Source organism: Pan paniscus, chromosome 16 (genome assembly GCF_029289425.2).
Source record: "Pan paniscus chromosome 16, NHGRI_mPanPan1-v2.0_pri, whole genome shotgun sequence".
NCBI classification, from domain to species: Eukaryota; Metazoa; Chordata; class Mammalia; order Primates; family Hominidae; genus Pan; species Pan paniscus.
The window spans coordinates 30790122-31217310 of NC_073265.2; the positions used below are offsets into that span (position 1 = coordinate 30790122).

The following is a 427189-nucleotide window of genomic DNA, read 5'->3' on the forward strand; positions in this document are numbered from 1 at the left end:
AGGCTGGAGTGCAATGGTGCAATCTCAGCTCACTGCAACCTCCACCTCCTGGGTTCAAGCTATTCTCCTGCCTTAGCCTCCTAAGTAGCAGGGATTACAGGTGCCCACCACCACGCCTAGCTAATTTTTGTACTTTTAGTAGACACGGGGTTTCGCCATGTTGTCCAGGATGGTCTCAAACTCCTGACCTCAGGTGATCCGCCTGCCTCAGCCTCCCAAAATGTGGGATCACAGGAGTGAGCCACTGCACCTGGCAAAAGAATAATTTTTTTTTTTCACTTTGTCGCCCAGTCTGGAGTGCAGTGGTGTGATCTCGGCTCACTGCAAGCTCCGCCTCCCGGGTTCACGCCATTCTCCTGCCTCAGCCTCCGAGTAGCTGGGACTACAGGCGCCCGCCACTATGCCCAGCTAATTTTTTTGTATTTTTAGTAGAGACGGGGTTTCACCGTGTTAGCCAGATGGTCTCAATCTCCTGACCTCGTGATCCACCCGCCTCGGCCTCCCAAAGTGCTGGGATTACAGGCGTGAGCCACTGCACGCGGCCATTGTTTCTTTTCTAGGATCACATCAAAGATACCACATTACATTTATTTTTATGTATGTATTTATGTATGTATGTATTTTTTGAGACAGAGTCTCGCTCTGTCGCCTAGGCTGGAATGCAGTGGCGCAATCTCAGCTCACTGCAACCTCCACCTTCCAGGTTCAAGAGATTCTCGTGCCTCAGTCTCCTGTGTAGCTGAGATTACAGGCACCCACCACCATGTCCTGTTAATTTTTGTATTTTTTGTAGAGACAGCGTTTCACCATGTTGGCCAGGCTGGTTTCGAACTCCTGACCTGAAGTGATCCGCCAGCCTTGGGCTCCCAAAGTGCTAGGATTGCAGGCATGAGCCATCACGCTGGGCCTTTATTTATTTTTCAGACAGGGTCTCCTCTGTTGCCCAGGCTGGAGTGCAGTGGCACAATCACAGTTTACCACAGCTTCAACCTCCTGGGCTCAAGCTATCCTCCTACCTTAGCCACCCAAGTAGCTGGAACCACAGGTGTGTGCCATCAGGCTTGGCTAATTTTTTGTTTTTATTTTCGTAGAGACAGAGTCCTGCCATCTTGCCCAGGCTGGTCTTGAACTCCCAGCCTCAAGGGATCCGCCCATCTCGGCCTACCAAAGTGTTGGGATTACTGGTGTGAGCCACTGTGCCAGACCTACATTACATTTAGTTGTCAAGTCCCCTTAGGCGCCTCTTGGCTATAACAATTTCATAGACTTTTTATATTTTTGATGACTTTTACAGCTTGGAGTAATACTGGTAGGGTGTTTTGTAGAATGCCCCTCAGTTGGAGGCCTGGCGTGGTGGCTCATGTGTGTAATCCCAGCACTTTGGGAGGCCAAGACTGGTGGATCACTTGAGGTCAGGAATTTGAGATCAGCCTGGCCAACATGCTGAAACCTTGTCTCCACTAAAAACACAAAAAAATTAGCCAGTGGTGGCACGTGTCTGTAACCCAGCTACTTGGAAGGCTGAGGCAGGAGGATCCCTTGAATCTGGGAGGTGGAGGTTGCTGAGATTGCGTCATTGCACTCCAGCCTGAGCAACAGAGTGAGATTCTGTCTCAAAAAAAAAAAAAGGAATGCCTCTCAATTAGAATTTGTCTAATGTTTCTCTCATGATTAGACTGGGGTTATAGGTTTTTGAGAGGAAGACCACAGGTTACCCTGCCAATTTTATTACATCCTGTTAAGGGTACCTACTATCAACATGTCTTATCACTAGTGGTATTAACCTTAATCACCGGCTGAGGTAATGTTTGTCAAGTTTCTCCACTGTAAAGTTACTCTTTCACCCCTGCTTTTCATACTGTACTCTTCGGAAGGAAGTCACTATGTGCAGATCACAATGAGTGGGCAGTCGTGCTCTGCCTCCATGTGGGTGGAGCGCCTACATACATTATTTGGAATTCTTCTGCATGGAAGAGGTCTGTGTTCCCCATTGATTGATTGATTGATTATTATTATTTTGAGACAGAGTCTGGCTCTGTTACCCAGGCTGGAGTGCAATGGCGCGATCTTGGCTCACTGAAACCTCTGCCTCTCTTTTATGGCAATTATCCTGCCTCAGCCTCCCAAGTAGCTGGGATTACAGGCACCCACCAACACACCCGGCTAATTTTTTGTATTTTTATTAGAGACGGGGTTTCACCATGATGGCCAGGCTGGTCTCAAACTCCTGACCTCAGGGGATCCACCTGTGTCAGCCTCCCGAAGTGCTAGGATTACAGGCATGAACCACCACACCCGGCCCCCATTGATTTATTTATTAATATAGATACAGGCTTTTATACATTGGGTTATGATTTAATACTATTTCATTTTATTTATTTACTTTTTGAGACAGAGTATCGCTCTTTTGCCCAGGCTGGAGTGAAGTGGCGCAGTCTCAGCTCACTGCAATCTCCAGCCCCTGGGTTCAGGCGATTCTCCTGCCTCAGCCTCCCAAGTAGCTGGGATTACAGGCATGTGCCACTGCACTCAGCTAATTTTGTATTTTTAGTAGAGATGTGGTTTGGTTTCACCATATTAGCCAGGCTGACCTCGAACTCCTGACCTCAAGTGATCCACCCGCCTCAACCTCCCAAAGTGCTAGGATTACAGGTGTGAGCCACCACACCCAGCAAATACTATTTTATTTTGTTGCTCAAATTTTTTCACCTCTCCAGTGACCTTTTACTATACCCTGTCGGGGTGCGTGTGTGTATTTCCTTACGTTCTGGCATTACAAGAAAGTAAGGAAATAGCTCTTCTTGTATATTTCCTGCCCCAATCCTAGAATCAGTCATTTCTTCAAGGACTCTTGAAGAAGTTATTAGAGAATAACTGTTATTGGAGAATGGTATTAGAAACCGAGATCTGGGCCAGGCACAGTGGCTCACACTTGCAATCCCAACACTTTGGGAGGCCTAGATGGGAGGACAGCCAGAGGCCAGGAGTTTGAGATCAGCTTGGTCAACAAAGGGAGACCCTCATCTCTAATAATAATAATAATAATAATAATATTAAACTAAGATCTGCATGGTAAGTATGCTCATTGCTACTGGGGTGTCTTGCTTTTTGGCCCTTCTCAACTGTCAGAGTAAGTGAATATATGTATGTATACTACAGTATACACACATATTTATAACTTTCTCTATGTAATCATCTGTATATATGGGTCAGTTTTTTTTTTTTTTGAGATGGGGTCTCGCTCTGTTGCCCAGGCTGGAGTGCAGTGGCGCAATCTCAGCTCAGTGCCAGCTCCGCCTCCCAGGTTCACGCCATTCTCCTGCCTCAGCCTCCCAAGTAGCTGGGACTACAGGTGCCCACCACCACACCCGGCTAATTTTTTGTATTTTTAGTAGAGACGGGGTTTCACCGTGTTAGCCAGGACGATCTCGATCTCCTGACCTCGTGATCCACCTGCCTCAGCCTCCAAAAGTGCTGGGATTACAGGCGTGAGCCACCGCGCCCGGCCAGGTCAGTTTTTTTTTTTTTAAGTCTACCTGTTACAGATGTATATTATAATATTTACAGCTGAAATTATATGGCTAAGATTTGCTTTTAGAAACTTCAGCAATCCGGCTGGGAGTGGTGGCTCATGCCTGTAATCCCAGCACTTTGGGAGGGTGAGGCAGGCAGATCACGAGGTCAGGAGATTGAGACCATCCTCGCTAACACGGTGAAACCCCGTCTCTACTAAAAATATAAAAAATTAGACGGGCGTGGTGGCGGGCACCTGTAGTCCCAGCTACTCAGGAGGCTGAGGCAGGAGAATGGTGTGAACCCAGGAGGCGGAGCTTGCAGTGAGCCGAGATAGCGCCACTGCACTCCAGCCTGGGCGACAAAGCAAGACTCTGTCTCAAAAAAAACAAAAAAACAAAAAAACAAAAAACAAACTTCAGCAATCTCTGGTTGTCTAGCGGTTAGGAATAAAAGTTGAAGAAAAAAAAAACCTCCAGCAAAACAACGAACTAGGACAATGAAATACAATTGACTAAGATAGTCATTGAAGCAGGATACCAGGTACACTGGGGATTCACTCATTATACTGTTCTCTCTACTTGCATGTATGTTTGAACTATTCCGCTGGGCACAGTGACTCATGCCTCTAATCCCAGTACTTTGGGAGGCCGAGGCAAGTGGATCACAAGGTCAGGAGCTCAAGACCAGCCTGGCCAATATGGTGAAACCCCATCTTTACTAAAAATACAAAAATTAGCTGGGCATGGTGGCATGTGCCTGTAGTCCCAGCTACTCGGGAGGCTGAGGCAGAAGAATCGCTTGAACCGGGAGGCCGAGGTTGCAATGAGCTGAGATAGCACCACTGCACTCCAGCCTGGGTGACAGAGCAAGACTCAGTCTTAAAAAAAAAAAAAAAGAAAAAGAAATATTCCATAATACAAAATAATATGGCTGGGCGCAGTGGCTCACGCCTGTAATCCCAACACTTTGGGAGGCCGAGGTGGGCAGATCACAAGGTAAGGAGTTCGAGACCAGCCTGGCCAACGTGATGAAACCCTGTCTCTGCTAAAAATACAAAAATTAGCTGGGCATGGTGGCACGAGCCTGTAATCCTAGCTACTCAGGAGGCTGAGTCAGGAGAATCGCTTGAGCCTGGGAGGCAGAGGTTGCAGTGAGCTGAGATCGTGCCACTGCACTCCAGCCTGGACAACAGAACGAGACTCTGTCTCAATAAATAAATATGTACATACATACATACACATATAAAATAAGAAAATAGAGCCAGAAAACCCTCACTGACCAGGCTGCAGTTAAAGAGGTTCAAATAGAGAAAGACAGCCAGCCAGATACAAGGCATTAACACAAATGCACATACAGGCACACAAGCATACATACATACACGCACATGCATACACACACATATACATACAGACGCACACACGCATACACAGGCACACACACATACACACACACATACACACGTGTCCGTACACACACAAAACTCTTCCACAGCCATCCTTAGGTGAAATTTTGAAGATGAAAGTTTTTCTTCCATGTTTAGACCCATCTGCCCTTTCAGAAACCCCAACCTTATTGCTCTACTGCTTCCTAAATCTGCTTTTGGAGGGAAATCTGATCATTTGAAATATTTCCTGTGACTGAAAGTCAAAGTGTGGTCTTCTTAGGAATTTACATTTCTGTGTCATCTTTGATGGGGCAAGAAGTCGCATTGTTTCTGGCTTAGGAATTTCAGGCAGTGGGTGTTTGACAGGGACAGCAACAGTCCCCAACACATGTGGAATTACACATATAGGTAATGTTTCTACCAGTCCCAGAGGTTTCTCTAAGGTGAGGAACATAGTCTGTGGCCTGCCCCATCCCCCCATCCCTTGAGTGGAACTTGCCCACTCTTACCTCTTTTTTTTTTTTTTTTTGAGACAAGATCTCGCTCTGTAACCCAGGCTGGAGTGCAGTGGCACCATCTCAGCTCACTGCAGCCTCCACCTCCCGGGCTCAAGTGATCCTCCCACTTCAGTGTCCCAAGTAGCTGGGACTACAGGCATGCGCCACCACGTCTGGCTAATTTTTGTATTTTTGGTAGAGACAGGGTTTCACCGTGTTGGCCAGGCCGGTCTTGAACTCCTGACCTCAGGTGATCTTCCCGCCTCAGCCTCCCAAAGTGCTGTGATTATAGGTGGGAGCCATCACGCCTGGGCAACTCTTATCTCTTGAGACAGCAGTTGGGAAAGAACAGGTCTTTGGTTATATGACCAGTGAGACTGTCATGATCCTGCAGCTCACCATGGTTTCCTCTTGTTTCCCCCACTCTAGGGGTGGGGCAGAAGGCCTTAACTCTGAAAAAGCTGAAACAGCTGCTTCTTCAGAGTGCTGGAAGTTGGTAGCAGAGTGCCCTGCTTCTGTGGACAATGGTTTTTATCTCCAGGTTTGTCTTCATCTTCTCTGGATCCTCGGCCTCCTTGAACAGTTCTGGGTCATAAAAGGCTGAGAGTGGGCAGAGAGTTATTTTACTAGATTAGTGAGATGCTGTGCCCAACCTAGTCCCATCCATAATAAGGGGCTGCCGCTGGCCCTTCCTCTCACTCAGTCTTCCTCCACCCTTGCGGCCCCTTCTTACTCCTCTGGAATAGAGTATAGCTGCTTCTGGTTCTGTTATAAGGACAGGAACTCCTGGGACAGCTACTCCCGCATTAGGTCAAAAACATTTCCTGTTGATTTTATTAGTTTCCTTCCAAACAATGCATTTATGGAAGAAGAAGAGCTTTTGCAGGCATGCATTTGCACAGGCAGCCAACCTCCTCCAGTCACACACAGACACACACACACCTCCACACCCACACGCACACACTTTCTTCCCATCCGCCCACAAAGCATCAGTCACATTTAGAATTTGCACAAATGCACACCCTCCCTCATACATCACAATGCATACCCTCTCATCCACCTACATGTCTCTTCCACAAAATCACACCTGCTCACATACCCTTAGAAGCACATTCCTGTACTGTGCCCAGAGAGAGAAAGGTGGGGGAGATAAGCAAGGAGAATGGGTTAGAAGGGCTCAGGAGGTCAAACCTCTATAGGAGCTGAAAAGTCAGAAGACCAGGACCCCCCACTCCTCTCTGCCCTTTTTTTTTTTCTTTCTTTTTTTTTTTTTTTGAGATGGAGTCATGCTCTGTCGCCCAGGCTGGAGTGCAATGGCGCAATCTCGGCTCACTGCAACCTCCGTCTCCCAGGTTCAAGTGGTTCTCCTGCCTCAGCCTCCTCAGTAGCTGGGATTACAGGCAGCCGCCACCACATCCAGCTAATTTTTGTATTTTTAGTAGAGATGAGGTTTCACCATGTTGGCCAGGCTGGTATCGAACTCCTGACCTCATGATCCGCCTGCCTAGGCCTCCCAAAGTGCTGGGATTACAGGTGTGAGTCACTGCTCCCGGCCTCCTCTCTGCCCCGTAAGTAGAAATACTACGGCTGGGCAAGGTGGCTCATGCCTGTAATCCCAGCACTTTGGGAGGCGAAGGTTGCAGTGAGCCGAGATCACGCCATTGCACTCCAGCCTGGGTGACAAAGCGGGACTCCGTCTCAAAAAAAAAAAAAAAAAAAAAGAAATACTATGAATTGAGAGAGATTTAGAATTAGGGGTAGGGGAAGCAGGAACTCAGGGCCCCCTGTCCCACACAGAAAGTGTGCTGCCTCTGTGACAGTGATGTATCTCAGGCTGGTGGCTGAGGTGGGAAGTTTGTCAAGGCTGTAAGTGGCATCCATCACATGTCCGAGAAGCCCATTTTGACCAGTAGAAAAGGATGGCCTTTAGGGTGGGATTCCCTATCAGCTCAGGAAATGGTGGGGAGGGAATGAAGAGAGATAAGGAAGTAAAAGGCTGGCTTGGGCTCTGGGTCCAACATCCTCTAGAATGAATCTTACTAATGTCAGCTGGAATCAAGAGGAGGAGGCTCCCCTTCACTGGAAACTTGAAGTCCCCCTCAGAGAAAAGGCGGGAGAGAGGGCTTGGAAAAGTGACAAGTGCCCAAGAGCAGCCCAGGCAATTCTGCCTTCGGCCCCAGACTATTGTCTGCCTGCCCTGACTCAGCCCAAACTCAGAAACTGTGGATTCTGGAAAGTAACGAGACTTTTCCTTTGGGAAACGGTCCTGAAGCTGACCCACAGTGCTCAAGAAAATTGGCAGAGAGGCCAGGCACAGTGGCTCACACCTGTAATCCCAGTATTTTGGGATGCCGAGGTGGGCGGATTACCTAAGGTCAGGAGTTTGAGACCAGCCTGGCCAACATGGTGAAACCCTGTCTGTACTAATAACACAAAAATGAGCCGAACATGGTGGTGGACACCTGTAATCCCAGCTACTCATGAGGCTGTGGCAGGAGAATCGCTTGAATCCATGAGGTGGAGGTTGCAGTCAGCCAAGATCGCACCATTGCCCTCCAGCCTGGACGACAAGAGTGAAACTTCATCTAAAAAAAAAAAAAAAAAGAAAAAGAAGAAGAAAGAGAAGAAGAAGAAGAGGAAGAAGCAGAGAAGAATAGGAGGAGGAGGAGGGGAAGGGGAAGTGGAAGGAGAAGGGGAAGAGAGGGAGAGGAAGAAGAAGAAGAAGAAGAGGAAGAAAGAAGGAAGAAGAAGGAAGAAGGAAGAAGAACATAATTGCCAGAGAGCTCAGTGAAACAGAGACAGAGGAGACGGAAGTGAGCCACACACTCTGCGTCCTCGCCTCACCAGGAAACTACTAAAGTTCCTGGGGAAGCAAAGTAGAATTTCATAAGAACAAAATGGATGGAGAGGAGAAAACCTATGGTGGCTGTGAAGGCCCTGATGCCACGTATGTCAAATTGATATCATCTGATGGCCATGAATTTATTGTAAAAAGAGAACATGCATTAACATCAGGCACGATAAAAGCCATGTTGAGTGGCCCAGGCGTTTTATGGGTTTGGCTTTTAAATTTAGGTCTTTGGTCTTAAGTTAATTTTTGTTTATGCTGTGAGGTCAGTTTGCTGAGAACGAAACCAATGAGGTCAATTTTAGAGAGATACCTTCACATGTGCTATCGAAAGTATGCATGTATTTTACCTACAAGGTTCGCTACACTAACAGCTCCATCGAGATTCCCGAATTCCCAATTGCACCTGAAATTGTACTAGAACTGCTGATGGCTGCGAACTTCCTAGATTGTTAAATAAAATAAATTATAATAAACTGTTAACTCTTTTCAGTATGTAATACCTGTAGATCAGTTAGTAACTTTTTCATATATAGCATGTTGCCTGTATGCAGTTTAACTATATAAAGTTCATTGCAAAGCAGATTATCTTTTTTTGATAGCAATCAAAGTTGAAATTTGTTTGCTACATCAACAAATTAAGAACATTTTCACAAACTGAGAAATAAACAAATATGCCAATTAAAAAAAAAAAAAAGAAAGAAACAGAGACAGAGATATCTGGCCCCTGCCATCCATGTCTTGACAGTGCCTCATGAGTCTCTCCTCCTGCTGCCGCCTGGGGGCGCCCCCAGCTGGGTCTCAGGCTGCTGCCAGCACTGCTGTTGTTATCATTAGGGTAATTAATAAACAAGCACTGCTGGGGCCAAGTGGAAGAAGAGGCAGGCCCCTGCTGCTCAGGAGAATCCCTGAAAAGATCCAGTGAGCCTGCGGCAACCAGAGCTGAGTGGCTGGTCCCTCCTCTCTACCCAGGACCTCTGGAAGGGGTGTGGGGTGGGCTTCCCCCTGGAGGGAAGGGCAAGGGGAGGAGCACACTTGGTAGGCTTGGTTTGGAACCAGCTCTGCATGTGCCTGACAGGATGTCTGTGGGCAAGGCCACCCTCGTGATTACTGGTTGTGGGGCAGGCTCTGAAGCAATTATTCATTCATTTAACAGGCATCTGCCTATTTATTTATGGAAAGCCTACTGTGTGCAAGGTGGTCTACTAATAATAGCTAATGTTTGACTGGACAGTGTGACGACACAGCCAACTTTCACACCAGGTCCTGGGAAAAGGGGTAGAAGCAGGGGAAGCAACCAGGAAAAATGACAGCCCAAAAAGATATGGGCAATTAGGCTTTGGCCTGTGTAGTGTAGTGGTGGGGATATATATTAGGTAAAACCTGGGGATTACCAAGATCTTGGGAAACTCAAGACCCAAGTTGGAAAACATACGGCAATTGGGGCTGGAGAAAATGGGCATTTTTCAGGTAGGAGGGACTTGGAGATAAAGGCATGGCAATAGGACATGAATATGGGGATTTTGGGTGAACGGCTCAATGAAAGGGAGGCACGAAGGGATGCTAGCCGATCCTGTTGGGGGAGCCCCGGGTCAAGGCAGTTTTGGGGAGCCAGATGGATGGGAGTGTCTAGGGGTTGAGGTGCTCTAAGTCCTGAGAGGGCTGGATTCTGGGATCAGAGTCCGAACAAGAGTTGGGGTGTGGTGGGGGCTGACAGCGGGGTTTTGAGGGAAGGCTCTGGAGTGCTGGGTTAGAAAAGATGCCGGAGCGGGTTTAGGGAAAGGAGGGGCGTGGCCGGGGAGCCCATCCTGGAGGCCAAGCCGGATCCTCAGGTTTGGCCAGGGGGCGGCTGGGGCCGGCGTGCCGGCGGGGCGCCGGCGGGGCCGCGGGGGTTTGCGGCGCTGGCTGGGATTCGCGCTCCGAGCCAGTCGCCGGGGCTCCGCGGGGGGGCGGTGCGAGCTCGGGCTGCGGGCGGGCCGGGAGGAGGCGGCGGCTCCGAGAAGAACATGAATCAGCGGCGGCGACGGCGGCGACGGCAGTGGAAGGAGCGCGGTGGCCCGGGAGCGGCCCCGGGGACCCCGCGCTGCTGACGGCGGCGACCGCGGCCGGAGGCGGGCGCGGGTCTCGGAGGCGGTCGCCTCAGCACCGCCCCACGGGCGGCCCCAGCCCCTCCCGCAGCCCTCCTCCCTCCCGCTCCCTTCCCGCCGCCTCCTCCCCGCCCTCCTCCCTCCTCGCTCGCGGGCCGGGCCCGGCATGGTGCGGCGTCGCCGCCGATGGCGCTGAGGCGGAGCATGGGGCGGCCGGGGCTCCCGCCGCTGCCGCTGCCGCCGCCACCGCGGCTCGGGCTGCTGCTGGCGGCTCTGGCTTCTCTGCTGCTCCCGGAGTCCGCCGCCGCAGGTAGGGGCTGGCACGGGAGGCGGCGGGAAGCGGGGGGCTGCGGAGGGGCGCGGCCGGGGGTCGGAGCCCGGGGCGGGCCTGGCGGGCTGGAGTCGGGGTGGGGGTCCGGAGCCGAAGGCCGAGGCTCGGGGCCGGGACAGGGCGCGCTGCGGAGTGCTCGCCGCCAGATCTCCGGCCGGGCCCCCACCCCCAACTTTCTGGCGCTCGGGGCTCTTCTGGCGGGGTGGAAGAGAAGGGAGCGGGGTGTGGGCTGTGTGGTCAGCGGGGAGTGTTTGGGACTGCATTTTCCCGCCTCGATGTTCCCAGCTGTTAGCTCCCTCCTTCCCAGTACTGGGGACCCCATTCTGCCTGCCCCGCACGCGAAGGTCCGCCTCGGAAACCACACGGGCCGGGGCTGGGCACCCAAAGGCCACCCTGATACCATTTAGGTACACAGGGGCTGTGAGGGTGCCCAGTCACAAAAAACAAATGGGCACACTCGAGTTCCTGTGCCCTCAGAGCTTCCTGAAAGCAGAATCTTGGAGAGGATGGGCTGGTGCCAGGTTGCTGGTCTTTGGGAGGGGTTAGTCTTGTGTTCCCACATAGCCACTGAGGCATTTGCTGGTGACAAGAGCGTTCCATGCAGCACGGTGCTCTCCAAGTTCCCACCCCGCACCTCGGGGACTGCTGGGCATATAGGGAGCGGGAGGCTGGCCCCCATCCTGTGACTGGTCCTGAGAGGGTGAAGGGAGCAGGGAAGAGCCACAGGCCAGGACAGCGGCCACCCGCTGGCATCTTCTCTTGAGACAGCATTCCTTGCCATATCAGCCTCTCAGGGAAGGGAAGGGAAACGGGGTGACGAATATTCACAAGCCGAAAAGTGTGGACCTGATGCTCAGGGAGCCCACGACTTTGCCTAGAGTCACACAGCAAAGGGTGAGAAGAAGCAGGGCTGGATTTCACTTATGCGAATACTTGACCTGCCCCTCTCTCTGCTTAGAAACATGCCAGGAGGCCAGGAGAGGTGCGGGGTGTGTGTGTGTGTGTGTGTGTGTGTGTGTGTGTGTGTGTGTGTGTGCGTGCGCGCGCGCGTGCGCGCACGCACACAAGTTCCAAAGAGTGGCCCCTGTTGATGTGGCAGTGGCTCAGGGGTCTTAGGCTCCCTGCTCAGGGCCCCAGCCCTCCCTTCTGCCTCCCACCTTCCTAGCACTCGCCCCTGCCCACATTCAGGTATTAATAGAGCGGATGGCTGCCAGGAAGGCTGCCATGTGTTTGATCTGACGTGGTTTTGCAGCCATATGTTCTCCACTTCAGGGGAGCACCCCCTCCTTTCCTTCTTCAGCCCTGCTCCATTTGGTAAGGTTGGGTGCAGAGGGTGCTGGCAGCAATTCAGGGTCTGGGCTGACACCTTGGGTGGAGAGCTGGCGGCCTGTTGCACTAGTTGGGTGCAGCAGTCATTCCTAGAGCAGTGCCTGCCCTAGTAGGGTAACTCCCATCGTTTCAGCCCAGCCTGCCTTCCTTTTGCTGTCTGGGCTCAGAAGGAGGACATGGGGAAGAGGTCCTTAGAGCCGGAGGGAACTTGGAGAGCTTGCCATGCCCCTTCCCTTCGCCCAGGTCCAGCGACCTTCCCTTCCACACTGTCCTACCTCTGCTTCCTTGACTTTGGCTGAGAAAGAGCCCTCTGTCTGACACAGAAGCTACCTTCTAGAAGAGAATGGGAACTGTTTACAGAGACAGAGTCCCTCTCAAGGCTGACACGTGTTCCTTCCCACCCCTCAGGTCTGAAGCTCATGGGAGCCCCGGTGAAGCTGACAGTGTCTCAGGGGCAGCCGGTGAAGCTCAACTGCAGTGTGGAGGGGATGGAGGAGCCTGACATCCAGTGGGTGAAGGATGGGGCTGTTGTCCAGAACTTGGACCAGTTGTACATCCCAGTCAGCGAGCAGCACTGGATCGGCTTCCTCAGGTGCAGGCCTGTGGGGGAAGGTGTGGGCTGCCAGCCAGGGGGCAGGCTATGCTCTTTCCTTGGGGATTGGGAGCTGGGGCCCTCTCCTGATGCCCAGAGGTCTGTGGTTTTTTTATTTGGCTACCTGTGGGACTTTCCAGAAGTGGGGGCAGGCTGAACTCATCAAGTTTGCCCAGCAGAGCTGCCGCCCTTGCCCTCGGAAGCAAGCCTCGTATCCTGTTTCCACAGCCTGAAGTCAGTGGAGCGCTCTGACGCCGGCCGGTACTGGTGCCAGGTGGAGGATGGGGGCGAAACCGAGATCTCCCAGCCAGTGTGGCTCACGGTAGAAGGTGAGGAGGCAGAGCCATATGGGCGTGTTGGCCTGGAGCACGTGCTGTCTGCTGGTGACTATACCTCTGCAGCGGAGAACTCAGTAGAAGCTGGGCTGCCCCACTGCTCTGTGGGGCCTGGTTGTCCAGGCTGTAGGCCCACTCCAGATGTCGGAAGACCCTACCAGTTGGAGTTGGGTATCTGAGAACCAAGGGACCAACTGGGATCCACAACCTGTGGGGTGCAGTCTGTTTCCGTTGCTTGAGCAACAAGCTTCAAGCATCCATCTGGGACTGGACCCTGTTCTGCCAAGTGGCCTGGCCAGCAGGGGGAGGGGAGGAAGGCTCTGCAGCTGCGGGAGCTCAGAGCTGTTCAGCCCAGGAAAACAAAGTGACTAAGAAAGTAACAAAGGGCCCTGAATGGGAGCTGGGGCCTGGCAGCAGAACTCTGCTAAAGCTCCCACCCACTCCCCTGAGTTTTATGCCCCTCTCCCAGCTCTCCACCCCCAGTCTCCTCTCTTACTGCAAGAAGAGCTGTCCAAATCTGCCATGCCTAAGGGGGCAGCATGGAAGACGTGTCTAAGGTGCCAGGCATGGTGGCGTGTGCCTGTAGTCCCAGCTACTCCGGAGGCTAAGGCCAGAGGATCACTTGAGCCCCCAGGAGTTCCAGGCCAGCCTGGGCAACATAGAGAGACCGCCCCACCACCAATCTCAAAAAAAAAAAAAAAAAAAAATTCCTAAGGAGCCTGAAAAAGAGAAGCACCGCCTACCTCTCAAGCTAGATGCCTGTTCTGCTGTTGACCTAATCATAAGGGGCCTGTGGGAACCTTCTGCGTGGAGGACTTCAGATGTAAACAGACTTGTGATTTGTACAGTAGGAAGCCAAGAGGTGGCAGGGCTCACTCCTCACTCCCCTTCTCTCCTAGGTGTGCCATTTTTCACAGTGGAGCCAAAAGATCTGGCAGTGCCACCCAATGCCCCTTTCCAACTGTCTTGTGAGGCTGTGGGTCCCCCTGAACCTGTTACCATTGTCTGGTGGAGAGGAACTACGAAGATCGGGGGACCCGCTCCCTCTCCATCTGTTTTAAATGTAACAGGTGAGCAGCCTCAGAAGGGGGCTTGGAGTGGAGAAGGAGCTGGGTCCTGGAGGGCACTGAAGCTGGCAGAGTTTCAGCCACTGAGCTTGCAGTTGTGAGCGTCCAGAGCAAGCCCCAGTGTCTGGGGACGTGAGCTGCACCATTACTAAGCTCATTAGTCAGGTGTGCTAGGCTGGCTGGGTGGGCTGATTAGTGGTGATCCTGCTGTGTGTGCTTAAGGAGGGTGTGGGGCCACCTTTGGTTCACAGCAGTCCAGGCCATGCACAGCTGGCCCTCAGAGATGAATTGTATGAGACCAGGGGCACCCATCCCCCACCCCTCCCAAGGGAAGGAGCCAGAAACCAGCCCACGCAGAGCTAGGGAGGAGTATCTGGCAGACACTGAGAAGACAAGACTCTCAGGCTGCAGAGAGGGGAGAGGAGGGAGGGAGAAGGGGTAGGGGGAGGTTAGCACAAAGATACAGGGCCTCCTCCCCTAATGGCGCTTTCCGGGAAACCTCCACACGTTTTCTCAAACAACTGTGTCTGTCCATACCTCTGCACAGTCACACCTGCACACCCACCTGGGCCCCAAGTTTCTTGGGCACATACCCTCACATGCTTGTAAGGCTTGCTTATTTGTGAAACAAAGGCTCGCTTATTTGTTTCTGGTTGAGGCTTGAATTGGGCAAAAAAGATGGGAGTCTGAGCTTGGTCTCATGTGCTGGAAGGTGCCAGGGAAATGGGCGCTGAGCTAGGTTCTCCAGAAATTTGAATCTTGAGAAGAGGTGGACTATGAGACCTCTTGGAAGCAAGTGCAGGTCCTGTTCAGGAGGCGCTGAGTTGGAGCAGATTAGAGAGGAGGTTGGGTTCACTTCCTTCCAGGTGTGCGTGGTTGGGACCCTCAGGCAGGCAGCCTGATAATAAGCACTCACTGAACTCCTACTCCACACCACACTGTGCTAGGCACCACAGGGGACAGCGGGAATACAAAGGAAATAGAAGCTAAAGAACTGAGTATAACTGGGGAGACAAGACACGTGCATAAAGAGCTGAGAACTACTGCAAGGCAGAGAGTCTGCAAATAACAACCCCAAGGGGGCACAGAGCAAACAGAAGGGCTCACTCTGGTATGCGCAATAAAAGAGTGACCAGAAAAGGGGGGCAATTTGTGCTGTGTGTGGGAGATGGGATGGAGGTGGGAGGGTGGTATAACGTTTCTCAAGGGCTTATTTAGCATGCTGTGCACTTGACACACATTACCTGATTCTCACAATTCTCCCATTTGAGAGATGAGAAAACAGAGCCCTCTCCAGGCTCACCAGACTCCAGTGTCCCTGTTCATTTCACCATACCTCACTGCCCAGCCCCTTCCTTTGGCAGGAGGGATTTAAGGATGATCAGACCAGAGCCTGAGTATTCCCCTTTCCCAGTCCTGCACTGAGTGGGGTTGCTGCTTGGGGAGCTGACTGAGGTTTTCTGGCCCCAGGGGTGACCCAGAGCACCATGTTTTCCTGTGAAGCTCACAACCTAAAAGGCCTGGCCTCTTCTCGCACAGCCACTGTTCACCTTCAAGGTAGGAGGGCTGGCAGGGAGGAAGGGTGGATGAGGCCAGGGGCATTCACAGCGAGCTGTCTAGCAGTTAGAATCGTTCTGTGTTCCAGCTCCCCTTGTGGTCCTGCTGGGATCTAGGGAGCAAGGGGTTAATTGGCATAGCTCCCATTCCTAGTGGGAGCACCTGAGACCCTGCGTGGCTGAGATGAGAATAGAATCCTGACGTCACAGCAGATTTCCCATCACGAAGCAGAGTCCTTGGGAGGGAGGGAAGGAGGGAGGGAGGCAGCAGGAGATGGTCAAGGCCCATGCCCAGCCTTGTTTCTGCCCCTCCCTTTGAGGGGATGGGGGTGGGGAAAACAGCCTAGTACCGGATGGAGGAGACCAGAGGGCTGGTGTACAGAGAGAGGGGGAGGGAGAGGGTGTCTGCAGGAGCCAGGCTGTGGCTGCAGGGGCAGCTGCCTGTCTCTCCCTTGTATCTCCCAAGCCTGAGGTGCTGCCCCCACATACCCTCTCATCTCATTCCTCAGTTACACAGGGCCTTCGTCGCAGGGAGAGGCAACCTCTCTCCACAGCCCAGGCACTCTCCCAGGTGTGAGCAGCTGTGCCCTACTGATTGCTTATTTGTGTACTCCTGTGATCCTGGGAGTGCTGAGTAGCCGTCTTTAGGTTGGGGATGCCCTGGACCCTCAGAGAGACTCAAGGCTTGACTCCCATGCCTCCTGCTGCCTCTGCTCATATCCCTACTGGGCACTGATTCTGAGTCCCCGTCCACAGCACTGCCTGCAGCCCCCTTCAACATCACCGTGACAAAGCTTTCCAGCAGCAACGCTAGTGTGGCCTGGATGCCAGGTGCTGATGGCCGAGCTCTGCTACAGTCCTGTACAGTTCAGGTAGGCTCTCCGGGCCGGGCCATGCTCGTTCTGGCTGCATGGCCAGCACTTTGTTGACAGGGATATCACACTCACTAGCCAGCTCCTGGGGGCTTGGTCTGCAGCTCTTTTCAGGCTCTGCTCCTTAGCAGGAAGAACACAGGCCACGGTCTCTTATCATGGGGTGCTCTGGCAACTAAGTGACTTTGCAGATTGGCTCAAACTCATGCATTCATAAGGTTGGAAAGCAGATCACTAGAACAGATTTGGGGTACCTGGAAGGTTTTTCTTTCTTTCTTTTTTTTTTTTGAGATGGGGTCTCACTGTTGGCCAGGCTGGAGTGCAGTGGTGCCATCTCGGCTCACTGCAACCTCCACCTCCTGGGTTCAAGTGATTCTCCTGCCTCAGCCTCCCCAGCAGCTAGGATTAGGATTACAGTCATGCACCACCACGCCCAGCTAATTTTTTTTTTTTTTTTTTTTTGTATTTTTAGTAGAGACTAGTAGTTCACCATATTAGCCAGGCTAATCTCAAACTCCTGACTTCAAGTGATCTACCTGCCTCAGCCTCCCAAAGTGCTGGTATTACAGGCATGAACCAGCACACCCAGACGAGTTTTTCTTACTTAGGTGAAAGCTCAAACCTTTGCTGATACTCACCCTATCATGCTCCACCTTACCCCCCAACCCCCACTCAAGCCAAAGAGAACAAGATGACCAGAAGGGGCCCTAAGCCTTGGAGAGTGGAAAAACTGTGTAAGGTGATACTAAAAACAAGAGGCAATGCAGGCTTGCTCATTTTCATCCGTTTACTCAAAAGCCATTTAATGAGTACCTTTCAAAACTGTTCTGGGCAGTTCCCCTGGGCAGGAGGGGCCCCTGCTCTGGGCTCCACCATTTAGAGAACCCTACTGAGGTTGGGCACAGTGGCTCATGCCTGTAATCCCAGCACTTTGGGAGGCGGAGACGGGAGGATTGCTTGAGCCTGGGGGTTCAAGACCAGCCTGGGCAACATGGCAAAACCCTTTCTCTACAAAAAATACAAAAATTATCCAGGCACAGTGGCATGCGCCTGTACTTCTAACTATTCAGGAGGCTGGAGTGCGAGGATGACTTGAGCCTGAGAAGTCAAGCCTGCGGTGAGCCGAGATCATGCCACTGCACTCCAGCCTGAGTGAGTGACAGGGCAAGATCCTGTCTCTATTAAAAAAAAAAAAAAAAAAGAGGATCCTACTCTGGCCCTCCTTTGGCCACACCCCTTTCCCTGGGGCAGAGAGCCTACAGGGCCAAGAGGATATGCCCATCCAGATGGCAAGGACCCCCTCACTGCCACACTATACTATAGCTATTCAGGATCTCTTGCCCTAATGGTTCTGAGTCTGCTTCTGGGGTCTGTGTGGGCCTTTTCCCTGCTCCATCTTCCCAAGGATGGACCGCAGTGTGATATGACCACCTCTAAGCCCAAGGGGCAGCCATTCGTGAGGGGGATGGGAATGGAGCTTGGATATGCAGTCAGCATTGTCCACGCCTGTGCACATGAGGCCCCTCATGGTGCAGACCTTGGCTTCAGGCCAGCTCTTCCAGTGCCTCCTCATTCTGACTCGGGACTCCAGGGATTTGGAGAGTTACAAATGCAAACCTGATCTCCCAGGTTGTTTTGAAGGTTTATTGGTCAAAATATTAAGAGAGAAACTATTTAATAGTTTGTTAGCTGATTTATAATGTTTAAATATTTAGACATATAGTACGTGGATCTCTTTGTACTCTTGCCCTGGGCCCCCAAAATGTAAGATGAGGGGCTGGTTCATAGTGCCCTAGGCTCCCAGTTTTCTCTGAGCTTCAGAAGCTCTAGAACTTTGGAGTGGCATGTAAACAGGCACAGTAAGTGGTAAGTATGCCCTAAGAGTTTCGTACCAAGTACAAAAGGACAAGAGGAGTTTTTTGGAGTGGTTGAGAAAGGCTTTCACCAAGAAAGTGATATTTGCACTGAGTCTTAAAGGATGAGTAGGCCTTTGCTAGGAAGCGCAGGTCATTCCAAGTGAAAGGAACAGCATTTGCAAAGGCATGAAGGTGTGGAACCCCATGTATTATTGGGGTGGGGGCAGATGGGAGGGCGTGGGTTGCAAGTGTTTGCTGATAGAGGAAGCATTCATTCAAGCACCCATAACTATACCCATCCCATCTTCCATCTCTCACAGGCTCTCCCCTACATCATTAGTTTTCTGCTTTTCTGTAGGTGACACAGGCCCCAGGAGGCTGGGAAGTCCTGGCTGTTGTGGTCCCTGTGCCCCCCTTTACCTGCCTGCTCCGGGACCTGGTGCCTGCCACCAACTACAGCCTCAGGGTGCGCTGTGCCAATGCCTTGGGGCCCTCTCCCTATGCTGACTGGGTGCCCTTTCAGACCAAGGGTCTAGGTAAGGGATGCATAGAGCAGAGCGGGTGGGCAGGGCTGGAGCCGGGAAGGGGGCCGTGTTGGCTGGAGTTCTGAATGGTGCTGGTAGAGATGGAGGTTCAGGCATCATTCGGCAAACATTTACTGCATATAACTACATACCACCTTGTAAATAGTTCTTGTAGGTGGAACAGATAAGCAAACTGGAAAAGATCAGATAATGTGGTTGATAAAGTGTCCCCAGGTGGTTAAGGAAACCCCCCCTAAAAAGGTCTGAAGGATAAAGATCTGAAGGATCTGGGATCTGAAGGATAAAGAAGAAGCCATATAAATATCTGGGGGAAAATCACTGCCAGAAGAAGGCACAGCAAGTGCAAAGACCCTATGACAGGAACTTGCTTGGCAATTGCAAAGAGGCTGGCATAGCTGTGAGAGGGGAGTGGTAAGGGATGAGGCAGAAAGGCAGTAACCATGGTGATGAAGAGCAACACTGCCGAGCTGGGGTGCTGCCTGTCCTGCCCATTGCTTACCCCTCCCCCAGCACAGTGGGTGAGAGCAGTCAGAGCTGGGAGGTGAACCCTTCCCCAGTTTGTGCCTCTCAGAGCTGTTTAGTTCTTGGGAGTTGATTCCAAAGGTCTGCATGGAATTATGATGGTGGGAAGAGCAGGGGTCTTAGCAATCTTCTCTCTTTGGCTGCAGCCCCAGCCAGCGCTCCCCAAAACCTCCATGCCATCCGCACAGATTCAGGCCTCATCTTGGAGTGGGAAGAAGTGATCCCCGAGGCCCCTTTGGAAGGCCCCCTGGGACCCTACAAACTGTCCTGGGTTCAAGACAATGGAACCCAGGTAAGACAGAACCCTCCCCTCTCTCCACTCTCCTGGAGTATCAGCCTTCAGGGTTCTAAGGCCTTTAAGAATTTCAAAATGGTTGTCTTTGGTGGGCCTGGGTCTCCCGCAGCCCCAGGGAATCCTTTCCTCCTCACCCTCCTCTGCAAGCTCCACTTCTCAAAGGATTGGTCTCCTGTTAGGGTTGCATCCTGTGTGCACTTTGTAAATAAAGCAGGAAGCACATTCCTGCTTGAGCTGGGGGAGGGCACAGATAAGGCTTTGTCCCCAGCTCAGTTCGCTCCCATCCCCCACCTGTGCATTCTGGGACTGAGCCTTGTTTGTGTTCTGGAGAGGCCCCTGCAGCCCGGAAGAGGAATGTGATTACTCCCAGAAGGTTGTGTTCCTGCAGCCCCTGAACCCACAGTGCCCCTATACTCCCATGTTCCCAGCTGGACCTTTTTCTGTCCTCAGGCCCCAGCTGGAGGCCTTCTCCTCAGGCTCACTATGGGGTGGGGGCTTTTCCTGGCTGCAGGATGAGCTGACAGTGGAGGGGACCAGGGCCAATTTGACAGGCTGGGATCCCCAAAAGGACCTGATCGTACGTGTGTGCGTCTCCAATGCAGTTGGCTGTGGACCCTGGAGTCAGCCACTGGTGGTCTCTTCTCATGACCATGCAGGTGAGGCTTATAGGCGGAGAGGGGCAGAGACTCAGGGGATCAAGGTTTTCAAGGGCAACCTAGACTGATGGGAGGAGCCTAGTAGCATCTCCCCTCCTAGTAGACCCACAGACAGAGTGAAGAAGTTGAGGCCAGGGCTGTTTAAACTATCTTGGCTGGGCATGGTGGCTCATGCTTGTAATCCCAACATTTTGGGAGGTTGAGGGATTGCTTGAGGCCGGCAGTTTGAGACCAGCTCTGGCAACATCGCAAGACTCTGTCTCTACAAAAAAATTAAAAAAAAAAAAAAAACAATTAGCCTGGTGTGGTGACATATGCCTGTTAAGCCCAGCTGCTCCAGAGGCTGAGGCAGGAGGATTGCTTGAGCCCAGGTGTTTGAGGCTGCAGTGAACTATGATTGCACCACTGCACTCCAGCCTGGGCAACAGAGTGAGCCTGTTGTCTCTAAAGAAACAAACAAATAAGGCCAGGAGTGGTGGTTCACACCTATAATCCCACAACTTTGGGAGGCTGAGGTGGAAGGATTGCTTGAGTCTAGGAGTTTGAGACCACCTTGGGCAGCAAAGTGAGACTTTATCTCTACCAAAAAAATTTAAAAATTAGTCAGGTGTGATGTTGCACACCTGTAGTCCCAGCTACTTGGGAGGCTGAAGTGGAAGGATTGCTTGAGCCCAGGAGGTTGAGGCTGCAGTGAGCTGCAACTGTGCCCCTGCACTCTGGCCTAGGCAACAGAACAAGACTGTGTCTCAAACAAACTATATCTCATTCTCCTCTCTCTGCCCCAGAACTGGCATAGAAATCCATGGTCACCCTCTAGGTCACAACAGCCAGGGCCTGTCTCTGACCAGGTAGGAAGGACTCTTAGGCCTTCCTCTGGAGCCCCTTTCCCTCAGGACCCTTATTGACCTAGAGGAGCCCCTTGAACCAGCTGGATGGCCATCCTGGGAAAGTTCTGAAGGGACCTCATGGTGTCATCCTAGCTCATGCCACTGCACCTCCCTCCCACAGGCCAGCAGGGCCCTCCTCACAGCCGCACATCCTGGGTACCTGTGGTCCTTGGTGTGCTAACGGCCCTGGTGACGGCTGCTGCCCTGGCCCTCATCCTGCTTCGAAAGAGACGGAAAGAGACGCGGTTTGGGTAAGGGGATGGGGATGTGGAGGGAGAGGCAGGTAATGATGAAAGACCTTGGAGATGACCCCAAATCCTGGGTTTTCCTTTAGGCAAGCCTTTGACAGTGTCATGGCCCGGGGAGAGCCAGCCGTTCACTTCCGGGCAGCCCGGTCCTTCAATCGAGAAAGGCCCGAGCGCATCGAGGCCACATGTGAGTGGTGGGTGATCGTGGGAAGGACAAATGGGCTGTCTTGTGCCCCATCTGCATTCTTTTACCAAATTATTAATTTGACTGATAGGTCTGAACATCAGTGAGCCCCAGGCACACAAATCTGCCTGTGTGGAGTTCACCACCCCAGCCGTGGGAGACCTAAGCTCATCTCTATGCTCTGAGGGCAGAGTCTGGGGTATAAGAGGCTGGGTTTTGGCTCAGGAATCAGAGATCCCTCTTTCCCACAAACCCTTTCCCCACAGTGGACAGCTTGGGCATCAGCGATGAACTAAAGGAAAAACTGGAGGATGTGCTCATCCCAGAGCAGCAGTTCACCCTGGGCCGGATGTTGGGCAAAGGTATGTGAGGCTGTGCGGGGATGGGCATGGCTGCTTTGCTGTAGCTGGAAGTGTTTGGTTGCCCCTGTCACTTTGAGGCTGTGGGTTTGGGTCGGCTTCCGTAAACAAGATATGCTTGTAGACTCCTGAGTGTGGGATGTTTGGGGGGAATGGTGGCTGGGGACAGGGAGGGCTGAGGAGCTGCTCCCAGCATGCTCTTGCTTTGGCTACTGGCAAGGGTGCCTTCTCCACTGGCCCCAGAGTCTGCTGACTGTGTCCCCATGGAGGGTCACTTGGGAGGAAGGTTGGCAGGGAGCAGAGAGCCAAGGAGACTCTCCCTCACTTGGATTGGTTCCTAGGAGAGTTTGGTTCAGTGCGGGAGGCCCAGCTGAAGCAAGAGGATGGCTCCTTTGTGAAAGTGGCTGTGAAGATGCTGAAAGGTGAGTGGGGGATAGCTGTAGCCTGAGGGCATCACTTGGAAGGGTAAGAGGGGCGAATGACCCTGAGGCAGGCTCTGCTTTGCCCCTAGATTTTCCAAGAAGAGCTGGGCAGCACTAACTGGGATGCTGTTTACCACACGAATAATTCACAAGCATAAACCCAAACATACATATTCATGCCCAGCCATTGCTGTCTGCCATCGGCAGTGACTGTCCTCTGAGTCCCCTCTTGGGTGATTACAGCTGTGGTTGGTTGACCTGCTGGGCTGCCCAAACCAAAGGGAAGGGAAGGCATTAGCAAGTGGAGAAGTTGCTGAGTAGCACCACTCCTTGGGGGTTTCCCCTGCTCATGGCTGGGCTGTTTCCTGGGCTCCCTGGGAAGCCTAGGACATCTGAAGGACAAGACCTAGGAGGCCTGGGTCAAAACTAGGGGCACATCTTGTTTTATTTCCTCCTTCCCCATCCCCTTCTCCTAGCTGACATCATTGCCTCAAGCGACATTGAAGAGTTCCTCAGGGAAGCAGCTTGCATGAAGGAGTTTGACCATCCACACGTGGCCAAACTTGTTGGTGAGCCCATTTTTGGGGGAGGCAGATAGAGAATAGGGCTAAAAATATGCTCTACCAATATGAGAGGGCAGCCTATAGGAGAGACGTTTGGACTCATCTGGTAAATAAATAGATGGCAAAATAGCAAGGAGGGTCCTGGCAGAAATCTGAGGTGAGGAGTGCCAAAGGTCTGCACATGAAGACTGTGTGGCCGGATGTGGTGGCTCATGCCTATAACCTCAGCACTTTGGGAGGCTGAGGTGGGCGAATTGCTTGAGGCCAGGGGTTTGAGACTAGCCTGGGCAGTATAGCAACAGCCCACCTCTATTAAAAAACAAAACAAAAAAACATACACACACACACACGTATACAAAAATTAGCTAGGTGTGGTGGTGTGCACCTTTGTCCAGCTACCCGGGAGGCTGAGGTGGGAGGATCATTTGAGCCCAGAACATTGAGGCTGCAGTGAGCTGTGATTGCGCCACTGCACTCCAGCCTAGATGACAGAGCAAGATACTGTTTCAGAAAAAACAAAGACTGCTTGTGTGGACAGAGAAGGAAAGGAAGGGGACAGAAGATGCTCCAGGGATATGGGAGCAGCCAGAGTCCCTCCTGGGTAGTCCCCAGACCAGTGTGGAGCCTGTGAAAAAATAAAAAATAAATAGCAGAGCCAAAGCTAGAGATGGGACCCAGCAGGTGGGGACTTATGCAGACACCCGAACTGCCCCTTGACCCTTCTATGCTCAGCTCCTGACTCTCCCTTGTCCCAGGGGTAAGCCTCCGGAGCAGGGCTAAAGGCCGTCTCCCCATCCCCATGGTCATCTTGCCCTTCATGAAGCATGGGGACCTGCATGCCTTCCTGCTCGCCTCCCGGATTGGGGAGAACCCCTTTGTGAGTACCTGGTGTAGGGGTGGCCAGGAGGAAACGGGTGGGAACACAGGGCCTGGAAAGGCATAGAGACCCTGGCAGAGAGGGGCTTGCTGGGTAGGGCTGATGGAGCTGGGTGGGAGTAGGAGGGGTCTGAGTTTGAATCCTTTTAATCTAGCAGGCTTTCTTTTCTCTCACAAAACCCTGCTGAGAAATATAGGCTGGGCAAGGGCCCTTTCTAGGGGGAGGGACTTGTGGAGCCCCAGGGTGGGGGAGTCTCGTCTTCCAGGCTCCCTCTTAGGCTAGCCGAAGCTTCCTTGCCTTGGGAAGGCCCTCCATCCCCTTCCTTCCTTCCAGTGATTCTGGGGACAGCCTTCAGGCTTTCTGGCCAGGGACCCCCATCCATCCTGCCCCAGCTGGGTGGGCAGGTTAAGCCTGAGCTTGGTCTGTCTGTCCACTAGAACCTACCCCTCCAGACCCTGATCCGGTTCATGGTGGACATTGCCTGCGGCATGGAGTACCTGAGCTCTCGGAACTTCATCCACCGAGACCTGGCTGCTCGGAATTGCATGTACGAATTCTGGAGGACTCGAGGGTGGGAGACAGCAGCAGGTGCCAAGAGGAGCTAGCTGATGGTCGGCTCCTGCCTGGGACAGTATCTGCTATGCATGGGGGTAGCTTGGGAGCAAAGATGCAAAGATGTCCTGGCTCTTGTGGGCCTGTGAGCATGGCAGAAGGCTGACTCCCTCCCTCAATGCCCCTTGTAGGCTGGCAGAGGACATGACAGTGTGTGTGGCTGACTTCGGACTCTCCCGGAAGATCTACAGTGGGGACTACTATCGTCAAGGCTGTGCCTCCAAACTGCCCGTCAAGTGGCTGGCCCTGGAGAGCCTGGCCGACAACCTATATACTGTGCAGAGTGACGTGGTGAGCAGGGTGGCCCGTGAAGCTTGGTGGGGACGAGTGTGAGAGCAGACCTTTAGGATCTTTAAGGGCCTAGCCAAGTCTGCTCTCTGGGGTTTGGTTGCCCCTGATGAGGCCCTGAGCCCCAGGTTGTGCTTGTCTCAGAGCCATGGCTCTCTGCCTGGCTCAGGACACCTAGTGACAGCTTCTCCCCCAACCTCGATTCTGTCCCAGTGGGCGTTCGGGGTGACCATGTGGGAGATCATGACACGTGGGCAGACGCCATATGCTGGCATCGAAAACGCTGAGATTTACAACTACCTCATTGGCGGGAACCGCCTGAAACAGCCTCCGGAGTGTATGGAGGACGTGTGAGTATCCTGGGAAGGGGGCTCTGGAAGGAAAGGGGAATCTGGAGTTTTGGCTGATGGCTGCCACCACAGTTGCTGGCCCAGTGGGAACTAAGAGCCTCAACTGGACCTTTGTTTTTTGATAGAAACATCCTTGTAGTTGGAAGGCTGCACTCCACCTCATACTCACTGTTCATCTACCACCTCCCTGTTTTCTTTCTTTCCCCCTTTCCCATCCCAGATTTCTTGCTTTAGCCTTTGTCTATCAGTCTCTTTTCTCCAGTTTGTAAGGAGAACCAGGAACCCCAAGAGCAGAAGGCACAGTGCTGAGTAACAGTGTGGGAGGTTTCCCTGCCATCTTCCCACCCGTCATTCCTTTTCTTTTTTTAATTTATATTTATTTTATTTTATTTGTTCTACCCTAGTGAATACAACCTTTGTCCTGGAGACCCCAGCTAGTCTAAGAAAACTTCCTAGGCTGAGCTCTCTTGGGAATCTAAGATAAGGAACTGAGATCCTGGGAAGAAGGGAACTGCCTCCTCTTCTTTCTGCAAGCCCAAAGCCCTCGGGACTGGGCAGGCAATGATACCACCCACTTTGCTAGAGTGATAACAGACCCTGTGACAAGATAATGGGAAGTGTCACTGACATTAGCTGGGCATTTAGGCATTCTTTCAGGTAATCTTCCTCTGACCTTATGAGGAAAAGACTATTATTTATCCCCACTTTGTAGATGAGAAAATAGGATTAGAGAGATTAAGTAACATGGCCAACGTCACAGAGCTAGTAAGTGAATGAGTTGGAATTTGAACCTAGATCCCTGTAGTTTTAGAATATATACTCTTAACTCTTTATGACAACAACTGTGATTTGTCTGTTCTAGTCTTACACTCCCACTCCATCCAAGCCAAGGGCTCCCTAGGCCTTCAGACAACCTTTTGTGAGTATTTTTTGTTTTGTTTTTTGAGACAGGGTCTCGCTTTGTCACCCAGGCTGGAGTGCAGTGGCATGATCTCTGCTTACTGCAGCCTCGACCTCCTGGGCTCAAGTGATCCTCCCTCCCCAGCCTTCCAAGTAGCTGGGACTACAGGCACGTGCCACCACACTCGGCTAATTTTTGTATTTTTGTAGAGACAGGGCTCCGCCATATTTGTCAAGCTGGTCTTGCGCTCCTGGGCTCAAGGGATCCACCTGCCTTGGCCTCCCAAAATGCTGGGATTACAGGTGTGAGCCACCACGCCCAGCCCAGAGGACCTTTCATGAGCCCCAGGGGGAGTGGGAGCCACTGTGACCAGAGAAAGAATCTGCTCCATTTCTTGCTCTGGGATTGGACTTCCAGAGGGCCGAGGTCATGGACAGGCACAGGAAGGCTCAGCCTGATGGTGGGGTCCTTCCCTTGGACAGTGGGTTTGAAGTGCCCTGAGCCTGGGCTGTGGGTAACTCACCTACACCTGAGAGGGAAATCTTGAGTACACAAGCCAGGCCCTGGCCCTCCTGTTCATTCAGCAGAGCTCAGGGCATGGCAAGGGGCAGGAAGCTCACATCTCCCTGTGGCTGCAGCCTGCTTCAGTTCTAATCTGGAGCTGTAGAAGCTCTGATGGGCAGTGGGGACCAGACCCCAGCGCAGCCTCCTCCCCAGCTGGAGCTGGTGCTGTCAATGGAGAGTGGGCAGGCACTGGCCTCACCCAGGCAGCCTGGTGGACAGGCGCCAGTTGGCTCCTAGCACAGCCTTGAGGACATGTCCCAGTCTGGCCATGTACCCACGGCCCCAGACCTTTCCCATTCCCACGACATGTTCAGTGTCTGGCATGATTACTGCCATTACTGGGGGCCCCTGCTGGGGGTGTGCTGGTGTGTGAGGCAGTGCTTGGGGCTCTTGTCATGGGCATAGGCAAGAGAGTCAGGCATTTGCATTCATTGGACTTGGTCTCAGCGTCTTTCCATTAGGTTTTTGGTTTGTTATTTTTCCACCTGAGCCTGAGGCATTCCTTGGGCATCCTGAGTGATAGGCTTCAGGGAATTTATAAGGTTCCTGAAATTGTATGTAAAAAAGCATTCCTGGCAGGGGACGGTGGCTCACGCCCGTAATCCCAGTGCTTTGGGAGGCGGATCTCCTGAGGTCGGGAGTTCCAGACCAGCCTGACCAACATAGAGAAACCCCGCCTCTATTAAAAATACAAAATTAGCTGGGCGTGGTGGCGCATGCCTGTAATGCCAGCTACTTGGGAAGCTGAGGCAGGAGAATCGCTTGAACCCGGGAGGCAGAGGTTCTGGTGACCCGAGATCACACCATTGCACTCCAGCCTGGGCAACAAGAGCAAAACTCCATCTCAAAAAAAAAAAAAAAAATTAATTCCTGTTGGGAGGAGAGCTGGAAGCTTTTTACAGATACTCAAAAGTTATATATGAACAGTGAGGACTTTTTCTTTTTTTTGAAATGGAGTTTTGCTCTTGTCGCCCAGGCTGGAGTGCAATGGCACAATCTTGGCTCACCACAACTTCCACCTCCTGGATTCAAGCGATTCTCGTGCCTCAGTCTCCTGAGTAGCTGGGATTACAGGCATGCACCACCCTGCCCAGCTAATTTTGTATTTTTAGTAGAGACGGGGTTTCTCCATGTTGATCAGGCTGGTCTCAAACTCCCGACCTCAGGTGATCTGCCCACCTTGGCCTCCCAAAGGGCTGGGATGACAGGTGTGTGCCACCATGCCCAACCAATTTTTGTATTTTTTAGTAGACATGGGGTTTCATCATGTTGGCCAGGCTGGACTCGAACTCCTGACCTCAAGTGATCCACCTGCTTCGGCCTCCCAAAGTGCTGGGATTACAGGCATGAGCTACTGCACCTGGCCTGATTCAGTAGGTTTCCTTTTTTTTTTTTTTTTTTTTTTAAAAAAAAAAAAAAGAGAAAGGGCCTCGCTCTGACAGCCAGGCTGGAGTGCAGTAATGCAATCACAGCTCACTGTAGCCTCAAACCCCTGGGTTCAAGAGATCTTCTGCCCAGCCTCCCTAGTAGCTGGGATTACAGGTACTTACCACCATACCTTGCTTATTAATTTTTTTTTAATAGAGACATGGTCTCGCTATGTTGTCCAGACTAGTCTTGAACTCCTGGGGTCAAAGGATCTTTTAGCCTCAGCCTCCTGAGTAGCTGGGACTACAGGTGCATACCACTGTGTCCGGCTGTACGGTGAGGAATTACTGAGTAGGTACTGCCCACTCAACATAGGAGGGACTTTGGAGTCAACCCCCTCGCTTCAAATCACAGCTCTGTCACTTTCCACGTGTGTGACTTTAGTCACGGTTCTTAACCTCTTTGTGCATGTTTCCACATTTGTAAATGTGGAAATGATTTCTATTTGATCATTGTTTTCATAGGGTTGTTGTGAGAAATAATAAGCCAGGATGTGCCTGTAATCCCAGCTACTCAGGAAGCTGTGGTGGGAGGATCACTAGAGGCCAGGAGTTTGAGACCAGCCTGAGCAACATAGCAAGACCCTGTCTCTACAAATATATTTTTTATTTATTTAATTTAATTAATTTATTTGCTTATTTATTTATTTTGAGACGGAATTTCACTCTTGTTGCCCAGGCTGGAGTTCAGTGGTGCAATCTCGGCTCACCGCAACCTCCACCTCCTGGGTTCAAGCGATTCTCCTGCCTCAGCCTCCCAAGTAGCTGGGATTACAGGAATGTGCCACCATGCTGGGCTAATTTTTTTTTGTATTTTTAGTAGAGATGGGGTTTCTCCATGTTGGTCAGGCTGGTCTCGAACTCCTGACCTCAGGTGATCTGCCTGCCTTGGCCTCCCAAGGTGATCCCACCTCAGCCTTCCGAGTAGCTGGGACTACAGGCGTGTCTACCAAGCCTGGCTAATTTTTGTATTATTATAGAGACAGGGTTTTGCCATATTGCCCAGGCTGGTCTCGAACTCCTGGGCTCAAATAATACCCCCCTTTGGCCTCCCAAAGTGTTGAGATTACAGATGCGAGCCGCTGTGCCCCACCAGGGAATAAAATTTTTTAAAACCCTAGTGCCATATGATGAAGGGGCCCCTGCTTTTGAGGGAAGGGCTCCTGCCTTTTCTCACGCTTCTCTCCACCCCAGGTATGATCTCATGTACCAGTGCTGGAGTGCTGACCCCAAGCAGCGCCCGAGCTTTACTTGTCTGCGAATGGAACTGGAGAACATCTTGGGCCAGCTGTCTGTGCTATCCGCCAGCCAGGACCCCTTATACATCAACATCGAGAGAGCTGAGGAGCCCACTGCGGGAGGCAGCCTGGAGCTACCTGGCGGGGATCAGCCCTACAGTGGGGCTGGGGATGGCAGTGGCATGGGGGCAGTGGGTGGCACTCCCAGTGACTATCGGTACATACTCACCCCCGGAGGGCTGGCTGAGCAGCCAGGGCAGGCAGAGCACCAGCCAGAGAGTCCCCTCAATGAGACACAGAGCCTTTTGCTGCTGCAGCAAGGGCTACTGCCACACAGTAGCTGTTAGCCCACAGGCAGAGGGCATCGGGGCCATTTGGCTGGCTCTGGTGGCCACTGAGCTGGCTGACTAAGCCCCGTCTGACCCCAGCCCAGACAGCAAGGTGTGGAGGCTCCTGTGGTAGTCCTCCCAAGCTGTGCTGGGAAGCCCGGACTGACCAAATCACCCAATCCCAGTTCTTCCTGCAACCACTCTGTGGCCAGCCTGGCATCAGTTTAGGCCTTGGCTTGATGGAAGTGGGCCAGTCCTGGTTGTCTGAACCCAGGCAGCTGGCAGGAGTGGGGTGGTTATGTTTCCATGGTTACCATGGGTGTGGATGGCAGTGTGGAGAGGGCAGGTCCAGCTCTGTGGGCCCTACCCTCCTGCTGAGCTGCCCCTGCTGCTTAAGTGCATGCATTGAGCTGCCTCCAGCCTGGTGGCCCAGCTATTACCACACTTGGGGTTTAAATACCCAGGTGTGCCCCTCCAAGTCACAAAGAGATGTCCTTGTAATATTCCCTTTTAGGTGAGGGTTGGTAAGGGGTTGGTATCTCAGGTCTGAATCTTCACCATCTTTCTGATTCCACACCCTGCCTACGCCAGGAGAAGTTGAGGGGAGCATGCTTCCCTGCAGCTGACCGGGTCACACAAAGGCATGCTGGAGTACCTAGGCTATCAGGTGCCCCTCTTCCAAAGGCAGCGTGCCGAGCCAGCAAGAGGAAGGGGTGCTGTGAGGCTTGCCCAGGAGCAAGTGAGGCCGGAGAGGAGTTCAGGAACCCTTCTCCATACCCACAATCTGAGCACACTACCAAATCTCAAAATATCCTAAGACTAACAAAGGCAGCTGTGTCTGAGCCCAACCCTTCTAAACGGTGACCTTTAGTGCCAACTTCCCCTCTAACTGGACAGCCTCTTCTGTCCCAAGTCTCCAGAGAGAAATCAGGCCTGATGAGGGGGAATTCCTGGAACCTGGACCCCAGCCTTGGTGGGGGAGCCTCTGGAATGCATGGGGCGGGTCCTAGCTGTTAGGGACATTTCCAAGCTGTTAGTTGCTGTTTAAAATAGAAATAAAATTGAAGACTAAAGACCTAAGGTTTTGTCTCTTCTTTTTTTTTCTTTTTTTTTTGAGACAGTCTCACTGTGTTGCCCAGGCTGGAGTGCATGGTGTGATCTTGGTTCACTGCAACCTCTGCCTCCTGGGTTCAAGCGATTCTTGTGCCTCAATCACCAGAGTAGCTGGGATTACAGGGGCTCACTACCATGCCCAGGTAATTTTTGTATTTTTAGTAGAGATGTGGTTTCGCCATGTTGGCCAGGGTGGTCTTGAACTCATGACCTCAAGTGATCTGCCTGCCTTGGCCTCCCAAAGTGCTGGGATTACAGTCCTGAGCCATCACACCTGGCCCCAGCTTTGTCTCTTAAATGTTTACTTTTTTTGAGATCACAAAGATGAAAGATTTTTATATAGAGAAAAGTCTGGAAAGACATATGCCAAAATGTTAACAGCTGTTATCTTTTTTTTTTTTTTTTTTTTTGAGACGGAGTTTCACTCTGTCGCCCAGGCTGGAGTGCAGTTGCGTGATCTGAGCTCACTGCAAGCTCTGCCTCCCAGGTTCACGCCATTCTCCTGCCTCAGCCTCCCGAGTAGCTGGGACTACAGGTGCCTGCCACCACGCCCGGCTAATTTTTTGTATTTTTAGTAGAGATAGGGTTTCACCGTGTTAGCCAGGATGATCTCAATCTCCTGACCTCGTGATCCACCTGCCTCAGCCTCCCAAAGTGTTGGGATTACAGGCGTGAGCCACCGCACCTGGCAACAGCTGTTACCTTTAAATGATGGGGTTAAGGGGACGTTCTTCTTTGTGCTTTCCAAGTTTTCTGCATTGAGCACAAAATGCTTTTGTAATTAGATACAGGATCCCAATGAATCTTATTATACTGAAGATAATACAGAGTCACCGTGGGCAGTTAGAAAAATGCAAAAAATCGGCTGGGCGCAGTGGCTCACGCCTGTAATCCCAGCACTTTGGGAGACCTGGGTGTGTGGATCACGAGGTCAGAAGTTCAAGACTAGTCTGACCAACATGGTGACACCCCGTCTTTACTAAAAATACAAAAATTAGCTGGGCATGGTGGCGCGTGTCTGTAATCCCAGCTACTCAGGACACTGAGGCAGGAGAATTGCTTGAACTCAGGAGGCGGAGGTTGCAGTGAGTCGAGATCCCGGCAGCCTAGGTGACAGGCGAGACTCCATCTCAAAAATAAAAATAAAAATGCAAAAAATAATAAAAGGTGCCAGTTACCTATACTCCCACCACCTAGAGATAATCACCATTGATCTTTTGAAAATGCAAATATTCAGCTGGGCACAGTGGCGTGTTTTTTTTTTTTTTTTTTTTTGAGACGGAGTCTCGAGTCTCTCTCTGTCGCCCAGGCTAGAGTGCAGTGGTGTGATCTCAGCTCACTGTAACCTCTGTCTCCCAGGTTTAATCAAGTCTCTTGTCTTGGCTTCCCGAGTAGTTGGGACTACAGGCACGAGCCACTGTGTCCGGCTATCTTTTGTATTTTTTTGTAGAGACAGGGTTTCACCATGTTGGCCAGGCTGGTCTCGAACTCCTGACTTCAAGTGATCTGCCTGCCTTAGCCTCCCAAAGTGCTGTGATAACAGGGGTGAGACACCATGCCCAGCTTGTAATCCCAGCACTTTGGGAGGCTGAGGTGGGTGGATCACTTCAGGCCGGGAGTTCGAGACCAGCCTGGGCAACATGAAACCCCATCTCAACTAAAAATTCAAAAAAATTTAGCCAGGCTTGGTGGCGCAGGTTTGTCATCTCAGCTACTGGGTGACTGAGGCATGAGAATCACTTGAACCTGGGAGGAGGAGGTTGCAGTAAGCTGAGATCTTGCCACTAAACTTCAGCCTGGGTGACAGATTAAGACTGTCTCAGAAACAAAACAAAACAAAAAAGCTTTTAGAGCAAGTTCATGGGAGATGCAGCAGGAGGCGCAGGAACCACACATGTGCTAGTGAGGAGTGTGGGGAGACTGGAAGGGCCCACAGGTATTGTGCTGCTTCTGGCTGAGGGCAGGGGAATAGGGTGGCTGCTTCTAAAAGCAAATATCCTGAAAAACCTGTTGCTGGTACTCCAAATTCTGGTTCCCATGTAGATCATGAAACCTGAAAAACTTCCAGGCAAGTAGCTTTCAGAATCTTTCCTGCTGTGATTAGCTTTCACTGCAGATAGTGATTACCTGTGAGATAACATCTGGGAATTATTGATTGAAAAGACCTTCACTATCGGTTGGGGGCGGTGGCTGATGCCTGTAATCCCAGCACTTTGTGAGACTGAGGCGGGTGGATCACCTGAGGTCAGGGGTTCAAGGCCAGCCTGGCCAACATGGTGAAACCCCATCTCTACTAAAAAATACAAAAACTAGCTAGGAGTGGTGGCAGGCACCTGTAATCCCAGCTACTTGGGAGGCTAAGGCAGGAGAATCACTTGAACCCTGGAGGCGGAGGTTGCAGTGAACTGAGATGGCACCAGTGCACTCCAGCCTGGGTGACAGAGCGAGACTCCATCTCAAAAAAAAAAAAAAAAAAGAGGCCAGGCATGGTGGCTCACGCCTATAATCCCAGCACTTTGGGATTTTCTGTCTCAAAAAAAAAAAAAGAGAGAGACTCTGGATCAAAAAGGATTTTCACAAACAGATCCAAAGAACCAGCATCCAGATTAAGAAACAGCATTAACAGCAACCCAGAAGCAACCCTTGGGACCTGCCTCAATCTCTGCCTCCTCCCTACTCCCCATAGGTAACCTCTATCCTGACCTCTTAACACCATGGATCAGTGAAGCTCCTTTTAAAAGTATATAAATGGAGTCATGTAGATTTGATTACTTTGCGTTTGGCTTCTTTCCCTCAGCAACATGTTTATAAGGATCATCTAACAACAGCAGTTTTGAAAAGTGAGTCTCAAAGAGGCAAGAATGGCCGGGCATGGTGGCTCACACCTGTAATCCCAGCGCTTTGGGAGGCCGAGGCGGGCGGATCACAAGGTCAGGAGTTTGAGACCAGCCTGGCTAACAGGGTGAAACCCTGTCTTTACTAAAAATACACAAAATTAGCCAGGTATGGTGGCAGGCACGTGTAATCCTAGCTACTCGGGAGGCTGAGGCAGGAGAATTGCTTGAACCTGGGAGGGGGAGGTTGCAGTGAGCCGAGACCGTGCCACTACATTCCAGCTTGGGTGAGAGAGTGAGACTCCATCTCGGAAAAAAAAAAAAAATTAGCTGGGCGTGCTGGTGGGTGCCTGTAATCCCAGCTACTTGGGAGGCTGAGGTAGGAGAACTGCTTGAACCCGGGAGGTGGAAGTTGCTGTGAGACGAGATTGTGCCATGGCACTCCAGCCTGGACAAGAGTGAGACTCCATCTCAAAAAAGAAAATAATAATAATAAAGTTTATTTTTCAGTATTTCATGTTGATTTATCTCAAATTTATTGTTGAATAAGAAGTGATATAGAGATTCAAAGTTATTTTTCCCAGATACTTTTTATTGTCCCAACACCACCATTTATTGAACAATCTATATTTTATGCACATTTCTTTTTTTTTTTCTTTTTTTTGATACAGGGTCTTGCTCTGTTTCTGCCTGGGCTGGAGTAAAGTGATAGTAAACTGATTCTCCCACCTCAGCCTCCTGAATAGCTGGGACCACAGGCACACGCCACTGCACCTGGCAAATTTTTAAGTTTTTTTTTTTTTTATACAGAGCCTTGCTCTGTCGCCCAGGCTGGAGTGCAGTGGCGTGATCTCGGCTCACTGCAACCTCCGCCTCTCAGTTCAAGCGAGTCTCCTGCCTCACACTCCCAATTAGCTGGGACTACAGGCACGTGCCACCACAACATGCTAATTTTTTGTATTTTTAGTAGAGACAGGGTTTCACCATGTTAGCCAGGATGGTCTCAATCTCCTGACCTCGTGATCTGCCCGCCTCAGCCTCCCAAAGTGCTGGGATTACAGGCTTCAGCCACCGCGCCCGGCCCAGTTTTTAAGTGTTGTAGAGATGGAGTCTTGCTTTGTTGCCCAGGCTGGTCTTGAACTCTGGGCTGAAGCGATCTGCCCACCTTGGCCTCTCAAAGTGCGGAGATTACAGGTGTGAGCCACCACACCCAGCCAGAATTTCTTGAATAATCTATCTCCATTTCTCTCTATAGCCTCATTCATCTATCTAAACTCCCATATCTATTTTGGTTGCTAGACTGTTCATCCCAATTCCATGTGCCAGTGTCACTGCTACACTAATTGAATTACTATAAATGTATAATGTTGTTTTCCTATATGTTCGTGGTACATTTTTTTTGCAACGTTCTCCCAAGGTCTGAGGAACACTATGTCAAGGCATGGCATGAAAGGAATACAGGTCTCCCAAGGCTTTAGAGAAGAATGATTTGTTCATGGTGTCACAAAGCAAGGGGTGAGGGGCACAATTGGGATGAAAACCCAGGGATCTACGTAATTCCTCCATCTTTCCACTGCCCCAGAGTGGGAAGGTAGGGGTAGCTGAGAGGTTTTGAGGACCAGAGGACAGGGGGGAGTAGTCTGGATAGACTTTTCTCTCTCTAAGTCCTGTTAACTCCACTCTCCTATTGCTTTTGCATGGGTCCCTCCCCAGCTATCAGCATCCTGAGGCCTCCCCTCTCACCCAGAGTATTGCAACAGCTGTGCAAACCTTCCTGACGAAGACCAGGTCAGCACTCCTTTGGTTATGAAGCCGCTGCCCCCAACACCTGTGGAATTTGTCTTCAGGGTTCTCCTTCCTGTTTTGTAATTATAATTATCTCGAGAGGCCGAGGTGGGTGGATCACTTGAGGTCAGGAGTTCAAAACCAGCCTGACCAACATGGTGAAACCCCATCTCAACTAAAAATACAAAATTAGTCGGACGTGGTGTCATGCGCCTGTAATCCCAGCTACTCTGGAGGCTGAGACAGGAGAATCGCTTGAACCTGGGAGGCGGAGGTTGCAGGGAGCTGAGATTGTGCCACTGCACTCCAGCCTGGGTGACAGAGCAAGACTCTGTCTCACAAAAAAAAAAAAAAAAAAAAAAAAAGGCCCGGCGCGGTGGCTCACGCCTGTAATCCCAGCACTTTGGGAGGCCGAGGTGGGCAGATCGCGAGGTCAGGAGATTGAGACCATCCCGGCTAACACAGTGAAACCCCGTCTCTACTAAAAATACAAAAAATTAGCCGGGCGTGGTGGCAGGCGCCTGTAATCCCAGCTACTGGGGAGGCTGAGGCAGGAGAATTGCGTTAACCCGGGAGGGGAAGCTTGCAGTGACCTGAGACTGAGCCGCTGCACTCCAGCCTGGGCTGCAGAGCGAGACTCCATAAAAAAAAAAGAGAAAAAAAATTATCTCTCCCCCTTCCCTTTCCTCTCCATGTAAGTTGTGTGCACACAGGGACCTGTCTTTTTTATTATGGTATCCTCAGTGCTTTCGCACTTAGTAGGCACTCAATGAATATTCATTAATTGGGTGTGGGGGTAAGGGAAAGGAGGGGTCTAGTAAAATTTATAACTGGATTTGGTGGTTGGTGAGAGTATTAAGTAAGTGCCTAGGGCGCACAGAGGAAAACACTGGTAATATTTATTTCACGAGGCCTTTTTAGAATTAACTAAAACAAAGTATCTAAGGGCCTAGAAGAGTTCCTGACAATTGGCCAAAGTTCAGTAAATCTTAGCGAACACTCCTCTCCTTTTCTCCAAATTCCTCAGTTTTTCCCCAGGGTAGAGCAAGAGCAAAGGAGAGAAGCCTTTTGGGCCCTCCCTAAGCCACAGACAGGTTGGGGAAGCCTCTGGATCATTAAAAGGCAGAAAATAATTTTACATTTGGTCCTCTAAAACCCCACAAGCCCCAAATCAGAAGGCTGTGCCTGGATTTAGCTCGAACGAGCCCAGAAGCACCTGGTGGGATACGCAGCTGTGCCCCAGACATTTCTACCCACGGGCTCCGGCCAGAGAGGCTCGCGCTAGGCGGGTTGGGCCCGCGGGACGAATCCCCACCTCTGCGGCCCACTCGAGAGCGGGGCCACACGCGGGCGTCACACGCGCGGTCACGAGCCGGTTTGCCCCGCCGGGGCTTGGCCGAGGCCGCTCGGCGGCGGGCAGGCAAAGGCTTGGCCTGGCCGGCGGGACACCAGCGCCTTTGTCCGCGGCGCAGAAGGGCCCCAGCTGCGGGCAGAGCCGGCGCCCTGCAGGCCGCGGGGAGGAGCGCGGCGGGCACAGGCGGTGGCGGCCCGTGGGCGCGGGGCCCCTGCAGGGACGGGGACAGACGCGCACGGAGCGGGAGCCCGGCAGTTTCGGGTCTACGGGATCCATCCTCCCAGGGGTGCCCGAGAACACTCCATCGTCGCGGAATGCCCGCGCTTCTTTCGTTAAAGCTGTCTTTGAGTTTGCCTCCTCTGGTGGTAAAAGTTAATTCCACAAGTATTGACTTGGCCCAGAGTAATAGCAAAGAACCGTGAGCCTCCCGTTTTTACGCCCTAGGGGCTCACGCTCTTGGAAACGACGAAAGCGTTGCCTGTTTGTCAAGAAAACTAAGGAAAACCAAAGAAGAAAGCTAAGACGCTCTACAGACAGTAAGCGCCCTGGAAGGGAGATGAGAGCTAGGTGGGTGGGGCCACGTGGCCGAAGTGGAAAAGGCCCTAGTGGGGGGGCTGGGAGCTGTGGGATGCCACATGCCAACAAAGTCAGCAAATGCCTACGGGGCAAAACGAAGATGAAGAGTCCGAGGGAATCCCTAAAGCCAAAAACCACAGAATGTTTGGTAATCATTACCATTCAACAAACAAACTTTCCCTCAATATATTTTTTAAGGTTGACAGAAATAACTCTTTATTAAAATGAAATGTATATAACAACATATAACATGGATGAAAACAATACATGTGATCCTTAAACTATTTAAAATTTCTTTTCTTTTCTTTTTTTTTTTTTTTGAGACAGAGTCTCGCTCTGTCGCCCAGGCTAGAGTGCAGTGGCTGTCGGCTCACTGCAACCTCCACCTCCCTGGTTCAAGCGATTCTTGTGTCTCGGTCTCCCAGCACTTTGGGAGGCCGAGGCGGGCGGATCACCTGAGGTCAAGAGTTCAAGACCAGCCTGGCCAATATGGTGAAACCCCGTCTCTACTAAAAATACAAAAATTAGCCAGGCATGGTGGTGCACGCCTGTAGTCCCAGCTAGTCGGGAAGCTGAGGCAGGAGAATCTCTTGAACCTGGAAGGTGGAGGTTGTAGTGAGCTGAAATCATGCCACTGAACTCCAGCCTGGGTGACAGAGGGAGACTCTGTCTTAAAAAAAAAAAAAAAAAAAGGTAAGACCTGCTGGGCTGCATTCCCAGTAAGTTAAGGCATTCTTAGTCACAGGATGAGATAGGAGGTCAGCACGAGATACAGGTCATAAATACCTTGTTTTTTGTTTGTTTGTTTTTGAGATGGAGTCTCACTCTGTCACTCAGTTGCCCAGACTGGAGTGCAGTGGCGCAATCTCGGCTCACTGCAACCTCCGCTTCCTGGGTTCAAGAGATTCTCCTGCCTCAGCTTCCCGAGTAGCTGGGATTACAGGCATCCACCATCAGGCCCGGCTAATTTTTGTATTTTTGTAGAGGCAGGGTTTTACCATGTTGGCCAGGCTGGTCTTGAACCCCTGACGTCAGGTGATCCTCTGGCCTCAGCCTCCCAAAGTGCTGGGATTATAGGCATGAGCCACTGCGCCGGCCAGACCTTGTTGATAAAACAAGTTGCAGTAAAAAAACTGGCTAAAACCCACCAAAACCAAGATGGCGATGAGAGTGACCTCTGGTTGTCCTCACTGCTACATTCCCACCAGCACCATGACAGCTTACAAATGCTATGGCAACATCAGAAGTTACCCTATATGGTCTAAAAAGGAGAGGCATGAATAATCCACCCCGTGTTTAGCATATCATCAAGAACTAACCATAAAAATGGGCAACCAGAAGCCCTTGGGGCTGTTTTGTCTATGGAGTAGCCATTCTTTTATTCCTTTACTTTCTTTATAAACTTGTTTTCACTTTATGATCTCGCTCTGAATTCTCTTTTGCAAGATCCAGGAACCCTCTCTTGGGATCTGGACTGGGACTCCTTTCCAGTAATGTAACCGCCCAAGGTGTTCACCTTGCCTCCTGCCTAGACAGAACCAACTTATCACAACCTTTTTGATAAATTGATAAATTTTGATCGCTTAGCTTATATTCAGTTCTTGTTAATCCCCTAAGCAGGAACTAATTTACTGGGGAGGGATTTAATGTTAAAGTTGGGCATAGGTCTACAAGTCAGCCCAAGAGGATTCCTCACCTCATTAAATCTACTCACCACTGCAGATGAAAAATATATTAATCCTAATGTCTGGTCCAAAAAAGGAAACCGAGGGAAATTCCAAGTCCCTCCGATCCACATCAAGCTAAAAACCCCAGGAGAAGTAGTAAGAAGGAAGCAATCCCTATTCCCCTAGAAGGTAGGATAGGGTTGAAACCTATAATCAAAGACCTTATTAAGGATGGGCTTCTCCAGCCCTGTATGTCCCCTTATAACACCCCAATACTGCCAGTCAAGAAATCAGATGGGTCATACCAGCTACTACAGGACCTTAGAGCTATCAACCAAATAGTCCAGACTACCAACCCCATTGTCCCCAATCCTTACACGGTTCTTAGCAAAATTCCATGTAATCATCAATGGTTTACCGTAATAGATTTGAAGGATGCTTTTTGGGCATGTCCCCTGGCTGAAGATAGCCGAAATATATTTGCTTTTGAATGGGAGGATCGCCACTCAGGGCGGAAACAGCAATATCGCGATGGACGGTCTTGCCCCGAGGGTTCATAGACTCTCCTAATCTTTTTGGCCAAATTTTAGAACAGGTACTAGAAAAAGTTGTCATACCAGAACAAATATGCCTTCTTCAGTACGTAGACGACATTCTTATATCTGGTGAAGATATAGAGAAGGTAACTGACTTCTCTACACATATTCTTAGCTATCTGCAGTTTGAGGGGCTATGAGTCTCAAAAAGAAAGCTTCAGTATGTAGAGCCCGAAGTTAAATATTTAGGCCACTTAATAAGTGCAGACAAGCGAAGAATAGGGCCTGAATGAATCGAGGGAATGGTGTCCCTACCCTTGCCTCAAACTAAACAAGAACTCAGGAAATTTTTAGGGTTAGTCAGATACTGCCGCTTATGGATTGACTCATGCACTGCACAGTAAACTGTTATATTAAAGACTTGCCCAGGAGAAGCCGAACCATCTCCTGTGGACTTCTGAGGAAGCTGATCAAGTCTAGAAGCTGAAGGAAAGGCTCATAACTGCCTTACCCTCCCTAGAAAAGCCATTCCACCTTTTTGTTAATGTGGACAGTGGGGTAGTTTTAGGAGTGCTGACTCAAGAGCACAGAGGCCGCTGGCAGCCCGTAGCCTTCCTATCAAAGGTGTTGGACCCAGTCACTTGTGGATGGCCTCAATGCATCCAGTCCATCGGGGCTGCGGCAATACTAGTCGAGGAAAGCAGGAAGTTAACCTTTGGAGGAAAATTGACGGTAAGCACGCCTCACCAAGTTAGAACTATCTTAAACCAGAGAGCAGGGAGATGGCTTACCAACTCGAGAATCTTGAAGTATGAGGCCATTCTGTTAGAAAAGGATGATTTAACATTGACCTCTGATAATTCACTCAACCCAGCAGGTTTCCTAACAGGGAATCCAAATCTATGGAGGGAACACACATGTTTAGATTTAATTGATTACCATACAAAGGTTCGACCAGACCTAGGGGAAACCCCCTTCCGGACTGGACGGCACTTATTCATAGACAGTTCCTCCGGGGTGATTGAGGGAAAAAGACACAATGGGTATTCAGTGATTGATGGAGAAACTCTCATAGAAATAGAATCTGGAAAATTGCCCAACAGTTGGTCTTCTCAAACGTGTGAGCTGTTTGCACTCAGCCAAGCCTTAAAGTACTTACAGAACCAGGAAGGAACCATCTATACAGATTCCAGGTATGCCTGTGTAGTGGCCCATATGTTTGGGAAAATTTGGACTGAAAGAGGTCTCATTAGTAGTAAAGGTCAAGACCTTGTTCACAAGGAGCTGATCACCCAAGTATTGAATAATCTTCAGTTGCCAGAAGAAATAGCTATTGTCCGTGTTCCTGGACACCAGAAAAACCTTTCTTTTGAAAGTTGAGGAAATAACCTAGCAGATCAGGTAGCCAAGCAGGCTGCTGTGTCTTCTGAAATGCGTATTTTTCACTTAACTCCCTACCTGCCTCCTCCTACTGTAATCCCCATTTTTTCTTCCACTGAAAGAGAGAAACTAATAAAAATAGGTGCTAAAGAGAATTCAGAAGGAAAGTGGATACTGCCAGACCAGAGAGAAATGTTGTCTAAACCCCTTATAAGGGAAGTCTTATCCCAACTACATGAGGGGACCCACTGGGGGCCTCAGGCCATGTGTGATGCAGTTCTCAGGATTTATGGTTGTATAGGAATTTATACCCTGGCCAAACAGGTTACAGATAGTTGCTTAGTATGTAAGAAAACTAATAGACATACTATAAAAAGATTACCTCTCAAGAGAGGGAATCCGGGCTTAAGGCCATTCCAAAGTATCCAAGTTGATTACACAGAAATGCCTCCAATAGGTCGTCTGAAATATTTACTACTAGTAGTAGACCACCTCACTCACTGGGTTGAAGCTATCCCTTTTCAAATGCGACAGCCAATAATGTAGTTAAGGCCCTAATTGAAAATATAGTACCTAGGTTTGGACTAATAGAAAATATTGACTCAGACAATGGAACTCATTTCACCGCACACATTATTAAAAAGCTATCCCAAACATTAGACATTAGATGGGAACCCATATTCCCTGGCACCCACCCTCATCAGGGAGAGTAGAAAGAATGAATCAGATGCAAAAGAACCACCTAATCAAATCAGTCTTAGAGACTTGGTTGCCGTGGACCAAGTGTCTTCCTATACCCTGCTGAGAATTCGAACTGCACCACGGAAAGACATTGGTCTTTCTCCTTATGAGATGCTCTGTGGATTACCTTATTTGCACTCCACTACTGATATTCTTACCTTTGAAACAAAAGACCCAATTCCTTACAAATTATATACTTGATGTATCTTCTACTTTCTCTTCTCTTAAAACTAAAGGTTTTTTAGCACAGGCGCCACCCTTGGAGTTCCCGGTGCATCAACATCAGCCTGGGGATCACGTCCTCATTAAGAGCTGGAAAGAGGGAAAACTTGAGCCAGCCTGGGAAGGTCCTTACTTAGTGCTCCTCACGACTGAAACCGCAGTCCACACCGCAGAGAGAGGATGGACTCCAGAGTCATGGGCCGTAGTCCTAGGGGAAAACCCTACCAAACTAAAGCTAAGAAGAATTTAACTCTCTTTCATCTATTCTATTACTTTTTCTTCTTTCCTCGCTCTATTGCTGACCATCTAGTTATTAACGTAACCAAGTCAAGTTCACCTCAAACTATTGCATTTGATGCTTGCCGTGTTATACTCTGTAGGGATTTGCTAAGTCAAAGACAGCTCTCTACTTCCGAAAAGTACCTCTGTCCCTCCTGGCTCTCCTCAGACTGGGCATTAGTGAATTGGGACCATTTAATCCGGGGAGATTTCAATAAAGACCCCAGTGGCAACCAGGAGTCTTGCCCCACTGATGTAGAGCTTTTATGCTGTAGTTGGTCCAATGTTCTGTGAACCACCAAAGAGCAAGGATGGAGTGCCCCAACCAGTTTTTATAATTTCCTAAAACCATACATTCATTTTACTAAAGGGACAGCCCCCCTAACTGTCAGCTAAACCAGTGCAACCCTATACAGGTTATTATTTTGAGCCCCCAGAGTTCTCCCCCTTTTCTAAGCCAGTTCCCTTCTTTCAGCCGGTTTTATGGTATGGGGGCTGAGGTTTCAGGGACAGACCTATTGGATTCTTTGAAATGTGTTTCTTTGATCCCCCACCACCTGAACCTGCTTCTAAACCTTTTTCTAAAACCTCTTACAATGGAACCATTGTTCCTCCTCCATCTAACGACAAGGCCAAGATAGCGATGGTAGAAGTTAAAGACTTAAAACAAACTTTAGCAATCGAGACAGGATACCAAGATGTAAATGCCTGGTTGGAATGGATCAAATATTCCATCTGCACGTTAAACAAAAGCAATTGTTATGCTTGTGCATGTGGCAGGCCAGAGGTGCAGATTGTCCCCTTTCCACTAGGGTGGTACTCCAGCAGACTGGGCATGGGCTGCATGGTAGCTCTTTTCCAGGATTTTACAGCCTGGGGTAACAAGTCATGCCAAGCTCTCTCTCTGCTGTATCCTGAAGTTCCACACCCTGTGGGTCAGCCCCTGAGGGCCATCCAGCTTCGGTCTCCCAACACTAAGTTCACTTCGTGTCTCTCACGACGGGGAGGAAACTTAGCGTTCCTTGGAGACCTGAAGGGATGCAGTGAGCTTAAGAACTTTCAAGAGCTTACCAAGCAGTCAGCCCTTGTTCATCCCCGAGTGGATGTGTGGTGGTATCGTGGTGGACCTTTACTGCACACTCTGCCGAATCACTAGAGTGGCCCTTGTGCTTTAGTCCAATTGGCTATCCCTTTTACCCTGGCATTTCATCAATAAGAGGAAGAAAAAATAAGACATTGTAAAGCGAGAGAAGCCCCTTATGCTTTCGACTCTCACATCTATTTAGACACAGTTGGAGTCCCATGGGGAATACCAGATCAATTTAAGGCCCAAAATCAAATAGCTGCAGGATTTGAGTCAATATTTTGGTGAGTGACAGTTAACAAAAATGTAGATTGGATAAACTACGTCTATTACAACCAACAGGGATTTATTGACTACACTAGAGATGCTGTTAAAGGAATAGCTGAGCAATTAGGGGCTACTAGCCAGATGGCTTAGGAAAATAGGGTAGCCTTAGACATGATATTAGCAAAAAGAGGAGGAGTTTGCGTCATGATTAAAACTCGATGTTGCACCTTCATCCCGAACAACACCGCCCCTGATGGAAGTATAACAAAGGCATTGCAAGGTCTGACTGCTCCATCCAATGAGTTAGCCAGCAACTCAGGGGCAAATGACCCCTTTACCGGATGGCTAGAGAAGTGGTTTGGTAAGTGGAAAGGAATAATAGCCTCAATTCTTTCCTCCCTCGTAGCTGTAATAGGTGTACTTATTCTTGTCGGGTGCTGTGTTATACCATGCATCCTGGGTTGGTGCAGGGGCTCATAGAAACGGCACTTACTAAAACCTCCCTTAAGTATCCTCCACCTTATCCAGAGAAGCTGCTTCTTTTGGAAAATCAAGCAGAACAACTAAGTCAAGACATGTTAAATAAGTTTGAAGAGAAAGCCATAAAAAATTGCAAGAGGAGGAAGTTGTTGAATATGAATTCTAAATTTCTCTTCAAAGAATTAATATGTCAGTATGTTCAATTCTTTGCCTTCTACTTTTAAACTTAACTTCCTCGTAAAGCAACCTTTTGTGATTACCTACTCTACCCTGACTCATCCCGATTACCTACTCCACCCTGACTCATTCTGATCACCTACTCCACTCTAACTCATTCTGATCACCTCCACCCTGAATCATTCTGATCACCTGCTCCACCCTAACTCATTCCGGTTACCTGCTACAAAGCGCTCACCCCATCATTCTCTTTAAATTAGCCAATCGGAATTAGTTTAGCCTGTGCTGTCTAACACTAGCCAATAGGGGAATGACCCAGCAGCAGGGGCCATGTGCGTGTATTCCCAGCGCTTTGGGAGGCTGAGGCAGGCGGATCAGGAGGTCAGGAGATTGAGACTATTCTGGCTAACATGGTGAAACCCTGTCTCTATTAAAAATACAAAAAATTAGCCGGGCATGGTGGCGGGCGCCTGTAGTCCCAGCTACTCGGGAGGCTGAGGCAGAAGAATGGCATGAACCCGGGAGGCAGAGCTTGCAGTGAGCCCAGATTGGCCATTGCACTCCAGCCTGGGCGACAGACAGAAACTCTGTCTCAAAAAAAAAAAAAAAAAAAAAAAAAAAAAGAACCCCTTCTTCTCCCTTGTCCAAATGTGCGCCCACCATTGCTCCATCGGTGAAAGCGCACCCTTCTATAGAAGTACCTTGCCTTGCTGAGAATTAAAAAACAGAAAATTTTATATTCGAGTGCTACAACACAGAGGAATTGCAATGGATAAGGAGTAATTTACGCAGAGCTGGCTGTGAGGGAGACCGGAGTTTTATTATTACTCAAATCAGTCTCCCCAGCATTGGAGGAGGAGAGTTTTTAAGGATAACTTGGTCGGTGGGGGGAAGCCAGTGATCCAGGAGTGCTGATTGGTCAGAGACGAAATGATATGGAATTGGAGCTGTCTTCTTGAGCTCAGTCAGTTCCTGGGTGGGGGCCACAAGATCAGATGAGCCAGTTTTTGATCTGAGTGGGACCAGCTGATCCATGAAGTGCAGGGTCTGCAAAATATCTCAAGCAGTGATCTTAGGAGCAGTTTAGGGAGGGTCAGAATCCTGCAGCCTCCAGCTGCATGACTCCTAAACCATAATTTCTAATCTTGTGGCTAATGTTAGTCCTACAAAGGCAGTCTAGTCCCCAGGCAAGAAGGAGGTCTGCTTTGGGAAAGGGCTGTTACCGTCTTTGTTTAAACCATAAACTACAAACTAAACTTCTCCCAAAGTTAGTTCAGCCTATGCCCAGGAATGGACAAGGACAGCTTGGAGGTTAAAAGCAAAATGAAGTCAGTTAAGTTAGATCTCTTTCACTGTCTCAGTCATAATTTTGCAAAGGTGGTTTCAGTAACATAATTGTTCCTAAGACTCTGTTCAAGCATATACAACATACCAGATGCTTTCCTTATACCTTTGAACATTTTATTATTATTATTATTGAGATGGAGTCTAGCTCTGTTGCCAGGCTGGAGTGCAGTGGCGCTATCTTGGCTCACTGAAACCTCCGCCTACCGGGTTCAAGCGATCCTCCTGCCTCAGCCTCCTGAGTAGTTGGGACTATAGGCACGCGCCACCACGCCCAGCTAATTTTTTGTATTTTTAATAGAGACGGGGTTTCTCCATGTTGGCCAGGATGGTCTTGATCACTTGACCTTGTGATCTGCCCACCTCAGTCTCCCAAAGTGCTGGGATTACAGGTGTAAGCCACTGTGCCCAGCCCATTTTATTATTTTTAATCCCGAAGCTATATGTTTTGTTTAACTTATTTAATAAACATACTCATCTTTTTTTGCTTGTTTGTTTGAGATGGGGTCTCATTCTGTCACCCAGGTTGGAGTGTAGTGGGACGATCACATCTCACTGCAACCTCTGCCTCCGGGCTCAAGCGATCCTCCCACCTCAGCTTCCCAAGTAGCTGGGACCACAGGCATGTGCCACCATGTCCAGCTAAGTTTTTGTATTTTTTGTAGAGGCAGGGTTTTGCCACGTTGCCCAGGCTGGTCTCAAACTCCTGGTCTCAGGCCATCCACCAGCCCCGGCCTCCCAAAGTGCTGGGATTACAGGTGTGATCCTCCATGCCCAGCCTATTTTGTTTTTCTGATTGCTTTCTAAATATTAACGTATGTAATCCTCATAACAATGGCTTTGTTACCAGAAAGGAGTCCAAATCTAGACCCCAAGAGAGGGTTCTTGGAGCTTGCCCAGGAAAGAATTCAGGGTGAGTCCTTAGTAAAGTGAAAGCAAGTTTATTAAGAAAGTAAAGGAATAGGCCTGGTGAGGTGGCTCATGCCTGTAATCCCAGAACTTTAGGAGGCCGAGGTGAGCGTATCACTTGAGGTCAGGCATTTGAGACCAGCCTGGTCAACATAGCGAAACTCTGACTCTACTAAAAATACAAAAATTAGCTGGGCTTGGTGGCGCATACCTGTAATCTCAGCTCTTTGGGTGGCTGAGGCACGAGAATCTCTTGAACCTGGGAGGAGGAGGTTGCAGTGAGCTGAGATCACACCACTGCACTCTAGCCTGGGTGACAGAGTGAGACTGTGTCTCAAAAAAAAAAAAAAAAAAAAAGAAAGGGAATAAAAGAACGGCTACTGCATAGACAGATCAGCAGCATGGGCTGACTTATGGTTATTTGATTATATGCTGAACAAGGGGTGGATTATTCAGGAGTTTTGTGGGAAAGGGATGGGAGTTCCCAGAATTGAGAGTTTAGACCCTTTTAGACTGTGTAGGGTAACCTCTGGGCATTGCTATGGCATTTGCATGGTGCTGGTGGGAGTGTCTTTTAGCATGCTAATATGTTGCAATTAGCATATAATGAGCAGTAAGGACAACCAGAGGTCACTTTCGTTGCCATCATGGTTTTGTTGGTTTTTGGCCAGCTTCTTTATTGCATGCTGTTTTTTTTTTTTTTTTTTTTGAGAAGGAGTCTTGCTCTGTTGCCAGGCTGGAGTGCAGTGGCATGATCTCGGCTCACTGCAACCTCCGCCTCCTGGGTTTAAGCAATTCCCCTGCCTCAACTTCCCTAGTAGCTGGGACTACAGGTGTGCACCACCACGCCCAGCTAATTTTTTTGTATTTTACTAGAGATAGGGTTTCACCGTGTTGTCCAGGATGGTCTTGATCTCCTGACCTTGTGATCCGCCCACCTCGGCCTCCCAAAGTGCTGGGATTACATGCATGAACCACTGCACCTGGCCATTATCAGCAAGGTCTTTGTGACCTGTATCTTGTGCTGACCTCCTATCTCAACCTATGACTAACAATTCCTAAGCTCCTGGGGAATGCAGTCTAGTAGGTCCCAGCCTCATTTTACCCAGTACCTATTCAAGATGGAGCCAGCCTGGTTGCAATGCCTCTGACAGTTTGGAGAGAAGATTATTTATTTATTTATTGAGATGGAGTGCAATGGCGTAATCTCAGCTCACTGCAACCTCCGCCTCCCAGGTTCAAGCGATTCTCCTGCCTCAGCCTCCTGAGTAGCTGGGATTACAGGTATGCACCACCACACTCGGCTAATTTTGTATTTTTAATAGTGATGGGGTTTTCACCATGTTGGCCAGGCTGATCTCGAACTCCTGACCTGAGGTGATCTGCTTGCCTCAGCCTCCCAAAGTGCTGGGATTACAGCCGTGAGCCACGCCACCTCGACCAGCGTTTTTTGTTTGTTTGTTTGTTTTTTTGAGACGGAGTCTCAAGCTATCACCCAGGCTGGAGTGCAGTGGCATGATCTCGGCTCACTACAATCTCTACCTCCCAGGTTCAAGTGATCCTCCTTCCTCAGCCTCCCGAGTAGCTAGGACTACAAGCATGTGCCACCATGCCTGGCTAATTTTTGTATTAGTAGAGACAGGGTTTCATCATGTTGGCCAGGCTGGTCTCAAACTCTTGACTTTGTGATCCGCCCTCCTCAGCCTCCCAAAGTGCTGGGACCAGTGGCACTCATATTTTAAATAACATGGAATTCCTGGGGTGGTGCTAAAGTGTTTTTTTTTTTTTTTAATAAAGATGAGGGGTCAGGTTTGGACATAGTCATAGGATAAGAGTTAAAACAAACTTGGCTTGTTGGCATTGATTTATGGACAACGCTTTCCCAGAGCACACAAAAGCCTCAGGAAGACTGACACCAACTGTGAGTTTCTTCTCTTCTCATCCTTTCTGTGTCACCTTCCGTCCTGGGAAGACCAGGCTCCATTAGCTACTTTTCTTCCTGGATGCTCAAGAACTCCTCTGTCATGCTTGGGACCCAAGTCCTTCCCATTATACGTTGAGCTGGGTTCTGTGTCCCAGAGTTAGAGACTGTGTTATGCTAGGTCTTATCTGAATCTTCCATAAGTGGGTTTCCTTGGCTTCGGGCTTCTGATCCTACAGAAGCTAGCCACCTCCTTTGCTCTTTGCTGTGGTTGCCAGAAGAGGAGTTCCTTTACTGGTCCCTATCTGTTATCTTTTCGGCTTGATTCACCCTGCCTGCAGCCACTCCATCCAGTGGATCCTAGTCCTGTTTGTGTTTTTTTTTTAAGACTCTAAATGTTCTTTAGGTTCCTTCTTAACTCTGTGCTTCTAGGATTGTTCTGCCTCTATCATGTCTCCAGTCAAATTCTTCTTAGAGTAAGTTCTTTAACGAAGTCAGATTTCCCTACTGAATTATTCTAACCTAGCATCTATCTTTTTTTTTTTTTTTTTTTTTTTGAGATGGAGTCTCACTCTGTCACCCAGGCTGGAGTGCAGTGGTGCAGTCTTGGCTCACTGCAACCTCCACCTCCCAGGTTCAAGCAATTCTCCTGCTTCAGCCTCCTGAGTAGCTGGGACTATAGGTATGCACCACTAGGCCTGGTTAATTTTTCTATTTTTTGTACAGATGTGGTTTTGCCATGTTGGCCAGGGTGGCCTTGGCCTCTCAAAGTGCTGGGATTACAGGTGTGAGCCATCGGGCCTGGCCTAACTTAACATCTATCTTATCTTCTCTAGAGGGTCCTGCTGTCAGGCTGGTCACCGTTTTGTCCGTGCCCTGACCATGTGGCTTGTCTTTAGGGAGCCCAGATGCTTATACTCTCATTGTAAGTTGGGTAAGAAAACTATTCTCCCTCTTGGTATTTTAGATAATCTTCCCCTTAGCTGCTCTGGCAATTCCTCTGCTCTAATCCCAAGACTGGCAACTAACATGGCTCCTGTCTGGCTCATGGCCATTCACTGCTGTAATCCCTTTTCTTAGCCACAAATATCTACTCATTATGGAGTGGGCAAGGGGAAAACAGACTCCACATGGTCACACTGTTATCTTTTTTTTTTTTTGAGACGGAGTTTCACTCTTGTTGCCCAGGCTGGAGTGCAATGGCACGATCTTGGCTCACTGCAACCTCCGCCCCCGGGTTCAAGCGATTCTCCTGCCTCAGCCCCCCGAGTAGCTAGGATTACAGGCATGCACCACCACACCCAACTAATTTTGTATTTTTAGTAGAGACAGGGTTTCTCCATGTTTGCCATGTTGGTCTCAAACTCCTGACCTCAGGTGATCCACCCGCCTCGGCCTCCCAAAGTGCTGGGATTACAAGCATGAGCCACCACACCTGGCCACACTGTGTTTTTTTTTTTTTTTTTTTTTTGAGATGGAGTCTCGCTCTATTGCCCAGGCTGGAGTGCAGTGGCGTGATCTCGGCTCACTGCAAAGTCCACCTCCCAGGTTCATGCCATTCTCCTGCCTCAGCCTCCTGAGTAGCTGGGACTACAGGCGCCCAACACCGCGTCCGGCAAATTTTTTGTATTTTTAGTAGAGATGGGGTTTCACCGTGTTAGCCAGGATGGTCTCGATCTCCCGACCTCGTGATCCACCCGCCTCGGCCTCCCCAAGTGCTGGGATTACAGGCGTGAGCCACTGCGCCCGGCCACACACTGTTACCTTTTACAGTACTTTAAAGCAAATGTTAAACCAGAATGTAATCAGCTCCCAAGGTCAGAAGGGGCATCTTTCTCCATAAGAAGATGTGTGCATGTGCTTACCTCCATTGCACTGGACTTAGAACAGCATTTTGGCACTGTGCAAGAGTACAAATGTGTGACGTACTCAGCCCAGAACCGTCCCGTTTGCTGGGGAATATAGGAGCTTTCCCTGAACCATATTTCTCCTTTTGGGCGGGTTGTCCTCTTCCTGCCTCCAGCCAAGAGGTGGTCTGTGTCTCTCCGAGTCTTCATTCCCAGTATGGATATTCCTCCCATCAGCATTATCTCAAGGAGCTCCTGACTATGCCCAATGATCCTTGGGTGAGGCCACACTGTACCCCTGTAAGTTTAGGTCACATTTCAGCTATTAGAGGGTCCCAGCTTCAGCTCTATTCCAGAGTCCATAAACAGCAATTCAGCATTTCTAGGGGCTTAAAAGCAATTCTGTTTTTGTATCCTTGGACCACAGATTTTTCTAGGGCCATCTGGACTCTCTGAGTTGCTGCCAATAGGACAGCAGGGAAAGTCCAGACCAGTCCAGGTTAACCGGCCCCAACATATCAATGTGGTTTCCTATGATGTCTTCCACTCCCCAGGTCAGCCAACCAAAGCCTGTTCCACTGGGGTTCAGAGTCCCTAAAATGGAACTGTTTGGTTCTTCTAGGAGCACAGGAAGAAAACAGTGAGGAGGAGGAGTGGGGAGAAAAAGACTCATGCGAAAAAGGGAGAGGAAGTGAGTGATGCTGAGGGAAGAGAAAAAAGCAAATGGCAACAGCAGCAGCAGAAGGAGAGTGAGGGTGGGAGGGAAAGGCAGAAATACAGAGTTCTACTCTTGATAATGTACTATTATTTTTGAGATAGGGTCTCGCTATGTCACCCAAGTTGGAGGGCAATGGCATGATCATGGCTCACTGCAACCTTGACCTCCTGGGCTGAAGCAATCCTCCCTTCTCAGCCTCCCAAGTAGCTAGGACTACAGGTGTGTGCCATTAGACCCAGCTAATTTTTAAAATTTTTTGTAGAGATGAGGTCTTGTTATGTTGCCCAGGCTGGTCTCGAACTCCTGACCTCAAGTGATGCTTTCATCTCAGCCTCCCAAAGTGCTGGGATTACAGGCATGAGCCACCATGCCCAGCCTACTCTCTCTCTCTCTCTCTCTCTGTCTGTGTGTGTGTGTGTGTGTGTGTGTGTGTGTGTGTGTGTGAGAGAGAGAGAGAGAGAGAGAGAAGAGGTAGAGGTTTATTGAAATATGAACATTTGGCCAGGCTCAGTGGCTTGCATCTGTAATCCCAGCACTTTGGGAGGCCAAGGTGGGCGGATCGCTTGAGCCCAGGAGTTTGAGACCAGCCTGGGCAACATGGCGAAATCCTGTCTCTACTAAAAATGTACAAAAAATTAGCTGGGTGTGGTGGTGTGTTCCTACAGTCCCAGCTCCTTGGAGGCTGAGGTGGGAGTATGGCTTGAGCCTGGGAGGTGGAAATTGCAGTGAGCTGAGACCACGTTTCTGCATTCCAGCCTGGGCAACAGAGTGAGACCCTATCTCAAACAAACAAATACAAAACCAAAAAAAAAAAAAAAAAAGAGAGAGACAGAAGGAAATATAAACATTCAAGGAAATGTAAGATGGAAACAGCCATAACATATAGAGACACTTGCTGCAAGAGGATGCCTGAGGCATTTATTCACTGCCTAGGCTGCCCATGTGCTGTCACATTTTTCCTGGTTTGAATACATATAAGATGGGAAGAGGGGAGGGGACAGAGTTGCTCTGGCTGACTGCCTACCATGTGGCCTTCAGGAATGCACCTTCAGGAAAGCTCCACTTGGGCTAGGGCCCCACTCCTGGGCACCTGCTGGCACCCTCCCCTCTTGGGCTCTGGGTAAGACCTTGTGTTGTCCTTGAGGGCAGTGGGGGTTCTCACTCATCACTCAGAGGATGAGGCCAGGCAAGCTGCCTGGGGAAAGGGAGAGGATCCAATGGCCAGAAAGACACAGTGTGCTGTCCTTGCATCCTCTGGGTGGGAAGAGTCCATCTTTTGTGACCACAGCTCTGAGAAACACACTGGCCAAATGTCTGAGACACCTTTAAGCAGGCTCAGTGCCAGCCAGTTGGCCCCCTCACTGGCACCAGATCCCAGATATCCTTCTCTCCCACAGCCTGCACTTGAGGTACTTGTTTTGTGTTCAAGCTTTTTATTTCTCTTTCCTTTCCTAGACAGGACTGAATGCTAGCCACACTGTCACACTGCCTCCCATCACACATAGTGTCTCCTGCCACCACAGTCCAAGGATGTTGCAGTGGTGGTGTTCTTCTGCACTCTTCAGGGCTTACTTAGCAGAGGTAAGCCTCATCCAAGAATCATCTTTCCTTTACAACACAGGAGCAACCTACTGCATGCCAGGGTCCAAGAGGGGAGACAGGGCCTGGTGCGGTGGCTCATGCCTGTAATCCCAGCACTTTGGGAGGCTGAGGTGGGCAGATCACGAGGTCAGCAGTTCGAGACCAGCCTGACCAACATGGTGAAACCTCGTCTCTACTAAAAATACAAAAATTAGCCAGGCGTGATGGCAGGTGCCTATAGTCCCAGCTACTCAGGAGGCTGAGGCAGGAGAATTGAACCTGGGAGGTGGAGGTTGCATTGAGCAGAGATCGCACCACTGCACTCCAGCCTGGGCAACAAAGCGAGGCTCCATCTCAAAAAAAAAAAAAAAAAAAAAAAAAAAAAGAAGGGAGACAGACCTTTTTCAGCGTCTTCATTCCTTGGGGCAGCTTGACCTCCAGCAAGACTGGCAAGGACCGTGGTGCAAGGAGCATGGCCTGCCCATGACCTGAACTGGAAATCCAGCCTATGTGATGAGATTAGCCTGAGTTCCTGGTTAACATTTTATAGTGACCCATCAAATATGCATAAAAAAGTAAGGAAGCCTGGGCATGGTGGCTCATGCCTGTAATCCCAGCACTTTGGGAGGCTGAGGCAGGCGGATCATGAAGTCAAGAGATCGAGCCCATCCTGGCCAACATGGTGAAACCCTGTCTCTACTAAAAATACAAAAATTAGCTGGGTGTGGTTGGGGGAGCCTGTAATCCCAGATACTCGGAGGCTGAGGGAGGATAATCGCTTGAACCCAGGAGGCGGAGGTTGCAGTGAGCCTGGGGGACAGAGTGAGACTCCATCTCAAAAAAGAAAAAGGAAGGAAGGAAGCTTGCAGTTTTGATTAATAATAAAGGCTGGTGTTTCCATGGTCCCCATCCCTGGGAAGATCTGTGGGCTACCTTCCCAGGTTTCTTTTGCCTCTGCAACCTGGTCGAGGGGTTAAGAGTTGGGGAGATGAGTAGAACTGAGTGGCTTTGCTCCACTTTTTTCCCTTAATCCTGGCAAAGGGTCCCATACATCATAGCTGTTAAGATGCTCACAGCTTCTCTGAGGGCAGAGTTCACTTCATTGCTTTCTTTCTTGGGGTTTCACTCCTTTCATTCTGCTTTTTATCCTTTCCTGGCCTGGTTGACTCTGGATATATCATAGATCCTTTCTGAATCTTCTTCTGTATTTGTTAAATAGGGTTAAGACCCTTCTCTGGCCTTTTCACTAGAATACAACAAAGATTAAATCAGCTTTCATTGATAAGAGAGCTTTGTATAATGCAAATTATAAGTATCATTTGTGATGGCCATAATCTAGGATTAAATTGCATTCCCTAACACAAAAACTTTCCATTCCTCAGTATGATAGTCAGAGAGGATGCTATTAGTATGTTTTCAGAAATTCCTTTTTTTTGAGACAGAGTTTCACTCCATGCTGGAGTGCAGTGGAGTGATCTCAGCTCACTGCAACCTCCGCTTGCCGGGTTCAAGTGATTCTCCTGTCTCAGCCTCCAGAGTAGCTAGGATTACAGGCGTGCCCCACCATGCCTGGCTAATTTTTGTATTTTTAGTAGAGATGGGGTTTCACCGTGTTGGCCAGGGTGGTCTCAAACTCCTGACCTCAGGCGATCCAACCACCTCACCCTCCTAAAGTGCTGGAATTACAGGTGTGAGCCACTGCGCCCAGCCTGTTTTCAGAACTTCTTTATCTCCTAGGCCAGCCAGAAACATTAGTGAGAACTTGGAAAACAACTGCTGCATGTCTGGGGTTGACATAACGTCTGTTCCCTCAGTGGGTCTTATCTTCTGCCCTGTGAACAGTGATCCACCTCATGTATTCACAATTCACAGTCTTGCTCTTCCTTTCATTCAGGTAGGCAGGTAGTCTCAGGCCAAACTTCCCAAAGATTATGAATTCAGGTTCTGGATTCCCATCTAGAATCAGTCTACTTGGGCCCGGAACATTTGGAGCCCATGTAAATACTGAGTGTGTGTGTGGTGTGTGTGTGTGTCTGTGTAGGGAGGATGAACTTGAAAATGCTATGGAAATAAATAATGGAGTAGCAAGGAGGACGTTCTGTCTGATTACAGTAAAATAATTCTAAATTAATAGGAGACGGGAATAGGAAAGGTGACTAAGAGAAAAGCTAATTTCTGATAGAAACTTAGGGAGCAAAACCTATGTAGCTAAGCAGTGGCTAAGAGGGAATGAGACATGATATAAAACCTGAAGAAGAGGCGTCCTGGTTTTAGCTTAGCCCAAGGGCAAAAGTAATAGGAGAATAAAACAGACTTCTACAATCTGTAGATTTCTTCTTGTTCTGCTAGAAAAGACAGAGTTGGTGGGGGACAGTGGGGTGTTTAGGACTATATGGAACCTTCTTGAAACACATACAGATAGCTTAAGGACAGACAGCATGACCACAAGTCTTCAATCTGTCATTAACTTGCACGTGTGGGTGTGTGACATCTACCTCTGACTGGAAACAGCAATTGGAAGGCGGCTTTCGTCTCTTAGAAGAGTGCCTGTTCCTATGTGAGGAGCACCCAGGACTTCAGCTGGATGACAGTGGGAAGCTGTTGATGTAGTGGCTTTGACAGCTTCAACTCATGTCTGCTTTGGTGTCAGACACTCCTGATCTTTCCCGAGGTTTCACGCAGTACAGTAGGAAAAACTGTAGGCTTCTCTTCTCAGTAAAGGACTAGATATTGCCACTCATCACTCTTCTTAAGTCTATCCACTAAGAGTGAAGAAGCATGTCAGAGCTTACCCATCGGTCCTGAACTGACCTCCTCTGGAGGTCTCTCAGTTGGCCACAGTTTAGCTCTGTGTCCTCATCACTATGAGGAATTAGTCTTCCCTTCGCATCCACCAGGAGGAGGTAGAGGGCATGCCCGTTTGGGTGATGCCAGGACTGGCGCGCTTCACAGGGGTTTGTAAGCACCCCCTCAACCTCCCTTCCTTTTCCTGGCAGCAAATAGCAGAGGTTAGTGAGCATCAGCCTTGTCTCCCTGAGTGGGGAGGAGGGAAATGGGGGAAGGGAGACAGCATATCAAAATGCACTTCCAAAATGAAAATGAAGACAAAAAAGAAAAAAAAAATGATTTCTGTGGCACATGGTGCTACTGAGGGAGAGGTGATGACAGCCTCCTCCCATTTCAGGAACAGTTCCCAGCGTTGTCTGTAGGCGGATTCACATGACACATTCTTAAACCCAATTCCATTCTGTGTTGCGTTTGCTCCTTGCTCGCATCTCAGGAACAATGTATCTCTACATCTTTGTATCTAAGTTTGATTCTGAATGGATTGTCTAGCTGAATATCCCGGCTGCCCCGCTTGTAATGAATTTGTGCCAGTACTTAGCCTTTTGAGTCATGAAACCCCATCAACCCAGCTCTCTGCATCTGCACATGACCTGGAATGCCTGGAGAGTTACTAAGAAGTTGGATGTTCTTCACGATGTCTCGATGTGAAAAAATACAAATGCATATTGCTGGAGGAAGTAATACCAATGATGCAAATTTGCCTGGAAACTATTCTGAACCCAGCTGTCCTTCCTGGAAAATGAAATTTTGGTTGCGGCATTTTTTGATTGATGTCTCTACATGAGGAGGTTTTTGGCTTTTTAGTGTTGCTGCTTTTCTGTTCTCACTCCTCTAAGAATCTTTGCCAAAATACCACTGACATTTGAGGAAGAGAATAGAGACAGTTTGGTTTCTTACTTGTAAATTCCTCTGTTTCCTTGGTGATGTAAATAATTATGTAATATATAAAAAGTTTTTAGCAAATTCAAATTTTGGTTTGAAAAAAACAGGTTTTGTTACCTGTGGTAAAGTCTAGAGGAACAATCTCAGAGAGCTAGAAACTGTCTGTTCCTCCTTAACTCTTTTTACTATTATTATTTTTAAATTTTTAGTAGAGTCAGGGTTTCACCATGTTGGCCAAGCTGGTCTGGAACTCCTGACCTCAAGTGATCTGCCCGCCTCGGCTTCCCATAGTGCTGAGATTACAGGCGTGAGCCACCGCGCCCAGCCATGTTCCTCTTTAACTGTTTTTAAATTAGAAAATCTAGCCAGGCGCAGTGGCTGACGTCTGTAATCCCAACACTTTGGGAGGCCAAGGCTGGCAGATCACCTGAAATCAGGAGTTCGATACCAGCCTGGCCAACATGGTGAAACCCTGTCTCTACTAAAAATACAAAAAATTAGCTGGGCATGGTGGCAGGTGCCTGTAATTCCAGCTACTCAGGAGGTTGAGGCAGGAGAATCGCTTGAACCTGAGAGGCAGAGGTTGCAGTGAGCCAAGATCTCACCATTGCACTCCAGCCTGGGCAACAAGAACAAAACTCTGTCTCAAAAAAAAAAAAAGAAAAAGAAAGATAAGAAAAAGAAAATCTCTCCTGAAACATAGGGGCTACTGAGACCCCAAATCTAATGCCATTTTAAACATGCACTTTTAAAAGTTTCAGTAAGTCTGCCCAGGTGTGTGGCTAGTGTACAGCCCTGTCAGAAGACAGCCTAGAATAATTCTCTGCCACCTTCAGCTTTATTAGGAGAATCCTGTCCAAAGGGCAGACCCAGAGTCCAGGAATGTGAAAGGAAGGGCAGAATCACCTCAAACAGCCCGAAAGGACTGAGGAATTCCACACATCTGGTTTGTGGAATCTTCAAGGGGAGAGGTTCTATTAGCAGAAGAAAATAGGAGACTGATGGTCTGGAAGAGGGCTCACTCTATTTGCACCCTCAGAGGCATACTTTCCACTCTGGCTATTCTAAACTTTTATATTCACTCAGGTTCCCAATTTCCGCTCTTCCTTTTCCATTGGTTACTCTTTTACTCTTGGCAAATCACCTTATCTCCTTTCTATCTCGTGGGTAGAAATATGAGCGCTACCTTTTTTTTTTCTTTTTGAGACAGGGTCTCACTCTATTAACCCAATCTGGAGTGCAGTGGTACAATCACGGCTCACTGCAGCCTCCACCTCCCGGTCTCAATCGATCCTCCCATCTCAGCCTTCTGAGTAGCTGGGACTACAGGCACACATCACTATGCCCGGCTAATTATTATCATTATTTTTTTTGTAGATATGAGGTCTCACCATGTTGCCCAGTCTGGTCTCTAACTCCTAGGCTCAACTGATCCTCCCACCTTGGCCTTCCAAAGTGCTGGGATTACAGGTGTGAGTCACCATGCCTGGCTGAGTACTACCATTTATTAGCTGTTTGACCTTGTTAAAGTCACCTCACTTCTTGGTGACTCTGTTTCCATAACTGTAAAATGGGGATAACAATAGTATATACTTTAGGAGGTTGTAAGGATTAAGTGAGTTAATACATTACAAATTATTTAGGCTAGTAAATGTTAGGGCTTATGATTATTACCGAGAAGACAGAAATCAATGACATGAACTCCATTATACAAATTCCTCTCCACCTAAAAAATACCTGCATCATTACCCACCACTTCTTCTCTTTCTACTTCAGAGCAAATGACTGTCTTATTTTCTTTTTTCTTTCTTTTTTTTTTTTTTGAGAAGGAGTCTCACTCTGTCAGCCAGGCTGGAGTGCAGTGGTGCGATCTTGGCTCACTGCAACCTCCGCCTCCCTGGGTTCAAGTGATTCTTCTGCCTCAGCCTCCCAAGTAGCTGGCACTATAGGCGCCCACCACAACGCCTGGCTAACTTTTGTATTTTTAGTAGAGACAGGATTTTGCCATGTTGGCCAGGCTGGTCTCGAACCCCTGACCTCAGGTGATCCACCCGCCTCGGCCTCCCAAAGTGCTAGGATTATAGGCATGAGCCACTGAGCCCAGCCAACTGTCATTTCCTAAATTGGCACTTTCCACCTGTGTCTTGATTCTATCTTCTCCTGTCTCCTTAAGGGAACTTATTGCATGATTTATTTTCTCCTTCACATTTTAAATTGGTTCCTTTGTCCTGTCTCCTTGTTTTCATCTCACACGCATTCAGGTCTCTCCCATTTGGAAAAGGCCTCTATATGACCTCACTCTCTTTAAGCTACTGTCCCATTTTTTCCTCCTCCTTTTACTGCCAAATACTGTGTGCCTCCATGTCTTCATGACTCATTCTCTCATTATTCCTCTGCCATCTGGCTCTTTCCTGCAACACCCCACTCTCACATAGCTGTGCCTATGGTCATCCAGCTCTAAATTCAAAGAACTTAAAAAAATGTTTAAGAGATGTGGTCTTGCTTTATTGCCCAGGCTGGAGTACAGTGGCTATTGACAGCCACAATTACAGCTCACTGCAGCCTCCAACTCCTGGGCTCAAGCAATCCTCCTGCCTCAGTCTCCCCAGTAGCTGGGACTATAGATGCACATCACTGCACATGGCTCCAAAGGACTTTTCTTGATTTCTGTTCTCCTTAGCCTCTTTGCTGTGATCAATATTGCTGACCATCATCTGCTATGAGAAATTCTCTCCTCTCTTGGCCTGTATGCAAGTCTGCTGTGCTGCTGCTTCTCCTCTCCTGTGGCCTCTTTGTCTAATGCCTCTAGAGGCTCCATTTCTTTCTTTCCACTCCTCAGCTGTGGGAATGGAGACAGGTTTGATGGCCAACCTTTTGATTTCTTTCTTTCTTTTTTTGAGATGGAGTCTTGCTGTGTTGCCCAGGCTGGAGTGCAGTGGCATGATCTTGGCTCACTGCAACCTCCACCTCCTGGGTTCAAGCAATTCACCTGTCTCAGCCTCCTGAGCAGCTGAGGTTACAGGCACACACCACCATGTCCAGCTAATTTTTGTATTCTTAGTAGAGATGAGGTTTCACCATGTTGGCCAGGCTGGTCTCGGACTCTTGACCTCATGATCCGCCCGCCTTGGCCTCCCAAAGTGCTGGGATTACAGGCATGAGCCACCACTCCTGGCCCTGATTTATTTCTATACTCATACTCTTTGATCTTTTTCTCACGCCTTATTATATCTCTAAATGTCTCCTGAACACTCATCCTTCATCTTTCTTTTTTTTTCTTTTAAGACAGAGTCGCTCTGTTGCCCAGCCTGGAGTGCAGTGGTGTGATCTCAGCTCACTGCAACCTCCGCCTCCTGAGTTCAAGTGTCTCCTGCCTCAGCCTCCCAAGTAGCTGGGATTACAGGCACCTGCCACCACCTCGTCTAATTTTTTTTTTTCTTGAGATAAGAGTCTTGCTTTGTTGCCCAGGCTGGAGTGCAGTGGCGCGAACTCGGCTCACCGCAACCTCTGCCTCCTGGGCTCAAGAGATTCTCTTGCCTCAGCCTCCCAAGTAGCTGGGACTATAGGCATGCACCACTGCGTCCAGCTAGTTTTTGTATTTTTAGTAGAGCCAGGGTTTCCCCATGTTGGCCAGGCTGGTCTTGAACTCCTGACCTTAGGTGATCTGCCTGCCTTGGCCTCTCAAATTGCTAGGATTATAGGCGTGAGCCACCGTGCCTGGCCTTGTCCTTCATCATTCTTTGTTCTCACTTCCTCAGCTTCATCATACATCATGCTTGCTCCCACTTGTTTTGGCCACACTAGACTTTTTGTTTTGTTTTGTTTTCTTTTCTTTTTTTGAGACAGAGTCTCGCTTTTGTCGCCCAGGCTGGTGGGCAGTGGTGTGATCTTGGCTCACTGCAATCTCTGCCTCCTGGGTTCAAGTAATTATCCTGCCTCAGCTTGCTGAGTAGCTGGGATTACAGGTGCCTGCCACCACACCGGCTAATTTTTGTACTTTTAGTAGAGATGGGGTTTTGCCATGTTGGCCAGGCTGGTCTCAAACTTCTTACCTCAAGTGATCCACCTACCTTGGCCTCCCGAAGTGTTGGGATTACAGGTGTGAGCCACCACACCTGGCCCACACTGGCCTTCTTTTAGTTTACTGAAGGTGCTGTGGCATGATTTTTTTTTTCCTGGTTATTGTTAACTTGCATTTATCTTTATCTCTAAAAATTGAAATATAATTCGCTTACCACACAATTTACCCCTTTAAAGTATGCAATTCGGTGGATTTTAGTATGTTCACAAAGTTGTGCAACTGTTACCACTATCTCATTCCAGAGCATTTTCATTGCCTCAAAGAGAAACTCCATACCCAAGAGCAGACACCCCTTCTTCTTCTCTGCTCCCCACCACCCCCTGGCACTCACTAATCTACTTTCTGTCTCTATGCTGTTGGCTTTGGAACATGCTGTTCCTTCTGCCTAGAACTTTCCCCATCTTGTCTCCTAGTCAACTCTTGCTCTTACCTTCAGCTCTCACTGCCAGCTTCCTCAAGCGGGTCAGTTCTCTTTATGCTTCCATATGAATATGTACCACTTTGTAGCATTTATCACAAATTGTATTTTAATATTTATTTATGAAATTCTTTGATTTATGTCTGTCATCCCAATAAGAGACATGAGGGCAAAAACTATATATATATTTTGGGGGCATTCATAAATGAATAAAATTTGTCATCTCTGTCTATTACACAGCTTCACTTGAATGTAATAGTATGCCACCTAACACAGCTAAGACAATATAAATTGTTTTTCTCTGAAAACCGATTCCTCCTTCAGTCTCCCCGATTTGATGATGCTTCTTCATTCTCCAGGGCACACAGGCTTTGTTTCTTGGAGACATTTGACTCCTTTCCTCTGTCCTATCTCCCACATTCAGTGCTCTTCAAATTCTTCGGTCCTTTGGATGTTTGTACTCCAGCCTTTCACGTAGTGTCCTTAGTGCTCAGTTAACATCTAGTGTAACTTTTGGAAGTATCTGCAGAGAGGGAAATGGCTGCAGCCACGAGGATAGGTGAGCCTTCAAGGACTGCTACAGGAGTGAAAGAGAAACAGAAAAAGAAAAGGAAATGGCAGAGGATGGCGACCTAGGACACAGCCATACAACAGAGGGCTGGAGAATACTTAGCAGTAAAGTAACGAGAGAAGCAAAAGGAGACCCTGACTAATGTGCTGTAATCCATTCACCATTTACCGAGCATCTGTTACTTGCCAGGTACTTACATTATGGTGAGACGAACATGAATCAGAAGCTGTCTCTTTGCTGAAGGAAGTCAGGGTCTAGTGAAAGAGAGAAGCATGTAAACAAAAACTTACAATACAATACAATACAATGCTTGCTAAGTATAATAAAAGTATTCACAAAGTGTTCTGCAAGCCAGAGGAGGTGGTGACTAAGATTCTCTCAGGACAGGGGTGGGTAGAGGTGGGTGTCACAGGATGCCTAGGACTTTTTAGCAGCCTGAGATCGCAAGGAGTGACATTCCAAGAAGACAGAACAACCTCAAGAAGCCGGGGCCCATGTGGAACTTCAAATCATTTTGTTTAGTTTTAGCGTAAAGAAGGGAATATTGGCTGGGCGCGGTGGCTCTCGCCTGTAATCCCAGCACTTTGGGAGGCCCAGGTGGGTGGATCACGAGGTAAGGAGTTCAAAACCAGCCTGACCAAGATGGTGAAATACTGTCTCTACTAAAAATACCAAAATTAGCTGGGCGTGGTGGCGGGCACCTGTAATCCCAGCCACTCGGGAGGCTGAGGCAGAGAATTGCTTGAACCTGGGAGGCAGAGTTTGCAGTGAGCCGAGTTCGCGCCACTGTACTCCAGCCTGGGAGACGAAGCGAGACTCTGTCTCAAAAAAAAAAAAAAAAAAAAGGAAATATCTTGGGAATTCAGGCTGGGGTGACTTTGTGTTTGTGAAGAGTCTCCTAAGAAGCTATGGAGGTTACTTTTTATTCTCTAGCTAATGGAGAGTCACCAAAGGTTGGTTGATTAATTTGTTTTTTTGAGACAGAGTCTCGCACTGTCGCCCCGGGCTGGAGTGCAAAGGCGCGATCTCACTGCTCACTGCGACCTCCGCCTTCCCGGTTCACACGATTCTCCTGACTCAGGCTCCCGAGTAGCTGAGATTACAGGCGCACACCACCACACCCGGCTAATTTTTTGTATTTTTAGTAGAGACGGGGTTTCACTATGTTGACCAGATGTGTCTTGAATTCCTGACCTCGTGATCCGCTCGCCTCGGCCTCCCAAAGTGTTGGGATTACAGGCGTGAGCCACCGCGCCTGGCCTTTTTTTTTTTTTTTGAGACGGAGTCTCGCTCTGTCCTCCAGGCTGGAGTGCAGTGGCGCGATCTCGGCTCACTGCCAGCTCCGCCTCCCGGGTTCACACCATTCTCCTGCCTCAGCCTCCGAGTAGCTGGGACTACAGGCGCCCGCCACCATGCCCGGCTAATTTTTTTTGTATTTTTAGTAGACACGGGGTTTCATCGTGTTAGCCAGATGGTCTCAATCTCCTGACCTCATGATCCAACCGCCTCGCCTCCCAAAGTGCTGGGATTACAGGTGTGAGCAACCGCGCGCGCCTGGCCTTTTTTAAAAAATCAACTTCATTAAGGCATAATTTACATACAATATAATATATAGATTTTAAGTATACAGTTCAGAGTTTTGATAAATGCATACATTTGTATAACCATTACCCTAATCAAGATAGATAACTTTTTTTTTTTTTTTGAGACAGGGTCTAACTGTGTTGCCCAGGCTGGGGTGCAGTGGTATGCTCTCAGCTCACTGTAGCCTCAACCTCCTGGATTCAAGTTATCCTCCCACCTTAGCCTCCCCAGTAGCTGGGACTACAGGTGTGTGCCGCCACACCCAGCTAATTTTATTTTTTGCAGAGATGAGGTCTCACTATGTCATCCAGTCTGGTCTCAGACCCCTGGGCTTATGTGATCCTCCAGCCTCAGCCTCCCAAAATGCTGGGATTACAGGTGTGAGCCACTGTGCCTAGCTGATACAGAACATTTCTGTCACCTCTAAGTCCTCTTGTGCCCCTTTGTCGTTGATTCTAACTCTTCCCACAGGTAATATATTGTTGTGATTTCTACTCCCGTATGTTTTGGTTATAGATTGTTGTATCTGTAGATTGTTTTGTCACCCCAAAACCCAGTGGCTTAAAAGAATAAAAATCATTGGCTGGGCGCGTTTGCTCATGCCTATGATCCCAGCACTTTGGGAGGCCGAGGTGGGTGGAACACGAGATCAGGAGTTCAAGACCAGCCTGGCCAACGTGGCGAAACCCTGTCTCTACTAAAAATACAAAAATTAGCTGGGCGTGGTGGCAGGCACCTGTAATCCCAGCTACTCGGGAGGCTGAGGGAGGACAATCATTTGAACCCAAGAGGTGGAGGTTGCAGTGAGCTGAGATCGCGCCATTGCACTCTAGCCTGGGCGGCGCGAGACTCTGTCTCAAAAAAAAAAAAAAAAAAAAGAATAAAAATCATTTATTTGCTCATGATTTTGCAATTTTGTCATGGTTTAGTGGAATCAATTTGTCTGCTTTGTGGGTCACCTGGGGTAGCTTGACTGGGGCTGGAGAATTCACTTCACTTACATGGCTGGAGAGTTGGGATAGGCTCTGGGCTGGGAGCTCAACTAGAACTGTCTTCCATGTGGCTGTTTGGGTTTCCTTACAACATGGTGGGTGGGTACCAAGAAGGAGAAAGTTGAAGCTACCAGTGTTTGTAAAGACCAGACGCAAAACTGGTACAACATCACTTCAGCTGTATTCCACTGACCAAAGCAAGCATGAGCCTAGAAGAAATTCAAGGGGATGGAAAAATAAATTCCACTTTTCAGTGGGGAGAGTGACAAAGATGGGCCATCTTTATTCCACCACATCATAGATTAATTTTGTCTGTTCTAGAATGTCCTACAGAATGGAATCATACACTGTGTATTAATATATGTCTGGCTTTTTTTGCTTATTATGTGTTTTGAGATTCATCTATATTGTTTTTTCCTTTTTTTTTTTTTTTTTTTAATAGAGATGGTTGGGGGGTTTCACTATGTTGCCCAGGTTGGTCTTGAACTCCTGGGCTCAAGTGATACTTCCACCTCAGCCTCCCAAAGTGTTGGGATTACAGGCCTGAGCCACTGCACCCAGCCATTCAACTATATTGTTGATATATCAGCAGTTCATTCCTTTTTATTGACAAACTCCAGAACTCCATTCTTTTTTTTATTGCTGAATATAGTCCATTGATAATCAATTTGTTTACTTATTTATCTGTTGATGGACATTTGAGTTGTTTCTAGTTTTTGGTTATTATGAATAAAGCTGTTATAAAATTTTTAATACAATAGTTTTTTGTGTGCTGGGCACAGTGGCCCAGGCCTGTAATCCTAGCATTTTGGGAGGCCGAGGTGGGTGTATTGTTTGAGCTCAGGAGTTCCAGACCAGTCTGAGCAACATAGCAATACCTTGTCTCTACTAAAAATAAAAGAAATTTTAGCTGGATGTGGTGGCGCACACCTGTAGTCACAGCTACTTGGGAGGCTGAGGCTGGAGGATTGCTTGATCCTGGAAGTTGAGAGTGCAATGAGCTGTGATCACGCTACCGCATTCCAGCCTGGGCAACAGAGTGAGACTCTGTCTCAAAGAAAGACACAAAGTTTTTTGTGGATATATGTTTTCATTTCTCTTGAGTAAATACCTAGGAGTTAAATTGCTAGGTGATAGAGTAAGTATATGTTAAATTTATAAACAATTGTCAAGCTGTTTTCCAAAGGGTTGTACCCTTTTTTTTTTTTTTTTTGACGGAGTTTTGCTTTTCATCCAGGCTGGAATAAAGTGGCGTGATCTTGGCTCACTGCAACCTCTTTCCCCCGGGTGCAAGTGATTCTCCTGCCTCAGCCTCCTGAGTAGCTGGGATTATAGGCACCTGCCATCACGCCTGGCTAATTTTTGTATTTTTTAGTAGAGACGAGGTTTCGCCATGTTGACCAGGCTGGTCTCGAACTCCTGACCTCTGGTGATCCACCCGCCTCACCCTCCCAAAGTGCTGGGATTACAGGTGTGAGTCACTGCGTCTGACCAATTGTACGATTTTTTAATAGAGATGGGCTTTCACTCTGTTGTCTAGGATGAAGTAAAGCAGTGCAATCCTACCTCACTGCAGCCTGAATCTCCTAGGCTCAAGAGATCCTTCGACTTCAGCCTCCCAAGTAGCTGGGATCACAGGTGCACACCACCACTCCTGGCTAATTTTTAAATTTTTTTGTAGAGATGGGGTCTCACTATGTTGCCTAGGCCGAATTGTAGCAGTTTATACTCCCAGCAGCAATGTATGAGAGTTTTAGTTGCTACAAATCCTAGCCAACACTTGTTATTGTCAGTCTTTTTATTATTTATTTATTTATTTTTGAGATGGAGTCTTGCTCTTGTTGCCCAGGCTGGAGTGCAATGGTGCAATCTTGGCTCACTGCAACCTCCGCCTCCTGGGTTCAAGTGATTCTCCTGCCTCAGCCTCTGTAGCTGGGATTATAGGTGCCCACCACCACACCTGGCTAACTTTTGTATTTTTAGTAGAGACGGGTTTTTACCATGTTGGCCAGGTTGGTCTCAACCTCCTGACCTCAGGTGATTTGTCCGCATTGGCCTCCCAAAGTGCTGGAATTATAGGCATGAGCCACCACGTCTGACCTTGTCAGTCTTGTTAATTTTAGACATTGTAGAGGATGTGAACTGGTATCTCTTTGTGGTTTTAATTTGTATTTCCCTAATAACTGGTAGTGTTATGCATGTTTCATATGTTTATTGACCATTTGTAGATTTTCTTTGGTAAAATGTCAGTTCGTTTACTCATTTAAAAAATATTGGCCATTGAACACTTTCTGTTTTATGGAATGAATTATTGCCTGATTCTAGAACTGCAACAGGCTGGGCATGGTGGCTCATGCCTGTAATCCCAGCACTTTGGGAGGCCGAAGCGGGTGGATCACCTGAGATCAGGAGTTCGAGACCAGCCTGACCAACATGGAGAAACCCTGTCTCTACTAAAAATATAGAATTAGCCTGGTGTGATGGCACATGCCTGTAATCCCAGCTACTAGGGAGGCTGAAGCAGGAGAATCGCTTGAACCTGGGAAGTGGAGGTTGCGGTGAGCCGAGATCGTGCCATTGCACTCCCGCCTGGGCAACAAGAACGAAATTCCGTCTCTCAAAAAAAAAACAAAAAAACCAAAAAACCCAAAAAACAAAACTGCAATAAAGCCAATTGAATTCTTTAAAAAATATATATATATTGGCCAAGACTACACTTTCAGGAATCATTTCTATAGTTTGTTACTAGAGAAGTTTCTCTGAATGCGTAGAGCAAAATATATAATAAGGAAAAAAGGGGGCCAGGCGCAGTGACTCATGCCTGTAATCCCAGAACTTTGGGAGGCCGAGGCAGGTGGATCATCAGGTCAGGAGATCGAAACCATCCTGGCTAACATGGTGAAACCCTGTCTCTACTAAAAATACAAAAAATTAGCCAGGTGGAGTGGCACACGCCTGTAGTCCCAGCTACTCAGGAGGCTGAGGCAGGAGAATCTCTTGAACCCAGGAGGCGGAGGTTGCAGTGAGCTGAGATCGCATCACTGCACTCCAGCATGGGTGACAGAGCGAGACTCCATCTGAAAAAAAAAAAGAAAAAGAAAAAGAAAAAGAAAAAAAGGCCTGTGGGCTGGGTGTGGTGGCTCATGCCTATAATCTCAGAACTTTGGGAGGCAGAGACAGGTGGATCACCCTGAAGGCAGGAGTTCGAGACCAGCCTGACCAACAAGGTGAAACCCCTGTCTCTACTAAAAATACAAAAATTAGCCAGGCGTGGTAGCAGGAGCCTGTAATCCCAGCTACTAGGGAGGCTGAGGCAGGAGAATCGCTTGAATCTGGGAAGCAGAGGTTGCAGTAAGCCGAGATTGTGCCACTGCACTCCAGCCTGGGTGACAGAGCAAGAATCTGTCTGAAAAAAAGAAAAAAAAAATGAGAAAAATATATTGGTCAGCCTGGGCAACATGGCCAAACCTCATCTCTACAAAAAATACAAAAAATTAGCCGGGGTGGTGCTGCATGCCTGTAGTCCCACTTACTCCCTAGTAAGTGGGAGGCTGAGGTGGGAGGATTACTTGAGCCCAGGAGGTTGAGGCCGCAGTGAGCTAAGCAGCTGTGATCTTGCAACTGCCCTCCAGCCTGGGTGACAGAGTGAAACCCTGTCTCCAAAAAAAAAAAAAAAAAAAAAATTGGATTTTTGTTTTATTATTATTACAGGGTTTTTTATTTTTATTTTTTTTTAAGACAGAGTCTCACTGTCGCCCAGGCTGGAGTGCAGTGGCATGATCTCAGATCATTGCAACCTCTGCCTCCCGGGTTTGAGTGATTCTCCTGCTCAGCCTCCCTTGTAACTGGGATTATAGGCTCCTGCCACCACGCCTGGCTAGTTTTTCTTGTTGTTGTTTTTTTTTTTTTTTAGAGGAAGTCTCACTCTTGTCCCCCAGGCTGGAGTGCAATGGCGCAATCTTGGCTCACTGCAACCTCCACCTCCCGGGTTCAAGAGATTCTCCTGCCTCAGCCTCCAGAGTAGCTGGGAATACAGGTGCTTGCCAACATGCCCAGCTAATTTTTGTATTTTTAGTAGAGACCGGGTTTCACCAGGTTGGCCAGACTGGTCTTGAACTCCTGACCTCAGGAGATCCACCTGCCTCGGCCTCCCAAAGTGCTGGGATTATAGGCGTGAGCCACTGCACCTGGCCATTTTCCTGTATTTTTAGTAGAGAGGGGATTTCACCATGTTGGCCAGGCTGGTCTCGAACTCCTGACCTCAAGTGACCACCTGCCTCGGCCTCCCAAATTGCTGGAATTACAGGTGTGAGCCACCGCACCTGGCCTATTACAGGGTTCTTAATATATTGTGGATTTTTGTCCTTTGTTAGATATATGTATTGTGACTACATGTTAATGACTCAGAAATCTCAATATTAAAATATTAATTATTCATGAATTGATCTATAGATCCAATGCCATTCCACTAAAAATCCTAATTTTCATAGAAGTTGATGAGCCAATTCTAAAATTTATATGAAAATGCAAGGGCCAAGTGCAGTGGCTCACGCCTGTAATCTCAGCAATTTAGAAGGTCAAGGCAGGAGGATTGCTTGAGCCTAGGAGTTTGAGACTAGCCTGGGCAACATGGTGAGACTCCTGTCTCCATAAAAAAACTTCAAAAATTAGCCAGGTGTGGTGGTGCATAACCCTAGCTACTTGGGAGGCTGAGGTGGAAGGATTCCTTCAGCCTGCAAGGTCCAGGCTGCAGTGAGCCATGTTCATGCCACTGCATTGCAGCCTGGAATAGCCAAAACAGTTTTGAAAAAGATAAGTTGAAGGACCTATACTACCGACCTCAAGACATATTATAGTTACAGAAATCAAGGCAGCATAGCAGTAGTAAATGGACAAATTAGGTCAGTTGAACAGAATACAACCTAGAAATAGACCCAAACATATATAGACAATTGATTTTTGACAAAGGTGTTATGATGGACCAGCCTCTAATGATGGACCCTAATCTATCAGGTCACACTCAATAGAGATTACATGGCATTGAATATCATGATTCCTACCTCCAGGTATTCACATCCATATGTAATCTCTCTTGAGTGTGGGCTGATAGGTGTCAGAGGATGTCACTACTAGACTTAGGTTTAAAAGAGACTATGGCTTACATTTTGGGGTAACTGTATCTCTCTTGGATTGTTTACTATCAGTAAAGCTAGCTGCCATGTTGTGAGGTAGGCCTGTGGAGAGGCCTATGGGGCAGGGAACCAAGGCCTGCCAAGAAGCACAAAGGAGCTTGGAAGCAGACTCCCCTCACGTTGAGTCAAGCCTTCAGTTGAGACTACAACCCTGGCCAACAGCTTGACTGGAACCTCTTGAGACACTCTGAGCCACTGGCACCCTGGTATGCTGTGCCCAGATTCCTTAACCACAAAAACAATGAGGTAATAAGTATTTGTTGTTTTAAGCTGCTAAATTTTAGAGGTAATTTGTTATACAGTAACAGACAACTAATACAGATGTCAAGGTACTTCAAAGAGGGAAAATAATGTTCAACAAATAGTGTTGGATCAACTTGACATCATTATGAAATAAATGAATCTCAACCCCTACCTCACACCATACACAGATTTTTTAATTTTTATTTTATTTATTTATTTATTTATTTTGAGATGGAGTCTCGCTCTGTCGCCCAGGCTGGAGTGCAGTGGCACCATCTCAGCTCACTGCAAGGTCCACCTCCCGGGTTCACACAGGTTTTGTAGCCTGGCAAAGTTACTGGAATGGCGGTGATACTGCCCATGTAGAGGAATGCTGTAGTACTTGTGTGTAGTGGTGAAGGGACGGATAATTAGCTTGGCTTTGGAAATGCTGAGTTTCAGATGTCTATGGGAAGTTCTGCCTAAGCGAATCCCTCCCTTTTTTAAGGGTAAATGATGAAGCTAGTAGAGGTTCTATGGAACCACTGGAAGGAGGCCAGGAAGACAGCATCTGAAATATTGTTATATAAGTGAAGAGCGAGTTTTGAGGTGTCTTTACTTTGAGATATTCATATAAAAATTTTTAGTCTCCTTGAAGTTCAGGCACAGGTGCCCTCTCTAATTGTCTATCAGCATTATTTTACTGCAATAATGTCTACAGCTCAGCATTTTAACATGTTAAGAAAAAAAATGAAATGAAGGTGGGAGACAATGTAAATATATATACCAACAGATGGGCAGTAGTCACCAAGGATTCCAAAAAAGATCTGTGGTACACAAATCTGTTAGTGTTCCTCTAGCACTGTCTAGGGGAGAAACAGAATAGTGGAGAAAAAAGATTCAACAATGTGCTGTATTGCACAGAGTACAGGGTGCTAGTTTGAATGCAACCTTACCACTAACGAGCACTCACATTCATAGAGTTCATCATATTTATCAGGGATTATGACAGGTGTTCTAAATATTTTGATCTGAGAATCATTATGACAATCCAAAGACAATCCAGGCTGGGCGTGGTAGCTCATGCCTGTAATCCCAACTACTTGGGAAGCTGACAAAGGAGAATCCCTTGAACCCGGGAGTCGGAGGTTGCAGTGAGCCGTGACTGCGCCATTGCACTCCAGCCTGGGCAACCAGAGTGAAACTCCATCTCAAAACACACACACACACACACACACACACACACACACAAGCCAGGTACAGTGGCTCACGCTTGTAATCCCAGCAGTTTGGGAGGCCGAGGCGGGCGGATCATGAGGTCAGGAGTTTGAGACCAGCCTGGCCAACATGGTGAAACCCTGTCTCTACTAAAAATAACAAAAATTAGCCAGGTGACGTGGTGTGCGCCTGTAATCCCAGCTACTCAGGAGGCTGAGGCAGGAGAATTGTTTGAACCCAGGAGGCGGAGGTTGCAGTGAGACGAGATTGCACCATTGCACTCCAGCCTGGGCAAGAGAGTGAGACTCTGTCTAAAAAGCAAACAAACAAACAAAAAAACAAAAAAACAAAGACAATCCAAACTGGCCTCAATTTGCAGTCAAAGGAACTGAAAATCAAAAAGTTCAAAAACGGGCAGGCGTGGTGGCTCACGCCAGTAATCCCAGCATTTTGGGAAGCCTAGGCAGGCAGATCACCTGAGGTCGGAAGTTTGAGACCATCCTGGCCAATATGGTGAATGAAACCCCATCTCTACTAAAAATACAAAAATTGCCAGGCATGGTAGCAGGCGCCTATAATCCCAGCTACTCAGGAGGATGAGACACCAGAATCGCCTGAACCCGGGAGATGGAGGTTGCAGTGAGCTGAGATCACGCCTTTGTAATCTAGCCTGGGCAACAGAGACTCGGTCTCAAAAAAAAAAAAAAAAAAAAAAAAAAAAAAGTTCAAAAACCTGTTCATCACAATCAGAGTGCAGGAAGAAAAAGAGCTGCAAGTTGACATGGATCTGTCTGACTTCAAACCTTGGGTTCTTTCCACTATAGCCAATAGGTCCCAAACCCAGTTGTGCATAACAATTACCTGAAGAACGTGTTAAGATATATTTTTCCAGATTCCCACTCAAGACTGACTCAGAAAATGATACTACTAGTATAGCACTTTTCTCTGAGTTGTTGTAAGGATTATATATAATGAAGAATATTGGAATGTTTTATAAACTTCAAGTGTAACATCATATGCTTACAATTTAATGCTTTTTATTACGTATGATCATCTAATACCCTTTCTTTTGATTTTCTAGTCAGGGAATAATTTTCTGATAATTAGGCTTATGGAGTACCTTGAAATTAGAAAAGGGTGCCCCAAACTATATTTTGGCTTGATAACCACATTATAAATGAATACATTTAATTTTTAATCTATAAATAAGAGCTCTTGAGCTTGACCAACGCTAGTCAAGTTCTTCAAGCTTAATCATCTCTTTAAGAATTGATGAAATCGTTCTAAAATCCGGCAAAGCTGAAGAATGGAGTTCAAAGCAGAAAAGGTGTGAATTGTTTTAAGTGGGGATTTCATTAGGTTTTGGCCTGAAGGGCAGTTTGTGAATATGTTACAAAGTTAATTGGTTCTGATGCATGACCACTTTTTCTGAGTTAGGAGACGGTGTTTTTTTTTTTTTTTTTCTCGTTTCCAATATACCATATTTCGTACGAGGTGGAACCAGCAACTGTGATAGACATGTCCCCGCCTCCTTTAAAACGCCTCTTGCTCTTACCACCCCTACTTTCCCCAACAGTAGCAATAAGTTTAGCAAGAAAGGTCTCATCTTCTATCCCAAGGGAAATTCTAAGTGCCATTTCCACTCTCAAGTGGGGCTCCTGGTAAGTTGCATTTAAATTAGCATTCTTTTTCACTGGCCAGGGAAGGGCTGCAGTTCATTTGCAGGCAAATACCCTTGCTGTTTTTTTTTTTTTTTTTTTTTCCTGAATCTTTACAAAGTCACTCAGCAGGCACACACTAAACGCTTGCTCCGTGAAGAAAGGTTAAACGGTTTCCCCAAGACGACACAGATCAAACAAGTGGGAGAGGAGGGGCTGAAAGTGCCTGGTATACCTCGCCACACTCCCATAATTACCTAAACCGTCTCATTCCAAGCCCAAGGACCGGGCTTTCAAGGGGACACGAAAGGAACGCCCGGGAGGTGAGCGCCAGGAGATCGGGAGTGGTGCCTTTCCCGGCATGCTCTGCAGCACACCGAGGGGCGCCAGGCGTATCCCGGCGTGCATCGGGGAGCGCCCAAGGGCGATGGTTCCCGACTCCTGGAGAGGCGTGCGAAGTTAAGCCGGTAGGTGCGAGCTTCCTTAGCTTTGAGCCTCTGGTTTCTCGTTTCCTCTTTATGGGTTTAAATCCATAACGGCAGAAAAGGCTGGCCCTCTAACTACCCTCCCTCTCCGCGTGCGAACGACTCGGCGCCGCTTCGAGCTCGGTGCCAGGTGATTAGCGGGTAGGGGCGGGCCTGCGACCAGCACGTGACCCGAACTGGCAGCCAATGACTAGCCGGGTGGTCCAGCAGCGCGAGGATTCCGGGACCCGCGAGCGGAGCGGCGCGTGGGTCGGTTGCGGTCGGCCCCGGCAGGTATGCGCAGGCGCCTTGCTTGCCACGCGCTACGCCCGTCCCCACGCGCCTGGTGGCGTGTTCTTGGCGCGAAGTGTTAAGAGTCTGGGTGTTTTTGTGGGTTGGGGGGAAGGAGAGGGTGGCGGGGGGGGGGGGGCGCCGAGGCGTCACGTGGACGCCACAGCCAATCTCAGGCCGAGGCGCACCCACAGATTTCCCCGGCGCCCCGGGGTGCGACGTGTTCACTGAGGTTCGACCGGGCCCTGACGGCCTGAGCGATCTTTCGAAGCGCGTGTGCGGCCTGTAAATTCTGGCCGCGGCTTTTCGTGGCGTCCTGCTCCGCGGTGAGCACAGACGACAAGTTCTCAGCAAAATGGCTGCTGGAAAGAGTCGCCAAGCAGGGGGAGTGCTGGGGCCGCGTGAAGGTCACATGACGAGGTTGGCAGCGCGTGCTGCTGGCGCGGGGTAGGGGGAGGGTGGGGGGCGTGGCGGGTCACGTGCCTTCGACTGCGCCGGCCTGTGGTTTTCCAGCGTCTTTGCTGCGGTCGGATTGCCTGTTTTTACTCCTCCCACATCGAAGCGTGGCAAGCGTCGGTGAGAAGCTGTGTGGTGTACTGGGATGAGCCGAGATCTGGGAATTTGGAGGCCTGGGGTCCAGGCCTTTGGCTAGTTTCATCTTGCCACCCTCGGCTTCCATTTCTCATTCAGCTCGGTAGAGGAGATCACCTTTTAAGGTCCCTCATACGGCCTCTGACTTCCTCACCTCAATTTCATGCAGATAAAAAAAATTTAACAAATTCTTAAAAATTATGAGACAACCGCCGCCCCCCCCCAAAAAAAACCCTACAGCCACTCCCCTCTCAATCATTACAATGATGTGGGAAACCTGGTGGAGGTAATTTGTTATAATATTCTGGGCATGTCTGTCTATCATTCCCATTTATACTTTATAGGGGCCCACGACCTCATTTGAAAAATATTGTCTTTTAGACATCTAATCCCTATGTATTTTCTGGGAGGAAATCAAAAGGTAACTACTATTGTCATAACTGCGGAGATGGGGAAATAGTATTTAAAAGGGAAATGTTGATGTCCCATAACGCTGACTAGAAGGGCCTAGAAGTCTTCGTTTCCACTTGGTGGGCTATCTTTGTAAAATTTTAGAGACCTGGTACCCACCAGCCTTTGGTATTTTTCTTGGTCTCTCCTCCCAGTTCTAGCTCTTCATTTCACCAAAGACGGGTCAAGCCGTTGGTGAAGAAAAGTATAAATTGTATGTTTTCCATACCACTGCTTATGTTTTATGATACCTTTTGATTTATCTTAAAAAGAGTCTTCGAATTTTGTGCGAACACATCTGGAAAACATTTATTGAGCAATCATAATAGCTGTCACTTTTGAGTAATTATAATAGTTATCTTTCTGGCTTGGTGTTCTAAATACTTTCTACTGTATTTAATTCATTTAGTTCTCATAACAAACCTACGAGGTAAGTACTGTTATCTCCGTTTTACCACTGAGGAAAATAGCAACAGAGAGATATGGCTGGCAGTTTTGCATGATTCCAACCAGATTTCCTTTTGAAAATTTGCCAAATGGTTTTAAAATTCATTTGAAAAAGTAAACCTAGAAATTAAGAAACTTCTTGGAAGAGAAGAATGAGGAAAGGACTTGTACTAGAGAATATACAAATAAAGCTATGATAATCAAAATATAAGTAGCAACCCTGGAACACAAGAGTAGTGAAAAAGAATAATCTAGAAATATATAAGGTTAGTGTTATAAAGATGGTATTTTATATGAGTAGGGAAGGTGTTCCAAAATTATATTGGAACAATCAACTGTTTGGAGAAAAAATGGGATTTCTACCTTAAAATTTAAATAAAATTGCCGGGTGTGGTGGCTCACGCCTGTAATCCCAGCACTTTGGGAGGCGGAGGCGGGCGGATCACCTGAGGTCGGGAGTTCAAGACTAGCCTGACCAACACGGAAAAACCCCGTCTCGACTAAAAATACAAAATTAGCCGGGTGTGGCGGTGCATGCCTGTAATCATAGCCACTTGGGATGCTTGAACCGGGGAGGCGGAGGTTGCGGTGAGTGGAGATCGCGCCATTGCACTCCAGCCTGGGCAACAAGAGCGAAACTCCGTCTCCAAAAAAAAAAAAAGAATCTAGGTGAATTATTTATATATATACATATTTTTTTTTTTGAGAGGGAGTTTTGGGCTTGTCCCCCAGGCTGGAGTGCAGTGGTGCTCACCACAACCTCTGCCTCCTGGGTTCAAGCAATTCTCCTGCCTCAGACTCCCGAGTAGCTGGGATTACAGGTGTCTGCCACTACACCTGGCTAATTTTTGTAATTTTAGTTGAGGCGGGGTTTCACCGTGTTGGCCATGCTGGTCTGGAATTCCTGACCTCAGGTGATCCTCCAGCCTTGGCCTTCTGAAGTGCTAGGATTATAGGCGTGAGCCACCGAGCCCAGCAAATTAAATTTTTTTTTTTTTTTGAGGGTCTCACTCTGTGGCCCAGGCTGGAGTGCAGTGGCATGATCTCAGCTTACTGCAACCTCTGCTTCTTGGATTCAAGCAGTTCTCCTGCCTCAGCCTCCCAAGTAGCTGGGATTATAGGTGCAGGCCACCACACCCAGGTAATTTTTGTATTTTTTTTTTTAATTTTATTTTTTGAGACGGAGTCCTGCTCTGTCGCCCAGGCTGGAGTACAGTGGTGCGATCTCAGCTCACTGCAACTTCCACATCCCGGTTTCAAGTGATTCTTCTGCCTCAGCCTCTCAAGTAGCTGGGACTACAGGCAGACTATGCCGCCACCACCACACCTAGCTAATTTTTGTATTTTTAGTAGAGATAGGGTCCAGGTAGCTGGGACTACAGGCAGAGTATGCCTGCCACCACACCTAGCTAATTTTTGTATTTTTAGTAGAGACGGGGTTTCACTATATTGGCCAGGCTGGTCTCGAGCTCCTGACCTCATGATCTGCCCGCCTTGGCCTCCCAAAGTGCTCGGTGGGTGGCGTGAGCCACCGCACCTGGCTGATAATTTTTGTATTTTTAGTAGAGACGGGGTTTCACCATGTTGGCCGGGCTGGTCTGGAACTCCTCACTTCAGGTTTTCTTCCCATCTCGGCCTCCTAAAGTGCTGGGATTACAGGAGTGAGCCACTGCTCCTGGCCCAAATTAAATATTAAAATATAAAACGTGAAATCAGAAAATTACTACTTTAAAAAACTGGGAAAACAGTTTTCCAGTCTTGAAATAGAATGAGGCCAGGCACGTGGCTCATGTCTATAATCCCAGCACTTTGGGAGGCCCAGGTGGGAGGATTGCTCAAACCCAGGAATTCAAGACCAGCCTGGGTAACAGAGTGAGACTCCATCTGTACAAAAAAATTTCAGAATTAGCTTGGTGTGGTGGCACGTCCCTGTTGTCACAGCTACTCAGGAGGCTGAGATGGGAAGATCACTTGACCTCAGGAGGTCGAGGCTGCAATGAGCTGTGACGTGTCACTGCACTCCAGGTTGGCCAACAGAGTGAGACCCAGGCTCAACAAAAGAGAAAGGAGCTGTTCTACTAAGCATGACTGTCGAGGCAAATCCATAAAGACAAAGATGACAAAGATTGATACAGTTATCACAAAAAACATCTGTCTAGTTGGCAGAAACATGATAAAGTTAAAAGACAAATTTATTTATTTAGTATTCATTTGTATTTATTGAGTGTTTACTATGTGCCAGCCAATTTTTTTAAGTTTAGGAGATCCAGTAATCAGCAAAGCCTGGCAAATTGTGAGAAAAAAAAAATTGAACAAGGCTGATACAGGAGGATTCCTTGAGGCCAGGAGTTTTTTTTTTTTTTTTTTTGAATCTTTACAAAGTCACTCAGCAGGCACACACTAAACGCCTGCTCCTTGGAGAGTGTTTGAGACCAGCCTGGTCAACACAGCAAAACCTTGTCTCTACGAGAAATACAAAAATCAGCTTGGTGTGGTGGCACATGCCTGTAGTCCTAGCTACTCAGGAAGCTGAGGCAGGAGAATCACTTGAACCCAGAAGGTCAAGGCTACAGTGAGCCATGATTGTGCCACTGCACTCCAGCCTGGGCGACAGAGTGTCTGTCCCAAAAAATAAATAAATAAAAATAAAAATAAATAAATACAGTGCCTTTATAGAGGGGGGGTACTTTGTACCTGGTAAACATGATACAGATCTCTATTAATGACTTGGAAAGCGTGTGGTAAGTGAACAAAGCAGATTACAAAATTATGTGATCACATTTTTGTAGAAATATACCTGTATATATCCCTTTATAGTACTTCTCCCTTATCCATGGTTTCAGTTTCAGTTATCTGCTGTCAACTGTGGTCTGAAAATATTTTGAGAGACCACATTTACATAACTTTTATTATAGTATATTGTTATATTTTATTAGTTATTGATCTCTCACTGTGCCTAATTTATAAATTAAACTTTATTATAGGTAAGTATGTAAGTATAGGAAAAAACACTGTGTATAGGGTTCAATACTTTCCTAGGTTTTAGACATACACTGGGGGATCTTGGAATGTATCCTGTGGGGATAAGAGGAGAATTACTGTATATAGAAGTCTAAAAAGATAAACATCAAACGTAAGCTAATGGTGACATTTTTAAGCAGTAGGATTTTGGATGAATTGGATTAGAAAAAACTATTTTCCTCTTTTTTTTTTTTTTTATTTTTTGACAAGTGGTCTTTCCATGTTGCACAGGCTGGTCTCAAACTACTGGGCTCAAGGGATCTTCTTGTCTTAGCCTCCCAAGTAGCTGTGACTGCAGCTGCACACTTGACTCTAAAAAAACTTTTTTTTTTTTAAATTTTTTTAGACGGAGTTTTACTCTTGTTGCCCAGGCTAGAGTGCAATGGTGCTATCTCAGCTCACTGCAATCTCTGCCTCCCGGGTTCAAGTGATTCTCCTGCCTCAGCCTCCCGAGTAGCTAGGATTACAGGCATGCGCCATCACGCCCGGCTAATTTTTGTATTTTTAGTAGAAACGAACTTTCTCCACATTGGTCAGGCTGGTCTTGAACTCCCGACCTCAGGTGATCCACCCGCCTTGGCTTCCCAAAGTGCTGGGACTACAGGCGTGAGCCACTGTGCCCGGCCTAAAAAAACTATTTTTTAAAAGTTTTAGATTTATAGAAAAATTGCAGACTACAAAGAGAGTTTTCATATACCTAGCTTCCCTTCCAGCTTTTCCCATTATTAAAATCTTACGTTAGTATAGTATATTTACTATAATTAAAATAATTTATTTTAGTTTTTGAGATGGAGTCTCTCTGTGTCACCCAGGCTGGAGTGCAAATGGCACTATCTCTGCTTACTGCAGCCTCTGCCTCCTGGGTTCAAGTGATCCTCCCACTTCAGCCTCCTGAGTAGCTGGAATAACAGGTGATTCTCGTGTCTCAGCCACCCAAGTAGCTGGGATTACAGGCGTGCACCACCACATCCAGCTAATTTTTTTGTATTTTTGGTAGAGATGGAGTTTCATCATGTTTCCCAGGTTGGTCTCCTGAGCTCAAGCGATCTGCTCTCCTTGGCCTCCCAAACTGTTGGGATTACAGGTGTGAGCCACCACGCCCAGCCTATTATAATTAAGGAACCAATAATGATACATTATTATTAACGAAAGTCCATAGTTTATTCAGATTTCCTTTTTATCTAATGTCACTTTCTTGTTTCACTATTCCATCCAAGATAACACAGTACTTTTTGTAGTCATGTCTCCTTAGGATCCTCTTGGCTATGATAGTTTCTCACACTTTCCTTATTTTTGATGACCTTGACACTTTTGAGGAATACCAGTCAGGTTTTCTGTAGCATGTTACTCAATTGGGATTTGATGCTTTTTTCATCATTAGACTGGGGTTAGAGTACTTAGTATCAACATGATTGTCACTATTGATGTGACCTTGATCACTTGGCTGTCAGTTTTGTTTTTAAATGTTTGCTTTTCTATAGCTAATATTAATAAAATTTGTTACTTGCAATATAAAAGTAAATATCTGTTGATATTCTACACATGTCTACCAGTAGCATTTATAATAAGTAATACATTGACAAGCCTAATAATACAGAAAAAGGATAGTGGATATTATAATCAAGGAAAAATAATGACGAAGTTGCCTGAAGGGCTAACTGTAGAAAGGAATTAAAGGCGTTAGTACCATATAGCTTATTTTAACAGTCTTTAAGCTGTTTTAGGACTCTGTTTTAAGAAGAACATTCTGGTAATCAAGAATTGGATCTAAATTCAAAGGTAGGAAAGGAATTATTCAATTATTCATAGTAGGATGAAAATACAAATCGGATAGTTGAGATCAATTAGGTAATATCTTACAATTCAACAACAAATAATTAATGAGCCCTACTGCGTGCCAGGTGCTAAGGATTGAGCATTGAACAGGACAAAGTCCATGCCCTCATGGAAATTATATTTTGGTAGACAATGAGCTAATAAAGATGATTTCAGGGCCAGGCATGGTGGCTCATGCCTGTAATCCCAGCACTTTGGGAGGCCGAGGCAGGTGGATCACCTGAGGTCAGGAGTTTGAGACCAGCTTGGCCAACATGGTGAAACCCTGTCTCTACTAAAAAATACAAAAAATTAGCTGGGTGTGGTGGTGCACGCCTGTAGTCCTAGCTGTTCGGGAGCCTGAGGCATGAGAATCTCTTGAACCTGGGAGGTTGCGGTGAGCTGAGATCGTGCCACTGCTCTCCAGCCTGAGTGACAGAGCAAGACTCTGTATCCAAAAAAAAAAAAAAAAAAAAACTATGAAGAAAACAATACAAGAGATAGAGAGTGGTGGTGGTGGGTTGCCAGGCAAGGCTTCTCTGAAGTAACATTTGAACATAACACGACCTGAATGATAAAGAGTAAGACACACCAAAACGTGGAGAATTGGAAGTGGTGGGAATAGTAATGCAAAGACTTTGTGTCAAAAATCAGTTTGGGGATTTTCAAGGAATTACAAGAAGGCTAGTGTGCCAGAGTTGGGAGAGTGCTGGGGTATGAAGTGGTGGTGGTGGTGGTGCATGCTAGTAGGAAATGAGATTGAGAATTGGCGGGGCTCAGATTGTGTAGAGCCTTGTAGGCCATAAGGTTTTTGGATTTTATTCTAACTGATGGTATTCATTGGACAGTTTTGTGCAGAAAAATGATACCTAATTTATGTTTTCAAAACATCGCTTTGCTGCAGAGGCAATTAAGCCGTTGGAGGCCGGGCACGGTGGCTCATGCCTGTAATCCCAGCACTTTGGGTGGCCGAGGCAGGTGGATCATGAGGTCAGGAGATCGAGACCATCCTGGCTAACATGGTGAAACCCTGTCTCTACTAAAAAATACAAAAAAAATTAGCCGGCCATGGTGGCGGGCGCCTGTAGTCGCAGCTACTTATGCTTAATCATAATGCATTGAAAAAGTGCCACTGCACTCCAGCCTGGGCGACTGAGCAAGACTTCGTCTCAAAAAAAAAAAAAAAAAAGAAGCCATTGGAGTGTTGTGAGGTACAGTAGCTTGGACTAGTGAGGTAGATGGAGATAGATGCAGTGAGAAGTCGTTGAATTCAGGGCATGTTTTCAAGGTAGAACCAACAGGATTTGCTGATAGATTAGCTGTGGGAGGTGAGTGAAAGAGAGTAATCAAAGATGATTACAAGGCTTTTAGCTGGAGCCAGTGGTGCCATTTACAGAGATGGGAAACAGGAAGGAGCTAGTTTGGATGAAGTGTTTAGATGTTTGGAGCTTGAGATGCCTGCTAGATATCCAGGAATAGCCATTGAGTAGGCAGCTGACTATTAAATTCTAGAGCCTAGGGTCAAGATCAGGGTTGCGAATATACCTTTGGGATGTCATCGATACATTGATGGTGTTTAAACATATAGAACTGCCAGCCTCTGCAACATATTGAGACCTTGTCTCTATAAAGAAAAAAAAAATTAGCTGGGTGTGGTGGTGTGCCTGTGGCCCCAGCTACTTGGGAAGCTGATGTGGGAGGATTACTTCAGCCTGGGTGGTTGAAGCTACAATGAGCCATGATCATGCCACTGCACTCCAGCCTGCGCGACAAATGGAGATCCTGTCTCAAAAAAACAAAACTGAAAACAAAAACATGTAACTGGTTAGGTCAGCTAGGGAGTAAAGAAGAGGGCTAATGACTGAGCCCTGAGACTACTGATATCATGGAGTGGAATAGATTGTAATATATACTTAAATTTCTTTTGTATTGGTATCAGGACCAAATTGACTGAGCAACATGTAAATAGTATAACACTGAATAATGCCTTTGAGATGATTATAATGTTACTAGGCTCTTCCTGTTACTTGAATCCTCATGTTTTTGTCACTTTCCTGCCTGAAGATTTCTACTTTCTCTCCATTGTTTGAGGACATAAACCCCCAGACTTCTTCGCTTAGCATACCAGAGCCTTCATTGTCTGAGTACTCTACGTCATCTCGCTCCTTTTTATCTTTTCTCCTCTTTATCACACCTACCGTGCCCAATGTGCTTGGCTCCTTTATAACCCCCTTTTGGCCTGGAATACTCTTTCTCCTCCTGCTGCCCTGCCTCAAACTCCTACTCAGTCTTCAATGTCCACCTTAAATTTGCTATGTAATTTTCCCCAATTTCGACGGATAAAATTGACCCCTTCACTGCATGGTACTTCCTCAGTGCTGTTGCTTATACTTCAATTTATAGCAAAATACAAAATCAGTTGACATTTTGGCTTTTAAAAAAATTCATTTGTTTCCCCAGTGCTTGGCATGTGGTAGATGCTTAATCATAATGCATTGAAAAAGTTTAAAAGTTTTGCTTTGGCCGAAGAGTAAGTAATTAAAAACTAAATCTTACAATACACGATCATATGGATCATTAGCTGAGATTTTTAGGATCTTTTTATTATGTCAAGTTGTTGGTTTTAGTGATATTCATTGTGGCATAATTTAGCCAGTACAAAGTTTAGTGAAATGTCAGTTAGGAGTCTTAGTTCAGAGACATATTAGGAATGTTTTATTCTCTAGGGCTGAATAATGCTTATTCTTTGGAGGCAGGCTATTATAATAGATTTTTCCTTCACTTGCCCACTTTTCCACCCACCTTCTCAGTAGTCGGGAATTCTATTTTAACAGTACACGTGTACTTTGAGCTCTTTGCTGGAGATGGAACCTAATGTAATAAATCCAGTAGAATCAGCAGTACTCACCCCAGGAATGTCCTTTAAATTGTTGGATAGAAGGAGGCTTACTGGTGTGAATTGTAGGTGTGAAGATTTTTCAGCCTGTGAGTCCAAAGTAGGGTTGATTATTTTGTCATTCAATCATAAGCATGTATTGAGTACTTGCCATATATGGGTATTGTATGAGGTGCAGTGTGGGGGACACACAAAAGAAATAAAAGGCATTCTTTGCACATGAGGCCTTGACAATTTAGTTGAGGAACTGAAACATAGGAAGGAATTTAATCTTAACAAGCAATATATCCGTAAGTGCAAAGTACTGTAGTATAAATCAGGGACTGCATTTCTTAAGCCCATAATTATATTCTCAGGGTTATATGCAGTCTTATATCAGTTTTCAACATTTTAATTTGACTTGAAGTTCTGCATTTTCTCTTATCCTTTAACATTTCTAGTTTCAATAAGACATTGATTTAGCTCTTTGTTTGATATGATAAAAGCCATATATAAGAAGAGTTCTCTACCACAATGTTGCATCCAAGCATTTTTTCATTTCATGTCTATAAAGAAAGTACATAGGCCCACACCTGTAATCCCAGCACTTTGGGAAGCCAAGGAAGGAGGATTGCTTGAGGCTAGGAGTTCGAGACCAACCTGGGCAACATAGCGAGACCCTGTCTCTATGAAAACGTAGAAATGAAAAATAAAAAATAAAATACATAATTTGAAATGGTAGAATGTCATTTATCCTTTACAAGTGTGACAGAGGCACACTTTCTTTTTTTTGCTATGTGTAGGTTCCTCCTCCGCATACTTTGTCTTTCCACTTAAAGGGGTGGAGGGGGAGAAAGAGAACCTGGAGAACAAATTTTGTGTGTGTATATGAATCTGAATTTAAAAGTATGTATTTTCATTAAAGGCAACCAACTGAACAGAAAAAAAAGTATGTATTTTCATATTTGAATTATAAAAATGGCTTTTTTTGAGAAGATAAATACATAAGCACAAATAATAATTTCTAATATGCCAACTATCACTGTTAGCGTGTTGATATGCTTCTATGTTTCTTTTTTTTTAAATGGCAAGTGTTTTTTTTTAGCTCAGATACATTTAGAAAAAAGATAATTGTCTTTACATAGGTTTATCTGATCAAATTACTCTCAATAAAATTCTTTAGTGGCTTTGCATAGTAAATGGAATCAAGTTGAGAAAAGTTCAGATTCCTTACTTAGCTTGACACATAAAGCTCACTACCTCATAGTTTATCTCACGTCATATGTCTCCCTCATACGCAACTTATTTTATCCATGATACATGTGTGTACTACTTTCAGGCCTCTAGATGAGGGGTTGGCAAATGTTTTCTGTAAAGGACTAGATAGTAAATATTTTAATGTATGGACCTTAGCGTTTCTTTTAAGTACTACTCAATTCTGTTGTGGTAGTAAACTGCAGGACCAGCCCAGAGAGTGTCTACTCTGTTGATAACAGAATGTCAGGTTACTTTGTAGATATAAAAGAGCCAAGATTGCAAGTCATGTAGCCTGGGCATGCACAATAGAAAAAGCTTTGATCTCTAACAGCACCCAGAACCAACATCCCTCCTCTCCTCCCCCAGCAGAACCAAGAAGTCTGGGACATGACCAGAACTTGAATGCTGGAACCTTTTCAGAAGCAACGGGTCCATTGGCCGTAAAGATCCAGGGCTAAAATTTGCCTCAGCATACCTTACCGAAATGGTTAAGTTTGAAGCCCTCCAATCGGACCTTGGCAAGCCAACATTTCCAGATCTTTTCCCTTGCCCTCCAACCTCTTAAAACTTGTCCCAGACTCCAAATCAGGGAGATAGATTTGAGCTGGGCCTCCTGTTTCCTCACTAGTCTGCCTTGCAATAAAGCGTTTCTTTTCTCAAAAGCTGGTGCCTCCTACCTGTAGGAGGTCTCCTTCCTGTAGGAGATAGGGAAAAAAAAAAAGCTGGTGCCATAGTATTGGCTTCAATGCATAATGGGCAGCGAGCCCATTTGCTAGATAACAGCACAAAAGCAGCCACAGACAATAATACACAAACAAATGAAATGGCTGTGTTTCAGGAAACTTTATATATAGACACTGAAATTTTTTTTTTTTTTTTTTTGAGACGGAGTCTCGCTCTGTCGCCCAGGCTGGAGTGCAATGACATGATCTCAGCTCACTGCAACCTCTGCCTCCCGGGTTCAAGCGATTCTTCTGCCTCAGCCTCCCGAGTAGGTGAGACTACAGGCGCGTGCCACCACGCCTGGCTAATTTTGTATTTTTAGTAGAGACGGGGTTTCACTGCGTTAGCCAGGATGGTCTTGATCTCCTGACCTTGTGATCCCCCCTGCCTTGGCCTCCCAAAGTGCTAGGATTACAGATGTGAGCCACCACGCCCAGCCTGGTAGCCACCTGTTAAGGGAAGATTACTATATGCCAGGCATTGTGTTAAGGATCATTATTTAATCGCCTAAGTAGTCTCTTCCTGACATTGCCCTCCTATGGTATTTTTTTTTTTTTTTTGAGACAGAGTCTTGCTCTGTTGCCCAGGCTGGAGTGCAGTGGTGCAGTCTTGGCTCACTGCAACCTCTGCCTCCTGGGCTCAAGTGATCCTCCCACCTCTGCCTCCCTAGTAGCTGGGACCAATGTAACTGTGATGTTACAGAAAAAAATAAAGCAGGGAAGAGAGATGGGGAAGAAATCAAAATCTGAATAGAGATTGAGCCACAATACTTGGCTAATTTCTGTATTTTTAGTAGAGACGGGTTTTTGCCATGTTGCCCAGGCTGGTCTGGAACTCCTGAAATCAAGTGATCCACCCACCTTGTCTTCCCAAAGTGCTGGGATTACAGGTGTGAGCCACTGTGCCCGGCCTGTGATATATTCTTAATATGGCAGCAGAGAGAAGCTGTCAGATTGGAGATGCTGATGCTGTTAAAGTCCAGTCATATCATTCCTCTGCTCAAAACCTTACAGTGACTTCCTATTTCTGGCAAAATAAAAGCTAAAATCCTTACAACGGCCTTTAAGTTTGTATGTGAGCTGGTCCCCTCTTACTTCTCTGACCTTATCTCTTAACACACCCTTCCTTAATCTCTGCTCCAGCTTCTTCATCTCCTTGCTTTTCCTTGTTCATGCTGGGCATATACCCTTTCATTTCTGGTTTCCTCTGTCTGGAATACTGCATAGCTTGTTCCCTCAATTCAGATTTTGATTTGAATGCCTTGGTTCCTATTTTGATTTCTTCCCCATCTCTCTTCCCTGCTTTATTTTTTTCTGTAGCATCACAGTATATAACATACCATATTACATCATGTATTTATTTATTTTCCTTGTTTGATGTTTCCCCTACTAAAATTCGAGTACCATGAGGACAGGGATTTTTGTCCTGTTTGCTGCTGTTTTTGTAGTACCTAGCAAGCACAAAGTAAGTGCTCAATAATGTTTGCTGAGTGAATGAATAAACTGCCACAACCCTATGCCATGGACACTGTTATTTCATTTTGCAAATGAGGAAACTAAAGTCCAGAGAGGTTAAATGATTTGCATAGGGTCACATGACTCTTAATCTTCCTGCTGAATGGCTTTATCTCCTGTCATCTCATTATGCCTCTGTGCTCAGTCATGGGACACTAAATATTTGTGTATGTTTATGTATGTGTGTGTGTATGTATGTTTGAATATCATATACATGTTTTATCTTCTGTGCCTTTGCTCATGTTGTTTCCTTGGGAGACATCCTTCTCCTTTCCTTCCCCTTACTGAGGTAGAACTTTATTTGCAGGAGAAATGGTGATTTAGAGGAGTTGCTGGGTATGAAGATTGTTTGGTGAGATAGAGGGATGAGTATTTGAGCTAAGGCCAAATGATGGTAAATGCATATAATGTATGTTCAGGGAGCGTTTGGTTAGAATGAGGTTTTGTTTGAGTATGATAGACCATGAAGTTAAAGAGAGGGAGGGAGGGTTATGGTCCCACTATTGGGACCTCGAGCTTCAGGCTAAGGAGCAGGTATTTTTATCTTGTCCCTTGAAGGTTTTTGAGCAGGAGACTGTTAATGAAAAAATAGTACTTGGAAAAATATTTGATTTTGCAGTGGTGATGAGAATAGTTTGAAGTAAGAACACTTAGGAGATTATTAGGATGACATAGTTCAGAGGTGAGGTAATCAGGGCTGAAGTTTATAATTAAGAGTGGAAATTGACTGGGTGTGGTGGCTCACGTGTGTAATCCCAGCACCTAGGGAGGCTGAGGCGGTTGGATCACTTAAGGTCAGGAGTTCGAGACCATCCTGGCCAACATGGCAAAACCCCATCTCTACTAAAAATACAAAAATTGGCCGGGTGTGGTGGCGTGCACCTGTAGTCCCAGCTATTCAGGAGGCTGAGGCAGGAGAATTGCTTGAACCCAGGAGGTGGAGGTCACAGTGAGTCGAGGTCCTACCACTGCACTCCAGCCTGGGCAACAGAGAAAGACTCTGTCTCAAATAAATAAATAAGTAAATAAGAGTTGAAATTAAAGTGCGGAGATGAGACACTAGACAAACACCAAACACACACACACACAAAATAAGGCTGGGCGCGGTGGCTCACGCCAGTAATCCCAGCACTTTGGGAGGCCAAGGTGGGAGTTTGAGACCAGCCCAGGCAACATAGTGAGACCCCCCCCCCCAATAAAAAATTTTAAAAAATTAGCTGAGTGCGATGGCATGTGCCTGTGGGCCCAGGTACGTGGGAGGCTGAGGTGAGTGGATTGCCTGAGCCTGGAAGGTCAAGGCTGCAGGGAGCCATGATCCTGTCACTGCACTCCAGCCTGGGTGACAGAGTGGGTGTCTCAGAAAAAAGAAGGACTACATTAAGACTAAATCCCACCTACAAATACATTCATGTGCCACATAATGATATTTTGGTCAATGATGGACTGCATATACTGTGGTGGTCCCATAAGGTTAATGGAGCTGAAAAATTTCTGTTGCATAGTGATAGGGTAGCTGTTTTAACGTTGTGGCACAATGCATTTACTCTTGTTTATGGTGATACTGGTGTAAACAAACCTGTGCTGCCAGTTGTATAAAAATATAGCAGGTACAATTACATAATACATATAGTATATAATAATTAAAACATTTTATAAAATTCAGTACTAGATGATACTGCAATAACATACAGTACATAATATATAGTGGATACACATATATTACATAGTTCATAATAAGCTGTGTTACTGGAGTATGCATTTACTATACTATATTATTTTATTTTCCTGCAAATACCTCATCTACTACTTGAGTTTAATTTTTTTTTATAGACAGGGTTTCACTCTGTCACCCAGGCTGGAGTGCAGTGGGGCGATTGAAGCTCACCATAGCCTCTAACTCCTGGGCCCAAGCAATTCTCCCATCTCAACCTCCTGACCATGCCAGACTAAATTTTTTATTTTATTTTATTTTATTTTTTTTGAGATGGAGTCTCGCTCTGTTGCCCAGGCTGGAGTGCAGTGGCACAGTCTCGACTCACTGCAACCCCCGCCCCCCAGGTTCAAGCGTTTCTTCTGCCTCAGCCTCCCGAGTAGCTGGGATTACGGGTGCCTGCCACCATGCTTGGCTAATTTTTTTTTTTTTTTGAGATGGAGCCTTGCTCTGTTGCCCAGGCTGGAGTACAGTGGCGGGATCTCGGCTCACTGCAACCTCCACCTCCTGGGTTGAAGTGATTTCTGGCTTATTTTTTGTGTGTGTTTTTAGTAGAGACAGGGTTTCACCGTGTTAGCCACAGTGGTCTTGAACTCCCGACCTCAAGTGACCTGTCCTCCTCAACCTCCCAAAGTGCTGGGATTACAGGCCTGAGCCACCATACCCAGCCTAATTTTTGTATTTTTAGTAGAGATGGGGTTTCACCATTTTGGCCAGGCTGGTGTCGAACTCCTGACCTCAGGAAATCCACCTACCTCAGCCTCCCAAAGTGCCGGGATTACAAGCGTGAGCCACCACACCTGGCCTGTGGTGTTTTATATCAGGGATTTGAGCATCCATGGATTTTGGTATCTGCAAGGGTGTCCTGGAACCAGTCCCCATAAATAATGAGACAACTGTATATCTCAAAGGTGACACCGTAAAGGAAGATGATCATGATCTGGAAACTTTGATAGAAAGGCAAGAGAATGACAATCATATCTTGCTCTGGGGGCGGGGGTGGTAAAGGTTGTAGTAAAGAGAGAAATGTGAGAAAATACTTGAAGGAGGACAGCCAGGGTTAAGTCAAGGTAAATAAGTGGAAGGACCATTGTTCAGAAAGATTGAGGAAGCCTGAGATTTGGTATGATAAGAGTGAGTATTGTTTTGGGCATAGTGGAAAGGTTTGGGCAGTGACAGTGTGGAAAGAACCAGGGTTGAGGACCTACAGATTAGGAAGATAGGTCATGGTTCGTATCATATTGCCTTTGTCTTTGGTGACCTGGGATTATAGAGATCAGAGGGAATGTTGGAAGTTATTGATTGACTTAATTGTCTGGACTTTGCAAGTTGTTTTGGTACTGAAACTGGTTTAAAGATTCAAATAGTATATTACTTGATCTCATAGAGGTGGTAAATCCTTTTTATAAAGTTAGCGTCAAAGGCAACAAAGACTGTATTCTGGGTGAGGGGTTGAATAAGCAGAGTTGAAATCACTTGTTAGGTAAAGGCTCCCAGAAGGAATGTGGTGAAAAGCCGATTGTGTCCAACGACTCCTGTGATGCTTATAGAGGGGCTATAAAGTTCCCCCAGGTTGAGGGGAATGTGGCGACAGGGTTCATTTTAGAATAGAGTGATTATCAGTTTAAAATTGAATGGCTTGTGGATATATGCTAGAAGGAACCAGAAATGAATATCTGTTAGGATACTGGGATATGGGTTACAATTTTTTTTTTTTTGAGACAGAGTCTTGTTCTGTTGCTCAGGCTGGAGTGCAATGGCATGATCTCTGCTCACTGCGACCTCCGCCTCCCGGCTTCAAGAGATTCTCCTGCCTCAGCCTTCTGAGTAGCTGGGATTACAGGTGCCTGCCACCCCATCTGGCTAATTTTTGTATTTTTAGTAGAGACGGGGTTTCGTTGGCCAGGCTGGTCTCGAACTCAGGTGGTCCACTGCCTCGGCCTCCCAAAGTACTGGGATTACAGACGTGAGCCACTACTGTGCCCGGCTTTTTTTTTTTTTTTTTTGGGACACAGTCTTGCTCTGTCGCCCAGGCTGGAGTGCAGTGGTGAGATCTCGGCTCATTGCAACCTCCGCCTCCTGGGTTCAAGCAATTCTCTTGCCTCAGTCTCCTGAATAGCTGGAACTATAGGCGTGCGCTGCCATGCCCGGCTAATTTTTGTATTTTCAGTAGAGACGGGGTTTCGTCATGTTGGTCAGGCTGGTCTCGAACTCCTGACTTCAGGTGATCCGCCTGTCTCGGCCTCCCAAAGTGCTGGGATTATGGGCACGTGCCTGGCCAGATATGGGTTAATTTTTAATTTTAAAATATGCTAGAATTTTTTTTTTTTTTTGAGACAATCTTGCTCTGTCACCCAGGCTGGAGTGCAGTGTCATGATCATATCTCACTGCAGCCTCTAACTCCTGGGCTCAGGAGATCCTCCTGCCTTAGCCTTCTGAGTAGCTAGGACCACAGGCGTGTACCACCACACTCAGTTAATTTTTAAAGTTTTTTTTTGTAGACAGGGGTCTTCCTATGTTTCCCGGGGGTCTTGCTTGTCTTGAACTCCTGGGCTTAAGTTATCCTCCAACCTTGGCCTCTCAAAGTGTTGGGATAACAGGTGTGAGCTATTTTACCTGGCCTTTCTTTTCTTTTTCTTTTTTTTTTGTGAGACAGGGTCTTTCTCTCTTGCCCAAGCTGGAGTGCAGTGGTGTGATCTTGGCTCACTGCAACCTCTGCCTCCTGAGTTTGAGTGATTCTCCTACCTCAGCCTCCCTATTAGCTGAGACTACAGGCGCGTGCCACCATGCCTGCGCCACCATGCCTGCTAATTTTTTGTTGTTGTATTTTTGGTAGAGATGGGGTTTTGCCTTATTGCCCAGGCTGGTCTTGCACTCTTGGGATCAAGTGATCCACCTGTCTTGGCCTCCCAAAGTGCTAGGATTACAGGTGTGAGCCACCACACCTGACCTTTTTTTGATGGGGGTCTCACTGTGTTGCCCAGGCTGGACTTGAACTCCAGGTCTCAAGTGATCCTCACATCTCAGCCCTTTCAGCATGAGAATTTGTCCTTCTCTTCCTGGTTGGGGATCATAATGTCTTCTTTTTTTCCTCTCTTGTTATACTATTCTTGTCCCATCCCACTTCTGACTTCACCCTTTTGTGTGTTTTTCCTTGTCTTATGGTTTCTTCTCTTGTGTGGCTCTACTATTTTATGGCCCCTTCTCTGGCAATGTTTTAGTTTCTATTCTTGATTCCAGCTCCATGAGTCTTTTCCTCCCACTTTCCATTCAGTTGAGAGGGAATAAGAGAGTACATTTTTACATTTAAGTCAGAGAATGTTTGTCATTCCTATTTAACTAAACTCTCATAGCACTCTTTCCTCACAAGCTGATGGTTAATTCATAGAACCTTTAGGTCTGTTGGATCCCCCTATCTAATTAGCTCGGCACAGGAGTCAGGAGCATGTAGTTTTTTTTTTTAAATTAATTAATTTATTTTTATTATTTTTATTTTTTTAGATGGAGTCTCGCTCTGTCGTCCAGGCTGGAGTGCAGTGGCGCAATCTCGGCTCACTGCAAGCACCGTCTCCTAGGTTCACACCATTCCCCTGCCTCAGCCACTAGAGTAGCTGGGACTACAGGCGCCTGCCACCACGCCCAGCTAATTTTTTTTTGTATTGTTAGTAGAGACGGGGTTTCACCGTGTTAGCCAGGATGGTCTCGATCTCCTGACCTCGTGATCTGCCTGCCTTGGCCTCCCAAAGTGCTGGGATTACAGGCGTGAGCCACCGTGCCTGGCCCCAGGAGCATGTGGTTTTTATGTGGAGATAGGAGTTGAAGGTGAAATAAGAGGTTCCTTAATCTGCAAGGCATTGTTGATAGAGCTTTTGCCTTGAGAGATGACTCTGAGTGTGCTGACCAATCTGTCAAGGATGATGAGAGCTAGATTACTGTGCACCAAAGGAGAATGACAGTATCCTTTGGTGGTTTAGAGGAAGGCCAGTGTTTACACAGCAAGGGCATCAAGGCAGGCTTCATGAAAATACTCGACTTTAAGAATGAGGATGATTTCAATAGGAGGAGATTAGGGAGAATGATGCTGGTGAATTTATGGACTACGAAGGCAGAGAGAAGATGCTAAAGCAGCATAATTATAAATGCAAAGGTTCAGATAAAAAAACTGGGGGGGCATATTTAGGAAATAAGGAGTAGTTGAGTATACAGCAGCAGGGAGAAGGAAAGCTGGGTCCAGAGTATTGAGGCCCTTATATGCTAAGCTAAGGAGTTGAGGTGCAACTTGGTGCTCATTGTTTGTCTTAGAGTTCTCACTAACCTTAAAGTTACTGAGAATTTACAAAGGAGTTGTTGAGCCTAGAGAAGCGATACAGTTTCTTATCGTTGATGTAAGATTGTACATCATTTGAACCTTAGTTTTGTGACATTAGCGTCTAACATTTATTTGTAAGTATTTCCTCTTAGTTTTTTTTTTGAGATGGAATCCCGCTGTGTCGCCCAGGCTGGAATACAATGGTGCGATCTCGGCTCTCTGCAATGTCTGCCTCCCGGTTCAAGCGATTCTCCTGCCTCAGCCTCCCAAGTAGCTGGGATTACAGGCATACGCCACCACATCCAGCTAATTTTTGTATTTTTAGTAGAGACGGGGTTTTGCCATGTAAGTTAGGCTGGTCTCAAACTCCTGACCTCACGATCTGCCCACCTCGGCCTCCCAAAGTGCTGGGATTATAGGCGTGAGCCACTGTGCCTGCCCTCCTCTTAGTTTTTAAAGTTTTGAGATAAAATTAATGTACTATAAAATTTACCCATTTAAAGTGTATAATTCAGTGGTTTTTAGTGTATTCATAGTAATGCATCCATCACCACAATTTTAGAACATTTCAGCATCCCAGAAAGCAACACTATACTCATTAGCAGTCATTCCCTATTTCTCCCCCAGTCTTCCCAGGCCTAGGTGACCATCAGTCTACTTTCTATCTCTATGGATTGATCTGTTTTGGAACATTTCATATAAATGGAATCATACAAAATGAGGTCCTTTGTGATCAGACTCTTTAGCATGTTTTCAAAGTTCATCCATGTTGTAGCATGTATCCATACTTAATTCATTTTTATGGCTGAATAATATTTCATTGTGTTGATACAGCACATTTTGTTTATCCATTCTTCAGTTGATGAACATTTGGGTTATTTTCATTTTTTGGCTACTATGAATAATGCTTTTGTGAACATTAATGGACTTTTTTTGTATAAACTTATGTTTTTATTTTTCTTGGGTATGTACCTAATAGTGGAATGATTGGGTCATATGGTATCTCTATGCTTAACTTCTCGAGAAACTGCCAGTGTTCTCCAGAGTACCTATACTATTTTATATTTTCACCAACAGAAAATGAGAGTTCCAATTTTTCTACATCCTAACACTTTTTTTTTTTTTTTTTTTGAGAAGGAGTCTTGCTCTGTTGCCAGGCTGGAGTGCAGTGGCGTAATCTCAGCTCACTGCAACCTCTGCTTCCTGGGTTCAAGCAATTCTCCTGCCTCAGCCTCCCGAGTAGCTGGGACTATAGGTGCGCGCCACCACACCCAGCTAATTTTTGTATTTTTAGTAGTGACGTGGTTTCACCATATTGGCCAGGATGGTCTCGATCTCTTGACCTCGTGATCTGCCTGCTTTGGCCTCCCAAAGTGTTGGGATTACAGGCATGAGCCACCGTGTCCGGCCTACACTTTTTTTGTTCTATTTTGTTTTGAGACTGGTCTCACTCTGTTGCCCAGGCTGGTGTGCAGTGGTGCAGTCACAACTTACTGTAGTCTTGACCTCTGGGGCTCAAGCAATCCTCCTGACTCAGCCTCCCAAGTAGCTGGGACTACAGGTGCACGCCACCACACCTAGCTAATTTTTGTGCTTTTTGTAGAGACAGAGTCCCACTATGTTGCCCAGACTGGTCTCCAGCTGAATTCCTGGGCTCAAGCAATCCTCCTGCCTTGACCTCTGAAAGTGCTGGGATTACAGGTTTGAGCCACTGCGCCAGGGCCTAGCCAACACTTAATTGTCTTTTTGATTATAGCCATCTTAGTGGATGTGAAATGGCATCTCATTTGGTTTTGATTTGCATTTCCCTAATGACTAATGACATTGAGCATCATTTCATGTGCTTTTATTAGTCATTTGTATATCTTCAATGGAGAAATGTCTGTTCAAGTCCCTAGCCCATTTTTAATTTTAATTGAATTTAATTTGTGGTGTTTTTTTTTTTTTTTTTTGAAACGAAGTTTCGCTCTTGTTGCCCAGGCTGGAGTGCAATGGCGTGATCTCGGCTCACTGCAACTTCCACCTCCCGGGTTCAAGCTTTTCTCCTGCCTCAGCCTCCCAAGTAGCTGGGATTACAGGTGCCCGCCACTACTCCCAGCTAATTTTATTATTATTATTATTATTATTATTTTAGACAGAGTCTTCCTCTGTTGTCAGGCTGGAGTGCAGTGGTGCAATCTCAGCTCACTGCAACCTCCGCCTCCCAGGTTCAAGCGATTCTCCTGTCTCAGCCTCCCGAGTAGCTGGGGCTACAGGCGCATGCCACCTCACCCAGCTAATTTTTGTATTTTTAGTACCGACGGGGTTTTACCAGGATGGTCTTGATCTCTTGACCTTGTGATTCCCCTTGCCTTAGCCTCCCAAAGTGCTGGGATTACAGGCATGAGCCACAGTACCCGGCCATTTTTTTGTATTTTTAGTAGAGATGGGGTTTCACTGTGTTGGCCAGGCTGGTCTCGAACTTCTAACCTCAGGTGATCTGCTTGCCTCAGCCTCCCGAAGTGCTGGGATTACAGGCATGAGCCACCACGCCTGGCCTTTTTTTTTTTTTTTTTTTGAGACTGGGTCTTTGCTCTGTTGCCCAGGCTGCAGTGCAGTGGCATGGTCAGGGCTCACTGTAGCCTCATCCTTCCAGGCTCAAGTGATCTCTTACCTCAGCCTTCCAATTATAGGCATATGCCACCACACTTAGCTAATTATTTTTTATTTTTTTTTAGAAACAGGGTCTTGCTGTGTTGCTGGGGTTGGTCTTGAATTGAGCTCAAGCCATCTTCCTGCCTTGGCCTCTCAAAGTGCTGGGATTACAGGTGTGAGCCATGGTGCCTGGCTCTTTTTTTTTTTAAATTTATTTTATTTTATTTTATTTTATTTTATTTTTAATTTTTATTTTTTGAGACGGAGTCTCACGCTGTGGCTCAGGCTGTAGTGCAGTGGTGTGACCTTGGCTCACTGCAACCTCCGCCTCCCGGGTTCATGTGATTCTCCTGTCTCAGCCTCCTGAGTAGCTGGGACTATAGGCACGTGCCACCATGCCTGGCTAATTTTTTGTATTTTTAGTAGAGATGGGGTTTCACTGTGTTAGCCAGGATGGTCTTGATTTCCTGACCTTGTGATCTGCCTGCCTCGACCTCCCAAAGTGCTGGGATTACAGGGGTGAGCCACTGCGCCTGGCCCTGGCTCCCATTTTTAAAGTGATTTTTTTGTTATTGAGTTGTAGGAGTTCTTTTTATATTCTAAATATTAGTCCATTATCAGATATATGGTTTGCAAATATTTTTTCCTTTTCTGTACATTGCCTTTTCACTGTCTTAATAGTGAATAATATACAAAAGGTTTTAATTTGATGAAGTCCAGGATCTTTTTTTATCGTGTATTACCTGTGCTTTTTGTGTCATACTTTTTTTTTTTTTTCCCCTGAGATGAAGTCTCACTAAGTCGCCTCCGCCCGCCTCAGCCTCCCAAAGTGTTGGGATTACAGGCATGAGCCATCATGCCCAGCCTTTTTGCCATACTTAAGAAATCATTGCTAAATCCAAGGTTGTGACTCTTTCTCATTTTTTTTCCGTAAAAGTTTTATAGTTTCAGCACTTACTTTTAGATCTTTGATCTGGTTTGTGTTCATTTTTGCATGTGGTGTGAGGTAAATGGTTCAACATAATTCTTTTATTTTTTTGAGTCAATGTTCTGCTGAACCAACATAATTCTTTTGTATGTGTATCCAGTTGTCCCAGTACCATTTTTTCATCCTCTGTGAATTTAATAAAGTACATCTTCATATTTTACATAATAAGACATTTCTTCATACTTTATATAAAACTGGCCTAACATTCCATTCAAAATATTACTGTACAGGCCAGGTACAGTGAGTGGATGGATCATACATGTAATCCCAGAACTTTGGGAGGCTGAGGTGGGAGGATTGCTTGAGGTCAGTAGTTCGAGACCAGCCTGGGCAACGTAGCAAGACTCCATCTGTATCAAAAAAAAAAAAGAAGGCCGGGTGTGGTGGCTCACATCTGTAATCCCAGCACTTAGGGAGGCCGAGGTTGGAGGATCACTTGAGTCCAGGAGTTTGAGACCAGCTTGGTCAACATGGTGAAACCCTGTCTCTACTAAAAATACTAAAAATTAGCCAGGCATGGTGATCACGCACCTGTAATCCCAGCTACTTGGAATGCTGAGACATGAGAATCACTTGAAACCCGGGAGGAGGAGGTTGCAGTGAGCCGAGACTGTACCACTGCCCTCCAGCCAGCCTGGGTGGACTCTGTCTCAAAAAAAAGAGGAAAAGAAAAAATATTACCATTCAAAGTGAATATGAAATGTGTATTATTAATTGTGGAATACTAAAGTTGGAGTATATACCATAGAGGTTGTCTTCAGTCCTCCTTATTTTATAAATGTGGAAAGAAAGACCTAGAAAAGTTAACTGATGTCCAGTGTTGTATAGCTAATCAGTTGGAGATAATACTTTAACCCAGGTGTTTGCAAACTTTTTCTGTAGAGGGCCACATAGTAAGTATTTTAGGCATTGTGGGCCAAGAGGCAAAATAGGGTATTATGTAGGTACATATATTAAAAGAAAAAACAAATTTCCACAAATTTTGTATTGATGAAAATAAAAAATGTAATTGTTTAGTACTTTTTCATTTTGGTAATACATGTCTACAGATGAGAAGAATGGAATTCTTTTTTTGGGGAGGATAACAATTTGTTTAATTGAAGTTCAAAGTAAATGTTCCTTAGCCTTAAAATCAGTTGCAAATGTTCATCTGTTATTATTTATCTGTATGAGGTTTTATGTATTTAATCTTAGAAAATGTCATTTTTCACAGACAGGTCCTGCCAATTACTCATATCAGTTCACAAGCATGTGTTTCTAATTGAGCCTGTTAGTCTCTTGGAAGGCGTTTTAAGAATTCTGTTAGGGCCGGGTGCGGTGGCTCACGCCTGTAATCCCAGCACTTTGGGAGGCTGAGACCGGCGGATCACTTGGGTGGAGCTCTAGACCAGCCTGGCCCACGTGGTGAAACCCTGTCTCTACTAAAAATACAAAAATTAGCTGGGCATGGCATGTGCCTGTAATCCCAGTTACTCGGGAGACTGAGGAAGGAGAATCTCTTGAACCTGGGAGGTGGAGGTTGCAGTGAGCTGAGATTGTGCCACTGCACTCCAGCCTGGGCTACAGAGTGAGACTCTGTCTGAAAAAAAAAAAAAATTGTTGGATTCTTTGATTTTTAAAACATTAGTTGAAGATTAATCACTTTAAATTTAAGGCTAGATGGAACCTCCTCAATTGCACAAGTAGATAGATTTTGAAATGGAGAAATTCCCTTTTCACTTGCACCAAGTTCTGGTGCAAGTATAAAATGCTGAACTTGGAAGATATATTCACTACAACTTTGTATGGGAATGGACATCTCTCATACTGTTTTAATTCTGGACAACACAAGAAGTGTATGTACTTTGACAATACTTGTGGTTCAAACAATATTAGTTTTTATTGAAATGACTTTGTGGCAGCATAAGTTCTGCATATAATCACTGTTTTGCTATTTGACTAGGTTGAATTCATTGAGACACATGGTGAAGTCTGTCAGAAAAGCTAATTTCCAGAGCCATTCAGTGTTCAATTAAATAGTGGGTGTGGGTGGTCTCATTCAGAAAAATTTCAGCTCACCCTGAATTTTAAAAATTGCGGTAAAAATTTCCCTCTGCTAAGCTCAATCACTGCTTCAGAAAATAAACTGAAAAAGTTTATTTTCTCTGAATATACAATTCTTTGGCAGCTATAGTCAGATGTGATTTAGTTAACTAACCATTGCTAAGTGACTTTCCTTGCTTGGCTAATAGAGGTGATATTCAGAAGCTTACTTTCGTTGCATCCTCATTTGTAGTTTTTATTTTTGTGAAGAAATTTAGCTGTGAGGAGATATTCCATTTTATTTTATTTATTAATATTTATTAATTTTTTTCTATTTTTCTTTTTTTGGAGATGGAGTCTTGCTCTGTCGCCCAGGCTGGAGTGCAATGGCATGATCTCGGCTCACTGCAATCTCTGCCTCCCGAGTTCAAGTGATTCTCATGCCTCAGCCTCCCCAGTAGCTGGGGTAACAGGCGTGCACCACCATGCCTGGCTAATTTTTGTATTTTTAGTTGGAGGGGGAAGTTCTGCCATGTTGGCCAGGTTGGTCTCGAACTCCTGGCCTCAAGTGATCCACCCACCTTGGCCTCCCAAAGTTCTGGGATTACAGGCATGAGCCACTGGAGGGAGAATTGCTTGAACCTGGGAGGTGGAGGTTGCAGTGAGCCAAGATCATGCCGCTGTACTCCAGCCTGGGCAACAGAACGAGACTCTGTCACCCCCCGCCCCCTGGAAAAAATGCGTTTTTTGACTTAATGATATTTTCAATTGTGATGGGTTAATTGAGATATCACCCCACTGTAAGTTTATGGGGACCTGTATTGGTGTCATTCCAGGTTACTGGAAAATTATTTCTGTAACCTGTATGTGTACACTGGTTAGCAATGTAGTTTTTACTGAGTCACAGTCAGAAAAGTTAGAGAAATATTTATAGAGCATATATGATGTCAAGTAAAAAATGTCTGAAATCCATGAAGACTGCCTGTCTTCCATGTACAACTTACTTCTTCAGATTTGTTATTTCCATTGGATAAGCTTCAGGTTTCTTTTATATGTTGATGTTCTCCAGGGCTATTTTCTAGCTTGGCTGTCTTTTCTCATTCAGCTTCTATGGTTCTTTACCTTTTGTTGGGTCATACACCCCTCGGAAAATTGATAAAATTTATGGACCCTTTGTCAAAAATTGCTTGTATGTACCTTACACAAACTTCTGCTTACAATTTTAGGAGTTTCACAGGACATCTGCCTGCAAGCTCATTCGTAGATTCTAGATCAGAGCCCCACTTCTCTATGTGCTACCTGAATAATTGCACTTACATTTATAGTTTGAAATACATTGATTTTCCAATCTATTTCTTCAGTATGATTCTCTGTCCTGAGCACTAGACCCTGATATTCATTTACTTCCTCTCCTTGCATATGTGAATATTCTGTTGTACTACTAACACTTATGAAACTGTGTAGTTCCTGGAATACATTTTTCTGTTGTTAAATCCTTGACTCCTTGGTTATGAGGCTCTGCCACTTCCTTGTTCTTTAAGACATTCTCCCTCCTTAGCTTCTGTAATTCTACTCTCATCTATTTTTCTCTTATTTCTGTGTCTACTCTTCTCTTCCTTTTTCCTAGATTCTTTTTTCACCACCTGTCATCTAAATGTCTATTCTGACCATAACCCTCTGAAATATTTTACTCTACATTTTTGGGCTAACTTTTTCAAACCCCTGGCTTTAGTTACTTCCCAAATCTTTGTATTTAGCTAAGGTTCACCTTTTTTATCTCCAGTGTCTACTGGACATTTCCACTTAGATCAATGGTTCCTAAATATTTTGGGGGATTACATACTCCCCTAATAATCTGATTAAGGTATATCTTTCTCCCCAGAAAAGTACATCGCATACTAAATTTTGCATACTGTTCTAGGTTGTTCCTGGACCTCTTTCAGCCCCTCCATGGATTCCCTGTGGTATTCTAATTAAGCAGATATTAAGATGTTCCTGAGCTGCCTTTAATTCAGTTTGTCCAGAATCGACACTATCATCATTGCCTCTAACCCATTTTATTCTTATTCCTCTCCCTAATGCTTCTAAATATAATTATTTGTCTCTTAATTATTTACTAACAAATTCATTCTGGAAATATGTGAATGCTTACTTCGTATCTGGCACCTGACCTGAATATGCAGTGATGCACAAAATAGACATGGTTATTTAGTTCTCTCAAAGCTTACTCTATAGCATAGTCATTAAAAGTGTGAACTTTGGAGCCAGAGTGTCTGGGTTCAAGTTTTGACTCCTTACTGCTTTGTGACCTTGAACAAATTACTTAACCTCTCTGTTTAATCCTTAACTTAACCTTTTAGTTTCATCATCAGCCTACTTCACTGGTTATTAGGATTAAATGAGTTAATATATGGCAAATGCTGTGTATTTGTTAGCTGTTATTCATGGAGGAGACATTGAATAATCATAAGTAAATATACATTTTGGTAAGTACTATGAGGGAATAGAACAGGGTACTTTGAGAGAGAATTTAAATTAGGGAGTAGGGATAGCATTGCTAAGGAAGTGATATTTAGACAAACTGGTAGGATGTATAGGTGTTACCCAGGTGAAGGTTTGTGGGGACTGGAAGCAAAGCGTTTCAGGCAAATAGAAAAGGCAGTGTAAGAGCCCTTCTCTGAGAAAGTGTTTGGAGCATTTGAGAAATAGAAGGTCATTGTGCCTGGAGTATGATGTGTTATGGGGAGAATGATGTGAACGCGGAGATCTGTAGGCCATACTAAGGATGTTAGATTTATTCTAAATGAAATGGGAAGCTAATGGAAAGTTAAAAATGGCAGAAATGGCATGAACTGATTTATGTTTAGAAAGGGTCCCTTGATACTGTGTGGAGAATGGATTACAGGAGAGAGCCAGAATGAGTGCCTAGAGAGAGAGAAAAAAGAAAAGTCTGTTGCAGTAGTCTGAGTAAGAGCTGCTGGTGGTTTGGACTAGGGTGATGCATGAAGGTGGAATGAAGTGCGTGGGTTCAAAATGTTTTAAATTGAGTGCTTCTATGTGCAAGGTACCGTTGATAGAATCTTAGGGTACAATGTAGAGGTTAAAAAGGACATACAGGCTGGGCACAGTGGCTCACACCTGTAATCCTAGCACTTTGGGAGGCTGAGGCGGGTGGATCATGAGGTCAGGAGTTCAAGACCAGCCTGGCCAAGATGGTGAAACTTCGTCTCTACTGAAAATACAAAAATTAGCTGGTCATGGTGGTAGGAACCTGTAATCCCAGCTATTTGGGAGGCTGAGGCAGAGAATCGCTTGAACCTGGGTGGCAGAGGTTGCAAGTGAGCCGAGATCATGCCACTGCACTCCAGCCTGGACAACAGAGTGAGACTGTCTCAAAAAAAAAAAAAAAAAAAAGGACATGTAGTCTATAATTTGTAGGGATGGGATGACCAGGAGAGAGAAGACAATTATACAAATAAATATAAAAAATAGACCTGTGTAAGTTCTAGGAAGAACAGATATATGGTGTTTTTGACAGTGTATCATGGTCAGGAAGGTCAGTGATGTAGAATCAACAGGAAGATTTGATGATTGACTTGATGTAGAAGGAAGGGAGAGGAGGATATGTAGTTGGATATGGAGAAAAGTCTTACTGGGTTCTAGTCTTATAGTCATCTTCCACACCATCTTGTTTGTTTGTTTGTTTGTTTATTGAGCTGGAGTCTTGCTCTGTCACCCAGGCTGGAGCTCAGTGGTGCAATTTCAGCTCACTGCAACCTCCGCCTCCCAGGTTCAAGTGATTCTCCTACCTCAGCCTCCTGAGTAGCTGGAATTACAAGCACCCGTCACCACACCTGGCTAATTTTTTTTATTTTTAGTAGAGACGGGGTTTCGCCATGTTGGCCAGGCTGGTGTCGAACTCCTGACCTCAGGTGATCCGCCTGCCTTGGCCTCCCAAAGTGCTGGGATTACAGGCGTGAGCCACCGCGCCCAGCCTTCCACACCACTTTGGTTAACCAGTAACCAAAGTAATTCTTTACTTCCTATGAGAATTATTCTATGATCCCTCAGTATAATTTAGTTGCTTTTTGTTTATACTTCCATTACACCCCAGGCAGAGAGCCAGTAGCTTTCTTTATTCTTTGTTGTCATCATTGAGTATTGGTTAACTGATAATAGTTGTCTGATAATTGATGGTAAGCTTTTGAGGGTAGGAATCATGTCTTTGTGTTCCAGGATATGTACATGGTAAGTGCTCAATAAATGTTTGACTTGAGGAATTAATGAATACTCTGTTCTTTTTTGTCATGTGCCTTTGCATAAGCTGTTCCTTCTCCTTAGAATGCCCTTCCTTCCCTTGTGTGCTTTGTCAACTTCTAGACATTCTTTAACACTAAGCCTTACTTGATACCTCAGTGTCAGTTCCTCCTACCACTAGGCTTCTATAGTTTTTCTTAATTTTAATTTTTTTTTGAGACAGTCTCATTCCATCACCCAGGCTGGAGTGCAGTGGTGTGATCTTGGCTCACTGCAACCTCCACCTCCCTGGTTCAAGCAATTCATCTGTCTCAGCCTCCCGAGTAAATGGAATTACAGGCGTGCACCACCATGCCTGGCCAACTTTTGTATTTTTAGTAGAGATAGGGTTTCACCATGTTGGCCAGGCTGGTCTCAAACTCCTGACCTCAAGTGATCTGCTTCTCTTAGCCTCCAAAAGTGCTGAGATTACAGGCGTGAGACACTGTACCTGGCCCTATAGTTTTTCTTTTGTATACCTCTTATAAATATTTGATAGTGCAGAGTAGGGATCTAAATGTTCAAAAGAGTGAATATGTATCATGAACATCATGGACTTGTAGATTGGATAAATATTTTCCAAATATAGAAGCCCATTTCCAAGTAACCTAGGTTATTTTCATCTGGTCTTAGTCCATTTTGTTCTGCTATAACAGGATACCACAGAGTGGGTAGTTTATAAACAATAGAGGTTTATTTGGCTCACAGTTCTGGAGGCTGGGAAGTCCAAGAGTATGGCACTGGGATCTGATGAGGGTCATCATATGGTGGAAGGCAGAAGGGAGCATGTGAGATAGAGGGGGACACCGGGGCAGGACTGACTTTATAACAACCCACTCTTGAGATAACTAACCCACTCCTGTGATAGCAACATTAATCCATTCATGAGGGCCCTGACCTCATGACCCAGTCACTCCTTACTAGGCCCCACCTCCCAACTGTTGTGTTAGAAATTAAGTTTCCAATGCAGGAACTTTCTGGGGACAGATTCAGACCATAGTACTTATGAGATAAGTTTACTGATCTTACTTCGTTTTAATTTTGTCTCTTGTTTTGATCTTCAGTGTTTTACTCTTATAAAGGCAGCCCTATCTCCAAATTCTGGATAATTTATTGTAGTTCATTGACTACATAGCCACTGATTGCAATGTCTTCCTCCACTTTCTAATTTTATTTCTCCTTCAAGAGTCAGCTGAAAAGTCTCCTCTTCTTCGTAAAGAAAAGTCCCCTTTCTTTTTTTTCTTCCCTTTCCCCTTCCTTCCCTGTCCTTCTTCCCCTTCCTTCCCCTTCCCTCTCCTCTTCTCCTTTCCTCCTTCCTTTCCCTTTTCCCCTCTCCTCTCCCCTCTCCTCTCCCTTCCCCCTTCTCCTCCCCATTCCCCCTTTCCCCTCTTACCCCTTCCCCTTCTCTTCTCCCCTTCCCCTCTTTCTCCTCCTCCTCTCCCCTCCCCGTCTCCTTTCCCCTCTTCTCTCCTCTCCCCCCTCCTCTTCCTTTCCCTTCTCCTCTCCCCTCCCCCTCTCCTCTCCCCTCTTTTCCCCTCTTCTCTCCCCTCTTCTCTCCGCTCCTGTCTCCCTCTCCCCTCCCTTTCCCTTCTCCACTCCTTCCTCTCCCTCCCCCCCCTCCTCTTCCCCCCACCTTTTTTTTTTTTTTTTTTTTTTTGAGACGGAGTCTCTTGCTCTGTCACCCAGACTGGAGTGCAGTGGTGCGATCTTGGCTCACTGCAAGCTCCTCCTCTTGGGTTCACGCCATTCTCCTGCCTCAGCCTCCTGAGTAGCTGGGACTACAGGCACCTGCCACCACGCCCGGCTAATTTTTTTTTTTTTTTTATTGTATTTTTAGTAGAGATGGGGTTTCATGTGTTAGCCAGGATGGTCTCAATCTCCTGAGCTCGTGATCCACCCGCCTCAGCCTCCCAAAGTGCTGGGATTACAGGCGTGAGCCATCGTGCCTGGCCTCCTCTTTCCCCTCTTATTTCCTCCCCTCCCCTCTGCCCTCTCCTCCCCTCTCCTCTTTCACCTCTCCCTTCTCTCCTCTTCCCTCTCCCTTCTCCCCTCTCCCCTCTCCTTTCCCCGCCTTTCGCTCTGATGCCTAGGCTAGAGTGTAGTGGTGCAGTCATAGTTCACTGAAGCGTCAAACTTCTGGGCTCAAATGATCCTCCCACCTCAGCCTCTGAGTAGCTAGGACTATAGGCATGCACCACCACACTCAGCTAATTAAAAATTTTTTTTTTTTTTGAGAGACGAGGTCTCACTATGTTGCCAGGCTGGTCTCTAGCTTCTGGCCTCAAGTAATCCTCCTGTCTTGGCCTACCAAAGTGCTGGGACTTATACCCTTTGTAGGTTTTGTATGTTTCTATAGTGTTCCAGAGGTTTTTCTACACTACCAACTACAGTTTTTCAATATGATTATTCTGTCTTTTCAATCAGAGCTTGAGCTTTTTGAGGGGATTTGTTTTTATTTATTCATTTTCCCCAGGGGACTTGTTTTTATTTATTCATTTTCCCCAGTTTTAGGGCTTAGCACATAGTTGATGCTTAATAAATATTCGTTTAACTCATTGTAGCCTTATTTACTTATGCTAATAAGGATAGAGAACCTCAAGAATGTAGAGTGGAACTAGTCATGAGATGAAAAATACTGCCTCTGTATAATTGCTACAATTTATAATCTATATACATATAATTTGCACCACATTCAAGTTGCTTTGAATAATCTTTATGTTCTCTATTTCCATACAGCTTTTACCTCTTTTTAAAACAGGCATAGCTGGGCGTGGTGGCTGACGCCTGTAATCCCAGCACTTTGGGAGGTCGAGGCAGGTGGATCACCTGAGGTCAGGAGTTCGAGACCAGCCTGGCCAAGATGGCTAAACCCCATCTCTACTAAATATACAAAAAAATTAGCAGGGTGTGGTGGTGGGCGCCTGTAATCTCAGCTACTGGAGAGGCTGAGGCAGGAGAATTGCTTGAACCCGGGAGGCCAAGGTTGCAGTGAGCCAAGATCATGCCATTGCACTCCAGCCTGGGTGACAGAGCGAGACTCCATCTCAAAAAAAAAAAACAACAAAAAACAACAAACAAACAAACAAACAAAAAAACCCACACAAAAAATAGGTGTTCCCTGCCTTCCAGTGGTTAGATCACAGCTAACAATTTTAGTAAAGGTCAAGATTATAAAATATTTTGAAGTAATATTTAAAATCCAACCTAGCAAGACCCCATCTCTACGTTAAAAAAAATATATATTAGCCAGTTGTGGTGGCGTGGCCTATAATCCCAGCTACTCAGGAGGCTGAGGAAGGAGCATCACTTGAGCCCAGGAGGTTCAAGGTGCAGTGAGCCGTGATCATACCACTGCACTCCATCCAGCCTGGGAGACAGAGTGAGACCCCATCTCTTAAAAAAAAAAAAGAAAAAAAAAACCCCTTTTGGTTTACTTTTCAAATAAAACAAGTTTCCCCCACCTTTTTTCCTCATATAAGTGATATGCCTGGAGCTTAGTTTAAACTAAGTGTAACTTAACCTGCCTCTTCCTTTGCCACCATGTGTTCCACAGTTTTTCCTAGTTATGTGGTGATTGGGTGGGTCTGTCTGACCTTGGTTTCACTACACTGTTCTGTACCGTTACCAAAGTTCCAGGATCTTGCCCCACCGTAAAGCATTTCCTGTTTTCAGTGTCTCCCCCACCCTGATTCCCAAAGTAGCTTCTTAATCTTGTGGCTGTCCTTTGGTCTCAACTGAGATGTCTCTTGGCTAATATCCTCTTCTTCTGTATTGTTACTGATGAGGAGAAGCTGACTCTTGACTTCTTGGCAAAGTGACTTATACTCCATCACAGTCCTGTTGTATGTATTTTTTTCTGTGAACATCAAATCTTAGCTATCTAGGGAGGCTGCTGTACGGCTGATCAGTTATTTCTAAATACCTGTCTGCAAAGAAGTTTTCAGTGGTATATCACAGAATAAGGACAATGTAGTGAATTTTTCATCTATCTAAGTGTATTAAAAAGACTATTATAATGAGATGTTCTTTCTAGTGGTTTTTAATCTGAAAATGAACTTTTTAAAAAAAAAATCATAGTAATAATAGATGATGGATGTTTTGTAAGATAAATTTTGTTCACCTTATGATGGTCCTCTAAATACTTTTTTGGGATATCTTGCTGGTCTGTGATGTCCAATAGTTGGGGAATTCCTGCGTTGATCACCATAGCTCTTTTCCCTGAGGCAGTATTGCCCTTCATGTAAAGGAAGGATGGCTTCTTTCATATGCATTTGTAAACAATTTTCCAGTATATTTTTCTCTTATAGGCTTCTTCTTGATTTTTGCCTAATTCCAAAGTGCTGAGATTACAGGCATGAGCCACTGTGCCATCTTTTAAATAAAGATGGAGTCTCACTATGTTATCCAGGCTGGTCTCAAACTCTTGGGCTCAAGCGTTCCTTCCACCTCCTCCTCCCAAAGTACTGGGATTACAGGCCCGAGCCACTGTGCCTGACTGACATTTTCCCTTTAGAATTTAGTAAAACAAATTCACTGTTACTAAAGTGTCCTTTCTTTAATATATTTGCTATTTTTTCTTGTAGATGAATATATAACAGATGGTAGTCTCCATTACAGCTTGTTGCTTCTATTGCCAGATGGTGTCATAACATTTTTTCCAATTTATTCTAAGGATCTGTTTGTTTTTGTTGATTTTCTAGGTAATACATTTGTCCCTCAGTATCTGTGGGGGATTGGTTCCAAGATCCCGCCCCCCGCAGGATACCCAAATCCTCAGATGCTCAAGTCTCTTCTATAAAATGGCATGGTATTTGCATGTAACCCATGTACATCCTCCCATATACTTTATTTTTTTAATTTACTTTTTTTTTTTTTTTTGAGACAGTCTTGCTCTTTCACCCAGGCTGGAGTGCAGTGGCAGGATGTCAGCTAACTGCAACCTCCGCCTCCTGAGTTCAAGCAATTCTTGTGCCTCAGCCTCCCAAGTAGCTGGGATTACAGGCATGTGCCACCATGCCTGGCTAATTTTTGTATTTTTAGTGGAGCCTTGCTGTGTTGGCAAGGCTGATCTCGAACTCCTGACCTCAAGTGATCCGTCCACCTTGGCCTCCCAAAGTGTTGAGATTACAGGCGTGAGCCACCGTGTCTGGCTTTTCCCGTATACTTTAAATCATCTTTACTTATAATACCTAGTATAATTTAAATGCTTTGTAAATAGTTATACTTTTTTTTATTTTGTTGTATTGTCATTTATTTGTTTTATTTTTTCCACATATTTTTGATCCACGATTGGTTTAATGTGTGGATGTGGAACCCACAGATACAGAGGGCAGACTGTATCCAGTCAATGGGCAGTCAATAAGACTTTCCTAGAAAAATATTTGTATCTCCTCAAGTATCTGCCCTGTCAACATTTATCTATTCCCCTAAAGATAAATAATTTGGGATAAAAGTCACTGGGTGCTAGTTTTTTAAAATCACAACTCTACCCCTTTGGGAAATGTTTGCCAAAGCCAGGGATATAACTGCGTAATATAACTTCAGTATGTATTATGACCCTGTTTTCCAAACCTCACATTGTTGGACACTGAATCAGTATTTGATATTTAGACTTGCCTAAAAAATGAGGATCTGTGGTTTTCTATTTATTTATTCAACAAATATGTGTCCACCCTATCCCAGGCATTGTGATCAGCAGTGGAATAGAGTGGAGCTAATGGTCTAATGCGGAAGACATATTAATACTTGGTTTTAAAAATAATTAACACAGTTGTGGTAAATGCTGTAAAGAAATACAGGGTACTATGAGAGCATATAACTGGAAGACCTTACCTGATCATGAGGGTTAGGGCAAGCGTCTTAAAGAAAATACGCTTAAACTTAAGTATGAAGGGTGAATAGAGTTAGGCTGGAGGCATCTGGGGCAATCTTCTTAGGCAAGGGTGAGGAACGTGGTTATGTGGGCTTGAGATGTGGGGCAGCAAGGAGGAATGGTGTTTCTTTCTCTCTCTCCCTCTCCTCTCTTCTCTCTCTCTCTCTCTCTCTCTCACTCTGACACCCAGGCTGGAGTGCAGTGGCATGATCTTGACTCACTGCAACCTCTGCCCCCTGGGCTTAAACAGTCCTCCCACCTCACCCTCCTGGGTAGCTGGGACCGCAGATGCACACCACCAGGCCCAGCTATTTATTTTTATTTTTATTTTATTTTTGGTAGAGACAGGGTCTTGCCATGTTGCCCAGGCTGCTCTCGAACTCCTGAGCTCAAACAGTCCGTCCCACCTCAGCCTCCCAAAGTTCTGGGATTACAGGCATGAGCCAGTGGGTGTTTCTTAATGAATGTTGATTATATTCCGTAACATTTCTGTCCTTCTTTTCATCCTCCCTTCTCTTAGCATTTTCCAAAACATGCTTTTAATCATATTACTATGCTGATTAAGAAACTCTTTTCTTTCTTTAAGAGACAGGGTTGGGGGGTAGGTCTCACTGTTGCCCAGACTGGAGTGCAGTGGCACAATCACAGCTCACTGTAGCCTCGACCTCCTGTGGTCAAGCATTTCTCTCACTTCAGCCTCCTGAGTAGCTGGGACTGCAGGCACCACCACACTTGGCTAATTTTTTAATATTTTGCAGAGATGGGTTCTCACTATGTTGTCCAGGCTGGTTTTGAACTCCTGGGTTCATGCGATCCACCTGCCTTCTGCCTCTGCCTCCCAAAGTGCTGGGATTACAGGCGTGAACCACTGCGCCCAGCCCAGAAAGTCTTAAAAGTTCCTCTTTGGGTACATTATTAGCTCCTTGAAGGCAGATATCTTGCCATTTTTAATTCCTTAAATTGTTAATTTTTAATTCCTTAATTCCTTCATTACAGATATTGGTGGCAATCATACTTTGCCCCCCAGCATGACTTGATTTCAGCTGTAGTACTAAATGGTGGGCAAGGATGGAGTTGTCTATGATTCTCTTTTTACCCTCTGCCTAGGACCTGAATTTTCAGGTTGGCTAGTGAAGGCCCTTTTTTTTTTTTTTTTTTTTTTTTTTTTGAGATGGAGCCTTGCTCTGTTGTTCAGGCTGGAGTGCGGTGGCGCGATCTCGGCTCACTGCAACCTCCACCTCCCTTGTTCAAGCAATTCCCTTGCCTTAGCCTCCCGTGTGGCTGGGATTATGGGCGTACGCCACCATGCCCGGCTAATTTTTTTATATTTTTAGTAGAGACGGGGTTTCACCATGTTGGCCAGACTGGTCTTGAACCCCTGACCTTAGGCAATCTGCCTGCCTTGGACTCCCAAAGTGCTAGGATTACAGGACTGAGCCACCGCACCTGGCCGAAGGACTTTTTGTAAAAACAAAACAAAACAAAAAAAAACCAAGCATCTTTTGCAACTCAGTCTGTATGTAGCCCTTATTTTATGAATGTTCTTTATTATATTGATATTTTAAACAAGGCCATAGTCCAGGAGTTTGTTCATGGTAGTGGTTTCATCTGAAGAGTGAGGTCTTTTTGTCAGTTGACAGAGGATGTTTTAGAAATCAGAACTGAAAGGATTGGATCTGAATAGATTGGATGAGGAAGTTTGTCTTGGTGGATTCTGTTACTTAAGTTGTGCCAATCTTTGGGGTTCTGCTGTAGACATCTGAAAAGTGCATGAGGTGCCAGCCTTTCCCCTATCCTCAGCATATAGTAGGCACTCAGATATTTGCTGAATAGGAAAAGTGTGCATGTAAATGAGATAGTGCCTATGTGTTTATAGAACAATCTAGGATCAAAACTGTGTACATTCTAGGCCAGACTGTTTAATTGCATGCATTCTCTCTAGTTTTTTGTTTGTTTCCCCCTTAATATTCAGAAAAATCTACTTGAATGTGCAGCCTAGGAAAATCAAGGCAAAGACTTTTGTGTTAGGCTGGACCAATAAGTTGAGCTATGATAACTGAAAAAGGTGGAACTTAGGAGCATCACTTTAGCAGTTAGCTTGGCATTCTTAAACCTTCGGTTATATATGGATGCCTTTTAAAGGAGGAAATTTCTTACATTATCCAAAGTATACAACCAAGAACTTTAGTATGAGAATGCTGCATTAAAAGTTGAATGTAACCATTTAAGTGGTTACTCAAAGCAAACAAAAAATAAAAAAGAAAAACAAGTGGTTACTTGGTACCTGCATGATGGTAAATCCAAACTGGATCCCTGAAATGTGTGTGGTGGTATGATTATTTTTAGAATATCATCTAAAAACACTTAAAAGTTCTCATAGGACCCTCAGATTCTTGACATCTCCCGACCTCTCTAGGTTAGGCGGACTCCACTTTGAAAAACTATGGATAGTTTTCCTCTCCCACCGAGATCTGTAGTACTGAATCTTCAAAGTTCAGCGTTGTTTTTTTTTTGTTTGTTTTTGTTTTTTTAAAGTATCTAGTATTTAGTTATATGTTTGCCTGGTGTAGGAAAGGAGTACCAAAAGAGAATCTCCATTCCCCTTCTTCCCAAGTTGTCCTCACAGATCCCCCAGTTAGAGAGATCATTTGGGTTAACTTGTCTCTTTGGGGATGCATGGTTGTTAACCAGTCATTCACACCCTATGATCATATATTTTAATGCTAAATCAACATAAATTTACTTCTTCCCCAGAAAATGGAAAATTTTTATGAGGAAACCTCAGATCCTTGAGAGGAAGGCATTCTTGGTAAGGTGGGAGATTCTGACAGGGCAGCTTGTAGGAAAGAAGTTCTTGGGTTCAGGGAAGAGGAGGAAGGTGTTAAACTGTTACTTTTCAATTTTGCCTAGGATCTTGAATGCTCTTGCTGACCGTGCCTGACTTGGGGTTTCAGAATGCCTTCAGAAGTCTCTAAAGTAGCCTACACGTTTTCTAGTTCAGACTATTCCAGCAGTTTCTGTCCATGTTGTTGTATATCTCCTCAGGAAGAGCAAAGTGTAGAGAAATATGACCTTCCTAAGTAAAAAGTAGGTCAGATCAGTAGTGTTGGATAAGCCTCCTTCTGTTGACTCCTTCCTTAGTCTTCTCATTCTCCTTCATAGTGTTTTGTATTGTCACCTAGCATGTCACGTAGTAGGTTCTCAGTGCTTGCTAATTCTTATCAAAGAAGGCAGTTTTGGATCATTGACCACAAAATCTGCTCTCCTACTCCCTACTTCTTTTTTGCCTTTTAAGAAACTACGCTTCCTTTTTACTGGTGTCAGGAGCACAGAAGAAAGAACAGCTGGTAAGGAGTAGAGAAGGAGAAAGAAAACTACTTTTTGAAGGTTAGGAGAAATACTGTCCATTGATTTACTTCAGCAACTGCCTTACACATAATAGATATTCAGTAATACTTTCTTTGCACCTCATAGCTTAAATGTCTTGAAGAAACAAAAATTGAATGCACAGGATCAAGGCACTAAAGCTTAGATAACACACTCCTGCATCGTTTCCCTGTTTTATCAAGATATCTTTCATCTTTATATCCGGCAATTTAGTGGCAACTCTTCGCTTTCCAACTGCGCACTGAGTCTTTCGGTCTCCTCCCCATTTTCCTAGTCGTCTTCGGTTGTGGATGTTGTAAACTCGACCATCCGTCTCTCAAGGTCTTTGGCTTCAAGGTTTCCCAATGCTCTGGAGCTGTCCAAGCCCCGGTACTCCGGGGAGGAAGACCTCAGATTCATTTGACGGGCTTGTGGAGGTTGGGGGTCTGCGGAGCCCCGTGTGGGTGGGGCTGGGCGCGGCCGGGGCGGGGCCGGCGAGGAGCCCTAGGGAAAGGGTGAAAGGCACAGTTGAGAAAGGCCCGCCGAGCATTGGTTTCACAGTTTCCACGAAGGCTTCGTGTGCAAGCCTGAGGAGTTTAGGTGCCTCCCTCCTGCCTCGCCTTTCTTGGTTCTAGAACCTTCAGTAGGCTTTTCTGGGTTGCAGGAACCCGGAAAAGCAGCGGCTTCCACTCTGGGGGCGGGTCCCAAGGGTCTTGCTGCTGCTCTGGGGCCGTTTGGACTCCTGGTGTTGGGGGAGGGGTCAGGGAGGTGCTGCTCGCGTCTCCTTTTGCGCCTGCGCGGCGGGCTCTGAGCGGGTAGGAGCGCGTGCGCGGTGACGTGGACGTCCGGTGCGCGCGCGCAGGCTCTTCAGCTGGAGCGGACACACGGTGTGCGAACCGAACAGAATAACCCGCCCCCAGCGGGATGTGAAGGACTCCGGGTGAGGCCGGCCACGCCCCGCACGGTAACTCTCGGGCCTGGGTGGAGGGCATCGCTTAGTACTGGCCCGATTGGAGTTTTTCGAGAGTTTGAAGCTCTTGTGTATTTGAACGGCGTGAGAAACGTTCCGCTGAGAGAGCTTCGCACGCCCTCGCCAGGCCGGGCCTTGCGCGGGGCCGCCTTTGGCGCGCCCCTGTGGTCCCTGAGCGAGGCTGCGCATGTCACCTCGCGCGCGTCCCCGGCCTCACTTCCGCGTCGCTCAGCTACCTAACTGGGAACATCGACGCCAGAGAGAGCGGCCACGAGGCGGGAGGGGTGAGAAGCGCCCATGGCTCGGCCCTGCCCTCGCGTGTGTGGGGTGCCGCTCCGCGTGGTACGGTCCGCGTGAGGACTTCTCGCCCGGCGCCGGGCTCTAGGTCGAGAGCCACGCTTACACGCTTTTCAGTTTAGAGCTTAGGTCTCGTGGTTCTAGAACTCCAAGGGAAACGGTGTCGGCGTCGCTTTTCTGAGGAACTTGGCGCAGCGTTTTGACACCTGTGCAAACGTCTTTTCTAACAAGTAATTTCCGGCCAAATTGTTTGAGGCAGGACGTCAAGTTTAATAAAGGAGGGCGAGGAAGTGAGCTGTAGGAGTGGGGACTTGGTAAACAAAGGACCGGTGGTGTGTAAGTGCAGAAATGAGGGAGGGGAAAACAGGTGGGAAGAGCAGGTGTTATTTTCTTTTTTCCTCTGTGGGGCAGCCTTTTACCTAGTTCTGTTTATGGGGTTTCCCGTTTCTGTTAAATGGTCAAGTAGGTCTCTGCCCTCAGTGCAAGGTATCTGGGACATTAACATCACCCCCCCCTCCGCCCCCCCAAAGCTCCAGTAGCCAAAGTTGAGGAATCTATGTGTCAGAAGAATATGGAGAAACTAGGGATCGTTTCAGACTGGGTCGGGAGTGCAAAAGTGGTAGTGTCTTGCTGTACAGATTTTTGCCTTGCCTTTCGAACCCTGGGAATGCCTTCTTCCTCTGGCCGGGGTGGAAGCAGGAACGGGTAAATGAGGTCTGAAAGGAGGGGTTACTGATGGCAGACCAACACGAGAAACCAAAGTGCACTCTTTTATTGGGAAGATAACTTTCCCAAGGTTCGCCTCGCCGGAGCAAACACGTGGATCATGAGAAGTCTCGAGCCCACCCGCGCGTGTTGTTGTAGAGCTTGCCAGGCTTATGCGGCTGAGTCCCTGGTTAACTGCTTGCTCTGTTCGTTCTTTTTGGGCACGATGCCGCGGCTAGGCTGCAGGGAAAGTGCCTGGGGGCGGCGTGACGGCTGCTGGGAAGGGGGTTGGCAGGGGAGGGTCTGGTGGCTGGTTCTGTAGTCTCCAAGGTAACAGAACGCGGCTGGGTCCCGCAGAGCGATCATCGGGTTCCGGCCGGCGGCACGTGATCTGTCGGGACTCTTCCCCGGAAGAGCTTTCCTTGCGGCATTTTTTCACGTGGTTCTTGGCCAGCTGTCCTTTGCAGTTGAAAAGCGGCGGTTTGTGGGTCATTAATAGTCGACGGCGTCTGCTCCTCTCGGGGAAGGCAGTGAGACCGAGCCTTTTACTTTCCTGCGTATCGGAACAGCGCTAGTGTTTCTTGCCGCCAACGGTTGTTTCTAGCGTTTGTGTGGGTTAAGTGGGTTAGGTCCACTTTACAGAAAACACAGGCTAAAGACTTGAGGAAATTCAGTGCCCTGGGTACCTTGGCATACTTACTTCAAGTTTGACTACTGCCAGTTTCTGCCTTAAAAGTTCTTCAAATTTTGCTTACCCAACTGCTAGAGACCTGTCAGCTTTCTGGCCCTGAGTTGTAGTTAGGGTCCATTCTTAGGAATAAAAAATACTCCTGCGGCTAGCAGTAACAAATGATATCTGGGAAGAGAAGGAGGCAGTACTCTCTTACGCAGGTGCAATTCTGTGCCTTAAAACCTAAAAGTGTTTCAGATAATATTTTGACATTTGCCCTATAAGGTTGTGACGATAAAATGCCCAGGATATTGTCTGTTCCGAAGTGAGTAGTTCTTAATAAATGGCAAGTACCATTTATTAAATTAGTAAAAATAAGCAAATGATGGTTAAGAGCGATTAAGAAAGTATTAATAGTTGGCTATTTTACTGTCTTTGCCACCATTTGCTTTCATTTTATTATATTTATATCCACATTCTGTTTTTAAGAAACTTAAAATTTCTTGACCCAGTGTTTATTGGTAAATACTGAAATCTGAGTGAACCTGTTCTCTTGAAATTTGAGTTTCACAAATGTAATTTAACCATATTCTTATAGTGAAGGATTATATTAAGGAATATACTAACATCTTGGTGCCTGCCATACTACTGTATTTATTGTATGAAAGGTTGTAGAAGTTTGTAGCAATTTGGAATACGTTCAGAATGTGTTGCTTAGCATTTGAATATTTGTGTTTTTAAATAATGGTATTGACTTGGAATTTTGATTTTGTGTGACTAATTTTTGGGGTTGAGCACAGTAAATTAATCATTGAATTAGGAAACTATCTAGTAAAACTAGTGTATTTTGTGAGTTGTATGAGGATCATTGCTTTAGTAGATAAACATTTCCCAAAGAGGTCACTGGTGAAAAGACATTAAAATAGGGAGTCTGAAATTGTAACAATTTATGGAACTTGTTAGATTACTTACCTAAAAAATGTTTTCTATGATAGCTTTTGTGTGTGTATATGTCTTCTGGTGTGACATTTCAGAGTGTTACTGAATTTTCCCCTCCACACCTTATTTTGTTGGCTTTTTATTGTAGCTATTTTATCTAGATTTAAAAAAAAATTTGATGTTGAAAAGCCGAATTGAAAGTTTTTGAATGTTAAGGTATATATATACCAAAATTCTGGTTTTCATTAAAGCTTTTAGTTTCCCAGAGTATTTTTAGGATGTTGCTAGAAGATTTATTTCTTCATGAGTAGCCTACCCTTTTCTTTTCTTTATTATTATCATTATTGTTGTTGTTATTATTATTATTTTGAGACCGAGTCTCACTCTATCTCCAAGGCTAGAGTGTAGTGGTGCTATCTCGGCTCATTGCAACCTCGTGCCTCATCCTCCCGACTAGCTGGGACTACAGGTGCGCAACACGACGCCCGGCTAATTTTTTGTATTTTTTGTAGAGAGAGGGTTTTGTCTTGTTGGCCAGGCTGATCTTGAACTCCTGACATCAGGTGATTCGCCCGCCTCAGCCCCTCAAAGTGCTGGGATTACAAGCGCGAGCCACCGCTCCCGGCCTACCCTACCCCTTTCTAAAGTACATTTGAGTTTTGCGGTTGGCTTAAGTAGACTTTAGAGTGGTCTTGGTGTGTCTGAAACAGCTGAATATCCTTAATTGACTGCCCTTTGATTAGAAAATTCAAATGTTTTACAATATTTATCTTAGAAAAAAAAGAAAATTCATATGGTAGCTCCAAACCTAGGCATATGCTTATAGCGAAGTGGAATCTGTGCCTAGATTGATGTAGAATAAGAATTTCATTCCATGTTCTTAAACCAGTAGCTGTTATGGCTCAAGATAGAGATGGTTTTAGTCATAAATTAGGTCTTTAATTCAATGCATTTTCATCAACTAATGGATTAATTTGATTAGTGGAGTTAAAAAACCGGCCTTATACAAATCATAAGTCAGAAAGTTTGTTTTCCTGTCTTCAGGCACATTTTTACATTTTTTAATTATATGCCTGTGCACAAAGTTGAAATAGGTTGATATGACTTCTCTGCACTAATATTTTGCTTCGGCAGAAAGAAAAACTCAGTGTGTGTATATAAAGTTAGTGTAAAATTTACTTCAAGTGCAGTCTGATTTTCACCAAACTGGGTTTTTGTCAACTGCATCTTTGACATTTCATAGATTAATCTTTAAAAGACAGTAATTTTTAAAGAATTGGTTAAAACTTCTCTGTCTTGGTTTTACCGGTAATGATCTGAAAACCAAAATTTTAGTTTATAGAAAGATAATGTTTAAGAAATTCGGCACCTTCTCATGTAATTTATAGGTTTGGGATAACTAAATTTTTTTTCATATACTTCTTTGCTGCCTTAGTCATATTAAATGCACCTAAGGATGTTGTGCTCACGTGGAACACATACACACAAAGGATGTTTTGCATACTTATTCACAAAAATAGTTGGTGATTTGTAATAAAACCTTGAAGTTTATGAATTAATAAGTACAAGCTAGGAGTTTGCATTGTTTGAATTATACATCATTGTAGAGGTATTTTTTTTTTGCCAGTTCTTTAAGCTTTAATATTTTACCTTATTTGTGACTTCCGTTTAGTTTTGTTTTGTCAGTCTCTGATAGGTATCGCCTAAGTGTGTTAGTTTTAGAAAACCAATCAACTTCATAGGTAAAAGCTTGAGGCAGCTTTTGAAAAGAATCACTGTAAATTTTATCTGTCTTTTAAAAATAAACTTCACATCAGAGGAGAGATTTTTTGTTGTTGTTGTTCCTGACCTTTCCTGATATTAGTGCTTTAGTGTTGGGAAGTGAATTTCTATTTTTATCTCTAGTCATAATAGGAAACAATAGTAAACCTTTTGAAGTCTTGATTTTAAAAATATCTATTATCTATAGACTAACAGATATTTTAAGCTTTGGAGCTGTATGACCAATCTTGTAAGAAGAGGTAAAATTCAGATTAGGTGCTTTTGCTGCTCATCATTAGCTCTGATGAAAGGTAAAATACTTTTTAATTATAATGAAGAAGACTAATAAGTGGCTGAATTTGATTAAGATTACTGACCCACTTACACAGGAGTGGTGGTGATGTAGCATCTTTCTTTTTGTATAAAAACTGGAAGCTGTAGCTTTAATTTAGCATATGAGTTCGGTTGATTTTAGCAATCAGATTTCGTTTTGGTTTTTTTTTTTTTGAGACAGGGTCTCACTCTGTCATCTAGACTGGCGTGCAGTGGCACCATCACAGCTCACTGCAGCCTTGGCCTCCCCACCCCCAGGCTCAAGGGATCCTCTCACCCCAGCCACTCAAGTAGCTGGGACTACAGCTACACACCATTGTAGAGATGGAGTCTCACTGTGTTTTCCAGGTTGGTCTCAAACTCCTGGGCTCAAGCGATCCTCCTGCCTCAGCCTCCCAAAGTGCTGGCATTATAGGCATGAGCCACCATGGCCGGCCTCATTTCTTTATTATAACTTTTTATTGAGATATAATTCACATAACATATAATTCATCATTTTAAAGTATACACCAAAAAGAAATCCCACACCCATTAGCAGTTAGTCCCAGTTACCCCTTCCCCTGAAACCACTAATCTACTTTGTTTCTCTAGATTTGCCTGTGTTGGACATCTCATATAAATGGAATCATACAATATATGTGACCTTTTTCTTTATAACCTTTAATAATTAACTAATTTTAACTTTATTTTTTATTTTTTTGAAGAGACGGGGTCTCACTCTGTCTCCTAGGCTGGAGTGCAGTGATATGGTTATGGCTCACTGCAACCTGAACTTCCAGGGCTGCTGAAGGTGTCCTCCTGCCTCAGCCTCCTGGCCACCATACCTGCTTTTTTTTTTTTTTTTTTTTTTTTTTTTGGTAGAGACTGACTGGCTATTTTGACCAGGCTGGTCTTGAACTCTTGACCTCAAACGTTACTCCCACATGGGCCTCCTAAAGTGATGGAATTACAGGTGTGAGCCACTGCACCTGCCCACCTGGCCTATGTTTTAGTTTTTAAAGGTTGTGTGTTCACAAGGCACAAAATTTAGAAAGTGTAAAAGGGTATCTTTTCCAAGTCATCAAGTTTTCCTTGGATATGACCAATACTACTGTTTTCTTTTCTGTCTTTCCAGAGATAGTCTGTGTAAAGCAAATATGTACATGTTCTTTTTCATTCTTTGGCTTTTTATTTATTTTAAAGACCGAAATACTGTCTATTTCTTTGATTTTAAAAAGGGAAAATCTTTTACAAGGGTTGAAAAACTACCTGTCAGGTACTATATTCACTGCTTGGATGATGGGATCATTAGAAGCCCAAACCTTATATTATGCAGTAGACTCATGTAAACAAACCTGCACGTGTTCTCCCTGTCTGAAGTTTAAGAGGTACAATAAAAAACTTTTAAAAGATGTGTGGCATAATTTACAACTCTTCTGAACATTTTACGCTTAATATATCTTGTAGATACTTTTTGCATGCATTCATTAAGCTTATACATTCTCTTTTATGACTGTTAACATTCCACTCCATGGATGTGTCATCATTTGTTTTACCATTTTAAGGACTTCTCTCTTCCTGTCTAGTCTTTTGCTGTTATAAGTGGGAATGCAGGGGATAATCTTGTATAGATATCATTTATCACAGGTGTATGTATTTAAAATAAAGTCCTATAGTGGGTTTTAACAGTGAATTAAGAAAACTTAAAGTCCTGGAAAAAATTCTTTGTCATAGGATGATATATGGATTTGTACTTTTGATATTTTCAAGTTGCCCTCTCATAGAGATTCTATTATTTTATACTCCCAGTAACTGCTTAGGGGAGAATGCTGGTTGACCTAACCCTTTCCAGCACTACCAGGCTTTGATTTTTGCCAGTCTGATAAGTAAAAAAACAGTATCTCAAGATGACTTTAATTTGCTTTCCTCTTAACTATGTACATATTCATAGCCATTTGCGTTTATTATCCTTTACTCATTTTTCTGTTAGGTATTTGGTCTTGTTGATTTGTAGGAAGCCTTTAAAAATTATTATTACTGTTAATGTATTTTTTTTTTTTTTTTGAGTCAGAGTCTCGCTCTGTCACCCAGGCTGAAGAGCAGTGGTGCCATCTTGGCTCGCTGCAACTCCACCTCCTGGGTTCAAGCAATTCTCTTGTCTTAGCCTCCCGAGTACCTGGGATTATGGGCGCACACCACCATGCCTAGCTAATTTTTTTATTTTTAGTAGAGACAGGGTTTCACCATGTTGGCCAGGCTGGTCTTGAGCTCCTGACCTCAAGTGATCTGACCTCCTTGGCCTCCCAGAGTGCTTGGATTACAGGCGTGAGCCACTGCTCCCCCGCCGCTATTATTTTTTAATAGAGACGGACTTTCACTACGTTGGACAGGCTGGTCTGGGACTCCTGACTTCAAGCAATCCTCCTGCCTTGGCCTCCCAAAGTGCTGGGATTATAGGTGTGAGTCACCATGTCCAGCCCCCTTTTTATATTAGGGAAAGGAGTTCTTTATAAGTTGCAAATACCTTTTCCTGGTTAGTTTGCTTTTTGATTTTGCTTAAATGATTTTGCCAGATTAAAAAATTTACAGAATATTAAATTTTATTTTATTTTTATTTCTTTGAGACGGAGTCTTTCCCTGTCACCCAGGCTGGAGTGCAGTGGCGTGATCTTGGCTCAGTGCACCTTCTGCCTCCTAGGATCAAGTGATTCTCATGCCTCAGCCTCCTGAGTAGCTGGGACTACAGGCGTGCGCCACCACACCAGGCTAATTTTTAAATTTTTAATAGAGATGGGGTTTCGCCATGTTGGCCAGGCTAGTCTCGAATTCCTGGCTTTAAATGATCCACTGGCCTCGGCCTCTCAAAGTGCTGGGATTGCAGGTGTGAGCCACCACACCTGGCATTATATAGTATTAAATTTATCACTTTTTTTTTTTTTTGGCCTTACTGGTTTTAGATTTTGTGTCTTATCAAAAAACTTTTCTCAGGATTTAGGAATAAAAAAATTAAATATTAGATTCATCTGGAATTTATTTCAGTGTAAGGTCCATTGAGTTCCAGTGATTTGTCATAGCTTCTTTAAACGTGTGTACTAAGAAGTTAGATAGCTTTTTACTTATTTATGGAACCATGTCTTCTGAACCATATGAAAACTAATTCTGTATAATTAGCTCTTTGGGATGAAAATGGAAATTTACTTATTTAATTTACTCATCACTGGGGAACTTGCTATATAAAGGAATCTTCTGGTAAATTCATAAAGTGTTAGGATGCTTTAAAAATGCATAACCTTCAAATTTAACTTTTTAATTTTGTATACTTTTTTTATAATGAATATACTCTTTTGTTTCTTTGTGTGAGATTATAGTATTTATAGTGAATTGTTAGAGGATTAGGATATAAGCACCTTAACTAATTAGATTAAAATGAACTTTAAAAAATGATTAGATATTCCAGAGTAAATATTCTTACTGTGATTGAAAGAAAAGCTTAGAAGCAAAGTCTTAGAAGAATTTGGGAATATTTTGGGGATAACATAATCGTTCTTGTATTTTTGTTCAAGAAATAAATACTCACTTGATTAAAGGGTGTTTTTTGTTTTTGGTTTTTTTTTGCCTGTTTCTTAGGATGGGAAGGCCATTGTGACTATGTGGTGATTACAGTTGTCTTACTACTGTGTTTCCTACTGAAATCATGGAGGAGAAACAGCAGATTATATTGGCTAATCAAGATGGTGGAACAGTGGCAGGAGCAGCACCTACCTTCTTTGTCATCTTAAAGCAGCCAGGAAATGGCAAAACTGATCAAGGAATTTTGGTTACTAATCAGGATGCCTGTGCTTTGGCTAGTAGTGTGTCATCACCAGTAAAATCTAAAGGGAAGATTTGCCTTCCAGCTGATTGTACTGTGGGTGGAATCACTGTTACCCTCGATAACAATAGTATGTGGAATGAGTTCTATCATCGAAGCACAGAGATGATTCTGACCAAGCAAGGAAGACGCATGTTTCCTTACTGTCGTTATTGGATAACAGGTTTAGATTCAAATTTGAAGTATATTCTTGTCATGGATATATCTCCTGTGGATAACCATCGTTATAAGTGGAATGGTCGTTGGTGGGAACCTAGTGGGAAGGCTGAACCTCATGTTTTGGGGAGGGTTTTTATTCATCCAGAATCTCCTTCCACAGGTCATTATTGGATGCATCAACCAGTTTCTTTCTATAAACTCAAACTTACCAACAATACACTGGACCAAGAAGGGCATATCATCTTGCACTCTATGCATCGTTACCTGCCGAGGCTTCATTTGGTGCCTGCAGAAAAGGCTGTGGAGGTGATACAATTAAATGGCCCTGGTGTCCACACTTTTACCTTCCCACAGACTGAATTCTTTGCAGTAACAGCTTATCAGAACATTCAGATTACTCAGCTGAAAATAGATTACAATCCATTTGCCAAAGGCTTTCGGGATGATGGGCTGAATAGTAAGCCCCAGAGAGATGGAAAACAAAAGAACAGCTCTGACCAAGAAGGGAATAATATTTCCAGTTCTTCTGGTCATCGGGTCCGTCTTACAGAAGGTCAGGGGTCAGAGATACAACCAGGTGATTTGGATCCTTTGTCAAGGGGTCATGAAACATCAGGCAAGGGTTTGGAGAAGACTTCCCTTAATATAAAACGAGACTTTCTTGGTTTCATGGATACTGATTCAGCACTTAGTGAAGTTCCTCAATTGAAGCAAGAGATTTCTGAATGGTAAGTAGTAGTTTTTCTGTTCTTAGAAATAAAAGGAGGATTGAGATGGGCCAGGTGTTGGATTTAACATCTTGGTTCTGTGGAATGCTACAGATGTTGGTAAATGTAAGCCACTATAAAATATACTACAACTGCTTTTACATTCTGTGAAGTGACATCATTTTTCTGTAATGAGAATCAGTTGGGTTCAGGATCTAGAATTGTAGGCAAATTGGATAACTTATCAGAATTATTCATATGTATTTAGAATGTTCCTTGATATCCTTGGGGGATTGGTTCCAGGACCACCCAAGAATACCAACACCTGACTACATTTGAGACTCCATCTCAATTAAAAAAAGAAAATCATACCAATTATGACAACATAGATGAGCCTAGAGAATACTATGCTAAGTGAAATAGGCAAAACAAAAAAAGACAAATACTGCAAAATATTCATAAAAGTAGAAAGTAGAATGGTGGATGCCAGGGGGTAGAGAGAGACTGAAAGATGTTGGTCAAAGGGTACAAAGCTTCAGTTATGCCAGGTAAATTTTAAAGAAAGAGTAAGCATACTATTTTTTTTGAGATGGAGTCTCGCTCTGTCGCCCAGGCTGGAGTGCAGTGGCACGATCTCCGCTCACTGCAAGCCCCGCCTCCTGGGTTCACGCCATTCTCCTGCCTAAGCCTCCCAAGTAGCTGGGACTACAGGCGCCCGTCACCACGCCCGGCTAATTTTTCTATATTTTTGGTAGAGACAGGGTTTCACTGTGTTAGCCAGGATGGTCTCGATCTCCTGACCTCATGATCTGCCCGCCTCGGCCTCCCAAGGTGCTGGGATTACAGGCGTGAGCCACCGTGCCCGGCCGTAAGCAATACTGTTTTAACAAGTAATAATTTTAAGCTTCTTCTTTGGTTGGGCAATTTATGGATTAGGATATCCCTCAGGCAGTAAATTCACAAATATTAGATACAAATAACGACTCTGAATCCATTTTGTGCCTTATATAGATAAGTTTTGTTTCCATTATGATTTGGCGTTATTTTTCTTCCCTTCTTCAATTACAGTAGGCCCACCACATCTACTGGTTCTGCATCCACAGTTATAGCTGGCCAACTAAGGGACTTGAGTATCCTCAGATTTTGGTATCTGGGGAGGGTCCTGGAACCAGTCCTCCTCAGATACAGAAAGTTGCCTGTAATCATGAGTTGTCTATACAATCAGTATTCCATGGAGGCTGCAGCTGTGTATTCAACTAACCACAAATCCAAAATATTTGGGATGAGATGGGGGGGAGGATTTCACAAAGTTCCAAAAAGCAAAACTTGAATTTGACTATTGTGAATGATGCTGTTTTTTTCTTTTTGTTTGAACTTGCCTTATTTTTGTTTGTTTATTTTTTTTGAGACGAAGTCTCACCCTGTCGCCCGGGCTGGAGTGCAGTGGTGTCATCTCGGCTCACTGCAACCTCTGGCTCCCAGGTTCAAGCGATTCTCCTGCCTCAACCTCCCAAGTAGCTGGGATTGCAGGTGTGTGCCACCATGCCCGGCTAAATTTTTTATATATTTTTTAGTAGAGATGGGGTTTCACCATGTTGGCCAGGCTGGTCTCAAACTCCTGACGTCAGGTGATCCACCCGCCTCCGCCTCCCAAAGTGTTGGAATTACAGATGTGAGCCACCGCGCCCGGCCTGAACTTGCCTTATTTTGAGTTTTAAACCCAAGTTCAGCAAAAGTAAAGAAATCCCTGCACACAAATTTCCTTTACTTTCCTTTTCTTGCTAAAATTGTAGGCCACTAACAGCTACTATTTTTTGAATTTGGAATCTCCGTGCTCATGAGTTCCCCTTGTCTTGTCGATGAGCTGGTTATTGCTTTGCTTTTTCTAAGGATTGTTGCAGCAGGAGGAAGTGCTGCTCAAGCAATGCATACGGTTTTTTTGTCAAAGGGGAAAGGTTCTTTCAGGTTATACTTTTTGCTGTGGTATTGTTTGTAATTGCAACTGGTGGATGCCATCTTTAAACTTGATTCTTCAGCCACAGCTTAATCATCTTGATTATCTAACATAATTAAAATAAGATTTAAACAGTTGACCACAAATTATATTTTTACCCTTGTTATCCAGAAACAGTTTATTGTACCGTTGGATGATGCAGAATTTATTGAAATTCCTTTGGAGGATAGGGCCTGAAGGATTTTGGTAGGTGAAAGGGTCAGACGTATGTTTGTTTGTTTTTCGAGATAGTGTATGACTCTGTCACTTAGAATGGGTGCAGTAGTGCATTCACGGCTCACTGCAGCCCTGACTTCCTGGACTTGGGTGATTCTCCTACCTCAGCCTCCTGAATAGCTGGGACTACAGGCATGCACCACCATCCCTGGCTAATTTTTTGTATTATTAGTAGAGACGAGGTTTTGCCATGTTGCCCAGGCTGGTCTCAAACTCATGAGCTGAAGCGATCTGTCAGCCTTGGCCTTTCACAGTGCTGGGATTACAGGCATGAGCTGCCACACCCAGCCAGGCTTATTTTTTTGTTATAGAAAGCAGCTGTTGGGATTACATATGGTTAAGCTTTTGATTTTAATGGATCAAGAGAGTGGTTCAGATTTATTAACGTATAGTATCTCTGTCACTAAAGGGAGAAAAGCAACTTGAATCATGCTCCAAGAAATAGCATTATCTTTATGTGTGAAAATGGTATTTAGCTATATGTAAACTTTTTCTCTAAATGCTTGATATGGGAGCAGAAATTATTTTTAGGCAGGAGTTGGACAAATCTGGCCTATAGCCTATTTTAGTATGTATACAAGAATATGTGACAGAGACCATAGATGCTTGTAAAGCATAAAATATTTACTATCTGTTCCTTTACAGGAAAAATTTGCCAACCTCTGATTTAAGGGTTTAAAAAATTATATACACATGCGTGTGCACACACACACACTATTTTCCCATTTTCTATTCAGTTACTGATATATGATTGCTCTGTCATTCTTTGTTTTAGCTAATGTTATTAGTAAACACACTGATCTTTATTCAGGCTTTATTTGCTACATTTGCGGTTGCTTGACCATTTTTCTCCTACTTTAAACTCTTATTTTTGCTTCCTTGGCTTTTACCATGCCATTCACGTGGTTCTCCTAACTCTTGATTTTTTCCCTTCTTTCAGTGATTCTTACTGACTCCTTATATTATAATATATTCAGATATTTATTAAATGAAGGTTATTTCCTAGTATTATGCTCTTGTAGTCCTTATTTTTTCTTTCTTTCTTTTTTTTTCTTTTTTGAGACAGAGTCTTGCCCTGTTGCCCAGGCTGAAGTGCAGTGGTGTGATCTTGGCTTGCTGCAACCTCTGCCTCCTGGGTTCAAGCGATTCTTGTGCCTCAGCCTCTGGATTAGCTGGAATTACAGGTGCATGCCACCATGCCTGGCTAATTTTTGTATTTTTAGTAGAGATGGGGTTTCACCATGTTGGCCAGGCTGGTCTTGAACTCCTGGCCTCAAGTGATCCTCCTGCCTCAGCTTCCCAAAGTGGTAGGATTACAGGCGTGAGCTACCATGCCCAGCTGTTGTAGTCTTTTTCTTTCTTTCTTTCTTTTTTTTTTTTTTTGAGATGGAGTTTTGCTCTTGTTTTCCAGGCTGGAGTGCAGTGGTACGATCTCGGTTCAATGCAACCTCTGCTTCCTGGGTTCAAGTGATTCTCCTGCCTCAGCCTCTGGAGTAGCTGGGATTACAGGCATGTGCCACCATGCCTGGCTAAGTTTTGTATTTTTAGTAGAGATGGGGTTTCACCATGTTGGTCAGACTGGTCTCGAACTCATGACCTCAGATGATCCACCTGCCTCAACCTCCCAAAGTGCTGGAATTAGAGGCGTGAGCTACCCCATCCCTGGCCATCTTGTAGTCTTATCTATGACTTTGACCTCTTCTCCCATCTAATACTGATTATTGTTATGTTTTGAGACGGAGTCTTGCTCTGTCGCCCAGGCTGAAGCGCAGTGGCGCGATCTCGACTCACGGAAACCTCCGCCTCTTGGGTTCAAGCAATTCTCCTGCCTCAGCCTCCCGAGTAGCTGGGATTACAGGCACATGCTGCCACACCCGGCTAATTTTTGTAGTTTTAGTAGAGGTGGGCTTTTGCCATGTTGGCCAGGCTGGTTTTGAACTCTTGACCTCAGGTGACCCACCTACCTCAGCTTCCCAAGTGCTGGATTACAGGGGTGAGCCACTACATCCGACCAATTATTATTTTTTATTTTTATTTTTAGACAGAGTCTGGCTCTATTGCCTCAGCTGGAATACAGTGGTGCGATCTTGGCTCACCGCACTTCTGCCTCCCAGGTTCAAGCAATTTTCCTGCCTCAGCCTCTGGGGTAGCTGGGATTACAGGTGCCTACCACCATGCCCGACTAATTTTTTTGTATTTTCAGTAGAGATGGGGTTTCAGCATGTTGGCCAGGCTGGTCTTGAACTCCTGACCTCAAGTGGCCTGCTCACCTCAGCCTCCCAAAGTGTTAGGATTATAGGCATGAGCCACTATGCCCAGCTTAATAGTGATTATTCTTATTTTTATTTTATTTTATTTTTTTAGACAGAGTCTCGCTGTGTCACCCAGGCTGAAACGTAGTGGCGTGATCTGGGCTCACTGCAACCTCCGCCTCCTGGGTTCAAGTGATTCTCCTGCCTCAGCCTCCTGAGTAGTTGGGACTGTAGACGCATACCACCACGCCCAACTATTTTTTGTATTTTTAGTAGAGACGGGGTTTCACCATGTTGGTCAGGATGGTCTCGATCTCTTGACCTCTTGATCCGCCCGCCTCGGCCTCCCAAAGTGTTGGGATTACAGGCGTGAGCCACGGCGCCCGGCCAATAGTGAATATTTTTAAAGCCACTGATGTTTCTAGCTTATTTGTCTCTCTTCTTAGTTCCAGACCTCTAGATCAAAATGTTCATTATTATAGAGAATTCCAGCTGAATTTTTCTTTTTACTTTAAATCCTGCCCTTTTTTTTGCATTAGCTGTGATGGTCATTCAAATCGGAAACCTCTGCATTATTTTTGCCTCCTTACATAAATCTGTTAAGTTATTCTCCTATTGATGTATATTTGGATTGTTTCTAGTTTTTGACTGTTATGAATAAAACTAGTACGAACTTTCTTACACGTGTCTTTGGTGGACATACACACTAGTTTCTTTTTGTTACATGTCTAGGAGGAGAATTGCTGGGTCATACAGTAGGCATACTTTTAGTAGACACTGCCAGAATTTTCCAAAAGGATCATACCAGCTTATACTTCCACCAAAAATGTATGATGAGACTTCCTGTTACTTCTACATCTTTGTTAGCACATGTGGTATTGTCTTTTTTGTTTTTAGCTATTCTGGTTTCACTATCTTTAGAGGCTACTGCTGCTTTTTTTTTTCCCCCTTTCTTTTTTTTTTGAGTCAGGATCTTGCTGTTTGTTTCCCAGGCTGGAGTGCAGTGGCAGGTTCATGGCTTGCTGTAGCCTTGACCTCTTGGGCCTTACTGATCCTCCTGTCTCAGCCTCCCTAGTAGCTGGGACTACAGGCATGCACCACCACGCCCAGTTAATTTTTAAAAAAGATTTATGTAGAAACGGGATCTTGCTATGTTGGCCAGGCTCGTCTCAAACTCCTGGCTACAAGGATCCTCCTACCTCAGCCTCTGAAATTGTTGGGATTACGGGAGTGAGCCACTGTGCCCGGCTCTTTAGGGGCTTCTAATTCCATTAATGGATGACTGCTTATTTCCTGTAAGTAGAAATTCATCTTTGCCATCCCCTTTTGTATGTTTACCTATTTCTTCTTTTTAAAAAAATTATAGCTGTAGAGGGCAAAATCAATTCATACCCTCTTTTACGTGACCTTCAAACATTTGGGAAAAAATTATACTCCTTTATGATTTCTGTTATCTTTTATTCAGTCATTCACTAAGTGTAACAGAATACCTTTTAGTTTCAGGTACTTTTCTAAGTACCAAATAAAACAAATTCCTGCATTATGGATCTTAGGTTTTATATAATTCCAACCTAAGCACAGATCATTCAGCTTTTCCATGTGTGACATAGTTTTCAGATGTTTTTCCGTTTGATTAGTTGATTGCACACTACCATGGGTGCACCTGGAGTTTCTGGCACATATATTTTTCTCACAAGAAAGCTCATCAGAATGCAAGTGAGTGAGAATGACATTATTATAGAGAGAATCACTCTGGTTTGATTTTTTTTTTTTTGAGACGAAGTCTCGCACTGTTGTGCCAGCTGGAGTCCAGTGGTGCAATCTTGGCTCACTGCAACCTCCATGTCCTGGGTTCAAGTGATTCTCCTGCCTCAGCCTCCCGAGTAGCTGGGATTTCAGGCACCCGCCACCAAGCCTGGCTAATTTTATGTAGAGATTTCACTACGTTGGCCAGGCCGGTCTCATGATCCGCCCGCCTTGGCCTCCCCAAGTGCCGGGATTACAGGCATGAGCCACCGTGCCTGGCCTGGTTTGATATATTTAAAACAAGAATTAATTCACAAATGTCAATATTAGACAAATATGAACAGTTTTACAAAAATACTGTTCCCACACTGCTTTTTTTTTCTCAACATTGTACATTCTATGGCAGGCATTTTTAAGGGGTGTATTAGTATCTATAAGATGTATTTAATCAGTTCTGTGTTGATGGACCTTGAAATTGTTTTAGTTTTTTTAGCCACTACAAATAATGCTTCAGTAAAATTTCTTACACACATTTTTTATATACTTTTGCAAATACAGTGATTAATTCTTAGGAATGGAATTGCCTAGATCAAGATTTTAAATTTTAATTAATTGCTAAATTATATTCTAAAAGGTTATAACCGTTTATATCCCTACCCATAGTACCTGAGCCTGCTGATTTTTGTATCATCTTTATTGTCCAAAATACCATCCCCACTGCATAACATCTACCTGGTTTCCCAGCTGCTTTCCCCCAAAATCCCATGCTCTATTTGGTAGACAGAAGGATCTTTGAAAAATATGACTTACGGGGATTATGTCCCCTCTTAAAATTCTTCAGTGGCTTTCCATTGCACTTAAAGGCCACTTGCCTGATCTCTTTGGCCTTATGCCATTTATCTGTTGATGGACACTTGGATAGCTTCTACCTTTTTTGCTATTGTGAATAATGGAGTTATGAATTCTTTTTTTTTTGGAGATTGAGTCTCGCTCTGTCGCCCCCAGGCAGGATTGCAGAGGTGTGATCTTGGCTCACAGCAACCTCTGCCTCCTGTGTCCAAGCGATCCTCCCACCCTAGCCTCCAGAGTAGCTGGGATTACAGGCACGTGCCACCGCACCCAGCTAATTTTTGTATTTTTATTAGAGGCGGGGTTTCGCCATGTTGGCCAGGCTGGTTTCGAACTCCTGACCTCAGGTGATCCAGCCACCTCAGCCTCTCAAGTGCTGGATTACAGGAGTGAGCCACTGCACCTGGCCAATGAATTCTTTTGGGTGTATACCTAGAAGTAGAATTGCTGGATCATATGGTAATTCTATTCTTAATTTTTTGAGGAACCACAATACTGTTTTCCAAAGTGACTGAACCACTCTATATTCCCATCAACAGTGCACAAGTGTTCTAATTTCTGCTTATCCTGGCCAGCACTTAACTGTTTTTAATAATAGCCATCTTAATGGGTATGAAGGGATAGCTCGTTGTTTTTAATTTGCATTTCCCTAATGATTAACATGTTATGATAGGCATTTTTTCACATTTATTTACCATTTGTATAAGGAGAAATGTTTATTCAAGTGCTTTGCCCATTTAAAAATTGAGTCGTTATTTTGTTATTGAGATGCAGGAGTTCTTTATATATTTTGGATATTAATCCATTAGATAAATGATTTGCAAATCTTTTCTCTCATTCTGTGGGTTGTCTTTTCATTCTTATATAGTGTGTTTTGATGCACAAGTTTTTAATTTTAATGAAGTACAATTTTCCTATTCTTTATTCTCTTACCTGTGCTTTTGATGTTATGCTTAAGAAACCATTGCCAAATCTAACATTAGAAAGAGTTTCCCTTATGTTTCTTACTAAGAGTTTTATAGTTTTACCTCTTAAGTTTAGGTCTGCAATCAATTTTGAATTTTTTTTTTTTTTTTTTTTTTGAGACAGAGTCTTGCTCTGTCACCCAGGCTGGAGTGCAGTGGTGTGATCTCGACTCACTGCAACCTCTGCCTCCCAGGTTCAAGCGATTCTCCTGCCTCAGCCTCCTGAGTAGCTGGGATTACAGGCGCTGGCCACCATGCCCAGCTAATTTTTGTATTTTTAGTAGAGATGAGGTTTGGCTGTGTTGGCTAGGCTGGTGTCGAACTCCTGACCTCAAGTGATCTGCCCGCCTCAGCCTCCCAAAGTGTTGGGATTACAGGCATGAGCCACCACGCCGGAGTATTTTTATTAGTGGTGTAAGGTAAGGCTTCAGCTTCATTCTTTTGCATGTGTGTATCCAGTTTCCCGTCACCATTCATTGAAAAGACTGTCCTGGCCGGGTGCTTTGGCTCATGCCTGTAATCCCAGCACTTTGGGAGGCTGAGGCGGGCGGATCACGAGGTCAGAAGTTGGGGACCAGTGTGGCCAACATAGTGAAACCCTGTCTCTACTAAAAATACAAAAAAAATTATCCAGGCATGGTGGCGCACACCTGTAGTCCCAGCTACTCAGGAGGCTGAGGCAGGAGAATCGCTTGAACCCGGGAGGCGGAGGTTGCAGTGAGCTGAGATTGCACCACTGTCCTCCAGCCTGGGCAGCAGAGCGAGACTCCATCTCAAAAAAAAAAAAACACAAAATGAAAAGAAAAGACTGTCCTTTTCCCATTGAATGGTCTTTGCACCTGTTGAAAATCAATTGCCCACATATGTGCGGATTGATTTCTCAGCTCTCTGTATTCTGTTCGCCTATATGTTTATGTTTATCTTTATGCCAGTGTCACATTATTTTGATTACTAGACATTTTCAAATTGGGCAGTGTGAGACCACCAACTTTGTTCTTATTTTTCAAAATTGTTTTTGCTATTTAAGGTCCCTTGAGATTCCATTTTCTTTTCTTTTTCTTTTTTGAGACTGAGTCTTGCTCTGTTTCCCAGGCTGGAATGCAGTGGTGTGATCTCGGCTCGCTGCAACCTCCGCCTCCTGTGTTTAAGCAATTCTCCCGTGTCAGCCTCCTGAGTAGCTGGGACTACAGGTGCGCACCACTGTGCCTGGCTAATTTTTTGTATTTTTAGTGGAGATGGGGTTTCACCATATTGGGCAGGCTGGTCTTAAACCCCTGACCTTGTGATCCACCCGCCTTGGCCTCCCAAAGTGCTGGGATTACAGGGATTATAGGCATGAGCCACCGCGCTGGGCCGAGGTTTCATTTTCTACTTCTGAAAAATCCCGTTGGGATTTTGATAAGGATTTTGTTGAATTCGTTCAACACTTTGGGTTGTCTTCCTATTCATGAACATGGGATATCTTTCCATTTTAATTTTTTTCAGTAATGCTTTTATGGTTTTCAATGTAAAAGTGTTTTGCTTTCTTAGTTAAATCTATTCCTAAGTATTTTATTCTTTTTGATGCTATTATATATTGAGTGATTTCCTTTTCTTTTTATATTGCCCATTGCTGTTTTGTATTGCATATTGTTCATTGTGTAGAAATACAATTGATTTTTGTGTGTTGAGTTTGTATCCTTCAACTTTGCTGAATTGTTTATTAAGTGAGTGGTTTGTGTGTGTGTGTTGTGTTGTGGGGGGGACTGAGAGTGCGTTTTTTTTGTGTGTATATGTGGGTTTTTGAAAGTTTTCTCTATATAAGATTGCACCATCTATTAAAAGAGATATCTTTACAAACTCCTTGACAATTTGAATATGTTTTTTTTCTTTTTCTTGTCTAATTGCTCTAAATAGGACTTTAAGTAGTAGGTGGCAAATAGTGGCAAAAGTGGGAGCATTATGGTTGTAGTTTGTCTTTTTCTAGTGATTAGCAAAGTTGAACACCTTTTTGTATTATTTATTGACCGTTGGGGTTACTCAGATGATCGTGTACGTGTGTGTATATTCTTGGACACTGTTTTCTTCCCTTGATCAGTTTGTCTACACTTAAGGCCCAAATCACATTGTTTTAATTGGTATAGCTTTATGATGGTAACTGCCTGACCATGGTCCTACTGTATTCCACCTCTGTGGTAAGGCGTTTTTCTAACTAGTCATTGTTGGTTCTTTACTTTGATGCATTTCTTACTCTGTCTCTTGAGTATATTGCTCAGGTTGTTGCAGCATTCTTTCTTCTAGTTTTGCCCTTGTCAGAATTATAATTTTTAAAAGGAAATTCAATAATGTTACTAATCTGCTTAACTTTTCAGAGGTACACAGTTGCCTTACAATTTAAAAAATTAAGTAAAAATAGTACTATTCTGTTTTAACCCCCCCGATGCACTGAATAAGAACCCATAGTTGGTCTCCCTAGGTTGAAATGCATGGTCCCCAACAAGACTGCACCTAGTTGAGACATTAACCACAACTGGAGATCCTAGGCCACCTGTACTTTTCACCAGTTGGCTACAAATCCTGAGATTCTCACAATCTCCCTCAGGTTCACTAATTCACTAGACTCATAGAACTCAGGAAAACACTGTATTTAGAATTAGAATTTTGCTGTAAAGAATACAAGTTAGGACCAGCCTAATGAGACGTAAAGAACAAGGTCTGGGAGGGTCTCACATGCAGAGCTTCCATGCCCTCTCCCCATGGAAACATATAGGGTACATCACCCTTCTGGAACATCAGTGTGTTCACCAGCCAGGAAGCTTTATTAAGCTTTGGTATTCAAAATTTTGGGGGTTCATTACATAGGGGTAATTGACAAAATCTGTGATTGAACTTAATCTTCAGTTCTTTTCGCCACCCTAGAGGTTGAGCTGGCTCAGAGTCCCAGTTCTTTAATCACAGTGTTGTTGTTTTTGGAGACCAGTGCCATCCTGGATCTATTTAGGGGGTCTACTACAGGTCATGTCATTAGCTTAAACTCAGGTGTGAGCCAGTGGGTTCATGAATGACAGTCCCTTCTGTCACTCTGGAAATACCAAAGATTTTAGAAGCTTTGTACCAGGAACCCTGGACAAATACCAGACAAGCTCATTATACAGCAAATACATAATACATAGTGTAAAAAGATTAAATAAAACCACTTATGATGAAAAATAGTAGTGACTTGGCTTTACCATTTTTCACCCCCTAGTTTTCTTTATAGAGGAAATTAGTTTTTCCATTTTAGCTATTTCTTGTGGTATTTGCCTCTGTCTAGGTCATATGCATAATGCCAAATAATTATCAATTTTACATGTAATCCATTTAAAATTATTTTCTAGTACAATATATGGGCCGTTTAGTTGTTACTGTTTTTAAATCCTCGTAGTATACTCTGTTTTTTTTTTTTTTAATTCTGTTAGTGTCATTATCATAATTTTTGGTCAACTAATTTTTCTTTCTTTTTGAGACGGAGTCTCACTTGGTTGCCCAGGCTGGAGTGTAGTGGGTGATCACAGTTCACTGCAGCCTCAACCTTCCAGGCTCAAGTGATCCTCCCACCTCAGCCTCCCGAGTAGCTGAGACTATAAGTGTGTGCCTCCTCGCTTGGTTACTTTTTTTTATTTTTGTAGAGATAGGATTTCACCGTGTTTCCCAGGCTGGTCTTGAACTCCTGTGCTGAAGTGATCTTCCTGCCTTGGCCTCCCAAAGTGCTGGGATTACAGGTGTGAGGCACCATGCTTGGCCAAATAATCCATTTTTTTATGTTATGAGATAAATATTCTATACTGCTGAGCCAAATGTCATGCTATGAGTTAATTTTCTTTTATAACTTTGTTTTGTAGTAGTTAATTATTGCTTTTTTAAAAAATATATTTGTAGTTTATATGTACTGGTGCTTATTCTACCCACATTTGTTTTTTTGTTTTTCCGAGATGGAGTTTTGCTCTTATTGCCCAGGCTGGAGTGCAATGGTGCGATCTCGGCTTACTGCAACCTCTGCCTCCCAGGTTCAAGCGATTCTGTTGCCTCAGCCTCCGGAGTAGCTGGGATTACAGGCATATGCCACCATGCCCGGCTAATTTTGTATTTTTAGTAGAGATGAGGTTTCTCCATGTTGGTTAGGCTGGTCTCGAACTCCTGACCTCAGGTGATCTGCCTGCCTCAGCCACCCAAAGTGTTGGGATTATAGGCGTGAGCCACTGCACCCCCCTTCTACCTACATTATTTAATAAAATCTTTTGGTTCATTCATACACATACACACACACGTACATATATGTGCATACACATATTCATCTATTGAAAGTAAATTTTTGTGTGTACCTCCTCTGCATACTTCCTTCGGGAGCTCTTTATTCTCCTTTGCCAATCTGATCTGGTTGTTCTCTAGGCCCCTACCAAGCTGCCATCTTGGGATTTTCCTTTGCTATCATCCTGCTAACTTTACATTTGCTATTTTCATATAGGTTCTTTTTATTTATTTATTTATTTTTTTGAGATGGAATCTCGCTCTGTCGCCCAGGCTGGAGTGCAGTGGTGTGATCTCGGCTCACTGCAACCTCTGCCACCTGGGTTCAAGGGATTCTCCTGCCTCAGCCTCCCAAGTAGCTGGGACTACAGGCTCATGCCTCCACGCCTGGCTAATTTTTGTGTTTTTGGTAGAGATGGGGTTTCACCATTTTGGCCAGGCTGGTCTTGAGCTCCTGACCTCAAGTGATCCTCCTGCCTCAGCCTCCCAAAGTGCTGGGATTACAAGTGTGAGTCACTGCACCTGGCCTCATGTACGTTCTTTTGTGTCCTGTATCTTAAGCTGTCTTTACTGGTTTGTGTTGTTTTTGTTGTTTTGTGAAGTTCATCTTTCAGTAGTTTCTTTAGAAAGTATCTGTAGAACATAGAATTTTAAGATGTTTAAGTAAAATTACTTATGATGAAAAGAGTTCCCAGCTTCACCTCTCTTCACCCCTCAATTTCTTCTTATATGTTGGGAATTGGCTTTATTCTGCTTCTCAAACTTTATAAAATTGTTTCTGTAACGAGTTCTTTGAAAATGTGTTGTTGCCTCCCGGTTTCCTGTTGAGAAGTTTGATGGCATGTTTTGCTCTGGTGATTTGAATGTAACCTTGCCCCCTTCTGCTTTCAGAACCTTTTATTGATCTCTCATATTATGAAATTTCAGTTATAAACCTTGGTGTGGTGGTTCTCATCTTTGTACTGTGCTTTATTTTTTTAAATTGAGACAGGGTTTTGCTTTGTTACCCAGGCTGGAGTGCTGGGACACAATCCATGGCTCACTGCAAGCTTGGTCTCTTGGTCTCCTCAAGTGATCCTCTCACCTCAGCCTCCTGAGTAGTTGGGACTGACTACAGGTGTGCACCACCACACCTGGCTAATTTTTTATTTTTATTTTTTGTAGATACAAGGTCTCACTGTGTTTCCCAGGTTGGTCCCTGCCTCCTGGGCTCAAGCAGTCCTCATGCCTCAGCCTGCCAAGAGCTCTTTTATTTTCTTCTGTACTCTACATTTCTCTTTTCCAGTGGATTTCTTAGTTCTTTGTTCTATTAATGAAAGCACTAGTTTTTTTTTTTTTTTTTTTTGGAGATAGGGTCTCACTTTGTCACCCAGGCTGGAGTGCAGTGGCGTGATCTTGGCTCACTGCAGCCTTGACCACCTGGGGTCAAGTGATCATCCCACATCAGCCCCATAGGTAGGTAGTTGGGACTACAGGCATGAACACTTGGCTAATTATTTTTTGTAATTTTTGTAGAGATGGGGTTTCGCCATGTTGCCCAGGCTGGTCTTGAACTCCTGAGCTCAAGCAATCTGCCCGTCTTGACCTCCCCAGCTGCTGGGATTACAGGCGTGACCCACCGTGCATGGCCTAAGCACCAGTTTTGTTTTTTTTTCCCTTTCCTTTTTTAAAAAAAAATTATTTTTATTTTATTTTAAGTTCCTGGATACATGTGCAGGATGTGCAGGTTAGTTACATACGGCATGCTAAGCACCAGTTTTATGGAAGGCGTTATAATATGGGTTCTTCCTATGTGCACCCTTATTGCCTATATGTATGTTTATTATAGCATCTGTTAAATTACATCATATTGTCTACTTGTCTGTCTCCTGCACTGGCCTGTAAATTCCTTGAATGTAGAGACAGTGCTTTATTTACTTTGTTAATCTCTGTGCCTAACAAAATGTCTGGCATTACTGGGCACTCAGCAAATGTTAAGTGAATGAGTTTTATCATGAGTATTTAAAACTTTCTTAATGTGTCTTAGAGTGGCTGGTGTTCGTCACACATTAATATGTAGTGTTATTTGTTGCATTGATTACATAATGCCAACAAAAAAAAATCCTTTTAATTAACTGATGTTTGTAATTCATTGATTTTGCCTAGGTATTCTTTTGCCTAATTTATTTGGATAGAAGAGACTTCTCAGAAGAATGAAACTTAACTGTTTGTAAAATTTTTTCCCCAAGGCAAGATTTCATTCATCATGTATAAAGTTTTTGTTGGAAAATAGAAGAAATCCTTTCTGAGAGTGTTTATAACTTACCAAGTTCAATTTCTCAGGAAGATGTGAAAGCAGTTATTGCAGTAGCAGCCCAGATCTAGCCTCACGAGGTTTCCCAGCTACTGCGAACAAATGCATGTTGTGTGCTAAATGAAAAGAAGATAAAAAATTTTTTTCTACATTATGAGAGTTATGTCTTGAAATGTGAAGATATCGAGAGAAAAATAGCAAGTTATTTAAGCATTAATCTTAAATTACTTGATATAGAATGTCATTTATATGTGATATACATAAGAACTAAGATAACTGGGAAAGGGAAAAGAGTGGGCTTGATTATGGAAATTGATTGGCTTGTGGCTTTTCTGTAGTTTTTGCTTGCTTAATCTTTAAAAACAGATAAAGGGAAACTGGATTTTGGTAATGGCTAATAACTATACATTTATTAAAAATTATTGAGTTAACACTTAAAATGTGGGTGGCTTTTATATTATGTAACTTATACAGTAAAGTTTTAAAAAAATTGATAGAGAGCTGTTTTCACCAGTTAAGTGAAATGTTTGAAAGGGGGAAGTTGTTTTGGTTTTCATATTTAATTCTGTGATCTGTCTTGAATTATTAATAATTTTTATACATGCTGTGAAGGGTCTGGGTTCGTATTTTTCCATGCAGATGGCTAGGTGCTCTAGCATCACTTATTGAAAATAATTTTCTCCATTAAGTTGCATTGTTGCTTAGGAAAATCAGCTGACTATATGCGCACAGGTAGGTTTATTTTATACTAAATTCTGTTTCATTGATTTATTTGTCCATGTTTTCTATTATTTTGGGCAATACCATGCTGTCTTAATGGTAGTAGATTTATAATAAGTCTTAGAATCTGGTAATGTAAGCCTTTGAACCCCCCATTATTTTGGTTGTCCTGGGTTCTTTGTATTTCCACATAAATTTTGAGTCAGCTTTTCAGTTTCTGTGAAAAAACCCACTGGAATTGCCTTGAATAATAGATCCAGTTGAAAAGACTTGATATCTTGACATCATTGAATATTCTGTTAAACAAGGTATATATCTCTGTTTATTTAGATCTTGTTTAGTTTATCTCAACCATAATTCATTCTTTTCAGTCTTTAATTAAACTTATTCCTAGGTGCTTTAAAAAATGATCCTTGTAATTGGCATTTAAAATAATTTTCCAATTTTGGCTGGACATGGTGGCTCACGCTTGTAATCCCAGCACTTTGGGAGGCCGAGGAGGGAGGATCAGGAGGATCATGAGGTCAGGAGATCGAGACCATCCTGGCTAACACGGTGAAACCCCGTCTCTACTAAAAATACAAAAAGAAATTAGCTGGGTGTGGTGGCGGGCACCTGTAGTCCCAGCTACTCAGGAGGCTGAGGCAGGAGAATGGCGTGTACCCGGGAGGCGGAGCTTGCAGGGAGCCGAGATCGTGCCACTGCACTCCAGCCTGGGTGACAGAGTGAGACTCTGTCTCAAAAAAAAAAAAAAAAAATAATAATAATAATTTCCCAATTTTTTGATAGTATATAGAAATCCAGCTGAGTTTTACTAATTTATAGAGTCCTTTAGAAATTTTCTACATATACAGTGTTACCTGTGAACAAATTTAGTTTTACATCTTCTTTCCAATCTTTATGCCTGTTCTCTCTCTTGCTTTATTGCATTGCTTGGACTCCCAGTACTGTGTTGAAAATAAACTTTGAGGCAGGGTGTGGTGGCTCACGCCTTTAATTCCAGCACTTTGGGAGGCCGAGGTAGGAGGATCACTTGAGCCCAGGAGCTTGAAAGCAGCCCTGGAAACATAGTGACACCCACCCAGCCCACCCCCATCTCTATAAAAACTTAAAAAAATAATTAGCTGGGCATGGTGGCACACACCTGTAGGCCCAGCTACTTGAGAGGCTGAGGTGGGAGGATTGCTTGAGTTGAGCCTGGGAGGTTGAGGTTGCAGTGAGCCATGGTTGTACCACTGCATGGGCAACAGAGTGAGATGCTGTCTTAAAAAAAATTTTTTTTTTGAGTGATCATTCATGTCTCCTGATCTTAGAGAAACTAATTCTGTATTTTTTATAGCATGTTGGGTGTAGTTTTTGTGTAGTGCTCTTTATCATGTTGAAATACTTTCCTACTGTTACCCATTTTCCTGAATATTGTTAAGAATGAGTGTTGAATTTCATCAAATGATTTTTCTAAATCCATTGAAATATCATATGTTTTTTCTCCTTTATTTTGTTAATATGGTGAATTAACATTGATTTAGAGGGGAGGGGTGATCTTACATTCTTGGGCTAAACATTACCTGGCCATGATGATATCATCCTTTTTAATATTACTGGTTTCAATTTGCTAATATTTTATTGAGGATTTTTGCACCAAATTCATGTGGGATATTTGTTTGTAGTTTTATTTCTGATGTGTTAGCAGTAGGGTTATGGTTACCTCATAAAACACGTTGCAAAGTGTTCTGTTTTCTGTATGTGCTGAGTTTGTGCAAGATTGCTGTTTTTTTTTTCATTATGTATTTGATAGAATTTATCAGTGAAGCCACAGAGTTTTCTTGTTGGCAGAATTCAAATCATGACTTCAAGTTCTTTGTTTTTTTCTATTTCATTGATTTTTCTCTCATCATTAACTCCTTTGTTCTACTTGTTTTTGGTTTAATTTGCCTTAGATTAGGGTTTGGTGGACTAAGACCCATGGATCATATGTGCCTACCGTTGGTTTTTACTTGGCTTGTAAGCTAAGAATGATTTTTAACAGTTTTCAGTGATTGGGGAAAAAAAAACAGTTATTTGTGATGTGAAAATTAAAGTTCAAATTTCAGTGTCCTGTTTTTTGGAAGACAGTCATGCTTGTCTTTTGTATTTGTATTTTGTATTTGTATTTATTTTATTTTGTTTATGTATTGTCTGTAGCTTGAGTAGTTGCAGTAGAGACTGTATGGACTGCAAAGCCTAAAATTTTTACTGTTTAGCCCTTTACAGAAAAAAATTATCAACTCCTGTCTTAGATAATTGATTTTAGACTTTTTCATTTGTATGTATTTTAAACTATACGTTTGACTCTTGAGCACTACTTTAGGTACATTCTACACATTTGGTATGTTGATAAGTTTGTTACTGATTTGTAGTTTGATTCCGTTGTTGTCAAAGAACATATGGCTTAAAACCTTTGGAAATTATCAAGGGTTTGCTTTATTGTCTAGCGTGTCATCTGTTTCTGATTGATACTTCATGTATACTTGAAAAGGGTGTGTGTATTGTACAGTTGTTGGATATAATATTCTATAAAGGCTTATCAAGTAAGTTTGATTGATAGTGTTATTCAGTTCTTCTGTCCTGATTTTTTTAATGTCAGTTACTGAGAAAGATGGGTTAAAATCTCCCACCGTATTTGTGGATTTGTCTGTTTCTCTTTTTGGTACTATAGATTTTTGCTTCAAATACTTTGAAGCTAATATATGATTAGGTACATATACTTCTAGGGTTGTTTATGTTTTCTTGGTTAATTGAACTCATAAAGTTTTAATTATGTGCCTCTTTATCTCTGATAAAACTTTTATTTTGAGATGGAGCCTCACTCTGTCACTGAGGCTGGAGTGCAGTGGTGCGATGTCGGCTCACTGCAACATCTGCCTCCCGGGTTCAAGCGGTTCTCCTGCCTCAGCTTCCCGAGTAGCTGTGATTACTGGCACACACTGCCGTGCCAACCTAATTTTTTGTATTTTAGTAGAGATGGGGTTTCACTGTGTTGCCCAGGCTGGTCTTGAACTCCTGAGCTCAGGTGATCCACCTGCCTACCAAAGTGCTGAGATTACAGACATGAGCCACCGTGCCCGGCCTAAAACTCCTTATTTTAAAGTCTACTTTGTTTGGTGTTATTGAGCCATACTGGTTTCCTTCTAATAAGTTTTTGCATGGTTTATCTTTTTCCCTCCTTGTACTTTAATTCTTCTTCCTTGAATTTACATTGCGACTCTTTTAAATAGCTGATAGTTGGACTTGTTTCTTTATCCACTGTTATAACCTTTGGCTTTTAATTGGACTGTTTTGTTCATTTACATTTAATGCCATTACTTATGTAGCTGAGTTTTAACCATGTCATCTTGCTATTTCCTGCTTCTCTTATCTGTTTATCTTTCCCTGTTTTTGTGTGGATTGAGCTTTTCAAATTCCATTTATATAAAAATTACCTCTTTGTAATTTTTTTAGTGGTTGCATTTGTCTACTCAGGCTGCCATAACAAAATATCATAGATTGGCTGGCTTAAGCAACAGAAGTTTTATTTTTTTCACAGTTCTGGAGGCTAGAAAGTCCAAGATCAAAGTTCTGGCAGGGTTTGGTTTCTCATGTCTCATCTTGGCTTGTATACATATATAGCTGCTTTCTTATTATGTCCACACATGGGGGGAGCAGGGGATGTCTCTCTTCCTCTTCTTATAAGCCCACCATCCTGTTGGATTAGAGTCCTACCCTTAAAACCTCTTTTAACCCTAATTTTCTCCTAAAGCCCTGTTTGGGCTTCCACATACAAATTTGGTGGGGGACACAATTCAGTATATAGCAGTGTTATATGGATTACAATGTGCATCCTTAATTTATTGAATATAATTTGAATAATGAACTGCTAATGCACTTCTGTTTGATGTCCTTCTATGTGATATAAGCCTCTAAACCTTGTTACTTTATTTGCTTTAAACAGTTAGTAGTTGGTGTGTGCCCTCTCCCTCTCTCTGTGGCTCGCTCTCATCCTCTCTTGCCTTCCCTTACCCTCCCTCCCTCTTCCTTTCTCTCCCTACCTCTCTCCCTCTCTTCTCCCTTCTCCTTCCTCCCTTCCTTTCTCCCTTTCTCCTTCTCTCCTTTTCTTTCTCTCTCCCTCTCTTTCTCCTCTTTCCCTCTCTCCTTCTCTCCTTAAAAATAAAGTCAGTAGTCATTTAAATAATATAAGAAAAGTCTTTTATATTTACGTATTTATTTATTTGTTTTCATCTGTTTCTGGATCTGTGTTTATTTTGGTTCATTTTCTTTTTCTTTCTTTTTTCTTTTTTTTGAGATAGAGTCTCACTCTGTCACCCAGGCTGGAGTGCAGTGATGTGATCTCAGCTCACTGCAACCTCTGCCTACCAGGTTCAGGTGATTTTCCTGCTTCAGCCTCCGGAGTAGCTGGGACTACAGGTATGCACCACCACACCCGGCTAATTTTTGTATTTTTAGTAGAGACAGGGTTTTGCCATGTAGGCCAGGCTGGTCTTGAACTCCTGGCCTCAAGTGATCTGTCCACCTCAGCCTCAGCCACCACACCTGGCCCATATTGTTTCATTTTCTAACAGTCTGAAGAACTTCCTTTAATAATTATTTTTTAAAAACTTTAAAAATGGAGATATAATTCACATAAAATAAAATCTACATAAAATTCACTTACCAACTGAAAGTGTAGCGTTCAATGGTTTTTAATATATTCACAGGATTGCGCAACCATTACTTCAGTGCTGCAGTCAGTTTTAGGACATTCCCAGCACCCCAGAAAGAAAACCCATTAAAGTAACTTCCCATTTTCCCTCAACCACTCCCCAGCTCCACCCAATCCAACACAACCACCTGTCTCTGTCTCTGTAGATTTGCCTATTTTGGATATTTTATATAAATGGAATCATTTAATATGTGGTCTTTTGTGCCTGGCTTGTTTTACTTAGCTTGATGTTTTTAAGGTTCATCCATGTGTAGCATGTATCTGTACTTCGTTTCTTTTTATTGTCAAATAATATTGTGTGGACATTACCACATTTTATTTATTCATCAGTTGGACAGTAAGGTTTTTAGTTTTTGGCTGTTACGAATAATGTTTCTGTGAACATTTGTATACAAGTCTTTGCGTGAACACAGTTTTTTGGTGTTGAAAAGACCATTCTTTCCTCTCTTGAATTGTCTTGGCACCTTGGCAATTGAATCAGTTGACATAAATGTGGGCACTTATTTCTGGACTCTCAATTCTGTTAGTTGATCTGTATATCTAGTCTTAACGTCAGTATCACACTGTTGACTGGGCACGGTGGATCATGCTTAAAATCTCAGCACTTTGGGAGGCCAAGGCAGTAGGATAGCTTGAGCCCAGGAGTTTGAGACCAGCCTGGTCAACATGGTGAAACCCTGTCTCTACTAAAGAGAACCTGTCTCTACAAAAAAATAAAAATAATAGCTGGGTGGTGTGGTGGTATGTGTCTGTAGTCCCAGCTACTCGAGAGGCTAAAGTGGGAGGATCACTTGTTTCCAGGAATTTGAGGTTGCAGTGAGGTATGATTGCACCATTGCACTCTAGCCTAGGTGACACAGTGGGACCTTGTCTCAAAACCAAACCAAACTAATAGACACACTGTCTTAATTACTGTAGCTTTGTACTAAGCTGAAACCTGGAAGTGTGAGTCCTCTGAGAACTTTGTTTCTAATTTTCAAGATTGCTTTGTTTTTTTTTTTTTTTTTTTTGGTGGCTCCCTTGCATTTTCATGTGAATTTTAGGGTCAGTTTGTCACTTTCTGAAAAAAAAATCACAGATGGAGTTTTGGTAGATACTGCATTGAATTTGTAGATCACTTTAGGGATTATTGCTGTTTTACCAATATGAAATATTTTTTGTCCATAAACGTGGGATATTTTTCTATTTATTTTGGTCTTTAATTTGTTTCAACAGTGTTTTATAGTTTTCCATGTATAAGTCTTAAACTTCTTGTGTTAAATTTATTCCTAAATATTTTATTCTTGTTGATGCTATTGTAAAATGGAATTACTTCCTCATTTCACTTTTGACATTCATTGGTAGTTTGTAGAAAAACAATTTGTGTGTGTGTGTGTCTTGGATCCTGGAATCTTGCTAAACTGATTTATTAGTTCTAATAGTTTTTTAGTGGATTCTTTAGTATTTTCCATATACAAGATCATTTACCTGTGAATAGAGATAGTTTTGCTTTTTCCTCTACAATCTGGATGCCTTTTATTTCTTTTTCTTGCCTAATCATCCTGATAGAATCTCTAGTACAAGGAAGTAGACGTGGCAAGAACTGATATATTTGTCTTATTTGAGAGCTGAGGAGTATTTTTATGCAATCTGAATGATCTCAGCTGTCTGAAAATGTCTTCAATTTTAAAGGCTTCTTTTGGTAGGTATAGAACATTAGTTTTTCTTTCAACACTTCATGATTGGCGGTAAAGTATATTGTCTTCTGACTTACATAGTTTCCATTGAGTCACTAGTCAGTCTGTTGTTCTCTTTGTTGTTCCTCCAGTGTAATGTCTGTTTTTCCCTCTGCTGCTTTCAGTATTTTTCTCTTCATCTTTCATTTTCAGCAGCCTGACCTTGATGTGCCTAGATATGACTTTTTTTTTTTTTCCTTCTATTCGTCCCCATTGTTGCTTACTGAGCTTCTTGGATCTGTGGGTTAAAATCTTTTGCTTTTGGAAGATTTTTGTTCATTTTCTCTTCAAGTATTTCTTCACTTTGTTTCTCTTGTCTTTTTGGCAGGGCAGTTACTAGTATGTTAGATCATTTTATGTTGTCCCAGAGATCTCTGACACTTTTTTGTTTTGTTTTGTTTTGTTTGTTTCTCTGTCCTTCAGTCTAGGTGATTTCAAGTGGCTTCCTATTTTAGTAAATTTCAGCTCACCTCTCGTTTCAGCTGTGTCAAGGGAGGAGTGGTTGGTCTCCTATCCCTGGCAGGACCTTAGGACCTAAGCATTGGTAGACTACATGTTCTCTTATTTCCAGGCCAGCCTTTCTGCGGCACTGCTGTTTATTCTGCAGAAGTCCTCTGGAGGGGGTGGTAATTGGACAGCAGTGAGGACTAGTTTCCTATTTGGGGTCCTTGAGATTCTGCCCATGCTCGGGCATTAAAAGTTGGTTTCTCTGTGTTTTTGCAAAGATCCTTTGCCTATAGTTGCTTTTTTCTCTCCTTACTGTATCTTCACACAGTGCAAATGCTGCTTAGGGTTGAAAGCAGTAGCTATCTCCGGTCACCTAGAGAAGGCTGATCCTCTTCTGTAATTCACTTCATTTAGGCTTATTTATGTCCAGAGGTCTTCAGTATCTTGTAAGAAAAATAATTTAGTGTTTTCTCATGGTTATGGCAAAAGTGATGATATTTTGTGATCTTCCACATTCTAACTGGAGGTGGAAATCTTCCATTGGAGGATTTCCTTTTTCTTTTTTTGAGACGGAGTCTCACTCTGTCACCCAGGCTGGAGTGCAGTGGTGCGATCTTGGCTCACTGCAACCTCTGCCTCCTGGTTTCAAGCGATTTTCCAGCCTCAGCCTCCCGAGTAGCTGGGATTACAGGTGTGCGCCACTGCATCCAGCTAATGTTTTGTATTTTTAGTAGAGACGGGGTTTTACCATGTTGAACTCCTGACCTCAGGTAATCCACCCGCATCAGCCTCCCAAAGTGCTAGGATTATAGGCGTGAGCCACTGCGCCCAGCCAATTTTTAAAAAAATATTTTAGTACAGATGAGGTTTCACCATGTTGCCCCCAGAGTGGTCTCAAACTCCTGAGCTCAGGCAATCTGCCTGCCTCGGCCTCCCAAAGTGTTAGGATTACAGGCATGAGCCACCACACCCGGCTTCTATTGGAGGATTTTCTTTTTATTATTATTATTATACTTTAAGTTTTAGGGTACATGTGCACAATGTGCAGGTTAGTTACATATGTATACATGTGCCATGCTGGTGCACTGCACCCACTAACTCGTCATCTAGCATTAGGTATATCTCCCAATGCTATCCCTCCCCCCTCCCCCCACCCCACAACAGTCCCCAAAGTGTGATGTTCCCCTTTCTGTGTCCATGCGTTCTCATTGTTCAATTCCCACCTATGAGTGAGAATATGCGGTGTTTGGTTTTTCGTTCTTGCGATAGTTTACTGAGAATGATGATGCAGGATTTTCAAGTAAGGTTAAAATCTTAAGTAGAAATTGTGCAAGGAACAAGTAACTACACACTCATGTAATGGTTGCTTGTGCCTATTTTAAGTTTTATAAAGTTTTATGAAGACACTGGGTTAGCAAGTAGTGAAAAAAATAGTACTTCATTAATGATGGCTTGGTGTTGAAAATGTATTTTATTGGACTGAGACACTAATGTAATATTTTCTGTGTGATTGGATCCTATGGAGTATACTGCAGGTTATTGTTTAAGATGAGGCTGAAATGGCTGAGGATAAATTATATTGGGCTTAGAAAAGCATCCCAGATATTTATACTTTTTTCTTTAGTTTCAGAAGCCTTTGAAATGCTTTTAGACAGGCAAGTAACGTCAATATAGTTCAATATTTTAGGAAGACAAATTCAGTAATAAAAGTAATGGATGTGAAAGTGTCTCGATTATTGGGGATATTTAATTTTATTGCCTTTTCTTGTGATTTTGCCCCTCAAATCACTGCCTTGCAGTGATTTCTGCAAGAAATCTAAGAAAATATTTCTTAGATTTTAAGAAATATTCTGGGGGGAAAAAACTGTTTAGTGTAACTTTTCTAGTTATAAGTGGAGGAGGGTCAGTCTGCTCTGAGCTATTTCACACTATTAATGGAAACCTACCTACCTAACTTTTTAAAAAGTGACTGGGCCGGGCGTGGTGGCTCACACCTGTAATCCCAACACTTTGGGAGGCTGAGGTGGGCGGATCACGAGGTTAGGAGTTCGAGACCAGCCTGGCCAACATGGTAAAACCCTATCTCTACTAAAAATACAAAAATTAGCCGGGCGTGTTGGTGCATGCCTATAATCACAGCTGTTCGGGAGGCCAAGGCAGGAGAATTGTTTGAACCTTGGAGGTGGAGGTTGCCACTGTACTCCAGCCTGGGTGACAGAGCAAGACCCCATCTCAGGGAAAAAAAAAGTGACTGATCAGAAGAAAATATTTTAGTTGCGTAAATGCTGTTTTCTTATTTTTGAAATTTTAAATTTTTTGTTTATTTATTTTAGAGGAGGCATCCTGCTCTGTTGCCCAGGCTTTTTTTCTTCTTTTTTTTGAGACAGAGTCTTGCTCTGTTGCCCAGGCTGGAGTGCAGTGGCACAATCTCGGCTCACTGCAAGCTCTGCCTCCCAGGTTCACACCATTCTCCTGCCTCAGCCTCCCGAGTAGCTGGGACTACAGGCGCCCGCCACCACGCCCAGCTGATTTTTTGTATTTTTAGCACCGTGTTAGCCAGGATGGTCTTGATCTCCTGACTTCGTGATCCACCCGCCTCGGCCTCCCAAAGCACTGGGATTACAGGCGTGAGCCACCGCGCCCGGCTCCAGGGTTTAATTCAGTGGTGCAATTGTAGCTCACTGCAGCCTCGAACTCCTGGGCACAAGCAGTCCTGGCACCTCAGTCTTCTGAATAGCTGGTACTACAGGCGTGTGCCACCATGCCTGGCTATAAATGCTGTTTTCAGTCATAGGCTTTGAACTATTTTAAAAAAATGCCCACAATCCTTTGTTACATGTTATTTGTTAGTGAATATATATAGTGGTGTGTATAGTTTTTCTCAAAGCAGTTTTCATCCTGCTTTCCTGTGCTGCTAACGTGTTGACTTGTATGGATATTTTGAGGTGGGGGGAAATGAGAGGTGCAGTTTTAGAATTTCTGAGTCTGAGAATTTTAATTCGTCATTACTTTATGTGGAATCTTTTTTTTTTTTTTCTTTTTTGACACAGGGTCTTGCTCTGTCGCCAGGCTGGAGTGCAGTGGCACAATCTCAGCTCTCTGCAACCTCCACCTCCCGGGTTCAAGCGATTATTCTGCCTCAGCCTCTTGAGTAGCTGGGACTACTGGCATGTGCTACCACGCCGAGCTAATTTTTGTATTTTTAGTAGAGATGGGGTTTCACCATGTTGGCCAGAATGGTCTCAATCTCTTGACCTTGTGATCCGCCTGCCTCAGCCTCCCAAAGTACTGGAATTACAGGCGTGAGCCATCGCTCCTGCTATGTGGAATCTTAACCCAATTTTTTATTTCTACCATATTCTCAAGATACATTGGTACAGTTCTTAGGCTTTCAATGGATGATTGGGAGGAGGGGGAAACTAGATGTTTATGTTGTTTTTGGATGAATTATACACAATATATCTGGGTCATATGTATTTGCCTTTAACTCCCTATCTTTTATTTTGGAAGAATTAGTGGTGAATTCTTTATATTGAAAGTGATTTTTTCAATTTTAAAGTTGAAAAATCATCTGGCAACATCATGACTATACTAAAAACCAATGAATTGTATACTCTAAAATTGCTGCAATATTATGTTTTATGTTATGTGAATTTAATCTCAAAACATACAGGAAAATATCAGCTGGCAGTTTAATGGCCCTTTCCGGTTTGTGTTGCAATTCTTAGTTGTGATGGATGTGTGTTCGCTTTACAGGGCTGTTAATCACCGTGTGGATTTTTAGAGTTTTTGAGTGTTTTTGAGGAATGGCTCAGGAAATCTGATGTGTTACTTGGATTCCTAACATCTTTTTTTTTTTTTTCTCTTTAAGTCTTGTTAATGGATCATTTTGTACTTTTAAAATCCCTTTCCACTCTCTCTCTCCAGTCTTATTGCCAGCAGTTTTGAAGATGACTCCCGTGTAGCCTCACCATTAGACCAGAACGGAAGCTTCAATGTTGTTATTAAAGAGGAACCTCTAGATGATTATGACTATGAACTTGGTGAGTGCCCAGAAGGGGTCACTGTGAAACAGGAAGAGACAGATGAAGAGACGGATGTATACTCAAACAGTGATGATGATCCTATACTAGAGAAACAGCTAAAGAGGCACAATAAAGTTGACAACCCAGAAGCTGACCATCTATCTTCTAAATGGCTTCCAAGCAGCCCATCAGGTGTTGCTAAAGCTAAAATGTTCAAATTAGACACTGGAAAGATGCCAGTAGTCTATCTGGAGCCCTGTGCTGTCACCAGAAGCACAGTGAAGATTTCTGAACTCCCTGATAACATGCTTTCCACATCTCGAAAGGATAAATCTTCTATGTTGGCAGAATTGGAATATTTGCCTACATACATTGAAAATTCCAATGAGACTGCCTTCTGCTTAGGCAAGGAATCAGAAAATGGTCTTAGAAAACATTCACCAGATCTCAGAGTGGTACAAAAATATCCCTTACTGAAAGAGCCTCAGTGGAAATATCCTGATATATCTGACAGCATTAGCACAGAAAGAATACTTGACGATTCAAAGGATTCAGTTGGAGACTCACTTTCAGGAAAAGAGGACTTGGGCAGAAAGAGAACAACTATGCTTAAGATTGCAACAGCCGCAAAGTTAGTGAATGCTAATCAGAATGCCTCTCCAAATGTCCCTGGAAAAAGAGGAAGGCCACGAAAATTGAAACTCTGTAAGGCAGGACGACCACCTAAGAACACAGGAAAGTCTTTAATTTCTACAAAGAATACACCTGTAAGCCCTGGGAGTACCTTTCCAGATGTGAAGCCTGATCTGGAAGATGTGGATGGTGTTCTCTTTGTTTCCTTTGAATCAAAGGTAAGATTGTAATTTTCAAGATTCTTTAAGGCTAATTAGTCATACTTGAATTGTATACTGGCTTGTAAGTAACTCGATTTACAATCTAGTTTTGTGATATCTATTTGTGAGGGTGTATGGGGGGGTGGAGTTGGGAGGGAAGTGTCTCCAAAATGTTTGGTTTAGTTAATAGGAATAACTTAAGATACTTCATTTGAATAGACTTTAAAAAGTATGTCTTGCTTAGATTTCAGTTTATGATTTTTGCATAGCTGTGTTTAAAAAAAGTCTTCGGGTCTTACTGGAATTTTCATCATTATGGATTTTGGAAAGGACTAAAAATACATGAAATATTTACTAACTCTTTGGTGACGCTCCATTTCTTTTACCTCCTGGTTTTCTTTTCTTTTTCTTTTTCTTTTTTTTTTTTTTGAGACAGAGTCTTGCTGTGTTGCCCAGGCTGGAGTTCAGTGGCACGATCTCAGCTCACTGCAATCTCCGTCTCCCGAGTTCAAGCCATTCTCGTGCCCCAGCCTCACGAGTAGCTGGGATTACAGGCGTGTGCCACCACACCCAGCTAATTTTTGTAATTTTGGTAGAGACGGGGTTTTGCAATGTTGGCCAGCTGATTTCTAACTTCTGGCCTTCAGCAGTCTGCCTACTTCAGCCTCCCAAAGTGCTGGGATTACATGCATGAGCCACCGCTCCTGGCCCTGGTTTTCAGTAGTAGTAGTAGAGTACCATTGGAGAACCAAATATTAACAGTCATCTTAACTCTCCTGTCTTACACATTGAAGTCTCTGTTTATTCCACTCTGACTCTTCAACCAGATTATTTTTCTTTGAAATTTTTATAGAAGCCCAGTCTTTTTTTATTTATTTTTTGAGATGGAGTCTTGGTCTGTGGCTCATGCTGGAGTGCAGTAGCGTAATCTCGGCTCACTGCAAACTCCGCCTCCTGTGTTCTCGCCATTCCCCTGCCTCAGACTCCCGAGTAGCTGGGACTACAGGTGCTCGCCACCATGTCCGGCTAATTTTTTTTGTATTTTTAGTAGAGACGGGGTTTCACCATATTAGCCAGGATGGTCTCGATCTCCTGGCCTCGTGATCCTCCTGCCTCAGCCTCCCAAAGTGCTGGAATTACAAGCGTGAGCCACTGCGCCTGGCCTCTTTTTTTTTTTTTGAGACGGAATCTTGCTCTGTCACCAGCTGGAGTGCAGTGGCACAATCTTGGCTCACTGCAACCTCTGTCTCCCAGGTTCAAGCAGTTCCCCTGCCTCAGCCTCCCGAGTAGCTGGGACTACAGGCGTGCATCACCATGCCCAGCTATTTTTTTTATTTTAGTAGAGACAGGGTTTCACCATGTGGCCAGGATGGTCTCAATCTCCTGACCTTGTGATCCACCTGCCTCGGCCTCCCAAAGTGCTGGGATTATAGGCGTGAGCTACCGTGCCAGGCTGTCTTTCTTAATTGACTACACAGATGTTGGATATTTAATCCCTTCTACCTGTTCTTTTCCTCCCTTCTTGTTAGCTGAGTAAGCTATCTGAATATAGGCTCTGAGAAGTGAACATGCAAATTGGCGTATACTTTGAGGTCAGTTAGCTCAGTATGACATCATATTCACATTTTTTTACTTCCCCCTTTTCCCCTTCTGATTATTAAAGTAATATTAATGTAGAACACTTAGAAAATATCAAAAAGTATGAAAAAATTGCTCCTGTTCTGCCAATGTTAGCGTAACTGTAGGCATGGAGATATTTTCCTTCTGGTCTTTAAATTTTTTTTAATCCTGTTTTACATTTAAGTTTTCAGAAGCAATATGAACTACTTTTTTTTTTTTTTTTTGATGTATAGGAAGCTCTAGACATTCATGCAGTTGATGGGACAACAGAAGAATCTTCTAGTCTCCAGGCATCAACCACAAATGACTCAGGTATTATAAAATAGTATAAAAAGAGTTGTATTTGTGGTTTGGGCTCCAGCAATGAAACATGCAACATTCATTTGTCTGTAGTGTACAGTAGCTTATTTTATTACTGTTTATTTTGGGTGTAGGTTACAGAGCAAGAATTTCCCAGTTGGAAAAGGAATTGATAGAAGATTTGAAGTCTTTGCGGCACAAGCAGGTGATACATCCTGGTCTTCAAGAAGGTAATAGACTAGCGACTCTTTTTTTTGTTTTCTTTTTTTCTTTCTTCCCTACTGTTTCTCCTCTTTTTCCTCTCTCTTTCTCATCTCTTTTTTTCTGTTTTTTCCTCTTTCTTTCTAGCCTTGATTTCATTTCTTTCAGCACGTCTTTCAGTTTGCATATTTTTCTCTTCTCTGTCTCCATAATTCTTCCCTTTAGTTTAAAAACCATGTCTAATATCTTATGTAAGAAAAAAATGTATCATGGTAAAGCAAGTGATATTTTCTTTGTTCATTCTTATAACCTGGTATTCGCCCCTTCCCATTTCTCATCTTAATTTGGTTGCTTTTGTTTATGTGTGTGTGTGTTTGTTTGTTTGAGACGGAGTTTCGCTCTGTCGCCCAGGCGGCTGGAGTGCAGTGGTGCAATCTCTGCTCACTGCAAGCTCCGCCTCCTGGGTTCACGCCATTCTCCTGCCTCAGCCTCCCAAGTAGCTGGGACCACAGGCGCCTGCCACCGCGCCTGGCTAATTTTTTTGTATTTTTAGTAGAGACAGGGTTTCATCGTGTTAGCCAGGATGGTCTTGATCTCCTGACCTTGTGATCCGCCCGCCTCGGCCTCCCAATTATGTGTTTGTTTTTATAATTTTGGAGGAAGGGTCTTCCTTGTCCTTTAGTAGTATATTTAGGTGTGTAAACAGTAGAATACTTTTCTGTCTCATGTTTTGGCTGCAAACATCTATTTTATATATTTGATGTACCACTGGGAAGTTAATTTAAAATTTTCATTATCTTTTTTTTTTTTAATTTTACTTTGAGTTCTGGGATACGTGTGCAGAATGTGCAGGTTACATAGTTATACATGTGCTATGGTGGTTTCCTGTACCTATCAACCTGTCATCGAGGTTTTTTTTTTTTTTTTTTTGATGCGCAGTCTCGCTCTCGCCCAGGCTGGAGTGCAGTGGCACGATCTCAGCTCACTCCAAGCTCTGCCTCCTGGGTTCACGCCACTCTCCTGCCTCAGCCTCCCAAGTAGCTGGGACTACAGGCGCCTGCTACCATGCCCGGCTAATTTTTTTTGTATTTTTAGTAGAGACGGGGTTTCACTGTGTTAACCAGGATGGTCTCGATCTCCTGACCTCATGATCCGCCCGCCTCGGCCTCCCAAAGTGCTGGGATTACAGGCGTGAGCCACCGCGCCCGGCCCTGTCATCTAGGTTTTAAGCCCTGCATGCATTAGGTGTTTGTCCTAATGCTCTCCCTCCCCACCAACAGGCTCTGGTGTGTGATGTTCCCCTCCTTGCATCCATGTGTTCTCATTGTTCATCTCCCACTTATGAGTGAAAACATGCAGTGTTTGGTTTTCTGTTCCTATGTTAGTTTGCTGAGAATAATGGCCTCCAGCTTCATCCATGTCCCTGCAAAGGGCATGAACTCATTCTTTTTTATGGCTGCAGTTTTCATTTTTATCTTTATTTTATTGTAATGCATTATCTTGACCTTGATTATGTTGCTTAATCTTTTAAAAAACATATCTACTATGGTTATTAACATCATGATCACTACCAATTTTCCTGTTTTTGGGTGTAATGAAAAATTTTAGGCTCTGCCCCAATTTTTAGTTTCTTACGACTATCTTTGATTTTAGATAGGCATCTTGGAGTAGTTTTTTGAATTTTTGACTCATTAATTTTCAGAAGGGTGTCTAGACTATTTACACTATAAGTAGTTCATTTACCTGAGAGTCTGAACATTATAAGTTATCAGACAAAAGATTTATATGCTGGTCATTCCGTTTCTAAATCAAATGGTAATACTTGAAGAATTTTTGCTTTAATGGAAGGCAGCTTGTGTGACAGTGCGATCTTAAAAGTGTGCAGATCCCAGTCTCAGTCAATCAATGTGGGCTGATTGCTGTGGATTGTAATAGACAGTCACATCATAGCAATCTTGCAGATAACGTTTGCTGCTGTTTATTGTCAGCTTTAGCTTCTGCTATTTTATTTAAATAATATTATCTTATTTCTCCCTATCTTTTTTTCTCTTTTCCTTTCTTCATTTCTCCCTATCTTTAACTTAACCTGTCTTCTCCCTTTTCCACTTCCATTTTTTTGTTATTTTCTTGATAATATAGAAATATTATGACATTTATATTGTGTTCTTTTAACTTAATCTCCCACATTTTAAAAATCTTAGTTCTAGAGTTAAATATATTCAGTGCTTGCAGCTGGTCCTTTTGCTCTGGTTTATTTGCCTAGTATTTGCTGGTTGGCTAAGCTTTGACTGTTTTTCTTTCTTTTATAGACATCTTAGTCAAATTTGTAATCTTTTCCTTAATGGAATGGGGTGTTCAAAGGCCAGTGTTTATGGAAACTGACTAGGTAACATATATAGTGAAATTAGCCTGAATTTGCGGGGTAGAGTTGGACTCTGGTCGGGTAGAGTACAGGCACTTCTTCTAAAGGGACAGCTGCATCAGTGGATTGTTGTCATATGGAAAAATGGGCCCAAAATTCTCAGGTCTGCTCATAGTTCAGTAGAAGCTGGAGTGGCTATGTGATGTCTCTGAACTGGTGGCAGCTAATAGTTTTTTGGGCACCTAACTCAAAGCTTTAAAATCACAGCCAAACAAAACGTATCTGTGAGCTATTACTTTTCACCTTCTTTATAGATTCTACATTTGGTGCAAGTTTGTATTTAATCCTAAGGTTTTAAAAATTTATTCAACTACATGCTGACACAGTTTTGTTTTTTTGAAAAACAATTAAATCTGTAATCTGTCTGGTACTTACTTTTCAATGTGTGAAGTGGAGTCCTGTTTTGGGTTTTTTTTCCTCTATTTTATTTTAGCATATTTTTCTCCCCAACCTTGGCTTCCTTTAAAAAGCCATACTTAGGCCAGGCTCGGTGGCTGAAGCCTGTAATCCCAGCACTTTGAGAGGCCAAGGCGGGTGGATCACTTGAGGTCGGGAGTTCGAGACTAGCCTGGCCAACGTGGCGAAACCCCGTCTCTACTAAAAATACAAAAAATTAGCCAGGTGTGGTGGTGAGCACCTGCAATCCCAGCTACTTGGGAGGCTGAGGCAGGAGAATTGCTTGAAAACCCGGGAGGCGGAGCTTGCAGTGAGCCGAGATCGCGCCACCACACTCCAGCCTGGGCGACACAGTGAGACATTGTCTCAAAAAAGAAAAAAAGCTGGACTTAAACAGTTTCTAAAGAGTAAGTTAATTTGGCTAAATATTTGTAGTAACTGTGTGATGCCAATCCCAGGGCTCTGAAGAGAATGAAAGTATTCTAGGTTCATCTCTAAAATTTGATTCTTGAAATAATTTGTTGAATTTCAACTTAATGTCATATTTCCTTGTCCTGCTATTAACTATAATTTCATTAATTAGAAAATAGCAGTTAAACTTCTTCTGAGCTGAAAACCCTTGAAAAACTAGAAAAGCTTTTTGAATTTGCTTTAAAATTGGGAAAGCAGTGTTGATTAAGCCTGGGAAAATGCTTTATTGTTGTTGGTAGTTTTACTTAAAAATAAAATAAGATTCTTAATTTTTCTTTCCATGGTACTATATTTTTGTTTGCTATATTTACTGTATCTACATTGGTCTGCTTTTTAAGTCTGTTAGCTTATCTGAAATTATCGTCTGTCTTTGCATTTTAAAAGTGTGTTTAAAGCATTTCTCCTTCATTGCTACCAAGTCAATTATTGTCAGTTTTTTATTAAAGCTTTATGTTTTGGAAGAGTTTTAGATTTATAGAAAAATTAAGAACACAGTGCAGAGAATACCTGTTTTTTTTCCCCCCATTCCTAATTCTCTCAGTATCCAGAATTTCTCCTATTAATATCTAACATTAGATTGGTACATTTGTTACAGTTAGTGAACCAGTACTGATATATTACTATTTAAAGTTCATACTTTATTCAGATTTCCTTAGTTTTTACCCAATGTCCTTTTTTTTGCATCTAGGATCCCATTCAGGATACCACAAGACTTTTAGTAGTGATGTCTCCTTAGGATCTTCCTGGTTGTGACAGTTTCTCAGATTTTGTGTTTAATGACCTTGACAGTTTTGAAGAGTCAGTTATTTTTATAGATGTCCCTCAGTTGAGACTTATCATCTCATCATATCAAGAGTACATACATTAACATGATTTATCACTATTGATGTTGACCTTGATCACCTGGCTAAGATATTGTCAGTTTATTCACTGTGAAGTTACCCTCCCCCCCCCACTCCCCACCTTCCCTTTCTCTCCATATTGTACTCTTTGGAAGGAAGTCATTATGCTTAGCTCACACTTAATGTGCAAGAAGTTATATTGTACCTCCTTGAGTGTAGCCTATCTATATAAGTTATTTGTAGTTATTTTGCACCAGAGATTTATCTATTCTTCTTTTTAAAAAATTCACTTAGATGAAACTCCATCTCTACTAAAAATACAAAATTAGCTGGGTGTGGTGGTGCGTGCCTGTAATCCCAGTTACTCTGGAGGCTGAGGCAGGAGAATTGCTTGAAACTGGGAGATGGAGGTTGCAGTGAGTGGAGATCCTGCCACTGCACTCCAGCCTGGGCAACAGAGCGAGACTGTCTCAAAAAATAAAAATAAAAAATTCACTTATCAGTGTGGACTCTTGTCAGTTTTAATGTTTTGTTTTGGTTTTTGGTTGTTGTTTTTGAGACAGGGTCTCGCTTTGTCACCCAGCCTAGGCTGTAGTGCAGTGATGTGAACATGGCTCACTGCAGTCTCGACCTCCTGAGCCCCAGTGATCACATGTCAGCCCCCCAAGTAGCTGGGACTACAAGCACATGCCACCACACCTGGCTAATTTTTTTTGGTATTTTTTTGTAGAGATGGGGTTTTGCCATGTTGCCCAGGCTGGTCTCGAACTCTTCAGCTCAAGAGGTCTGCCCGCCTTGGCCTCCTGAAGTGGTGGGATTATAGGCATGAGCCATTATGTCTGGCCGGTTTTAATGTTAATTTCCTTTATGAGTAATGACAATATTTCAAGAACTGTCTCCCTCTTCCTTTTTTAGTAATTTAATAAAAATGCTTTATTTTTCCTTCAAATATTTTTTTTTAGAGATGGGGTCTCCCAGTTTTGCCTAGGCTTGTCTCAAACTCCTGGCTTCAGCCCATCCTCCCAAGTAGCTGGAATTACAAGTGTGAGCCATGGTGCCCTGCAGTAAAAAAAAAAAAATTCTGAATGTTACATTAAATTAGTGATTAGCGGCCAGGCGCGGTGGCTCACGCCTGTAATCCCAGCACTTTGGGAGGCCAAGGCGGGTGGATCACAAGGTCAGGAGATCGAGACCATCCTGGTAACACGGTGAAACCCTGTCTCTACTAAAAATACAAAAAATTAGCCGAGAGTGGTGGTGGGCACCTGTAGTCCCAGCTGCTGGGGAGACTGAAGCAGGAGAATGGCTTGAACCTGGGAGGCGGAGCTTGCAGTGAGTGGAGATCGTGCCACTGCACTCCAGCCTGGGTGACAGAGCAAGACTCCGTCTCAAAAACAAAACAAAACAAAAAAAATTGGTGATTAGCTGGAGTTTTCCTTATAATATGTGCTTTTCTATTCTGTGTTTACTACTTATATAGGTGTTTATAGAACTATAAACATCTTGAGTGTACTTTTGTATTTCAGTGGTTTTAGCTAGCAGTTGGCATTTTTGGCTATATCTTATTGTAGGTGAATCTGCCTTTGCTTGAATGTAAAGGTTATCTCTTTTCAGCTTTATCTTTATGAGTCTTTTTTTGTAATGACATTATAACACATTTTTAAGAAGTAGCTTCTAATATGGTGAAATGAAGCAAAACGATTTAGAAGTATAGTTTAAACTGACATGTAGACAAGATTTTAGGTTCTAAGTAGGCTCTGGTTGAATAAAAATATAAAAAGATAATAGGTTTTTCACAATATGCTTTCTATGAATTATTCAGCCAAATTATTTTCTGCAAGCTAAAGTTTTTATGCCCATTTCATATGAAATCAGCTGAGTCTAGGTCTCAGTTGTCTGTTACTTGGGGAAGGATTTTTTTGCATGACCTCAGGTGATCTGCCCACCTCGACCTCCCAAAGTGCTGGGATTACAGCTGTGAGCCACCATGTCCGGCCTCAGATTTCTTTTTGTTTACCTCTCGTAGGGACTTATTTACCCTATGCTACCTACTAAAAGTCATTTGGGAAAACATAACACTAAAGCTTCTTGAGGTCTTTTTTTTTTTTCAAGACAGGATTTTGCTTTTTTGCCTAGGCTGGATGGAATGCAGTGGCACGATCATGGCTTGCAGTACTCTCAACCTCCTGGGCTCAAGCAGTCCTCCCACCTCAGTCTTCTGAGTAGCTGGGATCACAGGCACGTGCCTTTACACCCAGCTAATTTTTAAATTTTTTGTAGAAATGGGGTCTTAACCTGTTGCCCAGACTCATCTTGAACTTTCGGGCTCAACCAGTCCTTCCTCTTTGGCCTCCCAAAGTGCAGGGATTACAGGTGTGAGCTGAAATGCCAGGCCTGCAAAATGTCTTTTATCTCTCTGAGATCATCTGCTTTACAGAGAAAGTGCAGTAGATTCTCAAAGCATACAACTGAATGTGGTGGATTGGTGTTCATTTTACTGTTGAGAAAACTAAAGTTTAGCCCAAGTCATACAATTAAAAAGTAGTAAAGACAAGATTAGAAATCATTGTTTTGACTCATTATCCTATATTTCCCGTAGTTGATTGGGAACATGAGGAAAGTGTTTTATTTGATTGATGTTTTAATCATACTGTGTGATTAAATACAATAAATATGTAATACAGGCCAGGTGCGGTGGCTCAGGCCTGTAATCCCAGCACTTTGGGAGGCCAAGGCGGGTGGATTACGAGGTCAGGATTTCGAGACCAGCCTGACCAATATGGTGAAACCCCGTCTCTACTAAAAATACAAAAATTAGCCGGGCCTGGTGGCACACGCCTGTAATCCCAGCTACTTGGGAGGCTGAGGCAGGAGAATCGTTTGAACCAGGAAGGCGGAGGTTGCAGTGAGCCGAGATTACACCATTGCACTCTAGTCTGGGCAACAGAGTGAGACTCCATCTCAAAAAAAAAAAAAAAAAAAAAAAAGAATAAATAAATATGTAATACAATAAAGATATGTTAAAGAACTGGAATTGCAAACTAAAACAAAATAGCTGTCTTTTTTTTTTTTTTTTAAGAGATGTGGTCTTCCCACCTCAGCTTTCCAAGTAGTTGGGCCTACAGGTGCACGCCACAGTGCCTGGCTTGCCATCTTTTGTTCAGATAGATTTTATGTATAGGATACATGGGGTTCATAACCTACCTAATGTCTTTACCTGTTAGAGAACCAGCACTACGTGAGCTTTTTACTGGAAACTTATGCCTGTGACTTTTAATGGCTTTACTATGATACTTAACACTTAGCTTTTTTTTTTTCCCTTTTTTTTTTTTTTTTTTTTTGCAATAGAGTCTTACTCTGTCTCCCAGGCTGGAGCGCAGTGGCATGATCTCGGCTCCTTGCAATCTCTGTCTCCCAGGTTCAAGTGATTCTCCTGCCTCAGCCTCCTGAGTAGCTACAGGCACATGCCACCACACCTGGCTAATTTTGTACTTGTAGTAGAGATGAGGTTTCACCATGTTGGCCAGGCTGGTCTCGAACTCCTGACCTCAAGTGATCTGTCTGCCTTGGCCTCTCAAAGTGCTGGGATTGCAAGTGTGAGCCACCAGCTCCGGCCAATAATTAATGCTTCACTTTGAACTTCTTTTGGCTTCAGTTTTATTAAAATTTAAGTTAAATACCTTCCCAAAATATTGCCTCTTAACCTATAAAAAAGGAAGTCATAATATTTTTAGGCTTGATTAACCATAAATGTCATTAATAAGAACTAGAGAACCAGTAGCCATAATCAGGCCAGCAGCTTAGTCTATGGTGAGTTTGTAATAGAGGCCTTAGACAGTCTCTGGACCACAAAGAGTTAAAGCACAAGAGATCTGAATTTTGCTGTTTTTTAATTAGTTACCTTGCTTAATAAATTATCACAAACTTAGCAACTTAAAACAATATATTTACTGTATCACAGTTTCTATGTGTCAGCAGTCTGGGCATAGCTTAGTTGGGTCCTCTGCTTAGGGTCTCACAAGGCTACAGTCAAAATATTGGCCAGGCCTGGTTTCTCAGAGACTTGGTTGGAGAGGGATCTGCCTCCAGTTTCCCTCAGCTCATTGGCAAAATTTATTTCATTGCAGCTCCAGCAAGATGGATAACTTGTGTTATCACATGCACATTATCATGCACGTCCCATCTCCCTTACCACATTTTATTGATTAGAAACAAATTACAGGCCCTGCCTACCATACTCGGGGTGAGGGGAGTTATACAAATGTGTAATACCAGATGTCATGGATCATGGGGCCACCTTAAATTGAATCTGCTACAGTTTGTTTTTTTCATTGTTTTTGCTCTTCACTGTCTCCTTTCTCTGTCGACCTTACCCCCCCACCATCTCCCAGGCACAAGTTAAAAACAAAGAAGGGAGATAATATGATTTCTGATTAATCTATGGAAATATGATTTCCTTTTTTCTTTTAGTGGGCTTAAAATTGAATTCAGTGGATCCAGCAATGAGCATTGATCTTAAATACTTGGGAGTACAGTTACCTTTGGCTCCAGCTACTAGCTTTCCTTTTTGGAACCTTACAGGAACCAACCCTGCCTCTCCTGGTGAGTATGTAACATTTGTAAAGTCAAACACTATTTTTCTTGAAGTTTACGTTATTTGTAACGTAAGTAAAAAGCTACCTTTATTGGTGACATTTAACATTAGTCTAAGATAGATCTTTTGTCTGTTGTTATAGTTTTGATAAGTGATTTATACACTTACCAAATTAAAGTTTTATTAATTAATTAGGTCCATAATATTGGCCTGCTAGAATTTTGGTCATCTGTTTGACTTTTTCTTTTATAGATGCGGGATTTCCCTTTGTTTCTAGGACAGGGAAAACCAATGATTTCACTAAGATCAAGGGATGGAGGGGAAAATTTCATAGTGCTTCTGCATCTAGGAATGAAGGTAATTAGTTTTTTAAAAATTTTTAAATGTTCTGAAACATGTAGCCAGAAACCTTTTGTTAAAAGTAAGTCTTGGTTGTTTTTCTTCATTCCTTCTCGCCATGGGTTTTTTGTTGTTGTTGTTGAGACTGAGTTTTGCTCTTGTTGCCCAGGCTGGAGTGCGATGGTGTGATCTTGACTCACTGCAACCTCCACCTCCCAGGTTCAAGAGATTCTCCTGCCTCAGCCTCCCAAACAGCTGGGACTACAGGCATGTGCCACCACGGCTGGCTAATTTTTTGTAATTTTAGTAGATACAGGGCTTCACCATGTTGGCCAGGCTGGTCTGGAACTCCTGACCTCAGGTGATCCGTCCACCTCGGCCTCCCAAAGTGCTGGGATTACAGGCGTGAGCTGCCGCGCCCAAGCCTTCCATGGTTTAAAATGAACTGAAAATACTTGTCTTGCTGTTTTCTGTCTGCTACCCATTTTCCTGTAGTCACAACCCTGAGGTTCAGTCAGGCTTAAATAATTGCTGCAGCCTTTTTAACAGCATTTCTGTTATTTCTGTTTCTGCAGTTACAAAAAACATTCTCAAGCGTTAGTTTAGAACTGTATACTTCAGAGTTGTATAGTGATTTCCTATAGTCTTATACTTCAAACTAAACTAATCCAAGCATTTTGACTGTATCCCCTCTTGGTCTCCGTTCTTATTGCTTTTCCTTGTTCACTGCATTCGTTTGCAATTTAACCAGATAAATATGCCAGTTTTCCAAAATACTTTTCTCACCTTTTAATCTTTTCACAGTATTTATAACAATGTAATTCATGTCTCTGTACTTAATTTTTTTGTTTCTTAAAAACTAAATTTTGTGGTTGGGCGTGGTGGCTCATGCCTGTAATCTCCCAGCACTTTGGGAGGCCGAAGCAAGCGGATTGCCTGAGCTCAGGAATTCAAGACCAGCCTGGGCAACATGGTGAAAACCCCTCTCTACAAAAAAATGCAAAAACAGCCAGATGTGGTGGTGCATTCCTGTAGTCCGAGCTACTTGCGGGGCTGAGGTGGGAGGATCACTTGAGCCCAGGGAGGTTGAGACTGCAGTGAGCCAAGATCACACCACTGCACTCCAGCCGGAGTGACAGAGTGAGACCCTGTCTCAAACAAACAAACAAAAACCCAACTAAATTTTACACCCCTCTTCTTGTGGTCTTCCTTCTTCTCTAATGTTTTGTATCACACTCCAGGCATTCCAGTCTTTCTCCCTCGCTTTTTAAAGACGGGGTCTTGCTCCATTGCCCAGGTTGGAGTGCAGTGGTCCAATCTCAGCTCACTGCAGCCTTGACCTCCTGGGCTCAAGTGATTCTCCCTGCTCAGCCTCCAGAATAGCTGTGACCACAGGTGTGCGCCACCATGCCTGGCTAAGTTTTTGTAGAGCTGGGGTTTGTGATGTTGCCCAGCCTGGTCTTGAACTCCTGAGCTCAAGAAATCCGCCTGCCTTGGCCTCACTAAGTGCCAGGATTACAGGCATGAACCCCCGTGCTCAGTCTCACTCTCATAAATAATCTTTTGGCATTCTGTTGAGGCCTGCTTTAATTTCTTTTTTTTTTTTTTCCCTGTTATGTGTTTTTTTTTTCTTTTCTTTTTTTTTGAGATGGAGTTTTGGTCTTGTTGCCCAGCTGGAGTGCAATGGCGTGATCTCGGCTCACCGCAACCTCCCCGTCTTGGGTTCAAGCAATTCTCCTGCTTCAGCCTCCTGAGTATCTGGGGATTGCAGGCATGTGCCACCATGCTCAGCTAATTTTGTATTTTTAGTAGAGACGGGTTTTCTCCATGTTGGTCAGGCTGGTCTCGAACTCCCGACCTCAGGTGATCTGCCTGCCTCAGCCTCCCAAAGCGCTGGGATTGCAGGAATGAGCCCCTGTGCACAGGCTCCCTGTTACGTTTTTACTTATCTTTGGTCTCTTTAATCAGGTCAAAGATTGTCAAAGATTGAAGATTCTTAGGTTAAATACATTGTTAGCACTTTGTAAGAATTAGTGCCTCAATAAATAATATGTGATAGTTTTAGAGTAAGACATAATTTTAGAGAATGGATTTTAATGTTTTTAGTGCCCAAGACTAGAGAATGGATTTTAATGTCATTAATATCTGAGACTCATTCTCTTCACTTGGTTTTATTTATTTTTTCTTTCTGAGGAGGGATAGTTTGTTTATTAATGTATTTATTTTTAAAAATTTATTTATGTTTTTAGAGACAGGGTCCTTGTTATGTTACTTAGGCTGGTCTTGAACTCCTAGCCTGTAGTGATCGTTTTGCTTCTTCCTGTCAAAGTACTGGGATTACAGGTGGGAGTCACTGTGCCCAGCTAAGGGATAGTTTAGAAGATTCACTATCTTGTAGCTCAATATTCTTGGCCATTTTTAGTGTTTTTATGGAGATTCATAAATCTGTCCTAGATTTCTTTAAGCATTTTGTGTTTTCTTATTTCTAGGTGGAAATTCAGAAAGTTCACTGAAAAATCGTTCTGCTTTCTGTAGTGATAAGCTAGATGAATACTTGGAAAATGAAGGCAAGCTAATGGAAACAAGCATGGGTTTTTCTTCTAATGCTCCCACATCTCCTGTGGTGTACCAGCTTCCCACTAAGAGTACCAGCTATGTACGAACACTTGATAGTGTACTAAAGAAGCAATCTACTATTTCCCCTTCTACCTCTTATTCTTTGAAACCTCATTCTGTACCCCCTGTCTCTCGAAAGGCAAAGTCTCAAAACAGACAGGCAACTTTCAGTGGCCGAACCAAATCAGCTTATAAATCCATTTTACCATACCCTGTTTCACCAAAGCAGAAATACTCTCATATGATTCTAGGAGATAAGGTTACCAAGAATTCTTCAGGCATCATCTCAGAAAATCAGGCAAATAACTTTGTTGTGCCAACTTTGGATGAAAATATATTTCCAAAGCAGATTAGTTTGCGGCAGGCACAGCAGCAGCAGCAGCAACAGCAACAGCAACAGGGAAGTCGCCCTCCAGGCTTGTCTAAATCTCAGGTGAAGCTAATGGACCTGGAAGACTGTGCACTTTGGGAAGGAAAACCAAGGACATACATCACAGAAGAGCGAGCAGATGTATCCTTAACAACTCTACTTACAGCTCAAGTAAGTAGCTGCTGTTTTCTGGAGGTATATTAGTGCTTGGCTAGAAAGAGCGAGGTTAGTGAGGGGAAATGGGAATGGTACTTTTTGGCAGGGTGATCAGCTAGTTTTTAGCATTTAGAACCTTCATGGGAACTAAGGCTATGTCTTCCCCATTTGTTCTTTACCAACTAGATACTCAGGTGTAGATTTCTCCTGCCATCAGAGAGAGAGAGTACAATTGCATTTTTGAATAACCTCTCTCTCCTGTATAAAGGCAACTGACCATTCTCAAAATCTCTGATTTCATTTTCCAACATATGGGCAAGTACATTGGCTGATCTTGTTAAAACAACTTTGAAAATTGTGCTTTTATTTTTTATTTTTTGAGATGGAGTTTCGCTCTGTTGCCCAGGCTGGAGTGCAGTGGCAGGATCTCAGCTCACTGCAGCCTCCGCCTCCTGGGTTCAAGCTATTCTCCTGCCTCAGCCTTTCGAGTAGCTGGGACTATAGGCACATGCCACTGCACCTGGCTAATTTTTGTATTTTTAGTAGAGACACGTTTTCGCCATGTTAGTTAGACTGGTCTCGAGCTCCTGACCTTAGGTGATCCACCTGTCTCACCTCCCAAAATGCTGGGATTACAGGCATGAGTCACCACGCCCGGCCTGAAAATTATGCTTTTAAAAGATACTAAATCCCAGGAAATTGAAAATTAAAAACCTCTGGAGAGAAACCTTTATCTTTTGTGAAATTTTGTATTAATAATTTTTCACTTATTTATTTTTATTTTTATATTTTAGAAGTCTTATGGCAAGGGATGCAGGAAGGAATTTTTGATCTATTGATGATGTACCTATCTTAGCAGCCTCTGGTGCATGTGAAATGATGCCACAGCACATTTATTTATTTATTTATTTGTTTTTGAGACAATGTCTCACTCTTGTTGCCCAGGCTGGAGTTTAGTGGCGTGATCACAGCTCACTGTGGTCCTCCCACCTTAGCCTCCTGAGTAGCTGGGGCCTGTAGGTGTGCACTACCACGCCTGGCTAATTTTTTGTATTATATTAAAAATACAAACGGGGTTTTGCCATGTTATCCAGGCTGGTCTCAAACTCCTGGGCTCAAGCTATCTGCCTGCCTCGGCCTCCCAAAGTGCTAGGATTACAAGCATGAGCCACTGCGCCTGGCCTTCATCATTACTTTTTTTACTTTCCATTTTGTAATTCTATGACTGAATTCTGGAACTGAAGATCATCAGATGTTGGAACTAAATGCAGATTATTTTATTCGTTATTAATCCTTCATAAAGACTTTTATTTATGTATTGTCCTATTCTTTTTTTATTAATTACCCTACAATAGGGACCAGCAAACTTTTTCTGTAAAGGGCCAAATAGTAAATATTTAAGGCTTTGCAGACCATACACACTCTCTATAGCAGTTACTGAACTCTGCTATTGTAGTTCTTCAGACGGTATGTGTATGCATTAGCCTGGCTGCGTTCCAGTGAAACTTTATGACACAGGCTGGATTTGGCCCATGGGTCTCAACCTTTGTTAATCTTTGCCTTAGAACATAACGTATAATTTATATTGAAAATAAATCCATCCTTGATAGTTTTGCCTATAATTGTCTGTACTAAGCATTAGAATGGCAGATTGTTTAGAGCCCTGGTTAGATTCATGTTCTGTCCTTTGAATCTGCATTAGTCCTGTGCTGTTAGTACTTAAAATCAGAGAGTAATGCAGTCCAGTATATGACCATAAGTTGGTGGTGGTGTAGGGGGATGGTTTAGTGGAATTACAATTTTCTCCTTTGACTTTAGGCATCCCTCAAAACTAAACCTATCCACACAATCATAAGGAAACGAGCCCCTCCCTGCAACAATGACTTCTGTCGACTGGGTTGTGTATGTTCCAGTCTAGCTTTGGAGAAGCGCCAACCTGCTCACTGCCGCCGACCAGACTGCATGTTTGGTTGTACTTGTTTGAAAAGAAAAGTTGTACTTGTTAAAGGAGGATCCAAAACTAAGCATTTTCAGAGGAAGGCTGCTCATCGAGATCCAGTATTTTATGATACTCTGGGAGAGGAGGCAAGGGAGGAGGAAGAAGGAATCAGGGAGGAGGAGGAACAATTGAAAGAGAAAAAGAAGAGAAAGAAGCTAGAATACAGTGAGTATTAATTGAGAGTTAAAACTGTGCCATATCAGTTTTTGGAAAAGTATGGTTATTTTAGAATAATACAACCTACCTTAATCCCGATCAATTATCCAATAAGAGCTTTGAGACTTCTTATTATCCTTACATGCTCTTTTTGACTGGCTATCTGAGATGCACACAAACACACACCTTTTTTAAGTTGAATTGTTCTCTGAGAATTGCTTTTTTGTGCTAAATTTAAATCATACTATTACTTGGTTTTCTAGAATGCCCTTGATCTTTGAGTTTCTTCCATTTTCTGGATTGTGCGCATGTGCACACACACACAGGTAGACACACGTACTTTCCTTGGAAAGACTATAGATGATCCATGTAATGCATCATATTTTCTAAAAGGAGAAGTTTGCAAAAAGACCCTCTGGTCATGGTTGGAGATTTGGGGACAAAGTAGGGTTGTGGTAAAGCTGAACATCATGTACTGTGTTGAAAATTGTGGTTTTTTTTGGTGGGAGAGGATAAAATATGATGTAGATGTAGACCCAAGTTACATATTATTTCATTATTGATTTTTTCGTTTCTGTTATATCTTTGTATTTTGTTCAAATGTATTGAAATGATTTTACCGTATAATTGAAACAGGTTTCTTAGTTTATCAGGGGATTAATACTCCTTTTCTTGGCAATTTATGTTTATACTTCCTGTTGCTCTGTGCTCATTTCAATCAGAGATGATGATTAATATTTCAGTGTATGTTCCATCATAAGGTCATGTTCTGCTTTCCACATCAACAATTGTAGATCTAATTTTATAATGTTAGTTTTAATGGCTTCATGTTGTTATAATCCCTTTGGTTGGATAGTTAGCCTTTTTGGGTTTTCTTTATTATAAGCTGTACGGTGATGAACATCCATGTTCAGGATAGGCTATTAAAAGTGGAATTGCTGTGACAGTGTGTACATGTTAAACATTTGTAGATGTCACTAGACTTGTGCCAAGTTCAGACGTATGCCAGTAGTCAGATACTGGATGGTGCCAGTTTTCTGTTCTCTTGCTCTGTTGCCCAGGCTGGAGTGCAGTGGCATGGTCTCAGCTCACTGCAACCTCCACCTCCTGGGTTCAAATGATTTTCCTGCCCCAGCCTCCTGAGTAGCTGGGATTATAGGTGCCCAGCTAATTTTTTTATATTTTAGTAGAGACGGGGTTTCACCATGTTGCGTAGGCTGGTCTTGAACTCCTGAGCTCAGGCAATCTTCCTGCCTCAGCCTCCCAAAGTGCTAGGATTATAATAGGCATGAGCCACTGTACCCAATTAGTTTTCTGTTCTAACACTGAATATTTTACAACTTTTAAAACTGTCATATGGATAGGCAGAAATTGATATTTTGTTTTAGATTTGTATTTCTTCTATGATAGGTTTATTGACCATTTATCATAAACTTTTTTTTCTGTAAATTGCCTTTTTGAATTCTTTGCTAACTTTTATTGGAGTGTGTTTTTTTCCTTTAGTTTGCAGAAGCTTTATATTTTCTAGGTTATAATTTTGTAATTTACATTTTTGTTTTGTTCAAGGTTCCCTCCCCCACTGCCCACCCGCCCCCAGTGAAAAAGCAGTGATAGTTAAACTTGGCAGTCTTTTCTTGTTATGGTTTCTGTCTTTTTTTTTTTTTTTTCTTTTTTCTTTTTTTGAGACAGAGTCTCACTCTGTTGCCCAGGCTGGAGTGCAGTTGCACGATCTCGGCTCACTGCAACCTCCACCTCTTGGGTTCAAGCAATTCTTCTGCCTCAGCCTCCCAAGTAGCTGGGACTACAGGCATGCACCACCACACCTGGCTAATTTTTGTATTTTTAGTAGAGACGGGGTTTCACCATATTGGCCAGGCTGGTCTCGAACACCTGACTTTATGATCGGCCCACCTCGGCCTCCCAAAGGGCTTGGTTTCTGTCTTTAAAGTCTTGTTTAGAAAGTCTTTCTCTACCTTGAGATTATAAAAATATTTAATTATATTTCTTCTAGTACTTTTTTGGACTTAAAAAAGTTGTTAATATAGCTGAATTTATTTGATGTGGGATTTGTAGTAGGGAATCATATTTCCCCCAAATGCCTAGCCGTTGTACTATCACTTATTGAGAAATATACTTTTCCTACTGAATTAAAATGTCACCTGTAATATAATAAATTAAAATATATTAATGCCTGGATCTCTTTCTGGCCTCTCCTGTTTTGTGACCAGTGCCAGGGTATTCTTATTTCTATTTTAGCATTTAAGTGAGATATAGTGTATTTAAATACCTAAATGATCTTCGTGTAAATAAGATTTTAAAGGTTTAAAATGAAGCATAGTGTAGATTTATTAGTTTAGTTCTACCCATATCTCCTTACTGAGTTTACTCCCTTCTTATGCTTAAGACAAGCATTTCCATTTCAAAGCAACAAAAATAAAATACGGAAGCCCACATAAGCAGGAATAGTGCTTACCTCTTAGGCTTTACTGCTTTTTGATTATTGTCTTCATCCTGTGCCCTATGCTTGACTATAATTAAACTCCGATAGCCAATTATTAAAGTATTTTTTGTTTTCTTACTGGTACAGTTCATTATAAAAAGCAAAGCTTGCTATTCCCTATCTAGGAGCCATCAGTTTTCTTGTGCTGTTAGGGAAGGATGAAAAAGGAGGGATGGCTGGGCATGGTGGCTCAGGCCTGTAATCCCAGCACTTTGGGCGGCTGAGGCGGGCAGATCACGAGGTCAGGAGATCGAGACTGTCCTGGCTAACACGGTGAAACCCCGTCTCTACTAAAAATACAAAAAAAAAAAAAAAATTAGCCAGGTGTGGTGGCGGGCACCTGTAGTCCCAGCTACTCCGGAGGCTGAGGCAGGAGAATGGTGTGAACCCGGGAAGCAGAGCTTGCAGTGAGCCGAGATTGTGCCACTGCACTCCAGCCTGGGCGACAAAGCGAGACTCCATATCAAAAAAAAGAAAAAGAAAAAGGAGGGGTGATATTTTTGTTAACAACTGATATGTAAAAGGAGTAGAAACAGGAAAGAGTTCTTAGAGGTAAACATGTTGCCGATACCAAAAATGGACAAAGAAAAAAATATAAAAACTGGAAAAGTTGAAATCCTTTAGTATGTTTTGCAAAAAGATAGGTGGAAACTGAGGGTAAAAAAAAAGTAAGTTATGAAATTGAGGTATAAGCATTTTATTTAGAATGATTGAGTGTAACCACTAAAAATAAACATAAATGTTTAAAAGTAGTCACTTGTCACTGCAACACTGGGTATGATGGAAGACTTGTTTCTTTTTATATTCTTTAGCACAGTTTTTTGTGTGTTTTTATTATGTAGTTAATATATAAAAAATTAGTCTTCTCAATGCATAAAATCTCAGCATTTAATGCTTTTTTTTGTCATTGTAACAGACTTAAAAAATTTTTTGTAATGGTTCAATCCATTGCTGAAAAAAAGATGGGTAACATTATTGGACATTGTTATGCATAGCACTCTATGAAGGTTCTGTCATTTAAACCTTCAACCTTATATGATAAGGAGGCTTCATTCTCCATTTTAGAAATGAGCTAATTGAGTGCTTAGTGACTTGTTCTCCAAGGTCATAAAGATACTAAGTGAGTTGTAGGGGACTGCCAAGTCCTCATGCTTTTTCTGCCTTGTAAGGTACAATTTCTGAAATTTTAATTCTGCCTCCTTGTTGTAGACCCCAGTGGCCTTTACTTTTATCACCTGCTTATCCTTTGGTTTGTCAAAAAATACTGCTGGCTGTGCAGAGGTACTGTGCCTAGCTGTTGTGGGTAGTACCAAGGGAAAGAATAAAACTTGTCATTTCTGTTTTCTTAGCCCACTTAATATACCTATAAATTAAAAATATAAAGAAAAAAAATCAATAAAATTGATACTTGTAGCCAGACTGAGGAATAAAGAGAACATACTAATTACCATTATTAGGAATGAAAGGTGACTTCAGTACAGACATTGAAAGGATGATATGGCAATATTATGAACAACTTTATGTCAGTAAATGGACAACTCAGATGAAATGGAAAAACTCTTTAAAAGACACAAGCTACAAAACTCACTCAAGAAGAAATAGGTGACTGCTTGCCTTATACTTATTAGAGAATTGAACTTGTAGTGGAAAACCCTGCAATAATAATTCTGGTCTGAGTTGCTTCACTGTTGAATTCTATAAAACATTAAAGACTAAATCCCATTTGATACGGTCTTCCATAAAATGGTGTCATCTTATGAAACCAGCATTACCCTGATATTCAATCCATAAGAAGACTTTACAAGAAAACTGTAGACTGATAACCCTTATGAACATAGATGTAAAATTTCTAAATAAAAGTTTAGCAACTCAAATCCAACAGTATATTTAAAGAATACTGCATCATGACTAAGTGGGGTGTATCCTAGAAGTGTGGGATATGTTTAACATTTGAAAAATCAATCAGTATACTTTGCCATTACAGTGGACTTAAAAAAAGACCAGTCTGGGTGACAGAGTGAGACCCTGTCTCAAAAAAAAAAAAAAAAAAAAAAAATTAATGTTCTAAATTATGGTGACATCATATGTTGTAATTAGTAAATACGTCCATATGTATAAAATACATATTAAGGATAGAAATTTGATTTAGATATGAATATTTATGTGATTTGCCATATAACAGATTAAATGAGATCATTTATGATATTAATGAATGTGGTTAAATTGATAAAAATTCAACATTTATCATCTCAAGATATATATCTATCTCACTATATATAGATAGATATCTTGATATATGTAGTGTATATATAGTGTGTGTGTGTGTATATATATATACATGTATAGTATTATTTAGTTAGGTTCTTAAGAAGTTTAAAACACCAATTTGTGAGGATAAATTCCATTCGTCAGGGCAAACACAGATCGCAGGTAGCCCTGGAGCTGAGGAATAGCTTTGATTTTTCGTACAATTTGTGAGTCCACAGCTTTCTGATCAATCTTGCACTGCTCTGTAGTCTTGTAGTTCTCTTTTTCTGTGTCAGAGATCTCACCTTCCTGGTGTCTGGGCTTCTGCAACTGCTTCTCGAAGTGAGCATCAATAAGATGTTTTGGGATTTTTACATTGCTGATGCCAGTTTTGGTTGAGATGGCAATGACAAATTTCTGGTGTGTTCACACTCCACCTGATTAAGAGATATTTTTGAAAGATTGACAAAATTCATTTCTGGTAAAAATTCTTGGCACACTAGGAATAGCAAGGAATTTTCTCAACTGGATAAAATGATCTTTGAAAAATATTACAATTGACATATTAATGATAAAAGACTTATTGTTCTCTCCCAAAGACTGGGAATGAGGAAGAATGCCCATTTTTACCACTTCTGTTTAACGTTATGTACAGGAGGTCCTAGCCAGTGCAGTAAGGGCTTGATAAAGAGAGAGGTATCCAGATTGGAAAGGAAAAAGTAAAAATTGGCTTTATTCATGGGTAGGAAAATCCTAGGGAATCTACAAAATAAGCTACTAGAACTGTAAGTCAGTTTAATGAGGTTGCAGCATACATTATCAGTATGCAACATGTTTGTACATATAAGCAATGAACAATTGGAAATTGAGATAAGTTGAGATTAAAAAAATACCATTTAAAATAGCATCCAATGAGAAGAGACACTTAAGGATAACTTTGATAAAAGATGCCTAAAACCTATATACTAAAAACTGTAAGATATTGCTGAGAGTGATTTTAAGGGGCCTAAATAAATGGAAAAATATATTGTTTTCATTTATCAGAAGACACTCTTGGTAAGATACTTTTCACAAATTGGCCTATAGATCTGCTGATGCTATTCCAATCAAAATCCTAACAGGCTTCTGGGGGATAGAAATTGGCAAGTTTCTAAAATTTTTATGAAAAACAGAGGACTTAGAATAGTCCAAACAACTTTGATAAAGAATGTACCTGGCCACACGCGGTGGCTCATGCCTGTAATCCCAGCACTTCAGGAGGCCGAGACTAGTGAATCATCTGAGCTCAGGAGTTCATGACCAGCCTGGGCAACATGGCGAAACCCTGTCTCTACCAAAAATACAAAAAATTAGCCTGGTGTGGTGGTATGCACCTGTAGTCCGAGCTACTTGGGGGACTGAGGTGGGAGGATCACTTGAGCCTGGGAGGCAGAGGTTGCAGTGAACTGAAATTATGCCACTGCATCTCCAGTCTGGGTGACAGAGTGAGACCCTGTCTCAAAAAAAAAATTAATGTTCTATATTATGGTGACATCATATGTTGTAATTAGTAAATATGTCCATATGTATAAAATACATATTGGTGATTAGGGGTAGAAATTTGATTTAGATATGAATATTTATGTAATTTGCTGTATAACAGATTAAATGAGATTATTTATGATATTAATGAATTAATGAATATGGTTAAATTGATAAAAATTCAACATTTTTTATTTAAAAAATAACTTAGCAAGTGAACCTCGGAAAAATGCTGCTTCTCACTTTCATCTGTAATCTTATTTCAGTCCTAATCAAAACTCTGATAGCTTTTTATGTGAAACATGAAAAGCAGAATTTATAATTTATATGGAAATGCGAAGAATCTAGAAATAACCAGGTCAATCTTGAAGAACAGTGGCAGAATGGAAGGATTTTATTGTACGTCAAGAGTTACAAAATTACCACGTGATATGGGTGATATTGGCTTGTCATAAAATGAATAGACAAGTAGAACAGAATAGAGAGGCTACAGGCTGGGTGCTGTGGCTCATGCCTTGTCATCCCAGCACTTTGTGGGGCCAAGGCAGGAGGATCGCTTGAGCCCAGGAGTTCAAGACCTGCCTGAGCAACATAGCAATACTTCCATCTCTACTAAAAATAAAAAAAATTTTGGCTGATGGCATGGTGGCTCAGGCCTGTTGTCCCAGCTGTGCAGTAGGCTGAGGCAAAAGTATGGCCAGGAGGTTGAGCCTGCAGTGAGCCGTGATAGTGCCACTGCACTCCAGCCTGGGTGACAGAGTGAGACGTTGTCTCAAAAATTAAAACTAAGGCCAGACGCGATGGCTTACACCTGTAATCCTAGCACTTTGAGAGGCCGAGGTGGGCAGATTGCCTGAGCTCAGGAGTTCGAAACCAGCCTGTGCAACATGGCGAAACCCCGTCTCTACTAAAAATACAAAAAATTAGCCGGGCATGGTGGTGTGCGCCTGTAATCCCAGCTACTCTGGAGGCTGAGCCACAAGAATCTCTTGAACTCAGGAAGCTGAGGTTGCAGTGAGCCGAGATTGCACTGTTGCACTGGGCGACAAAGTGAGACTCTGTCTCAAAATAAAATAAAGTAAAATAAAATAAAATAAAATAATACTGTAAACAGATTCAAACATAAATGGACTCTTGATTTGACAGAAGTGGCAAAGGAATAAAGAAAGAATGATCTTTTCACCAAATGGTGATAGGATTATTGTACATCCATATGGGAAAAATAGAAACTTTATTCGTTTCTCACACCATATATGGAAATAATTTGTAGGTACGTTATACACCTAATTTTCAATGACTAAACAATACAGCATTTAGAAAATACAGGCAAATGTATACAGGATCTCATATTAGGAAAAAATTTCTTAAACATGACAGAAGAAAACCAATTCTTAGGGAAAAGATCAAGCCATTTGACAACTTTAAAATAAGAAATTCAGAGGCTGGGCACGGTGTCTCACGCCTGTGATTCCAGCACTTTGGGAGGCTGAGGTGGGTGGATTACTTGTGGTCAGGAATTCGAGACCAGCCTGGCCAACATGGTGAAACCCCATCTCTACCAAAAATACAAAAATTAGCCAGGTGTGATAGGGTGTGCCTCTAATCCCAGCTACTCAGGAGGCTGAGGCACAAAAATCACTTGAACCTGGGAGATGGAGGTTGCAGTGAACCGAGATTGTGCCACTGCACTCCAGCCTGGGAGATAGAACGAGACTCTGTCTCAAAAATAAATAAAAGCAGATATTTGTAATATCTAAGGACCTATATCCAAAATATTTAAAGGTGTCTACAAATTAATAATAAACACTCCTGTAGAAAAAATGAGCAAGAGTTTTAGAAGCATTTCATAAAGTGGAATGTTGAACAGCTCATTTGTAGTTGGGGAAATCCAAATTAAATCCATGATGAGATTCTACTAGACACCTGCCAGAATGGTTATCATTACAAGCCTCTACTAATACCAACTATTGATAAAGACAATGAACAATGGGAAATCTCCTACACTGCTGATGGGGAAATAAATAGGTGTAACCACTTTGGAAAATAGTTGGGCAGTATCTACTGAAGTTGAAGATTCATAGCCCTTGATCTAGCAGTTTGACTCCAGAGTAGCAAGCAGAACTGTATTATATAAGAATATTTACATGATTCTCACAGTATTTAAAACCTGAAAACAACCCCAAATGTCTAATAACAATAGAAGAATAAACAGTAGTATGAATATTCAGTGAAATAACATACCACAGTGAAAATAAATGAATTACAACTGTGTGTTTCAGCATAGATGAATTTTACAAATATAATGTTGAAGGGGAAAAACGCCAGGTAAAAGAATGTATCTTTGATTCCATTAATATAAACTTTTAAAGTAGGCAAATTTTTTTTTTTTTTTTTTTTTTTTGAGACGGAGTCTTGCTCTCTCGCCCAGGCTGGAGTGCAGTGGTGCGACCTCGGCTCACTGCAAACTCCGCCTCCTGGGTTCACACCATTCTCCTGCCTCAGCCTCCCGAGTAGCTGGGACTACAGGCGCCCGCCACCACACCCGGCTAATTTTTTGTATTTTTAGTAGAAACGGGGTTTCACCATGTTAGCCAAGATGGTCTCAATCTGCTGACCTCGTGATCCGCCTGCCTCGGCCTCCCAAAGTGCTGGGATTGCAGGTGTGAGCCAGTGTGCCTGGTCTAAAGTAGGCAAAATTAAGGTATGATATTTAGGTGTTATACTTTGACATTCAAAAAAGGAAAGCAAAGAGGTAGCTATCATTTAAGTGCCTTTTTTATAGGAAGGGGAGGGATTGTGATTGAGAAAGGGTTCTGGAATTGATAGCACTGTTGTATTTCTTGTATGGTGTTTACATGGATGTATAGTTCTTAATATGTATTGAGCTGTATACTGTTTATGTACATTTCTTTTTAAATGTTATATTTCATTATAAAGAGATCCAAAATGCCTAGAAAAATCAGAGGAAGAGGAGCATGGTGTGTTAGTGTGCTGTATTAGCATGGCAGTTCTTGTAGGTCTTCTAAGTGTAATGCTTTTCATTTATGGTGCAACTACTATGGACACTGCTAGGAGTGAGGAGGTAGAATATAGGCAATTAAAACAAGTTCATCTCTCTAAGAGGTTACTGTCAATTTGATAAAACAGGTATGTGGTGAAAAGATACATATTTATTGTAATTTTAAGTCCCACGAGTAACTGAATTCCTGTAATGTTTTAAGTGTCATGAACAAAAGGCTTACTGAGAAGCCAGAAGACAGAGTGATAAAGCTAGTGGACTTGGGTAATATATATTAGGAGGCATTTCAGTAGAAATGAGGAGACCATTTCTTTGTTAAAACTGATTTCTATTCTTGGCTCCTGTCAATGAATATGTGCTACTCAGCTTCTCCCCTTAATTCCACCTTTTCCTGCTGAGTGTTGTTCTTTTTTTTCCTGAGTTTCAGGGAAAGAGTAGGAGAATCTCTAGTGTCATTATAAGGGGAAATAAAGAGGTGCTGTATCTTGGATCCCAGGCTGTATAAAGGAATCAAGTGAACAGTGGGCCAGTGAGTGTGAGGGATCAGTATTTTGTTCTTGCCTTTGTGGGGAGTCTGTTTTCATGGCTTCAATTCTACTAGTCTCTGCCAATGATGGTCCTGGTTTTTAATTCCCATGCTATTTTATTTATTTACATATATTTTTGAGAGAGAGGGTCTTGCTCTGTCACCCAGGCTGGAGTGCTGTGTCTTGATCATAGCTAACTGTATCCTTGATCTCCCTGGCTCAAGCGGTCCTTCCATCTTAGCCTCTGGAGTAGCTAGGACTACAGGTACATGCCACCATGCCCAGCTAAAGCTTTTTATATTCTGTAGAGACAGGGTCTTGCTATGTTGCCCAGGCTGGTTTTGGGCTCCTGGCCTCAAGAGATCCTCCCACCTTGGCATCTGTATTGGGATTATAGGTGTGAGCTACTGCATCTGGCTCCCTACCCCATTTTTAGTATGTTGTTGTCCTTCCGATTTAAAACATGTCATAAACAGAACTGAACTCTACCCCTCTCAGTCAAATCCTTTTATGAACTCCCCTATTTATTGGAAGCTCCATTTCTCATTTTTTCCCATTCTGGTGACAGATTAACCATTTCCTACTTATTCACAGTTGAAATTTTAAAATTGTCTTTGATTGCCTGTGAGATATTAAGAGAAATATGAATAATCATTCTTGGTATCTTAAGAGTTTTTTTTTTTTTTTTTGAAGTACTGTACTGTGTATTTTGTAGCTATTATTTCAAAAGGAAAAGATGAAAAGGGACCTTTGCTTAGTATAATGCTTAGTTTATGGAGGCTTAGAAAATCCTTAAAAGATTATTGATAGAAGTCCAAGACGTCTTGCTTGCCCTAAAGGTGCTTTTGTTTTTGTCTTATAATTAATGCGTGTACAAAATAATTAGCTACACTGAACAAGAAAGTTTTTATTAAATGTGTGGTAGAACCTCTTAATACCACCTTCACTGGGAGGGCAAGCCTCAAAAGACATACTTGTACATACTTACTACACATGCTACCTATTTCCTTTCCTGTTTTTTCTCTTAAGCACCTAACCATATTCCAACACATTTTCCGTATTCGTCATATTGCCTGTCTCATCTTACTTCCCCCCAAAAGCTACCTGAAAGCAAGGATTTTTGTCAGTTTTATTCATTGTTGTATCTGCAAAGTCTGATACGTAGTAGAAATTCAAATATTTGAATGCATAAATGAATATTGGTGTCTAGAAACCTTTGTGCCATCTCTATAAAAAAGTTAAAATTAAAAAATTAGCCAAGTGGTGTGTGCTTGTAGTCTCAGCTATAAGATGAGGCAGTGAGATCTCTTGAGTCAGGGAGGCCAGGGCTATGGAGAGCCATGGTGGTGCCAGTACACTCCAACCTGGGTGACAGAGTCTCAAATTCTGTCTCAAAATAAAAAACAACCAGAAACATTGGTGAATTATGTTATAAAGGAGCTAAATTTTAAAAGGTAGTTGACAGAGACTGCAGCTGGCTAATTGACTCAATCACTTTCTAGCTTTGTTGTCCCCACCTCCCACCCCCTTTTTAATTTTTAAACCTTTATTCAAATTTTGTGATTGTGCCCGTATGTTTACCTCAGGAGCCCCTTAGACAAAGTTGTTCTTTACCAGTTGTTATTAATGTTCAGAGCAAATGTACTACTTACGAAAATCAGGTAGCAGCTTAGATTCTGCTTTGTCATGAAAGATTAATTGAAGTAAGTATTTGAATTAAGTATGAATGCCACTCAGTCATATTTTATGTGACTCTGGGTGAAAGGTTTTGGGTCTTTGGCTTTGAACCACCTACATGTCCTCTGTGAGGACTAACCATTAAAATGCAGAAATACATTTACTTCACTACGGTTGCTTTATGGGAATGGGCAGTTTACTTAAAGAATAAAACCAGTAGTGCTGGGCGTAGTAGCTCATGCCTGTAATCCCAGTGACTCAGGAGGCTGAGGCCGCAGGATTGCATGAGGCCAGGAGTTCAAAACAGGCCTGGGTAACATAGTGAGACCTGGTCTCTAAAAATAAAATTTTTTTTCTTTATATTACCTTTAATCAACTCTTAACAACTAAACCTTTTTTTAAAGACCTAAAATTTATTTTTAAAGACCTATGCAGGCATGGTGGCATGTACCTGTAGACCTAGCTACTTGGGAGCCTGAGGCAGGAAGGTCACTTTAGCCAGGAGGCTACAGTGAGCCATGATTGTGCCACTACTTGGGCAACAGAGTGAGACTTGTACTCTTAAAAAAATAAATAAGTAAACCCAGGAGCCTCTTAACCTAGATCTTCTTTTTAATTTAGTTAAGTAATCAATGCATGTTTTCCTTTGTGCACATTTTTTGGGGGATTATTTATTAACAAGTAAAAATGCATATATTGGTCTATAACATGACATTTTGATGTAAATTGTGGAATGGCATACAGAACTTCTTGATAGTATGATTTTACCTCAGTTGGGTTTCATTGTGTCTATGTTGATATAAGTGTTTTTACTCCTGTACTGAGTTCAGGCTGTCTTTTGTTTACAATTTGTTATTAGAATGCAGTAGTGACAGCTTGGTCTCTGGAGCCAGATAGACAGGGTTTGATTCTGGTTCTGCCTCTTACTGGTTGGACATCCCTGCCTCTCACTGGTTGGACATCCCTGCACCTCAGCTTCTGTACCATGGGAATGATACCTACCTCAGGAGTTGTTGGAGTTAAAACACATGACGTGCTTAGCACAGGTGCTTAGAACAATGCTTAGAACTATTGAATAATAAGGTTCAGTAAATGTTTGTTGTTATTATTTAGGAAATAAAGTGTGGTTAAAAGTTATCTTTTTGACTAGGCACGGTGGCTCACAACTGTAATCTGGCACTGTGGGAGGCCAAGGTTGGGTGGATCACTTGAGGCCAGGAGTTCGAGACCAGCCTGGCCAACGTGACAAAACCCCATCTCTACCAAAAATATAAAAATTAGCCAGGTGTGGTGGCATATACCTGTAATCCCAGCTACTCAGGTGGCTGAGGCATGAGAATCTCCTGAACATGGGAGGCAGAGGTTGCCATGAGCCAAGATTGCGCCACTGCACTCCACCCTAGGTGACAGAACAAGACTCTGTCTCAAAAAAAAATATATATATATTTTTTCAGTAAGATCTTCTCTGACCCTAAATATAATGGCATCTCTGTTTTAATTCTTCATTCCTTAATTACCTTGCTGTGTTTTTCTACATGGCTTACCATTACTTGATATTATATATTTATGGGTTTGTCTTCCCCTACTGGATTTTAAACTCTGAGGGCAAGAACTTTGTTTTATTCATAGCTGTGTTCATTCTAATGCCTAAAACAGTATCTGGTTGATAGCTGGTGTTCAATAAATATTTAAAGATGAATAAATTAAAGTATATAAATACCACTAAATGCCCTTTGGGGAGGGGGTCGTCTATTTGATTATTTTAACGAGTTACTGCCTTTTGTGAGGGAGCGTATTTTGTTTTGGCAGTGCCTCAGTATTGATCTTTTGTTGCCAAAAGTACCTAAAACCTTACCCTTCTTTTTTGTTAAGCTATATGTGAGACAGAGCCTGAACAGCCTGTTCGACATTACCCATTATGGGTAAAAGTAGAAGGTGAAGTAGATCCAGAACCAGTTTATATCCCCACGCCTTCTGTCATTGAGCCTATGAAACCATTGTTATTGCCTCAGCCAGAAGTTTTATCTCCTACTGTGAAGGGCAAACTGCTCACTGGAATTAAATCTGCACGGTCATATACTCCCAAACCCAATCCTGTGGTAAGTCTGGAATTTAATCTTTTATTACAAGTTACCAAAGTCATGTGTAAAGATGGTGTGTTTCAAGCAGATTTTTGGTTGATATTTTGTGAATCATTTTGCTTTCAGTAATATGTTTATAAGATATCTTCCTTTCTGGTTTAATCAGTTTAGTGCTGGCACTTTAAAAATGTCTTAAAAGTAGAAATGAGTAGTAGTAATTTTAAAAAATAACCATCTTCAAGAAGATCATAGAAACATAGGCTTTTTTACATGGCCTGGAAAAAGTTTTTTAAAGATACTACTCCTGTATTGTAGAATATTAGTAATCAATATAAGCAGTATATATTATTAGTAGAAAAACATTAGGGAAAAGCTTTTAAAAGCTTTTAAAAGCAAATTTTAAAATGCATAATAATATCAGTAAAGTTTAAGATTTAAAGTAACAGTTGATATAATATGACTGAAGACTGGTAGGTAAAAGTAGGAAGTTATTCATTGTGTTAATGGCTTAAGCAAGTCTTATTATCAAATCCATGTGTCCTCCTAGTCCATTAGATTGAAGAAAAATCCTATACTACGATGCTACTGAATATGTTCTCTGTAGCAGAGCTATTATAGTATAAAGCTGTTTCTGGTCTGTGATGAAATAAGCAAGGGTAGGCCGGGCGCGGTGGCTCACGCTTGTAATCCCAGCACTTTGGGAGGCTGAGGCGGGTGGATGATCTGAGGTCAGGAGTTCGACACCAGCCTGGCCAACATGGTGAAACCCCGCCTCTACTAAAAATAAGAAAAATTAGCTGGGCGTGGTGGCTCGTGCCTATAATCCCAGCTACTCGGGAGGCTGAGGCAGGAGAATCACTTGAACCTGGGAGGCGGAGGTTGTGGTGAGCCGAGATTGCTCCACTGCATTCCAGCCTGGATGACAGAGCAAGACTCCATCTCAAAAACAACAACAACAAAACCTGAAAAAGGCAAGGGTTAGGGCCGCTGATCTCCACGCAGTCCAAATTCTGCATATAATTTTCAACTCCCCCAAAACTGAACTCTTAATAGTGTACTGTTGACTAGAAGCCTTACCAATAACATAAACAGTCAACACATTTTTGTTATATGTAGTATATACTGTATTCTTACAATAAAATGAGCTATAGAAAAGAACATGTTACTAAGAAAATAATAAGGGAAAGAAAATGTTGTTACTATTCATTAGTGGATCATCATAAAGGTCTTCATACTATCTTCACATGGAGTAGTCTGAGGAGGAACAGGAAGAGTTGATTTTACTGTCTTGGTGACAGAGGTGGAAGAAAATCCATAAGTGAGTGGACCCACACAGTTCAAACCTGTGTTATTCAGGGGTCAGCTGGATAGAAAATAAGAGTAAATATTTAGAAATTTCTACAGCAAGTTGATTAGCTGAATCTAATATTTAAAAACCTTGCATTTTATATGTTTTTAGTTTTTCTAGTAATTTATTGTATTTACTAAAGTATCAGTCTATGATGGACTGGTAATTAACAATGTATCATTCACCATAGATAATTTGAAATGCACTGCTCTGGTATGATCTGAAATTTCCTGATAGAGAACTGGATCCTTTCTGACTGCCCTAAGATTTGGCACACATGAACTGTACTTGTGCTGTTTGATTTGAAAGTTTGCATTAAAAAATTTCGACTGTTGTAATACAAAAAAAGATTAAACATTCGTTTTGTTTTGGAGTCTAGCGGAGTTTTTCCCACTGTATGGAATATTTTGTTGTATGAAATTTACAGATTCGGGAAGAGGACAAAGATCCAGTCTACTTGTACTTTGAAAGTATGATGACTTGTGCTCGAGTTCGAGTATATGAGCGAAAAAAAGAGGACCAGAGACAACCATCTTCCTCCTCCTCCCCATCTCCATCATTTCAGCAGCAAAGTTCATGTCATTCTAGCCCTGAGAACCATAATAATGCAAAGGTGAGTTTCTTGTTGCATAATTTCTTTTTAACTTCTAATTCCCTGTTTTTGGTATTAAGATTTGTATTACTATCAGAATAATAATTATCCTACAGGGCAGAGAAGTCATACATGACATGTATAACAGTTTATTTCTCTGTGTACCTATTGTATGATATGTCCTTTATGGTTATTACAAGTATTATTCTTTCTTGGTTGGGTGCCGTGGCTCATGTCTCTAATCCCAGCACTTTGGGACGCTGAGGCAGGCGGATCAGTTGAGCCCAGGAGTTTGAGGCTAGCCTGGCCAACATGGTGAAACCCTATCTTTACTAAAAATACAAAAAAAAAAATTAGCTGGGCCTGGTGCCACATGCCTGTAATCCCAACTACCTGGGGCGCTGAGGAATGAGAATTACTTGAACTTGGGAGGTGGAGGTTGGAGGTTGCAGTGAGCTGCTATCATGCCACTTTACTCCAGCCTGGGTGACAGAGTGAGACTCTGTTTCAAAAAAATATGTATATTATTCTTTCTTTTTCTTTTCTTTTTTGTTATAATAATCTTTTATTTATTTATTTATTTAGAGAGAAAGTTTTGCTCTTGTTGCCCAGGCTGGAGTGCAATGGTGTGGTCTTGGCTCAGTGCAACCTCTGCCTCTTGGGTACAAGCAATTCTCCTGCCTCAGCCTCCTGGGTAACTGAGATTACAGGTGCCTACCACCACGTCCGGCTAATTTTTTGTATTTTTAGCAGAGATGGGGTTCCACTATGTTGTCCAGGCTAGTCTCGAACTCCTGACCTCTGATGATCCACCCGCCTTGGCCTCCCAAAGTGCTGGGATTACAGGCGTGAGCCACTGCACCCAGCCACATTTGCATCCAGCACTTTGGGAGGCCGAGGTGGGCTGATCGAGACTAGCCTGGCCAACAAGGTGAAACCCCATCCATAGTAAAAACACAAAAAATTAGCCGGGTGTGGTCGTGGGCCCCTGTAAACCCAGCTATTCGGGAGGCTGAGGCAGGAGAATCCCTTGAACCCAGGAGGCCAAGGTTGCACTGAGCTGAGACCACACCATTGCACTCCAGCCTGGGCAACAAGAGCAAAACTTTGTCTCAAAAGAAAAAAAAAATGTAATTAAGCAGTGGTTATCAAGAAAGTTAACTCAATAATAGGGAATAGTTTTCAAATATGCACCCTGTACCAACAAAATCCTGTATAATTTACACAGTCGTTCAAGCAAACACAAGAAAACTGGTTCAATTTCTATGAATTATCAAGAGGAAAGGAAAAATGCCCTTCTATCTCAAATCAGGTTTGAATGACAGCTTTTTTCAGTATAATAAAGACATACGTGCACACAATAAAGACAAAATATGTCTTCCCATTCTAAAACATTTCCTCTTTTAGTCCATTATATGCTTTGCATAATCTTGTGTGGTAAGTCTTTGCTGCAACTGATAATATTCAAAGTAAATCCCTCCTGGTTTAGCGTTCTAAGAAGCCAATAGTTGCAGCAATTCGAGCATTAAGTGTACTTCCAGAATCTGTAAGTAAATGCTGAGGCTGTGAAAAGAAGAAACTATGTTATAAGTCATGTATTTGTGATTATTTTGCAGAGATAAAGAGAATGATGTTATCTTTAAGTGAAGAGCAAAAAACAAAGGACATCCAACCAATTTTCTATCCTGCATTTTTCATTCCTTGGAAAATTAAGGATGAAAAACATTCTTAAGGGCAGCATTAATGCCAATTCTTCTTAAAAGCTCCTGTATTTTAAAACAGAATAAGGATGACAGTAATTTAAAAATGTAAATTATATATCATTTAGAACCTATAAACAGTATTTAAAATCATTAACATTAGCATTATTAATGACCACTTTAATTATAAGTTGTAATTTCAGATCTCATGATAAATAAAAACTTTGTTACCTATATTAAAAAATTATATAGTTAAGCTAGTAGCATAAACATCTATGTATCTATGCAGAGAAAATTTTAATTGCCTTTTTAGTATATTTTAAAATAATTTCTCATAATTATTTTAAACATTTTAATAAAAACTCTTTGAAATAAACTCAGTGAGGTAGAAGGAAAGACAGAAAAAGCATCAAGTTTTTAAAGTAGTTAATATACTACTTTTACTTTGTTACATCATTTTGGATAAAAAAAACTTCTGTTTTCCCAGCTTTCAGGAGGTAGGTCTGGCTTTTAGGGACTTTTAGGGACTCCCTAGTCTTCAGTTTGTTTAAAATACCCATGAATGAATTTTTAAGAAGGACAAACTTTTATGAATAAAGACACAAGAAATTAGTTTTTCAAAGTAAAGTTATTCATAGCATATAATCCTAATTATACACTATGCCATTTGATTCCAGTACTTACTGAAACTTGGTTAATAAGATCATTTTCTCAATTTTAAGAAATGGGATTAGGCATCTCTTAAACATGTGGGGAAGCAGGATATTTGAGAAGTAAAAACACGAATAAGGGTTTCTTGTCTTACTGCCACTGGGCAATTATACATTCTCCCATTTGATCCTGCTGCTGTTTACCATGTGTCAGGTAGTGTGCCAGTGTGCTGTGCAATTACATGTACTACCTTATTTAACCATATGAGGTTGGTGGTATTATCCCCATTGCACACATGAGGCAATAAGTCCTAAGCTATATTGCTAGCAAGCAGTGAAGCCAGGATTTAAGACTAAGTATACTTGACACCAAAGGTGTCTTTATTTATTTATTTTAAAGAAAAAGCCCCTAAAATCCATTTTGTTATCTTTTTTTTTTTTTTTTTGGAGACGAATTCTCGCTCTGTCCCCCAGGCTGGAGTGCAGTGGCGCAACCTCGGCTCACTGCAAGCTTCGCTTTCCAGTTCACGCCATTCTCCTGCCTCAGCCTCCCGAGTAGCTGGGACTACAGGCGCCCGCCACCACGCCCGGCTAATTTTTTGTATTTTTTAGTAGACACGGGGTTTCACCATGTTAGCCAGGGTGGTCTCAATCTCCTGACCTCGTGATCCGCCCGCCTCAGCCTCCCAAAGTGCTGGGATTACCCATGTGAGCCACTGTGCCCGGCCTGTTATCCTTATTATATCTTGTGACACCTGAAACACTCAATCTGTCATTTACTTGAGCCACTATAATGCTCTCTAGATGGTTATATCCTCTGCTAATGCAAGAACTGATAAATTTTTAGATAACCAAGTGAACACTTACTTATTGTGAGGTGGGAGGTATTTTAGTCCTTCATTTAAATGTGCTGTTTATCCTCTGTGGCCTGTCTAGGGAGACATTCTACATATATGTAAAATGCTTAGGTCAGCATGTGCCTGGTACATTATAAGTACCCTGTAAACACTAGCTTTCATTATTATCTGCTCAGAACAAAATCTGCTATTAATACATTAACTACGTAGATTAAATGGAAACTGCCATTATCCTACAGCTCTTGCCTCCTTGGCAATAGTGTTCTGGGTCAAAGGCTGGTGTCTGATCCAAGATGAACCATTCAGACTCCTTTCCTAGGATTTTAAAAACTGGAACTAAGGGCTGCTCTGTCTATGGAGTAGCCATGTTTTTATTCCTCTACTTTTCTTTTTTTCTTTTTTTAAAGACGGAGTCTCGCTCAGCCACCCAGGCTGGAGTGCAGTGGCGCTATCTTGGTTCACTACAACCACCGTCTCTGGGGTTCAAGTGATTCTCCCATCTCAGCCTCCCGAGTAGCTGGCATTACGGGCAGGTGCCACCATGCCCGGCTAATTTCTATGCTTTAGTTGAGACGGGGTTTTACCATGTTGGCCAGGCTGATCTTGAACTTCTGACCTCAGGTGATCCACCCACCTCGGCCTCCCAAAGTGCTGGATTACAGGCGTGAGCCACAACATCCAGCCTGTTCCTCTACTTTCTTAACTTGCTTTCACTTAAAAAAAAAACTGGAACTAAGGAAAGAGGGCAGTCTCTTCTGATTAGTGAAAGTGGAATGATAAAAGAGTCTAGGTGGCAGTCTGTCCAACCCATGGAGGATTATATGAGAAACTGAGGCACACATTCACAGATAATTTAAATAATAAGTTCTGATTCCAGTTACCCTTGTAGTTAGGCTACACCTCTTCCCTTTCCATGGTTCAGCTGATGGCTGGGGGCTCCACCTTCGCTTGTACTGCCACCTCAACATCAGTGGTGACTCCCCGGAAAACCACTAAAGGTATAAATCAGCAGTTTTCTTTTAAACAGCAATTTGTTAATGACAAAAACAAAAAAATTTAAATGTGCATATCTTTTTGACCCTAAATTGTAAGTGTACATAGCATGAGGGCACAAAGATATGTGCATGTATGTATGTTTACTCAAACATACGCATATATATAGCTGTTCAGTGCACTATTGCCCTTACTGATGAGAAATTGGAGGCAGAATGCCTGTTAATAGAGGATTTGATAAATTAAAAAGTATTATTCTTTCTGATCCTGGAGTAATTTTAAAAATTCTAGTTTTATTAATTTGTCTGTAATTATTAGGGTGTGCATCTTTCCACATTGGCAAATTTTGTTTCTTTTTTTTTTTTTTTTCGAGTTAGGGCCTCACTCTGTCACCCAGGCTGAAGTGCAGTGGCACGGTCTCGGCTCACTGCAACCTTCAGCTCAAGCGATCCTTCTGTCTCAGCCTCCCAACCAACTGGGACTATAGGTGTGTGCCACCATTTGTGGCTAAGCTTTTGTATTTTTGGTATAGATGGGGTTTTGCCTTGTTGGCCAGGCTGGTTTGAACTCCTGGGCTCAAGTGATCTTCCCACCTCAGCCTCTCAGAATGCTGGGATTGCAGGCATGAGCCACCGAGACTGGCCTCAACTGGTGAATTTTCTGAATAACTGTAGTTTGTTTCATTTAACAGTAAATATGTTTCCGTCTTTAAAGTACAATGTGAATTTTTTTCTTGATGACTCAGTCACTATCAAGGACATTAGGTAGCAAAACTATGTGTTTTTACCCAGGGTTTTATATGATAGTAACGTAGATGTGCATGTGGATTGAAGCTGTTGACATTTCAATCATTCTAATGATTTAAACTTCTGTGAGAGATTTAATGCTTGTGTCCAAGTTTCTGTGGGTATTGAATATATGTTAAGTTAAAGTATTTCTGTGTTACTGTCTCCTTCAGGAACCTGATTCTGAACAGCAGCCCTTAAAACAACTCACCTGTGACTTGGAGGATGATTCTGATAAATTACAAGGTCAGAATGAAAACTAGATCTTAACATTTGATAAAAATTATTTAGGTCTAGATTATAGTAATAATGGGAGAAAACCCAAACCATCAATTCAGAATATGTCTGCCTACCCTGTTTCAAACTTATGCCAAAAACAGGGACAATAAGTAAAAGTTTTTTTTCCCCATTATTTGGTCTGTTAACACTCCTGCTCTCAAAAATAAAAGAAAATTCATTCATGTTGATAAAGCATGTTGTTGCAAGAGACATTTAGGATGAGGTCAGTGAGTTTTTTTTTTTAACCTCTTTCCAAACCCCAGTAATATTGGCATCATTAGCCTTTGGTCCTCCATCACTGCCACCTCTGGGGAAATCTAGAAGGAGAAAGGAAGGAATATTACTGTGATTTAGCTGGCAGAGGCTACTGTCAGAATTACTTTGATGACAGGTAGTGGTCAGGTGGTTACCAATTTGTTTTTGGTTATGCTTCCCGAGACTTCTGACACTTAAGCAGCAGGGCTTCCTAACTTCTTAAAAAACGTCATGGTACATACAAATAATTACAATGTTTCTATAGCACATTGCGGTAAGTGGAGGAGGCTACTAGGGTGGAGGGAACCTGCCTGAGAGCGTGAGCACCCTGAGGATTATGGGGGCCCTTGACATACCAGTACACTCATTGGGAAGCTGTGCTAAAGAAATCCAGGAGTCTAGTGAAATACATGTCTAGTCAACATGTTGCCATGGAAAGAATACTTTGGGGAGTTGAGTGATCTGCATACAGTGTAGAAATGGAGCAATCATATCTAGAAGCACAGAAGTAATTCAGAGGTATTTGCAGTAGAAATTAGAGGTAGAGTGCACTTAAAATCAGAATACTACAGCTGGGCGCAGTGGCTCACGCCTGTAATCCCAGCACTTTGGGAGGCCGAGGCGGGTGGATCATGAGGTCAAGAGATCCAAGACCATCCTGGCCAACATGGTGAAACCCCGTCTCTAGTAAAAATACAAAAATTAACTGGGCGTGGTGGCACGCGTCCATAATCTCAGCTACTCGGGAGGCTGAGGCAGGAGAAACACTTGAACCTGGGAGGCAGAGGTTGCAGTGAGCTATCACGCCTCTGCACTCCAGCCTGGCGACAGAGCTAGACTCTGTCTCAAAAAAAAAAAAAAAAAAAAATCAATACTATTTTTCTTGCTGTTCTTTTGGATTGACTCTAATCTGTACATGTTTCAAAGCATCTAGCAAGTAGTTTCACTTTGCCTGTATGTGTAGCAAAATAGTAACCTATACCAGTGAAGCTTAACCTTGGTTGTAGGTCATGGTTTGTTTGCGAGCTAACTCTAATGTAATAATTGTGGCATTTAGAGTAGTGTTAAGGGAACTACCTGTTAGAGCCCAGTCAGCAGGATAATGAGGACTATTGTAGTCTTATTCTCTGGAACTTTTTCTTCCTGGAAAACTCCCAAATTGTGAAAGTTGATACATTTTAAGTTACTACTGTGAAAGAACATGAGAATGTGACAGTTTTTTTTCAGAGTTTCATACAAAATGCTGTGATGCAGAAATAATCTTTCAACTTTTTATTTTTTATTATTATTTTACATCAGAAAAGAGCTGGAAGTCTTCCTGCAATGAAGGGGAATCCTCTTCTACTTCTTATATGCATCAGAGGTCACCTGGTGGTCCCACCAAACTGATTGAGATCATCTCAGACTGCAACTGGGAGGAAGATCGGAACAAGATTTTGAGCATCTTATCCCAGCACATCAATAGCAACATGCCACAATCACTTAAGGTGGGCAGCTTCATCATTGAGTTGGCTTCTCAGCGAAAGAGCCGGGGTGAGAAGAACCCTCCTGTTTATTCTTCTCGTGTGAAAATCTCTATGCCATCATGTCAAGACCAAGATGATATGGCTGAGAAATCTGGATCAGAGACTCCTGATGGTCCATTGTCCCCTGGGAAAATGGAGGATATCTCTCCTGTGCAGACAGCTGCCCTGGATTCAGTGAGGGAGAGATTACATGGAGGCAAAGGTCTGCCTTTTTATGCAGGGCTTTCTCCTGCAGGGAAGCTTGTGGCCTATAAACGTAAACCCAGTTCAAGTACATCTGGGCTTATCCAGGTGAGAATTATCTTTAATCTGGGTGTAGCACCTTTGTATACCTAGGTAGTATCATGATTTTTCAGAGCCCTTTATGGTCCTGATATCCTTTATCTTGACATTTCCTGGGAACTGGGTGACAAAATTATTATCTCTTTTTGTAATAGGCCTAGTTTAGATGCATACCTAGAGTGAATTTTTGTCACATTTATGAACAGAAACGTAGAGCCTTGTATTAGTTTTAATTTTCTTTCTAATCTTCCCAGAAAGTTGCTCTTCATAAACTTTATTGCCTGCAGGCTCTAGTGATACTTTGACAATAAAGCAAGGGTAATCAGGGATTCAGTCTAGTTCTTGGAATTTATTATTAGCAGATAGGTTTCAAAACAAAACCATGGTTAGAACGGTAGGTGTAAGGGGAAGATGAAATTGACTTAAAGATAGGCAATATATGTTTAGAAACTTGGGGAAAATTTTTAAAATTTTTATTTATTATTTATTTATTGCAATCTTGGCTCACAGCAACCTCTGCCTCCTGGGTTCAAGCAATTCTTTGTGCCTCAGCCTCCCAAGTAGCTGGGATTACAGGCATGTGACACCACACCTGGCTAATTTTGTGTTTGTGTGCGGTTTTTTTTGTTTTTGTTTTTTTTTTTAGTAGAGACGGGGTTTCGCCATGTTGTCCAGGCTGGTCTCGAACTTCTGAGCTCAGGTGATCCACCCACCTTGGCCTCCCAAAGTGCTAGGATTACAGGGGTGAGCCACCATGCACGGCTGAAAATTTTAATTTAGTAAGGTGTTATTTAAATACAAGAGTAAAAATTCAGCCATATTTACTTAATTATATTTTTTCTTTATTTGATTCGTAGGGGTTTTGTTAGTGTAACTGTTGTAGGACAAATACCTTTATCCTTGATATTTAGTAATTCACACAGGTTGTATTAGTAAAATTATACTGGCATATAGAAAATTTTAAAAGAGACGTTCTGAATTAGTGTCATAGTCAAAAAAGGTTTTTCTAGCTGAGCGCAGTGGCTCACGCCTGTAATCCCAGCACTTTGGGAGGCCGAGGTGGTGGATCACCTAAGGCAAGGAGTTTGAGACTAGCCTGGCCGACATGGCAAAACCCCATTTCTACTAAAAATAAAAAAGTTAGCCCGGCGTGGTGGCGCGCGCCTGTAATCCCAGCTTCTTGAGAGGCTGAGGCAGGAGAATCATTTGAACCTGGGAGGTGGAGGTTGCAGTGAGCTGAGATTGTGCCACTGTATTCCAGCTTGGGCAACAGAGGGAGATTGTCTCAAAAAAAAAAAAAAAGTGCACTTTTATATTAGAGTAGCAAATATGTGGAAGTGTCTGATATTATTGCAAAGTTAGCTTGACTTTCATTAGATTGGCTGCTTCTAAGTCACTAAGGACTTCTCCATTAATAATATGATTGATATAGGCTGGGCGTGGTGGCTCACACCTGTAATACCAGCACTTTGGGAGGTGAAGGCGGGTAGATCATGAGGTCAGGAGTTCAAGGCCAGCCTGACCAACATGGTGAAACCCCATCTCTACTAAAAATACAAAAATTAGCCGGGCATGGTGGCGTGTGCCTGTAATCCCAGCTAGGAGGCTGAGGCAGGAGAATCGCCTGAACCTGGGAGGCAGAGGTTGCAGTGAGCCGAGATCGCGCCACTGCATTCCAGCCTGGGCGACAGAGTGAGACTCCATCTCAAAAGAGAAAATAATATTAATATGATTGATCTACTTAATTAAAAAACTTATTATTGCAGTTTACTGTTGTGCATGCTATGTAAATGCTTCTGTTGATATTTCTTATACTCTTGATGAGGAGAACAGTATTTTCTCTACCTTATTTATTGATTGACACTTTGAAAACAGAGGTTTGCCTGATACAATTTCTAGTGAGACCAGACTCCCTAAAATACAAGCATGGAAATTTTTTGTTCTCTTCTGCCCAGGACTCACAAAGCCACCATAGAATGTGTCTGCATAAGCAGTCAGGCAACTGTAAACTTTGTAAACTTTGGGGAAGCTGCAGAGTAGGCTTCAGCGCGGTCCCAAGGGATCCGGGAGGGGGTATCTGACCTATTTCTGTATAGCCTGAAAAGTTACAGTAAAGTCTACTTTCAGGGGGAATGATCACATTCTTTGTACCAAACTCAAGGCAGAGATATTCTTGATCTCTGTGGGAATAATCACAATTTAACCAAAGTAGCAAAGAGTAATTTTGTTTTGTGTCTCTGAAGATGGAGTTGCTTGCTGTAGCTAGTCTTCTCACCAGTTCCCTGTTAGAGAGTAGATTCTACCTCACTCCATCTCCCCCAAACCCCGATTTTTAAATGGTGAAAAGGAAATATAGAAAAGGTTATCTTCTCTAGAGTTGCCTGGCAATATGACCTAGAGAACATGGGTAGAGACTTGGGAAGTTTTTGTTTTCTTTCTTTAAAAAAAAAAGAAAAGAAATCAACCCCCACAAAAAACAACTGTGCTGGTACCCATGATGAGCAGTCTGATAAACTCAGGCAGCAGAGGGGATCTTTACTTCATTTGTTGGTTCACTTTCTTCTGACTATTTAGTTAATTATGTCTAGAATAAGAATGAGTTCGTACCAACATTCAGTTTGAACCCATGTTTTATCCAAGAGATGAAAATAGTATTTTCAAAGCTAAGCTTTTTGAAAATGAAAAACTGTGAGGTAATTGTGGCTTAGGTTATTGCAACAATGATTGTCTTATAACTTAAAGTAGATTTCACTTATATTTTTCAAATATGAAGGATGCTTGAAAGGACCCTTGTGTGAGAGCTTCATTATGTCTCTCTGGTCTTACCAGAGAGATTCTGTGGGACACTCATTTTTGCTGATGAGGTTAATAGCTTAACCAGAATGCCTTATTTACAAGGAAAACAATTGGATAATTCTAGTTGTTTAGATTTGATGATAACTTTCACATAACTAGGATGCAGAAATGATGAGTTTCCGATTCTCTATTTTCAAACTACAATATGAAGGAGATGAGATTAGTTCAGAATATCAGATGACAGCATTTTTCTACCTCCTGATTACTCAGATTATTCTAAATGGAAAAAGTCTACTTTTTCCCTTTTAAATCTGAAAAATAGACTTATGAAAACTTGTAAAAATGAAGCCCCTGTCAAGGGAGAGGAGTTAGCAAGAGAATTTTATCTTTACAGAATTTCTCTTTGCCACTTGTTTCAGGTTAATGGTAAGAGTTACCCGCAGGCTAAGTTGCTATTGGGACAGATGGGGGCATTGCATCCAGCCAATAGGCTAGCTGCTTATATCACAGGCAGGTTGCGACCCTCAGTCCTGGACCTCTCAACCCTCAGTACTGTCATCTCCAAGGTAGCATCCAATGCCAAGGTGGCTGCATCCAGGAAACCACGTACCCTGTTGCCTTCAACATCCAATTCCAAAATGGCATCCTCCTCTGGCACTGCAACAAATCGCCCTGGGAAGAATCTGAAGGCGTTTGTCCCAGCAAAACGGCCAATTGGTAAGTTGGGGTGTATGTATGGTTTGGAAAGGCCTATGACTTGGTGGTGGGACAGTGGGTACAGGTATGGAGGTTGTAAAAATTAGAGAAATATGTACTTTGGCATTATTCTTATTCTTGTTGTCTGCCTTGCCTGGACTTTTTTGATTGTTTGCGTTAACTTCTGATAACCTGCAATATTAGATGAATTGAGTTGTTTTATAGTTATTTTCTTGGTTTTATATATATTTTTTATTTTTTAATAACACCTGAAGGCAAGTTTTATAGTTATTTTTAAGGTTTTCAGACTGATTGTTATTAATGTAGAAAAGACTTAAGGATTTTAATTTTGTTTCTAAAAAGGGAAGACATTTAAAAATAGTTTACTATTATACTAAATTATTTACTAAAATATTTTACTAAATTAAAAATAGTTTACTATTTTCCTGTGAGGACTGGTGTTTTTGGCCTCTTGTTGAACTCTTGCTGGTGCTATGTAAATGCTTCTGTTGATATTTCTTAAACTTATGAAACCAAGGAGCTAGCAAAAGCTAGTGGTGTAAGTAGTATAGGCTTAAAGTGGAAAGCTCCTATAAATACGATTTTGAAAGTGTTGATTTATTCCATTCATCTCTGTTCTATGAATGAAAATCTCTCTTTTCCTTAACATTTAAATGTTGAAGTCTATAATAAATTACCTTCTTGAAGCATTTGTGTTTTAGCATTGAGAGTATCTATAGTTGGTTTATTGAATTCCTCTTTTTGTTGTTTCAAATCTGTTAGGAATGTTAGGTAAGAGTGTCAGTTGAAATCTCTGGCTGAATGGTTAGAGTTGTGTGAAGATAGAAGATATTTATTGTTTGCCTTAAAACCTATTTTGGCCGGGCGCGGTGGCTCACTCCTGTAATCCCAGCACTTTGGGAGGCCGAGGCGGGTGGATCACGAGGTCAAGAGCTAGAGACCATCCTGGCCAACATGGTGAAACCCCATCTCTACTAAAAATACAAAAATTAGCCGGGAGTGGTGGCATGCGCCTGTAGTCCCAGCTACTTGGGAGGCTGAGGCAGGAGAATCACTTGAACCCGGGAGGCAGAGGTTGCAGTAATCCGAAATCGTGTCACTGCACTCCAGCCTGGTGACAGAGTGAGACTCCATCTCCAAAAAAAAAGAATCTATTTTACCTTTTATTAAGGCAGCTTCAGTTGTGATTAAGGGGAGTAAAAAAAGCAATCCTATCCTGATCTGTTTGGAGAAATGTCTTTATATATTTTAGGAATATGTAATACGTAAGCATCTCATAATAGCATAGCTGTAAAGAGGTGAGAGTGCTCACACAGGAGGAAATGGTAGAAACAAGTTTTTACATTAGAAATTGGGGGAAACAAACCCTCTCATTTTCTTTTATCTGTATTAGGTGATGAAGTTTTTGCTACTGTATTGTCTTTTTAGTATCCTGACAGTTTGAATATATTGCACAGTCAAAAGAATTTTAGTAGGAACACTCTATTTAATTTTTTAATTTTTCTTTCAAGACAGAGTCTTGCTCTGTCTCCCAGGCTGGAGTGCAGTGGCACTATCTCATTTCACTGCAGCATCCGCCTCCCGGGTTCAAACCATTCTCCTGCCTCAGCCTCCTGAGTAGCTGGGATTACAGGCACGTGCCACCATGCCCTGGTAATTTTTGTATTTTTAGTAGAGACGGGGTTTCACCATGTTGGCCAGGCTGGTCTCGAACTCCTGACCTCGTGATCTGCCCACCTCGGCCTCCCAAAGTGCTGGGATTACAGGTGTGAGTCACTGTGTCTGGCCTGGAACACTCAATTTTAATCCCTTTCTTGTTAGAACTGAGGTTTGTTTTTGGTCAAGGCAAGCGTTTGATTTGAGAGTAGAAATAAGCTCAGATGCTGGGTGTGGTGGCTCACACCTGTAATCCCAGCACTTTGGGAGGCCCGAGGCAGGCAGATCACCTGATGTCGGGAGTTCAAGACCAGCCTGACCAACATGGAGAAACCTTGTCTCTACTAAAAATACAAAAATTAGCTGGGTTTGGTGGTACGTGCCTGTAATCCCAGCTACTCGGGAAGGCTGAGGCAGGAGAATTGCTTGAACCTGGGAGACAGAGGTTGCAGTGAGCCGAGATCGCGCCATTGCACTCTAGCCTGGGCAACAAGAAAGAAACTCCATCTTAAAAAAGAAAAAAAAGAAATTGGCACAAATAATACAGGTAGGTAGTACCTGTAAGAAATTGACCCAGTGGTGCACAATAAATGTCGGTAAGCACAGTCACTAAGAGGATAAAATATGAGAACTGAAGATTTTTGACCTGCAAATTTCTGTTTGCAGCGGCTCGACCCTCTCCTGGTGGTGTGTTCACACAGTTTGTGATGAGTAAAGTTGGAGCCTTGCAGCAGAAGATACCTGGAGTTAGCACACCCCAAACCCTGGCAGGGACACAGAAGTTCAGTATCAGACCTTCTCCAGTAATGGTCGTCACACCTGTGGTTTCTTCTGAGCCAGTTCAGGTGTGCAGCCCTGTGACTGCTGCTGTCACTACTACCACCCCTCAAGTGTTTTTAGAAAATACTACTGCTGTGACACCTATGACTGCTATTTCTGACGTGGAAACTAAAGAAACTACTTATTCTTCTGGTGCCACCACTACAGGGGTTGTTGAGGTCTCTGAAACTAATACCAGCACCTCTGTAACATCTACCCAGTCTACAGCCACTGTGAACCTTACCAAAACCACTGGGATAACTACCCCTGTGGCTTCAGTTGCTTTTCCTAAGTCTTTGGTAGCATCTCCTTCAACCATAACTCTTCCTGTTGCTTCCACTGCTTCCACCTCCTTAGTCGTGGTGACTGCAGCTGCATCTTCCTCCATGGTGACCACACCAACTTCATCTCTGGGCTCTGTTCCTATTATACTCTCAGGAATTAATGGGAGTCCACCAGTGAGCCAGAGACCAGGTAAGGCCTAGATGTTACTAGCTGCTTTATTTTACTGTGCACCTATTTATATAACTTTGTGGTTGTGTTAGGATTATAGATATATCAGGATAACAGTATAGGTATTTCTATTGTAACATGATACATGTATTCCTGAAAACCTCTGCATGCTGCAAAACTGAACACTAAAATTAATAGAGCTCATAGTTAATACGGGATTGCGATAAATCACTGAAAATGTATGCAGTTTTATAAGCAGAACATTAATAACAATAACTGATAACCTTGAGAGATAACTTGAACAATCTTGACTGATAGTTTAGTGGAGCTGGAGATTGCAACTCAAAATACTAAAAAACATTAAAATGGAAGTGGTGGCTGAAGGATACTGAAGTAATGCAGGTAAGACTGGAGCTCTGAGCCACTAACCTGGGCATGGGAGGAAACATGACCTGTGTGCTGAGAGCTAGGGGTGCACATCTTTGAGGAGGGAGCCTCAAATGCAGGTGTTCCTTTTGTGGGGTGTGGGGGGTGCTGCTTTTTAATTGGAGACAGATGAGCAGACTTCATCTCCTTTTGTGTAGTAAAAACCACTAATGAATCAGCACCTATTTAATTGCTGGACATGAACTGATTGAAATAGAAAGAAGGAGGCATATTTGTTTAGGGCTCTAATATTTTTATAAACTTTTTAGTTAAAGTATTTCTTTTATTGGCTTAGGTTGAGTGAATTTGAAATAGGAATATCCTACACTTTGTGTAGTTTTTATATCCAGATGCAACTAGCTAAAGTAAGTGGTTCTTTTAATCTACTCATAGAGGAACTAATATGGAAAAGAGCAAGAGACTTTGCAGGATTTGAGGGGAAATAATTAACCAATAGCAATTCTGTCTTGGTTATTGATGTTTTCTCTTAAATATTTTTGCATTTAGTGATGTGGTCCAAATTCCTCTCTGTCTTTTATGGAAGAAGAGATTGGGAGTTAGTTTGTAAGTTGAAGTTCTGTTGAAGGGAAAAGTGAATCTATATATATATGTGTGTGTGTGTGTATATATATATTTTTTTTTTTGAGATGGAGTCTTGCTCTGTTGCCCAGGCTGGAGTACAATGGCAGAATCTCAGCTCACTGCAACCTCTGCCTCCTGGGTTCACATGATTCTCCTGCCTCAGCCTCCCGAGTAGCTGGGACTACAGGTGCATGCCACCACGTCCAGCTAATTTTTTGTATTTTCAGTAGAGACGAGGTTTCTCCATTTTGGTCAGGCTGATCTCAGTCTCCGTGATCTGCCCACCTTGGCCTCCCAAAGTGCTGGGATTACAGGCGTGAGCCACCACGTCCGGCTTGTGAATCACAATATTAAATGTGTCTGTCTTGTGCTTCTTCCCACAAATAAGCCCATAAATCATGATTAATCTGATACATACTTTTGGGAGTGAAGTCATTAGTGAAGCTACTTTGATTTCCTATTGAATCTCAAGGTGCATATCTGTTATATTTTAACAGATCATGTCTTCTAAACCATATGGATTCCAGCCTGTTTCTGTACTCTTAATTCTTTCATGAAACAATATAGTAGTTTATTCTTCTGTAGTTCTGTTGTTTCTCAGACTTCAGTTATTCAGGATATGCATTCACATATTTTGCTGAGTCCCATCTGTACTGTCACCTACCTAATATTTTTATTTTAATCAACTGCTTTTTTATATGTAAATGTGTGTGTGTTTGTTTATTTATTTATTTATTGAGACGGAGTCTCGCTCTGTTGCCCAGGCTGGAGTGCAGTGGCACCATCTCAGCTCACTGCAACCTCCGCCTCCCAGGTTCAAGTGGTTCTCCTGCCTCAGCCTCCCGAGTAGCTGGGATTGCAGGTGCCCGCCACCACGCAGTGGTGTATATTATATTTTTAGTAGAGACGGGATTTCATCATGTTGACCAGGCTTGTGTCAAACTCTTGACCTCATGATCGGCCTGCCTTGGCCTCCCAAAGTGCTTAGGATTATTACAGGCGTGAGCCACAGCGCCTGGCTGTAAATGTGTTTTTAAAAGAGACAGCATTAATTGGAAACCAGCATTACTCGGCATAATAGAGGTTAACCCTATAAAGAAATATACTGGAAACTATAATAATTAAAAAATCATTAAATTCCTGTTAGCTACTATATATTCTGAGCACATGGCTTTGCTGTCTTTTTTTTTAAAGAAGAAAGCTAGAAAATACTAGAGTAACATTAAAGATATATCATCAAAGACTGTACATAAAATATCTTCTATAGTACCATTTGAGGAAAAACATGTAGATATATTTTTAATAAAAATGTATTTTTATTTAAAAAATATATATATCTATATAGAGAGAGAGACAGACAGACAGGGTCTTGCCCTGTCATCCTGGTTGGAGTGTAGTGGCATGATCATGGCTCCCTGCAGCCTCGACATCTCAGGCTCAAGTGATCCTCCCATTTCAGTCTCCCGAGTAGCTGGGATCATAGGCATGTGCCACCACACCTGGTTAATTTTTTTGATTTTCAATAGAGGCGAGGTCTCGCTGTGTTGTCCAGGCTGGTCTTGAACTCCTGGGCTCAAGCAGTCCTTGCATCTTGGCCCCACAAAGTGCTGGGATTACAGGCATGAGCCACTGCATCCTGCCAGGAAACACTAACATTTAACAAGTTTTCTAATCTTTTAAAATAAATAGACCTGACTCAGGTAACTGCTACTTAAGGAAGTGTGTGTAATTTTTTTCTCTGTTTATAAAGAGGATCCCCTGTTGGCACTTTGATATCTGTGCTTTTAAAATTTGATTTTTCTCCCTTTCCTCTTTACCTTCCTTTTCCTTGCACACAGTTAAGTAAACCATCACATATTTAATGTGTATATTAAAGATTGCTTTCATTCTCTGAATGTTTTTGAATCACTCTCTAAAAGTTAATTTGAAGAAAAAAGTTGAAAAATTAAGAATGCATTAACATATTTGTTTCTTAATTCACGTAAGATTAATATGGCTGGGCACAGTGGCTGACGCCTGTAATCCCAGCACTTTGGGAGGCTGAGGAGGATGGATCACCTGAGGTCAGGAGTTTAAGACCAGCCTGGCCAACATGGTGAAACCCTGTCTCTACTAAAAATACAAAAAAATTTAGCCGGATGTGGTGGTTGCATGCCTGTAATCCTAGGTACTCTGGAGGCTGAGGCAGGAGAATCGCTTGAACCTGGGAGGCGGAGGTTTCAGTGAGCCGAGATCTTGCCATTGCACTCCAGCCTGGGCAACAGAGCAAGACTTCGTCTCAAAAAAAAAAAAAAAAAAAAGGTAGATGAATATTTTTTGTTTAAATTGCACACGATTATTTTCATGAACAGTTTGGTTTTGTGTTTTATTTAATTTTTAAGAGTAGTCTTGGATTTTCTATATAATTTTTCATCTAAATGTTATGACCATGACTTTCTTTTTGAAATTTGATATTTTTTTGTGTGGGCAGAGTGCCTGTTTGATAGAGAATCACGTTAAGCTAAAGTCTTTGTTTTGTTTCATTTGTTTGATTTTTTTTTCTCTTCAGTAGCAGACTTTTTAAGTTTTATTTATTAATGTTAAATAAGCCTACCAATTTTTATTTATTAATGTTAAATAAGCTCACCAATTTGAATAGTAATGTTAGACCAGTTTCATTTATGCTTACTATTACCATGATTCCTACCTCTTTATCTCTTTGATCTAAAAAAAAAATCTAGATTACTCATACTGTTTTTTCCTATGTCTTTAGTATTTCGAAATATCTCTTCCAATCAGGAAAGGGCATCTTTAAGTACTATTAATGGTTTGAAATCTCTATTAATTCACATCTTCTGCATTAAATTTCTGCTTTTTCTTTTTGTTTTAAAAACATCTTTTGCCTCTTCTAAGCCAGGTTTATTTCCCTGCTTCTTTGATGTCTCTTAATTTCATTCCATTTTGGGGGGCTTAAGTAATTTTTTCCTTCTGAAAAATAATTCCCACAAACCTTTAAGCTTTGCATATTTGTTAGTGAATTTTAAAAACCAAAAGCCCTTTATAAACCAAGGATTTTTAGTTCTTTATCTTCCTCAGGTGGTATAAGCTTAGAAATTGACCCATAACTCTAGTAAGTGTTATGAGCTTTAATTTTAAAGTTAAATTGTGCAGAATCTGGATTTTATTTAAAAACATAAGAGGCCAGGCACATTGGCTCATACCTATAATCCCAACATTTTAGGAGGCCAAGGCAGGAGGATTGCTTGAGCCCCAGGGGTTCCAGACCAGCCTGGGCAACATAGCAAACTCCATCTCTACAAAAAAAAAAAAGCGTGCACCTGTGGTCCCAGCTACTTGGGAGGCTGAGCCTGGGAGTTCGAGGTGGCAGTGAGCTGTGATCCCACCACTGCACTCCAGCCTGGGTGACAGAGTGCGATGCTGTCTCAAAAGAATAAAGTTGAAGCATAATTTTATCATGAATGATCCCTTTAACAGGAATCCAGATTTAGAGAGATAACCATGTTTTTCTTCAGGCAAAAGTATTATCTCTTTAAATGTGCCTCTTGACAATTGATACTCTATTTTTTACCATTCTAAATGTAAAGCTCCATAATGTCTGGCTGTTCTCAGCCATAAATAGTGTATTATGAAACTACAGAATTTCAGCAACTTTATAATCCAAATTAGAAGTTATTTGAAGCAAGGTCAGATTCTGTGCCTTAATGACTGGGCATGGTGGCTCATGGCTGCAGTCCCAGCACTTTGGAAGGCCGAGATGGCAGGATCACTTGAGGCCAGGAGTTTGAGACTAGCTTGAGCAACAAAGCAAGACCCTGTCTCTGCAAAGAATAACATAATTAGCCAGGTGTAGTGACACATCCCTATAGTCCCAGTTACTTGGAAGGCTGAGGCAGGAGGATCTCTTGAACCAAGGAGTTTGAGACTGCAGTGAGCTATGATTGAGCTACTGCACCGAAGGTGACAAGTGCAACCCTGTCTCTTTAAAAAAAAAAAAAAAAAAGACTGGGCGCGGTGGCTCACGCCTGTAATCTCAGCACTTTGGGAGGCCGAGGACGGCAGATCACTTGAGGTCAGGGGTTTGAGACCAGCCTCGCCAACATGGTGAAACCCTGTCTCTACCCAAAAATACAGAAATAAGCCAGGTGTGCTGGTGCACACCTGTAGTCGCAGCTACTCGGTATGCTGAAGTGGAAGAATCACTTGAATTAGGGAGGCGCGGAGGTTGTAGTCAGTCGAGGTTGTGTCATTGCACTCCAGCCTGAGCAACAAAGCAAGACTGTGTCTTAAAAAATATTATGAATACTTTTTTTTCCTACGTGTGTTAAAGGGGAATTTGGGTACCATGTTTCCATTTCCTGTTTTTCAGAAAATGCTGCTCAAATTCCAGTGGCTACTCCACAGGTCTCTCCTAACACAGTGAAACGTGCTGGACCTCGATTGTTGTTGATTCCAGTGCAGCAGGGTTCTCCTACTCTTAGACCTGTCTCAAACACACAACTTCAGGGACATCGGATGGTCTTGCAGCCTGTTAGGAGTCCAAGTGGAATGAACTTATTCAGGCACCCTAATGGGCAGATTGTTCAGCTTCTACCTTTGCATCAGCTTCGAGGCTCTAATACCCAGCCCAACTTACAGCCTGTCATGTTTCGGAACCCAGGTATAAAGTTCTTTTTTATGAACTTTTCTTTTGTTGAATCACTTGGCCATATGGTATGTTAATACACCAAGATTGTTTTTCTTCATCTCTTAAGAGTTACTTTTCCAAAAAGAAAAGCAAACATTGGAAGTCTTGATATGGGCAGTCATGATTTAAAAATTTCTCTCTTATTTTTTAAACCAGGGTCTGTGATGGGAATCCGGTTACCTGCTCCTTCCAAACCCTCTGAGACTCCGCCATCTTCCACTTCGTCCTCTGCTTTCTCTGTCATGAATCCTGTAATTCAAGCTGTTGGGTCTTCTTCAGCAGTGAATGTTATCACTCAGGCACCATCATTGCTTTCCTCTGGAGCTAGTTTTGTGTCTCAGGCTGGTACATTGACCCTGAGGATTTCTCCTCCTGAACCACAAAGCTTTGCAAGTAAAACAGGCTCTGAAACCAAAATAACTTATAGCTCAGGAGGACAGCCTGTTGGTACAGCCAGTCTTATTCCTCTCCAGTCTGGTAGTTTTGCCTTGTTACAGCTCCCAGGACAAAAGCCTGTTCCTAGCTCCATTCTTCAACATGTTGCTTCCCTTCAGATGAAGAGAGAATCTCAGAATCCAGACCAGAAAGATGAAACAAACTCAATAAAAAGAGAGCAAGAAACGAAGAAGGTTCTACAGTCAGAAGGAGAGGCTGTAGACCCTGAGGCTAATATAATAAAACAAAACTCAGGAGCTGCTACCTCAGAAGAAACTCTGAATGATTCCTTGGAAGATAGGGGTGATCATTTGGATGAAGAATGCCTTCCAGAAGAAGGTTGTGCAACTGTCAAACCATCTGAGCATTCCTGTATCACTGGGTCACATACAGATCAAGATTATAAAGATTTTAATGAAGAATATGGGGCTAGGAATCGTAAGAGTTCCAAAGAAAAAGTGGCTGTTCTAGAAGTTAGGACCATTTCTGAAAAAGCCAGTAATAAGACAGTCCAAAATTTAAGTAAAGTACAGCATCAAAAACTTGGTGATGTGAAGGTGGAACAGCAGAAAGGATTTGACAATCCAGAAGAAAATTCAAGTGAATTTCCAGTCACCTTTAAGGAAGAAAGTAAATTTGAATTGTCAGGAAGCAAAGTTATGGAGCAGCAATCTAATCTACAGCCAGAGGCCAAAGAGAAGGAATGTGGAGACTCTCTGGAGAAAGACAGGGAAAGATGGAGAAAACATCTGAAGGGCCCCTTAACCAGGAAATGTGTTGGAGCTTCACAGGAATGTAAGAAAGAGGCAGACGAGCAGTTAATTAAAGAAACAAAGACATGTCAGGAAAATTCAGATGTGTTTCAGCAAGAACAAGGCATCTCTGACTTACTTGGAAAAAGTGGAATTACTGAAGATGCCAGAGTTTTGAAAACTGAATGTGATTCTTGGAGTAGGATTTCTAATCCTTCAGCCTTCTCCATTGTTCCTAGGAGAGCTGCAAAAAGCAGCAGAGGGAATGGACATTTTCAGGGTCACTTACTGCTACCTGGAGAACAGATACAACCAAAGCAAGAGAAGAAGGGTGGGAGAAGCAGTGCTGACTTCACTGTTTTGGATTTGGAAGAAGATGATGAAGATGATAATGAGAAAACTGATGATTCTATTGATGAAATTGTGGATGTTGTTTCTGACTACCAGAGTGAGGAGGTTGATGATGTAGAAAAGGTGGTGAGCCCATTTTTGTTGTGACTGAAACCTAAAAGGATTTAAATGATTTATTAAAGACAGAAGCTTTTTCAGAAGAGCACTAAGGCATAATACATTTAATTGGATGCCTAGGTTTAAGATTATGACTTAAATGGCTTAGTAGTTCTTTAGGCTGTGTCAATCAAGCATCATTTATTGAGCTTTTATTCTTTGAGACTTGTCTGGTTTTATGGGAAGGCTGGCTTAAATATTTGGGGGATAGGTGCTTGAGAGTCCCTACCGAGTTAGATTTTTAAAATCCCGAAACCACTACTCCCATTTGACCTCAGTCAATTTCTATGACGTTTTCTATGTGAGGTGGTTGTAGCTTCTCTGGTAGATGTTAATCAGAAACTGGGAATGGGTGACCTTAGAACTAGAGGAGAACTTACTCACTTACATATAGAGAGATGTTTTTGTTTTTGGAGAAAACCTGGAAAATACCATCATATTCTAGTACCATTTTGCCTTGAATTGCTTTTATTTCCAAAAATTAAATATTTAGTCTCTGGAATTTATATTCTAGACTTTGGTCTTCATCCTTTGTAATATGACCTTTATGGCCTATTTTTATTATTTTCCTGAAGTTTTTTTATAGGATTCCTATTTAGGGTTGTTGTATTTACTTAAATAAGTAACTGTCAGGTATTGATACAGTGCAGGAGTTGTACAAACGTTTTCTGTAAAAGGCCAGATAGTAAATAGTTTTAGACTTTGCAGAGAGCTAGATGGCTCTCTGTTGCAACTAATTGACTGCTGTTGTAGTATAAAAGCAGCTGTATTCCATTAAAACTTTAGTAAAAAAGTCCAGGCGCGGTGGCTCACACCCATAATCCCAGCACTTTGGGAGGCCGAGGTGGGTGGATCCCCTGACGTCAGGAGTTTGAGACTAGTCTGGCCAACATGACAAAACCCCGTGTCTACTAAAAATACAAAAAATTAGCCAGGTGTGGTGATGGGTGCCTGTAATCCCAGTACTCAGAAGGCTGAGGCAGGAGAATCGCTTGAACCCGGGAGGCTGAGGTTGCAGTGAGCCCAGATCGCGCCATTGCACTCCAGCCTGGGCGACAAGAACAAAACTCTGTCTCGGGTTAAAAAAAAAAAAAGAAGTTGTTAGTGGGCTGTGGTTTGCTGACCCCTGACATAAGGTCTGATGTAAAACATGGGGAGATCATAACCAGCTGCCTGTGGAGTGCCCTAAAATCTAAACTGTGTCCTTCTTTTCAGGAGCAGATGACAGCCGTCTGCACTGATTGTCATACAACTGCTTGTTTTACAATCTCACTTCCTTGAGATTCATTCTGCCTCTGTGTTATCTGGTCCTTTTCTGTTAATGCTTAACTGCTTTATGCACATAAAATAAGACAAAAAGATTACTGTTTTAAAAATCTAAAATGTTGAAATATTTTATTTTAGCGATGGAGTCTTACTCTGTCGCCCAGGCTGGAGTGCAGTGGCGCGAACTCAGCTCACTGCAACCTCCACCTCTGGGGCTCAAGCAATTCTCCTGCTTCAGCCTCCCGAGTAGCTGAGATTACAGGAGCCTGCCACCGCCCCAGCTAATTTTTGTATTTACGTAGAGATGGGGTTTCACCATCTTGGCCAGGCTGGTCTTAATGTTCTTATATTGGTTATTTCAGTACCTCCATTGTCTCATTTATAAAGGAGGATCTTGCTCTAAAATTGGATGATTCTGTATTCATTTGACTTATACCTTCTCTCCATAGCCTAATCTTTTTCAAGAATGGATGTAAATTCATTGACTTTAGGAGTTATATTGCTGATTTTTTTGTGTTTTTTGCAGTCTCACACTGTAAGTCAGCCCAAGTTAACATGAGACCAAAAAACAGTTCAACTTTAAAACCAGTGAAAACTATTACTATTAGTGGAACTTACATAATAGAACCTTTAAAGTTTTTTTTTTTTTTTTTTTTTTTTTTTTAAAACAGAGTCTCGCTTTGTCGCCCAGGCTGGAGTGCAGTGGTGCCATCTCGGCTCGCTGCATCCTCTGCCTTCTTGGTTCAAGCGATTCTTCTGCCTCAGCCTCCCGAGTAGCTTGGGATTACAGGTGGGCACCACCATGCCCAGCTAATTTTTGTATTTTTTTAGTAAAGACAGGGTTTCACCATATTGGCCAGGCTGGTCTTGAACTCCTGACCTCACGTGATCCACCCACGTTGGCCTCCCAAAAGTGCTGGGATTACTGGCATGAGCAACTGCGCCCGGCCTGAAGTATCTTAATCATACAAGGAGGCATTGCTTGAATGTACTAATAGGGAATTTGACAAGCAAACAAGTTATACTGACTTTTTTTTTTAAAGGTCATATTAAGTGATCTCTAAAATCTAAAGTCTACATTGTTTTTATTTGCACATCTCACACCTATGTTACCTTTATGATTAGCATTGGAATACTGTGAGGGAAGTTGTAAATAGCTTCTTTAATTTAAATCTTCCTTGTGGAAGTTATTGGATATTATTTAGAAATACTGCAGTTATGCCAGGCGCTGTAGCTCTCGCCTGTAATTCTAACACTTTGGGAGGCTGAGGCAGGCGGATCACCTGAGGTCAGGAGTTTGAGACCAGCCTGGCCAACATGGTGAAACCCCATCTCTACTAACAATACACAAATTAGCCAGGTGTGGTGGCACAGTCCTAGAGTCCCAACTACTCGGGAGGCTGAAGCAGGAGAATCGTTTGATCCCGGGAGGTGGGCTCATTTACTATGTTTCTGGCATAGTAAACACTTTTTTTTTTTTTTTGAGGGGGCACAGAAATGTTGCAAGTAAATACTATTTGTAAAGGTGGACTTAAAAAGATCTGCTTATCCTATATATCCATATAACTCTAGTGTTACATAAAATATTTAGCAAGTTTCTGTGACAGGTGCTCAGTAAACACTTTGACTCCTTTTTTGGTATAATAAGGAAATACAGCAATCGTGGGCTTTTTTGAAACCTGAAATTCCTTACAAGCTCTCATTTTGTGGTTTTGAGAGAGTTGCAGGACTAGGCTGTATCCTATTTCTATACCTGCCTGTGTATGCTAATGTGTGTTGATTTGTGGGCATCTGATAGGATGTTGGTCATGAAGCCCCCTTAAAGTGGCACTTGAATTTTTCTCCTTTCTATATTTCTTTCACCAAATTTTATTTTACTGTTATTTAATCTTAAGATTTATGAAACCTTAATATATCTGTGCCTGAATTTTGTCCATTAGAAATAACACTGAAGCATCAGTGCAGTCCTTTGAGGCTGCTGTTAAGTTTAATTATGTCTGTTTATTTATTTTTTATTTAATTTGTTTTGAGACAATCTTACTCTTGTCTCCCAGGCTGGTGTGCAGTGGTGCAGTCTTGGGTCACTGCAGCCTCGAACTCCTGGCCTCAAGCAATCCTCCCACCTCAGGTTTCCGAGTAGCTGTAATTATAGGCGAGCGCCACCATGTCTGGCTAATTTTTGTATTTTTTGTAGAGACAGGGTTTTGCCATGTTGCCCAGGCTGGTCTTGCACTCCTGAGCTCAAAACGATCCACCTGCCTGGGCCTCCCAAAGTGCTGGATTATAGGTGTGAGCCACCACGGCTGGCCATGGTATCTATTATATAATATATATTATATATAAAATATATATTATATAATATATAATATACATAAAATATATAATATATTATACATAAAATATATAATAATATATAATACATAAAATATATAATATAAATTATATATAAAATATATAATAATATAATATATATGACTTATAGTTCTTGATTGTTAATTCTAATGATATGTTATCTTTCTGTCTTAATTCCTTATTATGACTAACAATCTTAGGATTATCAGTACTCATGATATAACATGAATGTTTGGCATTAGTTGGTTTTATAAGGGGAACAAGCATTTGAAAAGTTTAGGTGTGCTTACCACTCAATACATTATTTACGTTTATAATGATGTATTTCAGAATAACTGTGTAGAATACATTGAGGATGATGAGGAGCACGTGGACATTGAGACTGTAGAAGAGCTCTCAGAGGAAATTAATGTTGCTCACCTGAAGACCACAGCGGCCCACACACAGTCATTCAAACCGCCGTAAGTCTTATTTCTCTTTGGATTGTTGTTTTTGTAGTTTTGTAACCAGAAACAAAATGAGATGTTCTGTTCAGGAGCTCTGGGTAACTGATCTGGTTCCTTCTTCCTCTAGCTTTTTTTCTGATTAGTATAGATGAGGAGAGGAACTAGAATTTGGGTAATTAATTTTCTTTGGTCGTTGGTAGGAGGCAGTGTGTAAATGTGAATAACATGCTTTTGGAGCCCGATAGACTGGTATTATAAAATATTAGTTTTGCTAGTTTGTAGGTATTTAACCTTGGGCAAATCTTTAATCTCTCTGAACCTCAGATTCTTTACCTATGAAATGAGGAAAATGCCCCCATTTGAAGTGTTAAATGAGGTAGTATGTGCAACTAGCATAATAACTGATATAAGTGGACTACTCAACAAAGGTTAGTTTCTTTTATCATTTAAGAATAGGCATTACATTCTAAATTTGGTTACTTTACTAGTTGAACAGGTGAGATACAGGTAGGAAAATTTTTCTTCCTGTTTCACTGGTGAGATGAAAATATGAAAGGAATGATGACTTGCTCAGGAAAATTTATTTCATTTTCTGTTTTAGTAAGCCTTATATTGATTATGGATTGGGCTGTGAGAAAGAGTAGAGAAGGAAGATATTTTGTGCCAGACATTGTACTTTTCCTGTCATCTCATTAACTACGATGATATGAAAATAGCTATGAGTTGAGAAAGAATAATTCTTCGTTCCTACTGATGCTGAGAAAGTTGAAGGAGTAGAAAGTAGGACTAATAGTTTTCTTCAGTCCGGAGCTGTTTGCAGGCTACTTCAGTTACCTACTGGCTAAACTTGAAATAATTTAAATCCCTTAAAAACTTAATTAGACTTAATGAGTTTAGTCTGGGATAATGAGTTCTGTATACTAAAACTGAGTTTGTAAACAATGGCAACAAACAAAAACTCTAAAAAATATTTGCAATAGTAACAGGAAAAATGCCGTGTGAGAACATTCTCTGACAAGCTGTGTAAGACTTTTCTTACAAAATTGTATTGAAAGATGAAGAGGAATTCAACAAATGGAGAGAGATAACATGTTAATGGATTGCAATAGTAAAGGGCCAAGAATAACCAACACACAGCACAAAAACTGTAAGGGAACAGATTAAAATAAAAAAGATTTAGGCTGGGCGTGGTGGCTCACGCCTGTAATCCCAGCACTTTGGGAGGCCGAGGTGGGCGGATCACCTGAATTCAGGAGTTCAAGACCAGGCTGGCCAACATGGCGAAACCCTGTCTCTACTAAAAATACGCAAATTAGCCGGGCTTGTTGGCACACGCCTGTAGTCCCAGCTACTCGGGAGGCTAAGGCAGGAGGATTGCTTGAACCTGGGAGGTGGAGGTTGCAGTGAGCTGAAGACTGTGCCACTGTACTCCAGCCTGAGACACAGTGAGACTCCATCTCAAAAAAAAAAAAAAATTAAAGATTTCATTAGATTTGTTTAAATTGTTTAAATTTAATTAAAAATAAAGGTTAAAAGAATAAAATTCTGTCAGAACACCATGAAAACAGTGAAAAGCCAAACTCAGATATGAAGAAAGTGTTTGCCATACGTATTAACTAACAAAGGATTAGTGTCAAGGGTATGAAAAAATTGTTACAAGTCAGTAAGAAAAAGATGACCCAGTAGAAAAGTAATGGATATTAGAGACAGTTGACAGAAGAAGAAGAAACCTAAAAGCCCAGCAAACACATGTACATTTGTTCAGCCTCACAAGTAATTAAGGAAATACAGATAAAACCACAGTGACTTTACCAATTCACACCCATAAGACTTCAAAAGTGGAGATTTCTGGTGGTACAGTTATCTAGGTGTGGAGCAATGGGAACTCGCATACTGCAAGTGGGAGTGTACATTGTTATTACCAGTTTAACAGTTACTGAAGTTAAAGGTGTGCATATCTTTCCTCTGCTCCTATGCCCCAGAAAAATTTTCACAAGGGGTCGTGTATGGGACTGTCCATTGCAACATTGTTTGCTATTATGAAGATTTAGAAACAATCTAAATAACTACTAACATTCTGAAAAAAAAAATTCGGGGAAATTCACATTGTGGAATACTATATAACTATATAACAGTTAAAACAATTGGAATTGGAACTCTGCGTATCAACATATCTCAGGTGTAATTTATTTGTACTTTTATTTTCGATATTTTTTGTAGAGACGGAGTCTTGCTATGTTGGCCAGGCTAGTTTTGAACTCCTGGCCTCAACCAGTCCTCGTGCCTTGGCCTCCTAAAGTTCTGCGATTACAGGCATTAGCTACTGTGCCTGGCCTTCAGGTGGAATATTGAATGAAACAAATGAGTTGCAGAAAGATATAGTATAGTATATAATATTTAAAGTGGTACTTTTTTTGTTTAGATATATATATATATTTCTAGTAAGACTTACAAAAGTGCATGGTAAACTCTGTCTTAGAATGGTTACTTTTGAGAAGGAAGGAAGGGAATGTGATTGAGTAGACTGCACATAGAACCTTCTGTATTTTTGAGATGTATTATTTCTCAAGCTAGATGGTTCATATGTAGGTGTTCATTATACGCTTGGTCCTCCTTCACAGATGGGAAGACCAAGTTTATAATGGAAAAGCATGTATCCACAAATATAGAAAGCATGTATTTGTGGATTCACCCAACTGTGGATTGGAAATACTTGGAAGAAGAAAAATTGCATCTGTATTGAACATGTATAGACTTTATTTTCATGTCATTATTCCCTAAACAATACAGTATAACAACTGTTTACTTAGTTTTTACATTGTACTAGGTGTTATAAGTAATGTAGGGATGATTTATAGCATACAGGAGGAGGTGCCTATGTTATATGCAAATACTATGCCATTTTATATCAGGGACTTGAGTATTCAAGGATACTGCTGGAAGTTTTGGAACGAGTCTTCCCTGGATACTGAAGGACAACTTTAAATTTGTTTATATGGTTTTGTATATTAAATATTTCATGATTGTACAAAGTAATTTGAAGTTTTAGTGACTATTTGTACACTTTTAGAGAAAATATATAATGTCAAGTAAATAATGTGGCCATATATCACACCTTGGGAAAAAGAAACTGGTTGTAATTTGGAATGGTTTGGTTGTAGCTGTGAAATAGGTCTTAGATTATTAAATTTCAGTAAGACACTGAAAAATCCTGTCTTTATCCAGGTCCTGTACTCACATCTCTGCAGATGAAAAAGCAGCTGAAAGGAGTCGAAAGGTATTTAGGATATATTTAGTGATAATTACTCATTGAATAAAATTGTTAACATTTATCTTAGGGTTGAAACAACATTAGCTATATTAGCCACGATTTTTTCTTAGGGCTATTTTTGCCAGTGAGTTAATATAATCAGTTTTTTCTCCTTAATCAAATTATACTGCTAATGTCCTTTTTTTCCCTTTTAATTCTTCTCCTCAGAGGATAGACTAATGTAGAGGAGTTAAAAATGGATATGAAATTTATGAGAATATATGTGCTTATTTGAAAACTGTTCTTGTAATGGTCTGATGTAAAACAAGCTGCCATTCTTTCTTGCTTAGGCTCATGATTTTAAGTGATTTAAAAAACTATGCTCTGCAAAATGGCTAGCAGTTCAGAGATCCATGAAAAAATAAACCTTTAATTTTCTTAATCTTTTTGGTTTATATCATAGTAACATAATTAAGCAGGGTTTTTTGTTTATCCTAACCAACAGTAGGCATGGAGGAGAGTTTGGTTTGTTTAAATTGTTTTCCACTTGTTTTTCTATCTTAATTTAAAAGATTAAAAAAAGACAATGATGGGGGTTGGGTTGAAGTAGAGGGTGGCATTTGGTTCCTTTAAAAAATCATAGTGCAGTTTGTTTGGTTTTGATCTGATTTGGGACTTATATGATACAGCATATTTGCATGGTTGTAATTATTTGCATGTATCATTATATTTGGCTTTTAAAAATTTATTCTGAAGCATTTTTCAGATATAACAAGAATTTTCATAATAGCTTATTTACATAATCCATTGTTTTGTACCCAAATAATTACATGCAAATTCTTGCTGCACTTTGCTATATTTAATGTTTATATTGCTTTTCTTTCTGTCTTCTTGGCTGTTTTATTCTCCCATTCTATGTTAATGCATAATGGGTTTAACTTTAGAAAGGCAGTGGCTTTTACATTAGAGTTTTTGGGTACAGTCAGAGTTATGATTAAGCAAACAGTGTCAGAAGAAGAGACAATTAGAAACATCAGAGGGAAAAATCACAAAACCAAGAAACTGCACAGGACAGGAAATATTATTCACTTTGTATGAGTAGTGTTTATAATGTCATAATAGTTAATGTTGATGCTTTTTAAAGTTTATAACCTATGATTAAAATATAGAAGACTTAATTTCAGTCTTGAAAATGTGAGAATACAAATGACAAATTGGGAGGTGAGAGAGGGAAGAAGAAATAAAGGGAAGGATACAGGTGCTGATACCCTCATTTTACAAAGTAGAAAGGCAAGATAGATTGTTTATTGTTGATGAAATAAGAAATTAAGGTAGAATTCAAGTTGCTAAGGGATCAGTAGAACAGATAAAAGTAGTGATGTAACTATATTGGGATGATAAGATGGTAAGACATAAGAGCGATGTGAGCTAAATCCTCTTCTGCATAGCAAGAAGTCAATAGATAGCATTGAAAATGGAAAAAAATAAGCTTATGTCACTGTTTTTGGTTTAGGATATAGATTTAAGAACTAGAAGAAGCTGCTAAAAGAATTAAAAAGTGATTGTTTCTGAGGATCCAGGTACAAGTTCAGGGCACAGTTGCTTTTCATTATAAGCTTCTTAATATATGTGTGTGTGTGTGTGTGTATTTTTTTTTTTTTTTTTTTTGTAAAGATGAAGTCTTACTGTGTTGCCTGTGTTAGTCTCAAACTCCTGGCTTCAAGTGATCCCCTACCTTGGCGTCCAAAAGTGCTGGAAATTACAGGTGTGAGCCACTGTGCCTGGCCAGCCTTTTCATATATTTTAAGTCCTATATGCAAAGATTGTAATAGAATAAATAAGATAGAGAAAGGAGGCTTTAAGCCTTTCTGGGGATCAAGAAGGACTTTCCTGAAAAAGTGCAGAGTTTGAGTTTTAAGTGTTAAGTTTTAAATGTTAAGTTTTAAATGTTATGGGGGTTTAGGTAAGAGGTGGGATAAGTAATCTAGGTACAGGTAAAAAGCCTGTGTAATGTCAGGGAGGTGTGGGATTATGTAGTATATTTTGGGAATTTCTAGCAGATAGGAATGGTTGGAGAGAAAGGTGATTTAGAAGAGTGGCAGTTGATTCTTTACCAGATTGAGGAGGATCTTACAGTATTTTTTGAAAAACATTTAATGTAATTTGTATCATGAAAACAAATTTTAGTAATATAAATTACTTAAGCTCTTTCAGATCTGGTATGCCTGTAACATATACAATTTCTTCCTCATTTGAAAATCACTGAAATTTGAACTGAGAGCTGGTAAGATCACTTTAGCATGTATTAGAAATTACACTGTTGGCGTTGTAAGAGTTAGATTTGAAGGAAGGATAGACTGGTAGTAAGATGACCAATTGAGAGGCTGTTACAACAGTCCAGACAAAAGGTAATGAGTGCCTGAAATAGGGCAGTGTCATTTGAAACAGAGTAAGATGGCCAACTACATGTTCAAGATGTTTAGGAGGCAATCTTGTTTGGACAGGCTCCACCAATTCCTCTAAAACTGAAGCCTGATTACTGGAGTGACAAACTACAGAAAGAAGCAGAAGCGTTTGCTTATTATCGCCGGACACACACTGCCAATGAGCGGCGGCGGCGTGGTGAAATGAGGGATCTCTTTGAGAAATTAAAGATCACATTGGGATTACTTCATTCTTCCAAGGTTTCCAAAAGTCTCATTCTTACTCGAGTAAGTGTTCTGTGTAAATGACAGTAAGAGCTTGACTAAGAGATTCTTACCGATGATATGAGAAAGATAATCCACTGACATATAAGGGAGATTGAAATAGAGCTGCTTAAATGTAACAGATGAATATGGACTAGTGAATGCCCAATAAATCCCTTAGGGGGAAAATCATTATGCTAAGTCACAGTAGGTTTTCATTGAAAGTCAGATTTTTTTTTTTTTTCTTTTGAGACGGAGTTTTGCTCTTGTTGCCCAGGCTGGAGTACAATGGCACGATCTTGGCTCACCGCAACCTTTGCCTCATGGGTTCAAGCGATTCTCTTGCCTCAGCCTCCTGAGTAGTTGGGATTTCAGGCTTGCGCCACTACACCTGGCTAATTTTGTATTTTTAGTAGATTAGTAGTAATTTTGTATTTTGTATTTTTAGTAGAGACGGGGTTTCTCTATGTTGGTCAGGCTGGTCTTGAACTCCCGACCTCCAGTGATCCGCCCACCTCAGCCTCCCAAAGTGCTGGGATTACTGGCATGAGCCACTGCACCCGGGCAAAAGTCAGGTTCTTAATTGGCACAGCTATCCTTTCTTCAGATAGAGTCAGAAACTCTGGTTAGCCATGTTGACCACATTCTCGTTACATTGGTGTTCTTGATAGCACTTAGTACAGGTTATCACAGCATAAAGCACAGCATAAGTGATATTTTAATATGCTTAACAGTTGACAGTCATTTTAAAAGAAAACCTGAAATATTCAAGGGAGCAGAAGTTTTAATTTTGCATGTAGAATATCTAAAGTAATTTCGTTTAAATAGTTTTTAAGTAGAAGGTGGAGGAGTACAGGATACGCATTCATATCCCTCTAGAGCAGTTATTTCAACTAGATTTTGGTTAGACTAGGAGTTGATCTTAAAGTTGATTATTAAAATCTAAGCAGAGCACAGGTGTTTTGTATCTCCTCGCAGTGGTGGAATACCTACTACCATTCAGTGATGCTCTTTGGAAATAATCATGGTCACATTCCTTAAAAGTGTAAGCCAGAAATCCTCTTACAGTTTAACAAAAAATAATTTCTGAAACATCAACAATTGTTAATGGAATTTAAAAATTCTCTTAAGATGTCAGATTAAGTTTTTTTTCATTAGAGAAATTGTATAGGCCTTAGCTGTGTTTAAAGAAAGAGTGGATCAATTTTCAATAATACCACTATTTGTATTCTAGGCCTTCAGTGAAATTCAGGGACTAACAGATCAGGCAGACAAATTGATAGGACAGAAAAATCTCCTGACTCGAAAACGGAATATTCTGATACGGAAAGTATCGTCTCTTTCAGGTGAGATAAGTAAATAATCTCTGGTAAAGAGCATAATTATAGCTTTATCAAGAAGAAATCCTCAGTAGATCTTTCAGATACTTAATTGAAAGCTTGGCTCCCACAGTTTACAGCACAGTTATCCTTTGACTGGGTGGTGGGTTGTTTCTTGTGAATTGTAATCACCTTACTTTCCATAGTTTTTGGGAATATAGTTAAAGCAACTAGATTTCTGTTGACTCTGTTTCTCATTATGTGGCGTAATGCTGAAAGTGCTAATGTATTCTGTTAACTTACAGGTAAGACAGAAGAAGTGGTCCTGAAGAAGCTAGAGTATATTTATGCAAAACAGCAAGCACTAGAGGCACAAAAAAGAAAAAAGAAGATGGGATCAGATGAGTTTGACATGTCTCCCAGAATTAGCAAACAGCAGGAAGGATCTTCTGCATCATCTGTAGATCTTGGACAGATGTTTATAAATAACAGGAGGGGGAAACCTTTGATTCTTTCCAGAAAAAAAGACCAGGCCACAGGTAGGAGGGACATTCTTTGCTTTCCTTAATGTAGATATACATCAGTTGACTTTAGTGGACTGACCACCTTCTCTTGTCCACATTTTTAGTTTTGTGTGGTTTTTTTTTTTTTTGAGACAGCTCTGTCGCCCAGGCTGCAGTTGCAGTGATGTGATCTCAGCTCATTGCACCTCCCAGGTTCAAGCGATTATCCGCTTCAGCCTCCTGAGTAGCTGGGACTACAGCGAGCACCACCATGCCCAATTAATTTTTTTAATTTTTTAGTAGAGATGGGATTTTGCCCTGTTGGCCAGGCTAGTCTCAAACTCTTGACCTCAAGTGATCCACCCGCCTTGGCCTCCCAAAGTGCTGGGATTACAGGTGTGAGCAACCACACCCAGCCCACAGTTTTAGTTTTAATTAAATGAATTAAAGATGGGTTGTATAAAAAGTAGAATATTAACTACATTCGATTTTGGTTTCTGGTTGTAATACACACTCATGCAAATCCTGAGAAGTTACCAGTCCTGGTAGCATATTAGTCTATAGTCATGTATTTTTAATAAGTAGTTTTTTAAACTTATCTTTTCAGACTTTATATTTGACTTCGTGATTTCCCTGCAGTTCTACTGATGGGTTTAAGAAGTTGGGTCTAGCTGAGACCAATAAATGGGAAATTTTTTGTAAAATTTAATTTTGTCAAATCAGGCTCTATTTTTCTTTCTTCCTTTTTTTTTTTTTTTTTTTTTTTTTTTGAGACAGAGTCTTGCTCTGTTGCCTGGGCTGGAGTGCAGTGGCGCGATCTCGGCTCACTGCAAGCTCCACCTCCTGGGTTCATGCCATTCTCCTGCCTCAGCCTCCCCAGTAGCTAGGACTATAGGCGCCTGCCACTACACCCGGCTAATTTTTTTTGTATTTTTAGTAGAGACGGGGTTTCACCGTGTTAGCCAGGATGGTCTCGATCTCCTGACCTCGTGATCCGCCCACCTCGGCCTCCCAAAGTGCTGGGATTACAGGCGTGAGCCACTGCGCCTGGCCATCAGGCTCTACTTTTCATCAGATCACTTATTTATTAATACATTACTATTAAGAAACAGTAGGCCGGATGCGGTGGCTCACGCCTGTAATCCCAGAACTTTGGGAGGCTGAGGCGGGCAGATCACCTGAGGTTGGGAGTTTGAGACTAGCCTGACTAACATGGAGAAACCCTGTCTCTACTAAAAATACAAAATTAGCCAGGTGTGGTGGCGCATGCCTGTAATCTCAGCTATTTAGGAGGCCGAGACAGGAGAATCGCTTTAACCCGGAAGGTGGAAGTTGTGGTGAGCTGAGATCACACCATTGCATTCCAGCCTGGGCAACAAGCCCGAAACTCTGTCTGAAACAAAACAAAACAAAACAAAACAAAACAAAAACCCCAAAGTAAATTGGTCTTAACTTCTTATTACCATCTTGATTTTGGAAGTAAAGTTATATTGATTTTATGTGTTACTTATATTCTTAGAGAATGGTATATCTGGCTGGGCGCAGTGGCTCATGCCTGTAATCCCACCACTTAGGGAGGCAGAGGCAGGAGGATTGCTTGCACTCAGGAATTTGAGACCAGCCTTGGGCAACATGGTGAAACCCTGTCTCTACTAAAAATACCAAAATTAGCCAGATGTGGTGGTGCACACCTGTAGTCCCAGCTACTTGGGAGGCTGAGGCAGGAGAATCACTTGAACCCAGGTGGCGGAGGCTGCAGTGAGCTGAAATCACACCACTGTGCTCTAGCCTGTGTGACAGAGTGAGACTCCATCTCAAAAAAAATTAAAAAAAAAAATGGTATATTCTTTTTTACTCTTTAAATGTTTGGATAGCCCAGTGTATGAGCCAAAAAAAATCTGGTGTGGGTATTTTTTTTTTTTTTTGAGACGGAGTCTCGCTCTGTTGCCCAGGGTAGAGTGCGGTGGCGCAATCTAGGCTCACTGCCAGCTCCGCCTCCCAGGTTCACGCCATTCTTCTGCCTCAGCCTCCCGTGTAGCTGGGACTACAGGCGCCCGCCACCATGCCTGGCTAATTTTTTGTATTTTTAGTAGAGACGGGGTTTCACCGTGTTAGCCAGGATGGTCTTGATCTCCTGACCTCGTGATCCACCTGCCTCGGCTTCCCAAAGTGCTGGGATTACAGGCGTCAGCCACCGCACTTGGCTGTTTTGTTTTGAGAAGGGCCTCACTCTGTAGCTCAGGCTGGAGTGCAGTGTCTCGCTTGCAGCCTTGACCTCCTGGGCTTAAGCAATTCTCCCACCTCAGCCTTCCTAGTAGCTGGGACCACAGGTGCACACCACCACACCCGCCTAATTAAAAAAAATTTTTCTTGTAGAGATGGAGATGGGGTCTCACCATGTTTCCCAGGCTGGTCTTGAACTCCTGGGCTCAAGTGATCTGCCTGCCTCAGCCTCCCAAAGTGCTGGGATTACAGGCATGAGCCACCACACCCAGCTGAATGCCTTTTATCTATAACTAATTTCTGATCTTTCTTACAGAAAATACCTCACCCTTGAACACTCCACACACCTCTGCCAACCTTGTGATGACTCCGCAAGGGCAATTGCTCACCCTAAAAGGTCCCCTATTCTCAGGACCAGTGGTAGCTGTTTCTCCTGATCTCTTAGAATCTGATCTTAAGCCTCAAGTTGCCGGTAGTGCTGTGGCTCTACCAGGTATGTTGTAAGTGTTGTCCTCTATGGGAAGTGATAAAGTTATCCCTAACATCTCACGGTGACCAAGGAAGGCTTTGGATGTGTTCTGTAATGATAAAGAGCTATTCTGTTGGCATTTGCCTTGGTAAGAGGTGGCCCTATTTTTAGAACACATTTGGCTTGAGCTGTGGTACTGTTTGGTGTGTTTTACACCTGGTATTGGGAACCATTTTGTGAACACTAGTAATTTCTAAGAGGAAGAATAAAAAATATATCAGAGGGAAAGGAAGATGTTAAATGATCATGGTCTTAGGTCTTGGTGTTGATAAATATTTGTCACTTTTTGTGGTACTCAGAGATGATAACAGTCCTGCATTATTAGCCCCATTCACTTTGAGCACTACTCTGTTTTGGGGCAAAGGGTAAAGTTGAAAGAGAAGCCTCACTTGGGTGATTAGGTTCCAGGCAACTAAACTTCTATTAAGGTGAAAGGGTCTCTTTAGTAATATTAGGATCCTGGTTACTTTATTGCCATTGCCAGCCAAAATTCCTTGTCTCTACCTGTTGCCAAACTCACTCTGGAGGACTCATCTTTCCTGGTTCCCATGCTGCCTTTAGGGCTTCATTTTCTGCGCTAAGTAGCAGTTAATTAGGTGAACAGAATCAAGATGCATTTCTGCCTTAGGAGAAGAATTAACTTGGGGAGCATTTCTATAAAATAATTAAATGGAACTTTAAAAAATGATGGAAAGAGCCTTTTGGTTGGATTTTAGTTGAGATTTTTCTTGTTGGGTTAGGTCAATAATTTGAAGAACTGATATTTCTTTCATCTTTTTGATAAAAGTAGAGTGCTGAATTTAGACTACAAATCCCTAAGATGGTCATATGATATGACAGAGAGAAAGAGAGGTGTTAACACTAGATCTAAATGAATTTTTCTTTTTTTAATTTTTGTTTTTCAGAAAACGACGACTTATTTATGATGCCACGAATTGTTAATGTGACATCATTGGCCACAGAGGGAGGTTTGGTAGATATGGGTGGCAGCAAATATCCTCATGAAGTTCCTGATAGCACGCCATCTGACCATCTGAAAGACACCGTCAGGAATGAAGATAATTCCTTAGAGGATAAGGGTAGAATCTCTTCCAGAGGAAACAGAGATGGCAGAGTGACGTTGGGTCCAACGCAGGTTTTTCTGGCAAACAAAGATTCTGGTTATCCACAAATAGTTGACGTTTCCAGTATGCAGAAAGCACAAGAGTTCTTACCTAAAAAGATTTCTGGTGATATGAGAGGGATTCAGTATAAATGGAAAGAGAGTGAATCAAGAGGGGAGAGAGTGAAGTCAAAGGATTCTTCATTTCATAAATTAAAGATGAAAGATCTCAAGGACTCAAGCATAGAGATGGAACTGAGGAAAGTAACATCAGCTATAGAGGAAGCAGCTCTTGATTCCAGTGAACTGCTGACTAACATGGAAGATGAGGATGATACTGATGAGACACTGACTTCACTGCTCAATGAAATTGCTTTTCTTAATCAACAACTAAATGATGACTCTGTTGGCCTGGCTGAACTACCCAGCTCTATGGATACAGAGTTCCCAGGGGATGCTCGGCGGGCTTTTATTAGTAAGGTTCCTCCTGGAAGCAGAGCAACTTTCCAGGTTGAGCACTTGGGAACTGGTTTGAAAGAGTTGCCTGATGTTCAAGGGGAGAGTGACTCTGTCAGTCCCCTCCTCTTGCACTTGGAAGACGATGACTTTTCTGAGAATGAAAAACAACTTGCAGAACCAGCCTCTGAGCCAGATGTCCTTAAGATTGTTATTGACTCTGAAATAAAGGATTCCCTCCTTTCCAACAAAAAAGCTATTGATGGAGGGAAGAATACTTCTGGCCTCCCTGCAGAGCCCGAAAGTGTGTCCTCACCCCCCACCCTACACATGAAGACTGGCTTGGAGAACAGCAACAGCACAGACACTTTGTGGAGGCCTATGCCAAAGTTGGCCCCTCTAGGTTTAAAAGTAGCTAATCCTTCCAGTGATGCAGATGGTCAGAGTCTCAAGGTGATGCCTTGTTTGGCACCTATAGCTGCCAAAGTTGGGTCAGTTGGACACAAAATGAACTTAACAGGGAATGACCAGGAAGGCCGGGAAAGCAAGGTGATGCCTACATTGGCACCTGTTGTGGCTAAATTGGGCAACTCGGGGGCCTCACCAAGTTCTGCAGGGAAATGAACTTACTTGTCCTTAAGCAGAAGCCAAGCTGTGAGGGGAAATTGATCTCACCTCCTTTCTCTGCAGGCATCTGTTTGTTTGTGTCTTAGAACTTGGATCCTTGACTTCAATGATGCAGTGGATAATGATGGGAGAAAGGGGGTAGGGTGCTGACCCTGGTATAAGAAGTACTCTGAAATTCTGATCATGTTAAAATGTGTTACCTCACTTGTGGTGCTGGGTCCCCTCATCCTCTCTAAGAAGATGTGATCCATTACTGAACATGAGGTGCCCCTCTTACCCAAGGAATTTATAACATGACTCTGGCTCCACAGTGGTTTCTAGTTCTTCCCCCACAAGCGAAAGAGCTGTTTGCAACTTTGGAGTTGCTGTAGACTGAACTGTAGCTTGTAGCTGTTGAATTAAGTCCAAAATCTAAGGAATGCGATGGACTTGTGCAAAGGGATCCAGAAGAGACACTTTTTAGTTGATGTTTCAAGAATAGGGAGAGAGAGGATGGGTACCATGGAATACCAAAGTGAAGGACTTTGTGTCATTCAGCAAAATTTTCTTTTTTCATATCCTAAGTAGCTCCCATTCCCTCACCTTTTCAATCAGAATTAACAAATTCAAGCCTTCAGTAAAGTAGGGATGCTTTTAACTTTTATTATTAATTATTTTGAGATCTTAAAAAAATAGTAGTTCTCCCCTATTATTTTTGTGGGCATTGAAAAGCTCATTTCACAGTACCAGAAATTTTTACTGGGAGTATATATTTTGGAGGTAGGCATAGAGGGAGCCCTACCCCTTCCACAAATTACGTCACTCAAGAGACAGCTAAAATAAAATGCATTATCTCCCCAGACCAGAGACAGTGGCCAAAATAAAAAATCATGGGGCTGGAAATTTCCCAAATCAAACCAGCCTCCTGGTGCTTGAAGGTTTCATTCACTATTACCTGCACAGGATGTAAAGAAAAGTCACAGTAGGCACTCTTTACCAGGGAAATAAGGCAGTATTTGAATCACAAGATATATTTTTTATCTGCAACCATGGATTCAATGATCTGTAGAGCTTTTTCACTCATTAACTGTCAGGATATGAAGGACTGACAGTCTGTAAAGATATTTATATTTTTGTATAGTTGTTTTCATAGATTTCTCAAAGGCTGAAGTTTTCAACCTAGAAGATGAGATTTGTATTGAGTATAGAAATGATGTTTCCTATCTAGTTTGTAAATAATCATGGTGCACTTGAGGGGTCTCTTGGAAACTCCTAGGGGGTCAAGAATCACTATTCTGAAACTGTATAGACTGGGATTTAGCTGCTGCATTTTGCCTTTCTTAAATAATTATATTTTGGAATGTAACCCCTGTTCTGTCTTCATTGACAGGATTTGCTTGTGTTGTTAAAACACTAACACAAGAGCTTCCAGTGCCTGGGCCGTGCCTAGGTGATGCTATTTCTTCTATATCTCCTGTCTTCTTTATCCCAAATCCCACTCAGCATATCTTCAGACCTAGGTTGTAAGACCAACTTTGGATTGGATCTAGCCAGTGAATTATTATTTCCATGGTTGGTTCCCTTTCTGTTAACTCTGGTAATCAACAGATTGAAAACGGTGGAAGAACTTCCTCTGAAAATTGCAGTGGGAGCAAATTCTTGTTGGTTTTGTGCTGCTTGCCTTTCTAGATCTGCTCATCAGCACTTAACCTTCCCTCCTCTAAAGGTTACTAAAGAAGCCTGAAGTAGGTAAAGAGTGCTCCTCAGCTTCTTCTTATCCTTCCACTGTTTACCCAGCAGATTTCATTCAATGCCTTAGCCAAGGAGTCCAGCACCTGTCTCCCCTGCTAATAATTGTCCTTAGAGATGCTAGTACTTTAATCCAGGTATAGCAGTTTCCCGTTATTTTCTTGCTTGTCGTTCCCCTACATTTCCTCCTGATTTCCCAAGACTCTTTGTGGCTTTTGAGGGTCAGCCAAGGAGCAGGCAAGTGAGTGAACAATCCTCAGGAAAAGAAGGACCATTTTAGCTTAACACTTCCTTTTTTTTTTTTTTTTTTAAGAAGAATATAGGTAAACAGGTAATGATTCTTGATTGGAGATACTATTTGACTCTTGATGAGAGTTGTACGAAGATGGAAATGAGGGATGATTCCAGGCGTTTTAGGGGGAAGGCTGCAGATACCATTCTAACCCCCAAGATACTGTGTTCTCAAGACCTCTTAGAACTAGGTGTTGTCAGGGGTAATTTGAGGAGGGCTTAGTCTTCAGAACAATCCTGCAGTCTTGACAGAAATCTAAAATCTCCAAAAACTCCTACCCTTTAACCTTACCCTAGGGGGAACTGATCTATGAATATTACATGTGTGATTATGAAAGGTGAAGTTGAGTGAGAGGAGTTGAGGAACGTGGAAGACAGTGAGCTCTCACCCTAACACTATAAGAAGCATGATCTCAATAGACCAATAATTCACCTTTTTATACATCTGTAAATAAATGGAATGTTTTTAAGAAAATAATTATGTCAGATTTAGCATTTTCTTTTATATATTAAATATATATATCTTTCCTTTTCTGCTTTCGAAAAGTGACTATTTTTTTAGAAATCTAAGAAGTTTGGTGATTGAAAGGTAGAATATATAAACCTGAAATAAAGCAGTTAAAACAATTAAAGCAGAACTTGGTGTTGGGAGGTTTGTGCCAACTTGGAGTAGAGAATTCTAATTCCCTAAGACATATTTGAGAGAGGTGCCACTGAAGTGGTTTTATCATAGGAATCCTTTCCTTTTCTCTAAGTTTCTGATATGCCATTTGGGGGAGGTTTTCGATGTTCTAATCCTTGTAGCATGTTTTACATGGAGGCTTCAAAATTGTGTGCAACCTGATGGCAAGTATTTGTTTTAGAAGTCATTCTAAAATCATTCTGGTGTCAGTATGAGCAAGGCAGTTTACCTGTTAACCTTGGGGAGTAAAGGTACACAAACACAGTCTTTTAGTGGTAAAGGACAGTAGGTGTTCTTAAGGGAAGATATGTTAAAGAGTTTGACAGTTAACAAAAACGTTTAAAGGAATCCTTTAGACATCCAACTACTCCTAATCTATTAAGGTCACTAACAGATCAAGTCCAGTTATATAAGCTTCATACAAATTGTTCACTTTGTGTGATTTTATAGTACATACAATAGTTTTTTCCTGGAATTACGGATGAAATACCTGATGCTAGGCTCTTCTATAACAAGTTTGAAAATGTTTTGAACACACAAGAAAGGCAGACAATCCATATGTTATTTTTGGTTTAGTGGTTTAGATAATTTTTTTTCTAACTATACTGGTTGAGATATTTGAAATCGAATAGGGTGATGCACTTTAAAAACGGGTCTAGAAAATAGTGACAGCCCTTGTCCCTCACTCCAGAATTAAACAACAACAAACCATACACAGCACATTTTCCAGGTACTTTTATAGAGAATGACTGATAACCAAGAATCAGAATACATTTCTTGCACAAAACTGTTGGTTTTGAAGAAGGTGCTGTAAAGGCATCAGTACTTCATGTCACTGTATTATCACTAATGAAATTTTTATTTTTATTTTTTTTGAGGCAGAGTCTCACTCTGTCGCCCAGGCTGGAGTGCAGTGGTGCCATCTTGGCTCACTGCAAGCTCTGCCTCCCGGGTTTACGCCATTGTCCTGCCTCAGCCTCCGGAGTAGCTGGGACTACAGGCGCCTGCCACCGTGCCCGGCTAAATTTTTTGTATTTTTTTGTAGAGACAGGGTTTCACCATGTTAGCCAGGATGGTCTCAATCTCCTGACCTTGTGATCCGCCCGCCTCGGCCTCCCAAAGTGCTGGGATTACAGGCGTGAGCCACTGCGCCCGGCCTACTAATGAAATTTTACATGGACACAAATATCTAGGTGCAGGGAAAATTAAAGCTGAGATATTCAGACTCACTGCCAGTTGGAGGAAAAAAATCAGTTATAATGCATTTTTTGGAATAGAGGCAAATAATTTGATAAGTACAACTTTTTGTTTGAGGCATAGCTAATGTTAGACATGACTGAGCTGTTCTACCCATAAGTGTTGAATAGTGATGGTGGTGCATTAAGAGGATGGGAAGACTATGGGATGAGTTGGAAATTTTGAGACAAATCTAAACTCTACTAATTTCTATTGTTGTAAACTCTGCTGGTAGAAAAGATATTAAGTAGGAAAGCAGTCTTGGAAGCATGGTTTTGAGATCCATTGTGTTTCCAACTGCAATCATTGATCTCAGCTGTTGCACAGTGCCTTTGCATGTAAAGGGGCTCAAGAAATATTTGAATTGATGAGCAAATGTTTAGACTGTTTCCCAGGAACTTATACCTTATTTGCATGTTATGCCTAGGGTGAATTTTAAAATTTGATCTAATGAGTATAGTGCTAAACAGACAACTATATAACGTCTATTCCCCAGACATCTAGAATTTCAGAAGCTGGCAAACACTATGTATAGATGTTTAGGACATATAAAAGTAGAATAAAGTGTTAAATAGTGTATGGATGATGAAATACTTACGAAGAGTTAACTGCATTTTGGAGGATTGGGATGGCAAGTAGAGTCATGCGTCACTTAATGATGGGGATACGTTCTGAGAAATGCACCTTGGGTGGTTTTGTTCTGCAAACATCATAGAGTGTACTGTACTTAAACAAACCTAGATGGTGTTGCTTAACCACATACCTAGGCTGTGTTGCTCCTAGGCTACAACTCTGTACAGCATGTTAACTGCACTGAATATCATAGGCAGTTGTAACACGTGGTGTTTGTGTGTCTACAGATAGGAAAGGTATGGTAAAAATATGATATTATAATTTAATGGGACCATGTGGTCATTGAAATGTATACAGTGCATGACTGTAAATCTGAGTGGAGAAAAGTGAATAATGCTTCTGTTCACATTAGACCTGGGACTGTCATTTTCTGAGGAATTAATGAAGAATGGGAATAGCCTATATAGCTTATTCCTATATTGGTATCTCAAAGGCAGTGTAGTACCTAGACAATAAAAGTTGGACTGAATTGTGAAGAATTAAAAATGTGTGGGCCGGGCATGGTGGCTCACGCCTGTAATCCTGGCACTTTGGGAGGCCAAGGCGGGCGGATCACGAGGTCAGGAGATCGAGACCTCCTGGCCAACATGGTGAAACCCCATCTTTACTAAAAATACAAAAATTAACTGGGTGTGGTGGTGCGTGCCTGTAACCCCAGCTACTCGGGAGGCTAAGGCAAGAGAATGGCTTGAAACCAGGAGTCGGAGGTTGCAGTGAGCTGAGATCGCCACTGCAGTCCAGTCTGGGGACAGAGCAAGACTCTGTTAAAAAAAAAAAGCGTGGCTTTGGCCTAAGACTGGAAGTACCCAGATTCCAGACTTAAGAAATCCTCATTAAAATGCTTTCAGTTGTTTTTCATGAAAGAAATGACCAGTGATACTTTGTAAACCATTTATCTGGCCATGAGTGATCAGGTGAGAAAACCGTTAGCGGACACCAGAATGATCTGGAGAGGATTAGGGACGGCTCATGTGGGCACATTTTTACTCTAGTTTCATGGGTGGAGATGGCATCTGCCGTGGTCTGCAGCATGCAAGTAAAGACACCAGGTGGCACCATTTATTAGCTTTCAATCCCATGGAGAGGTCCCATCATGTAACTAGCAAGAGGTTGAGGGAACCAACTACCTCTTGCATATTGTAGCTAATGGTTCTTGCCTTCTTCCAGACTTGGGAAATAAATTTGAAAATCGTATTTTATGTTTCATAATATTTGCAGTGCATGGTTGAAGGGAAGAAGGCCACGTGCTATTGCCAGTTGGTCTCCAGGAGGTGACATCCATCATCTCCATGTCAACTTGTGAGCTTTACAAATCTAATTTTCAGTACGTGGCTACAGTATACACAAGCAAATATGTGCTTTGCCACTTGGCTCTAAAGGCTCACCGTTGTACACAAGCAATGAGTTTAGGGGTTCTTCCCTCTTGTTATCACATGTCATCTCCACAGGGTTTCAAAAGATCTGGATAGGGTGAGACAGACACACCAGTGTAGTACTCCCTTGGGTCCCTTGTCTTTGGCTTAGGCTTTTTCATAAGGTATAATAATTTGTTAGAGGTTCTTCCCTCTTGCAGACACATGTCATCTCCACAGGGATTCAAAAGATCTGGATAGGGTGAGACGGACACACCAGTGTACTATTCCCTTGGGACCCAAGTCTCTGGCTTAGGCTTTTTCATAAGGTAATTTCTTGTGGTAGTAGTCAAGTGGAGAATACTCAGGAAATACTATTTCATGTAACATTTCCGTGTATTCCCTCTGCCTCCCCCGACATGAGTTACAAAAACTACCCCTCGATCTATATCAGCAAGCTCGACAGTGACCTCAGCAAGGAACAGCCCTAGATAAAAGGATTCATAAGTAAATGGAACGAGGAAAAGATCTAGAGCAACGAAGTCCTGGTCAGCTTTAGGTGAGGAAGCACAATGGGATGTTGGAGGCTAAAGAAGCCATGAAACCTAAAGTATTATAACATAGCATATGCACTTCTCTTCTCTTTCCCCCGCACGCCCAAAGCTCTGTTCAAGGCCACCCTTTCCCCTTTCATGATGACCAGGTTGCCCAGTGCAAAAATACTCTTCTTAGCTATTAAATTGCATTACTCAGAATAATCCTTTCCACGTTGAGTCTACGTGCCGGACTGGCTGCGAGCAGAAACTACTTCAGTCGCTTTAAATCTCAACACTTGTGGTCGCTGGGAGCAGAGCTTTTAGGCTGTAGCTCAGTCTTGTAATTCTGAGCTAGGAGTTTCAGCTACGGTCCCTCGGGCCTATCAGATGACAACCTTAACACCCTGGAGGCGTGGTTATCGTCTTGGGGCTCTGGGAAGTGCAGTTCCATGGGGGACCAGGCCTGATAATACCATAAAAGGCTTGGTTCTCTCAATTCTGAAGCCATGTTCTGTTGACCTTCCTCTAAAAGCGGTACCCGCAATTGTGCGGATTCCGTGGTTCCCTAGTCCCAAGCCGTCTGCTTCCTGGGCCCTTTCATTGGCTCCGCCCCCGTAAACCTTGCTCGTCCACTCTGGAAGCGCTCTCCGGACTACAGGCCGCGCCCCTCGCGTCGGCTCCGCCCACCCAGCCCGCGGCTTGGCCCAGGCGGTAGTTCGCGTTTTGAGCCGATCGTGCCACCATAGCTCCTGCTGCTGCCTCTGCCGCTGCGGCTACCGCGGCGGAGCTGAAATTGCCGAACGCGATGCCCGAGGGCGCTGTGAGCGGGGTGGCCTTAGCTCGCCGAGGCTGGTGAGGCTGGGCCCGAACGGGGGCGCTGACGAGTAGCAGGGGCCTCAGAGGCGGGTGAAAGATAAAGGTCCAGAGCCGCTGTGGAGGGCGGAGAGCGAGCTCTGGAGGATAGGGAGTGGGGGAGGGAGGCCCCCGTGGCAGAACGAGTTGTGGGCTACGGCGAGCCCCGCCGCGCCGAGTCCCCGCCGGCGCTAGCGCAGGTGTCCAGGCCTGCGGAAATCCCTGGTGGTATCGGCGGCCTCCTCCCTTGGACACTACAGTTGCCATGGGAACAGTTGGGCATTAACGGGAACCAGATCGTCCACGAGACCAACTGGGGCCCATCCCATCCATCTCGCCAGTTAAACGCCTCTGGCGGGCGTGGGCCTGGCATTTCTTCGTGGCTTAGGATTTTCCCCCCCTTTTTCGTGAGCCTTTCCTTCCGACGTTGTAAGAAACTGTGCAGGGCTAGAAGGTGGGGATGAGGGAAATGGTGAGAGCAATACCCAGAGGTAAAAGCTGCAGACTTCGCTAGGCAGAAGGTAAGACACTGTGATACTAAGGTGGCTTCTGCCATCTCAGGTCAGTGAGAGGGCATACTGGGAAGCCCTGTGGAGTGGGAAGACAGTGCCGCTGTTGAGACAAGACCCAGGACTGGGCCGGGGACTGTCCCAAAGGGTTTCTCGTCATAATGGCTGTGGAAGGGTCAACCATTACCAGCCGGATCAAGAATCTGTTGAGATCTCCATCCATCAAACTGCGCAGGAGTAAGGCAGGAAACCGACGAGAGGACCTCAGCTCCAAGGTGAGTCCTGTTGGGATCCACCTCTTTCCAAACCCACCCTCTCCTGCTCCATGTTCCTCGTTAACCTTCCTGTTTCTTGGGAAAGATAACTAGAAGCCCTTGTTGACTCTAAAGGATCACATGTGATCTCTGCAGGCAATGATTTGGTTTTAGGTTGAAGGAAAAAGAGCAGCAGGGGTGGGCATGCTGAGATTCATCCATGAGAAGAGGTGAATAGTAGGAAGACCACCTGGGTTCAATTGTGGCCTCACTATACACTAAGCATGTGCTTGGGAAGCCAGTTGATATGCTATGACTCAGTTTCCCTTCTTGGGAGAGGACAGTAGGAACACATACCTTGTGAAGGGCTAAGCTGTGACTAATGTAGCTGCAGGTGTTAACGTAACAGCTGGGGTTATGTAAGACTGTAGTGGCAGAAAGAAATATGCTAAAACACCTAGTCAGAGTTACTGGCTTGGTAATTGCTCTTGCCTACGGTGAAAACAAATTTTTTTTGTCTCTTCAAGAGGCTAACTGGAGCCTTTTGGCTTCTTAGGAATAACATGCAAGAAGCCAGATATCTGTCAGCAAAACAGTTCTGGATGGCCCTTGAGCATTGCTTATCTCATTCACTATATGCCAAGAGCCACATCCCACTCAGCTGCAGATGATCCTCAGAGGCAAAGTTCCTTTCCATCGCTTCACTTGTCTGGGTTTTGGTCCTTATGCTTTTTCAACTAAATAAACCCCACAACTTTGGGAATCCAGAAGTAGACGACATTTATTTAATCCCTTGAGGGAATCCAGGGCTTTACTCCCACAGGATCAGATCAGATTTTGTGTCTTATTAGTAGCCTGTAAACACAATAGGGTTGTGAGGTACAAGGTTGTTACAGGGAGAGGCATTTGAGACCACAGCATTGTATTGCTTTGCCTGTATCTCTTCAGTGATGAGTAAATCCCATGAAGAATGATTTAGAATGCCACTGTACAAATGGCAGGGTTCTGGGAGGACTTAGTTCAGCCCTGTGTTCCTTAGCAGAACTTTGAGTAGATTTGGTAAGAAGGTGAAGAGCTTTCCTGTATATTTCAGCAGAAGTTGTGTTGAATCACAGTTTGCTACAAGGTTTTGTGATGGTGGACATTGTGACCCTTCCAAGGTCTCTTATTCATCATTGTTTCTATTCTCCTGAGGCAGGCAAAGAAGCCTGAAATGTAGAAATTGCCTTAGATATGACTCTGTTCATTCTTAATACTGCAAGTGCTCTTATTCTTGGCTGGTAGCTTGGCAGTGACCAGCACTGTTAGAGCAATCTTCTCCAATCTTTGGCCTCTTTTTCTGGCCAGGAATGATATATGTAGTAGAAACATATAATGAGAGTTTAGCCTTCATTGTTAATTCTTACTGTAATTTTGGTCTGGAATCCAAAAAGTATAGTTGCCATTCTTTAAGACTTCCAATATCATCCATTATTAATGCATTTAACAAGTGTTTATTGAGTGCCTATGAAGTGTGCAGTCAGTGATGGGTAAAACATTACCCTTGCCATCAAAGAGCTTATGGCTAGTCAGACATGTAAACAATTAAAACACGGTGTGGTAAGTGCTGCTGTAGAAGTATGTGTACGTTGTTAATGGAAGCACAGGGGAGGCGACCTAAGTCAGTTCAGAGGAATTAGGAAAGGCTTCACAGGCCAGGCATGGTGGCTCACCCCTGTAATCCCAGCACTTTGGGAGGCCAAGGCGGATGGATCACTAGGTCAGGAGTTCGAAACCAGCCTGGTCAAGATGGTGAAACCTCATCTCTACTAAAAATACAAAAATTAGCCGGGCATGGTGGTGCATGTCTGTAATCCCAGCTACTCGGGAGGCTGAGGCAGGAGACTCGCCTGAACCCGGGAGGCTGAGGTTGCAGTGAGCTCAGATCCTGCCAGTGCACTCTAGCCTGGGTAACAGAGCAAGACTCCGTCTCAAAAAAAAAAAAAGGAAAGGCTTCACAGAGGAAGGGATGCTTGAACTGTGAGTCCTAAGGCAGGTGGAGAAGAGCTCTCCAGGAAAACAGTGGAAAAGGGGCATCCCTGGCAAGACCATTTACCATTCCCTGTTTAAAATAGGAATTCAGTGCTTCAGACTGCTTTAGATGGCTTTGTCTGTCCTGAAGCTGTGTATGAAAGAAATACTTAGCTGAAGTTGAATGACCCTTGAATGGTCTGGCAGCAAAATGACTGGTGCATATCTTTAGCACCCAAGAGGAGTAGCTGTCTTTGTGCGCCCAGGACCCTAGAGATGCCAGACTCCCCACACTCCTTAGTAAAAGGTCTCTACCTGAGATTATTCTAAAAGTCTGCCTTGTGATTACTCTAGTGTATTAAGCTCTGTGAGTTGCTCTAATATGTGGTGGCTGTGAGTAATCATGATAACAGGAAATTTGTGATTCATGGATAGCTAATTCTCAAATAAAATTTGAAGACAAAAAGGTACATGCCCCTTTTGGGGGGCAAAGAAGGAAATGTCAGAAAGCCTTTATGCAGCTCTTACTTCAGATGGCCTCCTGCTTTGAATTATACTGTTCTTTCTATCTAAAGTAGCCTTCTCCTTTACACCAAATTGTACACTTATTTTTAGGTCCAATTCTGTATTTATCAGAGCCACAGGGCTTTCTGTGACTAGCCCCCCACCTTGAAACCAATATCTTATTGTTGTTTTATGTATGTCTTCATTTGCTAAGGATCGGGGTCATGCTCTTTATTTCCTTTACATCACACCGTTTAGGACAGTGTAAGATAGGCAGTATATACTAAAAAAAATAAATGAGACTAATTTAAAGATGTCAAATATAGTGCGGGATAAACTTGGACATCCAGGTGAATAAAATAATCAGGAGGAATTTATGACCTCTTTAGAAGAGAGATCAAAACTACGATTAATAAAATGGTGACAAAGAAGTAGAGATGCAGCCTAATTAGGTGTGAAGAACATAAGAGAGAAGAAGTCCACGTATGCAGAAAGCAGTGCTCAGTAAAGGGTTCTTAATTCAGGGGAGACCTAGTTAAAAATATGGCTAAAAGCTGGTGTGAGAGAGCCAGTGGAGGTGGAGATTTAAGTTACATCAAAGAGTAGATGAGTGCTGAGATTTTTATTAAGCTTTTTCAGAGGGAGGGGAGTCTCTTCAGTGGAGTACATTGGAAAAGACTGATTTAAAGTTTTATGCTAAATCAGCTTAGTCTTGGTGAAGTGTGACTTGAAGTTATCAGTAAATACCCAAGTTCAAATCCTGTAGACTTGTCATTTCCTGCCTCTCATCTCTAAGTTGGGCTGTGTTTTCCTTAAGAAGCAAATGTATGTGTTCTTGATAGCTAACCCTCCTCCTCTGAAAGTTTCTGAAAGATTTTTATGTGGAGGGAGCTGGGCTTGTTTTCAAGGACAAAGGATAGAAATGGACCAAAGCCCAGCAGGCAAGATTTAAGTTAGGGTTACAAAAGGATTGTCTGTGCTGGAGGGTTGCTAGATTTTTAAAAAGTAACTGAAGGAGGTATTGAGATCGTCCTCCTCCTTAAGAGCCATTAATCTGATCAAGGTTGTATTATTCCTTCTGGAAACAATGGGTAAGATGACTTTCTTCTAGTTGTGTTTTTTTAATTGTAAATCTAATTCTTCTTTCTCTATTTGTTTCCCCAAGTTTTTTTCCTGTATAGTTGTGTGGTGGTACTTCGAGCCTTTTGAGAAGTGACTCTAAGAAGAGTTTGGTTGGGTGGGTTTCATGAAGGAGAAAAAGTGGCAATACTCTAATTTCAGCTTTTGCTCAGTGTTTGAACGCATATATGATTTGGTATTGGGGAAACATACTCATTTTTTTCGAGACGGAGTCTTGCTCTGTTGCCCAGGCTGGAGTACAGTGGTGTGATCTCGGCTCACTGCAAACTCTGCCTCCCGGGTTCAAGCGATTCTCCTGCCTCAGCCTCCTAAGTAGCTGGGATTACAGGCGCGTGCCACCACGCCGGGCTAATTTTTTTATTTTTAGTAGAAACGGCGTTTCACCATGTTGGTCAGGCTGGTCTCAAACTCCTGACCTCGTGATCTGCCAGCCTCAGCCTCCCAAAGTGCTGGGATTACAGGTATGAGCCACCACGCCCGGCCAGTTATTTTTGTTTTTTGTAGAGACAGAGTCTTACGATGTTGCTCAGGCTGGTCTCAAACTCCTGGCCTCAAGGGATCCTCCTGCCACAGCCTCCCAAAGTGCTGGGATTACAGGCATGAGCCACCATGCCCAGCCCCTGCCTTTCTGAGTAGCTGGGACTAGCGGTGCTTGCCTCTGCGCCAGGCTCCAGTCATTTCTTAGTGTTCAATTCACACGCTCTGAGTTCTCCACATAGAATAGATGACTAAGAGTGGATGTCCCTGTGGCCAGCAGTTATGCCCCTCACCAGCCTTTGTGAATGACCTTCAAAGCTCTTGTTGAATTTTCTGTCTCTGAGGTCTCTTGAAATAAGGCTTGTGAAGTGTCTTGAGATCCTCACAACAGGTGGTATACAATGAAAAATGTCAATGTTCTCCTAGTTTTGTTTCTTTGATCACCATTTCATCCCTCCTTCCGGTGCCTGCAGCTGCCCTCAGCCTTCAAAGTGATTCTCACTGGAGAGAGAGGATGCTTCTCTCCCTGGACCCAACACCTCTTCATTTACTGTCTAAAAATAGCCCAGCCTCTTCAGGCTGCGAGTTGTCTTTCGAAACCTCCTCTCACCTACTTGGCCTCACGCATTTCAAAGTCGAAGAGCACTACTGCTTTCCAAGTTTTTCTCTCTTTCAGTTTGCAATTTAGGGCAGGTTCCCTTCTTGGATTTGAGTCAGTGTCTTATTTCCTGCTGGTATTTTGAATGTCTTTCATTTGTCACCTGTGTATTTTCATTTCCTGACTGATGAAAAAACAGGTAGAAATGAGGCTTCAGCCTGACATCTGTAACCTCCCCACCAACCCTCTGAGGCTGAAGTTGGGCTTGATGCTGTTATCGCTGACCCTTTGTTTGGAGAAAACAGTCCAAGGTTTGAAATTGGGGCTATGTTTATTCAAACTAAGCTTCTCTGAGCACATGGTCTGTCCCACTCATCCTCAGAGTATCCGTTGGTTTTACTTCATGTTCAGACTGCAGTGTTGTTAAAGAAATAAAGCTACAGTGTTTTCAGAAGGGTTTGTTATATTATACTTCATGTTCCCACTGCTCCAGGCTAAGCGTCTCCTCTGGGCTCCATTGTTTAATGCAGGACAAAGCCAGGTTTTCTGGCAGCTTCCTTTTCATAGCAATTCTCAGTAGAGGTATAGAATGAGACCTGCCCACCTTCTTGGGTGTTTATTACCCCATTTGTGGATTTTACTTTAACTTCTGTTACCTTAAAAAAAAAAAGAAAAGTTGGTGAGGAAGGCAAGAAATAAAAGTGAGTATGACAGCCAGACTGGGTAGTGTGGATTTTTAGCGTTGGTATTTTTGAATGTCCAGATTTTCCAAATCCTTCCTTCCTTCCTTTCAACAGTTATAGCAACAGGTCCAGTGCTTCTTCATTGGTCACATTATTTTCCTCTGGTTTTGAAGGACACTTAACAGAAGAATGAGTTTACAGTATGGATAGCTCCTCCTAGATTTCAAGGGAGTAAATTCCCCCCTCTCATTTTGTCACAATGTTTGCAATGCTTTTTTTTTGCTTTTTTTTTTTTCCTTTTTTCTTTTTTGAGACAGAGTCTCACTCTGTCACCTAGGCTGAAGTGCAGTGGCGTGATCTCAGCTCACTGCAACCTCCACCTCCCGGGTTCAAGTGATTCTCTTGCCTCAGCCTCCCGAGTAGCTGGGATTACGGGCATGTGCCACCATGCCTGGCTACTTTTTGTTTTTTCAGTAGAGACAGGATTTCAACATGTTGGCCAGGCTGGTCTCGAACTCCTGACCTCAAGTGATCTGCCTGCCTCGGCCTCCAAAAGTGTGCAGTGCTTTTTTTGGTTGCTTCCCTATTTGGTAAAACAATCCTGTGGGTTTTTTTGTTTTTTTTTTTTTTCTTGCTGGGATTTTAAAGTTTATATGCCTTATCTCTCCTCCTAAAACTGTAATGAAGCTAAAGATATTTTCCTTTCCCTGCTATGCCGGGCATGGTGGTGCACACCTATAGCCCCAGCATCTTAGGAGGCTGAGGCGGGATGATTGCTCGAGCCCAGGAGTTTGAGGCTGCAGTGAGCTATGATGGCTCCACTGTATTCCAGCCTGGGCAACAGAGTGAGACCCCATCTTAAAAACAAACAAAAACTGTCTGCCCCTCTGTTTATAATTGAGATTTTAATTTACTTGAAGATCTTAGAACAACCCTTTGTGAAACCATGTGGCTGATTTTTTTTCCCACTTTGTCAAATGTTCTTTTGGAGAAATCCTGAGAAGAAAGTTTCTTTGGTGGTTCAGGATTTGAGCGTTGCTCCTTATTTATCACAGTTCTCATCAGCCTTTGAGACCCATCTTCCTTTAGTGGCTCTTCTGGTCTTTTCCTTATAAGTTTGGCTGATGCTGTTACAGGTGCTAGCACTTAAGAAAACAAGACTTTAAAAAATTATGAAATACAGGCCGGGCGCAGTGGCTCATGCCTGTAATCCTAGCACTTTGGGAGGCCGAGGCGGGCGGATCACGAGGTCAGGAGATCGAGACCATCCTGGCTAACACGGTGAAACCCTGTCTCTACTAAAAATACAAAAAATTAGCCGGGCGTGGTGGTGGGCGCCTGTAGGCCCAGCTACTCGCGAGGCTGAGGCAGGAGAATGGTGTGAACTCGGGATGCGGAGCTTGCAGTGAGCTGAGATCGCGCCACTGCCCTCCAGCCTGGGAGATAGCGAGGCTCTGTCTCCAAAAAAAAAAAAAAAAATTATGAAATACAACAGACATTAAGAGAGTGTACAAATATAATATTGTATTATAAATAATGATAAATGATTTCCCCGTGTAACCACCGCCCAAGTGAAAAAATAGAACAATGGTAAGGTATTGGCAGTTTCTGAGGGACGTGATGCGAATGTTGTCATCAGGGTGGGTGAGGATGTACTAGGCACTGTGCTAAGCATTTTACATATACTATCTTATTCAAGTTTTACAGAAGTCTACCATAAATACTATTACCACCCCATTTTGTAGTTAAGAAAACTAATGATAAGAGAGGTCAGGTGAGTAGCTGGTAGTTACATAGCCAGTGAGTGGCTAAGCAAGAATTCAAATAGAGGCTTTCTGAACTCCAGGGCCCACACTTAATCTTTATTCTGCATTCCTCCCAGGGAGCCTTCATGTGCACAGCATGGCACTGACTGCAGAAGTGTGCCTAGTATTACCATAGTCAAAGGGCACATCATGCACTCAGCTTAGAAAAAGGGACAGTTCCCAAAGAGGGGGAAAAAAAAGGGACAGTTCCTTAAAAAAAAATACTTTGTCCCCAATTCCTTATAAAAGTCAATTTAATGAATTTCTCAGACTATTATTTTAGATCCATCACTCAGTAACCCTTGTCCATCTATATCCTTACTCCTCTTCCCACCTCCAGCTCCGGATTTCCTGAACTTTTGTTTCTGCTGCCTGTTCTTGTCAGAAACTGTGCAACCTTGGTTCTGTGGGTATGTGAATGTCAGGTTGGCAGGGTGCAGCTGTGTGGTTCCAGATGACCAGAAGCCACAAGCGGTTGCTGCTTCTCTCTTGGGATTGGTTGGGGAGTGAAGGGCAGACCGACGGATGCCTTGGTTGTTTTTCTGTGTGGGTATCATGGGGCTTCAAACTGTTGTGCTCTTTGTTGGCTGGTTGATTTTGTAGCTCATGCTCTTGAGGTGCTCTTTCAGGTCTCTCCCTGTTTTCCTCTGAATTCCACTGCTTTGTTATCTCTGTTAGCATACAACTGACCTTGTTTTTGAAGCTGTGGAGAGTAGCTGGTGGAAATACCTCTTCCAGTTGGGAAAAAATGGACTTAAAATGTCCCATGTCCAGGCTGACCTGGATGATGACAGTTGGTTGATGAGTTAATTTGAACATGAGCAGAAATGAGGTCAGTTGCCTGCCTGACTCCATGTGGCCATGCTGGCTCCAGGTTGCAAAGTTCTTCGAGCAAGTACCTTGTCTTGCCTAATCTCGAATGTCTATTCTTTTTATTTCTTATCTCAAATAGGCATTGTGATAACATTATAGGTGCAAAAGTATGAGGTCTAAAGGCCTCTGCTTCCCTGCACTCCCTCAGTTTGTCCTGAGCAGAGGGAGCCCCAAGCCAGATGGATTGGATGGAGAACAGCCCATAGGCAGTTTGCAGTTGTGGGCGCGTAGCTGGGAGCATGCTCAGAAACTGATTCTTGGCCTCACGCCTGTAATCCCAGCACTTTGGGAGGCCGAGGCGGGTGGGTCACGAGATCAGGAGATCAAGACCATCCTGGCTAACATGGTGAAACCCCGTCTCTACTAAAAACACAAAAAATCAGCTGGGCGTGGTCACGGGCGCCTGTAGTCCCAGCTACTCAGGAGGCTGAGGCAGGAGAATGGCGTGAACCCGGGAGGCAGAGCTTACAGTGAGCCGAGATCGCGCCACTGCACTCCAGCCTGGGTGACAGAGCAAAACTCCGTCTCAAAAAAAAGAAACTCTGATTCTTGCACCTCTACGCTACTGCTTTGGAGAAAAGCAAGCAGCTGCTTGTCAGGACTAAACTTGTAACATGCAGGCCTACCTCCATTACCCTGACATTCATTGGTTGGCTTCTGTTTGAGAGGGCACAGTATCTTTGTATGCCATGATTGTTTTCATATAACATAATAACCTGCTGCTGACTTTTCTCAACATGTCCTTTCTGCTTATGATGTTCTTTCTCCAGGCTGCTTTGGGTTCTCTTGTAAGGCCCGTACAGCAGCTGTCACTGAGATACTGCCTCATAGCAAACCTAGAACTGGCTAGTGAAAAGAGCTTCTCAAGAGTTAATATGAGCTGGACACAGTGGCTTGGGCCTGTAACCCCAGCTACTCTGGAGGCTGAGGCGGGAGGATCACCTGATGCCAGGAGTTCAAGACTGGCCTGGGCAACATAGCAAGATCCCATCTCTAAAAGCTTTTTTAAAAAAATTAGCTGGGCCGGGCGTGGTGGCTCACACCTGTAATCCCAGCACTTTGGGAGGCCGAGGCGGGTGGATCACAAGGTCAAGAGATCTAGACCATCCTGGCCAACATGCTGAAACCCCGTCTCTACTAAAAGTACAAAAATTAGCCGGGCGTGGTGGCGCACACCTGTAGTCCCAGCTACTCGGGAGGCTGAGGGAGGAGAATTGCTTGAATCCGCAAGGCAGAGGTTGCAGTGAGCTGAGATGGCGCCACTACACTCCAGCCTGGCAATAGAACGAGACTCCGTCTCAAAAAAAAAAAAAAAAAAAAAAAATTAGCTGTGACTTTGGGAGACCAAGGCGAGCAGATCGTTTGAGTCCCAGAGTTCAAGACCAGCCTGGGCAACATGGCGAAACCCTATCTGTAAAAAAAAAAAAAAAAAAAAAAAAAAATTAGTTGGGCATGGTTGTGCATGTCTGTAGTCCCAGCTACTTAGGAGGCATGACGTGGGAGAACTGCTTGAGGCTAGGAGTTCTAGGTCTAGACTCCCTCCCAGGGCCATTGTGAGATTTAAATGAGATTTGATGAATTTGAAAACACATTGTAAGTTTTAAATAACTTTACAGCTATAAGGGGTTGCTAATACTATCAGTGTCTGAGATATCTAGAATACCAAGGAATTTTCTTCTAATTTGTTAGCAAGATTTTATTCCTTCAAGTTTCCATTTGTGAGAGGTCCTTTTTTGTAGGCTCGCCTCTTCTGTTCCAACATTTTTAATCAGCCTTTCTGCATGGCTTTTTATTGTGAACTATCTTCAGTACCTTTTTCTTGCCAATATTCTAACTTGTATCGATAATACTGACCAAAAGGAAGGCTTAGCAGAAATTCTTTTTGATACTAACTTGTGTGTAATGTATTTCAGGACTATGACTATGATTTTGGGGGGAATTTTTTTAAAATGTCAAACCAGTGAACTCCAGGAGTAGAGGGGAGTCCTAATTTTTTCCTTATCTGTTTAGAAACCACCGGGGTGATGAGCATGCTTTTTAACAGCAAAAGCTTCTCTAGATGTAGAAATAATTTTTTTTCTTTTGGGTCTAATTTATATTGACAAATAATTTGAGAAATGAATTAGCCTTTTGTCTAAGAATTTACAGGCCAAGTGAAAATGTGTTAATTTTCGGCCAAGTGAAAATGTGTTAATTAAATAACCCGTTATTTAAGTTTCTAATGTTGTGACCAGAGTAAAATAATCTATTAAAAAAATTTTTTTTGCTTAAAAAAATAAAGATACATGAAGATGTGAAGATATAGGTGCAATCATACCCTTACACTACTGGTGAAAACATACATTAATCCAACTTTCTTAGAGGACAATTTGGTAATATCTGTTAGAAAATTTTGCATATTCATACCTTTTGATTCAGCAGTTATAATTCTGGCATCTTATTCTGTGCAAACACTCATACTGCACGAAGGTGTATCTAATTGAATTTTTTGGTGTTATTCATAAGAGTGAAATTTTGAAGTTATCCAGGTACCTATGAGTAGGGGATTGGTGTACATCAATAAGATGAAATTCCTTGTACCTGCCAGAAAGAATGAGGTTAATCTATATGTACTGATGTGGAAGAGTATACAAGATATCTTGAATGGGGGAAAAAAGCAAATTGTATAATACTTTTTTATGTTAATGATTATTTATATTTTTGTTAAAACATATATATATGTTAGTATATGCATACTAAAAAATGAGGCTATAAATACCAAACTTGTTAATATTGGTTATCTCAGGGAGGGATAGTAGATTATGATGGACTTTCACTGTCTCCATTATATATTTCTGTAATGTTTAAATTTTTCACAAAGAGCCTGCATTATTTTTGTAAGTAGAAAAAAAATAAAGATGGAAGTCTCTCCAATTTAAACATGTGTATTTCATATGTAAATCTAAGATGTTTAAAATTTAAAATCCTTATGCTCATTTTATTAAAGCAGTTATGCACAAATGCTATTGAAAAATATATCTGGTATAGCCGGGCGTGGTGGCTCACACCTGTAATCCCAGCACTTTGGGAGGCCAAGGCGGGCGGATCACGAGGTCAGGAGATCGAGACCATTGTGGCTAACACGGTGAAACCCCGTCTCTACTAAAAATACAAAAAAATTAGCTGGGCGTGGTGGCGGGTGCCCGTAGTCCCAGCTACTCAGGAGGCTGAGGCAAGAGAATGACATGAACCCGGAAGGCAGAGCTTGCAGTGAGCCAAGATTGCGCCACTGCACTCCAGCATGGGCGACAGAGCCAGACTCCGTCTAAAAAAAAAAAAAAAATATATATATATATATATATATATATATGTATGTATAATAAGCTTTTTTTGTTTTTTAAAGAAGTAATAGGACATAAAAATATTTTCTTGAAGATTAATGATTAGCTTGTTGAATTTGAGACAATTCATTTCCTTTTTTCTTTGACATTGAGTCTTGCTCTGTCGCCCAGGCTGGAGTGCAGTGGCAGTATCTCCGCTCAGTACAACCTCTGCCTCCCAGGTTCAAGCGATTATCCTGCCTCAGCCTCCCGAGTAGCTGGGATTACAGGCGTAATCCTGACCTCAGGTGATCCATCTGCCTAGGCCTCTGGCTCTCAAAGTAGATTTTTTTCCTGTTGGGATTACAGGTGTGAGCCACTGTGCCTGGCCAGTTTCTAATATCTTCAAAAATATCTCCTTGGTTAGCTTTGATAAATATTTTTTGATACTTTTTGAAGTACATGTGCTTTCTGAAAAGATTTGTTACAACTAATACAGAAAAGCATAAAGAAGAAGAAAAAGTATCCATAATTCCAGCACCTAGAGATAACACTGTTCTGATTATCAAGGGCATTTAAAGCTCTTTTTGATCAACATAGTCGCTTTTATTTTATTTTATTTATTTTTGGGTGGGGGGCAGGGACAGAGTCTCGCTCTGTCGCCCAGGCTAGAGTGCAGTGGTGTGATCGCGGCTCACTGCAACCTCTGCCTCCCAAGTTCAAGCAATTCTCCTGCCTCCGCCTCCCGAGTAACTGGGACTACAGGCACCCGCCACCATGCCCAGCTAATTTTTGTATTTTTAGTAGAGATGGGGTTTCACCATGTTGGCCAGAATGGTCTTGAACTCCTGACCTTGTGATCCACCCACCTCAGCCTCCCAAAGTGCTGGGATTACAGGCAGGAACCACCACGCCCGGCCGCAAACACATTCTTTAATTATAACTTAGGTCAGATTTGTGAAGAGCCATGCCATGCATGTCTTTACTAAAGTCAGGGATAAGAGTGTTCTGTTTGTAATCATGTATGGCACATGGATTATGTTATTCAGGCCTTCCTCTGTCTTTCTGGAAAGGCATCAGAATCTTACTTCCTGCCACAGCTTCTAGGGGTGGCATTGATAAATAGTTGAAGAATTCCCTAGGAGGTAAAAAAAACTTAATAAGATTAACCAAAGAGTATTCATAAAAATTTTAAGTTTTTTTATTTTAATAATTATTTCCCAAGACAGAGTCTTGCTCTGTTGCCCAGGCTGGAGTGCAGTGGCACTATCTCAGCTCACTGCAACCTCCGCCTCCCAGGTTCAAGCAATTCTTTTGCCTCAGCCTCCCAAGTAGCTGGGATTACAGGCACGTACCACCATGCCCGGCTAATTTTTGTATTCTTATTAGAGATGGGGTTTCACCATGTTGGCCAGGCTTGTCTTGAACTTTTGACCTCGTGATCCACCCGCCTCGGCCTCCCAGAGTGCTGGGATTACAGGGGTCAGCCACCGCGCCCGGCCATGATTTTAAGTTTTTTAAAAATGTTTTTGAGTATTTAAAAAATTGATTCAACAAATATATATTAAACACTGTGCCCTGTGCTATAAGCATACAGTTATATGAGATACAACTTCTGCCCTCCAGGAGTGTATAGACTGGTAGGAGAGATAAGACAAATCCATAAAGAATAGAAGTTCTTTACAAGGTTCTAAGCAGTGCATGCCATGTGAATGATGCAAATTAGGTGCTGCTGTAAGAGTACGGAGGAGGAAGGAATCATTTCTGGCCAGGCGATCACAGAAAGAATCAGAGGGGATGTGACATTTGAGCTGGTCCTCGAAGGAAAGGTAGGATTTCAGTATAGGGTAGTGGAAGGGAAGGTTAGAAGAAGCATATGAGCTATAAAGCCCCAAGGCTTCTTTCCAGAAAAATGAATAGTCCAGATTGACAGATGCACATGATTCAAATAGGTGAGTAGTAGGAAATAGAATTATGAGAAGGGCAGAGTTCATTAATGCTAGGCTAAAACATTTATATTTTATTTAGTTGACAGGAAGGAGTGACTGAAAAAGTTTTTGGGCAGGGGAGAAACATGGATCAAAGCTATGCTGTGGAAAAATTACACGCTGATGGGTTGGAGGAGGGGAGGAAAGAGTCTATAGTAAGGAAATTGATTAGAAATCCATTGCTATATCCAGGAATGTGTTGAAGGCCTAAACTGGGGTGTTGGCATGAAGTGAGCATTTTGTAGAGAATAGGTTGAGGAAACCTTCCTTCTTCCCTGGAGAGTTTCATGGCATAAGTTGTGTGATTGTAGGGGCACTGAGAGCCCTCCACACTCCCCTTTTTGTTCCAGGAGACACATTCACTTTGCACACTTAGTCCAGATAAGGAACAGTTAATATTCTCACTGGTTACAAAATAGAAAAGCAAGAGTTTAAGAAAATCAGGTGTGTAGAGGAATTAGATCCTTTTGATGACCAGATTTTTAGCTCATAAAGCTTTGTTTGTGGTTCTGGTTTTGCTGTAGTACTGTAGAGAGGACTGACTTTAGAGGAAAAAAAAAACGACAACTCCACCCCCACCCGAATTCTGCATGCTTACATTGAGATAACTCCTTTTCTTGCCTTTCTGATAACTGTGGAAGAGAAAGAGAGGGCAGAAGGGCTGTACCAGGCACTGTAAAAGCTGTTAAATCTGCTCTCTGGACTTGGGCACGTGCTGATGACTGTACTATTAATATAACTGGGTCCTTCATTCCCTCTCCCTCTAGTCTGACGCCTTCCTTACCTCTTCCTCCATCTGCATACGAAATCAGCTTCTCCTGCTTCTGACCCTGCAGTGCCAGTTGGCTTGGAAATGGGTGTCTGCTGTCTATATTTGGCTATAGCATAGGCTGGACATGGGCAAGCTCTGACCACATGGGATACTCTGGCATTAGGAAGACCCTCCCTCTTTCTTGGAACCATCTCAGTGAGGAGAGGTCAGAACCCATTTTTTAGACTCATTTTAGCTACTGATAAGTTCTGCTAAATTTTTTTGTTAATGTTAAATATAGCATGAAAGGTCTCTATTGTCTGTCTGTCTTGTGGCCCTCTGCCTTCTATCTTGGCTCTCAGACCTGTCCCTGATGCCTGCACAAAGGCATAGTGACTTCCCTGTGTGCTGTTTCAGAAACTGTAGCATTCTGTTGGTGCTAGAGAATTTGAACTCTCTCCTCAAAGCACCATGGTTTCTGGAACCAGACAGCCCCAGGTCTAAATCCTGTTTCTTCCACTCACTACTTACTCTTTCATGTGTAAAATGGAGATAATACTAGTCCTTCATGAAGTTGTCAAGAGTATTAAATGAGATGATCTGTGTGAAGTGGTTAGAACAGTTATTGCTACAAAGTATACATTCAGTAAATGGCAGCTGTAGATCCTCTCTCTGCCCCAGACCTTTTGTACCCCCGGTGCGTTCTTGTAAAATACTTGGAACACTGGGACTAACCCAAGAGAGGCTAAAATTTGGAAATAGAAGGGCAAATGCCTTAGTTTAGTAGTTCCCAATCTGGTAATCATTAGAACCACCTGGAGAGCTTTAATATGCAGATTCTCACACCCTACTCCTTATCTTTTCATTCAGAATCTTGCAGTCAGGGGAAGTGGATAGGGTGGGGATAGAGTAGGGACTGTTGTTACATGAAAAAAACCTTAAGTTCTTTGGGTACTTTGTTGACTGGCCAGGTTTGGGAACTTTTGTTCCAGTCTTCTTGTCCCCAGGGGCTGTGGCTAGCGGCTTTGTCAGGTTACCCTTTCCAAGCAGTGGCAAATGCACCTTCCTTAGAAACTAAGGCTGTTTTAATCTTAGTCTGGAGAATTGACTCAGCTCCAACTAATTCTAAACCGTTAAGCAGGATACCCTTTTTTTGTTTGTTTGTCACATTGGAAGTTATTTGTTTCTGGGAGTCTTTGTGGTATAGATGGAACTCTACATCAGCCAAACTGGGTAGAGACCAGGAGCAGAGACTAGACCCAAGGTCTGCTCTCTTCTTCAGCTGGCCATTGTGCCCCTGCCTACCTCTGACCAGATGGCACTTTGAACTTTGAAGCAACAGGAATGAGTTAGCCTGGGCATGATACCTGCCCTTCCTCCCCATTCCCAGGTCTGGTCACTGGGTCTCTGCCCTACTGTCTAAGTCTCTGCACAAAGCCTCCTGGCCTTGGCTTCTTCTGTGGCTTTTGCGTTAAGTGGCAGTTCTCAGAATCTGGTAGAGAATCTGCTTTGTGAGATTAGAGTGTAGTGTGTGGGCAAGAGACAAATATAGTTCTTAACCTGCAGGAAGGGAGGGGAAGGCGAAGAGTGCTCTGCCTTGGACAGGTCTCTGACATGCTTGTTTATAGAAACAGCAAGTCCATGGTTTGGCTGGAATGACTTACAACTCAGGTATTTATAACTTGAATTGAGTGGGATTGAGAAGTGGGGGAAGGGAAAAGGGGGAAGAAAGTAGCTGGTGGCAACAAAACATAGCAACAAAAACAGATCTTTTTCCTCACAGTTGCTGGGGTTTCTTTACCAGTATGAGGTCAGCCAAATCCTAGGGGACCCTGGCCTTTTGTGACTCTGGCCTCTTAGTTCTCTATCTCAAGGGAGCAGCCACTCCCGTGCCATTGCAGACTCCCTGTAGTGGTCCCTCACACTAAAAGGGAAAGCATTTCCTGCCAACTTCTGTTGTGGGTCCAAGCAGGAAGCCCTTCCTAACAGTGCCACTGTCTTGGCTCCACCTGGACTCGCTTCCATTGGCTAGTGCCTGTCCTCTAGCTCGTGAACTGATCAGATCCAGGGACTTGAGAGAGCAGAAAAGCTTCGAAGGCCCTGTCCAGTGTCTAGGATTGTATGTTTAGGGCCCTGGGACCGCTTGGGATCTTATACTGTGCCACCTCTGTTGAGGATGGCTCTGGACTCTGGAGAGTTCTGTCCTTGCCTCCTTCATTTCTTTCAGCACTCACTATTAATCACCCCTCCCTTCTGGGAGCTCTCCACTTCACTGGCTTCCTGGTTCTCCTCCTCTCTTTCTCACTGCCTGTACCTCGTCTTCTCCATGCTCTAAAAATAGGTGTTGCCTGAGGTTGGGAGTTTGAGACCAGCCTGACCAACATGGAGAAACCCCGTCTCTACTAAAAATATAAAATTAGCCAGGTGTGGTGGCGCATGCCTGTAATCCCAGCTACTTGGGAGGCTGAGGCAGTAGAATCACTTGAACCCGGGAGGTGGAGGTTGCTGTCAGCCGAGATCGTGCCATTGCAGTCTAGCCTGGGTAACAAGAGTAAAACTCCATCTCAAAAAAAAAAAAAAAAAAAAAAGACTGCAATCTGCAGGCTGGAAACTACTGTTCTATCTAGTATGAATGAGCAGTCCTGTCTCTTGCCTCTACGCCACCTGTTTTTTCCATCTACTTTAATGAGAGCCAGAAGAGCACTTAAACACGTGGCTCTATTCTTTCTTTCTCTCCTGGGAATAGGCTAGTATGAAGTTACCCCTTTATCTTATTAAAGTGAGAGATGATTTTGCTGGCCCTCTTTCTCTCTGGAGGATATGATAGTGCTCTGCCTAGTTCCTACTGGGAGTGGTGGGTATTCAAGCCCTCCCTCACATTATACTTGTAGTAATTCTGCCTCCAGTAGCCTTGCTTCAGGGGAAAGATGACACCTCTTTCAGGTTGGTATACGCTTTCTTCCATCTCAACACTGTCCACCTGCCAAAGCAAACGCTGGGTCACAGCTTGGGTATTCTCCATGCTTCAAGGCTGCATTCTGGATGTGGAGGAGCTCACGGTAGAGAACCAAGTGGGTCCTCTCTTCTTCCTTCTGAGTTTCCACTTGTGCATGAAGCAGTGTTCCTAGAGCTGTAGATGGATGGGTCAGGGTGCCAGCTGCCTGCAGCAGTTGTGTCCCAAGTCACTGCCCAGACACAGTTGCCTGGACTGGTGTGTCTCCTGGGCTGTATTTCATCGGCATTTGGGCCTTGAAGGTTTGGAGCTGAAGTTCCTGTCAGAACTTTGGGCTGAATCCCAGACTTTATGGACAGTAATTTTCTCACAGGGCCTCTTTCCTACCTCACTTTCTTCAAGCGATCCTTGAGGCCAGAACTCTCACTTGTGGGCTTGCTTCCTCATGTGGAAAGATGCTGTAGTATTTAGAGGGGTGGGTCATTGGTTCTCAGAGTGTGGTCTGAGAAGCCTGGAGTCCCCAAAACCCCTTTAGGGGGTCCATGATGTCCTGTTTCCAACTACATATCCAAATGAGGCTAGGTTTTCTTCGCATACTTCCACTAGATAATGTCAGAACAGATTGAATGCAGATGCAGATATGAGAACCCAGCTCCCTTCTGTTAAGCCAGATATGAAAAAGATTTGCAAAAATGTAAAACAGTGCCATTCTTCTCACTAATTATTTTTGTTTTGGAAAATAAAGTTATATTTAATAAGAACGCAAATATGTGGGCCTGGTGCAGTCGCTCACGCCTGTAATCCCAGCACTTTGGGAGGCCGAGATGGGTGGATCATGAGGTCAGGAGATTGAGACCATACTGGCTAACACGGTGAAACCCCGTCTCTACTAAAAATACAAAAAATTAGCCGGACGTGGTGGCATGCGCCTGTAGTACCAGCTACTCGGGAGGCTGAGGCAGGAGAATAGTGTGAGCTTGCAGTGAGGCAAGATTGTGCCACTGCACTCCAGCCTGGGTGACACAGTGAGACTCCGTCTCAAAAAAATAAATAAAAATAAAAAAGAATGTTAATATGTAATGGGTTTATTGTTATTTCTAAATGATTTAGTAAATATTTTTAATGTTTCAGATTGTGATTTCAAATATAGTAAATATTGATAGACATAACCCGCATAAACAGAAGCTCTCTGTTGTCCTTGATAAGCTCGAAGACTGTGAAGAGTTCCCAAGACCAAAAGGTCTGAGAATCTCTGGGCTAGGTCCTGCTTGATAACAAACCACCTCAAAAATCCCCCTGGCTTAAGCAACAGTTTATTTCTTGCTCATGCTACATATTCAGTGAAGGTCAGCATGGGGACCCAGGTCAAGGGGCCCATCTCATCGCCTGCTGCCGTGCTTAGCAGTCAGAAAGAGGGGTACTCAACGATGGTGGTTCTGTGACATGTCAAAGAATTATACAAATATGTAGCTGCATAAGGACAGACATGAGAAACTTAAATACAAACACAGATATTTGGCCGGGCGCGGTGGCTCACTCCTGTAATCAGCACTTTGGGAGGCCAAGGTGGGTGGATTGCTTGAGGTCAGGAGTTCAAGACCAGCCTGGGCAACATGGTGAAACCTCATCTCCCCACTAAAAATACAAAAATTAGCCAAACACGATGGTGGGTGCCTGTAATCCTAGCTACTCGGGAGGCTGAGGCAGCAGAATCGCTTGAACCCTGGAGGCAGAGATTGCAGTGAGCTGAGATCACCCCACTGCACTCCAGCCTGGGTGACAGAGCAAGACTTGTCTCAAAACAGCAACAACAACAAACCAGATTTTTGAGTTCTTCATACTCTTTCCCTCCACATTGCCAGGTCAGTGAGTGTCAACCAAATGCCTTGAGGCTACAGAGAGAAGTGGGGATGTGAGTTATGGAAGGATGTTGCTCATAAGGTCCTGAGCCCCACACCACATCTTCCACTATATTTTTTCTCTCTTTTTAATATTTGCTATGCAATATTTAAGACATACAATAAAGATGTGGAATAATAGGCAATGTGTGCCTACCATCAGCTTAAGAAACAAAATGTTACCTGTACCATTAAGTGCCCTTTCTGCTTGTCCTCGGTCGGTCATAGCCTTTCTGTCACAACCAGTTTTAGATACTTTGTGGAGAACAACTTTATTGGTCTGAAATACCCCAGTTTTCCTGGGCTTTCACTGTTTCTGAAGCCTCTGTAAGGCATTCATTTATTCCTTAAATATGTATCAAGTGCCCATTGTATGCCAGAGACTGTTTAAAGTGCTGGGAATACATCCATGGGGGACAGCAACCTAGGTCCTGTCCTCAAAGAGCTCACATTCTGATGGGACAGACAGGCAGTAGTAAGTACACGGACAGAGATGTGATCAATGTTGGGTTGTTACCTGCCTCTGAGCTATGAAGAAAAATAAGGCTGGGTGGCCGGGCGTGATGGCTCATGCCTGTGATCCCAGCACTTTGGGAGGCCGAGGCGGGCAGATCACTTGAGGTCAGGGGTTCAAGACCAGCCTGGTCAATATGGTGAAACCCTGTCTCTACCAAAAATACAAAAATTAGCCGGGCATGATGGTGGGCACCTGTAATCTCAACTGCCTGGGAGGCTGAGGCAGGATAATTGCTTTAACCTGGGAGGCAGAGGTTGCAGTGAGCCGAGGTCATACCACTGCACTCCAGCCTGGGTGACGAGTGAAACCCTGTCTCAAAAAAAAAAAAAAAAGAAAAAGAAAAAAGAAAAACTAAGGCTGGGTAAATTGGGTATAAGATTATGGCAGTAAAGCTAGTCTGGAAGGCCCTCTCTGAGGAAGAGACCTTTGAGCAAAGACTTCAGGAAATTAGCTTTGTGCATAGCTGAGAGAAGAACTTTTTAGTCCAAGGAATGGCATATGTAAAGGACCTGAGGCTACAGTTGGCTTAAGGTGCTTAAGTTGGTAAGGTGGCTGGGGTGGAGTGAGTGAGTGAAGGGGAGGGTGTAGGAAATGAGGTCAGAGAGGTAGGTAGCCAGAGGCCTGATGATTTGGGGCCTTGTAAGCCTGGGTAGAGTATTTGGATTTGAACTTGAGGGAGATGGGAAGCCATTTGGAGGGTTTTGGGCAAAATGATGACATGATTTCATTTATATTATATTTTATTTTTATTTACTTATTTATTTATTTTTGAGACAGAGTCTCGCTCTGTCGCCCAGGCTGGAGTGCAGTGGTGCAATCTCGGTTCACTGTAAGCTCTGCCTCCCGGGTTCACACCATTGTCCTGCCTCAGCCTCCCCAGCAGCTGGGACTACAGGTGCACGGCGTCACGCCCGGCTAATTTTTTTTTGTATTTTTATTAGAGACGGGGTTTCACCCTGTTAGCCAGCATGGTCTCGATCTCCTGACCTCGTGATCCGCCCGTCTCGGCCTCCCAAAGTGCTGGGATTACAGGCGTGAGCCACCACACCCGGCCTCTCATTTATATTTTAAAAGAATCCCTGTGACCTACCATGTGGAGAAAAGACTATAGGGGTTAAGGCCTGAAGCAGGGAGAGCATGTGGGTGTTACAGTCCAAGTGAGAGATAATAGTGACTTGAAACTAAGTGGCATGGTGGTAAATAGTTACAGGTTCTCTGAGAGGGGAACAAACTGTGATTTGGAAGATCTGTGAGCCTTTGCTGATTTCCATGGTGTAAGTCGTCCTGCGGTGGTGATTTCAGGGCCACTCGTTTGCTAGCACCGAATGTGGGAAAAGTTGTGCCCAGTCAGCATTCTTGAGTTGGTGCAAGCCAGCTCCAGCACTCCACCGATTGAACTTGAATGCATTGAACCTGGGGTGTGTTTGCAGGGGATGTTCAAATTTGTCTCCATCTTCTAGGGCAGGTGGAAGCTCTACCACCTTCTTGGAAAGGAGGCGAGGAAGAAGGTTATCAGAGGGAGAGTCAGTTTATGAAGTCCATCATGTTGAAGCCTTGCAAAATAAGCCTAGATGTTGGAGGCCTTGCAGGAACTCTGGACTCTTAGATCCTTTGAAAGTGGAGCTCAACGCAAAACCTCCCTGCAAACAGGAAGCTGGTTTGAGTTAAGAACATAAAATAAAAACCAGCTGATGCCCCTGAATGTTTTCCCCTGCTCCTCCCCTTCCACAGAGCCAAAGGAAACTGCTTTTTCCCCCCCTTCGATAGCTGCTTAGAAAGCCAGAAAAAGCCAAAAACATAAATCCTTTGAAAATAAGCCAAGTTTTGAGCCCAGGCAAACTCCTGCCTGTGGGGTTTTCCTAGTGCGGAAGTATGTTCCACTGCTGAGAGTCCTAGGAGGAAAATGACTAAGGAACACAAAGGTGCCGGTGATCAGAGCCTGTCTCCCAGGCCTGGCAGAAAGAGATGGTCCGTAGCAGGGTTTCCCAAACTAGAGCTTCCAGCCCATTTGTAGGTCATGAAATCAGTAAAGTGGGCCATGACCAGAATTCTTTTTAATGAAATGGAATATAATAGAAAATAGAGTATATTGTACTCTAGGATTAACAATAGTATATTGTTTTGTGAAACTTTCAGTTTTATGCATATGTACACACGTCTCTATATACTGGCTCATGATATAAAATGTGTTTCTTACTGTGGGTCATGGCCAAAAAACTTTGATAAACACTGGTCTTTAGAGTGTTTGTTAGTAGCCCACGTCTCCTTCTTGCTTTAGAGAATTAATTCTCTTTGGAATTGGATCATCTACCCACAAAACACCTACCCAAATTCCTGTTAGAAAGAAGATCAGCTGAGAACCAACTGACTTGGTGTAATTCTTCGGCACCAACACTGAAGCATGAGGGACGGAAGGGATCAATGCAAATTTAAATCCAAAGGATTTACCTTTAATCAGATTACCAGGAGAAAATAAGAGTTGAGCAGCCCTTTAGCTCACTACACTTGATTTTGTGGCCTCTCCCAGCTGTGTGGGTAATGCCAGCCTGGGGCTGTTCTCTTTCCTGTCTGCAGAAGGCGGTGGGTGTGGCAGGAATGCCCCTAAATATCCCCTCCTCTGGGAGAGTTGAAGGTTCAGTGCCAGGATGACTGGTGACTTAAACTGAGTATCCCCCAGACTTCCCCAGGATGATTTTGTTGCTCTCCAGTCAGTAATAGGTGACTAGATCCCAGTGGTTCATTAAGCTGAGAAAAAGTAGAGGAGGCATAAGTTAGGGGAACCTATCAAGAATGTATAGAGAAGGCCAAAGTTACTTTATTCCACACTAGGTTTAGTGCCTCAGATCGGCGCAAGGGTAATTGGCAAGTTTGGTGCTTGCCAGGTGGCTGTGGGTTGCTGCTCTGTATTCAAACCACATCTACCAGTGAGCAGACACATGTTAGAATTCCTCGTCTGCATCCCCAAGATACACAGATAACCTTGGGGACCTCTCTGGGGAATAGGTATTAAATGTAACATATCAGGAGACTTATTTTGGTCTTCGGCCACCACAGGGCATTTCCTTCCAACCTAATTCAAGCTAAAATGATCTTCAGAGATAAGAATTTAAACAGGTTCAGCCGGGTGCAGTGGCTCATGCCTGTAATCCCAGTACTTTGGGAGGCCGAGGCGGGCGGATCACGAGGTCAGGAGATCGAGACCATCCTGGCTAACATGGTGAAACCCTGTCTCTACTGAAAATACAAAAAACTAGCAGGGTGTGGTGGCGGGTGCCTGTAGTCCCAGCTACTCAGGAGGCTGAGGCAGGAGAATGGCGTGAACCCGGGAGGTGGAGCTTGCAGTGAGCCGAGATGGTGCCACTGCACTCCAGCCTGGGTGACAGAGTGAGACTCTGTCTCAAAAAAAAAAAAAAAAAAAAAAAATCTAAACAGGTTCTCTAGGAGTACTTTTTGAGATGGCGTCTCGCTGTGTCACCCAGGCTGGAGTGCAATGGCGTGATCTCGGCTCACTGCAACCTCCACCTCCCAGGTTCAAATGAATCTCGTGCCTCAGCCTCCTGATTAGCTGGGATTACAGGCACCAACCACCATGCCTGGCTAATTTTTGTATTTTTAGTAGAGATGGGGTTTCACTATGTTGGCCAGGCTGGTCTCAAACTTCTGACCTCAAGTGATCTGCCCACCTTGGCCTCCCAAAGTGCTGGGATTACAGGCGTGAGCAATTGCACCTGGCCCCTCTAGGAGTACTTTTAATTCTGCGGTTGGAGCAATAAGAGAGAAGGAGAAACTCCAAAACTGTCCTAATTCATTCTGAGCCTCCCCTCTCTAGAAACTGGCCTGGACTAAGAATAGACCGCCCTGCCACAAGCATCCACCCTAAGTGTTTCTGGTTTACATTGCCCTCTTAGGGCCTCTGAGACTCTCCTCAGGTTCGGTGTTTTCATAGCAGAGTGCTGTCTAGCCTGTTCACATGTCCGTCCTGCATTCTGAAGCCCCACTCTCTGAGCCAGGGGAGATCAGGGACATTCTTGAGCAGAGCCAGTGCAGGGAGTGCACAGTCCTGGAGCAGGTAAAGACCTGGAGCAGCAAGTGAAAGACCCAGAGCAGAGGATGACATGGAGTGACAGCAAGAGGTTAGAGGGAAGTCTCAATCTCACTTGGCATCGTCTAGCAGAAAGACCAATGAATTAATTTGAGGTTAGTTCGTGTGGGTCCTGAGGCCTGCAGACAGGGTGGGGTAACAATACTAATAATGAGAGTGATGAGTGTCTCCCGTGGCCGTGTCCTCTCTGGATCTCTGAGCATTTTATCTTTCATCTCTGTGGGAGTTGCGGCTTAATAATAATAATTAGAGTACCCTGAGCATCGGTGCTTTGTAGAACACAGCATTAAGCCCTGTTTCTGCCTCCTTGGATTGTAGTCTGTATGAACTGGCAGACATTTGGGAGGTGGAGCCCTCTGACAGAGGGGAAGAACATGATAGAATGCAAAGGTCAGGGATATTCTGAGTCACCTAATTGATACCTAACATTCTTTTGGCTCTTGGTAGGTCAGAGTGGCCTTTCCTTCATGCCTGCCAAAGCACAAAGATCAGTGGCCTCACCCAAGTCTCACAGACCCAAGAGTCTAGTCTGGGGATCCCAGGCTCTAGCTTATACATGGTACCTTCCTGGTTTTGGGGAATGCTTGTTCCTCTGTGGCCATGAGTTATGCTTTAACGAGTTGGTGTTCTTTCCTGTGGTACCAGCAGACTGAGCCCTGCCGAAAATAGGTGACGCATGCTGGGTTTTTCCCGTGTGATCAAGAAGCCCGGTGGGCAGAACAGAAGAAGCTGCAGAAGTCATAGCTCCATTCTCCTGAAAACATGGGTGTCTGGAAAGTAGCCAGTGCCTCAGGATGGTCCCAAGTACCTTCAGCACCTTCTTCCCAAACACACTCTGTCTGTAACATGTCACTTCTGTCTTCCTCTAACAGGTGACCTTGGAGAAGGTGCTGGGAATTACAGTGTCTGGAGGCAGAGGACTTGCCTGTGACCCCCGATCAGGTTTAGTTGCTTACCCAGCAGGGTAAGTAAGCGCATTGGAAGAGATCTTGATGCATGGGAATTTATAGCCACGCTAGAGCAGTTGGGATGGGCAGGGATTTTCTGGTATCTTCTGGAAGATAGATACAGGTTAATGTTTTGTTGTCATTTTTGTAAAGAGACGCAGGACCAGGTAAAGGTTCTTTGTCGGGTGCTGTCATTGTTGCCATCCTGTCCTGCTTTTCAGTTATCTACCCCACCTCCCACACACAGATTTACACTTTATGTTACACACAGTTCCCAGCACCATCTTCAGTAACTACCTTCCAGTCATTTAAAAAACAGCTTTATTGAAATGTAATTCACATACCATATAACTCACTATTTAAAATACCCAATTCAGTAGTTTTTTAGTATATTCACAGAGTTGTGCACCCATCACCACAATCAAATTTAGGACATTTTCATGACCTTGTTCCCTTTTTTTTTTTTTTTTTTTTTTTTTTGAGACAGGTTCTGGCTCTGTTGCCTAGGCTGGAGTGCAGTGGCTTGATGTCGGCTCACTGCACCTCTGCCTCCGACACTCAAGCAATCCTCCCACCTCAGTCTCCCGAGTAGCTGGGACTACAGGCGCACCGCCCCATGCCTGGCTAATTTTTTGTAGAGATGGGGTTTCACCACATTGCCCAGGCTGGTCTTGAACTCCTGAGCTCAAGCCATCCACCTGCCTCAGCCACCCAAAGTGCTGGGATTACAGGCGTGAGCCACTGTGCCTGGCCCCATTCCTATCAGTCACTTTTCATTCCCACCCCCACCTTACCAGACCTTCATCCCTAGGCAACCACTGTCTCCATTAATTTGCCTATTCTGGATATTTCATATAAACGGAATCAGGTAACACTGTATTTGGCCTTTTGTAACTGGCTTCTTTTTGTTGCCCAGCCTGGAGTGCAGTGGTATGATCATGGCTGACTGCAGCCTCAGCCTCCTGCCTTAGCCTCCTGAGTAGCTGGAGCTATGGGTGTGTGCCACCATGCCCAGCTAATTTTTCCATTTTTTGTAGAGACAGGGTCTAACTCTGTTGCCTAGGCTAGTTTCGAACTCCTGGGCTCAAGCAGTCCTCCCGCCTCAGCTTCCCAAAGTGCTGGGATTACAGGCGTGAGCCACCACGCCTGGCCAGCATAATGTTTTCAGGGTTAATCTATGTCACAGCATGTATCGCTACCTTATTCCTTTTTGTGGCTGAATAATATTCCACTGGATGGATGTAGCACATTTTATCTATTTTTCAGTTGATGGACATTTGGGTTGTTTCTGCTTCTTAGCTATTATGAATATTCGTCTGTTCTAGTCACTTTGAGAGAGATCAGTGCCATAGAAGAGAAGTAGGGGAGTGGGGCTACTATTCTTTCTCTTGCTGCCTTTTCACTCCTCTGCTCCTACAAGTGGGAAACCTCCAACCATAGTTTCTTCAGGCTTCTGGAGAAAGCTTGGAACCCCTCCTGCTTCTGGCTCACTCTGTTCCATGCTGATAGGCACAGGAATGTGAAAATGAATAGCGCTACTGCTGTACCTTTCTTACTCTACCATTAACTTGTTAATGCCTAGTTCATTCCCCAATGTAATTTTCATAGCAACTTTTATAGTTTTTATACTAGATACATGATTTGCTTAGTTTTATCACCTCATCAAAAAAGCTTCCTTTATCAGGCTGGGCCCGGTGGCTCACGCCTATAATCCCAGTACCTTGGGAGGCCAAGGTGGGCGGATCACTTGAGGTCAGGAGTTGGAGACCAGCCTGGCCAACATGTTGAAACCCTGTCTCTACTAAAAACATAAAAAAATTTGCTGGGTGTGATGGCGGGTGCTGGTAGTCCCAGCTGCTTGGGAGGCTGAAGCATGAGAATCACTTGAACCCAGGAGGTGGAGGTTGCAGTGAGTGCAGATTTCGCCACTGCACTCCAGTCTGGGCGACAAAGAGAGACTCTGTCTTAAAAAAAAACAAGCCACCACCAAAAAAAGCTACCTTTATCAATCAAGTACAGTCATGTGTCACTTAATGATGGGGATATGTTCTGAGAAATGTGTCATTTGGCAATTTCGTTGTTGAGTGAACATTACAGAGTATACTTACACAAACCCTAGATGGTATAGCCTACTACATACCTAGGCTACATGGTGTAGCCGGTTGCACCTGGGCTACAAACCTGCACAGCAGGTTACTGTACTGAATACTGTACGTAATCCTAAGACAATGGTATTTGTATATTTAAACATAGAAAAAGTACGGTTAAAATATCATATAAAATATATTTTAAAAAGGCACACCTGTATAAGGCACTTACCATGAATGGAGTTTCCAGGACTGGAAGTTGTTCTGGGTGAGTCAGTGAGTGAGTGGTGAGTGAGTGTGAGTGCCAAAAACATTACTGTACACTTTACAAACACTGTACACTTGGCCATACTAAATTTATTTTAAAAACATACATTCAATAATAGATTAACCTAACTTACTGTAACTTTCTTACATTTTATAAACTTTTTTTTTAACTTCTTGACTCTTGTAGTAACACTTAGCTTAAAACACAAACACAGTACAGCTATACAAAAATATTTTTCTTTTATCTTTTTTCCGAGATGGAGTCTCCCTCTGTCACCCAGGCTGGAATGCAGTGGCACGATCTTAGCTCACTGCAACCTCTGCCTCCTGGGTTCAAGTGATTCTCCTGCCTCAGCCTCCTGAGTAGCTGGGATTACAGGCTCCTGCCACCACGCCTGGCTAATTTTTGTATTTTTAGTAGAGATGGGGTTTCGCCATGTTGGCCAGGCTGGTCTTGAACTAATGACCTCAAGTGATCAGCCCGCCTTGGCCTCCCAAAGTGCTGGCATTACAGGCATGAGCTACCGTGCCTGACCCAAAAGTATTTTCTTTTTATCTTCTATAAGCTTTAAATGTTGTTTTTAACTTTTTAAACTTTTTTGTTAAAAACAAAGACACAAACACACACATTAGCCTAGCGCATAGAACTACATAGGGTCAGGATCATCAAGATGTCACTAAGTGACAGGAATATTTTAGCTCCATTATAATCTTACGGGACTACTGTCATACATGCCCTTTGCTGTTGACCAAAATGTTACTATGTGACGTATGACTGTACTTATTCTATGCCAGGTACTTTTTAAGCACTTTATATGAATTATTTAATACTCTGAGCAACTATTATCACCCTCATATTTTAGAGGAGGAAATTGAGATCCAAAGAGGTCAAGCAGGCCGAGTGCAGTGGCTCACGCCTATAATCCTAGCACTTTGGGAGGGCAAGGTGGGCGGATCACCTGAGGTCAGGAGTTCAAGACCAGCCTGGCCAACATGGTGAAATCTTGTCTCTAGCAAAATACAAAATTTAGCCTGGCGTGATGGCGGGTGCTGGTAGTCCCAGTTACTCGGGAGACTGAGATGGGAGAATCGCTTGAACCTGGGAGACGGTGGTTGCAGTGAGCCGAGATCGTGCCACTGCACTCCAGCCTGAGCGGCTGAGCAAGACTCCATCTCAAAAAAAAAAAAAAAAGAGGTTAAGCAGGCAGGGTGCAGTGGCTTTGGGAAGCCAAGGTGGGAGGATTGCTTGAGACCAAGAATTTGAAACCAGCCTGGGCAACATAGTGAGAACCCTGTCTCTACCAAAAAGTAAAAATAAAAAAAATTAGCTGGGTATGGTAGCATGTGCCTGTAGTCCTAGCAACTGGGGAGGCTGAGGCAGGAGGATTGCTTGAGCCCAGGAGGTGAAGGCTGCAGTGAACTATGATCGTGCCATTGCACTCCAGCTTGGGTGACACAGTGAAACCCTGCCTCTTAAAAAAACCAAAAGGGTTAAGGAGTTTGCTTGAGGTAACATAGCTAGTGTGTGTAATGGGGTTCTAACCCAAGTAGTATGACTGTAGAGCTCTGATTGTTAAAATGGCACAGAGTAGGGGGAGACCACACTGGTTTTTTTTGAGACAGAGTTTGATTCTTCTTGCCCAGGCTGGAGTGCAATGGCACGATCTCAGCTCACTGCAACCTCCGCCTCCTGGGTTCAAGCAATTCTCCTGCCTCAGCCTCCAGAGTAGCTGGGATTACAGGCATGTGCCATCATGCCCAGCTAATTTTGTATTTTTAGTAGAGATGGGGTTTCTCCATGTTGGTCAGGCTGGTCTCAAACTCCTGACCTTAGGTGATCTGCCCACATTGGCCTCCCAAAGTGCTGGGATTACAGGTGTGAGCCACTGTGCCCGGCCACTTTCTGCTTATTTTTAACAAATTGCTTTTCCTCTAAGCTGCCTACCTGCCCTTTGAATGAGAAGAGCCCCATTTATGGGCAGCTCAGTCTGTGCAAGGGAGACTTCTGCCCCTGGGTTTGGGGTCAGTGTCTCTCCCAAGTGGTCCTCTGGTGTTTAATGGCTGCAGTAAGGGTGCTGTGGGAGCCACACGGGCTCTGCCTGGCAAAGGCTGGGCTAGGCTCCATTTTCCCCTAGAGAAGCAAGCTGATGGAAAGACCTCTCTACTGGATAAGTTTGTGCAGCCTGCCTCAGGGGAATTCCACTTGTTCTTGCCTCTGCCTGGGAAAGCCAGGTTCCCTCTTGTTGGAGGTGGGGCTGGGGCTGGATGTAGCACAGGCAGAAAAGGCCTTGGGGTGCTGCTTGGTGCATGCTGAGCCCTGTGTCCCTGCCCTGGGGAGTGTGGAGTCTTGCCCGCTTTCTTCCTCACACACCCCTGGACTCCAGGCCTGGCCTTTAAGGGCATGTGCTTATGCATGTTTATGAGCAGGTCTCAGCCCAGTGCATGTGCCTGGGAGTCATGATCCTTCCAGATGGTGTACAGGCTTTCCTGATGGAACCTCTAGTAGGTTTCCTAAGTGTGTATGCTTGGCTTAGGCCATCCCTGGGCAGTGCCCCTAATCTGTTCCCTGACCTTTTGATTTCTTAGAACTTGAAGTTGTCTGTGCAAATGGCTTCTTTTCTGGGTGTTTGAGTTTTGCTGTGTTCTAGAACTCCCTGATGTGCTGCTGTGATGTTGGGGGCCACCAGATTCTGTGTGAGCACAAGCAGGTTCTTCACCTCCCTCCTTGTCTCCCTGCTTTTCTTATCTGATCATCCTTACACTGCCCCCAGCCCCCACGCTCTTGTTCCTCCTGTGCCTGTTGCTTTGGGAGCCAGCTCAGGTATCCTAGAAACAAGGAGAGAAACAAAACTCAGAAAATTCTCTGAGGCCCAGAGGCGAATATCAAACCAAAACAAAGTTTTCTGAAAGGAAATGGAACAGCACAGGAAAGGAGGGTGGGCAGTGTGTCAGGCAGAGGTGGGTAGGAGCTCCAGGCTGAGCATGGAGCCTGTCCTAGTGGCTCCTACATCCCTTGGCCGTTGTTTCCCCACGGGAAGCCCCCCTGCTAGAGGATGCCAGACAGCCCCTTTGAGAGACTTAATTGAGTTGAACACCCTTAATTGAGTTGGGCCTTTTCCTCAGCCAGCTGTTGGAAGGTTGATGGGCCTTCAAGCCCAGCACAGCCCCTGTGCCCCTGTGCCCCTGTGCCCAGTCCTGAGAATGGGTTTCTCCTGGCTCCTATGCCAGAATGGCCTGGGTGAGTGCCCTGCGCACAGCTGCTCCTCTCCCGCTGGGATGGGAAGTGTCCCAGCGAGGTGACGGGGTGTATCTGGCAGCTAAGAAGAGACCTCTTGGTTGATTTAAGTGGGGAGGAGAAGAGGGAACCCCTGCTCTCCTGAGGAGGCCCTCCATTTCCTCAGCCCATGTTAAAATTGATGCTGAGATCCTCAGCTTTGAAGCATTGCACTGGGTGTGACAGAATTCTCCTCCTGAACTGTGTTCTTGTGACACCTGAGCTGAAGGAACACAGAGCTACCTTCTTACTTGCTGTAGGGTATTCGCCAGGGACAGTAGAGAGACCAGGTGGGCCTGAGAGAAGAAAAGGTTGGGACTTGGTGCCCAGGATCATGCAGTGTGTTAGCAGACAGGCCTGTGACCTCAGTGTTCTGCTCTTTCCACCTCTACACTGCCCTTGAGCATCAAGGAGTCCTAAATGCCTGAGGTACAGGAGAACCATGGACCTCTCCCCAGGGCCCTCATTCACACTCTGCTACCCAGGAGGTTCCTTGGCAGCCAGGGCTTTGAGATCTTGCCCCTAGTGACTTGAAGACATATTCACTTGTTTACAAATAATTACTGAGGGCCTATCGTCTAGGCCCTGGGAAATTAACAGTAAGTAAAACAGACCAAAAATACCATCCTCACAGAACTGGCAGTCTGGTGTGTGAAGATGGATCCCCACCCCCAGTGTAAGTTATAAGCATGATTACAAATTGATGTGTGCTTTGGAAACAGTAGAAGCAGTAGCAGTGAGGGAGGTAGGGTTGTAATGATAAATAGGGCTGGAGGGCGACATTTGAGCGAGGCCAGAAGCCCCTTTGGCATGCTTCTGTGAGTCATTCTCAGATTTTACCTGGTCTGAAAGAAAACAATTCAAAGGCCCAGGGTCCCTGGTTGACCTTGTGTGTCCTGCTCCCTGTGTCTGTGCTGCCCCATGCATAGCTCATCCCATCTGGGGGATGGAGAGTGGTAGGAGGTGGATCCTGTGGGAATCCTGGGCTCTTTGTGGTAGCAGCAGGCCTGGACCTGTGTAGGGAAGGGGGATGTTGAAGGCTTGGCCCTTCCTGGGCAGTAGGCCCAGCACCTGGCACTGGTACTCCACAGCGTGACTCCCCCAGGCTGAGGCCTTATGTCCTTCCGTGAGAGTGAGCAGCCACCCTGCACCCTCAGGTGCTGAGTTGCAGGACTCAGCTGATTGGTCCAACCCAGCCCTTGGCATGTGGTGGATCCCAGCCAGCACTGAGTAAGGGCTCACCCTGCTGGGCAGGGTCAGGGGATGTGGAGAGAAAGATTGATACAAACTGTGCCCTGCACTCCTCTCCCCAGCTGACCTAGGAGCTTGCTCAGAGTTCACCAAGAAGGCTGAGAGGGCTCCTTGGTGCTTTTGAGAACAGGTCAGGAGGGCCTCAAGTCAAGCACACAAGGAGCCCTGGCTATGCTGCTCTCACTTCAGCATCTGCGTTATCGTCCCTGCATGTGTAGCTGCGACCGTGGTTGCATGCTGTCTTTCTCTTGTTGGATGGCTTCCAAATATCAATAATTAGAAATAAAAATAGTTGCTTAAGGGATGACCTCTGTGTGTTTCCTTTTCTTGCTTAGCTCTTCCATGGCACACCTGAGAATTTCTTAGGCTATACTGGGGGCAAGGGGATGTTAGAGGAGGGAGAGATTGCCTCATTGCCTCTAGCCAGTCATCCTTCTATCTACGTAGTGTTCCTACACACACACACACGCATCATTCACCCTTCTTCCACCATGGAGCTGAACATAGGAGAAGGAGGAAACAGAGGATATTGTGTCCCAGGAAGACTGAGTTTGTATGCAGTGACTTGGAAAGTGTTTTAAGCAGTCTGATGCACTACCCTTTAAAGGCTGAAATGCTGCTTTGGGATGAGAATTAAGGGAAAACTCATAAACTTGCAAATAGATCCCAGTTTTTCTGGATTTGGAATATGGTTGGCTGGATTATGCATCGAGTCAATTCAATTAGATCAACTCTCAGCTGAAGCCCTTTACCATGGTTCCTGTGTAACTAATCAGAAGGCTAGGGAACCTGTCCCCATTCAGACTAGAGCCTTTGCTGGAGAGAGGAGTCTGTAGAGGGCCTCAGGTCAGCACAGATTGCAGGAAGGTTCAGAAAACGTTGTTTAACCACTGAGAACTTTCTGGGCTCTGAATTCATGATAGTGGCAGGCCTGGGGCTATTACTTTTCATATACTGCATAAAGTATTAAAACCTAAATATCTAAATCTGGCTGGGCACAGTGGCTCACGCCTGTAATCCCAACACTTTGGGAGGCCAAGGTGGGTGGATCACCTGAGGTCAGGAGTTTGAGACCAGCCTGACCAATATAGTGAGATCACATCTCTACTAAAAATATTAAAAAATTAGCCAGGCTTGGTGATGGGTGCCTGTAATCCCAGCTACTGGGGAGGCTGAGACAGAAGAATTGCTTGAACCCGGGAGGTGGAGGTTGCAGTGAGCCGAGATCACGCCACTGCACTCCAGCCTGGGTGACAGAGTGAGACTCCATCTCAAAAAAAAAAGAAAAAAAAATCTAAATCTGTGCACTTTGAACTCTTATAATTTTCTTTCTTTCTTTCTTTCTTTTTTTTTTTTTTTTTTTGGTAGACCTAGTCTCGCTCTGTCACCCAGGCTGGAGTGCCATGGCATGATTTTGGCTCGCTGCAAGCTCCGCCTCCTGGGTTCACGCCATTCTCCTGCCTCAGCCTCCCCAGTAGCTGGGACTACAGGTGCCCGCCACCACGCCTGGCTAATTTTTGTATTTTTAGTAGAGATGGGGTTTCACCATGTTGGCCAGGATGGTCTCGATCTCCTGACCTCGTGATCTGCCAGCCTCAGCCTCCCAAAGTGCTGGGATTACAGGCGTGAGCCACCACTCCCGGCTCTGTTATAATTTTCGTTTGCCTGCTCAAGAGCGATGGGGTGCAGAGTTTCCAGAGCCATCTTGCTTTTGTCATACTTTTTTTTTTTTTTGAGACAGAGTCTAGTTCTTGTCGCCCAGGCTGGAGTGCAATGGCATGATCTCAACTCATTGCAACCTTCACCTCCTGGGTTCAAGCAATTCTCCTGCCTCAGCCTCCCAAGTAGCTGGGATTACAGGTACCCACCACCACACCTGGCTTATTTTTGTATTTTTAGTAGAGATGGGGTTTTACCATGTTGGCCAGCCTGATCTCGAACTCCTGACCTCAGGTGATCTGCCTGTCTCAGCCTCCCGAAGTGCTGGGATTATAGGCATGAGCCACTGTGCCCGGCCTGTCATACTTTTTAAAACCCTCCTGACTGTGACATTCTAGAAGGGGAAGCAGGAGACTAGAAGGTGGTATAAAAAGAGAAAGGAGTTCAAGACCAGCCTGGGCAACATGGCAAAACCCCATCTCTACAAAAAATACAAAAATTAACTGGGTATGGTGGCATGTGCCTGTAATCCCAGCTACTTGGGAGGCTGAGGTGGGAGGATTGCTTGAGCCCAGGAGGTTGAGGCTGCAGGGAGCTGTGATGGTGCCATGGTGCCACTGCAGTCCAGCCTGGGTGACAGAGCGAGACCCTGCCTCAAAAAAAAAAAAAAAAAATGAAGGAAGGGCTGAGCCAGGGTGGCATGAGCCTGTAATCCCAGCTACTTGGGAGGATGAGGCAGGAGGATTACTTGAACCCAGGAGTTCAAGACCAGCTTGGGCAACATAGTGAGACCTTGTCTCAAAAAAACAGAGAAAGGAAACAGGAACAAGGAAAGAGTAGGAAATGGAGAAAGAAGGAGGAAAAAAAAAAACAGGAAGAGTTGAGGGGTTAGAGGAGAAAATGATGTGACTCAGGAATTCCACAGCTGTTGGTCAGCCTGGCAGTTCTGGGCATATCTAGTCACATCGGAGGTCCCAGTGTCCCCAAATTTGCATATCGAAATGGTTTATTGAGCCCAAGATGCTTAGCCCTCACTAGCAACTTGCACCTACCTCCCTTCAAGTTTCCAGCCAGTAGTGGAGTTCAGATATGGGGGCTGCAGTGGGGTCCCACTAGGGAAAATTAGGTCTGGGGGAAGTAGCTGTCTCCTCTTTCTCTCCTCCCTGCCTTTCCTATTCGCAGTCTCCAGGCTTGCTCTTGTCTGCTATTTCCAGTGCTAATGAAGAGTTGAGGCAGAAGGGGCAACGGGCCAGGGCCTGCTGACAGCCAGGAAGCCTAAAGAGAAGCTGCCTGGCTATTGGCCTTTGGCTTCTTGCCCCCGATTCCTACTACCCAGCTTCCGTCTCCGGAGCTGCCTCTGGAAAGGCAGGACCTGATTCCATCCAGCAGCCTTGCTGCCTGGCGGGAGAGGTTGCCCCCACCTTCTCTGTGAGGCAGGCAGAGTCCCTGATTCTGCTTCTGGCAGTCGGGGGGCTCTTCTCAGGTTTCTTGGGGCCAGAGATTCTCAGGGTGGGGCTTGGGACCTCTGTGGCACTGTAAGGCTTTCCCAGGCCTTCTCAGGCTATCTCTATCCCCCACCCCATCTTACTGAGCCTCTCTGCTGTGTGGCCCCTGCCTCGCCTCCCACTTCCTTCCTTATTCAACACATGGAGGGTGTGGGGGGCCAGCTCTTGCCAAGTACACACGTGGGTGCACACGTGAGAGGCCTTACATCTTAAGGCACACATGCTTGATACACGTGTAGCCCCAAGCCTGTGAACGGGCTGTGCACCCGAGGCCTGCTTTGCCCAAATCACATTTCTTCTTCCCTCCTACACCCCTTCCTGGGGTATGCACAAGGGCTGCGGGATGGCCTGTGTCCCTGCTGCCCTTTGTGGGTATGGCCAGAGATAGAGCTGGTATTTAGGGGCCTGGCTGGGGGGACAGGCTTCCAGGGAACCCTTTCACCCTCATGGGGTACAGAGATAGTTCCTCTTGGGTGGGGAAAAGGAGCAAGAACAGGTTGCCAGGAGAAAGCAGTGGAGGCTGGGCACGGTGGCTTATGCCTGTAATCCCAGCACTTTGGGAGGCAGATCACTTGAGTTCAAGAGTTTGGGACCAGCCTGGGCAACGTGGCAAGATCCCGTGTCTACAAAAAAAAAAAAAAAAAAAAAAAATACAAAGATTAGCTTGCATGGTGGCACATGCCTGTGGTTCCAGCTACTAGGGAGGCTAAGGTGGGAAGATTGCTTGAACCTGCAAGTTGAGGCTGCACTGAGCCATGTTTGCACCACTGCACTCTGGCTGGGATGATAGAGTAAGATCCTGTCTCAAAAAAAAAAAAAAAAAAAAAAAAGAAAAGGAAAAAAACAGTGGAGCCCTTCTGAGCTCTTTCTACCCAGCTCCCTCTGCCGGGTGACTGGAAGTCCTGGGTGGCCTGGAGGGCTCCTGGGGGAGCTATGGTTTGCTGCTGAGCCTGTTGTCTGCTCATCTCCTCAGGTGTGTGGTTGTGTTGTTCAATCCCCGGAAACACAAACAGCACCACATCCTCAACAGTTCCAGGTAAATGGGCTGGGGTCCTCAGGATACCTCTTCCTTCTGGGAGCTATGAGAAGGGCACTGTCTAGAGTCTCTATGGCTCTGGGGGCTGGGACCTGGTTGGGTCCTAAAGCCAGATGGGGAAGTGCCACATGTGCCATTGGTGTCTGCTGGTCTCAACCTTTTGAGAGGCTGGGAGGGGGCTAGGCTTAGGCCAGGCTGCCAGTGCCCCTCTGAGCCTGCCCCATCTCTTGCAGGAAAACCATCACTGCCCTTGCCTTCTCCCCTGATGGCAAGTACTTGGTCACTGGAGAGGTGAGTGAGGAAGAGGGCTGGCAGTACTGTAAAGAGGGCAGGTGTCCTGGCCTCCGCAGAGAGCTGCGGTCCTAGGCCTGCTGTCACTTTGGCTTCTGAAACAGACACCAAATCCTGGTTTTCGCTATACCTTAAAATAGTGGTTCTCAAGCTTTAGTGTACATCAGAATCACTTGGAGGGCTTGTGAAAGCACACATCACTAGGCTGGTCCTCAGAGTTTCTGATTCTGTAGGTCTGGGATGGGAGTCTGAAATGTGCATTTGTAACAAGTTCCCAGAGAGTGCTGATCCTGCTGGTGAAGGAAGCGTGCTTTGGAAACCACTGCCTTAACTATTCCTTACCCCCGGGGGCCCCCTGCTGGGCTCAGGAGGAACGCTTCTGTCCCGGCGGCGTAGTCTTACTAGGGGCAGAAATAGACCTGAGTGGTAGTGGCTCTCAATGCCGGCTGCCCATCAGAACCATTCAGGGAGCTTTGAACAACCTGAAGTACAGATGGCCACCCAGAGATGCTGACTAAAATCCGGGGCCACTTTCTTCCTGGTAATCACTGTTGCCCTCAGATCTTTATCATATTTCCTCTGTACCCTGCCCTGACTTTTGGCTGGGGAAGTGATGGTATCTAGTAGCTGAGGAGGCGAGGGCCCCGCTCTGGAAGATGAAGTGGGGCTGTATGCCTGTGGAGAAGTCAAGAACTCACTTCCAGTTCTTGCTCCCTGCAGAGTGGGCACATGCCTGCCGTGCGGGTTTGGGACGTGGCAGAGCACAGCCAGGTGGCCGAGCTGCAGGAGCACAAGTATGGTGTGGCTTGTGTGGCCTTCTCTCCTAGCGCCAAGTACATTGTCTCTGTGGGCTACCAGCATGACATGATCGTCAACGTGTGGGCCTGGAAGGTGAGTGGCTGGGTGGGGTGGCCTGGCAGCCTCACAGGGGTCAAGTGTCAGCTGGGGAGGCAAGAGACTGCTGACCTGCACTGCTCCATTCCACCCCACTGAACCATTCTCATTCTAGAAAGTTATTTGAAGCAGAAAAGAGCAACTGTGTGGCCAAGCATGTTGGTTGAAGGGGCTAGCTTTATGCCTTCAAGGACTTCTGCAGGAAACGAATCTTTTCAGCTCCTCTAGAAAGGGATTATTTCCCTACCCCTCTTTTTCTGGCCAGTAAATTCTGGAAAGAAACACTTTTTCAAGTACAAATTCTAATTCTCCTCCATTCTCTGAGTCACTGTCTTCTTAGCTCCAAGAGACAGAGCCTTGATTCTTCCTTTGGCATCCCCTCCAGAAAAACATTGTGGTGGCCTCCAACAAGGTGTCCAGTCGGGTGACAGCAGTGTCCTTCTCTGAGGATTGCAGCTACTTTGTCACTGCAGGCAACCGGCACATCAAATTCTGGTATCTCGATGACAGCAAGACCTCAAAGGTGAGGTGCTGAAGCTGGGAGTAGCCACCCAGGCCCCTGGCAGGGCCTGCCCAGCCCACCCCAGGAGACTCTGCCCCACTTGGGCCTCTCTCTGCATTCCCAGCAGTCATGCAGAAGTTTTGGATGAGCCAGATGCTGTCTGGGCTGAGGAGTAGGCCCAAAGAGCAAGGAGGTGCTGGAGGCGTCCCCTGTACTCTCCTAGGGCCTAGTTTCCAGGGGCAGGCTCTGGGGTGGATGGGGGTGTAACAGTGGTGTGCCTCCACAGGTGAATGCCACTGTGCCCTTGCTGGGCCGCTCAGGGCTGCTGGGAGAGCTACGGAACAACCTATTCACTGATGTGGCCTGTGGCAGAGGAAAGAAGGCGGACAGTACCTTCTGCATCACGTCCTCAGGGCTGCTGTGCGAGTTCAGTGATCGAAGGCTTTTGGACAAGTGGGTGGAGCTGAGGGTAAGTACCTCCGTCCCCAGGGGTAGGGTATGCTCATGTCTCAGCTCAGGGGAGAACTAGTGCCCAGGGCTTCAGACTAGGGGCTGGTCCCTTGTGCATACGGGAGATCCCAGGAGAACGAAGCTTGGGGGAGCTAGAGCTTGGCCCATTTCCAGCCCTTGGTGATCTGTATAACTGCCTCCTCTCTGCTCTTTCTGTCTCTTTCCCCTGCTTTCCTCTTCCGCTCAGAACATAGACAGCTTCACAGTAAGTGGTGCCTGCACCTTCCTCTCTTTCTCATGCTATTTCTTTCTCTTCACTGGGCTTTTCCTACTGGATCCTCTGGTGCCTAGAAGAATCCTCGATTCCTAATCCCTGGCTGGACAGGGCTGAGGGGCTCAGAACAGGGCAGCTGGGCGGCTTTTCCCTTGCCCCTGCCTTGGCCGGTCCCTCCTCTTAGCAGGTGGCTGTTGATGGGTGGGGAGGAGAGAAGACTGAGTGGGCAGGTGGCCTTGCTGAGCTGAGCCACTCTGCCCACAGACCACAGTGGCCCACTGCATCTCTGTGAGCCAAGACTACATCTTCTGTGGCTGTGCTGATGGCACCGTGCGCCTTTTCAACCCCTCTAACCTGCACTTCCTTAGCACCTTGCCCCGACCCCATGCTCTGGGGACAGACATTGCTAGCGTCACCGAGGCCAGGTGAGCTACGTGGGCCCCCCTTCCTCCATTTGTAGCCTTACCCCTGCCCAGTCTTTCTTGTCAGTGCCTCAGGGAGCAGGTGAAGAGTGTATTGATGCCCCAGAGATTATTGGGAACACCTCTTTAGACAGAAGAATTTGGGTTTATTGGTACTTGTTGCAACCAAGGAGACCCCACCCCATGGAGAACTGTGGAGAGTCTCAGTAAGTGGGTGTTAGGAGGGACATATGGGATTTGGGTTTGCGTTGGGTGATTTTAGGAATCGTTCAAGGGATTGAAGTATTCTGGTTGGATGCTGTCCGGAACTTGGGGCAATTCTACAGTGGAACATCTTGTTAATTTATCTAAGAGGTGAAGGAAAGGTGTGGGGCTAAAGCTGTATTTGGTCAAGAAGCCGCCAGCAGTCATGTAGATGGGAAAGGCGGTGTTTGGTCATTGTCATGGTTCGTTGTGGTTTGTATGGTGATCTTGTTTTTATCTGTGCACAGAGTAGTCTTGTTTTTGTTTTGCCCCATCACAGCCATAGAAGTACCTTGTCTAACGTTGGTGTTCTGTGAAGCTGTGTTCATCCGAACACCATGGCCCAGCAGCTAGTGCTGGGTCAGGTTCCTGCTGATGGCTAGTAGGGGCTCCTTTCTTCTCTCAAGCAACTACTTCCAAACCTGCAGGTCCAGGGAGGGCTCCTCACACACTGCTCCTTCCATTGTGGATTGGCTTCTCTTTTCATTCCCTTCAGTCTGACCAGTGTGCCCTGTCCTCTCCCTACAGTCGCCTCTTCTCTGGAGTGGCGAATGCCAGGTATCCAGACACCATTGCCTTGACCTTTGATCCTACTAATCAGTGGCTGTCTTGTGTGTACAACGATCATAGCATTTATGTTTGGGATGTGAGGGACCCCAAGAAAGTGGGCAAGGTGTACTCGGCTCTGTATCATTCTTCCTGCGTCTGGAGTGTGGAGGTATGTGGGCTGGCTGGCTGGCTGGAGACTGGCCAGGTTGGCTGGGATACCATTTTGAGGACAGAAAATAGGGATCCCCAAGTATAATCTTAGATTCCTGCTGCCTCCCTGTTTCTCCAGTGACTTCCCTGGGATAGATCCTGGGGACTGAGTTTGAATGTTACAGGCTTCCCCAGTGTGCCCCATCCTTAGTTTTGCCTCAGTCATCTTGGACAAGTTATCGAATTTGACCAAGCCTCAGTTTCCTCACCTGTAAAATGGTGTACTTGATTCACCTAATTGTTCTAAGAATAAAATGAAATAATGTAAGTGGGAGACATAGAAGAGTGCCTGATATATAGTGGGTGCTTCCCCTTGGTCATGTTGAAGGGTATATACCAGTTATGTATGGCCTGTGACAGGCACTGGGCTAAGTCCTGGCCACCATTCCCTTTTTCATCCCATTCCCTTCCATCTCCTTGGGTAGGCAGAGGACTGCTCCCGAATGGAGGTCTGATTGTGTTCCCTCGGCCCCTTCAGGTCTACCCCGAGGTGAAGGACAGTAACCAGGCCTGCCTGCCCCCCAGTTCCTTTATTACCTGCTCCTCAGACAACACCATCCGCCTGTGGAACACAGAGAGCTCCGGGGTGCATGGCTCCACCCTCCACCGAAACATCCTCAGCAGTGTGAGCCCTGAGGCTGTGGGGCCCCGCTTCACCCTCAGTGCCCCCATCCCCACAGCTATTGCACCTTGTTACTGGGAACTGGGTCCCTAGGCCTTGGCCTTCCAGCCTTCATTTGGCTGTGCTCTGTGGTCCAAGGGTTTGTTTTGCTCAGCTTTCTTGCCCCTTGCAGCTGTACTGGTCAGGCCTGCCTCATCCACCTTTTCTAACCTGTTCCACTAGGACCTCATTAAAATCATCTATGTGGATGGGAACACCCAGGCCCTGCTGGACACAGAGCTGCCTGGAGGAGACAAAGCTGATGCATCCCTGTTGGATCCCCGTGTGGGCATCCGCTCGGTGTGTGTCAGCCCCAATGGACAGCATCTAGCATCAGGGGACCGTATGGGCACACTTAGGTAATGCCAGGCCCTGGGTGGGTACTGACTGCCTCTCATGGTGCAGAGTTGGGTATTTAGAACTTTAGGGAGGGTTTGGCTCAAAAAGATTGGGCAACAAGATACTTATTTACAAGGCAAAGATAATAACTTCACAATGAGTAAACCTAGCAGAAATCATCTTCACCAAGTGATCAAGGTTAACATCCTCATATCAACATCATTAAGCCCATAATAGGATGTACTAAGAAGGATGTGACATTGTTTCTGTGGTATTCTTACCAAAAATGCATAAACTCAATATAGGCGTGAGAAAACATCTGACAAACTCACATCGAGGTACATACCACAGAGTAACTGATCAATACTCTTCAAAAGCATCAAGATCATGAAAAGTAAGGAAAGACCAGAGAACTGTTACAGACCACAGAAGTCTAAGGAGAAGTAACTAAATGCAATTTGGATTCTGGATAGGATCTAGAGTCAAGAAAAAGGACATAGTAGGAAAACTGGTGAAATTTGAATAAGGTCTCTAATTAATAGTATTGACCAACATAAATTTCCTGGTTTTGATAATTGCACTATCGTTATGTAAGATGTTCACATTAGGGAAAGCTGGGTAAGGGAAATATAGACGCTCTCTGTTCTTTCAGCAACTTTTCTCTAAGCCTAAAAGTTCAAAAAAAGGAAAAAGGAGGAGAAAATGTAGCAGAGGAGGGGGCGTGAGTCCTTCCTGCGGCCTGGCCATGGCCTCTTCCCACCTCTCCTCATCTTTGCAGGGTGCACGAACTTCAGTCCCTGAGTGAGATGCTGAAGGTGGAGGCCCATGACTCTGAGATTCTGTGCCTGGAGTATTCTAAGCCAGACACAGGTTAGGAGAATGCCCGGAATGGCACAGGGCTCCTCCAGTCCTGCCGGTGCCACTTATATCTGTCCCGGCTCTTGGACGTGGGGTCGGTAATCTTTGGATCATTGGTGTCTTTGCTGGTTTAGAGGAAGACAGCTCTGTCCTTGCTCCATGGTTCACATGGCTTGGGGATATGGGGCTCAGTTCCCTCGGGGCTCTTTGCCAGGCCCAGATAAGGGCTGTTCAGGGCACTCATGGGCTGATGGAGTTCTTTCATCCCCAGGTCTGAAACTGCTAGCATCGGCGAGCCGGGACCGGCTGATCCATGTGCTGGATGCCGGGCGGGAGTACAGCCTACAGCAGACGCTGGACGAACACTCATCCTCCATCACTGCTGTCAAGTTTGCAGGTGCGGGCAGGGTGAATGAGACACATCCTGCCACTCTCACCCCTGCTGCCATCTGCCTCCCACCTCCATGAGAAGGGTCTGCCAGTTGTGGGGGAGTGTTGGACAGCAGCTGGGAGGCCTGGAGCTGGTTGGGAAGATAGGTGGAACAGAGACTCTTAGTGCTGGGACTTGAGCCAACCAGGTTGGACTGAGGATAAGGAGACAGGAAAACCTGGGTTTCCAGGTTTAATTTAGTTGGTTTTCCCTGGCATGTAGAGTAGCTTGATGGGGGATCTCATGGAGGGAAGGTGGGAGGCAGGCTGCTCCCATGTGGTGAGAACAGTGGGAACAGCTGGGCTTCCCTCCTTCATAGCCAGTGATGGGCAAGTCCGCATGATCAGCTGTGGAGCAGACAAGAGCATCTACTTCCGCACTGCGCAGAAGGTGAGGGCACTGGGCTTTCCTGAGAGGGGCGGGGCAGGGCGGGGTCTGCCATTCCCTGCCTAAGGTTACAAGAGGTGAAGGGAGGCGCAAGTAGGGCTCTTGGGGCCTGGTGAGGCATTTGGGTGTGGGCCTGCCCACATGCTCCACCCCTGCAGTCTGGAGATGGAGTGCAGTTCACACGGACACACCACGTGGTGCGGAAGACGACCCTCTATGACATGGATGTGGAGCCCAGCTGGAAGTACACGGCTATCGGCTGCCAGGACCGAAATATTCGGTGGGCGTCCCCTCCTCAGACTCTGCCCACATTCCTTCATCGCCCTACGGGGTCAGCTCTGTGCAGCTAAGTTCCCACATGTCGTTCTGTACAGGACTTTGTACCCCCTTGAGCCTACAGTACTTTGCTTCACCCAAGAGGTGGTAGCCTGTTTGCTGCTGGGGGTAGCTCCCAGAGAGTGTAGACTGGGAGTGAAAGCTGGCATTTCCATCCCCCAGGCGTGTTCCACCTTCACCGCCTCCTCATGAGAAAGAGACTATGTTTCTTACAGGATATTTAACATCAGCAGTGGAAAGCAGAAGAAGCTGTTTAAAGGGTCACAGGGTGAGGACGGCACACTCATTAAGGTAAGGACCCAGAGGGGATACTGGACAGGGGCTCGGGGACAGAGTGGTGCTGGGTGGGAGGGACTGGTACTTCCCATGTCCTCCAGCTGCACACCCTGCTACTCCTCAGGTGCAGACAGACCCCTCAGGGATCTACATTGCCACCAGCTGTTCTGACAAGAATCTCTCCATTTTTGACTTCTCCTCAGGCGAGTGCGTGGCCACCATGTTTGGCCACTCAGGTGAGTGTAGCCTGAATCCCCGAGTAGAAGCTGATACCTGCGTAAACCTGAGTGAGTTCCACCCCTGGAACTTCACTCTTCTATTAGTTTCTTGGGACCCGCAGAGCTACCTATCCCTACCCTGCAGCCAACCCCCGTGTCCACTGTTGGGATGGAGAGGACTTGGTTGGGAATTTAAGGTGGCTTATAGACCGTATTCTTTGTTCTTCACAGAGATTGTCACTGGCATGAAATTTAGTAATGATTGTAAACATCTCATCTCTGTGTCTGGGGACAGGTGAGCAGAAGCCAGCTTCCCTGAGAGGCAGATTCTTACTCTGCCACAGCACCCTGCCCTCCCCTCTCTCCATTTCAGTGATGTCTCTGGGAAGTGGGGTTAACAGGGATAGCTCTTGGCTGTGCTTGACCTGAAGTGGAGGGTGGCTCTGGTCTCCTTGCCATCCATGGATAAGGGGAACGAATGGCGCTAGCCATTCTACCTGCCCCTCCTTCAGCCAACTGTGTGGCTTTACCCCAGCTGCATATTTGTGTGGCGCCTGAGCTCTGAGATGACCATCAGCATGAGGCAGCGTCTGGCCGAGTTGCGCCAGCGTCAGCGGGGCGGCAAGCAGCAAGGACCATCCTCTCCCCAAAGGGCTTCTGGACCCAACCGGTGAGAACAGAATGTGGGCAAGTGATGGGTGGGTGTGCAGATGGCTTGCTGGGACCTCACTGCACTTCCTCCATGCTTTGGGCCTGCCATTCAGCAACTCTGTCTCCCAAGACCTTACCTCTCACACAAGGATCCATGATGTCAGCCTCTTCCCCCTGTTGAGTCTCCTCTCCCCCTATTGAGTCTCATCTTCCCCTCATTGAGTCTCCTCTTCCTTCTTCCCCCATTGAGCCTCCTCTCCCCCTATTGAGTCTCCTCTCCCCATGCCCTTCCTTGTCTCGGACTCAGGCACCAGGCCCCATCAATGCTGTCTCCTGGACCGGCTCTCTCATCAGACAGTGACAAGGAGGGAGAAGATGAGGGGACTGAAGAAGAACTTCCAGCACTGCCCGTCCTTGCCAAGAGTACCAAGAAGGCACTGGGTCTGTGGCAGTTGGGTGTGGGGGCAGACAGGCCCTAGTTGGTATAATGGCTAGATATGGTTTTTCTGAGACTGTGGGGTGAGAGCAGTGTGAGCTGAGGAAACTGAGGCATCATTGTGGCCACACAGGGTATGGGCTGATGGGGCCAGGGCTCCAGGGTTGGGTGGCGGGGGGGGGGGTGCAGGAGGCACTTCCTCTGACTGCCTGTTTCTGTCTAGCCTTGGTCCCCAGCACAGCCTTGCCCCGAAGCCTGTCCCACTGGGAGATGAGTCGGGTGAGTCGCCATTGTTAAAATGTTCTTCCAAGGTTAGAGGAGGCAAAGGGAGCTGTGAGAACAGGGCTCTCTGGGCCTGGTAGGGTACTGGGGCATGGGGTCTGCCCACATGCTGCAGTCCTGTGTCCAAGGAAGGCCTTGTCGGGGAAGTTGAAGCAGCTGGGCCGGTCCTGGGTGCGGGGTGAAGAAAGCCCAGGGATTTCCTTCCTGTGGACCAGCTGGGGTGGATGGAGCACAGGGTTAGTCAGCACTGGGGAGGTGGGGCACTTGTTCAGCTGCCTGGTGCCTGGAAGTAAATATCATCAGAGAAGAGCTCAAGGTGGAGAGGACAAAGGACCCCTAAGCCAGATAGTTAGAACTAAAATGCAGGAAATCAGGGATCCAAAGAGCGGAGATCTGGAGAAACAGTTCTAAAGACCCCGGTTAGGAGGTAAGCGGAGAACTTCCAGAATAGTTAGAGGGAAAAGGCCATGAGGGGACCCATAACTCAGCGACTGCCCTGGGGTGGCCAAAGGGGGATCAAGGTGTTCAGAGCAAGTTCCCAAGCACCAGTATCTTCCGTTGTCAGCAACAGTTTCACAGAGTGATGATGCTGTGGTGTCTCTGGAGCACCCTGACCGGGCCAGGGGTCTCAGGCCTGGGCTATAGGTTTGTCCTTGGTGCTGTGAAGGGACTTTGGGGCCCCCAGCTATTGGAGTGATTGGGGTAGAGAGGCAAAAGGAGTGGTTGGGGTAGACAGGCAGAAGTGGCCTTTGCCCTGGGCTGGGTTTCTTGGGGGACTCTTGGTAGTAAGTGGTGCTGCTGGGGCTGTCCTCAGAGTAGGAGACTTTTAGAGACCCCCAGCTCTGAGGCATCCATGATACCAGGTGAAGGCTGAGACTAGGGGTTCCTGTGCCAGAGGATGCGGAATGCAGCTAAGAGCATGAACTCTGGAGCCAGACTAACCTGCAGGCCACTTACTGTCTGTGGGACGCAGACTGGTCACTTAAGCCCCCTGTGCTTCAGTCTCCTCATCTGTAAAACAAGGATTATACTAGTGCCCATTTCAAAAGGTTGCTGTGAGGATGAAGTAAGCTAGTATGTGTAGTGTGCCAGGCACATAGTAAGGGATATGTGGATATTTGTTGATCTTACTGTGTGGTTGTTGTTACTCCTCCCCCACCGCCTACCTCCCACCAGGCACAGGAGTCCGTGGGGTTCCTGGACCCAGCTCCTGCAGCCAACCCAGGACCCAGAAGAAGAGGGCGCTGGGTTCAGCCAGGTGTGGAACTGAGCGTTAGATCCATGCTGGATCTGCGGCAGCTGGAAACACTGGCCCCAAGCCTGCAGGACCCTAGCCAGGACTCGCTGGCCATCATCCCATCTGGTCCCAGGAAGCATGGGCAGCAGGCCCTTGAGACTTCACTCACTAGCCAGGTGAGCCTGCTTTCTCCCAGCTCTCTAGAGAGTTCCAAGGGGCCTTAGGCAGCCTTTGCCACCAGCTGGGACCTGAGCACTGGTCCAGCTATGCTTGCTCTGCCCCTGTGGCACATGGGTAACCTGAACTGCAAAGCCAGGATGGGGGTGGCTGGGCTGTATGGTTTGGTCATCAGGATAGGCAGGGGAGGGGTTGGGGTAGAGAGGCAAAAGTGGCCTTTGCCCTGGGCTGGGTTTCTTGGAGGACTCTTGGTATTAAGTGGTAGCTGGAGGTTGGCAGCCCAGAGTGCTAATATAGTTCATCCAGAAGCTCACATCAGCAACTGGAGCCCAGCCTGGCTTCTCGATGTCTGTCCTTCAGCTTCCCCTTGAATGAGTGCACACCACATCCTTACTCACCTCCACCTCTTCTCCAAGGGGAGGGTTGGCCCCCAGGATACTCAGGGCTTACCCCCCAGCTACCACTGCGTCATCTGTCACCTCTGCTCTGTTAACATCCCTTTGTGTGTTCCCAGAATGAAAAGCCCCCTCGGCCTCAGGCTTCCCAACCTTGTTCCTATCCCCATATTATCCGATTATTGTCACAAGAGGAAGGGGTCTTTGCCCAAGATCTGGAACCTGCACCCATTGAAGATGGTATTGTCTACCCGGAGCCGAGTGACAACCCCACCATGGATACCAGGCAAGGATCCTGCCCTAGCCAGACCTCGTGCCCCCGTCTTCCCCTCCCTGTGAGTGTTCTTTAGTCGAGGGAGGGTTGGCCCCCAGGATACTCAGGGCTTTCCTTCCAGCTCACCACTGCCTCATCCCTCACCCTGATCACAGGCAGGAGTCCAGCGGGGCTGCTGCCTACCCCTGCTCACTGCCTTTTCTTCTCCCTGCTGGAATCCTGACAGTGAGTTCCAAGTGCAGGCTCCAGCCCGGGGAACTCTGGGAAGAGTGTACCCAGGCAGCAGGAGCTCAGAAAAGCACAGCCCTGACAGTGCCTGCTCTGTGGATTACAGCAGCAGCTGCCTTTCCAGCCCGGAGCACCCCACTGAAGGTGAGGCTGTAGCCTGGAGGGAGGGGCCATGAGGGGTGGGGCCTGGAGGTGGGTGGGGAGGCTCTGGCAACAGATGGGTGCAGTGCGATGACTCTCTCCCCTCCCCACACCCAGACTCTGAGAGCACGGAGCCCCTCAGTGTGGATGGCATCTCCTCAGACCTTGAAGAGCCAGCTGAGGGCGATGAAGAAGAGGAAGAAGAGGAGGGAGGCATGGGCCCCTATGGGCTACAGGAGGGCAGCCCCCAGACTCCAGACCAGGAGCAGTTTCTAAAACAGCACTTTGAGACTCTGGCCAGTGGAGCTGCTCCAGGTGTGGTCAGAGGGCCAGCATTTAGTGCCTGCAATTTGCCCTTCTCCCCTCCTTGCCTACCTGAGAGGAGGGTCCCAGGGTATAGGCTGTGGCTGGGGGTCTCAAGGAGGCAAAATCTGGGGCAAGGGCTTGGTTTTTGCCCCAATTCATGATTTCTCTGACCTTGGTAGGGGCCCCAGTGCAGGTCCCAGAGAGGTCAGAGTCTCGGAGTATCTCTTCACGATTCCTGTTGCAAGTACAGACCCGCCCACTCAGGTACAGAGGCCCCCTACCCCCCAGCAGCAGCTCTGGCTCTCCTGGCCTCCCAGGGCTGCTGCCCTCTCCTCTCCAGTGTTCTGTCTCTCCATGCGCGGGGTGTTTTGCACTCCCGGTTTTGGGCTAACTGGCCTTTCCCCAGCCCTATCTGGCTTTGTGCTTGTTCTCTCCTAGTGCCCTGGTGCTATGAGTTTCTCGCCATTTTGGCAGGGAGGAGCATTGAGCCTTCTCTGGGCCTTCTCCCACATTTCCTCCCTGTAGGGAACCATCCCCGTCCTCCTCAAGCCTGGCACTGATGTCGAGACCAGCCCAGGTGCCACAGGCATCTGGTGAGCAGCCGAGAGGCAATGGTGCCAATCCCCCTGGAGCACCCCCGGAGGTGGAACCGTCCTCTGGCAACCCCAGCCCCCAGCAGGCAGCCTCTGTGCTGTTGCCACGATGCCGTCTCAACCCTGACAGCAGCTGGGCTCCCAAGAGAGTGGCCACAGCCAGCCCCTTTTCTGGACTCCAGAAGGCCCAGTCTGTGCACAGTCTGGTGCCACAGGGTGAGGAGCCTGATGGGTTCAGTGCCAGGGTGCAGGGTGTATGGAACACATGTACATGCTGGAGGAGGGAGGGCCTGGTGTGGCCCTGATGTGCCACTGTGCTGGCCACTAGGTGTCCCTTAATGGGCATGTGGAGGGGAACAGCAGCTCTTCGGGATTGGGTGTTGGCACCTGGGATGCCTTCCTCAACACCTGACCTGTGTATACCTCTGTCTCCTTTGCAGAAAGACATGAGGCCAGTCTGCAGGCCCCTTCACCAGGCGCACTGCTGTCTCGGGAGATCGAAGCTCAGGATGGTCTGGGCTCCCTGCCCCCAGCTGATGGCCGTCCGTCTCGGCCTCACTCCTATCAGAACCCCACCACCAGTTCCATGGCCAAGATATCTCGCAGTATCTCTGTTGGGGAGAACCTGGGCCTGGTGGCTGAACCTCAAACTCATGCCCCCATCCGAGTCTCACCACTCAGCAAGCTGGCCCTGCCCAGCCGGGCTCACCTGGTCCTGGACATCCCCAAACCACTGCCTGACCGTCCTACCCTGGCTGCATTCTCTCCTGTCACCAAAGGCCGGGCCCCTGGCGAGGCAGAAAAGCCTGGCTTCCCGGTGGGCCTAGGAAAAGCTCACAGTACAACTGAGAGATGGGCCTGTTTGGGGGAGGGCACCACTCCCAAGCCTAGGACAGAGTGCCAGGCTCATCCTGGGCCCAGCAGCCCCTGTGCCCAGCAACTGCCAGTCAGCAGCCTCTTCCAAGGCCCTGAAAACTTGCAGCCCCCACCCCCTGAGAAGACTCCCAACCCCATGGGATGCACCAAGCCAGGGGCAGCCCTGAGCCAGGACTCAGGTGTGCACAGCTCCCCAGCTCTCATCTCCTGCCCCATCCTTACTCTCCCCTCTCTGTTGGCCGCTGTCTGGCTCCATCCCATTTCTGTGGGTACAGCTTCTGGTGTTTCTTGTCCTGTCTGCTCCTGTCGCAGGTCCGTAAGTCACACCCCTGATGGTGAGACCCTCCTGCTAACCTTCATGATTTCCTTGTGACTCACTTGCCCATTCAGTGGCTTCTGAACTTGGGGCTGGCCGTCTCCTCTGGACCTTGTTTGTGTGGTGGTGTTGGGGAGGCCGTTGGAAGAGAAGCCAAGAGGAAGGGACTGAGGGCAAGTGGGGGGTGCATTGCTGAGGGCTAGGTCTTTCCCGTTCTGAGTGTCTTGGGTGCGGAGGCCTGAAAGGGCTACATGCTGGGCCTCACTGAGCTGTATCCGTCTCTTTCAGAGCCAGCGGTGAGCCTGGAGCAGTGTGAGCAGCTGGTGGCAGAGCTCCGTGGCAGCGTGCGCCAGGCAGTGCGGCTCTACCACTCGGTGGGTGTTAGGTGCCCCCCGGCAGGAGGGCGGGCACGTCAGTAGTGCTGGGTGTTTCGGATAGCCATGTCCAGAACCGTATACTAAGGCTCTTGTGCTGACAGGATGGCACACTCAAGAACATCTTGGGCAGCATAGGTGAGGGGGTTAGAGGCCAGGCTAGCCTCTTGTACCGGGCACCTGCGGTCATTTCTGGTTAAGAGCTGGAGACTTCCCTCAGGAGGTGAGGCCTGAAGAGACCACACCTCCTAGTTGGCTCAGGACAATCCCAGTTTATGTCGTTGTCCCAGTGTAATTATTAATGGCATCCTTTTTCATATCCATGAATTATTTGGCCCCCTTAGACATAGGGGACAGTCCAAGAAGGCCCAAACTTTGAAAGAGAAAGCAGATTCTGCCGGAGTTGTCATAAGGAGTTGCTTATAAGATGTAGACGGTTCTGCAATCCAATGGGTTCCTCCTTGGGCGTCACCCCCAGAGTCTGCCTGCATCCCATGTTCCCTGGCCATACATGCTGATCTTGGCGGGTAGAGTTCCCAGCTAGTCCCTTCTGAGGCAGGCTGGACCCAGGTGGGGCCCCTCCCTTTTATATGTCTGTTGACAGGCTCCTCCACCTCACTTCTGGGGGTGCTGTTTCAGGTGGCTGGCTGCAAGATGCCCTCAGCAGAGCAAAGTCGGATTGCCCAGCTCCTCAGAGACACCTTCTCTTCAGTGCGACAGGAGCTGGAAGCTGTGGCTGGGGCAGTGCTGTCCAGCCCAGGCAGCAGCCCTGGGGCTGTGGGAGCCGAGCAGACACAGGCCCTGCTGGAGCAATACTCAGAACTGTTGCTTCGAGCCGTGGAACGGCGTATGGAACGCAAACTCTGAGTTCTGGAAGCCTGTCCCAAGTGAATGAATGCCCCAGCGATTCCAAACTGCAGCCCCTCTGCCCCTCACCAAAACCTGCGGGGCTGCTTGGAGTGGAAAGCAGGGAGCAGTGTTCAGAGGCAAAGCAGCCTTCCCAGCCGCTCCTCGTGGGGCCTGTATTTATTAATTTATTTCCCTGACTGTTGCCTCACTTCCTTGGAACTCCTGCCTCCACAGCCCCTCCAGTGGCAGGGACAGGTCTTGGGTCTTTGTCATCTTGGTGCTGTGAGAGGTAGGAGGGCAGCCTGCCCCATCTAGGAATCTGGGAAGGGCTGGCCCTCTCTTAGAAGCCATTTGAAATTACTGCAGGGATTAGCTCCCTGTGGTGGAGCATACACAGGGTACTCTGGGGTCGAGGTGAGAGGTGATGTGGTATTCAGTGCCCGTCAGCCAACTGTGGGCCTTCACCTCTACCTGCACTTCCCCTCTCACACCAGCTGCACTCCCCTGGCTGCCAGAGCAAGGTGGTTTTCCCCAATACCTGGCAGCTCAGAAAGGCAGAGCCATCTGGCCCTCCAGGGTGTCCCCAGCCATCAGGAGACTTGAGTTGGTATTTGGACCTGAGCCCGCACATTCCACTCCCATTCTCCCTCCAAGAGGGGCTCAGCATTGTATTTCCCTGTGACCCCTTACTCTCCTGGCCAGAACTTGAGCCAGCTGTGGGACGTTGCTGCAGGACAGTAAGCCCTCACCTGGGCAAACATGAAGCTCTGGCCTCCTTTCCTCAGCCCCTTGTTCTTCCCTGTCCTCCACCCTGGACCCCAGCCGGCTGCTGGAGCCCAGAGGCCACCTTCTCCCTGCATCCTGAATGATGCTTAGTCAGAAGCCTGTGTTGGAACATCCCTCGTTTACAGGGCGCTGGCCTACCTCCTGAGGACCTCGGCCACAGATGAGATCACACGCATGCACGTGCACACATGTACACACACACACCTACCTGCACAGCACGCCGTTGAGTGTTGGTTGCTAGAGTATCCGGCTGGCTGCTGTGTGCCTGGTTTCCTCACATCCTGCCTCAGCTTCACCACCCTGGCTTATGTGGAACACCTATCAGGGAGCAGAAAAGGGGTGCAGTACACTAAGTGAACCCAGATTCTGGATTCTTGGTGTTCACAGCCTAGCTGATACGAGATGGCCCATAGGACACCTGGTTTAGGTAGAAGGAGCCTCCTCAAAGGCAGTGCTGGGCACCCACGGGTGTGCTGGATACTGGAGTTTGAGAGGAGGGAGGTGCTGGGGCCAAAGGAGACACTAGAAAAGTGGTAGATGGGACAGGTAAGTGGCAGAGGTGAGGGGATAAGTTAGAATGTAAAAGGGCAGTAATTAGGGGTGAGGGAAAGGAGATAGGGGACCCTAGGAGGTAGAGTGGGCCCATGTCGTGAGGCAGTTGAAGAGTTGAGGAAAGGTTTTTCTGGGCCCTACTGCTCCCCTCTGCTGCAGGTAAGTCAGAGCAGCTTTACCACAGCTTCAGGCCACGAGAGCCCCTTCACCCGCCCTGCTGCGCCGTAGGCAGAGGCTTATAAAGAAATGGGTTCCGGGCCAGGTGTGGTGGCTCAAGCCTGTAATCCCAGCACTTTGGGAGGCCGAGGCGGGTGGATCACGAGGTCAGGTGATCGAGATCAGCCTGGCCAACATGGTGAAACCCTGTCTCTACTAAAAATAAAAAAATTAGCTGGGCGTGGTGGTGGGCGCCTGTAATCCCAGCTACTCGGGAGGTTTAGGCAGGAGAATCGCTTGAACCTTGGAGGTGGAGGTGGAGGTTGCAGTGAGCCGAGATCGCGCCATTGCACTCCAACCTAGGTGACAAAGCTACACGCCATCTCAAAAAAAAAAAAAAAGAAATAGGGTTACAAAAGGATCCCAGCTCCGGGGCATCAGCCTGAGTGCGCTTGAGCTGCTCCAAACCTGGCCCTTCCCGACTCCTCTAGCATCGCCACCCGCATGGCCCTGGAACTCCCACGGCGGCGGGGGCGGGCCCGTGCCTGCTGTGCCCCGACTTCCCACACCAGCCGCGCCCACCGCAGGTGGGACTCAGGTTCGCCCTCTGGGCCAGGTCCTTCACGAGGAGGGAGCTACCCTTCGCCAGAAGTTTGTGAGAATGTGGCCGCCCTTTTCCTGCCCTCTGCCCCATGTGGGTGGGGGGGCCTCGTGGCCCGGCCGGCGCCCCGTCCCCTTCTGCATGTCTGAGGCCACCGGCAACCGCCGCCCCACTCCAGATTTGCCCCCGCCCTGTTTTGAAAGCCCCTTATTTATAACTTTTATACTTTGTGCAGGTCGCGGCGCTTCCCGCCTCATCCTCGGCTGCATGGGGCGGGGGGGCTGTTTTTAACGTGCCCGTTTGTACTGATGTATGAACTTGTCAATAAACACAATTGTTTGTTAACCTTGGGATGCCGGCCAGTGGGGCAGGCCGAAGCGGGCGCTGCCAGTCGCTCCACCGCTTCGGTGGCAGAACCCGGTGTGTGTCCAGGGGCAGGACGGGGCGGGGTGCTGGGGGTGTGGCCTGCGGCGGGTGCCTCTGGGAGGGCGGGGCGAGGGTCTGGGGGTGTGGCCTGCGGCGGGGCGTCGGGGAAAGGCGGGGTCTCGGCCGGCGCTGACGCAGCCATGGCGGAGGCGGCTTTGGAAGCCGTGCGGAGCGAGTTACGAGAATTCCCGGCCGCTGCAAGGGGTGAGTGGCTCTCCCACAGGCTGCGGCGATTTCCGAACACGGGAGGGGCCCTGGGATGCCGCTGACCCCGGGGGCTCGGAACCTCGTGTGTGCGACTGCCCTGAGGCCCCGCTCGGGTTGCTCTTCTGTGGCAACCTGCTTCCCTTCTCTCGTGTTCGCGCGCTCCCGCGGCTTCCTGGGTGATTCTGTTCACGTCATTCCCAAGGCCCGGTGCCGTCTTGACCGTGGTCGCGGCGAAGCCCTGTGTTTCCTACAGTCTTGAGCAGCTTGCTGTTACCCTTGTTGAAAGCTCATCGAAGGCACACAGGTGGTGGTCGGATTCCTCCCCCACGTGCCCCACCTCCGACCTCAACTCCCTTGTCGCACTTTGGGAGGATTGCAGGCTGACCAAATGGTCCCTGGCTCTTCCCCTGCTTGGTTTTTATTCCTTTTCTTTCTTTCTCTCTTCCCTCCTTCCTTCTTTTTTCTATTTTTAAATGATTTCTTACCACTGAACAGCAACACAGGCTCATGTGTATGTGATGGGTATGTAATATACAATGGTACGCAATGTAAATGAAGCAAGGTTCCCTCCCAGCCCCAGTTTGCATTCTTACAGAAAGATTGTTTATATCCGTGCACACACGACTTTTTACCCTTTTTTTGTACAAATAGTAGCCTGCTAAACACACTCTTCTGCACCGTGTATCTTGGAGATCATTTCACATTCCTCTACCTCAGTCTTTTTCACGTCTGTGTGCTAGTGCTGTATTCACTTAGTCATTTAGGTCATATCCAATCCGTTGTTTTCAATAATGCTGCAACGAATACTTTGAGGATTGATTTAACAAATACTTATTCAGCATCTCTGTGTGCCAGGCTCTGTTCAGTGTGTTTGAGATACATCACTGAACAAAACAAATCTGTCTTTTACAGTCTATGGCCTGTTACATTCTAAGTGAGAAGGTGGACAATTAACCACAGGTGTACTGAATGAGTACATTGTAGAGTAGAAGAAGTAGGTTAGAAGGTAAGTGCAGGCAAAGCCCTCTGTGGGAGTGTGCCTGATGTGTTTAGGAAACAGTGAAGAAGCCAGTCTGCAGGAGCAGCGTCTTCTGCACATGTGTGAGTATGTTTGTTGGTTAAATTCTTTATATTTTTTGAGACAGGGTCTTATTCTGTCACACAGGCTGGAGTGCAGTGGCACGATCATAGCTCGCTGCACCTCGACCTCCCAGGTTCAAGAGATCCTCCTGCTTCAGCACCTGGGAGTAGCTGAGACTACAGGCATGCGCCACCACGCCTGGCTAATTTTTTTGAATTTTAATAGAGACAAAGCTGGTCTCAGATTCCTCAAACAATCCTTCCACCTCAGCATTCCAAAGTTTTGGAACGCCATGGAACACATAAGCCACCGCTCCCGGCCTTGTTAAATTCTTAGCAGAGTTATGGGGTCAAAGCAATTGTTTGGATCCCTTTTGAAATTTTCTCACTTGGAAGCCCCAGGAGAGGAAAGCAGCCATTCTCTAAAGGAAATGGTGAGCAAGTAAAATAAATCCCTAATTGCAGAAGTCCAAAGGGTGAAAAAATGGCAGTTTCCATGTATTTTCAGAATCCCAGGCTGTGTGCAGTACTCACGCCTGTAATCCTAGCACTTCAGGAGACCAAGGTGGGAGGCATCTCTTGAGGCCAGGAATTCAAGACCAGCGTGGGCAACACAGTGAGACACCATCGTGTGGTGGCATGTGCCTGTAGTCCCACCTCCTGAGGCAAGAGGATTGTTTGAGTCCAGTAGTTTTGATGACAGTGGCGGGCAGTTTGAAGCAGATGCTGTCATCATGCTGGCTGCAGTGGGGAGGCACAAGTCGGGCAGCAGAAGCGGCTCTGGGAGCAGCAGTGGTGGTAGTGAGTCCCCTGTTCCCTGCATCCCCGAGGCAGCCGACTGCACCACCCCCACCCTCACATGGCTGGGCAGGACCTGCTCCTAAGCCCAGACCCTCTGCTGCAGCCTGAACCTCACTCCCTGCCACATCCCAGAAGCCTGCGAGCACCCTGCCAAAGGTGCAACTGGGACTTGTAGGGACTTGTACTTGTGAGTACAAAAATACTCACACATGTGCACAAAGACCCTGCTCCTGCAAACTGGCTTCTTCACTGTTTCCGGAACACAGGACTACTAGGCTCATTTGTTTGGGGTGGTCAGAGCTGCCATGCCATACGTACCTTGCCCGCCGCCGCTGTGGGGAAAATGCGAAGAGGAGAGGCAGCTGGGGCCACATGTTCCACAGAGCTGGCGGGAACTGGGGACAAGTGGGAGCCCCACCCCTTCCAAGTTGGTGGAGTGGGAGCTCCCTAGGCGCAATTACAGCCACCCAAGCCAGGTCTGCAACTCAGGCACCCCTGTGCTCTTGGGAGCCAGGAGCAGGCAGGAGCCCCACCCTCCTAGATGCAGCTGCAGCCTCCCAAGCTGCAGCTGTGGACCCAGGCATGTCTGCACTTTTGGGGACCCAGGAAGGCCCCTTCCTGCTGCCGCAGGCTTGGAAGTGCCTGATCCTGCTGTCTGGCTTCTCCCCACTGTCAGCACCTGATCAGATCATGGAGCAAAGTTGAGGCCGAGCCTGGGTGCTATTGCAGTGCTGACACACCAGCCCCCTGCCTCCTTGGCCCCCTCTGGCCTTTGGGTGCCAACGAGCATGGGAGGGAGGCCAAGAGGGGCTGAGGGCAGCTCAGTGCTGGCCTGCAGGCACCCCTTGGCACAAACAGCTTGGGTGCCGTGAATGGTGGCAAGAGGCAGACAGGTTCCTGGGTGGAAGGTGGCGGGTCCCGGTGAAGCCCGACCTTCAAGCCAGCGAAGGCCTGAAGCCTGGGGGCTGGGCTGCCGGTTCCATGGACCGGAATGGGAACTTTTGGTGCTTTTTCCGGCCCACCCATGGCTGCCCATGGACCAATAGGCATGTACGTCCTCCCCTGTGAGACCCATAAAAAGCCCCTGACTCAGCCAGACCAGAAGAGACGATGGGACGACCAGCTGCGGGGAGGAGCTACCCTCTCTGCTGAGAGCTGGAGAGATGACAGGACAACCAGCCCACAGAGAGGAGCTACTCTAGCCAGGGAAGCAAGCAGGCATGCCAGCTCTTTCTTTTCCAGTATTCCTGGGCCCAGTGGGGTCTTCTCACTCAGTTACAATATTTGATCTAAGAACATTCACTTTCCAACTGATCAGAAAATAAAGGTGACTGGCATGGTGTGGCCGTGAGAGATGCAGTGTGACCTCAGAGGTGAACATCAGTGCTGGGACCATTTGGAGCAGGATGTGGTAACCACCAAATGGAAACCACGGCCTTTTGGCTCGACCTAGAGCATGAATGTAGCAAAGCCAAGCCCTGTACACTTTATAAAAACCAGCAGAAAGACACTCCTGTCTGAGTGAGCAGCTGGAACAAAGCTCTGCTGAGCTGAACACTCAACAGGACTACCTGCCTGCAGAGAGAGGAGCTATCCTCTTTGCTGAGAGCTGAACACTCGTTGGGACACCCTGGCTGCGGAGAGGAGCTGCCCACTGTGGGTCTCCTCTGAGCTATTCTATGGCTCAGTAAAGCTCCTCTTTGTCTTGTTTATCCTCTGCTTGTCTGTGTGTACCTCATTCTTCCTGGATGCAGGACAAGAATTGGGACCTGCTGAGTGGCGGGGCTAAAAGAGCTGTAACATGAAGAGGGCTGAACCATGCGTCTTGCTCGCCACATTGTGGGTGACCAGAAGGAAAGAGCTGCGGCCCTTTGGGGAGTCCAGACCCAGGAGCTCCCCAAGCTGGGGTTCTGACACCCTCTTTAGGGCTCTGCGGTTCCTGGTATCTGCAAGCTTCCAGGCACCACCATGCTTCCCAGTGTCAGCTGTGGAAGCTGCTTATGGTACACCTGGTCTAGCTGCAGCCTTGCAGGAAACCAGCGCCTGTGTTGGCACCTGAAGCTGCCTGCCCCACCGCAGCCCACATGCCTAGCTGTGCGCAGTGGCCAAACCCCACACTCATTCGCTCACACACCCCTCGCTGCCCCACTCGCCCTTGGCAGGTGTGGGATCCAGGCCGGTAGCATGAGCTGAGCACAGCCTACAGGGCCAAGTGGGCCCAATGGGCCTGAGCAAAACAGGCAAAGGCATCACTGGCCACAGAGGTTTCCAGCTGGTAAAGCAACACCCCAAAGATCCCGTTGACAGTTTATGGCTGCGGTGAGCTATTATTGCGTCACTGCACTTCAGCCTGGGCAACAGAGCAAGACCCTGTCTCTTAATCTCAGCGAGTACAACAGGAAGATGTACTGAGCCCCAGACCACCCCGTCTCTCAAGGTGATTGCTTGGATGGGCTGGCGTGACTGGGAAGGCCTTTGCCACTTTGCTCTCTCCTGGATTCCATATCTACTGGATGGGTGCCATCTTGCCTCTAGCCAGGGAAGCAAGCAGGCACACCAACTCTTTCCTTTCCAGTATTCCTGGGCCCAGTGGGGTCTTCTCACTCAGTTACAATATTTGATCTAAGAACATTCACTTTCCAACTGATCAGAAAGTAAAGGTGACTGGCATGGTGTTGCTGTGAGAGGTGCAGCGTAACCTCAGAGGTGAACATCAGTGCTGGGACCATTTGGAGCAGCATGTGGTAACCACCAAATGGGAACCACGGCCTTCTGGCTCGACCTAGAACATGAATGTAGCAAAGCGAAGCCCTGTACACTTTATAAAAACCAGCAGAAAGACACTCCAGTCTGAGTGAGCAGCTGGAACAAAGGTACCACCTGAATAGAGGGTGTGTGGCAAGCGCAGGCACGAGACAGGAAATCAGACTGGAAGAGTAGGTTGGGCCTGGTCGTGCGTGCCAAGGCAGGCGACATTCTCTAAGGAGCAGTGGTAAGCCATCGAGGCATTTGTTACTAGGGGTATGACAATATGAGATTGTATTTTCAGAAGATGACTGGGGCTATGATGATGAATGCTTTGGGAGGGAGTGGAATTAAGCCACAGAAACCAGCTAGTTCACTACTGCAACCATCCAGCCAGGATACTGGAGACTTGTATTCAACATTAGGCAAATACTTGCTGAGCACATGCTGTGTGCTAGGTACTGTTGTAGGTCCCAGGGGTGCATCAGTGAACAGACAAGTGTCTCTGCCCTTGTGGAGTTCACATTCTAGCAAGGGTGAAAGAATGATAAACAGTTTATGTAGGTGAAATATATATATATATATATATATATATATATATTTTTTTTTTTTTTTTTTTTTTTTTTATTTTTATTATTTTTTATTTTTTTATTTTTGAGTTAAAGTCTTGCTCTGTCACCCAGGCTGGAGTGCAGTGGCACGATGATAGCTCATTGCAGCCTCTACCTCTTGGACTCAAGTGATCCTCTGGCTTCAGCCTCTAGCGTAGCTAGGAGTATAGGTGCATGCCACCATGTCCAGTTAATTTTTAATTTTTTTGTAGAGATGGGGTCTCCCTACGTTGCCAAGGCTGGTCTTGACCTCCCGGCCTCAGCAATCCTCCTGCCTCTGCCTCCCAAAGTGCTGGGATTACAGACATGAGCCACCACGTCTAGCCCTAAAATATATAGCATGTCAGATGGTGATGAATGCTAACGAGAAAAAATACGGAAAGGGATATAAAGATTTGCGGCAGGGGGACAGATTATAAATTTAGAAAGTGTAGTCGGAGAAGGAAGTCTTATCAATGTGATATTTGAGTGAGGACCCAAAGGAGGTAGCTGGAATGTGGATGCCAGCGGAGGAGAGGAGACGGTGGGTTTGAGAGACATAGGAGACAGAATCAACAGCACTCAGAGCCAACCAGTAGGATGACGGGAGTGAAGGAGAAAGCTGAGTCAAAAAGATTTTGATTAGAGGTGACACAGGGCCACTGTAGACCCCTGCGCAGGCGGCACACCACGCAGCCTGCCGAAGTGTACGTGGTGGCCCTGGGTGTCTGGAGATGGTGATGCTGTTCAGCAGGACCCAAACCATAGCCGAGCCCTTCCTTTTCCTCCATTGGTGTCATCTGGTAGTTTGTCTTCCCGGGTAAGAAGGTTGTAAATTTCTTAAGATGATGATTGTGTCATCCCTGATAGCCCCAGATTAGCCAAGCCAAGTGCTGAGCACATTCCTGGTGCTCAGTAAATGTCACTGTTAAAGGGGGCTTCCCAGAGCCACACAACACCCAGAATAGCCTGTGGCCATGGGGCCTCAGCCTTACTCATTCTGGAGCTCCCAATGCCACTTCCATGGTGGCCTTTCCTGGTAGATGCTAGGAGGCTGGCCTCTCCAGGGTGGGAAGGCATAGGGTCCACTGTGCAGACACAGCCCCACAGGGGATTTGGCTTATGGGCTGGGTAGCAGCCTCTGGCCCTGTGGACGGTCAGGGCCCATGCTGGTGTGTGTGCATGATGCTTTCTGCTTTCATTTTTCCGTCTTCATCTTTCTATTACTGGTTGTCCAGGGTCCTTTGGTCACCAACGAGCATTTCCCAGTGACACAGCGCGGCCTTTCCAGGGAGGGCATCTCTTGGGCAGGGACTGGGTGCTGCAGACATCAGCCCTTCCATCCCCTGTCTTCTTCTTTCTCTCAGAGCTCTGCGTGCCTCTTGCTGTGCCCTACCTGGACAAACCCCCAACTCCGCTCCACTTCTACCGGGACTGGGTCTGCCCCAACAGGCCGTGCATCATCCGCAATGCTTTGCAGCACTGGCCGGCCCTCCAGAAGTGGTCCCTCCCCTATTTCAGGTGGGAGCTGCCCTGGGGTCAGGTGTGAGCAGTGATTACTGGCATCTGGGCATGGGCTGAGTGTCCATTCCTCTAGAGCCACAGTGGGCTCCACAGAGGTGAGTGTGGCCGTGACCCCAGATGGTTACGCGGATGCCGTGAGAGGGGATCGCTTCATGATGCCAGCTGAGCGCCGCCTGCCCCTGAGCTTCGTGCTGGATGTGCTGGAGGGCCGGGCCCAGCACCCTGGAGTCCTCTATGTGCAGAAGCAGTGCTCCAACCTGCCCACCGAGCTGCCCCAGCTGCTGCCTGATCTGGAATCCCATGTGCCCTGGGCCTCCGAAGCCCTGGGTGAGTGGAGGTGGGGTGGTCCTGGCCCTGGACAGGGAAGATATGGGAAGGAGGGGGGTCAGCCTGTTTGCCCTTAGGTGATGACCTGGCCTATGGGCTTGGTCCTGTCAGCATCTGGTGCAGCTCACTAAATACATTCCCAGGCCTTGACTTCATCATAGATGAACTGCCAAAGATTGTTGTCTTTCCTTCTGCCCCAGGGAGGGAGGACCCCTTCCCCAAGATTTCCCAACCTCTGCCTCTTCTCCCTGACCCCTTTCTTGGGATTCTTCTGTGCTCACCCAGGTTTTGGCTCTGGCATCACTGGATGGCAGCTTTCCCCAGCCTGGCCTTCCTAACTTGCTCTCTGCCTTCTGCCCTGCAGGAAAGATGCCCGATGCTGTGAACTTCTGGCTGGGGGAGGCGGCTGCGGTGACTTCTTGTAGGTGTAAGGGGAATACAAAGGTGGGGAAGGAGCAGGTTGGGGCAGAGGGAGGGAAGACGAGGCCAGGAGTGGAGGGATGGCCCTGGGTGGAGGTTGGGCTGTTCTCTAAGATTTCTTTTGGCTTCTAGAACTCGGGCACCACAGAGGGTTTCCCCTGACAGCTGAGGTCGGGGAATGGACCCATGGCATTGGGGGTGGGTGCATTGTTTCTTCTAGACCCAAAGAAACCTCCCTGAAGGCCTGCTGGGCCAGGGGGTAAGTGTAGGAGAACTTCCCCTCTTGTTGAAGAGGAGTCCAGGGCCTGGTGAGCATCAGGTCCCTGGTAGGCAGAGTTCCAGAATGCCCATCAGAGCCCCTGGCATCTCCAGCCCACTGGCTCTGTGCGTGCTTCTCTTTTGTCATAGGCCGTCTTGGGGTGCAGGGCTCTCAGCATGATGGTTTGCCTCCTCCCGTGCCCCTGCCCTCCATACCCTGCCCCCGGGCCTTCTTTCTGTTGGCAGTGCACAAGGACCACTATGAGAACCTCTACTGCGTGGTCTCAGGAGAGAAGCATTTCCTGTTCCATCCGCCCAGCGACCGGCCCTTCATCCCCTATGGTAGGGGATGTGGCCTGCAGGGAGGGGCTGGGGAACAGCTGGCCCAAGGGGGAGGGAGGCAGCAAGAGCCTGGGAGGCCAGTTCCCAGGCCTGAGGTGTGGCTGTGGCATCCCCAGTGCACCAGGGCCCCTGATCCCCTTGCCCCTGCCCAGGGCTGGCTGGGGTGGAGGAGGGTCTGGCAAGTTCCAGGCTGTTTGCAATTCCCCCACACCCTTCTCCCTTGGGCTCCAGAGCTGTACACGCCGGCAACCTACCAGCTAACTGAAGAGGGCACCTTTAAGGTGGTGGATGAAGAGGCCATGGAGAAGGTGTCTGTCCTGTTCTTGGGCTCTAGGGAGGGAGAAGGGCAGAAGCCTGGCTCTGAAGAGCAGGCACAAAAGATCTGGGGAGGTGGCACCTTGCTCTGAAAAGTCCCTAAGTCTGAGGCCTTTCAGTGCTGAGCCAAGCAGGGCCTGTGGTGTGTTGACCTTTGGAAGGGACAGAGCCTGAAGTCCTGGGGGGTCTGGGGGGCTGCTCCCTGGCATCTGATGTGTTCCCAGGTGCCCTGGATCCCACTGGACCCCTTGGCGCCAGACCTAGCACGGTACCCTAGTTACAGTCAGGCCCAGGCCCTTCACTGCACGGTGCGGGCCGGTGAGATGCTCTATCTGCCGGCTCTGTGGTTCCACCATGTCCAGCAGTCCCAGGGCTGCATCGCAGGTGAGGAGGAGTTGCCCAGGCCGCGTGGGGACAGGCCCTGCCAAGGTCCAGCAGGGCCTCTGCGGGGAGGCTTGGGAGGCTCTAGGTCAGAAGAGGGATCTTCATGCTCAGATCCCTGTTCTTCCCACAGTGAATTTCTGGTATGACATGGAATACGACCTCAAGTATAGTTACTTCCAGCTGCTCGACTCCCTCACCAAGGCTTCAGGCCTTGACTGATGGAGCACTGGTGAACACGACCAAGCACGCCTCTGGGGACGGGGCCAGCCCCTCCCTGGCCGGGTCAATTCTCGAGAGAGCCTGGAGTGTGCATGCTGGCTGCTGGCCCCGGGTCCAGCATGGCTTGAGATCAGCTTTGGAGGATCTTGGAATGTGGTCATAAGGACTCAAGGTGCCAGGCAGGTCTGGGTGAGGGTTCTCAGGAAGTTGCCACACAGGTGAGCAGAGTGGGGATCAGGTGCAGCAGCACCTCTCCCCAGCGCTGTGATGTTGGGCGAGTCACTGCGTCTCGGGCATTGGTGTCCTGTCAGTAAAGAGATAATAATGGCTGTACCTCGCAGGGCTGTTGTGGGCTTGGAGATGATGTCTATGAGGACCAGCATGGAGCTGGCACACAGGACATGTTGAATAAAAGGTAGCTGTGAGTCGTATGTCCTTTTTTTTTTTTTTTTTTTTTTAAGATGGGGTCTCGCTCTGTCACCCAGGCTGGAGTGCAGTGGTGTGATGTCAGCTCACTGCAAGCTCCGCCTCCCAGGTTCACACTATTCTGCCTCAGCCTCCCAAGTAGCTGGGACTACAGGTGCGTGCCACCATGCCCGGCTAATTTTTTTGTATTTTTAGTAGAGACGGGGTTTCACCGTGTTAGCCAGTATGGTCTTGATCTCCTGACCTCGTGATCCACCTGCCTCGGCCTCCCAAAAGTGCTGGGATTACAGGTGTGAGCCGCTGCGCCTGGCTTATGAGTCGTATGTTCTGATCCTCCCTCTTGAAGTTGCCTTCTGTGGTCTAAGGAGGGCCTGAAGGTTCAGGTAAAAACTTCAGGGTGACCTTCACTGGGGGTGAGGGCTGGATCCCAGCCTGGGCCCAAAGAGCCGTCAGCTGCCCAAGTCCCGCTGTCCATGAGAGCCACCGCAGCCCCTCCCTGGGACAAGCAAGCAGACCTGAGTCTTGTAGCTCTCTGGTCCGGACCTCTTTGGCCCAGGACCCTGAGAGCTATTCCTAGCTCTCCTATGGTTACTGTCCTCCCCCAGTTCAGGGGCAGCAGGTGGGACCTGGTGCCCTGGGGATAACCCCTGTTTCTCCCATAACAGGCACAGGCAGGAAGGGACGGAAGCCCCCGCCTCTCCTGGGGCTGTCCCTCTGAGGAAAGAGTTGGTCTCCACACGCTGACCCCCCCACAAACCATGCCCTGGAGGCAGAAGAACCCCCTGCCCCTGAGTGCCAACCCACAGGCCTCATCCCTGGCCACTCAGCACCTAGCTTTGAAGGGCTGTTTTATGTGACAGCCACTCCCCTGCCTGCCGTGAGGGGGCCTGGGTGTTCATCTCAGATTGATGGAGCCCTGCCATCAAGACTGGGCATTCCTGTCCAACAGGTGCCAGAGTTGCGAAAGGCCTGTGACAGGGAACTCCACTCTTCCCTTGGCTGCTGTTCTGGGACTCACCCCTGCTTTCCTTCTGCTCAGCCCCTGGCAGCAAGCTCTCCAGGCTGGGATTGCAGGGCTGGGTGGGGCAGGCCCAGCTGGTAAAGGCTGGCGAGTGCCACAGAGGTATCAGGAGCTCTAGTATAGGCTTAGGGTGCCTCATTTCCTGGACAGGTGGCTGGTTCAGGAGTGGGTGTGGAGCTTAGGTGGAGCAGAGGCGGCGGGTAGGAGGGACTTGGGACCAATTGGGACATCACATCCCTGGCTCTGGGTTAGAAAGCTGACAGTCCTTGATCCTGTGGCCACTGCCCCATCATTCCTGCTCCTGAGGACTCAGTCTCATGGCTGTGGTAAGGCCTGGCAGGGCCCTGGGTCCCTACTGGGACCCCTGGTCTCTACCTGGGGCCTAGTTAATATGTTTCTTATGGGAGCTGTGGTCTTCTCCAGGGGTAGGGAGGGGAGTTTATTGACCACAAGACCAGGGTAGTGGGCAGAAGCCAGGGGAGAAGGAGGCTTGGGGATGAGGGATCCGTCCTGAGTGTTTTCTGTCCTGGGAACGGGCTCCTGGCAGAGCTCCCTGGCACCATAGATTTGGGCCCTGGAGACTCAGAGGCTCCCAGCTGCCGCCCTGAGGCCCTGGAAGCAAGTGGCTCCTCCATGCTCCTCTGACTCAGTTGCCTGGAGTGTGAGGGCCCTGGGCTGACCCTGGTAGATGAGGCCCTCCAGCACTGCCCTGGACCTGGTTGCTCCCTGGGCTTGACCTGTTAGGGTCCTTGCGGAGGCAGGTGGAAGGCCGAAAGGAAGCAGTTGGCACAGGCTTCCCTGGTCCCGGTGCGCCTGCCAGGCTGCATTCCCAGAACCAGGGGCATGGGTTTGGAGGGAGCTACCGGGGGACCATCTTCAGCCTGACCTGGCAGGACCTGGAGGACATGACAGCCTGTGAGGGGTCTGAGCTAGGAGCCGCTTCCCCTGCCCAGGAGAGAGCCCATTTCCAGGATGCTCTTCTGACCGGGGTGGAGGGAGGGTACGAGAGCAGCTCAGCCTGGGGCCCAAGGCCCTGATGTGCTACTTCCCCTCCCTCGATAGCTTATGTCCCCTGCCACCCAAGACCAGCCGGAAAGCTGCTTAGCTGGGGTGTGGGCTGGGGATGTGGGGTGGAGAGCCTAGAGGATACTAGCCCGAGAAGGTGGAAGCAGGTCTGTGTGAGGCATAAATCTGGAGCCAGCCTGCCCGGGCTCCAACCCCAATTGTGGACCTCAGGCAAGTGACTGCTTCTCTGTGCCTCAGTTTCCTTGTGGAGTGGGCCATCGTAAATAGTATCTGTGCATGAGGTGGTTGTGCGATAAATGAGTTAATGTATGCAAAGCCCTTGGCCCAGAGCCGGCGCAGAGCATTGTGTAAGTGCTGGCAGGCGTCATGATGGAGATATCATGTCTCCTCTTGTTGATTCAGGATTCTGATGAGATGGAGGATGGGCCTGGGGTTCAGGATTAGGCCTTGAGGCACTGCTCCAGCCTCCTTTGTGGCCCCTGTCACCCTTGGCTTCATCAGCCCGTAGCAGGTCTCCCCTCTCCCACCTCTGCAGGCAGAGGTGTCCAGGACCTGCCTGCTCACGGTTCGTGTCCTGCAGGCCCATCGCCTACCCTCTGAGGACCTAGGTGAGTGCGCACTGCCCTGGCCCCTGTGCTGGGCTGAGGGAGGAGGAGGGTGCTGAGGAGGAGGGTGCTGTGGCTGGATTTGGTGGAGGCGGGTGGGCCGGTGGGCAGGGCCTAGAGGAGGGAGCTGACAGGAGCTTCTGGGTGGAAGGTGGCAGCTGGGGCTCTGCCTCTGGCCCCCACTTCCCCTCTCCCTCAGTCTTAACCCACATGAGGCTCTAGGTGATGGAAGGAAGTGGGTCTGGGCGGCTGGGAAGCGCTCTTGTCCACCGCTGGGCACTTGTTCCTTCCCGCAGTGACCCCCTCTGACTGCTACGTGACTCTCTGGCTGCCCACGGCCTGCAGCCACAGGCTCCAGACACGCACGGTCAAGAACAGCAGTAGCCCTGTCTGGAACCAGAGCTTTCACTTCAGGATCCACAGGCAGCTCAAGGTGGGCCAGGCATCAGCGCTGACTCTACCCACATCCTCGCCAGCCACTGCCGCTGCCCTGCTCACCTTTCTGTCCCCTCCCTCCTGCAGCCCTGTCACTCTTTTCCCCTCCAGAATGTCATGGAACTGAAAGTCTTTGACCAGGACCTGGTGACCGGAGATGACCCTGTGTTGTCAGTACTGTTTGATGCGGGGACTCTGCGGGCTGGGGAGTTCCGGCGCGAGAGCTTCTCACTGAGCCCTCAGGCAAGGCGGTGTTTCCACGGCAGCCCTAGCTGGTGTCTGGGTTGAAATCTCCACGCGCACACATGCACACACACACGCATGTCTCTCATACTCACTGACATATGTGCACTCCTTCTGACCCTTTCTAACTTACTTCTGGCTCTCTTCCCAGGGTGAGGGGCGCCTGGAAGTTGAATTTCGCCTGCAGAGTCTGTGAGTCAGGGGCCTGGGGCAGTTTGGGTGGGAGTGCCTTGTGGGAAGGACAGCACTAGTGCCTGGGGGATGCCCAGGTCTCTGTGGGGTGGGAACCTGGACTCCTGCTAAGGGGGCTCTGGGGGCTCTTTCCAGGGCTGACCATGGCGAGTGGCTCGTCAGCAATGGCGTTCTGGTGGTGAGTGTGCTAGTGCTCTGGGAGGCGGTCTGGGGTCCCCGGGACTCCCTCATGCCAGCGACTTGAGGTACAGGCCCACCGCTGCCTCAGCCTGGGGACCCTGGGATTTCAGTTTGTTAAGGGAATACAATCTCAAGGGCCCAGGTAATGAAGTGCAGACCAGCAGCAGCCAGGGTGCTGCGAGGGTGGGGGTCCCTGAATGGGGGGTGGGGTTAGTGTCTGAGGGGCTGTCTTCATGACTCAGGCCCGGGAGCTCTCCTGCTTGCACGTTCAACTGGAGGAGACAGGAGACCAGAAGTGTGAGTCCCCAACCCACTGGGACAGCCCCTGGCTCTCAGCTCTTGTCTTCCCCCTTTAAGCATTGGACAATTCTCCCTGGGGCCTGAGCTTTCCCCTTAGGCCTTCTCGGGGGACTGCGGTGGGGGATCCATCTCCACCAGACCATTTCAGTGGGGAGAGGGAGGTGCCCTCCAGGCCATGCAGCAAGATGGGTTCTGTGGGCAGAGATACCGTCCCCAGCCTCTCTGCTCTGGTTCCTGTTTCCAGCCTCAGAGCACAGAGTTCAGCTTGTGGTTCCTGGGTCCTGTGAGGGTCCGCAGGAGGCCTCTGTGGGCACTGGCACCTTCCGCTTCCACTGCCCAGCCTGCTGGGAGCAGGAGCTGAGTATTCACCTGCAGGTAGTGTGCCTCGCTCCCTCGAGGTGGGGCCCCCAGAACTTCCTCCCTCCCTCTGCACCTCCTCCCAGTCTGACCTCTGCTCCACCTGGCAGAGTGGGCACCCTGGCAGCATGTGTGGGCCCATGCTTGTCTCCCCTTCCCATCCCTCCCATACCTCTATGGCTGCCGGCGGGAGTTTGGTGAGGTCTTTGCTAGGAGTGGAAGCGTAAAGATTCTTAGGTCTCCATTCTTTGTCCCCTGCAGGATGCCCCCGAGGAGCAACTAAAGGTGCCACTGAGTGCCCTGCCCTCTGGTCAAGTGGTGAGGCTTGTCTTCCCCACGTCCCAGGTACTGGCCTCCCAGGGAAGGAAGCAAGGCGCCTGGATGGGGCTGGGACCCAGGCCACAAAGGGAGGGGCCTGCTTCCCACTTCTCCGTGGGTCACACCCTGAGCAGGTGCTGGGGCCAGGCTCTTTGGGGAGTGTCCTCTGAGCATCCCTGCTTCAGGCCTGGCGCCTGTGGAGACAGTGGCGGGGCGGGGGTGGTGCGCCGGGGATCAGGGTAAGAGGACCAGAGCTGGGTGGAGGTGGCCGACCTTTTGTGACTGGGGCCTTCACGGTTTTCAGGAGCCCCTGATGAGAGTGGAGCTGAAAAAAGAAGCAGGGTGAGAGGCCTGGCTGGGGACTGGGCAAGGCCCTGGAAAACAACCAGGGCGTGGGGCTGGAGGAGGCCTGGAGGAGTGAGGGGGAGAAACAGCCGCCCCTCATCCTCATGCTCTCTGAAGGGGCTCAGGCTTGCGCTCGGGGGGGCACGAAGTACTGGGAGGAGTACTGGGAGGAGTCTTAGCACCTATGGTCAGAGGGGTGAGTGACCGGCCCAGTGCCAGGCACCCGGGGAGCACTTGATAAATGTTTGGCTGGAAAACGCAGGGAGGCGAGGATGGAAAATGGTAACATGGTTTGGGGCGCAGAGAGGGCAGGAAAACCAAGGGAGAGAAGAGGGGAAATTGCGCCCTTTTGGGTGGAAGCTGTTATGGCTGGACCTTAAATGATCTTCATAGAGTTGTCGCCCACCCTGGCCCTCTGTCTTGAGAGAGTGGCTTCTCACCTCACAGACACAGGATTATTGGTCCTTTTCTGCCCCGCCCCCTGCCCTTTTTTTTTTTTTTTTTTTTTGAGATGGAGTCTCTCTCTGTCGCCCAGGCTGGAGTGCAATGGCGCGATCTTGGCTCACTGCAACCTCCGCCTCTGGGGTTCAAGCGATTCTCCTGCCTCAGCCTCCCGAGTAGCTGGAATTACAAGTGCCCACCACCACACCCAACTAATTTTTGTATTTTTAGTGGAGACGGGGTTTCCCCACATTGGCCAGGCTGGTCCTGGCCTCAAGTTATATGCCTGCCTCAGCCTCCCAAAGTGCTTTGAACTCCATGGGTAAGGGACAGAACACGAGACTTGGAGAGGGGGATCTATGGTATGGGGCCTGCCTGGGGGCCTGTCTGCACCTGGGACCCCAAGCAGCCTCTTTCGGCCACGGCATTCTGGGTCCTGCCAGTCTGCTTTGCTGCATTCCCAAGCATGTCCACATGGACACACTCTCCCCAGGTGTCAAACTTCAGTCTTGTGACACGGGAGTGGCATTGAGGGTTGGGGAGAAGAGGGAGGGCAGTAGGTATTACAGGTGAGGCAGACCCAGCTTTCCATTCTCTGGGGAGGGTTGAGAGCTGTCTCACAGTCTCTTCCTTCCCCGGCCAGACTGAGGGAGCTGGCCGTGCGACTGGGCTTCGGGCCCTGTGCAGAGGAGCAGGCCTTCCTGAGCAGGAGGAAGCAGGTGGTGGCCGCAGCCTTGAGGCAGGCCCTGCAGCTGGACGGAGACCTGCAGGAGGATGAGGTTTGGGGGCTGGGCTGGATGGGGTGTCCCTGGGCTTGCTTGGGCCTAGCTCCTGGTGCTGAACACTGGAGCTGCTTGTCCCCGATCTAGACCAGAGCTCGTAGCTGCCTGTCCCCACCCTGCTTCCTCTCACCTGGTGTTAGCAGGGACTTGGTACAGGCAGAGTGTTGCTTGAGGCACCTGGAGCCCGCATGGGAGCTACCTCATAGGGCTGGCTTTCCTACTCTGTTTCTTGGTTCTCAGCCTAGCCTGTCTGAGGAGGGAGACAGATATCTGGTATGAGGCCTGTTGGCCCAGGGTGCTTCAGGAGGTTCATATTAGCCTGGGCCATCTCCTGGGGGAGTGATGGCAATTTGGGAAAATTTTGAGGCGGGCCCTGGGGCTTCCAGAAAGTGAGCATCAGGCTCGGGGGCTGAGGGCAAGGAGATGAGGCTCAGAACTTGCCTGGGCCATTTTTTCCTGGAGCCCTTAGGACTGGAGGAGCTGGGCACTCAAAAGGCTGTTTCTGGCCCCCAGGGCTGACTCAGAACTGGTCCCAAGACCTGTGATCAGGCCTTAGCTGTGGGCTGGGTGGCCACTTGACCTGCTACCTCTTCTTCCTGTGACTTGGCCTTCCCCATCCCTAGGGCCTCTACAGGCCTGGCTCTCTTCTTTTCCAGATCCCAGTGGTAGCTATTATGGCCACTGGTGGTGGGATCCGGGCAATGACTTCCCTGTATGGGCAGCTGGCTGGCCTGAAGGAGCTGGGCCTCTTGGATTGCGTCTCCTACATCACCGGGGCCTCGGGCTCCACCTGGTGAGCTGGGGGCAGGCTGATGCTGGACCCTGTGTGGCAGGGGGTGCTGGTGCCAGGGTTCTCCTAGGCCTCTGAGAAAACTAGAAGGGCTGGGAGAATGAATGTGCCACGGAGAAACGTGCTCAAGGGGACCCTGGGAAGGTCCCTGCCAGGCCATTGTCCTAGAAAGCCCGGGGCACGTGGGGTCTAGACGGGGTCCTTCAGTGACAGCCCTCTGGCTTTGGCTTTTCCCAGGGCCTTGGCCAACCTTTATGAGGACCCAGAGTGGTCTCAGAAGGACCTGGCAGGGCCCACTGAGTTGCTGAAGACCCAGGTGACCAAGAACAAGCTGGGTGTGCTGGCCCCCAGCCAGCTGCAGCGGTACCGGCAGGAGCTGGCCGAGCGTGCCCGCTTGGGCTACCCAAGCTGCTTCACCAACCTGTGGGCCCTCATCAACGAGGCGCTGCTGCATGATGAGGTGCGGGGGCTGCGGCCTGGGGGCAGAGCCAGGGCAAGGGCTGGAGCTGGGGCTCGGTGCTGGACAGCAGGGTGGGAAAGGCCCTGGGCACCCAGGCCACTGTGGGTTTAGGTTCTACGCATCTTTCCCCAGCCCCATGATCACAAGCTCTCAGATCAACGGGAGGCCCTGAGTCATGGCCAGAACCCTCTGCCCATCTACTGTGCCCTCAACACCAAAGGGCAGAGCCTGACCACTTTTGAATTTGGGGGTGAGTGGCCCAAGAGCTGAGACCTGTGCCCTTGCAGTTGGTGGAATAAGGGGAGACAGGGCCTGTGTGCAGATTGCAGATGTCACACCCACCTCTCCTGAGCCAGGTCCCGTGCTTTCTGGAGACCGGCACCCTACCAGGGTCCCTCAGCCCTTTGGGAAGGAGGCAGGGGCCTTAGGTCCTATGCACAAAGCCCAGGCCACAAGGCCTGGGCCTCCTGGTCCTCAGCTGCCCTAAAGCAAAACCCTGGGTCGGGGTGGGGGTGTGGGTGCCTAAGGGCTCTGCACCATGAGGCTGAGGGGTGGACTCCTCACAGAGTGGTGCGAGTTCTCTCCCTACGAGGTCGGCTTCCCCAAGTACGGGGCCTTCATCCCCTCTGAGCTCTTTGGCTCCGAGTTCTTTATGGGGCAGCTGATGAAGAGGCTTCCTGAGTCCCGCATCTGCTTCTTAGAAGGTGAGGGGCACTGGCAGGCTGGGGAAGCTGGGCCGAGCAGGGAAAATGGGTCCTGGGTGAGAGGGCAGCCTCGGTCAGAAGAGTTTCCTGGGCCAGGACTGGCCATGGGGAAGGGTAGGGTTGGGACAAGAGTCGGGGGCCCTCTTCCCTCACGGCCGCTCTTTCAGGTATCTGGAGCAACCTGTATGCAGCCAACCTCCAGGACAGCTTATACTGGGCCTCAGAGCCCAGCCAGTTCTGGGACCGCTGGGTCAGGAACCAGGCCAACCTGGGTAAGTGCTCCGGCCCCTTCATAAGGGTGCCAAGGGGCAGCCAGCTGGGGCTGCACCAGGGGGCGGGGGGTTCACACCTCTTCCCCCTCCAGGGTCACCACCAAGGTGGGGATAAAGGTGCAGGAGTCCCCATTTCCCCACCTTGCCTGTGTAGACAAGGAGCAGGTCCCCCTTCTGAAGATAGAAGAACCACCCTCAACAGCCGGCAGGATAGCTGAGTTTTTCACCGATCTTCTGACGTGGCGTCCACTGGCCCAGGCCACACATAATTTCCTGCGTGGCCTCCATTTCCACAAAGACTACTTTCAGCATCCTCACTTCTCCACATGGAAAGGTACCTGCTTCTCTCCAAAGTCCTCCTGTGGCCACCTGAGCCTTGAGTCCCCAGTCCAGATACCCCTCACAGTCCCCTCCCATTCTCCTGCTTTGAGCTTGATTCCCTGGACTACTTGGAACAGGGGTCTTTTTCTCCTTGTCTTGGGGACCCAGGGCCCACCTGCAGGGCTGTGGGGGTGTTGGTTCAGCAGGAGAGCAGGGACCAGAGGCCAGAGTCTCTCCTTCCAGCAGGAATCTGGTACCCTTGGTATCTGTGACAATTGCTGCTCTCCCCAACCTTCCAGCTACCACTCTGGATGGGCTCCCCAACCAGCTGACACCCTCGGAGCCCCACCTGTGCCTGCTGGATGTTGGCTACCTCATCAATACCAGCTGCCTGCCCCTCCTGCAGCCCACTCGGGACGTGGACCTCATCCTGTCATTGGACTACAACCTCCACGGAGCCTTCCAGGTTGGGAAGGGTGGGCAGCCCACCAGGGAGGCGGTGGGTGGCCCCTGTCCCCTGAAGAGAGGGGCTTTGGAGTCCAGTGTCTGGTTCAGCTTCCTTTAGGAGCTGTGATTGGGACACTGGAATCTTAATTTGCCACCAGAGGAGCTCATTCTTTTCCGGAAGTTGGGAAGCTGGCGAGGTTCTCCTGGTATCTTATAGCTGGGTCCCCTTTACTGACCTGCGAGGTGTGGTCCTGGGCCTCTGGGCCCACCTGCTGAGTCTGCTTTGGCTCCCAGTGTCAGAACTGGAATGCTGGGAGTAACCCGGCTCCGTCTAGCCCCAGAGGAGCTGCCACTGAGGCCTGTCAGGTGTGGAGAGTTTTTTCCAACGACTGGTTTCATAGGCCCCACTGGAGACCGTTTTGGCATTTGAGCCCCAGGTCCTGTGCATCTTACCTCAGCCCCAGTGTTGAGGATGCCAGGGGCCCTGTCCCTCTGAAGCCCCTTCTGCCTGCCCTGCAGCAGTTGCAGCTCCTGGGCCGGTTCTGCCAGGAGCAGGGGATCCCGTTCCCACCCATCTCGCCCAGCCCCGAAGAGCAGCTCCAGCCTCGGGAGTGCCACACCTTCTCCGACCCCACCTGCCCCGGAGCCCCTGCGGTGCTGCACTTTCCTCTGGTCAGCGACTCCTTCCGGGAGTACTCGGCCCCGGGTGAGCTGCTGTTCACCTCCCCATCCTGCTGCCCCAGTCCCCCACACCTCCTCCGTCCCCTGTGCCTCTCCAAACCCGTCTTCCCCACAACGTGTTCCCCATGCCAGGCTGCACTCTCTCCACAGGGGTCCGGCGGACACCCGAGGAGGCGGCAGCTGGGGAGGTGAACCTGTCTTCATCGGACTCTCCCTACCACTACACGAAGGTGACCTACAGCCAGGAGGACGTGGACAAGCTGCTGCACCTGACACATTACAATGTCTGCAACAACCAAGAGCAGCTGCTGGAGGCTCTGCGCCAGGCAGTGCAGCGGAGGCGGCAGCGCAGGCCCCACTGACGGCCGGGGCCCCTGCCATCCCTAACTCTCATTCATTCCCTGGCTGCTGAGTTGCAGGTGGGAACTGTCATCACGCAGTGCTTCAGAGCCTCGGGCTCAGGTGGCACTGTCCCAGGGTCCAGGCTGAGGGCTGGGAGCTCCCTTGCGCCTTAGGAGTTTGCAGTGGGGTAAGGAGGCCAAGCCCATTTGTGTAATCACCCAAAACCCCCCGGCCTGTGCCTGTTTTCCCTTCTGCGCTACCTTGAGTAGTTGGAGCACTTGGATACATTACAGACTCATACAAATGTGAGGCGCTGAGGCCATCTGTTATTACTGCTGAGAAGGGCCATGTCATTCTAGGCTCTTGGCTGTACATGGCAAGGGCTGGTACAGAGCTCGCTCATCAGTGTTCTTCCTCTGAAGAGCACATTCTCTGCACACATCTGCGTCTACCTGTGCTCAGAGTCACCCCTTCCAAGCAAGGAGGAGGCCACATGGGCCTGGGGTAGCCCTGGCCTTGCCCACCTGCTCTGCGGTAACACGTCTCCTCTTCACCCAGACAGGAATGCAGGGGGAGGCCAGGCAATGGCTGTTTCCTGCCACAGGGTAGGACCCATCTAACCAGAAGGAACTGTCTATTCCAGAAGCTGGGCCTGGGGAACTGGGTTGAAGCAGCCACGGGAAGGAGCCCTTTTGCCTGTAGCTGAGTCTCATTCTGGTCCCTTAGCTGTGTCCTCGCTTGTGTTGCACTGGGGTTCACCTCAGGGATCAGACCTGTTGGGAAAACGGAATGAATTTAGTAGGGTATGGCCACCCCAGAATCTTCTCCAAACAAACACTGGTGCCCCTGCCCTCCCCTGGACCAGCCAGCCTCCTAGAATAAGCGTGGGAGTGGATTCCAGAGCTGACAGGCGCTGCAACAGCGACCACAGTGACGGGTGAGTGGGTGGGAATTGCCTCGACTTTCATAACCCAACTCTACGTCTGTCAGCTGGCCTAGCGGCCCCAGCCCTGGGTTAGAGACAGCAGAAAAAATGGCTGTCCTGGTAGCCTCAGGAGCCACTGTGTCCAGGACAAGGCCTGTCCCGTCAGCAACACATCATCTAAATCATATATTGGGCTCTGCAGGACTGGGAGCAGATGGTTACACTGGAGACCACAGCCGTGGCTGCCACCCCTCATGGTATGAGCCCTCCAGGCACACGGCTGTATATGCGTGTGCACGTCTAGGCACATCCTGGGGCCCATGCACGGAGGATTTGTCTGTCTCCAGTCCCTCCTCCACTTTCACCTAACCTCAGGTGTCCCCTCCCCCTGGAGAGCCTGAAGCCCTCTGGTTTGGAAGGGAAGGAGATGTGGGTGAGGGGGGTTGAGCATCGAAATGATGCTGGGATCTACAAGGAGGGACTGAGGAGCCAGGTAAGAGCCTCCTGCCCCCGCACATCCACCTTCGCATCTCCTCCCTGGCCTGCAGGCCGGGACATGCTGGCCCTCTCCATTGCCATGGAGTGGGGATTGGGGAAAGCAGGGGAGGACCAGGTAGAGAACGGGTTGGAACAAGTGTGGGGCAGGGTCTGGCCGTCCTGCCAATGTGCTGTGCCTTGAGGGAGGAAAGTGAGGAGTGCATGGGAAACAAACCCAGGCAGGCTCTCAGCACTGGGCAGAGGGAAACCTGGGTGCTCCTCCCACAAGCAGCCGAGCAGGAAGGGCACAGGGAGCCTGGGCAGCTTCGTCTACAGGGTCCCCACACCAGAGCATGGAGTGAGCCCTGGGAGGGGACCACTGTTGAGTCTGTGGAAATCTGGGCTTTGTGGCCTGGATTCCTCTCAGCTGAGAGTGGGCAGGGGCAGCTGAGGGTTCCAGTAGCATTTCCCTACAGCCCAACAGAGTAAGTCTGAGGCCCAGAACCTCAGGCTTCAGAGGACAGCGCCTGCCAGCCACTGAAGCCCAGGGCTCCCCGCCCTGCTTCCCCCACCCAGGTGTCCCACCTGAGTAGACATCCAGGCCGGGCATCCTTGGTCGTGCACTCATTCAGAGAGCTGACAGGTTTGGCTTTGAGTTCTGGGCTCAGACTCTGGGCTGCAGAGCAAGGGAATAACCACTGTTAGCCTGGCCATGCCAGGCCCTTCCCACGTGGGGGTGTGGGGCGGGCTGAGCACTTGTGGGCAGGTTTTTCCCCCATGCGTCCTGCCTCTTAGGAAACTCTTCACAGGTGAGTTAAGAAAGGCTGAGCCTTTCTTAGGAGGTGGGGGATTCTGGAATGTCGAACAACTCAAGATCCCTTTGGGCTTCTGGGAAGACAGACTCTTGGGAGGAGAGTCCAGGGGAACCAGAGACAGAGCTAGGATCCCAGACGCATTCCCTGAACACACTGTCCACACGGAGCCTCAGCAGAGCACACTGACCACGGAAGAAAGTCCAAAGGGTTGTCTCTATATGTTCCTCCAAGTAGAACCTGGCTTGCTTACTGTCTGCAAAACAACTCAAGGGTGGTGACATTCAAAGTTGTCTGAGGACTAGAAGGTTAGAGAAGCACCCAGATCAGACAGAACGGAGCCTGGAAAGCCCTTGGAGGAACACAGTCCATGAGGATTCTGGCAGGAAGGGCTTGGGGCAGTCTGAGTGGCAGACTCCAAAAGGGGCAGAACAGGACCAGGACACAGCTGGGGGTTCAAAACTGGCCCCATCTCTGCTAATTAGCTGTGTGATCTTGGGCAAGTTGCGTAACCTCTCCAGGACCTAAATTCTTTGAGAAAAAACAGTAAGTCCCACTTCTTGGAGGTTAGAGATGCTAACTGTGAAACCTCCCTAGGATGCATAAAACACTAGGGGCCCAGGAGCTTGGGGTCCAGGGAGTCGGCCGCCCTCCCCGCATCCTTCCCCTGAAGCCCACCTGCAGTGCTGCCCAGGGCTCGCCACCAGCTCTCAGCCTGCTCTTCGGACGGTGCTGCAAACAGGATCTCTGCCCCACTGGTCAGCCTGGCACCCACACAGTCACAGGTCAAACTCCACTGTCCCTTTGGGGACCCCCACGCCTCCAGCCCCCGCTGAGCCAGGTGGCTGCTGGGGGCGATGCTGGAGTCCATGTCTCTCCGCTTACCTTAAGGAGAATGTGTGTTTCCTGCCATGGCAGCCCCGCAGCCTCTCACACCAGGCTCCTGTGAGGTCAAGGAGGGCTATGGAAGCTACTTTCTGAGGAGAGATGAGAGGCAGGTGTCACTGCGGCCATCTCAGCTTTTCCCTGTGGGATCCCTCTGTCCTGGGGCCCCTCTGCCTTGTTTCCCAGCACCCTGATGTCTGCATCTCCCCTACCCCGCCTGGTACCTCCGCTGCCATCCTCTCATCCAGGAACAGGCTCAGAGAGCTGCCCTGCAAGGTCCCGCGGCAGCTGTCCCAAGAGCTCGAGCTAGGCTGTGGAGAGGAGGCGGGAAGGTCACATGAGCCACACGCAGGAAGCCAGAGCTAGGGCCTGTCCACGCCTCACCGTGTGTGTGGAGCTTCCCAGGAAAAGCGGTGGATTGGACCAAAGTCCCAATGGGGAAAGGGAAGCCACAGAGGGGCTTTGACGGGAAACCAAGCAGAAGGGGAAGAGCAGGTGGGGAGGAGGAATCCCAGCACCTCCTGGGGGGGTGGGTAGGTGGGGGCGGTGGCAGAAGCTGGGAAGGGTCCCAAGGAGCCAAACTGCCTGGACAGCATGGTGGGGGGTGGCATCTGCCCAAGTTCACAGTGCAAGGGTGCCAGGCCCAGATGGCTCTTTGAGCCACTCAAGTGCTGCTGCAAGTGGGGAGCTGCCTGGAGAAGGAATCTCCAGGCACTCACCTGCCTCCCGCCAGGCAGCAGGTGCTGCTTGAACTCCAAAGACCCCTCCATGGTGGGGGTACCCTTTGCATCCTGAAAATGCAAGATGGGGCCCAGAAATGTCAGGACCAGCACCCTCAGGAAGGTGGGCAAGGCACCCACTGCCCCCGGCTCTCTTTATTCCTCCCATCCAAGTACTAACCAGGCCTGACCCTGCTTAGCTTCTAAGATCAGATGAGATCGGGCATGTTCAGGGTGGTATGGCTGTAGACAGCCATCTTTATTCCTAATGACCTTCAGCTCCTGTGCCCGGGCTCCCAGAACTGGCTCCAGGGTGTGGGCCCTCACCCCCACAGCCCCAGCCCCACTGCATGCTCCAGGGAGACCACAGCGGGGGTGCCTGCAGCCCCATGGGGACACCTGCCTGGGGGTCCCTCGTCTCAGCCAGCTGTGCTCCTAGCCCCTGGTGTCCAGAGGGCCTCCACTGAAAGGATGTCAGCGAGCTGCCAGCTCTCCCGGGCTTCAGCTCCTGTGGCTGCAGGAGCTCCTGTTCCATCTTTGGGAGTGAGCAAGGTGGGCAAGGTGAGCCAGGTCAGGGAGACCAGCCACACCTCGGGTTCCCGTCTACCTCCCCTCCCCCAGCCCTCCCGGTCAGAGGGGGCCTGCCTCCCCATCACTAGCTCTTTCAGCTTTGGCTCTAGAGGCTCACACCCAGTCCACAATGGTGCCTCTCCCACCACCGCAGCTGGGCAGGGAAAGGAGCAGGTAAGGCAGGGCCGGGTGAGGGCTCAGTGCCCTGGGAGACACTGACTTGCAGGCTGAGAGGGACTGTTCCCCCGCCAGCCCTCAGCCCCTAGCCGAGGCAGTCGTCACCTCTGGCTTCTGCATTTGGGCAAACTTCTCTTCCTGGGCTGCCAGCAGCTTTTCTAAGTCCTGGTGTCTGTGCAGCAGCAACTCCACATCTGACACTGAGTGCTGGGGAGAAGCATGTTCAGGTGAGGCCCAGCTTGGGGGGGACCCAGAGCCTGGTAGCCAGCTAAGGGGCAGGACCCCCACTCACCCCATAGTCGGGCTTCAGCAGGAGGCCCTCCCGGCAGGCCAGCCAGGCCTCAGCCTGCTCCAGCCTCTGCCGAAGCTTCTGCAGGCCCCAGCTCTCGGCACAGCGTTGCCAGCGCAGGGCCCAAGCCTCCTCCAGCTCCTGCAGCTGCCCTTCCAGCTCCTGCAGGCACTCTGTCACCTGGTGGGGAGGGGCTGCTATGGGTGACAGCTTGGGTAGGGCTCCCACCATGGGCAGGGCAGGGCTGGAGAGCCAAGTGTTAATGGAAGTGCAGAGGGAAGGCTGTGAGACCCACACCTGCCCCTTCCCAGCCTCTCTCCCTGCCTGCACCCAGCCTTCCTTTCCCGCTGGTTTCCATGCCTGTGAGGGGCCCTGAGGCCCTGGGCAATCAGGCTGTATCCCCAGCCCAACCCCAGGCCCACCCTCTGAGTTCACACCTCCGCAGACATGAAGTGGCTGTTGTCCACCAGCTGCTGTCCTTCCTGCCGCAGGTCCTGGGCTTGAAGGCGGCACTCCCTGATTTCTTGCCCCAGCTCTTCATGCTGCCCAAGGAGCTGCTCAGCCCCCGCCATGTCCTCAGCCAGCTCCTCGGTGGACGCCAGCTCCTGCCTCTCCTGTGCCCATGCTCTGTGGGGCAGGGAAGGGAGCTGTTGTCAGGGCTGGCTGGGGAGCTGGGGAGCAGGGGAGGGAGGGTCCAGCTCCCCCAAGAGCCAGGATACCCCCACCCCACAGGGTAGAGCTGAGCCGGCAGCTGAGGTAGGACACCTACAGCAGTTCCTGGCAGCGCCCGAGGAAGGCATGGCCCTGTGCAGCCTGCGCCAGCCACTGGCCTCGCTCCTGGGCCTTCGCCTGCAGGGTGGCCCAGGCCTCCTGCACCTTGGCCAGGCCTCCCGGAGCTGCAGGATGTAGCTGGCCCAGTCGGCAGGCCTCCGTCTGTACCCGTGCCACCTCCTTCTCCATAGCTTCCAGCTCTCTCTGCAACCAGAGCATGAGATCAGGCCTCAGTCCCCGCACTGAGCCGATGCGTGCTCTGCATTCAGGAGCACCAGGCCTCTCTGAGGAACCACCTCCACTCTGCTGCACAAGCTGGGCCAAGTCCTAGGGCCCCTCGGGGAAGGATCTGGGTTTCTGGAGAAGAGGCTGAAGCAGGCTGGGGTGGGAGGGCTGAGATAGGTCCCCTCAGCCACCGCCTTCGGGCAGGGGCTCAGACAGGCAGGCTGCAGGGCGTGGGCCTCACCTCCAGGCGCCTGTGCTGTTGCTGCAGGGTCCGCACAGATGACAGGCTGTGGCCTCCGTCCTCTCCCTTCATCAGGGCCGTCTTCTCCTGCATCCTTCCCTGGAGCTCAGCCGCTGCCTGGTGAAAGCTGTGGACCTCATGGGCTGCAGCCAAGTTCTGGGAGAGGAGAAAGGACCTGCTCAGGGCTGTTCTCTGCTCCCAGGATTCCTTTCTCCCTGGAGACATGGCCTTCTGGGCCACCTCCTTTTGAACAAGGAGGACCATGGGGCTTGATGTGTCCCCAGGTACAGAAACCATCCTCCATGCTGCAGCCCTCAGTGAACGTGATGATATGGGTCTGCGGCAGGCCAGGGGGTGGGGAGGGCGGGGAGAGGAGAGGGCCTCGTGCATCTCAGGGAAAGGCAGATGCGAGGTGTTGGGTCCACGTGAGGGAGCAGGCTGGTTCTCGGGGATCTGGCTGACCCTGGCAGTACCACCTGCAGTGCCTCTCATGGGGCTGGGGGACCGGGTCAGCTCAGGAGGCAGCCCCAGCCCAGGACCTACAGAGATGGAATGTCCTGGGCTGCAGCCAATTCCTGGAAGAAAGCTGAGCAGGTGAGGGAGAAGGCACATTCACTTGAGGCCAGCAGGGTGTGTGTCTTGTTGGAACCAAAGCCTGTGGTAAGGAGGGCTTAGAGGGATTTTTTGAAGACTCTGACACCCCTTAGCTTGGCCCGGCCTGTGATCACCTACCTCTGTGCGGGCTTTTATTGCTTGGTCCAACCTCTCCCAAGCGGCCTCAATGCGGCTCATCTGGGCTTGGATGTGGGGATAGCGCCTGGGTGCACCCCGCTCCAGGGTGCCTGCCAACTTCCTCAGGGCATACACCTTGGCCTGGCCGAGGCTCTGCACTTCCTTTCTGAAAGCATCAAACTTCTCTTCCAGCACCTGCAAAGGTATGAGGCCCAGCAGGGTCACTCGAGATGGTATCATGAGCTCTCAAAGCTCATGAAGAGCTCAGCAGACTCTGATGGCTCTGAAATCCCTCAGCCCAGGTTCTGGAACCATCGGGATCCTCCCTAGGACACCCTCTCCAGGCTCCTTTCTGCTGACTCCCCAGCAACCCTTTCATCCCAAGGCAGGCCTTCCTCAGCCTCTGCCCACTCCCCGTGAGGTTTGCTCAGGAGTAACTCACCTTGACACCCTCCAGGTCCTGCCCGTAGTCCTGGGACTCGGCGGTGGCCGCCTTGGTGGTCAGCCAGGCGTCGAGGAGCAGGGTCTCTCGCTCCAGCTGGTGTAGCTGCAGCTGCTTCTGCAGGCCGTGCCCCCTGGCCTCCGCCCTCCGCAGCAGCTCTGCGTGGGCCTCCCGAACTGCCTGCAGCTGGGCTAGCACCTTGGGGCTGTGGGAAGAGAGCGACAGTCTGGACTGCAGCCCTTCCTTTCCAGGCTGGAGCAGTCTCCTGCCATCTTTGTAGGGGGCTTCTCTCTGCTCCTTCCCGGATGGTGTGGCTTCCGCCCACCTTTCTGGGTTCTTCCTGCTCTCCAGGAGTGCTGCTGTCTGCTGCAGCCGCTCGATGCGTGGGCTGAACGCTTCCAGGTCTCTCTTGGTGGCCTCCAGCCGCCGCAGAAGGGCCTGTGTGGCTTCAGCACTGTGGCCCATGTCCTCGCTGTCCAGGACATGGCCCCGCTCAGCCAGCCAGGATCCCACCTCCAGGAGCTGGGGGTGACAGAGTGGAGATCCGTTTTCCCGGGGCACCCTCCAGGGCTCAGGATTTACAGCCACGATTCTCAGCCTGGCTGCACAGGGGAATCACCTGGGAGCTGTCATGCTCCCTCGGCCTGGCCCCACTCCTAAGCAGCCTCATCTGGTCTGGAACACAGCCAGAGCGGCAGTGTTTTGTAAAGGGTCCAGGTGATTGTTTTTTTCCATGCAAAATAGACATTTTATTCTTGGTTCATAGGCATAGATTTTGTCACTTAAAACCAAGTTTTAGCAAATATTCCTTGCAGTGTTTCTCCCTTTCATTTATTAGCCTATTGACTTCAGTTTTTCTTCCTTTACAATTGTATTCACCATCGTGAAGTAATTGAGGTATAATCGTCCGAGTGAAGGTTCCAGGTGATTCTCATGTAAAGCCCTGGTTGAGAACCACTGATCTAGAGGGAAAAAAGACAAAAGCCAACCCAGACAGCAGCTGTGTTCTGGGAAACATGTGGAAGGAAGCCCTTGGGGGCAGGAGACCACTGAGTGGAGGAGACGAAAGGTGCCCAGGCCAGGAGCCCCGGAGTGACCTCCCGGCCGCACTCGCCCTGTGTTCCAGGCCTGCCTGCTGTGCCCTGCCCATCACTCCCCTCACCTCAGTCAGAAACTGCTGGGCCTCCTGAGCCTGCTGCAGCAGAAGCCGCCTCCGCGCCGCCTCTGCCCGCAGGTGGGCCATGGCCTTCTCCAGCTGCTGCACCCGGGCGGCCACCTCGTGGGCGGCAAAGTGCCCAGCCTGCACCAGCTTGTGCCCAGTGCCCAGCACCACCCGGGTCAGAGCCTCGTGGCTGCTCATCTCACTCTCCAGGTTCTGTGGGGGAGGAGGCAGGAGGATGCGGATGTTGCTGACCCTTGGGGGACTCCCACAGTTGTGCTTGAAGTTTCACGGGACCCCACTAACTTGTCCCCAAGGAGTTCCCTGTCCCCATGACTCCCAAAGAATCCAGGGCATCCCAAAAGCCCCCACAGGCAGAGAGTTCCTGGCTGGGCCACAGAGAGTGCCATTTCCTTGGCTGAGAAGCCCTGCTCACATGCGAGGCCGGCCCTCCCCGGGTGGGCCCACACCTGGTGCTGCTCCTGCAGGTGCCGCACCGCACTCAGGCTCTGGCCATAGTCCTGGGCAGCGGCCAGAGGCAGCTTCTCCTGCACCCAGGCCATTTCCTCGTCGGCGTCCCTGAAGAACTTCAAGAGGAGGCTCCGGGCCTCCAGGGCCGTCCTGCGCTCCTGCAGGGGCTCCCTCAGGCTCTTGAACCTGCAGCGGTGGAGGGTGGGACCAAGGGAGGCAGGGACCAGGGTGTCAGTATTAGGGATACCTGGTGACACAGATCACCCAGCTGTGGCCCTCACCATGGGCAAGGGGAGAAAGTGAGAAGACATCAGTTAAGAAGGCAGGGGTGGGGGTCCCTCCAGGAAGGCAGGGAAGAGAAGCTGAGGGCACGGGTGGATCTACCTCTGAAGCAGCCGCCGGGCCTGCTCTTCCACATCTTGGGCAAGGCAGTGGCCTTCCCTCACAAAGGCCTGGGCCTGGTCCAGCAGTGCCTCAGCCTGCCTAGCTTTCTTGTCCACTGCTGCCTCCAGCTCCCTCTGTGTGCCCAGGAGCTCACCCACCCCAGGCAGGGCCTGGCCCACAGTGGGGGCTCTCAGCTCAACCTCGATGGGCTCCAGCCAGTTCTCCAGTTCCTCCATGCTCCGCCGCAGACGCAGGGCCTAGGGTAGAAAGTGAGGTAGGCAGGAGGGGAGTGGCCTGGAGCCCGGCCAGCCACCCCTCGGCCTGCACAACCTCACCTCACAGGCCTTCTGGAGCTTGGCCACCTTCTTCTGGGAGTTGTCTTGCAGCTCACCCCAGAGTGCTCCCAGCTCCTCCAGTCGCTCCTGGATGGCCTCCGAGGCTGGGTGGCCCCCCTGCAGCAGCCTCTGTCCCTCCTGCAGCCACAACATGAAACACACCTTGTGGACTCAGGACTGCCGGTACCAGGGCACTTGTGTTGACTCTGACCACCAGCACTAGAGCTGCAGAGTCCCTGCAGTCCAGCTGCATGATCTTGAGCAACTTTCTTTACCTAAGCCTCATTTTCCTCATCCGTATCATAGAGAAAATAATGGTTATTTTATTTAAATGAGATAAGTCATATAAAATACTTAGCAGGGTGATTTATATCAGAGGGAGCCAGCCTGGGGTCAGGACCTGCCTTTGCAGGTGGAAAAGAGAATGTTTTAAAAAGTGCTATGCTGGGCACAGTGGCTCATTCCTGTAATCCCAGCACTTTGGGAGGCTGAGGCAGGTGGATCGCCTGAGCTCAGGAGTTTGACACCAGCCTGGACAACATGGCAAAACCCCATCTCTACCAAAAATACAAAAAAGTAGCTGGATGTAGTAGTGTGGGCCTGTGATCCCAGCTACTTGGGAGGCTGAGCTGGGAAGATCACTTGAGCCTGGGAGGCAGAGGTTGCAGTGAGCTGAGATCTTGCCACTGCACTCCAGCCTGGGTGACAGAGCAAGACCCTGTCTCAAAGTGGCTATGTTTTGACTCCTTCGCTCACAGGACTGGTGGCTATGTCCTGTTCACATCAAAATGTTATCTTTAAAATTACTGAAAAGGTGCCATTTTTGGAGAGGGTGCCCCCCCGCCCCCCCCCCGCCCCCCCGCCGGAAAGCAACTTCTTCTCACTACACTTCTGCCTAAACAACCGCTTAGCCAGGTGCCTGCACACAGAAAGTACTGGATAACGCTGGCCACCGTTACTGTGGTTCAGCACCAGCTCTGGGGCACTGTCCTGTGTTCTGCCTGGAGAGCTGTCCCACCACCCTCCTGCCTGCAGGGCCTCACCCGCTGCAGCTCCTGCTGTTGGTGCATGCTCGCGTCCAGCTCCGCCTGGAAATTCTGCTGCTTCTGTAACTGTGCTGGCAGCATGGCTGTGTCCAGCAAACCCTCCTCCAAGGCCACCAGGTTCTTCTCCCTCAGCCACGCAGCCACCTGGGCACGTGGGGAGGACAGGCCTGCTGTCCAGGGCTTTCCCCTTCCCCTGACCTCTGAGATACCCCAGAGGAAGGGTGGCCTTTCCCTGGGTCGACTCCTTCCCCACCATGACCACCTCCCTCTCCAAGCGAGGCGAACCTCCTGGGAGTCCTGCAGGAAGGCCTGCAGCTGCCGGAGCTCCTCCAGGCGATGGCGGCGGGTCCCGGCTTGCCTGAAGAGCACCTCCTTCCTGCCAGGAGGAGAGGCTCATGGGCCTGGAGCCACCCCCGGGGCCAGGTGGGGTGCCCGTCCAGCCTAGGCTTTCTCAGGTATGAATATACTCCGAGTCTGGAGTTTCCTTTGGAATAAAGGTACATTGCACTCCCCCTCTGTATTTGTGTCTGTTATGCGCCGGATTTTGTACCCCGAAGTTTGTTTTTGAGACAGAGTCTCACTCTGTCACCCGGGCTGGAGTGCAGTGGCACAATCTCGGCTCACTGCAACCTCCACCTCCCGGGTTCAAGCAATTCTTCTGCCTCAGCCTCCCGAGTAGCTAGGACTATAGGCTCACACCTCCAGGCCCAGCTAAATTTTGTATTTTTAGAAGAGGCAGGGTTTCCCCATGTTGGCCAGGCTGGTCTTGAACTCCTGACCTCAAATGATCCACCTACCTCGGCCTCCCAAAGTGCTGGGTTTACAGGCGTGAACTACTGCACCCAGCCTGTACCCCTGAGTTCTTATGTTGAAGGCCTAACTCCAGAAGTGTTTTTGGAGACAGCGTCTTTAAAAGAGGTAATTAAGTGAAAATGAGGTCATATGGGTGGGTCCTAATCCAGTGTGACCTTATGAGAGGAGGCAACTGGGGCAGACACAAGCACAGGGGGACGATCTGCCTCCTGCAGGAGGGCAGAAGCCAGGGGCTAGAAGTCAGGGTGGCACTGTGCTGGGGGAAGCTGAACCTGCCAGGAACCACCTAAGGTGACTGGGGGAGGGGGTGGTGACAGAGACCAGCAAAGCAAAGTTTGCATTCTGTTAATTCAAAGACCTCCACAGGTACCCAGGTGTGGTCCACCTGCAAGAATGGAGAGGGGGTGGCCCCGACCACTGCCAGGACACCAGCACAAGGAGCCATGGCATTTGTGGGTGCTGGTTGGCTCTGATCGGCTGAGAAGGACAAAAGCCCCCACCAGTCTGGGATCTGGCTTTTGACCATATCTGCCTTGATCTAAAAGTCTGAGGAGCTGCATGAAGCAGCCAAACCCGATGAGCTTTTACAGGGAAAAAAAACTGCAGAGCTGGGGTCTCATGGGCCATGCAGGTCACGTGCATCTGTGTCTGAACTTCAGTTAGATGAGCTAAGACTTCTGCTAGCCTGCCTGTGGGGCCAGCACCATGCTTTCGTCCTCATCACAGCTGTTAAAGCCCGGGATGTGAGGCTCAGCTGCAGTGAGGAGGAACTTGTCTGAGTCCTGCCATTAGTGGGCAGCACAGGGACTCAGGACTGTGACCCTGGAAGGCCGATGCTTGACCTCTGTGCCCTGTGACCTTCCGTTTCGTCAGATGGTTTCCTCTTGGTCTCCTAGCATAAGCCTCTCTTTAAACTCCCTTTTATCTCAATGGAATGAAGAAGGAAGTGGGATTTTCCACGTGGTGTTTGATGTCCATAACAGGCAGACACATTGCAGGGCCAGGGGTGGTGGGGACCCCCGCATCTGACCTCAGTCCTTGGACAAGGCTGGTGAGCCTGGGCCAAGAAGTGGAAGGGTGGGAAGGGAAGAAGCGGGATGCCAGATGCCTGTGCCAGCCCGCCCACAGCACCCCTCACCCCAGAGCCACCACTACCTCAGAAGCATGGCCTGGCACCTGCCCAGGGCACTCTGGGCCTCGGGGTGCCCACCCTGGTGCAGGCCGCGGGCCGTGGCCTCCAGAGCACTGATCTTTCCCGCCTGCATCTCCAGGTCCCGCTCCAGCATCTTGTGCTTCCACAGAAGGGGCTCCATGGGGGCCAAGGGGTCCTGGTGGGAGTGGGGAACCCAATACTGTCCATGAGCCTCCCCCTCCCATCCCAGGCTACCTGCCTTTCCACCTAGAACCATCCTACCAAATGCTCATCCACAGAGCGGCTGCTCCGCCCAAACACATCCCTCACATCCCTCAAGGCTGTTTCCAGCTTTAGGACAGTGATTCCCAGCCAGGGGAGGCATTTGGGATAGGGATCAAGAGCCAGAATCTCTGAGGCAAGCAGAGCTTTTTCATGTAAGGTGAAAGCTCCCTCCTCTGCACTCCCTGGAGGACCATGTTAGTCCCCAGTTATCCTCTGAGGTCTCCTATAAGTTACACTCGTCTGCTTCAGGGTTGGGGCAGTGGCGGGAAAAGCCAACCTCTAGGCATTTGGGAAGCAAGGAGGGCAGGGGTGAGGTGGCAAGAATGGGTCAGGCCCACACAGGCACTCTAGAAGCTCCTTGGTGTTCGCGGTGGGGCCTGCCCACAGCTGCATGGGAACTGCTCTAGATGACGGGTAAGTAACTGCCCAGTGACGGATGTGGCCCAGGGTGGGGAGATGGCCCAGAAGGGGAGGATCCCTGGCCTAGGGAGCTCAGGCAGCACTGGCTGGTTTGACCCCTAATGCTGCTCTTGTAATTCCCCCCTCCTGCCCATTCCTGCTGGGCACCTACCCATAGACCCTCACTGGCTAGGGAGTCTTCCTTGCTGCAAAGCCAACGTTCCACCTTCTCCACTGAGCTCAGAAACAGCTGAGAACAAAGGAAAAGGCAAGAGACAGTCGGCGGAAGGTCCAGCCACTGCAGTTGGAGTGACTGTTCCAGTGGCACAGGTTAGGGAACCAGGGTCCTGGGAGGCAAGAGTGCTGAGTGGTGGGGAAGTCCCTGGCACAGCAGCCCCTCCAGTCTTAGCCTTGACCAGAGGCTGTGGGGTCAGTGCAGGCCCTGTTGGGGGGGGGGGGGCAAGATGCAGGCTGGGGATGGGACTGTGCCTGCCTGTAGCTCCAGGGCCTGCTGCAGCTGTAGCTGATGCTCCTGCCAGGCCCCTTCCAGGCTGCTCAGCTCCTGTTCTAAGCCAGCCAGCACCTGGCGAACGTCGGAGCTGAAGGGGTGCCCCGCTGTGAGCAGTCGCTGCCCAGTGCTTCGGGCCAGGCTGATGCTGTCTGTCCAGGAGTCCAGCTCGGCCTGGAACAGGACTGGGCTCAGATCACTGGGGGCTGGAAGCAGCCCAGCAGGCAGGAGAGAGGTGGGGAAGCAGCTGAGTGGGAGGCTGGAGGAGATAGGCAGGGCAGGACACTCAGGAGGCCCAAGAGCAAGGAGATAAGAGGAAGGGGAGGGGAGGGCAGGGCGGAGGTGAGAGCCTGGGAAAGGCTTGGGCCAGCTGCCCGTTCACCTTGCACTCCTGATGCTCTTCTAACATACGCCGGGCTTCCACAGGGCTGCGAGGAGCGGGGCTCGTGTCCATCTGAACCCGCAGCCTCTGGGCGCTGACCAGCAATTCCTGCAGCATTGCCTGGAGTTTCTGAGCTTGGTGCAAGGCATCCAGCGCCTCCCTCCTGCCCACAGCACTCATCAGCTAGTCGTCAGGCCTTCGAACCCCTCTCCCCCATGCCCACTGGTGTCTTCTGTCCCTTAATCCCCTCAACCACAGGAGGGCCCACAGGCTTGGAGTTACTGGGAGGACAGTACAGTTATTTGAAGGGTGGAGAAGGAATCCTAGGGGAACACAGGGGCTGAGGGGAGGTGTGGGGACTGAGATGCTGGAGGATGGGTCGGCGAGGGCAAGGCCTGCGGGTTCATACCACTTCTGGGCCCTGCTCCGGAGCTGCCACCAGCTCTCGGCCACCTCCTGCTGCCTGTGCCTGAGGCCGTGGGCTGCCTCAGGGCTTCTTTGGCAGAGGCGGCCCACTTCACGCTCTAGGGACTGTGGGGGAAGCCGGGGTCAGAGGCTGGGGCAGGGGAGCTCTGGGCCACCCTGGCATCCCAAAGCCCCTCCTCCCCACTTGTGCCCAGGGTCCTACTGAGGAGATGCCCTGGGCCCAGCTCTACAGCCAGCTGCGCACCTCCACCTGGGCCTGGATGGGGTGTACTTCCCGCTCCAGCTCCTCGTGTTTCCGCAGCAGCCTCTGCACGCTCTCCAGATCTTTCCCACAGTCCAGGGCCTGGATCAGGGCTTCCTGGAGGAGGGGCACGGCCAGTTACCTGCTGGGCCTTTGCTTTGGCTCCTCCCTCCTGGCAAAGGGCCCAACCAGTGGCTTCTGTGTGCACAGCAAGTCCCCAGCGTGATTTCCTGGCCCTGGCTTTGAGGGCCAGAGATCTCTTCCTTACGTGAGGGGGACGATTCTGAGGAGCAACTCTAGATTTGGAGTCTCCTCTGAGGGAAGAACCTCACATGTGTGCTGCTTCCCTGTACAGTCTCACTCAGCTCTCATCCCTTGAGGAGCGAAAAAGAAAATAGAGCAAGGATGGACAGACAGGCCTGTGCCGTCATTTGAGGGCAGAAGCCAGCGGAGGAAACAGCCAGGCATGCCCAGCACAGGCAGCAGCACCTGTTTCACACGAGGGCTTCCTAGACCAGGTTCTAACTCTGCCAGATTCCAGCCCGGGGCTCTGTGGTTGTGTACACAGTCCCAGGGCAAACCTCCCGAGGGTTTGGGCTTCCTCAGGGATGAGAGGAAACAGAGTGTGTTTTCTGGCCTCTGGACCTGCCATGTATCTGGGGACCAGATCTGGGGGAGAAAGGAGACAGGGAAGCCCCCACTGAGCTTGCAATGGGTGCTTCTATGGCCCTGAGTTGATCCTGAGGGCCAGCCCATCAGATGTCCCTGGTGCAGACCTGCTGGGACCCATCTCCAAGTACCCAGCTGAACAGGAGAGGCCAGTGAGGGGGGAGATGCATAGGAGACTCTAGGCAGCGCCCCCTCCCCTGATTGCATTTGCTCACAGCCACCACTGGGACCTCTTTCCACCACGTACCTTCTCCTGAATCCTCTTGGTGACACTGTCCAGCTCTCGGGACAACACGTGTATCTCCAAGGCCCCTTCGAGCTGCTGCTGGTACCGGAGCAGGTTGCCATGGAAACTCGCCCACCTGGCCAAGGGGTGGTGGTGTCATGTGGAGCCTGAGGTGGCCTTCCACCCCTCTTCCCGGCCCTTTGGTTCTCCCCAGCCTGGGACTGGCCTGTTGTTGAGCTGGCTTCGCCGCTGGCAGATGATCTTGACTTCCTCAGGGTCCCGGTTCTTGAGCTGCAGTGACAAGTCACTGATGCTCTTGATGCGGGCATCACCCACTGTGTCCTGCAGGGGAGGTATGGGTGAGGGCATTGGCACCCCCCACGCAGAGCCCCTTCTTCCCACCTCAGCAGGCACTGGAAGCATGCCTGGGCCCCGGAGCACGAGGAACAGCATATTTGGGCAGTGGGAAGAACTGCCTCCTGCCTCCTCTACTGTGGCAGGTCCCTGAGGTCACCCCGTCCAGGTGAAGTGAGCAAGATCAGCTTGGAGCCTGCAGCCCCAGAGTCATCTCTAAGGCCAGAAAATGGGATCCCTGCGCTGGGTACCATGTAGGAGGGGGAGAGTGGGCACATGCTCACTAACAGAGACTCTTGAGATGGAGTCTCCCTCTGTTGCCTAGTCTCCCTCTGCTGCAGTGGCACAATCTCAGCTCACTGCAACCTCCACCTCCCCGGTTCAAGCGATTCTCCTACCTCAGCCTCCCGAGTAGCTGGCACTACAGGTGCCTGCCACCAAGCCTGGCTAAGTTTTGTATTTTTCGTAGAGACGGGGTTTCACCATGTTGGCCAGGCTTGTCTCAAACTCCTGACCTCAAGTGATCTGCCCGCCTCAGCCTCCCAAACTGCTGGGATTACAAGCGTGAGCCACTGTGCCCAGCCACAGAAACTTTTAAAATGAAAATTCAGCTTCTTCCCCTCTGCCCGGCCAGCCGCCCCCTCCGGGAGGGAGGTGGGGGGGTCAGCCCCCCGCCGGGCCAGCCGCCCCGTCGGGGAAGTGAGGGGCGCCTCTGCCCGGCCGCCCCTACTGGGAAGTGAGGAGCCCCTCTGCCCGGCCAGCCGCCCTGTCCGGGAGGGAGGTGGGGGGTCAGCCCCCCGCCCGGCCAGCCGCCCCGTCCGGGAGGTGAGGGGCGCTTCTGCCCGGCCGCCCCTACTGGGAAGTGAGGAGCTCCTCTGCCCGGCCACCACCCCATCTGGGAGGTGTACTCAACAGCTCATCGAGAACGGGCCATGAAGACAATGGCGGTTTTGTGGAATAGAAAGGGGGGAAAGGTGGGGAAAAGATTGAGAAATCGGATGGTTGCTGTGTCTGTGTAGAAAGAGGTAGACATGGGAGACTTTTCATTTTGTTCTGTACTAAGAAAAATTCTTCTGCCTTGGGATCCTGTTGATCTGTGACCTTACCCCCAACCCTGTGCTCTCTGAAACATGTGCTGTATCCACTCAGGGTTGAATGGATTAAGGGCGGTGCAAGATGTGCTTTGTTAAACAGATGCTTGAAGGCAGCATGTTCGTTAAGAGTCATCACCACTCCTTAATCTCAAGTACCCAGGGACACAAACACTGCGGAAGGCCGCAGGGTCCTCTGCCTAGGAAAACCAGAGAACTTTGTTCACTTGTTTATCTGCTGACCTTCCCTCCACTATTGTCCTGTGACCCTGCCAAATCCCCCTCTGCGAGAAACACCCAAGAATGATCAATAAAAAAGAAAAAAAAAAAAGACTAAAAAAAAAAAAAAAAAAAAGAAAATTCAGCTTCTTGGTTGAAGAGAAGCAAAGGGAGGTTGTGGAATGGAACAGTGAGCTCTGGCTTCCTGGGGTTTGGGTGTCCCCACCCCAGGACTCGTCTGAGCTGAGGCTGGTGCTGCTTGGACACTGGATGGGGTTTAAAGGTACACAGGGAGGGGGTCCACCACAGGGTGTGATTGCAGATCTCCTGCCTCTGGCATCTGTAGAGCTTGTTTAAATTTCCAAAGCACTTTCCTATGAAGTGCCTCATGCAAGGTAGGCAGGGAAGGACATTCCCCTCCTTTTATAGATGCCAGAGCAGAGCTCAGAGGCTAACCTGGCTCCTTTGCGGCAGAGCCAGGATTCAAGCCCAGCTCCTTTAGAGTCTAGCTCTCTTCCTACTACAGCATCTGGCACAGCATCTGTGAAATTCCACCATTAACAAGGGATGTCTTAGGTTTAAGCACTGCCGCCTCTTAAAAAGTAATACATACATGTACCGGGGGACAAGGTTAGCACATTTGGTCTTTAACACCTGATTGTCAATACATTTGCCATTTTTTTTCCCTGTATACCACATAAGAGAAATAGATGTTTGGTGTGTGTATGTGTGAGGGGGCGGGTGTGGGGTGAGGAGAAGACGCTGAGACGCTGAAATAGTCACGCTGAAAGTGGGCGCTGATTATCTGCCACATCCAGGCATATGTCCTATCTTTTTAAGATTTTTTGAAATAATTATAGATGCCCAGGAAATTGCCAAAGTCCTGCAGAGAGGTCCCTGTGCCCTTCCCCAGCTTCCCTTACAGCAGCATCCTATATAATGATAACATTAAAACCACAAAGCTGACGTTGGTGTAATACTACCAACTAGACCAGACCTCATTCAGATTTTATCAGTTTTTGCAAGTATGCATCTGTGCGTGGCAGTGGGGGATAGGTCTATGCAGTTTTATCACAGCTAGAGATTCACGTACCTGCCACCACACACGTGCTCTCTTACCTCTGAGGTGGGTGCTACCCCCATTCTAAAGAGGAAGGAGTGAAAGCGGGTGAGAGGAGGGAGCCTGCCCGAGGGCATGGGAGGAGCAGGCATGGCGCCCAGGCCCTGCTCTACAGTCCACACTCTTTCCCTGCTCTCAGTTGGATTTTCAGTGCGGGATGCATGGCCAACCTCTACCCAGCAAGGCCCCCCTTACCCCGGCCGAGTTTCCTCGGAACTCGCGGAGCCGCCGTCGGAGCTGCAGGCAGTGCTCCAGGTCCTGGCCCAGGTCACCAACATTCATCTTCACCTCCTGTGAAGGCCGAGGGTGGGGAGGGAGCGCTCTGAGCACCAGCCCAGGCTCCTGGCACCTGCTGCTGGGGATCCCTCCTGTCAAGGGAGGGCTCCTCCCCCCATCTCTCAGCCCCCACCCAGCTGGGGCTACACCTTCTCCTGGATCCAGGCCTCTGCAAGGTCCACTCTCTGCAGGAACTCCAGGAAGTTCCGCCTGTCCTCCAGCTCCTGGCCCCTGAGGGCCATTGCCTGCCTCAGGTCCTCCCAGTGCTTCCGCAGGCCCTGCAGCCGCTGGGAGACCTCTCCGGCTCGAGGATGACTCTGTGCCAGGAGAGCCTCTCCCTTCTGGAGGGAGAGAGGGGACACAGAACATCTTGCCTGCCTCACTTCCTCCTAAGACTGACATTGCCCCTGGGCCACACTTTGGGGCAGGCATGGGGCTGAGGGCCCAGTTGTTACCTTGGCAACAGAGGTCATGACCTCCTCATGGGCCTGGACTTCAGCCTCAAAGGCCTGGTGTTTCAGCAGGGGCTTCAGCTTATCTCTCAGGTCCCCAGGAGGGATCGGCTCCTTCAGCTGCTGGGCCCACGCCTGGATCCAGTCCTCAGCCTGGTGGGGGTGGGACATGAATGCTGCAATGTTCTGCAGCCTCAGGCCCCAGATGCCACAGGCCTAGCCCCCAGCCATTCCCAGGAGGCTGGCCTCAGGGGTGGGGCGGGCAGCACCTGGTAAATGAGCCCTGAAGGTTCCAGCTCCGGAAGGTTGCTGCAGGAGGCAGCCGGGCAGGGCCTTGGGTGGGCTCTCGTTTTGGAGGTGTGGCCCCTACTCCTGGGGCCCTGGGCTGCTCTGCTCCCTTCCCCACCTCTCTTGCCCTGGCGCTGCTAGAGCTCGGGACACTGGTGGGGTCTCCACACAAAGGGGCTTAGATCCCATGTTCTGGGCTCCAGCACAGCCTCTGGGAAAGCCATCCACCCCCGAACCTGTTTCCGCCTCACAGTGTTGCGGTGTGAAGGCGGCTGAAAACTGTCGAGTGTGGTTCCAGTGGAAGGCCCTGGGCTGGGGGTGCCCTCTGACCTGGGTTGCGGCCTGGGTGAAGCTGGCCATCAGCAGGGAGGCATGCAGGGCGTGTCCCCGGCTCTCTGCCAGCTCCTTCACTCTCACCCGGCGCTGCAGCAGGATGGGAAGCCGGTCCCGCACCCGGGGGCGCCGGAGCGTCTTCAGCCGCTCACGCAGGGCTGCCTCCTATGGGGCAGGGGCACAGCTGCTGCTCTCCCACCCTGGGCTGGGGCAGGGCCTGGACTGCAGGGCTCACAGTCCTTTCTTTGAGGGCCCCGGAGCCCTTTCCTCAGCCCCATATGGCTGAGGGGTGTCTGATCCTCCCAGCCACAAGCCAGACCAGTCTGCTCCCCAAGGACCACACGGTGTGGACAGAGCCGAATGCCCCGTGTGGGTCTCTGCAGTGTGGCCCATCTCCCCCTGGGCCCTCTTCTTGAGCCACACATACAACTTGCTCAGTCAACCCCAACCAGGCCCCCAGCCTCGCAGGCTCATCAGCACTGCCTCCAGGAACGCACCAAGCGCCCCGTGACCGCCTTCAGGACTCTCTCCCGACCACCACATTCTGACCATGCCCAGGCCTCCTGACTCCATTACCTTCTTGTCCTGGGCAGTCAGAACCTTCAGGAAGACCTCGTGCTTGCAAATCAACTGCTCTACCTCTTCCACCGAGCTCCCCAAGGCACTGGTTTTCAGGGAGACCTGGATCCACAGAAAAGTCAAAGAGGCCACCAAGCCTTCCAGCCAGCCAGCCCCTCCAGCTGCAGTCTGTGCCCATGGACACTCTGGGTATGGCAGGGCCTTAGGAGTGCCCACTGAGCTTGGCATGGAGCTGTGAGGAGTGGGAGTCCAGGTTGGGAGGCTGCGACACCTCAACCTCTGCACCATGTGGGGAGCATGACCAGCCTCTGGCCAACTTCCTCGGGGCTCAGTCTGGGATAGGGGCTGGGGATGTCAGTGGACGCTCAGGGGCCTCAGCACTTCACCATGGCCACCTGGAAGGACTTGTGCACAGCTGCCTCATATTAGAGAAAAAGCCAGAGAGGCGGGAGGAAAGGGACTGAGCAGAGAGGGGAATGGAAAGGAGGAGCAGGAGGCTGAGCGGAGTGTGAGGGCGGGAGGGGACCTGCCTCCTGGGCCGCGAGGATCTCCTCCAGGCGGCCGCACTCTCTGAGGAAGAGCTGCTCCTGCTGCTCGGCCTGCAGCCTCTCTTGCTTCCGTGCCCAGGCCTGATACACCTGGTCCCGCTGGTCCTGCAGGGCTCGAAGCTCTTCCTGGACCTGAGGATGGACACATGAGGAGCCTCAGCTGGGGAGGGTGGTGTGGGTGAGGTGAGGACTGGATCCTGAGGGAAGCTCCTGAGGAGAGGCCAGCATGGCACAGTAGGACGGGGCACCAGGTGGCCAGGCACAGGCTAGGTCAGCTAGGGTATGTGGGGGCACCAGGGAAGGGGGCCCACCTCCTTGGTGGGTGTCCCTGCAGCAAGAAGTGCCTGCTGGCCCAGCTGGGTGGCCTGCTGCCACAGCTTCTCTCGGGCCTCCAGCTCTGCCCGGAGCCACTGGTGGGCACTGAGCTTCAGCGGGCCACTGCTAGGCTCTTGTGAGTTCTCCTCCACCTGCAGGTCCTGGTGCACGCGGGCTGCCCAGGAGGCGTAGTCATGCACCTGATCCCGGGGACACGGAGGGAGAGCCGGGTGAGGGCTGGGCTGGGCAGCAGGAAATCAGGTGCTGAGGCAACTGCAGCCCACCTGAGTCCACTCACACAGCCCGAGCCGACCTGGGTCAGGGCCTCGGGTGAGGCACGTGTGGCCCTTTGTCACTTGGTTTCTCCGTTCTCATCCAACCCGATCCTCCCAGAACCACGAACCCCCTACATGAGCCAGACACTCACCATGACACATCTCTGCCCTTTGTTCCTCCTGCCTTCCCATCTCTACAGAGCTCACCTGGATGAGGCCATGAGAGGACTGGCGGCTAGCAAGATCAGCCCCATCAAGACTGCTTGATGGGGAAAGAAAGTTCACCTGCTCTTCAAAGGCCCCTTGGCCGCCTTTGCCTGGCAAAGCCTTCCCTGGTATTTGACATTGCACTGCTCTCCTTGTTCTCTGAATTACTAATTTAACCCTTACAGTCTTCTGCTGATTTGGGTACAACTATACAAGATTGGTGCTGGAGGGACTTCAGGCCCTTGTCCAAATGTCTCATTGCATGGAGGAAGGAAGGGTAAATGGCACAAAGAGTCTTGTAAACTCTAAGTGCATGACAAACCCAGGGTTAAGTGCCTTGCTCAAGCTCACACTGCTAGCAAATCAGCAGAGTTAGGTCCCTAAACTCAAGCCTTTTTGCAGTGGCAGTTTGGGCCTCCTGGTCTGCCAGGTCCCAGGACAGTGGGATGCTGGGGACACCCCGTGGCCAGGACCTACTGTCCCAGTCTGATTCTCTGGGTTTCAGGCTCATCTCCCCAGGAAGCAGGGCTCCATGAGGGCAGCAGTTCCACTTTCCATAGCTTCTATATTGCCCTCCTCTCTCCACCCGTGGCTTCAGCAGGGAGCTGAAGACAGACATTAAATAGATACTGACTGATCCAGAGGTCACTGTCTAACATCTGGGTCTCCAGTTATGAGCTTTCTTGGGCAGTTCTTACTCCCAGCCCTGGCTGGGACCCTGCATGACTGCCCTGCCACTCACCTTGCTGGCACTGACCCAGACCCTAAGGTGTCACTGCTACGGCCATGTGCTCAGCCCCTGACCAGCCAGACTGACATCCCGTGTGCTCGTGCTCTCCCACCCGAGTCCATGCTTGTTCTCCCTCCGGAGCTGGAGGGCCTCATGCGTGCATGCCCATGCATGGTGCAGCACACACACATGCACACACATGCCACCCAAGGGGCAGGAGCCCTCACCGCCATGCGGAAGCGGGCCAGGAGGCGTGCCCGCTCCAGCTGGGCCCTGCGCTGCTCCATGCGTCGCTGCAGCACTGCCCACGCCTGCATCACAGCTTGCTGCCTCTGCTGCACCGCATGGGCCTGAGGCCCCGGACACAGCTTCTGCACCCTGCCTGCAGTCTCCAGCAGTTCCTGCAGCTGCGGGAGGGGAAGGGAACAGGGAGGCAAGGGTCATGTCCTCCTGATTATCTCGCAGATGTATCCCTCGCCTGGGAACTCTGGCCCCCTTGGGCCACGTCCTGCCATGCACAGTAGGCCCATGGGAGGCTCTGAGGGAGAGTGGAAAATCTAGAGGAACAGGCGGGCCAGCCTGAGGGGGCTGCAGGGGCCTGGGTCGGAGAGGCAGCCAGCTGGGCTCACCTGCCGCTCGGTGCCCACGAGTTCTCGCTCCAGCCCCTGGTGGCTTCTCAGCTGGGCCTCCAGCCCACGCAGGTCCCGTGCCACATTGTTGGGGAGGCTTGTGGCTTTCTCCTGAGGAAGGGAGAATGCCAAGGAGATGAGGGATGGAGGGTGGGCACTGAGCCTGGAGTGTATCCACTTCTAGCCACCCCTCCGGCTCACACCTGGACCTGGGTGAGGACTTCCAAGAGATCTCTGTGAACTCTGAGGGTGGTCTCGGCGTCTCGGAGCGCGTGGCCTCGGGCCTGGGTCAGCTCCCACAGCTCCGACCAGGCGGCCCTGCCCACGGCGTGTGGAAGACCAGCCGGGGATCAGCTGCCGGGCCGTCTCATTCCTCCCTCCCGCTAGGTCTGGTCAGCCCGCTCCTCTCTGAGTTGTATCGGGACTTGCCCAAAGCTCCTCCTTAAAACCTCTCCCGCCTGTGGCCCTGCCTACGCACCTTCTTCCTGGGAGCCTGTCTTCTAGCTTTACCATGAATTCAGTGCTTTGCTGCTGTAATGCTCGGCACTGCATGGTATCTGTGCTGTGATACTCCTTACATCCTGTGCTTTGACTCATAGTGCGTCACCCAGGTTATGATCACAGACGCTTTGTGGGCAGAGGCCACATCTCTCCGTTCCTCGCTAACTCTGCAACTGGCTGAGCTCCTAAGGCTTCTGCCAGGCCAGGCTCTGGGCTAGGGGTTATGAGCAAGTCATGACCTTGCCTCAAAGCTCACAGGCTGGGAGTGGATCCACATCAGCCAAGTGGACAGCTAGGAACCACACGAGGCATGGGCTGTCCCGAGTGAGCATAGGAGCTGGGGTAGCTCAGGGGAAGGCCCTGATGTCTGGCCCCACCATCTTCCCACAGCTCCTGCTCTCAATCCTGGGAGCAGGACTCTGACCTGCACACCCAGCCTCACCTCCCTTCACAAACCAGAGCCTGTGGCGGGCTCAGCTTCTCTGCAGCTAGGCCCCCTGCAGAGCCCTGTGGGCAGCCAGGGCCAGCGTGGCCCTCACAGCATGCCATCCTCTCTTACCACTCTGGGCCCTGCCTGCCCAGCTCCTTCCCCCAAACCCCATGCTGGCCTGGCCCGCTGGGCACTCACTGCAGATCCTGCTGCCTCTGACGGACCATGGGGCCAGCACTGTGCCCACGCTCTAGCAGGCTCTCCGCCAGCAGCCGGCAGGCGGCCACCCGCTGTCTGCCCATCTCCACTTGGTGCTGAAACTTTGCAAACTTGGTGCAGAGGTGCTGAGAAGAGGGGAGTGGGTGACAGGGTAGCCCCCGGCTGGTTAGGCATCAAGCAGCCTGGGAATCGAGGCACCTCAGTGCCCAACTGGGTGATGTGGGCTTGGACAGCCACGGTGTCTGCCCGCTCCACTGAGGAGGCCCCACCTCAGCCAGGGCTCACCGCTCTGCTGCCACCTTCTTCCTCCGCCCCGCCAGAGCCAGCTTCCCCACCCCATAGGCTCTGCCCCAGGGCACCCTCCTTGACCCTGGCCCTCTTCTCACCAGGGCATGCTCGGGGTCCTCTCCCAGGCTCTCCCCTCCTTTGGCTGCCTGCTTCTGGCTTGCCAGCCAGCCCTGCAGGTCCTCGGCCTCCCTCAGGAACTCGTGCAGCCTCAGGGTCCCCTCCAGTTCCCGGTCCCTGTGGTGACAGTCCGTGGTTCCCCAGAAGTGAGTTGCCCACCCTCCTGGGGGCCAGTCGGGCCAGCCAGAGGGGCCAATCTGAAAACTGGGGTTACTCATGGTCTCTGTCCAAGCCTGCGGCTCACGATTCAGGGAGTAGTAGACACAGCAGTGCAGGTGTAGGGGCAGAGGAGGGTGTGGACGTGGGGAGATGGACTGCAGGGAGTTGTGGGGCCTCACTGAAGAATTTATGGAAAGAGGTGAGCAACACACACCCTTCTCCCAATGCATCTCTACAGCCTGGGGTCATGGGTTCTGATTGACTTTGGGCCATGGCATGGGAACAGTCAGCTGTGGCTAGGCCTCCTGTACCCACTGATGAGAGGGGTTATGGTGTCCTCACCGTGTGGCCGCCAACTCCTGCAGTGCCCGCAGCTGCTCCCGGAGCCTCTCCCACACCACACGCGGCTGCTCAGGGACTTCGGGGCCAGTGAGGGTTTGGGCCGTCTGGTCAAGCTCCTCCATGGAGCTCCAGTAAATGGCTAGTTCCTCCTGTAGAGCCTATGATGCATGAGGACCCATGCCAGGCTCAGCCTGGGTGACTCATCCACCCACCTGTCCGTCCCCCACCCATCCAGTCACCAATCCCCATCCATTCACCCACCACTCACACGCCCATCCATCTACCTCAACTCATTCATCCACCCACCCTGCATCCATCTACCCATTACTGATGGAGTAAGTACTTATTGTTCCATAAAGTGAACACCTGGTCTGTGCTTACTGAGGGCTCATTATTTAGCAGGGAAAGGTGAATGCTGGCTAATCTGGGCCAAGGAAGGGAGGGCACAGGAGGCATTAGACTGGACCCCAACATCCATGTGTAAGAGAGAGGCAGAGTTAAACAAGCTGTCCAGTATAGCCGGGAGATGGGTGCTCCGTGAGGCCAAGGCTACAGGCCTTTAGAAAGACCTTCTCTGAAGGTCCTGTCACAGAACACACTGGAACTGGGGCTGTGCAGGAAACATGCCCAGACAGGAGGACAGTTCAGTGACAGCAGGAACCGGGACTGCCGTGGGCTCCAGGCTTTGAAGCTTGTGTGGTTCTGGGAGTCCGAATTCAGGAGTGAGGAAGGGGACTTCGAGACCTCCCTCCCTTCAGCCAGGGGATGTTTGTGGGAGGAGGTCGGCTTCATGAAGGGCATTGGGTTAACTCAAAGGATGACAGGTAAAGCCTGGGAGGAAGACACCTGTGGGAGATGTGGAGCGGGCTGGGCAGGTGACCTTGACAGAGGAGAAAAGTGCCAGGGGTGGGGTAGAGAGGAAGCAAGAGGAAGCAAGAGGAGGCGGAGAAACCCCAAGGCCACAGGGAGAGGCAAGACTCGTAAGAAGATGAAGGGAGAAAGCGTGTACATCACAGTGCCCAGGTTGCCTTGGAAGAAGGGGCACTGTGGGATCTGGGTGGGCAGTGGGGATGGGGCTGTCTGTGTCTCCAGGAAGCAAGAGCAGGGCTCCGTGCCTCTGAGAGAGGGAGGGTGACAGCCCTCTCCCTGTGGTCCATCATCACCCAGACCACACTGCAGGGGAGGCTCAGGACGTGGTACCTGGTGCTTGTTAATGAGCCTGAGGGTGGCTGCCTCGTCTCTGCCATAGTCCCGACTGCTCACCAGCGGCCGCTTCTCCTCCACCCAGCCCTCCAGCTCTGACACATCCAGAAAGTACTGCCAAGAGTGGGGCCAACTCACCTGGAGGATCTCAGACAGGACCCTCCGTCAGCCCTGGAGACATCTGCCCCTGCTCTCCAGCATCAAAGGGGCTTCTGTGCCCATAGGGGCACCCATCAGCTCCCAGCCCAGAGCCCCCACCACTGATCCGCCTCCCTGAGAGTCCCACAGGTGGCCCCTCAAGGAGCCCTGACTTCTGCCTCTTCCCCCAACCCCACCTCTCTGCATCCTACCTGCTGGAAAGCGACAGCCTGCTGCAGACACTGGGCCCGCGCTTCACATGCCCTCTCCAGCTCTGCCCAGTGGCCTTCCAGCTCCTGGCACTGCTCCACGATGTGTTGGGCTTGGGGGTGCCCTGAGGTTGCCAGGCTCCGCCCAGAACTCAGCACCCATTGCACCTGCCCCTGGTGAGCTTTTACCTCCAACTGGAGCTCCTGCCACAGAGTGGCTTGAGAGGCTGCTGCTCTTAACCCAGGGGCGTCCGGAGCAGAGCCATGGATGTGGCTCCAGGCCCCAATCATGGCAAGACCCCCAGGGTCAAAATAGCTGGGGCAGAGATTTGGAAATTGGGATACCCAGGGGTGAGGGCTTAGAGGCCAGGACACCTGAGTAGGGGCAGAGGGTTTCTAAGGTCTGGGAAGCGGATGTCGGTAATCCTGTAGGAAGAAGAGGGCTATTACCTTGTGCTTGCGGTGAAGGCTCTGGGCACCATTCAAGCACTCGGTATAGCTGGTGGGGCTGCCATGGGGCATGTGCTCGGCTACCCAAGAGAGCTCCATGTTGCTCAGGTGGCAGAACTGGTGCAGCTCCACTGAGGCCTGCAGCTGCAGGCCCCGGATGGCCAGATGCCCCTGCAGAAGCTCCAGCCTAGGAGGAGGAGGAAGAGATGGGAGAGGTTGGGAACAGAGTGAGCACAAGGCTCCTGGTTCTTTCCTTGGCCAAGCCAGGGCCCGTGAAGAAGAAGACCAGGGAATAGAGCAAAGCCCCATCTGACAAATGGAGGCAGTGGAAGGGCGCCAGGGCCCCACCTCATGGCCTAGATGACTCGCCTGACCGCACTGTGGGGGCCCTGCTAAGGAAGCATAATGGGGTCTCTGACCCTCCCATCCCAGAATGACTCTACTCATAAGGGAGGAGGTCTGGACACCCCGGTCCTGTGGGTGCCATCTTGTGGGACCTTAAATTCACATGGAGGAGTGACACACAGGTGGGTGGGAGGACAGGCCCCACCTCTGGAGGTGCTTCTGGGTCTCTTCCAGGATGGCCGGGGAGGCGGCCATGCCATGGGCCTTGGAGGCAAGGGCAGCCATCTTGGCAGCCAGGGTCTGGCTCTCACTCTCCAGCTGTTGGTGCCGTTTCTGCAGCCTCTGGCTGGAGCGCAGTTCCTGCCCTGTTTCCGAGCTCTGTAGGGCCCCTTCGAGCTGCTCCAGCTGCTCCTTTGCATCCTGGGAGGGACGCATGGAGCTGCATTGGGTTCTCTGTGTACAGCACAGCAAGTGGCCTTCCCGGGCTCTGGGACTGTTGGGCTTTTAGGACCAGATTCACCAGGGAGCTCTGTCCCCACCACTGCCAACCCTCGGCCAGAAGTGCCCAATCTTCCCCTGTTCCCTCACGCTTCTTCTTCCCTGGGGGACTCAAGTGGTGCTGACCACCCGCTGGGCACACAGGAGAGAATCCTGCATTGGCCGACTGAGCGGAAAGGCACGCTTAGCTTATCCTAGGCCAGAAGCCTCCAAAGGCTGCAGAGCCAGGGTCAGCAGAACACCCAGACTTCTCCCTCCGCGTTCTGTCCAGCCCAGCCAGGCCTCCGTCTCCCTCTTGTGCCCTGTCCCTCTTCCCAGTGGACCTGCAGCTGCCTCAGGAGTTGCTCCTGCTGTCCAGCCTGCTGGAGCTCGTCCCCACGCTCAGTCATCTTGCGGTTCAAAGCTTCCCACTTGCTTCTCAGGCCTTGAAGCCTGGTCTGTATGTCCTCCTGGCCACAGGGCCTCCTACTCAACAGCTCTCTCCCAACCTGGAGTGGGGATAAAGGCCCAGGGAGTTTGGCTGAGCTGCCGGTACCACCAGTGGCCGCAGCAGGCTGGACCTGGGTGGCAGTGGAGGTGAGGGGGTGACCACAGCTGCACTCCACGGGCTACCTGGAAGAAAGCAGTTCATGTGGCCCCAAAACTGCAGGTAGGGGGGCTTTCCTCTGACCCCTGCAAATAGAGCGGGGTGAGCCGGCATTAGGTTGGTGGCTGGGGAGAGCCGTGTTCTGGTAGAGGTGGCCGGCTCTGGGACTTGCCATGGAGAGTTGTAGGGGAAGGGATGGATGGCGGCAGCTTTGGGGCTGGTTTGGGTGCCAAGGGGATGCCAGCAGCATCAAGGAAGCTTGCAGGGGGAGGTTCTAGGTTCACGCTGAGGCTGATTTTTCCTTCAAAGACTCTTCCATGAAAACAGGTGGTGCAGTAGGGTTGGGAGTTTGAAGACAAGGAGGCTCTGCACCCTCTGTCCCGTGTCCCCCACCTGCTGCAGGGCCTCCACGTGTCTGCGGGTGGCGAGTAGCTCGCTCTCAGCTGCTTCGTGCCGCTTGAGTGTCTGCAGGATGTTTCTGCACGCTCCGGAGGGCTCATGCGCAGCCATCAGCCCCTTCTCTTCCATCCACTGCATCAGCTCTGCCACATCCTGCTTCCACTCCTGCCAAGAACCAGGCGAGAGTGGGTCTCAGAGCACGGCGGGTGGGGGCTGGTGCCTAGCCCTGCATCTGAGGGTGGTGTGGCCACAGCCCCTGTTTTCCTCCTCAGGAAAAACCTGAGCTGTGTTGCCTGCCTCACAGAAGGTGTTGAGAGGATGAATGACATAGCGCGTGAGGAAAGTGCTCTGTAGGCTGCACAGAGCTCTGTACGGTCTCAGGCTTTCTTTTCAGGGAGGCGTCATGCGACCTGGTCCCAGACCCTCACCTGGAGCTGGAGGGAAGCCAGCAACTGCCTCCTCCTCTGCTCACTCCTCCCCTGGAGCCTGGTCCACTGTGCCTGGACACTCTGCAGCTGCTCTCTGACCCTGGAGGGCGGGGCGGGGGGGGGGGTTGGAGGAGGGCATGGGAGAGGACTCCCACCCCAGCACGAGGTGCACTCTCCCCCACCCGCTACTCTCCCAGCCCTAGGGCGGCCGTCTGTGCAGGCTGAGAAAGGGTCATCTGCAGGTGCTGCAGACTGAGGCCAGGCTCACGTGTGTGCAGCTGGGTGCTGGCTCTGAACCAGCTTCTCGCCATGTGCCCGCAGAGCCTCTGCCCGAGGCCCCAGGGTGCTCAGGAGCTGCCCAAACTCCCGGTGCTGCTGCAGCAGGCTCAGGGCCTCCCTCATGTCCTCCTGGGAGTGCAGAGACCTGAGGTCATGCCTGGGAGAATGGGAGTCAGGACCATCTCACCCGCCACTGCCCCAGGGGCCTCCTGCCCAGCCTGGCTTCTGGAATCAAGGGGATGAGCTCCCTCCAGTGATGGGGAGTGACAGTCTAGCTCCACATTCCTGCTCCATACCCCAAGGTTGTCCAGGTGCAGCCAGGCCTGGTGGTTGGCACAGGTGGCAGTGAAACCATCCACTTCTCGGCCAAACTTCTGGAGCTCCAGCCCCTCTTGCAGCCACTGTTGCCTCTGCTCCCACAAAACCTTCAGCTCCTGGCCCTGCTGCCCCAGGAGCCTCAGAGTGTTGGCCACCTCTTGGGAGTCTGGGCAGTCCAAGGCTGCCATGGGCTGGCTCTGAGCGTCCAGCTGCTGTAGCCTGACCAGGATGACAGGCAGAGAGTCAAACCCCAGCAGGCTCCCTCGTCAGCCTCCTTCTCCTCTCACCTCCAGGGTTCACGCATCTTGGATCATGAATGAGACACTGAATGTGATAGGCCCAGCAGAGTGCTTAGGATGCAGGGGTTCCCAAGCCCCCATCGGCTCCAGCCAGCCGTCCTTAAGTGTGGACTGCCAACGGCCAATGCCCGGCCTAGAGGACATGCGGAGGCAGCACAGTGTGAGAGAGAAAAATCACGCAAGCCACAAAAGCACCTGACCGCAGGGCCACTGCAAGCCCCCATGGAGGCTTTGAACAATTAGAAAAGGTGCCCCTTTCAGCAGGTGGCTTGGGAACAGGTAACACCCTTGTGTGAATTAGAGCAAGGCTCCACTTCCTCTGAGCTGCTGCAGAACCAGGTACTGGAGTCTGGCAAGCTGAGGACCAGATGCATTTCAGTGCCCACTTGACCACCTGTCAAGTGCCCTCAGGAGGGGCATAGCCTGTGGACTGTCCCTGGTGGCCTTGCCTGCCTGCCAGCCCATAACATCATCCCTGCAGGAGGAGAGGCACCACCTTACTAAGGAGGTGGGGATCTCAGACCCGTGGGTGGGTCCTGAGCCATTCCACTTAGGGGCCACTGGGGTCCGTGTTACCAGGATGGCAGGGGAGGCTAGACGCCCTGACTGAAAGCAATGCATCGGGCCCACCTGGAGGGGGCCAGCCGGGCCTGGGCTGGAGAGAGCCTCCCAGGCAGCTCAGTGTCCTGGGTCTCTCCTCGAAGTGTACAGGCTGCCTGACCCAGTCCTAGATTATATCCTCCTCTGTGTAAACTTGCCTCAAGCAGCATGCCAGACACCAACGAGTCTGGGCCCCTCCCTGGGGAAATCACACTACTTCCCGCATGCTCTTTCTGGGCCTGAGCCCAGAGCCCAGAGCCCTGGGCCCAGCCCAAAGTGCACCCCTTCTGCCCTCCTGTCCTGACCTCTCCTGCCACAGGTGGATCTCCTCCAGCAGGTCTTGGTGCTCCCTCAGCAGCCGCTGAGCCGAGGCCACATCCACCGACACCTCCTTGCCGCGCAGCTGAGCCTGGACACTCTCTGCCCACAGTAGCAGTTGCCGGCTCTCTTGCAGGAAGCTCTGCCGGGCCTGAGTCTCAGCCTGGCGCCGGGCCTGTTGGGCCACTTGTTCCTGTACTTGCTTCAGCAGCCCCTGCAGTGTCTCCACCTGTCCTTGCAGAGGCTGGCTCTCTGCGTAGCCTGACTCCTCGACCCTGGGAGACAGGGCACGCTGCACAGTCAGTGCCCTGTCCTGGGCCTGGTGCCCCAGGCACATGTCCTCTCTCCAAACCTGCATCCCCCAGGGAGAGTGGTGGTGACTCTCAATGCCCACCCCACCCTTGACCTGGGGGCAGCAAGAACATAGGGATCGCCAGGTGCAGTGGCTCAAGCCTGTAATCCCAGCACTTTGGGAGGCCGAGGCAGGCAGATCACGAGGTCAGGAGATCAAGACCATCCTGGCTAACATGGTGAAACCCCGTCTCTACTAAAAATACAAAAATTAGCCAGGCATGGTGGCGGGCGCCTGTAGTCCCAGCTACTCGGGATGCTGAGGCAGGAGAATGGCGTGAACCCGGGAGGCTGAGCTTCCAGTGAGCCGAGATCACGCCACTGCACTCAGCCTGGGCGACAGAGCAAGACTCCGTCTCAAAAAGAAATAAAAAAACATAGGGCTCTTCCTGTCCCCAGGACCATTTTCTCCTGATCATCCCCCCATCTTTGCCACAGCCCTCCTACCTGTCGTCTCCCCATCCCAATTTCTGTCCCTTCCTCATTCCACTGCCCTGCCCACGCCTTCCCATGGTCCTCACTGCCTCCCAATGCCGCCACTGCGCTGGCCGTACTTTACGACCACACTTTGGAGGAAGTGGACCCTCCTCTCCAGCACCAGGGTCTTCTTCTGGGCCAGCTGCAGGGCGTGGCGGGTGTCCTCTGAGCTCCCTGGCTGCGGGGCCTCCAGCTGGAGGAGCACGTCTCGCAGCTGGACCTGTGTGGGTCCACACTCCTGCAGAAAACTGCACACTTCCACACTGTGTGCCAGCTGCACGGCCTTCTCCCTCTTCAGGGCCTCCAGCTGCCCCCACCTGGGCAGAGGGTACAAGGTTGTCTCCACAACAGGGACACCTCCCCATCCATCCGGGAGCCTTGGCCAGAGCCTCACGTGACAGAAGCTGCCAGACTGGCTGTCCCTTGCCCCTTCCCTATGCCTCGGACACGTCCAGCCTCTCCACCTGGCATGGCGGGAGGCAGGTGAGTCAGGCCCGGGCTGGGCACTGTGTCTGCCTGCCTCACCACCTGCACTCCTGCCTCATTCTCACCTCTGGCTCAGTTCCTCCTGCTGTCGTTGGATTTGTGTGGAGTTCCCAGGATATCTCTGCCTCAGTTGCTCAGCAGAGCTGCTGACCTCAGCCCAGAGGCCCTTTCCCACAGCCAGGGCAGTGAGGAAGTTCTAGGGAAAAGGAGGACCCAGCCCTCTTGGGGGACTTTTTCTCTTTCCACACTCCCCTCTAGCCTATGACGGACCTGAGTGGTGCTCTCTGCTACAGGGATGCCCACGCTGCCTGCCCCTGGAAAGACAGCCATCCGAGTCCTTAAGGGCCAGGAGGCCCTCGAAATTCAGGCCAGCTCTCTGCTCCCCTCCCCCAGGCAGGACGGTAGTTAAATTGGAAAACTGAGTCACAGCAGCGGACCACAAGGAGGCAGGGGCAAGGCGAGGAGGAGGTGCCAAGCTCCCAGGGCTGTACCTCATATTTGAGCTGCATGACCTCCAGGGTGTCAGCCTGGGGCTGCACCCTTTGGAGCAGCGCTGTCTGCTTCTCCAGCCACAACTGGAGCTCCCCACAGGAACTGCAGAAACCAAACAGGGCCATGGCCTCCTCCAACCGGGCCCTGCGGAGCTGGGGAGAGGTGGCCCAAGGCTGGGGTGAGGGTCAGGGCCCCCGACAGGGCTCTCAGAGCGGGTCAAAGAGGTGCTCCTCCCCATCCCAGCCCACCAGCAGAGCCCAGGGTCAGGGCCAGAGGGGGTCCCTGCCTCACTGCTGGGCCCCACATCCTCTCTCAGAGCCCTCTTGGCACCACCTGGAGGGAGATGGCAAGGGCTTAGGGTAGGGTAAAGGGCACTGGCAGTGTGCTCCTGTCTGGCCTTGCCCTGCTGAAACCTCTCAGTGCCAGCCCTGCTCTAAGGTGAAATCCACGCCGCTCCCTCTGCCTGCTCCACCCCCACCTGCCTCTCTAGTCTCTCCTCTGGCCATGGCCTCCCCAGCGTCTGTGCTGCAGGCACCCGGGCCTTCGCTTCCTCCGCTGGGCCCCCTTCCTACCTTTGCACAGGTCCTGGCCAGCACCCCTGGGTTTACCTGCTTTCTGTTTCTCATTCAAGCCTCAGCTTAAAAGTCCTTCCCTCCAAGGTGCCTTCCCTGACCTCCAGCCTGACCTGGGCTACCTTCTCATGTGATCCCATCACACCTGCATCTAATGAGTTGTCTGACATCTTCTCAGCCATGATAAAAGCTCCTTGAGGACAGGGAACATGTCAGTCACTGCCTTGTCCCCTGGGATCACTGCACAGGAGCTGCTGGCACAGGGTAAGGACTCGAGCATTTCTTGAAAAAGAAGTGTTACCTGTGCCAGGGCCCGCAGACTCTCATAGTCCTGACTCAAGTGGTCCTGTGTCTGGAGTATAGTGTTGGGATCAAAGTCAGGGTCAGGCTCAGCTGGGAGGGCCATCTTCCAGGCATCCCCAGGGCCAGGGTGGCAGGAAGCCTCACTCCAGGGCCCTGGGTTCCTCAGGCTTTCTCCTGGAGGGCTCAGGGCAGAGTTTACCTGTGTGACAAAGGGCAGCGCGTCTACAGGCGACCCCATCAAGCAGCAGGGGCTTTGGCCAGGCCACCCCTACCTCCGTGCCCTGAGACCTGGAGGCGCTGAGCTGTAGCTCAAAGGGTGTGTGGGACATGGGTCTGGGGGACAGGAAGCTTCCTTGGGGCTGAGGGTCGAGGGGCCAAACGTGAGCACAGGATCTGATGGCTTTGATTTCCACATCGTGTGCTGCATACACAGCTTCTTGAAAGAGGGCTGTGAGCCAAGCTATACGTGTTTTAAAGAACTTTGGGGGCTCAATGAACTGAGCAAGGGGTGTCAGAAGGCAGTCTGGGTGAGTGATGAGGCCACCCCAAACCAACAAGGCGGGCTAAGTCAGGAGAGACAGTCACTACTGGCCTGGGTGAAAGTGGAGGGGACCTTCCTGGAGGAAAGTGCTTAACGGTCTGAAACTGCCGGCAACGGGAGCCAGGCCAAGCTGTATTTGGATGCCCTCGGTTGGCGTGGGCAGACAGGATTCCACTACTTCTGGGCTAGGTCAAGTGAGATGCCACTGAGGACTGGGGTGAGGGACACCTACACCCAGGGGAAGGCCACGAATCCTGGGCCAGAGGCCACAAAGGCCCTCCCATTTTTGTCCTCTGTGTGGCCCAGCCGCGGTGGAGCAAGGGAGACCAGGCGCCCTTCCCTGTCCCCGTCCTCACCGTGAATAACGACGCCCGGGCCGAGGCCGCCCGCCCCTGCTCCTCCAGCCGCCGCAGCTCGGCCGCGAAGGCGCGCAGGACGCGCTCCAGCCGCACGTGGCGCCTCAGCAGGGTCTCGGCGGCCGCCTGGTCCTGACCGCAGGACGCTCTCTCCAGCGAGGATCGCCGCTCGCGCAGCCACGAAGCCGCCTCCGCCGCGTCCGCGAAGTACTGTGGGAGGGGGTCGGGGGTGGTGTGGGTGAAGGGGCGCGGCTGAGCGCGGGCAGGTGCTGGCACCCCCACCCCCGCCTCGCCGGGCCCCGCCGCCACCCCGCCTCCACCCCTCCCCACTACCTGCAGGACCAGCAGGGCTGTCTGCAGCCGTGCGCCCCGCCCCACCACCCGGGTCTGGAGCAGCTGCCACCCTCCCTGAACGGCCTCTGCCCGTTCCCCGGGATCCGGCTGCGTTGGGGGCCTGCGGGCGCTGAGGTCGCGTCCCCTCCGCACGAGATCTACGCACACGGCCTGGTGGCGGTGGACCTCAGCTTCCAGGGCCTAGCGGGGGGCAGAGCAGGGGGCTCAGTGAAGGCAGAACAGGGGAGGGGGCCGGGGGCCCGAGAGGGAAGGGCAAGGCGCTGGCGACCGGCGGGCGCGCTCGGGGAGCTGACACCTTGTGTTTCTGCAGGGCGCCTGCGATCTGGCTGAGATCCCGGCCCAGGGCCGCATTCCCCACCCGCTGTCCGCACTCCTTCAGCCAGGCTTCCTCCTCCTCACAGTTGCGCAGGAACTCTGCCCGCTGCAGGGTCTGCTCCAGCAGGGCCCGCCTGAGGGACAATAGGGGCCACCGAAGGACATGGGGAGTCGTGGGGCATGGGCAGTGGGTTCCCCTCCGGGTTTAGACACTCCCCTTAGACAGGATTTTTCTTTTCCCTGGATGACTCAACAGGTGAGAAGGAGGCTTTGGAAGTGAGGGTCAGTGTGGAGAAAACTGCCAGGCCAACAGTACTTTAACCTGGGCAAGAGATAATTTGGGTTACAGAAAAGTTCTGGGAAAGGTGGAAGAGTTGGGGCAGGCTCTTACCGGGCCCTGACAAGAGCCACCAGGCTCTGTTGGAGCTGGGCCAGTGTCCTGGCCTTGGCCTGCAGCACCTCCACACTGGTGCCCAGGGAGGAGTCCAGCTCTGCTGTCTGCTGAGCAAGATGGCTCACATGGGCTCCGTGGGCCGAGACTTGAGCCTCCAGCAGGTCATGCCTCTGCAGCAGCTCCACCACTTCTGCCAGCTGCTGCCCACAGGCGGTGGACCTGGCCGGCCCCTGGCCAGAGATGATGGTCATTGCAGTGGTCCCAAGGTGCTGGGTCCCTCTGAGCACTGGCACTGGGGAAGTCTCCCACCCTGCTGTGTTTCCCAAGGGCCTGCTGGTCCAGTGCCCACCTGCAGCTCCTCCAGCTGGTGGGAGGCAGCCTCCACCTCCTGCAGCAGGCTCAGCACAGCCTGCATGTCTGCCACCTGCTTCCTCTGTCCCTGTAGATGCTGAAGGAGCCTCTGCCAGCGCACGGTAACTTCCTCCTGCCTGGAGGATATGAGAATAAGGGAGATCTCCTCTGGGTTGGGGCAGGGAAGCTACTTCAGGGTTCCTGGTCTGTGGTGGGGCTTGGCTGCCCTGGAGGAGTCTGACCTCCATGGCTGGGGCAAGGTCTATGGACTCTGACAGCATCCTGGCAGGCGGTGGTAGGGGCAGTGTGTCCTACCTTTGGACACATGCAGGAAGCCAGAAGGAGGGCCTGGAAGGATCAGGCCTTTGGGGCCCCCTAACTTGCATGCAGTCCCCATTTCAGTTGATGAAAACTCCATCCTTCCAGGTGCCCAGACTAAAATCTTTTTTTTTTTTCTTTTGAGACAGAATCTGCTCTGTCACCCAGGCTAGAATGCAGTGGTGCAATCTTGGCTCACTGCAACCTCCACCTCCCGGGTTCAAGTGACTTTCCTGCCTCAGCCACCTGAGTAGCTGGGATTACAGGCATGGGCCACCATGCCCGGCTAATTTTTGTATTTTTATTTTTATTTTTATTTTTTATTTATTTATTTTTGAGACAGAGTCTCACTCCTTCGCCCAGGCCGGACTGCAGTGGCACGATCTCGGCTCACTGCCAGCTCCACCTCCCAGGTTCACGCCATTCTCCTGCCTCAGCATCCCGAGTAGCTGGGACTACAGGTGCCTGCCACCACACCTGGCTAATTTTTTTGTATTTTTAGTAGAGACGGGGTTTCACTGTGTTAGCCAGGATGGTCTTGATCTCTTGACCTCGTGATCTGCCCGCCTCAGCCTCCCAAAGTGCTGGGATTACAGGCATGAGCCACTGCGCCCGGCCAATTTTTGTATTTTTAGTAGAGACGGGTTTCACCATGTTGGCCAGGATGGTCTTGAACTCCTGACCTCAGGTGATCCACCCGCCTTGGCCTCCCAAAGTGCTGAGATTACAGGCGTGAGCCACCAGGCCCGGCCTAACATCTTGATAACTCACTTTCTCACATGCCACATCTGATCTGTCTGCAAATTCTACTTGGCACTACCTGCAAAATCTATCCAGAACCCCACCCCTTGTCACCACTGCTGCTCCGTCCTGGATTACTGCAATAGCTTTGTAACTGGTCTCTCTGCTTCTGCCTTTGCCCCTTGGATCTATTCCCAACATGACATCCAGGTGAGCATCGCAAAACAAAAGTCAGATTGTGTCACTCGTCTGCTCCAGCCCTCCACTGATTTCCCATCATCTCTCTGAGTAAAAGCCAAATCGTTACTGTGCTCTGCAAGGCCCGACTTGACCTCCTTCCCTACCTCGTCACCCCTGTGCCCCCCTGACCTCAGCTCCTGCCACTTGTTCACTTTGGCCAACACTGGCCTCCAGGCTATTTTTCAAACCTGCCAGGCATGTGCTCGCCTAAAAGGACACTGCATTTGCCGTTTCCTCCGCCTAGAATACTCTGTCTCCCACGTCTGCATGGCCAGCTCCTCACTTCTTTCTGGTCTTTACTTAGAAGTCAACTTCCCAGTGAATCCCCTCTAGCCACTCAAACTTAGCACCTCATATTCATTCCCCTATCCTCCTTTATTGTTATTATTTTTGGAGATGGAGTCTCACTCTGTCGCCCAGGCTGGAGTGCAATGGCGCCATCTCTGCTCACTGCAACCTCTGCCTCCTGGGTTCAAGCGATTCTCCTGCCTCAGCCTCCCGAGTAGCTGAGATTACAGGCGCCCGCCACCACGCCTGGCTAATTTTTGTATTTTTTAGTGGAAACGGGGTTTTGCCATGTTGGCTAGGCTGTCTTGAGCTCCTGACCTCAGGTCATCCGCCTGCTACGGCCTCCCAACGTGCTGGGATTACAGGCATGAGCCACCGCGCCCGGCCTCTCCTTTATTATTATTATTTTTATTACCACATGCTATGAATTTTTCTTATTTGTCTGTTTTCCTTAGTAGTGTGTAAGTTCATGAGGGAAGGAATTTTTGTTTCTTCTCTTCTCTACTAAATCTCCAGCACCTAGCACAGTGTGTGGGACATAGTAGACACTCAAAAAATTCTTGTTTAGTGGATGAATCAGAGGCTACCTAGAAAGTGAAAGTGCTTTACCAATAGGAATGAATTACTGATGGTGGGCTTGCAAGCATCACTGGGAGATAGATCTTTGTAGAGGGATCCCTGAACCCATAAATCATCCCTCTCCTCTCTGGCAAAGAATGGGCACATGACATGGAAGGATGGGGGTGCGGTAGGACAGCCTCAGCCAGCTGTGGGGAGAGTTCATGTGCTGGGGCTCACCTGCGGGCCACATCTGCCCAGCTGTGGTACTGCTCCTGCCGGAGGATGTCTGCGATCTCAGCCAGGGCCTGGAAGCGCCCTTCCTGGGGCAGGATGCCAGCCTCCAGCATGCCCAGCCTCTGGACGGCTGCCTCCACTGTGGCCAGGCTGGCTGGCGGGGCTCTGGCCTGGTCTAGCACCTGCTCTGCATCCTTAAGGAAACTCTCCCGGAGGGCTGCCTTGCGCTGGAAGCGCCGGGCCAGGGTTTCTAGCCGCTCCAGCTGCAGTAGCCTCTGCTGCAGGGCCTGGCTCCTTGCAGCCTCTGCCCACTCCAGCCCTGCCCAGCACTGGGACAGCTCTGCAAGGCCCAGGCCCTCATGAGGCAGGAAGGGCCTGCGGTTCTGGGCTTGGAGTGCTGTCTGTAGCCGGAAGAGCAGGGCCTCTGCGGCCCCTCGCTCCTGTAGCCGGGGTGGCTTCTCCTGGGTGCGGAAGATGGTGAATGCTGCCAGTAGCTGCCGCATGGCGGGCAGCGAGTCCGGAAAATCCCGCGCCTCCAGCTGCACCTGCTTCTCTGCAATCCAGCGTAGAAGGTCGGCCACCAGCTGCTCGTACTGGGTCTGCAGCAGCTCTGTCTCCTGGAGCTGAAGCAGGATCTGGTGGAGGGCATAGGAAGGGGTCAGGGTCCTTCTCAGGGCAGGCCCTGGAATGGGCACTGAGTGCCAGCCAGAGTTCCCCAGGTGGGCTGTAGCTACTTCTCTGAGCCAAAGATGCTTTGAAGTGGTGGTACCCCCACCCCAGAGAACTGGGTTTGCTTGGATTGCACACTCAGACCCAGGAGCTTGGGGACCCTCTCCATGACTGAGGGTGAGGCTATCCTGCCTTCCTCCTCTTGTTTTACCCATTTGGCCTCACTGGTGGGGTTGAGGCCCTTCAGGCTGCTGTTCTTTTTCTAGGCCGCCTTTCCCTTCCCTGAGCCTCCTACCCCATAAAGCAGCTCACAGCCCTTGGCCTGTATCACCCCCACCCACACCCCAAATGAGATACCCACCTTGAGAAGAGCACTTCTGGGCCTTAGTCTCTGCCATCGTGTCCAGAGAGTAAGGAAGCCCCCCAAAAACATGAACTCTGCGTAGCCCCCGCTGGCAGAGCCTTTTCTGTGCCTGTCCTTGCAGAATCCTGGCTCTCTAAGCCTTTTAATCCCATTAGAAGCTTAATAGAAGGGGGAGGCCCAGGAAGGGCCATTCCTCCCCTGGCTTCCCTTGTATACCAGACACCATGCTGGGCCCATTACCCATGCTCCCTGGAACACTCACAAGGGCCTTCTGTTATCCAGGCATCATCATCTCCATGTGATAGAGGGTGCACGGTGAAGTTGAGTGACTTGGCCAAGGCCACACTGCTAGTACGTGGCAGGGCAGGCTTCACACTTAGGCCTGTCTGCCTCTGGAGCCCTTGCTCACCCCACCCCTCCTTTCTCCCCCACCTTAGTGAGTCTCCTCTGGACAGTCTGCCCCTGATGCAGGCGGGAGCAGTAGTGGTAGTAGAGGGAGACGTAGGTCATGATAGAGCGCTCATCTGGCTGTGCGGCTGCCACGTCCTCGGGGTCCAGCAGCTGAGCGATGCCCAGCTCCTGCTCAGCCACCAGGAAAGCAAAAGCAAGGTTGTGCAGTGGGCGGTCTGGACGCAGGGAGCCGTAGTCCAACAGGTCTGGCCTGGACAGACAGTGAGAAGGGCTCTTCACCAGCAGGAACCTACTGCTTTCCTTTAAGTAGATTCTTAAATGCACTCATGCTCCTATTGGCCATTCACATCTTCTTGTGAATTCGTTTTCCCGACAGTTATCTGAGGCCCTGTTGAAGGAGGAGGACTCTGACAGAGAAAGAGGAGAGTTCATTCGGCACAGGGACCAGGCTGGGGGGCTGGAGGAATCTCCAAAGGGCAGGTGCTGCAGGGTGTAGAACATGAATAGAATTGAGGGGCACAGAAAGTGGAGAAGGCTGGGGTCAAAGGTAAACTTGGCCAATCTCATGGCATTGTCTAGGGAAGGGAAAGGGGCTAACCCATCAGCCCTTTCTACATCTGTGTCCACTTTCCCTCCTTCAAGCCTAGGGATGTGGGAGAACGGGTGGGCTGAGGACCCAAACCCAGGAGCTGTTGGCTCAGTGGGCGGAGGCCTCCTGACAAGGGTGGGGTCACACCTGTGGGCATGGATGAGGGCATTGAAGCCCAGCCCATCGCTCCAGCTTCGGGAGAAATCTGTAATGTTCACGTTGGTGTAGCTGGCCGTCTTCCGCTGGCACCAGACCAGCAGGGCTTCCTTGGTGGACAGCAGGGCTGCGCTGGCCCCAAACTCCTCCTGGCGGCACAGGGCAGCAGGGTCACCATGCGGGGATAGGGTGGGGAGGCAGAGAGCCTGCAGGCTGTGGGAGAGGCAGGCTGGCCACAGCAGGATCCTGTTCCTCCCTGGCCCGGGGCCAGTGTGACTCTCCTCTCTTCAGAGTATCTGATTTTGCCCAATTTCATCCACGGTGGGCAAGGATTGGGGGTGAGAGTGACTGGCCTTCCAAAGAAGTGGAGCAAGGGAAAAGCCGTCACTGCAGAGGCGCTGGCTTTGCGTCACCACAGGTGATCACACAGCAACAGCTCCCGTTTTTTGAGCCCTTCTGACGGGCCAGGTGCTGTGCTAACTGACCTAGGCTCATGGGATTGTGGCTGGGCTTCATGAAACTGGGTCCCGTCACTGCAGGCTTTCTGTGAGCCAGGCCCGATGTTATGGGCTGGAGTGCAGTGGCACGATCTCAGCTCATTGCAACCTCTGCCTCCCGGGTTCAAGCAATTCTCCTGCCTCAGCCTCCTGAGTAACTGGGACTACATGGAGGCACCACTATGCCCAGCTAATTTTTTGTATTTTAGTTGGAACGGGGTTTCACTATGTTGGCCAGGCTGGTCTCAAACTCCTGACCTCAAATAATCTGCCTGCCTTGGCCTCCCAAAGTGCTGGAATTACAGGTGTTAGCCACCATGCCCAGCCTCACTTCCTGTTTATAAACTCAAAATATCAAGGCTCAGCAGGCTGCACTTCCCCTGCCCTCTGGGCCCCAGAGCTTGGGTAGGAAGGACGTGCATGGTGCCCACATGAGGGGGAGTGGAGTCTCGAGGCCCTGGGCCCCAGCGAGGTCAGGCCCCAGTACCCTGCATGGTGGGGCCAGGCTGGCAGACGGAACTAAGGAAAATGCTGGGATGGCTTGTGAGGGATCGGGGCTAGCCTGAGCCCAAACACATCTGAGTCAGCAGGGAGCAGGGCGGGAGGGGGCTGCAGACAGACAGAGACGGTGCTGGTCAGGGAGGATGCCCACCTGCTGCTCCCAAGGGCCTGGGCTGCAGGGGACACCTGAAACTGGCCAGGGGCCTGAGGAGGTGAGTATGGCTTCCTGAAAGGGCTTGAGGTCAGTTAGAAATTCATCCGTCCCTTCAGCCTTCAAATAGATGCTCAGCCTGCAGACACACAAGACCCCTGCTCTCCTGGGGCTCAGGCCCTGAGTTTCCAGGCCATCCTGGACTTCTGCCAGATCTCTGGCTTCTTTTCATGAGGGTTTCATTCTCCAGGTTGGCTTTCCTTACCTACTAGAATTGAGTTTTAGGTGGCATTTTGGAAATCATGAAACTATGAAAAAGTATAAGTATAAGGACTCTTTCTTTTTTTTTGAGACACGGTCTCACTCTGTGACCCAGGCTGGAGTGTAGTGGTGTGATCTCGGCTCATCACACCCTCAACATCCTGGGCTCAGGTTAGCTTCCCACCTGAGCCCTCCCGAGAGCTGGGACTACAGGCATGTGCCACAAAGAGTTTACAGTCTTTCTGATCCAGTGTGGGGGAAAGAGGTGGAATGGAGGAAGCTGGGGACCATGAAAGAAATGCTGTATCTTTGGTCTGTAGGGTGCCAGGGACTTTGTAAACCTCCAGAGCTGGGACTCCCTCCACACATTTCATTTTTCCTGACAGTACATTGTGGTGTAATGGAAGTTACAGAGCCTCAGTGCCAAGTGGGGAGCACCACACAGGGGTGAAAGTGGGTGCTGGGCAGTGACCCTGAACCCCCCCTAGTGAATCACTTGCCCAGACCTGGTTTGAAGCCCATGGCCCTGGCCCTCACTTTAGCATATTACAATGTTACAATATCTCTGGTATCCTGGGTTCTTCACCCATGGTTGGAGAGTGAATATGGACTTTGCAGTTTCCAGGATCTCCTATGGGGATCATAAAAGTTGTGTGGAACTTATGAGTCCCCAGGGGTCTGAGGTGAGGCCAGGGCTGGGCTGGGTCACCAGGTGCTGGGTACTGGGGACTGAGCCATACCTTGTCCAAGGAGATGTGGGAGATCTGGAAACGCAGAATGATGACCCAGATGAGTCCCAAGATGAGTGTCTGGTCTCCGTCCACGATGTTCTCTGGCCCGATGAGTGGTACTGGCACCTGTGGGCACAGTTGGCTGGGCTAAGCCATGAAGCCCATGTCCAGAGAGGACTCAGTCACCAAAAGCTTAGGGGGCCAGCTGCGGGATGGGAGGGTCCTGGAATCTATCCTGCCCCAGCTGGGAGTTCCCTCAGGGAGAAGCAGGCAGGGGATAAGTCCAGGAAAGCAAAGGCTTCCTGCCTGGTTGGAGCCATGGCCTCAAGCCCACCTGGGTGAAGCCCCAACCTGGTGAACAGGGCTGGGTCCCCAGAGCAGGAGGACTCCCTGTGTGTGAGCTACAGGTAGACCTGGGCCAAGATCAGTGGTTCAGCTGCAGGGTTTGGAAATGAGGGGTCATAACAGTCAATGTGTGAGCCCAACAGACAATAGCAACTGTCTGCCTCCATCTCCCAGGGTGCCCTGGGATCTTCAGGGGGGTGGCTGGGTCCCTGGGCTCACACCCAAATCTCAGCCCTCTTCTTCTGTTCCAGCTCCAACAGGGCCAGCTATAAATCCAGATTCCCAGGCTCCACCCAGTCAGACTGTCTTGGGCCAGAGCCTGGGAATTTGCACTTGAACAACACCTTGGGTGGCTCTTAGGTACACCAAAGTTGAGACTCCTCTGCCCTCCATCTTGCCATTTGGACAGGGAGGATGGGTGAGTCAAGGGGAGAAGCCCTGCAGGGTCTGGCCCCCAGCCCCCTCTGACTCCATCTTCCACCCTGTGGAATCACATAGCTCCAAGGCCCATGGGATTCTTGTAGTTCCATGGGATTCTAAGCACAGGACTTCAGGCCTTTGCAGGGCCGTGCCTGCTGTCTGAAAGTATTCTCCCAGGTATCTGCATGGCTATTCACCTCCCTGCCTTTAACTCTTCACTCAGATGTTGCCTAGCCTGACCACTTTATTTAACACAGAAACTTAAGGACTATTTCTCCCACCCAAATACACACTCTCGATCCCCTTGCCCTGCTCAAGTGAGGATCTTGGCTTTGTTTTCTGGTGTATCCTAGGGGAGTGGCACACAGCAGGGAATCGATCAGTAAGTACTGAATGGAGAAAGAAAAGGAGTGAGACTTTCCATAAGACCTGAAAGGCAACTGGCTTCAGCCAGCCACTACTAGCCCTGTGGGAGGAGCTGCAATCCTGGGTGTCCTCCTAGGTAAACTTTGGTATATCTGGCTGGCCTCTAAAGGATCCCACCCATGCTCCTGGGGTGGATTCCACCTGCCATGTCAATCACCTTGGCTTAGAGTTGGAGCCTCTGGTGAGTGGGGTGTTTGTCTGCTCCTCCCAGCTCCTGAGAGCCCATCCTCCTGACTTCCTATTGAGCGATGTCACGCTGGTGGCTTAAACTCACCGTGATGGGGGTATTAATGCCATAGGATCAGCGAATACAGCACACTGGAGTTTTTATTTCCCCCAGAGAATCATTTGTTAAACATTTACCAGCACACCGCTGATCTGGGTTCACTGAATCTGTCTCCCATTGAAGCCAGGTGCCTTGAGGTGGGGGTCTGGGCTTTGCTTAGTGTAGCCCAGCGCCTGCATAGAATGCCCAGGGCATGGGAGCATCTCCATAAGCGAGCGCATCCCTCATTCTGCCACACATTCCCTGTGTGTTTGCGGCAACTCCGTCATCCTTTCTAGACCACAGTTGCCTCCTATGAGTATGGAGACAAGGATGTCACCCTCACAGGTATCAGTGACATGCTGTATATTAAAGCTTGGGGAGAGCTGCAATGCCTCTGACAAAGGCTGTGGGGCTTACACCCTTCCCCAGTTCCTGGAGGGGAGATGACTGGCTCACAGGGTCATTGTCCCTGGATCAAGTAGGGCCCAGCATTCTGCAGCTGGCAGCGTTCTGCTCTTGCACCTGCTCAGGACAGCAGTCACTCCCCTTCCCTTTGCTTGGGCTTCTCCCCTCCCTGGCTTTCCTCCAACACACCCCAGGAGGCTGGATGTAAGCTCCACTCCAGGATATAGTGATAGGCACGCACAGTCAGGCTCCATCCAGCCAGGCCCAGCTCAGTGACTTCACAGCCTCCAGGGACAGCCACCTCCAGGAGCCCTTGGCCTTCACAGTTCCCGGTTTCCAATGATCCCTTTGCCCCACCCTACCCCTGCACCAGCCCCTCACCCTGGCCATGAGGGTCCCTCTGTCCCTGGAGCTCCGGCCTCCTTTTAGCGCCCATCTCCTTGGCCTGTCCCTTTCTTTCAGGTGACTCTGCCTCCCCCCATTTGCTGAGGCCTCCTCCCTCCTTCTCCAAGACAGGCCCTGCTCCTCTTCCCCACCTGCCGTCTTAGTCCCACATCTGGGCTCTGTTGGCCGGTTAACCATCGATCTTGCCTGGTAAATAATTCAGGGCCTCTGTTTCCTCATCTGTGAAATGAAAAGCCTAAGAGAACGCTAAGATTCTTTTGGCCTAGAATCCTGTGAGGCTCTCTTATGACAGACAGTGACATTTTCCACCCCAGTAGGGACCTGGATTGCTACTGCCATGGCCAGCGGGGTGCTCTCCAAGTCAGGGGTGCTGTGCGAGGAGGGCTTGGCTTCTGCTCCTCTGTGTCCCAGCCACTCCTCCTGTACTCAGGCCCCAGCTCCTCTGCTCTGCCCAGTGGCCTGGCGCAGGAAAGGTGACCCAGTAGTTCAGCCCGTCCCAGCTGCCTGCCCCAGCACCATCCCAGACCCCTTTCCCTGGGGCCCACCTTGGCCCTGAGGAAGGCCAGAGCTCGGCTGCTGTTCTCCAGGAAGTGCACACGCAGGCGGCCCCGGCTGGGGGGTGGCAGGGCCTCCCCTGAGATGAGCTCCAGCAGCCGCAGGAGGTGGATGCCGTCAGCCAGCTCTGTGTACAGGTTCCGGATCTTGATGCCCGCCTGGGGAGGGGACAGGGGTAGGTATGGGGTCAGCCCAGCCTCACCTGTCCTCCCATCCTGGGACCTGAGAGGTACGACCCAGAGCAGCTGCTTTGGAAGAAGGAGCTCTGGCCTCAGCTTGGCCTCAGGCAGATGACCCCACAGCTCACCCCGGAGGCCCACTGGCCAGAGCTGGGGGCGTGGTATGGGTGGGCTGTGGGTCACAGCTGGCTATACTCACCTGGCCGCACTGGAAGACGTTATTGATCCACTTGGTGAAAGTCTTCTCCTGCATCTGCATGTGCCGGGCCTGTAGCTTGCGAATGTGGCCCGTCTCGTACTGAGAGTCCATGGTGAGACTTGGACTGGGTGGGACCCGGAGTTCTGTGCTGGGCCTCCTGCTGCGGTGCCCTGCAGCCCCGAGGAGCTCCCGGGGGCTGTGGGGCTGACCAGCCATCAGCCCTGCAGACTTTGGGGATAAGGAGCTGCTGGATGGCTCCCTAAACCTGGAGGGCATGCAGATTAGGGGATGATGTGAATGGAGATGGCCCCTCTGCCAGGGGCCTGGGGTCCCGCCTTGCCAGACTGTCCTCACATTTCATGGGGGTTGCAGCTTGGAGCCCAGCCAGGTAAGGGCCAGTGCTTCTGGTCCCCTGTGCTTGAATGGCCCAGGGCCCCCTTTGCCCCACCCCACCTTCCAGATTCTTCTTCTCAGAGCCCCTGCTGCCAGGTCCCTCCACCACAGTGACTGGGACAGGTGGAAGGAAGAAAGGAAACTGCTTACCTTGGTGATGTCTGGGTCCCACAGAGGCGGCCCAGCTGGACGGATGGAGATGGCAGATAGCAGGGGCTGTGCAGGGAGGGAGAGGGACATCAGAAGAGGCCAAGGCTGGAGCAGGGCTGCACCACAGCCCTCCCCTTGAGCCAGCGTGCTGGGGTGACGGCACACAGGCGGCATTGTCCTCCCACCTGCCACAGGGCGTGGCCCAGACAGGGAGGGGGTGGTTCAGGAATGCTCCAGGGCCATTGCCAGATGATCTCCTCCTTCATCATCCTCCCTTCCCCGCCAGCAACTTCCCCAACTCCAGGTGGGGGTCCTGGCTCCCAGGACGCAGAGGCCCGTGGAGCGGCCCTGCCACCGCATGGGGTGCTGCAGTCTGCGTAGGAGGCACCAAAGGGCAGAGCCTCTGTGGGAAGCCTGTGGACGCACTTCCCAATCTGAGACTGCCCTCTGTACCCTCGTGGGTCCTCTCTGTGAGCACCCAGGGCGAGGGGATGAGGGAGCGTCCTAGGCCGTGGTCTTCTCATTCACCCACAGGGAACAGCCCATAGACTGAGGGCCTCACAGACCCTGGGCTTGGCTTTCCAGGCCCTGCCAGAGTGCAGCCTGCCTAGCCCAGGGCTGAAGGGTGGGCTCCCTGGAGGAAGGGGCGACCTGGAACTGCGAGGGCTGTGGAGTCTCCTCCAAAATTAGAGACACGGTGTTAACTCTGGGCTCCACAGAGCTGGTGGTGGCCCGGGGCTCAGAGGCAGGGGTGCAGAGGGAGCTGGTGGGCGCTTATCCCTTCCTCCCTGAGCAGCCGTGGACTACATGCCAGAGTGAAGGCGAGTTCTAATTCTGGGGGTCTCACCCGCCTCTGGCTAAACTCAGGGTAGCAGTGTGGGCTGGGGTGTGTGTGTGTGGGTGTCTTCCAGCAGCCCTGGAGCCTCTGAAGCGACAGCCCGCTCCTCAGGGAGGCGCTCCTGGCAGCCACAGCCCACAGCAGGACAGCCGCTCAGCGCGCCCTTGAGAGCTGGGCTAGGGATGAGTCACACTTGAACCGCCTGGGCCCACTGCAGGCAGTCAGGGGTGACGCTGAGAGGTGCCGTGGTCTCGGGTGGGGTGCGGCTTCCTGCGTCTGAGAGACGCTTCCTCTCCTGCTGTCCTCTCCCTGCCAGGCCCCTTCTGCACCGGCTGGCTTCCAGACAACCTGCATTCCTCCCTTGCTTGCAGCAGTTGCTGTGGCGGTCCTCCCGTGCACCCCCCCTTCTGCCCTCACTGCCCCTGGGGGTCCTCATCACGGACCCCCTAACTCGGCATCCTGGGCACCACCACCCCGCACCTTTCCACAGTGCAGCTCTGCTCACGCCTGTGAAGCCTCCCACAGCCTGGGAAGGAAAACCCAGACTTGCCAGACCTTGCCTCCGCCAGGCCTTTGAAGCCCGCCAGCTTACCTAACCAGGCTAGTCTGCCCCCCTCACTCTGCGTGCTCTCCATGGGCCACTCACCATTTCCTGAGCAGGACCAGAGCTCTCCTGCCCCAAGGCTGGGCTTCAGCTGTTCTTTCAGCTTCGAACGTCCTTTCCCACTCTCCATCATCCACATTCACCTATCCTGCCTGCCCCAGTTAAAATCCTGTTTCTTCTAGGAAGTCCCTCATCCCACCCGCTTACCCCAGGGAGACTGAGCTTGTTCCTTCTCCTAGTAAGACCCTCAGCCCATGGAGTCCTGTGTGATGTTGTGAGCGTGGGAGGACAGACTGAACTGCTCGGCCCGTGGAGTCCTGTGTGATGTTGTGAGCGGGGAGGACAGACTGAACTGCGTGGTGCTTCGCACATAGACCTCAACAGGGATTGGCATTTTGAAGCTGTTGGCGGGGGCTGTGGACTGCTTTTCTTCCTTTCTAGCTCAACGGCAGCTAAAGCCACTGCATACAATGCAAGGACTGGCTCCTGTTTGGCCGCGACTGATTGCAGCCCCTGGTGAAATGAGAACCCTGTGGGTCGGAACAAAGTTTGGATTATTTATGTTGCAAGTAACTAAAATCTCAAGTGAAACTGGTTTAAACATTATATTTTTATTATTTATTTATTTGCTTATTTATTTATTTATTTATATTTAATTCTTTTTTAGAGACAGGGTCTTCTTAGGTTGTCCAGGCTGGTCTTGAACTCCTGGCCTCAACGATCTTCCCACTTCAGCCTCCTATGTTGCTGGGATTATAGGTGTGAGCCACCATGCCTGGCTTACACAGTATAAAGGGAATGCATTGGCCCACACAGTGGAAAAAAATATCTAGTAGGAATAGGACTTCAGGTGAGGTTTGATCCAGCAGCTCAAATGTTGTCACCACAGGCCTGGATTCCTCTGGCCTTTCTCAAGGTCTCTTTCATTTTCATGCTCCACAAGATGGCTTCTGCCAGGCTGACCTCCCTCCCCTGACCCCAGCAGCTCTGGACACCCCTCTCAATGCCATTTATATTGTTGCATCCATAGGCTCATTTCTATATACTGCAAGGTTCAGAGAAGACAGAATATCTCTCTCAAGAGTTCTAACAGAAGTCTGGGGGTGCTGGCTCTCATAGGCTTGAACAGGGCCACATGTCCATTCCTGAGCCAATATTTGTGACCAGGGGGATGTGGTCAATCTCATCCAAACCTCACTTGAAGTGAGGGTGGGAGGAGGAGTGCTCTGCAAGGAGACTCTAGGTCTGGACCACCAAAAAGGTAGATGGGTTGGTGGGAAAAGCCAGATGCCTACTATGGTAGTGGGCAGGGGGAGGGCACACTGGCAAGGTACAGCAAGAGGCAGGGGCAGTGCTGGCCAGGCAGGGGCTCCTCCCTAGCACGACTGGAGAAAGGACTCCTGTGAAGCGGTCACCTCCATGAGTCCCTCCTGTCCTGGCTTCCAGCCACTCTGAAGTGGGGCTTTTGTCCACAGACCTGGCCTCTGCCGCCTACCCTCTTCTGTCCCCACCTGATGGGGCTGCTTTCCTTCTGAAGCAGCTGCATTTTGGGTTTCTCTCCACAGGAAGAGTTGGGGCTCACAGGCACACCCTCTCCCTAACTCTTCTCCCCCAGTTCAAACTGGATCCAGGGATCCACACTCTGCTCCGAGAGGCCAGCACGCAGCCACTGGAAAATGAGCCAGTGGGAGAGGGCAGCTCCATGTTTATTGATCAGCAGACTGTGTCTTTTTGTTTGAAACTTCTAAATAAGATTACAAAAAGAAAAAAAATAGAAGCATTGCGTATTAACTGCATTGGTTAACCAACATTGGAACCCAATACTCTTGTATTAGGCCTGCATTTACCTGAGTAAACTCAGTGGTTTTCTGTCCTAAGCATGCTTGCCTGCTACATCCCATGGAGGAAATAAACAGTGAAACACTTTCCTCATCTTCAAGGCAATTGTCTCAGGCATCCTCCGGGCATCATGAAGGAGGGTGAGCGAGGGTGCAAGGTGGAAAGGTCCAGGCCGCGGCTGTGACTCCCACGGGTGAACCACAGCTCCACAGCCCCAAATCCAAAGATGCTCTTGCTGCAGCACAACAAGTGTTCAAAAGAGAACCAGGCCCAGCCCCGGAGAAAGGAAAGCCAAAAGCCAACTGAATGAATGACCCTCCCCCAGAAGAGCAACCCTGCCCCCAGACCATCCAAGTGCAGTGAGTTGAGAAAAGAATTGACAGACGCTGCAGGGCTGGAGCAGGAGGCGGAAGCAGGTTGGAAGGCTGTTGTGCGCCACCCCTCCCTGGGAGCTGGGGAGATTCCCAAGTCTTAGTGCAGTGTTTCTCTACAAACGGGGTCAGGAGACCCTCACTGGCAGGCTGACAACTTGGAAGCAGACTGTGGGAGCATTAGGCTGGAGTTTTCATTTTCCCTTTAAACTCAAGACCGGAAGGTTTGTGTTATGCGATACCATATGCTGTGTAGAAAACAGGGCCTCAGCTTCTTAGATGTTGTAGTTCTAGAGTTCAGGTACTTCCACCCTCTCTCCTATACATAAACACTCTGCAGAAGAGGTTCTTTGAAAATTGGGGTGGTGCAGGAAGGGCAACAGTGACGGTGAGCAGGCCCCAGGGTCGGCCCTGCCGCCCTGCCGTGTGGGGTAGGGAGACAGCTGGTGGTGTGGACACATTCATAGAACTTTGTACTGGTCCTGGGAAGATACAAGTCCTCACTTGGTCGCCATCCCTCATATTTTCTAGTGTTTTCTTTTCCAGTCAACTTTTCTTGATGAATGACTGCATGTAAGAGGATATTAAGAAAAGTGGCCACATGATTTCCTTTTTTTTTTCCTTTCTCTCCAAGAACATTACCAGCTGCCAGCAGGGAAAGGACTCCGCTGCCTGACGCCTCTCCCACCTGAGAGCGCAGAGGTAGGGAGATCACAGTGCCTGAGAGGTTTTCCTCCACGGAGAAATCAGAGACCTCAACCTGCTGCCCTCTAAAGCAGCTTTCTGTATCCAGACAAAACTTACATATGTACACGTTGTCTTAAAACGACATACTCATGTGACATGCATGTATATAAATTCATGTTTATATATGACAATTGAGGAGAGTTAAAGAACAAGATAATTCTGGATGGAAAAATCAGTTTGCCTGGGCATCTGTAAACCTTTGGGCAAGTGAATTCCCTCTTCTCTCTCAGTTCACCCTTTGGTGACCTCCACCGTGGCTGCAGACTTCAGGTGGTCCTCACGCATTCACAGAACTGTCTGCTTAGGTTACAGCACTTTGGGAGGCCGAGGTGGGTAGATCACGAGGTCAGGAGATCAAGACCATATTGACCAACATGGTAAAACCCCATCTCTACTAAAATACAAAGATTAGCCGGGCGTGGTGGCGGGTGCCTGTAGTCCCAGCCACTTGGGAGGCTGAGGCAGGGGAATCACTTGAACCTGGGAGGCGGAGGTTGCAGTGAACTGAGATCGCGCCACTGCACTCCAGCCTGGGTGACAGAGACTTCCTCTCAAAATAAAAATAAAAATAATAAAATAATAAATGGTTCTTTTCTATGCGTCTAATGAATTTAAGTGCTTGTTAAGACTAAAAACCATGTTATGCATTTCCTGCTCTTAAAACTAAATTATGTAGAAAGTAAGCTAGGGAGTGTAAGGGTAGGCATCTGGATATAAATGCTTCTCCCAAATCAAGATTTTCTCTTCAATCTGTGCCTTTGACCCTGTCACCAAAGGCAGGTGACAGAAAAAAAAAAAATGTGCCTTTTGGAAGACTCAGTGGGACGGTTCTGATTTCATTCACTTCTGGTGCCAGCAGGCCCCCATACCATGTGGCCATTGCTGTTTCGTGTCTCTTCCTGCATAAATAATGCAGAGAGGCCATGCAGGTGTGCAATTTTCTGGAGATGAGGCAGGGAGATTTGCAAGGAAAAGTCACCTACCTCCCCAAGCTGGTGCCCACAGAGGGGGAGGCACCTCCAACTGACGCAGGTGTCTGAGCAGCAGTCCAGAGAGATTTACTCAGGGGATTTGGGGAGCGCACACTCTGGAGCAGAAGTACAGGTATGTGCCCGAATCCTGCCTCGTGATGGGCATTCATGATACGAACCACACAGCCTTTAAAGAAAAGGTTTTATATGAAAGTTTCCATTTTGCTTCTATATAAAGGCTTTTATCCTGTAAGGAAAAAAAAAAAAAAAAAAAAAAAAAAAAAAACCCTAGACATAATAAATGCCTGTTTTCTACAAAAACAATGTCTAACTCTGGGTGGACTGATCTCTTCTCAACAGCCCAGGGCAGGGCTGGTCCCTCATTCACCTGTGTCCACAGGGCCGAAGACACTGCACACACTAGGACAGGATTTGATTGAATTTAAATCCTGCCACCCACCAAGGAGACCTGGGGATATTTAATGTTTGAGGGCCACACTAAACGATCACTGCAGAGAACCACCTCTTTTCTTTACTGTAGTTTAAGCATGATAAGTGGGCTTTGCTATTACTTATTGGAAAAACCAGTAAGAAAAGCTAATCTTCAGGCTTCAATGTGATTTGACATGCAAACGGGAAGTTTTGCCAGGGGTTAATAAAGGTTGTGAATTCCAAATTCCTAGCCGAATATGGCTTTGCTGGTAAGCCCCCTGGAGGGGAGGTTGGGAGGGCTGACCAGATGGTCATCGGGGCACTGGGATGGAGGCACGCTGGGGCCTGACTGCCTGCTCTGCTGGAGACTGCAGAATGGATGGCAGATCCACAGTGCATCCCCCTTCCAAACCCAGGAGGCATCTGTCGCCTTCTCTTTGGTAGACAGTCTGGAGACAGCAGAAACCCTCTGCTCTATTTTTTTGCCACTCTAAATATAGCAGAAAACAAAATAAAATAAATAAGATAATCTTTGCTGCCTCCAGGTGCCCTCTGAGGGACAGACAGCTGCTCCAGAGTTGTTCATGAGGACAAAAAGCCCAGGCAGCCTGGAGACCCAGCTGCTCTGGGTGAGCCTTAGCTCACTTCCTGTGGTTCCTGGGACTTACCAGGCCCACCCCCATGCGCATTTCTCCAGGCAGGTTCTGAGGACTCTTTGGACAATTTCTCTTTCTTCTCAACCCTTCAATCTCCTAATCCACCCCCTACCCCCAATATTTTCATAGAAACTAAGGGAATTTTGGAGGTGAAAGAAGTCATCTAGTTTCCAGTGTCCACCCTCCCCATTCTACAGATGGGGAAACCAAGGCACAGAGAGGGCAGTGCCTTGCCCAAGGTCATTCGGTGAGTCAGTGGTGGAGCAGGCCTGAGGCCCAGGTCCCCCAGTTCCCGCCCCGTTCTGCGGCCCACCCCTCAGTCGGCCTTGGGCAGGGACTTCCTGTGCGAGGGGGGCACGAGGTGGGGGGGCAGGCTGCTGGGCAGCTCGTAGCCGTCGAGCTTGATCTTGATGAGGTGCTTGGCCAGCGCGAACTCCTCCTCATCAAGCATGCCGTCGCAGTCGCAGTCGGCCAGCTTCCAGATCTTGCCCAGGACGCTGTTGGGCAGCTTGGAGGTCACCATCTCCTTCTTGGCGTTGACACCTGATATCTTGCCATTGATGGGCGACAGAGTGTAGAAGAGCTCGTCGTAGACGGGCTTGTCTTTGGCCACGACCCACTCCTCCTCGTCGGCGCCCTCCTTGGCACCCTCCCCGTAGCCCTGGTTGAAGGGGCCCTCGGTGGTGCCATCGAAGGCGCCGCCCTGCACCAGCTGCGTGGGCGTGCTCGTCTCCTCCTGGCTGATGAGGTTCATGAGGGGCGAGATCTTGTTGCTCAGCATGTTGTCCACTGCCTCGATCAGCTTGGGCTTCAGCGAGTGGAATTTGGTGAAGTCATAGTTCTCAAGCTGTTCCTGCAGAAGGACAAACCACAGGATGGGTTACATGTGGTCTCTTCAGGGGGAAACAGTTGGGGGCCACTGGAGGGAGACTAATTCTGCCCCAGGCAGACGTCCCACCCACTACTCAGGAGTGCACTCTTTGGGAGCTTCCCACATCCAGATGTACCACATATAGGAGTGGTTGTTTTGGAACAAGAAACAAGTGTTTTTCCTATGGCAGCCAATCTCTGCTGGTGGCCGCATGAGCGACAGCAACTTCCGAGGACTCTGAGAAACCTTCTTTCACCTGCCTTTTTAAAAATGCTCTAGAGTTAGTATTCTATTTCTCAAGGGATTTCACTACACACTTCAGCCGATCTTCATAGCAATCCTGGGAGGAAGGAGGGGCAGGCATTTAGAACCACATTTTACAGAGAGCTGTGAGGGGCTGTCTGGCAGAGTCAAGGCAGAGCCCCTGTCTCCTGGCTCTTGACTAATGCTCTCTGTGCTGGAACACAGAGCTGTGACAGAAGGACTATATTTACATAAAACAACTAATTAAATACCTTGTTTTCAGAACACGTAAAAAAATGTAGTGTAGGACAGCTTCTTAGTGGCTCTAACCTCTTATGAATGAGCTGAGGGGGCTACTCAACAGGAACCCCGTAGGACCAGCCCCACCAAGTATGGCCTGACCAGGGGCACCTGTGCTACCCCAGGAAGGTATCGAGGCAGGGCCACGGAGACCTTGCATATACAACATAATCATCATGAATCCACTGTCATTTCAAAAATATGGACAAATAAGCAAAAGCTGGAACTTGTAAGAGCAGGGAGTAGGGCTGGGGAGCACGAGGGAATAAACGTAGCCGGTAAGCCTGAGTATCACTGGCCAGGTCAGGACATGTCTTAGCTCTACCTGTTGAGTGAGGCAGCCTGTCAGCAGACAGAGCAGCAGAAGCACAGGCTCTAGAGGGGGCCTGGGAAACACTGTGACTGCCCAACCAGGCTGGGGCAGACTACAGGATGCCACAGAGGCTCTGTGGATGGCACCGTAGAAACTGACCTTCCTACCTTGGTTCTCCTTGGTTACTCCATCCATCCATCCATCCATCCATCCATCCATCCATCCATCCATTCATCCATCCATCCATCCAACAACCCACCTGTCCAACTAATCCTCCATCTAACCATCCATCCATTCAACCAACCCTCCATCCATCCATTCAGCCAACAATTCATCCATCCATCCACCTACCTGCCCAACTTTTATTTGTCATTTACTCTGCACCAGCCCCTGTTCTGGGGCTTGGGGATATAGAATAAATATGAAAAGCCATAATTCCTGCTTTAAATGAGCTTATGTTGTAATGGAGGAAGGACACTCCAATTGTTTAAAAAAGGACTTGACATAACACAGTGAAAAGGATAACATGAAATTTATAAAGTCATTAGAAAGAAAAAAGCCAAATCATTAAAAGGGAGAGAGGGGCCAGGCTCAGTGGCTCACACCTGTAATCCCAGCACTTTGGGAGGTCAAGGTGGGAGGACTGCTTGAGCCCAGGAGTTCAAGACCAGCCTGGTCATTAGACCCATATATATATATACATATGTATGTGTATATATATGTATGTGTGTATATATATGTATGTGTGTATATGTATGTACATATATATGTATGTGTATATATGTATGTGTGTATATATATGTATGTGTATATATGTATGTACATATATATGTATGTGTATATATGTATGTGTATATATACATATGTGTATATATGTATGTGTATATATGCATGTGTATATATGCATGTGTATATATGTATGTGTGTATATATGTATGTGTATATATGTATGTACATATATATGTGTATATATGTATGTACATATATATGTATGTGTATATATGTATGTACATATATATGTATGTGTATATATGTATGTGTATATATACATATGTGTATATATATGTATGTGTATATATATGTATGTGTATATATATGTATGTATATATATACATGTGTATATATATGTATGTATATATATACATATGTGTATATATATATATATGTTAGGGAGAGGAAGGGAATAATCACATCAGATGGCTAAGGTTAAGGAAAACTACCGCCTGTATATGGAGAAGAGCTCAGTTGCCCAGGGGGACCCCTGGGGACCCTCACTGTCTAAGGAGAGAAAACACTTGTTTATTGCAAGAGACAAACTTTCTGTGGCTCTGAACTGCGAGAGTTACCTAGAGCTTTACATGACAGGCTTCAAAGATCTGATGAAAAATGTCTTCAACAGTAGTTTTATTAAATAAATGCAGAAATGTTCCAGGTATGGCAGGTTTTATATGTGAAGTATTTCTGTATGTACAGTTCTAGAGGGGGCCAAAGAGAGGCCATGCAGGTGTGCAATTTTCTGGAGATGAGGCAGGGAGATTTGCAAGGAAAAGTCAGACCTCGCTGTTTTGGACAGAAGCAATGTGACAGGCTGCTAGGAAAAAAAAAAACAAACAACTTGGTGTTATCATAAATATCATGCTTTCTTGTAAAAAAAAAAACTGAGAAAAAACTGGTAAGCAAAACTAAAAATTTTAAATAATTTATAATCTCATCATCTGGCAAAAACCTCTGCTAGCATATCTGGGCATGCATTTCTAGCCATTAACATACATACACACACGCACACATGCACATACACACACACACACACACACTGAATACCACACTCTTAACAAATAATATGTCATATATTTCTGTGGTATTAATTTTTACATAACCTTTCTCTTAACAGTTACAGAATATTGAACTTAGACTGTAGAGCTGGGCCATTCTTAATTTACCCTGTCCCCTATAGCTGGACACACAGGTTGTTTCCAATAGAGAATCAAAATCATGGTCTCTAGGGTGGCAGGGCAGGAATTCTGGGCTGACATTTGGAAGGGGATTCCTGGGTGGTAGTTGGTGGGGGGACAGAGCTGAGAAATATCAGCTAAACGGGCTGACATTTCTCTAGGGAAGGGACTCTGACATATTCTCAGGAAGTAAAGTCAGCAGCCATCAAACCATGCAAACCCAGCGTGTGGCCCCTGCTCAGCTCAGAGCAGCGGGTACTGCAGGCCGGGTCTCTCAAACGCAGTCACTAGCATGTCACTCCTGACATCAGCACCAAACAATGCGGCCTGCACTTCGGGCTCCTGCCACCAACATCTCAATGGGCCAAGGAAATGGAAAAGAGAATGCTAAGCAGGTGGAGGAGCAGGCGTCCCCCACAAAAATCCCAGTGCTGCTGGGTCAACGAGTTTGGATTCTCCGGGTGCGTGAACACCTACCCCATTTCCTTAAGAATGAGCCTGCGCTCAGAGCGCACACAGAGCCCCTGTGTCTGGCCCAGCAGACAAAGGAGGGTGATGCCTGCCCAAACTTCCCACCAGCCTGCAGGGGCCGTGGATTCCGACTGCAGAGCTCTGGAAAACTGGCAGGGGGAGTGGCCGCATATTTGCAGGGGTGGACAGGAGGCAGCAGTTATTCCTGTCCTGGGAGGCAGGCAAGAAATAAACCCTCCATTCTCATCCCTGTGGTCCCCCCAGGCTTGACCGGGGACTGCACCAGTTAAACCATCATCATGTCACTCCTGACATCAGCACCAAACCATCATCATTCCTGCCCTCTGCCACGGTGAGTCCAAAACAGTTCTTATTGGGATGAATACACACTGGGGAACTTAAAGGTATTTGCCCATCAACAGTTGTATCCACTAAGCCAGGACCCTGGAATTGCTCCCTCTCAAGAGGCAAAGGTCAGTTCCCAGCCCCATCTCCGGTGGGGCTGTCCCTTGCCCATTAATTGCCAACATTCACCAGAAGAGTTTTCAAATCTACCAGAGGGTCTGAGCAGATGGGGCTGACTCTGCTGCCCTCTGCTGTTGAAATGCTGCCAACTCATGAGCTGAGGGGTCCAAATTCTTCCAGTCAGAGGAGCAGAGTCAGCAGTAACGGTGGCCCTTCGGGTGCTCATCTTGTCCTGCAGTATTAACACTGTGCTGTCAGTCACGGTCCCTCCCCAGAGCGTGCCAGGCACGCACAGGCAGCCACACAGGTGGGTTGCAGGGCCTGTCCCAGCTCAGGGAAGGGCCTTCAAAATACACTCTCCTCTCACTGCTACAGCTAAGAGTCACTCTGACCAGCTGGCTCCATGAGAGAACAGGGAGAATAACAACCTAAAGCTGGCATCAGCGAGCTCTCTGCGTGACCCTGATATGTGCAAAGATCACATTGTGGTCACTTCTAGGCGTATGTCCCCCCTCTGTCAAGGCCTATGTTACAGAGGATGTTAGACTTTAACAGCCTCAGGGATGGGACAGGCCCTAACCCACACATGCGCCCCTCAAAGCTTCCGGTGACAGCAAGCTAGCTTGCAGTATCAGGTGACACTAAGCATTCCTGACAGGCTCCAGCCTGCCTTGTTCCCTGGGGATTCTCCGAAGGAATGGGGTAGTGTGACTGGGCCTCAGCCTACTTCCCAAGGAGGCCTCTTCCTGCAGCTTCTAGGGGTTGGCACGGGGAACCCCTGGTCTATAAGCCCTGTGGGAATCGAGGCTGGGTCAGGGCCTGAGAGCCTGCTGTGATATGGCCTTACACTAACTTACTAATTCACTCGGCATGTGTTAATTGAGCACTCACCACGTCCTAGATGCTGGGGATATGGCAGTGAAGAGGGCATGGGTCACTGACCTCATGGAACCACAGACTTATGTGGGAGAGAGATACTAAATATCAATTCAATTACATGGAAGCACAACAGTGCTCATATTGTAACAAGAAACATGTGTCCTTACAATGGGGTTGCTGTCAATTATTTTTACCCCCATTTGTTCATTTTTTCTGTTTTTTGACAGGGTCTCCTCTGTCGCCCAGGCTGGAGTGCAGTGGCGTGATCATGGCTCACAGCAGCCTCGACCTCCCGGGCTTAAGCCATCCTCCCACCTCACCCTCTCAAGTGGCTGGGAACACAGGCATGAGCCAACCACACCTGGCTAATTTTAAAATATTTTAATGGATATAGGGTCCCACTATGTTGCCCAGGTTGTTCTCCAACCCCTGGACTCAAGCAGTCCTCCCATTTCAGACTCCCAAAGTGCTGGGATTACAGGCGTAAGCCACCATGTCCAGCCTCATTTGTTCATTTTTTTGTGTTGATTTATTCCAGGGGCCTAGAACAGTGATAGCAGCAGGAGGCAGAAAAATGCTGAGGCAGATAGGGGCGGGTCTCCAGTGAAACCCTATCTTCAAGCTAAAGGCAGTTTAAAGCCTGCAGGCCAAGCTACAAGTCAAATCCATGGACTGGATTGAGAACCTGTCTTTCCATTTGGCTGCTTTTCTTTGATTGATCCTCACCCTTCACCTATTTTACATATACCTACCCTTCCCTAATTGTTTTTACACTGTTATGTCCACCTTTGACTGGTGCCTTTGTTTTAACCTTTTTTGCATACTCACAAATCAATCAGCATGCACTCCTCTATCCTGTGCCTATAAAAACCCCAGACTCAGCCACACTGGGGAGATGACCTGACTTCAGGAGAGACAACCCAATCTTCCCATCCCCTCTTCACTGAGAGTTGTTTTGTTGCTCAGTAAAATCCTCCACCCTCATCACTCTTCAATTGTCAGCATGACCTTATTCTTCTTGGATGCAGGACAAAAGCTTGGGACCCACCAAACGCAGGTACCCAGAAAGGCTGTAACACTGGCCCTCTGCCCTCACCATTGCAGGGTAGCCGTGCCACTCAACAGAAGCAGTGGTGGGGTCAAGCTGGACCGGAGCCATGGGCCAGAGTGGGGCAAGAGGGTGACTGAGCTGCTAACATGATGCACAACTAAAAGAGCTAATTAGCACACTGTAGCACCCCCTCTGGGGCTTTGGGGTTGCGGGCATCCCTGCCTGGGCACTGCCATGTTCCCCTTGGGGTGACACACCTGGTCTGGCTGCAGACCATGCACAGAGCCTGCTCCTATGTCAGCACTTGGAGTGGCTGGCTGGATCCTGCACTTGCTTGCTCACCCACCTTCCGTGGTGCTAAGGTACTGGGCATAGACCTGACTCCAGGTGACTCTCAGCAAAGGCTTGGCCCTCCTTGTACCCTCCATCTCAGTGGGCCACGGCTGCTCCTGAGATCATGCTTTCCTTGTTGCCTTCCCCCAGCTCAGAGGACCCTGGGTGTCTTCTGACCTGGCCAGCCCAGGCTAGCTTTGTCATGAGTAGCTCTGGTCCCAGAGTCTGCTCCCTACATTATCGGGCTCACAGGGGACCAGCAGGAGAGGCCTGGCAAGGGAGGCCTCTGTGGAGCCCCAGGGCTCAAGAGCAGCATATCCCTGCGGCAAGGCACTGTAGCAACTTCAGGAAGCCAGCGAGGCACAGAGGCCCCCACTGGGCCACAGCTCAGGCTCTGTATTTCTTTATAACTTTCATTTAGGTCAAGAAACCAAGTTCCCTTCTGAAATATCTGAAGGGTACAAGGAAACAGCTGTCTTACTGCTTGGTCATGGGATACAGGGCATAACCATGGGCGTGAATGGGGAAGTTGCCCAGGGAGACTGCTCCTGGAGGCCACAACAGCCCTCCAATACCACCTGGTGACCAGAAAAACCCAATTCAGCTTGTGAGCACAGGAATACCCATTTCACTGCTGGAAGAAAAAAGACATTTCTCTGTTGTGCGTGCGTGTGTATATTTTTTTGAGACAGGGTCTTACACTGTTGTCCTGGCTGGAGTGCAGTGGTGCAATCTTGGCTCACTGCAACCTTCACCTCCAGGGCTCAAGTAATCCTCCTACCTCAGCCTCCCGGGTAGCTGGAACTACAGACATGCACCACCACACCTGGCTAATTTTTTTGGATTTTCTGCAGAGACGGGGTTTCACTACGTTGCCCAGGCTGGTCTCTGACTCCTAAGCTCAAGTGATCTGCCCACTTTGGCCTCCCAAAGTGTAGGGATTACAGGTGTGAGCCATTGCGCCCAGCCTCTATGTGTGTGTGTGTGTGTGTGTGTATATATTTATTTATTTTTTGAGATGGGGTCTGCCTGTGTCACCCAGGCTGGAGTACAGCGGTGCGATCTCAGTTCACTGCAACCTCTGCCTCCCAGGTTCAACAAATTCTCCTGCCTCATCCTCTAAAGTAGCTGTGATTATAGCCACCACACCCAGCTAATTTTTGTATTTTTAGTAGAGACGGGGTTTCACCATGTTGGCCAGGCTGGTCTTGAACTCCTGACCTCAGGTGATCTGCCTGCATCCGCCTCCCAAAGTACTGAGATTACAGGCATGAGCCATCACACCTGGCCCTCTGAATATATTTTAAAATAAATACAGCTAAAGCATATTGGGTCAGATCAAATGTATTAGATTCATTCACTCGGAATCCAGGTGTAAAGAGCTGTCATCAAAACAGCAAGAAAAACCCACCTCTGAGTTAGTGTGTAATTTATATAAAGCTTGCATTAAAAAACCCCTTAGGATCAAAGTTCCCCTCTCATCACCTGCTGGCCCTTGCCTCTTCTGCCCGACCTTCCCCTCTCCCTGTATCCTCTCTGCTTTCACCTTTCCCTCCTCCTGCCTCGGGCTGTACCTGCTTGCAGTTTTTAATCTATGCTGGCTTCAATGCTGTCACTCTGTGGCTCAAGGCAAAAGATGGTAACTGGTGGTCTCTGTGTGCAGCCCATATGCAGGTGGGCTTTGTTTATCCTACATAGTATTTTTTTGAGCCAAAATGTGAAAATCAGGTGATCTGACATACAAATCCAGATTTCCAGCTTCTCTTGAGCCTTCCAGGTCTGTATTCCCATAAGGCAGTGACCACTGGGCTAGACAGGGCTTCTGCATTGTCCAATCTGCCCTGCCATGAGACCCCTGACATGTTCTTAGCACACCTTGGGATGGTTTTCTTCCTTGCTGACACATGTTTCTTAGAACCCTCTTCTCTATCAAACGTGGGAAAACCAAAGGCAGCCAGAGAGGGTGACAGAGTTTCTCTTTCGCCTGGCCTGCTCCACTGTTTGCGTTATTGGGTGGTGGCTGCAGGCATCTGAGTTTGTGGCTCCTGCTTTACAGAGAGGACTGTGGCCCCCAGGGCAGAGGGGTCCTTGCAGCAGATAAGAAGACGGCCAGCCTGGCTCTGTGAGGACTGTCAGCCCAGAAGCCAGATGGGTGGCCTCGCTTGTGAGGACACGCTCGTCTAACAGCAGTGCAGAGAGGTAGATATGCCGGTCAGGGCAGGAGGGCTGAATGCAGCACCCATTGTTGCCTGGCTGGAGCTGCCCGGCCACAACTCAAGAGAGGCCTTGACAGCGGGCCAATGGCTGCCCAGCACCAGCCTTTAAGCACAGTCCTCCCTGTGCCCACACAGTCCAGCAGCGTCCGCAGAGCCCCACAGCCCCTGCTGGAGCCCTTGAGCCTGCAGCAGCAAGGCTGCCTGAGCACATAATCCCACGGCGTGGGGCAGGTCAGGGCAGGGCTGGAGGAGGCCGCCCAAGGTGACCCTGAAGGCCACTCCCAGCTGTGATTCCCTCACAGTTCTGGGATTCCAAAAAGCAGTGTCACCGCAACATCAACCAGCCTCCTTGGACACAGTCTAAGAGGGCTGCTCACCTGACTTTCTCATGGGAGCTTCATTTACCTTTGGCCATGTGTCTCCTTTGTGTACGCATTTTGGAAGACAGGCAATTTCTGCTTTATTCATAGCCTATTATCATGGATCACCATTAGGAAGATGCGTTGTCCTTGATCCTAAACCATGGGACCCTCATTTGTCTCCAGCAAACAGCCAGACAATGTGGCACTGCACCTCTGCCCTCTGCCCATGACATTGTAGTGGGCTCCCAGTACCTGCATAGCCTTGACCTCAGGGAAGTCCCCTGCAGAAATCTGGTATTCTCGCTGTAGCTGAATGTAGATTTCTGGTAGCCTGCTGATAAGCTCTCTCTTCTTGTTTTCCTTTCCAAATACACTTGGCATCTCCTTCTTCAGGTAGCTGATGATGTAGGCATGCACCTGGAGGGGTATAGATCAGGCAGGGAAGTGTCATTTAGAATTGCATCAGAGAAGGAACAAACAAGATTGCATCTTAACTCCATCATAACACATAACAGGTACCCACACAAACCAGGTCCCAAGGACAGGAGGAGGGGAGGGTCCAGGGGGAGTGGAGCTGTCCAAGGCTGGCTGGAAGGTGGCCAGACTTGGGGAAATTCTACGGCTACTGTTCTGTTGTGCCTCTGAGTGGCAATTCTGGTGTCTGTAGGGAGTGAGTGGTATGGGTGGGGCCTGGGTGGGAGAGCTCTTAGTTCTGGCAATTAACCAGAATACCCAGGAGAAAGTTTCACCAGGCTGGTGCCTGGGAGCAACAGGAAATGAAACTGGAGGCTGGCATCAATGGCTGATCAACATGGAAATCTGTACCCAGTGAACGATGAGATGAGAATCCCCATAACCCCCCTGTTATGGGAGGTTTAGACTCTGAGATCTCTACAGGTGGAATTAAAGTCATTCTGCACAAGACCAGCTGCCTGGGATCAGGCTGGATGGCAGAAGATCCCCCTGGGAGAGGAGCCCAGAAGCCCCAGAAACCTTGATCACTGGGGCTTGGGGTAGCCAGCAGGCTGTCATTGGAGGGGCGAGAATCTGGCCTCAACATGTCCACTCTTCTACTGATTTCCAACTTCAGGATATTAAGAAATGTTCACTACAAAAGTTCTCTTTGTATATATATATTTTTGAGATGGAATCTCGCTCTGTTGCCCAGGCTGGAGTGGAACAGCATGATCTTGGCTCACTGCAACCTCCACCTCCTGGTTCAAGCGATTTTCCTGCTTCAGCCTCCCAAGTAGCTGGGATTACAGGTGTGCACCACCACTCCCGGCTAATTTTTGTATTTTTAGTAGAGACGGGGTTTCACCATGTTGGCCAGGCTGGTCTTGAACTCCTGACCTCAGGTGATCCACCCACCTTGGCCTCCCAAAGTGCTGGGATTACAGGCATGAACCACCATGCCCGGCCACTTTGTATATCTTGAACTTCAGAGTAATTGTGAAGTCAAGTAAGTAACTAAAATAAGAAAGGATGAAAAACAGAGTGGTGATTACAAAAAGAAAATGACTATGTAGCAATGGAAAATCCTATTAAAGAAAACAGACTTCTACTGTAATCTTGTGGAAGTTGAAATTAAATAAAGGGGGTAAGCAGATACATTCCATAGCTCAGCTGAGGGCCCGTGTGTGGACACATGCTGGACACAGCCAAAAACATTTTGCGAGGATTTGGATGCTAACCTAAGTACCTAATGCAAGGTCTGACATGCTGAGGTCAGACAATGTCAACTTCCCATCTGCACAAGGGCCGTTTAACAGAAGCATGCACTGTGCAGCCTGGCTACCGCTGAGAGGATGGACTTGGAGAGATGACGCTAAACCTTTCTGTCACCAGCAAACTTGTTTATGTACTTATTTTTCAAATGAAGACAATTGAAATGATTTACAAGATTCTTAGAGATAACTTGAGAAACCCGAAGTTTGGGATCTGTTATTTAGAATCCTGGGCTTTAACTGCTGTGATGAGCAAGTGGTAAGATACCAACTCCTTTGCCTCCGACAGTGAATGCCTGGCTTGGTGTGGGTGGGCTGGGGAGGGCCAGGGCTGAGGGAGCACCCTTGGACTGGAGGAGCTGCCACGTTCCATCAGGGAGAACCAGCAGCTCACCAGCTGTCCTTGCATCATTTCCTTGGCCTCCACCTTCCTGGAAACTCTGGACTGGGCCTATGAGTATGTTCTCTATGTATACCTATGTATATACCTCTCTCTTCTGTGCTCAGGCTCACCCCACCCTGGAGCCACCCCAAGGGAAGCAGGAGGCCCCCACAGCTGCTCAGTCTCCCAAACACAAGGGCTTCTTATTGAGACCACCCCCTTCCCTGCTCTGGGGCCTAGCCCTGGAGCAGCTGCCTAGGCCTCTGTAGGGCTTCCCAAGACCCCTCACCATGTACTAGTAAGGTACCTCTGAGCCGCCAGGCCCCAGCTCAGGGAGGGCTTAGTTCCTGCTCATCTGGCTGACTCCTCACCCACTCTCTGCCGCCCACCCCCCGAGGTTGGGCACACTGTTCCTGAACACTCCCTGGTGCCCAGGGCCTGCTTTACCTGCACTGAACTCAGCTGATGTGCACCTGCCACACCCTCCACCCATTGAGTGTCACCTGCTCCCTCGTCTCAGGCCTCATGGTGTTTGCTGGCTGATGACCGAGGTGGCCCCGACACTAGGCCTTCACAGCCCTGATAAACCTGGGGCTGATCTCTTGCCAGGTCTCAACTCCCTCCTCCTTCCGCCAGCTTGGTGTCACCTGAGTCATGACCCTTAGGTGACCTGCTCACACTGCGGCTGCTCTCGGTCTCAGCCTCCACTTCTAGGAAGTTCTGTTAGTGAGGTTTGTGGAAGTCTCCTGTTACGCTGCCTCTGCATGTCCACCCGCGTCCTGCCCTTCCTGGTGCACCCTAAACAATAACCCAGGGCCAGCTTCTGTGCACAGACCTGCTTTCAGAAGTTCATCAAGTTGGCCAGGCACGATGGCTCATGCCTGTAATCCCAGCACTTTGGGAGGCTGAGGCAGGTGGGTCACTTAAGGTCAGGAGTTCGAGACTAGCCTGGCCAATGTGGTGAAACCCTGTCTCTACTAAAAATACAAAAATTAGCTGGGTGTGGTGGTGTGCTCCTATAGTCTCAGCTACTCGGGAGGCTGAGGCAGGAGAATAGCTTGAACCCAGGAGGCGGAGGTCACAGTGAGCTGAGATGGCCCCACTGCACTCCAGCCTGGGTGACACAGCAAGAATCCATCTCAAAAAAAGAAAAAAAAATTCATCAAGTCACAAGGTAAATTATAATCCTTAGCATCATGGAATACTGAATCTGGAAGTGACTCCCCAATTTCTACTTTAATTCCTGGTTCCAGGACATCCATGTGACTCACTCAAGGTCATACGGCTAGTTGGTAGATACAGAGCTGGCACTAGCATCCAAGTGCCTCGTTCCTGTCCCTAAAGAACTAATGACTCCCTGTGGGTATGCCCTGTGGGTATGCATTAATAATCTTACTGAAGTTGTTCAAAATCTGGAATTCAAAATGAACTGTGTCCCATAGAATGAGTTTGGAAAACTTTGATCTGAGGTTTGACTTCTGCTCGTGCCTAATTCACTGAGAGGCTTTGGAAGGGTCCTTTATTCTCCCTTTCCCCACACATCAAACACGGACACAATGATGGCACACAAACGTCGGGACACCACGTGGGAATGCGGGTGAAGACTGCGAGCTGCAGGCAGGATGGCATCCTGTCATTTTCTAAAGTCTTCTGGTAAACAGACGGGACAGCTTGAATGGCTAAAATCCACAGTCAGCCTCCAGAGATCACTCCTGCAATTATGTGTCAAAGGTGTCTCCAAATACATGCCAGACCCAGGGCCAGACCTGGCGGTTGTCCCTGGGGAAGGAGGTGGAAACACTTGGGTCTTCTGACCTTTATAACAAGAGAAAACTAACTGGGAAGAGGAGGAGTAAGAAAGAGAAGAGGGGGACTAGACCTGGAGCTGGAAGATGAGGCTCAGGCCCCGTGACCACTGCCTACCCACTGAGCAACTTGGGGCCAGGCATGGGATCTCCGCCTCAGCGTGCTCATCCACAAATTAGAAATGACAACAACATTCATCTCACAGAGTTATTATGAGAATAGAAGAGGTCATGTATTTGAATGCACTCTGCTCACTAGAAAGAGGAGCTAATGTAACTTGTTATCAACTAATGGCCAAAGACCAACAGCTGGAGGTACAGTAATGAGAGAGAGGGCTCCTGGCTGGTTACTCCTTACCAAATAATTAATAAACTCTCTCTATTTAAATAGTAATATAATGAATTTGGGTTCCAAGTGTTTAATTTACATTGACCCCTGGGGACTTTTGAACATTTGTATCTTGTTCAAGTCATCCTTTGCCTTGTGTAAACTTGCAGAAGCCCTAAGGCATCTAATGGGGATGACTGGGGGAAATCAAATGGATCAAAATGACAAAATGACAATTTTTCTCTAGGCTAATAACTCAATGAGCAGAAAGGAAAGTCCTTCCTTTTAAATGTATATGAATGTATATGTAGTTCACACTTACACTCTGACACAGATCTCATTGTGTCCAATGATGTGTGTGTGTGTGTGTGTGTGTGTGTGTGTCTCCAAGACTGAGACACATGTACTAAAGAGTGATACTGGCCACATCTACTCTGGGCTTGGAGGGTAACTTCAGCGAGTGCTGGATGCTGGAAGCGACCAGTGCTGGAATGAAAAGCTTCATGGAATGTGAGGATCAGGCAGTAGTTTGGGGAAGGCGGGCTGGGAAGGCATGGTGACACACTGTGCCACGCTCATCTGCAAACTTAACGCGACCTGCTGGAGACCTGCGGCTGGAAGCCCAGCTCTGGAAACCTGCATAGAGTATTTAAAGCCAGGGTATCAGCACATTTATAAAGTGGGTTTATGATAATATAAAAAATTCAGTTAATAAGCCTGAGACCCAAAAGATGAACCCATGGGGTAACAAGAGTGTGAGACTGTGAGAGGCAGAGAAAGGCAGCTGACGTGTTCCCACTTGAGCAAGGGTTTGTTATTCTCTTCAGATCAAAACTGGCACCAATGGCATGTGTAATTCCGTGCAGCCTTAAAGGGGACCGGAGGGGGCTGCACACTTGTCTGAGGTCAACCTTCAAAGAGACAGGCTTCCATTTATGGGCTCAAGCACTGACACACACACATCCACAGTAGCTCAGGGCTGCTGACTGAGTTATTTTTAGAGCCCTGCTGAGGATTAGGCAATACCAGGATCTTCATGATCCATTATATCATGATTCTCACACGCTTTAGCCTGAATCCATTTGGTGCACAAAAAATGCCTCATTTCTTTATAGGATAATTTTTTTTTTTTTTTTTTTGAGATGGAGTCTTGCTTTGTCGCCCAGGCTGGAGTGCAGTGGCACGATCCTGGTTGACTGCAACCTCCAACTCTTGGGTTCAAGTGATTCTCCTGCCTCAGCCTCCTGAGTAGCCAGGATTACAGGCGCCCACCTCCACGCCCAGCTAATTTTTGTATTTTTTGTAATTTTTTTGTAGTTTTTTTTGGTAATTTTTGTATCCAGCACTCACTGAAGTTACCCTCCAAGCCCTGAGTAGATGTGGCCAGTATCACTCTTTAGTACATGTGTCTCAGTCTTGGAGACACACACACACACACACACACATCATTGGACACAATGAGATCTGTGTCAGAGTGTAAGTGTGAACTACATATACATTCATATACATTTAAAAGGGAGGACTTTCCTTTCTGCTCATTGAGTTATTAGCCTAGAGAAAAACTGTCATTTTGTCATTTTGATGACATTTAGTAGAGACGGGGTTTCACCATGTTAGCCAGGCTGGTCTCGAACTCCTGACCTCAAGTGATCTGCCCGCCTCGGTTTCCTGAAGTGTTGGGATTACAGGCGTGAGCCACCGTGCCCAGCCTATAGACAAGAAAGCCAGGCTCTGCACATCACATGTGACTGAGAAGAGTCTACATTTGAAAGAATAAGCTAAATTCCACAGAACTACAGTGAACCTTGAAAATCACTGACCTCTCCTCTTCTTTCTCAGTTTTACTTGTTTCTTCCTCAAATGTTGCCTCATTTTTGTTGAGCAAAGATCTCCAAATGGGTGACAGCCTTTCCTATTCTTGGGCAATACGCTTCTAAAGGGTGGGGTCTGATAGTGAACTTGCATTGTTTGGGATTTGTATGAGTCTAATTTCTTTAATTTGGCTATTTTAATTATAGCTGAATAAAAGTAAATGACATTTTCCAAACCCTTTTTTGGGCTTTCCCAAAATAGCTTCCTTTAAAGAATCATGAAATGAACCCTGATTGGCATCTCAGAGTGTGAGCCGTCTTCCAAGAAGGATGTCTACTGAGATTGTAAGAAGTGATCTTTGAGGCTAACCAAAAACCCACTCTAAAGTTTCCCTGTTCCTTAAATACAGAGATGTGAAAAAAATATATAAACAGAAAAAGAAGGGAAATAAACTTCAAGAGCTCTTTGGGAAGAGTATCTATCTACTTTTCATATTATTAAAATGTCACCTTTATGACACTTCGAGTTTGATTAAAACGGCGCACTTGCTTTATCTGGATGGGCCATGAATCCTGGTTAATTATGGTGTTCTATAAATAAACATACTCCACAACCCAACTCAGACTTGACATCTCTTAGCTGACATCTGAAAACTTACCCTTTGCATGTTTTCAAAGTGTCAGCTTGATAAACCTAAACTTTGTAGGGTTTCTGTGGATGGAGACTTTTATGGAATAAATAGATTAACAGATCAGTGCAGAAAACAAGGACACAAGGGAGGAGATACTGTAGCTGCTGTTCACTCCCGATTTCAGGTGACTGCTTTCTGGACTGAGGTGTCACACTGACCGAGGTTTGAACGTATACTTTGCAGCTTACAGGCTGTGAAGCCTCGGGGACATAACTTCACCTTTCTGAGCTTCCGTTCCCTCAGGTGGGAAATGAGGACAAAAATGCCCAACTGTGTAGTTGTCAACAGGATCAAACAAAAAAACACACACAATGCAGACTACAGAGCTTTGGAACAGTTGGTGTGAAAAAGGAAAACTGGATCAAGAGAAAGGTTAATAAACCAAAATAAAAGCACTTTTGGAAAATATAAACACTCCAAAAAGAAAAACTCAAGTAAGCATCTGTCCATTTAAGCAGAAACAAGTTCAGCGGTGGAACATGAAACTGCAGGTGGCGTGAAGTTAACGTCATGAGTTAGTGGCCAAGGCCGCCGTGCTGAGTCCGGCTTCTCCTCCGGGTGAGCCCGCTTCCTGTCCCCGCTCCTCAGCACGGCACTGCCCACGAGCAACTGGCACTGAGAAGCTCCGGCTGCAAATACCCATACTTCAAACATTTTCCTTTGTGAAAAGGAACAAGCCAGATACTATTCTTAGGAAGAAAAAAACCACAAGCCTTTTTCCTGCAAGTAAGCTCAGCAAGTTTGACCGTCCCCCACTCCCCGCATCCACACAAGGGTTTTCATTATTCACAGTGTCAGAATACAGAGCAGCGTTCTGTGCCTCCAAACCCAGGCCGCGCTGGCCTGTTCAGAGGGCCCGAGGCTCAATGATGGCAGGGAAGCTCTATGGGTTAAGGCGCTTGGCATTTCCAGCGAGCTTTCTGCTCCTTATTTATTTATTTATTTATTTATTTATTTATTTATTTATTTATTTATTTGAGACAGAGTCTCACTCTGTCGCCTAGGCTGGAGTGCAGTGGCACGATCTTGGCTCACTGCAACCTCTGCCTCCTGGGTTCAAGTGATTCTCCTGCCTCAGCCTCCTGAGTAGCTGGGATTACAGGTGCCTGCCACCATGCCTGGCTAATTTTTGTATTTTTAGTAGAGACGGGGTTTCAATATGTTGGCCAGACTGGCCTTGAACTCCTGACTTTGTGATCCACCCGCCTCGGCCTCCCAAAGTGCTGGGATTACAGGCGTAAGCCACCGTGCCCGGCCTCCTTATTTATTTATATGACTGAATACAGCAGCATCTCCAGTCACTGGGTCTTCATTTACCAATAACTGGTAAATGAAGAATGTCCATGAGTATTTAAAAATAGTTTTAAAAAATCTCAAAATCTGCAAAGGCTATGACATGAGTCACCAACTTTGGTTATAAACTAATGTGGGGTGTCACACACCTTGAAGGTTGTTCAGTTGTACCTGCTGGAGAAAGGAAACACCACAAACCAAGGGATCACCGAGTGGAAAAACAGCCTTCCTGCTACCAAGCATTAGGCCCAGGACAAGGGCGAGGGCAAAATCATTTCAGGAGAGCTGCACGTAAGTGGATTTACAAACTAGTTAGCACATCTGCCTTGCAGAACTGGAGCAAAAATGGCTTGTAGCTCTGGAAAGGAAGCCACTTGGACCAGGAAGAACGGATAAAGAAGGATGACTCACACAAGCACCACACCACTGCAGGTTAGCTGAGCCATATGGGAGGAATGCGTGCACACGCACTGGGACACACGTGACAGAGAGGGACACAGGACATCGAGGTCCTGTGTGAGGGGCAGCAGCAGCCAGGAAGGTGTTTGTTTTCACCCAGGCAAGAGGCTGCCCAGTGAGCACACTGGCACGAGGACAGGCTGCTAATGAGCAGCAAGAAGGAGGAAGAATTGTCCCCATCTTGGCTGTCCCCATCAGGGAAGCCCTCCCTGCCTCCTGGCCAGGCACGTAGTCACCCTTCCCAGAGCACTCATGGCAGCATCCACACCATGACTGGCACATAGCCAATCACCCAGGGAGCTTTACACACACACACACACACACACACACACGCATGTTTACACACATGCATATGCACACATGGCTATGTGTGCACGCACACCCCTATATCCGAGGCTCTGGGGCAGGGCCTGGGAATGTATGTTGCTTCTGATGATCAGCCAGGTTTGAACTTCACTAGGACTAGATAAAACTCTAAAGGCACTTCCAGCATTAGAGGACAATGATTTTATGAAACATGCACATATTTTTTAAAGAGCCATTTTTTTCTCTGTATTTTCTCTTGGAGGAGGGATATGCTTTTCTCTCTTTGGAGACATGAATTGACTCTGTCACTTGAGGGATGTCAGCAGGTCACCTCTCACTGCCCCATTGGGCACACACTCCTGGGGCTGCTGAAAGGCTCAGCTATGAGGCAGGCGAGCCAGAAGCCCAGGCATGCAGGCTAACAGCCCGCAGCCCAGAATGAGGATTGGGGGGGTGACCCAAAACCAGCACACTCCAAGAGTAAGACTGAGCCATACTTCTTCCCAGGGCTCCCCTGGATCCAGGTGGTAACACTGGCCTTTGGTGCACGGGGACTAGCAGTGGCCTCTCAGCATCCTGTTGGTCTCACCAATGCCACCTCTCTCAGGTTTGGCTGGTTATATTCCTATCGTCCTGACATCCTAACAGCTACCATGTAGTGGCTGCACTGATTGATCCCCCTCCCTGTGCACCAGGCACTATGCCAAGTGCTCTGTCACACTGACCAACTGTCACCCCAAGTTCTTGTGAAGTGCTCTTATTAGCTCCATGGTACAGATTGGAGAACAGGGTTAGTCATCTGCCCAGGAGTGCAGAGCCAGGAGCTAGGGTGTCAGCAGGGCCACCTGACCTCAAGGCTGTATTCTTAACCTAGCGCATGTTCATTCCTTAAGCCTTCTGGAACGAAGCCTCCTCCCACCCATCTTGCCTCTGGAGAGGAGACAGCAGAGTCCCAGCCCCTGGCCTCTGTGCAAGGCATCTCCTGGCTTACCTTGGCCAGCCTCGCTCGCTTGATGAGGTCGTTGAGCTTGCGCACTGCTGCCTTCTGGGGGAGGCTCTGGATGTCTCTGAAGAGGTCCTGGGCCTCAGCCTCGAAGAGCCGGCGGTTGTCCGTGTTCTGCAGGGGCTGCGCCCAGAAGGAGCCAATGTAGACGCGCAGTACCTCGGGCGTGTTGATGACCTTGCCTAGGGACCACATGAGGGCCCCGTAGACCCGCATCAGCTGCTGCGTGTCCACTTGGTCGGCCTTGTTCAGCACGACACGGATCTTGTCGTCCTGGCCCCGGAAGGCCTTGATGGCCTCTGAGAATTCATCTGAGATGTCCAGCTTGTGAGCGTCAAAGAGCAGGATGATCCTGTCCACCCTCTCGGCAAACCACTGCAGGACCTGGCAGAAGTCATAGCCTGGGTGGAGAGAAGGACACGTCAGTGTAGCCACTGCTGCAGGAGACACGTTTAATGGGGGGCTCAGGAACAGTCTCGATCTCCAGCAGCTGCCAGGGAGAGAGGCCTGTCTCCAACCTGGAGGCAGTGGAGGCCTGGTGACATGAAAATCACGGGCTGGATGAATCCGGGCGGGAAGGACCTGGGGAGCCCTTCCACAGGAGGAGGGAGGAAAGAGAATGGGGCTCATGGTCACTTTGGGAATTGCTGACTTCCATATCTGCGATTTCATTTAGTCCTCATGAGTGTTTTATTTCACCTAATACAGACCTTTTGCTTGATGGCAGAATTGATCAATGGTTTTATAAAAACACAGGCCATGGGTCAAAAGATCTTACTTCTGAAAAGTCTCACTTTTCTGAAAGCCCCAGATAGAGAAGAAAGAGAACCAGAGGCCACCTGGCATCCCATGGGGGTATCCAGTAAGCATAACAGAAGAGGCATCGCCTTCAATTAACCCAAGTTTGTAGAGTGCTGAGGAGGTCAAAGGTTGGCTCAGCCAGTGTTGTGATCAATATTTATCTTTGGACTATTTATAACTCAGGTATATTGTGAATTTTTTTTAACATTACGTATCACAGCCATTGTGTAAAATGGTCTCTTGCCAATTTCTTTTTTTAAAATGGCCTGGCCCACAGCAAATTCTGTCCAGCCTATTCTGACCACCTCCACAAATCATGCAGCTGCATAAACACTCTTCAGCCCAAGGTCAAGGCTCTCAGGCCTTTCCCCAGGGAGGCAGATTCCCACGAAAAGCAAACAAGAGGAGGCCAAGCCCACAAAGTTGACTTTTAATCTCAGTCTGACTAGTTGCAGAAGCAGAATCTCAATCCAGCCCAGCTAGTGCTGAGATGTCACCTGCCTGACCCCCATGCTAGGGGTTGTCTCCCCTCTTCTTTTAGATTTTGAAAACTTTCAAACATACATAAACATCTGTAAGTCATATAATGAATGCTGATGTACCTACCACATAATTTTAACAAATGTTGACACTTTGCTTTGTTTGCTATTTCAGATATGTTTTAAAACCAAGTATCGTTTCTTTAGATAACAAAATACCATACAGTGGTGAGAAGGAACTAGATCTTCACTTGTCAACACAGGTAAATCTCCAGAAAAGAACAAGAGTAAAAACTTAGTTTCAAAAGGACATGTACAGCATGATAACATTCACGTAAAATGTTAAAATACAAAATACTCAACCATCTGTGGATACAGACTATAGCACAAATACAAAAATGTCAGCATTGATTGTGAGACCCTGGTTGGCTGTGGGGGTGGAGAAGGTGTGGATCTAAGGCAGAGGAAAAAGCATCTGAGGTGAATAATCTATTAGGTGAAAATAAAGAGGATCTGCGGACTAAGGTTTCCACACATTTGAAGAACAGGTGTTAGAAGAATAGCTGAACAAGCAAACTGGATTCAGGTCCATTTTTCATAAAGAAAACAAGACGCTTGGTAACGTTGAAGCCCCCTGTGCACCCCTCCCTGAGCCCTTCCCCCCACTAGGAGGCCGCTGTCCTGAGTGTGGTGTTTATGCCGCCACACGCGTGGATACTTTCAGTTCATGCTTTTCATTTCTCTGTTCTGTCTCACTGCGGCACTCCCTGACTCCTTGGGGATAAGGAAGACAAAGGCAGTTCTCGGAATGTGGGCCAGAGTTTATTTTCATTGCTGTCAGCAGCCAGTTTAGGTCAGAGGAATATCAAAGACCTACTGACAGGGTCACACATAGTCAAGGTTTCACTCTGAGTTCTGTCCCTGAAAGGCCAGAACAAACTGCCTCCTAGGGTAACACTAAGTGCTACTGTCATTTGAGACAGACGTGTGCACAGACAGCCCTAGCTCACAGGATTGTAGGTCCTCAGCGGATGAATGAACTGGCTGTTTGCTGGGTGCCGGGAAGATGCTTTGGAGCCACCCATAGATGGACCTGCATGGGGACTTGCTTTTCCAGGAGAGATGATTGATTCACCATGCTGACCTGACCACTCTCCCACGTGGTCTTCCTAGTGATCAGATGGGGTATCTGAAGGTTCAGAAACAGATCAAAGAAAATGCTGTGCACATGGAGTGAATGTGAGTTGCTTTTGCTGAATACCCTTCCTGTTAGGTCAGGAGGTATCCTTTATGGGTTGTGGAGGCTGAAGGTGTGGCAGAGAGTCCCTCGCCCCATTCCTTAGCAAGCTGGGGCATAAGCATGTGATCTAGAGTTAGACATTCACTTCCTTCCACCAGAGAGGAGTGCTGAATCTTGGGGAAATGACACGAAGACACAGTGAAAATAAGAATTTACTCATGGTGGTGGCGGCTTCCTAACTCTTTTCTAAGCCTAGTTCTCCAACTTTCCCATTAATCCTGTGAAAAATTCTCCAAAACATTTTCTTTTCTGCTTAAATTAGTTAGAATCAGCTTCTTTGGTTTGCTATTGAAAGTGATGATAAGGCTGGGCACGGTGGCTAATGCCTGTAATTCCAGCACTCTGGGAGGCAGAGGCGGGAGGATTGTTTGAGGCTAGGAGTTTGAAACCACCTGGCAATATGGTGAGACCCTGTCTCTACAAAAAATAAAAACAAATTAACTGGGCGTGGTGGCGTATGCATGTGGGCTCAGCTACTTGGGAGGCTGAGGCAGGAAGATCACTTGAGGCCAGGAGTTTGAGGCAGTGAGCCATGGACACACCACTATACTCCAGCCTGGGTGAGAGAGTGAGACCCTGTCACAAAAACAAAACAAAACAAAACAAACAAAACCACAATTGGTAAACAATCCTCCCCTCACCCCCATTGAAGATTTCGGAATACCTCTTACTGTCGGTTCCGAAAGAAACCTGCCACCCAAACTGAAACACAGCTGATGCCACTAGCTGCGCTCGCGCCAACCCTGCCGTGCTTGTGCCAACCCAGCCGTGCAGATGCAGTCTCTCTTCCTCCCAGGGCCGCCTGGGTTGAATGGTTACCTTTGATTGCAACACTTGTGTTTAAACTTTAATTTAAATTTGAGTTCCTAACAGTTAATTTAAGTATCTTTAAAAAAGATGCCATTTCAATGCTATAGTGAAATCAAAAGTTATTAGGAACAGAGCTGCCAGATTTAAGTTTACTATAAGTGACGCCAATACTCATGTCTGGAGGAACAGGTACGTATCCATATTTTCTTGTGTTAAAGCAACAATGAGAGCTTAATACAGTTTGAGAAGTACAGGTAGGCAGAGCTGTGTTTGTTCTGTCCCTGAGCAGGTGTAAGAGGACGGTCTGTCACACATCAGGCAACACAATCAAAGGAGTAGAAATCACCGTGTCCAAAAGAAAGCAAGGAATGATCAAAGCTGGGAGAGGTTGGTCTGCTTACCACCTCCCCCTACAAAGTTAGGATTATTTTGCTACTTTAAGCATTTTAAGTGTACTGCACAGTGGCATTAAATAAGTCACATTGTTATACAACCACCACCACCATCCAACTGAAACTCTGAACCCATTAAGCACTAATTCTCCCCTCCTCTCTCTAGCCCCTGGCGACCACCATTCTACTTTTTGTCTCTATGAATTTGACTACTCTAGGTACTTCAGAGAAGTGTCCTTTTGTGCCCGGCTTCTTTCACTCAGCACAACGTCCTCAGGGTCCATCTGTGGTGTAGCATGTGTCAGAGTCTCTCCCTCCTCCTAAGGCTGAATAGGTCTGCTTGATTCTTGTGTCATGAAGGACTCAGGCGGCAAATACCTAGCTACCCAAAAATCCCAGCGGATCTAACTCCCAACATGTCATTTAGTCTGCCTGCTAAAGGAAAACGGTGATTCAGAAGGACCTAGAGACCACGGATCCTCAAAGCCTGTTCCTGTGTTGGAATGAAATAAGGGGCTTGCTAAAGTTTAGACTCCTAGGCCCCTCCCCAGAACCACTGAATCAGAATCCCTGGGGCTGAGCCTGGTGATCTGCACTTGGAAGCTCCCCAGGTGATTGCAATGCATGGTGCAGTTTGAGGATCACTGTCTAGACTGAATACCAGGGTGGGGAAATTGTACAGATAGGTTTATGTTCCCGTTGGTTAGCAAGCAACAAAGCAAATCAAATACATTTAAAGTAGTATTAGTTCCTTTTATTCCAAAAAGTTACCAATAGATGTTTAGGTGGTGCATCACAGGTCGAGGAAACAGAACTGAAACATGCTTATTTGAAGACAGATTTTAAAACTCACCCAAGCTCCCTGCTTTTGCCCATGCTGGGCTATGGCCCTGGCGAACCCTTCCTCTATGGTCTAGACTGAGCCTAGAAAGCCAGCCCAAACCCTAGTCATTCTTCAAAATATCTGGGCCAACTTTGATTAAGTTAGACATTACTTAACATTAAGCTCCAGTTTTTTTCACCTGTAAGATCAGGTTGTTGAGTGATTACCTGAGAAAATGCTTTTATCCATAAGGCATTGAGACTTTGTTAACTTTCAGCAAATTTGAGCTGTGGTTACTCTGGTTTCCTCAACTGCTCCCCATCCTGAGTTCCCTTGCCTGTGCTGCCTGTGGCACCACTTCACATAGGGTATTAAAATCAGAGGGATGGGCTGGTCTCTTTCATTAGATTATATATTCTCTAACCATAGGAACCGTGTCTTCATCATGGTCACACAAGATAGTAGCGGACAATGTGGGCCTTGGACCCAGACTGCCTGGGACCTTCCTGGCTCCATCACTTACTAGTTCTGTGACCTTGGGCAAATTACTTCACCTCTCTGTGCCTCGTTTCCTCATCTGTAATAACAGTGTCCTGGGGCTACCCTAGGGCTGATAATAGTATCCACAGGCCTCAGGAGCTGCAGAGTTAATATACGTGAAGCATTTAGAATCACCTTGGCACCTAGAAAGCTGTCCAAAACGCTATCTACTGGTTATTTAAAAAATCTTTGTATCCAGTGCCTGGCATACAGGGGGGATGCAAGAAATATTTGTGAGAGAAGCACAGTCTGCAGTTATAGAAGGAAATAAAATTATTTAGGGTGAAGGTGACAGTGCATTGATGCTTGAGCCAAGTGAGAGAATCAGTGCTCAGAAGTAGATAACAGAAGACACCAAGGGAACAAAAACACTGCTCATATGCGATCAATAGAGCAGCAGACTCACAGAAGCCCAGTGGCCTTCCTTTTCTACCAGCAGGTCTTAAAGATTCCAGCTTGCTCCTAAATTGAATCTATGATTTTAATCACAGACACTCCCCAGCTCAGGAAAGTCCTATACATACCCACCCTGGCTGGGATAACGCAGGGCACACATTTGTACCCAGAAGGATGAGAATAATGCATTTTTCCAAAGGTTCTATTAGAGGGTGGTTAGGTTCCCAGGAACACTAGAGATTAGCTACACTGTGCTAAGTAGGCCTGTGAAAGAAGCGATCACTTAGAACAAGGTTGAAAACCAGTGGGCCTCAGAATGAATGTGGTGCTCAGCTGCTGTTTTGTTTGGTCTGCATAGCAGTTTGTTTGTTTGTTTTAAGACAGGGTCTCACTCTGTCATGTGGGCTGGAGTGCAGTGGGGTGATTATGGCTCACTGCAGCCTTGACCCCCCTGGCTTAAGCAATTCTCCTGCCTCAGCCTCCCAAGTAGCTGGGATCACAGGTGTGCGTCACCATGCCTGGCTAATTTTTAAAAAAATTTTTATAGAGATGGGTCTCACTATGTTGCCCAGGCTGGTCTCAAACTCCTGGGCTCAGGTGATCCTCCTGCCTCGGCCTCCCAAAGGGCTGGGATTACAGGTGTGAGCCACCGTGCCTGGCCTATATAGTGTTTTTAAAATTCTGAGTGGACTGTGTTTGGTCTGGACGTGCACCGTTCAGTTCTTACAGACAGTCCAGTTCATAGATGCATCCACCTGGTGCCCAGTGCTGGGTAGAGACACAACAGCTCGGACTCAGCCTTTGAGACCAAGCTCTGTGTCCTCTGAGAAGCAGCCCCTGCTCTCCTGGGCTCCTATAGGAGTCCTACAACCCCGCTGTAAGGGTGGGCCTTCTTACCTGCTGGTCACAGCACAGAACAGTGCTGACCAGGAGAAGGTCTCAGTCAATGCTTCTGAAAGGACTGAATGTTTTTTGTGAAAAAATCTGTTCAAAATTCCCAACATTGGCTTTAAACAATCTTTTGGAATACATCTCTCTGGACATTGAGAGTACACTGAACATCTTAGAATTTTACGAGACACTTCAAAGACAAAAGTAAAAAAATGGATTGGTGAGTAATTATGGAGTGTCTAGGATGTGGTTGGAACTGTCACTGAGGGACACATTTCTTTTTTTTGAGATGGAGTCTGGCTCTGTCACCCAGGCTGAAGTGTAGTGGTGCAATCTCGGCTCATTGCAAGCTCCTCCTCCCGGGTTCATGCCATTCTCCTGCCTCAGCCTCCCGAGTAGCTGGGACTACAGGTGCCCGCCACCACACCCGGCTAATTTTTTTTTTTTTTTTGTATTTTCAGTAGAGATGGGGTTTCACTGTGTTAGCCAGGATGGTCTCGATCTCCTGACCTCATGATTTACCCGCCTCGGCCTCCCAAGGTGCTGGGATTACAGGCGTGAGCCACTGCGCCTGGCCTGAGGGACACACTTCTGTAAGCCCCAAACTAGAAGCAATCTCAATGTCCCTCAACGGGACGGGATGGATACACAGTGGCACTATTCAGTGGAATACTACTCAGCCGTGAAGAGGAATGAACTGCTGACCTGTGCATGGCTGAACCTCAGACACATTATGCTGAGTGAAAGAAGCCAGACACCAGAGAGTGCTTTCTGGGGGATTCCATTCCTACGAGATTTCAGAAGAGGCAAAGCTAAACTATAGTGACAGAAAGCAGGCAGTGGCTGCCTGTGACAGGAGCCCGGCTGGTGAGTGGAACAGACAAACAGGGAGCGTCTCAGGGTGATGGAAAGTTTCTATATCTTGATGATGGCCATAGTCACACGAGTATGCAAATATGTCAAATTCACCAAACTGTACAATTAGATAGAATAGATGCATTTTTCACGCCTGTAATCCCAGCATTTTGGGAGGTCAAGGCAAGTGGATCGCGTGAGGTCAGGAGTTCGAGACCAGCCTGGCCAACTTGGCGAAACCCTGTCTCTACTAAAAATACAAAAATTAGCCAGGCTAATTTTTGGCAGATACCTGTAATCCCAGCTACTTGGGAGGCTGAGGCAGGAGAATCGCTTCAACCCAAGAGGCGGAGGCTGCAGTGAGCCGAGACTGTGCCGCTGTACTCCAGCCTGGGTGACAGAGAGGGACTCCATCTCAAAAAAAAAAAAGGTGCATTTAATCATATGTTATACTTCAACAAAATTGACTTAAAAAGCAAAAGTAAATAGGAAGAAAAGAAAGAAAAATCCCAAGGCTGCTAAACTTGTTTAAAGATACACATCTCCACAAACTGCTGAATGGACCAGGAAGTTGAAATCTGTTCATCAAGGGGCTACATACCTAAGCTGGCTGTATATGGAGGTGAATGAAGCTATAGTAGAAGCCTTAAGCTTTAGAGGAAATCGGCCTTAAGAACCACTCGAAGCGGCTAACCTGCATCCTGCTTTCTGGCCAAGGTGATGAAAACCTCTCATGGTGACAGAACAGGAGTGAGAATGCTCCAAGTTTGTGAGAATTGGTTTCAGCTAGGCACAATGCAACGTGGCCTGGGGCATGGAACGATCTGGACCTATGTGTGTTTGCACGTATGAGTGTGTGTTGTGGGCGCAGGACTCAACATAATCATAGAACCATCCCACGGCGCTCAGTATATTTTCAACACTTATTCATGCAATTAATAGAAATTTCAATTATTTAAGACCTTCCAGTGAAACTTGTATTAGTCTGGAACAAAAAAGAGATGTAATCAGTCCAGTTGTTTCAAAATATAGTTTCTTTCTTTGCCAAAGGACCCAAAAGCTACACAGCTTGGGGAACTAGGAGAAAGAATTTGTCCTGCGGAAGATCCCAGATTGGCATTCCTGGCTCCATGTTCTGGGAACAAAAGGAGGGGGCAGGAAGGAAGGAGCCCCTTCTACCCAATCAAGGGCTTCCCGTCACAGCCCCTGTGGAAACTGTGGTCCTCCATCCTGGCCAGAGAAAGAGCCACCAGGAAATGGCATAAGGGGTTAGAACAGTTGCTCCCTGGCTCAGGTAAATATAGCACGGGGGTCCCTGAGGAAGCAAATTTGGCAGTCTATTTTTAATAGAACAAGAGAAAAATAATGCTTACATTTCTTTTCAGAGCCAAGTTTCTAATTATGAGTTTTAAACAAGATGTGTGTCTATGGCCAGGCGTGGTGGCTCAGACCTGTAATCCCAGCACTTTGGGAGGCCAAGGCAAGAGGATTACTTGAGCTCAGGAGTTTGAGACCAGCCTGGGTGAGTGAGGCCCTGTCTCTACTTAAATAAAAAAAACAAAGAAAGATGTGTGTTAATGAAAGGATGCAAGGCAATGGAAGGCAGGCAGAAATGCAGCCGAGCTCCCCCTGCCATGTCCCTCCTCCCACTCCTGGGGTGGGCAGGGCCACTTGCCCGTGGTGGTGACGGAACACTGCCTAAAACTGCTCAAACCTCTCCTCTTTTCGAGGCCCTGCCCGCCCCTCCCAGAGTTAGCAGCTCCAGTTCCATGTGGGCATTCCTACCCCTGACCCCAGCACTTTCTGTGTGGCTCTGTCTGTGCAACCCCAGGCTCTCCTGGCTGCATGTTCACCTTTGTGTCCCTCCAGCACCCGTGCAGTGAGCATCCAGCACGAGGCAGGCACCAAGAGTTCCTTCTTGTCCCCAGGTTCCATCCTCACTAATCCAGCCCTCAGACGATCCCCATCCCTTCTTAGAACTCAGAGATTATCTCCAAAACTGTGAGTGTCCCTGATTATGTCTAGAACAAATGTTTCCAGAACAAATTCTCCATGACTAGCCTCTGCCTCAATTCTCAACCTTTGCTCAGTCTCTTACTAAGCCCCACCCTCTCCACTGCACAAACCACACTGGGCTCTGCTGTTCCGCAGCAGCATCCTGTACTTCCCTGTCTCCACACCCTTGCTCAGGCTTTTCTTTCTGTCTGGAATGCCCTTTCCTCTTCTCCAACTACAGCCACTTATCCCTCTGGGGAACTTTCCTCCAGGTGGCCTTCCCCCACCCAGTGGAACAGAACCGCCTTTCCTGTTTCCTCCTGATGGGGTCTGTAGCAGCCTGAGAGCAGGGCCAAGTCTTCACTGTGTCTGTAACCCAAAGGCCCACTGCAGATGCCTTACACTATCAAATCAGGTTCCCAGGGATAGAGTCTTATAGCTTTAATGAATTTCCTTCATAGCACTTATACTCTGAAATGGTATACACATTTGCTGACTATAAGACAGAAATTCTGAGGGCAGAGACTCCACTCCTTATTCTATTCACCACTATACACCCAGGAATTACTACTGAACACAGTAGGTGTTCAATACATTTGGTTTATTCCTCCAAAAATTAAAAATGGAACTATCATATCATCCAGCAATCCCACTTTGGGTATTTGTCCAAAAGAACTGAAATCAGGACTTTGAAGAGATATCTGCACACCCATGTTCACTGCAGCATTATTGGCATCATTTCTTTATCCATTCATTCACTGATGGATGCTTAATGGCAACAGCCAAGATGTAGAAATAAGAAAAGCATCTATCAGTGAATGAATGGATAGAGAAAATGTGGTGTACACATCCAATGGAATACTATTCAGCCTTAAAAAAAATTCTGCAATATGCAACAACATGGATGGCCCTTGAGGAAAAAAACAGGCTAAGTGAAATCAGCCCATCACAGAAGGACAAACATACATAATTCTACTTGTATAAGATATGTAAAATAGTCAAACACACAAAATCAGAGAGGGGAACCATGACTGCCAGAGGCTGTGGGGAGAAGGAAATGGGGCTTTGCTAATCAACCAGCATAAAATTTCAGTTAGGCAAGATGAATAAGTTCTAGAGATCTGCGGAACCACACTGTGCCTATAGCCACATTGTGCTTGTAATGGATACTTAAAAATGCGTAAAGAGGGTAGATTTTGTTAAGTGTTCTTATCACAGTAAAATACAGTAAAATTGGTTTAATCAAGTGAATTCACTTGAACAAGAAATGTAACTGATTTTTAGCAATCTGGCAGGTTTAGTTGCTTAAATAGTGGTATGCGTTTCTAAAAAAGGGTTGTTACTAACTAGGGGAAGTGTAAATCATCTCAAAGTAAACATCAACTATCTGGGATCGCTCAGGTATTATAAATACACTTCGAAAAGAGTCCCTTTAGTTAATAATAACAGCCACTTCAGGGCAAGGAGTCTCTGCATTGTTTCCAGGCTGAGTTTACTTTGCAACTAGAAAAGTCTGCTTCTGAAAATGTCTTCTGAAAATGTCATTGTGGCAGAGAGCAAAATGATAGCTATAAATCAACAACTGCAGCAAATATTTACTTAGCTCTTACTACATTCCTGCACTGCCCTGTGAGCTCCATATCACTACAATCTTGTAATCCTTGCAACAATCCCATGAAGTAGGTACTTTTATTACCCCCATTTTACAGAGGAGGAAAAAAGACTCAGAGAGGTTAAGTATCCGACCCAAGGCACACAGCTGTTTCTCAGGGCAGCCCGGATTCAAACCCAGGGACTCGGATCCTAGAGCCTGTGCTTTCACCCACTGCGCTGCACCATATGTGTACCAGGATGGTAGAATCAGAGGTGAGTGTACTTTATTCTCTCCTTTTTGATTTGTGGTTTCCTAAGTGTTCTACAATGAATATATATTATTTTTATATCAAGAAAACAAATATGCATATTGTAAAAATTATTGGCCTACTTGCATTATTATTGAGGAGGTTGTTCTTTTTCTTCTACAATGGCGCTTTTGGTGAAGGTCTGGATTCCAGCACTTTCCTGCCAAAGGCTATGCTGGGTGTGCCGAGCACCACCCTGAGGGGGAAGCAGTATCTCAGCAACTACACCCCCGAGGAAGAGGCAGTCCCTAATCAGCGGGAGCAATGGGAACTGCTGATGACAAAATAAGCCACAGAATGAATGGCTCTGCTCCACTGGCCTTCTCTCCTCCCTGCCCCCTTTTCCCCAGCTGACCAGATGCAGGGCAGTGGCAGGGAGGGGCTGATACCAAACCCGGTCTGGGAGACTGCCCGGAGGGAACACAGGTTCCCAAGCTCCTTTTGGAGAGGCTGTATGTGAGTTCACCTCGAACCTTTCAGCTGGTAACGGCCACCTCTTGGAGAATGTAACTGGTTACCAGAAAACCCCAGAGGTTGTTTCCCAGTACCTAGCCTGAAGTGGGTGTGGCCACAGAACCTACCAAAATTTAAATAAAAGCAAGAACTAGGCGTGTCCAGGGATGGCGTTGTGCTGTTTATCCGCTCTCTGCTCTTCCCACTCCTCCTTCCTTTGGGATTTTGCCCAAGACTCTGTAAAATAATTTTTCTGTGCCTGTTTCCTCATAAAATAAACAAGCTAACCTCACAGCCTGTCCCTCCTTCCTCTGGGGGATGTGTGACAATAACAGATGGGTGAGCCACATGTCCCTGAAGGCCCCTCCAGGGCAAGGGCGGGAGAGCCCCACATCACAGGTTCGTGCCACGCCACAGACATGGGAACAGAGGAAGGTTCCACGCCAATACTCGGCCCAGTGAACGCTGCTGCTTCTGGGCATGTGACCAAGTGAAAGGGAAAATTGGGTTTCGCATCTCACTTTCCATTTCAGATTAAATACCAGATGAAGAAGCAGGCCCATTTAAAGAAGGCTGAGCCCTGGAGAAAGACAGCAACATGGTATTATCAGTCATTTTAGGCTCTTTGCTGGAGAGGGAAGTTGGTAAAAAACCTACCAAGAAAATCCTGTAAGTCCTGGAGCCTGGCTTAACAATTTCATTCTGCTGGGCCTCAGTTTCTATACCTGTGAGTCAGATGATCAAAAAGGATTCTTTCTAGATCTTAAATTTTAGCTATATAGGATGGTTCCAAACAGTAAACTTCTTTGAAATAAAAAGCCAGATTCCCAGGAAAATCGATTTAGCTCAGCGTCTGTATAGTACAGACACGAACTAGTTACAGTGCCAGCCTAAGATGACCCTTCAGATGGCTACAGTAGACCCTTCAGATGGCTACAGGAATACTGAATGAACAACTCTAAACGACACAATTATCAAACAGTAAGTTTCATTTTATTACATCCCTTCTACTGGATTCATGTGCTATAGCATTTGGGCCAATTTGAAGGTCCTTGAATGTTTCTATAGGTGTCATTAGTTGCCCCAAAGTTTAACTTATTGTCATCCAATTCCAAACAACTCTATACTGAAAGAAACTATCCGAGGAAGGGTTGTGGAATGTATGACTTCCAAGGATGCTTAAGAAGTCACCCCGTCTAACCTTCTGATATTATTATATATTAGGATGAACAGATCCAGGAATCCCGAGTCACGCACATGGAAATTGTCCATTCCTCATTTTTCAAGTGGGCTTTGTGTATAAGTCAGGCTAGAAAGTCTCATACAATATGTCTATAAATCAGACGGAGTTGGCGTGGCAAACATTACTTGCACTGAATTTTCTTGAGGCAAAATGCCAACAGACTCCACCCAAATGTGATGAGGTCAAACATTTATAAACAAGGCTTTGACCGTGACAATGCATCTTGTCATTCTGTGGTTCAGAAGGGCAAAGGTAATGTTTCTTCAGGTTACAGTTTTCTAAAGAGAAATGTTAAACCAAGGGGATGACAACTGGGGTCATAAAGGGCTAGAAAGCAACTTCTGACCTGAAGACCCCACCCCTCGCCCTGCCCTGTTCCTCTTTTCAAACATCTTGGCATTGCACAAGTGTCCTGCATGCCTGTGGACAACAGCTGGCACTGCAGACCAGCTCTAGCAATTAAGTTATCAGCTAACCAGCTCCTCAAGCCAAACTATTACTCAGAGACAGTTATTTCTGGGCTTATGTCACAGATGGAAAGAAAGACCCAGTCAGTGGGAACCATGGGAATCCACACGGGGCTCCTTATAAAAAAATGACTCACTGATTTTGCTAAAAGTAGCCCATGTAGTTACCAACAGTATTTCAAAATAGTCAAATACCTCCAGAAAAGGAAATACTTTAAAAAGGTATACATGAAAAGATGCTCAACCACACTAACCATGAGGAATGAAAATTAGAATCATAATGAGATGGTGGGCATGTAAACAGGCATGCCTTCTACAGTGGCATTTTTGGCACCAGCTAACATAATAAAAAGACCGCAGTTCCTTTTGATTCCAAAATTCCACTTCTAGGAATGCATCTTAGAGTTACATCTGCACATTTTTTGGATTAGTCTCTATTTCATTTATTTTTTTACATTGATAAAGAAAAATTGTATATATTTATCATGTCCAACATGTTGTTTTGAAATATGTATACACTGAGGCCGGGTGCAGTGGCTCATGCCTGCAATCCCACCACTTTGGGAGGCTGAGGCAGGTTAATCACTTGAGCCTAGGAGTTTGAGACCAGCCTGGGCAACAAGGTGAAACCCCATCTCTACAAAAAATGCAAAACATTAGCTGGGCATGGTGGTGCATGCCTATAGTCCCAGCTACTCAGGAGGCTGAGGTGGCAGGATCACTTGAACCCAGGAGGTCAAGGCTGCAGTGAGCTGTGATCGTGCCACTGCACTTCAGCCTGGGTGACGGAGCTTCGAGATCCTGTCTCAAAATAAAATAAAACATAAAATAAAGTAAAATTAAATTAAAATAAAACAAAATTAAATATGCATTCATTGTGAAATGACTAAATTGACAATGCAATTAGCATATGCATTACTTAACATACTTGTTTTGTTGTGGTAAGAACACTTAAAATCTACTCAGCAATTTCTTTTTTTTTTTTGAGACGAAGTCTAGCTCTGTCACCCAGGCTGGAATGCAGTGGCGCAATCTTGGCTCACTGCAACCTCCACCTCCCAGGTTCAAGTGATTCTCCTGCCTCAGCCTCCTGAGTAGCTGGGATTACAGGCTCACGCCACCACGCCTGGCTAATTTTTGTATTTTTAGTAGAGACAGGGTTTCACCATGTTGGTCAGGCTGGTCTCGAACTCCTGACCTCGTGATCCACCCACCTCAGCCTCCCAAAGTGCTGGGATTACAGGCGTGAGCCGCCACGCCCAGCCAGCAATTTCTTTTTTTTTTAAAGCTCCTCCCTTTTCAGCAATTTTCAAGATATATTTGCACGTTATCGTGCCAACTGTATACACTTGCACTGTACATGCTAAACTGTGTAAATCCACTGTGGCACTGTTTGTAACGGCAAAAGATTAGGAACAGCCTGAATGTCACCCACCAAAAGGATGGCACCTATTAATTCTGGTCTATCTATATGATGGACTGCGGGAGGCAGCTCCAAAGTACAGACATGGACAAGCTCCAAGATTTACTATAAGTGGGAAAATCAAGACACAGGGCAGTGGAGCGAATCCCGCCAGGGCTCCACGTGAGTAGGTGGGTGAGCTGGGAGAAGCCCCAGGGTCTGCAGACAGGGTCTGCTCTGGGAGAGGAACTGGGGGATATAGGTGGTACAGACATTCTTCACTATCTTTTTGTAGCCTTTTGTCCCAAGCACATACACACCTACCCACCGCAGGGTGCTTCAGAAAGGTGAAACGCTGCATACATGGTCTGATTTGTGCTTTGCATCTCGATTTGGATTCCAACGGGAGGCAATTTTGAGAAAGAGACTAAGATTACAGGTGAATGGAGGTTTCTTGAGGAAACTGCATCAGGGCATGTGTGAGAAATATCCCTAGATACAAGAAAGAGGATTATGGCAAAAAGAATTGGAGGAGTGCCAGAAGCCGGGCCCCTCAGCCACACCCGGGAACACTGCTCCCGGGTCATTCTCTTCAGCAGGTTTCCCACCTCCAGCCCTTGTCTGCACTCTCGTGGCTTTCCATAGTTCTACGGTCAGGCCCAAATACTTCACGCACCCTCACCGCCCCTGTTTGGATCTCTGGAAGAGCAAGGCCCTTGTCTGAGTCCCAGGACTCGGCCATCCTCTGCCCTCCCCTGGGAAATGCTGAGCGCTTGGCCGAGCGGGCCCTCTGAGCTGGGTCCGTCTATTCTGGGACCACCCCAGTTCTATAAAATGAATCATGACCGCCCCTATCACCAGTTATTAATCATGATCCATGTTAAATGGTTTACACATGTTATCTTCAAAACAACCCTGGGAAGGAAAATTCCCTCACTTTATAAAAGCGGAAAGAGGCTCACAGGGCCCCATGCTGGGATTCAAGCTCAGGTCAGCCTCCTCCAGGGCCCACAGGAGTGTGCCTGCATCTCCCCACCTCCCTCTGTCTTTCTAAGGAAAATACAGACGCTCCCTGAAAGCCTTGTTATTTTCAGCATTTCCCCAACCACAGGCTTGTTTGGATGGTTGAGATGCCTGCCTGCCTGCCGGGCACAGGTACATGAAACCTGAATTCAAGCCACACGTGTATCCTGGGGAGGACCTTTTGCTGTTTCCCTCTCACTCTGAGCTTCATAGATAACAGGAACGGCTGATATCTATGGAGCACTTAGCTATGAACACAGATCATTCAGATTCTCGTAAGATCCCACTGTACGAGAGAAAGTACCTTCCCCTCTTTTAGAGCAGGGGAAAATGAAGCTCAAAGAGGTGAAGTAACTCGCCCAGGTTGCCCAGCTGGCAAGGGAAAGAGCCGGGGACAGGGAGAAACGTGCCCGGCCAGTGTTTCTCAGCATGGATTGCCGCTGCCTCTCTTCCACCTAGAATCCTGCATTTATAATCTTTCCCTCCCACCTTCTAGGCTGGGGGTTCCCCACTGGTGCACAGTGATTAGGAGGGAGAGAAGCTTTACCACCTCTAGCAACAGGGATTGAGGCTGTGTAACAGGAATGTCCCCATAAAACCAGGGAAGGTTATTAAACGTTTCAAAGTGTACCTGAAAACTTAAAAAAAATTCCTTCTTTATTTTCCTTAGGGGTTCCTAAAAATCCTAGCTTCCGAAGTAGGCTAGGCGGGGGTGCTCCTGCAAGCAGTGAGACACAGACAGAGGACCCAGCATCAGGCCTCACACCCTCCCTGTCAGACGCCCATGAGGCCGACAGGGTCACTTGGTGACTCCTGCGGGACAGTCACCTCTGCTTCCTTCCAAAGCCCTGCCCTGGAAGGAGGCTGGTTAGTCACAGAGCCTGCCCCACCCCATCGTCTCTCTCACTCAAGTTCTCCCCTCTGTTCTCTGAGAGGGCAGCCTTCACCCTGGGGCATACAGAGATGCAGGACAAAGCCCAGGTTGGTTTCGGTAGGTTCTCCAAGTTTGCCAGCCCCTTCTTTCACTTGTTTTGGGGATGGCAGGGTATGCAGGAGGGACAGGCTCAGGCTCAGGAGTGGTGGCTCAGCCCTAACCCAGATTCCTCAAAATGGGGCCCCCTGTATCAGAACCCTCTGGACCCTGCCCAGATGCCCCTGAACCATGTGCCAGGAAGTTTTTTTGTTTTTTTTTTTTTCAAATAAATAAATGGAGTTTTGCTCTGTTACCCAGGCTGGAGTACAGTGGCACAATTATAGCTCACTGCAGCCTCAAACTACTGGGCTCAAGATTCTCTTGCCTCGGCCTCCCAAGGAGATAGGACTACGAGAACACACCACCACACCCAACTAATTTATTTTATTTTTTGTAGAGACTGGGTCTCTCTATGCTGCCCAGGCTGGTCTGGAACCTGCCCTCAAGTGATCCTCTCGACTCAGCCTCAAGTTCTAGGACTACAAGTGTGAGCCCCTCTGCCTGGCTGAAGCAGCATTTTAACAGCTCTCCAGGTGATAACTGTCTGTGGACCCTGGGGCTCACCGCGCTAGTCTTCCGAGCATCATTTGCAGCCGTGTGGACTCCAGAGCAGGAGGGGGCAGCAGGGAAAGGCTGGCCTAGAACACATATGCCACATGTATGACAGAGAAGGAAAGGTCAGCAATTGCATGACCCAAGGAAAGAGAAAAACCAGCAACCAAACATGCCCAGAGAACTGAGTGGCAGGCCCAGGGCTGTTCTTGCCCAGTACAGGAAGACCCGGACATTCCTAATAATTCTAGGTAATTAACAGAAGATTGAAAAAGACAATCCTTCAGTGGCTTCCTGGTACTCTCAGAGAAAAATCTATGCACTTCCCCAGGGCCTACAGCTCACAGCAGGTGGCGGGGGGGCCTCCTGATCTCATCACCCACCACTTCCTGGCTGCTCCCTAGCCTCTGCCTTCCCCGAACCTGCCAGGTCTCACCTACTCTCTGCCTTTGCCAATGCAGCTCCTCCTGCTGAAGAGCTCTTCCCCCAACTCTCTGCCAGGCAAACCCTCCATTCTTTATGTCCAGCCTAAATGCCACCTCCTCAGAGAGCCCTCCCTGACTGCCCACCCCTTGCTGTGGGACATGTCTTTGTTTCAATTGCATTTGTTTTGTGTTTTGGCTCCTCTATCTCCCCTAGTATATGCTTCACGAAGGCAGCCATGAGGTCTCACTGTTGCTGTGAAACCTAAGGCACCTGGCACCTGACACATAGTAGGTGCTTAAGAAATTGACCAGGGGGCACAGCAGAGTGGGGTGCACAGCAGACATTCAACATAAGAAAACCTCTTTCCCCTTTCCACTATCCTAGGAGTGAGAATGCAGGGTAGTGTGTACTCTTTTCCAAGCAAAATTATCATCAAAAATTGCTAAAGGAAAAAAATAGAAGATTTTATGTTGTTGGGGTAAAGCATCAATTACATTTTCTCATGGGGTTTGCTGCCTTCTCCGTGTGTGTGACTGGCAGCTGTATTTTGCCCTGGTTTGCATCCACGCCTCTTGTGGTTAACAGCATGCACTCTGGAACCAGACTGCCTGGTTTCAATCCCACTCAACCACTTATTGGCTATTTTGGTCATCAGCCACCTTAAAATGTAGTGGCTTAAACAATAACTTCTATTTTCTCTGGTGGTTCTGTGGGTTGACTGGGCTCAGTTGGGTTCTCACTTGGGGTCTGTCAGAAGGTGATAGTCAGACAGTGGTTGGGGCTGGAGTTACCTGACAGCTCAACTGAGCTGGTTCTGTGATGGCCCCTTTACTTACATCTCAGCTGGACCAGCCAAGGAGGCTGCCTGGGCCTCTTGGCCTCTCCTTGTGACTAGCTTGGGCTTCCCTCACAGAATGGCGGTCTCAGTCACAGTATGACAACTACTAAGAGTAGTTGGACTTTTTAGATGGCATTCGGCTTCCCACAGAATGAACACTTGAAGAGATTTAGGTGGAACCTGCAGGGCTTCTTATGACCTAGCCTTAGGAAATCATGAAGTATCACTTTTGCAGAATTCTGCTGATCAAAAGTGAGTTAGAAGGTCAATCCAGACTCATGGAGAGAAGACTCCCAAGGCACGAATGCTGGGAGGCACAGGTCTTGGCATGGTGGTGGGAGGAGGCAGTATCTTTGAAGACAAGCTACCATACTTGCTACATGATTGTCAGCAAATTTCTTAAGCTCTCTGTGCCTCAGTCTTCTCTTCTATAAAATGGGATAATTGCTCCTACCTCACAGAGCTTTTGTGAGGAGCAAATGAGTTAATAATATGTGGAAAGCACTTAACAATGCACTATGAGAGTATTAGCTATTATTATTATTACTCAAAAGAGTAAGAAGCAAATGTTTTTCTCTGATTAATCTCTGTATCCCAATGTCTGAGATATCCCGTGAAATGTTTTATATCATAAACATAAATATGAAATGCTCTATATGCAAAGTAAGTGAAGTGTCCTTCTCCCCATCAAATAAAATTTTTTGTTTTTCATGTAAAAGTCAAGGTTTCAAGTTTAGATAAAAACAGTCATTTCTCACAATCAATAATGCATTTGATGTATTAACAAAAACTCAAACTAGCTGCCGGGGCTGGCGAACGCTGTTGTGAGTCACAGTGGCGATATGCTCACATCAGGGCCGGAAGAGTAACACTTGCGGTGTGGAATTTCCCGTGGCACCAGCGGAAAAGGAGTCTGGATGCGTTTGTCAAAACTTCCCCGAAACAAAAAGAAATCAGGATTTCCTGCTAGAGGCCCAAGTGGCTAGTGATGTCCAGGACCTCACAACCCAACCTCAGACTGGCCTTAGCCCTGGCTGGAAAACAGGATCTGCCAACAAATCATCAGGGCTGGGCCCCCGCCTCCAGGGATGGACACTTTTCTGTCACTGCCAAATCCAGACAAAGCTCAGAGTCAGGTCACTGAATGCAAACTCTAAATAAAAAAATGGCTTCATGATCCACGCCTGTGGCTGCATGTTCTATTCTACAGAATTCTCCACCACGTCCTCCCATACCTCCTACCCCTCAGTATTCCATGTGGCCTTCAGGACAAATTCGAGTCTCCTGCCACGTGCGCCCACCTGCCATGGACCCATGTTCCAGCCACACGCACAGCTCCTGTTCCTCCAAGGGCCCTGAGCTCACATATCTCTCTCTGTTCTTTCACACACTCTTTCTGCTGTCTAGAAGAGATATCAACAGGAAGGGCAGCCACAGTTCTCTCTCCCTCGACTCGGTGCTAGGCAGAGGCGTGGTAAGAGTGTCATGTCTTCGTCTCACTTTGTCTGCACGCTGGCCTACAGCGCCCTGCCTTGGCTGGCTAGAGAGCTCACCCATCTCTCCAGCCAGGCTCTGATCAACAGCCTTTCAGAAGGACAGACACATAGACCAATGGAAGGGAACTGAGGGTTCTTGGTCTTTTAGGAAAAAAGACTCATTTCTTTTTTGCATATGTGTGTGTTTTCCTCTCAAATCCTTCTTGTTACCAAAGCCTGAGAGGGGAAGTCATTCTTATCTGGACATCTCTAAGTGTTCTCTCTCCTTTCCTGAGCAAGCTTCAAAATCCGGTCTTTTGTCTTCAAAGTTCAAAAGTGGATGCATTTGTACTTCCCTGATTGTGGTCTGCTGGTGCCTTTTTCATTTTTTTCTGTACCCCTCTTAGTCACAGCTTGGATGTCCAGGCCCCGTTTCCTAGCTCTGTCGATTCTTTTGAGATACGGGTTGTGTAAACCTTATCTGAAAAGGTTGGGACTGGAAGTGCTTTGGATTTCAGATTTTCTGATTGGGGAATATCTGCACATACATATATAATGAGAGATCTTGGGAAAGGGACCCAAGCCTAAACACTAAATTCATTTATGTTTCATAGACACCATACACAGATGGCCTAAAGGTAATTTTACAGAACATTTAAAATAATTTTGTGCATGAAACAAAGTTTGGATTGTGCCCCGTCACATGAGGTCAGGTGTAGAATTTTCCACTTGTGGCATCATGTCAAAAAGTTTTGGATTTTGGAGGATTTTGGATTTTGAATTTTCAGTTTCAAGATGTTCAACCTGTATTGTGTTTGAGCACCTTAGCTGTGTTGGCAGACCCTTGAAACAGCCTGTTCCTGTTTATATCACTACCCAGGCGCCTTTTTGATTCTTGAGGGCTTTCCTTAACATCTCCTTAACATTGCCTAGGAGGACTTAAAGATGTTTGTATACAGATGTTAAAATGGTAATCAGTGATTCTGAAGTTTCTGTTATTGCCTGTCATGTTATCTGAAGTGCAGTTAGATCCTCCTGGCTTCATGTACTATTACTGTCCACTGCTTTTACTAGCAGGACATTTTCTGTCCTTTTATTTTTCATTGTCTTCCCAGTTCTATTCATTGGTTTATAATGAATAGGCTGGGATTAAGAGGTGAGAGCTTAAACATCAGGAAAAGACACTCTCGAATTTTCATTTGACAGCTGTTGTTCCTGAGAGAATAAGTCGATCTGTTAGAAAATTTAGATAGAGCTTTTTCCTTCTAGAGTTCTTTAAATTTTTAAAAGGGAAAAGCTGTACTATTTTTATTACCAAAATCAAGTCTATTGAAGGCTATGCAAAACCTCGTATTCTCAAGAAACCATAGGAATAATCTGTGGTTAAAACAGCACCTTGAAAATGCCAAATGCTAAATAGATTGATAAGAATACCAGTTGCTACATTATAATTTTTCAAAGGATGTTATGATTGGAGTCAGAATCCGGAGGTTTGTACTAAGTAGCTGGGAACACACTTGTGTTCATGCTAACTCTAGAAATATATCCTAGATTATGTTTAGGTTCAGCATGGACTCAATAGTATTCTAGGAAACAGTATTTCAGCGGCCAGCATGATAAGAGGTCGAGTGGGAAGGAAAATGCTATGCGTGTGGATAAAGGTGCTCTTTCTTCTCATCACAGAGTCAAACACCTGGCTGCTATCACCAAGGACAAAGGATGTTCTGAAGAGTGAACCAACTCAGATTTACCCACACACTTCAAGAAAGCAATTTAGAAAACCGCAGGAATCCAAACATTCTTTCATTGGCTACTAAAATACAAGAAAAGAAATCAAGAAAAGTTTGTAGGACTTTTAGGAAGCTATTACTTGATCAGAATATTATTATTATAAATATATCAGAACACTTTTATCCTTGCTTGATGGGAATTCAACACTTCACGTCAGCCGGGAAAGCTACAGGTTAGTAACTAAACTAACCTAGTCTGTTGTCCCTAAAGATTTTCTGCCAATGGCCAGGCATGGTGGCTCACACCTGTAATCCCAGCACTTTGGGAGGCCGAGGCGGGCGGATCACACCTGAGATCAGGAGTTTGAGACCAGTCTGGCCAATATGGTTACCATACTGATTATCATTTTAACATTTATATACAAACATCTTTAAGTCTTCCTAGACGATGTTAAGGAAATGTTAAGGAAAGCCCTCAAGAATCAATATGGTGAAACCCCGTCACTTCTAAAAATACAAAAATTAGCCAGGCATGGTGGCAGGCACCTGTAGTCCCAGCTACTCAGGAGGCTGAGGCAGGAGAATCACTTGAACCTGCGAGGCAGAGGCTGCAGTGAGTACTCCATTGCACTCCAGCTTTGGTGACACAGCAAGACTCCGTCTCAAAAAAAAAAAAAAAAAAAAGATTTTCTGCTAACCATAATTGAACTAAGGAAAACTTGAGGGGTAAGGAGTTTCCATACGGAGTAGTATACTAAAAATTGCTCCAAAATCAATTGCCCTCATGGGTTTCATTTATACGGCTCCTAAACAGGAGGTTTAGATGACGTTTACTCCCCTGGAATGCTATGTTTTTTTTTTTTTGTTTTTTTTTTTAATAAATAGAGATGAGGTCTCACTATGTTGGCCAAGCTGGTCTTGAACTCCTGAACTCAAGGGATCCTCGTGCCTCGGCCTCCCAAAGGGCTGGGATTACAGGTGTGAGCCACCGCGCCCAGCCACTCAGTTTTTGAGGGTTAATCATCAACTGCACAAAGGGGAAAGGAGGAGCAGTGGAGGGCAGTACACAAGCGGCCACCTTTCCTCCTTCCCAGGCACAATGCCCATAAGGGAGGCAAAGACCCGCCAATAAAGTCAGTGGGGGATGCTTTAAACATCTTGTGGGGTCACAGTTTGTACCCAGTCTATTATCCCATGTTGACGTTAATTCTCGGCAAAGGTGGGGCTGTGGTCTTATGAAGCTGGTCTTACGAAGCTGGGTGTAGGTGTGAGTATACGTGAGAACGTGGCACTGTTTGCAATCGTTTGAGCTGAAGCTGTTTTACAACCGTATGCATTCTTTGGGGTTAGTGTGTTGAAAATGTCAGCTGAGTGACTTCCACCACCAGCTGCGCCCCTAACACCGTGTGACACCGGGCTTGGGAACCACGGCTGTGGCCCATCCTGCTGTCATCGCTTGTGGCTCTGGGTCCTTCCCCACCTGTTGCTGTGTCCGTCAGTGTGGCAGGGACCGCCGACTGGCTGGAACATATATGCTATTTCTGTGCATAGGATGTGAGTAAGTACATGCCACAGTTAAGTCAGACCAGGATATGAGTCAGATCATATTATAAAGTGATACAAAGAACTGATCTTCAAAGCATTCTGGAAGCATTAATCCACGTGTCAACACTATTGTAAGGGAGCTACAGTTTGAAAGACACGATTACTAAGCAAAGGAGAGACGCTGCAAGACTCAGGTGAACAGAACTGGCTAAAGGCCTACCAATGAAAACAAATGCATATGGTGGGAGCCAAAATCTGGAGGCCTTAAAATTTAGAGGTAAAAAGAAAGAGTTAGCAGGACCACATATTTCTCCAGCATATTCAGTCAGAAATGGAGAAGCAGTGAAACACGGGCAGCTCAGAATAGCTGTGGAACATGGGCCTGCTTTATTATCCATACTATCTGCAGAGCAACCTTTCTGGGGCTAAATTAATGGCCCTCAACTGACTCTTAAAAAAAAAAATTGATTGGCACTGAGGTGTAAAGATACACATAAAAAGACGACCATCCACAGCACTATTTGTAAGCATAAAAATTGATTAACAATCATGATGTCCACAAATCAGCAAAATGAACTATATTATGTCACTTTCATGGAACCCAAGTAGCTATTAAAAGGAATGAAATAATCTGAATATACTGGCATGGAATGATGTCCAAGATAGACTGTTACGAGGAAAAATCAAGGTGTAGAAAATGTGCATGGTAATCCCATTTCTATTAGAAATGTGTTTGCATATGCGCAGGAAAAAGTCTCTAAGAAGTGAGAGAAAACCATTAATTGTTAAATGTGACAGTGAGTTTTTTTTACATTCTTATTCATTGACTGAATCCTTTGCCACAAACATCTATACTTTTATAATAGAAAATAAAGCCAACAAGATATTTATGAATAGCATTAACCTGTTTTTTGTTTTTTTTTTGTTTTGTTTTTTTTCATAATTGCAAGGTTCTTGGAGGCCCGGGAAAGGTGACCTTAATGGCATTCCATAGCTGGCAAGTCCCTGACTGAAACAGTGAAGGCACAGCAGGCACCCTGGGAGGCCTCGGCTCAGCATAGCCCCGAGCTCTCTGCGGGGCCACGGAGCAGCAGAGGTGGCATTCCCAAAATGCCAAGAGAAAGGAGGGCTTATTGGCCTCGGAATCCCTTTCTTGACCCCTGTCACGGGACCCTCACTGGCCTATGTAACTGCACTTCTGCTTTGTGAGCTGCGGGGTGTTCACTGCCTTGTCATAACCTGCGACCGTGACCCCACACAGGCTTCTGCTCAACCCTGGCATGCCCAGACTTCTCAGCACGGTGCTACCGACTTGCTGTTCAAGGGGTTGTGAAGAGTTCTCAGCCAGAAGTGATGGCAGCGATGCATCTGCTCCATCTCCTCCCTCCCAGCAACCCGCCTTTGTTTCAAGGGCCAGGGCAAGGAAAAGACTTGAGCTGCCTCTGGACCTGTGATGGCAGGAACCCATCCTGACCCTCCCGATCAGGCATTTCCTCTCCGTAAGTCAACTCTGTCCTCTGGTCTGCCCCTGATGCCCCCTTCCTCCGGGACGGAGGGAGACAGCAGGCCCACCGGTTTTTTTTTTTTTTTTTTGAGACGGAGTTTCGCTCTTTTGCCCACAGGCTGGAGTGCCGTGGCATGATCTCAGCTCTCCGCAACCTCCGCCTCCCAGGTTCAGCTCTCGTGCCTCAGCCTTCCGAGTAGCTGGGACTACAGGTGCCCACCACCATGCCCAGCTAATTTTTGTATTTTTAGTAGAGATGGGGTTTCACCATGTTGGCCAGGCTGTTCTCGAACTCCTGACCTCAGCTGATCCACCTGCCTCGGCCTCCTAAAGTGCTGGGATTACAGGCGTGAGCCACTCTACCCAGCAGACCCATCTGTTTTGACTACAAAGCACAGGCCTAGAAGCAGCTATTGCCTCAGCCTTGTCTTGTGAAGGCTGGAGAAACTTGTGCTTCGGCACAAGCATTTTCTATCCTTCACAGATCCCCTCTGAATGCTTCATAGTCTCTCCCTACCCCACAGCTTCCCTTAGGTAATTCCTACTCCTTCAGATCCTAGTTCCAATGCTGCTTCCTCCAGGAGCCTCTCCCAACACCCCCGAGGCCAAGCCAGGTCCCCTCACACCTCGATACCTCCCATTGTTTACCCCACTCCTCATCTTCATTTACTCATGTGTAACTTGACAAATGTCTTTCTCACAGAATATAAGCCCCTGGAGGGGGCAGAGTCTTTGATGCTATGAACTCCTGGTTGACACGTGGGGCCCCTTCAGCTGCCCAACAGCTGTCCTGGAGGACGGATAGAATAATATAGGGACAGAAATCCTCTGCTCACAGCAGAGAGGGCCTCAGCCAGCACTTGGTGGGGAGGGGCAGGGACAGGCACTGACCTCGGCTGATGCGCTGCTTCTCCCCAGAAAGGATGCCGGGGCTGTCGATGATGCTGATGCTCTTCAGGACCTGATTGGGGAGCTGTGAGCACATGAATCTGGAAGAGACGGATCAAAGGAGGGGTCAGAAACTGGGCATCGCAGAGTGCTCCAACCATGGGGCTTCTTGGCCTCTCTGGGCTTACTGACATCTGTAAAGTGGGGGCCTGAAGGAGACTGACAGAAACTGAGGATGCCTAATGAAGTTGTTTGTGAAGTAGGAGCTTGGAGGAGATTGATAGCACCTCCATCCTGCCACAGAGAACAGATGCTGGCCCATGGGACAGGTATGAGAGGTGCACAAGCACCTGCTGCCATCTGCCACCTGATGCCTTTCTGTTCATTTTGATTTTAGCTAACATTTATTGAACATGTAGGTATCTTACAAATATCCTCTCATTTGATCCTCATATTGACCTCACGAGGTGAAGGAATTATGCTTAACATAAGAGAGGTTAAGTAATGCTCAGGGTTACTCAGAGCGGTGCCTTAAACCAAGGTCAGCCTGCCTCCAAAGCCATGGGCCTCACCTCTCCTGGCTCCATGCTGGCCCCTGCCCAAGCATCCTGGGCCTCTCCCCCTGGGAATCCCATGCCTTCTTCAGGATGCACTGGCCCACTGGGCTGGAGAGCCCCAAGCTCCCTGCCTATTCCCTAGCATGAAAGCTGAAGGGACTGGGGCCTGTTTCCCCATCTGATGCCCCAGGAACTTAGCATCCAGCCCAGTGTCCCCTACGGCTTTAGGGCCAGGGAGGGGCAGGCACCTGTGACACCCAACATCCTCCAGGTGCTTAGGAGTCTAGGGGAGCTGGAGAGTAGGTGAGGGGACCAGGTTGGGGAAGGTCCTGGCTGAGCATCTTTAGGCCCCTCTTGTTCCTCATTTGCCTGATACCATCTCCTCCTCCTGATCCTGGTCCCTTTCCCTGTAGTCACTGCCCTTGCATCCACTCCACGGAAGCAGAGTGGGGAGGAAAAATCTAGCCTGTGGGTCAGCAGACCTGGGTTCAAGTTCTGCCCAGCGTTTCCTGATAATCTGCTATGGGACTCTGGGTAAGGGCCTCCCTGCTCTGGGTCTTGGCTTCCTCACATGAAAATGGTGGCTTCCCGACAGGGTCTGGCGATGTCCTTTTAGCTTTCAGACCGAGTAACTCCACAAGTGACGGCAGGAAGTGCTTTGTTACTTCCACCCTGGGCACCAGGGTCTGGGATGGACCTTTGTGAGGCACTGTGCATGTTTAAGGCAGAAAGTGTAGAATGCCTCTCCTTTTCCTTTACTATGGATGGCTGACATCTGTGTCTCTGTGGGCAGAAAGCTAAAAGCTCAATTCTTCCGTGCGATGGAAGTGGTGGGGATTACTCACAAAGTAAAAATGCTGGGAATGCAGGACAGGGAGGCCTGGCCAGCCTCCACAGTGCACATGTGGACACCACAGCCCTGGGTATGAGCGGCCGTTACTGACATTTCAAAATCACTTTCTCTGAAGGGGCTTGGGACACGATTTTTCACACAGTCTTTCCTACATTTTCAAATCGGCCCAGGAAGATATAGAAAAAGACATTAGGATCCTTTTGCAGGTGGAAAAGTTGAAGCACAAAGCAGTTATGACATTCTGAGGCCATGCTGCTAATGCACGGCTGGTTGCAGACTGCAACCTACTGTTTCTGATGTCAGTGGGGTGGAATTTAACCCACAAAGTTAAAAGCCTCATAACATTAAAAGTAAAGGGTCAAGTTAGTGGAAGAGAAGCCCCCAATTTCCACCTGTCTGCAGACACTTGTGCACAGTCCCCTCCTGTACCCCGACCTTTAAATAAACCCTACTACCCAACACGGGGAGAGGTTTGTGGGAATAAAGCACATGAGGCTCACCAAGCATTCTTTGTAAGTTCACAGAAAAAACCCCACCATGCCATTATTCAATTCTCTAGAATTGGGGTAGGAACAGGGCTCTGGGCACATCTGTGGTGAACCTCGTTTCTTGTCAGGAATGATTGTCTCTCAGTGCCGTCCCATTCTTTCCATCAGATGGCCCGAGACATCTGGCGGAGCTGAACACATCACACCTACGTGAAACAATTTTCTGCAAACCATTCCCGTGGAGAGGCTGATCTTTTCCCCAAACCACAAGCTCACACTCAATATCCATTTTTCCAAAACAGCCACCCCCTAGATTCTCAGGTGAGGCTAACAGAGGGATTCAAAATTTGCACACTGTTCGCTCCCTGTGTGTAAAGTGACAGCCTTTCCACAGCTCCCAGGCCTCCTGACATGACAGCAGAGGCCAGGCACGGGAGCCACAGAGCAAGCCACCGTGAGAAGTGCTGACGTCACCACATGGCATACAAGCGGGCAAAGCGAGGAGCCCAGGATGGCTGAAAAAGAGAGGATGAGGAGCAGCAGGCGGAGGCGGAGGGAGAGCTTTGGCTGGGGCACCTCAAGAGTGGGCAGCTGGGGTTTTGGGTGCACAGCTGGACTGCTCCCTGAAAGACAGTGTCCAGGGGTGAGGGGCAGGCAAGAGAACAGAAAGGAGCATTGAGACCCTGTGGTGCCACGCTCATGCTGCGAGGTGACAACTGCATACCAATGCATTCGTACGAAGTTATGCTGGGATCAGAAAAAATCCTAATGGTGTTCTAGCAATCATGCCTCACGCTTCTGCTCTGAGAAAGGGAGGCGCACGGCAAACGTACTTGCTGTGTGTATAACAGCAGTGCAGTGGTAGTCGTAGCCCAGTAGTGAAGAACCTGGGCTCTGCAGTCAGCACTGCCAAGTTCATGTCCTGACCCCATCAACTCACAGCCGTGGGACTGGGCAAGGTATGTCGTGTGACTCCTCTGCGCCCAGTCTCCTCCTTTATAAGCAGAGGCTCACAGACCTACCTGTAAGGTTGCGGTGAGCCTGGAGTTAATGTGCATGGAAAGTGCTTCGAACGGTGCCTGACACCCAGTAAGGGGGCCCTGGCCGGCCCAGCTTATTGAAATGCTTCCAAGCACAGATTTGCTGTCCCAAGATGGATTTCCTACTCCTTCCTGGGGAGATTAACACAAGGAGGATCTGTGCCTTGCCCTCTACATTTCACGTAAAATATGCAGACACATGCTGGTTCAACCCAGAAGCCTCACATGGCCCTCACCCGAGGGTGACCTGATAAATGTTGTCTTCTGAAGTAAGAGAAGAAGACGGAGCAACGGAAGATCCTAGGCTGCCCCTCAACTCCATATCCTCTCCACGTCTAAGGAAGGGCCAGGGGTAGCAGAGATGGGGGATAAAGTAATGGTCCAGGCTATGAGGTCTCAGGCAAGCTGCTAGGAGTCCTGCCACACAGTAAAAGGAGAGAGCAAAGCCAGGCACCATGACTCTCACCTGTAATCCCAGCACTTTGGAGGCTGAGTGGGGACGATCTCTTGAACCCAGGAGTTCAAGACCAGCCTGGGCACCATAATGAGACTTCGTCTCTACAAAAAATAAAATTAGCCGGGCATGGTGGCATGCGCTTGTAGTCCCAGCTACTCAGGAGGCTGAGGTGGGAAGATGGCTTGAGCCCAGGAGGTCGGAGCTGCAGTGAGCTTTGATGGTGCCAGGGCACTACAGCCTGTGCAACAGAGTGAGACCCTGTCTCAGATAAATACATACTTACATACATATCTACAGAAGGAGGGGGCAAGGTTACTTAAAATTTCCCCCAAACACTAAAATTCCAATTAAATGACCAGCATTTTAAAAACTAGACTTTTAGAAGAACCAGACAGTACCTTAATACTGATTTTGATTTCTCAACAAAACAGTAATATCTGTAGTAGTTATAATAATAATAAAATAGCACAAACATTTCCTCACCTCTTACTGGGTGTCAGGCACAGTTCGAAGTACTTTCCATGCACATTAACTCCAGCCTTACTGCAGCCTTACAGGTAGCGCTGTGAGCCTCTGCATTTAGAGGAGGAGACTGGGCACAGAGCAGACACATGCCATAACATGCTGAGAAGTGATGGAGCTGGGACATGAACTTGGCAGTGCTGACTGCAGAGCCCAGGTTCTTCACTCCTGGGCTACTATCACCATGGCACACACTGGAACCACTGCTGTGTGGCATATCACGTGCAGGGCAACATCCTAAAACAAAGGGGTGACGTGCCACAGCCCTGGAACTTGCCCCTAAAGAGGCTTCCTTGTGTGGTTTGCTCTCTACCTAGTGGTGTGGAGTGTCTGTCAGGGTGGGGAACAGGAGGTAGGAGATTTAGGCTCCAGACGTCTCCCTTACTCATTCTGAGACCTTGACCTTGCACAGGTCTCTAAACCTCTCTGAGCAATTCTACCAGGCCTGCGGACTTCCAGGTTTGCCATTAGGTTCAAATAAACCTAAGCTTACAGCGGAGAGAGTATAGAATTGTTTCAAAGTACTTCTTTTCACCCCAGCCCACTTTATTGATGAGGGTAAAACCAGAGAGATAATACAACTTCCTAAATTTGCACAGTAAATAGAACACAACCCACAAAAAAGACTTTGACAACTGAACTGTAATAATTCTTATTATATGGTCCTACCACAAATGGCTGATCTTATCTTCCAGTGCCTAGGAAGAACTAGGAACTGAATTTCACATCCAGATTACAGCAAAGCCCCTGGTTGCCCTATTAGATTGAAACTAATTACCACTTTTAAAGGTTAAAGATTATTTAAGACTGCCAATTTCATATGGTTCAACCTAAATATGTACTTTTATAAATCCCCTCCTGACTGCCACAGGGGAAAGCCCAGTGCAATGGCCCAGCCAGGAAGGTCTGCCTGACCCCAGGGAGAAAGGCATTTCTGGAATGTCAGGACCAGAAATGTACAGGCAGCTGCTAGTCAAGAACAATGGTTTAGGCCAGGCGCGGTGGCTCACGCCTGTAATCCCAGCACTTTGGGAGGCCAAGGCAGGTGGATCACGAGGTCAGGAGTTCAAATCAGCCTGGCCAACACAGTGAAACCCTGTCTCTACTAAAAATACAAAAATTAGCCGGGTGTGGTGGTGAGCACCTGTAATCACAGCTACTCGGGAGGCTGAGGCAGAGAATTGCTTGAACCCGGGAGGCAGAGTTTGCAGTGAGCCAAGATTGTGCCACTGCACTCCAGCATAGGTGATGGAGCAAGACTCTGCCTCCAAAAAAAAAAACACGATGGTTTAGTGACCAGGGAACTACCACCCAGGGAACCACCACAAATCTTTTTTATTATTGTTATTTTTTTAGAGACAAGGTCTCTCGCTATGTTGCCCAGGTTGGTCTCAAACTCCTGAGCTCAAGTGATCGGCCTGCCTCGGCCTCCCAAAGTGCTGGGATTATAGGTGTGAGCCACCGTGGCTGGCCAACAAATCTTGAGGTTAAAGAATAATGGGGAAAGCTTCAGCAAGTTTATTATAGATAAATGAACCACAATACACATGCACAAGACAACCCAGTTATTCCCTCAGATTAAAAAAAAATTATTTTGCTGGTGAATCAAGAGTCATTCTTGGCAAGAGCCTGTTTTCCTTAATTTCTGCAGCTAAATTGGCTGGGGGAAGCCGCATGTGCTTGGACTGATGCTGTGAACTTTAGTAAGTCAGTTTTTAAAAATTCCCAGTGGTACACAGTGACTATCAAATATTCAAAACTTGGCTAGGCACAGTGTCTCATGCCTGTAATCCCAGCACTCTGGGAGGCCAAGGCGGGTAGACTGCTTGGGCCCAGGAGTTCAAGACCAGCCTGGCCAATATGGCAAAACCCTGTCTTTACAAAAAATACAAAAATTAGCTGGGCATGGTGACACACGCCTGTCGTCCCAGCAATCGGGAAGCTGAGGTGGGAGGATTGCTGGAGCAGAAGTTGAGGCTGCAGTGAGCTGTGATCGTGCCTCCGCGCTCCAGCCTGGGCAACAGAGTGAGACTATATATATATATATACACATACACACACACATACATATACATAAATTTGGCCAGGCATGGTGACTCATGCCTGTAATCCCAGCACTTTGGGAGGCCGAGGCAGGTGGATCACCTGAGGTCAGGAATTCAAGACCAGCCTCGCCAACATGGTGAAACCTCATCTCTACTAAAAATACAAAAAGTAGCTGGGCATGGAGGTGGGCACCTGTAATCCCAGCTACTCGGGAGGCTGAGAGAGGAGAATCACTTCAACCCGGGAGGCAGAGGTTACAGTGAGCCAAGATTGCGCCGCTGCACTCCAGCCTGGGCGACAGAGCAAGACTCCATCTCAAAAAAAAATAAATAAATAAAATAAAATAAAAACTCAAAAGCTAAACTGAGTGAAGCTTCGCTTAATTACAAACACAGCAGTAACAAATGGAGTAGAAGGTCAGTAATACACCTGCGTATTTTATGATGGGGGAATCACCATTCAAGCATAACACAGTGGTTGTTTATCATCACCATCATCAGGCCCAGCTAAAATGACTGAGCCCTGGAAGGGCTGTTCACATTCCTTCAGCTCAAAGGGAAGTTTCAAAATTTCAATTCCCAGGGCCAGTGATTCAAGTTATTTTTTAGAAAGAAACAGAGGCAATGAGGAAGTACATGAGATTAAGAATTTCTTCTGTGGAAGATAACAATTTAAAATAATACTAGATCCTAGACAAAAAATGTCTATAGCTATCTGAATTTGAAAATATACACATTACCATTTTTTAGAAAAGGAGACTGAGGAATAACATAACATCTTATTCAAAAGCAGACTGCAAGGGGAAATGTCAGACCCCAATGCCTGGCACTTCCCTGGCGTCTCAGAGGATCCAATGCTCTGGGTGCCCTTGGCTGTCTCCTCCTCTGTGAGGGGCAACTGCCTCCTGATAGCAACCTCTGGAATGTCAACAAGCACCTCCCCAGAGCTGCTCCCAGATGGGCCACTGAGGAATTCGTCGTGAGCACAGCAGTCTGCTAGAGTTTCAGAATGTCTCACTAAAGCCATTTCCATAGACCTCTGTGTGTTCTAAACTCCTTTTATTGTTCAAGTATGGAATTTCTCTAATATAAACCTTTTTAGGAATTTATCTTCATTTCTCAGAAATGCACCATAGACCCCCTTGTCGCTCCTTAGAAGCCAGCCTGGGAGGCTGTGACTCGGGCTTTGCTGGTTTGCTTAATGGTGGAGGGTGTTGTCCCCCTCCAGGTATCACCTGGTACTTAACTCTTTTAAAGATGCCCCTGGGGGCAGATGCCCAAGCCAGCACTCCTTAAGGAGAAGGCCAGGTAATAACGATCTGTCACAGGGAGATTCTGGTGTGGCTGCTTGGGAGAGAAAGTTCTCCACAGAAAACAAGCAATTTTCTTTACTAGGTGTTACATTTTGACCTAGTTCCCAGAGAAGTATGCTATGTGAAAAGAGGTTTGCCTCTAGTACTAACCCTGTGCTGTTCCCAGACGGAAGCTATAATTATGTACACATATTTGAACGCCCTAACTAATTGACTCTTTCTTAAATAACTGCTGTGTGATGCAGTGGCGCTGTCCTGTGGATACTACTTAATGAGGCTGTTTACTCTTAAGTAGCTATGAGTTTACATGAGGCATGTCCCTTACACGTGAGCCTGACACACACTTGGCTAGAAGGACAGAAACTCCTCTTGGCCGATGCTGAGCAGAGGCATAGGGTGCCGGACAGGGGAGAAGGGGAACCCTGGATTCCAATCCCCTCTCTGCCTCTTCCTGATGGCCTCTCCCTGATGGCCTCTCCCTGAGCAAGTCATGTCTTTGCTTTCTGCCTTCTCATTTGTAGATGGGCAACAGTATTGTCTGTGTTATCAACCCCAAAAGAATAATGTACATGAAATTATGTAAGTGATGACTTGGGACATAATCACCGTCATCTTCATCATCATTACTGGAGGGCTACATTAGGAACAGCCTTACGAGTTAAATAGGGGGCACTGGGCAGTGATTCCCAGTCCAAACATCATACTATTCGTCAGCTGGCCTGGGTTCCAATCCCAGCACTGATCTCACTGGTGGAGTGACCCCCAGAAATTAAAGTAACCTCTTTATGCCTTGATTCCTCCCCCTCCATTGAGGATAACAGTAGCATCATGTCACAGGGGTTCTGTGAGGATTTAAAGCTAATACACAAGTCTAGAACAGAATCTGACACATAAATGCCATATAATTATTTGCTATTATTTTTCTATATGTTATTCTGAATTCAGTTGACACTTGCTTTTATTATAAGGCATGGATTATTTTCAGCAAGTTTTAAATTCTGAGACATGAGCTTTGCCATTCAAAATCATTCCTAAAAATTTCTTTTCTGTACTCATCTGTCATGTGCTTGGGATTTGAGAAGAAAAAAACATTTTTTTTTTGTTAGGAAAGTAAATCATTTGCCAAAATAAAACAAGCCAATAACCACTCTTCCTGGTTTCTCCCTTGTGAATTCAGACTTCAGAAAGTGGGAATTTGAAAAAACTGGCAGCTTATTTCATTAAGCCTTTGTTGGGCAAAAAGAGCCCCAGACAAAGGGCAGTGGCAATGAAACCAGAGGACCCCAGGGAAGCCTTCCACAGAGACAGATCCTGTGCCTTGAACTTTCTGGGGCCTCCTGTTCTGGTCTACTTCCCCTCCACCCTGGGCCACTCTGTCCTGAGAGATCTGGAGAGTTGACCCTCTGTGGTTCTCCCGCCCAGGGCTTAACCCCCTCTCCCACAATGAGACACTCTGGTGCCAACCAAGTCAGCTCTGGAGTTGAAGAGTAAACTCCTCCTAGAAAAGTCAGCCCTGCAGGTTGGAAAAAAATCACCTGGACAGTGTTCCTATCACCATCAGTAATAAGATGGAACTCCTCTGGGACTCCTTCCACATCACCTGCAGGTTTCTGTTCATCCCACTGCCAAGTTCCCTGGTTGCTTTCTTTGATTTGCAATAGGATCATCAAAAAGCCCCTAATGGAGAGTTCAGCTCCCCGGAGAGTTCCATCTTCCACAGAAGGCACCTGCGGAGGGGCCTGGGTGGCCCTCAGCCGAGCCAGTGCACAGCATCCAGCACATCATTCATTCCACAGGCCACGTGAATGGTGCCCCTGGAGCTGCGCGATGAGGCACTTCGGCCTTTGGGAGGACAGCAGCCAGCTGGGAGGATCCGTTCCTATTTTTAAAAACTTCTAGAAAGGAGATGTGGACTGTCAGCTCTAATGCTACTTCCTCTCCCTAAAGAGGCTCGGATGACCCTCCCTAGCTCTGTGCCTCCTACAACCCACTCCCCCAAATCAGCCACACGAAACCTAGACCCAGGAAAGAGGGAAATAGAGGGGTGGGAGAGAGATGATAGGAAACAAGAGAAAAGCATTACACAAAGGCAAGGGGTAGCAAATAGGAGGTGCAGGAGGGAGGAAGGAAGGCAGATCCAGTGGGAAAGGGCAGAGTTGTAGCCAGGGGTACCAGCTGGCCTGTCTTCCCCACGCCAGCAGCCCTCAGTTCCACTGGGAACTCTAATGAAAGGTTATGGGAGGAGTACAAATAAAACACATCTCCAAGTGAGGCAGAACCTCAGTGATCCCACAACTTTACATCTATAAAATAATGACCACGTAGGCTGGGTGTGGTGGCTCACATCTGTAATCCCAGCACTTTGGGAAGGCGAGGCGGGTGGATCACCTGAGGTCAGGAGTTTGAGACCAGCTTGGCCAACATGGTGAAACCCTGTCTGTACTAAAAATACGAAAATTAGCTGGGTGTGGTGGTGGGTGCCTGTAATCCCAGCTACTTGGGAGGCTGAGGCAGGAGAATTGCTTGAACCTGGGAGGCGGAGGTTGCAGTGAGCGGAGATCATGCCACTGCACTCCAGCCTGGGAGACAGAATGAGACTCTATCTTCCCCCCGCAAAAACAAAACAAAACAAAACAAAAAAACAACCACGTAAGAAAATCAGCTTTTCATGTTTTTCACTCTGTTTCCCTGGCCCTGCTCTGATGAATAAGGAAACAGCTCAAAGCTGGGAGTGAGAAGCAAAAGGGACAGCCAGGGAGGTGAGGGGTCCTGTTCTGGAGTCAGTGGGTAAAACCCGAGTGTCCGGTGAAGGTTAGGGGTCCTCTGGGCTAAGCTCTCTGACTGCAGAAGCCCAGCACACCATGCCTGAGAGGTGTCTGTCTAACCAGTGCTTAACATTGCCAGTGACGAGGAGCTCACTGCCTCATGAGGCAGCCTAATCCATTTCTGTGCAGCTCAAATTATTAGAAATTTGTTCCTTATACTGTAAGCATTTTTATTTTTTAACTTTTAAAATTTTTTGCAGAGACAGGGTCTCACTTCGTTGTCCAAGCTGGTCTCAAACTCCTGGCTTCGAACAATCCTTTTGCCTCAGCCTCCCAAAGTGCTGGATTACAAGCACGAGCCACATACCTGGCCCTGTGCAGCCTTATAATGTCCAATCCTGGGCCTTAGCTCTGCCCTCTCAAGTTACCCAGAATAGGCATAAATGATTATTTCCTATGATACTCTTTCAAATATGTTAATATGATAAACATATTTTGTATGACTTCTAGAGCAGAGATTCTTTGTTCTTCTGTTTTTGAACCTTTATATGTAACTGGCAGTAATTCAAAGAAAAGGTTTAAACAGCCTGACTGAAGATGGCAGCTTGCTGGTCCTTACCGATTCAGGAAAGCGTTTCCAAAGCGACTGAGCTTTCTAAACGGCTTTTTGGGGTCCACGACTAAAGCATTCCCTGGGGTGCTGCCCTCAGTCTCTCCATACATCACGGCGATGAAGGAGTCTGTGGTGGGCTCCGGACCAATCCTCATGCCTGGGAAATCCTGCTCCAGTAGGTATCTGGGAGAGGGAAGAAGAAGAGAAAGCTTAGCATCTTATCACAAAGTAAGAGGCCAGAAAGCTGCCTGGGATTACCAATTTTTTTACATAATCATTTAAAAACGTAGAAACATAACCCCCAAGAAAAGCACGCAATCCTCCTCTGCATTTCTGTTGATGCAACAGACGCTACCCCAAGGGAAGTGTACCGTGCTGGCTCCTGGGCATCCTGGAAGCTCTGCTCAGGCTCAGCTCCCTTAGGGGAGCCTCCCTGACCTGCATGTGGGGACACCTCTTTTGTGGTCCCTGGGCACCCTGTGCCTGCTGCCAGCGTGGTGCTCAGCATGTGTACTACAATTACTTGTTTATGGGCCCTGCAAAGTGTCTGAGCTGATGAGGGCAGACTCATGTCCCAACCATGCCAGGAGGATGATCTTCGCCTTATAAGCCTTGAAGGGGCTCAAGGGAAAAAACCTGCACAACCTTCTGCAGCTCCCCATTCCTGCAACTAACAATCTATTTGGTCCTAAACTACTTCTTTGTTTCTAAAAAGTTTTGACTGATTCTAATGTAAGCCCACAATCTGTGACTATTTCCAGGGAAAGAGAGAAAGTGCTGAATTCTATCAAATGCCAAATACAATTTTTCCATCTTTAAAAGAATGAGAAATTAAGCCACCATTTAGACCTATGTTTTCTATGTAAATAAAACTGAAAAAAAAATTTTTTTTTTGAGACTGGGTCTTGCTCTGTTGCCCAGGCTGGCTGGAGTGCAGTGGTGCAATCTCGGCTCACTGCTGCCTCGACCTCCTGGGCTCCAACAATCCTCCTGCCTCAGCCTCCCAAGTAGCTGGGACTACAGACACATGCCACCATGCCTAGCTAATTTTTTGTAGAAACAGGGTTTCACCATGTTGCCCAGGCTGGTCTTGAATGCCTGGGCTCAAGCTATCCCCTCACCTTGGCCTCCCAAAGTACTGGGATTACAGGCATGAGCCACCGCAACTGGCCTAAAACTGAAATTGTTTAGCAAACTTAACGGGCTATATTCTAAACCTTTAATTGATGTCATTGCTAGTTTTCACTTCATCCAAAGTTTCTACGTTTCTGTGAAGTTGTGGCACCCCAGAATAGATACACCATTAAAATATGTCTCCTAAATTTACAGTAAATCTATCTGATGATATCTTTTATCTCTAAATTTAGAGAAAAAAATCTGCTAATAGCACACGCCATTTACTGAGTGCTTGCTATATTCCTGATATGGCGCTGAGCCTTCTATATTGTTTCACTTCATGCTCTGAGGTGGATGATGACATTACCCTCGTTTTATTTACAGGTGGGAAAACTGGGGCATCAGAGAGGCCAAGCGGCTTGCCCAAGGTCACACAGTGGACGTTCGAGTGGAAATGGAATGCAAGCATTCAGACTCCAGAACTTGCACTGTCTTCAGAAATGGCCTTAAGTTAGTGGTTTGCTCAGGGGTGAAGAGCAAAGCAAAGTTCAGGGCCTCATCCCAGGGTGTGTCACTTGGCATGAGGGATGAGGACCCCCATTTCCTCTCAGCTGAGGGGAAGAGCTCTCCACAACGTCCCCCTGCACGGTCCTCTGGCTACCCTGACAACAAGGGCCAGCTCTCCCTACTCTCCCTGGAGTAAAGCTGGGCTCAGGAGGTGCTACCGTTTCAAAATGTGTTCAGCTTTAATTTTTAAAATATCTTCAAGAGTTTCTCCATCAAAACCTTTGTATCCCTAGTAGCCTAGAAATGTTCGTGTTGATCAATTCTTACACATTCCACACAAATCTGAGAAATGCTGGTAAAAGTTACTGTGAGGGATGCCCACTCTGTGAAACTCCAGCCTCTATGGAGTGGATGCAGAGCATGTGGACTCCATATACCCATGGGAATGTGGAATTTAGGTTTTACAGCCCCTCTGGGATCTCAAGGGTGAAGACATTCAGCAGCGAGGCTGGAATTCAAAGCCAGATCACACTCTTGCCTCCACTCACGTCCAGTTTGATTTTTACACCCTGTGGCCTGGATGGGGCTATGTCTGGAGGCTGGTAGGAGAGACTGAGGGAGGGGAGACTGCTGGGGAGGGAGGGGCTTGGGAGAACAGCAGCCAGTGTCGCCCAGCTCCCCGCAGCACACACAGTTCGCAATTCACGAAAATGTGAGGTGTGGGAGTGGGTTTGAAGCTTGACAGCCACTTTGCTCCAGAATCAGTGCTAACAGCAATGGTGGGCTGGCCAAGACGGCCTACAAAAGGTCACACACACTGATTAAAGGGATGAACCAGACGAGAACTGCAGCGTGTGCTTTTTGGGGAAGAGCTCGGTGTGGAGCTCCACCTTGGGTGGCTCGCGGCAACACGGCCCCTTCTCGGCACCTTCACCAAGCCTGGCCAGGAGGAGGCCCTCCAGATTCCGGGCCAGGGAGGTGAGCATACCGATATCGTAGTTAAGCAGTGAGTCCCCAGCTGGACAATCACTCACACAGCACAGGTGTTGAAGTCAGACATCACTGTCGAGGAGTGCCTGAATTACTTTCTGATGTTTCATTCCTGTACAAGTACAGCAAATCCCACTACTTTTGAAATAACAGGGGTTTCAAGGAAAAATATAAATGAAAAAATTGTTTAAAGAAGAGCAGATGTTTCCTACATTCAAGTTTATATTGCAATCGAAGCCAGAGTTTTCTAAGTAGCGACCCTACCGGACAGACCTTTAACAATAAATTATTTTTAAAGTGTGCTTCAAATGTGAAATAATTTGAAGTCAAAGGTGTCCCCCTTTGACTGTGACCTTGGTAAATCAATCTCTGGATCTCAGACACAGAGGAAGAACTAGAATTAGGAAGAATTACTGTATTATAAAGCTTGCTTGCATTATCAATTTGTTTGGTGATACTTTCACAGATAATACAAAGTTAACATTCAATGTTCAATTTCACTATCAAAGAAATACCAGTAAAGACAGAGCATATTAACAAATTTTTGAAAACTCGGAATCATCAATGCTGGCAAGGGTCCTGTGAGATAAACACCCTTATATATGTTGGTGGGGGAATAAGTTGGTCTAACTTCACTAAAAAGCAATTTGACACCATGTGTTAGAAGCCTTTAAAATGGGGGTCTTGCTGGGAGCGGTGGCTCGTGCCTGTAATTCCAGCATTTTGGGAGGCCGCAGTGGGAGGATCGCTTGGCCTAGGAGTTCGAGACTAGCCTGGGCAACATGGAGAAACCCCATCTCTACAAAACATACAAAAATCAGCCAGGTGTGGTGGTGTGCATCTGTAGTCCCAGCTACTTAAGAGGCTGAGGTGGGACGGTCGCTTGAGCCCGGGGAGGTTGAAGCTGCAGTGAGCTGTGACCATGTCACTGCACTCCAGCCTAGGTGACAGAGTGAGACCCTGTCTCTAAATAAATAAAGAAAAAATAAACTCAAATGGGGATTTTGTGGAGTTGACCTCTAACAGCTCGTGCTGGTGTTATTTGAGGGCCTGTTTCCTCTCCTCTCTTGGGCTGTCATTTCCTGCAGGGCATGGTCTATATACTCAGTACTTTAGAAACCTGGAGTCTGGTAGGAATGATTTGATTCAGCCTCTTATCTTTACAAGCGACAAGACTGAGGGTTAGTGCAGGAACATGGCTTGTTGCTGGTCAAACTCACAGGGTGGCCATGCAGGATCCAGAACCTGCAGCCCCTTTCTCCTGGCCCCAGACTTCTGCTCTTACACCAGGCACAGCACCATCACCCTGGGGTCCCACACTGCCCCCAGCTCCCTGGTGCTCTAAGCAGGACCTGGCAGATCCCTGACTTTACATATGACACTCTAAGTTGATTGCCCTGAAGAAGATTTTTCACTGGGGGACTGCAGAAACTCAGATTCATTTATGTTACACTGCTGGGTAGACAGGTACATGTCAGTGCAGTGAGGGAACTCGGAACAACCAAGACACCAAGTATCTGACATGGGAAAAGGGAGAATGAAGTGATGGATCCACACATAGCAAGCTGGAAGGGAAGAGTCTGAGCTGATGCTGAGGTGCAATGTGCATAAATGGGTCAATCACACAGCCACACAGGATAGACAGCCTGATCAACTGTGTTAGACATTTCTCACGGTGGGAGTGCCTCAGAGGCTTTCCCAAAGCTACGAGTTTCCGGGACTCTAGTATTATCTGCAATAACAACAATTCAAAGGAAGAAGAGGACACAGGAAGACCACCGTGATTCAGAGCTGATTAGCCCCTCCACAGGCATCCTGTGCTTTGGAGACTTGATTTTTGTCCTTGGCTCCAATTTGCTCCCCCTTTCCTGTGTTCTCGGAGAGGCCTGCCAATTCCAGCAATGATTGCTCCAAGGTTCTCGAGCCAAGCCAGCCACATAAAAAGGTATGGACATTTGGATTCCAAGCAGCTGGGCGGAAGGGATGGTGGGGTGGATGGGAGACCTGACATCCCCTTGTCCTGGTCCGATGAGGTCCCCAGTTCAGACTCATCCAAGTGGCTCTGGGGCACCCCGGTTGCCAGCATTCAGTCCAAGCTCACAGAGCTACTTTGATGCAAGAGTATATATGGATGGTGTCTTCTTTTTTTCATTGCTTAGGCTAGAATTTTTTTTTTCACTTCATAGAAGTGAATGTCATTTATGACAAGGGGAAGAAAAAAAACTCTCAAGATATTGAAAACAGAGATACTCTCAATATGTCCAAGCACCATCTTCTCAACGATGAGCTTAAGAATGAATAAAAACCAAACAAATCTAAGTGGCACATTATTCAAACAAATGCTGGAGTAGTGGGCAAAGCATTACACTTTAAATAAATATACCTAATGTTTGAGGACTCGTTATGTGCTAAAGTCTTTACATGAATAGTCTCATTTCATCCTAACTACCTTATGGGCAGGTACTATTTCTATCCCTATTTTACAGATGAGGAAACTAAGGCTCAAATGGGTTAAGCGGTTTATTAAGATGAAGGATTTCTTGCTAGTCTTATGAGGACACCACCCACCCTAAATCAGAGCCTGAGAGGCCGACGGGTTCCACTGGGAATGTTTACAGGAACGTGTCCTGTGAATCATAACAAATACACAAATGTAAGATTTTAAAAATAATACGGCACATATATTTTGAGTGTTGTATGAGCATTATTTTTAAATTATCTAGCCAAATCTAAAGAAATGGTTTGTGTGGGCTGGGCGTGGTGGCTCACGCCTGTAATCCCAGAACTTTGGGAGGCTGAGACGGGCGGATCACGAGGTCAGGAGATCGAGACCATCCTGGCTAACACGGTGAAACCCCGTCTCTACTAAAAATACAAAAACAAAATTAGCCAGGCATGGTGGCGGGCGCCTGTAGTCCCAGCTACTCGGGAGGCTGAGGCAGGAGAATGGTGTGAACCCGGGAGGCTGAGCTTGCAGTGAGCCGAGATCGCGCCACTGCACTCCAGCCTGGGTGACAGAGCAAGACTTTGTCTCAAAAAAAAAAAAAAAAAAGAAAGAAATGCTTTGTGTGATGATAAACGAGATCTTAAAATATGTTCGTGCATACCTTGGCATCTGTGCATGGAGTCTGGGGGTTCAATTCATTGCTATTGCCTGAAACATTTTAAAAATAAGTTTTGGAAAGTTTCATGTAATATATTTTTCTTCAGAATACTTACTTGATCCACTATTTCACTAGGAGAGGGATGAAAAGGAAGAGTTACTACTTCTACTCTGATTTGATTTGAGCCTGGAAAGATGTTTTAAGACCAGTTTCTGGCCGGGCACGGTGGCTCACACCTGTAATCCCAGCACTTTGAGAGGCCGAGGTGGATGGATCATGTGAGGTCAGGAGTTCAAGGCCACCCTGTGGCAAACATGGTGAAACCCCGTCTCTACTAAAAGCACAAAAATTAGCCAGGCGTGGTGGTGCGCACCTGTAATCCCAGCTACTCGGGAGGATGAGGCAGGAGAATTGCTTGAACCTGGGAGGCGGAGGTTGCAGTGAGCCAAAATTGCACCACTGCATTCCAGACTGGGTGAGACTCCATCTCAAAAAAAAAAAAAAAGAGCAGTTTCTATTGTTTAATCTATCCTTGTGTTTCACACCAGGAAAAGTAAGTGGGAGAATCAAGCATTTATTACTTCCAAAGTCTTACAAGATAGCCCAAGATATATAAATATTTCCTAGCAAAACAGTATGACCTGCACTATCACTGCTTCTAGATACTAACAAATGACAGGTTACTCTGAAACCGTACTGTACAGTTTATAATGCATTTCACACATTCAGCTTATTTCATCCTCACTGCCATGGGAGCAGGTATTTTTATTCCTAGTTTATAGAGGAGAAAACTGCTTATGCCAAGTTAAATAGCTTACAGGAGACCACATTAATACCGGGTAATGACTACTTTTAACATTTTGATGTATTTCCATCCCATCATTTTTCAGTAAATGTAATTTTCCTTTATAAAATTGAGATTAAAGTTAAACAATTTTGCATCTTGATTTTTTACCATTAGTTTTTCCTCATACCATTAAAAATTCTTTGAAAACATGATTTTTAATGGCTGCATACTATTCTAAGTTGAATATGTATCAATTTATTTTGTCATTTCCTGTTAGGCATTTAAATAGCTTTCTATTTTTTGCTGTTATAAATAATGCTGAGATAAACATCCCTGAACAAACATCTCATCTACTTAAAAAAGTCTCCTTGGAATTACTGAAAAACTAAGTTAGGCTGATCTTCACTTACTTTTTTTTTTTTTTTTTTGAGATGAAGTCTTGCTTTGTCACCCAGGCTGGAGTGCAGTGGCATGATCTCAGCTCACTGCAACCTCTGCCTCCTGGGTTCAAGTGATTCTCCTGCCTCAGCCTCCCAAGTAGCTGGGATTACAGGCGTCCGCCACACACTGGGCTAATTTTTGTATTTTTGGTAGAGACGGGGTTTTACCATGTTGTCCAGGCTGGTCTCAAACTCCTGACCTCAGGTGATCTGCCCGCCTCAGCCTTCCAAAATGCTGGGATTAGAGGTGTGAGCCACCGCACCAGCCTCACTTACATTTTAAATGTGAAAACTAAGTTTTATTTTCATTTTTCCTTTAGTTAAATCATTGACATGTTATCACCAGGACTGTTTGTTCAGATGATGTCACCTTTGAAACTGCTGTGCCTACTAAGGGAATGGACATTAGGTCATTGAACCAATAAACTGGAATTTGCTGGGTAAAACTTTTCGCATCTCAGGCTATTTTTCCAGCTATGGATGGGATTTATACTCCTCAGGGCTGAGATGTGCTTGAAAGCACACTGCTCTCTACCCACTGCCATTACCTGTAAGTTGCTCCACTCCACCTTCCATGCTGTTTTGGGAGGAGGGTGAAAGAAAGGGAGGGGAAGTTCACTAGAATCAAATCAGTTTCTTACAGTTCTATTTGTTCTTCCAGTCTTTCAGTCACGCAATGACTATTTATTGAGTGTTTTTGATGTTGTAACTTGTAATTTAGGAGTATGACAACAGACTTTAGGTTGTAAACTCTTTGATCTGGGAGTACTGTAAATCGTCATGAGGAGGTTATGGAACACAGCATATCCCAAAGTTACTTGACTATGGAACCCTTTTATTTTCTTTGAACACTTACGAATGATCTCCCACAACTGCATTCCACAGAACATAGGTTAAAGGAAAAGGCTAAAAGGCATCTAACAAACTCCATATCCATTTTGTTTTTTTCTCCAAATAGAATCATTTAAATGAAATCCTTTTAAAACTAGTAATAGATAATTTCTTAATGCAATTAATTTATAGATAAGAAGCCACCAGCTGACATAATCTCTTAAGGTGAAATAACATAGGCAATACCATTAAGATTAGAAGCTTGATACGAATGCCTACTTCCTGGTATTATGAAATATGGAACAGAAGGGGAGACAAAGTAATCATGAAGGTAACTGATACAGTTATCTATCTAGAAAACTTAAGAGAATCTACTGACAAGCTGTCAGAATAACTTCTTGAGTCAAATGACCAGATATAAAACAAAAATGTACAACTCAGTAGCTTCCTTACATATCAGCAATACCCTGCCAAAAAAAATAAGAGAAATAAAAAGCCCATTCATAAGAGCAACAGGGCATAAAATACCTAATACATTAATAAGAGCTCCATAGGACCTGTAGGAGTAAATCAATCACTTTTCCAAGAAGGTCTGCGTTAAAGCAATGGTGAGCTGCTGCTTGGGAAGAGCAAATACAAAAATGTAACTTAGAGACAGAATGCAGTTCTAGGACAAATGGATCCCAGTGGGATTTTTTTTTGTTTGTTTTGAAGAACCTAACTAAGAAAGTTCTTCTCAAAGAATGACAGAAAATGAGAATTGATAGCATTTGAAAAATAAAGAGTAATGAACGCAGAAGAGTCTTGAGCTAAAATTATTAAAAAGTATTTCAAAGTGACAATATTTAAGATGGTACGGTGTTGGCATAAGAATTTACAAACAGAATAACATGAGACAAAGGTCCTAACAGACTCAATATAGTATTTAATAACTTAGCGTATGAGGAAGCCTCATGTGACAGCAGAAAAAGGTAGATTTAATAATAGTGTTAGAAAATGACAAAAGACAAAAAAAAAACAAAAACCCACAACAATATAATTGAGACAGATTTTACTTCCAGGTGGGTTAAAAAGTTAAATATTTAAAAAGTAATCCTATTTTAAAAAGAGCGCCCGGCCAGCCGCCCCGTCCGGGAGGGAGGTGGGGGGCAGCCCCCGCCCGGCCGCCGCCCCGTCTGGGAGGTGGGGGGCGCCTCTGCCCAGCCACCCTGTCTGGGAAGTGAGGGGCCCCTCTGCCCGGCCGCCACCCCGTCTGGGAGGTGTACCCAACAGCTCATTGAGAACGGGCCATGATGAGGATGGCGGTTTTGTCGAATAGAAAAGGGGGAAATGTGGGGAAAAGAAAGAGAGATCAGATTGTTACTGTGTCTGTGTAGAAAGAAGTAGACATAGGAGACTCCATTTTGTTCTGTACTAAGAAAAATTCTTCTGCCTTGGGATCCTGTTGATCTATGACCTTACCCCCAACCCCGTGCTCTCTGAAACATGTGCTGTGTCCACTAAGGGTTAAATGGATTAAGGGCAGTGCAAGATGTGCTTTGTTAAACAGATGCTTGAAGGCAGCATACTCCTTAAGAGTCATCACCACTCCCTAATCTCAAGTACCCAGGGACACAAACACTGCGGAAGGCCGCAGGGTCCTCTGCCTAGGAAAACCAGAGACACTTGTTCACATGTTTATCTGCTGACCTTCCCTCCACTATTGTCCTATGACCCTGCCAAATCCCCCTCTCGGAGAAACACCCAAGAATGATCAATAAATACTAAAAAAAAAAAAAAAAAAAAAAAAAGAAGCAGGGCACGATGGCTCACGCCTGTAATCCCAGCCCTTTGGGAGGCCGAGACGGGCAGATCACTTGAGGTCAGGTGTTCGAGACCAGCCTGGTTAACATGGCAAAACCTTGCCTCTACTAAAAAATACAAAAATTAGCCAGGCATGGTGGCCCATGCCTGTAATCCCAGCTACTTGGGAGGTTGAGGCACAAGAATCGCTTGAACTGGAAGGTGGAGGTTGCAGTGAGCTGAGAACGTGCTACTGCACTCCAGTGTGGGTGGACAGAGTGAGAGTCTGTTTCAAAAAAAAAAAAAAAAGAATGTGAGTGAACATTTCCTGAGTCTTAAGATAAACAAGGATTTTCTAACCAAAAAATAAAAGATATTATAAAAAAGGAAAAATTGTTAGATTTGATCACAAATATTAAATATATCTGCATGGAAAAATTATTACAAAAATTACAAGGCAAATTTCAAACTGGAAAAACACTTTTACAACTGTGACAAAGGATTGATATCTGTTACTGAGAAAAACATTTACATTTATTTATAAGAACAAGACCAGGGCCAGGCTCGGTGGCTCATGCCTATAATCCCAGCATTTTGGGAGGCCGAGGCAGGTGGATCATGAAGTCAGGAGATCGAGACCATCCTGGCTAATACAGTGAAACCCCGTCTCTTCTAAAAATGCAAAAAATTAGCCGGGAGTGGTGGTGGGCGCCTGTAGTCCCAGCTACTCCAGAGGCTGAGGCAGGAGAATGGCGTGAACCCGGGAGGCAGAGCTTGCAGTGAGCTGAGATCGCGCCACTGCACTCCAGCCTGGGTGACAGAGCGAGACTCCATCTCAAAAAAAAAAAAAAAAAAAAGGACAAGACCAACACTTCAAATGAAAATTGGACAAAGTTCACAGACAATTCAGACAATTCACAAAGTAATATGGAAGACAACTATATTTTATAAGTTCAACGTCACTAGTAAGAAATAAACAAATTAAAATAATTCTGTTCTGGCTGAGTGCCCCATGGCTCACGCCTATAATCCCAGCACTTTGGACTTTGGGAGGCCAAGGTGTGAGGATCGCTTGAGCCCAGGAGTTTGAGACCAGCCTAGACAGCACAGCGAGATCCCAACTCTACAAAAAATGAATAAATTGGCTGGGTGTGGTGGTGCAATGTACCTGTAGTCCCAGCTACTCCAGAGGCTGAGGTGGGAGGATTGCTTGAGCCCAGGAGTTTGAGGCTGCAGTGAGCTATGATGGCATCACTGCACTCCAGCCTGGGCAACAGAGCAAGACCCTATCTAAAACACTTTTTTTTCCCTATCAAATTAATTTTAATTAGTTTTACTGGCAGTTTGGTGAATTACTGATCCTCATATTTCTGGTGGGAGTCTAATTTGGAATAACTGTCCTAAAAAAGAAAGATAGATACATAGATTTAGGAATATATATAAGCCTGAAAAAAAAAATATATATATATATATTTTTTTGAGACAAGGCCTCACTCCGTTGCCCAGACTGGAGTTCAGTGGTGCAATCTCAGCTTACTGCAGCCTCGACCACCTGGGCTCAAGTGATCCTCCCACCTCAGCCTCCCAGGTAACTGGGACTACAGGCATGCACCACCATGTCCGGCTAATTTTTGTATTTTTTTTTAGAGATGGGGCTCACCATGTTGCCCAGGCTGATCTTGAACTCCTGGAGTCAAGTGATTTGTCCACCTTGGCCTCCCAAAGTGCTGGGATTACAGGTGTGAGCTGCTGCACCCAGCCTATTATCTATATTTTTTGAGGCACTAATTTATGCTTAGGCTATTCTAAGAAAAAAACTAGAAATACAAAGATTTATGGCCAAAAATGTTCAGTTCATTGCAACATTATGTATAACAGCATAAAAAGAGAAACAACCTAAATGTCCAACCTGTACTATAGATTATGATGTAGTCATTGAAGTTATTTTTGAAGACTATATAATGACATAAGAAAATGCTCATCGTATCATATTAAGCAAAAAAGAACCCCATTTATTAAATTATATTTACACAATCCTCAGTTTTGTAAGCATGAATTCTATGTCTTCATCTAAGTCACTGAGAGAAATGTGAACAGATGGGGTTTGGAACGGATGGAAGGTTCAGCAAAGTCAGCCTCCCTTTTCTGGGTTGAGGCTAGCCCTCTTCCATTCCTCCATTAACTGAACCTTCATCTGGCAATGGTTCCCAAATGTTTCCTAGGGGAGGGCACATAAGAATTACTGTGAGAGATGGTTTAGAAAAACAAAAACAGATTTTGGAGCCTGACCCACAGAGATTTCGACTCAGGAGGTCTGAGGTGGGGCCCTGGAATCCGTGTCAAAAGGCCTCCAAGTGATTCTGATGCACAGCCACGTGCAGAAGGAACCACGGCCTTCTGGTTCGAGGTTTTGAAAAGGACATTGAACACCTTTTGTAAGTCAGCTTCTGAATGTGAGTTAGGGAAGATAATGTCAGGATGGAAAAAGCCTTCCCCCTCCTACATTTCTCCAAATACTCTGTTGCTGCTTGTCAGGTGGATGATGTGACAACTGGCCCAGCTGCTGGCCTGCAGCGCTTCCCTGCTCGGACTGCAGCTGCCAGCGCTCCCCTGCCCACCCCCCGCCCCACCTACTCACCTCCTGCCTACCCCCACCACCCTACCCACCCCCTGCCTACCCTGCAGCTCCCTGCCCTGCTCTTCAGGACTTTTGCTCCAAGTCTTGCCTCCTCTTTGTCTTCTGAGATGCCAGCTGCTCCCTCTCCATGGCTTCCCTTCTGTCCACTTTTCATTCTGCTGAGGTTGTGCTCGTCTTTACCCAAACCCCTGTGATGCTTGTGGCCAGGCCTCCTTCCCCCAGGCCTAGCTGCTGAGAATTTGACGCCTCACATCCCACTCATTCCTCAACCCGCGCCATCTGGCTTCCTTCACCACCACTCACAGGCACACCTCTTGGCAAGGTCACCTGGCTCCCAAAGGCTAATCTACTGGTTCTGTTTCAGTCCTTTTCCTGGAAGCATCTGACACTACTGACCACCACCTCTCTCCCTGGCTTTTGTGGGGGTCGTTGTTGCTTTACTCGCCTCGTATCCCCTTTTCTTGGTAGCAGCATCCTCAGGAGCTGCCTTCCCCAGCTCTCAGGCCACGTGGTTGGGGCTGACCTCCCCACTCCCCACATTTCATGCCCCTGCCCCTAAGGATTGGTTCAGGGATGGGCATATGGCCAGGGTCAAACCAATGAGACTCAAGCCTGAGACTTTTACTGGGGCTGCTGAGCCAGCAGAATTCGAGGCTGGAAATGGAGGTGGCCGCCTGCCCACCCCTGAGAAGGAACACAACATGAGGAGGGCCACAGAGCCAACAGAGTCCTGGTGTGTCTCCTGCAGTCCTGGGCCAAGCCTGAAGCTTACACATCCTGGTCTGATGGGTTTCAGGAAAACGTTCTTATCTTTTTATCTAAGCTAGCTTTGGTTGGATTTCTGTCACTTGCAACCTAAAGAGATCTGAGACAGCACTGAGCCACTACCCTCCCAGGCAATTACCCACCTCTTTGGTACTTTCCCCGGAGGGTCTCCACAAGCTCTGCTTCCTCTCACTTAAGAGTCCTGTGCAAGGACTTGCACTTCCCAGATGCTGGCTACTAAATGCTGACACTCCCAAGTCAACAGACCAGCCCAGATATCTCCCTGAGCTCCAGACCCATGTCTTACCCCTCATGGACATCGCCACCTTGGTGTCCACTCAAACATGACAGGTCTAAATCTAAACTTATCATTATGCCCCATCCTTCCTCTTCTTGGATCCCCATCTCAGTGAACAGCTGTACTCCCCAGTTACCCCAGAAACCGAGGACTCATGGGTGACACCTCCCCACCCTCACTCCCTGGCCCTCTTTGGGCAGCTAATTCTCTGCTCATTCCTCAGGGCTCAGCTTTTAGGCTGCATTCTCAGGGAGGCAGCCTTTTCCAACCCGCAAGCCTGAATGAGGGGGTCCCTCCTATGCCTCCAGCCACCCTGTGTTTCTAGTGTCACAGCGCTTGTCACTCAGAGCTGTGGCCTGTTGACTCTCTTCTGTGATGGCTGTCCCCAACCCTGAAATCAAGATCATTTAAATAAATGAACACTAGCATCTGTAGGTGTGATCTTATATTGTATATTGAAAATATAGTCTAATTTTCTGTAAAAATTAAATATCTCAATATTTTAGAGAGATCTGTAAAGGGTATAGTATTTGGAACAGAAGACTGATTTTCAGTAGCCCCAGTATCTGGATGAGTGTGAGAACCACTGAATAGGACCCATAGTTTTTCTGTGTGAGATTTTATTTTTTAAAAAATAGACGAACCAGGCCGCCTATTAGTGAATGCCTTCACTTCCCTTTTCCTTAATTACTGAGTCTAGAAACTTATCAAGGGAATGAAGTAAGCCTTTGTTCCTATTCAGAATCCATTTCCCTGCTTTTTTGAAAATGAGAACATCTGCCTGCTTCCAGTGTTCCAATACTTTTCATATTCTTCACAATTTCTTAAAAGTCACCAAATACAGTTCTTCAAGCAGAAATGCAAGTTCTTTCATCCATGTGTCCGGCCAGAGATTTCCTGAACCTCGCCTGTGGCAGGCCCTGGGAGAGCTCCTCAGCCTGTGGTTTTAATCCTCTCTTGAACACAGCTGGGCTCCCTTCTGCCATCTCTGGGGCATTTTCTTTGAGGAAAAGGAGGAAGCTGAGTAGTTCTGCTTTCTGTTAATGTTGCAGCAAGAGCCCAAGAGTGGGCCGATCACTTCCTGATTCTTGTTCTTGTTCTAATCATACCTTAAAAGGCTTTTTAATGTCCAAGGCACTTTTACCTTCTCAGCCCACTCCAGCTTCTTGATCCTTCATACCGCCCATAAACCTTGTCTGCACCCTTGCACGTGCACCCCTGCCCCTTTTTTTCCCTATTAAATGCTATAGTTAAATGTTAATATCTAAAGTTTTTAAACACAATTACGGTATCAAGCATTTTATTAAAAATTTTTATCATACTTTGATTTTACCAACTTGAGTGTTATAAACAATGAACATGTTTATACATTGACAAGAATACTCATACAGGGATTGTGGGATGGCTACTTTCACTCCCTTTTCCCTCATCTTTACTCCTTTTTTTTTTTTTTTTTTGGTAGAGATGGGGTCTCACTATGTTGCCCAGGGTGGTCTTGAACTCCTGAGCTCAAGCGATCCACCTACCTCAGTCTCCCAAAGTGTTAGGATTACAGGTGTGAGCCACTGCACCTGGCCCCTCATCTTTACTCTTTAGTTCCTTTGCCCTTGGGTTCTTCTAGCTTATTTCTACTTTGTTTTCTTTCTGGCATCCATTTCTATTTTAAATTATTACACATAGATGCACAAATTACTTGGCTGGCACTAGTTGCAGAATCATGAAAATTAAATCACAGGATGCTTAGTGTTGAAAGACTGAATTGTTTTGGTTTTTTATTGAGATATAATTCATATACCAGAAAATTTATTCTTTTACAGGGTGCACTCTTTTAGTATATTCACAAAGTTGTGCAACCAATATCATCATCCAATTTCAGAACATTTTCATCACATCAAAGAGAAACTCCACGCCCACTAACAGTCATTCTCTATTTCGTTTGCATGTGGCTATCCAGTTGTCCTAGCACCATTTGTTGAACTATAGTTTCCCCCATTGTTCTAACAGTTTTTAAGTGGTTTCTTAGGATTCTCTACATAGAAGATCATGTCATCTGCAAAGAGTTTTACTTTTTTCTCTCCAGTCTGGGAGTTTATTTATTTCTTTTGTTGCCTTATTTCCCTGCTCTCTACCCTTTTAAAGCCTATATAGTTTCTTGAGTGACTTCCCTCTTTTTTCCTCATCAGAATAAGTTTTCTGGGGAGAGGGGACAGAGCATAGGAAGGGAGAAAGTGGAGCTCTTAAAAATGTGTAGTTTGGGACGGGGCGCGGTGGCTCACGCCTGTAATCCCAGCACTTTGGGAGGCCAAGGCGGGCAAATCACCTGAGGTCGGGAGTTTGAGACCAGCCTGACCAACATGGAAAAACCCCATCTCTACTAAAAATACAAAATTAGCCAGGCGTGGTGGCACATGCCTGTAATCCCAGCTACTCGGGAGGCTGAGGCAGAAGAATTGCTTGAACCCGGGAGGGGGAGGTTGCGGTGAGCCAAGATCATGCCATGGCACTCCAGCCTGGGCAACAACAGCGAAACTGTCTCAAAAAAAAAAAAATTGTGTAGTTTGCATTCATTTCAAATGGACTTCATACTTTTTCAGTGGAAATGTCTTCCTTCACAGCACCTGGGGCCAGGGATTTTCTGGAGGAATCTTTGAAATCTGTTTTCCTCAAGTTTTGGACACAAGCCTGGGTGAGCTCCATATCCATCCTTCCTCGGCTAGTACAGAGTCTAAGATGACACGGTCACTTTCCCCCATGCCCATCTCCCCTCCTTCTCTGGCCAATTCTTTATTGCCAGTCAAAGGCAGAAGAGCCAACAGCAATAAGAGAAGATTCCCACCACGTCAGCACAGGTTCTGTGTCATCAGTGACCTCTTGGAATGTGCAGGAAGCCAGGGAGATAAGAATCTATGGCTATGTAGATTAGGTACACCCCACAGTCAAGTATGAGCTTCTAGTGCCCAGTCGCTAGAAGCAAACAACCCAGACCACTAACCAGGCTCTAACTAAGGCAGGATCCAGGAAGCTCAGCACCCTGGGCCAACCCTTCTGCTCAAGATGAATCCATGGTTCATTTAGAGTGTCTGGGGTGATATTTAATTCCAAGTTCACAAGTCTCCAGGGTAGCTGCCCTTTTGTTTGGGGATTTCCTCCCGGGTGCTAAATCACTTCCTCCTAGCTCCAATCTGAAAAGCAATTCAGGTCTCCTGTGGCCTCACCAAGCTTCCTGCCCACACTGATTTTCTTCTAACCTCACTGGTCTACCTTGTGTACATCACCTAACAACAAAGCCACTTAGCTCAAGGAAAGCCTCAAGAACAAATGGCTTCCTAATAAGGTGATTCCTCCCTCACCCTAGGTGGCCCACAGCTCCAGCACCTGCTGAGAGGCGGCCAATTTGGATGAGGTAGCTGCCAGGAATCAAATCTCAGAACCCTTCATAAAACTGCGCTTGGCTATTCCACAAATTTCTCCAAATAATGAAACAGAGAGAAGAATGAGAATATAACGAGAGAGAAATCTGGAAAAATACAAAAGATAAATTCATGTTCCTGTGAGTTGTGTTCATCTTCCTGGGAGTTGATAATCAGGCTGGCTAGCTATCCAGTCTATGGGAGCAGAGAGAGGGCTGCATTATCTCCAGGTTGGCACAGCATCTAGCAGGGGCTCCCTGATGACACCTGGGCACAACAAGGACCTCACAGCAAAGACAAACAGGAGGAAATGCCTAGGGTGTGGGGACATGCCACCACTAAATTACAAAAATATATGCCTTTCTTCTTTGTATGTTTCAACAGTACCGCTTCCCACTCTTGTACCACTTGGCCATAACACTTTATTATCCCTAGTACCTAAAAACTAGTCAGTATTACTGAGACCTTAAATGTGACATTTGTCATCTTTCAAGGTGCCAGTTACTGTAATACAGCTATGGTTCATTTTGAGTGTCTGGGTGACGGTGACATATTTAATTCTATTTTTGTCTTGTCCATAAGCACCAAATAAAGCAATTTTGAAATTACTTTCTTCACACTCAATTTATTGTCTAGAACGACATGTCAATACACAGTATGTTGTTTTGTGGAATTCATTCACAGTGTATCTGGAGGCCTGGATTTAACATATTTCCTGTAGTGATAGCTACTCTATTTGTAGGAACTATTTAGGTCACTGGAGTGGAGAAAAAGAGGTCGCTACTTAACAGAAATGGCATGTATCCAAATATAGATGCAGTTTTCTGAACACCTGTTGCACATCAAATGATGAAGAGATTGTTACAATTTCCAAAACCCTGGACCAAAACCTTAAATGATCAGCACTTTGTTTCAACTGATACACGGCTTAAGTCAGAAAAATAAGTTCTTCTTACCAAAAACAGTGAGCCTAAATATGCTGGCTGCTTTAGAAATAAAACAGGTGATCAACAAAGCAATCTGTTTCTGTCTAAATAATTTCCCAGCAAAAGTCACTTCTGATGAAACTATATGATTTGAACCACAGGGTATGCACAGTGATTGTGTGCTTTCAGAAACACGGTAAGCATGACAAATATTTTCAGTTGTCAAGGGTAAGCGAGGAGGGAATGACCCACCTAAGAAATGGAAACTAACAAATAGTAATATGACACTCCCCCTTAGTTCCACAGGCTGGTGCGGCTGCTACACGCAGCTCACTTCCTACGGGCGGCTAAAGGCGGTGCATGAACTGAACGTAGGCGGCCTCTTTATCCCCTCCCCACAACACTGTGGGGTGGCACGTAAAGACCTCAAGGGAAGGGGGCCTGGGCGATACGCTCTCCTGCTGCCATTCATTTGTTCAAGAAATAGTTGAACAAATGAATAGTTAAACAAACGCTCCAACTAGGACTCTGTCCCATTCGGATACCCTACGCCTCTGCCCCCATTTCCATCCCTAGGCGTCACTCCCTCGTCAAGAATATGCTGATTATGGCTCGCGCCCCCTCTCTCCCTTGGACCCTCCGGCCAGGGCGACCGGACGAGGCCAGCGGGAGCAACGCCTTCCGAACCGCAAGGAAGGAGGGCTCGGAGTGCGCAGGGCGCGGGTTCGCGGGACCCTCCAGCGCGCGGGGCTGGCCAGCCGGGGCGGGGCCGAGGGCACCGGGCGCCGAGCTCCGGGAGGGGTCCCCGAGGTCGCGCCGGCCGGGAGGGGCAGCGGCGGGAGGCAGCCGACTGCGGCGCACACGTGGGGAGGGCGGAGCGGGGCGGGGGCCGGGCGAGGGGCGGTGGCGGTACCTGATGAAGGTGGTCTTGCCGGTGCTGTACTGGCCCACCAGCAGGATCATGGGCTTGTTCTCGAAGTCAGCGTCCTCCAGCGCAGGCGAGTGGAACTCGTGGAAGCGGTACGCCTCCTCCAGCGGCAGCACCTTGCGCAGGTAAAGCGAGCGCAGCCCGCCCGTCACCGTCTGCACCGCGTCCGCGCCGCCAGCGCGTTCGCGCCCGCCCGCCTGCCGCCCCATCCAGCTGAACATCCTGCCGCCAGTCCACGCTCGGATGGGACCCTGCTCCGGGTTCGACTCTCCCCGGCTCGCACTGAGCCGCCCCGGCCGCGCTGGCCGCCGCCCGAGGCGGGCCCCGCCTTGTGCTGCCACAGCCAGTCTTCGGCCGCTACGTCACGCGCGCTCGCCCACTATTCAGAAGAGCTCTCTCAGGTCCTTCCTGATTGGATCTCTGCCAGCGAGGGCTGAAGGCGTCAGCCAATTGAGAGGAGGTTCTTAATGAATTATTGATGACGGAGTCATTCTAGAGGACTGGGCGGGGAGATGGTGTCTTCCCGGCCGGGTGGCACTGACCGGTCATGCTCAGGGCCCCCTTCTGGTTGCCGGTGCCTCACCTCTGGCCAGGTGGCATCGGCTTCCGGGTAAATCTGAGCTGCCCAAAGCGAGCCTCCGGAGGCTGCTCCATCTCCTGGAACGTTTACTCATTCAGGCCTCTGGACGTCGATACTGGGGATGAAAAGTTCAGAAAGTGGACAGGCAGGTTCTGTCTTCCCGGGGGCGGGTGGTTATGACTCCATTTTACAGGCCAAGAGACCCAGGCTCACGGGCATAATTGACACAATCTTAAGGAGGGGAAGTGGACTGGAATCTATTTGAGTAGCTGTTTCTCCTACTTCTCCACATTGCCCTCACTAAATTCTGGATCAACTAAAGGCTTTTCCCCCTTCGTTTTCTTTATTTGTTTTTCTGTAAAGCCGAAAATTTAGTCATTACTCTCATTATTACATTATCCTCATTATTACAACTTTATTTCCACATATTGACATGTGAGTCATTGTCACCTCCTAGCTGTTTTTTGTTGTTGTTGTTGTTGTTGTTGTTGTTGTTTTCTGAGACGGAGTCTCGCTCTGTCGCCCAGGCTGGAGTGCAGTGGCACGATCTCGGCTCACTGCAACCTCCGCTTCCCGGGTTCAAGCAATTTTCCTGTCTCAGCCTCCTGAGTAGCTGGGACTACAGGCGCTCACCACCATGCCCAGCTA

The 427189-nt window shown here is 47.1% G+C and overlaps 7 protein-coding genes, 2 long non-coding RNA genes and 1 pseudogene across 37 annotated transcripts; 7 read left to right on the forward strand and 3 right to left on the reverse strand.

Annotated features, from left to right (window-relative positions):
• Positions 1 to 7647: 7647 nt before the first annotated feature.
• Positions 7648 to 8728, forward strand: LOC100987164 (elongin-C-like). The gene is made up of 2 exons (XM_003826618.6): positions 7648 to 8442; positions 8511 to 8728. The coding sequence occupies exons 1-2, from the start codon at positions 8295 to 8297 to the stop codon at positions 8699 to 8701; spliced, it is 339 nt and encodes a 112-aa protein (XP_003826666.3). The 5' UTR covers positions 7648 to 8294; the 3' UTR covers positions 8702 to 8728.
• A 1561-nt stretch (positions 8729 to 10289) lies between these two features.
• TYRO3 (TYRO3 protein tyrosine kinase) lies at positions 10290 to 30610 on the forward strand. Of its 2 annotated transcripts, XM_003826617.6 has the most exons (19): positions 10290 to 10642; positions 12401 to 12584; positions 12813 to 12913; positions 13819 to 13989; positions 15457 to 15543; positions 16299 to 16414; positions 18629 to 18806; positions 19484 to 19629; positions 20144 to 20288; positions 21297 to 21426; positions 21510 to 21610; positions 21874 to 21969; positions 22308 to 22388; positions 22865 to 22957; positions 23707 to 23828; positions 24266 to 24375; positions 24572 to 24731; positions 24942 to 25078; positions 29165 to 30610. In XM_003826617.6, the coding sequence occupies exons 1-19, from the start codon at positions 10519 to 10521 to the stop codon at positions 29553 to 29555; spliced, it is 2673 nt and encodes an 890-aa protein (XP_003826665.1). In that variant the 5' UTR covers positions 10290 to 10518; the 3' UTR covers positions 29556 to 30610. The 2 variants fall into 2 exon arrangements, with proteins under 2 accessions (XP_003826665.1, XP_034794455.1); XM_034938564.3 differs by lacking the exon at positions 24942 to 25078.
• A 29929-nt stretch (positions 30611 to 60539) lies between these two features.
• Positions 60540 to 72395, reverse strand: LOC134729068 (uncharacterized). Its single transcript, XR_010109906.1, has 3 exons — positions 72275 to 72395; positions 61349 to 61405; positions 60540 to 61157 (listed from the first exon to the last, which is right to left on the reverse strand). It is a non-coding gene; the product is annotated as an uncharacterized LOC134729068 (long non-coding RNA).
• LOC112437350 (small nucleolar RNA U3) lies at positions 66435 to 66511 on the forward strand (annotated as a pseudogene).
• On the forward strand, positions 70135 to 233016 carry MGA (MAX dimerization protein MGA). 17 transcript variants are annotated; one of them, XM_055098656.2, is made up of 24 exons: positions 70135 to 72775; positions 119946 to 121076; positions 147201 to 148149; positions 149985 to 150063; positions 150186 to 150281; positions 158854 to 158985; positions 159230 to 159334; positions 161806 to 162473; positions 164277 to 164622; positions 177977 to 178203; positions 179961 to 180146; positions 185284 to 185356; positions 186944 to 187461; positions 190668 to 190965; positions 193288 to 193914; positions 199268 to 199558; positions 199742 to 201249; positions 205228 to 205358; positions 208569 to 208620; positions 211098 to 211304; positions 212515 to 212626; positions 212905 to 213138; positions 215642 to 215818; positions 216760 to 233016. In XM_055098656.2, the coding sequence occupies exons 2-24, from the start codon at positions 120013 to 120015 to the stop codon at positions 218034 to 218036; spliced, it is 9357 nt and encodes a 3118-aa protein (XP_054954631.1). In that variant the 5' UTR covers positions 70135 to 72775; positions 119946 to 120012; the 3' UTR covers positions 218037 to 233016. The 17 variants fall into 17 exon arrangements, with proteins under 17 accessions (XP_054954631.1, XP_008950248.2, XP_054954632.1 ...); XM_008952000.5 differs by having other exon boundaries at positions 70135 to 72484; XM_055098657.2 differs by having other exon boundaries at positions 70137 to 72484; positions 199742 to 201246.
• Positions 218971 to 278651, forward strand: MAPKBP1 (mitogen-activated protein kinase binding protein 1). Of its 4 annotated transcripts, XM_034938565.3 has the most exons (32): positions 225117 to 225349; positions 225911 to 226133; positions 250583 to 250674; positions 261674 to 261736; positions 261970 to 262027; positions 262748 to 262918; positions 263307 to 263444; positions 263710 to 263892; positions 264121 to 264138; positions 264412 to 264572; positions 265341 to 265530; positions 266050 to 266196; positions 266416 to 266591; positions 267350 to 267441; positions 267701 to 267826; positions 268179 to 268249; positions 268405 to 268526; positions 268798 to 268873; positions 268983 to 269094; positions 269308 to 269371; positions 269612 to 269746; positions 270035 to 270168; positions 270387 to 270442; positions 271622 to 271858; positions 272374 to 272540; positions 272755 to 272900; positions 273015 to 273212; positions 273383 to 273467; positions 273729 to 274012; positions 274237 to 274851; positions 275277 to 275362; positions 276002 to 278651. In XM_034938565.3, exons 2-32 carry the CDS (start codon positions 226020 to 226022, stop codon positions 276227 to 276229), a joined length of 4545 nt encoding a protein of 1514 aa, XP_034794456.1. In that variant the 5' UTR covers positions 225117 to 225349; positions 225911 to 226019; the 3' UTR covers positions 276230 to 278651. The 4 variants fall into 4 exon arrangements, 3 of the variants coding, with proteins under 3 accessions (XP_034794458.1, XP_034794456.1, XP_054954638.1); XM_034938567.3 differs by lacking the exon at positions 264121 to 264138 and having other exon boundaries at positions 218971 to 225349; XR_004666483.3 differs by lacking the exon at positions 276002 to 278651 and having other exon boundaries at positions 274237 to 275161; positions 275277 to 275358.
• A 149-nt stretch (positions 278652 to 278800) lies between these two features.
• Positions 278801 to 298941, forward strand: LOC129393987 (bifunctional peptidase and (3S)-lysyl hydroxylase JMJD7). Of its 9 annotated transcripts, none has more exons than XM_055098667.2 (25): positions 278801 to 278936; positions 285523 to 285676; positions 285761 to 286006; positions 286371 to 286427; positions 286931 to 287026; positions 287258 to 287334; positions 290953 to 291025; positions 291319 to 291455; positions 291569 to 291700; positions 291852 to 291892; positions 292028 to 292070; positions 292315 to 292369; positions 292617 to 292747; positions 292991 to 293074; positions 293352 to 293389; positions 294477 to 294612; positions 295272 to 295408; positions 295643 to 295865; positions 295998 to 296115; positions 296432 to 296569; positions 296737 to 296841; positions 296996 to 297175; positions 297462 to 297628; positions 298129 to 298315; positions 298423 to 298941. In XM_055098667.2, the coding sequence occupies exons 2-25, from the start codon at positions 285625 to 285627 to the stop codon at positions 298650 to 298652; spliced, it is 2883 nt and encodes a 960-aa protein (XP_054954642.1). In that variant the 5' UTR covers positions 278801 to 278936; positions 285523 to 285624; the 3' UTR covers positions 298653 to 298941. The 9 variants fall into 9 exon arrangements, with proteins under 9 accessions (XP_054954642.1, XP_054954648.1, XP_054954639.1 ...); XM_055098664.2 differs by having other exon boundaries at positions 278852 to 278936; positions 285753 to 286006; XM_055098665.3 differs by having other exon boundaries at positions 278852 to 278936; positions 285753 to 286006; positions 298441 to 298941.
• SPTBN5 (spectrin beta, non-erythrocytic 5) lies at positions 298933 to 345066 on the reverse strand. The gene is made up of 67 exons (XM_055098674.2): positions 344822 to 345066; positions 344434 to 344601; positions 341629 to 341745; positions 339470 to 339627; positions 338755 to 338983; positions 337293 to 337924; positions 334906 to 335044; positions 334554 to 334786; positions 334143 to 334296; positions 333827 to 334027; positions 333494 to 333703; positions 332595 to 332795; positions 331721 to 331873; positions 331295 to 331425; positions 330821 to 331060; positions 329903 to 330190; positions 328677 to 328917; positions 328370 to 328509; positions 328102 to 328201; positions 327668 to 327838; positions 327012 to 327176; positions 326396 to 326610; positions 325846 to 326032; positions 325399 to 325599; positions 325046 to 325162; positions 323846 to 324003; positions 323326 to 323461; positions 322919 to 323064; positions 321993 to 322107; positions 321790 to 321900; positions 321388 to 321567; positions 319945 to 320148; positions 319616 to 319765; positions 319083 to 319187; positions 318504 to 318671; positions 317889 to 318038; positions 317583 to 317774; positions 317353 to 317448; positions 314600 to 314715; positions 314395 to 314509; positions 313482 to 313595; positions 313221 to 313342; positions 312812 to 312974; positions 312415 to 312603; positions 312094 to 312171; positions 311261 to 311433; positions 309578 to 309668; positions 309290 to 309436; positions 308247 to 308384; positions 307912 to 308168; positions 307527 to 307713; positions 307060 to 307272; positions 306223 to 306419; positions 305898 to 306102; positions 305456 to 305650; positions 304724 to 304879; positions 304256 to 304461; positions 303924 to 304113; positions 303490 to 303666; positions 303303 to 303404; positions 302854 to 302985; positions 302451 to 302522; positions 301956 to 302042; positions 301732 to 301823; positions 301525 to 301610; positions 300620 to 300710; positions 298933 to 299405 (listed from the first exon to the last, which is right to left on the reverse strand). The coding sequence occupies exons 1-67, from the start codon at positions 345035 to 345037 to the stop codon at positions 299393 to 299395; spliced, it is 11022 nt and encodes a 3673-aa protein (XP_054954649.2). The 5' UTR covers positions 345038 to 345066; the 3' UTR covers positions 298933 to 299392.
• A 2332-nt stretch (positions 345067 to 347398) lies between these two features.
• EHD4 (EH domain containing 4) lies at positions 347399 to 426346 on the reverse strand. Its single transcript, XM_003805615.5, has 6 exons — positions 425947 to 426346; positions 407446 to 407622; positions 396790 to 396887; positions 371073 to 371485; positions 361531 to 361695; positions 347399 to 352675 (listed from the first exon to the last, which is right to left on the reverse strand). Exons 1-6 carry the CDS (start codon positions 426180 to 426182, stop codon positions 352139 to 352141), a joined length of 1626 nt encoding a protein of 541 aa, XP_003805663.2. The 5' UTR covers positions 426183 to 426346; the 3' UTR covers positions 347399 to 352138.
• Positions 373196 to 383012, forward strand: LOC130540860 (uncharacterized). The gene is made up of 4 exons (XR_008954872.2): positions 373196 to 373603; positions 379807 to 379893; positions 382076 to 382232; positions 382408 to 383012. It is a non-coding gene; the product is annotated as an uncharacterized LOC130540860 (long non-coding RNA).
• Positions 426347 to 427189: the final 843 nt, after the last annotated feature.

Excerpts from the sequence above, each read along its gene's own strand:
- LOC100987164 (XM_003826618.6), top strand. The coding sequence starts at position 8,295 with ATGGATGGAGAGGAGAAAACCTATGGTGGCTGTGAAGGCCCTGATGCC. Across the intron at positions 8,443-8,510 it reads AGCCATGTTGAGTGGCCCAG|GTCAGTTTGCTGAGAACGAA; the intron begins GCGTTTTATGGG and ends TTATGCTGTGAG.
- TYRO3 (XM_003826617.6), top strand. The coding sequence starts at position 10,519 with ATGGCGCTGAGGCGGAGCATGGGGCGGCCGGGGCTCCCGCCGCTGCCG. Across the intron at positions 18,807-19,483 it reads CTTTCAGACCAAGGGTCTAG|CCCCAGCCAGCGCTCCCCAA; the intron begins GTAAGGGATGCA and ends CTTTGGCTGCAG. Across the intron at positions 21,611-21,873 it reads CGAGCGCATCGAGGCCACAT|TGGACAGCTTGGGCATCAGC; the intron begins GTGAGTGGTGGG and ends CTTTCCCCACAG.
- MGA (XM_055098656.2), top strand. The coding sequence starts at position 120,013 with ATGGAGGAGAAACAGCAGATTATATTGGCTAATCAAGATGGTGGAACA. Across the intron at positions 178,204-179,960 it reads CTCCCAAACCCAATCCTGTG|ATTCGGGAAGAGGACAAAGA; the intron begins GTAAGTCTGGAA and ends TGAAATTTACAG. Across the intron at positions 193,915-199,267 it reads ACCAGTGAGCCAGAGACCAG|AAAATGCTGCTCAAATTCCA; the intron begins GTAAGGCCTAGA and ends CCTGTTTTTCAG.
- MAPKBP1 (XM_034938565.3), top strand. The coding sequence starts at position 226,020 with ATGGCTGTGGAAGGGTCAACCATTACCAGCCGGATCAAGAATCTGTTG. Across the intron at positions 265,531-266,049 it reads CCTGCGTCTGGAGTGTGGAG|GTCTACCCCGAGGTGAAGGA; the intron begins GTATGTGGGCTG and ends CGGCCCCTTCAG. Across the intron at positions 268,874-268,982 it reads AGGACGGCACACTCATTAAG|GTGCAGACAGACCCCTCAGG; the intron begins GTAAGGACCCAG and ends GCTACTCCTCAG.
- LOC129393987 (XM_055098664.2), top strand. The coding sequence starts at position 278,873 with ATGGCGGAGGCGGCTTTGGAAGCCGTGCGGAGCGAGTTACGAGAATTC. Across the intron at positions 287,335-290,952 it reads ATGAAGAGGCCATGGAGAAG|GCAGAGGTGTCCAGGACCTG; the intron begins GTGTCTGTCCTG and ends CCACCTCTGCAG. Across the intron at positions 295,409-295,642 it reads GGGGCCTCGGGCTCCACCTG|GGCCTTGGCCAACCTTTATG; the intron begins GTGAGCTGGGGG and ends GGCTTTTCCCAG.
- SPTBN5 (XM_055098674.2), bottom strand. The coding sequence starts at position 345,037 with ATGGCTGGTCAGCCCCACAGCCCCCGGGAGCTCCTCGGGGCTGCAGGG. Across the intron at positions 327,839-328,101 it reads TGGCTTCCCTCCAGCTCCAG|GAGTGGAAGCAGGATGTGGC; the intron begins GTGAGGGTCTGG and ends GGTTCTTGGCAG. Across the intron at positions 311,434-312,093 it reads TAGCCAGTGAGGGTCTATGG|GACCCCTTGGCCCCCATGGA; the intron begins GTAGGTGCCCAG and ends CACTCCCACCAG.
- EHD4 (XM_003805615.5), bottom strand. The coding sequence starts at position 426,182 with ATGTTCAGCTGGATGGGGCGGCAGGCGGGCGGGCGCGAACGCGCTGGC. Across the intron at positions 371,486-396,789 it reads GAAGCAGCGCATCAGCCGAG|GCTATGACTTCTGCCAGGTC; the intron begins GTCAGTGCCTGT and ends CTCTCCACCCAG. Across the intron at positions 352,676-361,530 it reads CTGAGGTCAAGGCTATGCAG|GAACAGCTTGAGAACTATGA; the intron begins GTACTGGGAGCC and ends GTCCTTCTGCAG.